This window comes from Pongo pygmaeus, chromosome 3, assembly GCF_028885625.2.
Source record: "Pongo pygmaeus isolate AG05252 chromosome 3, NHGRI_mPonPyg2-v2.0_pri, whole genome shotgun sequence".
NCBI lineage: Eukaryota > Metazoa > Chordata > Mammalia > Primates > Hominidae > Pongo > Pongo pygmaeus.
In genome coordinates, this window is record NC_072376.2 from 41,684,832 (window position 1) to 42,261,547 (window position 576,716).

The following is a 576,716-nucleotide window of genomic DNA, read 5'->3' on the forward strand; positions in this document are numbered from 1 at the left end:
AGTTTAGTCTAAAGCTGCCTCCTTACATATTTTAAGTTAGGTCTAAAAGTTTCTCTGTACATTATGAACTGTAACAAGTGAAAGTGTAAACAGACCACAGCCTACACATGTGCCAATCACCCAAGTTTTGGCCAGTCAAATGTAGCTAACTGTTCGAACCTGTTCAAATAAGGCAAACACTGAGCTGTAACCAATCCAGCTGTTTCTGTTCCTCACTTCCGTTTTCTGTACATCACTTTCCTTTTTCTGTCCATAAATCTTCTTCCAACATGTGGCTGTGCTGGAGTCTCTGAGCCTAATTGTTCATTGCTCAATTAAACTCCTTTAAATTTAATTTGGCTGAAGTTTTTCTTTTATCAGGCAGAACACCAATCCTGGAACCTGTTAAATTATCCTAAATTTGGCCTAAGACCACCTCCCATACCTTGAGTATCACTAAGTAATAAACTGCAACCTAACTTAGTATGTAAACAAATGAAAATCCAATGAGGAGTATATTTTGTAGCAAATAGCTGGGTGTCCAGCTTCTGCCAATCACAGGCTGCCATCTGAAAGACCATGTCCAAATTAAGCAAATGCCAGGGTGTAACCAATCCAGCTCTTTGTGTACCTCACTTCCATTTTTCTGTCTATAAATAATCCCTGCAAAGTGCTCGCTTTGCAGAGGGGAGCTCTCCTAACCTCTTCTGCTTCTGAGGACTGCATGATTTGGGAATCCTTTGCTCAAATAAACTCTATTAAATCTAATTTGTTTAAAGTTTTTCTTTTAATAATCCTCTTCTCTTCTCTTCTTTTCTTCTCTTTTTTCTAGACAGTCTTGCTTTGTTGCCCAGGCTGGAGTGCAGTGGCGCTGGCATGCTCTGGCTCACTGCAACTGCAACCTCCACTTGCTGGGTTCAAGCGATTCTCGTGCCTCAGCCTCCTGAGTAGCTGGGATTACAGGCACGCACCACCAGGCCTGGCTAATTTTTGTGATTTTTAGTAGAGATGGGGGTTTCACCATGTTGGCCAGGCTGGTCTCGAACCCCTGACCTCAAGTGATCTGCCTGCCTCGGCCTCCCAAAGTGCTGGGATTAGAGGCATGAGCCACTGCACCCAGACATACAATCCACAGGTTTCTGTCTACATTAGCAGAACTTTGCACCAGTCTTCTGTCTTCATTAGCATGACTTTATTTTCCCAGAAGCTGCCTATTGAGGCGAATGGATTGATTGTTCATTACAGGAACTTGCAAAAGACTCTTCCAAACTCTTCAGTGGAAAGCATCAACAGACAATTTGTGCCCTAAATCTCTGAATCCTTTGCTTCCATATTCTTGCCTTGCTGTTTCCACTAATTCTGGACTGTTGTATTGTTACTGGGGGGGTCCCTGTTCTTAGAGCTCCCAAGATGGTGGCGGGCTGCTTCCAAGATGGTGGCGGGCTGCTTCCAAGATGGTGGCAAGCTTCTTGTTCTCTGACTGGGGGTTCTTGGCCTCACAGATTCCAATGAATGGAACCTTGGGTCATGCAATGAGTGTTATAGTTCTATTAGGAGCGGTGGGTCACGGAAGAGAACCATGGAACCCAGCTACCAGTGTTCAACTCGATTAGGACGAACCCTGGGCTCTTAGCCATGCAGGAACAATGGCGAGACTTTAGCTTGATTGGGAGCAGCAATGGGTGCCTCACTGGATCAGGAGCACAGTGGACAACCTGCCAGATCCGCAGGGGTGGAAGTCAGGGGTTGGTCTACGATGGCGGCAAACAGCAGTGGTGGACGGCGAGCAAAAGCTCAGCTCGAGCGGTAACAAACACGGACCAGAAGAGTGTGCAGTTGCAAGATTTAATAGAGTGAAAACAGAGCTCCCACAGAATGGGAGGGGACCCAAAGGGGGTTGCTGTTGCCAGCCCGAATGCCTGGGTTTATATCCCGATCATTGTCCCTCCCCACCGTGCTCTCAGGCGATAGATGGTTGGCTATTTCTTTACCTCTTGTTTTTGCCTAATTAGCATTTTAGTGAGCTCTCTTTACTACCTGATTGGTTGGGTGTGAGCTAGGTTGCAAGCCCCATGTTTAAAGGTGGATGTGGTCACCCTCCCAGCTAGGCTTAGGGATTCTTAGTTGGCCTAGGAAATCCAGCTAGTCCTGTCTCTCAGTCCCCCCTCTCAACAGGAAAACCCAAGTGCCGTTGGGGAGGTTAGCTGATGACCGCTCTTAACTGCTTCCTGCTGAATTGGGGCATAGTAGGGGTCATGCAGTTGAGATTTCCTCGGAAGGTGTGCCTTTGATGTCATCAACATTGGAGCATGGGCTAACAGGCCGGTCTAGGGGTCCGCGGTAGATCTTAGTCATGGACTGCATCTGGGGCTCCATATGAGGAACCATTTGTAGTTTTACAGCTTTGAGTCTGGAAGGGACAAACAACAGGAGGTTAAAGATACAGGGATTGAAATATATGGCTTGAAGTGCAGGGGATTATTTCTTTGGCACATTTCACAGGCCTTGACTCTCTGCTTGATAGTTTTGAAAAGGCCTGGTCCAGTAAATAATAAATTGGCCATCTGATGGGTGCTATCAATGCCTAAGTGAAAGTTTTGGTGAAGGGTTTTAAGTAATTTCCATTGGTTAGCTGCAGGCAAAAGTATTTTCCCTTCTTCGGTGGCTAGCCATCCTGAGGGGAGGAAACTATGTCCTCGTGAGGTCCCCCATTCTATTTCTTCTTCTGAGTACTGGGGCTTGGTTTCCCAGAGGGGATTACCCCATACTAGGGGTCCTTCTATAAGCATTTTTAATGGAGGGCCTGCCTTGTGGCTCTTTTGGCTTCAATATCCACTTGGTGGTTCCCTTCTATTTCCCTTTCCTTTCCTTTCTGATGACCCCAGCAGTGTAAGACTGCCACCTCTTTAGGTTTCTGTACAGCAAATAATAATCTCCTAATGGCTTCCTGATGTTTGATAGGTGTTCCCTCAGAAGTTAGGAATTTCCTTTCTCTCCATATTGGTGTGTGGGCGTGGAGGACTGGGTAAGCATACTTAGAGTCTGTATATGTATTTACCCTTTTTCCTCCTCTAATTTTAGTGCCCAAGTGAGGGCTATTAGTTCTGCCAGCTGAGCACTAGTTCCCGGAGTGAGGGGATTACTTTCAAATATTCCATAATCACTGACCACTGCATACCCCACCTTTCAAAGTCCTTTTTCTACAAAGGAGCTTCCATCAGTATGCAAGTTGAGGTCGGGATCAGTCAAGAGAACCTCTAGAAGGTCCCCTTGAGCAGCGTAGGTTTGAGCAATCACCTGTTGACAGTTATGTTCTATCTTTTCTTCATTGTCTGAAAGAAATGTGGCTGGGTTAAGAGTTGCACAAGTGCGCAGTCACAGCACTGGCCCTTCAAGTAATAGAGCCTCATATTTAAGTAAATGGTTGTCTGATAGCCACAAGTCTCCTTTAGTAGTGAGTATGCCATTTACATCATGAGATGTCCACGCGGTAAGATCTCTTCCCTGTATTATTTTAACTGCTTCAGATACTAAGACTGCTACTGCCACCACTACCTGTAAACAATGAGGTCAACCCTTTGCCACTACATTAATTTCCTTACTCAGGTATGCCACGGGTTGCAAGCTCATCCCTTGGACCTGTCTAAAGACTCCTAGAGCTATTCCTGTTTTTTCTGTGACATATAAGAAAAGTCTTGCCCCGTTGGCAAGCTTAACACTGGGGTTTGGGTTAGGGCCTCCTTTAGGGCCTGGAAAGCTGCTTCTGCTTCAGGTGTCCATCTTAATAAATGGGTATTGGCTTTCTGGGTTTCCTTAATTAGTGTATATAATGGCCTGGCTATTTCGCCATACCTGGGAATCCACATTTGGCAGAAGCCTGTTATGCCAAGAAACCCTCTTATTTGCTTTAGGGTTTTGGGATGAGGATAAGCCATTACAGGCTGGATATGTTCCTCACTGAGTGCCCTGGTGCCTTTGGATAATTTTAGCCCTAAGTATTTAACCTGCTGTGAGCAGAGCTGAGCCTTTGGTTTGGAAACCTTGTAGCCACAGGTGGCAAGAAAATTTAAGAGCACTTGGGTGGCTTGATGGCACAAGTTTTCTGAATGGGCGGCTAAAAATAAATCATCCATGTACTGGAGGACAAGAGTGTCCATGTATGAGAACTGGCTCGGCTAATGCTTGGCCAAATAGATGGGGTCTATCCCTGAACCCTTGGGGTAAAACAGTCCAGATGAGTTGAGACATTGGGTTCAAAGGATCTCCAAAGGCAAACAAGAATTGAGAGTCAGGATGTACAGGGATGCAGAAAAAGCCATCCTTAAGGTCCAGGACTGTAAACAACTCTGCTTCCTCTGGTATTTGGGAAAGCAGAGTATAAGGGTTAGGTGCAGCTGGGTATAGAGGAAAAACAGCCTTGCTGATAATCCTGAGATCTTGCACTAACCTCCACTGTCTGCTGGGTTTCTGTACTCCTAAAATTGGAGTACTGCAGGGGCTATTGCATGGTTTTACTAGGCCTTGCGCTTTTAGGTCCTTAACAATCTTTTGGAGTCCTTGTTGGGCCTTGGGTCTAAGGGGGTACTTCCTTTGATAGGGAAAGGAGGCGTAATCCTTTAGTTTAACTTGAACAGAGCGGGCATTCTTTTTTCATCTGTATTGTCCTTCTGTTGCCCAGACTTCAGGATTAATTCCTTCTTCAAGCAGGGGACAACAAACAGGTGTTCCTTCTCCTATGTTCAGGTGTATAATGGCCCCTACTTTTGCTAGAATGTCTTTCCCTAACGAAGGAGTGGGGCTTTCAGGCATAATTAGAAAAGCATGTGAAAAGAGTAGAGTTGCCCAGTCACAACTTAGTGGCTGGGAGAAGTATCTAGTGACTGGCTGTCCTAGGACCGCTTGGATAGTGACAGATCTGGAGGACAGTTGTCTGGGACAGGAGAGTAAGACTGAGAAGTCCATGCCAGTTGGACACTAACCTCCTGACCCTCAATGGTCAAGCATACCCGGGGCTCTGTGAGGGTGATGGCATGGGCTGGCGCTTGCCCTGGGCACCCTCAGTCCTGAGGCTGGATCATCTGGTTAGTGGCTTCTGACTCAGAGGAACTTCATCCCCTGGGGCAGTAGGCCTTCCAGTGATTCCCTTGACATAAGGAGCATGGATGAGGGGGAGGCTTATTTCTATTTGGACAATCTTTTATAAATTGTCCTTGTAGACCACACTGGAAACAAGTCTTATTAGGCATTTGATTTGCCCAGCTTTTCCCTTTTCCAGAGTGTCCAAAGTCTGCTTGCCTGAGGGCCATGACTAAAGTGGTGGCCTTTTATTTAAATCTCGTTTGTCCATTCCACCTGCTCCTCCTGATCTCTATTATAAAAAACTGAGGTTGCCAAGTTCAATAGAGTTTCTAAGTTTTGCTCCCGGCCTAAGGCAGACTTTTGAAGTTTTTTTCTAATGTCTGCAGCTGACCGAGTGATAAACTTATCCTTTAAGATTAGTTGGCCTTCAATAGAGTCAGGTGACAGAGAGGTATGCTTTCTCAATGCCTCCCTTAGTCTCTCCAGAAAGGCAGTAGGATTTTCTTCCTTTCCCTGTGTTATAGTGGACATCACTGAATAATTCATAGGCTTCTTCCTAGTTTTCCTTAGTCCTTCTAGCATGCAAGTTAGTAAATGTCTGCAGCACCAATCTCCATGTTCTGATTCTGTGTCCCAGTGAGGGTCTACACTGGGAACTGCCTGCTGGCCTGTGGGGAATTGTTCTCTTTCCTTTGTTGTCATCATATCATTGACCTGACTGAGATACCAGAGATCACCAGACTCTCGGGCTGCAGTTATGGTGGCACTTCTCTCATTTGGGATTAGTGTCTGATCTAGCAGTAACAGTATATCTCTCCATGTTAGATCAAAGGATTGTCCCAACCCTTGTAAAACATCAATATAGCCATCAGGGTTATCTGATAATTTACCTAGGTTTGCTTCAAGTCTGACAGGGAAAAAAGGTACGTACACTCTGGGCCGAATTCTCCAGAATACATCTTACAGGTGTTTTTGCCTTGGGGGGAATGTTTCCTATCTGAAAAAAAAAAAACATATGGATGCCAGCACCCCTAGTCATTTTCCGATGAACATTAGTCTTAGAGTGTCCTCCATGGTCCTAATGCTTATTCCTTTCCAGGGTGCATAACCACCCATGGACTTCTGCTTATCAGATTAGTTACACTAACTGATGTAGCAGTCCTGCACCCCTTTTCCTGCCTTTCTTGATCACTAAGAAAGGGGTCCGGGCTGCTGGATTCTAGTGGTCCTTTACCAGTGTGCCTAACATTGCCTTTGCACTCAGAGGTGAGTTCCTTTCCAGGGTGGGTAACCACTCGTGGAACTCTGCTTATCGGATTACTTATGCTTTCTGATGTAGCAGTCCTGTACCTGTTTTCCCACCTTTCTTGACCACAAAGAAAGGGGTCCAGGCTCCTGGATTCTAGTGGTCATTTACCAGCATGCCCAACATTGCCTTTGTGCTCAGAGGTGAGTTCTAGACCTGGGCTGGGTTCCTGAATGTTTCATAACAACCCAGCTGCCCCATCAAGATGCATTCCCATAAACAGCAGTTCTTATGCAAATTCGTGTCAGAGATGGTGTACGTAACATTTTGAGTCAGGATTGAGATACAATCTTTTTGATTCTGTAAGTACTTTAAGGCTTGGCTGAGTGCAAACAGCTCACACATTTGAGCAGACCAATTATTAGGCAATTTTTCCAACTCTGCTTCCACAAGAGTCTCCCTATCAATTACTGAATACCCATTGTGGTTTTTTTCCCCTCAATCACCCGGGAGGAACCATCTATCATCCTGTCCTAAAGGGAGTTCCTGCTGGGTGTGGTCGGACCTTTGTATGGTAATGAAGATTTAAATCCCATTAGGAAACCTGCTGGGTTAAGGGGATTTTCAGTGGTTAATGTTAAATCACCTTTTTCTAACAGAATAACCCCTTACTTTAAGATTTTTGAGTTACTAAGCTACCTTCTTGCTTTTTTGACTTAGAATAATTCTGAACTGGTGAGGTGTGCTCACAATGAGATTTCTTCTAAAAGTTACTTTTCTATTTTCTTCTGTTAGCAAAGCAGTTGCTGCTACAGATTGAATGCATTTGGGCCATCCATGGGTTCCTGGGTTAAGGATTTTTGATAGCAAGGCTATGGGTTGTCAGTGGTCTCAGTGTTTTCAGGCTACACCCTTGTTTACACTGAAAACAAGGTAGTATTGGAGTGTTATAGGGTCACGGAGAAGACCTTCAATGATCAATTATAGGTTTTAAATTTACCCTGGCTTTTAAAGGAATGGGGCACACTGTTTTTTTCTTTACCACTTCTATCTTTCTCTTTCTTTCTCTCTTTGACTCCCTCTTTGTCTCTCTCTCTCTCCTCTGCCTCTCTCTCTCTTTCTGTCTCTTTTCTCCTAGCCCTTTACAAACTTGGGGCCCTGGCAAGGGTGGTGGGGAATGGGTCCCAAATAACTGTCCATGTCGAGAGCTGTATGCCTAAATTGGGAGAGACACCAGGGAGAAGACTCTCTGGGTTCATAGCCTAGGGGCCTAAGGACACAGCACAGAGCTTCCTTAGATCCCTCTGGAGATACAACTTGCTAGAGGAAATGAAAGTCTGAACCATTAGTATCTAGGAGGCAGGGATCAGAAGAAGTAGATTTAGAGGTAAGGAGAATTTAGGGGCTACACTTTCAAGAAAGTCATGGTTGGGACCCAGGAGGTACGGGTTAGAAGGAAAGGTAGAGGCGCACGCATGGGCGACTGTTGAGTACAGACTTCTGGCTGCACCATGATCTCACCTATCTAATGCCAGGAGTTCGGGATGACAGCTTTCTGCCTCTAGTTGGCCCTCGGCTTCCCCAGGAAAATTGAAAGTGGAAGCTGGTTCCAGGCAGACCAACGCTCCCAACCCAGAAGGGTTGGGGGTTGTTAGAAAGCCCTTTCCCAGACAGCCTCACACCTGAGTCTTAAGTCCGGCAGCCACGCTAATCATTTTTAACCGGCCGACTGGTGCCCGGTATTTTCCTCCAATTCTAAGGAAGCTTAGGACAGAATAGCAAGTGAAAGTGGTCCAATATTACTCACTGCTTTGGAGGTCCCTTCATGGTCACCAAAATGTTACTGGGCGGTCCTTGTTCTTAGAGCTCCCAAAATGGTGGTGGGCTACTTCCAAGATGGTGGCAAGCTTCTTGTTCTCTGACCAGGGGTTCTTGGCCTCACAGATTCCAAGGAATGGAACATTGGGCCATGCGGTGAGTATTATAGCTCTTTTAGAAGCTGTGGGTCATGGAAGAGAACTGTGGAACCCAGCAACTAGTGTTCAGCTCAATTAGGATGAACCTGGGCACTTAGTCATTGCAGGAACAATGGCAAGCCTTTAGCCTGATTGGGAGCATCAATGGGTGCCTGGCTGGATCAGGAGTGCAGCAGACACCCTGCCAGATCCACAGGGGTGGGAGTCAGTGAGGGGTCTGCGATGGCAGCAAACAGCATTGGTGGACAGCGAGCAAAAGCTCAGCTTGAGCCATAACAAACACGGACCAGAAGAGTGTGCAGTTGCAAGATTTAATAGAGTGAAAACAGAGCTCCCATACAATGCGAGGAGACCCAAAGGGAGTTGCCATTGCCGGCTCGAATTCCTGGGTTTATATCCCAATCATTGTCCCTCCCCGTGTGCTGTCAGGCAATAGATAATTGGCTATTTCTTTACCTCCTGTTTTTGCCTAATTAGCATTTTAGTGAGCTCTCTTTACTACCTGATTGGTCGGGTGTGGGCTAAGTTGCAAGCCCGTGTTTAAAGGTGGATGCAGTCACCTTCCCAGCTAGGGTTAGGGATTCTTAGTTGGCCTAGGAAATCTAGCTAGTTCTGTCTCTCAGTATCATAATACTTACCCAAATTTTTACCTATGTTACCCACCTTGGAGATACTGCTAAACCTTTGCAAGGTGGCATTCTCCCTTAGCATAAATTCAGCTTTGTCTAACAGGTTGTGTTAGTGATGTTGGGGAGCTGGCTTCTGACATGCTCTGTAGTCAGGAGAGCTGGGTGCTTCTGTCAGAGGCGTTTGAACCAGAGCAACATCATCCTGAATAGGAGCTGGGTAAAATGGGGCTGAGACCTACTGGGCTGCATTATCAGATGTTTAAGGCATTCTAAGTGACAGGATGAGATAGGGGTCGGCACAAGATATGGGTCATAAAGACCTTGCTGTTAAAACAGGTTGCAGTAAAGAAGCTGGCCAAATCCCACCAAAATTAAGGTGGCCACAAGAGTGACCTCCGGTTGTCCTTACTGCTACACTCCCACCAGCACCACAATTTATAAATGCCATGGCAACGTCAGGAAGTTACTCTATATGGTCTAAAAAGGGGAGACATAAATAATCCACCCCTTATTTAGCATATCATCAAGAAATAACCATAAAAATGGGCAACCAGTAGCCCTCAGGGCTGCTCTATGAGTAACCATTCTTTTATTCCTTTACTTTCCTAATAAACTTGCTTTCACTTTACTCTATGGACTCACTCTGAATTCTTTCTGGCATGAGATCCAAGAACCCTCTCTTTGGAGTCTGGATCTGGACCCCTTTCCTGTAACACTTCCTCCTTAAGAAAGTATGATGAACTTTATTGAACTTCTGGAGAGCAGTTTGCCTGGATTTGGGTGTTTGAATTCTGAATTCAAACTTTACTCACCCACTCACCTGGCCCACGTCTTTTTCCAGTGTTTCAGTCAGGGATCATTAAGAAGGGTCATGGGTTCATCTAACTAGCTTTATTGAAAGTGTGAAAGGGAATCTCTTGAAAACTAAAGTCAGTCAAGAAGTACATTCAGGCCTCAAGGAACCCGGAAAGTTACTAAACAGCTATTCAGACCATGTCTTGCTCCCTAAGACCATGTGGCCTTTGGGCTTTGCTTTTCTTTATACATCTGTTCTACTCTTCCTCCACTTTGTTTTGGTTCCAGGGTAGCTGCTCATAGCTTTATCTTGCCATGATGCTGACTTTGGTCCTCACTCTACTCGACATTGTGGGACCAGTATCTACCAATAGCTGGCTCTAATCTCCACATCTTTGGATCATACTCATGAGAACCCCTGATTAATCACTGACCAACCAGTAGTGGAGGCTGGAGTCCAGGCTGGCTGGAGAGGGATTTGTTTCGATCCTATCTGCACAGGGGTTTGGGTCACCTGAAGTTTCCCCCTCCCAGCAAGGGCTCTAGGAGAGAGCAGACTGTGAAGGTTTTATGGTTTGGACAGTCAAATTTGCTGATGTAACAGAGATTCTACTTGTTGAAATGTATGAATGTCCTTGAATAGGGCCTTCTCATATTCAGCCAGAAGCATCTTAGAAGGATTCCAAAAAGAAAGAATCAATCTTCAGCGTTGACTTTAAAACAGGTTTTTGAATTCCATAATGAAACAATAGTCTTGAAATCCAGGCTTTGTGAAGAGAAAATAAGGATTTATAAATTACAAAAGCCTCTTTTACATATCAAGAGCAGAAGGGGAATGCATTTGAATTGGTGATCTGAACAGAGTGTTTTATGAGAAACCAAAGATAGAGACTCAGGGTATGCAGTAAGAAAAGTCCCTTCCAGCCTGGTGGGGGCAGGGGACAGGCAAGGAATATGAGAAAAGTGAGAGAACTAGAAAAGCTACAGATTCCATGGGAAGGAATCTGCGCTCCCCAGGGGAGCAGAAGATGAGCAAGGGGTGGTGAATAAAGTACAGATGGGTGTGTGGCATCCTACTGTGGCAGGGCTTAGCTCTTTTTTCTGAGGGATAACTTGGGAAATTGTCAGCCCCTTAAGAGTAGCCCTGCATCTAGCCTGGAGCTGGAACTTCATGGAGCGCTCAAGGGGTAATTTGAAAATGTCTAAGTGAGGTACTTAGGTGATGGGCCTGAGAAACCAGGGAATGTGTGCAGGGTATCCATAAGTTCTTAGATGCTGGGGTACAGGGATGAAGAAGAGTGTGGGGTCAGAATGGGTCTGCAGCAGTTGGGGCCACACCATACTCAAGATAACCAGGTGGGACCAGATATACCTCAGTGAGGATCCACGCAGGACCTGCAGGGACAGGAGTAGACCAGCCACATGACATCAGGGACCTGCAGAGACCATGGCCATTATGAAGATATATGAGCTTTTCCCTTGTACCCAAAGGGGACCTTTTGGAGAAGAGAAATAGCCCTGGGAAGGAATTTGATAGTTGAACCAAGTGAACTTTTTTTTTTTGAGACAAAGTTTGGCTCTTGTTGTCCAGGCTGGAGTGCAATGGCACGATCTCAGCTCACTGCAACCTCCACCTCCCAGGTTCAAGCAATTCTCCTGCCTCAGCTTCCCAAGTAGCTGGGATTACAGGTGCCTGCCACCAAGCCCAGCTAATTTTTTGTATTTTTAGTATAGACGGAGTTTTACTATGTTGGCCAGGCTGGTCTCGAACTCCTGACCTCAGGCAATCCACCCGCCTCGGCCTCCCAAAGTGTTGGGATTACAGGCATGAGCCACTGCACCCAGCCTGAACCAAGTGAACATTTACTCAGAGGAGACTGAGTCAGACCTAAAGGGTCTGTTTTAAATTAGAAGAAATTGAATTATCTTTAGTTTTCAAGTTTAAGTTTCTTTTCCACCGTCAACAGGAATGGGACTTAAGAATGTGATGTGAACAGTTAGGGTGACAAAATACCCTTCCCCTTTTTTTGCACATCTGAACCATTGTGTTCACTGTGCTTTTATCAGAGTGTTGGGTCTACTAAGCCCACACCCTTCCACCCATCATTTAAAAATATATGCCTGGGTGGGGTGGCTCACGCCTGTAATCCCAGCACTTTGGGAGGCCGAGGCGGGCAGATCACGAGGTAAGGAGATCAAGACCATCCTGGCTAACACAATGAAGCCCCGTCTCTACTAAAAATACAAAAAATTAGCCGGGAGTGGTGACGGGCGCCTGTAGTCCCGGCTACTTGGGAGGCTGAGGCAGGAGAATGGCATGAACCTGGGGTGCAGAGCTTGCAGTGAGCCGAGATCGCACCACTGCACTCCAGCCTGGGCGACAAGGCGAGACTCCTTCTAAAAAAAAAAAAATATATATATATATATATAAAATATATACATATGTATATGCACACATATACATATGTATATACAAAATGAGGTAGGCAAGGAGTGTATTCTTTAACTTACTTGTTCAATCAGTATTTGTTGAACAAGTACTATTAAGTGGGCTCTAGTGGTATAGTGTGGAACAAGACAGGCATGATCTCTTCCCTAAGCAGTGGTTAGTCTTTGGGATAAGGGAGGCAGGTCATGTTTCTGTCCAGATGAAGATTTGTCATTGTTCATTGCACTCTGTGGCCACTTCGAGGTATTTTCTGCCCACATCATATAAGAAGTTAGTACAATTTGTGTATTGGGCAATGTGGTTAGGTGCTGAGTTAAAATTCATTCCAGTTTGAATTCATTCTCTTTCTGCAAAGTTTCCCAGTGCCTACGGCTTTCTGAACCATTTCAACATATATTCACTAATTGATCATCATTTGTCTAGCAAATGTTTATTCTGCACCAGTTTATAGATCCTCTATTAGTTGCCAAAGATTCTGAGACAGATAGATGAAGACCTTTCAATCTGCTGACTGTTTACTGATGGAATATGAATAAATCAATAAACATGAGGAGGGAATGAAGCTAACTCTGCCTGAGTTTGTGTAGACAAGGCAGGTCTGCCAGTTATGTTGCACAGGGTGTGCACTGCACACGGTGCCAGGCTAGAAGGGCAGAAACCTAGCTCATGGGCCCTGGCATAGGGCTGCATACATCCAGGGGAAACATCGCATTTCTGTTTACACAAGGTGCCATTTGCTCACCAGGCACTGAGGCTCTCCATCCATTGGACTAGCCAGAGGAAACAACCTTTCCTCTTTTGCAAAAGAGTGCTGTGAAATCTGACAAGCAGTCATAAGAGAAAATGGGATGGTTGAACTGCATTTAAAAGAAATTGGCCAAAAGGACCAGGCATGGTGGCTCATGCCTGTAATCCTAGCACTTTGTGGGGCCGAGGTGGAAGGATTGATTGAGCCCAGGAATTAGAGACCAACCTGGGCAACACAGTGAGAACTTGTCTCTCCAAAAAAATTTAAAAATTAGCCAGACATGGTGGTGCATGCCTGTAGTCCCAGCTACTCGAGTGGCTGAGACAGGAGGATTGCTTGAGCCCGGGAGGTCAACACTCCAGTGAGCTAAGATCATGCCACTGCACTCCAGCCTGGGTGACAGAGACCCTGTCTCAAAAAAAAAAAAAAAAAAAAAAAAAGAAATTGGCTAGGCTGGACATGGTGGCTCACATCTGTAATCCCAGCATGTTGGGAGGCCAAGGCAGGTGGATCACCTGAGGTCGGGAGTTCAAGACCAGCCTGACCAACATGGAGAAACCCTGTCTCTACTAAAAATACAAAAATTAGCCAGGCGTGGTGGTGCATGCCTGTAATCCCAGCTACTTGTGAGACTGAGGCAGGAGAATCACTTGAACCCAGGAGGTGGAGGTTGCAGTGAGCCAAGATTGCACCATTGCACTCCAGCCTGGGCAACAAGAGCAAAACTCCATTTCAAAAAAAAAAAAAATAAATTGGCCATAAGGGCTGGGTGCAGTGGCTCATTCCTGTAATCCCAACACTTTGGGATGCCAAGGTGGGAGGATCTCTTGAGGGCAGGAGTTTGAGGTCAGCCTGGGCAACATCATTAGACCCCATCTCTACTAAAATAATAATAATAATAATAATAATAGTAAAGAAATTGACCAAAAAAGACAGAGGTGTTGGAGAGTTTTCTAGGTAAAAGGAGGAATGCGAGTGGATGTACTGCAGAGGGAGAAGACGGTGAATTTGGAGAAGAATAAGCAGTTTGAAAAAGAGACTGTCCAGGAACATGCTGGGAGATTAGCCCACAAGGATGGTCAGAAGCCAATCATGAAGGGGCAGAAATGCTGAGAAACTGGCCATTTGTCCTGTAGCTTTGGGGAGCCTTTGGAGATTTAAATGTAACCTCTAAATCAATACATTTAGCATGGATTCATTCTTCCTGGCCTGCAGCCCTTCTCTCCCCCACTGGCATCTCTATTTTTCTGACCTCTCATTTTCTTTCCTGCCTTGGCCACATGCTTTGGGATTTAACTATAGTCTGCCTTTTCACCATGTATCCATCTGCTGTGAAATCTTCCTCTCCCTTTGTCTCTTACCAGATGTAAAGCTCTGTGACCGCAAAGATTGTGCCTTGTACTCCTAAAAAATATCTCACTGGGCAACAATTCTAAAGTGTGGCATATGCACCATCTGTGATAAGTGAGGTGATTTTAAGTAGCACACAACAAATATTTTTCTTTTTATATATTCATAGTATTACATGTTTTATAAATATATTTATTTTAATGTGTAATAAGAAAAAAATACAAGTTAACCAAATCTGTGATTTTACTCATGTGTTTATTTAGGATGAACTTATTTTATTTTATTTTTAGATGGATACTTGCTGTGTTGCCCAGGCTGGAGTACAGTGGTGCGATCTTGGCTCACTGCAACCTCCGCCTCCCAGGTTCAAGTGATCCTCTCACCTCAGCCTCCTGAGTAGCTCAGATTACAGGTGCATGCCACCATGCTTGGCTGATTTTTGTGTTTTTAGTAAAGACGAGGTTTTATCATGTTGGCTAGGTTGGTCTCGAACTCCTGAGCTCAAGTGATCCACCTGCCTTGGCCTCCCAAAGTTCTAGGATCACAGGCGTGAGCCACTGCACCCAGCCAGGATGAAGCTTAAACAGGGTTTAAGTTAAAGAATTAGTTGACTTAGAGAAAAGAATACTGGTGGCCCACAGAATAGAAAAAATTGCATAGTAAGTATGCAAATGACTAAAATTTGAGATCTTGCATAGGCTTAACAAGTAACAGTTGGGAAATTGACTTGATTTTAATTAGTTTATTTTACATATTCAGGATGTTTTGCCTAAAAGGCAATAGTATAAATCTTGGAAGGAAGCAAGAAGGAATTAAGGGATAAAAGAAAGGAGAGAGAGAAAGAAAAGGGTTGGGAGGGAACAAGTGCCAGTCTTGGGCCTTACAGTCTGAGGTTTCCATGCTGCTGGATTGGGATATGAGATGAGCTCATAGTTCTGTGTTTCAAGACTCTGAGCCCATCACAAGGGGATCATCAGGTGTCCAGGAAGAGGTTGGAGTTCCATATCCTCACAGATGAGAAGATTACCTACCTGGGTAGGAGGCAAAATTGTATCATTGTCTGGTTGTCTTCCCAGAGTCTAGCTTTGCTTTGATATCTTTTTGTCTTCAATGCTTGCTGGGAAGAAAAAACTTTTCCTCTCCTATACTGTTGCAATTCTGGTCACCAAAATGTATGTGCTTTCCCTCCACACCATGCAATTCTTCACTTTGTGGAAGACACTGACTGAATTGTCATACAATGTAACTCAATTTGATGCTATTGGCTGGGCATGGTGGCTCATGTCCATAATCCCAGCACTTCGGGAGGCTGAGGTGGGAGAATTGCTTAAACCCAGGAGTTCAAGACCAGCCTGGGCAACACAGCAAGATCCTGTTTCTACAAAATTTTTTTAAAAAATTAGCTGGGTGTGATGATGTGCACCTGTGGTCCCAGCTACTTGGGAGGCTAAGGTGGCAGAATCACTTGAACCTGGGGACTTGAGGCTGCAGTGAGCTATGATGGTGCCAGTGCACTCCAGCCTGGGTGACAGAGCTGGTGACAGAGCAAGACCCTGGCTCAAAAAAAAAAAAAAAAAAAAGGAACCAGGAGAAAGGATGCTATCCACCTGGAAATAGTGTCAGATCCCTCAGGTTAGGGGCTCAGTCCCACAAGACTGCCCTCACTTCAGACACAAGTCCAAGTTGTTACCTGTGCTTCTTTCTTTCCTTCCTTCCTTCCTTCCCTCCCTCCCTTCCTCTCCTCCCTCCCTCTTTCTTTTCTTTTCTTTTCTTTCTTTCTTTTTTTCTTTCTTTCTTTCTTTTTTTTCTTTCTTTCTTTCTCCTTCCTTCCTTCCCTCCCTCCCTCTCTTCCTTCCTTCTTTCCTTCCTCTCTCTCTCTCTCTCTCTCTCTTTCTTTTTTGAGACAGAGTCTCACTCTGTTGCCCAGGCTGGAGTGCAATGGCACAATCTCGGCTCACTGTAACCTCCACTGTCCTGGTTCAAGCAGTTCTCCTTCCTCAGCCTCCCGAGTAGCTGGGATTACAGGCACATGCCACCACGCCAGGCTAATTTTTGTATTTTTAGTAGAGACAAGGTTTCACCATATTGGCCAGGCTGGTCTCTTGGCCAGGCTGGTCTCAAACTCCTGACCTCGTGAATCACCCGCCTGGGCCTCCCAAAGTGCTGGGATTACAGGGGTGAGCCACCGTGCCTGGCCTGTTACCTGTGTTTCTCACATACTTGCTATAAATCAGGGATCCCCATGACCCCCTCCTAAGGTTTAATCATTTGCTACCACTGCTCACAGAACTAAGGAAAGTGATTGACTTAGTGTTACCCATTTATTATAAAAGGACATGTAGGGGAGTTTTAAATTTTCCTCTATTCTCTGAAGGTTTGATAAGTTGAATCTATGAAAATCAACTGACAATAGACAAATGAACAGGAGAAAAGGCACGCACATTTATAACGTGCATATGCATGGGAGAATCTCAAAGTATGAGATTCAAAAAAGGGCGATACTTGAAGCTTAAATAGCAGTTTGAACTACAGAAAGAAATCGAAGCTTGGAGGTTCCTGGAGGGTGGTGGTGAAAAACTATCGGACGGTGAGGGGAGAGACTGCATTGTGAATAAAGATTGTCTCATTGTGCAGATAAAATCTCTCAGGTAGCTGCCCTCAGAAGAACAGGTGAAAAGTCTATCCAGGTGTGGTGTCCTGGGAGTTGAGTCCTCTAGTCTCCTGCTGTGTGAATTAATCTTCTCTGGTTAATGTAGATATCAGGGAGGAGGTGCACGGCAACCACATTCATTCCGAAGGAACTTCCCTTAGTCAGAGATGGAAAATTGCAGAGAAAACACCTCCCTGTGCTTCAAGAGGGCCTCGGGAGGGAAGGAGGGGTGAGAGGCAGGGGATCAGGAGGTCAGAGAGATTCTCCTGTAGTTCAAAGGACTCAGCATGCCAAAACACCATACTTTGGGGCATTGTTTTGTGAGCCCCAACAGATACATCTCAGGACCAGCCAGATGGAAGAGACGAATGGGACAAGTTATAGGGATAGGGGCACAGCTCTCCCATGCCTTCTCTGGATGCACCACCCTCCACCACCTCCACATGTTCAGCAACCTGTAAACTCTCAGAATCCTGTCCTTTTGGGTTTTTATAGAGGCTTCATCACTTAGACATGATTGGTTAAATCACTGGCCATTGGTGATCATCTTAACCTTTAGCTACTCTCTCCTCCTCTGAGGTCTGGGGATGGGGTTGAAAGTTCCAGCCCTCTAATCACATGATCGATTCCCATCCAACCAGCCCCCATCTCGAAGGAATCCAGGAGCTCCCAGCCATCAGTCCTCTCCTTAGCACACAAATAAACCCTTATTTTTTCCCAGATTCCAAGGGTTTTAGGAGCTGTGTGCCAGGAAAGAGAGAAAGACCAATATATATATATTTCTTATTATATCACAACATCACAGTGTCTCTTATTATCCCCTGCCCCACAGCACCCGCCCACCCTGACACACACACACACACACACACATCCTTCTCAAGGTCATGATCATTCAGGGAGCAAAAGCACCGAGACGAGAGGTTTAACCCCAACTGAAACCAGAACATGTTTGCTTCAATGGGTTTCCTCTGGAAAAAGTTCATATTTTAAAGTTTTGAATGTCTGTTTACCCAATTAAACACTTGGTCTTTGGTTAAAGGAATTTTAGGTAATAGTTCCGAGGTGGGAGAGGTTTGGGAGTTTTGGGAGAAGCAGGACTTAACCTTTGGCTTTGACGTCGTAGTCAGTATAGGATGACCTGAAGGATAAACACGCTTTCGAAGGTCTAGGATGTCTGACGATGATGTCACCCCAGCCTTTTGATTCTCTCCCTTGGTCCCATGTCCACAAATACAAAGGGTCCTAGGCCCATTTTCACATGACCTCTTGGGTCAGTCAGATCACACAGGGGACACCTGGCACTCTCAGAGGGTCTAATGGAAAAGGGTTTAGTGACAAGGTTATTTACTGAGAGGAGTGGGGGTATGAAGCTCTCCAGGTTTAGCCACAGTGGGGCTACTGCTTCCCCAGGCCTGATGAAGCTGGGCTGGGGGATGATGTTACAGAATTGGGAAGGCAGGAGCTGTGGTCATATTAGAATGAGCCACTGCCAAGATGTGGCCAGGTGGGGAGAAAACAGAGGGCTTAGCACTCCAATGTCTTTTTCTTCCTGTCCTTTGATTTCCCACTGGTGCCACCCAGTGGTCAAATAAAAATGGAAGTCAAAGATCAAGCAGGCTGGGTAATGCAATCAACAGAGAAGGGGAGAGAAAGAGAAGGGTGGGGAATTGACCTGACAGGTGAAGAGAATAACTGGCTGTCCACTCTCCCCACATCCAGTTCCTGCAGACCCCCAGCCCCATCCCTTGCTTGAAATTCATGACGCTCGCAGAAAGTCAGATTTGCAGGATATTAAAAAAGAAAGATAGAAAATAAAAGACACTTTTATACTTCATGCTCTGTAGATTTTAGTGACATTTTTGCACCTTTGTTTATCTCAAAACAACTTTGTGAAATACATATTATGGAACTAAGTAGGTAAGTGTGTCTTGCTCAAATCACAATGAATGGAATCAGGACTTGACTTGACCCTCATGTCTCTAAGCTTTTCTCTTTCTTTTAGACCAATGTCTTTCACTGGTCTCAAAGCCTTGGTGAGCCTTGAACCAATTCCGTGGATTATGACCCGCATTTGGAAAATAATGAAATAGAATTGAAGGGAACAGATTGGATGTCACAGTGTATTACCCATAATACAGGTTAATATTCTTTCTTGAGACTTTAACACATATAAATGTGTGTATGTGCTTTTGCGTATTAGGCTGTGATGTACTATATCACAACTATACACATAAAAAACCCAACAGGTATTTCTTCCTAAGGTTTCTGTTAAAGAAAGTCCAGGCCAGGCAGAGTGGCTCATGCCTGTAATCCCAGCATTTTGGGAGGCCGAGGCGGATGGATCTATTGATGTCAGGAGTTCAAGACCAGCCTGGATAACATGGCAAAACCCCATCTCTACTAAAAATACAAAAAAATTAGCCGGGCATGGTGGCGGGTACCTGTAATCCCAGCTACTCAGGAGGCTGAGGCAGGAGAATCGCTTGAACCCGGGAGGCGGAGATTGCAGTGAGCCAAGATTGCGCCACTGCACTACAGCCTGGGTGACAAGTGCAGATTGAGACTCCAACTCCAAAAAAAAAAAAACAAAACAAAAACAAAAAAAAGAAGTCTGAAAGCATTTTGTTAGACCATCTTCTCTTTTCACTCTGTTTATTCTTTCATTCATTTGTTCATTCATTCTCATTTACTGAACATCTTTTATGTGCCAGATCCTGAACTCAAACATCGCCAGATTTTGAATTCCGTATCATCATCTCACGCATTTGTTCAGTGCAAATTCTTTCTCCATTCTCCTTATACATCCTGCTTCACCACTTTCACTTTCCTAAACAATCCATGTCTTCTTTCATCTTGGGGACCTTTGCAAAACTCCACCTATCCTTTTCCCCTCTCTCTGTGAATTAATTCCTAGTCATCCTTCAGCTATAGAATCCTGCTTCTATGCTCAAAATCTGGCTTTGGTTCTTGAGGCAATTTTTAAATAAGGCTGCAAGTTATTTGACACTCACTCCAAAGAGGTAGAAACTATGTCACATCTCCTTAACGTGTACTCATGACTGCTTCAACCAATAAAGTATGGTGGAAGTGAAATGGTGTGACTTCCAAAGCCAGGTCATCAAAGGTCATGCAGCTTCCACCTTATTTGCTGGAACACTCACTTTTGGAGCCCTGAGCTGCTATGTAAGAAATCCAAATACTCAAGGCCACCATGGTAGAGAGGCCATATGTAGGTGTTCTAGGGGACAATTCCAATTAGATCCAGCACTCCAGCCATCCCTGCCATGGAGCAAAACATGTAACTGGGTTATCTTGTACTCTGCAGACCAGCCCACCCACAAAATGGATGACACTGAGTGACCCCCATTGATGCCATGGTTAACACAAAAATCACCCAGTTGAACCCTGCCTGAATTTGTGACCCACAACATTTATGAGATATAGTAAAATTGTTATTGCTTTAAGTCACTATGTTTTGGGATGGTATTTTGTGCAGCAATAGATAACTGCAACAAGTCTCTCTCTATGTGCTTCTATAGCATTCTGTTTTGTGAAGTTTATTGCATTGTAGCTTAACTTTCTAAGATCTACTTGTCTGCGTTTCCTAACAGAATATATGAAGACTGAAATGATATTTTGCTGCCACTTGTATTTCTAATACCTAGCATCAGTTCCACACAAAATATGGACTTAATAATTATTTTTTAAAATTTGGGTTCAATTTTTTTAAATTTTGGGAACAGAGCTTCTTTACAGGTAAGGTGTTCGTATGTTTGTGTCTGCCTGGACCGACTGATCTGATGTAATTATTAATAGAGTCCTCTTTCAGTTTCAAAATGTAAAGGATAAATGATATGAGCACTCTAATTAGAGGGGTCCTCGTGGGACCAGGGAAGGATTCTGAGTGATGCCCATCAGATTCATTAGAGTTTGGATTTGGCTCCGGTTGGATAAGAATGTTGAATTTTTAGATGAGCAATTTTAAAGAGTGACTGTTATTACCCCTGTCACCATTATATTTTGATTATATGCTCTATAATTAGATGTTGAAAATGCGAATGCATATTAATATTTGATTGATTTGATTACCCATCATAATTATACTTTGATCACTTTTGATAAATATATTGATTCATTTTTTATTTACTTCACAGTATTCTTTGTATAACTGCTTTGATAATATCTGATTACATCTTAATATTTGATTGCTTTGAGTAGCTCTTGTTTTAACCATTGGGAAGTTGGATCATATTAGTTATGATGAACCTGACTAGTGGTTATGAGGGTAGATTTTACAGTAAAACATACCTGGGTTTGATGTTCCCCATTACTTATACTGTGTGACATTGTGTAGGACACTTAACCTCTCTGGCCTTTAGTTTCCCCATCTCTAAAATGGACATAATAAAAGTTACTCATGAGGGTGCCTGGTGGATTAAATAAGATAATCATGTATTAGTAGGGTATTCTGGCTGGTCCCTAACTGACATTCTAGATAATTCTCATGTGTAGATGGATGATATTCGCTACTCCACCCAAATATCTACTTGCATGAACTGATACACATTAAGGCTTTTTGTTGATGTTGTTCCAGGAGGGGGCTCAGGGAGAAGGGAGAAGTCATTCTGGGTAGGGTGCTGATGAGGGAGAGAGGAAGAGAAGAGGAAAGAAGGAGAGGCCATGTCATGGGCTCCATTCTGCCATTCAGGCCACAAGGTCCAGGTGTTCAGAGTACAAGAGGGCCTGGCCAAAGGGGCAAGTGGGCTGACATCTGGCCACAGGGTTGCATTTGCTTGGGTGGTATGAGTATCTTTTCTAATTCACACCAAGGAGCCATGAGAGCCGCTCAGAGGTGTCACACGAAAGAAGGACTCAGTTAAGATTCAGTAGAAATGAAAGAGAAGAGAGAGACTGAGCGCAAACCCTGAAGTTCCTATGTGTGTGGAGGGTTCTGTGAGACTCTAGGTACCAGAACAGCAGTTGAGGCCCAGGAGGGCCTCTTTTCCCCTAGTGCTGCAGTTTGTGCCCTGGATCCCACAGTGCTCTGTGGGAGATGGCTGTGCCTGGCGATCAGCCTCCTCATGGGATTTGGGGACATTAGTGTGCGTGTGTGTGTGTGCACGCGCACATGCTGAGAGGAGAGGAACATGGATGGTATGTGGGTGGCGGTGACCCTTAATTATTGTAATAGCTAGAAATTATAGAGCATTTAGCTCCAGGTACTTTGCCAAACACTTTATACACATTATCATTTTTAATGGTCACAACAACCCTGTGACAATAACCACTAGTACTTTTATTATCCCCATTGTACAGATGGGAAATAGAGGCAAAGAGAAATTAAGGAACTTCTCCCAATGTTACAGAGAGTAGAGCTGGGATTTGAATCCAGACGGTCAGATGCCAGAGTCGCTACTTTTAGCCACGATGCCATATTTCCTCCTCATCAGGGAAACTGGAACTGTTCCTGACATGGGTGAGCCCCCTACTCCTATCCCTGGGGTCACTGGGAGTGGGGAGGAGCTCAACTGCTGCATAAGCCCATGATCCTCAACTCACTGAAATCTGTGTTAATGGGATCCATCACTTCCTTCAGCCTAGGGACACTGTGTTTTGGATATAAAGCACACTTGCCCAGGACCTGGCTCTGGCTTAGGACTCAGTAGAGAATTTCTATATTTAGTGTTCTGGATGACTGGCTTAGTAGTTCCTTTCTTGAGTCATGGTTTTACAGATGAGAACACAGAGAACCTCTTAGCCAAGTCAGTGCTCACTTTGACCTTCTGTTGAGCCTGTCCTTGTCTCTGACCCAAACTGAAGTCCACAGTGCAATGGGATGACCTGCCTTCTCTCCAGCTGGGGGGAGACTCAGGTGTGGGTAATGGTCCCCTGGCACTGGGCCACTGGAGAAGGAAGGCTATTAGCTGCCCATCTGCCGGCTGCTGTCGCTGGCTGCCGTCCAAATGACCCACAAGCCCTGGGAACGTTCAATGACCAGACACAGCCATGTGCTCCTGGAACACCAGAGCGACCGCCCCATACTGAAAGGACACCTTTCCAGAATCCCATAGGAGTCCCCACACATTAGCAAGCCTCTTCTCTTAATCCTTCCTTCCTTTGCAGAAAACTGATGTACCTACATCTCATCCCTGAAACTGTGAGATGTTATCTTTTTCTTTTCCATCCTTTTATAACTTTTGAGTATAGTACAGTAATATTTTTAATATATTAGAGATTTCCAAAATTGAGATGTTACTTTTTTCCCATATTTTTATATATATATATATATATATATATATATATATATTTATATAAAGTTACTTTTTTTGGTCATGCATGGATTTAAAAAAAATCCTTCGAGGAAATAAAGTAAAATGCTAACAGGTCTGCGGGTGATGTGATTATGGGTTAATTTAATTTTCTTCTCTATACTTCGCAGTAAGAATGTTCTGTTTTTTATGATATGAAAGGAAGTGGATCTTGTTTGTTTGGGTTTGTTTTTAGATTAGTTGCCTCTTTCAATATTTTTATTCTATCTAGTGCAAACTATAGTGCAACTTTATTTCAAGTAGGCATGGTATCTTTTTTTTACTCCATTTTGCTCCCTAAAATTTATCTAGGATGGATCTGTTCTGCTAAGGAGGAAGTGGACTAGAAACCAAAAGTACAGACTCAGGCAACTTCTCATACAGATGGAAAGAGCTTTGAATCAAGAGTCAAAAGGGTGAGTCCTCCTTCTGGCTCCACCAAACATTGAGCACCTTGGTCTTTTTTTTTTTTTTTTGAGACAGAGTCACACTCTGTCATCCAGGCTGGAGTTCAGTGGCACAATCTCGGCTCACTGCAACCTCTGCCTCCTGGGTTCAAGCGTTTCTCCCGCCTCAGCCTCCCAAGTAGCTGGGATTGCAGGCGCGTGCCACCACGTCTGGCTAATTCTTGTATTTTTAGTAGAGATGGGGTTTCGCCATGTTGGCCAAGCTGATCTCAAACTCCTGACCTCAAGCGATCCACCCACTTCGGCCTCCCAAAGTGCTGGGATTACAAGTGTGAGCTACCGCGCCTGGCAATCTTTTCATTGGTAAAGCCACTTAGACTCCATGGCCTCTGCCATCTCTTCCAGGCCTGAACTTCAGTGAATCTTTGCTGTCTTGTGGAAATCAGTTGGAAAATAGGGCAACAATTAGCCTACAGCTGACTTTGTTAGAATATAACGATTTAAATACTTGAAGATCCTGGTAGTTCAAATTAAGTATGAGAATGGCTCTTCTGGTGCTGAGCAAAGGAAGAAAACTCAAGTAGTAGCAATCTGGCAGGGTTTTCCTGGAACTGTACTTGACGTGTTTTTTTTTTTTTTGAGATGGGGTCTCACCCTGCCACCCAGGCTGGAGTGCAGTGGCACAATCATAGCTCACTGCAGCCTTGACATCCTGGGCTCAGATTTCTCTCTCCTCTTTTTATGTACACATATATGTATGTATGTATGTACACATACTTACATATATTTATATATGTAAATTTTTCTGAACTATTTGGGAGTAAGTTGCATACATCCAAAGCTGTTTCCCTGGCATTCAGTGCAGTACAGTCCTGGCCTGGATGTCCCTCAAGCCTGGTGCCACATCTTCCCTCCCATCACTCCCACTGCCACCAGCACACCCTCAGACTCAGACCTAGCGTTTTTCCTCTCATCAGAAAGCCCTCCCTCTACCCACCCAGACCAGAACTCCACTGTACGTGCCCCTCCTTAGGTGTTAAAAAGAAGAGTATTTAATTTGATTGGCTCACTTGGGAGAAGAGGCCAGCTCCCAAGTAGAGTGCAGTGGTGCAATCATAGCTCACTGCAGCCTCAAACTCCCACTTCAGCCTCTCAAGTAGTTGGCACTACAGGCATGCACCACCACACCTGGCTAATTTTTTTGTAGTTTTTGTAGAGACCTGTTTTCTTCATGTTGCCCAGGCTGGTCTTGAACTCCTGGACTCAAGCGATCTGTCTGCCTTTGTCTCCCAAAGTGCTGGGATTACACAGGTGAGCCACCATGCCTGGCCTACTTGTTTTTTTTTTTTTGAGTTGGAGTCTTACTCTCGCCCAGGCTGGAGTGCGGTGGCACAATCTTGGTTCACTGCAACCTCCGTTTGCTGGGTTCAAGTGATTCTCATGCCTCAGCCTCCTGAGTTGCTGGGATTACAGGTTGCTTGGCTAATTTTCATAGTTTTAGTGGAGATGGGGTTTCACCACGTTGACCAGGCTGGTCTCTAACTCCTGACCTCAAGCAATCTGCTTGCCTTCCCTCGGCCTCCCAAAGTTCTGGGATTACAGGCATGAGCCACCGTGCCCAGTCTAATTGGCATATTTTTAAGGTACAGAAGAACCCACATGGGATAGGAAGGAAAGAAGATGATCTAGTGTCTACGGGCAAAGGTATGGATTTGGAAACAAGCCCATCCCATGTGGACAATGGATGGGACACAAAAATTCAAAAACATGAAGAGGAAGCCAGAAACGTCTCCCAGCTGGGGAGAGTATAAAGCGCCGTGTGCCTCTTTTCCCATTCATGGGGCTGTGTGGTAGCAACCCAACAGCAGCCTCCATGTATTCTGTGACAGTTAACTCATCAATTTTGTTTTCCTTTGGTTTAACTGTAAGTTCAAAGTAAATATTGATATTTTTTAAGATATAAAAGCAGTCACTCATCACAATGCATTTCAACAAAACCAAACAGTTTGGTGACCAAGACTCACAGAGATTTCTCCTAATTGGATAAAAAGATGAGGCCTGTGCTTTTTCATTTGCTTGATTAATTACTGCTCTGAAACCCTTGAAAACAGACATGGTCCGTAAGTGGTATCTGTTGCTTAATCGAGGACAGATGTTTTTGAAAACCTATTAAATAGGCCTAGAGAGTTATTGACTCTGAAGTGAATCATTGAACTGTATGTTTTTTACAAGTAACATGCCAGCAAAAAACGATTTTTGCTAATATTCAAGTTAGAGTCACCATAATTGTTGTTTGTCCTAAACCTACCAGCATCTAGAAGCAGCTCCAAGATTATGGTAGTAAATGGCATCACCATCGATCCAGGGGACTAGGCTGAAAATCCAATAATCACTCACAACTTCTTCCTGCCTGTACTTCTCTCCCTTATCCCTGCTCTGTCCAAGCTCCGTTGTCATTCTCAAGTTCATTGCCTAAGAGCAGTATCTCTCCAGGTGTCTCCTGTGTCTGTTCCTACCACCGCTTATGTTAAAACAACTGTGATATGGCTTTGGTGACTGGAGGAACACCAGGGTCCTTAGTCTCATGCCGATTTAGACAAAACAACACGGACACATATAGAGTGGTTTTAAGGAGCGGAGAGTGTAATAGGTAAGAAAGAAGGAAGAAGCTCCCCCATACAGAGACTGGAAGGGGGATCCAAGCCAAGAGAGGAAACCTCATGTGCTGCAGAAAAGTGGCTGCTTATATGAGTAGGCTGGAGGAGATGGTGTCTGACTTGTATAGGGCTGGGGGATTGGTTTGACCAGGCATGTCATTCACGTAGCCTATGGAAAAACCGGTCCTGCCACCCTAGCCTTTTAATATGCAAATGAAGGGCGCCAGGATGTTCTACACACGTGGGGATATGTCAGGGTGGCCATGTTGCCAGGCACATGTGGGGGCAAGGGCAAGAGGACAAGGGTGGGAATCACCATGTTTGGGTGGACCCAGTTTCTAATGGCCTGCATTTGCATATCAAAGCTTGCCAGCCCGGCTCTAAGAGCTGGGGCTTTCCTGCTAGACAAGAAACATTTCTGGAGCTGCTTTAAAAGAAACAAAAACTTCCCAAGGACCCCTTTTCCTCTCTATCTGCCTAAAATAATTTCTTAATAACTCCTATAACAACCGTATCTATTAGGCTTGGTAGAAAACTACATGCACCCCAGATGGGTGAAGTGAAGAGACTTATTTAATGAGGAGACTATTTGAGAAGCGTAGCCGAGGTGAATGGAAAAGCAAGGAGCAGTGGGGTACCTGGGTGACAAGAAGAGTGATGCCCTTACTACTCCTAGGGCTGGGGCAGTGGGAGGATACTGTATTCCCAAGACCCAGTGAGAGCCAATGGAAGAGGCTATGGGCTGTGACCACCCAGTGGTTGCCGTGGTCAAAGAGAGCATGTGGAAGAGGCTGTGGCCTGTGTAGCACCGAAGTTGGTGTGAAGGGATAAAAACACCAACCCTTCCTCCTCCTGTCTTCTAGTCTTGTCGGTACCTCCTACTGGCCAAACCCAACTGACACCAAAGGGCAAGGGAGCCCAGGAGATGCAGTCCTCAGGCTCCTCCCTCCTGCACTAAGCACCAAATGCTGGTGAGGGCGTGGAGCAATAGGATCTCTCATTCGTTGCTGGTGGGAATGCGAAAGGTAAAGCACTTTGGAAGACAGACTGTTTCTCACAAAGCTAAACTTGATCTTATCATACATTCCAGCAATCATACTCCTTGATATTTCTCCAATGGGTTGAAAACTTACATCCACACAAAAATCCTCACAGGAATGTTTCTAGCAGTTTTATCCATAATTGCTCAAACTTGATCACAACAGTTTCTCTGCACAGAGTAGGGCAGAGACAGCAGAGTGGGTCTGGAGGCTCAAATGAAGAATAACTAGCACAGCAATCACCCCCCTGCACTTGAACTATTGCAGTAGCCTCTTAAAGGCTTCCCTGCCTCCAGGCTTGTTTTCTCTCCTAAAGATTCTACAAAATGTGACAAGAGTGCTCTCTCTAAAGCAAAAATCTCCAGGTCACTCCCTTCTTACAACCCTTGAGTGACTTCCCATTGCTCCCAGGATAAAATTAGTACTCCCCAACATGGTGTCCAATGTCCTGTGAGCCGCATCTCTATCCACCCCGCAATTCCTTTGCACTCCATGCAATGCTGGGAACATGAACCTCTCTCTCATTACTCACCTTAGCCCCTGCTTAGCCACGCCCTCTGCCTGCAATTTTTTTTTATTCCATTGTGCCTTGCTCTCCATGCCTTTTCCCCAGCTGGCTAAATTCTGCTCCCCCATCTTTTGTTTTGTTTGGTTTTTATTTTAAGACTGCATAGGTTTCTTCCGTTTTTTTTTTTAGTTTTTGAATAGACTTTATTTTTTCTAGCAACTTTAGGTTTATAGAAAAATCAAGCAGGAAGTATAGAGTTCTTATATACTTCCTTTATACCCCCTCCACAGTTGCACTTGTTATTAACATCTTATATTAATGTGGTGGTACTGTAGCAGGACGAGCTGCAGACAAAACTCCTCAGACACCGAGTTAAAGAAGGAAGGGGTTTATTCGGCCGGGGGCATTGGCAAGACTCCTGTGTCAAGAGCCGAGCTCACCAAGAGAGCAATTCCTGTCCCTTTTAAGGGCTCATAACTCTAAGGGGGTGCGTGTGAGAGGGTCGTGATCAATTGAGCAAGCAGGGGGTATGTGACTGGGGGCTGCATGCACCGGCAATTAGATTGGAACAAAACCAGGATAGGGATTTTCACAGTGCTTTTCTATACAATGTCTGTAACCTATAGATAACATAACCGATTAGGTCAGGGGTCAATCTTTAACTACCAGGCCCAGAGTGTGGTGCCAGGCTGTCTGCTTGTGGATTTCACTTCTGCCCTTTAGTTTTTACTTTTTCTTTCTTTGCAGGCAGAAATTGGGCATAAGACAATATGAGGGGTGGTCTCCTCCCTTAGTACCTTTGTTACTATTGATGAATCAATATACGTTCGTATTAACCAAAGTCCATAGTTTACATTAGGGCTCACCCTTTATGTTGTATAGTTCTGTGGTTTTAACAAATGCATAATGTCAAGTATCCACCATTACAGCATCTTAAAGAATAGCTTCACTGCCCTAAAAATCCCGTGTGTTTAACGTGTTTCTCTATCCCTCCCTCCCCTTAAACCTGTGGCAACCACTGATTTTTTTTTAACTGTCTTCATAGTTTTGCCTTTTCCAGAGTGTCATATAGTTGCAGTCATACAGTATGTGTCTTTTTTCAGACTGGCTTCTTTCTTTTAGTAATATGCATGCATATCTTTCCATGGCTTGGAAACTCTTTTTTTATTGCCAATAATATTCCATGGTATGGATGCACTTCAGTTTGTTTATCCATTCTCCTATTGAAGGACATCTTGGTTGCTTCCAAGTTTGAGCAATTATGGATACAGCTGCAATAAACATTCGTGTGAGGGTTTTTTGGGGGATTGTTAAGTTTTCAACCCATTTGGAGAAATACTAAGGAGTATGATTGCTAGAATGTATGGTAAGACCATGTTCAGCTTTGTAAGAAATTGTCTGACTTCCAAAGTGCTGTACCATTTTGCATTCCCACCAGCAATATGTGAGAGATCCCGTAGCTCCATATCCTCACCAGCAATTGGTGCTGTGTCTTGGATTTTGGCTATTCTAATGGGTGTTGTTAGATATGAGTTCTAAATTTCTCTTCAAAGAATCGATATGTCAGTATGTTCAATTCTTTTCCTTCTACTTTTAACTTCCTTGTAAAGCAACCTTTTTCGATTACCTGCTCCACCCTGACTCATTCCGATTATCCTGACTCATTCAGATTGCCTATTCCACACTGACTCATTCAGATTACCTACTCCACCCTCACTCATTCCGATTACCTGCTCCATCTTCACTCATCCCGATTACCTGCTCATTTTACACCCTGACTCATTCTGATTTCCTGCTCTGCCATAACCATTTTTCCCGACAAAACACTCACCCCGTCACGCTCTTTAAATTAGCCAATCAGAATTAGTTTAGCCTGTGCGGTCTAACCCTAGCCAATAGGGAATGACACAGCAGCAGGGGCCATGTGAGTCAGGGATAAGAACCCCTTCCCCTCCTTGTCCAAGTGTGGGCTCACCACTGCTCCATCTATAAGGGAGCACCATTCTATAGAAGTACATTGCCTTGCTGAGAACGAAAAAGAAAATTTTATACTTGAGTGCTATTTCTTTTGTGGCACCAAAACTTTATTTATAACAATTTGAGGGCTTGCTAGGGATTACATTCCCCTTCGGGGGCGGTCTCTGGTTCTCTCTAGTGAGGCGGTGCGCCCCGCCCCCTTGTGGTGGTCTCAGGGGTGAGAACTCAGGACCCATGCAGTACAAGGAATAACCCAAGCTCTCAGCAACGTGGAAAGAAACTTGCCAGCAACCTAGCTTAAAGGATCCTCACATACTACCACAGCAACTCTGCACAGACCAAGGAAGGAGAAGCCATGGGAGCCGGTAAAGTACTTCCTTGGTGGTCAAATTCTGGAGGGCTAAATGTATGCATGTGTGAAAGATCACAAACAACCCTACTTGCAGTGTTGTTTGTGTGGATGGCGACAAGTCCTGCTGCTGGACGGAGTGAGTGGGTCCTCTCTGCGGTTCCATAGCTACCTCATATGGCTTAGGGCAGATCCTGCCATTGGATTTATACTGGCATGCCAACACTAAGAGGGGCCTAATTCTCCCTTGGGGGAGCAGCCAGAGAGGACAACACCAGTAGGAAATGTACAAGGGACCTTCAGAGGGGGAAAGGGAGGAAATAGGTCAACCTTCCAGAGCAGCAAGGCAAGTCACCCCTTGGTTTTGTGTCCGGAATTGGTGGGTTCTTGGTCTCACTGACTTCAAGAATGAAGCCATGGACCCTCGCAGTGAGTGTTACAGTTCTTAAAGATGGTGTGTCTGGAGTTGTTCGGTCCTCCTGTCCGGAGTTGTTCATTCCTCCTGGTGGGTTCATGGTCTTGCTGGCTTCAGGAGTGAAGCTGCAGACCTTCACAGTGAGTATTACAGCTCTTAAAGGCAGTGCAGACCCAAAGAGTGAGTAGCAGCAAGATTTATTGTGAAGAGCGAAAGAACAAAGCTTCCACAGCATGGAAGGGGACCCGAGTGGGTTGACACTGCTGGCTCAGGTGGGAATAACCCTTATCTGGCCCCACCCACATCCTGCTGATTGGTCCATTTTACTGAGAGCTGATTGGTCCGTTTTATGGAGAGCTGATTGATCTGTTTTGACAGTGCCGATTGGTGCATTTACAAACTTTTAGCTAACACAGAGTGCTGATTGGTGCATTTACAAACCTTTAGCTAGACACAGAGTGCTGATTGGTGCATTTACAATCCTTTAGCTAGACACAAAAGCTCTCCAAGTCCCCACCAGATTAGCTAGACACAGAGCGCTGATTGGTGAGGCTACAAACCTTTAGCTAGACAGAGTGCTGATTGTTGCATTTACAATCCTTTAGCTAGATGGAAAAGTTCTCCAAGTCCCCACCTGACCCAGAAGTCCAGCTGGCTTCACCTCTCAATGGCACTCGCCAGGGGACTTTGCGGCACCTAGCCCAGGCACTCCGGCAGCCCAGAGGGAGCTCATCCCCAGATCAAGCCCAGCAGGCGCCCACCAGCTGCATGGAGTGTGGGGCCCACTTAGCCCGTGCCCACCTGGAACCTGCACCAGCCTACGAGAGCAGTGCGCAGCCCCAGCTCCAGGCGTCTCTCCCTCTACACCTCCCTGTGAGCAGAGGGAGCGGACTCCGGCCTCAGCCAGCCCCAGAGAGGGGCCCCCACAGCGCAGCGGCAGGCTGAAGGGCTCCTGGAGCATGGCCAGAGCAGACAACGAGGCCTAGGAGGCGCTGAGAGCGAGCGAGGGCTACTAGCACATTGTCACCTCTCAGTTTGAGAGATTGAGCCTTCCGAGGCAGGCAAGGCGAGCCATCCCTGGTTTGAGGGGTTGAGCCTTCCACAAATTTCAGGGGGTTGAACCTCACAGAAACCTCTGGTAGTAAGAAAAATATTCAGAATTCCCTTTCCTTTCTTCTTGGGGGAAGACAGAGTAGCTCCACTTCCACCGGTCCCTCCCCTAGGGAAAGGGGAAAGAGAGGGGAGAACAACAGCATAAGCAGCTGGCAGAGGCAGCAAAAGACCAGCAAAGAGGAAAGAGAAACTGAGAGAGGAAGTTAGAGAGAAAGAGAGAGAAAGAGACAGAGTCAAAGAGAGAGAGAAAGAGAGAGGCAGAGAGAGAAATAAAGAGACAAAGAGGAAGTCAAAGAGAAAGAGAAAGACAGAGACAGAGAGAGTCAAAGAGAGAGATAGAGAGAGAGAAGTAGTAAAGAGAAAAGAGTGTATCATATTCCTTTAAAAGCCGGGGTAAATTTAAAACCATAATTAATAATTGAAGGTCTTTTCCGTGACCTTATAACACTCCAAAACCACCTTGTTGTCAGTGTAAACAAGGGTGTAGCCCAAAAGCACTGAGGCCACTGACAATCTGTAGCCTTCCAAATCAAAAATCCTTAACCCGGTAAACCCATGGATGGCCCAAATGCATTCAGTCTGTAGCAGAAACTGCTTTGCTAACAGAAGAAAGTAGAACAATAACTTTTAGAGGAACCCTCATTGTGAGCACACCTCCTCAGGTCAGAACTATTCTAAGTCAAAAAAAACAAAAAAAAAGCAAAAAGGTAGCTTCCTGACTCAAGAACCTTAAAGTATGAGGCTATTCTGTTAGAAAAAGATGATTTAACATTAACCACTGAAAATTCCCTTAACCCATCAGGTTTCCTAAATCTTAATCTAAATCAGGATCTAAATCTTAATTACCATACAAAAGTCTGATCAGACCTAGGAGGAACTCCCTTCAGGACAGGACAATAGATAGTTCCTCTTGGGTGATTGAGGGAAAAAAGACACAATGGGTATTCAGAAAGTGATAAGGAAACTCTTGTAGAAGCAGAGTTAGGAAAATTGCCTAATAATTGGTCTGCTCAAATGCGAGAGCTGTTTGCACTCAGCCAAGCCTTAAAGTACTTACAGAATCAGGAAGGAGCCATCTATCTATACAAATTCTAAGTAAATATGGATTGAACAAGGTCTTATTAATAGCAAAGAATAATTGAAATCCCAAACTTACAAGGTTTTCAACAAAAGTAAATTTTGCTGAAAGTTAACAGTGTAACATGTATTATCCTAACTTCTAATCTTGTGGCCTTAGACAGTCTACTCCACAGACGTGAAGGAAGTTCACTTTGGAAAAGAGTGGTTATCATCTTTGAGAAAAAAAAAAGGCCGGTGGGGGTTGGAAAAGAGTGGTTATCATCTTTGAGAAAAAAAAAGGCTGGCGGGGGTTGAGGGGTGGAGAATTTATGTAAAAAGGAATGTTACATGGTAAATTCTTGTCCTAAAATAAATTAACTGTTTGTTTAAAGAAAGGGATGTTTGCAATAAATCAGAAAGTTGAGACATGTTGAAGAAGTGTCTGTGAAAGTCATGAGAAAAAAATATGTTATAAAAGGGAATTTATGCAAGAAATGTTTTATAATGTAAAAGTAATTAGGTCTCCTGAATGTAAAACTATTGAAGAAACAGTTCATGTGCAAGGTGTGTAAGGAAAGTAAAATATACCTTTGGTAAAAGGGTTATAAGGAGGCATAAGAATGTGGATTTTTACCTACATTAAAAGGTTAAAAAATATTTTGTTTTAAAGGTTTAAGCAAGTTTTGAAACATTAATTGTAAAGGAAATTCTGTGTGTAAACATATTGGCTAAAGTTAAAGGGGTATCAGCCAGTTTTTCTGTGCATTGGACATTAAAATAAAAGCACAACAGGTTTTCCTCTAACCCGCTCTTTAACAAAAATTATAAAAGGTTAAAAAGAGTCTATAAAAATCTTACCTTATGGTCAGACATTAAAAATTGGATAAATATGTCTACAAGGTTTTATTAAAATTAAGTTATTAATAACACTCTAATATAAAGGTGAAATTTAGCTTATCTGATATAAAATCATACAGGACGCATTGTCAAATATAAAATGGTGTTTGGCTTTCTTTGGTCTAAAAACTAGTAAAAATAGGTGCTAAAGGAAATTTCTCAGTAAGAAGGCACCAAGGACTATAAAGTCCTCTGCTGATGTCCCCACATTTAAAACAAAAGATCAGTTTCTTAGAAATTATATAGCTTGTTTATCTTCCACTTTCCTTTCCCTCAAAACTAAAAGTCTTTTAGCACAGGTACCACCCCTAGAACTTCTGGTAAACCAGCACCAGCCTGAGGATCACGTTATCATCAAAGGGTGGAAAGAAGGAAAACTTGAGCCAGCCTGAGAAGGACTCTACCTTGTGCTGCTAACCACTGAGACTGCTGTTCGTACAGCGGAAAGGGGATGGACTCATCACACCTGAGTCAAGAAAGTGCAGTCCCCTCCAGAGACATGGGCCATAGTGCCAGGGAAAAGCCTACCAAACTAAAGCTAAGAAAAATTTAACTCTCATCTATTCTATTACTCCTTCTTCTTCCCTCACTCTATTGCTGACCATCTAACTATTAACATAACCAAGTCAATTTCACCTCAAACTATTGCATTTGATGCTTGCCTTGTTATACCCTGTGGGGGCTTGCCAAGTCAAAGACAGCTCTCTACTTCAGAAAAGTACCTTAGTCTCTCTTGACTCTCCTCAGACTGGGCATTAGTGAATTGGGACCATTTAATCTGGGGAGATTTTGATAAAGACCCCAGTGTCAACCAGGGGTCTTCCCCCCTGATGTAGAGCTTTTGTGCTGTAGTTGGTCCAGTGTTCTGTGGACCACTAAAGAGCAAGGATGGACTGCCCCAACCGATTTTTGTGATTTCCTAAAACCATACATTCATTTTACTAGAGGGACTGCCCCCACCACTGCCACCCCTCTGCCAACTGTCAGCTAAACCAGTGCAATCCTATACAGGTTATTATCTCAAGCCCTCAAAGTTCTTCCTCTTTTCTAAGCCAGTTCCCTTCTTTAAGCCGGTTTTATGGTATGGGGGCTGAGGTTTCAGGGACAGACCCTATTGGATTCTTTGAAATGCATTTCTTTGATCCCCTGACACCTGCACCTTCCTCTAAGCCTTCTTCCAAAACCTCTCACAATGAAACAATTGCTCCTCCTCCATCTAATGACAAGACCAAAATAGCTATTGTAGAAGTTAAAGACTTAAAACAAACTTTGGCAATTAAGACAGGATACCAAGATGCAAATGCGTGGTTGGAATGGATCAAATATTCCACCCACAGGTTAAAAGCAATTGTTATGCTTGTGTGCACGGCAGGCCAGAGGCCCAGATTGACCCCTTTCCACTAGGGTGGTCCTCCAGTAGACCGGGCGTAGGCTGCATGGTAGCTCTTTTCCAGGATTCTACAGCCTGGAGTAACAAGTTGTGCCATGCTCTCTCTGCTATATCCTGAAGTCCGGCACCCTGCGGGTCAGCCCCTGCGGGCCATCCAGCTTCCATCTCCCAACACTAAGTTCACTTTGTGTCTCCCACAACAGGGAGAAAACTTAGCGTTCCTTGGAGACCTGAAGGGATGCAGTGAGCTTAAGAATTTTCAACAGCTTATCAATCAGTCAGCCCTTGTTCATCCCTGAGTTGATGTGTGGTGGTATTGTGGTGGACCTTTACTGGACACTCTGGTGAATAACTGGAGTGGCACTTGTGCTTTAGTCCAATTGGCTATCCCTTTCACCCTGGCATTTCATCAACCAGAGGAAGGAAAAATAAGACACCGTAAAGCGAAAGAAGCCCCTCATGGGTCTTTCGACTCTCACATCTATTTAAATGCAATTGGAATCCCAAGGGGAATACCAGATCAATTTAAAGCCCGAAATCAAATAGCTGCAGGATTTGAGTCAATATTTTGGTGGGTGACAATTAATAAAAATGTATATCGGATAAACTACATCTACTACAACAACAGCGATTTTTTAACTATGCTAGAGATGCTGTTAAAGAATAGCTGAGCAATTAGGGGCTACTAGCCAGACGGCTTGGGAAAATAGGATAGCCTTAGACATGATATTAGCAGAAAGAGGAGGAGTTTGCATCATGATTAAAACTCAACATTGTACCTTCATCCCAAACAACACTGCCCCTGATGGAAGTATAACAAAGGCATTGCAAGGTCTGACTGCTCTGTCCAATGAGTTAACCAACAACTCAGGGGAAAATGACCCCTTTACAGGATGGCTAGAAAAGTGGTTTGGTAGATGGAAAAGAATAATAGCCTCAATTCTTACTTCCCTCTCAGCCATAATGGGTGTACTTATTCTTGTCAGGTGCTGTGTCATACCATGCATCCGTCGGTTGGTGCAGAGGCTCATAAAAACGGCACTTACTAAAACCTCCCTTAACTATCCTCCACCTTATCCAGAGAAGCTTCTTCTTTTGGAAAATCAAGCAGAACAACTAAGCCAAGACATGTTAAAGAAGTTTGAAGAGAAAGCACTATAAGGAAATGCAAGAAGATAAATTGTTAGGTATGAGTTCTAAGTTTCTCTTCAAAGAAATTTGTCAGTATGTTCAATTCTTTGTCTTCTACTTTTAAACTTAACTTCCTCGTAAAGCAACCTTTTTTGATTACCTACTCCACCCTGACTCATTCCGATTACCTGCTCATTCTCCACCCTGACTCATTCCAATTTCCTGCTCTGCCATAACCAGTTTTCCTGCCAAACCACTCACCCCATCACTCTCTTTAAATTAGACAATTGGAATTAGTTTGCCTGTGCGGTCTAACCCTAGCCAATAGGGGAATGACACAGCAGCAGGGGCCACGTGCGTCAGGGATAAGAAATCCTTCCCCTCCCTTGTCCAAGTGTGTGCTCACCATTGCTCTATCTGAAAGGGCGCACCCTTCTGTAGAAGTACCTTGCCTTGCTGAGAATTAAAAAGAAAATTTTATATTTGAGTGCTATTTCTTTTTTTTTCTTTTCTTTTTTCTTTCTTTTTTTTTTTTTTGAGACGGAATCTCACTCTGTTGCCCAGGCTGGAGTGCAGTGGCACGATCTCGGCTCACTGCAAGCTCTGCCTCCCAGGTTCACACCATTCTCCTGCCTCAGCTTCCCGAGTAGCTGGGACTACAGGTGCCCGCTACCATGCCCGGCTAATTTTTTTAGTAGAGATGGGGTTTCACCTTGTTAGCCAGGATGATCTTGATCTCCTGACCTCATGATCTGCCTGCCTCGGCCTCCCAAAGTGCTGGGATTACAGGCATGAGCCACTGCGCGGGGTCTTTGAGTGCTATTTCTAATGCAGCACTGAAACTTTATTTATAACAGTGTGCAGTGGTGTCTCCTTGTTGTTTTAATTTTTCAGTTCCCTAATGACATATGCCATTGAACATCTTTTCATTTGCATAGGCGCCACTTCTGCTCCAGTTTTAATGGCTTAGTTGATGCTTTCTGCAGTAAAGCTCTCTCCCCCATTGTGTCAGATAGCCTTTGCTGTGTAATAGATGACTTCAAAACTTGGTAGCTGAAAAGAGCAGTCACATATCTGTGGGTCATGTGGAGTTCAGCTGATTAGGCAGGGTTGCGCTGGTTGGCCCAGCTTTGGGCTTGTGGGTTTCCTGGGTCTGCTGGGTCTGCTAGGTGGCTCTGTTCCATAGGCCTCCAACCTTCTTTAAGCATATCTGCCATCATATGTTCTCATGACAAAGGCAGAGGCACAACAGGGTGAGTGGAAACATGACATTTCTTAAAGTCTGGACCCACTGAGACATACCTGCAATTAGTTACAGCAAGTCACAGGGCCAACTCCAAATTCAAGGGGCAGTATGAGGCCATAGCAAGGATGTGGATGCATGATGGGGATGAGAGAAGAATTAAGACCAACAAGTCAAGCCAACACAGTGCACCACTTTGATCATAATTTTCCCCCAACAGGCAAATATCCTTACCCCCATCCCAGGGTCCCAAAGGGCCTGATTGGATCTGCAGGATGTCATGGAGACCTGTAGACTAAAATGGCAAGTCGTTTGCACCTTAAATACCCAACACTCAGAGGCAGAACAGGAAGGAAATAACCAAAATAAAAACTTCCATCTCAAATTTTCCTATTTCTTCTCACATGCCACTGGTCACAGCAAGTCACATGGCCAAACCCAAAGCCAAGGGATACTCATGATGAGGCCATGACACAGTAGGGATACAGAATTGGGGACAATACTTTATCCCAGTATAAATAGAAATGGAAGGATTGTTGTTCTTCCATTTATATCATCTGCCTTCACCACCACTTCTGAAAGGGGCTTTAGAAAAATGCCCTTTTTTTCATCTGAGAAAGTTTCTCAGAATGCTTTCAGCCTGGAGAAAGCTGGGGGCTCAGAGGTCTTTTTACATTTCAAAGAGCCACAGTCCTTTACACTCAAGGCCAGAAGTATTTTTGTCAATAATACTTTCGAAAAAACTTTCTGAGTTTTACAAATTAAAAACAAGGAATTTGAAAAGTGGCAAGAAAACACATTTTTTTTTGTTGCCCTAGAAAGGTGAGATAAAGGAACAAATTTTTCCTAATGACTATCTAAAAAAACAATTTTGAAGATGTGGTCAAAAAGATTGAATAGGAATGTATCCCATACATATTTCCTTATAGATAGTTTTATGGGTAAGTAATTCAAGATTTGGACCAAAATATATATAAACTAATGTATAACAAACATTAGCTTGGTAGTAGTGTATTGAAATTGATATTTTAATTTCCCCAAATCTTCATGAGGATGGCAGATTAAACAGGGTGTTTTTCAGTGAAAATATAATTTGTATATTTAGTGGTTAATGCATAACTTTTGAGAAAGTCTTTTTCAAAGACTTGTACATTGAGAAAGTGAATGATTATGATGTCTGAGTTCAACCTTTATGCAAGTGTGATAGTTTCTAATTGTTTGTGTTTTAAAAAATTGTAATAGGATTTATTTGAGTTTTAAATTGATGGAACTTATAAATTAAAGATGATAAATGCTTATTCTGTGATTTTAGCATTTTCCTAAGAAGAGGTTCAAAGAACTGAGTAATGTAGACGAAACCAAATTCCTTCCATTTTCATTTACTTACATATAAGGACACAATTTCTCAGCACAAACAAGAAAACAGGAGGAATAAAATTTGGGGAAAATCCTTTACGAGTTTTTTTGTCTTTATTTTATTTTAAGTTCTGGGGTACATGTGCAGGATGTGCAGATTTGTTACATAGGTAAACGTGAGCCACAGTCACCTAAGTATTAAGCCAGGTAGGCATTAGCTATTTTTCCTGATGCCATCATGAATTTTTAACATATTTTATTCTAGTCCACCCATGTGTCAAAATTCATTTGGGATATACCTCTCTGTCTGTCTGTCACTCCATAGTTGCTATTAATTGGGGTATAACACGTTGTTGTGGGACTATGCCTTTAAGTTTTCTAGGTACTTGGTTGCATAGCTGGAAGGCTTTCCTAGACCAGAGCTACTCAAAGACGTAACATCAGCATCACCTGGGAGCCAGTTCAAAGTACAAGCTCTTGGGCCTTTTCCTGTAACTGTGGAATCTGAATCTCTGGAGGTGGTCCTCGGGTATCTGTGTTAACAAGCCTCTGGATGATTCTGAAGCATGCAAAAGTTTGAGAAATGACTGGGTACTATCTTATTTCTCCTGGAGTCTGGTCTTTAACCTGGGGACTTGGCTTAACTGGCAGTGCCCTGGCTTGGTTTTTCCAAGCTGTATCTTAATGGCCACACCTTGACTTGATCTTTGTCTCCGGGCTGTATTTTATTTGGGAGTGTTCTATTGGCTGGAAGGGCTGGGGATAAAAAACAGTTCTATTTTCCAACCCAGCTAGTTTGGACTCTCTATATTCCCTCTAAATTCTGCTTGCAAGCTAACCAGTTCTTTTCTAAGCTATACTATATCATATGTGATGAAGTCTTCCAATTGCAACCTTCTGCCTGGCAATCTTCTTGCCCAAGTTCATAGGTTCATTAGGCACATTTTCTATCTTTCAGGTTAGCTCGGGTGACAGTTTTACCAGATATTTTGTCACTACATAACATAGGTCACAATTTTCCAGCCTCCTATAACAGTTTCCTTTCTTCAGCCTCTATCTGCCTCCTAGGCCCAAAACCAATACCACATATTTTAGGATTTTGCTGTAGTACCAATTTCTGTAAATGTTTGATATTGCTGAATAACAAACCACTCCAAAACTTGTGGCTTAAAACAATAATTACTTATGACTGCTCACAGGTGCATGGGTTGACTGGGGTTCTGCTGAAAGGCTGGGTGGCTCTGCACCAGGACATGGTGGCTGCGGTGCCACTGCAGGCCTATGGATTCACTCGGGTGGCTCCAATCCTTAGAGCAGTGGGCAAGCCAGGGCATGTTCTCGTTGCCATGGTAAAGGTGCAAGAAGACAAGTGGAAATAGGTGATGCTTCTGAAGTCCTAGGCTCAGAACTGGCCTCCTCTCGCTTCTGCCCACGTGTCACTGGCCATAGCAAGTCACATAATCAAGCCCAAAGCCATGATGAAGCCATGACAAAGGTATAAATGCAGGCAAGGGTAAAGAATTAGGAACAATACTTTAATCTGGAATCCTCCCCAATATAAAAATAGAATCTCTTCTACATGTTATCATACATTTTTAAATGTATACTCCCAGAACATTTCTGTCATTGTCTCAGAAAAGCAGACAATTGTGCCTCCAGAACCTAGATGGTGCCTGATGTACAGTAGATACTCAATAAATACCTGCTGAACAAGTGACTGACTGCATAAGTGAATGAATGCATTCCTGATGGATAGTTTGCCAAGTTAGATCTGTAGAGACCAAGAATTAAGGGATGATTTGGCTGACAAAAACAAGAAATGGGGAAAGGATTCCCTATTTAATAAATGGTGCTGGGAAAACTGGCTGGCCATATGTAGAAAGCTGAAACTGGATCCCTTCCTTACACCTTACACAAAAATTAATTCACGGTGGATTAAAGACTTAAATGTTAGACATAAAACCATAAAAACCCTAGAAGAAAACCTAGGCAATACCATTCAGGACATAGGCATGGGCAAGGACTTCATGATTAAACACCAAAAGCAATAGCAACAAAAGCCAAAATTGACAAACGGGATCTAATTAAACTAAAGAGCTTCTGCACGGCAAAAGAAACTACCATCAGAGTGAACAGGCAACCTACAGAATGGGAGAAAATTTTTGCCATCTATCCATCTGACAAAGGGCTAATATCCAGAATCTATAAAGAACTTAAACAAATTTACAAGAAAAAAACAACCCCATCAAAAAGTGGGCAAAGGATATGAACAGACACTTCTCAAAAGAAGACATTTATGCAGCCAACAGACACATGAAAAAATGCTCATCATTACTGGTCATTAGAGAAATGCAAATCAAAACCACAATGAGATACCATCTCACACCAGTTAGAATGGCGATCATTAAAAAGTCAGGAAACAACCGGTGCTGGAGAGGATGTGGAGAAATAGGAACACTTTTACACTGTTGGTGGGACTGTAAACTAGTTCAACCATTGTGGAAGACAGTGTGGCGATTCCTCAAGGATCTAGAACTAGAAATACCATTTGGCCCAGCCATCCCATTACTGGGTATATACCCATAGGATTATAAATCATGCTACTCTAAAGACACATGCACACTTATGTTTATTGTGGCACTATTCACAATAGCAAAAACTTGGAACCAACCCAAATGTCCAACAATGATAGACTGGATTAAGAAAATGTGGCACATATACACCATGGAATACTATGCAACCATAAAAAAGGATGAGCTCATGTCCCTTTGCAGGGACATGGATGAAGCTGGAAACCATCATTCTGAGCAAACTATCAAAAGGACAGAAAACCAAACACTGCATGTTCTCACTCATAGGTGAGAATTGAACAGTGAGAACACTTGGACGCAGGCGGGGAACATCACACACAGGGGCCTGTCGTGGGCTGGGGGGCAGGGGGAGGGATAGCATTAGGAGAAATACCTAATGTAAATGACGAGTTAATGGGTGCAGCAAACCAACATGGCACATGTATACCTATGTAACAAACCTGCACGTTGTGCACATGTACCCTAGAACTTAAAGTATAATAAAAAAAAAATAAGTTAAAGCAATAAACAGTATTCAAGTATACTAAAAAAAAAGAAAAAGGAATGGTTTGGAATCTTGTCTGGACATTTAATTCAAACCTTCAAGCTTTTCATCAGTATGTCTTCTTAGGAAAATAAAAGCTTACCTTTGTGTTTGGACTTCATAGGAGCAAAGCAATGCTTAGCATTTGGAAGACACCATAAACTAAAAAAGAGTAATAAAGGAAAAAAAAAAAGGAACCAAAGGGAAATTGCTGAGAAGGAAGAGCTGATGAAATACCTATGGGGGTTTTCATGCTACTTTATTTTTCTCAAACTCTTTCTTTGAAGGGATGAGTGAGGGAGTTCTAAGTGGCTGTCCCATGGGTGCCCAGCCCACCACTGCATGTGTTTTGTAATCAGAGCCAAGAATCAAGTGGAGAGAAAGTAGCACTGTAGTAAAACCTCCCTGCGCAATCTTGTTGGCAGGCTGTGTGACAACCTCAGTGAAGTGCATGGGACGGTCTGATGTTGGCTGACCTTGTTCACACCTTTCTTCTGTCTGTGCTCATGGTCTGGCTGTTGCTGCACATGACAATGGCAATATTTCTCCCCTTCACAACTCGCTTCTCTGCTCTACTTTTCCAGAATTTTATTTTTACAAATATGTTGCAGTGCTTGGGGCTAAAAGGAGAGAGAAATACAAGAAAAGGAGGAGGGAGGGAGGAAGGGAGGGAGGGAGGGAAGGAAGGAAGGAAGGAAAGTTAGGACAAAGAAATGAAGGAAGGATAAAGGAAGGACAAAGCAAGGAGGAAAAATGAAGGAAGGAAGGAAAGTTAGGACAAAGAAATGAAGGAAGGATAAAGGAAGGACAAAGCAAGGAGGAAAAATGAAGGAAGGAAGGAAAGTTAGGACAAAGAAATGAAGGAAGGATAAAGGAAGGACAAAGCAAGGAGGAAAAATGAAGGAAGGAAGGAAAGAAGGAAAGAAGGACGAAGGAAGAATGGAAGCAAGGATGAAGGAAGGAATGTTGAAGGAAAGAAGGAAGGGAGGAAGGAATAAGGAAGGAAGGATGAAGGAAGGAAGGACAGAAGGAAGGGAGGAAGGAAGGGAGGAAGGACAGAAGGAAGGAAGGACAAATGAAGGAAGGAAGGTTGAAGGAAAGAAGGAAAGGAGGAAGGAAAAAGGAAGGAAGGAGGAACAAGGGAAGGAAGGAAGGACAAACAAGGGAAGGAAGGAAGGATGGAAGGACCAAGGAAGGAAGGAGGGATGGAAGGAAGGATGAAGGAAGGAAGAAAGGGAAAGGGAAAGAAAGGGAAAGAAAGGAAAGAAGAAAGAAAGAAAAAGAGAGAGAGAGAAAGAAAGAAAGAAAGAAAGAAGAAAGAGCCTGGAGAAGGGCTCTGGGAGACCTCGGCATAATGGGATTAGTAACTTGCCCTGTTTTTTCTTCTGTGCATAGGCTGCTCAGAGGTCACACACAAATCTGGGGCCTGGTGCAGTGCCTCATGCCTGTAATCCCAGCACTTTGGGAGGCCGAGGCAGGTGGATCACCTGAAGTCAGGAGTTCGAGACCAGCCTGGCCAACATGGTGCTCCGTCTCTACTAAAAACACAAAAATCAGCCGGGTGTGGTGGCGTGCACCTGTAATCCCAGCTACTTGGGAGAGTGAGACAGGAGAATCACTTGAACCTGGGAGGCGGAGATTGCAGTGAGCCGAGATCATGCCACTGCACTCCAGCCTGGGTGACAGAATGAGACTCCATCTCAAAAAATAAATAAATAAATAAATAAATAAATAAATGAAAACAAATCTGGGGCCATGCCTGAGAAGATTCAGTCTGGGCACCAGTCTGGGCTGGTGTCAAATTCATCTTAAAACAAGTCTTTTCCTCAAGCCCTATGCCTATTCTCAAGAATGGCTGGCTCCCTTTTCCCGCCTGGGTTTCAGTGCTGTTGGAACCAGCTCAGGACCCACAGACTCTAAACTCCACAGCAGAGCAGTTTTTGAGCCTGGTGAGGTGGGAGGGTAATGAGAAGTTGTTAATTTCCCTGCAAGTGTGGAAATGCTCATCGGAGGACTCCTCCTGCCTGGGATAAGGCCTGTCAGCAGGACAGCAAGCAGATGCGTGGAGGAGGAGACGGGCTTCGGTGAAAGGCCATGCCCGCAGACTTCCCAGAGGCCCTTACAGATCATGGCTCTCAGGCAGCCTAGGGAACCTCAGGCTCAAAGGCTATCAGGGTTTCAGTCTCCTCAGTTTTCCCTTGAAATAGGATGGCCATTGTGGGGCTTAGAATCAGGGGATGTTTGGAATGAAACCACCTCTTAGAACACACCACCAGGGCTGAGATGTGTGTCAACTGCTGGGCCCATAGAAAAGGTAGGCTTCGCCTGGGCTGCATTTCAGGAGGCCTGAGAACCTCCAGATACAGCCTCTGCCTCAGCGAGTGCCAAGTTCTAGATTAAGTTTCTGCCTTTTGGGACTGTAGGACTGAAGAGAGTTCTTGACCACAGATTGAAACACTCAGAGAGTAAAAAATATCCACACTGCCAGAGCAGCTTGTTGCCAGCTTTATGCAATTTTATTTAACCAACCAGCACTAGCTATGAGACAGACCCTTTTCTAAGTGTTTTATACATTTTAACTCCTATTGTATCAACCTCCTGTGCTATCTATCCCATTGTATAGATAAGGAAGCTGAGGCACATAGAGGTTGAGTAACTTGGCCCAGGTAATGCAGCCTGGAAGAGGTGTTACCAGGCAATCTAGTGTTCTAATCTTGTTCTAAGTCTGTTCTAATCATCACACTCTGCTGTCCCTCCATGTTTACCACCGGATAGAATATGGAGTGAAGACATAGAAAGTCCAACAGAAGTCCTTCTGTGGCTCTGGCTTTCAGAGCTGCAACTTTTGGTGTCATCTGACAGATGCACAGAGCATTACAAAAGCAGCCACAGCTTGAGCACTGAAGGCTTGCTTTTTGGAGGCTCAGCACACTCTAAGTCCTCCTGCTGAGTAAAAGGGTGCCAGGCACAGTCTAATTTGGTCACACTTTGGGGGAGCAAATACCTAAGCACTTTGGAGCTGGTGGATTTATCTGCAGGGATTGCAGGGATGCCTGGTGTGGGGATTTGCACAAACCCAAAACACGAACTCCCAGATGGCAAATACATGCTTAATGCTCATTAAAGAGATGGGCTGCTTGAAGGAATTCCTCAATTTCTTGCAAAAGGCAACTCATATGATGGAAAAAACACAAGTTTTGGAGTCAGAGACTCAGCTGTGTGACCTGAGTAAGTCATTTATCTCTCCAAGCCTGGTTTCCTTGTCTGCAGAATGGAGTGGATAATACCTTCTCATAGGGTGTTTATTTTTTATTTTTTTATTGAGACGGAGTTTAGTTTTGCTCTTGTTGCCAAGACTGGAGTGCAATGGTGTGATCTCAGCTCACTGCAACCTCTGCCTCCTGGGTTCAAGCGATTCTCCTGCCTCAGCCTCCTGAGTAGCTGGGATTACAGGCAGCCACCACCACGCCCAGTTAATTTTTTGTATTTTTGGTAGAGATTGGGTTTCACCATGCTGGCCAGGCTCTTCTTGAACTCTTGACCTCAGGTGATCCACCCGCCTCGGCCTCCCAAAGTGCTGGAATTACAGGCATTGAGCCACCATGCCCAGCCCTCATAGGGTGTTTATAGAGGCTGAACGAGATAATATACAGCTCATCCGGATGGGTCAAACCATTGACTAAGAGAAGGGACATTCCCAGAGGATGCACCATATGGAGGTTGGGAATCAGGAGGTGTACTCTGGGATGGGCACATTCCCTTGAGAGCTGAAGATGAGCTCCTTGGCTGGGTGGTGCAGCTGAAAGTTCAGGGACTTAGGAGTCAGTCAGCTCTGGGTTCAATTCTTACCTCTATCACTTACGGGTGACCTTGGAGAATCACCTAAGTTTTCTCAATTCAGCTTTTTCACTAATAAAATTGGAATTTTGACACACGTTTCTTAGGACTGTCAACATTTGATGAGCTAATGAATGTAGAGGGTGTTAAAATAAAGCTAGCTTTCTCTAACCTTATAGGCTATAGCTTTATGCGTCAGCTAGCAGTCATGATTTTCATCTCCCAAGGTTTGCAACAGATAAACATCTATCCCAGTGTTCACTGGACCCTTTATTGCTATTAGTTTTAGCTATAAACCTTGTTAAATCACGTATAGTTACAGAATGAGGGAAGGGAATGACAGTGACTGGACCCCACTGGAGAATCACTCTAGTAGCCAAACAGTGGGGGAGCTTTTCCAGTTTCCCCTTTGTTAAAGTCATTCCTACATATTGACATGTACTTAACCTTTGTAATGTGACTTGGCAATGCTAGGTTTTGAGGAGGACAGAGTTTTCTTCCAGGAAAGTCTCTCTTCCCTTCTCTCCCATCTTTCTCTCTGTAAAATTACTTCTTGACAACACCCACCAGTTTTGACTCAATGGTGGGCCACTTTTATTCAAAGAATACAAGGATCTCTAGTGGGTCCCTGAATGAGTTTTAAATGGGGTGTATGACACCCCTGAAATGGTGTTACATTTCCTCAGTTAGGGGGTCCACACGGTCACAAGGCTCCACGACCCTCCCTCCCCCACAAAGGTTAAGAAACATTGTTCTGAGAGAAGATGGATGCAGAAATGCTACTCCATTTGGGACCTAAGCACAATTTATTTCAGCAAAAGGATGGGAGGCAGATTTCCTTGGAACTTTTCCCACTTTCCCTAACACAGAAGTTGTAGCAGTAAAAAAGATGTAAATCTTTTGTGCAGTTTCTTTCCCTAAGTATTTATCTTTGCTCTCTGGGGAGGAAGTCCTGTGTCTTTAGCCCCTCTGTGTCAGCAAACCCCCAATTCTGGACCTGTCCACAGAGCAGGTAAACTTGCCTTTTCTAGAAGACCTTTGTCCTTGAAACCCTTAACTTGTTGGTGGATGTTGTCATTAAAAGTCTGCAGCTGAGCAGAAGCCCTCCTGGACTCTGAGTTATGGAGTCTCCAAGCCTCTGTGAGCTAGTGACTGGTTAGGTGGTGCTGGGTGACCCCAAGAACTTCCCTTACTACTGCAAACAGCCTTGCCCAACATGCACGAGCACCAGATGTCAGAAACCTAGTTGTGCCATTTCATTTCTTCTTATTTAGTTTCTAGAGGGTCCTAATTTGTGGCTTTTAAAGTAATTTGTCCCAAAACAAGCACCGTAGACTGATCGACTCTCTTGGGTATTTGTTTCCCATAAATCCAGCTCTCCTTAGATGAGCTTCAACTTGGATTGGAAAGAGAATTTGTTTAGTTATGCTGGGCTGTAGGCACTAAATTGGGCCGTATTGTCACTTCTCTTTGGTAATATAAACAAGCCCACAGACTGCTCACTCTCGTCAGTGACTGTAATCGGTCAAGTCTGCTTGCTGTGCTATAATTCAGAAGGAAAAAGTCCGATAACTTAGTCTGAGCTTCACCTTTCATGAGCCATCAGTTCATACATCACCCATGACATAAAAAGGGCCTCATTCCCACAGAGTTAGCCCCAGAAGGTTTTTCCCGGTGTTAAGTTCTTAAAAATAGCATCTGTGCTTAGGACATTATTCTCCAAAATTTTACACAAGTGCCAATGATTCTACTAAATCAGCCTTGCGGGATAATTCCTCAGGGTTCCTTCTGTTTATTTAGGCCAGAGTGAATATTCAAGAACGTAATATTTTGCAGGTCAATCTTTTATTGCTCAATCCAACCTACAGTATGCACCACACCTTGAACACCAGTCAACAGGGCTCTGAGGATAAAGGTTCACCTGCTTGTCATTTAGAACATTAATCATTTGACACATATTATATTGGGCATCTACTCTTTGCCAGGCACAGTATCAGAATGGGGGCTAACACACAGAAGACGATGGGCAAGGCTCTTGGTCTTCTGAAGCTTCTATTTGTATGAAGAAGATGGACCAAACATATAAAATAGTAATGGATAGATAGTAGAACTATGAAGGAAATAGCTAAGATGGTGTAATAAAGATTAATGAAGATGAGGATGGTCAGTGAATGGGTCTCTACAAAAAAAAAAAAAAAAAAAAAAAAAAAAATTCAGCTGAACCTGTAGAATAAGTAGCCAGAGGGGTCAGAGGGGAGAAGTGATCAAGGCAAAGGACCCTTCCTTAGTCTTAGTATTGCTGGGCAATTGCTCAGAGTTTTTTTTTTATCCACTGGAATGTTAGAAACCTGAACTTTTGGCCCAGCACGGTGGCTCACACCTGTAATCCCAACACTTTGGGAGGCTGAGGTGGGTGGGTCACTTGAGGCCAGGAGTTCCAGACCAGCCTGGCCAATATGGCGAGACCCCATCTCTACTAAAAATACAAAAATTAGCCAGGCATGCTGGTGCACGCCTGTAGTCCCAGCCTGTTGGGAGGCTGAGGCATGAGAAATCGCTTGAACCCAAGAGGCAGAGATTGCAGCGAGCTGAGATCGCACCACTGCACTCCAGCCTGGGCAACAGAGTGATACTGTCTAAAAAATAACCCCAAAACCTGAACTTTTGTCTCTTAAAATATTGCATGAGACTAGCTAGTTGTGATGTTTTGAGAGTTGAAGCATTAACTTGAATAATTGAGTGGCTTTATTTCAGAAGAACCCTCCCCCCGTAGACCCCCTGTGGGAACCTGGGGGGGTGTTCTGCCCATGGGAAGAGTGAGCCCAGATCACCCCCTGCCTGCTTCATTACAACCCTGGGAGAACACCAAGAACTCACTTTGTTGATGCACAGTCTCCCAATGGAAAAATTACTTCCTGCTTGTAAATAAGTCACCAGGGGGAGTTGGTTTTCCTTCCAGAGGTCAGGCGTGCTATTGAGTGCTGTGATTCCCAACTTGGGAGAACTGGGACACCCTCATGTCATTTGTTAGATTTCTTGATGACCTCATCCTCCAAAAGTGCTATGAGACATATGTGCTTGTTTTAAACATTTAACTGTTCATAAAATTCATTTTACTTTGAGGAGTTTTGAAAAATTGATGAAACCCCAGGTGTTGGAAACCCATTGTTAGGCATTAAATAATACGTCAGTTCATTCAGGATCCTAATAGCCAGAAAGAAAAACTAGTTTCTTAAGATGTTGCTGTTGTTCAGAAAGGGAGGCAAGCTAATGATCTGAAACAAGAAAACCTCTGAAAAAGACAAGGTGAGGCTGGCATTTGGATATCTGCTTGGGTAAAATGGTGGATGATTTATTTGCCTTACTTTTGAGAAGGATGGTTCCTGAGTTTATCACCACTACCCTGGAGCATTCTCAGAGCTGCTGCCCTCTGAGACAGCAGGGGCTATGCTGGAGCCCCCATTTCTCCTTCCATGGACCTAGAGATGCTGAGATGTTCTCTCCCTCCCCTTCCTGAAGCCTGTCCCGACATTTCACTGGGAGATGCTCAGTGAAAATTTTCACTTATGTTTCGTGTTGAATTGTGTCCCCTCAAAAGATATTGAAATGCTAACTCCCAGTAACGGTGAATGTGAACTTATTTGAAAACAGAGTTTTTGCAGATGATCAAGTCAAGGTGAGGCCATTAGGTTGGGTCCTAATCCAACATGATGTATTTCTTACAAAAGTGGAAAATGTGGTCAGAGAGACAGACAGGTACAGAGGGAGGATGAGGTGAAGATGCAGTGAGAACGCCATCTACAAGCCAAGGAATTCTATCATAAGCTAGGAGAATGACAGGGCACAGATTCTCCTTCACTGCCCTCAGAAGGAACCAACAGTGTTAATACCTTGACATCAGACTTCCAGCCTCCAGAACTGTGAGATGATGAACTCCTGTTGTTTAAGCCACCCAGTACTTTGTTATGGCAGCATCAGGAAACCAATACACTCAGCATGCATTTTCTCAACAAATAGGAGGTGAACACATACTTGGGACGAGACACTACTTCTTAGGCCTTTCTTTTTTTTTTAATTTTTATTTTTAATTTTATTTTTTACTTTTTAGGGCCTTTCTTTATCTTAGGGCCTAGATCTCAAAAGTGTTTGTCATTACTATCACCACAGTCACTATTATGATTTATTTTCTGCCAACCTCTGTATTAATAGCATTACTTTCATTATTTCATGTATTTCTTAAAAGGTAGCCAACTGTATACTCATTTTATAGGAGAGAGTACATTGGGATCACCCATCTGATTAATGATGAGGCTTGAGTTTTAACTATGCTGGGGGGCTCAGGATCCTGGCTTAGGGGCTTGTGAAGGACTGGTATATTAGTCAGGGTTCTCTAGAGAGACAGGACTAATAGGATAGATGTATATAGGAAAGGGAGTTTATTAAGGAGTATTGACTCACATGATCACAAGGTAAAGTCCCACAATTGGTCATCTGGAAGCTGAGGAGCAAGGAAGCCAGTCAGAGTCCCAAAACCTCAAAAGTAGGGAAGCCAGCAGTGCAGCCTTCAGTCTGTGGCCAAAGGCCCAAGAGCACCTGCCAACCACTGTTGTAGGTCCAATAGTCCAAAAGCTGAAGAACCTGGAGTCTGATGTTCAAGGACAGGAAGCATCCAGCATGGGAGAAAGATGAAGGCCAGAAGACTTCGCCAGTCTAGTCCTTCCACGTTCCTCTGCCTGCTTTTATTCTAGCCATGCTGGCAGCTGATTAGATGATGCCTACCCAGATCAAGGATGGGTCTTCCTCTCCCAGTCCGCTGACTCAAATGTTAACCTCCTTTGACAACACCCTCACAGACACACCCAGGAACAATACTTTGCATCCTTCAATCCAATCAAGTTGACACTCAATATTAACCATCACAACTGGGAATTGTAAGTCATACTAAAGTATAGCTTCTTATGGGTAAAGGAGTTGTAGAGGGTTGGTCTAGGAATCTATCTACCAATAATGAGACCACGTGTTTAGGAAAATGTGCTCTGAGTTTCACATAACTGACTTGCTAATGAATCTTTGAGACATATTCATTAGTTAGTTGGTTATATTTATGGGTTGCCTGTGGCATTAAGTTGAAATGTTATGTTACTTATAACCATGGTTCAGAATTTTTAAAAAATGTGCAGAGTTGTGCCATATTTTCTTTGTTAAATAATATTAGAAGATTTAAAATGCATCTTTTCTCCCAGCTGGATGAAGGGAGGTATTAATGGGGCTATTTGATTACAGATTAGTAGGATGGAAATGAAATTGAGGGGAAATCAGTAAATCAGAATGAGAGATTTATGTTTTAGTAAAGTCACAAACTTTTACAAATTAAAAATAGGGATGATGAGAGAAACAATTCCCCAGAAATCAAATAACCACACTTTTTGGATTGATGAAGATGGCCCTCCCTACTCCCTTTTTCCTCCATAAACGTTTTATTCAGGATAAGGAGTATAATCATGGTAAGTGAATGTACAAAATAAGTTTTTTTCTTTTGTAAAAAAAGCTTTTCAAATCTTATACCTAGAATTACTTGAGAAAATGATAATTATAAATTTGGCACTGATTCATTATGAAAGTTACTTACTAGATAATCAAAAGAGTGATTTTCTACTTTCCTGGTCAACACATTTTCTGAGACACTCTATTAATCAGATCTCAATTGGATGCAAATATCAGAATCTTAAATTAAACAGCTTAAAAAGGGGGAGGGATTTTAAAAGTCACCTAATTGCAAAGTCTAGTGTGATCTCTATTAGTCAATAAAGATGAATGTATGAACCTAGAACAAAACCAGTCTCACCTGTTGATGTTAAAAATGTGGTGTGGGCCGAGTGCAGCAGTTCACATCTGTAATTCCAGCACTTCGGCAAGCCCAGGCAGGAGGATCACTTGAACCCAAGAATTCGAGACCAGCCTGGGCAACATGGTGAGACCATGTTTCTACAAACAATTTTAAAAATCAGTCTGGTGTGATGGTGCATACCTCTAGTCCCAGCTACTCAGGAGGCTTAGGTGGATGATGGCTTAATCCCGGGAGATTGAGGCTGTAGTGAGCCATGATCGTGCCACTGCATTCCAGCCTGGGTATAAATCTAAACTTCGGCCAGGCGCAGTGGCTCATGCCTGTAATCCCAGCATTTTGGGAGGCCAAGGCGGGCAGATGGCCTGAGGCCAGGAGTTCGAGACCAGCTGGGCCAACACAGTGAAACCCTGTCTCTACCAAAAATACAAAAATTAGCTGGGCGTGGTGGCGGACACCTGTAGTCCCAGCTACTCTGGAGGCTGAGGCAGGAGAATCGCTTGAACCTGGGAGGCGGAGGTTGCAGTGAGCTGAGATCATGCCACTGCACTCCAGCCTGGGCAACAGAGCCAGACTCCATCTCAAAAAAATAATACAATAGAATAGAATAGAAAGAATAGAATAGAATAGAATAGAATAGAATAGAATAGAATAGAATAGAATAGTCTAAACTTCATAGTTCCCCATATGTTGTCCTTAGATTGTAAGAGTTTGAAAGCACCCAATGTCGGTGAATGAATGACAGCTCAAAGACATAGATTGTCGATTTTGTGTCATTTTTACATTACCATAAACATGTTGGTTGCCTTTGAGTGTCTGGAGAGGCATTTTAAAATTGGAAAACTTTTAAATTTGCTCATAAAGGTTATTTTATCCTGAACTCCTAAGAAGAATAGGAAATGGATACAAAGTTAACTGAAGAATTCTAGCACTTCCAAATAAAATATCCATGATGTCCCCAGATAGTACTTGACCCTCATCATGTGCCTGAAAATGGCCAGCTTTGATGGGATTACATTTGAATTACATAATTCTTTGAAGGCATTTTACTGACATGTTGAACTCTTGTGGGCAAGAGAAGGCCTCTTCTCTCTAGCTTCCTCCTAGGCTGATGAATGTCCCATTAAGGTGGTATGAGTTTTACATTTATGTCCCCACATGCTGGAATGAGGCCTAACTTCCATGCTGTAGATTAAGATGGGGAGGTGTGAGTTAATAGGTAGATATTGTTGTTTGATGGGGGAAAAATTCCTTTCTCGAGTAAAGATATTTTTCTTTTTTTAGAATCATGGAATTTGAAACAACCAAATTCTAAAGACTCCATTTTGCACACATTTTGCTGAGGACAGATAAAACCCTTACGAGTTAATGAGAGACAGTGGGTGACAGGTGACGTGGAAAGAGCATGAGAATGGGAGCCAGGTGCTACAACAGTCTGGGTTCTGATTCCCAGTGGCAATCAGAGGAAAGCTGCCTGGGTCCCAAAGTGCTAACCCCCCACTCAATAATCACATGCCCACAGTCAATTACACCAGAGGAAATGCCCACTCCTGATGGCTGTGTTGGGTTTTGGGGTCAGCTTATTCAGAGACTTCTGATTCCTCAGATTTTGGTGGGGACTCTGACATTCGGGTGGAAGCTTTCTGAGCAGAAACCACATAGCGGCTTCCAATAAGCTGGTTTCAATTAGCAGTGAGACTAGTCCCTTGTTTTGTTGTTTCCTGATAATGAGAACAGGGACTTGGGGTCTAAATTCCTTTTCTCCCAGGAAGTTCAACCATTTTAGGAAATCTGTACAGGCACATGCCTATATGTTAATAAAAAAGTGCTGCCTATCTTCACTCACCATTCAGCATCCAAGTCCCTGGTGAACATGGTCAAGTTGTGAGAGATAACTTCCAAATCCACCACTGGGGCCACCATTGGTGCCAAGTGTAGGAAAAATGCACTGTTACATTTGAAATTCCTAGCAGACTCTTCCAGGAGAAGCAGCACATTTCACTGCAACGTGGCTACTCAGATCTTCTCATCTAGCTGTCTACCTGCACACAATGGCTTGTGTAGAGCTTACAGCATCTTATAGAGTCAACAATGACTGTAACACTGTAAAAGCCCAAGCTGGATTGACAGGAAAAAAAGCACTGTCTTCAACAGGACACAGGGAATATGATCACTCAGAGATAAGCCCACAATGTGAGGCATATGCAAAGACCAAGAATGTAATTGTTCATTGAACAGATTACACAACATCTCCCTTATTTCTTTACTCCAGACCACTGAGTAAGATGGTGAGCAGCTTTGTTGTACCTTCTACTTGTTGTTGCTGTGATTCTTTTTTTAAAATTCTAGTTCCATGATCCTATTACATTTCTAAAAGGTGCTCAGGAAACAAAGTACCAGGGTGACAGGAGAATAGAGTTGAAGTCACGTTTACTGACGGAAACCAGGAGTTTGAGCACTGCGAGTTATTAGCTGTGTGACTTTGAGCCAGTCATTTAATCATCCCTGCAAACCAGAGGTGATGGTGTTAAACAACCCAAGTGGTTGTTGTGGTTAAATGAGATTATGTATGAGGAAGTGCTTGTAAAATGGAAAGCACTGAACAAATACTACTTGAGATTACTGGTCAACTTGCAATGGAAACTGATTCTGTGTCCTTAAATCCCTTTGGCTTCCCTGGTCTCTCCTATGGGATCACTAACTTCTAGTAGCCACAGCAAGGTGTGACCAAGCATAGAAATAATCTCATCATCACCTACCATAGAAACAGTGGGAGAGCACGCAGGCACTCAAGGACACACTCGTAGTAACATTTCTGGGCTTCACATCAAGTTGAAAATGCATGTCAAAAGGCCTGTGCTTGACCAAACTGTTTTTTCTCACTCTTCCCAGTACCTAAAAAGGATCATATAGTCCTAATTAGGCCTAGAGAGGCCCACAAAAGAAAGTTGTTTCCAAGAGCTGTGGATTTATGGACTGAAAACTGTAGGCTACTGTGTATTTTAATATATTCAGAGAGACAATTAAGATAACTTTAGTTATGGTTTTGGAAAACAGTCTGGGCAGCCTTCAACTGAACATATAGGCCCTCTCTGTCAAAAACCAAACTGAAATGACATTTTTGGAATCAACTCACTCTGTTAAAAGCAACCAACCATCTGAAAACACTCAATGAATTGGAATAAAGTTGTACAAAGTTTTGTGGTCCTCAGGAGAGGAACAAAAGTTTGGAAGAAAACTTAGCTGCCAAATTGCAGAAACAGATAACTCGCAAGGAAGGGAGTTCAAGGGCCTACACGTGTGAAAAAGATATTCGGCTTCGCTGAACAAAGAAATGTCAGCGAAAACAACAACAAAACGCCATTGACGGGGATAAAAGTAAATTCCAACACTCAGTGTCAGCTAGGTTCTGTAAAAATGGGCACTCTTCTACCCGTCGGTGGGAATGTAAATTGGTATAATCTTTTTGGATAGTGACTTTGGCCAGATCTAAAGTAAAACTTTAACTTTGTAACTCTGCTTCTAGAAATTTGTTCTAAGAAATTCATCATAGATTCTAAAAGTCATGAGTGAATGAAGATGTTCATTGCAATCTTATTTATCATAAGGAAGATGGGAAAAACCTAAATGTTCAATAATAGGGGAATAATTAAATAACTTGGGATATAGTTATTTATACGTAACATGTTATACAGTGTTTACATTTTATTATTTTGAACTGTATTTAATAACATGGAGAATCTTGTTCTATAATGTTAGTTTTAATAAAGGAAGATGCAAAACTGCACACAGTGTGGAAAGCCTACCTAGGAAATCTACATATAGAAAGAGTGAAGAGAATACAACATTAAAGATTGTTACTACTGTGTGGTAAGAATATTCACTGCTTCTATTTTGTTTATATATTTTTGTGTTTTCCATATAACAGAAATTACATATAATTAACATGTACACATTATTTCAACAATTAATAAAAAAGTAATTTTATTTATTTATTTATTTATTTATTTATTTATTTAGAGATAGGGTCTTTCTCTGTTGTCCAGGCTGGAGTGCAGTGGCGTGATCATAGCTCATTGCAGCCTTGAACTCCTGGGCTCAAGTGATCCTCCTGCCTCAGGAGCTTGGATTACAGGCACGTGTCACCATGCACTGCTAATTTTTATTTTGTAGAGATGGGGTCTTGCTATGTTGTCGAGGATGGTCTCAAACCCCTGGCCTCAAGTGATCCTCCCACCTGCACCTCTAAACGTGCTGGAATTACATGCCTGAGCCACTGCACCCAGCCTAATAAAAATATAATTTTAAAAAGAGTAAATATTTGGTGTTCTCAAGAACACTTTCAACTGAGCTAACTTTGAATGCAAATGGAGCCCCTACCTGCCCAGCAAGGAGGGAGAGGTCATTCTGACCTCTGCTCCTTTCTCCAGGAGAAATTCCAGCTGGAGCAGGAAAGGCATCATCAAAGTGAACACACGGGACTTTTAGTTCTGTCAACCATCAAAATCCTCTTGAATATGCACAACAAGAATTTAAAAGGAAGAGGGTGGGAAAAAAAATCCCCTTCCAATATTTCTGTTCTTTTTCAAGCTTTTTTCACTCCCTGTTAGTTTAAATTCTGTTAAGTTTTATCTTTACCTTCTGTCCAATTGATAATCTGAAAATGAAGATAAAGAGGGTGAGACATTCACAATTTTCCCAAGAAAGTGAATTAAAATGGCCTGGGGAAGGCATGACTAAAATCTCTGTTTATTTAGGTTTGAGATGAAGCTGTGTAGTTCTAGAGTTTAGGTGGACCTCTGTGAGTCTAGTTGTTTCTAGCTTTAGCTGATAAAAAAAAAAAGAGCTTTCTCTTTTCGACTAAATAGCAAATGACTCAAACCTTGTCCAGTACATCTAAAAGACAGGATAGAATTCACAACACAGAATCAAGAAGAAAATAGCTGGCTGACATCGGTGCTGGATGTTTTCTGCTTGTCTCTCCAGATACACTTTACATCTCTCACTCTGCCCTCTGTCCAAGAAGACTGGCCATTCTGAACCTCATCTAGGCCTCCGCCTCTGAATTCCAGTTCGGTTTGGCCAGTGGGAGGCATGGGCAGGAGAAGCGGAAGGAACTTGAAGTATTATTCCCCTGGCTCACTACATGCTGGGCTGGGGCTTGTCAGCGGCTTTATCCTGTAGGCAGCCTCTTCCTACAGCTGCAATTCTCTCTGGGCTCCAGCGACTGGCTCCTGGCCCTTCCCTTAGCGCTTAGCAGCAGCTTCTGGGTGGTGCTGGCCCCTGGGTGCTTTACCATCCCTTGTTGATTTCCGTTAAACCTCACCAAACCTTTGTAAATTGTCCTTTTCTCAAACTCTCTTTAATTTCTCCTTTTGAATTTGCCATCTCTTTCCTGCCAGGACCCTGAGCTTTAAAATCCTTATGGCACAGTTCAGCTTCATCCTGTGTCATGTCTACCTATGAGAATATCCTGATGGCACATTTGACAGAGCTCATGTTTCATAATCATTATGGTGAGTAGAAAGTTTGCAAGCATTTCATAGTGCGACAGTGGTCAGCTTTAGAACCCCATGGTCTACAATAGTGGATCTTAGCAACTGAGTTTTACAAAACACCAGTGTGCCGAAACAGAGGTAAGCTAGAGTGAGTTTTCATTCGTAATAATGAAAAAATGTTTTTTATTAAAAACAAAACTAACAAGAGTAGATGTGCTGTTTTTATAATTATGCCATTCTTACAGACATTCCAGTGTGCTTTCTTGAGATAGAGGTAAAGGAGATAGGGCGGTCCAGCAAATGCACCACAATTTGCCCACAATCTGCATGAATCCATATACCAGTCCATAGAAGTGACCCTGGGAGCATGTACCACATGTGCTATCACTCATCTATATGTAGTGGTAGAAAAAGGCTGGAGAGCTATTGTTGGATCACATAACAATCCATTAAGGGAATGCTCTTGACTTGGTAGCTCTACTGTTGGTCATCGAAATTTTCTCATCAGTCTGTGTAGTAATAAAATTGCTAATATTTCACCAATAAGTGCCTTAGCTGAATCATCTTATTTTAATCCTTAAAACAATTCCCATTGTACTACTTAAGAGTTCATTGGCTGGGCACTGTGGCTCACGCCTGTAATCCCAGCACTTTGGGAGGCTGAGGCGGGCAGATCATGAGATCAGGAGATCAAGACCATCCTGGCTAACATGGTGAAACCCCGTTTTTACTAAAAACACAAAAAATTAGCCGGGCATGGTGGCGGGTGCCTGTAATCCCAGCTACTCGGGAGGCTGAGGCAGGAGAATCGCTTGAACCCAGGAGGCGGAGGTTGCAGTGAGCTGAGATCGCGCCATTGCACTCCAGCCTGGGTGACAGAGCGAGACTCCATCTCAAAAAAAAAAAAAAAAGAAAGAAAGAAAGAAAAAAAAGAGTTTATTAATAGGCTGAAAGGGAGGTAGTGTATGGAGGACATTCCATACTTTCACAAGGGAGCTCTAGCTAGGGTATCTTGGGATAAATGTGAGCCGGCTAATATATATATCACTGCTTCCCGCTGAGCCTATGACTAATAGATCTCAAACAATGAATAGAAAAAAAAGTTCAAATCTCTTCCTCCGGTCAATTTAACTCAATTAAATTGCTAGATCTTGAGAGTGCTGAGATGAATGAAACATAGTTCTGCCCTCCAGGAATCTGAAGCGTAGTTGGTAGACAGAGATATAAACAATTAATGATGGAACAGTAATAAAATATGATTAAAATGATAATAGAAACATGTTTAAAATTTAGTAGGAAAACAGATGAGAGAGCGATTACTTCTTTAAGAGGTAGAGGGCTCTCATGAAAAATTATGTACTGAAGGTGACGGTTAAGCTTGACCTTGAGGGGTGTTTAGAAGTTCAACAGTGAAAGCGGTGGAGAAAGAGGTATTATAGGAAAGGACCCAGTAGGGGTCTTTCTTCTCATTCCTGCCAAAGGCTTAAAGTCTCCAGTTGCTATTCAGCATTGCATTTCCCATGACCTGACTAGATTTCTCACTCGTTCCTCTTTGGGTCTGAGGGATTAAAGTACTATTGGAAGAGAGGCATTGGGAAAGGAGAGCTGGCTGGTTTTCGGTAAAATCCAACCAGTGGTCTTGGTCTCAGCAGGACCATGTACCAACCACCTGAGAAAACTAGCTAAATACCCCTGAGTCTGAAATCAGACAGAAATGTACAATTGGAGATGTGGATCCCGCCGTGGATCCCGTTCATGGGGCCTGCCTCTAACTTGGCTTCACAGATAGCCTTGGAGACAACTATCTGTCAGAGATTCTTGTGGCCACATGGAGTTTGGATTACGAAAGTATTAGGAAAATATTAGGAAAGGAGAATTTATAATAGAGATTAATCAACTCAATACTATTACTCATAAGTATACTGCATTATATCAGACCAAGAAGAGGAAAGAAGATTTGGAAGATTGTCCAAGATGTCATAATGATTGATAGAGTTTACTTGACTGAGAAAAGCGGACTTTAAAATATGTGAGTCTTACAACTTCTTATCTTTGCCCCCAGACATATGCAAATTTTTTTCTTGCTAAGATCCAAAGACCTTATTCGCCACTGTCTTATGTCATCTGTCTTAAACCCTGGACTTAATATTGTCTCTTGTTCTTCTAAAGTGGTCAGTATAGATACCCTCAAAGCCTGACAAAGAGACTAGTGGACTGGGCAAAAGGAAACCAAAATGAAGGTGGAAAAGAATATGTTACTCTTTAAATAGGACCAGAAATCAAGTGCCAAGATCAGCTTGGCTTCAAAAAGTAATAGGATGCAGCAACAAAAAAGACGCAATACTTAAGAGTAAAATTAACAATAAATATGTACGTTTTATATAGGGAAAAAAACAAACTTTAAAACACTCTGAAAGACACAAAAATAGACTTGAACATATGGAAAGATATTCAGGAACATATCCCTGTTCTTGATAGAATGACTTAGTATCATAAATATCATAAAGATATCAGTTCTTCCCAAGTTAATGTGATCCCAGCAAAAATACAAATAAGCCTTTTTCTGGAGCCAGAGAAGCTGATATTAAAGTTCATACAGCAAAACAAAACAAAATCTAAAAAGCATGCAAGAATATTTGGGGAAACACAGGGGGAAAAAAGAGCTACCTAACATCTATTATAATGTACTATATAAAACTTCTGTAATTCAAGGTGTCATTCTGGCACATGCATACACATTCAGACCAACAAAATAGAACAGAAAGCCCAGGAATAGACCCACATATGTGTGGAAATTTAGTACATGACAAAGGTGGTATCTACAATCACTGAGGCAAAAATTGACTTTTAAATAAATGGTGTGGGGACCACTAGACAACCTTATACAAGAATAAACTCCACATGGATCCAAAATGAAACCTGGCCAGGTGCGATGGCTCACGCCTGTAATCCCAGCACTTTGGGAGGCCAAGGAGGGACGACTGCTTCAGCTCAGAAGTTTAAGACCAGCCTGGGCAACATAGGGAGACCTCGTCTCTATTTAAAAAAAAAGAAAAACAAAATTAGCCAGGCGCGATGCACGCTTGTAGACCCAGCTACTCGGGAGGCTGAGGTGGGAGAATTGCTTGAGCCTGGGAGATCACGGCTGCAACGAGCATGCCACTGCACTCCAGCCTGAGCCACAGAGCAAGACCCTGTCTCAAAGAAGAAGAAGAGGAAGAAGAAGAAAATAATGAAATCCACTAGTGTTAGGAGAAAATATGGGTGACTTTATAGCAGAGATGTGGAGAGATGCTATCTAAATACAACTCAAAATCCAGATGCAACAAAAGACTGATCATTTGAACCACCTAATAAAAGTAAGACATATTTGCATAGGAAATTAAAAAAAAAATGGCAGTCATAAGATAACTGACAATTGCGAAAAAACATTTGTAACATATATCACACAGGGCCAATACTCTTAAAATATAAAAAGTAGCAGGATGTGGGAGGTGAGAATGCTTCTCTAGTTTCTTCTTAGTTTATCATTTCAGTCTTCACTTCTGGGCTTTCTGTAAGGGCCATTGTAATTAGCTTGCTGTTGCGTTGGTCTGATTGAACATTTCATGGCCACTTTGTTGTTATTTTTTGCTAACTTGTACTTTTACTCCTGGGGACCTGCTTGATTTATAAGTGTTTTCCCAGTTCACATTTTGCACTGGACTCTGCACCTGGTGTTTTCCCTGGGCGGGCAGCAATGACTGGTTTGCCGGGCTCTCATTTCGCTGAGGGTTTCCAGTGAGACCTGCGCCTGTGTGGGCGGCAGGGGGTTCAGAGAAGGAGGCTGGGTGGAAGGGATCCTTTAGCAGAGATTAATACACTCCAAAATACACTTAGTTTACAGTCATGGGGATTTCCAGGTGTTACTAGACACAGAGAGTTCTTTATGGTATCCCAACAGGGATGGATAAGTTTTCAAAGGTTGGGGGGGGGGGCGGGTAAGATAAACAAGTTTTAGGTCATAGATATCTAAACCGGATCCTCATTTTCATCTTTGTTACTTGAGGAATCATAGTTGAATGCACAGAGACTTAATTTAATTGTCTTCAAATTCATTAAAGTGTCATGGATGGGCAACAGGAAGATAATGATATTCTGGAATAAGGGAATGTTCTGGAAAATTAAGGGAATGGTGCCCAGACTGCTTTCCACCCCTCACCCCCAATACCCTCCATGTTACGGGGGGGGGGGGCAGCTTTAACCAGAGGTTCACACTCACATCAGGATAGAAGAATGCATTTCCTGGAAGTGCATTCTCGTAGAACTTTGGTCTGAGTTCTGAGCTGGATTGACTCACAATTAACCGGTAATTACTACTACAACAGCACTTTGCATCAGTAGATAACTTTGTTTTTGAAAGCATTTCCACATTACTTTTCTCATTTGATCTTCACAAGGCCCTGTGACACAGGCAGGGGAAGATATGTCTGCCCATTTTACAGATGAGGTAACGGGGGCTGACAGAGGTTAAGAGAGGTGGAGAGACAGACCAACGGAGGACTCTAGACTAGAAACCAGGGGACTTGGGATAGATTCCATCTGGCCATTCACCAGATGTCTTGAGCACATCTTGAGCAAGACAGTTACATAAAGCTTTCTGAGCCTCCACCTCAGCTTCAGTTAAATGAGAGATTTGCACAAGAGGGTGGGTGCTTGAGGACCCTCCCAGTGTTACTGTTACAAGATTTTACCACTTACCTGACTTCACCAGGAATTAGTCAGTGGATGGGAAACAGAATACAAGACCCCTGAGTCACAAAATCCTTCCCCGTCCTCTGCCCCACACGGTGCAGAACCAAAGGCTCACTTGGGATGGCGGGGAGTGTAGACTTTTTCCTTCAGCAGGCTGCAGATGGAAGGAATGAGCTTTCCTGTCTGATTGCAGGAAATTTCTGAAGTTCATTTTATTTTCTTATAATTTTCAATTCCTCCTATGTATTTTTTCATTAACGTTTTCCAGCTTTATTGAAGTGTAATTTACATATCATAAAATTCACCCATAGTAATCACGTAAATTAACGCTTTCAGTAAATGTATAGAGTTGTGCAGTCATCATCACTATCTAGGTTTAGAGCATTTTCTTCACCCCAAAAAGTTCCTTTGTATCCATTTACATTAGTCTCCATCCCCTTCTCCAGCCCCAGGCAACCACTAAGCTGCTTTCTGTCTCTATAAATTTGCCTTTTTGGGGCCTTTCATATAAATGGAGTCATAGAGTATGTAGTCCTTTCCATCTGGCTTTTAAACCTAGCATTCCAAGTGATGGCAGCGGCAGCCGTCTGGAGCGGCCACTGTGAAGACGCTGGCAGCAGCAGGGGAGGCACGGCCAAGGCTGTAACTTCATGGAGTTGGCAGGAGCCGGGAACAGGCGGGAGCCCTGCCCGGTTCGGAGCTGGCGTGGCGCGAGCCCCGCCCGCCTGGGTGCAGCCTCCCCCACAGGCTCGGAAATGCCTGCTTCTGCTGCCTGGCCTCTATCTGTTCTTAGCGCCCGCTCCGATTTCGGAGAAAAGTTGAGGCCGAGTCCGCGTGCTGTGGTAACCTGGCCAGGTATGCGTGCGCTCGTCGTGGGGCTGACACGCCAGCCCTTTGCCACCTCGGCCCCTTCCTGACTTTGAGCACCATCACAGAAGCGAGGCCAAGGGAGGGCCTGCCGGCTCCTCAGCTGTAGCAGCTTGGGTCCCATGATGGCAGCAGGAGGCAGACAGGCTTCTGGGCAGAAAGGGGCAGGTCCCGGCGAAGCCCCACCTTCAACTCAGGTACGGCCTGAAGCATGCGGGCCAGGCTCTCATTTCTGGGTGGAATCTGAGGCCCAGATTAAGAATTTATGGTGCTTTTTCCAGGCCCACCCATGGCTGCCCATGGACCAATCAGCACACACTTCCTCCCTTCTGAATCCTATAGAAACCCCCAGACACAGCCACACTCACAGAGGCTTCAGGACTACCAGCTGTGGGAAGGAGCTACCCAATTCAGTTCTCCTCAACTCTTTGGGACGACCTGCCTGTGGATAGGAGCCCCCCCACTCTGGGTCTCCTGTCCACTGAGAACTGAACACTCCTCAGGACCACTTGCCTGCGGAAAGATGCTACCCACTCTGGGTCTCCTGAGAGCTGTTCTGTGGCTCAATGAAGCTCCTTCAGCTTGCTTGCCTCCAGTTTTCCATGTACCTTATTCTTCGTGGAGGAAGGAGAAGAACTCAGGATCTGCCGACTGGCGGGACTGAAAGAGCTGTAACACAAACAGGGCTGAAACACGCTCCCCCACTTGCCATGTTGTGGGCTACAAGCAGGAGGGAAGAGCTGTGGCCTTTTGGGGACCCAGACCTAGAGGCTCCCTGAACCATGACTGTGACACCTTCTTTGGGGCTCTGGTTTTTGGTGTTTCCAAACTTCCAGGCGCCACTGCATTCCCCTCGTCCAGACATGGGTGCCCACAGTGGAAGCCACTTGTGGTGCATCAGATCCAGTTGCAGGCTTGCACGAAGCTGGCGCCCGTGCCGTCACCTGGAGCTGCACGCCCCACTACAGCAGCCGGAGTGCCTGGCTACCTGCAGTGGCCAGACCCTGTGCTTGCTCCTTCACGCACCCTTCACCACTCTGGGCCTGGCTGCCCCTTGGCAGGCGTGGGATCTGGGTTGGTAGCGCTAGCCAAGTACAGCCCGCCAGGCCTGGTGGGCAGAATGAGCCCAGCAGGCCGGAGCAAAACGCAGGCAAAAGCACCACTGGCCATAGAGGTTTCTGGCTGGAAAAGCAACACCCGAAGAATCCTGTGACACACAGACTTACTTCCTTTTTATGGCCCAACAATATTCTACTGTATGGATATACCACGTTTCAGTTATTTGCATATCAGCTGATAAATAGTTCAACTGATTCCACATTTTAGATATGAGTAATGCTGCTATAAACATTTGTGTACACGTGTCTGCGTAGACATATATATATTTTTTCATTTCTCCTGGGTAAATTCCTAAGAGTGGAAATGCAGATTGTTTTTTTAAGGTCTTGTGCAGTGTTTGAATCTCCACCTTTAACTTTTATACTTGAATAAAAGTTCCATAGAAAAATGTGTGGGACAAGAAAATATGTAATTTGCTTGTATTATACCTGATGGCTTTTTTTTTTTTTTTTTCTGAGATGGAGTTTCACTCTTGTTGCCCAGGCTGCTGGAATGCAATGGTGCGATCTGGGCTCACTGCAACCTCCACCTCTCGGGTTCAAATGATTCTCCTGCCTCAGCCTCCTGAGTAGCTGGGATTACAGGCGCGTGCCACCATGCCCAGCTAATTTTTGTATTTTTAGTAGAGACGGGATTTTGCCATGTTGACCAGGCTGGTCTTGAACTCCTGACCTCAGGTGATCCGCCCACCTCGGCCTCCCAAAGTGCTGGGATTACAGGCATGAGCCACCGCGCCTGGCCACCTGGTGGCTTTTATAAAAGTGTTATCTGTCTTAAAGTAAGACTATGCAGTTTATAATCATATAAATAAGGATCTGTTATGAACTAAATTGTGCCCCCCCCAAAAAATTCATATGTTGAAGTTCTACTTAATATCTCAAAATGTGACAGATTCATAGGTTGAAGCCCTAACCCCTAATACCTCAAGGATGTGACTGTATTTGGAGACTGGGCTTTTAAAATGGCCTTTAACGAGGTGATTAAGGTTAAATGAGGTCATACGGGTGGAGCTTTAATTCAGTATGACTGATGTCCTCATAAGAAGAGCAGGATACACCCAGGATGTGTGTGCAGACGAAAGGCCGTGTGAGGACACTGAGGACATCTGGAAGCCAAGGACAGAGGCCTCGGGAGAAGCCAGCACCGCTGGTATCTCGATCTTAGCCCCAGAAGGGTGAGGAAATAAGTTTCTGCTATTTAAGCCAACTACTCTGTGGTATTTTGTTATGGCAGCTCTAGCAAACTAATAGGTGTTCCTATATTTTAAGAAAGCTGCCTTTAAGTGCCATTGGCAGGGTGTTTCCATCACTCTAATCCCCTTCACATGTCGTATTCTCCATTGAGACCAAACACTCTGCTGTCTTCGGTGAATCTTTCACAGCCTCCCTTTATTCTGTCTCTTCCACGTGGGTGGCCTTCTCCCTGCATTACCCTGGTTCATGGTCACATCTGCAGTTATTCCGCACAGTGGCCAAAAGCCACATCCTCTGTGAGTACTGCCTCCTACTGGAAGCGAGTCTCTTCGGAACCTCCACGCTTTCTTCTCTGCATTTCTATGGCAGGAGCTCCCTCTACCCTGTGTGTCCGCTATCGGGTACATCTTATCCTTATGCTGGACTAAGAATCCTTGTGGACAGGAAAAATGGTGTTTGTATTTATTATCCTCCTAACCTAACCTCTGGCGCAATGCGTGACACAAAGTAAGAACTGTTTCAATTAATTAAAAATGAAAACTGGCCGGGTGCGGTGGCTCACACCTGTAATCCCAGCACTTTGGGAGGCCGAGGCAGGCGGATCACGAGGTCAGGAGATCGAGACCATCCTGGCTAACACAATGAAACCCTGTCTCTATTAAAAATACAAAAAAATTAGCTGGGCGTGGTAGCGTGCACCTGTAGTCCCAGCTACTTGGGAGCCTGAGGCAGGAGAATGGCGTGAACCCAGGAGGCGGAGCTTGCAGTGAGCTGAGATCACGCCACTGCACTCCAGCCTGGGTGACAGGCACTCCAGCCTGGGTGACAGAGCGAGACTCTGTCTCAAAAAAACAAAAAAGAAAAAAGAAATGAAAACTCAAGCTACCAAGGTACTTAGAAGTTTCAGAGCTTTATGAAGACATAAAATGCTAAAAGTGAAGTAATAGTAGAAAAGGAATGCCTACCAACGTGGGAGTAGACCGGGTGCAGTGGTTCACACCTGTCATCCCAGCACTTTGGGAGGCCAAGGTGAGTGACTCGCTTGAGCCCAGGAGTTCGCAACCAGCCTGGGCAACATGGTGAAATCCCTTCTCTACCAGAAAAAAAAAAAAAAAAAAAAAAAAAAAAAAAATCCAAAAATTAGCTGGGTGTGGTGGCAAGCACCTATAGTCCCAGTTACTCAGGAGACTGAGGTGGGAGGATCATTTGAACCCGGGAGGTCAAGGTTGCTGTTAGCCAAGATTGTGCCACCGCATTCCAGCCTGGGCAACAGAGTAAGACCCTGTCTCAAAAAAAAAATGTGGGAATAACAGAATACATACATTGGAAAGTCACTGCTAGTGACCATCAGCCAAGCCACTTCTCCACTCAAAACCTCAGCTTCCTTGTCCTCAAGTGCGAGAGTTGACCTAGCAGAGGATGTTCTATGGCTAACATGATATGTTTCTATAGATTATGATGAGTTCTGCAGGATTCCTGTTTTTGAAGTGCCTTTTTGAAGGGTGGAAGAAGTTCAAGGTCTGAATTGTTTTATAAGTCAATTAAATGAAGCTTAAAATGAATGTTGAGGCCAGGCACAGTGGTTCATGCTTATAATCCCAGCACTTTGGGAGGCCAAGGCGGGAGGGTAGCTTGAAGTCAGGAGTTCAAGACCAGTTTGGGCAACATAGCAAGATTGCATCTCTAATAAATTTATTATTATTATTATTATTTTGAGATGGAGTTTCTCTCTTGTTGCCCAGGCTGGAGTGCAATGGCACGATCTTGGCTCACCACAACCTCCGCCTCCTGGGTTCAAGCGATTCTCCTACCTCAGCCTCCCGAGTAGCTGGGATTACAGGCATGCGCTACCATGCCAGGCTAATTTTTTGTATTTTTAGTAGAGATGGGGTTTCTCCATGTTGGTCAGGCTGGTCTCGAACTCCCCACCTCAGGTGATCCACCCGCCTCGGCCTCCCAAAGTGCTGGGATTACAGGCATGAGCCACTGCGCCCAGCCTAAAAATGTTTTAAATGAACAAATAAAATGAATTTTGAGTTTCTGTTTTCCCAGTAAAGCTTCTCTACTTCTCCAACTATATATACTTTAGAAGTGCTAGTCCATGCTTTCTGGGGGCCCAAACCTTAAAGAAGGAAAGATGGCACAGGAACTCATGTTCCTCCTCCTTTTGACAATGAACAATTTTGAAGAAATGTGCGCATGCGTGCACGCGTGCGTACACACACACACACTCTCACACACAACCAGATTGAAACTGTAGAGCATCATTTTCAAATCAAACTCCACCAGAAGAATGCTTTGTGTGGGAATTACACTATAAAATAAAACACAAAAATTCCCCAAATGACAAGAAAAAAAGAGCTTGTGTGGTAAACAACCCCAGAAGGGGCAAGTACTTCTGTGTAAGTGGCCTCTGACTTTCCTGGCCCAAGTTTTCACTTCTCCTTTGGGTTTCTTTAAGTTTTTCTTTCACTCTCCGTACCACACTCAGTCTCCAAGGATTTGTAGATTTTTATTTCTTTAGGCTGAGGCACAGACAAAAATTCTTTTCTTTTCCTCCCTTTGCTCAGCAAATTTCTGAAAAACAAAAAAACGGAGAGAGCAAGGGAGAAATGGAGGATGGGGAGTGAGTACCACCTGGCTGAACTGTCAGCATATAGGCCTCTTTTTCCCAGGCTATTCAATCCCAACCCCAGGCTGGCTGGAACTGCTGGCCAGCCCATAGACCCTGGTCCTCTCCCTCCTCCCGTCTTCAAGCTGGTCTATAACATTGTCTTCCTGCTTAAGGCTTAGTCCACCCAATTATCCTGCACCACCAATGGCAGAGGAAGGCCAGTTATGTGGTCTTCAGGAAGTCCCCTAATCCTCTGGGATCTGCTACTGGGCTGGCTTTTAGCTTCTAGTGGTAGCTCGTTTCATTCACTTGAGCATCAGTAATGAACACTGCTAAAGCCCAACTCTGTTCGGTTTATTTCTCAACTTTCTGATTTCATGATTTCCAGCCATGATAGTTATGACAAAACTTGATTTCCTCTCTCCCTTACCCTGCTTTTCTTTGTCTATATATATTTGACGGGAAGGGTCTCTTTGGTGGAATAAAAAGTCTGGAGATTTGTTAGTAAAATAATACACTGAAGTTAAAATAAGTATATGGTCAACATTAGCAGGGGGAAAAAAAGCTTTTCAGGCTGGGCACGGAGGCTCACGCCTGTAATCCCAGCACTTTGGGAGCCTGTGGTGGGCAGATCACTTGAAGCCAAGAGTTCAAGACCAGCCTGGCCAACATGGTGAAACCCCGTCCCTACTGAAAATACAAAAATTAGCTGGGCACGGTGGTGCATGCCTGTAATCCTAGATACTTGGGAGGCTGAGGTGGGAGGATCCCTTGAACCTGGGAGGCCGAGGTTGAAGTGAGCTAAGATTGTGCCACTGTACACGGTGTTGTGCCTGAGCAACAGAGTGAGACTCTGCCTTAAACAACAGCAACAACACAACAACAACAAACAAACAAAAAAAGTTTTTCTGAAGGAAATACTAGTGGATCTCCAAATTCTGGACACATGGTCCCCCTTCTAGCAGCTTCGGCATCACCTGGAGGCTCGCTAGACATACAAATTCTCAGGATCCTCCCCAGACCTACTCGGTCAGAAACTCTAGGGACACAGCAGTCTGTACAGTTGTCCCCCTTTTAGCCAAGGTTTTGCTTTCTGTGGTTTTAGTTACCCATGCTCAACCACAGTCTGAAAACATTAAATGAAAAATTCCAGACATAAACAATTCATAAGTTTTAAATTGTGTGCCATTGTGAATATTGTTATAATTGCTCTATTTTATTACTTATTTTTGTTCATCTCTTATTGTGCCTAATTTATAAACTAAACTTTACCATAAGTATGTAGGTCTAGGATAAAACATAGAAAACAGAATATATATCGTTCAGTACTATCTGTGGTTTTAGGCATCCATTGGGGGTCTTGGAATGGATGTCCTGTGAATAAGGGGGGACTACCATATCTTTTTTTTATTTATTTATTTTTTTTCTTTTATTATTATTATTATTATTATACTTTAGGTTTTATGGTACATGTGCGCAATGTGCAGGTAAGTTACATATGTATACATGTGCCATGCTGGTGCGCTGCACCCACCAACTCGTCATCTAGCATTAGGTATATCTCCCATTGCTATCCCTCCCCCCTCCCCCCACCCCACAACAGTCCCCGAAGTGTGATGTTCCCCTTCCTGTGTCCATGTGTTCTCATTGTTCAATTCCCACCTATGAGTGAGAATATGCGGTGTTTGGTTTTTTGTTCTTGCAATAGTTTACTGAGAATGATGATTTCCAATTTCATCCATGTCCCTACAAAGGACATGAACTCATCATTTTTTATGGCTGCATAGTATTCCATGGTGTATATGTGCCACATTTTCTTAATCTAGTCTATCATTGTTGGACATTTGGGTTGGTTCCAAGTCTTTGCTATTGTGAATAATGCGGCAATAAACATACGTGTGCATGTGTCTTTATAGCAGCATGATTTATAGTCCTTTGGGTATATACCCAGTAATGGGATGGCTGGATCGAATGGAATTTATAGTTCTAGATCCCTGAGGAATCGCCACACTGACTTCCACAAGGGTTGAACTAGTTTACAGTCCCACCAACAGTGTAAAAGTGTTCCTATTTCTCCACATCCTCTCCAGCACCTGTTGTTTCCTGACTTTTTAATGATTGCCATTCTAACTGGTGTGAGATGGTATCTCATTGTGGTTTTGATTTGCATTTCTCTGATGGCCAGTGATGGTGAGCATTTTTTCATGTGTCTTTTGGCTGCATAAATGTCTTCTTTTGAGAAGTGTCTGTTCATGTCCTTCGCCCACTTTTTGATGGGGTTGTTTGTTTTTTTCTTGTAAATTTGTTGGAGTTCATTGTAGATTCTGGATATTAGCCCTTTGTCAGATGAGTAGGTTGCGAAAATTTTCTCCCATTTTGTAGGTTGCCTGTTCACTCTGAGGGTAGTTTCTTTTGCTGTGCAGAAGCTCTTGAGTTTAATTAGATCCCATTTGTCAATTTTGGCTTTTGTTGCCATTGCTTTTGGTGTTTTAGACATGAAGTCCTTGCCCATGCCTATGTCCTGAATGGTAATGCCTAGGTTTTCTTCTAGGGTTTTTATGGTTTTAGGTCTAACATTTAAGTCTTTAATCCATCTTGAATTGATTTTTGTATAAGGTGTAAGGAAGGGATCCAGTTTCAGCTTTCTACATATGGCTAGCCAGTTTTCCCAGCACCATTTATTAAATAGGGAATCCTTTCCCCATTTCTTGTTTTTGTCAGGTTTGTCAAAGATCAGATACTTGTAGATATGTGGCATTATTTCTGACGGCTCTGTTCTGTTCCATTGATCTATATCTCTGTTTTGGTACCAGTACCATGCTGTTTTGGTTACTGTAGCCTTGTAGTATAGTTTGAAGTCAGGTAGTGTGATGCCTCCACCTTTGTTCTTTTGGCTTAGGATTGACTTGGCGATGCGGGCTCTTTTTTGGTTCCATATGAACTTTAAAGTAGTTTTTTCCAATTCTGTGAAGAAAGTCATTGGTAGCTTGATGGGGATGGCATTGAATCTGTAAATTACCTTGGGAAGGATGGCCATTTTCATGATATTGATTCTTCCTACCCATGAGCATGGAATGTTCTTCCATTTGTTTGTATCCTCTTTTATTTCCTTGAGCAGTGGTTTGTAGTTCTCCTTGAAGAGGTCTTTCACATCCCTTGTAAGTTAGATTCCTAGGTATTTTATTCTCTTTGAAGCAATTGTGAATGGGAGTTCACTCATGATTTGGCTCTCTGTTTGTCTGTTATTGATGTATAAGAATGCTTGTGATTTTTGCACATTGATTTTGTATCCTGAGACTTTGCTGAAGTTGCTTATCAGCTTAAGGAGATTTTGGGCTGAGACAATGGGGTTTTCTAAATATACTATCATGTCATCTGCAAACAGGGACAATTTGACTTCCTCTTTTCCTAATTGAATACCCTTGATTTCCTTCTCCTGCCTAATTGCCCTGGCCAGAACTTCCAACACTATGTTGAATAGAAGTGGTGAGAGAGGGCATCCCTGTCTTGTGCCAGTTTTCAAAGGGAATGCTTCCAGTTTTTGCCCATTCAGTATGATATTGGCTGTGGGTTTGTCATAAATAGCTCTTATTATTTTGAGATACGTCCCATCAATTCCTAATTTATTGAGAGTTTTTAGCATGAAGGGTTGTTGAATTTTGTCAAAGGCCTTTTCTGCATCTATTGAGATAATCATGTGGTTTTTGTCTTTGGTTCTGTTTATATGCTGGATTACATTTATTGATTTGCGTATATTGAACCAGCCTTGCATCCCAGGGATGAAGCCCACTTGATCATGGTGGATAAGCTTTTTGATGTGCTGCTGGATTTGGTTTGCCAGTAGTTTATTGAGGATTTTTGCATCAATGTTCATCAAGGATATTGGTCTAAAATTCTCTTTTTTGGTTGTATCTCTGCCCAGCTTTGGTATCAGGATGATGCTGGCCTCATAAAATGAGTTAGGGAGGATTCCCTCTTTTTCTATTGATTGGAATAGTTTCAGAAGAAATGGTACCAGTTCCTCCTTGTACCTCTGGTAGAATTCGGCTGTGAACCCATCTGGTCCTGGACTTTTTTTGGTTGGTAAGCTATTGATTATTGCCACAATTTCAGCTCCTGTTATTGGTCTATTCAGAGATTCAACTTCTTCCTGGTTTAGTCTTGGGAGGGTGTATGTGTTCAGGAATTTATCCATTTCTTCTAGATTTTCTAGTTTATTTGCATAGAGGTGTTTGTAATATTCTCTGATGGTAGTTTGTATTTCTGTGGGATCGGTGGTGATATCCCCTTTATCATTTTTTATTGCATCTGTTTGATTCTTCTCTCTTTTTTTCTTTATTAATCTTGCTAGCGGTCTATCAATTTTGTTGATCCTTTCAAAAAACCAGCTCCTGGATTCATTTATTTTTTGAAGGGTTTTTTGTGTCTCTATTTCCTTCAGTTCTGCTCTGATTTTAGTTATTTCTTGCCTTCTGCTAGCTTTTGAATGTGTTTGCTCTTGCTTTTCTAGTTCTTTTAATTGTGATGTTAGGGTGTCAATTTTGGATCTTTCCTGCTTTCTCTTGTGGGCATTTAGTGCTATAAATTTCCCTCTACACACTGAATGCATCCCAGAGATTCTGGTATGTTGTGTCTTGGTTCTCGCTGGTTTCAAAGAACATCTTTATTTCTGCCTTCATTTCATTATGTACCCAGTAGTCATTCAGGAGCAGGTTGTTCAGTTTCCACGTAGTTGAGCGGTTTTGAGTGAGATTCTTAATCCTGAGTTCTAGCTTGATTGCACTGTGATCTGAGAGACAGTTTGTTACCATTTCTGTTCTTTTACATTTATTGAGGAGAGCTTTACTTCCAAGTATATGGTCAATTTTGGAATAGGTGTGGTGTGGTGCTGAAAAAAATGTATATTCTGTTGATTTGGGGTGGGGGGTTCTGTAGATGTCTATTAGGTCCACTTGGTGCAGAGCTGAGTTCAATTCCTGGGTATCCTTGTTGACTTTCTGTCTCGTTGATCTGTCTAATGTTGACAGTGGGGTGTTAAAGTCTCCCATTATTAATGTGTTGGAGTCTAAGTCTCTTTGTAGGTCACTCAGGACTTGCTTTATGAATCTGGGTGCTCCTGTATTGGGTGCATATATATTTAGGATAGTTAGCTCTTCTTGTTGAATTAATCCCTTTACCATTATGTAATGGCCTTCTTTGTCTCTTTTGATCTTTGTTGGTTTAAAGTCTGTTTTATCAGAGACTAGGATTGCAACCCCTGCCTTTTTTTGTTTTCCATTTGCTTGGTAGATCTTCCTCCATCCTTTTATTTTGAGCCTATGTGTGTCTCTGCACGTGAGATGGGTTTCCTGAATACAGCACACTGATGGGTCTTGAGTCTTTATCCAATTTGCCAGTCTGTGTCTTTTAATTGGAGCATTTAGTCCATTTACATTTAAAGTTAATATTGTTATGTGTGAATTTGATCCTGTCATTATGATGTTAGCTGGATAATTTGCTCGTTAGTTGATGCAGTCTCTTCCTAGTCTTGATGGTCTTTACAATTCGGTATGATTTTGCAGTGGCTGGTACCGGTTGTGCCTTTCCATGTTTAGCGCTTCCTTCAGGAGCTCTTTTAGGGCAGGCCTGGTGGTGACAAAATCTCTCAGCATTTGCTTGTCTGTAAAGTATTTTATTTCTCCTTCACTTATGAAGCTTAGTTTGGCAGGATATGAAATTCTGGGTTGAAAATTCTTTTCTTTAAGAATGTTGAATATTGGCCCCCACTCTCTTCTGGCTTGTAGGGTTTCTGCCGAGAGATCCGCTGTTAGTCTGATGGGCTTCCCTTTGATGGTAACCCGACCTTTCTCTCTGGCTGCCCTTAACATTTTTTCCTTCATTTCAACTTTGGTGAATCTGACAATTATGTGTCTTGGAGTTGCTCTTCTCGAGGAGTATCTTTGTGGCGTTCTCTGTATTTCCTGAATCTGAATGTTGGCCTGCCTTGCTAGATTGGGGAAGTTCTCCTGGATAATATCCTGCAGAGTGTTTTCCAACTTGTTTCCATTCTCCCCGTCACTTTCAGGTACACCAATCAGACGTAGATTTGGTCTTTTCACATAGTCCCACATTTCTTGGAGGCTTTGCTCGTTTCTTTTTATTCTTTTTTCTCTAAACTTCCCTTCTCGCTTCATTTCATTCATTTCATCTTCCAGGGCTGATACCCTTTCTTCCATTTGATCGCATCGGCTCCTGAGGCTTCTGCATTCTTCACGTAGTTCTTGAGCCTTGGTTTTCAGCTCCATCAGCTCCTTTAAGCACTTCTCTGTATTGGTTATTCTAGTTATACATTCTTCTAAATTTTTTTCAAAGTTTTCAGCTTCTTTGCCTTTGGTTTGAATATCCTCCCGTAGCTCAGAGTAATTTGATCGTCTGAAGCCTTCTTCTCTCAGCTCGTCAAAGTCATTCTCCGTCCAGCTTTGTTCCGTTGCTGGTGACGAACTGCGTTCCTTTGGAGGAGGAGAGGTACTCTGCTTTTTAGAGTTTCCAGTTTTTCTGCTCTGTTTTTTCCCCATCTTTGTGGTTTTATCTACTTTTGGTCTTTGATGATGGTGATGTACAGATGGGTTTTTGGTGTGGATGACCTTTTTGTTAGTTTTCCTTCTAACAGACAGAACCCTCAGCTGCAGGTCTGTTGGAGTACCTGGCCGGCCGTGTGAGGTGTCAGTCTGCCCCTGCTGTGGGGTGCCTCCCAGTTAGGCTGCTCGGGGGTCAGGGGTCAGGGACCCACTTGAGGAGGCAGTCAGCCCGTTCTCAGATCTCCAGCTGCGTGCTGGGAGAACCACTGCTCTCCTCACAGCTGTCAGACAGGGACATTTAAGTCTGCAGAGGTTACTGCTGTCTTTTTGTTTGTCTGTGCCCTGCCCCCAGAGGTGGAGCCTACAGAGGCAGGCAGGCCTCCTTGAGCTGTGGTGGGCTCCACCCAGTTCAAGCTTCCAGGCTGCTTTGTTTACCTAAGCGAGCCTGGGCAATGGCGGGCGCCCCTCCCCCAGCCTCGCTGCCGACTTGCTGTTTGATCTCAGACTGCTGTGCTAGCGATCAGCGAGACTCCATGGGCGTAGGACCCTCTGAGCCAGGTGCGGGCTATACTCTCCTGGGGCACCGTTTCCTAAGCCCGTCGGAAAAGCACAGTATTCGGGTGGGAGTAGCCCGATTTTCCAGGTGCCGTCTGTCACCCCTGGAAGGGGAACTCCCTGACCCCTTGCACTTCCCGAGTGAGGCAATGCCTCACCCCTGCTTCGGCTGGCGCACGGTGCGCTCACCCACTGACCTGCGCCCACTGTCTGGCACTCCCTAGTGAGATGAACATGGTACCTCAGATGGAAATGCAGAAATCACCCGTCTTCTGCGTCGCTCGCGCTGGGAGCTGTAGACGGGAGCTGTTCCTATTCGGCCATCTTGGCTCCTCCCTACCATATCTTAATAAGGCCACCAGAAGATTCTGACACATGCAACAAGCCTCTGGGTTACACAACGTCAATTTTCCTCTTATTTTCATGGTAATAGAACACTGGGCAGCAATGTGCTCAGCTAAAATAAAATATTTCTTATCATCCTTGCAGATAGAATTGGCCAGTGAGTGTAAGCAAAAATCAGGGGGTGAGGTTTCTGGGAAATCTAAGCGAAGGGGGCTGGCTTCATGTTCGTCACACCCTTGTTGCCTTTGCCTGCTTCCTGTACTTCCTGCTTGGAACTGGAGGTCCAGCAGCCATCTTGGATCACAAGGTCTAAGGCTGAAGGTGAGAGAGCAGAGAGATTGAAGGAGCCTCGGCCCCTAGTAATGTGGTGCTGCCCCATCAGCCTGGCACCTCCTTCCTCCAGTTTCTTTAGAAGAGAAATAAATGTCTCTCTTTAAGCCACTGTGGGGCTTTATGTTATATGCAGTTGAACCCAATTCTAACACATCTTATAAATACAATACTCTGAAAAAAACTTAAGCTATAAAAGCCTATTCTAGCAACATATGGTAAAGATGGGGTATCACTCTCCAGATTGAGGCATAAACCCAGGAGGAAAGGCTAGGGGAACAACAGATGGAAAGATCAGTGGGGAGATCTCTTGTGAGACCAGAGACACAGGGTCATTCTCAGATATCCATCCAAGATGAACTCTTTATGGGCTAACTCCATAAAGAAAACACGGAGTACTTCTCACCATCCTCTGGACTTTGTGTATATCAGCTAATAATAAGAATTTGTTTCTAGTAATGGAGCATACTTACAAATACAACTAAGGGGCCAAGTATTTTTATAATATCTGTATTTTCTTATGCATATACTCCTATGCCAGCGATTGTGATAGAGAAATAAAGATGAATGTTTTAAAGTGGCTACCTTTCAGAAACTCAAGATTTAAAAAAATAGCTGAAAGAGAAGACTTTGAATGCTCACAGCACAAAGACGTGATAAATGTTTGCAGTGATGGTATGCCAATTACCCTGGTGTGATCATTACACATTGTATCTATGTATTAAATATCACTGTACCCCACAAATATGTAAAATTATTACATACCAATTAAAATAGTAACAAAAATTACAAATGCTCAATAAGGGGAAAACCATTGTCTTTTGCAGCTGTTCAGAGACTTGGCCTCAAGAATATTTAACATTAATTTTTTTCTTTTTTATTCTAGGCTAAAGGCAGTGCCCCATCTTGCTAAGATTGGCATGATGCCTCCAGGGTTTCCTGTGCATGGGTTATGGATCATTTATTTTTTGTTTAACCAAAGTGGTTTGCGTTGAGCTATCTATATTAGACACCTGATTCAATTTGAGTAAATTCCTTTCACTAAAAAAAGATCCAGGCATTGTTTCACTCTGTCCTATATTTTCCTTGGGGTGACTTCTTCTGGATCTGACTTTAGAAACAGTCCTCTCTAGAACTCTTGATGAGTAGAGTTTGGAATCAAAGCAGGGAAGAGTTACTCAGAGCAGCTTCGTGGACTGGGTCATTCTGGAGAGGATAGTCCATTCATTCATTCATACATTCACTCACTAAATGGATGTTTATTAAGTACCTATCATGCACCAGGTATTATCCCTGGAGCTACGGTTTCTACTGGTAAGGCCTGGTCCCTACCCACTTCGCTCACAATCAGAGTGGAAGACAGACCAGAAGAAAAACCAAAGGCAAACAGAAAGGGAAATCAAGACCCAGAAAGTAAAGGAGACAATTACACATTGTGACGTGAGCCGTGAAGGAAACAAACAGGATACTGACAGAGAAAAACCAGGGTGGTGGGTATGGACCTTCCTTAGAAAGCCTCTAAGAGGAGGCAAAATTTGAGCTGAAGCTTAAAGGTTAAGAAGGAGGCAGCCAGGCTGAGAGCCAGCAGTGAGGTGTCCTGGTAGAAAGAACAGGGTGCTCAGAGGCTGGGAAAGGGTTGCAAGTTTCAGGAAGGGAAGGAAAGACAGTGTGAGGGACAATGGGGAGAAGGTGATGGGGCAGCATCTGAGGGTTAAGGACTGGGCCGTCTCAGGGCAGAGGGGCTGCTGTGCAAGCCGTTAAATTGCCTGAGGATCTAGAGTTGGAATAGCTTCTCTTTCTCTAGCTCCCTGTACTTCTTCCTTTGAGTCTTGTTTTAGATACACTTATTATAAGTCACTGAAAGATCTTCAAGTGCACACATGGGGAGACAAAGGATGAAAAAGAAAATTAGAGATGAGGAGAGAAGGCGGACAAGAATAATTGGAAGCAGAGGGGCATATGGCTTCTTTGTCTTAGAGAAATCACAAGCACAGCCCTTTGAAGGTAGACACAGAGTTATAAATCTTATTTTATTATTTTACTTTCTTAAAGCTCAATTTGTAAAGTAAGCAATTAAAATGTTCAAATTAAAAAGCCAAAGTAAATCACAATTATGAGTCAGCTCTTAATCTACTTAGATTTCTTTTCCTCTCTCAAAATGAAGACTTACATTTCATGTCAACTTCCACTAAAATTCCGGCAATGAAATTGTTTTCCATGGAATGAAGGCAGGGAGGGGTCTTGTCACATAATGTCCCCTCAGCCAGAGTCCTGAAAAGATCATGTATGGAACAGTCCAATTGTTCATATTGGCATACATTTATACAAGAGTTTTCAAATTAATTATAAGAGTAGGAGACAAAAAAAATCAAGAAAAGGGCATCTCCTTACTCTGGCCAGGACAAGATGTCAATCTTGTGATTCATCCAATCTGTAAACAAACAGCACAAGTCCTCATTAGAGGTTTTAATGGGGTGAGTTCTGATTTCAAGGGGCAGACGAGAGATTCAGGTAGAAGATGATTTTACCAATGGTCCAGGAGGAAAGGGGAGCAGGGTTTCTTTCAGTTACTCACCAATCAGATGCATGTATAAGAGGAAAGTTATAAGCTGTAATCTCCACCGTGGTTGCTGACATTAGATGGCTAGGCTCAGGAAGGAGCTGTGTGACTGTCTTTATATGTTTTTTTCAACAGCAACAAGCTGGATTTGAGCTGGCCATTACAGTCCAGTCACCTAAAGATCCCTGTGACTTAATTTCCAAATGCCCTTTTAATCAAGCCAAACTCTCAAATGCTGCAAATTTAGACTGTATTGTCTTCCTCTCTACTGTTCTAATTACACTGTTTTAATTAGATTTCTCCGATCTTATAGCCTGTAGCCTGGGACTCAGATTTAATTTGATTTATTAAAATAATGTGATGTTGGAGGAAATTCTTAGCTGTTTCATGAGGTTTGTTTGTCTGTAGATGGTTCACTCTGAAGTCTGCACAGCAGAGTATGTTTCCTTTCATTCTTTCCTCATAAGCATAGGTTATGTATCTCCCTGCCCCAGCTTCATCAGGGAAACCTGAATGGAAGCCAGTGTGAGAAGACTGGGGAGGAGGGTTGAAGGAGGAAAATAGAAAAAGCCAGGGATGGAGGAGGAGAGCCAAAAGACCTAAGGGACTATGGAGGGAGAAGGCGAGTGAAGGAAACCAGAAGGACAAGGATAAAAACAAAGAAATGAGTCAAGACCTCTTCCATCATCTTCTGAATTTTGTGTTCAGGCATCTCATAGGAAGATTCTGTCTGCTAATGGACTATATCTTCCCTTTCCAGCCTTACAGCCATTAGGGTGACATCGGGTCAAATGCCAGCCCCTGGAGCCAGGAGGCTGGGGTCTATTGTCAAGCCTCTTGATTGCTTTCCTGTGCATGTGGCCTTTTCTTCTCTTTCATTTGGCTCTTGGAGCTTAGCAGCACCAGTGGGAGAAAATTGCACTCTTCCAATATCCATCTTGTAATTCCAGGGAGGCATTTTGACTGACCTTCCTTGGGTAACCCAGAAACAATAGTTCCCAAAGCCACTGAACAGTGAGGACAATGGCATAATTAGTGTGGGAGGTCGTGGAGAATAAAGTGGGTTGAGTAGGGAAGTCCCAGAGAACGGAGGCTGAGGAGGGTCAGCTGCCAGTGGGAGGCAGCAGGTAGCCATGGTAAGTTCTAAGCAGAAGAAGTAATGATAAAATGATGCTTGGGAAGTTAATTTTGGCAGAAGTATGCAGGTTTTATTAGAGGAAGAAATAATTGGATGTCCACATGCAAAAAAAAAAGAACCTTGGCTCATATGTCTCACTTCATACAAAAATTAACTCAAAATGGATCATAGACCTGAAGGTAAAACTTAAAACTATACAACTTCTAGGAAAAACAAATAAGAACAAGACTTTGTGGCCTTATGTTATACAAATTGTTTCTTAGCTATGACACCAAAAATAAGATCCATAAAAGAAAAAAATTGATACATTGGACTTTGTCAAAGTAAAACATTTCTGCTCCACAGAAGACACTAAAAGAATGTAAAGAAAAGCCACAGGCTTTGAGAAAGTATTCGCAAACACATACCTGGCAAAAGATTTGTATCTATCACATGTACAAATTTCTCAAAACTCTATAATAAAGAGACAAGCAACTGAATTTAAAAAATAAGTAAAAGACTGGACAGACACTTCCCCAAAGGAGACACACATGGATAGTAAATATGCATCTACGAAAAGACACCATTTTTACTCACTAGAGTTATGTAAATTAAAACCAAATTGAGGCTGGCCACGGTGGCTCATACCTGTAATTCCAGCACTTTGGGAGGCCAAGGTGGGCAAATCACCAGAGCCCAGGAGTTGGAGACCAGTCAGGGCAACATACGGAAACTGATGTTTTATATTTTTTCTACAAAAAATACAAAAATTAGCCAGGCATGATGGCACACTCCTATAGTTCCAGCTACTAGGGAGGCTTAGATGGGAGGATCGCTTGAGCCTGGGAGTTTGAGGCTGCAATGAGCTGTGAGCATGCTACTGCACTCCAGCCTAGGAGACAGAGCAAGACTCTGTCTCAAAAAACAAAACAAAACAAAACATTAAAACCAAAGTGAGATACTACTACATATCTATTAGAATGGGAAGGCAGGCAGGCAAGAAGACAGAAAGAAGAAAGAGAGACAGAGAGAAAGGAAGGAAGGAAGGAAGGAAAAGAAAAGAAAGAAAGAAAAAGAAAGAAAGGAAAAAAGAAAGAGAGAAAGAAAGGAGAGAGAGGGAGGGAGAGGAGACGAGGAGGAAGGGAGGCGGGCAGGGAAGGAAAGGGAAGGGGAGGGAGGGGAGGAGAAGGGAGGGGAGGGGAAGGAGAGGAGAAAGGAAGAAAGGAAAGAAGAAAGGAAGGAAGGGAAAGAAGAAAGAAATGAAAGAAAGAGAGGGAGGGGGAAAGAAAGAGAGAGAGGAAGGAAAGAAGGAAGGAAGGACTGACTGCTGGTGAAGATACCTTTGTGGTGGGAATGTACACCACAAACATACCACAAAATGGTACAGTCATTTTGGAGAACAGTTGGCAGTTTCTGTTTTAGAAGGAGAGAGATGTGGCAGGGCACAGTGGCTCATGCCTATAATCTCAGCACTTTGGGAGGCTGAAGCAGGCAGACCACCTGAGGTCAGGAGTTCAAGACCAGCCTGACAAACATGGTGAAATCCTGTCTCTACTAAAAATACCAAAAGTTAGCCGGGCGTGGTGGCACATGCCTGTAATCCTAGCTATTCGGGAGGCTGAGGCAGGAGAATCACTTGAACCTGGGAGGCGGAGGTTGTGCTGAGCCGAGATCACACCATTGCACTCCAGCCTGGGCAACAAAAGTGAAACCCTATGTCAAAAAGAAAAAAAGAAAGAAAAAGAAAAAAAGGAGAGAGATGTGGTGAGGCATTAGGCCCCGTTGTACAACTGCAGGAATAATAGATGGCTAAGGAAGTGATAAATATAGAAGACACACAGATGCAAGAACTGACAGGACTTATTGGCTGGTTAGTTGCTATTGATGATGAAAGAAAGAAATATGGGTTAGATTAAATGATTGATTGTTCACCAAATATGCACTCTTTTCCTTCTTTTTCACTTCATGGGGGTAAAGGGGCAAAGTACCATTGATCCTGGGCTTGACCTTGTAACTGGCTCTAAAAAGGAGGCTTTGAAAACAATGCCAAATGTCTACCCACATTTCTGAAGCTTCCACCCTCTGCCATGAGAACAGCCTGTTCCCAGTAGCCGTATTCCTTCACCCTGGGTCCAAGAATGAAGATCTAAGTTGAAGACCCAAACTCAACATGAAGCCCAGCCTAGTCTACCCCATTCCAGATGAGCCCAGCTGAGCTGCAACTCATTGACAGACCCGTAAATATGAAATCAATGCTTGTTGTAAGCTGCTGAAATTTGGAGATGTTCATTAGAAAGGTTATTACAGAAGAAATCTAACTAATACACAAAGATTGAGATGAAACATTACAACTTGGATGACTGGGAGAACTAAGGACTAATTAGAAAGAGGGAAAAAGTTGGAAAAGAGAGGAACAGAGCAACTTTGGGGGACAAAGAAGTGCAGCATGTTTTTGTTCTGCTTTGTTTGCTTTGCTTTACAAATAATTTGATAGAATTCTTAAGTTCTACTGAGCTTTCAGCTCTTTGAGAGAAATGGTATATTTTGATCATCACTTCAGGGCTGAGCATAGTACCTGGCACCTCATAGACATGCAATAAATATTTGCAAAATAAGTGGATAAGAGAAATATGAGATGATAACAGGGTATTCAGGAGGAAATTCTCTAAACAAAAATGTGAATCAGAACTCAGGTGGGAGAACAGAACTTAGAGATAATGGAACCAATCAGTATAGAGGTGATGGGTAAACCTGTAGGAGGCCATGCATTCTGGAGGGAAAAGTGTAGGGACAGAGGAATAAAAGGCTAAGACAGGCCTTTGGGGTGGCCTAGGACTAGAGGATGGGAGAATGAAGAGGGGATCTGTGGAGGAGACAGAAAAAGAATGATTGAAGAGGGAGGAGGAGAGCTAGGACCTTATAGGATCATGGAAGCTAAGGGAGGAAAGGGCTTCCAGAAGGGGTGAAGGATCAATAGTATCAATTGCAGTAGAGAGGTGAAAAAAAATGAGTTAGAGGAAAACACCTAGAATTTCTCCCAAAAGGAAGTCATTGGTGAACTTAGAGAGAGATGCTTTCTTCCATGTGTGAAATATCTATTAACATCTAACAAAAAATATATACAGATATTTGAATCAGGATACAGAAATCAATCAATGTAAAGGAAGGTGACGGCAGATTGAAGGCATCAGACACAACTGAGAGCAAACTTTGGCTTTTAGTGTCATTGTCAAGAAAATGTCCTATGGAACTGGATGGGCAAAAATCATTTAGAAACAGAAAAAAATTGATACTGTCACTTCACTGTAATGCTCTGCATTGTTTCTTCTCTCATTCTTTTCTCTGTGGTAGCAAATAAAAGAGATGCAGAGAATTCTAGCAGAGAAAACATATATTTCCTTCTAAGTGAAGTATTTGGAAAGCCGAGGCCATCTAGACTAGGTTAGCAGTGCCTTAATTTATAACAGCAGCAGCCTCATAAATAATAGCTGGATATCAAGAAGAACCTCTGACATGAACTAGAACTTAGATAACAAGCTGATAGTACAGAAATAAAACTTGTTAGTAAAAGTGAACTTGGGGTTCCATTTTAAAACCGGGATTATTTACTTGGCCAAATGAGGTAATTAACCAAAGAATGATTAAGGAGTAAGGGATTAATTTATTTGATAGTAAGAAGACAAGGTTCACTGAGCTTAGTGATAGATGTTAAAGAAGCGATAAGAACGCCCTGTGTTTGCAAGCAAACCGAAACCAAACTGTCTCAGTGAGCTGCTAACTTCAGATACACAAGCAGAAGACTCTGAGAAAGGACTTCGCTGAAACAACAGTGAGAAATTCTATAGCATAAGAAATACTGCAGGGAGAAAGAGAGTTAGAAATAGTGATAGTTTAAAGTTCAATTAAAATGAAATTATTAGTAACTTAATGGTAATAGGGAAGGAAACAAAACAGTAACTCCTTAAAAAGGATTGACCAAAATATCCCAGAAGAGCAATATAAAATGCCCATTTGTTTTTGGTTTCTTATCATTATAAATGATGGACTATCAAAGCAACAGCAAACCCATTAATCAAGACTGTAAACAATTAAAATCTTTTTCCAGATCCGGGAAAGCATCAGAATTATCAAGACAGTGCCAAAAAAAGGAACATAAATTTCAGCCAGCCCTTTGGATCTGGGAAGTGTTTAGGCTACCCAGCCAAAAAGTCAGAGAGCAAACAGTCTAAACTAAGCTGATAACAACTGATCATTAATTAGAACTGAAGCCAACTATCTCAGTTTAGAGAAATATCTTGGCTACTCTGCTAAGAGCCAGAAAGCCAAAGGTCCAAGTTGGGTTCATTATCATTAATCATAGCCAAAGCCACTGCCCAAAAAAGCCCCTATTAGTGAAGGGGCGCCTTTGAGAAGAAGCAGCCCCAAGAGAAGCTGGCAGGGATGCTCCTGGGGAAAGTGAAGAGAAGATGAGGGCCCTGCCCACTGTGTTTGGAGGCCTGAACTCAAGGCTCAAGTCCCTGGAATTAATCACATAGAACAAATTCTAGCATTAGAGGACAAACTGATCATCTGATAACTTGCTTTTACTGCAAAGACTTTTTCAAAAATGAGATTTTGGTCTTGGAATCCCATTGAAGTAGGAGGAAGAAGGTACAGTACAGGTAAAGCGAGGCAGCAATAATGGAGATGATTTGGGTAAAAGGTGTTCAAAAGGAAATTAAATGCTGATAGCACCAAAAGTCAGTCACCAAATGGAAATAGGAAAAATGACAGTGAGTGAACATGGGAAGTGACGACATAGGGATAGTTTTGAGGGGATTTAAGAATTGGATGCCATTTACAAATTCATGCATACCCATATTTAAATGCATGTCCACATCCATAACAAAACTCTTTTTCTGTGTAATTGGAGAAAGCACTAAGTGCCTTTTCATGCCTGTATCTATTTTCCTTATAATAATACTGTATTTCATGGGTTCTAGGCTGCACACTATTTTCACATTTTAGTATCTGAAGTCAGAATGTACCTTAAAATCAATAGTTTGTTATAGTATAACTGGGGTGTTTTTATTATTGATACCTAAAACAGTGATGCTTCTTACCATTGTTGCCATTTAGATGTGATGTAGTTCACAAATATTTCTCACTTATTCAGTAGTTATGCTGTGTTTCACTGGGTGGTCAGTCTGCGCTGTAACAGAGAAAATGGGTGTGGCCAAGGTCGAAAGGCAGATCAGTACCAACCAGGGAAGAGACCAGTGCATGATTCAGGTTGCTGAGAACTGACAACATGCAAACCAGGCTCAATTAGTATAGCATTTACTTACAGCAAGAGGAAAGAGGCTGTGCACAAGATCCAGCCCCTTGCAATGCTTTGGTCCCCCGTGGCTAGCAGATATGTTCTGCAGCCAACTTCAACTTCATGCTGCAGTAGAAGGACCGAAACCCTTGTCCCCAGTGGTTTGAAATACAGAAAGCTGGGTGCATGCCGGAGGGCCACTGAAGCATGCATAGCTAAGCAGTTCCAGGAGAGGTTTGCATGTGTCGAACGCAGCAGGAACCGGGACACACTGGCTGTGCTCTGAGCTCTTTGCATGTAATGCTATTTGTGCACTTGCCAGCACATCCTGTATTGAGTACAAGATTCTTCTTGGAAACAGAGGGGAGGCGCCCAGCTGCTCTTGGACCCTTCCCTCACACTATACACATATTTTGTGCTAACTCTTCATTAAAGCCTTATAACAACACAGGGAAAGTTTGGCTCTATAGTAGTTTTCTCCATTTCATAAATGAGGAAACTGAGGTTTCAACATGGTAAATAACCTGCCCAAGGTCACGCTGCTAATAAGCGAGACGGCCGGGTCCTGAATGCAGGTCCATACAGCTTCAGAGCTTGTGCATTTAACCAGGATGCTTACACTACCCTGCCTCTTCCAAGAAGATGGTCTTCGGAGAAGAAAGAGTATTGATAATTTACTCGGACAGGGTAGGTGTAGAGGAGGTGGAAGAGAATGGAGAAAATTCTTTTTAAGTAAGAGGAATACTCCAGGTAAGCAGCCTCTCACCCTTGTGGTTTGATGCCATCTATAATTGAAGGTGTTCATTCCAGGAAGATGGCTTTGTGAATGGTGAGACTGGTGTCTCCAAGCCTGCTCATTCTATATCCTTGCATACAGGACTCAGAAACCTGAATGAGTAAGATATTTAGTCCCTGGGATTCAGATAGTGTGCAAGAAACCTGTACCACTTCACGACTGCTGAAGGATGCACGTTGTATTCCTGGAAGAGTTGATTAAACTTCTCAGTGTCTTAATCATTTAAAGAAGGAATCACACAAATACTATACTCAAACCTGAACTCTGGACTCTGTACATATGCATGTGGAGTATGTGTGTGTGTGTGTGTGCACGCGTGCGTGTGTTTGTGTATGTGGAGTATGTGTGTATATGTGGAATATGTGTGTATGTGGCATGTGTGTATGTGGTGTGTGTGTTCAGAGATACATACCATTTTAAAAGCTGTAAAACATAATTACTTGGGTAAGCTTTGAACATGTGTGATATTTCACAAATACCACTCTGATAGATCTAGGGCATGTTTACATATTTTTAAGCACACTAGGATAATTTCCATTCAAAAACGTGTATTTTATCCCCAAATGCTATGTAAATGGTAATTTTGAATGCATAAGTACATTTTTGGTTAAAGAGAACATCATCATCACTTAATATATTACTGGAGATATACACAGATGTTGTTTATGCTTATGATTTATGTAAATTGCCCTTCAGTGGGGAAGAAATGTATACATGAGATTTAAACTTGTTATTTCTTATATATTTAGTGTATGTAGTTTGTTTATATTTCACAGAAAGCAAATACAGAAAAGCAATAGAAATCAGCATATTGTACCAAGCTTTCTGACAATTTTGAATTAAATGCCCCAAATTTGTTAACTTTCAGAAATGCCGAAAAATTAAAAGAGACAATTTAAGAAGGGTGTATTTTCCCTTCTTAAATTTTCCGTGTACACTAGTTTCAGTAGTAAACTCATCTTTTTTGTGTTCCCTGAGGGCACAGTCATTCGCAGCATCCTTCCTTTGCTCATGCTGACTCTTCAGACCCCATGCCCATCTCAGAATGTGCTTCATGGGGCCTTGTTCAATCCTACTTCTATTAGTATCCTGTGGCTGCTGTAACAAGTTACTACAAACCCGGTGGCTTAAAACAACAAAAATGTATTCTCTCACAGTTCTGGAGGCCAGAAATCTGAAATCCTTTTCACTGGGCTGAATCAAGAGGTCAGAAGGGCTGTGTTCTCTCTGGAGGCTTAGTGGAGAATCTGTTCCTTTGCTTTTTCCAACTGCTGGTGGCTGTCAGCCATCCTTGGCTTGTGGCTGCACCACTCCAATCTCTGCCTCCATGGTCACCTTGCCTCCTCCTCTTGTCTGTATCATCTATCTCTCCCTGTTTCTTACAGGACAGTTGTGATTAGAATTAGGGCCCATCCAGATAATCCAGGATAATCTCTCCATGTTAGGATCCTTGCCATGGACTGAATGTTTGTGTCTCCCCCAAATTCATATGTTGAAACCCAATCCCCAGTGTAATGGTATTTGGAGGTGGGGCCTTTGGGAATAATTAGGGTTAGATGACGTCATGAAGATGGGTGCCTCATGATGGGATTAGTGCTCTTATAAAAAGGGAAAGAGATGGGAGATCTCTCTCCACCACCTGAGGATAAATCAAGAAGGCAGCCATCTGCAAACCAGGAAGAGGGCCCTTACCAGACACCAATTCTACTAGCACCTTGATCTTGGACCTCCCACCCCTAAACCTGTGAGAAATAGATGTTTGTTGTTTAAGCCACCCAGTTTATGGTATTTTGTTACAGCAGCCCAAACTGAGTAACACAATCCTTGATCTTATCTGCAAAGGCCTTTTTCCTTTATAAGGTAAAGGGTAAAGGTTATAGGAATTAAGACCTGATGTCTTTGGGTGGCCATTTTTCAGCCTACTATACTACCATTCTCCTAACCCACCTCAAGTCTCAGCTTTTCCATGAAGTAGGAAAATGGAGACAGTCCTGAACTAGGAATCAGAGAGCTAGACTCCAGTTTTGACTTAGAACTAACTTGCTTTTTTACCCTGGGCTGTCACTTCTTTGGACCTCAGTTTCCTTGATGTAAAACAGGTGAGTCAGATGCAACTTTGTCAATAAGGCTGCCAGAACAGTTTGGGTGGGAAAATTCTTTGCTCTGAAGGACTTCAATATCATTAGCATATCTGGCCCTAAATGCCTGGTCAAGATGACAACCCTCACCCACATTTCACAGACAGGGCGACTGAAATAGAATATGTCTCAGATGCCTTTAAAAAAGAATGCTATATTTATGAATAAGAGTGTCCCCAATTTAGAAGTAATGCATGTCATGCCAGTTAAATAAATATTGAAAAACAGTTTTAAGTACCAACAAGAAAGAAAAACACCCAAGATAATTGCTGCCAGCATTTTGATATTATCCCTCCAGTCTCTCTCTCTTTCTTTCTTTCTCTTTCTTCCTTCCTTCCTCTCTTTCTTTCTCCTTCCTTCCTTCTTTCCTCTCTTTTCTTTCTTTTTCTTTCTTTCTTTCTTTCTTTTTCTTCCTTCCTTCCTTCCTCTTTCTTTCTTTTTCTTTCTCCTTCCTTCCTCTCTTTCTTTCTCTCTTTCTCTTTCTTTCTTTCTCTTTTTTTCCTTCCTTCCTTCCTTTTTCTTTCTCTTTCCCTCCCTCCATCCCTCTCTCTCTCTTTCTTTCTTTCTTCTTTTTCCCCTTCCTTCCTTCTTCCCTCCCCTCCCCTCCACTTCCTCTTCTCCCCTCCCTCTCCTCTTCTCCTTTCTTTCTTTTTTTTTTTTTTTTTTGAGACAGGATCTCGCTCTGTCACCCAGGCTAGAGTGCAATGGCAGGATCTTGGCTCACTACAGCTTTGAGTTTCCAGACTCAAGCAATCTGCTTGCCTTGGCCTCCCAAGTGGCTGGGACTAAAGGTGTGCACCACCACGGCCAGCTAATTTTGTATTTTTTGTAGAGACGGGGTTTCGCCATGTTGCTCAGCCTGGTCTCGAACTTCTGGGTTCAAGCAATCCACCCACCTTGGCCTCCCAAAGTGCTGGGATTACAGGCGTGAGCCACTGTGCCTGGCCTTTCATGCATCTCTATACATTTTAAAATTCAAATTGGATCTCACCATACATTCTGTTTCATCATTTCCTTGTTATTCTAAATAATACACTATTAATATTCCTTCACATTATGAAATATTCTTCTATGAGTTGATTTTTAAATGAAATTTAGTATTTCACATGGGTCACTGATAAAAACACTGTGAGTCACACCACTCTGACCCCTGAAAATACAGTGTATCTTTTTCATCTCCTGGTTTTGGCACCAAAATTTTGGCACAATATTATATTATGCTTTTATTCTTCTTATTATTATCATTCTTTTTGAGACAGGCTGGAGTGCAGTGGTGCAATCTTAGTTCACTGTAACCTCCACCTCCCGGGTTCAAATGATTCTCACTCCTCAGCCTCCCAAGTAGCTGGGATTACAGGTGCACACCACCACGCCTGGCTAATTTTTTTTGTATTTTTAGTAGAGACGGAGTTTCACCATGTTGGCCGGGCTGGTCTTGAACTCCTGACCACAGGTGATCCACCTGCCTCAGCCTCCCCAAGTGCTGGGATTACAGGCATGAGACACTGTGCCTGGCCTTATTTCCTTTTTTAAAATAAATGTGTAAGATTGTAAAATCATTGAGAGTAGGTGCTGGAAAAAATAATAACTTGAATAAAAATTAAATGTTGGAAGCTGATGAAAGTTATCTTTCTTTTAATTAAAGTTTTTAAATTAAAATTTTAAATCAACACATAAGTGTACATATTTATGTGGTACACAGTGATTATGTGATACATATAAGGTATAGTGATCAGATGAAAGTTATCTTTAAACACTTCCTATCTAAATGGATGCCCTTCCCCATCCTGTTCTCTGCTAAAAGTGAAGATATTAACCATAATGTAGGCAACACTGATGTAGCATTTTAATGTGCCATGAAAGCGTTTGACATACATTAATTCATTTAATCCTCACAGAAAGCATATTAGGTAGGTACTCTTAGAATGAAACTGAGGCACAGAGAGACCAAGTAACTTGCCCAAGTCCACACAGCTAATAAGTGGCAAAGCTGGGATTTCAGTTAGGGTAGCATCACTCCTGAAGTCTGTATTCTTAGCCCTTCTACCATGTTGACTCTTTTTTTTTTTTTTTTGAGATGGAGTCTCACTCTGTCACCCAGGCTGGAGTACAGTGGTGCGATCTCAGCTCACTGCAACCTCCGCCTCCTGGGTTCAAGCGATTCTTCTGTCTCAGCCTCCCAAGTAGCTGGGACTACAGGCAAGTGCCACCATACCTGGCTAATTTTTTTCATTTTTTTTAGTAGAGACATGGTTTACCATGTTAGCCAGTTGGTCTCGATCTCCCGACCTTGTGATCTGCCTGCCTCGGCCTCCCAAAGTCATGTTGACTCTTAAAAGGCCAAAAAGGAGAGGTGGGTATGGTGGTAGTGGGAGTCTCCATTTCTGAGGGGTCTAGGAGTGGGGTCAACCTGTGTTGCATGGGTGACGGGTAATCATTTGGTTCCCCTTCCAAGGAAAGCACCTACTCTTTAGGTGCTTCTCCTGTATTGATTTAGCTGTGTTAGATGAGATCAGCAAGAATGTCCTGTTATTTCTACTCTAGAGCACTGTCTGTTTCTGAGGGAAGAGGATACATTACATATTGCTAGTTAGATCTGAAGTCCTGTTTGCAGACCTGAGTTATTTAGCACCTGATTTCTGACTTTTCTTTGCTGATATGTCAGCACCCTTTAAAGATTGGCACCCCAGGCATTGTGTAGCTGCCTGGCACTTTGTCTAGCTCTGACTAGAAGCTGGAGGCAGGGGGTGTCCCTTGGCTGCCTCTGGCATCTAGGGGAAGGAATGGGCGTTCCTGCTTCCCTTTCTCATCAGCTGTTAACTGATATGAAGAGTGACATTCTCCAAACCAGAGGAATGATCAGACCAAGTGTTATTTAAATGCTGACAAAATGATTCAAAATACTCATTAAAAAATGTTATTCATGTCATTATTATATATATTATTTAAATATCATTCATGAATAATTATTTGTTCAATAATTACTTAGAGAGTCCATATGCCAGGCATGGTTCTGTGTGCTGGAGACACCACATTTTGTAAACAGATGAACTAAAGAAACTTGCCAAGTTCTGTCCTCATGGAGTTTACTTCCTGAAGGGGAATCCAGACAAAATCAAACATACATAGGCTAAACTCTCAGGCAGTGATCGCTGCTAGGAAGAAAAAGTAGCGGCAAGAGGACTGAGTGGATTGGGGTGGGGACAGAAGAGGGAAGCTTTGGGGATAGTGAGAGCTTGGTGTCATCAAGAAAGACAGTGCGGGCCAGGTGTGGTGGCTCATGCCTGTAATTCCAACACTTTGGGAGGCCGAGGCGGGAGGATCACGAGGTCAAGAGATAGAGACCATCCTGGCCAACATGGTGAAACCACATCTCTACTAAAAATAGAAAAATTAGCTGGGCATTGTGGCGTGTGCCTGTAGTCCCAGTTACTCGGGGGGCTGAGGCAGGAGAATCGCTTGAACCCAGGAGGCGGAGGTTGCAGTGAGCCAAGATCATGCCACTGCACTCCAGCCTGAGACAGAGCGAGACTCCGTCTCAAAAAAAAAAAAAAAAAAAGAAAAAAGAAAAAGAAAGCCAGTGCAACTAATAAGGAACAGGTAAGGTGTAGAGTGATCAGAGGTGATGATGCTGGACACGAGACAGGGGCCAGGTCACGTGGGGCCTGAATGTGTTATTCAAGGCAGGACAGGAAGACAGTGATGGATTTTTTTTTTTTCCTTGAGAAGAGGGTGAGGAGTCTTGGAGGATCGTCGGGGGTGCGAGATGTCTCGTTATGTTGCCCAGCTGGTCTCTAACTCCTAGGCTGAAGCGATCCTCCCACCTCAGCCTCCCGAGTAACTGGGATTACAGGCGTAAGCCACTGCACTGGGCTCTCAGTGACAAGGATTTTGAATCAGGAAGAGATACATTCTTGAATTTTCATTGTCAACACCCATTATGGAGCCATGTGGAAGACAGACCCTAGGACAGGAGCAAGACAGGCTGGGAGGCTGGTTAGGAGCTGCAGCAGAAAGATGATGGGGGCTTGACCAGGTGGCAATGTAAGGGGTGAAAAATGGTCAGATTTCGAATGTAATTTTGAAAGTGGAGTTGATGGATTGGTTGTGGGGTGGGAGAGAAAGAAAGCAAAGAAGACTTCTGCTTTTTCCCCTTCATGAGTAGGCACAGGAGGCAGTAAAATGCCAAAACAAAATATTAAATTTGCCTTATTAGATATCTAAGTAAGATGTCTCATTGAATAAATGAGTCAGGGTAGAGCTCCATGCTGAAAGTCTAATTGGGGTTTACCAGCATATATATGTTATTTAAATCCATGGAAATAAACAGTCATTTGGAGCTGCGCTGTCCAACACAGTAGCTACCAGTAGCTACATTTCCTACGAAAATGTACCATCTGAATTGAGATGTACTGTAAATGTAAAATATATCCTGGCTTACAAAGACTTGGCATAAAAAATGTAAAATATCAGCCGGGCACGGTGACTCACACCTGTAATCCCAGCACTTTGGGAGGCCAAGGCGGGTGGATCACTAGGTCAGGAGTTCGAGACCAGCCTGGTCAACATGGTGACCCCCGTCTCTAAATATACAAAAAATTAGCCAGGCGTGGTGGCATTCACCTGTAATCCTAGCTACTTGGGAGGCTGAGGCAGGAGAATTGCTTGAACCCTGGAGGCAGAGGTTACAGTGAGCCGAGATCGTGGCACTGCACTCCAGCCTGGGTGACAGGGCAAGACTCTGTCTCAAAAAACAAACACAGTAAAATATCTCATTAATAGTTTTTAATGTTGATTAACATGTTGAAAAGGTAGTACTTTTGATAACCTTGGTTAATAAATATATTATTAAAATTAGGCCAGACGCGATGGCTCACGCCTATAATCCCAGCACTTTGGGAGGCCAAGTTGAGTGGATCACTTGAGTTCAGGAGTTTGAAACCAGCCTGGGCAACATGGCAAAACCTTGTCTCTACAGAAAACACAAAAATTACCTGTGCGTGGTGGCACATGCCTGTAGTCCCAGCTACTAGGGAAGCTGAGGCAGGAGGATTGCTTGAGCCTGGGAAGCAGGGGTTGCAGTCAGTCAAGATCATGCTGAGAGGTGACAACGTGCTAACAGCCCTGGCTCGCTCTCGGTGCTTCCTCAGCCTTGGCTCTGCTCTGGCCGTGCTCGAGGAGTCCTTCAGCCCGCCGCTGAAGGGCTGGCCTAGGCCAGAGCCGGCTCCCTCTGCTCACGGGGAGGTATGGAGGGAGAGGTGCCGGTGGGAGCTGGGGATGCACGGGACACTCGCGGCCTGCCCGGTTCCGGGTGGGCCCGGGATTGGTGGGCCCCGCAGTCGGCCCAGCTGGCCGGGGCCTACTGGGCTTGATCAGGGTACCAGCTCTCTCTGGGCTGCTGGAGTGCCCGGGGTTAGGTGCCGCAAAGTCCCGGTTGCGAGTGCCACTGAGAGGTGAAGCTGGCTGGGCTTCTAGGATGGGTGGGCACTTGAACTTTTCTGTCTAGTTAAAGGTTTGTAAATGCACCAATCAGCAGTCTATGTCTAGCTAATCTGGTAGGGACTTGGAGAACTTTCCTGTCTAGCTAAAGGATTGTAAAGGCACCAATCAGCACTCTGTCAAAATGGACCAATTAGCTCTCTGTAAAATGGACCAATCAGTAGGATGTGGGTGGGGCCAGACAAGGGAATAAAAGCAGGCCACCTCAGCCAGCAGCGGCAACCTGCTTGGGTCCCCTTCCACAGCGTGGAAGCTTTGTTCTTTCGCTCTTTGCACTAAATCTTGCTGTTGCTCACTTTTTGAGTCTGCGCCACCGTTATGAGCTGTAACACTCACTGCGAAAGTCTGCAGCTTCACTCCTGAGGCCAGCAAGACCACGAACCTACTGGAAGGACCAAACAACTCCAGATGTGCCGTCTTTAAGAGCTATAACACTCACTGTGAAGGTCCGCGGCTTCATTCTTGAAGTCAGTGAGACCAAGAACCCACCAATTCCGGACACAATGCCATTGCACTCCAGCCTGAGTGATGGGAGTAAAACCTTATCTCACATAATAACAATAAATTAATTAAATTAATCTCACTTTTAAAAAAAATGTCGTTAGTAGAAAGCTAAAAATTCCATATGTGGCTCACGTTACATTTCTACTGGATAGCGCTTAGCTTTAAACAAAGAGTGAGTATAGTAAAAAAAGAAACTTTTGAGGATTCAACCGATGGGGCATTCCATGATGTAGCACTTGTGAAGAGAGGGACCTTGGTGTAAAAAGGACTGAAAAGGAAGCAGCCTCAGAGGGAAAACACCCAGGAGGATGTTGTGTTCTGGAAACCAAGTGAAAAAAGAGGGAGCCAGCATTTCAGAGGCTGCTGTGAGGTGATGTGCAATGTGGACTGGAAACTGACCGTTGGATTTAGCAATGTGGAAGTTGTTGGTGTCCTTGTTGGTTTCAGTGCGTATGCATGTGGCAGGGCGGGGTGGGAATAGGAATGGCATGAAAAACTCATCAGAGTTGACTAAAAAGGGAATTTAGGTAGGGATTAGAGCATCAGTTATAGAAATTTGGCCCTCCAGAGGAGCAGAATAATGGAGGTGCCAAGGAATAAGGGTTCAAGGGAAATATTGTTTGGTTAAGGGAAATATATATTTTAAAGTAGCTACTTTTTATTCTCTATTAAGATTTTGACCTAAGTAAATCATGTGGCAAATATCTATTAGCTCACAGGCATCTTCTAATTTTATTTTATCAGAAATAAGAAATGCTAAGAATTTTAAAGGAGTACCCGTATTTGTGAACAAAGTGGTCTAGGATTCCAAAAATCTGTTTTTAGGGTTGCTAACATTACTACCACAATGGATTGTACACAGTTCCCTAAAACATAGAATTGTGACATTATCTGTGTTGCAGGGCAAGTGTGTGAAATTCCTGAACTTTGGAATAGAACATAAATGCTAGACTTCTTGTATTACATTTTGATTAATTGTCGTATCTTATTAATCTTAACAGTACTTAGTGTAGCTCATGGCACATAAAAAATGCTTAATATGATTGAATGAATGAAGATAATCTCAGCGTCTGAAATACCGAAGAGCCTAGCAGTACCCAAGAATTTACCAACAGATGGCACCATGCTGTTTCCCATAAGAGCTTTTATAGAAACAAAGTTAATATGACATTCAATTCCAATTTCAAGTGCTGGTTAGGGGTGGAAATGGAATCCTCAAGAATATATTTTACGACTTTAAATTTTATAGCTGAATTATTAAAGCATGTTCATATTTTTTTCTCTTATAAATAGCTAAATTATCTAAGTTAGGCCCTTTCCTTAGGTCAGAGCTTGAAAAGAAAGTGAGATTGATTTGTAGATCGGACAAAGAAAGTACCCACAGGTTATTATTATTAAAATATTTGTGAATACTAAGAAGTCGAGTTGCACAATCCATTCTCCCTGAGAGATTAAAATCCTTCAATGACAGTAAAAACAAGGATGTTTTGCATACATCGGCTCCCGGGCATGATGTTTTAGAGAGCAAATGTTGCATTTTGCAGTTCCAGTGTAGACTGGAGGTGACAAGGACCAACCTAAACATTCAGTGTGCTAGACAAACCAATATGGTCTTCACATACCATGTGTAAAATATTCCCTGGAGGGCCACATGTAAACAGAGCTCCCACTGTGACCCTCATTACCTTTTCTGTAGAAGTAATTATGACTTTCATAATTTTCTATGCCCATTATTTAACCTGCAGGTCTGAGAAGTGGATGGATGTGTTTTAGGACAACAGTGTGGTGAAAAGGCCACAGCTTGGCAGCTCTTGTAGCATGGAGAGTCACACACAGGACAGACAGGGCAACAGCCGTGGCACGAGCAACCTTACAGTATTAATCATCTACTTAACCGTTTGAGAAGAGTGCCTGCTGCCACTTTATCTATCTATTATCTATCTATCTATCTATCTCTCTCTCTATCTTTTTTTTGTTTTTCAAGATGGAGTCTTACTCTATTGCCCAGTCTGGAGTGCAATGGCACGATCTCAGCTCACTGCAACTTCCACCTGTCGGGTTCAAGCAATTCTCCTGCCTCAGCCTCCTGAGTAGCTGGGACTACCGGCACGTGCCACCATGCCTGGCTAATTTTTTGTATTTTTAGTAGAGACGGGGTTTCACTGTGTTAGCCAGGATGGTCTCGATCTCCTGACCTCATGATCCGTCCACCTCGGCCTCCCAAAGTGCTGGGATTACAGGCGTGAGCCACCGCGCCTGGCCCTACCTATGTTATCTGTGTACCTATGTATCTATGTATCTATCTATCTAATCTATCTAGTCTCATCATGAAGTCTCTATCTCAGATGTAGATACAACCCACAGATAAATGCAACTGGCCAAAGCTAAGAAAGTAGGTGCTTTTGAATTGGCTGGGCCCTGCCACAATGGAGCAAGACAGGAGATACCCAGAGTTCCTGGTCCCTCCTTGGTCTCTTTTCCTTTGTGAGCCTGGTGACTGAGGTTTCAGGAAGACTCAAGCAGGGCTAGTTTGGCACCCCCTGGAGGGTTAGTAAGGTCTACTTAGGTACTGGTATTGTGTCCAGAATTGGTTCCTTCTGGTGAGTTCTTAGTCTCGCTGACTTCAAGAATGAAGCTGCAGACCCTCACGATGGGTGTTACTGTTCTTAAAGATGGTGTGTCAGGAGTTTGTTCCTTCAGATGTGTCCGGAGTTTCTTCCTTCCAGTGGGTTCGTAGTCTCGCTGACTTCATGAATGAAGCCGCAGACCTTCGCAGTGTGTTACAGCTCTTAAAGATGATGTGTCTGGGCTGAGCACGGTGGCTCATGCCTGTAATCCCAGCACTTTGGGAGGCCAAGGCGGGCTGATCAAGAGGTCAGAAGATTGAGACCATCCTGGCTAACGCAGTGAAACCCTGTCTCTACTAAAAATACAAAAAATTAGCTGGGTGTTGTGGCGGGCACCTGTAGTCCCAGCTACTCAGGAGGCTGAGGCAGGAGAATGGCGTGAACCTGGGAGGCGGAGCTTGCAGTGAGCAGAGATTACACCACTGCATCCAGCCTGGGCAACAGAGCGAGACTCCGTCTCAAAAAAAAAAAAAAAAAAAAAAGATGGTGTTTCTGGAGTTTGTTCCTTCAGATGTTCAGATGTGTCTGGAGTTTCTTCCTTCCAGTGGGTTTGTGGTCTTGCTGACTTCAGGAATGACAGCCCCTCACAGTGAGTGTTACAACTCATAAAGATAGTGTGGACCCAAAGAGTGAGCAGCAGCAAGATTTATTGTGAAGAGCAAAAGAACAAACCTTCCACAGCGTGGAAGCAACCCAAGTGGGTCACTGGCTGCTGGCTGGGGTGGCCAGCCTTTATTCCCTTATCTGGCCCCATCCACGTCCTGCTGATTGGTCCATTTTACAGAGTGCTGATTGGTCCATTTTTACAGAGTGCTGATTGGTGAATTTACAAATCTTTAGCTAGACACAGAGCCCTGATTGGTGTGTTTACAATCCTTTAGCTAGACAGAAAAGTTCTCCAAGTCCCCACCTGACCCAGAAGCCCAGCTGGCTTCACCTCTCAGTATGTCTGATATAGCACATACCTTGCCAGTAGGGTTATCAGTGAATTTCTTGAGACTAACACCACTCTGAACTTTCAAATGTATGCCCATAAATGACTAAACGTTTAAATGGTGCCTTAGATATTCTCTCCATGTTCTCTTCTACCTGAGTACACTCCTCAATTGCCTTTGTGGGCTTTTCCCATCTTTCTTTTATTGGGGGCCCACCCCAGGGATTGGTCACCAGTCTACTCTAATTCACTCATTGACTAAGTTACTATGAAGATTCTAGACTTCTTTCCTGAGCTACCGCCTCCTCCCTCTGGCACCTGAACCTCTCTTCCTAAATGTTCCGTTAGTATTTCAAATGCAGTATATGTGAGGGGAAAACACCTCATCATTCACTTCCCACATCTACTGCTTTTTTGAATTGACCTTTCTTGTGTACGCACTATATTTGAAAGGTTTCCAGTATCATATTTGTACTTTAAAAAAGACCATAACTTAGGTAAGTTAAGATGCATAATTATAAAACAGATACTCATGAAGACTTCCCTCAACTTTGGAATGAACACATTAACCAATATGATTGCATCTGTGTAGAGCTTCACTCCCTCAACCTTTTGACTCCTTCTCATAGCATATGAGTTTCCTATTGCCTCTGTAACAAATTCCCACAAATTTAATGGCTTAAAACTGCAGAAATTTATTATCTTGCAGTACTGGAGAGCAGAGGTATAAAGTGGGTCAGCAGGGCTGCATTCCTTCTGGGGGCTCTGGAGTTTATATGTGGGGGAGAAGCCATTTCCTTGCCTTTTCTAGCTTTCCAGGCTGAAGCATTCCTTGGCTCATTGCCCCTTCCACCATCTTCAAAGCCAGCATCACATCTTCAAATTGCTCTTTCTATATTTCTGACCTTTGCTTCTGAAACAAGCCCAATTTTCCCATAGAACTGATGTTTATGGTTTCTTTTGAATAAACATAGAAATTGACCCTCCCAGTCTTAAAACTTGCAAAAGTTACATTTTTCTCACCTGAGTTGCTTTCTCAGGAAACCAAGCATCAGGCCTCCCAGATAATATCAGGGAGCTGAAATTGACCAAATCACTGCATCTGGACAATGAAACGCCAGACCCCCCACCTGTGATGGTTGCCTGACCAACCACCTGCTGCCTGTTGACAACTTCTTCCTTACCTCTCCCTAATTCCTGTTTTCCCACACATGCTTACATTTCTTCCCTGCTATATAAACCCCTAATTTTAGTCAGTCAGGGAGATAGATTTCAGGCTCTCATTTCCCATCTCCTTGGGATAGATTTGGATTTGGACCTATCAGGAGATGGATTTCACACTGATCTCCCATCTCCTTGGCTGCAGCACCCAATTAAAACCTTTTTCCCTGGCAATATTCATTGTCTCAGTGATTGGCTTTTTGTGTGGTGAGCAGCAGGACCTAGACAGAACCCCCGGCATTTCAGTAACACTTGCATGACCATCTATCCTCTCTGACTGACCATCCTGCCTCCCTTTTAGATTACAATGGGTTCACCCATGTAATCCAGGATAATCCTCCCATCTCAAGATCCTTAACTTAATCACACCTGCAACGTCCGTTTGCCATGTAAGGTAACATAGTCACAAGTTCTGGGGATTTGGACATGGACATCTTTGGAGAGTCATTATTCTCTTACTACACATAGTAATTACCACTATCCTGAATTGTGTTACAATTTCTTTGTTTAAGATCGCATCGCCAAATAGGGATGTATCTTAACATTTTATTATTACATTTTCTTTGTTTTAGAACTTCATAAAAATCATAAAATATAATATGTAATCTTCTATTTGCTTACTTAATATTATTACTCTAAGATTCACTCACATTACGTGTAGTTCATGTATTTGTATTACTGTTTAAAACATGCTGTTAATGTACCTAAAATTATTCACCCATTCTGTAGTTGATATAACTAGTACGCTACGAATATTCTTGTCTCCTGGAGAAGGAATGTGCATGGGTTTCTCTAGAGTTTATATCTAGGAGTGGAATTTCTGGGTTATAAGTTATACTAAAGGATAAAATAGTGGCAAATTACTTTTTCAGTTATTTGACACTCCCAACACGGTACTATAAATGTTACAGTTTTTCCATATCTTTGCCAACAAGCAATAGAGTAAGTCATTACTATATAGTAAGTTGTTTCATTTTTAAAATTTGAACGTTTCTATTACTTATGGGAGGAAGTATCTTTTCATATGTTTTCAGCCAATTGTGATTCCTCTTTGGATAAGTGCTTATTCATGTAGTTTGCCTATTTTCCCCCTCTTAGGCCTTCTTTATATATTTATTAGATAAATCCTTCATTGGTTAGTTGTATTATGAATAAACAGCCAGACTGTGGCTTGTCTTTTTTAAAATTTTTTTTATAGTGTCTGAAATAACACAAAGAATCAGATTGTCAAATCAGACTCACACAAGTCAGAGTCTTACCCAGTATTAAGCTTTACTAATACAGGATACAGGTAATTTTGAGATGAAGCAAGGGAGGTCTAGAACCATCAGCGTCACTCTTCAGATCCTTAACTGCCCCACCGGATGCACTCTGTGCCCATAATTAATATATGAGGTCTCTAAGCAATGTGTGAGATTCACTTCTCTCATATAGAAGAAGGCTATTTGGAAAATAAAATGTACCCAATGATGCACCACAAATCTATAAATCTCAAATTTTGTTTACCATGATTAGTTCTAGATAGCCAGATACATCCTGCTAAAAGCACCCCATAGATAAGGAGCATTCTATTCACAAATTCCATTCGTTTGCCAAGATGTCTGTCAGTTGCATGTTTACAAGAGTAGGCCATCTTTCCTGGTCCCTGCTCCCCATTCCCCAGCTGGAGATAATGGATTGCAGCCCTGCTGCTTAACCCTTTATTTCCCAATGTCTTTGATTAATATGTGTGATGTAAGGGAAGAATCCAATGTGTTTTTTTCTCTACTTGTAACCAGTTGTCTCAGTAACATTCGTGGAATTCTATGAAATCTTTTTTTTTGAGACTGTAATCTATATGATACCCAATATTTGAAATAGACAACATTTGGGGACTTGCTTTATGAATTAGTATGTGGTCAAGATTTGAAATATTTCATTTGTGTTGGAGAAGATTGTGTATTCTTTCTAAAAGTTATTATTAATCTACTTTTTAATTGACAAATACAAATTGTATATATTTATGGTATACAATGTATTTTGAGATATGTAGACATTGTAGAATGGCTAATCAAGCTAATTTACATATGCATTACCTCACATACCTTTTTTTGCGGTGAAAATACTTAAAATCTATTTTCTTAGCAATTTGCACATGTACAATACATTGTTATTAACTATAGTCACCGTGTTGTACAATAGGTATCTTGAAGACTGTACTCTTTAACTGTTAGAGGCAGGGTTCTATAACTGTCTAATAAATCCAGCTGATCAATCTCGCATTTTTCAAATTTTTACTTCACAAATCTTCACGAAGATTTATTGTGTTCTTAACTTATGAATAATTGAGATAGATGCGTTGAAATATCTCAGTATGTTTGCTATTTCGCAATATTTCTCTGTGATTCTATTGATTTTTCTCTCTATATGTGAAGGTTTCATTATTGAGTGCATACAAGTTTAAAATTATTCTTTATCTTGGGTGAATTTCTTATAATGTAGTGATCCTTTCAATCCTGAATAATGCCTTTTGTCTCTGAATTTATTTTTCTGCTATCAATATAACTATATCAGCTTATCAGCTTTTTAAAATTAACATTTGTCTCACCTTTTTTTTTCCTTTTGCGTTCAATATTTAGCCCTTGTGTTTTAAGTGTGTCTCTTATAAAGGAACCTATATATATTTTTTTTCTGTTTTTCTTCTGGTCAGAAAATCTTCGGTTTGTTTAATCAATTTACATTTATTGTGATTACTGACATATATATGCAGTGGTGTGATCTTAGCTAACTGCAACCTCCACCTTCAGGGATCAACTGATTCTCTCACCTCAGCCTCCCAGAGTAGCTGGGACCACAGGTGCGTGACATCATGCCTGGCTAATTTTTATATTTTTTTGTAGAGATGGGGTTTTGCCATGTTGCCAAGGCTGGTCTTGAACTCCTGGCCTTGAGCAATCTGCCTGCCTCAGCCTCCCCAAAATGCTGGGATTACAGGCCTGAGCCACTGTGCCTGGCCTTGAACTTGTTTCTATCATTATTTTTTCTGCTTTTCTTTTAAAAATTGATTGAATTTTGTTTTATTACAGTTTTCTATTTCATTTCTTCCCCACCTACTGGATTGAAAGTATAGACACAATTTCTATTTTTTAGATAGTGTATTTGAAATATTATTACTCATATTTAACAAGCATGAATAAGTAGTGGCAAAGTTCATGTCTTAGCCCATCTCCTGAACAATAAGATTAATTTAGGACATTTTGATTTCAATCACCCAATTTTCTTTTTCTTAGGATGTCTTGATTCTTCCTTATTCTTGAAGTATAGTTTTGCTGGCTATATAACTTTAGATTGACAGTCATTTTCTCTAGACATCTTTGAGATTTTACTTTGCTGTCTTTTGGCTTCTATTATAGCTGTTGAGAAGTTGGCTGTAAGTCTAATTGTCCTTTCTTTATAGGTTATCTGTTTTTTCTCTCTGCTTGCCTTTAAGCCCTCTTCTTCTTTTGTATTCTGAAGCACCATTAATATATGTGTCAGTATTGATTTTTTTTTTTTTTTTTTTGAGATGGAGTCTCGCTCTGTTACCCAGGCTGGAGTGCAGTGGAATGATCTTGGCTCACCACAACCTCTGCTTCCCGAGTTCAAGCGATTCTCCTGCCTCAGCCTCCCAGGTAGCTTGGATTACAGGCGCCCGCCACCACGCGCAAGCTAATTTTTGTATTTTTAGTAGAGACGGGGTTTCACCATGTTGGTCAGGCTGGTTTTGAACTCCTGACCTGAAGTGATCCACCTGCCTTGGCCTCCCAAAGTGCTGGGATTACAGGCGTGAGCCACCGTGCATGGCTGATTTTTGTTTATTTATTTTGCTTAGCACGTGTTTTAGTTTTTTGTACGTGTGAACTTATATCTTCTATTATCTTTCTGGAAAATTCTCACCCTTTATATCTTTAAATATTGCCTCTCTTATTATTTCTAGTTTTTCTTTCTGGAACTCAAAATAGGTATATGTAACATCTCTCATTCTATCTTTAATGTATCTTAAACTTTTGTTCATATTATCATCTCTTTATCTCTCTGTACTGTATTCTAAAAAATGTCTTAAAATCCATCTTCCTGGCCAGGCACAGTGGCTCACATCTGTAATCTTAGCACTTTGGTAGGCTGAAGTGGGCAGATGGCTTGAGCCCAGCAGTTTGAGACCAGCCTGGGCAACATGGTGAAACCCCTTCTGTACAAAAAACACAAAAATTAGTCAGGTGTGGTGGTGCATGCTTGTAGTCCCAGCTACCCGGGAGGCTGAGGAGGGAGGATCACTTGAGCCCAGTAGGTTGAGGCTGCAATGAGCTCATGATCACACGACTGCACTCCAGTCTAGGCTACAGAGCGAGATTATCTCAAAAAAAGAAAAATCCATGTTCCAGTTTATTATTTTCTCTTCACCTGTGTCTACTCTACTATTGAATACATGTATTATGTTTTATATTTTGACAATTGTAATTTCCACTTTAAAAAAGTTATTTGGTTATTTAATTTCACTTAATAATTTTAATACACTTTCTCTTCATGCATGCTCTTTTTTTTTTTTTCTTTGAGATGCAGTTTCACTCTAGTTGCCTAGTCTGGAGTGCAATGGTGCAATCTTGGCTCACCGCAACCTCTGCCTCCTGGATTCAAGCGATTCTCGTGCCTCAGCCTCCCTAGTAGCTGGGATTACAGGCACCTGCCACCATGCCTGGCTAATTTTGTATTTTTAGTAGAGACGGGGTTTCTCAATGTTGGTCAGACTGGTCTAGAACCCCTAACCTTAGGTGATCTGCCCATCTCAGCCTCCCAAAGTGCTGGAATTACAGGCGTGAGCCACCGCGCCTGGCCACGTGCTCATTTTTTTATTCCGTCTTTCTTTTTTTTTAAGCTATTATACACAATGTTTTAATACCACCCTGTATCAGATAATTCCAACTTCTGAAGTCTTCGGGATTTTAAATCTATATTTTACATGTCTGCTGTCTCTCATTTATGGCATTTCCCCCGCAATGTGTTTGTTTATCTTTGATTGTGAGTTCTTATTTGTTTGAAGACATTATTTCTGAGAAGACAGGGCATTTGCTTCTTCTAGTTACTAGGGCATCTGAATTCCCTGTGACGAATTCGCATCCTTCCAGTTTCCCTGGACTGTTGTGAGAGTTTCACGTTCAGCTCCAACACCCGGCAGCTAGCCCAAGGCTTGAATTCACCAAGACAGTACATCAGGGTGAAGTTTGCATGTGGTTATTGCCAAAGTTTTCTTTTCTTGCTTTTGAGAATAGTCCTTCATCCTGAGATCCCAGTAATGCATGAAGCATTTTGTTTTCATGACTGATCTACTTGTTTGTAGTGGAGGACCTTGCAGAGTATTCGACACACTATATAGGACATGGACTTGCATTTCCTTTTTCAGGAAATGCCACTCAATCTGGATGTTAGTCTAGAAATACTTGCAAACATATCTACCTTAGCTTTTCCAGGTCTGGCCTAAGCAATTTCTCATGGATCACTCAGAATCTTCCACCTAGACTCTGATTTTCTGACTCTATGCCTTCTAATGTACCCTCTACAATGTCACTAGACTTAGGGACTAGACTAACCTTTTAAAAAATATAAACCTCATCATGCCATTTCCCTGATAAATATCATTCCATGGCTTCCCGTCACATTCTAAATAAAGATAAAATTTCTTAGCATGGTCCCCAGGTCATCATCTCTCTCTAGCCTCCCATTAAAACTGGCCCAATTGTCCCATAGAACTGATTTCAATCATCCAGTAGAACTGATGTTTATGGTTTCTTTCAATAAACATAGAAATTAACTCACACAGTATTAAAACCTAAGAAACTTACATTTGCTTTATCTGAATTCCCTTCTCAGGAAACCAATCGTCAGATCTCCCAGATCATATCAAGCAACTGAAACTCACCAGATCACTGCATCTGGACAACGAGATGCCAGACCCCTCACCCTTCATGATTGCCTATCCGACCGCCTGCTTCTTGTTGACCAACTCATCTTCCTTACTCCTCCCTAATTCCTGTTTTCCCACACATGGTTACATTTCTTCCCTGCTATATAAACTCCTGAATTTAGTTGGTGAAAGAGATGGATTTGAGACTGATCTCCCATCTCCTCAGCTGTAGCACCCAATTAAAGCCTTCTTCCCTGGCAATACTCATTGTCTCAGGGATTGGCTTTGTGTGGCAAGCGACAGGACCTAGACCGAAACCCTGCCATTTTGGTAACATCATGTGTCTCATACACCCCTTGACCCAGCATTACCAACCTTGTAGCCTTTCCAGAATGGTCTCTGCCCTCTTCCAGGGCAAAATGACTTCTCATTAGCTGTAAGTTATCAGATCCCTTTGTTTAAAAGTCTGTTTATTCTTCCTCCTAAGTAATGACTCTGCTTTGAAGACCAATTATTTTTCAACTCACAACATTTGTGAAAGCTGAATATTACACAAGTGGGAATGAAAGAAGAAATCCCCAAAGCCAATTTTAATATACTTTATAACCAATTTATTACTGAAAAAAATTCTAATTGTGGGAAGAACTATCCAAGGATGAAAGCTTAATTAAACTGTGATCCTGGAAGCCTGAGCTTTTTAATTAAAAAAATGAAACTGTAGAATAACACTCTCTCCAACACTCACACATTTTAGACTGTCAGCCAGGTTAAGGTGTGTGTAATGTTCAGTGTGAAGGGGCTGTTTGAGATGCGTAATTCTTTTGCTTACTGCAAATCTGTCAAGTAAGTTAAAAACTGTAGGCTCCTGGGCTCCCCAAAGTAGAAGGTAATCAATATATTAAATCTAAAACTTAGTTAGATTTAATAAGAATGTTTGGTCAATTGAGTAAGAACAAAAAAGATTATTTTTTGAGAAAAATCTATCAACTTGAATTTTTGTATCACATAAGTAAAACAATCGATTGATTAGATATTTCCCATTGTTCTCATTGTGCAGCAGTCTCAGAGTGAATAGACAACTCAGGCGATGGATTTGGACTCTGGAGTCATGAGAACAAGAGCACAGAATCAGTAGATTTGGCTTTATGACCTTGGGCTAGTTACTTATATTCTAAGTCTTCTCGTAGAGTCGATGGTGACAATTAAACAAGTTAACACATAGCAAATACCTACCATAGTATCTAACACAAAGTAGGAACTTAAAAATGATTTAGAAGACTGGCGGAGTGGCTCGCACCTGTAATCCCAGCACTTTGGGAGGCTGAGGAGGGGGGATCACTTGAAGTCTGGAGTTCAAGACCAGCCTAGCCAAATGGTGAAACCTCCTCTCTATTAAAAAAAAAATTAACTGGATGAGGTGGCAGGCGCCTGTAACTCCAGCTACTCAGGAGGCTGAGGCAGGATAATCACTTGAACCCAGGAGGCAGAGGTTGCAGCAAGCAGAGATTGTGCCACTGCACTCCAGCCTGGGCAACAGAGGGAGACTCTGTCTCAAATAATTAAAAAAACCAAAAAAGACTTAGAAAACTTCCACACCAAAGAGTGTAATACAAAATTAACTGCCATTTTGTGACCTCTATTTGGAGGGAAATAATTTTTTTTAAAAACCGTAGAAACAACTCGGCTGGATGCAAATTTAAAAAGCAATCACGAGGTTATCGTTAATGAATAAAAACACCAGTGTTCACTAATTATCACCATTTTATATGAAGTTCTTCTAAAAAGAGTGTTTCTTGTATGAATAAGTTATTTTTATTTCTTATAATGAAACCTCTGAGGTCTAGCCATACCATCAAAATGTTAAAATATTTTCATTCAGTTAAATTATGTAATGTGAAAATGAATGATGGCCAGGAGACTGATGGCCAGTGTAATTCTGGTGAGAAATTATGTTGCACACATTGGTTTATTTAGTTAGAATTTTCTTTGGGTAATAAAATTAATGTTATATAAAAATTAGTTGTATCTAACCTCATGTAGACTGCCATAAATGACTCTTGGAAGTTCAACATCCTGAGCAACTGTGACAAATCCCACGGAAGGCAATTTTACAGTAAACCAGGGCTACCCAAGACCTGGTGAGAATGAGTTGTTGTGGATGACTGAAGGCTCCAGATAGCTGATATAAAATAGCAAAACAATGAATACTTTATTTGGATTGGAATATTTTCTAACTGTATCATACATTTCTTTCTTTTCTTTTTTGAGATGGAGTCTCACCCTGTCACCTGGCTGGAGTGCAATGGCACGATCTCAGCTCACTGCAACCTCTGCCTCCCAGGTTCAAGCGATCCTCCTGCCTCAGCCTCCTGAGTAGCTGGGATTACAGGCACGCACCACCACACCCAGCTAATTTTTTGTATCTTTAGTAGAGACAGGGGTTTCACCATATTGGCCAGGCTGGTCTCGAACTCCTGATCTTCTGATCTGCCTGCCTTGGTCTCCCAAAGTGCTGGGATTACAGGCGTGAGCCACTGCGCCCAGCCTATTTTCTTTTCCCTCCCTCCTTTTTTCTTTTCTCTTCTTTCTTCTTTCTTTTTTCTTTCTTTCTTCCTTCCTTCCTTCCTTCTTTCCTTTCTTTCTTTCTTTCTTTCTTTCCTTCCTTCTTTCTTTCTTTCTTTCTCCTCTATCTCTCTTTCTTTCTTTCTTCCCCCCCCCCCTTTCTTTCTTTTTCTTTCTCTTTTTGAGACAGGGTCTTGCCCAGCCTCTTTTCTTTTCTCCCCTTCCTTCCCTTCCTTCCTTCCTTCCTTCCTTCCTTCCTTCCTTCCTTCCTTCCTTCCTTCCTTCCCTCCCTCCCTCCCTCCCTCCCTCCCTCCCTCCCTCCCTCCCTCTCTCTCTCTTTCTTTTTTTCTTTCTTTTTCTTTTATGAGACAGGGTCTTGCTCTATCACCTAGGCTGGAGGACAGTGACAGAATCATAGCTCACTGCAGCTTCAACCTCCTGGGCTCAAGGGATCCTTACTCCCTCAGCCTCCCAAGTAGCTGGGACTACAGGCACACACCACCACACTCAGCTGATTTTTTAAATTTTTATTTTTTATGTTTATTTTTGTAGAGACAGGGTCTTACTATATTGCCTAGGCTGGTCTTGAACTCCTGGGCTCAAGCAATCCTCCTGCCTCAGCCTCCCAAAGTGCTGGGATTACAGGCATAAGCCACTACACCCAACCTATTTTTTTTTAATTATTAGGCAGATCATATATGGATTATAATGCAAGTTTTTCTGGATGACTCATGATGTATCCTTTTTTGGCCTGGATGCTAAGGAATCAGACCTTGATCTTGGTATTTGAATTATTCCCTCCATGTCACTCTGGGTTCACTTTTCTTCTTATGGATTTGCCAAAAGCACAAGACATTAATTCCATTGACTTGTCACAGGGTGTTGTTTTGGCAGCAATACTACCCAGGTCCACAAAGATGGTGGCTAGAGCAGGTCCATCACACACCAACTTCTCCTCTTGCCATTTATCCAGAGTCTGTAATCTGGTCTCTGTGTTCATACAGTGTTCAACCAGAAAAAGAACTCAGGGGTCTGGGGAGGGGGCATAAAGAACCATGGTCCTTGTCTTCACCAATTTCTTCTGGTCAGTTGAATGTATTTTGCAAATCTGGAAGGATCTCACTCAAAATGCCCAGGTCAGATATTCATTGTTTATCTTAGATGTATGATGCCATTTCTCCTCTAAGTGCTAGCAAGCTGGGTGTGGCGGCGGAGTCAGTATGTTAGAACTGGCCTTGGTTGCTGCCATTGCTACATTAACTTGCATCATAAATGAGTAAGAAGGACAGATAAATGAAAATACCTAAACTTTTAAAAGGGATCTAGGACATGAGTTTGAAAACTGTGGCTTCTGGGCCAAATCCAGCCTGCTACCTGTTTCACATTGCCCACAAGTTATGAATGATTTTTACATTTTTAAATGGTTGAAAAAAACTTCACATAAGAATAATGTTTTGTGGCCGGGCGCGGTGGCTCATGCCTATAATCCCAGCACTTTGGCAGGCTGAGGCGAGTGGATCACTTGAGGTCAGGAGTTCGAGACCAGCCTGGCCAACATGGTGAAACTCTGCATCTACTAAAAATACAAAAAATCAGCTGGGCATGGTGGCGAGCGCCTGTAGTCCCAGCTACTTGGGAGGCTGAGGCAGGATAGTTGTTTGAGCCCGGGAGGCAGAGGTTGCAGTGAGCTGAGCTTGCGCCACTGCACTCTAGCCTGGGTGACAAAGTGAGACTCTGTCTAAAAAAAAAAAAAAAAAAAAAAAAAATTTGTGATAAGTGAAAATTACATGAAATTCAAGTTTCGGTATCCATAAATAAAGTTTTATTGGAACACAGCCATGTCCATTCACTTATGTATCCTCCATGGCTGCTTTCATACCATAACCTCAGAGTTGAGTGATTGTGACAGAGACCATATGGCTGGCAAGGCCTAAAATATTTACTCTTTGGCTTTTTACAGAAAGTTTGCTGACTACTGGTCTAGAAGAATAAATTTTCTTTGTTTTCTGCTTAGAAATTCCTTTTTTGGACTGAGAAGTAGGGCTATTTCCATGCTTATACAGGCTTATCCACTCTTATAAATAATGGTGAACAACTGTCTTCACATCTCATGGTTGAAATACCAAGTATATTTGTGCATGTGTGTGTTTATGTACACAGGCACTAAGTATTTACAATACCTAAGTGTATTTCAATCTGACCATCACATGTGATGATAATTATTAACATAAATTATTCTTGTGAAAGGATAATGTTTATTAAATTAAGTCAAAAATTTTAACAATACAATTTTCATAACCTTCCCCCTATTCAATCAAGGGCATCCACTTGCCTCCAGATGTTTAGAATTTGTTAAAACAGGAAAGAGGAAGAAAAGGTCAATGCTCACGTTTTGGCTACCAATTTGGAATTTCTTTTGTAAGTTCATAGGGAGACAATGGTCTTGAGACTGTTGAACATTTTCTCAATTCCTTAAGCTCTCCTTTATGTATTAAGAGCTATGCCTGTGTGACTTTGGTTTATTAAAAGTGATAGGTAGCATGCCTGTAATCCCAGCACTTTGGGAGGTTGAGGTGGGCAGATCACTTGAGGTCAGGAGTTTGAGACCAGCTTGGCCAACATGGTGAAAACCTGTCTCTACTAAAAATACAAAATTAGCCAGGTGTGGTGGCATGCATCTGTAGTCCCAGCTACTCAGGAGACTGAGGCAGAAGAATCACTTGAACCAGGGAAGCAGAGGTTGCAGTGAGCTGAGATCGTGCCACTGCACTCCAGCCTGAGCTACGGAGACTCCATGTCCAAAAAAAAAGTCATAAGAACTCAGTAAATGATGTCAGGGAAGTTCCTGATCCATGGGAAGAAAAGGGAAAGCCTGTCCCTGTTGGCCCCAGTGGAGTGTGTGGTAAAAGAAGGGGTACAAAGTTAAGAAGCAATTGGTGAGACAAGTGTATTCTGGTTACTTCTTTCCAAGTCCATGTGAGACGGGAGGGTAGCAGAAACTTCATGGTAAGGTCAAAAGCAGAGTGGGGTTTGCCTCTTTCTCTATTTCGGCTCTTGGGGGAGTCAGCCATGATGTGTGGCCCTGCTTGCTGCCAAGTGAGGAAACCAGTTAAAATGTCAGTGAGAGGTGGCCAAGCAGATAAAGAGATTCAACTAGCACTTTGGAACCTGTCTAGGTTTGTGTGGATTGTGGAGGGATTTGAAGGGTTCCTCAAGCTGTATGGGGAAGCATGGAAGATAGCTGATGTGCCGGCTGGTGGCTTTGCCATGGTGTATTAGTACATTTTCATGCTGCTGATAAAGACATGCCTGAGAATGGGAAGAAAAATAGGTTTATTGGACTCACAGTTCCACATGGCTGGGGAGGCTCACAATCATGGCAGAAGGTGAAAGGCATGCCTCACTTGGCAGCAGACAAGAGAAAAGAGCTTGTGCAGGGAAATCCCCTTTATAAAACCATCAGATCTTGCAAGACTTATTCACTATCACGAGAATGACCCACCCCCGTGATTCAATTACCTCCCATAGGGTCCCTCCTACAACACGTGCGAATTGTGGGAGTTACAATTCAAGATGAGATTTGGGTGGGGACACAGCCAAACCATATCACATGGTGCGGGTGATTTACCCTGTGGTCAATGACCAGGGGTCAACTGCTCATTACAAGCTAGACACGGGTGCAGGGAGGATAGCAATATCCACAGCACCCGTGAAAGCCAGAGTGGGGCAGGCTGGGAAGGGAGGGTCATGGGCCCTTTCCAAGCCTAGAAATAAACCAAGTGTTTGCCAGCCACAGACTTCTTCAGTGGACTCCTCCCAGAAACCGGGTCAGACTAGCGCCCCTGCAGAGGCAACAGTGAGATCCGGAGAACAGCGATGGCAGTCAGACTCTCTTGCCCTCCCAGGGCGAGGTAAACTACTTCTGTCCCCTACCCCTTACACTCAGGGGTGAAGACCAGGGTGCAAAACAGCCCTCATAAAGAGATGAGTCTCAAACTAACTGAATAAATAATCCAGAGAAGCTCTCTTAAAGTAGAAGAGTCTGATACACTTTTTTTTTTTTTTTTTTTTTTGAGACAGAGTCTCGCTCTACCGCCAGGCTGGACTGCAGTGGCGCGATCTCGGCTCATTGTAACCTCCACCTCACGAGTTAAAGCGATTCTCCTGCCTCAGTCTCCTGAGTAGCTGGGACTACAGGCATGCGCCACCTCCCCCAGCTGATTTTTGTATTTTTAGTAGAGACAGGTTATGTTGGCCAGGATGGTCTCAATCTCTTGACCTTGTGATCCACCCGCCTCAGCCTCCCAAAGTGTTGGGATTACAGGCATGAGCCACTGCGCCCAGCCTGATACACTTTTAATTAACCACTTTAATTCCAAGCATGCGTCCCAACCATCTCTCGTATACTCTAATGCCTAGCAAGAAGGAACAAAATATCAGTAGTAGAAAAAAAATTTTTTTAAAGAACCTATGAATAGTAATATGCTAAATTTTTGACGCTTCTACTCTATTCAAATTTGTCATGCAGTTTTGTTCGAAGCAGTGACTTTCGAATGTTTTGATCATGTCTCTCAGTAAAAAACATATTTTATATCACTACCAACAACATATGTTCATACACATAAAACATCATGAAATCAAATCTACCTTTAATTTGTTGTGTGATGTACTCTCTATTTTCTAGTCTTCTCTAGGTTTGAAAAAATGCCATTTTTGTTCCATTAAATTGATTTCATGACCCATCTGATATGTTGTGGCCTACAGCCTGAAACACACTGCCCCAAAGGCCTAATGAGGTGGATGGAACATCTCATTATACATGATACAGTTCCGGATGCTGTGCTTTCACATCCTTCTGTTTTCATAGCTTCACTGTCCCAACAACTACAGGCAGCAGCCATTTATTAAAGCGCTCTCCATAATATTTATCATAGCAGTCAAGATGCCTTGAGTTATATGTGATCAAAACCCAATCCCAGGCAAGTCGCAGTGGCTCACACCTGTAATTCCAGCACTTTGTGAAGCCAAGGTGGGAGCATCGCTTGAGCTCAGGAGTTTGAGAGCAGCCTGGGCAACATAGCGAGATCCTGTCTCCACAAAAACATTTAAAAATTAGCTAGGTGTGGTGGCATGTGCCTGTGATTTCAACTACTTCGGAGGCTGAGATGGGAGGATCACTTGAGCCTGGGAGGTAGAAGCTGCAGTGAGCTATGATCGCAACATTGCACTCTAGCTTGGGTGACCCTGTCTCAACAAACAAATAAACAAACAAACAAGCAAAAAAAGAGCCCCTCAAACTCCAATCCAGACTGAATTAAGCTGAAAGTCAGTGTATTGTCTTATGTCATAGGAATGAGCAGCACAGTGTTACCTGCAAGTGCAACTGGGTCCAACATTTTAGGTCTCTCTCTTTTGCTTGTCTTGCCTCTGAGTTGGTCTTATTCTCACTTAGGCCTAGTCTACAAGGCAGGGAGCATGTCTTTGACTCCCCCAAGCACACGGTTCATAATGCAGAAGGAGAAGCCCCACCCAACCCCACTGTCCACATAACACATCTTGTGGACAGATGGGCCCAGAGAGATAAGGAATTCTGATCGCTTCAGCAAGATCTCAGGCCCAACCCTTGGCCAGGAGTGAAGCACTGATTGACAGTCCCTCTAAGCCAACACAGAATGGGAGAAAGTCAGGTACTCTTATTAGAATAAGGGAGAGGAATTCTGCTCAGACCAGGAGAAAAATCAAGCAAGATAGATTAGAAAGATAGGTCCTGTATGGCAGATGCAAATCATTCTCATATCAATAAAGTAACCTAAATTTAGAACCGGAGAGTAGGTCAGGCACAGTGGCTCACACCTGTAATCTCAGCACTTTGGAAGGCCAAGGCAGGTAGATTATTTGAGCTCGGGAGTTTGAGACCAGTCTGGGAAATGTGGTAAAACCCTGTTGCCACCAAAAATGCAAAAAATTAGCTGGGCGGGCTTGGTGTTGCGTGCCTGTAGTGCCAGCTACTTGGTAGGCTTAAGCGGGAGGATTGCTTGAGCCCGGGAGGTAGAGGTTGCAATGAGCCAAGATGGCACCACTGCACTCCAGCCTGGGTGATGGAGTGAGACCCTTTTTAGGACGAGGGGAGGGGTGTAGCATATACACTAAAGAGTTACTGAATCTTGGCTAGGTGCAGTGGCTCACGCCTGTAATCCCAGCACTTTGGGAGGCTAAGGCAGGTGGATCACCTGAGGTCAGGAGTTCGAGACCAGCCTGACCAACATGGAGAAACCCTATCTCTACTAAAAATACAAAAATTAGCCAGGCATGGTGGTGCATGCCTGTAATCCCAGCTACTCGGGAGGCTGAGGCAGGAGAATCGCTGGAACCCGGGAGGCGGAGGTTGCAGTGAGCTGAGATTGTGCCATGGCACTCCAGCCTGGGTGACAGAGCAAAGCTCTGTCTCAAAAAAAAAAAAAAAAGAAGAGTGACTGAATGTCAGTCTTTGACAGGCTTAACTGGAATAACATTGCAGACAGCTACAACTTTGGTTGCTACTTCAGTTCCAATTCAAGTAGAGAAACCAAGAAAGATGCTAAGAACAAGTTTTCTTTTTGTCTTTGATGACAAAAAGTACATTAAAGAAGTACAAAATGAGGCTGATTACAGAATGAGTGGTTGAACAAAATCAGAAGGTGGAAATATGAAGCAGAAAGAATCCTCAAAGTACAATTCTGATGATAGGATGAAGGGCATGCCAGGTGTTAAGCATTTTGAATCGTCATTTATGAAGACAGCACTACTGACCCATTTGCTGTGGGAGGGTATCACGTTGACTTCACTTGCCGCACTGCATAATCTGATTGTATCTATTACATCCAACTTTTCTGGCTGATGTCCTTGAATAACTCACAGCAGGTGTTTGCAAGCCAGGGTCAAGTGTGTATTCTGTACTCCTGATACAGAGGAAACGTCGTTGACCCACAGGAACGGAAATCAAGACCTTTGCCTTACTGGCCCTTTAAGTTACCAACAGAGCTAACCAAACCCAGACTACCTGAGAAGGAGAAAAATTAAAATAAAAGATACCTTTGGCAAGCAATTACGTAACAGCTTTCAAAAAAGAACGCTGCAAAAATGTAAATCATTTCCACATGATTTACAAACTTTAAAGGTGACTTAAAAATTCTCAAAACATTCTGTTATGGCTGGTAAAGGTGAAAAGGGAAGTAAGAAGACAGAAACAAGACAAGAGCCCTCTGTGTTTTCTTTCTCCTCCATAAAATATTTCCCCCACCAAAAGCACACATGGCCGCTGAGCAGCAACTTACCATTTTTCCAGGGTCAGTTCACTTTTCGTGCTGCTCTAAACCCTGCTGAAAGCCAGCTCCTCGGGGAGCCCCAGGAATGGGGGCTGGCCTCTCTTCAGTCTGCAAGCACTCAGAAGGAAATGCCCCTTGCTGAGAAAGGGGTGGTGTTAGGGGAGAATCCATCTACTGTCAAGGAAATTTCAATTAAATGTGGATGCCAATTAATTTAATTTATATTTCTGCATGAAAAATGTCATTCTATTATACATGCACTGGAAGGATGCCAGGAGCCCATGTTAATAAATTACATCTCTACCGACATAATATGGAATCACAGACTAATCAGATACTTATTAAATGCCCACCTGTGCTTGGGGCTACACCTTGTAGAAATCCAGCTGAAATAAGGTCTGTCCAGTAAGGCCTGTCCTTACACTGTGATCATCTGACACCCACTCTTATCCTCCTCTTCTCCTAGCTTTGGGCATATCTCAGGAGAACAACTGTAAAAATGCGTAATCAACATTCAATTGCCAGTCGTTATGAATGGGCATATTTAATGAATAAGGGAATGAATGAAGGGGAACTGTAAATAATCTATTCAAATTAATCAGGGAACAGGTCTACTCTGGTTAGCAGGAAACTTGCCATGATTATTTGATTACGGATTCAAATCAGCTGGTGGTGGGTAATAATAATACCTACCGCTTATGAAGTGCCAACCCTGTGCCACACTTCATGTTTTATTTTGCATCCTTGCTACATGTTTTATTTTGAATCCTTACAATAATCTTTCAAGGTAAGGATTACTCCCTCCCACACCCCTCATTTTAGAGACACAAAAGCTGAAGTGCAGTACCCAGAAATGACCTTGCTCAAGGTCACGTGGTTAGTACGAGGCACACTCTCCTGTCCTGGCCGATTTTCTTTGCATCATACCTCTGTTCTCTAGGACAAGTGTCACTACTCTCTCCATGGGGGATGGGCTGGTGACTGCCTTATTCTGGCAGTGCTGACACACTGGACAGTTCTTCATACACTACAGTTATGATTAAATCACCAGGAGATGACTCTGTAATACCCCCTGCCTGGGAATTCATCCTGCTCTTCTCTGCTGAAGTTCTGTATAGTCGTGAAACGGATGTCACTCAGTTGCAACAAGTTCTCGAGTAGCCACTCATTGTTTTAGCCAGTTATTTATTCAGCATTCACTAAGCACCCACTATGTGCTAGGTCCTAGGATCCAATAAAGTAAAAGGAGGTCAGACTAATGGGGAAGACAGATGCCCTAACACAAAATTGTAATGTGTGTGGTTTAATACTATGGAATTGCTAACGTTCCTTTTGTTGTTTATTCAATCAATCCCTTATACCCTGTTTGAACACCTACAGAGTCTCTATGACATACTGGACAACAGGCCCGTTCTCACATTTTCAAGCCAGGGCAGGAAAAGTCATGAAAGCCACCAGCCTGAGTCTGTTCCTCTGACTTCCTCTTTCTTCCCATACCTGACTTCATCTTGCACTGCAAGGGGCCTCCCCTATATGTGTCTGGGCATCCCAGCCTACGTGTACAAATTTTGAAACACCTCCCACTAGAACCTCTTAAAATCAGGAAGAGGCTTCTGTGTAGCCTAGAAGCAACTGTTGGCCTCTTTGAGTAGGGAGTGCTGGGATCCAGGACCCAGAGAGTGGTACAAAAAGGGAGGGAATGGGCTTTGGGTGGGCACTGCCCTCTGGCTCTATTCATTCTTTCCCCTGTGGCTGCAGACAGGGTAAAGGAAGGCCAAAGGGCCTCAGAGTATGGTCCTCAATGCAGCCACTTGGCATCACCTGGAAACTCATTAGAAATGCAGAATCACAGGCTCCACTGCAGACTTTGTGAGAGTCAGGTCTGCTTTTTTTTTTTTTTTTTTTTTTTTTTTTTTGAGATGGACTCTTGCTCTGTCACCCAGGCTGGAGTGCAGTGGCATGATCTTGGCTCACTGCAACCTCTGCCTCCCGGGTTCAAGCAATTCTCCTTTTTCAGCCTCCTGAGTAGCTGGGGTTACAGGTGCACGCCACCATGCCTGGTCAATTTTTGTATTTTTAGTAGAGACGAGGTTTCACCATGTTGGCCAGGCTGGTCTCAAACTCTTGACCTCAGGTGATCCGCCCGCTTCGGCCTCCCAAAGTGCTGGGATTACAGACGTGAGCCACTGTGCCCGCCCAGATCTGCATTTTACCAAGATTCCCAGGTATTTCATGGCCTTTTGAGAAACACTGCTGTAAGGGCCCTAGCTTAATCCCGTCTTTTGGTAAATGAAGAGACTGAGGCTGCCTGAAACACAGGGCAGGAAGAGGGGCCTGGCCTAGGGCTGGGTTGCCCAGGTCTGAGAGTGTCCTTCTAGGCACCTTGCTATTCTCTAGGGTAAACATGTGCCACAGCAAATTTCAGAGAAAACATCTTTCGAGTAACTCAGATTGAGAGGGGCCTGGAGTAAGAGATTTACAACAAGCGATCCAAGGAAGAGAATTCCATGAAGCCATGGGCAAGGTAATTAAAGGAAAATTAAATTAAAATTTTTTTTCTGAATTAAAGGAAAGTGATAACAAGTCACTGCACAAGCAAACTTGAGGGAGGGTTGAGGAACTCTTGTTTTTCATTTTGTTTCTGAGGCCAATGCAAATGAGCTGGAGTAGAATTTTCCATAGTCCAGTGAATTGCCCTTTTTTGTTTTTGTTTTTGTTTTCTGCATTCCTTTAGCCTTCCTCCTTTTTCCTCAGTATATATCAGTTTCCAAACCTTTCTGATCCATGCGGCCTTTCACTCCCCTGCTTTTGGTTTTCTCAAATCATTCACTCAGCTCCAAAGAATATAAAAAAGATAAGTCAACAGAACAATTTTTTTCTTTTTTATTTTTTTTGAGACAGGGCCTCACTGTTGACCCAAGCTGGAGCGCAGTGGCGCCACCGCTGCACACTGCAGCTTTCACCTCTTGGGTTCAAGTGATCCTCCCACCTCAGCTGCCCGAGTAGCTGGGCCTACAGACATGTGCCGCCATGCCCAGCTAATTATATTTTTATTAGTAGAGATAGGGTCTCACCATGTTGCCCAGGCTGGTCTTGAACTCCTGAGCTCAAGGGATCCTCCCTCCTTGCCCTCCCAAAGTGCTGGGATTATAGGCATGAGTCACCATGTCTGGCCAGAACAAAGTTTAAAAATATGGTCAGCAAATATGTCCTAAGAATATTAAATGCATCGGCCGGGCGCAGTGGCTCACGCCTGTAATCCCAGCACTTTGGGAGGCCGAGACGGGCAGATCACCTGAGGTCAGGAGTTCGAGACCAGCCTGGCCAACATGGTGAAACCCTGTCTCTACTAAAAATACAAAAATTAGCCGGGCATGGTGGTGGGCGCCTGTAGTCCCAGTTACTTGGGAGGCTGAGGCAGGAGAATTGCTTGAACCCGGGAAGTGGGGGTTGCAGTGAGCCGAGATCATGCCATTGCACTCCAGCCTGGGCAACAGAGTAAGACTCCGTCTCCAAAAAAAAAAAAAAAAAAAAGAAAGAAACAAAGAAAAAAAGAGAGTTGCATTTCGTTATGAGTTCCCTTCAGCCAGCTACAGTTATCAACATGTTGCCAGTTGTGTTTCAGTTCCGCCTAGCCCATCTTCTCATCTCTATTGCTCATCTATCTTTTCTTTTTCCTCCTACCCTCCCTCTTTTCTTTCCCTTTCTTTCTCCCTTTCTCTCCTCTCTTTCTTTCTTGCTGGTGTTTATTAAAGCATATTCCAGACATCATGTCATTTAACTCACTTCCTACAGAGTTTCCTTGAGGCAGGGCCATAAGAGAATGTATGTAGGCTGGGGAAATGATCTCTTATGATTATGTTCTTGACCAAAATATGGAATTTGTGTTACTGAGATAAGAAACAACAAAGAATTTCCAAAACCTCTTCATAATACCCCAGATATTGTGGACTTTATTTTCTATCTCTATGTCTTCCCCCTAGAGTCTTTCAGGGGTGTCTATGAGAACTTTTTCATCTTCCTTTACTATTAAACTAGTAACAGAATAACAGAAACTTTGGATGTTTATACATCTAAAAAGCAGTGAATATTCTCTTTCTGTTGGTGAAAAGGATTCTCAGGGCATCAGTTTTGAAGTTAAAATTTGACAATGGAAAGTTTGCAGAGATCTTCTATGACAAGAAAACCAACATATCACTGCCTCCCCCCAGCCCCTCGCCCAGGCAAATCCTGAAGCTGATTGTTGTAATGGTTTTAAAGGCGCTTAGGATGAGAACCTAGATCTGAAGCATGGTGCACAGTTGTTTACTGTCCACACAAGTCAGATCTATGAAGGATCAAGTAATTTGGAGGTTTGGTTACATTCCATTAGTAAATATCATCCAACTAAATTTGGGTAAAATGCCCTCTAAATAAGTCAAGTAGACAGGAGCTTTGAATGAGGGAATTAATTATAGTTGGTGTCTCAAGGAAAAAGAATCCCACTGTAGCATGGAGAATGTAATTAATGGGAGTTAAGTGCCAACAAATCACTCCTTAAAATATTAATGCTATCAAAGAACAGCTGGATAATGAGAGAAACTTGACCCTTGGGGGACCAGCAAAGGTTGCTGCAGCAGCAGCAGAACTTTATGCAGTTATGACGTAATGAAATTCCTCTAAATTTTAACAAAAACTAATATTAAAAGGTGTGGTTCTGGGAAAGTTATTAGCAGTAAACATGTCCTAATTTTTATCATCTGATTATAATCATTATGTCTCATTTTTGCTGTGTTTCTAAGTGACATTTTCCCGTAATTGCTCAGGATATATATACAATTGAAACAACACTCCTAAAAAACAACTAGAGTTAAAAAAAAGAGAAAGTCTGGCAAGAACTTTTTTTTGTAAATAAAAAACCCAGTATCTAAGAAATTTCTGCAAAACAATTTCCCATATGCTTAAACTATTTAACTAAAAAACTGTTTCATTGTTTGTTATGGAAAGCTCCAACTTAATTTGTTTTTACTTAATAGCTTCGTATTGTCCTAAGAAATATGTAAGTCTAAGAGAGCAATAAAGTTAAATATTTACACAGTCCCACTTAACGTGTGAAATGTTGGACACGTATTTTCAGCAGCCATATAACTAAATGCTAATCCCAATACCTAAAATTAGAAATCAGAAGTAATTATTTAATTGGAGTATACTTTAACTTAGATCAAAAAAAAAAAAAAAAGAAATCGTTTTAATAGGAGATTTTTAAAAAAGTTTCTCCGGAATCGACTCGGTTCATCAGGAAGCTGCGAGCGTGATAAATGCGTTTGACCGCGCACCTTGTGTCGCTGGAGCTGAGAACACTTTGTTCCTTTTGTTTCACTCAACTTGCCGACATCTAACTCAGGGACACGGGTATGCAGCGTGTTTGACAAATAAGCCGAGATACACCGAACATATTCACACATACCAATAGACGATGATTGGAAGTTCAGGATGTAGTCAAAATAAATGCTTGCGTTTGGCCCAGGTTTCACATAACACCAGTTTCATAAGGCACTTAGGCCGCTAACGGAGCAGTGCCCCTGAAAATAGCCCACAGGGGACACATCATTTAAATAAATGTGTTTCTTTCCCTGAACAGAAGTTCAGTTCTGCTCAATTATCATTAATTTTGCTCCTTTATTTCCTTTGCGGGCGTGAACGGAGAAGTCGTGCTCTTTGAGGTTTTGCGAGATGGCCTTGGCTGGCAGAGGTGACAGGCAATCCTTCACCCGGCGGAAAAAGCGCGAGTGTGTGTGTGTGCTTGTGAAAATGTGCCGTTCCTCCCAGAAAAAGTGGAAACGTAGGTGGAAAGCTCAGCACATGTTGGCGACACCTAAAAACCATGTTCTCGGTCCTGAACCTTCAGAAGCGGTATCCCAGGAACGAGTCTGAGTCTGTGCAACGGGGCACAGATGATTCGACAAACTTCAATGACTGCACCACATTCGTGCATTATATCCATTGAAAAGTAAATCCAGCGTCTCCACTCGCGCGCCCACGTGCGTGGACAAACGCGGGAATTCGGCAGCCCTCAACGTCACTCTGCAGAGATTTCCGGGCTGCGAGAGACTTGGGGTGTGCGGCGGGGGAGGGGAGGGTCTGATATCCTCAGGTTGAGAGTCAAGTCCTGGGGGAGCGGCATGGGCGGGGGTGGCCGGGGAGAGGCGGAGGATGCAGCGCGAACCAGAAAGCGCAGAGGACCCTCGGCTCGCGCCGCACCCGCTGTGATTAGCTCCAGCGGCGCGACCCGGGAGGGCGGACTCTTTCTTAACTCTCATTGTCTCCTCCTCCCTCTTCCTTTTTAACGGACGCCTTGCGGGCAGAGCTGTCAGCAACCCCGCGGCCGTTTGTACTTGGCTGCGGCGGAGCTGACTCCGGCTCCTGTGACAGATAGGGGCGGGGGCTGAGCGGCCGCCTGTCCGGGGTACTCGCACGTGGGGAACAAATTCTTTTCTTCCGGCTCCTCTCGGGACCCGGCGATCGCCACAGGTTGGGACTCTGTGCGGCGCTGGAGTTGGCGGCCCCGGGCGCGATGGCTCCCTTGAGGAGTGGGGAGGGAGGTGGCCGGGGGGTTGGCGCGCCCCTCGCGCGGGGAGCGCTATGAGCCGGGCGAAGGGCGGCAGCGACAGCCCCAGCAACTGCCTCTGCCGGCGCCTCCCGCGGGCCTTCGCCAACTCGCCCCGCGCACCATGCTGACTCCCGGCCTGCGGAACTCGTAGTGCAGCCCCTGTCGCCTCCCCGGCCCCTGCTATCCCACGCAGGACTGGCTTCGGCCGCCAGGGCCAGCCGCTTGCGACGTGTCCCTGGGGAGGCGGAATCGCTGTGCGCCCTAAGCCCGGGCTCAGCCCTTCGCTTTCCAGCTGCGTCCTGCTCCCCGGCCGCCCAGGGAGCCCAGTGGCGATGAGGGCACTGCTGGCGCTTTGCCTTCTCCTTGGCTGGCTGCGCTGGGGCCCGGCGGGCGCCCAGCAGTCCGGAGAGTACTGCCACGGCTGGGTGGACGTACAGGGCAACTATCACGAGGGCTTCCAGTGCCCAGAGGACTTCGACACGCTGGACGCTACCATCTGCTGCGGCTCCTGCGCGCTCCGCTACTGTTGCGCCGCGGCCGACGCCAGGCTGGAGCAGGGCGGCTGCACCAACGACCGCGGCGAACTGGAGCACCCAGGCATCACCGCGCGTAAGTGCGGGGCCCTCGGGGACATATCCCCGGCCCACCTAACGGCGGCGGCTGTATGTGTGCGCGGGAGGATGCACAGACCCAGGAAGGTCTGTGCGCCAAGGGGACGCGGCTGGGTGGGGGGAATCAAGGGATGAGTGGGTGGTCGCGTTTCAGATCATGGTCCTCTATTCATTTGCAGTCCCGCTTCCCGCCACTTGCGGTCTCTGCAGGTCAGCCCAAGGGAAAGTTTGCCAGGGACATTGAGGAGCGCGGGGCTTGTGCCTGGTGGCCCGGGGGAAGACAGCTGGAGCTCCCGGGAGAAGGGTCGTGCGGGTAAAGCCAGGGTAGACTTGGGTTTTGGTGGAGGGGCCGAGGGTGTCCCATTGCGCGCCGTTGTCACTTCGGGAGCTTCGGGAAGTGCCGAATGCAGGGAATCGCGACTCTTGTCGCGCGCTCATTTGCAGCCCTTCAGGGCTAAGAAAACCCAGTCACTTTTTTTTGTCGTATGATAGCGTTTCTAAGCCACGGCCCCGTTCTGCAGACTTCCTTTCAATTCTCTGCATCGAATTACCCTCTCCGGCCCACCCCCTATTGTCACGCCTTTCAGAAATGCCCAGGTCTTCGAGGCGGAGATTTAGAAACAAGGGTCGAAGGGGCTTCCCCGCCCCCTATTCTCACGTCGGAAAACACGGGTCAAATTTCCGCTCACTTCACAGCGGAATAAATCACGACCCCAGCAGAGAAAATTTACACCTTGAAAAAAAGTTTTCCACCTGAATCGGAACATCAGGGAAACGCTTTAGAGCTTGAGGCGAGGGTTTTATGGCCTGGGAAACCGGAGAAGCGGGCGGAGCTGAGAGCCGGTGACACCCCAGGACTCCAGAGAGCCAAGGTCTGGAGCCGGCAAGAGAAGGTCGCCGAGAAAGGGAGGAGAGGCTGGAGAGATCATTAAGGGTTCCCCAACGACCCCTCCCTGCAAACTGATAACCCAGAGGACAGGGGAGTCTGCCCTCCATTAGTGCTTCACTAGAGGGTGAATGTTGGGGGTCAACATTTCCAATCTAGAGGGTTGGGGAAGTAGTTTCTGGAGAAAAGATGCTCAACTGAAAGTAGGGAAATCTAGGCCATCCGGGCTTGTTAGAAAAATACAGACTCTTCCCCACAGCTTCACTTGCTCACCCTGGGGACCCAGCTGCCCTCTGGGAGTAAGTGCAATTGCCCAGTCTGCAGCAGGGGCTCCCTCTGCGCTCCCTACTCGGCTCGGATGCCAGAGGACAGCAGAAGGGAGAGGCAGTCTTCATACTCACTGAGTCTGGGATCAGGCAAACCCTGATGGACCTTGGCTCTGTCACTTGCCGGCGGTGTAACTTGGGCAAGTTACTTAACTGCTCTGGATACCTCTTCTCAGTTCTAAAGTGGGCATATTGCTCTCAAAGGAGTTAAATTGTTGGTGACGTGAGAGTGTATGAATGCTGGAGTGCAGGGCTCAGTAAATGGTAGTTACTTACCTTTGCCTTGCCTTACACACTGGTGCTAGTAAACAGGGGAGAATGGGAGGGACACAGAAGAGCTTATGCCTAGTAGCCCACAAATAATTGATAGTTACCTGTTCCGCACTGGCTCTCTCTGTGGGAATGCACAAACTTCTCTGATGTATTTCCACATCTGGAAAATGGAGCTTATCATGTCCATGTCACAGGGTCTCCACGAGACTTTAATCAGATAATGAATAAGAAAGAGCCAGGCACACAGTAGGGACTTAGTCAATGCAGGTTTTCTTTCTTCTACCTGTAAGCTGGAGGCTGTGTCCTAGCACGGCTCTATCCGGGGAGAGACCGGGATAATTGCCCACGGGGATGCCTCTGGGCTTGGAAATTTTATGTCTGCCTTGTAGAGAGAGAAGCAAATTGGAGTTTGCTCTGTTTGAGGGATGCTTTTATAGAAAGTCTGGGCCGTGGACACCAAGAATTGCCTGGTGATCTTTCTAAAGTTCAGTCTGACTTCCCAGACTTGAATGGGAATTGAGAGGCACGGCAGCTGGAGCGGGTATTCCAAATCTTTCCTGGAAAGAAGCAGCCAGAGCTGGCAATTTGTGGTGTATGGTAGGAGACACAGTAGATTGGGGCCCTCTGTGAATTTCTTTATACTGTTCTTTCTGGAGTCTCATAAAATCCTGGGTCTGTGTGTGGAGGGGAATCTCATTTAATAGGCCTGGCTCTCTTTGCTTAGACTGGAGATTCTTGAATGGGAGATGGATTGCCAGCCTAAGAGAGGGGACAAATCTCTTACTGCTCCCCGTGATCAAACTACTAAAACCTGCATTTAAACCTAGAATTATTTTAAACCCTAAAACTCACCCTTTCCCTCCAGTGCCTGAACAGGAGAACAGATTCCTTTTTTTTTTTTCTGACTTCCAGATGTGCAATATGATGGTTAATTGCTAACAGAGGCTACGGTATCCGTTTGCTTCCTCCCTGCTAGGAGTAGCGAGAATATTCCATCATCACGGTTTGCATTGCATTTTGGAGGTTACCATTAACAAGCTCTGAAAAACTGAGCTGACAACAGTGATAGTAACTGAGTCTCCCACCTCTCTCAACCCTCAGCTGCCCAAGCAGAGTTCAGAATCTGGGAGATCCTCATCTGAGCATCTGTTTGTGTCTGTTTTTGCCTTTTAGAGCCTGTCTACGTCCCCTTTCTCATCGTCGGCTCCATCTTCATTGCGTTCATCATCCTGGGCTCTGTAGTGGCTATTTATTGTTGCACCTGTTTGAGACCCAAGGAGCCCTCGCAGCAGCCAATCCGCTTCTCACTCCGCAGCTATCAGACAGAGACCCTGCCCATGATCCTGACCTCCACCAGCCCCAGGGCACCCTCCCGGCACTCCAGCACAGCCACGAGCTCCAGCTCCACAGGCGGCTCCATCCGCAGGTTCTCCTTTGCCAGGGCTGAGCCTGGCTGCCTGGTGCCCTCACCGCCCCCGCCATACACCACGAGCCACTCAATCCACCTGGCTCAGCCATCTGGTTTCCTGGTGTCACCCCAGTATTTCGCTTACCCCCTCCAGCAGGAGCCCCCGCTGGCTGGGAAGAGCTGTCCAGACTTCAGTTCCAGTTGACACGCCCAGGCCATGAATCCACAACTCACTCAGATGGCAGACAGGTGGAGCCCTGCTGCCATTGCCACATGCAATTCTGAGAAAATTTCCCTTGTAACTGATTAGTGTCATGGAGGAGCATGCTAGGAAAACACAGCACCTTCTGATTTGAAAGTTCCTGGCTCCAATCACAGAAAGGCTAAACCAGAGAACTGTTTTCTGGTTTTGCAAACATGTGATCATTACATTTCAATTTATGCTACTTTTATTCAAAATATGCAGCAGTTTGACTTTAAGGTTGCAAACTGGCTGAAAATGTTTTACTGGACATTCAGCTATATTGCTTAGAAAAGGGCTACATGTTTCTTTTTCATATAAGTTGTTCATTGAGTTATGATAGAAATATATTCATAAATAAGCAAAGAAAAATACCTAATTGTAATTATCAAAGGTTCACTTAAAAAATTAACTATTAGGTAAACTTAAGGGGGCAGTGAACAATCTATTTATGATTTCGGGATTAACCTAACCATGAATAATATTAGCATAATGAGAACATTTACTTTTTAAATAAATAACTAAATTTTGTTTACAATATGAGTTTTTCCAGAATACAAGGTTTCAATAATCACATGAGGAATTTGAAGTTTTAAATATATACTCAGACATTCATTGTAACACAGTCTATGTAAAATCATTTCCCCCACTCACTGGAGGGAGTATTTATTACAGACTTTTTGTTCAGCAACGTTTAGTGTTTCAGTGAAAGTTGGACAGTTGGGGCTTAAAACATTTATTTGTAAAATGAACTATGTACAAATGTAAATATTTGTAATTTAATGTATTTACCACATTGACTGTACTAATTATTTAGTAGTCATACTGTAATTTTTATGTTAATAATAACTGTGGAGTTCAAAGTCTAGCTATTGGTATAATCATCTAATATTATATATATCTCCAGTGCCACTGAATTTTATGTCTGATGACTATATATTTGGGCATATATCTTGTTGGATTAGAATAAATAAAATACTTTATGTTTTCATGAACTCTATTGAAATTTTAAAGTGATTCATTTTTATCTCTTTAGCGATGTTTTTGCTATTCAATAAAAGGAAATGTCTTTAACACATACTTCATATTTGAAAATTAAAAAACATTCCATATCAGGGCTCGTGAAAGCAGCAAAGGAAGTGAATTTTTATGGAGGTCTCAGTCTACAGCCCTCCGATGTGTTTGGCCTGTAGAGAATTCATCATTGGGACTTTTCTTATAAGAATCTGGATTTCTGGCTTCTTGTGACATAGAGGATGTGGCACCAGGGGTCCTGCACTGCCTTGGGGTCAGGTCAGTCCTCTTCAGACAGGACACCTGCCATTTGCCAGCCTCCTACCTGGTCTCCCCACCTGGCCCATCTATTTTTGCTATGCTACCTACCTGGCCCCTGCAGGTGTGGTTTGAAAGCCCAGATTTATAGGAATTCATACTATCATATGTCACTCTCAGTTTTCAAACACAACTAGTTATAGGCAGAATTCTGTCCTAAGAGAGTTGTTTGGCCTTGTCTCTTCGTTTTCTAGTTAAGGAAACAAGTTCAAAGACATTAGGCCTCTCCTCAGTCTAAAGGCAGAGGGGCTCTGACTTCTAGTCTCCTGCTTTATCTAAAAGCGGCCTGACTCCCAGGTATCCCAAATTGTTCAAAATAATTAAGGAAAGAAACAGCTGCATGTAAAAGGATGAACATTTATACACATGCTCTTGGGTGCACTCCTATACCTTAGACTAGTTTTATTTATGTTTGTGGTATATTGGTCCTTTTAATGGTTTTAAGGTTACCTTATTAAAGCTCTTATTATGAGCCAAGCATTAAGTATTAGTATGTATTAACTTATTTTATGCTCTAAACAACCCCAACAGAAAAGTATTACAATTCCTATTTTAAAGATTTGAAAGCTGAGGCACAAAGGAATGAAGCAACTTGCCCAAGGTCCTGCAGCTAGTCTGTACTGGAGTTGATATGCATAAACAAACATCTGAACAGCAGCGGAAGACCTGCTTTGAGATTTTGATGGTTCTGTGCACAAAATTCATCGGAGATTTTAAGAGCATAAGCCTAAGGTTCAAAGGCAGTGATTCTCAGCCCTGTTGGACCCCAAAATGAGCTCTCCTTAGAACAAATATTTTGTGACATCCCTTTATCAGTCCTAAAATGAAATTTATAGATAACTCACTACACACATAATTTTTAAAAAGCAATACAATGCCCCAATGGTAAATAGAAAGAAGAAAGAAAGGGAAGTAACTTATTTCTAAATGTAAAGGTTTGGGCAGACTTAAAAAAGACAGATGCTAACCCCTTATTCAAAATCACCATGATGTGACAGCTTCAAATCCAGACGGATGCAGTTGGTAATTCTGGCAACTCAAATAAACACAATCTCACTGATGTCGTTAATGTGATTTCTCCCAGCAAAGCTTGATCATCCTTTGATTTGCACAGTGGCTGTATATCTGAAGAATTCAGTGTATACTAGGACAGTGCAACAAATATGGTAAAATGGGATTACGTTGTTTTTTCACCAGTAGTAATGGTGGACATTCCAAAGTCATGCCAACGGACATCAAATCTTTGTTGTGCGGGCTGCTTCCATGCATTGTAGGATCTTGGTTACAACTGAGTCCCCCTCAGTGAATGCCAGTAGCACATCCACCTCCGCTCCAACACTCTAATGCCAAAGATTCCCCCATGCAATTCCACCACATCCCCTAGAGGGTGGAACTGTCCCCACTGAATACCATCTAGTTGCCAGATTTCTCTAGTAGCTGTACTTTTATTTGTCATCCCTTTGGAGAACAGTTTATGTCCATTAGACAAGTTAATGCTAAGGAATTCATAGAGAGTTCACATCTGCAAATTTCCCTTCCTGAGGAGGATGCCCCAGTCAATTTAACTGGCCATAAATTGTTTAAAATTAGAGAGATGTTGTGTACCTCATTGCAATATGGCATTCAGTGATACTAGATCAAATCATATCACCAAGTAATTAGTGATATGCAGTACATGCCTTTGACCTTCTCTCTGGAAGCTATGTAGCTGATATTATTATTCACAATTTTAGGTAAAAAGCCTATCCTGTGGCAGATTTCTAGATATTGTCCCATTCAACAATTCTTTGCTGAACACCACTTATGGGTCAGGTGCTGAGTGAGATGAATAAAAGATGATTAAAATGCACTTCCAACTCAAGGAGCCACTATCTACTATAGGCTCCAGCATCATGACAAAGACAAATACTTGTGATAAAATGTTATAGATGCTTTATAAAAGAAGCATGTTATCTTTTTCTGCTCTTTGTGGTAACTGCAATTACAGGGGAGAGCAGGATACCCTGGCAGCACTTACAAAGGACACTGTTCATCCTGGAGGTGTTGACATTGGACCCGAGCCTTGAAAGACACGTAGAACTTGAAGACAGGGCAGAGAAAGAGAAGGGGGCTGGAAATAAGGGAAAAAATATATCAGGCAGAGTAAAGAATTCATAGAGAGGCACAGAAGCACCCACCCATGAGCCTGAAAGAACAAGGAACATTTAAGAACCCAGAAGAAGGCCGGGCACTGTGGCTCATGCCTGTAATCCCTGCACTTTGGGAGGCAGAGGTGGGTGGATCATGAGGTGGGTGGATCACGAGGTCAGGAGACCGAGACCATCCTGGCCAACATGGTGAAACCTCGTCTCTACTAAAATACAAAAAATTAGCCGGGCGTGGTGGGTGCGCCTGTAGTCCCAGCTACTCCGGAGGCTGAGGCAGGAGAATGGCATGAACCCAGGAGGCAGAGCTTGCAGTGAGCTGAGATTGCACCACTGCACTCCAGCCTGGGTGACAGAGCGAGACTCTGTCTCAAAAACAAAAACAAAAACAAACAAACAAAGAATCCAGAAGAAGAGTAAGGCTGGAGAGAGAAGCAGGGGCAGATTAAAGATATTGAACACCATGGTATTTGAATAGATGTCAAATGCAAGAGGGAGTCTGGAAGGATTTTACAGGGGAGGGGATGGGATCATATCTCCATTTTAGAAAGATTAGGCTGCAAAGGTCAAATAAAATCTTTTGGAATTTCCAAGGAACTGCTCATCACAATCTGCTAAACCACCAAAATACAGGGGAAACCTGTCTGCTTTTGTTACTTTCAGAAAGAATTTGAATCCAACATCCTCATGCCACGATTATTGTGAAAAATAGAAGTTCTGCATTTTGAAAGGTCGTTATGCCAATAATGGATAACATTTATTAAGCACCATGTGTGTCCCAAGTGCTTTATGAATTGTATCACTGAATCTTCACAACCCTGAAGAAGGGACTATCATCATGCTTATCCTGCAGATGAAGAAATCAAGGCGAGAAGGTTAAACACTGTGCCCAAGGACGGATAATACCATAGGGGACAGATTTGAACCCAGGTGGTCTACTTTGAAATTCTACATTCTGTGTGACATTAGGCCTAGGAGGTCTAATTTTGTGAGGAAAACAAAAATATCCAATGTACTTTTCAGAAAATCTATTGGGGAAAAAGTGATCAATTGCATCATATTATACATATCCTATTGATATCAGGGGATTGTAAGTCAAGGAGAGCTTATGCTGCATTATGAGAATGTGGAATAAAATGAAGCATGAATAAAAACACTAGATGATAAACATTTCTCCCTTTACACGTGAGAAATGGGATTCCAGAGGGTGATTGAGCATGGATTTTGAAGCTGTAATGCTTGGGTTAGTTTTTCTGGCTCTGTCACTTAAAAGTGGAGTGACTTTGGGCCACTTAAATTCACTGTCTCAGTTTTCTCATTTGTAAAATAGAGACATTAGCACTACCTTTTTGCTTATGGTTGCCTTGAGAAGTAAGAAGTTACAGACACTGTCTCAGGTCACTTGCATTCTAATGGGCAGAAAGCTGTGTAGTAAGGATAAATAACAGAAAGCAGATGAAATACCTTAGAATAAAAATGAAAGGCTAAGTACTGCGGGAGGGCAGATATCACTGTTGATTAGGGGTAGGGAACAGAGAAAATGGTCCTACAGTTTGATCGAGTAAGTCCTTGATAACCCATGGGCCCCTTTGGTACTTGGCCAACTTCCTGCTCGTCTGGAGTAGGGCATCCTCTCATCCTGTTGGGTACTCATGGTCTGTACATTTCTTTCATCATCTGCTTTAGAGAGCACATTCGTAGCCTGGTGTGGTGGCAGGCGCCTGTAATCCCAGCTACTTGGGAGGCTGAGGCAGGGGAATCGCTTGAACCTGGGAAGCGGAGGTTGCAGTGAACTGAGATCGCGCCATTGCACATTGCCTGTGTGTCACAGTGAGACTCCGTCTCAGAAACAAAAAAATAACTGTTCCTTGGAGACAAATTTATTTTAAAATAAATGTGCTTTTCTAACCAAAAAAAAAAAAAAAACAAAAAAAACGCACATTTGACATAGTAAATTTGCTTTAAAATGCTTATGTTCCAAAGTGAACAGATTGTACACTTGTCCAAATGGATAATTCCTTATTTTCCCCACCTGTTTTTTGTTATTATTAGCTACTTCTCATGGTGAAGAATTTACCAGGTTGACTTGAATCCATAGGAAATTTTCTAAAATGAGATAATCAAAAAACTTCCTGAAAGTAGATACAGTCACAACCAGGAATTTGACAAATTTCACTGGGTTGGGATCATTTTACCTTTGCATAATCTAAAACATTTATTTAGTATATGTTCAGGAAAACTAATAATTTACAGGCATGTTAAACTATTAAGGGAACAAACTGTTAACATATTTTTATATGTACATGGCTATTTTAAAATTGCAATTAAACAGTAGTTAATGAAATTATTCTGACAAGAAATCCTTATTTAAATTGCTAGTTTCATGACTTGAAAGTAATAAAAACTGAATGGCAAGAGGTATTTCATATTTTCCAACAAATTTTATTAGCCTATTCATGAAATTATCCAGGTTAGGAAGACCTTTCTTCATTAAAGTGAGGTAGCTCTGTGTTACTGAAATGAAAACTTTAGGTTAGAGACGCCCTATGCATACAAAAACAAAATTTAAATGGAGATGACATATTGAATTTATGGAAATGTATTTCCAGTTTGCTTTTTGCTTATGGTAGTATTAGAAGGCATCTTAAAATATAGGTCAGTGGAAGCACGTGCTTATTTTAAGGAGAATGGAGTTGAATGTGAAAATTATTTGATAGAATTCAGAGGTAACATATCCATGAACTGTTTTGTTGTGGTTTTGCATGGAGGTCCCCACCCAATTGTCATCCCTGGGAAGACTGTGGGAGAGGACATGGGGCTCCAAGCAGCTAAGCACGCATGGCCTCAGTCTAATAAAATCAGATGCCCCTCAAATTGCCTCTCCAGCGCCTCTTTGAGAACTAATCCTATTCTAGTAATTTACCTAATTGTATCTTCAGTTGTTTCTCTTTTACCAGAGGATACTTATTTTTGCTGAAGTGATTGTTCTCATTTCTGATGCTGTCTATACTTTTGTCTCATGTGCTCAATTTTATTATTTTCTGGTTACTGCCTTCAAATGTTATTGGCTAAACTTGAGCACTTTCTCATGAACTTAAAACAGTTTAGTTGGTTTAGAAAACAAATTCATCCAACATAAAAGGTTGAAACCATGAATTAGCTGTTTACTTGCAAGCTGATTTAAATATGCAACAGGGCAATCCTGGGAGGCTTTTCGTACTGAAGTGACAAAATACAGGAATTTTATTAAAAATTCTGCTAATTATAAAAACTACCCATCTTACCAAACTAGAGTTAATACACTCCATTTCATGTTTGATTTAGCTGGATTAAAATGAAGGGATATTTTATAAATCACTGGGATACACCTTCTCAGACTAGTTACTGCTGGATTTGAAGGTTTTAGAAAGCAATATAATTTCTAGAACTAGCAATCAAAACTTCAACAATTTTAAGTAATGGTAAAGTTTATTTCATTTTTAATAACAATTAGAGGACAAAATGTTTAAAATTTGCAGTTTAAAACATGCACATTCACAAAAGGCCAATGACACATAACACTGCATAGAAATAATATTACTCAATTTTAATAACTATAAAACACAGTGCATCAAACATCAACATAAACAAACCTGAGAAAACTACTATAACCACAGATTCAATACTCTCCACTCATGCAGCTTCACAATTTCTACAGCAGTTTCAGCAGGAATGGTTTTTCAGGGAGCTGAAAATACTACTTTATCTTTAACACAAAACTGCAGTTTTCTGTAGTAGCTGCCTTCCAAGGCTGCCCTGTTTTTTTTAACCTAATAAACTTGAAAATGTAAAAAATGATGATTAAAGTAGTTAAACAACAGATAGTATTTACTGCATTTATGGCTTCCATTTAGAACCATGAAACATAAAAATATTATTTTTAACTATTCTGCTCACATCTTTGCAAGAACAGATTTACCTGTGGAAAGTCGCTGTTAATTCAAAGTAAGCAAATACGAAATCTAGTTTTCCTACTTAAGGGAGATTTATTTGCTGAGAAGTTTTGGGAGCTTTATTAAGAAAAGTTCTTAGAGGCAAGCGAAACAAAAGATTAAATTAAATTTGTTCAAATTTCTTTGTAAAATCATCTACTTATTAAAAAAGTTGTGCAGAGGACCAATTAATTTGTCTACTGAATATTAAATTCCAGGTAGGCCATGATAGAACTTTACAAGGCAGAAATAAACATCAAGATTTACAGCAATAGCCATGCATTGGCCTGGATCACTTTAAATATGAATTCATGCAAACCATAAACCTATCAGAAACACAGCTGTTCTCATACAGAAAGTAAATCAAGACGAAATATGGAAAACATTTATTTCCTTTCCTTCAAAATTTAACTTACATTCCACTTTAATAGCTGTTGAAGGTTAATTAAAATGCAGCAAAGTATAACTACGTTACACAAGTGACTTCAGTTATTTTAATGTGAGAAAAATCAGACTATGGTATCTTACGAATCATTATAGAAATGTTCATCATTGAAAAGCATTTATTAGGCACTGAATTGCATGGTGTTACCTTAAGTCATTTACAAAAAGAATTCCTGGTCCATGTGACGTGAATGGGCTGGGCATTTTCTCCATAAATTTTGTAGATGACTATTTATAAGATTATACACTTAATAGGTTTTAAAACCAGGAACTATCAAAGGGCAACTGCACAAAAATAAACACGATTATTTAGCTTTGTAATAATTATGACATTGTCATAATTTTAAAACTATGAATAATACAATCTATTACTTTCTGACTAGCATTCATTTCCTGAAAAAACATTTTAAATGACAAGTTGTAAGTGTTGTACAGTGCACGCAATGCAAAACAAATTATCATGTGACTTTCACATTGGATATTTAGAATGCTGAACGGCAAAATTATAGTATAAAATTTAATGATCAGAATGCTGATTGATTTCCATAATTCATTTCCCCTCTGGAAATTAAAGAGGAATCACTGATTCCATTTAATGACCATACAATTCATATAAATGGCTAACATTATTTAGCAGAATACACATTCACCTGACTTGATTAGAAAAAGTTTCCCATTAACTTAGCAACACTGCTGAAGCAGTCTCACATTAGAGCACAGAGTGGAGGTGGGAGGACGGGAAGTACATATATCATTTAAAATTTACAACGTTCCTGAGAAACACTGTTTTCCTGCTAATAATTTCTACAATATAACATCTTTCTGGGTGTGAGACACCAATATATTTTTATATGTATATATAAAACATTTAGAAAGTCCATGCTCAATACCACAGAGTACTATTCAACATTAAAGAAGCAACTTCCAGCTTTTCAATGCTAAATGAATGAGGATTTTCTATTATAAGTCGTATTTTCTGAATTGTAAACATTGTAAAGCAACTGTGTTAGCATTTGCCAGAGTCCCTATAAGGAACTTTTTAATTGAAGAGTACGTACCCTTTATTTCAAAAAAACACATGTTAAAAGTCACTTTGACTGTTTATTTCAATCCTGGTAAAACCATGTGACTTTTTTCCAGTTAAGGAAGGTTTAAAAAATCAGACTATTTTCTCTAATTTAACACTGTAAAGTCACTGCAATTGCAATGTTATATTTTAAGTTTCACCAAGAAGGTCATTCCCTGTCCCTCAAACTCCAAGTCTCACCTAGGAAGCAAAGAGACTGACAATGTCAATAATTCAAAAAGAGGACAATGGGACTAAGAGGCTCAAATTAGTCACATTTCAGATCATGTTACACATTATCAACAGTAAGTATTCTTCTCATGTTTAAGAGCTCCACAGAAATAATCCATGTTTCAAGATTAAAATAAAACTTACATTTTTAAGTCAGAAAATCCAGTTCTATTATATCCATAATGTTTTTATATTAAAATTCTGCAGAAGGGTGCCACTGATGAAGTGAGGGCAAACAGAAGCAGCTCTTCTCTATTAACAGAGTTAAACACTATAAAGTGGTTCTCTGGAGGGGTGCATTTCACTCTTGCTTTCTTATTTTTTGTGGTTTGACCTCAGCTATCACCACTGGGAAGCCCAGGAAAAGCTGCTCTGAATATTCATTCATTGGACAGGTAAAGACTGGGACTTCAGAATTTTGAAGAGGATCTTAGACTCTTATACCTGTGGTCTTGCTAGATGTGTTGATTCATGACTCTTTTAATCTGTATCCCGAACAGGAAGGGCTTGGGAAGTAAAGTATGTAAACGTGTGTTCCCTTAAGGTTGGAATTATGTATATGTGTTATAACCTCTTATTTGTAGAAAATGGAGAGGCATACTGGTAACTAAGGAGCTACAAATACAGACAAGGAAATGACATATATCCTAATTTTAAATCTAGATTGAGAAAAAGGGTGAAAAGAATGTGAAAATATTAAACTCAAGAAGCGATCTGAAAAAAAATCACCTCCTCTCAATTGTAGTTGACTTTTTTTAAAAGAGAAAGTTCTACCTATTTTGCTGGTAAGTCCATGTAAAGGCAAGCAGGCTTTTGAGTAAAAGGCAAATAGTTTGCTTCAATCTCTGAAGTGTATCTGAAAACTAATTCCTTTTTTTCAAATGAAAGTATTATTTAAAAAATAGTGTAGAAAACTGGTTGTGGTTTTTAAACAGCCCCTTCATTTACTGTTGGTAGCAAAATAGCCATTTTCAGATGTCTTGTAAATGCTGAAAATAATTGAATTGAACATACATTTTAAAACATACTAACAAAAGCTACTCATGATGAACGTGTCCTTTGACTGTAAAGTTACGGGCTTGAGTAAAATCCGCATTTCTTAAATGGGGAAAATGTACTACTTATTTGTCCCAATAAGCAGCATGTGATGAATTTTGGGAACTATTTGATGAGTGAACTGTGAAATAATTTTCAGTCTTCAGTATAGGGGGCAGTCACCATAACACCGGGTGTGCTACACAAGACAGCAGGCATCTCTAGTGGGAACTGGAACACAGGACAAAAGCCCATGCATTTATCTGACATATTATTCCAAATATTGCAACAGAAGCTTTGGAAGTCCCACGTAAATATGTAGCATATGTTTCTTAAGAGGAAAAACTTTAAGACAAAATGACATCACTCAATCTATTGCATTAGCCAGATTTTTAGAAAAATCTAAATGATGATGAAACTTCATCAGAAATACCTGAAACATACATACAGTTTGAAAAATCAGTGTCATAACAACAGAGTCACATTAACACGTGTGTCCTCTAACAAATAAACACGACAAACAACAAAGAAGCATTTGTAAGGCCAAAGGTGCAACATCACCGATTTTAGTAGCAAATGCCTTGAAATATTCATTTTTGTAAATCACTCTTACATTTGAAAAGTCAGGCATGCAGATCTTACAGCAGAACTGGAAGTAAACTTTCTCTTACATTTCTGGGCACATGACTACTGAACTAGAAAAACACTTACTGAACCTCTTTGGCAAACATTTATCAAGACAATTTTTGACACAATGCTTGTTAATGCCTTGTTTAGAAATTTTGCTCAGGAAGGTGAGTCAGTTCCTGAAGAATGCTGGTTTGTTTCAGCATAATCCTGAAATCTAAGTCTGGATATCAAGAGTCCCTTTAACTAAATAACATTTAGAGTTTTTTAATGGTTGGTTACCTTGTGGTACAGCCAATAAATTGACAGTCAGTTACAGCCCCAGAGTAATGGCATAAGAATACTGACTTATTCTCCGTTTAAGAAAGCACTCTGGCAAGATACCAGGTCATTTTCAATTTCCGTTTACAAAGACTTAGCAAATACCTTTAAAAAATCCAAAAGAGATGGTGTTACAGTACAGTTGCACAGTGCTTATGTCTATAATATACATGAATCTGAATGTCCATCAGCGAGATGAGCTCAGATCCACCTTTCCTCTCCATGGACCAGACTGGAATTGGTTAGCAGACTGCGGTGACAACCTGGTAGCTCTCCTTAGAGAGGTAACAGAGCCTGCCTTTCAGGCTCTCCCCATCACCATTCATCGGGCCTCTGTTTCGTGGTATCATATGCTCTTATCACTTCAGACTGTGAAACGATTCCATTTTCATCTTGAGAGAACGCATACCCATCTGTAGGTTAATGATAAAACAGAAATTCTTACAAAGGCACTGGAAACCACTGTTATTCTGACTTTTGGGTATTCATTTTCTAGCTTGGGGAACAAATGCAGCCTTCCCACATTCAAAAGCATGGAGACACTGATTTTTAATGCCTAGAAAAGATACAGACTTAACTTCAAAATAAAGAGTGGGATGATCATAGGTTGCCAGTTTAGATTCTAGGAATTCTTCTCCCTAGAAGACTGAGTAGGCACCCTCAATTCCCCTAAATCCTCTGTCCCATAAGTCAACTCCAACTCTTCTAATTTTTGCTTCCCCAATTCTGGAGGGGGTGAGGGAGTTGAGTCAAGTGGGCTCACATATTTCCACATAGGTCAGGTGGATGAGAGGAAAGGAAAAGTGATATGTAGGTGACGTGGTGAATAATGTAATTGATTCAACCATCCCACCATGTACAGTCCCCTTGGTATCTGTGGGAATGGCTTCAAGGACCCCCTTAAATATCAAAATCCACGGATGCTTAAATCCTTTATATAAAGTGGCACAGTATTTGCATATAACCTACACACATCCTCTCGTAGACTTAAAATCATTTCTAGATTACTTATAATACCTAATACAATGCCCCCACATCAGTTCATTCTAGTGGATTCAATGTAGTATTTCATCCATGGCAAGTTCAAGTTTTGCTTTTAGGAACTTTGAGAATTTTTTTTCCCCCTTGAATATACTTGACTCACAGCAGGTTGAATCCACAGATGTGGTTGAATCCACAGATAGAAAGGGCCAATTGTACATCAAAACATCACCTTGTACTCCATAAATATAGAAAATTATTGTTTGTCAATTTAAAAAGGCGAGGAGGAGGAGATAAACACAAATAGCTGCTAATGGTGGCAAGTGGTCTCCTTCCTTCAGAGGACATTCCCCTTGGCTCTAGCATCACAAATAAACTCACTCATGCCCCAACAAGGCATGGGCATAAGGAATGACCCCCAAGGGGATCACATCTTTAGAAAAGGCCTCTTGAAGTATAAAGAGCAAAAGCATTAGACATGAGTATATGTAAGTAAAAATAAATTATATGTGGAAACAACATGAAACAAAAGATATATTACTCGCACAAATACATTTACTACAGGGCTTTACATTTTACATTCTTTTTTAGATCTTGAAATGTTAAGAGGGCACAATATCTAATAATGTCTTACACAACTCTAAATATTCATAAATATTTCTGAAGGGGAAAATGTATGCTTCCTTGTGTTGTATGAAAGCTGAAAGGCTCTTGCAAAGTTATTCAAGTAGAAAAGATAACAAGACGGGGCAGCTTTTAAGAATTAAGATTTACTGGCTTTAAAGAAAAAGATTTGAGGAAGCAAGGAATGTAGAAATACTGTTTTTCTTTAAGTGAAACAGCAAGATTTTAAAATTAACTATCTCTTCTGTTAAAAGTGAAAAATGGTTCTGACCAATGGATTTTCTGTTATTTACAGGTTGCAAATATGCAAAACTTGTTTTAGACATTAGTTTTAAATAAATATCCCTAAAGTCAGGATATTGTATAAATGCTATGATACAGCAATGGCAGAGAATTTATTTAAAAATAAGAAACTCAAAAACTCACGGAGCAGGTTTTGTTGCAAGGATTCAGAGCGGTACAAGTTCACGTGGTTCTTCTTAAAGACGTTCTTGAGCAGTTGCGCCCTCTCGGTCAGGCTGCAGAGCAGGTGCAAACGTGTGAAATGAATTATCAACTCGGCAGAGACCCCAGTGTGCCCACAGGACCACCAAAGAGAGTTAGACTTAAACAAAAGATTGCTTGAGAAATCCGCAGCCTAGTGATTCTTTTTACACATTTTCTCAGATAGCAAATGAGATTTCAAGTATTTAGACAGACTTTTGAGGACATTTTCTCCCTAAGGAGTTTTGTCCCCAATAATCCTTCTCCCAGTAAAAAGTAAGATCTCCTCACCACCCCCCACTCAGTTATATTTAAGTCAAATGGCAACACAGAGCCAGTATAACCCAATTTAAATAAAAAAATACAAAACATCAGTAGTGTTATTCACTTTTAAAAACTTACTACATATATTCTAAGCATGGCAATTTTTAGAATAAAAAAATTACTACTTTTTTCATATTTGGCACGTTTTGGTGCAAAATATTTTTTAGTTAAAAATATTAAAGTAAATATTAACTAACATTACACAAAGAAGACATTTCATAGACTTTTTAACTAGAAAAAATTCACTACCACTAATATGGTATGACATGTGTTCCTTAATTTTAAAATAAACTGTTTTCAGAAAAAATAATTATGATAGGTGAAATAACAAGGAAAGTATTTTTCAATGAGTGTTTAGAATAGTTGTCTCCTCAGATACAAATCCAGATAATTATGTAACTTCTAAAAGCATGTTGTAAAAAATAAGGCATCTTCTCCCCCAACTTCACATAAAACAGTGTCTCACACAGTAGAAACTCAAATATTTGTTGAATATATGAAGTTGAGTAATAATTCTGAAATGTACTTATAGACATCATCCATCTTCCAAATCATGCCATTTCTTCATTGTTTGATTTATAAAATTTTGTTTTGATATTAAAGAACATAATAGGCATGAGAAACAAATAAGTAATCCATATGTGTTGCAGCAAATGTTTATGCAATTTTAATAACTGGAACTGATTCAGCTGAAAAATTTCCATCTTGTGTTTTTCCCACTATAAAAGCTTTAGTTAAATTGCTGTGTTATGTTAGTTCTGTATTTTGCCAATTTTTCTAAGACCCTGAAATGAAACAATATCATATACAAAAAAAGGATCCTCTGCAAAATGAACTCATTGTGTAAATGAATTATGCAAACATTTAGGCAAAAACCGAAGAAAAAATATTTAGAAATGTTAACATTTGTAGTAATCTTCCACATATATATTTTAAAGTCTAGGGAGGTTAACTGGTATTATTAGACATATTTTATTGTCATTGGAAATTAGCTACATGAAGGCAAGAAACCTAATTAATCTAAAACTCCAGCAGTTCTGCAAATAGTTGTAAAACTTGTTTCTGTCAGTGAAATAAACAGATATGAGAAATGAGAAAGGGCCATTTTTACAGAGTTGCTTTCTTACTCTACTTTTTAAATGATCTAGCATTACAGACCCATGGACCCTGAGGGACACTAAAATATGTAACTGCTTTGAGGAAGTCGCAGCTTTAGCAGCAGGTGGTCTGATTTCCTTAGCAGAGCCTTGTGGATGGGGTGCTGGAAAGTCTTTGGTGTTTCAAACTGAAATGACTACGGGAGACTAGAGGATGGCAATGTATCATTATGCAGCATCTTCTTCCCAAAAGACATTTTCCAGGTTTCAGGCTGGCCTTCCTAAATGCATAATACTTTAATATTACAATATTAAAGTGGTAAGAAGGCAGACATGAGAATTTAGTCTTTCATATTACAGCAACTGAAATACATAAGGTAACAGAATTCCCTTTTGTACGGTTCATATGGAGGCTCTCACTTAGCTCTTCTTTTATATCAAGTTAACATATAGCATTAAAACAAAGCAGTAAGAAAGTCTCTTTCTTAAGAAAGAAGCACATTACTCAGGAAAGATCATGGCCTCTGGAGTAGGGCTTTGGTTCAATTTTGCGTCGGCTGCTTATTAGCTGGGTCACCACAGGCAAGCCTTTCTCCGTCATCTCCTATATAACAGGAGGGCAGTACTTAACTCTCAGGCAGACTGTGAGGATGCAGGGAGCTGTCAGCACAATGACTGACACTTAGGAAGCACTCAACAAATGCTGGGCCCTCCCACCTTTACCCCCAAGATCCTGAGAATTTATTATAAAAAATCAACTAGAACAGAGATCATCACCAAACAAAAGGTACTTTGTAAGGAGTATTTTTGATGCCTTGGTTTCTGGTCAACATAAGCGCAAGGTGAGATGTGTGTTGCCGCACATGGGTTTTAGTTTATAATGTTCTCATTCTACCTCTTTACTAAGAAAATGACTAGATTTTTGTTGTTTTGTTTTTCCTTAGCTATTTTGAACTTCTTGCTTTAGTCCTGTAGAGCAGAGTCCCTCCTTCAGAATATAAATGCCATTCACAGGAGGCTGCTAAATAAATAAGTGATGATGAGTTGTATTTCTCTAGTCTTATCTTACACCTTTGGGGAACTACTCATTTCAACATTTATGCAATTCTGGGCCATCAATGTTTATAGGTACTGATACTACTATTAAGGCACATTATAAAATATATTTATGCTAACACTAATAGATATATTAAAAGTTCAGTTTTAGTGGAACAGCTTAACAGTGTGAAAAGACAAAAAAAAAAAAAACACTAAAGATACCTTCTCACTAAAACCACATTTTATTCACAACTCTTGACTAGCAGTTTTACGCAGTCTCGTATAGTCTTTCATTTACATACCAAGCTGTGTAAATTTTGAGTTTGTTTAATGCAATCACACAACTACTACTAAATATTGTTACCTTATTTCCAAACCCACTAAAATGTTGCAATTTAAACATTTGGTGGAGGTGAATATAAAGATAACATGTTTAAAATAATATTTCAAATACTAAAAAAATGTCAGTGTTGGTAAAAACCAATTCACGGTTCTGGAATGTGTTGGAACGTGTTGTCTTAAGGAATTTTCAGTGGGAAACTTGAAGAGGAATATATTGGGTTGGTAAGCTATTTAGGTTGACTCATTAAAATAAATCTCCAAAAAGTAAATAACTATCCATTCATGGAATGTTTAATGTATAGCACGCGATAGCTGTCCTACACTAGGGTAGCTGTGGTGGCGGGGAAACAAACAATGAATATAACAGGCCTAATCTCTGCCCTGGAGCTGAAAACATTTCAGCGTTCTGTCACTTTTCTTTCTGAATGTTGGACAGAACCATTACCACAGTGATGAGAGAAGGCTGAAGGAAACATTTGACAGATCCCTGTGTCCTCAATCCCCACCAAAGTATTTAAGTCATACTGATATGAAATCGAGTGTGAACACTGAGAAATAAAATTTCCTTTCTACTGGTTCTGGAGCAATGTTAAAACTGCTTTTCATTAAGATGAACAATACATCAGAAAGGTTAGAGAGAGCACTGTCACCATCTACACCACTGAGTTCTCTGACACCTCATATTCCCTACTCTCCCTGCATGCAAAAGCTGTAAACAATGGCCAAACGGTAGTGCCAGGCAAATCAGTGAGGACTGACCTGAAGATCCTAGGCTAAAATTCTATTTAATAATGGCCAATGATGACATGCTGGCTAATGTCTACAGTGAGAAATATAAAAGAATTATGAGTCTCATTATTCTATATGCCTGTCTATGAAATGCATTGCTTCACACATACTCCAATGATATCCAAAAATAATTGTCCTGCCTCCAATGAGCCCACAGTGTCCATAATTTCTTACTGTAAACTTTTGGATAAGGTTTAAATGTTCAGGACTAAGATTTGGGTTATTTTATTTTTTTTTAAAGTACAATTTCCATTTTATTTTTCTCCAGTGGACAGTTTTTTTTCGGTTCTTAAGAACTCAGCTCCTTACATGAACTTTGGTAGAGGTCATGAGGCAGCAAGGTTTGGGTTATTTTAAACCTTCAGGAGTAAGGTTTAGGTTATTCTCTCACCATTGTAGACTTGCATTTATTTCTACCATAACCCATGGCTCAAAAGCATGGGTATTTAGAACATACTTAGATTGATTAAACATATTTTTCCCCTAAAATGTAATAAAATGAATCTAATTTGCAGGGTAATATGGTAGGTGGCATACTATTTCTACTAAAAATGGCTGTTTTAACCAAGATGGGTTTTTTTGAAAATGAACAAAGATGAGAAATTATTGTAAATATTAATCTTCCTTAAGTGCTTACAATTTGTTTTTCTGACATTTGCATTTTATACACAACTTGAGTTTAATAGTCATACTTACTGAAGATTAAAAAAATTGGGGATGATCAACTCACAAGATCTTCTTAAGAACTGCATCATTGTATGACAAAAAAGTAAATGATGGTTGCTTTGGATATTACCTAGTTTGGGAAGTACAAATTATACAATTCTATGTTTTTATGAATCAGATTTCTGTTTCACAGCCCACAGGTCAACCGTCAATTCAACAATCCTTTCTCCTACTCAGCAATCCTTTCGCCCACTCTTTCTTTCATCCATTCTTTAGTTTATTCTCTTAACTATTCCGTTCATCCACTCAACAAGTATTTATTGAGTGCTACTAAGTTCCTAGTGCTGTACCAGGTGTTGGGTTGCAGCTATGACTAAGACATGGGCCTCTCTAGAAGCTCAATCTAGTAGGCGGAAAATAAAAACATACATAGAGTAAACTAATACTTTATAATGCAATGCGATCAGTGTACCAATAGAAGTTTATACAGAGTATAAACAGAGTATAAAAGTACAGAGACAGTAGCCTAGGAATTATATATTGTGTATGTAAACAGCTGAAAAAATTGAATCTACATTGGGTTTGGAAAGCTGGGAATTGGAGTGCCTAGTCTGTAAGAAGGGTACTGGCTCCCAAACAGGGGAACAGCAAATGCAAAAACTGGAAGATATAAAATAACATGGTGTTTTGGAACCAAAGAAAGTCTGGTATCATTAGAATTCACAAGAATCACAATTTCTTCCCTTTTGATAATGTAGATATAAAATTTGCTAACTTTTGGCTGGGTGCAGTGGCCCACGCCTGTAATCCCAGCACTTTGGGAGGCTGAGGCGAGTGGATCACGAGGTCAGGAGTTCGAGACCAGTCTGGCCAACATAGTGAAACCCCATCTCTACTAAAAATACAAAAAATTAGCCGGGTGTGATGGTGTGTGCCTGTAATCCCAGCTACTAGGGAGGCTGAGGCAGGAGAATGGTGTGAATCCGGGAGGCAGAGGTTGCAGTGAGCCGCGATTGTGCCATTGCACTCCAGCCCGGGTGACAGTGCAAGACTCCGTATCAAAAAAAAAAAAAAAAAAAAAAAAAAAAAAATTGCTAACTTTTTTTGAAATCTGAAATCAATCTCATTCTCCAAGATTCCTAAAATAATCCAGGGGGTAAAATCAATCCAACAGTTCTTTAACCTTAGAGTGCCATTACTTTAAGCATGAAGATGTTTCCATCCAGTTGCTATTTTTCTCCTTTCACAGATCTTTCCCTTGCCTCCCTCCTCCGGGCACCTGCCATCAAGCAGGAAGCCACTATGGTTATACTGACCTTTAACCTGATCACCAGTGGGCGGCAATGGCAACATGGAATACATGCTGGTCCAGGGTTTTTTGTCTGGTATTCAGCTGATAGCTAACACATTCCTGAGTTCTTAGGAAAAGCTAAATAGCTATTTTAGGCAAATGAGCGAGGCAGCAGCAGGGAATTTATCTGATGCATTTCCTATGGAGAAGTTGGTGGTCATTTATGCTGGAATTCACTTCTTTCCTTTTTGGGCTCTCTGGCTTATTTTATTTAACGGAAGGAGCTACATATATTACAGACTCACTGAATGTTTAGGACCTGGGGGTCATTACATTGGCCTGATTTATGAATTGAAGTCATTGGTAGACAACAAAAAGACAAACTAAGTATCATGTGGAAGGGCTTAATGTGATTTTATTAACACACTTACAAATCTGGAAATTTACTACTAAGGATAGTTAACAGTATTAACAGTGGCCTTTCCCTAATAATTACGAATACATTGTTTTATTCACAATTTCATGAGCTAGAACTCTTTTTTTTTTTTTTTTTTTTTTGAGACAGAGTCTCGCTCTGTCACCCAGGCTGGAGTGCAGTGGTGCGATCTCGGCTCACTGCAAGCTCTGTCTCCAGGATTCACGCCATTCTCCTGCCTCAGCCTCCCAAGTAGCTGGGACTACAGGTGCCCGCCACCACTCCTGGCTAATTTTTTGTATTGTTAGTAGAGACGGGGTTTCACTGTTTTAGCCAGGATGGTCTCGATCTCCTGACCTCGTGGATCCACCCGCCTCAGCCTCCCAAAGTGCTGGGATTACAGGTGTGAGCCACCATGCCTGGCCAGAACTCTTACTGTATTCTTTTTATTGCTAGAGAAAGAGAACTGACATAATTAATTTACTAGCTGAATTTACTGAAAAACTGCAGGTACTTTCCTATGAGGAATCCTGTGATGCAAATTTTTAGACGAAGAAAAAGGTGGAGGGAGGAGGACACAACCCTGAAAGTAGGTATTATCATTCCCATCCTGCACACTGGGATGCTGAGTCAGAGATTAAGTACTTTGTCAAGTTAGTAGTGGGCTGTTTTTTGCAGCTCTATTACATTTTTGAACAAATAGCAAAAGGAGGCAGAATTGTGAATGGTTCAGAGCAGGAGCTCTGGGATCAGCTGGCATGGACTCCAGGCCCAGATCTGTCACTAATAACTTTGGGAACTTCACCTCTCGAAGCCCCAGTTTCCTCATCTGGAAAAAAATGGAGATGATGGATCTGTATAGGGTTGTTACTGGGATTCAGTGAGATAGTACATGTAAAATGCAAGGGAAGCACCTGGCACGAAGTGAGCGCTCAACAAAGGTCAGGCTGTTATTTTCAAAAAAGTGGCGCACACTGGTGTGTGATGTGTTCCTTCAGCATAATGAGAGCAAGAGAGCTGGAAGCCAAGGTCTCACTGAGTTCTGACACCTACTCCATTGTGTCAAAATGAATAACAGTGAATCATGATTAAGGTGACATATATTAGGGTAAAATATTTCCCATAGTTTAGCCAAAACTTCAGCTTACTTTAGTATGATAAAAATGAAGAAAAAAATAAATTCCTGTTACTATCTTAATAATTGTCTTTTATGATAGACTGCAACTAATTATAATTTCTTTCTTACGATGCTTTGTGAATTTAGTGGATTTGATTAGCTTTCTAACTTTCCTTTTTTTTTTTGGAGGAGGTGGTGGTAAGGAAGAGAACTTGGGATAGGTAGTTCACTTCATATATGATACATATCTAGGTCAGTTCCTAATAACTACTGAACCACAAATGCAATTATACAAGGTAATTTGCCTTATATCAAACTGTGATTTTGATTACATACTATTTTTTTTGAGATGGAGTCTTGCTCTGTTGCCCAGGCTGGAGTGCAGTGGCTTGATCTTGGCTCACTACAACCTCTGCCTCCCGGGTTCAAGCTATTCTCTTGCCTCAGCCTCCTGAGTAGCTGGGATTACAAGCGCCCGTCACCATGCCTGGCTAGTTTTTGTATGCTTAGTAGAGACAGAATTTCACAATGTTGGTCAGGCTGGTCTCGAACTCCTGACCTTGTGATCTGCCTGCCTCAGCCTCCTAAAGTGCTGGGATTACAAGTGTGAGCCATCACACCTGGCCGATTACATACTATTTTATTATGGATACTATTTCAAGCTAAAAGTCTTTTCCTTCCCTTGCAGTTTAATAATACAATAATGTTTGTAACTGCCATTTATTTAATGCTCATTAAAGACTTTGCACTATGCTAAGTTCTTTATAATACTTTATTCAACTCTTACAACTAACCATGAGGTAGGTATTATTGCCCCCATTTTATTAATGAGGAAATTGAGGCTCAGTAGGATTAGGCAACGTAGCCAAGGGCACACAGTTTAGAAAGCGACAGATTTAAATCCACATGTCTCTGACTCCCAAACCTGTCAATGACACTGCCAGCTTGATGTTGAGAAATACAAGTCTTATCACTTATTTCCAACCACTAGTACAAGATAAATTTAAAGTTCATTTGGAAAAGAATATATTCACTGTGTATTTTACCTTTTTCCAAGTACAACTGCTCCTGGGTCTTGAGATTTTGCCTCCAGCTCCTGAACTTCATCAACTAATGTTTTAAAAGCAGTCCTCTTGATACTGCAAAAAGAAAAAAAAAAGGGATTTGCATGGAAATACTCCTGTGAAGACTTTACAAAACTAGATGTCTGGCTTATTATCACGCTGTTGATAAAGTACAACAGTAACAAGAGTACAAGCAGTTTTTCAACAGAATCTTAAAAATTACCGTAATTTTGAGAATATAGAAATTATAGTTTTAAAATAAATGATGGTTTAGGTTTACAATATTGAAACTCCCATAGTTATTTAAATAAATATCATGTAATTAAATTAAATGCTATCTTTTTTGTGGGAAGAGATAAGATTTTAAAATTTATAACCCTTGAAAAAAATTAGTAAGGTTTTCTTTTCTTTCATTTTACATTTTATATATGTTTGGAATCAGGCAAGCAAAACATTTCTTTTTATAATAAATGTTTTTGGAAATAGTACAATTTTTCTTTTACTTTTATATGAGTTTTGGGGCTGTTTCTAAAAAACATACTCCCCGATGTAATTTTCTCCAGTGCCATTTACTTTTCTCTGTTAGCTGAAACTACCTGCTTTACTACTCATTTCGTCTTTTAAACTAGTTTTCTAGTTCCTGAATCACCCCTTCCTTATTTAAAATTAAGTAATATTACCAGTTCCTATCCTGCAAGCTCTACATGCTTGAGTTGATGTTACGAAGAGAGAAATCTGAGGATGAATATGCATCTGTATTTCTCCGTATATAACTGAGTATATACTTACACCTTGTACACCACATCAAGGAGCAGAGATGCCACAGGGATGAATAACAAGCCCATCCAAAAGACTCCAGAACTGAACAACATGGCTGCCTGTGTAAATCGTCAGAAAACACATTACTTTAAAACCAAAAAATACATGATTCATGTTTAGTTTTTATGTATTTTTAAGTAAAAAAATTTTAAGAATATCATTCTGTAAGAGAGTATACAACTCTGAATTCAAACTTACGAAATTAACTTAGAATATCAAAATAAATCTTTGAGCAAATTTAAAATATACTCTGGATTAAATTCTCTTATAATAATATATGGTGTAAAATAAATCATAATTAGAAACTAAATTTACTATTTCTGGCAAATGAAAATTACTTTTGTAAAATTATAGGATATTAAAAATTATCCAGATAAATCATGACTACTGTATAATCAAATTAAGATACCTACAGAAACAACAATTTGATTATTTTTGGCTAACATTAGGTAGTAATAATCTTAATTTTTGTTCAATGATTTTATATAACTGGTATTGGTGCATACCTGTTATTGCTAAAGTCAAACCAAATATCTTATATGTAAAAGCCAAATAAAAGTGTATTAAAAATAACTTTAATAATTTCTTTGTAATAAATACCAAATTGCTGCATTAGAGCCTTTTGGGTTGCAAAAAAAAATGATTCTGTAATTTAAAAAGTAATAAATTCTATTATTTATTTGCAATTATAATAAAAAATATCTTTGTAATATAATTAGATTACACAGAACTTAAAAGGAATAGTATTATACAATAAAAGCAAAAGAAATATTTTGGTTTCACTTCTTTTAATCTTTTTATCAAGAGGAAATTTTCAGTACCTATTTAAATCCATATATGTATTGTTCTGATTCCATTAAAAAGCAGCCAACTAACACATGCACATTTAGATTCTACTAAAAATCATGCAAAATTAAAAAGAATCAGGTATGGTTCAGGAATTAAAAATAACCTAGAGTTTAATTATTCTAGGCAATTTCAAAACTACACATAAATAGTCCTAATCAATCAGTCCTTATGAAACATAAAGATTTCTAATTTTAAATTATATTTCAGGTTACTTATTCATTTGGACTCTCGATTAAGGACTAGGAACTGCTGTTTAAATTTTTTCTGCATTGACATGAGCTTATCGATACAGACCGCAGGTTCAGGGACGCTAAGATTTTTCGCTATGTAGAAGTGAATAGCTCTGAATACTTTTAAAATAAAAACATGCTATTACAAAAAAATTCCAGAAAATAACTTTTGCCACATGGGTTCAATGAAAAGCACCAATATTCGAGACACCAACAAGATGAAAAATATTCACATAAAAGTCACTTTATTTAATAAGCAAAACATGATCTTTGTCATGTTTGCTGACATCCTCAATGGTGAAAACCAACAATAACTGTGTAATAGGAAATGTCTATCAAGTCAGTAGATTTTCTTTAGATTGAAAGAAGCTTTCCAGTAAGGTAACAACTGTAAAAAACCAATTTCTTTCTCCTTCTGGGGGGAAAGGTAAGGTAAGAATTCCAAGGCATGTAACTGAAAACACCACATTTACTTGGCTTAATTTTAATATATTTTAATTTGGTGGGGGGGGGGGGCAAGAGAAGGAGGATTTATTCTTGCCTTTGCCACCTTGTATTAAATGTCCACCGATGGAAAAGGCAAAAGTGGTGGAGATTCAAGGCTGCTAATTCTGACCATTGTGATGCTAACGATGAATGGAGGAGTGACTGGCGCCCCACCATTCAGTCTACCAGCCTTTGGCATTACAAATGAACAACATGAATTGAGGGGAAAAAAGTTTTTCTGCGTCATATCTGAAAGCCTGTCAGTTTTTTTTTTCTTTTGCAGAGTTAATCCAAACCTAAAAGATTTAAAGCCGACATTCGCATTAAAGACAGAGAGTCTCTTTGTATTTTTTGGATGAAGAGGGGGGGAAAAATAAAATCCCACAGAGGTATTTCCTTCCTTTCTGTATAAGAAAGCTCCCCCTCACTCTGAAGAAACCAGTTTTGTCTCTAACTTTTCACATTTCCCCACTCACAAGCAGGTCAGCTGGGAAAAGGCGAAGGGATCCTGAGACAATGGTGGATTGCTCCGAACAGGAGCAGCCTGTTTGGGGCCGAGCTCCGGTTCCCTCCGAGAGCGGTTTGTAAATTTCTCCTAAAGTGGGAGACTGGTGCACCAGGCCAAGTGGCCCCCACTGCCCCTTCTCAAGGCACTGTGAAACCAAATGGAATTTGCCACGAAAGTGGCTCCCAGGGGCCTTGAGAAGGGATCAGCTGAGGAAGCTGCAAAGCTGGTAACAGGAGGGCACAGGCTGTGTGTGGGGAACAAGCAACTGCTTGTCTCTGCAGAGTGATGCCGGCTCAAAATCGAACCACTGGGGCTTCAAAAATAAACCAACGCTGCCTGAAAACGCAACTTGCAGAAGAGGAATTGTTCTGAAATTTCTATGTGAACTTTCAGGGAACAAACGTTTGAGAAAATATGAGTTTATGTGCATTTGGCCAAGTCAAGGGGCATGACCGATAAGAGGGGTTTACCTTCTGACCCACAACGGCATGATCTGTTAGCACCTATGTTCCCACACCAGACCGAAATCCTTCTTCACCTTCAATGTGCCCAAGTTCAGTCTCATAGGAGAGAGAATTCAAGTGTGCCACCTGCCTACAAACTAACGGCATGGTTCCTCAGTCTACCTGTATGTGTTTACACTATTCATATCAGAATGGCATGCTGTGACTCTTACTCATGGAAATGTATAGACACCTAAAACAGAAGGCCCTTTGCAGAACTCTAAGACTGTCTCCATGGACCCCAGTTGGAGCAGGTCTGGTGACAGGCCTGGAAGTGGTCCTGGCACAGCCCTTCCCAGCTAATCAGACACTCGAGAAGAAACTTCTCAGTCTCAGTTTCCTCAGCTGTACAGTGGATTGTAGGAATTAAACTCAATAATGTTTGTACAGTGGCTGCATAACATTGATTATTAACAAACTTTCTTCATTTCAATTGTCAAATTTCTTTAAATGCTCTAGTCTCTTGTTCTTTCTAGTGATCTGTCCCATGAGCTTCACGGAAGAAAATTTTTATGACAATATCAAATTAACTGTAAATCAATTTATAAATTTTATGATTTTCATCTCAATAATATCACAACATACGCTTGTCTTATCTGCTCTTTTTAAAATGCAATGATGAAACATAGACCAAAGTAAGAGATCCCTAATAAAGTGCCATTCATCTCAATTTGCCAATTTAGGAAATGGAGAAAAATAATTTTGTCATAGAAATTATTGACTACATCGGCATAATATATTAATTTTGGAAGCGAAAATTATTTGGAAAATAGTGCTTCAAAACAGTTTTTTGGAGGGGAGTGCAGTAAGAGAAATGAATAACTTCCAGAGTAGTTGCGTTAACGTTGGAAACAACAACAAAAAACCAAGAAGTGATTATTTATTAAGTGTCTGGACAAAGCTTTATATAAAAGGCTTTCAAAGCTTAAAAACAGTGAAAAAAAAAAACTATGAAAGGATGCTTTAAAGAACTGATTTACGAAAACGTAGAACTTCCACATGCTCAAAGAAACATAACTAAAAAAGTAAACAATAAAAAACTGGGAGAATGACTACTACAAATACATGAAATTGTGGGTTAATATCTGATCAGAAAAATAGCCCATTTATCATCATAAGAATAGCTGCAATCTCAAGAGATAGGCAAGAGACCTGGAAAGGTATTCATAAAAGCAGCAGCAAGTAATCAATAACATGGAAAAGTGTTAAGCCACTCTGCAGTCCTAGAGAAACACTGACAAATTAGATCAGATTTTAAAAATTCACCATCAGTTTGGTGGAGTGAGAGGTGTATGGTGGAATAGATATTTGTAGCAATTTATATTCCCACCAGCAATGAACTAGCCTTTGGAAAAGGTATTTGGCAATGTGCACCAACACCACAAACATTTATTCCTTTTAATTCGATAATTCAATTTCTGAACTATGTGTTAAAATGAAGTCCAGCTTTTGCTTATCAGTATCTCATGAAACTGTCCTGTGGTTGCTAGCCCTGAAAGCATCCCCTGAAAAGGGCCCATTGCCAGAGATTTAGTAAAGGTGAAAAGAAACCACAGCAGCATCCTCTTGGAGAGTCACAGTGCAGAGCAGCATAAGGCTTCAAGAAGTCAGAGTAAAGCACCCTACTTAAGTTTTTTAAACCCAGGTTTCCTAAAGGTATTGATTGATTATGGAACACTTTCCCCTACATCCTTCTTACAAACATCCCACACAACTAATTTTGGGGAATGCAAATATTCGTTGTGGGTTGTTATAAATAACAAAATACTAGTTAAAGCTAACAGGACACTGTGTGGCTCATTAGGCAAATGTGCATCCCTCAGTCAGAATGTTATCCAAGGTGTGAAGATGCTGTTCACAGACTGTAATTATCAGAAGACTGATAGTTTAGAAGAGTCCTGGAGGGAAAGGTAAACTACCCTGGTATTCTCCCAGGAGCCTTCTGTTAGCATACAAACACCCTCCCTGGAAGGGTTTGCAGTTTGTATCATCATTCATATGGAAATCAGCCACTAATCACCTGTGGCTTAGATTTCTCACCTGAACTTGAAGCACAGGCTAGACTATTGAGCTCCTAACTTGTGGGTCGCACAGGCACCTCAAACCTCACACATCCCACACTGAACACACACTGTCTTCCCTCCAAAGGCTGCTCTTCCTTGGTACAAGCTATTCAGGGAATGGTGTCATCCCTGGATGCCCAAGACAGAAACCTGGGCCCTATTCCTGAATTGGCTTTTTACCCTATGTCCAATATTTCACCGGGTTCTGTTGTGCTTTAGCATCTTCAGATTCATCCATCTCTGGCCAACTTTGCTTATCCCAGTCCAAAAAATTTGCCTGTCCTCCTAGCTGTACTGACTTCAGAAATACTCTGCTTCTAGCTGTTCACACTGCAGCCAGATATTTCCAAAAGGCAAATTCGATGTTAGTAGTTCCTGGATTAAACCCTTTCCGTGGCTTCAGAATGTCCTCAGAATAGAATACAAAATCTTTAATACAATTTCAAGACCTTTCCTATCTGACTTCTGATTGCTTTCCCAATATCATCTCTCAAGCCAGGCCTATCTCTTGCTACACATAACATATTTCGGTTCCTGGAAAGCGCCTGTGCTCACTCTTGTCCTCAGGCCTTTGCACCTGTGATGCCTACTCGTCCTTCAATTTTCCTTTCTTAGACTCAGTTAGAGGACACTACTTGGGCTTCCATTATGTAGGCACCTATCACCCATTTTCTAGTTGCTCATTCATCTTCTTGTTAGACTGTACACTCTCTTAATTCTCATGATCCAAGTGCTTAACCACCAAGCAGATGTTCAATAAATAATTGCTGGATAAATGTTTCTCACAACCTAGTGTTGTAGAAACTATGAAAAACAGAGCCTGGGGACCCTGTTCTTGAGATGTGGTGGTTATGGTTTGCTTGGTTTTCTTGTGCTCTGACATGGAGTTATTCTAGGGGGAGTTAATGCCAGATAATTACATATTTTGGGGAGAGAAGTTGATTCAGCTCCATGACTATCCTTTTCCAATGCAGGCTGCCTTTTCTGTTAAAGGTTGACGAGTGTGCATTAAAAGCTAAATATGTTAAACTATCCCCACTTCCCAGTCTGAATCATCAGATGTATTTCAATGAATCCAAGAAAGGTATGATACCTGGAAATAAAAGTGTTTTTTTTTTTTTTTTTGTGGTTGTGGGGAGGTGAGGAAGAGCTGTAGAATAGGCAGGAAGAGAAGGAAGTACCAGCATTAACAAAGATTTTAATTAACTACACAGTATGAACACTTTGCTAAGTTAAAGAAAAAGAAGCAGAATATAAAATCCCAGTCTTCCTCCTCTAGGCAAATACAAACTTTATCCTTCTGGCTGTTCTGGCCAAAATACTCAAGTCATCTTTGTTTCCCCCTCTTTGAAACTGCGCATTCAATTTACTGGCAAATCTTATCGGCTTGACTTAAAAAAATCCATACACCAATGTTCATAGCAGTACTGTTCACTATAGCCAAAGGGTGCAAACAACATCAACAGATGAGTGGACAAGGAAAATGTGGCATATCCATACAATGGAATATTATTCAGCTTTCAAAGACATGAAATTCTCGCCCACATTACAACATGGATGAACCCTGAATACATTTTGCCAAATAAAATAAACCAGACATAAAAGGACAAATGTGTGATTCTACTTAGATGCAGTGCCTGGAATAGTCAAATTCAGAAACAGCAAGCCCAGTGGTGACTGCTAGGGGTTAGGGCAGAAGGAGAATGGGGATTGTTTAACAAGTATGAGGTTTCAGTAGGGAAAGATGAAAAAGTTCTAGAGATGGACAGTGGTGATGGTTGCACAATAATGTGAATACGCTTAATGCCATTGAATTTACACTTAAAATGATATTATGTATATTCTACCATAACAAAAACATTTAAATGAAAACAAAAAATTCTTAGAGCAAATCCTCTCCCCACCCCAAATCCAGAATCTACCCACTTCACGCCCTTCCATGCTTGCCTAGGCCCACATCATCTTCTGTCTGGAGTGCTACAACAGCCTACTAGGGGTCCCCTGGCCTCCTCCCTGTTCCCTGTACGTACTATTCTCAACAGAGCTCCCAGAGCAGTCCTTCTAGAAGTCAGATCGTGACTCCTTGGCTCAACCCTCCAGAGACTTGGAGAAAAATCAAGAGTCTTTACAATTGTCTCATGGCCCTGGGTGTTCTGCCCCAGCCCTGTCTCCGAAGGCCAGCTCGCTAGTGCCTTTTTTTTTTCCCTCCAACTTTTAAGTTTAGGAGTACATGTGCAGGTTTGTTACACAGGTAAACTTGTGTCATGGGGGTTTGACGTGCAGATTATTTCCTCACCCAGGTATCGAGCTTAGTTATTTTCCCTGATCCTCTCTCTTCTCCCACCCTCCACCCTCCGGTGGGCCCCAGTGTGTGTTGCTCCCCTCTATGTTTCCATGTGTTGTCATCATTTAGCTCCCGCTTATAAGTGAGAACATGTGGTATTTAGTTTTCTATTCCTGCATTAGTTTGTTAGGAATAATAGTGCTTTTACTAGTCACCCCCTCCCTCATTCAGCTTCCACCACCTTGCAGTCTTCAGGCTCTCAGCATTTGTCTATTTCCATCTGGAATTTTCTTCCAGATAGCCACAGGTCCTGGTCACAACACTTCAGGTACAGTGAGGCCTTGTGTGACCACCCCATTGAAAACAGCACTCCACCCCGCCCCATCCTCTCCCCTGCACTCAAGTCCTACAGAGCATTGAACACAGTCCAGCCTGCTGTATAATAGACTTATGTTTGTATGTTTTTCTTCTCTAGATTATAACCTCCCAAAGGCAGAGATTTTCTTTCAGGTTGTATTCCCAGAAACTAGAATAGCACTTTGACATATATTTGTTGAAATATATTATTGATTTAATGACTAAGTTACTAAGTTATTGAAAAATTTTTATTATAAAATTGAGGAAAAAACTTTAATTTTCACTGATATGAGAAGCACTTAAAATAGTATAATAATGCCTCTATCTTCAGTCAGCCTCTAATCTCTTTCTCTGCATTTATAATTATTTTCCTAGACTAGATTACAATCAAGAGGAGAAGGTGTATTTTTTTTGTTCCCCCAAATGGCTCACAAATTGGGAAGAACTGATAATTTAATGATCCTTCTATTCAGAGAATGGTATGTTTATTTATTCAACTTTCAAAATATTTCTCTCATTTTTGTCAAATTTTCTAGTTTTTCTCCTACTAACCATTCACATAACTGGCTAACGTTTCTTCTTGTTGCTGTGAATGGAACCTTTCATTTTTCTTTATGTAAAAAGGCTATTTTATCTTTAAAGATTTAGTTAGGCCTTTTCCAAGGGAGCTAACAAGTTAGAGACAACTCCAAAAGTGGCAAATCCATTATGTATTTCTTAGGATTTTGTCAAATCCAAGAAGTCAATGGTTCTTTCTGGCTCTGACCCCTCTGAAACATCCTGGTAGTATAACTCTTCAGAGATGATTTGTACCATGATCCCCCGAAACATATACACCTCTCACATTTCTCTTTTTAAAACCTATCTGCCATGGTCTGAGGTCATTTAATTTCTCTTGTCTCCTCCTAGGTCTCAGTTAGCCCTTTTGGTCTTCTCAGGAAGCATCTTTTTCGTGAAATCATCATCAATAAAAATCTTCAATGCTTAGCTTCAAGTTTGCAGGTATTGTTTCTTTTCATACAAGTTTCCTTGATCTTTCCAACCACATTGTGGCTCTTTCCTCCTTGCTATACCGCAATGCCTTGTCTATGCTCTATTAGCGAGGTGTCTCTTCGGAGAAGGTGCATTCTGTGTTGCTGTATTCCCATTTCAGTCTCATCTCACCCAATCTCAGTTACCCATAATAGGCTCTTTTCTCCTCCAGTTCCTTTTCTCAGTCACCCAATCTCAGTGGACTGGAAGATCTTATTCATGGAACCTGAGACTCCAGGGTTACTCTAGAGTACCCCGAAAACTGGAGAAATCCACAACTTTAACGTCTATATTTTTATGGCAAAGATACTCTAGAGTATCTTGAAAGCTAAAATCCACAATATTAATATCTATATTTTTATGGCAAGGTAGAAATGTATCAGTAGAATGCTAGAGTCCTCTCTGCTGGCAATGCTACCACTGATGTATGGGAACTTCACATCAACTCATCAAAATCAACTCTGCTTTCAGACACTGAAAAGTGTCATTAGAATTTGAACTTGCAAACACTTCTGAAAGTGTCTTTGTGTTCCAGGCTGGTGAAATACCATGGCGGGACACTGCAGAGGTCATAAGGTTGTTGGACTCTTTCTCAGAGGCCCGAGTCTTCCAGTCTGAATTCATTATGGTAGTTGGGCATGGGGTTGAACTGGGTGGTACGCAGGCATCCCTGGATCAGCAGTAAGTGGTGAATTTGCCACCTTGTACTTTAACCAGAGACAAATTCTAAGTTCATATGAACCTTGGCATGAAGAGAAGTCCCACTGAATCCTTCAGTAGCTGCACATCTTGGGTAGTCTGGCTCAACACTTCCCTCTGAGAAAGCCTAAAGACAAAGGAATGCAAATGCCAAATTCTCTGTTCTGGGCCTTATCATTAAGAACTAACTTTACTGTCTTTCATTTTAGCTGAAAAAAATTCTTGCAAATTTCAATTATATGATATATATATTCATGTCAAAATATAATTATCTTCATGACTTCCTAGTTTATCAATAGCATTTATCACTTCCTCTGACTCAAATCTTTATTCTATGGCTTCTGGTGTACTCTGGAATACTGTATATTCTGTAATGAAAAGCTGTCTGCCATGACTTACAGTAATGATGTTAATAACATTCAGGTAACTTTTTGTGACCTGGTCTTTACTCAACTTTCTGGTTCTAGCTCCAACCATTTTCTGCTTTGGTAACACCAAACTTGCTCCTTGCTTGGGCTATTCTCTACCTGGAAAACTCTTTTCACACCCACCTTCCTGGACAGCTTGGGGAACAGTAGTACCAAGACACTTTTCCAAACAACAGCTTGGGGGTCCAGCGCTCTCTTCTCTGTTAGTCCCTGTGCATTGTGAGCATAACAGCTAGCTTCTTACATCCTAACTGTCTGTGGGACTACTCCATGACAAACTAGCTCCTCAGAATGGACTCTTTTTGAAACTTCTGATCCACTGAACCCGTTATAGGCCCTGACACATAGGCACTCCATAAATCTCAGTTTAATTGAACTGAATTGGGCTCTTACATGGGATGATTACTTTCTCCATGAAACTAGACAGGGCAGAACACCCAGAAAAAAACTAAAGAGAGTGTTTCAGATAAACCCCAATATGTTTACAATTAATTCTCAGCAGCTTTTGATTACTCAGAGACAAAGAAAACTCTTGGCTTGGGTTATCCCAAACAAACAAACAAACACAAATCTTAGAAAATATGCAAATTAGATACCAGCTCACAGCATTTATGTGCTTCTTTCCCTTGGACATTTCTCTGGGGTGACGAGGAGCTGAAAAAGGGGTTATCATCTTGTGGGGCTAAGAACCAATACCCAATCTAGCCATATGATACAAGAAAGAAACTTTGCATCTCTGTTCTCTGGCAAGAGAGTAATAAAAAAAACCGATTAAAAAAGATGTTTAGAGGGAAAGGAGGAAGAGCTAGTTGGGACATGGATAAATTAGAAGTTAATTTTTACAAAAAAATTTTTGACTATATATCAATGCATACTGAGAACTAAACATGCAAAAGAAAATAGTCTTTCTAAAAAGGCATCAAGAGCACTAGAAAATGTGCAGTTCTGAAACTATTTTCTAGGAATATAGTTCCCAGAATAGTGACGATAATTAAAAACATAATTCGTTTTATTTTAATCTTCATTATTGTCCTATTTAAAAACTTAAAAGACACAGAAAAATGAGGACAGTATTAGTAAAAAAATTTTTTTTCATTAGGAGAAACAAAATTTTAAAATGCTGTGATGTTATTAAGTAAGTTGTATGAGACAGGGTATGACATCTCAGTGTTCAATATATTTACTTGTTACACCATTCTTACAGATTTTTATAATTTTGTGGTTCTGCATTTTAGCTTTTTAAAAAAATCTTTAAAAAGCCATCTCATAAAGCATCAGTTGTTCGATTACAAGTCAGTCTGTAAAACACAATAACCTGCATTTCAAGACTGTAGAAAACGATTTTTAAAAACCTCAAAACTTCAAAAAGCACTTAGCTAAAGAAAAACAGCTGTTATATGGCTTACATAGAAAAACTGACTTCCATGGCTGAGACTTTTAGTTGCCCTTTAATTTATCCAATCTATCTCCTTTCTCTATCTTCTTTAGATGCAATCACTTTGGTCCTTGGCTGGACACCTCTTCCTCCAACTCAAAGGCTACATCCTTCTGGCTCTCTTGTTGCAGCTACTTTGGCTATATGATTAGCTTTTGGTCAATGAGATCTAAGTAGAAATGTATTGGTAATGTCTGAGAAGGAGCCTCAAATAGAAATGGTTACTCCTTCTTCCCTCTCTTGCTAGCTGGAAGGTTGGTAAAATGGCTAGAGTTCAGGCAGCCATTCTAGACTGAGGAAGTACACTAAGGTTGGCAGTACAGTAAATTAAAGGCAACCTAGTCTCTGACGATTGTGCAGATTCCATACCAGTCCTGGACTGCCTGTCTCCCAATTGACTTCTATTACATGGAAGATAAATAGGTTTTTATCTTGTTTAATCCAGTTACTTTTTTAAACGCTGAAAAATATGCCATAAAGTAACTTGCTTTGGATGATGCACGCTAGGGAGCTTAAGTGATAACTTTGAACAAAGCAGCTTAACACCAGTCATTGACAATCCCTTTACCTTACCATATGATGGAATGCAAGAATTATGTCCAGTTGGCCAGGTGCGGTGGCTCATGCCTATAATCCCAACACTTTGGGAGGCCAAGGTGGGTGGATCACCTGAGGTCAGGAGTTTGAGACCAGCCTGGCCAACACGGCAAAAACCCATCTCTACTAAAAATACAAAAATTGGCTGGGCGTGGTGGCAGGCACCTGTAATCCCAGCTACTCAGGAGGCTGAGGCAGGAGAATAGCTTGAACCCAGGAAGTGGAGGTTGCAGTGAGCTGAGATCACGCCATTGTACTCCAGCCTGAGGGACAAGAGCGAGACTTCATCTCAAAAAAAAAAAAAAAAAAAAAAAAAGAACTATCTCCAGTTATGAGCTTTATTGAAACAGCACAACAACTTTCATACTTTCTTTCATGAGTATTTCTGGCCTGTCATTCAAACAAAAGCTGTGGTGGTTCCCAAACTAGAATGCTGGGCCTGGAGGGCAGAGAGGCAGTCTGCCCTCTGCCCACCTCACTGACCCCATCTCATAGTGCTCTCTCCAGCTCTCTCTGCTGCAGTCACGGGCCTTGTCTTTGGATGGAAAATCCCGTTGCTGCCTTGGAGAATGGGCACCTGCTATTCCTTGAGCGTGAAATGCTCTTCTTCATATGACAGGTATTCCTGAATCATGTGAGTTTCAGCTTAACTGTCCCAACTTCAGAAAGACCTTCCTGGAACACCTATTATAATCCTGTCCCCTATCATATCTGTTCTGTGTTCCTCCCATCACTTATCACTTTGTCAAATTATCTTTACTTATTCTTCATTTAGTCATTTGTTAACTGGTTTAGTACCTGTTTCTCCTTCCCATTCCCTGGCCCCCTCAATTAGGCAATGGGGATCCTGCCCAATTAACCTGGTATTGAGGAACAGTGCCTGGCACCAATTAAGTCCTCAACACATATTTATGGAGCGAATGAATGTGACAATGAACTGACTCTAGGGCTGCATAGTTAAAGCTGTGCCATACCAGGAGCAGGCTTCGTTCAGCTTTCATACGTTGCTCATCACTGTAGCATACGGGTACACCACGGCCTCTCTCTCACTTATGACATCAAGGCCCCACCATTAAACAAAGGGATCCTTAAGGACAAGGCCAATTCCATTCATCCTTGCATTCTCCAGTGCCTAACACAGGTCCTGGCACACATTAGACGCTCAATCTACACTTGCTGTATATTGCAGGCAAAGGTGCTGTGATTACAAAACACAATGCCAGTTCTCGTAACGGCTCTAAGGTGAGCTCTCACTGTAAAGTGTATGCAGATGTTCAGATGTCCTGATTCATGATTACGTTTGTCATACCCATGTCTCCCTTTTCCTCTCAGCATTTCCATATATACTTCTCTTTACAAAATGGGCTTGGAAGTGGCTCTTGGCCAGCTGCCTTTAGAACAGTGAAGGTCTGCCTGTCTCATTTACTGTTGGGGGCATGAGGACTGTGACCAATGGCAGGTTTTACTGGATGGACTCACAGTCATTGGCTCATTAAAGAACATCTGACAGAATTTTGCATAGTTGTTCCCTCCAGACTACTTGGCTAAACACAGTAATCTCGGATGAAACTCCATCATATCATAACACTGTCCCACCTCATCAACAAGGGGTTGGTCTTAAGACCAATAAATTACCACATGCTACGGAGGTAATTAAAAGCTGATAGATGAATAAAGACTATTTTAACCAGGAAATTCTTCATATGAAAAGTAATTTATTATGTTGGATAAAATAGGCAACAGCACAATTTAGGAAAATCATATCACTAATGTAGTTTATTAATACCTTTCCTACAGGGGTGACACCAAAGGGTTCAACAAAGATTTTTATTGTTTTTCAGAAAGCCTTTACAAACCTCAATCAAGAGATCTGAAATTCTGTAAAACACATGCTCGTTCCTTAACTTCAATTTCCTTCAGTAGTTTTATAGATCCCTTAGGCCAGGGAGAGCAGAAACAGATGGTGCTCGGGAGGACTTTACAGTGCCTGTCTGCAATGCCACAATAAATTTAAAAGTTTTGCTGATACTAAGCTTCTGTTATTAATCCTGATATGAAATGATCCCTGCTGTAGCTTGTTTTTTATTTTTTAATCTGGTTTATTAATCATTGGCTAAACTATTTTCTCCTAGAAATTCAAAAAATACCCAGTAACATCATTTAGACCAGTCGGAAAAGCAGGCCAACATATGTTTATATAACATAGCACTTTTCCCCAGGGCCTACCTTGCCCCATAAATTGTTGTACTGGTGTGAAAAAATACAAGTCAGGTCTGAAAAAAAGTTCTCCTCTTAAATCACAACCATATTTGTGAGAGGAGAGGAAGACAGCGACTTATTTAAAGTCACAGCCAAGTTTGTCACACTAGTTTCTTTTTCTTTTCCTAAACGATTTCTTATTGTTGCATTTTCTAATTGTCTACCTTACCCCCACTGCCCCAACCCCCGATATCGTAATTTCTTTTGAACAGTTAAATATTTCAATAATTTATGGTTGTAGGACACTTGTTAATCATTATCATTTGAATCATTATCATGGGTAGAGCTGTAGAATTACTGTAGTGGAAACAAAGTGCAAAACTATAGGAAGGAATGTTTTCCAAATGAGAACACCCTGCCCACCAACTGAGAACAACCAACTCTTGGCTGGGTCTACAGTAACCGAAGTCTGCACTAAACTCTGAGATATTTGAGGAATAGCTTTCTGGTCACTTCAGGCATGCAGAATGAGCGGAAGCAAAAGGGGAAAAGCTATTTGATGCTCTGAAAAGAACTTCTGGGCAGAGACAAAGGCAGCTAAGGACAGCTGAAGACGGAAATATTATATGCACATGACGACTGGTCAGTTCATCAACCAGATGGCACTAAGTACTTCGATGGGTGGCACTGATGCTAGAAGGGCATTAAATTAAAGTTGATAAGTCTGGGAGAAAAGCTACAGGGAAGGGGAAAGAAAAGATGAGAGAAGAAATGGAAAAGGAACAGACAGGAGTGTGCACGGTGCATCAGGGGACAGAATCAGTCTGGGTTCACACTGTAGTTCAGACATTCTGGAGCGTTTGACCTTCAGAAAGTGTGTCTTCACTTTGTGTCTGTGAAATGTCTAAAAGGATTTACCTCACAGTGTGGCTGTGAACATTAAATGAGTGACCACATGAAAAGTGCCTCTAACAGTGACTGGCCCTTCATCAGTGGGGCCCTATTATAGCTGAGTGGCAACCATTCATTTTCTGATGATGTAGGATGACTGGATTTTCTATTTAATAGTTTTTAAAATTTTTTTTTAACAAAATGGGTATTATTTATGCTAATATTGCTGTTAAGAAGAGGCAAGAGGCTAGGATATGAAGTGAGATGGAATTTCTCTAAATAGGGTTGAGGGAGTCAGGTGGGTGTTGAGAAGGGGGAATTATAACTCTGGGCACTTTTTTAAAGAGACGGGAGCACTTTCATATCTGGCAAGCTTATAGAAATTGTTCAGGGCCCTGGGAAAAGTGGGGAAATGGCAGATGGATTGAATGCAAGGAGGATGGCTACAAGATAAAAAGAGTTATCACCTGAGAGTAAGGAACAGCAATGGGCCCCGAAAAGAAGGTACTGAATTCCTCAAGATGCTAGCATAAACCAATGGGATTGAAAAGAATGACCTGGGTTAAATTCTCTGGGTCACTGGCTATTTCTTTGCTTACTACACAGATTTGGAACATGAGTTTAGCGAAAACAAGGAGTATCTGGCATTAAACATAGCGCCTGGAGAACTTAGTAGGTACACAATAAATGTTGGTTCCCTTCCCTCCCCAACTTAGGGAGCAAGGATTTTCTTTCAACATGTTGAGAGAAATGGCTCTGTCTTTGCTGCAAAGATGACCCAAGAATGTAAGTTGGAAATGACTATAAAGTCCTGATTTATGTGTGAATCTGCATGAAGCTGAATATAGAAGCATGAGACCTGTACTTGTAAGTTGCTGAATTTGTATAATTTGCACCCCGAGATCCTGTTAACTAGAGCAAAATATCTGTGCCCTTTTAAGACAGTTATCTGAAGTGGACGCAGTAAAGAGAGGCATACAAGAGAATCTCTCAGGAATTGGAAGACAAGCTCAGAGGCATAGAATGTAGTGCTGCTTAATTATCACAGTGGCTGGGAGCTCATCTGCCTGGCCTGGGAAGCATTAGTTAAATGAGACCAGCATCCTGTTCTGCTGCTGAAAATCTTCATGTGTTAGAAACCACAAGATGTTGGAAAGATGTACTTATGTGAGCTGAAAGCTGCTTCTCTATAACCTCTATTTCACTGTTTCTCATTTGTTTGTCTAAAACACGGAAGCAAGCAAAAAATGTTATTTGCCAATCACTTAACACTCCTTTATGGGGCACTAGGGGCCCCACACCATTAGGTCTGAGTGAATGAGGAAAGAAATGAAGACACAGTCGTCGCTCGAGAAGGAGTTTAAGCATTCTGAAACAGTTACTGTGGCACCAATGTGGAAGAAGGACTGAGGAAGAACAAGACCGCTGCAATGTCTATAGAGAGGAAAAGGCAGAGAGAAGAAACATGGAGGAGGTAGTGCTGCCAGGAAAACAATACAGAGATGTCCTTTCCTTTACAAATCCCTGAAATACCTGCGAAGACTGAGGGTCCCTTCAGACTTCTAATTTGCAGATCAAATACCACACATTCCTCTTAGCAACTATTATCAGAGAAGGAGCACAGGGCAACGTTTAAGGTAGCAGACCTGGGGATCAGACATAGAGGTTGAAACCTTATCTCTGCCACTGTGAGTCAGATAGTGATGTCAGATAAGGTTCCTAACTTCTCTGTGCCTCAATTTCCACATCTGTAAAGTGGTGATTATGGCAACCCATTTGGTGTGAGGAACATGTGAGTTACCGACAAGCACTCTCTCCTGATGTTCATGGCAAACACAAAGGAGTCTGCCCTGACTTCTCCTCTGTCTCCTCACATCCAACCTGTCCATCAATCCTATTGGCTCTCCCCTCAAACTGTATTCAGAATCCAACCACTTCTTACCACTGCTGCCCTCCTGGTCCCACACACCATGACCTCTCACCTGCTTTATTGGAATAGCCTCCTAAGCGGCTTGCAATACAACAGTCAGAGTCCTACTGCGAAAATATAAATCAGGTCATGACACTTCCCTCTCAAGCTCCTCCAGTTTTTTTTTTTTTAATTTGACCATGAGTAAATGCCACAAGGCTCTATGGGAAACACAACTGAAAATATGGCTCTTGGTTCCCCTTGCCTGCTGTACTTTTCTCTAGGCACTTAAATATGTCCATATTTCATTACTCATTGTATTTACGGTCTGCCTCCTTGCACTAGAAAAGTGAGCTATGGGAGGGCACGGGTTTCTGTCTGTTTCATTCAGGACTGAATCCATAGTGCCTAGAATAGCGTCAGACACACAGAAGAATCTCAATAGCTGTTGGATTGATTGATTGAAAAAAAAAAATATATATATAGTCCTTACAGAACTACCCGGGATAAAGTAAGCGTTCAATATTCATGAGGTATTATTGGTGTTATTCTTCCCAGATCTTGGTTGCCATTTTATAGAGCTCCTCTATTCAGTCAATGCCCCTTTAGAACCACACAGTATCCCACTCTCCAAAATACCTCCTGAACCAGCACAGAGCAGAACAGGGCTGCTATTCTCTGTCTGCTCCACCTCTACAAGGTACCATCCTGGAGACCCTTATTAAGCTTTTGGGCAACCAAAACACACTTACGTACATAATTAGTTAATTATTTAGTGTGGAAGGAATTGCTGCCAAATCAACACAGGAAAGGACTGGGATCCTGGGGATATGGTCTTTGGATTAGATACTTACGACCCTGTTAGTGGTGGTGACAGAAATTACCTACACCCGGCATCAGGAATCCTGCAGAACAGCCTCAAGTTCTGGGGGCTGCTCTGGGCCGTGTTTCATTACGTGGATATCATAAAACATGTCAAGGCAGCAGATGCTAACATTTAACTTATGCTGGCATTACTTACAATATATTACTATATGCAATAGATAATATATGTAATGTACAATATATTACAATAATATATTGCTATGAAAGTTAACAGTTGAGTAAGCTTTAAGACAGTTAGCCAATTATGTATATACCTACAGATATAAATATTGGCATATACATGAATCTTTCACATTTACATATGTATGTATATATATATGCATGTATTTGGCTATATTCTTAAGAATTTTAAGATTAGAAAAACATAGACCTAAGAGTAGTCACTTCTTCTTGAAATTAACTGAGTTGTAATGTAACATAACTAGTGACTCTATATCTATAATAAAAATGTTAGAAATTGAATACAGCTACAACATTTTTTGGGACTTATTAGCCTAATGCCCAAGAAACAGTAAATGGAGAGATTTACCTTGGAGAATCTGAGTGGCATTCTCACTATATCCTTATATTGACATTATTGTGAGGCTCATTTACACACACACCCACATCCCACCACACCCACATCCATACCCACACCAAAATGCTTTGGGAGCACTAAAATGCTACATAAATTTAAAGTATTCTTCTTTTGTTTGAATAAAGAAAACAGACATTTTGGACATGCTAGTCAAGCCTACCCTACAACTGAATTAATCCATTTTCATATTTTCAGTGGAGCACCAGCTATTTAAACACTATATTCAGAGTAGCAGTAGTAATAAAACAACAAGAAAAGAACCTCTGTTAACACTTCCCACTGTATATGAAGTGAACAGAAATGTGATGGAGTACTGACATTCATTTCACTTTGAATTAAACACAGCATCACCATGAGTCTCAAGAGACGATATTAAGTTTTGTGTTTGGGTAATACTGAGAATTCTACAGGCAAGGGTAGAATTATATTTGGTTGGCAAAAAGCCAGTCAAACTTCACACTTGTCCTAGAAGTAGGTGGTCAAAACCTCAGTTCTTGTCATCAAACCTATCGGCCATACTTGCTTAAACCATCTGGGTCTCAAATCTTTTGTGTTATTCATTTTGAAAATAAAATAAACATTAAGAAATGAGATAAAGGAAGGCAAAGACTTATGTCTAATGAAAAAGATATCAAGTTAAAATCGACCTAAGGGAAAAGCAGGTTCAATGAGACAGAGTACATCAAATAAAAACAAAGAATAGAATTAAATTTTCCAAATGTCATCATCAGATACACACACACGCACATACTTTTTTTTCCTTCGGTTGTATTCCTTTATTTCAGGAAAAGGACTCAGAAACCAAGGTAAAGAGGAGACCCGCTCACAGCGTTCTCCCTGTTCTGCTTAGAATACATGCTGTAAAATTTCTAGTTTTCACAATATATGTTTCAAAAGAAGCCTTCACTTTTTGTAGAAGGAAGTATATACTCCTTGATATGTCTGGTTTTGCTGTAATAGTATATAATGCCTCTCTCTAATAAATTTAACCACAAAATTTTAAAAATGTGTCTGTATTCTGCTAATTTATAAAAAGCAGGATGCTGTCAGATAAAATTTCATGAAAATGATCTATAAACCAGACTGTCAAAAGTGAAAGGTACTCAGGCAGTACTTAGGGGCAACAAATACATGAAAACCACTGGAAAGGGTTCCCGTGACTGCGGTAAAACAATGTACTGTCACGGAGCTCACATTACCTTGATTTGCAAGTTACTGTGAGGTCACAGGAAATCCCAAAATGTTTTCCACATTTTCTTTTATACATTTTATGTCAAATTTCCTGCAATTGAAATCATAAACCCTCCTACTGCTGGAATCTCTTCAGAAGGAAAGGAGATCTTTTGACACTCCCCCATGAACACCTAATAACTCAATTCCTACCCGTGTAACAAGAAACTGAAAGACAGAATTGAAAATGGACTATGATAAGGCTGAAATGTCAGATGCCCTAATTCTTTCAAAATGAAAACCAAACTGATGTCATTAGGACAACTCAAAAAGTGCATTTAATCTAGTGACAGCAGATTTTTCTCTAGAATAAGAGATAACAGAAGAAATGATAGACTGTCCCAAGACAGAAACTCACCATTTCCCCAAATCTTTAATCAAAATGTATTTGTGGCTTTATGGTGTAATTTTAAAATGGCATCTTCTATATGGATATTCTTAATGAGATTCAAGCTCCCGACAAGCATATTTTATTGTCCTGGCTATGTTTATGAAAGGATAAGTCAGATTTAAGTAAAATGTTCAAGTTTAAAATATTCTCTCAAGATTAATCACTCAAAACTGTGGAATTTAAAAACAGCTTTTAAATGGTCAAATACTATTTTAATATAAATCAACAAGATGGAAAATTATGCTAAATGATTAAGGTTCGCTAAAAAATACCAGTTTTTAAGGTTTTGTTGGATCGTCAGTTATTAGCGCACATTACCTCTCCTGACATATCAGGGGCCATTGGAATGGCAGGCCACAGAGATGAGTAGATTCCAAAAAACACCACCCAGAGTGCGATGCTCCCCCATATCGCTATGTGGCTGAACTGTAGAGCAAGGAAATCTGAGTCAAAAAAGTTTTATGTAGACCGAGTACACAAATACTAATGAAACTCTCTCAAACTGCCTTATTAACTTTTTATTATATCCATAAAAATATTATCTATAGGAGTTTCTACCTAATTGCGTGTGTTTTTTAATTGGATCTTTAAGTGCTAATCTCTTCTACAACAGTTGCAATGTTTGTGGTACTGGAATTTAGAACTGTTCCTCCTCTAGCTTTTTTGGTAGTTTTTTCCTCTTACGCTTACCTTTTTTATCCCTGAACATTTGGAAGCCTGCCTTACTCTTGGTCTGCATGCTCTCACCGAAATATGTCAGACCCTTGTGAGAATATTATATGTATGCAGATGGCTGTTAAATCCAAATGCCTTGTGGCAATCTTTCCCAGGGACATGAAACTTTAATTTTTGTTTCCGGGGTCTCTACTGGACGGGGGTACACCGCAAAACTAACGTATCTAAAATGGAACAAGACTGGGTATTTATCAATGTCTGAGGACAAATCTTTAATATTTTCAGTCTTCAGAATCACTTTCCTATGGGTTTGCTGCAGAACACCAGTCCAGCGACACCTCTAAGAAAAGACTTGTAATCCATAAGTTTAAAGTCTCACCACTTCCTGGGATACTCATAATATATGACAATACTTTAAAGGCTCTGAGAAGTCTTGTGGTAATGCACTTGTTTGTTTAACTCAGTATTTCCCAACTAAAACCTCCAATTCTCCTTCCCCTACCCCTGACACCCCACAATTGAAAACCTGTGGACTAGGACATATCAACCTGGGATATATCAAGTTAGAGCGAAGACCACCACCAAGACTGGAGATAACGCACAAGTAAACGTGACATTTCTTGGTTGTGGTGAGATATTTTCTTACCCATGTCCAATATGATGTCTCCAATCCAGCTTTCAAACACACAGTTATCACCACAAACTAAAACAGAAGGGGAAAATGTTATTGTATCTCATAAACATGAAAGTTCATCAAATGACTGAAAGATTTATAAAGAACAGATATCTCTGAATGTAAATATGGGACCAGGAGACTGCTGCTTGCTTGTAAGTCCAACCAGCAAAGAGACAGGTGAATTAGCTGGGCAGCCGACAGGACTGTGATAGGTCAGAGGTGCCCAGGGCAGCACTGCACTTCCGGCTTCCTTGCCTCTCCCTCGCCTGCACATCCTGACCCTCCATCCACGAGCTCTTCTATATGTGTTTTCTGCTTTTTGTACAATTCATGAACAGCAATAGCACATGCCTGAGTTAATTTGAGTTTTCAAGCTTACTTTACCTTTATTTTAAATCTCCTTTCATATTTAAAGTCCAACTTTCTGAATTTTAAAGACAAATTTTAATGAATAAAATAACCAGACATTTAGAAATCTAAATGCTTACTCTGGAACTTTACTTAAAACCTTGCTGAGTAGGATATGAGACATTTCTCCATGATATATGCACCCATCGCTAGTCATTCTGAAAAAGGAAACTGGGGTTGGATTAATTGCTCTGTGTTTTCCACAGTATAACATAATTATGAAGTGTACTTGCCGCGAAGTCAGACTATCTGTGCCCAAGACGTTATCACTTAGCTATTGTGGTTAATGAACAAAGCAAGTTACTTCACCTCTTTGTGTCTCAACTCCTATACTTGTAAACTGGGACTGATAAAGCTTACCAATCTTACAGAGATTTTTTTTTTTCTTTTTTTGAAAGTAAAACTCTAAAATACTCAGAACAGTGATTAACATGGAATATTATTTATTTATAATAATACAGTCTTAAATATTGTTAGTTGTCAAGGAACCCTAGGCACCTTTGATAGTTGTGGTGATGGAAGTGATGTTTGCTAGCACTTGATCAATAAATGCTTGAAGTGCCCAGTTCTACTTTAAGGCACATTAAGGGTTTGCACACAGCATGTGATAAGACACTTCCCAGTGGGGTTGTAAAGTCAGGTTACAGTAAGAACAGTTGAGCTTTCTCAGCAGGATAGCTAATGGCAATTTAGGTTATTTGTTAAAATAAAACTTACTAAATGCAAAAATTAATTTATGTGATCCAAACATTCTAAAAGAAGAGATATAGGCCAGGTGTGGTGGCTCATGCCTGTAATCCCAGCACTCTGGGAAGCTGAGGTGGGTGGATCACCTGAGGTCAGGAGTTTGAGACCAGCCTGGCCAACATGGTGAAACCTCGTCTCTACTAAAAATACAAAAATCAGCTGGGCGTGATGGCATGCGCCTGTAATTCCAGCTACTCAGGAGGCTGAGGCAGGAGAATCATGTGAACCCGGGAGGCAGAGGCTGCAGTGAGCCAAGGTCATGCCATTGCACTCTAGCCTCAGCGACAAGAGTGAAACGCCCTCTCAAAAAAAAAAAAAAAAAAAAAGAGAGAGAAGAGATATAGTTTGAAATAAATTAAAGAAAAATACTCTCCTGAGACCTGGATACTGTAAAGTGTTCCCAGGAGACATCCATGACATACACTCTGATTTATTTCTACCCACTGCTCTGCTTTCGCATTCATGTCGTATGAGAAGGAGTCATCAGCCCCTGCAAACATACTTTTGCTTGTCTTTTACTACTTTGGTGGGTTGATGCCAAGAGAAAGGAGACCCCCCAGATTTGTCAAAACCTCAATCCTTCTGCTACTTAATGGTACTGATTTCCTATCATTCAGTTATTTTATTTCATTATTTGATAAAAATGAAATAAGACCCCGTTATAAGCCCTGGGTCTTATTTAATTTTTAAAGGGAACTGTAAACAACCCTTAAATCCAGAAGCACTCATATCACATTTAAATTTAAAAATAAAATGAGGACAGATGAAAGGTTTTGATTTTATACGCAAACGAGACCAACATCCCTCACTCACAGTGTACACAAAGTTTCCCAGTAGCAGATAATCCGAGGTTTTCCCATTTCCAAATGCAGTACCTGTACGAAAAGGAGAGGCCTGTTAGAAAGGAAAATGAGATTCTTTCAGAATCTTTTCAAAGATATTCAGAAAGTTTGAACGAAGGAAGGGAAATCAAGGGATACACAATGGAGCCAGAAATGAGATTAAAAAAAAAACAAAAAACCCAAACACTGTTGAGTGCTAACAAAGCTGCTGTAAAGATAGGCCACAAAAGCCAACATTGAAGAAGGAAATCTGACTTGTTAACGAATTTTCAGAGTCCACAAGATTAAAAAAAAAAAATTCAACAAATTGTTCAAACAAAGCAGGAAAGGGCATTCTGGATTGTAATAAAGAACTCTGTTAACAATATGGATGAGAGTCATAGGGAATCTTCTCGCTATCTCTCAATAAAGTTGTTGGCATTGGGCCAAAAGGGATTCATAAAAGTAACTCACAGAGGGCCAAAGAACACCAGTGTGGTTTCAGGCATGTGGCTCTTTGAAGGTCTGGCTGAGTATAGGGGCATATTTTAAAGTATTTTGTTATTCTAGCAATGACTAACAAACGTGGCTTTATTTCTATTTATTTATTTTTTTTAGACGGTCTTACTTTGTCTTCCAGGTTGGAGTGCAGTCGGGCGTGATCTCGGCTCACTGCAACCTGCGCTCCCGGGTTCTAGTAATTATCTTGCCTCAGCCTCTGGAGTAGCTGGGATTATAGGTGTGCGCCCCCATGCCCAGCTAATTTTGTTATTTTTAGTAGAGACGGGGTTTCACCATGTTGGCCAGGCTGGTCTCGAACTCCTGGCCTCAAGTGATCTGCTGGCTTTGGCCTCCCAAATTGCTGGGATTACAAGAGTGAGCCACTGCACCTGGCCGCCTTCAAATGTGGCTTTAGATGAAGGAAGTGGTAGCTGATGCACAAAAATTTCTAGTACTGATAAAATCAAGTGAAAATAAGAAAGAGCTGAATAATTAAATTATTGATACCATTGAAAAATTAGAAATCCACGGTATATATAATACAATGATGCATGCACATATTCAACGTTTATTCAGAGTCAAATATGTAAGGGCAAACTATATTAGAATAAAGTATGGGATGAAACACAGAGAGTGGTACTGGTGAGCTTTGGAGATAATGAAGTTTAGTTCTATTACTATTAACAGTTGTGTCATTTTGGGTTATTTATAATCAATCCCTATGGAACTCTGTTTAGCTAAAAGGAGTGAAGCTATTTAACCTGAGGGGGTTTTGAAGTGACAATGAAGTTCTGTACGTAAAGCACCAAGCAGTATCAGGGCAAGGCATGTTCAGCATTTGAATAATTTGGGTAAATCACTCATTCTCATACTTCCTGGTCTATGGATCCCTTTACACTAAAAAATTATTGAGGGTCTCAAAAAGTTTTTATGTGGTTTATGTCTATCAATATTTACCAAATTAGAAATTAAAACAGAAAATATAAAATTATGTATTGATTATCATAAATATAAAACCTAACACATGGTAATATAAATGACAGGTTTTCTGAAAAGTACTTTCCAAAGCAAACAAAAAAATAAGTGAGAAAATTGGTATTGTTTGGGTTTTCACAATCTCTTATTTCTGGCTTAATAGAAAGCAGCTGGATTCTCATGTTTTGATTGAAATATAAAAGGGAAATCCAGCTGCACAGTGATATGGAGTTGTAAAGAAGAAGAGTATTTTAATAATATTTTCTAATAACTGTGGATAGTCTTTGATACTACATCAAAACTCAACAAGTAGCCTCCCTCCCTCCCTCTCTTTTTTGTTTTTTGAGACGGAGTCTTGCTCTGTTGTCCAAGCTGGAGTGCAGTGATGTGACCTCAGCTCACTGCAACCTCCACCTCCTGGGTTCAAGCAATTCTCCTGCTTCAGCCTCCTGAGTAGTTGGGGTTACAGGTGCATGTCACCATGCCCAGCTAATTTTTGTATTGTTAGTAGAGACGGGGTTTCACCATGTTGGCCAGGCTGGTCTCGAACTCCTGACCTCAAGTGGTCCACCCACCTTGGGCTCCCAAAGTGCTGGGATTACAGGCGCGAGCTACTAAGCCTGGCCAACAAGTAGTTTCTCAAAGTGGTAGAGGTTTGTTGCCAGTGTGGAATCTGAAACTATATCAATGAACTTTCTGTACTTTATTGCATTAAAATCCATCAGTCTACTTTGTACTTTGCTTTTTTTTTTTTGAGATGGAGTTTTGCTCTGTCGCCCAGGCTGGAGTGCAGTGGCATGATCTTGGCTCACTGCAACCTCCACCTCCTAGGTTCAAGCGATTTTCCTGCCTCAGCCTCCTGAGTAGCTGGGACCACAGGCATGCGCCACCACACTTGGCTAATTTTTGTATTCTTAGTAGAGACGGAGTTTTGCCATGTTGGCCAGGCTGGTCTTGAACTCCTGACCTCATGTGATCCACCTGCATTGGGCTCCCAAAGTGTTGGGATTACAGGCGTGAGCCACCATGCCCAGCCTACCTTGCACTTTGAATGGATATTTTACCCATGCATGATTCTGCAGCCTCTGATTCAATCCAGAAGGCACCATTCCTTGAGACAATCACTGCACTTTGGTATGCAGAACTGCTTTACATGTATGTTAATACTTCCCATTTTCTCAAATACAGAATATTATTAAGATGGTTCAAGTTTTAATAAAAGCATTAGTTTTATGGTGTCTTCATGCGCATTCTTAAATGAAACCTAGTGCATGACGGTGAATAATATAATGACTACTAGCACAGTGGTACCACTGTTTGTGGATGACAAAAAGGTCTTGGGTATTCCCAGGGTCTATAGACTACTCTTTCAGAACTGCTGAGGCAAAGGAATAAATGAATATGTAGCTATATATTACATAGCATGTGTAAAGTTCTTCAGTATCTCCATCCTTTCAGAAACCAAAAAACAAAAGAACCCTCCCCCCTAAAACATTCCTTATTTAAAAATGAGAACAAGGTGAAACAACAACTACAAATCCCTCAACATCAAAACCCATAAAGTAGTTTATGCTAAACGTCAATTCACCCCTTAAAAAAAGAAAGCAAGTATTCCCTAGTCTTGGCTAGTTTTGGTCTCTATAAGCAGCACTCTCGTGAACTGCCTTGACTGAAGCTGGATAGCTGCGTGGCTTTCCAGAGAAATGGAATGATGGATCTAGGAACTGCTTCTCTGGAAGATGAAGTCACTTGGGAATTCCTTTCAAACCCTGTCATTGCTAAGGTGTTTTGGATGCTATCTGGTTTAAGTGACTTTTGATATTCAATTCCTTTTTTTCTAATTTAGAAGGTTGAAATAGCAGTTTAGTAGATGGGCATGCCTTATCTTTCAAACCTATACTGATTTTGCATTTTGAAAATAAATTTTACTTGGAGAGCTTGTCTGAGGTCAGGGTATCTTGAATTGTACCCTGGACCTCCATATGCTGTTGCTCCAAAAAGTGGAAACAATCTAAAGGTCCATCAACTGATGAATAGATTAAAAAATATCATATATCGTGGAATATTATTCAGCCATAAAAAGGAAGTATTGATTCCAGTTGCAACATGGATGAACCATGGTCACATAATGATTCCATTTATATAAAATGTCTAGAATAGGTAAATCCATAGAGACAAAAAAAATGTAAGTAGTTGCCAGGGTCTGGTAGGGAAGGTGCGGAGAAACAGGGAGTGATTGCCAACGGTTATGGGGCTTCTCTATTGAATGATATGAATGTCTGGCATTAGATAGTGGTGACATCTGCATAATTCTGTGAATATACTAAAAAACCACTGAATTGTACACTTCAAAAGAGTTAACTTTTACAGTATGTGAATTATATGTCAAAGCCAAACAAACAAGCAAGCAAACTAACTCACTGTAATTCTCCTGGCCTCCTGGGTCAATATTCTACACTTTAATTAAATATGCTTACCATGCTCATTCCATGGCCTAGACATTGAGAAGTATTTACTGTTGTAAATTACAAAATTAAAAAAGGAGACGAAAATCTTAGCTAGAATATGAAACCACTGCCTTCTTTGTAGTACTCATCTTGCTTATGCCACATGCTCTTGGTAATTCATTCACAATTTGCTGAGGGCCTACTACAAGCTACGCACTGTTCTAAGCACTGTGAATACAACGAAACTAATTACCTGCCCATCTGAAGCTTCAATTCTAAAAGAGGAGAAAGATCATACAAAAGAAACAAACATATCAAAACTTGATTGACAAGTACCATGAAGACATACAGGCTGACAAGGGAATACAGCCTAGGAGCAGTGGGGGCAGGTGGTGGTTGCTCTTTTGGACAGGATGATCTGGGAAGGCTTCTTGAGCACAGACCTGAGGCATGCAGGGGAGAGAGCCAATTAGAATATCTGTGAAGAAAGGGGAACAATTTGGAGGTGGAGGATTTTGTTCTAAGTGTGCTAAATCTTTATGGATTTCTGAGGAGGGAGGCACCTGGTCTGATTCATGTTTTGCAGGGATCACTCTGGCTACCTATGGAGAAGAGATCATCAGTGGGCAGCAGCAGGCAGCACTCTCTTCTGTTGGCAACCATTAACTGACAGACAGTAGGTATGGCCTGTACTTATAAAGGACTGACAACTGCTTGGGTGTACTATGTGTTGTGTTTTTGATTACCGTAGTATTGAAGCAGGCACGCTGAATGGTTGGTGTCTTCCCCAGGATCTCAAGGCAAAGTTGGCTCCAAGACAGAGCAGCATGAGCTTAAGAATCACAGGGATCTCTTTTCTAAAGTAGCTATTTAATCACTTTTATGTGTGTAGGAAATGCACCATGATCCTCTCTCCCCAAACTGAGAGAATAAAATCACTCCCCTCAAAATGAGCAGAGTAAAAGCTAACACTCCAAGATGAACATAAAAACATATTAAAAACCTCATCCAAAACATTGACTCAAGTATACTTGAAAATACCAGCATGTCTGATTAGATTCAGTATAAAGGGCTTGATACAAGCCTCATAGGTATAATAAATAGGCTACATAAAATATTAGCACTTATTGTCCTCAAACTATACATCAACAGAGGGGAAAAAAAAGCCCTAAAATTTAACTCTCTGCAAGTTTGGAAAACATGAGAAGTAAAGAAGAAAGGCTTTGCATATATTAAATCACTTTGCTCCCAAAGGAATAATAAAAATCTTCAAAGTGTGTCCAATTTTTGGATGCATGCATTTTAGGTTAAGAGAAATATCATACAATGAAACTGCTATACTTTTTAACATACATTGACAATGAGTTATTTTTCTAAAAAAGTAAAAAGTCATCTCTTTGCATTCATATCCCTTCTACTTACCATACTGAAGGGCTTTTAGTGGAAACCAAAACAGAATAACTGAGTGGAAGAGGCCATTTAAACAATGAACCCAGAAAACCTGAGGGAAAACAAAAATCCATGAGAACCATTTGCGATAAACTAGCTCCGTGAACTCTGACCTTTCTTTTTATCTATGAGCTAGATTCACAAAATGTGTTTCTGTCGGGCCACCACTGTGAATTAATAGAACTGACAGACACTTTCTGCCTCTTAGACTTTCATGGGTCATTTATTTATTTTTATGTTTCTCAAAATGTTTTTTCAGCTTCACTTGAATTTTTTTTCTGCTTCTCAAAAACTAAATTGAAATTTCTGCCTGAAAAAGAAAATAAAATTTAAAATAAAAAAATGCAGATTCTGAAATTCCTTAAGTGGGACTATTTTCATAATTCCAGAAGAATAGACTTTTAAAAGATTATAATTTGGGGAAATCTCTTTCTTTTCCCCACATATAACTGTAAACTTTCCAATGCTAAAGATGTAATGCTTTCTCTTACCAAGAGATATAAAGATACTCTATACTATTCTCTGCAGGGTATCAAGATATATACTTGTTATAGCCAGTATAACATTTAAATTATATAATCATACAAATAAAGCACTGTGACTATGACTTTACTAAAGGCTTTCACAATTTAACACTGTTAATACCAAGTTTTGTATAATTATAACATCATATAATAGTTACTACTTTTTATATCTATTGTATTTTAAGAACAAGAGAGCAAGCGTCACTGGTACTTTCTTTGTAACATGGATGTGAAAGATTAAGTTATAGAAAAACTGTTCAGAATTCTTATGGCCCCTCTAACAGTTGTAGTTTTGTCATTTAAAAGTGCTTCTTGCAAACAAAACTTATGCTAAATAAAATTGGCATGTATGAATAGTTTTAAGCTGTTCAAACAACAGAAATTAAGTTGCCTGCCTCCCAAAATTTTCCACTGTGAGCTCAATCTCTTTTGTTAGTTCTCCCAGCCACACTGGATTGTATGATCCAATTTACGCTCCAATACATTACACATTTGAACTTGTGTTACTCATTAACCTTTGTCTCTTCTCCTCACTGTGTCATTACCACAAGTTTTTATTTGACAGAAAGCACAGGTGGGTGCAAGAAAAATTAGTTCTACTTTTCCATTTTCCTGACTGATACTTATTGTCACATGCTAATCCTTTAACCCCTGTCACGACCTCAGAACCTCCGACCCTTTTTACCATAACAAATGTAAGCATCATCATTCAGGGCAACAATGCTCCCGCACTTGGAACCCCCAGCAATCGCTGTGTATACAACTATGCATTTTGTAGCCATTTGTCCCTGAATTTTCAAACACTTATATGAGATTGAATCAAATACTTTTCACTGAAATCACCAGAGAAATCCATAAACCTTGTAAAACAGGGTTGGCAATTCCTGTATATAAACTATAAACACTCAAATGGGTATAGAAATTGTAGAACCCATTTGGGTTGATCTGATGACTTGTCTGAACTCCTGGGCTCTAAAGATAATGAAAAGACTTTTTTCAACAATAAAAGATACAAGGAATGATGCCCCACATTACAACAATATACTACCCGCTATACCCTTTTCCTGGCCACAAAAATGTGTACAAGTTGCCATGTACAGAAGAATGTGCCTTTGCAGGAATGATTTTGGGTAATTCTGTGAGGATCAATTTATGTTTTTAAGAATGGCACGGCCAAATTTGTGGTTGGAGGCTCAATTCAGAGACAGTACCATGGAGCCCACACTATGGTAGATGAGGCCTGTGGCTGAGGTTGGTTGGTGAGGATTATTGTTAGTATACCAACCAGTAGGCCTGCAACTTCCCCAGCTCTCAGATCACTTTTTCAGGGGAACCAGAGGCCATAGTCTGATTGTGGCGTGCCATCATTTGCGAATGCTCACCATAGGTAATGAAAAACATTACAGCAATGTGATGAAATTTAATACAAACTGGGCATCACAAATAAATTTAAAAATCCAAAAGTAAAACATTTAAAAATGAAAGCAGAGATAACTTTATATTATTAATAGTATAGTTTTAAGAGAGTCCACTAAAAATACTTTTCAGAACCAATGGCATAAGTTAAAGAATCCTTCAGTCTGTCTGTCCTAAGCTAACCAAATTCATTTATTTAAAACAGTGCCACCAAGTTGTATGCATGTGTACAGCTGGATACATAGGTACGCTGTGTTCATGAAGATCTCGTCTCAGAAGAAGAATAACGTCTTGCCCATAAACCTAGCACTATCATTTATGCTGTGAGGTTAGAGGCACCAAAACACCTATTTCACTTTATTCTCTTGGCATATGGAAAATGCCATAAACCCCAAACTCAACCAAGCAACAAAAAACCTTCTCTGCCTGTATCAGAACCTTAAGAAATATGACTTGCCATAGTCGGTACCCTGGAGTTGTCTCAGGCTAGTGTATCCTTGGCCTTTGAAAACCACATACCCCATGTAATGAGGGCAGTAAAAACAGACCCACCAAACATGTCCCAGCCAGGGCACCATGTCCTACCTTGGTGTTGAAGTCCAGGGCATTCTGAGATGTTTTGTATAATTCAGGGTACTTCAACATGTTCTCTTTTCTGCATGATCTCTCAAATATTCCGAGAGTTAAAGGAGGCATTGCTGTAAACATCTAAAGCGCACAAACTGGTCATTATGTCAAGCAGCCAAATGCAGGGTGAACCTTTATCTCCAAGTATCCAATAAAACAGGAATTATCAAATGTCCTAAACTTACCACGTTATAAAGACCTATACACCATCTTTCAAAGAGGATCTGTCCAGAAAAGCCATTAACAAAGGCAAACCAGATCTAGGAAAAAAACCCAAAACCCCCAAAGTTAGAATACAAAAACATAAATGCATTGCTTAGAATCTGTTGTATACTCACCTGCTGCATAATAGCAGCATTAACGTATTATACACATGACTCTTTTGAAAATGACATTTCTTTGGTTTACTTTCTGATTGAAAGATGCTTTCATAGGGTATTTGTTATTTATGTCAGAATTGGTCCTGCTTGCTGAATCAAAAAAGAAATATATGAACAGGCAATCACGATTTAAAAATGAGAAACAATCTTGTTTTTCTTAACGGTACTTTCAGAGAATATATTTATATGCCATTAAATTTTTACAGCTTCAATTCCCTTTTAAAATATCAGGATTGTAGTTATTTAAAGACTGTTTTTTAAAATTATAAAAGTAACACTTATTTAGGAAATAGTTTCCTACAATAATACAATCACTGGTTGTATAGTTCATTCACTGGTTGTATAGTTCATTCAAATTCACAAATTTACCTTACTGGAAACCTGCATATAGGGAGGGTCATACTCTGCTCCTCCCCCTTAATATTATGTAATATGCATTTTCTTAAGTTGTCACATATCCTTTAAAATGATGTTAATGGATGTATAGCCTCTACAATGTGGATGTAACTATTTTGGACATTTAGCTGGCTTCCAGTTGTTTGCTATTATAAATAACTCTAAACTGAAACCATACATCTCTCTTTTTTCCTTAGGGTGAATTCTTAAGGTGGAATAGGTCAAAGTACACGAGTTTTCTTAATAGTTCTTGATAACCACTGCCATCGGAATCTTAAATTTGAGTTAATATATTAAAATATTTTGACTTAAATTTTATTCATTGATAAAATCCTATCTTGACTAGAGCATAATGTTCTTACATATTTTACAATTCTCTTTAAAACAGAAATCTTAACTTTGGAAACAAAATTAAGGGACAATATGGACAAATTTTTCTCCAGCATGTTTAAAACATAAGAAAAATTAAAATGACTATTAGTAAACAATAGTACCTACGTTATTGTTTTTATAAAGCAGATCTGAAGTATTAAAAATCAAATGGATCTGGGAGAGTACAAAGGCTGGCCCAGCAATGAGATTACATAAGCACAAATACAAAAACAAAACCTAACAACAACGACAATGACAAAACTGTTAGAGGATAGCCATCTTGACATGTGGCTCAACTGAGTTTTTGAATCAGAGTTGCAGGAAATTTGCTACACTTCACGTTTCATTTAACCTCATTATGGAAGCATGAATTGCTACAAATTCACCATTTATCAATATGTACCCAGGCTGGCCTCCCTATGAACAGGTTCTGTACCCACACTGATCTTCCTTTTTATAGTGGAAAGGAATGATTGAGCATGTATAAAAACTAATGTCTGCTTTATGAGATGGAAAAGAAAACAAAGTAGTAATAGCACATTAAAAATAAGTCCAAATTGTGTTAGAGCTGTAACACATATTAACCACAACAATAACAAAAGCAGAGAAATCAGAGTCAAATCTGAAATTCTTACTTGCTTTGCTACACGTATTTATGGAAAATTTTTGATAATTTGCCCTAAACAAACAGCCAGATCATTGATGCATGCAAACTTTAAAAGAACTGAGCATCTTCACATGAAGTGAAGTTTATTCTTTCCTGGTGAGTATACACAAATTGACAAAACAGACATTAATGCTCTCTATTGTGTTTTCACATTTGGCCCGAGATGTGGATTATGTAAATACATATTTGGGATACTCAGAGTGATGGGGCTATTTTCCATGAAGGCAACTGTGATCTCTTGTAGTAATTCATTCCAAAAAGCTCTTTCAGATTTCTTAAGGTATGATAGAAATACAAGGAATTTCAAAATAAAACTTTCAATTATGACCTCTCTAATCTATGAAGACACAGTCTAACCTTTATTGGTCTGAAGAAAGCCGAAGCGCTCTGCATACCAAATTCGTCTAACGGACAAGAGTTGGCTCAAAGGTTGTAGTTCTAAATGCATTTGGAATCATCAATACCGTACAATGAGGAGTTTATGTTAGTAAGTTTATATGTGGGCAAACATTAGTAAATATGAATGGTCCCCTAGCTTCTGTGTACCTAATATTTGGTGCTGATTCAAAGGCTACTACGGAGCTTGAAATTTAAGATCCTCCCTCAAATCAATATTTACAGAAAGTTTCAAATTTGAAATAATTTGCAAGTAAACTAACATGTTTGTTTCCAAAGTGTATTTTAAAATGCATGAACTGCTTTATACTTTATGGCAATTTTTAAGTGGAAAAGTATCAACACATTTTTATCATTTTATTTTTCCTACTGAAAGGTAGGTGAACATGTTTTTAGAAAATGTATTTCCTGGATTTTTAAGGGTTAACATTTTAATTTATTTTTAAAGAAGAAGAAATGACTAGGTAAGAACAGAAACTTTCAATAGAGTACCTTACATTTTCACACTAATATTTTAATTAAAGGAGAGAAGGTCTTTAACAGTGAAGTAGTCTACCAGCAGGCTGATTTCAAGTTAGGCTGAGATTGTAGTTAATATTAGGAACATATCCCATGCAAAATAAAACACCTAAATTATCCTAAACACATAAAAGTACCTCCTCTGATTCAACCAGAGCCACGGATTCAGAAAGAAAACGCCAGTCCCTCTGGGGAGGTGTCCAGGTTATTTAAATTCACAGAGAATTCAACTCCCAGCACCACTTGCTGGGACAGTATCACCTTATTGACTTTTATCAAAGCTTCTGGAAATTAGAAACACAACTTGGTTTTGAGATCTTCCCAGAAAACTTGGATGTGACCAATCGTTTGAAAGGAAAGGTCTTATTTTATGAGGAAGGAGTCAGACATATCAGAGAAATAAAAAAATCTCTCTTTAAAAAGAGCCAATAATTTAAATGAACACCTAGAGCTGCTCCTGGGCAGCTCCTGTAAGAAAGAGCTTTATACCACCATCTTCCAAATCTGTATTCTTCTGGCTGTAATTTACAGCAATGGAATATCTAGATAGTGACTTTCCTAAGCAATATAGCAACGAGAAAGGCAGTGTTTGTAGTTTTAAATCTATAAAACGCATAGTGTTCAAGACTATTCCTTTATTAGCAAAGAAATTTCAGACCTGCTTCTCCTGGCATTATTTTCTAAATTCCACCTCCCAGTAGAGGCGTGGCAGCTAAAGCTTCACATTCATTTTCCTGATGGAGCATTTCTGCATATTAAACAGCAGCTTACAAATAGTCAATGAGTCCTCTGCTCCCACGCCTGATCAGCACAAAAAACTCAAAGGAGAGATTTGAGACTGGCAGTTGTCCTCACTAGAGACATTCAATGATGTGTTTTCTGTCTATTCATTCACAGTATTGACATGAGCCATTAACATCTGCAGAACTTGTTTTAGCTGGCAAAAGTTGGGTATCTGGGAATTGATTTAAAAGGTCATTTCCAAGACAGTTGAATCATATTCAAAATACATTTCCACAAACTGTTGAGAAAAATAAAAATGAGATTTCCAGTAAAGCTTAGAACTCACTTCCTTTTCAATGTGTAAAGAATTTGATCAGTGTCAAATATCTCATGAAGAGGTTTTAAAATCAAAGGCAAGTGAAGTTTAGGGTTAATCAACCACAAATCACGTACTTCTGGGTTTGAAACAGGGCATAAAGATTGTTTTGAGTTTAATGTTTTTATTTTCTCATTAGTACGTAAATTTTGTCTACTTCATTGTTAATTTAGATTTAAAAAGCGACAAGTTGAGCATTCTTATTGTATAAAATTAACTTTTTATAAGCAGATTTATTGCTGGCAGTGGCTTTAAATTCCTGGTATCTTGATAAATCTATGTAAATAAACTGTATAAATTGATATTTGTTTGACTGTCAGTGTTCTGGAATGAGAAGAACATATAAATAGAAAAGCTAGATATATAGAAGGGATTGAGAATAGAAAAATAATTACTTTAGAAAAGAACTACACATTTATATTAACAACAAAGAATTTTTTTTGAATCTCATAAACTATTTTAGAAGTGCATTTTGCTTCAAAACACAGACTATTCCAGACCAAATCTAGCAGTAATGAACGAGTAAGTTCATTTAAGTATCTTGTTTATATTTCCACATATTAGGTTTTTTTAAAATTTTTATTTATTTATTTATTTTTTTGAGACAGAGTCTCGCTCTGTCACCCAGGCTGGAGTGCAGTGGCGCGTGGTCTCTGCTCACTGCAAGCTCCACCTCCTGGGTTCATGCCATTCTCCTGCCTCAGCCTCCTAAGTAGCTGGGACTACAGGCGCCTGCCACCACGCCTGGCTAATTTTTTGTATTTTTAGTAGAGACCGTGTTAGCCAGGATGGTCTCAATCTCCTGAACTTGTGATCCACCCGCCTTGGCCTCCCAAAGTGCTAGGATTACAGGCGTGAGCCACTGTGCCTGGCCCGTATTAGGTTATTTTAACTACTAGGTTGTAACCTTTTTAGTGACCATTACACAAAACTGCCTGTACACTTCAAAACTAAGTTTCAATTTTACTAGCCTGACTCATAATAAGAACTATGCTCAGTCAACATTTAACAAGGAGATAAGCATTCTGACAGAGGCACAAAGAACAGATGAAGCAAATATACACCAGGCCCCAACGAAAGTGTCAACATACTGACTTTGTTTATACTGTTACTTCTCAGAGTAAAGGATAGAATATGATTTCCATACAGCAAATGGATGGATCTTTTTTTTGAGATGGGAGCCTTGCTCTGTTGCCCAGGCTGCAGTGCAGTGGCGCGGTCTTGGCTCACTGCAACCTCTGCCTCCCTGGTTCAAATGAGTCTCCTGTCTCAGCCTCCTGAGTAGCTGGGATTACAGGCAACTGCCACCACGCCTGGCTAATTTTTTGTATTTTTAGTAGGGATGGGGTTTCACCACGTTGGCCAGGCTGGTCTTGAACTCCTGACCTTGTGATCTGCCCGCCTCGGCCTCCAAAGTGCTGGGATTACAGGCATGAGCCAACACACCCAGCCTGGCTATATCTTTTTTGACAGACGTGTAGAAACACTCAACAGATTAAACGGTAAAGTGGCAGGAACAAACATCTATCTAAAGGGAACCCTCAGCAGATTTATGAGGGCATGGTGGGTCCTTGACAGGAGTGGGAGAAAGAGGTTTTCTTAACAATGGGAAGGCCATTGTCATGATCTGCAGAGCTCCAACAGGAACATGAAACTGATAACACCTAGAATTATTACAAATATAGCTTCTGACAATAAGAAGGCCACTTTTTAAAAAAAGGCAAATAACATATTTATCATGCCTTGATTAACCATTCAGTTCACTTATTTATCTACCATTGCTGTGCTGCCCAGCATGGTAGAGACTGGCCACACGTGCTCTTGAACACTTACATGTGATTAGTCCAAATTGAGATGTGGTATAAATGTAAAATATACTCCAGATTTTGAAAACTTAGGATGAAGGATGTAAAATGTCTCATTAATAATTTTTTACAGTGATTACAGGTGACAATGATAATCTTTTGAATACATTGAGCTAGATAAAATATACTGAGATCAATTTTTTTTTTTTTTCGCTTTTTGCTAATGTGGCTTGCATTGTACTTCTGTTGGCAAGTGATATGGTTTGGCTGTGTCCCCAGCCAAATCTCATCTTGAATTCCCATGTGTTGTGGGAGGGACTGGTGGGAGGTAATTGAATCATGGGGGCAAGTCTTTCCAATGCTGTTCCTGTGATAGTGAATAAGTCTCAAGAGATCTGATGGTTTTGAAAAGGGGAGTTCCCCTGCACAAGTTCTCTTGCTTTGCCTGCTGCCACCCATGTAAGACGTGACTTGCTCCTCCTTGCCTTCCGTCATGATTGTGAGGCATCCCCAGCCATGTGGAACTGTAAGTCCATTAAACCTCTTTCTTTTGTAAATTGCCCAGTCTTGGGTATGTCTTCATCAGCAACGTGAGAACAGACTAATACAATAAACTGGTACCAGTAGAGTGGGGTGCTGCTGAAAAGATACCCAAAAACATGGAGGTGACTTTGGAACTGGGTAACAGGCAGAGGTTGGAACAGTTTGGAGAGCTCATAAAAAGACAAGAAAATGTGCGAAAGTTTGGAACTCCCTAGAGACTTGTTGAATGGCTTTGACCAAAATGCTGATAATGCTATGGACAATAAAATCCAGGCTGAGGTGGTTTCAGATGGAGATGAAGAACTTGTTGGGAACTGGAGCAAAGGTGACTCTTGGTATGTTTTAGCAAAGAGACTGGCAGCATTTTGCCCCTTCCCTACAGATCTGTGGAACTTTGAACTTGAGAGAGATGATTTAGAGTATCTGGTGGAAGAAGTTTCTAAGCAGCAAAGCATTCAAGAGGTGACTTGGGTGCTGTTAAAGGCATTCAGTTTTGTAAGGGAAGCAGAGCATAAAAGTTCAAAAAATTTGCAGCTTGACAATGCAATAGAAAAGAAAAATCTCATTTTCTGAGGAGAAATGGAAGACGGCTGCAGAAATTCGCGTAAGTAATGAGGAGCCAAATGTTAATCCTCAAGACAATGGGGAAAATGTCTCCAGGGCATGTCAGAGTTTTCATGGCAGCCCCTTCCATCACAGGCCCAGAAGCCTAGGAGGAAAAAGTGGCTTTCTGGTACTCGTGCTGTGTGCAGCCAAGAGACTTGGTGCTCTGCATCCCAGTCGCTCCAGACGTGGCTGAAAGGGGCCAATGTAGAGCTCCGGCAGTGGCTTCACAGGGTGCAAGCCCCAAGCCTTGGCAGCTTCCATGTGGTGTTGAGCCTGAGAGTGCACAAAAGTCAAGAACTGGGGTTTGGGAACCTCTGCCTAGATTTCTGAAGATGTATGGAAATGCCTGGATGCCCAGGCATAAGTTGCTGCAGGGGCAGGGCTCTCATGGAGAACCACTGTTAGGGCAGTGGAGAAGGAAAATGTGGGGTCAGAGCCCCCACACAGAGTTCCCACTGGGGCACTGCCTAGTGGAGCTGTGAGAAGAGGGCCACTGTCCTCCAGACCTCAGAATGGCAGATCCACTGACTGCATCGTGCACCTGACACCGGCCTGTGAAGGCAGCTGGGAGGGAGGCTGTATCCTGTAAAGCCACGGGGCGGAGCGGCCCAAGACCGTGGGACCCCACCTCTTGCATGCCTGACCTGGATGTGAGACATGGAGTCAAAGGAGATCATTTTGGAGCTTTAAGGTTTTACTGCCCTGCTGGATTTTGGACTTGCCTGGGGCCTGTGGCCCCTTTATTTTGGCCAATTTCTCTCACTTGGAGTGGCTGTATTTACCCATTGCCTGTACATCCATTGTATCTAGGAAGTAACTAACTTGCTTTTGATTTTACAGGCTCATAGGCGGAAGGGACTTGCCTTGTCTCGGATGAGACTTTGGACTGTGGACTTCTGAACTAATGCTGAAATGAGTTAAGACTTTAGGGTATTGTTGGGAAGGAATGGTTTGGAAATGTGAAGACATGAGATTTGGGAGGGGCTGGGGTGGAATGATATGGTTTGGCTCAAATCTCATCTTGAATTCCCATGTGTTGTGGGAGGCACCCAGTGGGAGGTAATTGAATCATGGGGGCAAGTCTTTCCTGTGATGTTCTCGTGATAGTGAATAACCATCTTGAGATCTGGTGGTTTTATAAAGAGGAGTTCCCCTGCACAAGCTCTCTTTGCCCACTGCCATCCATGTAAGATGCGACTTGCTCCTCCTTGCCTTCCTCCATGATTGTGAGGCCTCCCCAGCCACATGGAACTGTAAGTCCATTAAACCTCCTCCTTTTGTAAATTGCCCAGTCTTGGGTATGTATTTATCCGCAGTGTGAGAACAGAGTAATACAGCAAGCTCCTGGAGGACAGGAACCATGCTTGATTTACTTTGTAGTTGTTGGACTAAGCTTGGTGCCTGGGCTCAGCAGGTGCTACAAAATTGTTCACAGAACAAAATGCATCCTTTTAAAAGTGGTATTCCTGACTCAGGTTTTCATTTTTAAAATGATGTTATGTTTGACACATAAAATGGATTATAGAAATCCCTTGCTATCCAGACACAGAAACTAAATATTCTGATAATTTTTAGACAAATTTTTCATCATCTGAACTCTTGCTACTCACCAAACACGGAAACAAAAACAGATCTGGATAGGGAGGGATCCTTGTATGTAACAAAGATCTAAGTTTTGAAACATAATAGGAACAAGACAACAATACTAGCAAAGCTACCTGCATATTCTTCCTGATTGCACTTCTGTCTCCTCCCAGAATTAGAAGTGCTAGCTTCAGTTGATGTTTCTCATTCCCTCACCTTTTTTAAAAAATAGGTTTTCTACATGTGTATTATCCCTCCATGGTGTATTGCTTTCTTTTGTATGTTTTTGAGCTTTATTAAAAATGCAGTCAAGTTTATAGGCTTTTATACATTAGTAATAATGTATTTTTTAAATTAAATACATTATTATCTCATTAGCAACTCTAATTCAACACTACTTATCAAAGCAACATAACATTTTTGGCTAGAATTTAAACATAATTCTCCATGGCTGACAAGCTTTTTTTTTTTTTTTTTTTGAGGTGGAGTCTCACTCTGTTGCCTAGGCTGGAGGACAGTGGCACAATCTCAGCTCACCACAACCTCCGCCTCCTGGGTTCAAGTGATTCTCCTGCCTTAGCCTCCTAGTAGCTGGAATTACAGGTGCCTGCTACCATGCCTGGCTAATTTTTGTATTTTTAGTAGAGACGAGGTTTCACCATGTTGGCTAGGCCAGTCTCGAACTCCCGACCTCAAGTGATCCGCCTATCTCGGCCTCCCAGAGTGCTGGGATTACAGGCCACCTTTTTGTTTTAATAAATTTACAATTTATAAAAAGTTGGCAAATAAAATATTAATTAAAACCATGAGAAAACGTCCTCATAAAGAAAATTTCTTTAAATACGTATGCAAATGACAAGGATTTAAAATTTAACCTGCTATTACCTCAATAATATAGAGCACTATATTCTTGTAGAAGCAGTATAAGATGCACTTGGAGACTCTGTTATAGTTCCAGGCACCATGAATCATCAGTAAATTCTTCAAATACTTGAACTAAAATGAGAGTGGGAAAAAATTAGTATTTTCCTTTTCGAAGCATCAGTTGACTGAGAGGAATGATGTGTTTTGCAGAAATGACGCTTTACCTGAGCTATAGAGTAGTCAGAGGAATTAGCAGCCTGCAGGCCTTCATTGCCACTGATACCAACACCAACGTGCGCTGTCTGTATCATGCTGACATCATTTGCTCCATCACCGATTGCAAGCGTTACGACTTTGACTTGTTTCTTAACCATCTCAACAACTTCAGATTTTTGAAGAGGAGAAACCCTGAAATTGAAACACATTATCAATTACTGTTTTCTGAAAAAAGGAATTTTGAAATGCCATTGTGTTGACGGATAAAAGATGCAAAAGACCTAAATGAACAGTTCTCTGAAGAAAACTTACGATAAAGTTTTAGGTTTGCAATTGTTTACTCATCTGTTAACCTGGTTACTGTATTAAGGAAAATTAAAATAAATAAAAACAAGCCTCAGAGGCAAACCCCTAGGTGACAGCTAGAAGAGAGAATGCTTTGTTAAACATTAGCCTGCCAGAATGCCTTTACTTCCTAACAAACATCAGAATTTCTAATTCTTCACTTACAAATTAAAAACAATGTCATAATGCTGCCAAACACTAACTAAATCCTACATAGTAGCTGGAAAGTAAAAGTTTTGAGCTTCTGCAATCTGATCTTAGATAATGTACTATACACTTAAAACTCTACTTAAATTAATTCTCAGACACCATGGTAAATGCCAAGTATCTGATTATAGTTCATGGGCTTCATTTTCTTCCAAAGCCACTAAGGGTCAAGTAAAAATCAAGCAACCTCTTAAACAAATGTGGACCAGGAACAGAAAACATCAGTATCTCTATTAAAATCATATTTGGTATTAGATTTGGAGTTACTTTTCACAGACTTTCTAAAGCCATTTAAGAAATAAACACTAGGACAGGCCGGGCACGGTGGCTCATGCCTGTAATCCCAGCACTTTGGGAGGCCAAGGCAGGTGGATCACAAGGTCAGGAGATCGAGACCACCCTGGCTAATATGGTGAAACCCCGTCTCTACTAAAAATACAAAAAATTAGCCGGGCGTGGTGGCGGGCACCTGTAGTCCCAGCTACTTGGGAAGCTGAGGCAGGAGAATGGTGTGAACCCGGGAGGCGGAGCTTGCAGTGAGCCGAGATCGTGCCACTGCACTCCAGCCTGGGCGACAGAGCAAGACTCCGTCTCAAAAAAAAAAAAGAAATAAACACTAGGAGAAGGACAGAAGGGTTCAAAGACAGAATGCATAATACACTGTCTATACTGTATTGGAAACTATAGAGAAAGACAGGAAAACTACACAATAAATTGGTCTAACAGTTAAGCTAATAATTAGATAGTAAGAAACAACTAATGTACACAATGTTCATACAAGAAAAACATCTCAGAGCTAAATTATCAAGGTTATGTGGCATAGATGTCTAATAATAAAGATCTGCTAAAACATCTGAAAAATCTTTTAGTATTCTATTTAAAAATGAAGATCATTACTTTGAGAGAATCAATACATCTTTGTCCATTTTCCTGATCATTCCATAGGAAAAATTTTTAGTGGTAGATACTCTGCACAAATATGTGCCTTCAGGAGGCCCCACTGCCCTTATGAACTGCTTCAGCCAGAGCAGCTCTGGTTTTTATTTCAAGTCTGAGAATCATTGCATTAGACTGTGAGTTGCTTGTAGTCAATTGGTCTCCTCTTCTTTGTATTTTTAGTGCCTGATCCAAAATAGATACTCAATAAATGGTTGCTATATGAAAAAACTATTTTTAATTTTTTCTTTGGATTTCCTTTTACAGTCTGGCAATAGTACAAAATGACACAACTGTGAACTCAGCATGGAAATGAATGCCTATTGAGCCATTAGCAGGCTATTTCACTGTTAGCTTAATTTTTCTTCAAAGCAATTTTCATTTCATTTTCACATTTTATTTAATTTTTCTTACCAGGCTAATATAAACTGGTAAGTCCACTGGCTCTAGGCCAATGTTTAAACATGGACTACAGTTGACATTTAGTAAATGTCAAAAAGGAATGCTCACCAATAAATGATCTAGAATGGGAAATGGGCATGAATCGAGAGACGTATTTGAAAGTTTTATCAAATTCTCTTTAATAGTCTAACAGTATGAATACATTATGAAGTCACACCAAGGGTTCAATGGAACTAGGAAACATATAGTTCCTAGTGGAACTATATGGAAAAACATATACTTTTTCCATAAACTAAACCTGTAATAAAGGAGAAATCTCTGCAAGGTGAGCTGATATTAGTGATTTTTAAAAAGCATCAGAAAAGAGTTGGACTAAATTTAGTTTTCTTCATGGTGATCACAACCAACCACTGCTTTCTCTGCTTGATACTGTAATTTTGAACACCCAAATTAAAACTGGCTGAGGATTTTCATTCAATTCCGTATGGTTAAATCAGGTGTTAAAAACAAAGAGGATTGCCCTTAGCAACAATGACCATTTAAGAAAAAAGAAAATGATATAGTGAGAGACATTTCAAAAGTACACTGCAGCTGCTACTAGCCAGAGCATCTGCTTCCATTACCGAGCTTTTTAAAAGTGGATGACTGGCTGGGCGTAGAGGCTCACGCCTGTAATCCCAGCACTTTGGGAGGCTGAGGTGGGCGGATCACAAGGTCAGGAGATCGAGACCAGCCTGGGCAACATGGTAAAATCCAATCTCAAATAAAAATACAAAAAATTAGCTGGGCATAGGGGCGCGCGCCTGTAGTCCTAGCTACTTGGGAGGCTGAGTCAGGAGAATTGCTTGAACCTGGGAGGCGGAGGTTGCAGTGAGCTGAGATGGTGCCACTGCACTCCAGCCTGGGTGACAGAGTGGCACTCCATCTTGAAAAAAAAAAAGGGGATGACCCTCTTGGAATAAAATTGAAGACATAATGGATTTCCCTGACCATTAGTGATGTCAAGCATTTTTTCATATGTTTGTTGGCCATCTATATACCTTGAGAATTGTTTATTCATGTCCTTAGCCCATTTTTTGATGGGATTATTTTTTCTCTTGCTAATTTGTTTGAGTTCCTTGTAGACTCCGGATATTTGTTCTTTGTTGGATATACAGATTGTGAAGATTTTCTTCCACTCTGTGGGTTGTCTGTTTACTCTGCTGACTGATCCTTTTGCTGTGCAGAAGCTCTTTAGAAATGCAAATCAAAACCACAATGCAATACCCCCTACTCCTGCAAGAATGGCCATTATAAAAAAATCAAAAAAGAATAGATGTTGGTGTGGATGCGGCGATCAGGGAACACTTCTACACTGCTGGTGGGAATGTAAACTAGTACAACCACTATGGAAAACAGTGTGGAGATTCCTTAAAGAACTAAAAGTAGAACTACCATTTGATCCAGCAATCCCACTATGGGGTATCTACCCAGAGGAAAATAAGTCATTATACAAAAAAGCTACTGGGACATACATGTTTATAGCAGCACAATTTGCAATTGCAAAAATATGGGACCAGCCCAAATGCTCATCAATCAACAAGTGGATACAGAAACTGTGGTATGTGTGTATATATATGTATATATATGTATGTGTATATATTTTATATATATATATATTTTATATATACACACATACACACACACACACATATAGGAATGAGATTGAATACTACTCAGCCATAAAAGGAATGAATGAATGGCATTCACAGCAACCTGGATGGAATTGAAGACTATTATTGTAAGTGAAATAACTCAGGAATGGACAAACATTGTATGTTCTTACTCAAATGTGGGAGTTAAGCTGTGAGGATGAAAAGGCCTAAGAATGATACAATGGACTTTGGGGACTTAGGGGAAAGGGTGGGAGGGGGACTACAAATTGGGTATGGTGTATACTGCTCGGGTGATGGGTACACAAAATCTCACAAATCACCATTGAAGAACTCATTTATGTAACCAAATACTACCTGTTCCCCCAAAACCTATGGAAATAAAAAATTAAAACAAAAGACATAATGGAAGCCTTCTTTTCTGATGAATCTGAAATATCAGTTGGTTGCTAAACAAAGATGTCAGATTTAAGTGGAGATTCATAAAAAATAAAATATACATTCTTAAAATATTTAACTCAAAATATAAATGTACAAATTGTGATGCAGGGCAAAGAACCTTACTTTGCATAGGGGTCTGATGTTTGAAACTCTGCATGTTTGTGTAGCAGAAATCTCACTCAGGCATAGTCAATGGTTTGCCTCACTAAAATGGAGACCAGAATGTACCGATTCCTTTTACCCCAGTTTATAGTTAGTTTACGCCAAAATTCGACAGCAATATTTTTTAGCAACTCAAAAAATCTTTCTAGAGCATTATACCTGGATTTACCAGCAATAATTTTTACTTAGTTATTTGAATGAGTTATGAGATATTTAATTAAATGATTATTTCAAGAAGTACAACAGGAAAAAATGTACTAGGGAAACAAGCCCCACTTACAAAGCACCAACTCAATTCATGGAAGCCGAAGAGCATGTACACACCCAAGAGCCTCTGGGTGTGAGCACAGTGTGCTGTGAGTACCTGGCAGAAGGCTGTAGGGAAGGAATGTGGCTGAAAGGGATTCAGGTTTGTCAAGCTGAAGTCAGTAAAAAAGATCCACTATTTTTATAGCATCCATTTAAAAAATGGTTCCTTGCTACAAGGGGGTTACAATATAGCAAAACAAAATTATGAGACATTAAAAATGAATGTAGCATAAAGCTTTCTGATATGATTGCCCCTCTTTGATAATTTCAGAAATCAACATGGGCTTTAAGAGGCCTCCCTTGATAAGTTAGAATTTGACTTGGCCTTGGAAAGGAGAGGAGAATTCACTTCAGGTAACAGAAATAGCACATAATAAATTTTAACTTCACACTCAAAATTCTCCAGAATATATTATTTTCTACTGCTGTGTCTCCACCTCTTAAAAGATTACTCTACTCAGAGTTTATTTACTTTCTTGATGTAGGTACACTTGCTTCTAGATTCATACAATTTTGATATGAGTCTAGAACTACCTTACCACACAACAACTTAATTCTTCCTATGTCTATCAAAAAAATCACATATCCATGGCTGAGAATATCTAAAACCTAAACAAATGCCAATAGTGACTCAACGTATAATTCTGAAACATCATAAAGGCACTGTTTTCTTCCCTGATATTGTTTTATTTTAACCATTTGTGGGTCTACATCCAGGATTTAAATTATTCACAGTTCTCTTCTGTTCCACCATTGCTTTTTCTTCTTTGGTAGAAGAGACTCCATGGAAAAGGACTACGTATCCAATGTGTATTGTAAACGTCCCTTTCTCTTCCCTGTGGCTCCACAAACAGAGGGTGGTCCTTTCTGATACAACCTAGACGTGCACTGAGTGCAATATGCTTTTCAGATATTATTTTGGCTGTAGTTTCTGCACATGTTATTCATTATTTTTCTTATTTGCTATGCAGTAACTCTCACTGCCCTGTGAACATTAGATCAGAGCACTGGAAATGTTTACCATTTAAGCTAAGAAATATATAGGTGGTCCATCTTACATGAAGCTTGTTTTGCACTCTTTTAATGGGATTAGCTAAATGAATCACCTTTCTAAATGAAATATGAAGATTATATGTACATATATAATAGATGTATAATAAAGGATAATTTAAGGAATTTTTTATAGGTAGCCAAAAGGAATACAATAATTTATCCACTGGATTGTGTTTTGGGATTAATAACCTAAAAAATTCTTACATATACACAAAATTATACTGATAATATAATATGATCTCAAAGACTTATACTGGAAACTTAAAAAAATTACTATAAAGTTGCCTTTAGAAGGTAAATCTAGAAAACTTTTCAGGAAGAATATGAAGGAATGTAGTATTTTCTAGTTCTCCTGAAGTGTTTTATATAGTGACCAAGCCCAGTATTTACTAAATTTCTTTAATTTCCTCAAACTTTAAATTTGAGGTCTGTTCCAGGTGCCTGTTTAGAGGTCAGAATCATTAGTGAGGGGATCTGCTGTGCTTTTCTTTGCAACAAGCTTCCTAAGATTTCTCCTGTGAATATCAGTGTATTTCCAACTGACTCATATTTTGTTGACTATTTACAGAAATTACAAAAGGAGAGAAAAATGTAAACTAGAAGATCTTACTTGAATCCTTCTGAACTAAAATTTGGCAGGTTCATTTGTAAAATTTTACATTGAGAAAAAATTAAGATACAGCAAAAAAAAAAAAAAAAAACCTGATGTACAAAAACTACAAAATATTGTTAACTCCTCTAGAAGCTCATCATCAACTTGTTACTGGAATGAAAACAGCAGCTTACATAGCAAGTCTTAAAAATGATACTTAGCAATATGGTACATAATGAAACATTCAACCACTTCTAGGTAAGAAACTGCGCTATTCAAATGACTGATGAGTGAGAGCTCTCCTAGCCTCCAAAACCAACGTCTGTTGATATATTATGCAGTCATAGGCATTCAGGAGACCTTACAATATAGGCACTGAGTCTACAGAAATAAAATACAGATAGCCTTTCCATAGGACAAAAAAGGAAAGCAAATTTAAAAAAGATTTCCTTTCTGCAATGCATTTTATATATAAAACTTCTCTTTTGTAGAATTTATGTGGTTATAGGTAAACGTACTGCCTTCTGCTTCAATGATTCAGATAAGTAGTTTAAATAGGGACCGTTTCTATTGATGGTGTGTATTTGATTATGCATGTATGTGCACGTGTGCACTAATTAGCAAATAGACCTATGAAAGGCACTAAAAAGAGAACTCCGCCTAGTATAGATATTTATTATGGTGTTCACACCAGAAAGCTTAGTTTATCTACAATATTGTTATTCATTTTCTCTTTAGAAAATATCACCTAGTTATGTTGAACCTAGCACTGTACTCAGCACAAGGCAGATTTAAAACTGGTAGCAAGCTCTTCCTAAGCTGGTGCTTAGCAAGGAGAAGGCCATGTTCAGTTCAAGCACCAAGACTGTGAAGCCCAACAGCGAGACGCCAAATGAGTTAGAGTCCGGCATCTTCCAGGCTCTTCTGGAGCTGGAGATAAACTCAGACCTCAAGGCTCAGCTTAGGAAGCTGAGTATTACAGCAGCCAAAGAGCCTAAGTTGGTGGTGGCCAGAAAGCTATCATAATCTTTGTTCCTGTTCCTCAACTGAAATCTTTCCAGAAAATCCAACTCTGGCTAGTACGTGAATTGGAGAAAAAGTTCAGTGGGAAGCATGCTGTCTTTATTGCTCAGAGAGAATTCTGCCTAAGCCAGCTTGAAAAAGCCATACAAAAAATAAGCAAAAACATCCCAGGAGCTGTATATGACACAATTCTTGAGGACTTGATCTTCCCAAGTGAAATTGTGGGCAAGAGAATCTGTGTGACACTGGGTGACAGCCGGCTCATAAAGGTTCATTTGGACAAAGCATAGGAGAACAACATGGAACGCAAGGCTGAAACTTTTTCTGGTGTCTATAAGAAGCTCACAGGCGAGGATGTTAATTTTGAATTCCCAGAGTTTCAATTGTAAACAAAAATGGCTAGTATATTCACAGTTAAAAAAAAAAAAAAGGTGGTGGAACCAAATAAATTGAAATGTTAAAAGAAAGAGAAATTTGGCCAGGAGCAGTGGCTCACGCCTGTAATCCCAGCACTTTGGGAAGCTGAGGTGGGCGGATCACAAGGTCAGGAGTTCAAGACCAGTCTGGCCAACATACCTGTCTCTACTAAAAATACAAAAAAAAATTAGCTGAGTGTGGTGATGTGCGCCTATAATCCCAGCTACTCGGGAGGCTAAGCCAGGAGAATCGCGTGAACCTGGGAGATGGAGGTTGCAGTGAGCCAAGATCGCGCCATCGCACTCCAGCTCAGGTGACAGTGCGAGACTCTGTCTCAAAAAAAAAAAAAAAAAAAAAAAAAGAAAGAAAAGAAAGAGAAGTAACATCGCCATTCTCATTCATTTTTGACTATTCACTGTTAAGAAGCAAAATCTGTTTAATAAGGTTTGTACCTAGAGTATAAAGGTAACTATGTAAAGGACATTGGATTCTCCAGGCTTTCTTCCATGTGTAGGGAAGACACGTAAAAAAATTATTAGGTAGAGAAGGAAACATTTACCTCTTCATGGAAAAGTGGGTATATTCAGAATGAATTAGGGCCAGCTGACAGCATGCCTCTGTATGTCACAATAACAAACTTGTAATGTCGCAGCTAGCTCTAAGCAACAGGAGATGTTAAAAGTTTTTGATACAAAAAAGAGCATGGTTGAGGCAGTTCCTAAAAACATTAATATGGATTGCCCAAAGTATGTTTCATATATATCTGAATAGGATCTAGGAAAACGACAAGAAAATGAAAATAAAAACACAGAGGGCTCCAAATAAAAGTGGTTTCAAAAATGACTCTGAGGTTTCAAATTTGGGTGACTGGGAGAATGAGGGTCTAAACATAAATAGAAAAGGCAAGAAGAATATTGACAGTGGAAAAGTATCAGGGAAGTTCTAGACACTCAGAAGTTCAGATAGTAGTGGGATACCCTAGTGGACTCATTTAAGCATGCTGACTGAAAAGTTGAAACTGGACTTGGAAAAGAGTGCGGAGTTGGGAATGTGCTTTCAGGTGTCATTCATTCAAGTATTTACTCAAGTATTTAGTGATCCTTCAGTATGTGATTAAATCTCTGTGGAAGAACATAAATAGAAGAAAGTAGATCTCAGGACCTTTCTTCTGCCCCTAAGAGTTATTAATTTAAGGACTTTTATTGAGCTACTGTCCTGGGAGTTAAATATTGACAGCCTATATAATAGTAGTCCCTCTCTGTACACCTGCTCTGAAGAGATAGAAATTTTTCCTGCATGGAACAAGGCCATGCCACCTCTCTGTTTAGGGAGGCTTGCCAATGGGACTGGTGTGCTCTCAACTGGGAAGCACTTCTATTCAAGAAGGCCTAGAGTGCTTCCCCTTTCAGCTCCACCCTGTTGTGACCTTGCTTTCAGAGTGGCCTCCATTCTCTTCCCATTCCCAGTATCTGACTGGAGCTCACATGCCCTGTGATCTCTTTTCCTATGACTCTGGGGAGGTAAGGAAGGGACAAAGCTTTTTTTTTATTTAATTAAATTGATAAATTAATTTTTTGAGATGAGGTCTTGCTCTGTCGCCCAGGCTAGAATGCTGTAGTACAATCTTGGCTCACTGTAGCCTCAACCTCTTGGGCTCAAGTGACCCTCCTCCCTCAGCCTCCTGAGTAGCTCGGTCTAAAAATGTACACCACTATGCCTGGCTAATTTTTGTATTTTTTTTTTTGTGGAGATGGAGTCTCACTATGTTGCCTAGGCTGGTCTTGAACTCCTGGCCTCAAGCAATCCTTCCATCTCAGCCTCCCAAAGTGCTAGGATTACAGGTGTGAGCCATCATGCACAGCCCAGAGCTTGTTTAGGTTGGAAGAAAATCAGCTTGCTCTTCTCTGCCTCATGACGTTCCTATGCTGTGTGGGTAAGTTTCTCCAAGGAACCTTCTCTCACCTTAAAAATACCTAGTGGAAGATGGAACAATTGGTAGCACAGACTATTGACAGAAACTAAAATACAACTCTGAAGATGTCAGGAGTTAAAAAAGGAGGCCAGTAAATTTTAGGGTCATAATTATCAACTAAAAATCCAAGAGAAACCTTTGGGGCGATAGGAAGTGTTGAATACTTGGGAGAAGCTGAGCGGCATGGAGGAAAAGAGTGGTATGTGAGGGATAATGGAAGAACACACGGATGGGCAAGCTTTCTGGCTGCATTGTTCCCTGCCCATGGCACCGTTTGAGCTGACCAGCATGAGTGGGGTGAGACTGGGCTGGATGGAGCCTCTCTCATTGCAACTGTAGAGTTTGGCTTAGGTTTGGAGCTTATGAAATCAAACCCAAAATAACATGCTTAAAAAACAAAACACTCCAATTCCAGGAGTACATCCTCAGTGCCCTAAAGCTAAAACTGCAGAAAGAATTCCTACGCATGCCTTGGAACAGGAAAGCCAGATCTTTCTGGTCAACCTGAAGGCACAGAGCCAGGCAGGGAGAGGTGCCAATAACATGGCTGTGCTGACAGACCCCCGAATGCCACCTCACACAGGGAATTCCATCAGAGTGCGGCTGCCTCTAACAAGGGGAGAGCTCAGGTAAAGGCACTAGGGAGAAATAGGGATTTAATAAACTGAGATTGGGACCTGCCTCCAAATTTACCTAATTAGGACCTAGCTTTTGCTGTTCCTCCAAAAGGACATTAATGCCTGTTACAAACAATAGGGAAAAGGGTCCCTCACAGAATAGAGTATAGAAGTTTCAAACCAGCAGAGGAAAATCTGATCTAGAGAGTGAAAGTTAGGGGGAGAAAAAAAAAAAAGAAACAAAATCATAATAGATGGAAACCAAAATAAATGGGAAAAAATGAGGTCCAATATAGCAACAGTTATAATAACAGTTAATATAATGTTTATTTGCACCTAATGCATTGAATTCTCAGAACAACCCCATAAGTTATTATTGTCACCATTTTACAAATGAGGAATCCCAGGCACAAACAATATTTATTAAGGTTTAAGGTAAAATGGCAAGTGGTGAAGCTAGGATTCAATCCCAAGCAGTGTGGATTCAGACACAGCATTCTTTTATTTTTTGGAACAAGGTCTCACTCTGTAGCCAGGCTGGACTGCAGTGGTGCCAACATGGCTCATTGTAGCCTTGGCCTCCTGGGATCAAGTGATCCTCCTGTCTCAGGACCATAGGTGTATGCCACCACACCTGGCTACTTTTTAATTTTTTTGGAGACTCAAGGTCTTACTTTGTTGCTCAGGCTGGACAGACACAGCATTGTTAACCACTATATTATACAGAAGGATTGAACATATGGATTTGGAGAAAAAAAGCAAAAGACAAGACACATAATGAAACAAAGGAAAGCTAGGTTAGCAAATTAAATATCAGACAAAAAAAAAAAAAAAATTCAGGACACAGAAAAGGCCATAACAGTCAGAGAGGAATCTTTATATATGACAGTATATAATATATACTGTCAGGTGAAATACATATTTCACCTGAAATATTCAATTAGGCTATATAAGAGAAAATTAGATATCATTTATAAGAGCAACAAACATTTTAATAATAGGTGCCATGTATTAGCTCATTTATTCTTCATAACTCTATGAGAAGAACAATTTCTATCTCTATTTTAAAGATTAAAAAACCAGGGCCGGGCGGGGTGGCTCATGCCTGTAATCCCAGTGCTTTGGGAGGCCGAGGTGGGTGGATCACCTGAGGTCAGGAGTTTGAGACCAGCCTGGCCAACCTGGTAAAATACATGTCTCTACTGAAAATACGAAAGTTAGCTGGGTGTGGTGGTGGGCACCTGTAATCCCAGCTACTCGGGAGGATGAGGCAGGAGAATCACTTGAACCCGGGAGGCAGAGGTTGCAGTGAGCTGAGATCGCACCATTGCACTCCAGCCTGGGCGACAGACTCCATCTCAAAAAAAAGATTAACATACTAAAACCAGAGAAGTAATCTGTTGTTTGGCTACTAAGAGGTAGAGTCCAGGCTCTGGAAAGTCTGGCCTCAGTTCCTGAGCACTACAGCACAGGGCATACTAGCAGAGGGAAAAAGAGTGGATTGTTTAGTAAATGCTATTGAAAGAATTTGCTCATGATGCACAAATGAATAACAAAGGATCCCCCCTCCTTCCTAGCATATACAAAAATAAACTCCATATGTGTAAAAGACCTACATGAAAAAACTAAAGCTGTAAAGTTAACAGAAGAGGTGGGGTGCAGTGGGTCATGCCCGTAATCCCAGCACTTTGGGAGGCTGAGGCTGAGGCAGGTGGATCTCTTGAGGTCAGGAGTTTGAGACCAGCCTGGCCAATATGGTGAAACCCCGTCTCTACTAAAAATACAAAAATTAGCCATGTGTGGTGGTGGATGCCTGTAATCCCAGCTACTCGGGAGGCTGAGGCAGAAGAATTGCTTGAACCTGGGAGGCAGAGGTTGCAGTCAGCTGAGATCACGCCATCGCACTCCAGCCTGGGCCACAGAGTGAGATTAAAAAAAAAAAAATGTTAACAGAAGAAAATGCAGGAGTGGGAAGTCCTTTATATCCAAAAAGTGCAAATCATAAAAGGAAAAAATAAGTGGAGTTTGACTATGTCAAAGCCAATGATTTCTGTTTAAGGAAGGGTATCACAGGCAAAATTAAGAAGGGAGCCAGCCTAGAAGACACTTGCTACATCAATAATCAACAACAACAAAAAATCAATGTCCAGAATACACAAAGAGTTATCATATACAAGCAGGAAAAAAGAGAAGAAACCCAACAGAAATTTCAGTATCCCTTTCCCCTCTTCAACGTACTACTTTTCCTCATAGCAATATTACCACTAATTTTACATATGTCTGTTTGATATATATCAATTATTACCATTCACACATACACACACACACACACACACAGCAATTATTGTCTTTTGAATATTTGTGTGTATATTTACTGATGTCATTGAACAACAGCTATGACGTGAAGGCTGGGATTATTTTTTTCCCATTGTTCACCGCTCTATTTCTAGTACTTATTAAGGTTACTGGCACACAGGGAGCACTCAAAAAACACTTGCTGAATGAATAAGTGAATGAATAAATTTCAAAAGCAGAAATTGAGAAAGGTAAATACTCCTGTGAGATGCTCAACGTCTCTAGTAATCAGAGAAATTAAAATAAAAAAAACAAGGTGTCATTTCACAACCATCAAATTGGCCAAGTTATAAATTCAGTAATACTATGTATTGTTATTAAGGTAGGGAAACAGCAACTCTATTCCATGGATCTGGGATGGCACACTAGTAGATTTGGAACAATGTGGCAATTCTGATGGGAAAGAATTATACATATACCCCACAGACAAGCAATCCCATACCCAGCCCCCTCTCTTTCTCTCTCCCCCCATATAAGAGTTTTCTCATAGAAAAACTCTTGCCTGGGGGCATACAGAGGATATACATTGCAGTACTTTTCATGGTAGCAAAGATTTGGAGGAAACCTCTGAGGTATCCCTAAGAGAAGAGATAAATGAAATGATGTATATGCATTAGTGTAATAACAAGCAGTGATAAGAATAAACAAACTTGGCTAGGCGCAGTGGCTCACACCTGTAATCACTGCACTTTGGGAGGTCTAGGTGGGAGGATTACTTGAGCCCAGGAGTTTGAGACCAGCCTGGGCAACAAAGGCAGACCTTGTCTCTTTAAAAAAAAAAAAAAAAAAGTTTAAAAATTAGCTGGGAGTAATGGCGCAGGCCTGTTATCCCAGCTACTCAGGAGGCTGATGTGAGAGGACAGCTTGAGCCTTGGAGGTCGAAGCTGCAGTGAGCTAAGATCAGGCTGTACTCCAGCCTGGACAACAGAGCAAGACTCTACCTTCTCAAAAACAAAAACAAATACAAACAAAAAATAAATTTGTTCTACATATAGTGACATGGATATGTCTCAAAAACATGTAGAAAAATAAAGGTAAAAAATTTTTTGGGCGGGCGGCTCATGCCTGTAATCCCAGCCCTTTGGGAGGCTGAGGCAGGTAGATCCCTTGAGCTCAGGAGTTTGAGACCAGCCTGGGCAACATGATAAAACCCCATATCTACTGAAAATACAAAAACTTAGCTGGGTGTGGGTGGCATGCATCTGTGGTCCCAGCTACTTGGGAGGCTGAGGTAGGAGGATCACTTGAGTCTGGGGCTGGGGGGTGGCGTGGGTAGAGGCTGCAGTGAGCCAAGATTGCACCACTGCAGTCCAGCCTGGGTGACGGAGACTCCATCTCAAAAAAATTATTTACTGGAGTGTCATTATAAACACAAAGCTTTTCTTCAATTCAATACACATATAATAGATATTTTTCACAGAATCACATATATACAACTAAAGTACAGCAAATGGATGGGAACATATGAAACACTTGAGAATATTTTTTCTAAGGTGAAGTAAATAGAATGGGACTGGGGATAACGGGAATACACACACACAAAAAAAACACATAAAAATCAAAGAGCAACTTGCTTTAGTTCAAGCCTCTAGGGAGATGGCTAGCTTGCAAATCTTCCTCATTCTTTTGCTAGCATGTCCTCTAGCACCTTGCTGGGGCTTCTCCTAGAACAGAGGGAAGGCACTGCAGTGACAGAGCAGGGTCAGATATTTATGGCCCTGGGTTCTTCCTTTCTGTCTTGCTGCTACGTGTAAATATGTATTGACACCTCATTGTAAAACAAATTCATGTCCTTATTTTTAGGGATTTTCTTGGTTCCAATGGCACGGATAAGTTTAATGGAGCCACCAGATTGTGCAGCTGGCACCATAAAAAGAATGTCCATTTTTTTCAAGGAATTGTGGAGAAAGGGACACCTGCCAGTGAGGAGAGATGAGGAAATGTTTCAATTTTTAAGAAAAGAAAGGAACAGTCTAGAAATTACTCTCCTTGCAGAGACTAGGAGGGCTTAGCATGAATTCCATCAGTATTGCAGGAAAGTTCTGTTTTAACTACCTCCTTCCATGTTCACTCATGAGCTACAGACACTTTATTACGGCCCCAGGGCTAAATTTAAGCAGCAGCGGTTTTTGTACTTATAGTCTTATTGGAACACGGCCACACCCATTCATTCACATATCATCTAGAGCTGCTTTCATGCTGCAACTGCAGAGTTGAGTAGCTGTAAGAGAAAGCTGTATGGCCTGCAAAGCCTACAGATACTTACTATCTGTCCCTGTACAGAAAATATATGCCCCACCTTGCTCAAAACACCAAGTCCTTCTTTAACTTGTCCTACGTCAAAATGGCTCAGATTGGTTTACTGAAAAGGAAGTAATCACTGCAAACCATCATGGGTTCAGGGAGAACCAGTTACACAAAGCTAACTCTGCTTCCCTTTCCCACACAATGAGGTCAGTAGGCTGACAGGTCAGAGAAATGCCATAGGTTCCACACATCATGTCCTTAGCAAATGAGAACTGTCAGAGAACCGTAAGCAATCTATTAGACAGATTTGTATTTGACTGAAGAATAGAGGAGAGTGCTGATGTACTGATGACGGATTTTGTAAAGCTTTGGGGAGGCCTTCAGTAGAAAGCTACAGAGCACTGCATTTAAAATTTGCAGAACAGAAAAGAGTCATCAAGAATTTGGATGTGGTTGTGGAAGGTATATATGTTTATTCAAAGTTAGTATGAAACAAAACAGAAAAATAGTAAAATGAATAAGAGGGATGGTGATGGAAATCAAGGTAGCAGTTATCTTTGGGAGGCTCCTCAACTAAAGGGAGCATGAGGGGCTTCTTAGGGGCTGGTCCTGCTTAGGTGCTTGTCACAGGAGTGTGTGCACTTTGCGAAAATCTCAAGCAGGTACATTTACACTTTATGTACTTTCCATTACATGTTACCTATCTCATTAGAATTATGTAATCTGCAGTTCTGCTTGTGTGTGTGTGTGTGTACTGGTGATGGCGGCAATGGTGATGGTGGTTTACCTAAAAGGAGTCACACCTAAAACTGTAAAATGTTGAATTACAGTAGGCTTCTGTAGCATTTAGATTTCTTATATATTTTTAGACATTTTATTGTCAAATATAGACTTCCCTGGTGGTGGTCATCATAATTGGCCAAAAGGCTGTAATATAGCTATTGCAGTTCCTTTAACACTACTCAGTCAAGGTGGAATAGCAAAGGAGATGGACAGGGCTGAGCAGATGATTATTATGTTAAAGCAAACTATTGGCATTTTATGAAGTTATGAAGTGTATTCAGTGTGTCCTCTCTTAGCTGTACACGTATGAAAGAAATATTCTCTCAACATTTCCAACATTTCTTCATATTTTCTTGGAAGCAAATATAGGGTTGACATTCATTAACAGTTTGTAAGTCTTTTCAAAGCCAAACATCTGCTTGGCATCCAATGGTGTTCACAAATTTTTTTCTTTAAAGGAATGTCTGTTGAGCATTTATTAGCTTCATTTGTGCTTTATGACTACTTTTTAAGTAGAACACATATTTAGAGAAATTCTTAAAGCTAAAGACAATCTCTAAAGATTTAAGAAGTAGATGTGCCTTTATTTAGTGCACTCATGCTATGACCGCAAATATTCAGTGTCCCTTTAGACTTCTTGCAGGATCCCTTGATAGGAGTAAGGTGAAAGGTTTTGCCTGGAATGCCACTCCCAAATGACAACACTCACTGAAGTCAAGTGTTTTTTTATACATTATGAGGAAAATGGCCTAAAAGGGGGTTAAACTTTGATTAGAGATGTTGCAAGTAGGAAAAAATGCTTACTTCAATTTAACTTTTGCTTTTCAGAAGACATGAGTACATAAATTATGTAGAAGAACGATGATTACTAGACAGTCTAAAAGCTAGAGGCTCTAAGCCAATTTTCAACCAACTGTCACAGAACATAAGTTTCCAAATATGTTTAAACTAAACTGACAACTACAGAAAAATGTAAAATTCTTTGAAAGGCTGGGTTATGTGAACTGATGAGGACCTCAGAAACCACATGCTATTTAACACACAGTAATACTTCACTGCAACATTCCCACTCTCTTCTGGAGGGAATATTAAAAGAGGTAGAACAGATGCTTCCCCAAATTAAGCTGATCCCAGCAGTAGAAAGACTATTCCCAGCAGAGTGGTCAACAGAAGGAAGGTTCATCCAAAACCTAAAAGGGCTATGAGAGGTCCTCTGGCCCAGCAGCTTTCCAACCAGGACAAGATAACCCAGGAAGGGGGCATGTGTGTATCTCTCACCCTACTATGACGAAGCCGGTCGACTTTTATTTGCTTTCTATATCTGTGTTCCCTGGAAGATAGGAATCACTGATATTCCAATCTCTTCATTTTATAGGTCACAAAACCAAGGCCAGAGAGATTCCATCAGATATCCAAATGGCCAAATCAGTAGAGCTAGAACAAGCATTCTGTGAATGTCTAGATAAAATGCTTTTATACCAATTATACAGACTGTAAGACCAGAGGGCATAAAGCACTGGTCCCTGAGACTAGGAATTACTTATTTAGTACAGTTACTCCCTGGGATAGTGCTTGATTTCAGTTGTATCCATAAATCTCCACGAGTCTTAGAACAAGCTTTTTTCCCTACATCTATTTCTCCAAGGAGTTTCAGTGAGTCTGTAAAATCCCTGAAGGGCTTCATGGAATTTTACATGTTTGTGTGCATGTGTACTTCTTCTGGAGGGAATGGTCTATAACTTTCATTTATTCTCCAAAAGTATCCATGATCACACCAAATCATGAGAATCAGTGGACTTCAGTGAGGGAGTAGAGGGGAAGAAGAACCACAAGGAGCAGTTTATAACTGGGAAAATGAATCAGAAACTATCTATAAATTAGACGTGTTCAGGTTATGCAGGTAGATACTCACAATGTTAAAAACAAAAGCTGCACAGTATCTATGAAAGAACAGTAGTTGGCCAGGAGCGGTGGCTCATGTCTGTAATCTCAGCACTTTGGGAGGCCGAGTGTGTGGACTGACTGAACTCCGGAGTTTGAGATCAACCTGGGCAACATGGCAAAAGCCTGGCTCTACTAAAAATACAAAAAATTAGCTGGGCATGGTGGCACACGCCTGTAATCCTAGCTACTCGGGAGGCTGAGGCATGAGAATCGCTTGAACCTAAGAGGTGGGGGTTGCAGTGAGCTGAGATCGCGCCACTGCACTCTCCACCCTGGGTGACAGAAACAAAAACAAAAAACAAAAAACAAAACAAAAAAACAAAAAAAACAAAAAAAAACAAAAAAACAAAAAAAAAAAAGAAAAGAAAATACAGTGCTGTGAGACTGATAAGAACAGATTTCATTCTACTTCTTGGGTTTTATATACTTAAGAAAAATATTTGAGGCACAACATTCAACCTATACTTTGGAAACCAAAAGCACCAGGACTCCAGAGCCCTGAATAAATTTGGGGTGGGGGGATTAGTTCCGTCTCTGAAAATTTCCTTCAAAAAACAGTGGTAAGAGAGAGACATAATGTCTGCTGCCTGGGAACAACTGTTTCTTTCAATTCAGCTGAAGACTCTGGAGGGACAACACTCATCTTTATAACTGTGTCAATGAGGCAAACACTAAAAACTGCCTCATTCTGCCCTGTATGCTGATAGTATCCGGGAAGAAAGTGGCTGATGCAATCCTGATGATGGAACTAATATGGAGACTCATTATCTGTTATAGGAAGGCTTTCCCCTCTACTTCCACTCCACCTAGGGCTAAAGAGAAGACTGCAGAGGAAGATCAGATTCTGAATTATCTGCATGTGTGTGGAATGACAAGCAGTAGATTGGAAAATAGTTTAAATTTGAGAGAAAAGCCCATAAAGCCAGTATGAACATAAACGAATTTGGGAAACAGTACCGAACTGTATTTTGAAATAATAATCAGTATTTATCTGGAGTGTCTATCTTCTAATGGAGTAAAATAGAGATTTCCTGAGGCCGGGAGATTGTAATCATCTGAGAAATGAGGAGTGACACTTGGGTTTAATTGGAAAGAATGATACACAGAATGGTCCACCTATTCCTATCCAGGGATAGAAGCATTATCATGGAAATTATACTTTGAGGTCAGTAAGCAAAATGACAAGAAGATGGTCTGTGCCAATTGTTTAAATGCCAAGAGGCACCAGGCCAAGAAGGTGCACAGACATAAATCCGGCAGTGGCACTGATGTAATTATGGGCTTAGACCAATTCTCAAACATGCTGGAAGCTGAACCACAGTCCTTATGGAAAAAGAGAGAGTATGAAGGTAATTAGAAGAAAAAAGCTGAGGAAAGATATGTGACTTAAGAAAAAAAAAAAAAACCTTAAAACTAGAAATAAAACTCAGTGTCTGCGTAGGGACCTCATGGTCTTGAAACATGCATAAAACAGAACCGAGGGAGGAAGGGGCCACACACATCTTTATAAGCTCGGTTTCAGAGCTGAGCCGCACGTGCATGGCAGGGTGTGATTCCCTCCCAGGGACCTGGTGCCTGGAGAAGCCCAGAGGTCCATGTGACTTGTGAGCATCCAGAACAAGGATTTCGGGAGGGAATTTCACAAGCACAGAACATATTTTTTCTCCCTTGACTCTGCTTTCTAGTTTTTCTCTCCCTCTGCTATTGTTTAATTTTGTGGTTCGACTTTTTGAAGAACGGTGGGAGGTACTGTGTTAAGCAATGCTTTAAGAATGAGGCTCAGCTGCAATTACTGCAATATGAAAATTGGCCTCCCACATCTTTCAAACCAAACTGTGATTTGACTTAGAAAGATACATGAAGGACAGCAGGTATCAAGTGTTACTCATCTTTTATGTGTCGCACTGTGCCCAGCACACAGAAAGTAGGCACATAACAGATGACTCTAGGGAACTGGCCATTTTATCTAAATACTTCTGTATTCTGTTTCATGTTGTTTCCAACTAGGAGCCAGCAATCATAACACTTGTGCTTTTGAGCAATCTTTTGTTTATCCTTATGATCCCATTAGTGAAAGTGATTAAGTGACCAAATCTGGCACATTATTCTGATGAAAAGTGTCAAAGTTGAACATTAGTCACACTTAGTCAAGATATTTGCAAGGAATCCAGCAAAATCACTATAAAAGTAAATTTTAAAAAGCATGAGAATACCAAAGTAAAAATGAGTCAAAATAATTTCCAGTCTCTTTATGATTAAGCAAAGAGCCTGATGACTAATATTAAACATCTGTACAATATATTGTCCAAGAACGTTATAGTAATATTATTTGTTAATACATACCACAGAAAAGAAAAAGAAATTATATGACTAAAATGATTAGACTCCTGGGAAAGATAAGCAACTCTTAATTCTCTGAATATGGTATAATTTTATAGGCTAAAATGATGCTTATAAAAGATATTGAGAATAGTTTAAATTATATTTCAGAAAGTATGTCTCAACTGAAACTTAGGAAATGTCTACAAGGTATAGCTTATAATTCATAAATAATACCATATACAAAATATTTAAGTGAATAAACCCAGACCAAAAAGGTATATATAAAAAGCATAACTTTATTAGTAAATGTCTTTTTAAAGAAAACGATAAAAGCACATAGAATAGTTTTAAAGATAATACCAAAAGCACAGATTCTGAGAAATCTTTCAGATCTCTGCTAACATTTTATGTCCCAGGAAAAGAAGGCAATTTGAGAAATTGCTACCCAGGATCTAAACTGATCAACTCCTAAGATTCAATAGTGAATGACAAAGGGGAAATCCTTAGTTTTCATGGTGATCAGAAAAGAGGAGACTGGGCTATTCATCATATTCATGAACCTACTTTAGGTCTTAGGAAGACAGAGTTTAAACAATTTATACGTAAATATGGGGAAGATTCCTTGACAAGAAACTCAGGAAGGACTGGAGCTATGTCGTTTACAAAAATGCATTTCTATGAATTAGGCCTTGATAACTCAAAAGAGATTTTAATTTAGGATATAGGCAATTTTATAAATTAGAGGGCAAAGGAATGTATAGTCAATAAATACCTCTCAGAAAAATGCCCAGCTATTTGGAAAATGATTCAGTTTGCATCTTTCATCATGCTATTCCCCCAAAATAAGTCTTAGCAGCTGGATCAAAGATTTAAATATAGAAAACAGGACCTTTAAAGAAAGGCCCTAGGTGGAAATGCAGGTAGATAATACATTTTAAACAAAGATAATGGCAAGAAACCTGTCGATTCAAATGAGGAACAATACTTGTTAATGATTGTTAGGACTCACTTTTTAAAACTAACAAATTCCATCCCAGTTTGTGAACCTCAAGTCTTGAGTGAACACATTAGTAAGTAACCTAACTTTTGTAAACTCTGGATTACTTTCATTGACGTTTATAAATCAAGAACTTATATCAAGTCATTCTTTACTAAAATCTGACAATGATAAGGAGAACTTACCGACAGCAAATGACAGCTTTGCATGACAAAGCTAAGTCCAGGAAATACTGTCGTACTCCAAAGGTTAAGGCATATTTGAGGGTTTTCCCATCAATTATAAGAGCAAAATCATTCTCTTTCCGGAGAGCATCACCAAGGGTAGTACAGTGACGACTGAGAGTTTCCCTTGTTCCCTGGAATATTAAACAAGCAAAAATGCCATCAACATTTACTCCCATTTGTTCTACTACGATGCCTTAAGGATATTTGGCAACTACATTTAGTTATTTTTAGTGCTTTTTATGTTTCAAATTGCTTTCACATACTTTCAGTCATTTGATTCTTACTAGCCCCTCAGGAGCCCGGACAATTGTTATCAAAAAAGTTAGTTACTTCGTTGAAGTCACACATCTGTTCCTAGCAGGGTTGGGACTAGACTATAAGTCACCTGTTTCTCAGGTGATTCTGTAGTCTTTGCTCATTATTCTAACCATCATTGTTTGAAATGCTTGTTCCCTGGTGCCGTAAAGAAATAGCACTTGAACATAAATTTAATGTATTTAGTAAGGCCATTTTTACTTTTTGCAGAAAGGGTACACTCGCCAGCAGTTTTGCCACGAGAGTACACTGAACAAAAGAGACAGGGTCATTTATAACCTGACGTGTTCACCCTACTGCTGTGTCCGGTCTCCATTGGCTGGAATGGGACCTCACATTCTGTATTTGTCCCGACTGGCTAGCAACTTAGAACCTTCTAAAAGAGGCAAAGGTAAAAGAGAACAAAGGAAGGAGGAAGTAACGTGGAATGCTGAGAAAGGTAAAAACACTTTTAAATAAGGAAGAGGAACAGGCTATGACCTAATCTTGCTTGGACCAGTATAAGCATGTTGGGGCAAATATTTAGGCTAAATTGTGGGAGCTAGGAACATAAAGTACGTTGATTTCTTTATTATGGCTAGCACAGGTCTTTGAATAAATTTTGCTTTTAAGAGAAATTACTATTTATTCCTAATTAGATGGGGAGGAAAGTCTTTGAAGAGGAACCTCTACTTTACTTTTTACGTGACCATGCAATCACAATACTGCAAACGTATTTTCAGCAAATTATTTTGTTAAAAATTGTGTTAATTTATGAGCTAGTCAAAGTTGCTACTCCATGAATAAAGGGAAGAAGTTGGGGGAATATATGCATCACGTAAATATGTTTTGGTCAACAGACTGAATATCCCATGGTGGGCCCATAAGATGGTGAGACCATATTTTTACTCTGCCTTTTCTGTGTTTAGATATACAAATACCACTGTGTTACAACTGCCTACAGTATTCAGTACAGTAACAGGCTATATGGGCTTGTAGCCTAGGAGCAATAGGCTATCTTGTATAGCCTGAGTCTGGAATAGGCTATGCCATCTAGGTTTGTGCAAGTACCCTCTATGATGTTCACACAATGACAAAATTGCCTAATGTCATGTTTCTCAGAATGTATCATTTCATTAAGCAAACTGTAATTTAAATAATTTACAGGCATTCTTTCAAAAATCCTCAATGCTATTGAATTTAACTCCTAGTAACTAAGAGGAGGAAATGCACAATCTGTAAACTCTTGCCACTTTTATGAACTGGCTTTTGTAATTTTAATCATGATTTTATGATGTTGTATTTAGTTGGGGATGGTGACCTGTGACTTGGTAATCTTGATGGATCAAATAAAAGAACACCTTCTATCAGTGAAGAGTTCACTTTCAGGGACAATAAAAGCCTTTAGTGTCAAGACAGCTTTGTTCACCTCAGCTATTTGTCTCCCTTTGTCAAGAACTGCTTTCCCAGCTCTTCAAAGGGATAAAGTTTCAATATATTTAGTTTTTCTCCCCACATCCTATAGATTCTTCCTATAACCTAATGGAGCCAATTTCCTATTTCACAAGAGCCCTACCATGGTGAAGAAACACAACACTGGCCTGGCACAAGGAAATATAATGAGTAATTCCCCTCCTATCAGATTTCTGTTCTGAGTGCTAAGCCTACAGTTATTTATAAAATAAATACAAATATACATATTTATATAAAATATACCTACAATAAAAATACAGTACACTTATATAACAATTTTTATTATGTTCATGGGATTTACAATTATTGTTCCAATTTAAGCATGTCGTTTTATATATATATGGTCATTTTATAGTTATTTCAGAGAAGCAAAGGCATAGGTAATTAAAATTTTATGTTGGGGATTTTTGAAGGTGTTTTTACATTTGTATGCAAATGTGGTTCCCACTATGTTCTGGAATATCAGAATCCTTTTACCAAAATAATAGAACCAAGTTGTACTATAAAGAAAGACTGCCCAACTTTCCTAATGCTGAAGCTTCACTTAACAGTTGCCCTGTTCCCCATTACACACAGTGACACAAAGGACCACCATATAGCAGCATTCTTTGCAAAATTTTCTGTTCACACTTTACATCAGGGGCGGGGGGAGAGTAGCTGTTTTAATTTACAAGCCTCACCCTCCTGTTTCCTGCTGGAAATTTTTGGCCCAAGAGGACTTAAAGAAGTGAAAAATGTTGGTAATAATTCCACAAGCAAAATTTACTAATGACAATCTATAATAGATATCCCCTGGATTATCTTAACAGCAAATTCATATAGATTAAATGAACAAATAAGTCAATGAACTGATAAAAAATATTTAGCACATACTACACACTAAGCACAGTTCTGAGATGCAACATAGAGATGCAACATTTAAGTTAACACTTGCTACCACCCTGAGCAGGAGGCACTACTATTATCTCCAGTCTGCAGATGAGAGTGTTTCAGTTCCTTGCTTAAAAATATGTGGCTATTAAGTAGTGACATCAAAGTGAGAATTAAATTTCTGCGGTAGCCTGTCTTTTTCTATGCAATCCAGCAAAAAAACAACAAACCAAACTTCAGACAGTACCAGGCGCAGCAAGTTAGAAATGGAATGCCCACACCAGTCCCTCTGTTGCTTCCCTTGAGCCCTCATCATCTGTCTCTCATCTTGTCTTTCCCGCCAACAGAGACGTCTCTTTATAAAACAAATTTAAAACACAAATCTTGTCTCTTCTTGCTTTAAAAATTTTCTAGGGCTTTCTACAGCTGACACACAATAAAGTCCAAACTCCTTAACATGGCATGTAAGGCTTCCTACATTCTGAGCCTAACTTTCCTTCCCAGTGCCCTTCACAATCTTGGTTCCTTTGGTTTCCCTCTTCCTGGAACGTCCTCCTCTCCAGAGGATCATCTGCTGCCTTCAAAAACCAAGCTTACCCTGTAAGCCCTCCCAGGTTCAGTCCACGCTACCAAGGGTAACTCATTCTACTGCAGCAAAACCCTGAGTTTCTTGACAGGAAAGACCGCGTTAAACCTGTTTCCCAGCAACAAAGGCAGTGTCTGCAATTACAGATGCTCAGGAAATACATATTTGTTGAATGAGAGCATTGATAAATTCTGATTTCATCCCGTTGGCAATGCTCCATTTCCCCCTTTATTATCACTTCTGATTAGAGAAAGAGAGAGAGTGAGAGAGAGACACACACAGAGAGAGGTCTTCTCTTTGCTCCCTAATTTTCTAGGGAACAAATAATCCAGTACTTTAACAGACTTTCAAAGGCATTGCTCACTAAAATACCTCTGTATTTTCTTTTAAGCTATTGCCCAAGTGATTTCTGAGCTGAAAACCTGAAATGAAACCTGAGACGGACCTCAGGAGGACTTCGAATTTCTTGAAAGCTCAGCTGCAAAATAAGACTGAAAGTCAAGTAAACCCCAGACCTGTGAAATGCCCTCATGAACCAACATAGGGTATGCAGTCCCACCCATGGTCCCCACTCTCCCTCCTTTCTAAGGCATTCTCTAACACCTTAAAATTTATTGAAAATTCTTTAAATTCGTGACATCAGTACCCCTAGGTTTTGTTGGTGACTATCACAGATCTCCGGCAAATCAGAAGGTGTCAAGAGATGTGATAGAAATAACATTTCAGAAGGTGAGTCAAAAACTTCTCACAGTGAATTCATTCGTCAGCCCACCTAGGGTGCAAGGTAACAACAACAAAAAAGCTGCAAACATTTTCTCATTTTAGTTTATAGTTTTCTTCTGTAAGCTCTGTTGTTAGCTGTGTGCTGCCAGTTACAAGTTATATTTTATCCTTATTTACTGCTGGGAGTATTTTCAAATTCTTTTATTTATGAAACTTTATTGCTTCTCCCCTAAGTCCAGGAGCCATACTTTATGGCTGCATTGCATTGAAGCTTATCTCCTGTAGCTAAGGATAAATTTATTACTATATTAGCTGTTGTTTTGTTTTTTGGCTACTGAAGGGGGAAATTTTTAAATATTGAAACTTAGTGACTTGTAAAAGTGAAAATACAGCAATGAGAAGCTAAATCAGAAAAAGGATCAAAGACCACAGGCTCAATGAAATAAAAGATCTCTATTTCCTTGTTCTGCATATTTTCACTTGTGGGCTGAAAGTCCAGGAGCATCAGAGACATTGCAAGGCAAAGGCAGTTTGGGGAGATGGACAGGTAAGAGAAAAGGCTGGGGTTCAAACAGTCAGGCAAGGGAGGGAGCCACAGTGGAAAGTGAGATTCTCGTGCCTCTTCCCTGACCTGCAGCCTGTGTGGTCATTCTGGACAACCATTCTGCTCTGCTCTTCCCATACCCACAGCACCACACAGACAGAGCCCAGTGCTCACTGGAAGCCCTTAGCCTGAACCTCCTACCATGCTTTCTTGCCTTGCAAATTCACCATTTAGGCCACACCCAACACAACCTCTGGGTTCTGTCTCGTTAACACAGAAAGGAAAAAGCCACCTCACTGCGAGGGCAGGATCTACTCCAGCTCCCTCTTCTTATGTGGCTGCTCATCACTGCTGGTCTAGTCTTTTATCCATGCCTAGTGGATTCCATGTTTCCCAGAGGCTACTCCAGACCTTTGCTTCTCTCCTCAAGAGTCCAAATTTGGCCCCTGTCACTTCGGCAAACATTGGCCTGTTTTACTGAGAACATTTATACATTTATAGCAGAAAGAATTGCCTCAACTTTCCTTCCTTAACCTCAAAACTTCCCTTTACCTAATCCCCTCTAGTTCCTGAGCTGGGGTAACACCTGCCTTCTCACCTTTGTTTCTTTCACTTCTCTTTGCATCTTCATTCTCCCCATTGGCACTATTTCCTTTTTCTTTAAGCCTACCTAAAAGGTCACAATTTTCTTATTCTAAAAATAATGAACAAATAAACCAAGACACATTCCCTTGACCCTACTTTCCCTGAGTCCTCCAGGTGACATCAATACCTCTATCTTTTGGATCCCTGAAATACTTCATTTACAGTATACTTATACAAGGTAGCATGATGTCGAGTAGCTTATCTATTTATATGTCTATATTCCCTTTGGAACAGAGGTCTTTGATGAAAAGGTAATAACAGAATAACCAAATTATTAATGATTGGAGAATATCTTATAGGAAGTTAAAGTGGTTTTCTTGTGTGACCATTTTAAGGATTGTTGTCTGCTGCCTGTAAAAGTCCTGTATACTCTTAAATACTCTGATTTAGAATAAACAAAATGCTAATGTGCTTATCTCATAGAGAAAATGAAAAAGAGGTAGTTATGATCTAGCATCTGCTTTGGCCTCAAATATCTTAAATTGTCTAGTGAATGTAATACAATGTATATATTTAGATCAGCTACTTAGTCATCAACCTTGGTTGTAAAACAGTGGGCCAAGGAGAAATAATATTTATTTGGTTTATAAGAAACATGCTTGAGAAATAAAAATAAAGAAACATGCTTGGCAGATAATGAGGCCAAGTAGAATTCCTCACTTTGAATCATTAAGATATAACCTGCCCAAACAGGTAATATGTTCATATAATAAACGCTAATAAAATAATGTAACAGCAATCTTTGAGAAATCAGAGACTAGCAGCTTTATGGCAATCTTTTTCATTAATATTGAGGAAACCCTTGATAAAAACCCTTGATTAAAAAACAGGCCTATATCATAAATGTGCAGCCATAAAAAAGTGAGATGTGAGGGTGCCCTAGACAATGAAATCTGACACAGTTTCATAGTGAAATAAATTAAAAGCCCTGATTTGTTTGGAAAATATCATAGCATGCAAGTTGTCGTTTTCATTTTGGCAAAACTCTGCTTGGAACAAGCTAACGAACCCACAGGCCAGATGTGCAAAGAACATGTGAGGCCACCCAAGGACTGTGTTTTTGATGGCCCCTAAAGTAATGCTGCAGAAAGCACCTGCATAAAAATGGTCCTTTTCAGCTTTCTAGCCGAGGTTTACAGGAAAGACAGTATTACTTAGGAACAAATCCAAGGAACACCCTAGTAGAGAATGTGGAAACATCCCTAAGGAAAGGAAAAGCAAAGCCTCCAGAATTTGACTCGATGACCAGTTAGCCAGGGGTTCACACAGCAGAGACGAGGTGAAGATTATGGGTAAATAGTCCGACATGAAGCAGCTAATGGTAGTGGCTTCCAGATCTTGCTCTGAGGCTGCAATTACTTATTTGTGGCTTCAGTAAATAACATGTGCTCTCTCATATATGTCCCAGAAGGTGTCTGTCAGCAAGGCTAACCCCAAACAAAAAAGTAAAAGGAAAAAGCCTGTCTATACTTATTTAAAGTATACTTTGGCATTTAGGTCCAAACACAAACAAGTATCCAGCATCTATACTTATTCTTAGGAATCTGTTAAATGTGTGCAGGTCAAATGATAAACTTATGTTACAAGGAGGATTCTATTCCCAGAAAGGAACAAAAAAAATCAAAATTCTGCATTATACTTTGAGTTTCAGATACATCATTTAATAATGTGTTTCTATTATGGAATGAGGGTCTATATCCCACCAAAATTCATACGTTGAAATCCTAACTCCTGTTTTGATGGCATTAAGAGGTAAGGTCTTTGGAAGTGATTAGGTCACGAGGGTGGAGTCCTCATGAATGGGATTAGGGTCCTTAAAGCATTTCTGGAGAGCTCCCTTCTTCTTCCATCATGCACAAACACAAGAAGACACTGTCTATGAACCAGGAAGAAGGCTCTCAAGAGACACCAAATCTGCTGCCACCTTGATCTTGAATTCCTTGGTCTCCAGAAATGTGGGAAACATACTTGGTGTTTAAGCCCCACAGTCTATGGTACTTTTGTTAGCCTGAATGAACTAAGATAATTTTGTTATTCTTGGATTTGTTATTTTTCTTTTTTTTTAATTAATTTATTATTATTATACTTTAGGTTTTAGGGTACATGTGCGCAATGTGCAGGTTAGTTACATATGTATACATGTGCCATGCTGGTGCGCTGCACCCACTAACTCGTCATCTAGCATTAGGTATATCTCCCAATGCTATCCCTCCCCCCTCCCCCCACCCCACAACAGTCCCCAGAGTGTGATGTTCCCCTTCCTGTGTCCATGTGTTCTCATTGTTCAATTCCCACCTATGAGTGAGAATATGCGGTGTTTGGTTTTTTGTTCTTGCGATAGTTTACTGAGAATGATGATTTCCAATTTCATCCATGTCCCTACAAAGGACATGAACTCATCATTTTTTATGGCTGCATAGTATTCCATGGTGTATATATGTGCCACATTTTCTTAATCCAGTCTATCACTGTTGGACATTTGGGTTGGTTCCAAGTCTTTGCTATTGTGAATAATGCCGCAATAAACATATGTGTGCATGTGTCTTTATAGCAGCATGATTTATAGTCCTTTGGGTATATACCCAGTAATGGGATGGCTGGGTCAAATGGCATTTCTAGTTCTAGATCCCTGAGGAATCGCCACACTGACTTCCACAAGGGTTGAACTAGTTTACAGTCCCACCAACAGTGTAAAAGTGTTCCTATTTCTCCACATCCTCTCCAGCACCTGTTGTTTCCTGACTTTTTAATGATTGCCATTCTAACTGGTGTGAGATGGTGTCTCATTGTGGTTTTGATTTGCATTTCTCTGATGGCCAGTGATGGTGAGCATTTTTTCATGTGCTTTTTGGCTGCATAAATGTCTTCTTTTGAGAAGTGTCTGTTCATGTCCTTCGCCCACTTTTTGATGGGGTTGTTTGTTTTTTCTTGTAAATTTGTTGGAGTTCATTGTAGATTCTGGATATTAGCCCTTTGTCAGATGAGTAGGTTGCGAAAATTTTCTCCCATTTTGTAGGTTGCCTGTTCACTCTGATGGTAGTTTCTTTTGCTGTGCAGAAGCTCTTGAGTCTAATTAGATCCCATTTGTCAATTTTGGCTTTTGTTGCCATTGCTTTTGGTGTTTTAGACATGAAGTCCTTGCCCATGCCTATGTCCTGAATGGTAATGCCTAGGTTTTCTTCTAGGGTTTTTATGGTTTTAGGTCTAACGTTTAAGTTTTTAATCCATCTTGAATTGATTTTTGTATAAAGTGTAAGGAAGGGATCCAGTTTCAGCTTTCTACATATGGCTAGCCAGTTTTCCCAGCACCATTTATTAAATAGGGAATCCTTTCCCCATTGCTTGTTTTTCTCAGGTTTGTCAAAGATCAGATAGTTGTAGATATGTGGCATTATTTCTGAGGGCTCTGTTCTGTTCCATTGATCTATATCTCTGTTTTGGTACCAGTACCATGCTGTTTTGGTTACTGTAGCCTTATAGTATAGTTTGAAGTCAGGTAGTGTGACGCTTCCAGCTTTGTTCTTTTGGCTTAGGATTGACTTGGCAATGTGGGCTCTTTTTTGGTTCCATATGAACTTTAAAGTAGTTTTTTCCAATTCTGTGAGGAAAGTCATTGGTAGCTTGATGAGGATGGCATTGAATCTGTAAATTACCTTGGGCAGTATGGCCATTTTCACGATATTGATTCTTCCTACCCATGAGCATGGAATGTTCTTCCATTTGTTTGTATCCTCCTTTTATTTCCTTGAGCAGTGGTTTGTAGTTGTCCTTGAAGAGGTCCTTCACATCCCTTGTAAGTTGGATTCCTAAGTATTTTATTCTCTTTGAAGCAATTGTGAATGGGAGTTCACTCATGATTTGGCTCTCTGTCTGTTGGTGTATAAGAATGCTTGTGATTTTTGTACATTGATTTTGTATCCTGAGACTTTGCTGAAGTTGCTTATCAGCTTAAGGAGATTTTGGGCTGAGACAATTGGGTTTTCTAGACATACAACCATGTCGTCTGCAAACAGGGACAATTTGACTGCCTCTTTTCCTAATTGAATACCCTTGATTTCCTTCTCCTGTCTAATTGCCCTGGCCAGAACTTCCAACACTATGTTGAATAGGAGTGGTGAGAGGGCATCCCTGTCTTGTGCCAGTTTTCAAAGGGAATGCTTCCAGTTTTTGCCCATTCAGTATGATATTGGCTATGGGTTTGTCATAGATAGCTCTTATTATTTTGAGATACGTCCCATCAATACCTAATTTATTGAGAGTTTTTAGCATGAAGGGTTGTTGAATTTTGTCAAAGGCCTTTTCTGCATCTATTGAGATAATCATGTGGTTTTTGTCTTTGGTTCTGCTTATATGCTGGATTACATTTATTGATTTGCATATATTGAACCAGCCTTGCATCCCAGGGATGAAGCCCACTTGATCATGGTGGATAAACTTTTTGATGTGCTGCTGGATTCGGTTTGCCAATATTTTATTGAGAATTTTTGCATCAATGTTCATCAAGGATATTGGTCTAAAAATCTCTTTTTCAGTTGTGTCTCTGCCCAGCTTTGGTATCAGGATGATGCTGGCCTCATAAAATGAGTTAGGGAGGATTCCCTCTTTTTCTATTGATTGGAATAGTTTCAGAAGGAATGGTACCAGTTCCTCCTTGTACCTCTGGTAGAATTCGGCTGTGAATCCATCTGGTCCTGGACTCTTTTTGGTTGGTAAGCTATTGATCATTGCCACAATTTCAGCTCCTGTTATTGGTCTATTCAGAGATTCAACTTCTTCCTGGTTTCGTCTTGGGAGAGTGTATGTGTCGAGGAATTTATCCATTTCTTCTAGATTTTCTAGTTTATTTGCGTAGAGGTGTTTGTAGTATTCTCTGATGGTAGTTTGTATTTCTGTGGGATCGGTGGTGATATCCCCTTTATCATTTTTTATTGCATCTATTTGATTCTTCTTTTTTTCTTTATTAATCTTGCTAGCGGTCTATCAATTTTGTTGATCCTTTCAAAAAACCAACTCCTGGATTCATTAATTTTTTGAAGGGTTTTTTGTGTCTCTATTTCCTTCACTTCTGCTCTGATTTTAGTTATTTCTTGCCTTCTGCTAGCTTTTGAATGTGTTTGCTCTTGCTTTTCTAGTTCTTTTAATTGTGATGTTAGGGTGTCAATTTGGGATATTTCCTGCTTTCTCTTGTGGGCATTTAGTGGTATAAATTTCCCTCTACACACTGCTTTGAATGCATCCCAGAGATTCTGGTATGTTGTGTCTTGGTTCTCGTTGGTTTCAAAGAACATCTTTATTTCTGCCTTCATTTCGTTATGTACCCAGTAGTCATTCAGGAGCAGGTTGTTCAGTTTCCATGCAGTTGAGTGGTTTTGAGTGAGATTCTTAATCCTGAGTTCTAGCTTGATTGCTAGATCTGAGAGATCGTTTGTTAAAATTTCTGTTCTTTTACATTTACTGAGGAGAGCTTTACTTCCAAGTATGTGGTCAATTTTGGAATAGGTGTGGTGTGGTGCTGAAAAAAATGTATATTCTGTTGATTTGGGGTGCAGAGTTCTGTAGATGTCTATTAGGTCTGCTTGGTGCAGAGCTGAGTTCAATTCCTGGGTATCCTTGTTGACTTTCTGTCTCGTTGATCTGTCTAATGTTGACAGTGGGGTGTTAAAGTCTCCCATTATTAATGTGTGGGAGTCTAAGTCTCTTTGTAGGTCACTCAGGACTTGCTTTATGAATCTGGGTGCTCCTGTATTGGGTGCATATATATTTAGGATAGTTAGCTCTTCTTGTTGAATTGATCCCTTTACCATTATGTAATGGCCTTCTTTGTCTCTTTTGATCTTTGTTGGTTAAAGTCTGTTTTATCAGAGACTAGGATTGCAACCCCTGCCTTTTTTTGTTTTCCATTTGCTTGGTAGATCTTCCTCCATCCTTTTATTTTGAGCCTATGTGTGTATCTGCACGTGAGATGGGTTTCCTGAATACAGCACACTGATGGGTCTTGACTCTTTATCCAATTTGCCAGTCTGTGTCTTTTAATTGGAGCATTTAGTCCATTTACATTTAAAGTTAATATTGTTATGTGTGAATTTGATCCTGTCATTATGATGTTAGCTGGTTATTTTGCTCCTTAGTTGATGCAGTTTCTTCCTAGTCTCGATGGTCTTTACATTTTGGCATGATTTTGCAGCGGCTGGTACCGGTTGTGCCTTTCCATGTTTAGCGCTTCCTTCAGGAGCTCTTTTAGGGCAGGGCTGGTGGTGACAAAATCTCTCAGCATTTGCTTGTCTGTAAAGTATTTTATTTCTCCTTCACTTATGAAGCTTAGTTTGGCTGGATATGAAATTCTGGGTTGAAAATTCTTTAAGAATGTTGAATATTGGCCCCCACTCTCTTCTGGCTTGTAGAGTTTCTGCTGAGAGATCCGCTGTTAGTCTGATGGGCCTCCCTTTGAGGGTAACCTGACCTTTCTCTCTGGCTGCCCTTAACATTTTTTCCTTCATTTCAACTTTGGTGAATCTGACAATTACATGTCTTGGAGTTGCTCTTCTCGAGGAGTATCTTTGTGGTGTTCTCTGTATTTCCTGAATCTGAATGTTGGCCTGCCTTGCTAGATTGGGGAAGTTCTCCTGGATAATATCCTGCAGAGTGTTTTCCAAATTGGTTCCATTCTCCCCGTCACTTTCAGGTACACCAATCAGTCGTAGATTTGGTCTTTTCACACAGTCCCATATTTCTTGGAGGCTTTGCTCGTTTCTTTTTATTCTTTTTTCTCTAAACTTCCCTTCTCGCTTCATTTCATTCATTTCATCTTCCATCAGTGATACCCTTTCTTCCATTTGATCGCATCGGCTCCTGAGGCTTCTGCATTCTTCACGTAGTTCTCGAGCCTTGGCTTTCAGCTCCATCAGCTCCTTTAAGCACTTCTCTGTATTGGTTATTCTAGTTATACATTCGTCTAAATTTTTTTCAAAGTTTTCAACTTCTTTGCCTTTGGTTTGAATATCCTCCCGTAGCTCGGAGTAATTTGATCGTCTGAAGCCTTCTTCTCTCAGCTAGTCAAAGTGATTCTCCATCCAGCTTTGTTCCGTTGCTGGTGAGGAACTGCATTCCTTTGGAGGAGGACAGGCGCTCTGCTTTTTAGAGTTTCCAGTTTTTCTGCTCTGTTTTTTCCCCATCTTTGTGGTTTTATCTACTTTTGGTCTTTGATGATGGTGTGGATGTCCTTTCTGTTTGTTAGTTTTCCTTCTAACAGACAGGACCCTCAGCTGCAGGTCTGTTGGAGTACCCGGCCGTGTGAGGTGTCAGTCTGTCCCTGCTGGGGGGTGCCTCCCAGTTAGGCTGCTTGGGGGTCAGGGGTCAGGGACCCACTTGAGGAGGCAGTCTGCCCGTTCTCAGATCTCCAGCTGTGTGCTGGGAGAACCACTGCTCTCTTCAAAGCTGTCAGACAGGGACATTTAAGTCTGCAGAGGTTACTGCTGTCTTTTTGTTTGTCTGTGCCCTGCCCCCAGAGGTGGAGCCTACAGAGGCAGGCAGGCCTCCTTGAGCTGTGGCGGGCTCCACCCAGTTCGAGCTTCCCAGCTGCTTTGTTTACCTAAGCAAGCCTGGGCAATGGCGGGCGCCCCTCCCCCAGCCTCGCTGCCGACTTGCTGTTTGATCTCAGACTGCTGTGCTAGCAATCAGCGAGATTCCGTGGGCGTAGGACCCTCTGAGCCAGGTGCGGGATATAATCTCCTGGTGCGCTGTTTTTTAAGCCCATTGGAAAAGCGCAGTATTCGGATGGGAGTGACCCGATTTTCCAGGTGCCGTCTGTCACCCCTTTCTTTGACTAGGAAAGGGAACTCCCTGACCCCTTGTGCTTCCCGAGTGAGGCAATGCCTCGCCCTTCTTCGGCTCGCGCACGGTGCGCGCACCCACCGACCTGCACCCACTGTCTGGCACTCCCTAGTGAGATGAACCCGGTACCTCAGATGGAAATGCAGAAATCGCCCGTCTTTTGCGTCGCTCACGCTGGGAGCTGTAGAGCGGAGCTGCTTCTATTCGGCCATCTTGGCTCCTCCCTCCAGATTTGTTATTTTTCTTCATGAGTTCACCACCAGTAAAGCAAATGAGTATATGATCGGAACTAACAACAAATCACTTTTGGATGATATACAACTTTCACCTTTGTCAGAATGAACATAAGTTCAGGAAGCCTGTGCTTCCCTCTACAGTATCAGCAACACAAGTTTCTGTTTTCACTTCCCTTCCTTAGAAAGTAAAAAATGCAACAGAATGTTATTAAAACACCTTCAGAAATCTTGCTGAACAAAGATGGTGACTCTACTGAAACGAGGTAACTGGAGGCAGAGCCACTGTGACACAACTCTTCATAGCTGGTCAGCAGACACACACAAATTACCAGAGTGTAGAGAAAGCAGTGGTCTGCCTGTATCATACAAACGTGCAGTCATAAAAAAGTGAGATGTGAGAAAGTCCAGGCTGGCCCGTGAGGGTGCATACAATGGTTCTGGACACTGATAACATTTGAAAATAAAATGATGTCACACTGTAAAGAACTAAGTTCCACAGGTCGAAACATACCCTATGGCTCAGAACTCCAGGTTTTCGTCAACTTCAGGTGGATGTACAGTATGGTAAAGATAAGCTAATCAAACATTTTTCACCTTCTTGGAAAAGGGAAAATTAAATGTTATTTTGAAAAAAATTCCCTAATGAATGATAAAAGTTAAACAAGAAATAAGAAATAGTTTCAACCACTTACTTAAGACAGCAAGAACTCCAAAACCCTTTTGGATTCTGGGCAGCTATGTGAGCTTAGAGTCCTAGAAAGGATTATATCACACATATCAAAAAGTATTATGGGTAAATTCATTTCATGGCCTATCATAAACTCTTCGCCAGAGGTATGTATGTATTTCAATGTACCGCCTCATAATTTAATGTAATTTTTTTGGTTTGACTGACTCTAGAAGGCCAACTGTGTGGTATTGGAAAGGTTTCCTCCGAATCCTTGCTCTGTCATGTACTGGCTGTCTTTCCTCAGGCAGGTGACTTAACTTCTCTGAATCACATTTTTCTCATTCATAAGACTGGGTTACTATCTATTTTATAGAGTGATTGTAGTGATAAGATGTGCTAACTCCTTTATTTGTGAATAAAGTGCCCTGTCCAGTGCCTGGCATGAAGTGACATCCAGGAAAGGCTAGTTCTGCCCTTCCTCTGTTATCAGGCCTAACAAAGGTACTAACATGAAATGCGCCAGGCCAGGTGGCTCCCACCTGTAATCCCAATACTTTGGGAGGCCAAGGAGGGCAGATCCCTTGAGGTCAGGAGTTTGAGACCAGCCTGGCCAACATGGTGAAACCCCTTCTCTACTAAAACAAAAAAATTAGCCGGGTGTGGTGGCACATGTCTGTAATCCCAGCTACTCAGGAGGCTGAGGCAGGAGAATTTCTTGAACCCAGGAGGCAGAGGTTGCAGTGAGCTGAGATCGCGCCACAAAAAAAAAAAAAAAATGGTCAGGCTTGGTATCTCATGTCTGTAATCCCAGCACTTTGGGAGGCCGAGGCGGGTGGATCACCTGAGGTCAGGAGTTCAACACCAGCCTGGCCAACATGGTGAAACTCTGTCTGTACTAAAAATACAAAAATTAACCGGGTATGACATGACAGGTGCCTGTAATCCCAGCTACTTGGGAGGCTAAGGCATGAGAATCGCTTGAACCTGGGAGGTGAAGGTTGCAGTGAGCCGAGATCACGCCACTGCACTCCAGCCTGGGCGACAGAGTGAGACTCCATCTCATGTTACTGGGATAATTTTAAGTTTTCTTATGAAATCTCCCAATGGCAATTTTATTTCAATTTACCTTTTGAATGCCAACATTCAATACTATCAGCTACTTCTGGAAACCTGTCTTCTCAATCTAGGAAAGATGGCATTATCTAGTCTCATGTGACATATAGCTCTTGGTACATGGTAGGCGGACAAATATTTATATAACTAACCACTGATTTTATCTCTTAATTTCTGTCTCCAACCTGATAGAATTCTTAACTGAAAATAACTGGAAAGTTATAAACTGATGCGGCATTTCTCTTTTATTATCTGTATAGTTCTGCGTAGGTGACCACATCAATGTATGTATTTGGTTTAAAATAATTAATTATAAAGACGACACCCAGGGTTTGTTTTGCTGACATGTTCTTCAGACACAACACCATTGAGTTCATTCTTAGGTTTTGTTTTTAAAGCAGAGAAATAAATGTTTACTGGGAGTAAGAAACAAAAACACCACCAGCACCTTACTTTAGTTTGCTAAGGCTCTACCTTTTAAAATCTACTATAAATTAATTTAAAATGTCAAATAAGAGGATATATATAAGAATCTTAAACTAACACATATTTTATTAGCTGTTTTGGTGGTTTGTGGCTCCACCTCATCATCATTTAAGACATGAGGTATTTACAAATTTATGGTCAAATAATGTTTCATTCTGTCTCTACTCTTACACTCTCCAAATGTTCACACTTTAAAATTATGAATTAACGGAACATTCTAGGAACATTCTTAATAATACATTATGACCATATCAAGTATAGACAATGTTAGCACGTTCTTAAAGAGTGAGTTATGGTTCCCATAATAACACATGGATAAACCATTGGGTATTACTTGCTTTTCTACAATGTGTTATTGATTCAGTGGAACACTGGGCACTCCATATACTCCTACGCAACACATATATCAATACTCCTCCAGCTACTGCAGGCGGTAGTAAAAGAATGTATGCCTGAGAGTAGGGAGAAACTACATTTATGTACAACTGGCCCATTTAGTATTCATCCCAGTCAGGATCACTAGCTCTCTTTGACGTGGTTCCCCTGCAACCCCCGACACATTATAAAATTAAAATTTATTTTAAAAAATTGTATTTATTAGTTTTTTTGATGTAGTTTTTGATCAAAAAGCTTTGGTGTTTCCAAACTCCTAACCTGTACTAGAACATAATGTTGAAAAACATATGTGTATAGAATCAAACCAATATAAAGTAATTTTTCCAAAACGGGTAAGGCAGACAGAAGGTGAAGTCATTAAAAACACATGGTCAAAGAGGTCCTCCAAACAGCTTAGTGGAAGGCGGCCAAATGAACGCATTTAATCAATATATACTGCTAAAGATAATGGGGAGAGGAAAAGAGAAAAAAATTCCATGCTATGCTGATACACAAATATAGGTTTCCCAGGACGGGGGTAGATATGGAATACTGTAATTGAGGAAGTGGTCCAATCTCCCAGAAGGGTCATGCCATCTGAAAAAGGTCAAGGGTCACAAAGTGGAGGCAGGTACGAAGAGGAAGTTGTAGTGCCGGGTAAATTGCTCTTGGCCCCTCAACAGAGGTTTGAGATTTGGGATTATGATAGGTTCCATCAGGCAAATAACTGCTTGTGAGGCATCTAGTCTCACTTAGGGTACAATGCAGAGAGAGGCAGCAAAGTGCTGAATCTGTGTCCAGTCTGTGTTTCAGCACGGGGGTGGGGACATGTAGCAAAGACAGACAAATCCAGGGAAAGGAAGGAAGAGTGGGATAAAGGATATAATTACATAATTTAAAGAGTTTTCTGGATAAAGGCTTTTACCAAAGCCCCCATGGTAATTATTTTAAACCACCAGTGAAAGCCTCCTAAACACTTATTTTGACTTTGGTATTAAATATTCTCCAGTGGCAGCAGTGAATGCAGAAGGAAGCATGCTGGGAGGAACTGGGTAGGCAGACATCCAGTCTCTCTCACTGCCTTCAATTCAGCCAGCAAGAGGCTGCTCAGAATATACAACCGGCTTTCTCAAAATAAGCAAATTACAAATCAACAGTTCGGAGAAGGTAACAACTAGGGCCTGTGAGAAATTGTTACCCAGAACCACAGAGAAAGCTAATGTTGGGCCCATTTTCTAAATAATTTAAATTAATTAATGTAAGAAAATAGAAGAATCATGATCTGCCATATTTTCTCAGTGCAAATCTCAAAGGCACACAATTTCCATTATTTTATATATATATACACACATATATATACCCACACACATATATATATGCACATATATACACGTACACATATATGCACATATACCCACCCCCACACACATATATATACATACATGTATATACACACACACATAGTCAATAACGTTTCATGTACAGTTGTATTAGCAAAATTAAATATGAGGTCTTTTCAGAATTCCATAATCACAAGATTTGGGCATTGGCATATTCCAGAAGAGCCTCCCTCTTTCAGGGGTTCTGTGGTCCTGGTGGTGAGTGGTAAAGGAGGTGGGAAAATGGGAAAGGGGGATAAGTGTTGGATGGAGAATGAAAATGAAACAAGTTAATAAGTTTGAGAGATAGCTGCTGGAATATTTCTTTCTGCAAATGAGTCACTGCTGCCACTGGAGAAGGTATGGTTATTTAAAACCAAAATCAAACAAAAAACAGTTTGGGACTTCAAGCAATCAAAGTTCACATTTAAGATTCTAGCACTCGCTAGCCATGGGAACTCAAAGTCTCTATCTGGAACTGAGACAAACACCACCAGCCCTAAAGGAGCACAGATTGCGTATGCAGATACACCAGGCATACTGGCACATAGTAGGTTTCCTAAAAACTGTCATTTTATGGGTATGCTGACTCATCAGAAGGTATTAGTGGCAGAGATGCAAAGAGGGCACAAGGCATGGCATGTGCCCCTCAGAAATGTCAACAAACTTGTGGGGGAGAATGGCAAGGGGGCAGACTAGTTAGAAAGCATTTATCTGTAATTCTAGGTCTCAGGGAGCTCTTGGAAGAGTTCAGACATTTAGCCAAAAATGAAGCAAAGAATATTCAGGGTTGAGGGGAGGAAGAACTTCTCAAAACAGACACAGTATAAATTTGTGAACAACCTCACTTAAGGTTCTCAGCACAAGCCAGCCTCGCTGAATTTTGTTTTAAAAAAAAGGACACATTTAATTCTATGAGCCCAAACAATGGGTTTGATGGAACTTTTTCAACCACATACTTTGGCTTGCAGCAGACACTGTCTTAAATCCAGGAAAAGGAGAACAGATTATTTGTTTATATGTTATTTTCATTTTTTGGTAATGTTTACACTTTTTACTAACCCATTTATTTCAAATGTAACAAAGTTGGCTTTCTTTACTGAGAGCTACTTGGAGTAAGCAGTGTGCCAGACAATATTTGAACAATCTTTCTGCATTAGGACATCATAAAAAAGTATCTTTGCTTCTGATAAGGATACATTAACACCTTCAAAGTTAAACTTTGATCTTAAAATTTTAAGCCAAAAAGCTGAAACAGCTTTGCTAATGGTAAAAGAAAATTCACAGTACTGAAGCACCAATGCTGGCAGTGGAGGAAAACTCAGTGTGGTTTAAAACTTGCCTAAACTATTTTCAAAGCAATACAAAATATATTGTATGAGACTCATGGGACATATCAAAACAAAACCTGAAGTAGCCCAAATTCTCTTTTTTCCCTTCTTTTCTGGAGTTGAGTCAATAACTTGCTTATTCTGGATTTCTTTCAGAAGCCATTCAACAGTGGCCCATTCCCAAAACAGTGAGGTCTGTCTACATAATACATGTAAGTTGAGCTTAAAAGGGTACAGATGACAACTTCAGCCTTTATGTCCTGAATGTCCTATAAGTTATAGTCAAAACTTACATGGTGTTAGAATGTCAAATTCAGCTAGAAAAAAATTAGCAATTCCATGAAGGGTTTTCTTTTACCACGGTGTTGAAAAATATATATTCTAATGCTTGTTAACTTAATATCCAATGTGGCTAACAATTCATTTTCTGTAAAATACATAAGTGAAGTGAAACACTGGTATCCATAATCAAACCTACAGCTGGTTTGGGGTCATATTCTCAAATTAAGTAGAGAACTTTAAGTAATTTAAGAGCAAAATGGCTGTTCAAAGTCATCTGTTACAACAGCTAGCAGTGAAGAACTCTCCTCTAGAAATAATAATACTAAAAAAAAAATGATGGGGATGTCCAGCATTGTTTCTAAGTACTTAATAGGTATTGTTGTATTTAATCCTCACAACCCCACCCCTAAATGAGATGGACATTTTCATTCCTCTTGTTTTACAAATGTAATAGATGAAGGCTAGAAAAGCCTATTTGCTTCCCGCACTCTGGAATCAAATTCCTTACATATATCCCCCAGTGCTGCCGAGCTACCTGTGCTTGGTCCAGTTATCCTTTCTAGATTCTTTATCTGTAAAATGGGCATACTAGTATCTGCTTATAACATATAAATTAATAGTTTCAGGTATAAATGTGATTGTCAGGTATAAATGTGATAAAGTCCTCAATCCAGTACCTGGTACAAAATACACAGAAAGCTGCATTTTCCTGCAGGATCCAAACACTACTTCCCATACATTAGGTGGTGGCTCCTGATCAGGCTGAAGGTGAACATCAACAACAGCAGAGACACTCTAGAAAAACTGCCAGGACGATCAGAAGGAGAAGTGGCAGGGCTTCTCAGGAGTTAAGCTTGGGAACACTGACTGCAACCTTTTGAGGGTAGGAAATTTATGTCTCCAAACATCATGCCTGTTGATTTAATAAATGTATAGTGTATATTTTCCCTTTCTACCCCTTTTTTGTTTTCTAGGAAAGCCTGGCAGTACAGAAAGGAGGATGAAAAATAGAAAAAATGGATTTGAGATGTAGCTCTACCTCTGGGGACAGATCCCACAACTCCTCATATAAAAGAGATGCCAGAAGGAGGAGAGATCGAGGTTAAGGGTATATTATGAGAAACTCAAGACAGTCAATTTTGACACCTCTAAAAAATCTGTTTAAGTCACACAGTTAATGGCTTAAAAAATGATGGCCCCTCCCACCCACTCTGGATTTAGATGAAATTGTGGTGAAATCCTGAGCTATCTCAATGAAACATGTCTTCAAAATTTTTCTCCCATAAGAGGAAACTTAGACCAAACCTATACAAAAATATAATATGTTAGATTGCCTGAAAGTATTTCGAGATCTGGAGTTGATGTGCCATGGAGGATATAAATAATATCGCATAAACCCAATCCTTCCAGAACTGTTTCAGTGCATTTTGAAAGAGTTTAATTAGAAATTGGGAGCCAAAGATGGGCCACAGTATGAGATTCTCTAGTACTTAGCTCACATTCTAGATGTTTCCAGATTTAACAGACAGACTTTAAAAAATTACCTTACAGCAAACTAAAAGATATAAAAGAGATGCAAAAGTATCACTAGGTATAAGGGTTTATCATTAATTAGAAGTTTGTGGGACATTTCCTGGGCATTGCTGTGGAGTTAGAGAAGTAAAATATTCTCCTTTCAAATCAGTATTTTGAAATTTCTGCCTTTGCAGATGCTTAAAGAAATGTCTTGGCTGGGTGCAGTGGCTCACGCCTGTAATCCCAACACTTTGGGAGGCCGAGGTGGGTGGATCAGTTGAGGTCAGGAGTTCAAGACCAGCCTGGCCAACATGGTGAAACCCCATCTCTACTAAAAATACAAAAATTAGCCGGGTGTGGTGGTGAATGCCTGTGATCTCAGCTACTCAGGAGGCTGGGTCAGGAGAATCGTTTGAACCCACAAGGCAGAGGTTGCGGTGAGCCGAGATCGTGCCACTGCACTCCAGCCTGGGTGACAGAGCGAGACTCGGTCTCAAAAACAAAACAAAACAAAACAAAAACAGAAATCTCATATTGAGAACACAATCAGAACTCCTAGTAAAGTAGTTCACAGTAGTACTATAGAAAGTTATTCAAATTAAAAAAAATTATTTATTACAAATACCTAATAGGTTTTGATCAACTTTAGATGATTCTTAATTACATTTATCCATGAAATTTTTTTCTAAAAAGAAAAAAAAATCAAGCTTTCTGCCCAATTCTTTTGCTGATCCTGGCAATTTTACAAGAGCCTGGTGGGTAACTGGGTGAGAACACCTGGCTTTGCTCTTGGACAACATTCTAGCCGGGGCTGCTGCTCTTGCTATGAAAGGAGTCAAGAATGATCCAAGGCAGAAAGACCTGTCAGGTTTCCCTATCAGGTCTGTAGAGCGAGACTTCCATTATGATTGTATTTTCGACTGTAGTTTGGTCTTATGTATTTATTTAAATGTTTTTATTAAAAATGCTGAAGAGCTATTTTTTTTTAAGAAGGATACTTATACTGAAACTCAAAAAGAAAAAATTAGAAAGCCCAGTGGAATTTCTTTGGTGGTGATCTAGATTATGGAAGACAAAGATTTCCATTATCATGGTCACTAGGAGAAAGGGTTTTCTGTCTGAAATTTTAAGAGCTTCAAATATGATACATTATAAAAGTCCAACACAAGAAAAAGACATTCAGCTTTTGGATTTTATCAGCTTTAGGAACAATATTTTAGTAGAAAATCTGAACAGAAAAATGCTCAATATGTATCACTTATGTGAAAGAGAACCTACAGTTGTAACTTGCCACCTTAGGGAAAAAAGTAAAAGATGAGGAAATAGTATTTTTTAATAACAAAAATGATCACTATGCAAAACAACTTACAAGCTATTGAAGTAATATCCTTTCTACAAAATTTTATAACATCTCACTTTTTACATGTGCCATGTACTGTGCTAACTATGCTAATCCTATGCCAAAGGTTACATTCTCTTTACTTTGTAGGCAGCAGAACTGACTCAGAGAAGCTGATTTTAATTTGCTGACGGTCCCACAGTCAGATTGGGACAGAACTGTGCTCTTCACCCTGTGCTATTTCACAGAATAATTTGAGTGCACTCATTAAAATTGTCACTTGACAAAACACACATTCACGTTTCCTAAGACATTATATTCCTAAGTTCATTACTTAAATGCTAATTATTCTTTGTGCTGATAAAATAATTCTATTCATTACTGATCAGTACAATTTGAACACAGATTGGATGCGTTTCATTTCCATATCAACGAAAAAATAATGATTTACCTACAGGCACTCTAGCACATCTAATGATTTGCCTGAAATCTCAGCCATGGGTTTTATGACACAAGATCGGAAGGAGCTATGTGAAGTGATGTTTCCTTTCCTGCCGAGAAACAAATGAGTGCACCGCAGCAGGTCTGACCCTAAACAGTCAGATTTGTAAAGTCACCACTTAACTCCCTGGGAGAAAAGCCTTCCCCAGACAGCAGTGTTAGAATGCCTGGCAGTCTGGAGCTGGACAAATTAGTGTTAATCCATTCAGCCAGTGTTTGCCTGTGATCTTTAAACTGCTACTCGAACTGCTAAGGAGATTTTTAGCCACTTTACTTAAAAAATATCAGATATGCTCAAAAACAACCAAATTCAAAACTGATATACTTTTTTTTTTTTTTTAAAAGAAGCCCTTAATTAAAAATTACTCAGTGACTCACTTCTCAAATATTTACAGTGTACTTACTATGTGCTAGGCCATTTGCAAGGCACTGAAAAAGAATAAGCCAGAAAAGACATACATAGTTCCTGCTTTCACTGAAATTTAGTATTCAACTTGAGACTCCTATCAATGTTTGCTCTGGTAGAAACAGGTAGTCCTTTGAAGGACAGGTAAACCTTTGAAGTGTTTATTAATTTTGAGTTACCATCTTAGAAACCTCAAAATGAAAATAAATGCCAGTGTCTTAACGATACACTGGTACAACACAATGAATATTTTTGGTATTTCACTTCTCTTTCTTGAGATTACTATTCTCTGCTTGATACTGAAAACACTTAAAGAACATGCTTATCCAGGAACTGGAGAAAGATGATGGCAAGAATAAGACAAAAGAAGCAAGGCTACCATATGCTACGGAAGGTAAATGCCCAAAGCCAGACAGAAAGGATACCAGATCAAATGACGCGTGGCTTGCCCTGCTTTTGCTTCCGCATCACAGGTCCTGTCTCTGATTTCCTTCAGGTATTAAGAAAAACTGTGCACCACCTGTAACCCATGTTACTGACAAAGGCATCAACACCATCCCTTCCGCAGTCATTGCTCCACCATCCCTTCCATGCATGTGGCCTCTCAGCTTCATCAACATCCCTAATTACCAAGGTTTTCTCTGTTCTTTGCGTCATAATGACCATTTTAAGATGTATAATCACCTCTACTGCTCTGTCTTCCACCTAAAATAACAAATAGTCTCCTTTACTTTAAAATATTAACAGGTCACTTGACCTACATATTATTTTGCTAACTATTTTACACTGTATTCCTAACAAATCTTTCCTCATTTCCCAAATAAAACATCAAGTGATCACAGCCATGAAAAAAGACATCCTAGGAATTTACATTTCATTCCAGAAGTTAGGACATTAAAGAAAGTCTGTCCTACTAGGAATGGTTGTTTTGTGTTGTTCAATAGCTTTCACATTTTTTTAAAAGAGGTAAAATATATATTAATACTGGAAGTTAAAGCAGATATAAAATGTTTAACACACAGAATACTTGGATATGAGCAAGTTGCAGTCACTCAGCAACCTCTTGACATAATGCTTTTGTAAAACTTTTCTGTCTCACAATATTACGCAAATCATTTTGCAATTTCTTTTAGCTGTCACAGATGTAAAGCTTGAATCAATTTACATCAATGTGACTCAAAACAGAGTACATTATGTTAAAACAGAACAACAGTGATAAGGTACCTTTGAACCTCAGGAAGATAAAATATTTCCATTGCTATCTGAATATAAAATACTATAGCATGAATACATTATTAAAGGAGTTTTAAAAATACATAATTTTACTTACATCAAGAGAGCCTTCATTTATAACAATCATTCCCATGTTCTTCTTCAACAGTTTGCAGGAGTGTCCTGTATCCAAACATAGAATATATTAAAATTAATTTATCCAGAGAATATGTAAAGATGTTAAAACAATGATATGTACTATGAAAATATCTAAAGATGATTTTATAATGACTGAGGGCAACCAGTTGTTTTCCAGGTTTGTAGGAAGTTAAACATGAAATGCTCTTGCTTGCCATAGGAGGGATATGCAACAAGTACATCTGGCCTGTGAAGGCTACAAAGACATCTGGAAAAAGATGGTAGTAAGGATTCTCGATGTCCTGAAGCTGACAAATGGATTTGTAATACCCTTCATGATGACCAACATGAAGAGCAAAAGACAGGCCAACGATTGTTTCTAGAAAATAGAATAACAGAACCCTTCTCTAGACACCTAGGGAAGGTGCAGGTGGCTGTCTCTTGGATCCGCTGATCCCATCACCATCTCCCTTCCTGGGAGAATCAGTACATCCTCTACCTTCCTACCCTGTCTTGCTTTGCTGCACTTACTGCAGGGCAAAAATCCTTCCTTTGTTAAATCCAACTTGGCCTACTCTGTACCTGTTTGCTACAGCCGACTGTGTCTAAAGAAGAGGCAACTCTGCTGATGTCACATTTTAAAAATACCATCCTATTTAAAATAGTTCCATCTATGTGAGTACATTGCCTTTGTGATCTCATTCTATCTCATGATTTCATGTATCATCTAAATGTTGACCATTCTGAAACTCCTATGTTCAACTCAGCCCTCCTTCCTGAACTCCAGACTCTCATATTCAAGTACTTACTTAACCGCAGACACTTACGTAGGAAGTAGGCATTTCCATCATCTCAAAGTCAGTCTACTCAAAAACCAGGCTCCTGACCACACTCCCTCAGCCCCCATCAAGAAAACCTACTTTCCCTTCAGTTTTCATCATTTGGGTTAATGGTAATTCCATCCTTCAGATGCTAAGGCCAAAAACCTCAAAGTTACCTGATCTATTTCTTTCTTTCATACTCTACATCTATCAATCTTGTTGTCTCTACCTTTAAAACACATCAAGAACTCAACCACTTCTTACCATTAAAACACATCAAGAACCCGACCACTTCTTACCATTAAAACACATCAAGAACCCAACCACTTCTTGCCCTTTCCCTTGTTACCACCTTGGTCCAAGTCTCCATCATATTTCCCCTGGATTAATGCAATAGCCTATTCACTGGTCTCCCTGATTCTACACTTGCTTCCCTCTGAGTCCATTTTCAGCCTAGCAGCCAGAGTGGCTGTTTTTACAGGAAAGTCAGAGCATGTCTTTCCTCTGCTGAGAACTATCAAGTGATGTTCCCGTTTACTTGCAGTAAATGCAGAGTCCTGACAGTGGCCTGGGAGGCCCTGTCCACCCTGGACACTGCTATGCTGAAGATCTCTTCTGCTACTATTCTTTCTTTTACTTTTGTGCTGTTTCTCTCTGTAACAGAAGACAGCTTTTCTCTAATCATCATGCGACAAGCTCCCTCTCCTCTTTTAGGTTGTTCCTCAGATGTCACCTTCTCAATAAGTTCTTCCTGACTGCGCTATTAAAAACCGAATCCCTCTGTGCAATGCCCTGTGTTTCCCTCCCAGTTTAGTTTTCTTTATAGCAATCATTGATAGCTATTATACTATGCTTTTCTAGTTTACTTTATTGTGCGTTTCTCTGACTAGTATCTGAGCTCCACAAGGGCAGAGATTTTGGGTTCTTTTGTTCCCTGCTCTGTTCCTTGCACTTAACAAGTACCTGGCACTGTACATACCACAATTATACTGAATGGGTGAATCTTCCCTTTTTCTAGGAATCAATCATGGCTCAAGATTCTAAATGTTAAATGTTACCAGAAACCACTACTATACTCTTTTTTCATAGGAACATTCATAATAGTGAACATATCCTGAACTTGACTGCCTATTTTCCACACTTACTGCCCTTTATTGCCATATATTTTCTATTTGTAGTCTGTTTTATCATATTTGTGTTTTTAGGTCTCCCAATTTCAATACATTCTGCATTTCACCATTATTTTCCTTCTCATATATATTCTTTCCATTTTCTCTTTAATAACAGCGATAATTTTTACAATCAAAATTAACAACTTGTGTGGTTTGTAAAGTTCTACTAGTTTTTAAAAAATAAACTGAATTTTCTATTAATAACACCAATTTGCTATAAATTTGAAGTAGAGTTTTATATTTACAGGATACGTTAGGCTGACCGCTAATACGTCTAAAATAAATATTAGCTAAATTTTAAAAAATACACAATATTTTAAAATGGCTTTCTAAAAAATGTGGTTTCATGCTGTGAACTCCCCTAAAATACTTCCTTCAACTTGGGTGGAGTTTTGTATGTAATACACATGATTACTATTAAGAGGATAAATCCATGCCAGGGTTTATAGTGCTCAAGCTACCTACTTTTACTAAATTTGGTGAAAACACTTTTTTTTTTTTTTTGGCATATTGCTGGTACTACAGGCTTCCAATGCCAAACAACTTTCCCTGTGTAAGATCTCTGTTAGGGATTCAATTGATCTCCCCACCACCACTCATCCCAATTCCTATGCTGAACTCCTAACCGCCAGTGACACTACATTTGGACATAGTCTTTAAGGAGGTAATTAGGTTTCAATGAGACCATAAGGGTGAGGTCTGCTATGGTCTGAATGTTTGTGTTCCCCCCAAATTCATATGCTAAAACCCAGTCACTAGTATGGTGACAGTAGGAGGTGGGGTCTTCAGGAGATGATTAGGTCATGAGAGCAGACAGCTCATGAATAGGACTATTGCCCTTATAAAAGAGGCCTCAGAGGGCTGCCTTGCCCCTTCTACCATGTGAGAACACAGTTAAGAAGGTGCTCTCTATGAACCAGAAGGCCAGCGGTCATCAGACACCAAATCTGCTGGTGCCTTAACCTTGGGCTTCTCAGCCTTCAGAACAATGAGATATAAATTTGTTGTTTATAAGCCACCCAGCTCGTGGTACTTTGTTATGGTAGCCAGAATGGACTAAGACAGCGCTCTAATGCAATAGGACTGGTGTTTTAGGAGGAAGAGACATAAGGAGTAGTATACAGAAGAGGAGCCACGTGAGGACAGCCGATCTTGAACTTCCAGCTTCTAGAACTGTGTAAAAATAAATTTCTGTTGCCTAAGCCACCCAGTGTGTGGTATGCTCTTATGGAAGCCTGAGCTATTATAAACTCTTTCCAAAAAATGGGGATTAACATAGTATGAATGCAAATTGGCAACCTTCTTTCCTATTATCTTAAAATAACCTTTGGTCACATAATCAAGTGTCAATACATAAGTCTTCCATAAGCCCAATCTCCAGACAACTGCAGAAATGTTACCCACATGTGCCACTTATGGACGGGAGGCAGAGATGCAAAGGTGAAAAAAGATTGGAATATTCCAATCTTGACATATCAAATCTTTTGGATCTTGAAATGTCTCAAGTCCATCTTCTGAACTACATCAACTTATTAAAAAGCACCAACATGTAAAACGTGAACTAGGTGAATTACCGATGTTAATGGCAGTTTCTTGCTTGTCCCCTGTAAGGATCCAGATTTTGATGTCTGCTTTCATTAGTGTTTCTATGGTTTCAGGCACTTGATCTTGTAATTTATCCTCAATGGCTGTTGCTCCAAGTAGCTGAAGATTCTGAAAAAAATTTAGTGGTAGAAATTTTTTAAAAATCCGTTCATATTCTTTAAAAACAAAAAATTGAAGTGTGCATATGTTTTAAAATCAGAGACTAAATGATAATTCATGGACTTTGGTGTAAATTCCAACTATCCCATTGAGTTTTCTGAAATATCCTTGACTTTCATGCAGTCTTTAGGCATTACACTGAGGCTCCCTGAAGCTGTCTAACCTAACCCCTCAGGTAAGGAACAGATTCTAAAATAAACTTGCATAGAAGGGGAGTAAAATCCAAAGTCAGTTAAAAACAGCCTGGGCACAGTGGCTCACGCCTGTAATCCCAGCACTTTGGGAGGCCAAGGTGGGCGGATCACTTGAGGTCAGGAGCTAGAGACCAGCCCGGCCAACATGGTGAAACCACGTCTCTACGAAAAATACAAGAAAGCAGCTGGGCATGGTGGTGTGTGCCTGTAATTCTAGCTACTTGGGAGGCTGAGGCAGGAGAACCTCTTGAACTGGGGAGGCAGGGGTTGCAGGTGAGCTGAGATCATGCCACTGCACTCCAGCCTGGGCAAGAGAGAGAGACTCCATCTCAAAAAAAAAAAAAAAGTCAGTTAAAAAGGACAGGCATTATAAAAAAAAAAACAAAAAAAAACAAAAAAACCCACACAAACAGCTATGGGAGACTACCATAGTGAAGATGCAATCTTGTTGACCTGTTTGAAAAAGAGTGAGGTTACATGTTAATACTATTAAATTATAATTTGAAGAAGTGTCAGGAAATGTATACACAACAATTAGAAACCATGAGGAAAAGAACAACAAAGTGATAGTATTAGTCTCTGCAAGGAAGAACAAGTTGAATGTTTTTCACACAGTTCCACATTTGTGTAGGGAAGATCAGACTCAAAGATCTCTTGCTCATTAGATATTGTCTTTACCATAAGACCAAACACAACCAATGGGCTCCGGGGAAAGCTGTTATTATTTTTATTATTTTTTATTTTGAGATGGAGTCTTGCTGTGTTGCTCAGGCTAAAGTACAGTGGTGCCATCTTGGCTCACCATAACCTCCGCCTCCCGGGTTCAAGTGATTCTCCTGCCTCAGCTTCCAGAGTAGCTTGGATTATAAGTGCGTGCCACCACACTGGGCTAATTTTCGTATAAGACAGGGTTTCACCACGTTAGCCAGGCTGGTCTCGAACTGCTGGCCTCAAGTGATCTGCCCACCTTGACCTCCCAAGGTATTGGGATTAAAGGCATGAGCCACCACACCCAGCCAAAAGCTGTTTTAATGTCTCATGAGAAAGAATGATTTCTACTCTCATCTTCCTAAACGGAGATGGTAAGCAGGAGAGAACAATCTCTTGGCTGTTACGGAAATCTGGTTTGCCAAATGGACACAGGTAATGTTGTTCTTGGTCCTAAATACGTAAGAATGTAGTGATGGATTAAGATATAAAATTTTATTTCCATCACATGACTAGGCACTGTTGCTAGCTGGGTACCCTTCTTAACAGTGCTCTGCAGGCCACAACCAACTGATTCTCAGTCTTGCCCTGTTTCAACCTCCAGCATGATCCTTGTCAGCATTTATCTTTCTTCTCAATCATTTTCTCCTCTCTTGCCTTCATTTTTTTTCCATTTAAAATATAGATGAGGGCAGAATGAATGCAAGGGAAAGTAAGCCAGAACTGGTGATAACAAAGAAAGCCATTTTCTACTTTTCCTTATTGTTCACCAAAATTGAAGTCTAAATTAGTCTCAAGCTTTGCTTAGGCATGAACAATAAAGTTAATTATATATACAAACATGCAAGTGAGAGAGAAAGTGTGTGTATATGCATGCATGTAATTTATACCTGCATTAGTCTGGAACGCTTTTGGCTGCAAGTAATAGAAAAATCTAACAATGGCTTAAATAAATTAATTTTCCTCACTTAAGTAGTACTGAAGTGTGCAGTTGTGGACATTAAATTTGTAGCTTGACCATACCTCAACTCATTCTCCTGACCTCTCCCAATGTCCCAAGGTATAATTATAAAGGCCATATAGAAGACAAAAATACCAACTGTATCTATCTCTTACATGAAAAGCAAAGTGTTTTGAAAAGCCCTCAGCACATTTCCAAATATTCGTTGGCCAGATAGTTTTACATGGCTAACCCTAATTATTTGTATTTAGCTTTTCCAGACTCCATAGTAGAGCTGTTGAGAAAGAAGGGGGATGGGAATAAGTGCTAAATTGGCCAGGCAATAGTCCCCGCTATAGTGGCCATATAGGACGGGCATGCACATGCATAGTGTTTGTCTGTGTATACATAAGCACGTATGTCTAAGTAGATACACATACATGTCCCCCACTGCCTTGCCTAGTGAAACTTGGTTCATCCTCTAAAAGCAAACTCAAAAGTTATTATTTCTTGGCCGGGCGCGGTGGCTCACGCCTGTAATCCCAGCACTTTGGGAGGCCTAGGTGGGTGGATCACGAGATCGAGACCATCCTGGCTAACATGGTGAAATCTTGTCTCTACTAAAAATACAAAAAATTAGCCGGGCGTGGTGGCGGGCGCCTGTAGTCCCAGCTACTTGGGAGGCTGAGGCAGGAGAATGGCGTGAACCCAGGAAGCAGAGCTTGTGGTGAGCAGAGATCAAGCCACTGCACTCCAGCCTGGGTGACAGAGCGAGACTGTCTCAAAAAAAAAAAAAAAAAAAGTTATTGTTTCTTTTAAGCTTTCCTTTATTTCTTAAAATAAAATTTCCCCTCTGCTGTTCTCCTACAGAACTTTGCTCATCTTCATATACATTAAGAGAAGTGTAAATGCATGAGTATGGTAGGTTTGCTCAAAATTAGGGACCACGTCTTGCTCATCTTAATGACTCCACAGCATTGAATGTCAGCATTTAGTATGTTTGCTAAGTAAGCTAATGACAAGACCAAAATCCAGAAATTATAAAAATACTGCTGCAATCTAGACCATTTTCTTTTCAATATATTCCAAATAATATGGATAGTTATTAGACACACTTGATGCATGACTTCTTAGTATATAATATATAATACAGGAAGGTAAATTTCTTTCAAGAAGATAGCATTATCTTATTTCCTTTGATGGGAAGCAGATTTGAAATCTACCATAACCTGATGAATAATTATCATCAAGAAGTTCAAGAAAGGAAAGGAAGAACAATTCAGCATCAATGATGCCAGCATCACAACTGTTGAATTTAAATGTTCACACAATGATTCTTCCAAATCTTCAGCTACTTTTAGGGCATTTGCAGTTAAATCATTCTGGCTCACATCCCAGTGAAGACCAGGATATAGCTGTGTTCAAATTTTAAGTATTTTACCCAAGGCATAAAGTTTTTTTTTTACGTGATCATGGGGACAGTTTATTAATACAAGCCCTCAAAATTTCCTGCAAAAATACTTTTTTGCAATATGTTTCCCAAAACACTGGGGTAACTAGATAATGTGGGAGCCAAGATATGAACACATTCATTAGAAACATATAAACAAATATTTTGTATATTTTCTGTCTCTAAGGGGAAAAATGAGCTCAGAAAGTCCACCAATATAATATACATCACCACTCACATACCTATAAAAATAAAATGACTTCACTGTAGAGATCACATTGAAATCGTATTTGAAAGAAGGAAAGCATCTAGTTTTGCACAGGTAAAAGAGAAACATTTTCAAAGCAGGCACAAATAACATAAAGGATCAAAGATGTAGGGCCAGCAAGGTATGCTGAGAAAAGTCACACAAGTAGGTTAACATGGAGTGTTGTGGTGGCTTTAACACAAATCCTTAAGAAGAATAATAAAACATTTCTGAATATTCAGCAAAATTGTAATGGGTCTACTTTGATGCCTATGAAGGAAACACTGTACTCCAAAAGCGTGTTAATTTTCCCTTTATCCTAAGAGCTCCTTGAGAACAGCACTGGTTAATTTCAGCAGAAGGCTCTGCAGACTCCTTTCCTTTTGCCCTGGTATCATTTATGGTGAGATTAGAATCTTGAGTGATGAGCTGTTCTGCTTTTGGAAATTAATATTGTTAGCTATATAATGATCACTAGAAAAAAAGATTTGAACTTTGCGTGCTTTTCCTGATCATAACACAAGAGTGTTTAGGCCATAATCAATTTAATCCCAAATATGTATTACCTTACACAGATGGCCACTAATGGGCACTAGGGGAATTACATATTCAGCAAGTGTTGAAATGTGATAAAATTCCCATGGCATTTATGGAATTAAAAAAAACTCCAAACTCTAATTTTACTTTCTAAATGTCACCATGCTAAATGTTACAAAGGCTCGAGATTGATGACTCTTTGACATAATATAGATTTAGTTATCACTGAAAAAATCATAAAATAATGTTTATTCACCTAGTAAAGCCTCCAGTAATCTTTTCTCTTTCAGATTTTCCTAATGTATGCAGAATTTTTAAAAAGGCACATAAATGTAACATTTCTACTGTAAGTGAGGACAGAAAGCTTCATGTAGTCTGGTAAAATGTATTATGACAGCTTTAGAAATTATGATTTTTCCCCAATACATGTATATTTTGCTAAATAATGGAACCTCAAAGTGACCTATTTCCATATTAGCAAACATTATGTCAGTGCTTAGATGATGTCATTTTTTTTTTAAAGTTTGTGATATGCTCCTAAATGAGAAAGGTATAATAATCAAACTCGTATCAACCTAGGCTTCAGATCACAACATGGGCTATTTGGCAGAAATTTCCTTAAAGACAAAGTAATATTATTAAACAAAATTGTACCATTGGAGTAAATGTGGATAAATACTAGTAGGATTTATTTCCATATGAAATAACATTATGACTAGGAAGATGTTGAAGAGGAAACCAGCATTTCACGAATAGAAAAATTGTACCAGGCACTACTAAGTGCTTTACATTTAGTAATTCAGTTAATAGCTTTGGGGAGGTTGAGTAAATTGTCTAAGGTCAACTAGAGGTGCAGCTGAGCTATGACCGTAAGGACAAAACACCAAGAACTAATACATACCCAAGGAAGCAAATGGGATGTAAAACTGAGATTAGATGAAAATTTGAATTTTGTCCAAATCATCAGGTTTTTAAATTTTGTGTCTGTTCTCGGTCTTCAATAATACTTCATATCTATGAGTGGGTTTCAGCCTCAGTCCTGAGTCACCCCTGTCAGGTGTACCTATTTCCCTATTCCTACCTGCAGGCCTCAGGGTCGCATTTCAGGATTAGCTCCTTTACAAGCACACATGCATGCCTGCATTCATTCACAAATATACTCTAAGCAGGTACTTCTGGGCAGGTACTTGTGCCGGGGATACAACAGTGAGTTCCTTCCTGCATGAAATTTATATTTCAGAAAGCTTCATTAGAAACTCTCCTTGGATTCCTGGCTGCCTCATTTTCTAACTGTACCTCCTTGCCTTACTAAGCAATGTTTCTCCTAAACCCTGACTGCCTGGTTGTCATCAAGTCCCAAGTAATTAGCCACCGGGCCAGAAATCTAGATGGTGCTTTTCAAACTTTAATTTTCAGAATCACCCGAGGAGCTTATTAACACAGATTGCTGGGCCCTACACCCAGAATTCCTCATTGAATAGGTTTATGGTGAAGCCTGGAAATGTGCAGTGGTTGCAAAGCTGATGGTCTGAGAACCTAACTATGAGAACTGCTGATCTAGAGCAGGGCTGACTAGCTTTCTCCGTAAAAGGACAGAAGGTGAATATTGTAGAGTTTCGGGGCCATATATTCTCTGTTGCAACGACTTAATTATGCTGTGGTAGCATGAAAACAGTTAAAGACAACATGTAAACAAATGGATGTAGCTGTGTTCCAATAAAGCTTTATTTACAAATAGGCAGTAGGTGGATTTAGCCCTTGAGCTGGAGTTTGCAACTCCTGATGTAGAATGCTTGTGAGCATCCCATCTTTGCACCTGGCTCCATCTTGTCTGATCACCATAAACATCCCCATGTCCAACTCCTACCATCCTCCCTTAGCCTGGCCTTAGACCCTCAGGTACCAATTCTCTTTCTTTTCCTTGCAGTTTCAAACTACAAAGCCTTTAAACTATAATACAGGATTATCATTATTAGAGAAACAGTGCTCCCCTGGAAGAATCACGTTATATGTTATACCCTATCTTAAAAAAATGTTATACACATTGTATGTTATATGCTATACATGTACTCTTATGTGAGTACAAAGGATAAACACAGGAGTGAGGTATCATCTTAGTCTGGATGGCTCAAAGAAAATCTATCTAACATGAGTTGACACTTGACTTTAAATCCTAAACAATGAATTAAGGTTTAGCCAAGAAATGGGGAGAGGTGGGGAAGGATAAGGGAGGTAATTCCAAATGAGAAGAAATCACATGTACAAAGACAGACGTATGAAAAGACATACAATGTTTGAGAAGTTGCCATTTAGTCAGTATGGAAATGATAGATGAAGTGAGGTGTGGCAGTGAGGAAGATGAGGCTGGAAAAGCCAGCAGGGAATGGAAATGGAAAGGTCTGTGTGTTATGCTGACAATCCCAAAGGCAAGGGACACCTGGCGAATTTTAGAAGAGGAGAGACAGGAACAGATTTACATTTCAGAAAGGTCACTAGTAGCTGTCTGGGGCTGGATTAGGACAAAAGAAGCCTGCATGACAAATCAAGAGGCCACTGCAGTCACCATTCTCTTGAGGTTTAAAATACGTTAACTCTGGAATTGGGATGTGCTGTGGGATTCTCAGAGCCATTCCACAACACTGGTTCTCAGAGGCTGCTGGGCTCCTCTGTGTTCTGCATTCCACTGGGTATCATCCTTGTTTTAAAGAGACCTAACGCCTTCTCTCCTTTCCCTTTATTCTGGCCTACAGTACTAAGACTAAGAGCATTAAGTCCTTAAACCATTGGAATGGCTCATTTGCCTGCTTCTAGAGAAATCATTCAACTGGTTAATTTTTCTAAGGCCAAGAAATAGATTTTAACTTGGTGCTTTTCAAACCATAGAAATCACATTTGAACTCACAAAGCCAAGGGCTTAGTTATAAGCCAGAATTCACAAACCCAGCTGAAAGGAATCAGGATGTGAGAGGTGATTGGGTGTAGCTTGCAAAAACAACACATCCATCTTATCTGAGTGAGAAGACAGCAATACCCAGGGTGGAAAATCTACCACGAAGCATTCATAAGAAGGAACCTATCATACCAGAAAGGAGGAGCATGTGACTAGAGATCTAAGGAAATCTTAAGTACTTTAAATAAGAAGATTCTAATGGCCAGTTGAGGGAAAATCATGAAAAACATATTTCCATCTTATTTTCAAGGAAAATGGAATACAGTATATAGAGTACATAGAGGCTGCCTCACTAAGTAGTTGAGTCCCAAACAGGCTGATGACTCCCACTTCTCATCCTGAGTGATCTAGTTATTATGCAACTGCACAATTGATTTCATTTTTCAAGTCTCCAATATTTTATACACATTCTTGCTTTCTTCAAAAGCAAGTTGGCAACATAACTTACAGATTATTAGCATGGGATCTGGAATTAAGACAGAACTGGGATTTGCATCCCTGCTCTGCCAACCACTGGATATGGGTCCCTGAGCAAGTAACTTACCTAAGAATCAACTTTCACAACAGCAAGATAAGCCTAATAATGCAGATTTAATAAGGATGCTGTGCAGATGAAATTACATCAGTTATCACAAACATTTTTGAGTATATTAGGAAAAAATGTTGAATACGTACTTAGGACAGTTATATTTTTGTAAAACACTGTTAAAATTAATAAATTATTCACATTATAAAATGCAAAAACTAAAAAAGATGAGATAAAACAAATAGAAGTTCTAACATTTTCTTGCTTACCCCAATGGATCATGTTGTGTCTCACTTTAGAGGCCCTCCAACTAAATAATCAGGGTAAAGAGTGGAAGATGCAGAGCTTAGTAAATGCTCAGAAAGTGGCAGGTCTAATTAAATGAGCTAACTACAAATGTTCTTAAGCAAATAGAACAGGAAACTACTGGAATTTTAAACCACGAAATCACCCATACATCATGTAAATTTTCATTTCGTTTTTAGCACAAATGAAAGTGATATGTGCAGCTACTAAGAATAGATGTGGTAGTTTTATCTGAAAAAGCATTCCATTCTAATACAGAAGTTACTGTGAACCTGGCAGTCATGAATACTCAAGAAAAGTCCTGTTTTCCATTAAGTTTTATATTTCTCTAGGAATCCTCTAAACCATTTGTTGCCATATGTTGCAAAGGGCACTAAATTGTTGTTTAGTCACACTGAGTGTAATGGTTGATCTATATTACACCACATCAAGGGACTCTTTAACCATCCCCCAAATGCCAACCACGTTTTTGGGAGGGGTAAAGGAAATAATGTGAAAAAGGATCACTACCTCACTGTCCTATCTTAGTGCCTTATCTCAGTGCCCAGGGCACTAAAGACTCTCTGGAATGACATTGTTTTAGTTTACAAGTTCACCACTTATCTCCCACCACTGAAACATAAGGCAGAAATTCTTCTATCCTCTCCCTGCTGAGCCCCAGAGCCTAGAACAGAACCTGCCACGCAGCGGTGCTCAGATATTTGTTGCTGAATCTTTCCAACCCATGATTTTCTCACATTTATATATTAAGTAACTTTGAAGACAGGTTTTATAAATGAACGAGTCTAAACTTCTAAAGAATGCCTTCTGTAAAATTATTGGCTTCTTTTCTAACATACCCCTAAATTAATCCTTAGTGATAGCACATTTGATACCAGTGCCTTCAATGCGTGGAAAGCACGAACTAGATTTGTTAATGGGGGCAGGCTTTCATTAAGCAAGTACTTATTAAGCTCCAACTTCTGAATTAATTATTTAAATGAATAATTCATTTATTCATCAAATATTTATTGAGTGGTTAACATAGGCTAGTCAGTCAAGCGCTGGAGACACAGTGATAAATATGATAAACACAGTCCCTGCTTTCGTGAAACTTCAATCTAGTGGATGACATACATCAATCACAAACTACAAAATGCATATAAAACACAACATTGCTATCTGATCAAAAAAGGCCTGACAGCAGAATTACAGTGTTCTGAGTTTACTCTTAAGCTCAGAAATGATCCTCTAACCCATAACCTATTTTAGAAAAACTTGAACAGATAAAAGCATTGGATAAGTTTCCATTAAAAAAAAAGTTTCCCAATCCACGAATCATAATAAGAGAAAAATAAAAATCTTATCACCAGGGAAATACTGCTTTAATCAGTGATGAATCTAGGCAGGTATTATAGCTTACGCTGTTTTCTGTAATTCTCAAGATAAATGATTTGCTTTCAGAAACAAAGAAATTATTAGTAGGTAATCTATGCAGTACTAAAGACATAACTGCATTTTTCTATTGAAGCAAATAAATATTAAACATTTTCAAAAAATTATGTATTCCACGAAGGCACGCCTTCATATTTCAAACAATGGTTTAATTATAAAATAAGGAAGAAAGACCAGAGACTTCTACACTATTAATTTTCAAAGGAATCTAGTAGCATAGTATGAATATGAGACAAAACATAATTTACGTGTCTTAGAAATAAGTTAGAATAAAAGTAAACAAATTTTAACAAAGAATAGAAGCTCAGGCCAAAAAGAAGTGATATCACCCTGGCTCCTGATATATTAAAGTGACAGATCAAAGGTGAGAAATTTCAGAGAAACCCCTGCCAGTGAAACACAGAACTTCATAATTATTCTGTTATTTACAATTCTTCTTGAGAAAATACAAAATTTTAATTTAAAAAACCTGATTTAGGCAAAGCACGGTGGCTCAGGCCTGTAATCCCAGCAGTTTGGGAGGCCGAGGGGGGTGGGTCACGAGGTCAGAAGATCGAGACCATCCTGGCCAACATGGTGAAACCCCGTCTTTACTAAAAATACAAAAATTTGGCTGGGTGTGGTGGCATGCGCCTGTAGTCCCAGCTATTCAGGAGGCTGAGGGAGGAGAATCGCTTGAACCCAGGAGGCGGAGGTTGCACTGAGGCGACACTGCACTCTAGTCTGGCAACAGAGCGAGACTCCGTCTCAAAAAAAAAAAAAAAAAAAAAAAAATTCTGATTTAAAAAATATAGGCTGACACTGTAAGTGGTTTCCCAATCTAAAATTATGAGTCCTAATATGTTGACTACCTTTCAAAAGAACAAGGGTGAGATAAAACAGGTCAAGTTTGCTGTCTGAAAGAATGAGACCACGGTAAATTCTCTCAAGTGGTGACGAAGAGATTAAGAGGTGTTACTGTCCACAATGCCCAACGTGAACCTGCAATTCTCCTTCGCAAAGTGGGTCAAGACAACTGAAATATCCAATATGATAATCCCATCTGCATTTTAACCATGTGAGCTTTCTTATTCCTGAACAAGTTAGGCCTTCCTAGTAATCAATGTCACCTCTTGATTTATTAACAGCAAAAGAAAAAATAAACAAAAAAGATGTGTCGGCAACTGATTCGTGAAACGACTCTCAGCGTTAAAATTTTTAGAAATATCCTGAAAAGCTTACCATATGAATGCAAGTATTGGAGCTCAAACAGTACAGTTTTGGAACCGAGCTGATAATTATATTTTATAGATAGATTTAAAAGTCCCAAATCCTCTCATCTCGCGATGACTGTCAATAGGGATAACAATAGCTAGTGGACTTTTTCACTTTCCATATCCTCCTTCCCGTAGTGTGCCCCAAGAGTGAAGGCAGCGCATTCTAGCACTCAGTGTGCTGGGTAGTAACATACCTGAGTAACTAAGCATCACAAAGGACAAATGCCTTCTTGTATATTTTTGGTCTATTTGGATTTTTTTTTCAGCTTATGCTAGGAGTTACACTACCCAAAGGAATGAGGATTCAACTTAATTTTAAAAACTGAATTACCAGTTTGAACAAACATTGGAGGAACGAGAGGGAGAGAGCAGCATTTAAAAGTACAACCTTAATCCTATTGTAACATTTCCTCTTATTTTGTACTAAAATATTATTTTAGGAAAAACTTTACAAATCTTTTACATTTTGAATGTTGTGAATGTAATACCACCATTAATGCGGCAATGACATATCAATTCAAATATGTTCAGAAACATCTTGCATACGGGCACAATGATGTTCTGATCTTTTGAGGAATTCGTTTTCTAAAAAGTCCACATACAAATGTAATATATGGTTTTCAAACTGTGCTTAGTGGATCCTCAGAGTCACAACAAGCCCTGCCTGGAGCACCCACGAGGGCAAGGTGGAGGCTGAGGGGAAAGCCAGTTTGGATCTCCTCTCTACTCTTTCACTCCAGCCAAAGCAGCCCTGCTTTCGTCAATTATATATATTATGATTAAGGTAATGTTTGTTTGGAAAATTCTGTTCTTAAAAAAAAAAAGATGTGAAAATAACCCTCACAGTTTAAAAATTCACTGTCTGACATGCTAAGTCCAATAATGACATGCTAAGTCCAATATTATGGTCTATGTAAAAATGGATTCCAATCACATAAAAAATAGATTACATAAACGGCATGTCTCAGTTAAAGTAGGTAAGGAAGAAGACAATGGATGAACCCTAGGACTGTATTTGCTCAATTTAAAGCCAGGGTAACATACTGGAAGAATCTGTGGTCTGACATGCTGAAACTTGCCTCACTAGAGTGGTTTTAATGGCAGTAAATCACAACTTCTCAACCCTCATCCCAGCTGATTTTAACAAAGAATAGAATCTGAGACCAAGAAAGAAGTGATATAACCCTGGCTCTCTATATTAAAAATCCTACAGTTCTCCTATGATCACAGTTAATAGAAACACTTCCGAAAAACAGCTTGGTCACAAAGATCCCTGTGTTGTTTATTTATTTATTTATTTATTTATTTATTTATTTTTACCTTGAGACAGGGTCTTACTCTGTCACCCAGGCTGGAGTGCAGTGGTACTTTCACAGCTCACAGCAGCCTCAGCCTCCTGGGCTCAGTCAATTCTCCCTGCCTTAGCCTCCTGAGTAGCTGGGACCACAGGTGCATGCTACCACATCCAGCTAATTTTTAAAAATTATTTATAGAGACAGAGTCACCCCCTATGTTTGCCCAGGCTGGTCTCAAACTCCTGGGCTCAATGATCCTCCCACCTTGGTCTCCCAAAATACTGGAATTACAGGTGTGAGCCATCACATCTGGTCTATTTTGTCTGTTCTTTTTCCCTAAAATGATGTCTGCTCTCCTCTAACTGGTAAAATAATCCTTGGAGGCCCAATTCAAAAATTACCACCTCTCCAAAAGCTTCCTTCAGATCAAATTTGTGGGTGACCTTTTTGGGTTCCTCAAGATTTCTTCATTTAGGGAATTTGCTCAGACCGTGGTACCCAGGGCCACAGTCTCATCTGCTTGTGCATGAGCATGTAAACATGAACTGCTTGATGAAAGTTATTTAAATGGATCACCAAATGAAGCTCCAGTTTCAGGAGTAGAGATGGACACAGAATCAGTCTTCATTTGGAGTAGCCTGGCTGAATAAATGACCCAATCTCTTAATCTTTCTGGATCTTAGATTTTCAACAACAGAGAGCATGGCTTACTATGAAGTAAAGACAAATTAGTTATAAATTTATAACTAATTTGTCTTTACTTCATAGTAAGCTATGCTGTAACATAAACATTTTATAACATAAAATTAGTTTATAGACTATTTTAGTTCATAAACTAATTTTATAACGAATTGCTTATAAATTCATTTATTTTAGGTGAAAAGCAGTCATAAGGGAGGTTTCTGTCATCTGTAAACTATACGTAGTTTACATAGATGCATACAGACACATATAGATGTATGCGTATATGTGTATACGCACACCCCCCCGACTTTTAATGGATTGCCTCAGTCAACTTAAATTTTAATGTAGCTCATGATTGCCATCTGCTGGGAAAACACTGAACATCTAGTTCAGTTAAAAGCTGGAGGTTGCAAGGCTTTTAATCAGTTCTTAAAAGAACAAGAAACAAAACTGTTAAACCTAGAAAATCTAATCTATAAAAAACTCTAGGGCATCCAGAGAGTAAGGATATTAGGTACATTAAATATTCAACTCTAGAACTGAAGTTGTGCTTCAAGTGGAAACAATTTAATATGTTTAGAATCCATTTTCAATTTTTTTTATATTCTGACATTACATATTAATTCTGTCTCATGAGAATGGGCAGCAAGGCTGCCTTATATTCAGAGACACGAAAAAAAATCATTTCCAAACTGGCTTTTTTTTTTAATTCTTAAAAGAGTAAGAGAAGCAAAGATTAAAAATCAGTAGCACTAATGCTTTCAGATATGTGACTTTAGTTGGGCAGATTAAAAGAGATTATGATTATGGCCTCAGTATTTTATTTCACTACATAAATACCCCAAAGACATAATCATATATAAATATGTTAGGAAATGGAGAGAGAGAAGGTGGAGGGAGAGAGAGAAGGTGGAGGGAGGGAGTGCGGAGGGAAGGAGTGGGGAAGATAGGCAAGAGACATTGAAATAAGTCAATTGATAACAAGCCCCCTGGTGTGTGTATACCTATAAAATTTAGGGTGGGAGTATCATGCTGGAAGATACCATACATGCTATCGCATGTCTTTTTATAAATTAGCAGAATAAAAAGTTAAGTTCAAATATAAGGAGGAGATATCTAGATATATCTACATATCTATCTATATATATACAGGTATGATATATGTGAGCTTATATTTATATTTAGGTATCTTCCCCTTACAAAATATAAAGGCTATATGAGAAACAATCACCTTCCATAGAAAGTGATAATCTGTTGAGGAGACAGGAGACCAATATCTCAAGTTGCATATGGCAACCTTGTGCAATAAAGAAAACCATCTGCAGCTAGAACATGGCATCCCCACATTACATAAAGGGAGGGGACATGAGGAGCAGAGGGGGGAAATAGTCCAGGGAGGTACTGGTGGCACCAGTCACCTTTCAAGACAGAGGCACAAGGAAGCACACAGTTTGACAGAGAGGAAAGAAGAACAAAATATCAGCCTTTATCAAGTAAACCCCAGCAGACAGGCTACTTTGATTCTATGCAATACAAACATGAGTGCTATTGAAGAGTTATCTAATGGCAAGCTAGAGGTTAGAATGAAGTCGCTTGAGTGATTTAGAGCATGAATACTGGAGGAAGAGTGAGGATTCTGGCTCTCCCTATTAGGAGCTGTGTACTCTCAGCCAAATTACTTCCCCTCTCTGTTGCCTTGGATTCTTCATCTATAAGATAGGAATAATTAGCACCTCAAAGGGATGTTGTGAGGACTAGATTAATAGATGAAAGTGCTATGAACAGCACCTGGCACACAGCAAGTGCTACACAAAAATGTTTTCTTAATTAAGGAAGCAAGATTCTTGCTATTTATGTAGCATCAATCATAATGTATCCATCACTTTCTGGCTTAATAGCCTTGGTTTCTTTATCTGTAAAATGAGGATATTTACAGCTGTGACAGAAATAATACAGGTATATGTTTGTCACAATGACTGGGCAAGTGTAAGCACTGGATAACTCTCTTATATATATTATCAGCTATGCAAGCTGTGTGATTACAGTACTATTTTATACTGCATTGCATATTATACTTATTATTAACTCAAAGTACACATCATGTATGTAAATGTGTGCGTGTGTGTAGGGGCATGTTCCATATCCCCAGAGATCCAGAAACTGAAATACGTTGGCAAGGAGATTGCTAGACTGGCCAAACTTTGATCCAAAATTGTGAAAAGAGTGAAGATCTATACAAAGTAATGTCTAACCCCAAAGGTTTCTCAGCAACATTTTAACGCATATTAATACTTGTTAATGCTTAGATGATGAGAGGGTATTCAACAGTGAATGGTATGTCAAGATATTTTGATTTTTATTCCATTGGTTCCTTGAATAAAGATCAAAACTCTCTGGAAACTAAACCCTCTGTATGATCAACAGAATCATCCACGTACCTTTTCAATCAACTCGTAACTCTCTTCGAGTTTGAGCAGCCTGTTCTGCACAGACGTAGATGCTCGCTGATAGACTGCTCTCCACTCCTGAAAGTCGCTCTCTGAAATCTCAGCCACAGCAAAACATAAAGTTCTTAACCCTGAAAAAGATAGCATAAATCACCCAACACACCAAAGAAGATTTTCTTCAGAAGTCTGAGGTTTCTGTTTTTATTTCACAAAGTCTCATTTTGAAAAAAGTGATTCCATACAAACAATATGCTGAAGTCCAATTAAATTATGACAAAAACTTTGTATAAAATGTAGATGAATGTTCCCCTGGTCTTTAAAATTGGTACCCTGCTTCTAATTCCCAACCCTTTTAATCCATCTTCCATGCATAGTGTGGCGTTTCTAAAATCCGAATCTTATCAAGCAATTCTTTTGCTTCGAATGTTCCAATTTTTCCCCAAGACAAAATTTAAGCCCCAAAGTACAGCTTATACAGGTTTCATCAGGTGCCTTCACTCTCATTCCCTGCCATTCACTTCCCACATACGGGGGTCTTTGCACATGCTGGTAACTTTTTCTCCATTCTGCTTTTCCCAACGACTGCCCACTGTCTGCCTTGCAAGTAGTTTAAGACTTAGCTCTGAAAATCAGCTCTCTGATGCATCCTACTCTCACCCAGATGCCAAAGGCGGTAACACTCCTATGGCGTGAGTGACAATGTTTTACAGTTTTTCTTGTGTGTCTCCTCTATTAAAGCACTTGGAAAGCAGGGACCCAGAGTTCTTCAGAGTAACTCAGTACAAAGCATAGTGGCTGACTTATTATAGCGGCCTCAGATGTTTACGAAGGAAGAGAGACCCTGGTGGGGTCTATTGGGAAAGCCACCTTCCTCTTACTAGGATATATGACTGCATTTATTACTATTCTTTGTCATCATAAATCTGTAGTTTAAAAGTCTAAGTATAGTTGAGGGATAGTGGCAAAAAAGAACTGCCAGCAGATACACCCCGGGAAAACAATCAAAGCTGATATGTAAAGTGACCCACCCTGTGTCTGGTGCCTGCCAATTTCGTAACTCACATCTCTCTCAGCCAGAAAAAAGTAGATGGACTGGAAGAAACGAGAGGCCAAAACACTTGTCAGCTACCCACGGAAGCAGTTATCCAGGTTCGCAAGAAGACAACGCCCTCACTTCAGGTCATTTAACTCTTAGAATGACTAGGACCAGACGCTAGGCTTAGTGATCTCAAGACAAAATGTGTTTAAGGGAACATGTCAGAAGTAAGAAGCAAGGAACATACAAAGTTCCCAGAGAACTCTACCTTCCAAGAAAGGGTGGTCTATTGCCAGATCACTGAGAGTGGAACTTAAATCTCTGGGGCCATCTTAGGACATGTTTTTCTCTCTTGGAAACTTGGCTGGAAAACTTACTGGAGGGTAGTCATGGGGAGAAGTGTCATCAGCCCAGGGCTAGAAAGAATAGGGTGGAGGTGGGGGCCAAACCATTAAAATCTAAGAGTTGAGTATCTTTAACACCACATCCAGAGAGGAGAAAGATGCCCTCAGTTCTCCTCCAAAACAAGAAAAACCTGTGTTGTATGCTGGGTAGGTTGCACCTGCCAAGGACTGAGGCTGGGCTTTAAAGAATCTGAATCCTATGAATATATATGTTTCCCTGCTTTTACATTTTGAAGAACTACACAGAGGTTTTTCAAAAGCCATCTTTTTTTTTTTTTTGGTTTGGCTTTTGTTTTTGCCTAGTGTTTTAAAAAACATTCCTATCTTTTCTCTGCCTGAATTAACAGGAAAAAGTATTTGATCAGGTCAGTTTGGTGCCACTGGCAACAGTTCCAGCTGAAACAGAAAGGAGTGAAAACTGAAACTGGAGATTTAGATTCAGCTATAACTACCATTGTCAAGTACGAGATAAGACTACAAATTCCTGTAGTAACTGACTCTCATGTTTAACAACCCTCGCTGCCTTTCATCTAACCTAGATCCTCTCTCTAGACTATGTACTGCTTTGCCTTGCACATAATATATTTCAGGAGGACAGAAAGACAGGGCAAAGCTTGTTTATCCTATTTTGGATTCTCAGGCCTCACACAGAGCCTGGCATGTGGTAGGGGCTCTGTAAAAAAAGTCTTGAGTTGCAATAAATTGAATAACAATTTTAATAGTTACATAAGTTTTTAATAGAAAGTCTTGAGTTGAAACTAAATTTAATAGTTATTTTAACAGTTTAGGTTTATTTCTTTCTTATTCAGATTAGAATATCTGTTTTTTTTTTTGAGTCTTGTTTCTTTTCCTAATGAATTGCTCGAGATACAAAGTGAAGTATCTAAATGGTAAATATGATCCACCCTAAAAGTAAAACATTTATAGGCCCTACCATCTAAAACGTGGGAACAAAGTTGCTCAAAATTTTAATAAATATAGTTTTAGGAAAGTAAAATAAAAATACAGGCTGGGAACAGCATATAGTAATATCTAAATTGCCAACAGCTGATATCTTACTTTAGGAATCTCTAAGTCTAATAATAATAAGGATCCTGCAAGGTATCAGAAGTATATGATTTCTTTTTAATCATGCTTTATTGCCGAATTACACTTACCTTCTGTAGCAAACTGCTCTAAATGTTTTAGGGTAATTTCTTTGTATTTTGATGTCTCCGCCAGTCGATCATAAATTACAGTATCCTGGAAAACAAACAGAGGGTAAAATGACTTAATTAAGCATTCTGAGTTTAATAAAGTTGATGTTGGTAACAATAGCAGTAAGAAATCAGGGTAACAAGCACCAATCTCTTTTAGCATTCGTTTTAAAGAACAAGATATTTTTGTCTAATAATACTATTTCGCTAGCGACATTAAGTAATAAGTCTCTAGTCTTGCATCTTCATCTTTCCTCTTTCTGAATAAAACTGTAGTTATTCCCATGTTCATATCTCATATTCTACCTCACTTACCTTCCACATGCTGCAAGATCTACCCCAACCCAGAAGGTTTTCCAGAACACCTTCATAGGTATTCATAGGTGCTGCAAGGAAGAACGGTCCAGAACTCAAGTAAGTTTGGGAAACGCTGGACTGAGCAAAGCAACAGAGCTTGTCTTGCTGCAATAATCCTCGGGGACTTTAAAATGCCAGTGTGCACAGTGGATCTCGAAGGGGCTACATGCTATGTGCCCCAAACTCGTTGAATCACAGAACTTTTTAGGGGTTAGAGCATGTTTATGGGACCAGTGCTCACAGAAGAACAAACTTTAAGAAATACAGGACTAAATCCACTGAGAGGGCCAGTGGGTAATGTGGGGAGAACCTTGGACAAATCTCGAAATGCCTTAAATAGCTGAATATTTCTGATTGTGTCACTTTAGCTTTAAGACTCAGTTTACATTAATCTGTAAAATTTTGTTACCAGATTACGTTTAAAGTCCTTTTCAGCTTTAACTTCATGCACCACTTATGCTTCTTTAGTTTTTGCTCTTTTATAAACTGCCTACTATTCCTTTAGTTATTACCCAGCTTTGGTTTAGTGCTTTAAGAATTTTAGTGTTCAACCTTCATGGTTTTATTAGACCAGGAAAAAATAAATCATTTATCTGCAATTACTTTCTCAGTGGTATTACCCATTTTGGGGTCTCCAGTCTCAGGGCTGATATTTGGAAGCAGACTAATGGAGTATGATTTAGAACCCTTGAGAGAAACACAACTTAGTGACCTCAGAACAGATGGAGTATTCCAAGCTGCAATTCTGAATTTCTTTTCATTTTTCAGTGATGGAATGGGAAGCGGGGCAAAGCAAAAGGAAATAAGTTTCCCCTCATGGCTCCTTCCTGAGAATGAGAAGAATCATTTGTAAATTCTTCTTTTAAGAAGAATTAAATTTGAAAATAATATTTTCAATGATATTAATACATTCCATTCTAAAACTAAGAAAATATTTGAAAACATTAAAATCATGAAAACAAAAGTGATAAGTAATATAGTTAAAAGGATTAAATTCTGTACTGTATCCAAACATTCTAGTGGAAGACACTGACGTTTAGAATGGGAAAAATTAATTTTCTACCTTCTTTATAGTGTTAAGAAAAAGCAGAAGAAAGATGTGGCCTTCTGCACTAAATGTATAGTATGTTTTTAAAATGAAAATCGCAATCGGCTGGCCATGCCTACACATGAAAAATGAATAAACATTGTGAAGGTTAACACTGAGTGTCAACTTGATTGGATTGAAGGATACAACGTATTGATCCTGGGTGTGTCTGTGAGGGTGTTACCAAAGGAGATTAACATTTGAGTCAGTGGGCTGGGGAAGGCAGACCCACCCTTAATCTGGGTGGGCACAATCTAGTCACCTGCCAGCAAATATAAAGCAGGCAGAAAAATGTGAAACGGCAAGACTGGCCTAGCCTCCCAGCCTACATCTCTCTCCTGTGCTGGATGCTTCCTGTCCTTGAACACCGGACTCCAGGTTCTTCAGTTTTGGAACTCAGACTGGCTTTCCTTGCTCCTCAGCCTGCAGGTCCCACGGCCTATTGTGGGACCTTGTGATTGTGTGAGTTAATGCTTAAGAAACTCCCCTTTATATATATATATTTATTCTATTAATTCTGTCCCTCTAGAGAACCCCGACTAATACAGATTTTGGTACCAAGAGTGGTTCTAGAGGAACAGAATATTAAGATAGAGTTCTTTCATTGGTTTTGGGGTTTCTGGAGGTGGCTGCTTAATATGATTAGACCCCAAAATGCTAAGGACTCTACTTCTAGTAGTATGGAGAACACTGATAGTCCTTGGCATAAACTGTTTGGAGAGTTATGTAAAATAAATGCATTTGACATTCCTGATTGTTCGCTCATGACAGACAATGAGTTTAGTGACTCTATACATAATACCTTTGGCCATATGTGGAGAACCAAGGAACATAATGAAGCTGGTTGGTTGCTCCTAAGTTCAGTGGACAAAGTAATGAAAGAAAATGATGAACTCAGGGATTCTATCTCCTGGCTTCAGAAGCAGATACTGAGTCTCAAATCTGCTAAGATTGCCCTGAGTGAGAGTCTTATCTCCTGCAGGGAAAGAGCTGAAATTGTGGAAAAACAGACACAAGCTGTTATCATGCAAATGGCTGACCTGCAAGGAAAGGTGCATGCACAGCCTCAACAGGTGTCTACTGTTAAAGGGAGGACACTGATTGGAAAAGAATGGGACCCTGCAACTTGGAATGGGGACGTGTGGGAGGACCCTGATGAAGCTGGGGACACTGAATTTGTAAACTCTGAGGAACCTTTTTTGCCAAAAGTAACAGCTTCCCCATCCCCAGTAGTGGCAACATTCCCTCTCTGAACCATGCTGCCATCAGCCTTTCCACCTTTGTCTGAGGAGCTAAACCTTGTGCTGCCTGAGGTAACAATGATGGCCTCCCCTGAGGCAGTTGCCAGGCAAGATGATGTTGATTCTCTTCAGGAGCCACCCCCAACACCCCTGTTTGCTTCTAGACCTATAACTAGACTAAAGTCCCAGCGGGCCCCTAGAGGTGAGGATGAGAGTGTGACTCATGAGGAGATGTGCTACACTCAAAATGAATTGCCTGAATTTTCAAATTTATATAAGCAGAAAACTGCTAGGTCGAATGGATAAAAGACTAATTTGAGGCTGGGTCCCCTAGAGGAAGGACCCCACTACGTAACCAACAATTTATGCTGTTAATCTTTCTCCCATCCTTCCCCAAAGAGACCTCTGGCCTTTCACCAGGGTAACTGTGCATTGGTGAAAGGGAAATGATCAGAAATTTTGGGGACTACTGGACACTGGCTCTGAGCTGATGATGATTCCAGGGGACCCAAAATGTCATTGTGGTCCTCCAGTTAAAATAGGGGCTTATGGAGGTCAGGTACTTAATGGAGTTTTAGCTCAGGTCTGACTTACAGTGGGTCCAGTGGGTCTCCAGGCTCATCCTGTGGTCATTTCCCTGGTGCCAGAATGCATAATTGGCATAGACATACTTAGCAGCTGGCAGAACCCCCACATTTGCTTCCTGACTGGTAGGGTGAGTGCTATTTTGGTGCGAAAGGCCAAATGGAAGCCATGAGAGCTGCCTCTCCCTAGAAAATGGGAGAGGCAACCTACAAAATGGGAGAAAATTTTCGCAACCTACTCATCTGACAAAGGGCTAATATCCAGAATCTACAATGAACTCCAACAAATTTACAAGAAAAAAACAAACCACCCCATCAAAAAGTGGGCGAAGGACATGAACAGACACTTCTCAAAAGAAGACATTTATGCAGCCAAAAAACACATGAAAAAATGCGCACCATCACTGGCCATCAGAGAAATGCAAATCAAAACCACAATGAGACACCATCTCACACCAGTTAGAATGGCAATCATTAAAAAGTCAGGAAACAACAGGTGCTGGAGAGGATGTGGAGAAATAGGAACACTTTTACACTGTTGGTGGGACTGTAAACTAGTTCAACCCTTGTGGAAGTCAGTGTGGCGATTCCTCAGGGATCTAGAACTAGAAATTCCATTTGACCCAGCCATCCCATTACTGGGTATATACCCAAAGGACTATAAATCATGCTGCTATAAAGACACATGCACACATATGTTTATTGCAGCATTATTCACAATAGCAAAGACTTGGAACCAACCCAAATGTCCAACAATGATAGACTGGATTAAGAAAATGTGGCACATATACACCATGGAATACTATGCAGCCATAAAAAATGATGAGTTCATGTCCTTTGTAGGGACATGGATGAAATTGGAAATCATCATTCTCAGTAAACTATCGCAAGAACAAAAAACCAAACACTGCATATTCTCACTCATAGGTGGGAATTGAACAATGAGAACACATGGACACAGGAAGGGGAACATCACACTTCGGGGACTGTTGTGGGGTGGGGGGAGGGGGGAGGGGGGAGGGATAGCATTGGGAGATATACCTAATGCTAGATGACGAGTTGGTGGGTGCAGCGCACCAGCATGGCACATGTATACATATGTAACTTACCTGCACCTTGCGCACATGTACCATAGAGCCTAAAGTATAATAATAATAATAATAATAATAATAATAATAAAAAGAAAAAGAAAAAAAAAAGTAACATGCTATAAAAAAAAAAAAGTAAATCAAAAACAATAAAAACAATATCACATCCCTGGAGGGATTGCAGAGATTAGTGCCACCATCGAGGACTTGAAAGATGCAGGGGTGGTGATTCCCACCACATCCCCATTCAACTCTCCCATTTGGCCTGTGTGGAAGACACATGGATCTTGGGGAATGACATTGGATTATCATAAGTTTAACCAAGTGGTGACTCCAATTGCAGATGCTGTACCAGATGTGGTTTCATTGCTTGAGCATATTAACACATCTCCTGGTACCTGGTATGCAGCCACTGACTTGGCAAATTCCTTTTTCTCCACTCCTGCCCATAAGGCCTACCAAGCAATTTGCCTTCAATATATCTTTACTGTCCTACCTCAGGGGTATATCAACTCTCATGCTTTGTGTCACGATCTTATTGAGACCTTGATTGCTTTTCACTTCCACAAGATATCACACTGGTCCATCACACTGATGACATTATGCTGATTGGCTCTAGTGAGCAAGAAGTAGCAAACACATTGGACTTATTGGTGAGACATTTGCGTGCTAGAGGATGGGAAATAAACCTGACTAAAATTAAGGGACCTTCTACTTCAGTAAAATTTCTAGGGGTCCAGTGGTGTGGGGGCTGTTGAGATATTCCTTCTAAGGTGAAGGATAAGTTGTTGCATTTGGCCCCTCCTACAATGAGAGGCACAATGCCTAATGGGCTTATTTGGATTTTGGAGGCATCACATTCCTTATTTGGGTGTGTTACTCTGGCCCATTTATCGAGTGACCCGAAAGGCTGTCAGTTTTGAGTGGGGTCCAGAACAGGAGACAGGTCCAGGCTGCTGTACAAGCTGCTCTGCCACTTGGGCCACATGAGCCAGCAGATCCAATGGTGTCTGAGGTGTCAATGGCAAATAGGGATGCTGTTTGGAGCTTCTGGCAGGCCTCCATAGGTGAATCACAGTGGAGGCATCTAGGATTTTGCAGCAAGGCCCTGCCATAATCTGCAGGTAGCTACTCTCCTTTTGAGAGACAGCTCTTGGCTTGTTACTGGGCTTTGGTGGAAATTGAACATTTGACCATGAGTCATCAAGTCACGGTGCGACCTGAACTACCTATCATGAACTGGTTGCTTTCTGACCCATCTAGCCATGAAGTGGGTCGTGCACAGCAGCACTGCATCATCAAATTGAAGTGGTATGTATGTGATCGGGCTTGAGCAGGTCCTGAAGGCACAAGTAAGTTACGTGAGGAAGTGGCTCAAATGCCCATGGTCTGCACTCCTACCACTCTGCTTTCTCTCCCCAGCCTGCACCAATGGCCTCACAGGGAGTTCCCTATGATCAGTTGACAGACGAAAAGACTAGGGCCTAGTTCACAAGACGGTTCTGCACCATATGCAGGCACTACCCGAAAGTGGACAGCTGCAGCACGACGGCCCCTTTCTAGGACATCCCTGAAGGACAGCAGTGAAGGGAAATCTTCCCAGTGGGCAGCACTTCAAGCAGTGCACCTGGTTGTGCACTTTGCATGGAAGGAGAAATGGCCAGATGTGTGATTATATACTGATTTATGGGCTGTAGCCAATGGTTTGGCTGGATGGTCAGAGACTTGGAAGAAGCATGACTGGAAAATTGGTGACAAATAAATCTGGGCAAGAAGTATGTGGATGGACCTCTCTAAGTGGTCAAAAACTGTGAAGATATTTGTATCTCATGTGAGTGCTCACTAACGGGTGATCTCAGCAGAGGAGGATTTTAATAATCAAGTGGATAGGATGAACTGTTCTGTGGACACCACTCAGCCTCTTTCCCCAGCCACCCCTGTCATCACCCAATGGGCCCATGAACAAAGTGGCCATGGTGGCAGGGATGGAGGTTACTCATGGGTTCAGCAACATGGACTTCTATTCACCAAGGCTGACCTGGCTACAGCCACTGCTGAGTGCCCAATTTGCCAGCCGCAGAGACCAACACTGAGCCCTTGATATGGCACAATTCCTCAGGGTAAACAGCCAGCCACCTGGTGGCAGATTTTTGCATCATGGAAAAGGCAGAGGTTTGTCCTCACTGGAATAGACATTTACTCTGAATATGGGTTTGCCTATCCTGCACACAGTGCTTCTGCCAAGACTACCATCTGTGGACTCACGGTCTTCCACACAGTATTGCCTCTGACCAAGGCACTCACTTTACAGCTAAAGAAGTGTGGCAGTGGGCTCATGCATCCACTGTCACAGTATTCCACACAGCACTGCCTCTGACCAAGGCACTCACTTTATGGCTAAAGACGTGTGGCAGTGGGCTCATGCTCATGGAACTCATTGGTCTTACCATGTTCCCATCATCCTGAAGCAGCTAGATGGATAGAATGGTGGAATGGCCTTTTGAGTCACAATTACAACGTCAACTAGGTGACAACACTTTGCAGGGCTAGAGCAAAGTTCTCCAGAAGGCCGTGTATGCTCTGAATCAGCATCCAATATATGGTATTGTTTCTCCCATAGCCAGGATTCAGGGGTCCAGGAATCAAGGGGTGGAAGTGGAAGTGGCACCACTCACCATCACCCCTAGTGATCCACTAACAACATTTTTGCTTCCTGTTCCTGCGACATTATGTTCTGCTGGCCTAGAGGTCTTAGTTCCAGAGGGAGGAACACTGTCATCAGGAGACACAACAATAATTCAATTAAACTGGAAGTTAAGATTGCCACCTGGACACTTTGGGCTCCTCCTACCTTTAAGTAAACAGGCTAAGAAGGGAGTTATAGTGTTGGCTGGGGTGACTGACCCAGACCACCAAGATGAAATCAGTCTACTGCTCCATAACAGAGGTAGGAAAGAGTATGTATGGAATACAGCAGATCCATTAGGGCATCTCTTAGAATTACCATGCCCTGTGATTAAGGTCAATGGGAAACTACAACAGCCCAATCCAGGCAGGACTACAAATGGTCCAGACCCTTCAGGAATGAAGGTTTGGGTCACTCCACCAGGAAAAAAACCACAACCTGCTGAGGTGCTTGCTGAAGGCAAAGGGAAAACAGAATGGGTAGCAGAAGAAGGCAGTCAACAACACCAGTTACAACTACATGACCAGCTGCAGAAACAAGGACTGTAACTGTCATGGGTATTTCCTCACCAATTCCCCAGCTAACATCATATTGAAAAGGGAAAGGCTGAAAGCTTTCCTCCAAGAACTGGAACAAGATAAGGAAGCCCTCTTTCTTCACAGCTATTCAAAATAGTACTGGAAGTCGAGGCCAGAGCAATCAAAAAGAGAAAGAAATAAAAGGAATACAAATTGGAAATGAGGAAGTCAAATTGTTCCTCTTTGCTGATGACATGATCTTAGATCTGCAAAAACCTGAAGACTGTACCAAAAAACTTAAATTTTGATAAATTAATTCAGTCAAGTTGCAGGATACAAAATCAATGTACAAAAATCAGTAGCACTTCTATATACCAATAATATCTAGATGAGAAAGAAAAAAGCCAATCCCATTTACAACAGTCATAAAAAACATAAAACACCAGGGCCAGGTGCGGTTGGCTCACGCCTGTAATCCTAGCACTTTGGGTGGCTGAGGTGGGCATTCAAGACCTGCCTGAGCAACAGGGTGAAACCCCACCTCTACAAAAAACACAAAAAAGTTAGCCAGGTGTGGTGGCGCATGCTTGTAGTCCCAGTTACTCGGGAGTATGAGGTGGGAGGATCATGTGAGCACAGGAAGTCAGGGCTGCAGTGAGCCATGATCATACCACTGCACTCCAGCCTGGGCAGCAGAGTGAGACCCTGCCTCAAAAAAATACACACACACACACACACACACACACACACACAGACACACAGACACACACACACAAAATACATAAGAATAAATTTAACCAAGGAGGTGAAAGATCTCTATAAGAAAAACAAAACGCCTGTAATCCCAGCACATTGGGAGCACATTGGGAGGCCGAGGTGGGCTGATCACCTGAGGTCAGGAGTTCAAGACCAGCCTGGCCACCATGGTGAGACCCTGTCTCTACATAAAATACAAAAAATTAGCTGGGCATGATGGCGGGTGACTGTAATCCCAGCTACTCAGGAGGCTGAGGCAGGAGAATCGCTTGAACCCAGAAGGTGGAGGTTGTCGTGAGCTGAGATCGTGCCACCATACTCCAGCCTGGGCGACAAACTCCATCTCAAAAAAAAAAAAAAAAAGTAAATAAATTGAAGGTGACACACAAAAAATGGAAAACATCCCATGCCCCACTGGATTGGAATAATATAACTAAAATGACCATATTGCCCAAAGCAATCTATAGATTCAATACAATCCCTATCAAAATGCCAATGCTGAAAATGGCAGATAGGAGGCAGGACTAACTTGCAGCTCCCACTCAGATGGATGGAGCAGCGTGGAGACTCATATTGTGAATTGTCAGGCCTCTGAGCCCAAGCTAAGCCATCATATCCCCTGTGACTTGCACGTATACATCCAGATGGCCTGAAGCAACTGAAGATGCACAAAAGTGAAAATAGCCTTAACGGATGACATTCCACCATTGTGATTTGTTCCTGCCCCACCCTAACTGATACGATATATTCTCCCCCACCCTTAAGAAGGTACTTTGTAATATTCTCCCCCGCCCTTAAGAATGTACTTTGTATGCCTATCCCAAACCTATAAGAACTAATGATAATCCCACCACCCTTTGCTGACTCCTTTTTTGGACTTAGCCCGCCTGCACCCAGGTGAAATAAACAGCCTTGTTGCTCACACAAAGCCTGTTTGGTGAACTCTCTTCACACAGACGTGCGTGACATGAACTTTTGCTCCAAGAACTACCACATGAACATACCAGGAAAGCCAAGAGAATCCATGCTTTTTGAAGGAGGAAGACTGCAGCTGCGGGCTCCATGGGACAGCTGAGGAACTGTGAGTCAGCTTGCTTTCTCAGCTGGGAAGCTTGTAGCTGGGGACAAGTTCTCAGCCCTGCTCACTGGCTGCTTGGAAATAAACTTGGTGCTGTTGGGGGTGCACAGTGGGAGTGAGACCAGCCTTTTGGGCTGCAGGCTACATGGGTGCTGGGTAAGTCCTGTGGCTGCCAGCTTTCCCCCACTTCCCTGGTGATGTGTGTGATGCAGCAGAGGCAGCCATAATCCCCCTGGGAACATAACTCCATTGGCCTGGGAACCGCACCCCCATCCCCCACAGCAGCCTCAGCAAGTCCCACCCAAGGAGAGTCTCAGCTCAGACATGCCTGACTCTGCCCCTAGCTGATAGTCTTTGTCTACCCGCCCTGGTAGCCCAAGACAAAAGATATCTCTTGGGAGCTCTATGGCTTCACACCTACTGCCTGACCCTAGGGCAAGCTTGCATCCTCCCTATATTATAGCAGCTGATGAGCTCTTGAAAGTGCCACCTCCTGGCTGGAGGCCAATCAAAACAAAACCAGCACACTTAACAAAAATACAACCAAGGACCCTCTCCAAGTCCACTTCACTACCCTGCTACCTCCACCAAAGCAGGTGCTGGTATCCACAGCTGAGAGACCTGAAGATGGATCATATCACAGGACTTTGTGCAGACACTCCCCAGGACTGGCCCAGAGCCTGGTATCTCTGTGGGGTGGCTAGATCAAGAAGAGAAATAACAATCACTGCAGTTTGGCTCTCAGTAAGCCCCATCCCTAGAGGAAGGGGGAGAACACCAAATCAAGGGAGTACCCCATGGGATGAAAGAATCTAAACAGTTGCCCTTGAGCCCCAGATCTTCCCTCTGACATAGTCTACCCAAATGAGAAGGAACCAGAAAAACAATTCCAGTAATATGACAAAACAAGGTTCTTTAATACCCCAAAAGATCATGCTAAGTCACCACAATGGATCCAATTCAAGAAGAAATCTCTGAATTGCCAGAAACAGAATTCAGAAGGTCAATTATTAAGCTAATCAATGAGACACCAGAGAAAGGTGAAGTCTAACTTAAATAAATCCAAAAAATGATGCAGGATATGACTGGAAAAATCTCCAGTGAAACAGATAGCACAAATAAAAAACAATCGCAGCTTCTGGAAATGAAGGCCACACTTAGAGAAATGGAAAGTCTCAACAACAGATTTGAACAAGTAGAAGAAAGAACTTCAGAGCTCAAAGACGAGGCTTTTAAATTACCCCAATCTGACGAAGATAAAGAAAAAAGAATTTAAAAAAAATGAACAAAGCCTCCAACAAGTTTGGGATTGTGTTAAACGACCAAACCTAAGAATAATTGGTGTTCCTAAGGAAGAGAAATCTAAAAGTTTGGAAAACATATTTGAAGGAATAATCGAGGAAAATTTCCCTGGCCTTGCTAGAGATCTAGACATCCAAATACAAGAAGCTCAAAGAACACCTGAGAAATACATCACAAAAAGATCATCACCTCAGCACACAGTCAGCAGGTTATCTAAAGTCAAGATGAAGAAAAAAATCTTAAGAGCTATGAGGCAAAAACATCAGGTAACCTATAAATGAAAACCTATCAGATTAACAGCAGATTTCTCAGCAGAAACCCTACAAGTTAGAAGGGATTGAGGATCTACCTTTAGCCTCAAATAAAACAATTATCAGCCAAGAATTTTGTATCCAGCGAAACTAAGCTTCATAAATGAAGGAAAGATACAGTCTTTTTCAGAAAAACAAATGCTCAGAGAATTTGCCACTACCAAGCCAGCACTACAGGAACTGCTAAAAGGAGTCTAAATCTGGGAACAAATCCTTGAAATACACCAAAATAGAACTTCCTTAAAGCATAAATCTCGCAGGACCTGTAAAATAATAACACAATGAAAAAAAGGTATTCAGGCAACAAATAATATGATGAATAGAATAGAACCTCACGTGTCAATACTAACATTGGATGTAAATGGCCTAAGTGCTCCACTTAAGAGGTACAGAATGTCAGAATGGATAAGAATTCACCAACCAAGTATCTGCTGTCTTCAAGAGACTTACCTGACACATTAGGGCTCATAAAACTTAAGGTAAAGGGGTGGAAAAAGATATTCTATGCAAATGGACACCAAAAGCAAGCAGGAGTAGCTATTCCTATACTAGACAAAACAAACATAAAGCAACAGCAGTAAAAGACAAAGAGGGATATTATATAATGACAAAAGGACTAATCCAACAGGAAATATCACAATCCTAAATATATATGCACTTAACACTGGAGCGCCCAAATTTATAAAACAATTAGTACTAGACTTATAAAGGGAGATAGCAGCACAATAATAGTGGGGGACTTCAAATACTCCAATGACAGCACTAGGCAGGTCACCAAGACAGAAAGTCAACAAACAATGGACGTAAATTATACTGTCGAACAAATGGACTTAACAGATATTTACAGAACACTGTACCCAACAAATGCTGAATATACATTCTATTCATCAGCACATGGAACATTCTCCAAGAGAGACCATATGATAGACCACAAAACAAGTCTCAACAAATTTAAGAAATTTGAAATTATAGCAAGTACTATCTTAGACCACAGTGGAATCAAATTGGAAATCAACTCCAAAAGGAAACCTCAAAACCATGCAAATACATGAAAATTAAATAACCTGCTCCTGAATGATCTTTGGGTCAACAATGAAATCAAGATGGAAATTAAAAAATTATTTGAACTGAATAATAGTGACACAAACTATCAAAACCTCTGGGACACAGCGCAAGGGGTGCTAAGGGGAAAGTTCATAGCACTAAATGTCTACATCAAAAAGTCTGAAAGAGCACAAATAGACAATCTAAGGTCACACCTCAAGGAACCAGGGGAACAAGAACAAACCAACCTCAAACCCAGCAGAATAAATTACCAAGATCAGAGCAGAACTAAATGAAATTGAAACAACAACTATAAAATATAAATTAAACAAAAAGCTGGTTCTTTGAAAAGATAAATAAAATTGATAGACCATTAGCGAGATTAACCAAGAAAATAAGAGAGAAGATCCAAATAAGCTCAGTTAGAAACAAAATAGGAGATACTATAATGTAACCAATAAGACCAAAGTACAAAAGATCATTAAAGGCTACTCTGAACACCTCTACGTGCATAAACTAGAAAACCCAGAGGAGATGGACAAATTCCTGGAAATATACAACCCTCCTAGATTAAACCAGGAAGATATAGAATCTCTGAACAGATCAGCAGCAAGACTGAAATGGTAATTAAAAAGTTACCAACAAAAAAGGTCCAGGACCAGACGAATTCACAGCTGAATTCTATCAGACATTCAAAGAAGAATTGGTACCAATCCTATTGACACTATTCCAAAAGACAGAGAAAGAGGGAATCCCTTCAAAATCATTCGATGAAGCCACTATCCCCCAATACCAAAACCAGGAAAGGATATAACAAAAAAAAATACAGACCGATATCCCTGATGAACATACATACAAAAATCCTCAACAAAACTCGCTAACTGAATCCAGCAGCATATCAAAAAGATAATCCACCAGGATCAAGTGGGTTTCATACCAGGGATGCAGGGATGGTTTAACATCTGCAACTCAATAAATGTGACACACCACATAAACAGAATTAAAAACAAAAACCAGGCCGGGTGTGGTGGCTCACGCCTGTAATCCCAGCACTTTGGGAGGCTAAGGCGGGCAGATGACCCGAGGTCTGGAGTTCGAGACCACCCTGGCCAACATGGAGAAACCCTGTCTCTACTAAAAAAATACAAAATTAGCCAGGCATGGTGGTGCACGCCTGTAATCCCAGCTACTTGGGAGGCTGAGGCAAAAGAATTGCTTGAACCCAGGAGGTGGAGGTTGCGGTGAGCCGAGATCATGCCATTGCACTCCAGCCTGGGCAAAAATAGTGAAACTCTGTCTCAAAAACAACAACAACAACAACAAAAAAACAAAAAAACCCCAAAAAAACCCCACATGATCATCTCAATAGATGCAGAAAACACATTTGACAAAACCCAGCATCGCTTTATAATTAAAACCCTCAGCAATATCGACATAGAAGAGGCATACCTTAAGGTAATAAAAGTCATCTATGACAAACCCATAGTCAACATTATACTGAATGGGAAAAAGTTGAAAGCATTCCCCCGAAAACTGGAACAAGACAAAGACGCCCACTTTCACCACTTTTATTCAGCGTAATACGGAAGTTCTAGCCAGAGCAATCAGATAAGAGAAAGAAATAAAGGGGATCCAAACTGGTAAACAGGAAGTCAAACTGTCACTGTTTGCTGATGACATGATCATATACCTAAAAACTCCTCCGAAAAGCTCCTAGAACTGGTAAATGAATTCAGCAAAGTTTCAGGATACAAAATTAATGCACACCAGTAGCTCTGCTATACACCAACAGTGACCAAGCTGAAAATCAAGAACTCAACCCCTTTTACAATAGCTGCAAAAAAATAAAAATACTTAGGAATATACCTGACCAAGGAGGTGAAAGACCTCTACAAGGAAAACTACAAAACACTGCTGAAAGAAATCACAGATGACACAAACAAATGGAAACACATCCCATGCTCATGGATGGGTACAATCAACGTTGTAAAAATGACATACTGCTAAAAGCAATCTACAAATTCAATGCAATTCCCATCAAAATACCACCACCATTCTTCACAATTAGAAAAAATAATCCTAATTCTGTATGGAACCACAGAAGAGTCTGCAAAGCCAAAGCAAGACTAAGCAAAAACAACAAATCTGGAGGCATCACATAACCTGACCTCAAACTATAATATTATATAAGGCCATAGTCACCAAAACAGCATGGTAGTGGTATAAAAATAGGCATATAGACCAATGGAAGAGAATGAAGAACCCAGTAATAAAGTCAAATACTTATGGCCAACTGATCTTCAGCAAAGCAAACAAAAACATAAAGTGGGGAAAGGACACCCTATTCAACAAATGGTGCTGGGATAGTTGGCAAGTCACATGTAGAAGAATAAAACTGGATCCTCACCTGTCATCTTAGACAAAAATCAACTCAAGATGGATCAAAGACTTAAATCTAAGACCTGAAACCATAAAAACTCTAGAAGATAATATCGGAAAAACCCTTCTGGACACTGGCTTAGGCAAAGACTTCATGACCAAGAACCCAAAAGCAAATGCAACAAAGACAAAGATAAATAGATGGGACTTAAACTAAAAAGCACAGCAAAAAATATAATCAGGACAGTAAACAGACAACCCACACAGAGTGGGAGAAAATCTTCACAAAGTATGCATCTGATGAGGGACTAATATCCAGAATCTACAACAAACTCAAATCAGCAAGAGGAAAATAAACAATCCCATCAAAAAGTGGGCTAAGGACATGAACAGACAATCCTCAAAAGAAGATATACAAATGGTGAACAAACACATGAAAAAATGCTCAACATCACTAATTACCAGGGAAATGCAAATCAAAACCACAATGTGATACCACCTTACTCCTGCAAGAACGGCCATAATCAAAAACTCAAAAAATAATAGATGTTGATAGGGATGTGGTGAAAAGAGAACACTTTTACACTGCTGGTGGGAACGTAAACTAGTACAACCACTATGGAAAACAGTGTGGAGATTCCTTAAAGAACTAAAAGTAGAACTACCATTTGATCCGGCAATCCTACTCCTGGGTATCTACCCAGAGGAAAATAAGTCATTATACAAAAAAGATACTTGCACACATGTTTATAGCAGCACAATTTGCAATAGCAAAAATATGGAGCCAGCCCAGACGCCCATAAATCAACAAGTAGATAAAGAAAATGTGGTATCTGTATATACCACGGAATACTACTCAGCCATAAAAAGAGTGAAATAATGGCACTCGCAACAACCTGGATGGAATTGGAGATGATTATTCTAAGTGAAGTAACTCAGAAATGGGAAACCAAACATCATATGTTCTCACTCATAAGTGACAGCTAAGCTATGAGGATGCAAAGACATGAGAATGATACAATGTACTTTGGGACCTGGGGGGAAAGGAAGTGTGGGATGGGAATGAGGGATAAAAGACTACATATTGGGTATCGTGTACACTGCTTGGATGATGGCTGCATGGAAATCTCTGAAATCACCACTGAAGAATTTATTCATGTACTAAAAAATAAAATAAAATATCCCCCCCCAAAACAAAATACCAATGCCATTCTTCACAGTTACAAAAATAATCCTAAAATTCATATGGAACCAAAACAGAGCCCAAATAGCTAAAATAATCCTGAGCAAAAAGGACAAAGCTGGGGGCATCACATTACCTACATTCAAAATTTATTACAAGGCTATAGTAACCAAAACAACATGGTATTGGTATAAAAATAGACACATAAACCTAGGGAACTCAGAAATAAAGTCACATATTTATAACCAACTGATCTTTGACAAAGCTGATAAGAACCTACACTGGAGAAAGGTCATGCTTCTTCTTCAATAAATGGTGCTGGGAAATCTAAAAACCCAACCTAAATAAGAATGAAACTGAACCCTTATCTCTTGCCATATACAAAGAAAACAAAAAATCAAAATTGATTAAAAACAAACATAAGACTCAAACTTATAAAAATACTAGAAGAAAACCTAGGGAACACTATCCTGGGCATTGGTTTAGGCAAAAAATTTATGACCAAGATCTTGAAAACACAGGCAACAAAAACAAAAATTCACAAATGGGATTATATTAAACTAAAAAGCACAGCAAAAGAAACAATCAACAGAGTGAAGAGAATCTGTTGAATAGAAGAAAGTATCTGCAAACTATTCACCCTAAAAAGGACTAATAGCCAGAATATACAAGAAACTGAAACAACAGGCAACAAATAATTCCCTTAAAAAGTGGGAAAAGGACATGAGTAAGCATTTCTCAAAAGAAGACATACAAATGGTCAACATCACTAGCAATCAGAGGCAAATCAAAACCACAATGAGATGTATCTTACCCCAGTCAGAATGGCTATTATCAAAAAGACAACAAATAACTGATGTAGGTGAGGATGTGGAGAGAAAGGACCTCTTACATACTGTTGGTGGGAATGTAAACTAGTACAGCCACTATGGAAAACAGTATAGAGAGTTCTCAAAGAAACTAGAATTACCATTCAATCCAGCAATCGCGCTACTGGGTATGTACCCAAAGGAAAAAAAAATCAATATATCAAAGGGATACCTGCATTCACATGTTTATTGCAGCACTATTCACAATAGCAAAGATATAGAATTAACTTAAGTGTCCATCAACAGACCAATAGATTAAAAAAAACAGGTGTATATACACACAATGGTATACTATTCAGCCATAAAGAATAATGACATCATGTCATTTGCAGCATCATAGATGAAACTGGAGGTCATTATCAAGTGAAATATGCCAGGCACAGAATGACAAACATTGCATATTCTCACTTATATGTGAGAGCTAAAAAAAATATGATCACATAGAGGTAGAAAGCACAAACACCAACAGGGAAAGGTGAGACAGAGGGGGGAGGAAGGAAGGAGGGAGGATAAAGAGGACTGGGTTAAAGAGTACAAACATACAGTATGATAGAAGGAATCAATTCAATGTTTGATAGCAGAGTAGGGTGACTATACTCCACAAAAAACGTATTGTACTAAGCTGATGGACACTCTTAAGTATCCTGACTTGATCATTCTGCATTATATACATGTAATAATTTCTCATATGCCCCATAAATGTGTACAAGTAATAAAAACAAGGCTGAGACAGGAGGATCACTTGAGCCCAGGAATCTGAGGTTATAGTGTGCTATGATCACATCACTGCCCTCCAGCCTGGGTGACAGAGTGAGACCCTGTCTCTAAAAATAAATAAATAAATGAATAAATAAAATTAAAAAAATAAAAAAACTAACTACAAGAAAATGAACAACCAATTTAACAATGGGCAAAAGATCTAAAGATACCTCATCACAGAAGACATACAGATGTTAAACAAGCATATGAAAAAATGTTCAACATCATATTTCAGGGAATTGGAAATTAAGCCAACAATAAAATACCAGTACACATCTATTAGAATAGCCCAAATCCAAAACACTGACAATGTCAAACGTGGGTGAAGATGTGGAGCAACAAATGCTCTCATTAACTGCTAATGAGTATGCAAAATGGTATAGCCACTTGGAAGACAGTTTGTCAGTTTCTTACAAAATGAAACATACTCTTACTGTAAGATCTTGCAATTATTCTCCCTGGTATTTACCCAAATGAGATGAAAAACCTATGTTTACACAAAAACATGCATATGCATGTTTACAGTAGCTTCATTCATATAATTGTCAAAATTGGAAACAGATCAGGATGTCCTTCAGCAGGTGAACGGATAAACTGTGGCACATCCAGACAATGGATTATTCAGTGCTAAAAAGAAACAAGCTCTCAAGCCATGAAAAGACATGGAGGAACCTTAAATGAATATTACTAAGTGAAAGAGGCCAGTCCAGAAAGGCTATATACCATATCATTCTGACTATATGACATTCTGGAAAAGGCAGTAAAAGGAACAGTGGGGACAGTAAAAGCAACAGTGGTTGCCAGGGCCTTGGGGGAAGAGATAAATGACTAGGCAGGGCACAGGGGATTCGTAGGACAATGAAAATACTGTATATGATACCATAATGGTAGATACATGTCACTACACATTTATCCAAACCTACAGAATTTACAATACCAAGAGTGAACCCTCATGTACAGTCTAGGGTTTGGGTGATAATGATGTGTCAGTGTAGATCATGGATTGTTACAAATGTACCACTCTGGTGGGGGATGTTGATAATGGGGAAGCTATGTGTGTGTGTGATGGCAGGGCGTATATGTGGACTCCATCTTCTGCTAGGGACTTAAAACTGCTCTAAAAATAAAGTCTATATAAAATACATTAAAAATTTTTTCAGAACAGCAAAAACATATGCAAGCTAATTCTATGATTATTAAAAATGGAAGTCCACCATTTTTTATTTCTTATTCAAAGCTTTAACACCTCAAACAAGTTTCTAGGCAGAAGACGATTCCAAACTATACAAGAAAGGATGTGATTTGGGTTTTGTAAACTGGACATTTATCAACCATTTAAAGTGGGAGGTCTTAAAGGCCTTTTTTAAAAAAATTATGTATTATTATACTTTAAGTTCTAGGGTATATGCGCACAATGTGCAGTTTTGTTACATAGGTATACATGTGCCATGTTGGTTTGCTGCTCCCATCAACTCGTCATTTACATTAGGTATTTCTCTTAATACTATTCCTCCCTCAGCCTCCCACCCGCCAACGGTGTGTAATGTTCCCTTTCCTGTGTCCATGTGTTCTCATTGTTCAACTCCTACTTATGAGTGAGAACATGCGATGTTTGGTTTTCTGATCTTGTGACAGTTGCTGAGAATGATGGTTTCCAGCTTCATGCATGTCCCTGCAAAGGACATGAACTCATGCTTTTTTATGGCTGCATAGTATTCCATGGTGTATATGTGTTAAAGGCTCTCTTTATTCCCTTATCACTGAATATTACTTTTGGGATGTGGAAGATCTTTCCAATACACTTTAAAATTGTATCCCAATCTTCTTTTTATTTAATATTTCTCTGACTAGTCTAAGTTCCTGACAAGTCTTAGGTCTTATCTTCCTATCTCCAAAATGCAGTTCAAACTGTGATGCTAGAATGCATACAATGAAAAAATGTTAGGTGTTTTAATCCATGAGAATACAAAATCAAAGGAATTCTAAAACTAAATTCATGAGACATCATGAAATAATTCTACCAAAATGCTTTAAAATCAAGGCATTCAAAAATTGCATTTCATTGTCTTTAAACCAAGGCATTTAACATTCTCAAAATGAATTTAAATAATAGGCTTGAGCTTCTTAAATTCAGTTTCCAAGTTTCTATGTGATAAAGCAAGGTTGTTGATTCTATTCAAAATAGGAATGTTCCAAGTTGGGAAGTTTATAAACTAGGTAAATGGAAAGAACAGTTCAGAAGGAAAATACTGACTCATCTCAATTAAAAATAAAGGGCCCTGGTCAGATTTCTCATTTTCCCATGAGTATAAATATATTTAACCGGAAAAATTCAGTTAGAATAACATATTACTATTTCTGTCAATATAAGCTGCCAATATACCAAAGCCAAGTCAGAAATTGTTATAATTAAAACAATGCAAGACAAACTAATCCCATGACATAATTATGGTAGTAACTGTGATCTAATTTTCCCCCATTTCTATGCTCTTTAAAAAATTAGATTCAAACTAGAGTGAATCACATTCTAATACAATTTTTAAATATTTTCTGTATTTAACTGTCTTCTAACATAGTTTATATAGTATAAACCTCAAATATTATGTGTCAAAAATTGAATTATAAAAATAACCTAGGCCAAACTTTTTCAAAGCACCAAATTTACCCAGAAGGAATTCCACATTTCACCAGAAGAGGCTGTACACTATTACTATAAAACACCAACAAAAGTGGATGTCAGCAACTTCATGTTAAACATCTGTGTTACATTTCATAGAATGCCTAACATATACATTATAAACCATCATAAATCAAAACTGTAAAAAATAAAAATAAACACTTACAGCTCCTTTGCAGTAGAGTCGTAACTTCCCAGATGGAGTGCGAACAATCACTGACATTCTTTTTCTAGCACTGAAAGAAAGAGGTTTTGCATAATGTGTCACCATACCGAGGATATACATCTATGTGTTTGTCATGCCTCACATATTTTAATATTCACAGTAAAAAAATAAATCTGACCAAATCATGAGCCCTAACCTTCCACATACACAAACTATCCCCTGGGTGTACAGTTGGGCACCTGTAAAAGTTACATTATGCTTTTAAGGCACCAGGGTACCATCTACTGTTCTACTGGAATAGTTGACAAAACAGTTCCTAAGAAACCTGCAAGAGCTCATACCCACCAGAGTCAAGTCCTAGTTCAATGTTTTCCGATTTGAAAAAATATTTAAGCTGGTTTCTTAAAGGATAAATTATGTTACAGTTTTTATTAAAAATAGAAATATCAATACAAATCAATTGTTATTAAAAATAGAAACGATAATCAGTGACACCCCATCACACATGAAGGCAAATACTAGTACTTTAAAAAACAACTTAAGTATTCACAACCATAGTTTCTCAATGATGACTAGCAAACCACTGGCATCATGCTAAAAACCTAATTTATTCAGCAAAATTAAGCTAATGAGCACAAACATTTTAATACTGTTGATGACATAGTTTAATAAGAACTGTCTGTCAAGTGTACATCTTTCAATGCATTAGTAAAAAGAGATAGCAAATAACACTGAATGGAAGAAACTGTGACAGCATTACAAAGGACAGGACTCATTTGGACCATGAGTGTATAAGCATCCTCCTCAGAACTGAGGGCAGAAGAGGACTACTCAAATGTCTGTATCTATTTGTTTTACCAGCTAAAAAACTGAGATGAGTTCAATATGCAGAAGCAGTCAGTTACGGTATCATAGTGTACAGTCAGGAGTTTCTTTCAGAGGTATTTAGAAATATTTCAGTTCCCGGCCTGGCACGGTGGCTCATGCCTGTAATTCCAGCACTTTGGGAGGCTGAGGCAGGCAGATCACAAGGTCAGGAGTTCGAGACCAGCCTGACCAACATGGTGAAACCCTGTCTCTACTAAAAATACAAAAATTAGCCAGGCATGGTATCACGTGCCTGTAATCCCAGCTACTCAGGAGGCTGAGGCAGAAGAATCGCTTGAACCTGGGAGGTGGAGGTTGCAGTGAACTGAGATTGCGTCACTGCACTCCAGCCTGGGTGACAGGGTGAGACTCTGTCTAAAAAAAAAAAAAAGGAATATTTAAGTTCCCTCTTTCTTTATCCATAATGCTCCTGGTATTACCACCCCAATCTCTATCCTTGTACATCAGGAATACATTTAATTGGGCCTCCTTTGTAACGACACCTATACCTTCTACATTAGCCCTTCCTGATTCATGCCTCTTTTACTCCAGCTTTGATAATGTGGTCCCAAACTCATCAATGTCCTTGTTCTTCTCTTTTCCTGGTGAAACCTCCAAATACTGGGTGAATGAGAGAACTCTCTTTTGTGTTACATCAAAGTAGGTAGATGTTGCTGAAGAAAAGTTACCCAGCCATAGAGATTAGCAAATACACGATATACAATACCAACTGGGTGCTCCTTACTGCCCAGTAACCCATCACGTTCCAACAAGCTTGCTCTCTTGCCCTGTGCAGGGCTACAGCACACCTTCTCCATTCTCCAAGTCTCCCACGCTCCTTCCTCACCCCAGAATCTTGACAAAAATTCACCTTGATAAAAACCTCAGATAAGAAATCCTTTTTTGCCTAGGTATGGTGGCTTACGCCTGTAATCCCAGCACTTTGCGAGGCTGAGGCAGGGGGATCATTTGAGGTCAGGAGTTCGAGACCAGCCTCGCCAACATGGTGAAACCCCATCTCTACTAAAAATTCAAAGATTAGCCAGGCATGGTGATGTGCACCTGCAATCCCAGCTACTTAGGAGGCTGAGGCATGAGAATAGCTTGAACCTGGGAGGTGGAGGTTGCAGTGAGCCGAGATCAAGCCACTGTACTCCAGCCTGGGTAACAGAGCGACACTCTGTCTCGGTTTGGGGGTGGGAAGAAATTCCTTTTCTTTCTGCCATTAAAACCTGCATATCTATGTGTGCACCATCCTTTCCATCTTTTTTCCTGATATGATGGAAGAAACATGTTCCTCCTATCAGAGGCCTTCCTTCCACATGCCTGTGAACCTCTCTCATCTCACTTTATCAGTAACCTCGGTCCAAAGGTTATGCTGTTCTCCCCAGAATCTGCCTCTTTCCTTCTGTAAGGATCCTGTTCATAAGCATTTAACACACTCTGTTCTAACCCCTACAAAACTCATCCGATGCAACCACTCCTCCATTAAACCACATCCTTTTTCAACTCTTTCACATTTCACCTTCTCTAAACCATCACTACATACAGTGTCTTCACTCATCTACCCCCTTCATTCCCAGTCTTTTCCTTTTTCTTTTCTCCTCACCATTACGATGAATAGCTACATTCAACAAATACTTCTCAAACTTCTTACCTAACCTTGCAGCAGTTTCTGACACAGATGACCACTCTCTCCTTGAACCCTCTTCTCCTGGCTCTGCGCTATGACCCTCTCTCTGTCCTCTACATCTTTAACAACAAGGTTGTCTCTTTTGCTGATTCCTCTTTTTCTAATCAACCCTTACCCTTACGGCTTAATCATCAGCCTTCCATTTCCCCCTCATTTTATATCTTCTCTTCAGGAGATCCCATTCAGTTTTATGACTTCAAATACCACTTACCAACCACTGACTGCCAAATTGCTATTTCAGCCATAGATTTCTCTTTTGTTTCAGGCCCTTGTATTCAACTGCTTACCTGATAGCTCTGTTTGTATGTCTCGCAGGCATCTAAAACCTAAGACTTCAAACATTTCAACCTCCACATCTATTCCTATTCCCACTTCTGCCATCTGTGTAAATGGTACCTCTATCTACCCAGTTGTTCATGCCAGAGACCCTCACCCCTTCCTCGTTTCGCCTTCTACCGCCAATCCCTAACAAAGTCTCTCAGATATTCCTCTACAAGGTACACGGATTCTATTAACTTCCTTTTATTTTCATTACCATCATCCTAGTCTAAACCACTAATGTCTTTCATAGGGACTATTTAACAGCATCATATTCACTTTTCTCATGTTCATTCTTAAACCCACCTTCATCATTGAATCCTGAAAGAACGGAAACTCCCAACCCTGCTTTATTTTTTTCCTCATGGCACTCATCACCTAGCACAGTGCTTTCTAAGTATGGTTTAAAAAACATATCTAAATGGCAATTAATGGACTACTTAATGACAGTCTACAGATATAATACAAATAAGCTTTGGAAAAGCAATCACTTTGACATGAAAAGAAAGAGACGAGTGGTGCACTTTGAAAATACTCCATTCTGTTTATTCAATGTATTCATCTTCTTTGGGCTTTTCAGAGTATCTAAGTTTAAAAAAAGCTTTAAATAATAAGTCAGACACACCGCATTATTTTTGTTATTAACCACTGGCATGTGGTCACTCCTAATCAAGACAGCAACCAAAGTTGGCACAGAAAGAGAAATGCCTTTCCTAAGCAATGTACAAGTTTGCCTCATGCAGAAGAAAGTTCAAGAAAAATGATGGACATTTATTTCCTTGAACAACAGCATTACTTCCTTATGGCCTTAATTCTGTGAAGTGTCCTGTGAACGGTCATGCAGTCTTTAAGACCCTGCAGCAAGGGCCTCTCTGCCTCAAGAATGCAGGTAAGCAGGTTACATCATCATGTGGGAGTAAAAGGCTGAAAACTCACAGACTTATCACTGATTATAACTGAAGGGATCTATTATTCGACCTTAAGAAATAAAATAAGTAGGACAATCACTTTGCTTTCTGTCCTTTTCTAATAGATGGTAACCGGTCTTATACTTAACAGAGACAAGAATACAGTTTTTCAAATCCTGAAGACAATTAGATATAATGAGCATACAATTAGAAAGCTGGCTTCCTGATCCTGACTCATCTCCACCCCACATAAATCTGATGCCTCCAAACATAATTGTGTTTCCAGATCACCAGCCGTAAGATGCCTGGCCATATACGCTGGGCTTGTGAATCAGGCAGCTATATTTCAAAAAGATTTTTCTAAATTTTAAAATCGATACATAGTATTTGTACATATTTATGGGGTATATGTGATATTTTGTTAGATGCACAGAATTTATAATGATCAAACTGGGGTGTTTGGGATATGCAAGATCTTGATTATTTATCACTTGTATGTCTGGGAACATTTTAAGTCCTCTCTTCTAGCTATTTTGAAATATACAACACATTGTTGTTAACTATAGTTACCCTACTTTATTATCAAATATCAGAATTTACTCCTTCAACATAACTGTATGTTCATACCCATTAACCAACCTCTCTTTATCCCTTCCCCTCCCACTCACACATCCTTCCCAGCCTCTGGTATCTATCATTCTACTCTCTACCTCCATGAGATCAACTTTCAAAAAGACTTTAAAACTGCTACCAGTAGTCATGCATTGCAATACTCTGAAGAAAGCGGTTTGTAATTTATCTACAGATAATGAGAATCAAAAATGTACTAAAGATTTTGATTTAATATTTTGTCTAAACAAATTTAGTTAAATAAAAACAAAACATACTTTCTAGTTATTCGAAAGGGAAAAAATAAAAATGGATATAAATTTATCTTATCCATACAAATCACTGAGCAGATGTTTTACCTGGTAAACTCCAAGACATTGAGCAATTCATATCTTTCTTCCTGCCCCAGCTAAGAAGAAAAGGAATATATAATTACATACAGTTAGAAAAGTCTTAAGCTTCTAGGAAATAAATCCTAGTCATAAAGTTTTACTGTAAAAAATGCCAACAGAAACAAATTTTTCCTACTGAAATATGGAAGGGAGCTTACTAACTTTTATGTAAATTGAGTTACAGGAAACAGAAAATCCAAAACGGGAGAAAACCAAAAGGAATTCAAAGTGTCACTGAAGAGTTCTTAGAATATAACCTGCCCAGACAAGAGAATGGAGGGCTTCAAAAGGGATGTCGTAAGGAAAGAACTGCCAATGAACAGATTATGTGGTGTGATTGCATTGAGAAAAGTATACTAGAAAGTATGGGAACAATTAATATAGATAATAGGGAAAAAAAAAAAGGGAAGCAATGGAACAAACAGGTAAGAGATTTATCTTTAGAAAATGATGGAAAAAGTGGCCAGGTCCAGTGGCCATGCTTGTAATCCCAGTGCTTTGGGAGGCTGAGGTGGGAGAATCAAAGTTGCTCAGGAGTTCAAGAACAGCCTTGGCAATATAGCAAGACCCCATCTCTATTAAAAAATAAATTTAAAAAAATATCAGGTGCAGTGGCACATGCCCATCTATAATCCCAGCTATTTTAGAGGCTGAGGCAGGAGGGTCACTTGAGCCCAGGGGTTCAAGGCTACAGTTAGCTATGACTGCACCACTGCACTCCAGCCTGGGTGACAGAGCAAGACCCCATCTCTAAAAAAAATAATTGGTGTTGGGAAACACAAAATTCAAAAAACAAAAGAATAATTACCAAATACAACAATGTTCAGCTATGAACAGGTAAAATAGAAGGCAATACTACACAGAAACTAAATAATAATTTTTAAATGAGACATAATTTATATATAATAAAATGCATAGACCTTTAACATAGAATCAAATGAAAATTGTATAGTTTGGCAATTAGCACCCCAATCAAGATATAAAATATTCCCACCACCCTATAAATTCCCTTGTGCCCTTTTTCAATCAATCTCTTCCCTGCCCTGAGGCAACCACTGTTCTGAATTCTATCACCATAAATCACTTTTTCCTGATCTTGAGCTGCATAAAAATGAAATTTAAAAGGATGCACTCCTTTGTGTCTGGCTTTTTTTGCTTGGCATAATGTTTTTGATTCATGTTTTGATTCATTTTTCATCCCTGCTGTTGATGAATCAATAACTCATTCTTTTTTATTGTTTAGATGTTCCACTGTGAGACTATATCACAATTTGTTTATCCATTCTTCTATTGATGAGCATTTGGTTTGGTTTCTGGTTTTTGGCTACTCTGAATAAAGCTGATAGGAGCATTTTGTTACAAGTCTTTTTAGAAACAGAAACTTCCATTTCTGCTGTATAACTATGAGCACAATTGCTGGCTCAGGTGTAAGTTTACCTCAATTAGACAACTCTGTAAGGTTTTCCAAAGGGACTGTACCACTTTACACATCTGCTAGCAGTGTATGAGTATTCCACTTGCTCTACATACTCATTAACATTTGGTGCTATCCATTTTAAAATTTTAGTCTTTAGAAAATAAAAGAAAAAGTGGCCAGGTGCAGTGGTTCATGCCTGTAATCCCAGTGCTTTGGGAGGCTGAGGTGGGAGAATCACTTGGGTAGGTATGTAGTGCTATCTCACTGTGGTCTTAATTGTATCTCCCCAATGACTAACAATGTTTTTTCACATGCTTATTGGTCATCCACATAGCTTCTCTTGTGAAATGTTGGCTCAAGTCTTTTGCCCACTTTAAACCTTGGGCCTGAGTATTTAACTAAAAATTGGAATAAAATCATAATAATTTTAGTGTATGAGGAAGGATAAACTAAAAGGATGGTGATTCAAGAGATACACCCTCATGTAACAGAATCAGAAGACATATTAAAATTGAAGAGTCAAAACATGTATTAATAGTCACCTTTTTTTTGAAAATATGAGATGTATAAATGCCTAAAGAAATAGCTAAAAGAACACCCAGTGGTTGCTTCTGGAGTGGGGAACCTCTATTTTATTATGAGCCTTTTGGTATTACTTTATCTTTGAAGCTATGCAAATGTATTACTTGGATTAAAAAGAACCTTAAAAACAACTAACTTACTGAATCTATAATCACCGAGTCGGGTGTTCTTCCAGTGAAAACAAAATTCAATTGCTTGGCTGCTCTGACCAATGCTCCCTCATCTGTTTTAGAAAAAGAGGTAAAAGCAAATATATGATTGAAAAAAAATATTCTCAGTACAAGAGAAGTACATTAAGGTAATATAATTTTCTGTTTAATTAAAGTTCTTTTTATTCTGGCTCCTGTTATTAATCCAATTATTTTAAAATTACATGACAATTCCAAGGAAATGAGGAGAATAATCTTAAGTGTTGGAGACACATATAGAACTCAGAGTTACATTTCCGAAATGTCAAGTCTAAATTCCTAAGAAGCTTAATTTAAATGTACCCCTTCATCCAGTGTATTTGCTAGAAAACTTTCTCAAAAGGAATCAGAGAAAATCGCCTTCTAAACTTTTATCCTTTTCCTCCTAAAATGTTGAGTCTAGAGAAACTAATATTGCTAATTGAGGATTCAGTTTAAACAAGCTTTAAATGAACTAATGATTTTAATGTCTACGAATTTCATCATGTTAAATAAAACCTTTTTATTGCTAGAGTAGGGTATGGCATAAGAAAACATCACATAGTTTCTACTCTAATGATATCAGACATAACAATTCCTATGCTTTTAAGGAATTTAGTATATCCTGTAAGTCACAGACGCTGTCTTAGAATGCAGTTTAAAACACTTCTAACAAAGTTCTCATCAAACTATCTGCCCAACTTTACACTGAAAATAGATCCAAAATTAAGCCTAAGTACTTAATATTGATAACTGTACTAATAATATTTTATGGAATCCCTTCAAATGCGTAAAACTTTCCTCACCCAAATAAATACACAAACTTCTTTATTATCATTAACAAACGAGGAAGGCAAAATTGGTGTTCTAAAGTTATATAAGCTTACTATACTCAGGCGAACACATCTTCCTTTTCCTATTTGTACCTGTGCAAAATCAGCTTGACTAAGAGTTCTTAGGTATTTATAAAGAAGCGAAAAATTATTACGTGTACGTAAAAAAGTACATTTTTCACTTATGAGAATTATGTTATTCAAATTTTCATGTAACTTATGTAATATACCTAAAATTACATATACAAAGTTATACATTTTAAAATATCACATATGTAGTTAACCTTGAAAGCCAAGGTTTTTCTAATTGGTAAATAAAAATTTTTATCTAAAAAACACTCAATTTGGCTATCTTTTTAAAATTAAATTGACTTTTACATTCAGAACAATTTTCCACAAAAAAATACTTTACAATTGCTTCATTTGTACCTGGAGACGCTGCTTGATAAATAATCTTATCACCCTCTCGCTCTGGCACTGCTGTGTGACAGACTGCCATCATTGTAAGAAATTCACATATTATAGGTGCAGTTGGCTGTGAAAAATAAACACATAATTTAAGCCCTTCTCATGTGAACATTTTGACACTGATAGTAATATTACTTCATGTCTATTAAGAACATAGCTGTTGGCCAGATGTGGTAGCTCACACCTGTAATCCCAGCACTTTGGGAGGCCGAGGCGGGTGGATCGTCTAAGGTCAGGAGTTTGAGACCAGCCTGGTGAAACCCCGTCTCTACCAAAAATACAAAAATTAGCCAGGCGTGGTGGCAGGCGCCTGTAATGCCAGCTATTCGGGAAGCTGAGTCAGGAGAATCGCTTGAACCCGGGAGGCAGGAGGCGGAGGTTGCAGTGAGCTGAGATTGCAACATTGTACTCTAGCCTGGACAATAGAGTAAGACTCCGTCTCAAAACAAAAACAAAACAAACCAAACAAGATAAACAAACAAAACCCCATAAAAACATAGCTGTTGTACATTGGGGGTGTGGGATTATAGCCAACTAAGAAGCCAACATCAATTATAAAGAAAATGTGTTTTTTAATTCAAATTATTTTTCTACTCTTTCATTCATTTTCTAAACATTTATACAAGACAACTTGGTGTTGTCAAACAGAAATAGTGTAGTGAGAAAGGCAGATGTAGCTGAATCTTGTCCTTGGAGGACAGGATAAAAATTCGAAGATGTTCATTTACCTAGTTGTAATTCCTGATCAGATTTAAATTTTAGGCATGCAATCTTACTGCATTGGGGTTATACTTTGCGTTGGGGTGATAATGATTGAGGATTTTTCTATAATGCTTTGTCTCTCCTCGCCCAAAATGGTAACTTTATTCATATTTTAATGAATAAAAAAATTACGAACAACTCCTATGTCCAGTGGACTCTTACAGCCTGAGCAGACGGAAGGGTGTACCCTTTCTGCACGGAGCTTAGGGTTTATAGGAGAGAAGCCAGATATTTTAAATTAAATATCTTCCTGTCTGGCTCTCAATAAAGAGAAATGTCATTCAATTTAATAAAGGAAAAACATTTCTCTATGCTCTTGGGCAAAAAAAAAATAATAATGTGAAGTGACTAAGAAGATATATCAGAACATTATTTGAAAAAACTGTGTTCAGGCTAGAACAGTGGACTAAACAGACATGGTCCCTGCCATGTGAAGCTTGGCGTTGTGGGGAAGACTGAACACAAATAAATGTACACGTATTGTTTACTTATAGCAAGACAAGCACTGTAAAGAAGGGAATATGCAAATATCATGTAATGTGAGTTGAGCGAGTCTGTGGTTATTCTCAAGATAATGTAATATTTGAGCTGATGAAGTTTTAGCCTCATGAAGAATTGAGCAAAGTGCTTTCCATCAAGCAGGAAAGGTCATAAAGAAGGAACAAATGATGTGTCTTAGAAAATAAAAGGCAGCCAGTGGGATGGGGAGAAAGAAAAGGAGCTCAAAGTGAGGGTGACAGCTTAGGCAGGGGCCAGATCATGTTACTTTAAGAGTGAAGAGAGAAGGCAGAGAATAGGCTTAAACAGGATAGTGAGGGGACTTGATTTCCATTTGCATTTTTCAGCTGTCATGGGCAACAATAACTGGAGAGAAGTAAAAATGCAACCCAGGAGACTGGCCAGGAGGCTACCACAGAAATCCACAGAGTGGGTGCTCGTGGTCTGGACTGGGGTGGTGAAAATGAGGATTAACTGCAGCCGACACCCAAGATAGATTCTAGCAATCAGAGCTGACAAGGGCTTGGTGACTCAGAGATCTGGACATGGAGAGAAAAGAAGGCATCAAAGACAACCCTCTAGGCTTGTCACAAGATAGGTGATGGTACAATTTACTGAAAGCTGAGAATCCAAGAGGGAAGAGGTGGTCTCGGTCTAGGCTTTGTAGATCCTGAAGTTAATATTTTGTTGAAGGCTCGTGTAGAAAAGAGAGATACAAAAATACCCATATCAACATACTGATAGGGCCCCACTCGGGCAAAAGTGACAAGTCAACCTGTGCTAGAGAAGATGCATGTTTTAGGGTAACAATCATGAGTTCAAGTTTTGATATACTGGGCTTGAAATGGTTATGAGAAAAAGTTCCGGGGTTTAACTCCAGAAGACTCTATAACTTGATCTTATGAAAACTGAGTAAGTGTCAGTGTGATGGTTAATACTGAGTGTCAGCTTGACTGAAGGATGCAAAATGTTGATCCTGGGGGTGTGTCTGTGAGGGTGTTGCCAAAGGAGATTACCATTTGAGTAAGTCAGCTGCCAGTGTGGCCAGAATATAAAGCAGGCAGAAAACTGTGAAAAGGCTAGACTGTCTTAGCCTCCCAGCCTACATCTCTCCCTTGCTGGATGCTTCCTGCCCTCAAACATTGAACTCCAAGTTTTTCAGCTTTGGGACGTGGACTGGCTTCCTTGCTCCTCAGTGTGCAGACGGCCTATTGTGGGATTGTGTGAGTTAATATGACTTAATAAACTCCCCTGTGTGTGTGTGTGTGTGTCTGTCTGTCTGTCTGTCTGTCTATCTATCCATCTGTCCTATTAGTTCTGCCCCCCAGAGAACCATAATACAGTCAGTAACTTCATAAGCAGGATTTTCACATTGGGTGGCAGAAGCTGCAGTTTCTATTGTACATTTAGCCTATGGTACTGAGCAGATAACTTATTTCTAAAAGTTATTTCTATAACTTATTTCTAAAATTGTTAATATTGAATTGTATCACAGAAGGTTCAATAATCATTTAAAATGAAACAATTTGAAAAGACAGAATATTGATGAATGATAATATTAAAATCAAATTAATAACAACCATGAATTAATGTTGGCCAAGTAAAAACGATTTGGCATAGATTTTGATAATTATTAAAAATGATCATAAGGCCAGGCACGGTGACTCATGCCTATAATCCCAGCACTTTGGGAGGCTGAGGGGGTGCATCACCTGAGGTCAGGAGTTTAAGACCAGCCTGACCAACACGGCGAAACCCTGTCTCTACTAAAATACAAAAATTAGCTGGGTGTGGTGGCGAGTGCCTGTAATCCCAGCTACTTGGGAGGCTGAGGCAGGAGAAATGGTTTGATTCTGGGAGGCAGAGGTTGCAGTGAGCCAAAATCACGCCATTGCATTCCAGCCCCGGCGACAGAGTGAGACTCTGTCTCAAATAAATAAATAAATAAATAAATAAATAAATAAATAAATAAATAGATAAAAGATCATGAAAGTAAAAAAAGAGAAATATATAAACATAGAAGATAGTTCAGAGAAACATTCATTAGTTTTTATTCACTAACAAAAAGATAATGGTTTTATGTAACTTACATGATTATTTTGGAGATTTTCCAGCAATGATGAATCACTAAATGTTTTTTCATCTCCAAACTGTGAGTTCTGCCTGAAGGGGGTAAAAAATAGAGTAAACCCAGTTCATTTATACCAGCCCACCGATCTATTTGTTAATGTACTTTATGAGTAAAGTGTTATGTCTCCAAACCCTTAATAAATTAAATGTAATTTGGCCTGCATTTCTAAATAAGACATCACAGATTTCATGATTGTATCATAAAATATATTCAAGCATTCTAAAATGTGAAAGATGTTTGCAGTGTAATGAATAATAGTATTTTACAGTTCATTTTTTCTAGAGTTAAATTATATTGCAGCCACATGAAATTTGTAAAAATATAAAACTGAAACTACTAAAACACCTGGAACTGAATTTCTTCCACTTCCATAATATTTTCAATTTTTAGGATTCTAAGAATTAATGAAAGCTATTATACAAAATATTCTTCTATTTGAGTCATGAGAAATCTTTATATGTAGTGATGAAAACCATATGAAATATAAGAACATGAATAAACCATTTACAGATTATATCAACATCATTAATATCTGAGCAAATATTTATAAACATATTACATTTGTTCTGTAAATATAAGAACAAATAATAAAAGTATGGAATTTTTGTGTTGTGGCTATCTTCAGATGAGCAAATGTATTATGTACTTCATACGATATAAATGGAGTCAATTATCTCTGCAAACTAGCTATCATTTATCTCATGGCCATACGATTTAATATAAAAATACTGAGATTCAAAGGAAAAACAAGGAACACAAGTGGGAATGTCAAAAGAAAAGGGTATAGTTTGCAAAATTTAGTGAAAATATATACATTTGAGCTTTAGCGCACAGAAGAAAATTTCAGATTTCACTGATGGAAAAAAATGTGTCCAATACTAAACAATTATAATCCAGCAAGCTTTTAATCACAACATTTATAGGTTACAAAGAGTATTATCAATGTCAACATGTCAGATATCAAGACTGCCATATTGTAAAGGCAGCAGCTTGACAGGATGGAAAACTCAATGAAGAAAACAGAATTTGAAAGAAGAGAACATACATAGTATCTTCAATGAAACACATTTCTCCAGTAAACTTAAGGAGGAAGTTAGAATGTTTATAATGGAACACATATTTACATGTAGTAATTTGCTCTATTAAGTCTCCAAATCTTAAGAAAATACATCTTTATTAGCAGGTAGTAGTTTAGAATGATCAAAATATCCTTGGGGGCCAAAGTGAACATGTCATCATCATCATCATTATTTCTCTAATTTTGAAGATGGAAGGAAAAAAATCTGAGAAAAAGATAGCATATATTTATCCTCCAAATATTACCATTTATTAAAAAGAGTTCATTACTTGGGGCTTTATGAAATTTTCCTATTAAAATATATTCATAAATGGTTTGTAGCTGTACTTTTCTACTTGTTAAACAAATGTCAAGGAATATTCACAGTAACATCTTGCAAGAAGTCTATTTTCTTTCCAAAGAATTCCAGACTAAAAGCCGTTTAAATCTGAAGATACGCCTTATTAATCTCACCAATAATTCTTTCATTTTATAAATCAGTTACTATAATTGACTTAATTTTCAAACATATTTATATTCGAGTAGCTCTGGATATGCAATTGAAATATTTACATGGACAAACCCCATTTTCCATTCAGTAATGAAGGTTCTGTCAGGGATAATGCTAAAAAAGAACTCTTCTTCTAGAAAGTGACTTCCTTCCCAAGATAATTAAAAAAACTCCAAAACAGGCTGGGCATGGTGGCTCATGTCTGTAATCCCAGAACTTTGGGAGGCTGAGGTGAACAGATTACCTGAGGTCAGGAGTTCGAGATCAGCCTGGCCAACATGATGAAACCCCATCTCCACTAAAAATATAAAAATTAGTCGGGTGTGGTCCCAGCTACTCGGGAGGCTGAGGCACGAGAATTGCTTGAACCTGGGAGGTGGAGGTTGTGGTGAGCCGAAACTGCACCACTGGACTCCGCTCCAGCCTGGGTAACAGAGCAAGACTACGTCTCAAAAACAAAAACAGAAACAAAAACAAAAAAACCAGAAACAAAAACCAGAAACAACTCATCCTCTAATCAGACAGCCTGGGTTGGATAACTCAGGCATGGAGCTTCCACCACTCCTCTCCAAAATTGTACAAAATATTTACTTTTAGTAAAAATAAACAGATAAAATTTGCAAGCTCATATCAGTTAAAAATAAGAACCATCACATTAAAAGTAAAAATAATAGGACTGTTAGTCAAACTTTCACAAATAAAAATGCAAGCCAACATCAACATTTGGTTACATCTTTGCCTAGCAATTTTTGAGTGTCACTTTGCTCCCAAGGAGACAATGACATTATGGTATTTTGCAAGAAGCAATAAGGCAGGGAGTATCACAGTTAAGGTAAGGAGAACAGAGCAGGGAACCCACAATGTCATAATTTGCAGCTTCTTTAGGCTGACTTAAAAGTTATGATACATTGTAACTACTCATTTTCTGATGATACAAAAATGAAGAATCTCTACAGCAATAAAAATTAAAACATTCAAAGAATATATGGCTTAATCAGTATAGTTGTCCTTGCATATGACAGTATGTACTAAGACTGTTTTTTAAATTCAAAATTCATGTCAATAGGAGAGCCACCAGAGAAAAGAAAAGAGCTGAATCCATACTTTTCACCTTGTCAATCAAAATAAACTCCAGATGGATCAATGATTTTATAAATGTACTAAAGATATGTGAAACTTTTTTTTTTTTAAAAACTTAGGAATGGAAAAAGCTTAGGTATCATATATAATTCAGAAAACATAATATATAAATCTGACTACATAAATCTAAATATTTCTGCATAGTAAAAACTATGGCAACAGGCCAGGTGCAGTAGTAGCTCACACCTGTAATCCCAGCACTTTCGGGAGGCTGAGGCAGGAAGACTGCTTGAGGCCAGAAGTTTGAAACCAGCCTGGGCAACACAGCAAGACCTGCCTCTGCAAAAAATTAAAAAAATAGCCACGTCTGGTGGTATGCACCAGCTGGTGGTGTGCAATCCCAGCTACTTGGGAGGCAGAAGTGGGAGGATCCCTTGAGCTCTGGAGTTTGAGGCTGCAGTGAGCTATGATGGTACCACCGCACTCCTGCCTGGGTGACAGAGGGAGATCATCTCTTAAAACAAAACACAACCAACTTCTGCAAGAAAAGTCAAAAGCTAAATGACAAACTGGGAAAAAAATATTTCCAACTTATAAAGGCTAATTTCCACGGAATAAAAAGAATTACCAGAAATCAATTTACAAAAAGATCAACAATGTAGTACAATAATGAGCAAAGGATATAAACACCCAATTCACAAGGAAGGAAATATAAATGGCTTTATATATACATTCAACTTTACCTCATATTGAGAGAGGTGAAATTTAAATGTATCATTGTGGCAAAAATAAAACTTGACAACTTTGTGCTGTTGTAATTGTAGGAAAATAGTAAAGCACATATCATTGGTGAGAACATAAACTGTACAAATTCTAAAAGAAAAGCAATTGGGCAAAATTTAAAATTTAAAATACTTTGATTCAGTAATTCCAGTTCTAGGAATTTATATTAATTGTTTAACTGGTATAAAATACTATACGTACAAATTTATACGTTGCAGTACTTGTCTTTTTGTTCTGATTTTTGAGACAGGGTCTCACTCTGTCACCCGGGCTGGAGTGCAATGGCACAATCTTGGCTAACTTGGAGTGCAGTGACACGATCTCAGCTCACTGCAACCTCCACCTCCTGGGTTCAAGCAATTCTCCTGCCTCAGCCTCCCAAGTAGCTGGTATTACAGGCATGTGTCATCACTCCTGGCTAATTTTTGTATTTTTAGTAGAGACAAGGTTTTGCCATGTTGGCCAGGCTGGTCTTGAACTCCTGACCTCAGGTGATTCACCCACCTTGGCCTCCCAAAGTGCTGGTATTACAGGCGTGAGCTACTGCACCCAACCCCTACAGTCCAGTTTTAATAGCAAAGACTTAGGAAACACAAAGGCCCGTCAGTAGTGCTGCTTAAAAGTATTGTGGTGCATTTACAAACAAAGGGAAGCTTTTTATGAATATGAAAAAATCTCAAAGATGCACTGTCAAATGAAAAGCTGGTGCAAAGCAGTGTACAGTATGCTTCACTTTCTGTAAAAATAAGAAAGAAAAAATAAATGTATGAATATTTATAGAAGAGATCGGTAAGGATACACTTGAAATTAGTCCCACAGGCTGTCTTTGGTAGGGGAAATGGAGGGCTCTAAGACAGGGAGGGGATCAAAACCTTTTCTTTTACACTCTTTGAACTTTTAATATGTTAATGCATTGTGAACTTAAAAAAATCAAATTTAAAACAAGTACAAAACCCATCAGTCATCTGAAATAAACACCCTATCTATACACTAAATGCACATTATACACATATACATATTACACTCATGCACACATGAAAAAGGCAGTATAACTTTAAAATAACACCATTTTGCTGTTTGGGTTTTTGTTTTGTTTTTACAAAATTCATCACTTTAATGAGTAAGGAACAGGGAGGGCAGCTCAGACATACCACTAGAATGGGAACTCATGGTTGTGTACACATTTGAACACTTAAGCAAGCAGAATGACAAACTACAAATTCTTTAACATTCCAAATGTCCTGAGTAGACAGAATTGTTTAACTACATAACATGCACATACAGGGAACTTCTTTATTTAGGAGCTGGTAGCCTGCACTTAGAGTTGCACAGAGAAAAGTCTATGATTTTCAACACAGATCTAAATATTAGATCGGTGCGAAAGTAATTTGAGATTTTTGCCACTAAAAAACTGCAAAACCACAATTACTTTTGCACCAACCTAATATTTTTCACATTTAACAAGTTTTAAGTGGAAAATTCAGGTTCTGAGTTTTCATATGTAGCTTTAACTTGTTTTAAACATGTTTATTTATAACATGGATAGATAATGGGGCTATTAAGATCATTTTCTCATATTGCAAGACACTGCAAAATATATATGTAAATTCAAGCTAATATAGCCATTATATTGGCCTAATGTAATTGAGTATTGGTTTGGGAGTGAAGAGACAGCTTGTTAGCACCAAGCCACACCAACGGGGACAAATGTACTTGCTTTTTATCCAGCGTGTGCAGGGCTGCTGCTCAGGTGGGCCCCGCACTGGGACAGGTGCACAGTGGGCCCCGGGCCGGCCTGAAGAACACTTACGGTCTCCTCAATTCCATTTCAAAGTTCATCACAAGGTCCAGGGTCAATAACCTTTTCCAGAAAGAGCTGTAATGTGGGGCCACTCACACTGAGGTGTACATGCCAATGGCTCAAAGGTAGGCAGCCCTCCAGACATCCCTCTGGGAAAAGGCCGAGGTCAGCTAGTGACTCTGGGACCCCTGGCTTACCCTCTGATGTCTGCTCTTCCCAAAGTAGTCCCACTCACAGTGATGGCCCACTCACAACCTCAACCACCCTGACACTGATCTCTGTAGTTACAACTTTTCTTATTGTATTTTCAGAATTATCTGCCCACTCCAATGAGTGGCTTCATGAATTGGATGAGGTCTGTCTCTAAGACTTGTGAGACTTTTGTGGGGGGCTTGTAGTCCTTGGACACAGGGAGCCTCTGTAGGGAGCATCACCAGCTCATCTCAACAGGAAGTCACTGGCTCTTTGACTTAGACCTGCAGGGAGCTGAGCTCTGTGGCTCTTCCTCCTCTTGGAAGGAGTGGATCTCAATAGGGACCTAAAAACTTCTCCTAGCTCCTGCTCTGCCTCCATCTCTCTCCCTGTTTGGTAACACATTCATGAGGCTTTCCTGTGCCCTCCTGTGCAATTCCATGAGGTATGGGCCAGGTGTTAGTTGCACTAACACTGTCACACCTGAAGGTATTATAATGATGATCTAATGGTGGGTATCGTGACAAAAGTCTGGCTCTCAGAGCCCTCATCTTTCTGCTTTTTATAATCTGGTTCTTTAAGTTAACATAATTTTGATCCAATAGTAGAAGCTCAGGTTTCTTCTTTCTCTCAGATGTCAGAGGTGATGAAACACGCTGATGATATCTCCTATTTGTCTTGGAGTCTCTTCTATTTTGGAGGCTGGGTGAACACATGCCATTGACACATGCTCTGTGGAATGCTTCACAAAGGACTTGGTATAAAGAACTGATGGAATACCACCTGTTCAATAGCCATGGCCATCAGTGGCAGGCAGAGATCCATGCTGGTGTCAAAGTTCCTTGCTGTGGCTGGTGTGAAGTGGAGGTGGTTGTCAGGGAGAAGGCACCATGCACTATAGCCTGTCTGCAGTGGGCACCCTGTGTGACCTTAGAGGTTCTCCTGGGGGACCCACTGCTGCTGCTGCTGCTGCTCCTGAGACCTCTGGCCTTAGGACCTGGCTAAGAAAGCATTGTTTTGGGGGAAAGTTCTGCACCTCCTGCTTTTCAATGGTACAACTGGCCGCAAAGTAAAGTCCAAAGTAGAGTAAAGTCCAAAAATATGAGCAAGTGATTGAATTCAATAATAATATTTTTGTTAGATACTGGTTTTTGACCAAAGTAATGAGGACTGGTTTTCTATGTGATATTGTTTGGCTGTGTTCTCACCCAAATCTCATCTTGAATTCCCACATGTTGTAGGAGGGACCTGATAGGAGGTAATTGAACCATGGGGGCAGGTCTTTCCTGTGCTGTTCTCGTGATAGTGAATACATTTCACAAGATCTGATGGTTATTACAAGGGGGAGTTTTCCTGCACAAGCTCTCTTTGCCTGCTGGCATCCATGTAAGACATGACTTGCTCCTTCTTGCTTTCTGCCATGATTGTGATGCTCACCCAGCCACGTGGAACTGTAAGTCCAATAAACCTCTTTCTTCTGTAAATTGCGCAGTCTCAGGTATGTCTTTATCAGCAGTGTGAAAACAGACTAATACATTAAATTGATACTAGTAGAGTGGGGGCACTGCTGAAAAGATACCCGAAAATGTGGAAGCAACTTTGGAATTGGGTAATAGGCAGAGGTTGAAACAGTTTGGAGGGCTCAGAAGAAGACAAGAAAATGTGGGAAAGTTTGGAATTTCCTAAAGACTTGAAGGACTTTGACTAAAGCCTGATAGTGATGTGGACAATAAGGTCCAGGCTTAGGTAGTCTCATATGCAGACGAGGAACTTGTTGGGAACTGGAGAAAAGGTGACTCTTGTTATGTTTAACAAAGAGACTGGCAGCATTTTGCCCCTGCCCTAGAGATTTGTGGAACTTTGAACTTGAGAGAGATGATTTAGGGTATCTGGTAGAAGAAATTTCTAAGCAGCAAAGCATTCAATAGGTGACTTGGGTGCTGTTAAAGGCATTTAGTTTTATAAGAGAAGCAGAGCATAAACGTTCAGAAAATTTGCAGCCTGACAATGTGATAGAAAAGAAAAACCTATTTTCTGAGGAGAATTTGAAGCTGCCTGCAGAAATTTGCATAAGTAAGGAGGAACTGAATATTAAGCCCCAAGATAATGGGAAAAATGTCTCCAGGGCATGTCAGAGGTCTTCACGGCAGCCCCTCCCATCACAGGTCCAGAGGCCTAGGAGAAAATGTTTTCATGGACCAGGGCCAGGGTCCCCATGCTGTGTGCAGTCTAGGACTTGGTGCCCTGTGTCACAGCCACTCCAGCCATAACTAAAAGGGGCCAAGGTACAGCTTGGGCTAGTGCTTCAGAGGGTGGAAGCCCCAAGTCTTGGCAGCTTTCATGCAGTGTTGAGCCTGTGGGTACACAGAAATCAAGAATTGAGGTTTGCATCAGGCGTGGTGGCTCATATCTGTAATCCTAGCACTTTGGGAAGCCATGGCAGGTGGATCACCTGAGGTCAGGAGTTCAAGACCAGCCCGGCCAACTGGGGAAACCCTGTCTCTACTAAAAATACTTAAAATTAGCTGGGCGTGGTGGCACATGCCTGTAATCTCAGCTACTCTGGAGGCTGAGGCAGGAGAATTACTTGAACCAAGGAAGAAAAGGTTGCAGTGAGCCAACATTGCACTACTGCACTCCAGCCTAGACAAGAGAGCAGAACTCTGTCGGGGGAGGGGGAGGAAGAATTGAGGTTTGGGAACCTCTGCCTAGACTTCAGAAGATGTATCAAAATGCCTGGATGCCCAGGCAAAAGTTTGCTATAGGGGTGGGGCCCTCATGGAGAACCTCTTGCTAGGGCAGTACAGAAGGAAAATTTGGGGTCAGAGCTCCCCCTCCGCCCAGAGTCCCTAGTGGAGCAGTGAGCAGAGGGCCACCATCCTCCAGACCCCAGAATGCTAGGTCCACTGACAGCTTGCACCATGCACCCGGAAAAGCCACAGACACTCAATGACAGCCTGTGAAAGCAGCTAGGAGGGAGGGTGTACCCTGCAGAGCTACAGGGGTGGAGCTGCCCAAGGCAATGGGAACCCACCTCTTACATCAGTGTGACCTGGATGTGAGACAAGGAGTCAAAGGAGATCATTTTGGACCCTTAAGATTTGACTGCCCTGCTGGATTTTGGACTTGCGTGGGGCATGTGGCCCCTTTGTTTTCGCCAATGTCTCTCATTTGGAATGGCTGTATTTATCCCATCCCTATACTCCCATTGTATCCAGGAAGTAAGTAACTTGCTTTTGATTTTACAGGCTCATAGGCAGAAGGGACTTGCCTTGTCTCGGATGAGACTTTGGACTGTGGACTTCTCAGTTAATGCTGAAATGAGTTAAGACTTTGGGGGATTGTTAGGAAGGCATGATTGGTTTTGAAATATGAGGACATAAGATTTGGGAGGGGCTGGGGTGGAATGATATGGTTTGGCTGTGTCCCCACCCAAATCTCATCTTGAATTCCCACGTGTTTATGGGTGGGACCTGGTGGGAGGTAATTGAATCATGGGACAGGTCTTTCCTGTGCTGTTCTCATGACAGTGAATTAAGTCTCACGAGATCTTATGGTTGTTATAAGGAGAAGTTTTCCTGCACAAGCTCTCTCTTTGCGTGCTGCCATCCACGTAAGACATGACTTACTCCTCCTTGCCTTCTGCCGTGATTGTGAGGCTTCCCCAGCCACATGGAACTGTAAGTTCAATTAAACCTCTTTCTTTTGTAAATTGTCCAGTCTTGGGTATGTCTTTATCAGTAGCTTGAAAACAGACTAATACACTATGTGACTCAACGTATTTCTAAAGGCAATTACAAAAGAGGAATTTCAAAAACATTCTGTGAAATGGCTGCCTTACTGGAACAAATAAACTACCTGCCAAGGTGACTGCTTTGAAGACTAACATTAATTTGGATGTGTTAGATCTCTTTGTTATGCAGTCATACCTGGAAGAATGTTTTAGTGAGCCTAGCTTTTGCAGCAGAATAAATGAATACCACTCACTTTATACATAATTATAGACCAGAATGAAATGAGAAAATAAATAAAGACCAGAGGATAGAAAATACAGTGTAGTACTCTCCACTGATACTGTGATAATACTAAAAACCCCAGTGAAATGACTAAGCACAGAACACTTTAAGGTGATCCTTCTGGGGAATCACCCTCACTAGCATTTACTTAAACAATTATTAACAAGAATAATGTGAAACTATATTAAACAGTTGAGAAAAAACAAATAATATGTTATTTTGGATTTACTTCAAAATGATAGTGGGGGAAAGGCATAAATGAACTGGTCTTAAGTGCATATTATTGAAGCAGGTGGATCAGTACATCTGTCTGCTTTTGTTCATGCTTAAAATTTTCCACAACAGAAGACAGAAAATGATAAAAAATAATTATAGAAATATATAGTTTTAGAAAATAAGCATATCTTAGGGCTACATTGATGTTAAGAATAAATAGATTCTCCCCTTCAATCCAAAGTATTGATACTATCAATCTAGAGAAGTAGATTTTTAATAAAAAGGAATTAATCTGTGAGGTTATATGCTAGCTGATGGTTCTTGGCAATGAGAAAACCAGGTTAATTTGCAGTAGGTAGCTACTGGTTGGGAAATAGTTTTATCTCTATAAACTATTTATATTAATATACCTAAGTGAGTAGAGCTATAACCATCATCTGATTATCTTTAATGTTAACAGAATATGTGGAAAGACTTAATACATTACAGGTTTGCCTTCAAACTCAACTCAATGTAAATATGTAATCTACATATATCTAAGAGGTAATTATGTTTTTTTAATTTGGCATTTCTGTGAATACTGGTTCAAGTAGGGCAGTAAAATACATATAAGCTCATGGGTTTTATACATGGAATTCAATGAACTTTACATGAAACTGAAGCTGCCGAACAGCCATATTGGAATGCCCTTTCAGATTTTGGATTTATAGAGTCATCTAGACTCTTTACTCCTGAAGATCAGCATGAAGATGCAGTCAGATGCCTGGAGCACAGGATTCAACTGGGATCACACTTTTGATCTTGGTTTCATTGGCAATGTGAAACCAAGTGGATGAGGTTGGGCAAATGTTCAAAGTTGTGCAAAGTTGTATGCCCTTATGCTAACTTTACACAAACTTGTTAAATTTTACCTGCTTAATCTGCTCTTGCCTAACACCACAAGAAATTTACTGAAATAAATTCTAGGCTGAAAAATATTAAATGAAAAAGAGAAATATCAAGGTAAAATGACTGAAATTTGAAGGATATCTTGTGATCTAAAAAGCAGATATTCTTTAAAGTTAGAGTCCATAGGATGTAATGTAACCAGTACTGTTTTATAACCAGGCTGATGTAGGTTTCAACTCTCACATCTACTTGTTTTTATAATTTGGGCAAACTACTTATTAGCTTCTTTGCCTGAATTTCACCAACTTTAAAATGGCCATGTCAAATATGTCATGAGGATTAAGTGAGAGCACCAGAACTAACACTCAGTGTGGGCTTACTATGTGCAGACACTATCCAAAGCACTACACAAACAGAGCTCATCTAACCTTCAAAACCTCCTGATGATGCAACTACTATTATTATCTACATTCTTCCAGACGAGGACATTCAGGCAAAGAGTTAAGTAACTTGTTCAACAGCACCAGCAGAATGAAAATCTGAACTTGGTTGCTTAGTATCCAAAGCCCACATCTTTGATCACTCCACATAACCTTGGACACAGTAGCAGCTCAGGAAACATTTGTTCTTTCATTTTTGCAGGCCTATAAGTAATTATTTATTTTATAGATGGAGAATCCAAGTATATATTTAAAATAAAGCTTGAGGCTGGGCATGGTGGCTGACACCTGTAATCCCAGCACTTTGGGAGGCTGAGGCGGGCGGATAACCTGAGGTCAGGAGTTTAAGACTAGCCTGGCCCACATAGTAAAACCCTGTCTCTGTTAAAAATACAAAAATTAGCCAGGTGTGGTGGTGCATGCCTGTAGTCCCAGCTACTCAGGAGGCTGAGGCAGGAGAATCACTTGAACTTGGGAGGTGGAGGTTGCAGTGAGCTGAGATTGTGCCACTGCACTCCAGCCTGGGTGACAGAGTGAGACTCCATCTTAACAAACAACTCACTTTACTGTAACGGTAGTGAAAGCCTTCCCTATTGTTATTTTTTAAAATCATTACTATCTAAGCTTATATGTAACTATAAGTGGAAATGTACAAGCAATTTATGACAAAGCTGACATTTCTTATTTGGAGTTACCTAGTTTAGAATATCAAGTTTTCCAAACGGGTGTTTTACAAAAAGAACTTACTAAACTAGATAAAATAACCTCCTCTCTTTCCAGCACCAATAAAAGTTATGAAACAACCTCTATTGAAAGTAGAATATTTTGAATGATGTGAGTAAACAAATATCAATTTTTAACATTTCCTTCCAACATTAAGAAAAATATGGAGAAGGCAATTTCTTGTTAGGAATAACTGAGTTATTTTAGAGGATATGTATATCACTTCTACACTAATGACAATATTTAAAATTAATAGAATTATGTTAATGTTATAGAAAAGCAGATATAGTCAAAATTTTAACTACTTCTCAAAGGATTAAATAAGAGGGAATATATACAATGTTAAACTTGAATTATCCACTAATAGTAAGATGCTTTGGTACATTTAAAAATATTAAAAATTACTTGTGTGTAGGTGTCAAAATGTACGACACTCCAAGCAATGGGCGTGTGGTGTCTCATCAGTTGTCACAAGAACCCAACAGCTGCCTGTCATTAACCCTAGGTGTTGTGAGATTTACTGAAAATTTTTACCAAATCTTCACTTCACTGAAATAAATTCTCTGTTGAAAAATATTTAAATGATGTTATTCGACTTCAAAGTATATTGAAAATGTGGCTTCGTCACCAAATACATGAGTAATATGGAAATAAAAATGTAACTACCTATAAATTCTCAATGTTTTCTAAAGTTACCAACATTAAAGGAACATATTTCCTGAAATTTCATTTGCCCACCAACTCATGATGAATTATAGAAATATCAAAATAAATCTGCACTATCCAAGAAGAAAATATAAATTCACAAAGGGGAGGAATTTTAAGGTAAAATCAACAAAAAACTCATAAAGTAGTGAAATTAAACCCATAAAATGCTGTCTTTAATGATGCCAAAATTAAATATACTAAAGTTAATTCTAGTGCTTGGTAGCATAGTTTTCTAACATTTGGTGCAGATTTTAAAAATGTTCACCACTCACACAGACTTACTAGAATAATCGTAAGAAACAGAAGGAAATTTCCACTGCTTGGGTATGTTTCAGTAGCCTCTTTTGGTAGCTCTGTAAAGTACATAAGTAGTGGCAGAAGGTGGCAGTACTGAGCTAGAAAAACCTCAGATGGCTTCAGGAGCTGTAGCTGAAACTTGAGGTAGTCCAAAGCCCACACTCTGGAATTGATCATTAGACTTTATTATAGATAAATAATGTAAAACTGGCAAACCTAACCTATAAACTACATGTTTCTCCATCAAAAATCAGGAATATTCAATAGATTTCAAGAAATATCTACTTTACAGCACTGTTACCCTAACTGCTCAGCAATATTTTATTTATATATACATATATTTATATAGAAGAGAGTGAAATGTGTCTTACAAAACAATAAAATGCAAACCTTTTACAGGGATCAATGAGGCGGAAAGTTCCATAGAGCTTACCATTCATCAGGAGAGCAGCCATAATCCTCAGGTTCAGGGACATGGCTTCAGAAAGCAAGAAGAGAGGCAGAAAGAGAGGAAAAATAATCACAGAAAGGCTGGAAACATAAAACCACGAAGAAGGGAAGTATAAAAAGATGGATCACTGAAAAGTTAACAAAATGAACTTTTAGTTGAATCTGAAAGAATGGCAGTTAGTACAGTAAATAGAATATAATGATTCATGGTAGCTAAGCAGGTTCACAAAGTTATCCTGTAACTGTATAGCCAATTTGCCTCTTCACCACAACATTTACTGATTTTATCCACAAAATTCATAATTCAGTAGGATTTCAACTTACTTAGCAGTTGAAATGCTAAAGCTAATGGAAAATTAATCATATGTGTTACATAATCAGAATAAAGTGTTTTAAGATAACAAACATGCTAATATCTTGAAACAAATTATCACACTAATAAAATTTGTCAAATACATTTTAGAAGTAACTTTGGCTACCGTGAGATGATGGTTACTTCAACAGGTACATTAAAGTAAAAGTTACCTGCATTTCTATAGTTAAATGGAACCTTAGTTTAAGAGTTTAAATGATATTCAAAAATTTTCACTTAAACTATAATTCACTCATTAAAACACTCTATCTCAAACAGAAAACATATTCATCAATATCTTCTTTAATTTCATCCATTCGCTCATCTGAACACTAGGAAAGTCTGATAGATGTATTTCATTTCAGCCAGTCATGTATTCAATTGGAAGGGGCCCATAATACATGACAGACCAGATTTTCTTATTTTCCATTTCTTTCATAATATAATCATTTGATACTTTTTCTGTAAATTTATTAGACATGGAGTTTTAAAATGCAGAGTTCAGTACAAATGAAAAGTCACTGTTATTTTTGACAAATATACAATAAACTTTGTTAAAAACTCATGGGATCCTTACACTCCCTAAAAGTTCAATCTTTCATCAACCCACCCGAGGCAGGGAATTCATCATTCCAAAGCACCTCTTCCACTACCAAAACATTAATTTGCTTCCAGCGCAGTATCCACTATATCACTCCAATCACAATGGAGGTGGTCCCTTTTAACTCACTATTCTCTCTCCTACCAAAGGGCTTTTGTGCCTGCTTAAGAAGGGCTAATCAAGCCCTTTGTGGGCTGGACTCCAAGAAAAGGAGTTGGCATGCTGCAAAGCTCTGTGGAAACTGGCTGCAACTCCATGTTTAAAGCAATCACTTCTGATCAACCTCAAGACTTGGACCCTAGCCCATGGACTGTGCCAGGAAAGGGCCTGGTACTACCCAAGCAACACTGTGCATGGTCCTGCCAAGCTGCACTAGCCCCGATCTCATACCAGGAGAGGGTATAAAGTTTCCCAAGTCATGCAGCTTAAAAGCTCCAGAGCTCAAGTGTCAGAGACCCTCTCCCCAACTCTGGTGCAGCCCTGGAAGAATGCTGAGCACTACCTAGAGCCCGATGAGCAGTAGGTGGCCTGCATACCTGCCACTGATCCTATATGCAAGTTTCCCTGTGATTGCTGCTCCAGAAGCTCTGGTGTCTACATGGTATCTGGCTTTTTGCCTTTGTATGTGCCAGTGCTATAGTATCTACCTGGTAAGTTCTTCACTTAATCAAATTCATTCTTAGATTTCAACTTCAGAATCACTTTCTTAGGGCGTATTTCCTTGCCTTCCCTGTTTAGATCAAACCACCCATCATAGCCTCACATAGACCTCTATACTGTGTTAGGACTTTATATTTGTCTGTACGATTACTTAATTAGCATCCACTAACCGCCAATTAGACTATACACTTTAGGCAGGAGGAAATCTTGTGAACTTTTGCCTTTTTTACCTCTATTATCTATCAAAGTGTCACATACATCAACACTTGAGATACGCAGATAAATAAATGAATGGGGCTGACAAGAATTTATCACAAGTCATGGTGAGCAGTAAGATAAACATGGTTGTAACAAGATTTTGGGGGATAGTATTATGATAATCGTGAAATTTCTCGTGGTGAATCTCTTCTTGGGGTTAAAGAAGTAGCCGATCCTTCCAGCAAATATATAGCTAAACCAAATATTGTCAAGTAAAGTTATTCACATAGTATATTCATATATAAAGATTGCTTTTAAAAACTTATTTTTCATTTAAAGGGAAAATGCAAATGATGTTTTTAATACGAATTAAATGCCTTGTCCACACAAAAAAGCGTTATTTAGTTTGCTTAACAGAATTTCTTTTTATAGACTGTATCTTGTTAAGCCTCATCCAACTTATTCTAAAAGGTCTAATTTTTTTTTTTTTTTTTTTTTTTTTTACAAAGATGGCACTTAAGACTGTATCCCAGAATCTTTACTCTACTGAGATTTGTAGCCACTGAACAGAGAAACTGCTTACCTATTCTGGGTATTCAAGTAACTATTATAAAACTGACTTATTCCCTACAGGAAGCAATTAGCTGAAATGATACTTTAATAACTAATGTTTACAGCAAAATGTCTGGCTTGTCATAAGTTAAATTTACAAATGATATCACAATTCACTTACATTTTACTGTAATTGTCCCATAAAAAGATTTAATGAAATAATCTAATAATTTTATGGTGCATTCCTAACTAAAAGTTGATTTCTACAAGATAATCATCATTGGCAACTATGCCAAATCTTTTTTATTTTATTGCCCATCATGAATCCAATTTGGGGCAAAGGTTCAGGTAAATGAAAGAAAATTTATTAAAATTAAATTCTGATGCACTAAGTGTTAACTATAATTTTCTTACAAACATATGGAATACACAGAACTACCTAAGAATTATACTAACAGGAAACCTCAAGCCTTATTCTGATAAGACACAACAGAACTCACTTGAACCTTATCTGGGGTGAAACTGAGCTGTACCTGATGTTTTGGCAACACTGAGGCAAAATCAGCTTTGCACTTGTAACCCCAAAGGCTTTTGTCAGGATATGAAATTTTGTGTTACTCTCTGGTTTTGCCACCTCCCTGGGGGGATAAACACCTTGCTTTCTTCCACTGTGGTTAGAAGTGCTCATACATAATAGTTCTCATATTAAGCAATTGTTAAATGCTGCTCTGGGGAAAATAGGATAGCAAAGCTAGGTCATTTCCCCCATCTAGATTACCATAATCCAAGAGTGCCCAGAGGAAATCTACACAGAAAAGTGCTCGACAGTAATTACTCTCTCTCACCCCTTCACATCTAACCATGGAGACTGGCTGTAATTAACAGTGTTATTTTCCCTTCTGTAAACATGTGGTCAAGTCAGAAGTCATGGTTTCTCCAAAACTTTCAGACATCAACAACTCTCTACGATGCTAACAATCCAATAAGCCACCAAGACGTGTTTGGGAGGGAACACTGATAAAAACTCAAGGTTAAGGATGCCTAAAAGCACATACACAAACATGATCACTGGAAGCAGTTTAACTAGCTTTACTCTACATGGCTTCTGGTATCCTTGAAAATATGATACCATAACTAAAAAGGAAACAGATTTTGGCTTATACAGTTAAAATTTGCAAACAAACTTCTGTTTATTTCTAAACATTATGTTAGATTTCATATCTGGAAAAGGACCTTAGAAATGGTTTGGTCTCACTATCCACATCTTAAAGAGTAGGGAATATCTGAAAATAGATTTTCTAGGATTACATGGTAAATTCTAGACAAAGCCAGAACTCATGGCTTTTGACTGTATCTCAGGATTAAGAAATATTATTTCCTCAAGAAGAAATTCACTTCACTGGCAATTTAATCTCAATGATGACAAAACTGAGCTCAGACCCACCCTATAACAGTTGTTAATGATGACACTGTCAACAGACACAGACGGGCACTGCTCTTTAGAACTACTGCCTAGGAGTGTTTAAGGACCTCTTCCAAGAATAAGAAAAAACCTGATAAAATGCAGAAGAAAACAGAGGCTAGATCCGATTTTAGCTTTCTGTTCTGATAATTTCACAATCAATAATTACTAATTTGATGAACCTGCTTATTGAATTATAAAATCACACAAAGTAAAAAACAATGCCAATTATTAAACAGGTCATTGTGGAAATACTAGTTATGAATGAATACAGAATTTGTGTAAAAAAAATCATCATAAATCTGACAACTCTAGAATTGCAATAGGCTTTCCTCTTCTCCTCTGGGATGATTGTGGGTAGAATATATAAGTACAAGATGTCAAAAAGTGTGGCTGCAACTCTCCTGCTCCAGTAGCAATTTGTTGGGAGGAGGGTGGAGAAGCCAGGTGAGCCTCTTTCATCTAAGGAAATTAGGACGTCTTCAGATAAAGAAGAAAGATGAAAAACAGCATCCAGCCCAGGAAACAGTAAGTATGCTTCTTAAATCAACAGCCTGTCTTTACAGTGTGAAAAAGCCACTCAACTGTCTTTTTAACCTCGTTTATACATATAGTTTAAAGTCATTTTTAGTCATGCTCTCGTAACGCAAAGAACAAGGATATCTAGGAATAACCATATACTTTTGGGATTTTTCATGAAATGTTTACTTATTTATAATTTTAACTAAGGCATTTTCAAAATGTAACACTCTTTGTCACTGGCTTACTGCTTAGAGTGAGTGGGGAAGAGTGGGTGCAAGCCAGAAAACCTAGAAGCAAGTGTCCATGCTTGTATGAGTAGGAGGTTGATATTTACTAGTCTCACTTCTAGGTAGATAAGGATAATTGGCAAGTTTGACAATAGGCCAGTGTCAACCAGCCAGGAGAGTGTTTAACCTTTTGATGTCTTTTTTAGGAAATGTAGAAATTAATTTTCTCACATTACTCTATAAAATATTTTAAAGAGAAGGCTATGGAACAGCTTGTAAGCATACCTGGAAGTAAGAAATAAATTAAATGGGTGCTCAACAAGCAATTCTAAAGAAATTAACAGCCTGATAAAAGTTTCTGATGATATTAATTATCCTCCAGATTCAAGAATTTCACATCTCTACCTCCTTTCCGTCATCAGAATTTTAGATTGCTCTATGACTGCAAAAAGGAGAGATGAAAGAAGAAAAAAAAAGTATCAAAAGGGATAACTGTCACTATTTTAACTTGAAAACTGCTCCAGGCCTGATTATCTGTCCTTACCAGATCCAAGCTATACTCTAGTTTATAGTAGTGTAAAACGAAATATATTTGTTCCTTATTACCAGGGCAAGAGAGAGACTTTCAGCAACACTAAACACTGAAAATACCATTGGGCAGAGCACCCACCTCATGTCATCCCAAATGAAAACAATGCCAAACTAGAAACGCGAAATATACATGTGTCCTAAAATTATAACAGCTGCTTTTTAGACTAAAAAAACCAAACAACCCCACATCCTCCCCTAATAAGACCTCCCAAATGTACCAAACTGTTAGCACTAATTAAACAGGTATTTCATATCCTAATTAAAGGAAAAAACTCACCCATAAGCAACTCCTGCTATGGTGCACTTCTTAAACTGCATTACATTGCATGTCAGAGTACCAGTTTTGTCAGAAAATATGTATTTAACCTAAAAAAGTTTAAAATTTCTCATTAATATTTCGAAAGTCTTTATGCCAGTCTTTTATAGAGAAACCCCTCATGCTTTTTATTAACATTGCAGGGGCACAATGAATATTACTAAGGGACTATTTTCTGCCCATTTATCAAGGAATATATTCAGCTTTTTAAAAAGTATTTTACAAATGAATCTTTTCACATATGAATATTAAATACTATCACCATACTAGAAAACTAAATTATATAGACATATGCCTTAGTATGGTCTGAATTTCCACTAGAAAGTGCCACTACCACTACTTAACATTTACAGAGCACTGAAACAGCTATCAGCATTTCTCAGTGCAACAAGCAATTGTAGAATTTGTAATAGCTTGCGCAATTAACTTCATGCAACATCTGAATTGGTAAGAAATAAGAATAATTCTGGACTAGATGCTATTTGTAAAGCATAAGTTGGAAAATGGCAACAATACAAAAAAGGAAAAACCTAGAATATGTCAATGGATTACAAATATATACATATGTGAATATAGTATGAATTATAAATCTAACATTCCTATTGACTAGACTCACCTAGCTTCGTTGGTGAACTCTTCCTCCCTTCCCGGTTGAAAGGTATGAACAATTCTAAAACTACGTTTATAACTTGAAAATAGCCAATATGTTGCATACTAGCTTGACTATATACCGAGGGACATCTCTAAGCTCTTGGAGTGCTTTACCTTGAGAGCAAAATCTCCTTGAGACAGTGTTTTTAAAAACTGACTTACTAAAAATGAGAATTGTTCATCATGCACTAACAAATATATTATTCAAATAGTGGAAAATTAAACGCTGTCCATTCATTTGCAGTTATCATATATGGCAGATACCATACCAAATCTAACTTTTTAATTCAACACATAATCAATAATAAATTGAGTTTACCTGGCCAAGTTCCTCATTCAGATTAGATGTTCGAGCCATAGCAGCAGTGTCTGTGGGTTCATAGTGCATGTCAAGATCCTTTAATAAAATTAAGTAAATCATTGAATACAACTGGTAATAAGGAATTGGGTGAAACTTTAAAAGAAAACAATTAGTATATTCATACTTCAATAAGTCACTGTTTGATGAACTATATGTAAGCACTAATTTCTTGTTATTCCTATACCATTTAATTCAATTTTTCTGAAAAGTATTCAATATAGACTATTATATTCCACAGTAAGGGCAGAACAGTATGGTAGTTAGAGCCTGTCTATGAATCATGCAATCTAGGTTTACTATCATTCCACTATTTTCTATATAAATGACCTATTATAAGGATTAAAAGATACCACACAAGTGCTTCCTACTGTGTCTGACACAAGGCAAGTATTTACTAATGTGAGCTAGAACTCAGCAACTAAACACTGCTCAAATAATTAGGTCTTCAACCCCTGGAAAAAGTACCCAAGAGATTCTATCTGGTTGTATTTTCTGGGCCAAGAAAGAAAAACAAAATCCACTTCTCAAAAGATAAAAATGTCATGCCTGTAATCCCAGCACTTTGGGAGGCTGAGCTGGGCAGATCACGAGGTCAGGAGATTGAGACCATCCTGGCTAACACGGTGAAACCCCGTCTCTACTAAAAAAAAATACAAAAAAATCAGCCGGGCATGGTGGCGGGCGCCTGTAGTCCCAGCTACTGAGGAGGCTGAGGCAGGAGAATGGCGTGAACCCGGGTGGCAGAGCTTGTGGTGAGCCTAGATTGCGCCACTGCACTCCAGCCCGGGCAACAGAGCGAGACTCCGTCTCAAAAAAAAAAGCATAGTTTTTGTACTTATGAGACTTGACTATATTATCCTACAAAATTAACATTTTCTATAGTAGACTATTTTATTAACAAATCAGGGTTGTAGTTCACAAATTTTCATGTCAAATGAAAAGGCCAAAATTCAAAGCCCATCTCTCCCATGTCTGTGTTCTGAACTGATCAACATCACTTCTGAAATAGGCTATTGAGTATTATGTGCCATGTTTTAAGAGAGATATTAACCAACTGGGCCTTTGTTCAGAAGAGAAAGTGATCAGAATAGCGATTAATCTGGAAATCACATGAACTGAAGGACAACAGAAAACGACGGGGAATGTTTAATTAGAAAGGAAAAGATAGGATAGAACTGGCATGATAGCTGAGTTCAGATATTTTGCAACACTATCATTCAGAAACAAGATTAAGCATTTTCATAATAGATCCATTGGGTTGGTTCCAAGTCTTTGCTATTGTGAATAGTGCCGCAATAAACATAGGTGTGCATGTGTCTTTATAGCAGCATGATTTATAGTCCTTTGGGAGATATACCTAATGCTAAATGACGAGTTAATGGGTGCAGCACACCAGCATGGCACATGTATACATATGTAACTAACCTGCACATTGTGCACATGCACCCTAAAACTTAAAGTGTAATAATAATAATAATAAACAAAAAAATAGATCCATTGGGAAGAACCAGAATCAAAGGAAGACAGTTATAATCTCATTTTCACATAAGAAAGTTGCTTTGTAAAAGAAGGCTGGAAAGTCAGTGTTCTATCTGTCAGATGTTATAAAATCTCTGTATATTAGAAAGGTGGTTGAAAGCACAAGCCTGCTGGGTTCATCCAATACTAAAATTATATAATTCTTTGAAAGATATTATTTTTGAAAATCAAAACAATAAAGTGATTATCTAGCTTACTTATGTGATCCTCACAATGAATTACCCTATTATTGCTCTAAGAAACTTCAATAAGTCTTACTGATATTTGTACATATCCTATTACATAATTTTTCAGCCATATATCTCCTGCATGAAGTAAGCTGCACCTGCAGCTCATTTTAGATTTCTAAATTACACTGATTTCTTACCAATGAATTAAGAGATTGACAGTTTAGGTAGATAATTCGCCACAAGAAGATAATGAACAGTTACAAAAGTATCAGTTATATTTTAAAAAATCCTAATATTGTTCATATTGAAAGACTTTACAATGATTGAAAAAGAAAGAAACATCAAAAATAACACAAAGTTTCTCAAAATAAAAGAAAAATTAAATTTTTTGGCAGATTAGGCCCACAGATTTAATTTATATAAATTCATTAATTTTAACTTTGATAAAAATAAAACTAAGACATTTAAAAACATTTAGAAAATAGATGTCCAACATTTTTCTAATATTTAACAATATTCCAGAGAAAAATTATGAAGAAAAATTCGAGTGAAGCTAAAATTGTTTACAGTGTAGAAAATAACATAACATGATAATCTGGTTGTTATCAGTAAGAATTATTTGTATAGTGCTTGATTATTTTCAAAGCTCTTTGCTATGTCAAGAGATTCCTTAGTCCATAAAACCACTTAAGATGTAGGTAAGGCATATTATCCCTATGATTGTGTTCAAGAAAATAAGTTTCAAAGTAAGTTGAGAAAGTTGAGACACCTAGTAATTTATAATACTAGAACCATAATTCAGATACTTAACTCCAAACTCATGGTTCTGCACCTCCCATGACCACCATAGGTTTCCTGAACTAGAGACCCATGTTCCCTACAATGTCTGGCCTGTAAACTTGTGTGATTCTGAGATGAGGAACTTTGCAACAAATTAGGTTCAAAAATTTGATACTGTGGTCAAGAAACGGTAGATATAATTAAAACCTTTTTTCTCCTGAGATATCAAAACATCCTAAGGACAAAATTATTTGGTAGGGTGATAACAATCATAATTCATATTTACCCAATTTATGAAGTATGCCTGGGTAAATTTGACAACTTCTAATGTAACCAACAAGCTGATAGGAATGAGATTGTTGAAAAGGATGATGAAGGTCAAGAAATTCAGTCCAAAATTACTAGCGCCACCATCTGTTGGGAGAGGCAGGAGGAATGTCATTTACAGTTTTATATCTTATTTGCATTGACCCCAAATTAGCATAATACAAGTTTTCCATATTACGTAGCTTATTTGATAATTTGGGAGGAACACTTTGCTGATAATCTATCCTAATTCTCAAGTACATCCTTCAAGACAGAATTGCATTATTTGTGCTCAATATGTTGTTAATCCAGATAAGAACTGTATAAAAGTACTAAGACAGTGAAACGACTGTCAAATATTGCAAATCCTCTTCCAAACACAAAGTTTAGAGACATCAGGGATAGCACTGAGGGTTTATAAATATAAAATCTCAATTGGGTAGAATCACTTTTATATAAATTCTTAAAAGTATTTCCAACTTAAAGCATACTTTAAAAGCAAACAAGACAGCAGCAGCAAAAACAATCCAAACTATATGAGTAATATTCAGTCCTAGGTAAATTATTCTCCTAGGTACTTTATACTCTTCTTCCTCAATAATGAAAATAAAACCGCAATACCAGATACAATTGTAAAGTATACAAAGAAACAGACTGATGGTAGTAACAGTTCTGATACTGAAATAATAAATCAGTAACTATAAAAACAACTAGGAATTGCTGCAAAGATAAATCAACATAATAAAAAAATTTTAAAAATACCGGCTTTTGCTATATGATTTTACTAGAATTTGCTTTCACACTTTTGGAAATTAAGTCTTTATTGGCTAAGTGCTCATGAAATGAAAATGTAAACTCATTTCACAGAAATATCCAGGGGTGGTACATTAATATCACAATAATAAAAGGATAAATGCTTTAAAGGGAAACTATTTACTAGCACTTTCTCTAAGATAACATTTAATATAGGACTTACCACATTACTGAGTTCAAATGAAAATACATTTGGTTTAAACATTTTTAAACCATATAAACCACTTTTTGGTGCTTTTATTTAAATAAAATATAAACAAAGCATATTTTATTTAAGATGAACAAAATATATTTAAATATTTATATTTATATTTAAATATATTTAAAATATTTTATATATTTATAAATATATACAATATATATTTAAATACATATGTTTTGTTATATCCACACATGGTCAATCTACTTTCTTTACCATATAGTTAACCACCTATGTTAAAAATATTTTTAAGGAATAGTTTTCACTGATGTATATAATAAATGACTATACTCAGTGAAAATTTTATACCACTATAGAGTGCTCATTATGCTTTTAAGGATTCTGAAATTTTAGGATTCCCAAATTTTACTTACACTTGCTAGAAATCTCATTGAAAAACAAAGATCAAATGTCCAGCTATCTTGGCAACAAGGTCTTTTTAGAAACAATAGGAAATTCAATAAAGTAAATCAAGATCAATTGTGAAATAAACACGTTTTAATCTAAAAAAGTGCAGTAAGCACTTTATTGCTTACAGTTTAGATTGAGATACCAGTCTTTTCCAGAATGCCTTCGATTCCAAATGGCTGAGCCCACAGAACAGACAAGAGACATGGCAATTAAGATACAAAATAAAATCAAAATTTGTACATTTGTAATCCGTTCCACATTTGAGAGCTTAAGTGGTGGACTTGTTGAATTCTGTAAAAAGAAACAAGATGAGTAATAAAAAATGTACACCAATGATTTAGCAATGTATACTTGGTATTCTGTTGAGGATGACAAAGTCACAACTCAGTATCTAGATGTGGGTGGATACTTGAAAATTATGCGAAACCCATGACAAATGTAATAAGGTGCCAATGGTTAACCACCTTTTTTTCAAGGCTACTACACCACCCAGGCCTTTTTCTAGGAAGTAAACTATAAGAAAGAAGACGAGAAGGAAATTGTATTCCTTTTGCAAAAATAGCTTTTGCATTGTGGCAGGTAAGATGAATAATGCATTACTTGGCTATGTAAGCAAACAGGGTAGTCTAGAAACATTTAGTTAGTGTTTCCGTTCAGGAAGACAGGCAGACAAGGCAGCCCATGCCCCTGCAAACAGGCACCTGGAAATCTGAACATAGGAAGGCAACATTTAAAGGATCTCTGGCTTTCAAATTTCTGGTGGCATTTAGCAATTGTTTTACTGAACACAGCAGCAATTTAAGTAGTCCTGGCTATAACAGAGGCAAGTTTCCTCGGTTGTATTTGATGATTCAAATGATTATGTAGACCTGTGCTAACCAAAAAATCCACAGGACAGAAAATTAAAAGTCATAATCAATATAAAATGAAGATTTATAGAATTTATAAAATGGCTAGGGGTGGAATCACTAACAGCAATCTTGCTTGCCTATTGATAATACCTTATGCCTGTACAAGGTAAAAAGGTATTAGCTCTGAGAGCAGATTTTCATTTAGTTTCTTAAAACTGTTTTCCACACCCATCTAACTATTGAATATTGATGGTATAACATAGGGACGGAGCAACTGTAGGCAGGTGTGACGATCAATGCAAGAATTAAAGCTGATGGCAAAAACAGCCTTACATATAAATGCTATGAAAAATGGTCATTTGATTCAAATTTCTAAAAAATTTTATCAAAAGATAGAAATTTTAAAATTTGACTATTGCATTAAAATTACAAGACAAATATTTTAATGCAGATCACTTATCATGACATAGACAACTTATGATAATCACTATAATAGTTAGTAAATGCTGCCATAGACCCATACACAAAATTCTTGAGAGTTCATGCATAATCCCTGGTAAACCTTCCAGTATTCCTGTATGCAGTGAGACATTCTTTTTTTTATTTTTTTTTTTGAGACGGAGCCTTGCTCTGTTGCCCAGGCTGGAGTGCAGTGGCATGATCTTGGCTCACTGCAAGCTCCGCCTCCTGGATTCATGCCATTCTCCTGCCTCAGCTTCCCGAGTAGCTGGGATTACAGGTGCCCACTACTACGCCCGGCTAATTTTTTGTATTTTTAGTAGAGACGGGGTTTCACCATGTTAGCCAGGATGGTCTCGGTCTCCTGACCTTGAGATCCACCCGCCTTGGCCTCCCAAAGTGCTGGGATGACAGACGTGAGCCACCGCGCCCAGCCCAAGCCATTCTTATAGGGAGGTAATTTCAAGGTCCAACTCACAGGAGTACCAGATTCTGAACATATAGGGTTGGATCAGGAATCTGTGACAGATGGTCTCCTATGTTTGGGACCACTGCACTCAGATCTGTAAATCATACACTCGCAAAAGCCTTAGGTCCAAAAGGTTTCATAGAGAAAAATTTCACCTGCATCAGCTTGGTGTCATGTCCAGTGTAGACAACTATTCCATGAACCCACTGTGTATTTCTCAATTGAGCTCCTCGAAGAAGAATCTGATCTGCTCCCAGTGGAACAGTGCTAGGACAGATTACATTGACATTAGAAACACTATTTTCTAAAATGCTCAAGAACTCTAGTTACCATACAGTTACAAAAGTTCCCATTATTAAAATAACCCTTCTCATATTTATTTTTGGAAAGTAATTTCCCTCCAATACAAATAATTTTCTTAAACAGCAACAACACAAGTATTTACGTTGCTTTTCCTTAACACAACCAGTCATTTTCTGTAACTTCACTATCTGGTATGGACTGCACTGTGTCCCTCCACTATTCACATGTCGAAGTTCTTACCCCCAGTGTAATGGCATTTGGAAATGACCCTTCGGGAGGTAATGTGATTTAGAAGAGGTCATGAGGGTTGAGTCCTCATGAAGGGATTAATGCCCTTATAAAAAGACACTCGAGGAGTTTGCTCTTGTCCTTGTGAGGACACAGCAAGAAGGGGCCTTTTGCCAGCCAGGAAGATGACCCTCACCAGAACCCAAACATGCAGGTACTCTGATCTCAGATGTTTAGCCTTTGGAAATGTGAGAAAAATAAATTTCCATCATTAAAGCCACCTAGTCTATGGTGTTTTGTTACGGCAGCCTGAGCAAGCTAATACATTAACCAAAATAATAGGTAATGTTTTGGAATTCAGAGGTTAATTTACACACCTATTTATAACTTTTCCTAAATAAGTCCATTTAGGTTTCTAAAAGTGTTAAGAAGTGATGGGGATAAGGAATCTGTCTGCCCACCTCAGCCTCACCACACACACACTCACACACACACACACACACACTCTCTCTCTCTCCCCCCGCCCCCACCCAAATTTAAAATAGCTTTGTGCATAATAAAGGTCCAAAAAAATTCCTAAGATAAATACACAGATCTCACCACTTATTTGCATTGCCAGCCCTGACCCCCTACAGACAAGTCCCCATACTTAAAACCTCTAGAATATTCATTTTTATAGTATTTGAAGATTGGTTTCCCAAGAATTGTGAATAAATTTCCAATGAATAGTGGATTTTGGAGCTGTTCATTCCTTATTATTTAAGCCACATTTTTCATGAATAAGGTCCAAGTTGGTATTTTTGTGGATTTTTCACAAGGCTACCCACTATGGTAGGTTACTGGGTGATACAACTCACACAGGGACATAAGAAGGAACAAAGCCACCACAGATATACTAGAGTTCTTGAGGAATATGTAATACATAAATTTGAATGGGTCATGGATTGCTATTACCAAGTCTTCATTTTAATAAGAGAAAAAAGGTCAAATATAAAGAAAAATATATTTAAAAATTCTGGAAAAAGAAGGCAACAATTCCACAAGAAAAGTCGACAGACAACACAGAACTTCTTTGTAAGTGGAGGCAAAGCGAGGCTGAGGTCTTCATTTCCGGTGAGCTGCTCTGGCCCAGTAGGCTTGAAGGCTAGTAGCAGCTTGGGCCTTGGACATTCAGGAACTACACAAATTCTACTGACACAGGTAAAATCAATCCAGATGGGTAGGTAACAACAGCACTTGAATGAATCCTTAGGAAATACTGTATTCCAATTTAGAGAAAGAACAAAGCAACTGCAACTCTCATTCTTTATGTACAATAGCATGCCTTTAGGACCTGTCTGGAAGGAAATCCTTCTGGTATATATCTCAAGATTAAGGGTGCATTTCAGAGTTGAAAGGGGCCTTGGGCCTAAAGTGGGTTTCCAATAACTTCTTGGGAAGCTGCACTATGCTCTGGGACACACATGTGACAACTGTTCCTTACCCAGCCAATGGGGTATAATATGGCAACTGTCACCTCAGCATTGGTGGTGTGGATTGACCGGAATTAGACACAAACTCTTCAAAAGCAAAACATACCACTTTTCAATTACAAGGACTCAAGAAGAATTAATTAGTTTTCATCACAGCTGGTGTTCCAAGGCTTCTGGCATTAGACTATGACCCTCATCCTTAAAGGCAACAAAGTATACTCATTCCAAAGGGTCTCCAAGAGCTTTGGGTAATCACTGTAAACCCCAAAAGTGCCACAGATACAAAGATCTTGAAAATCTGTTTCTACCTTTCATATTAAATACAGCATATTATACAAATTCTCTTTGTACCCTGAATCTTGGCACCATCATACAGAGTTTCTCCTTCACAGCATAGATTTGCTCAGTAACGATTTGACAGAAAACTGTTAAGACATGGAAGCTGGCCAGTTAGGAATGTCAGACTATAGAAACAATACTGGTATAAATGGCCAAATCTATCATTAGTCTTTAACCATATGTTCATGGAACGATCACTCTGTGCAAATTTTAGAACAACATATAATTACTTCAAGGATTACAGGAAAGCTTTTGGAGGATCTGAATGAGGATGACAGTTCAGGGTATACTTCAAATGTCCTTTAGAATTCAAACACTCTAATAATGCAATTACAAAATAATGAAAACACCAAAAACATTCTCTCAGGCTGGTGAGTTCAACTAGTATATTTAGCCAACATTCAGTTGGCCACTACAATGCGTGGGAGATAAGGTATACCATAAAGGAGGGGAAGCAGGGAAAGAAGGGAATGGAGGAGAAAAGAGGAGAGAAGGGAAGCAGGAAAGACTTAACCTTTTCTGCCAGTTTCTGCCTCATTTCTTTGCTCTCTTTGCAACAAAACTCATTGAAAAAGAAGTCTATACTTGCTATTTTCAACTCTTCTTCCATTTTCTCAAACTCACTATCATCAGGCACCTGTTCTAATCAATTTCAATGATCTCCACTTGCTAAACGTAAATATGTTAGTGGTCAGTCTCATTGTACTTGACCATCAGCATTGTCAGACTCAGTTTTAGTCCCCCTGCTTTGGTACAGTTTCTTCACTCGCTCTTGGTTACCATCCTATAAACTTGGTCTCCATCTCTTTCACTAGTGCCCTTGCTTTTCCCAACATAATGTTGGATGGTCTCAGGATAGCTCTTGGGTCTCTTCACTTTTCTGTCTATACCCTTTCATTCTCAGTGATTTCTTCCATCCTCATGGCTTTAAATATCTATGCCACCTACTTCCAAACATACCTCATGAACCCAGACTTCTGTCCCAAACTTTGGATATATATTCAACAGCCTCCTGGACATCTCTGTTTGGACCAAACTTATGAAGTCCAAAACTGAACTGCTGACCTTTCTTCCTCAAAATCCTCCAATGAATTCCCATTTCACTCAGAGTAACATCCTCACAATGGCCTACAAAGCCCATAGGACCTGGCCCTGTGTTTTCTCTAGGCCCTTCTTCTATTACTCTCTTCATTGATCGTAGCACTCCAACCACACTGCCCTAACATTCCACAATTATTCCAGGCACTTTTCCACTTGAAGATCATGTAATGATAGAACTAATAATTTACACTGACTACTCCTTCCATCTGGAATTATCTCCCTCCAGATATTCAAAAGGCAAACATCCTCACCTCCCACTCATCATTGCTCAAATGTTACCTTTTCAATGAGGCTAACTGTGACCACCCTAACAAAAAGTTGTTCCCTTCCAAAGACACCCAATCTTCCTTATTCTGTGCTATTTTTTTCCCAAAGCATTTATCACTTTCTAACATAGTACAAACTTTTCTTATTTATCATCTTATTGTTTGCATGTTTGCCATTACCTTACTGCAAGAAAGCAAGCTCACGAGGTGCTATGGTTTGAATGTTTGTGTCTCCCCAAAATTCACATGTTGAAACTGAATTCCCAAAGCGGTGGTATCAGAAGGTGGGGACTTTGGGAATGGAATTCATGCCCTTACAAAAGAGGTCTGAGAGCCTCCGCCAAGTGAAGACACATACCAGGTGACATCTATGAGAAACAGGCCCCAGCAGACAATGAATCTTCTAGTGCCTTGATTTTGGACTCCGCAGTTTCCAGAACTGTGAGTAATAAATTACTGTAATTCATAAATTACCCAGTCTAAGATATTTTGTTACAACAGCCTGAACAGACTAAGGCTTAAGGCCAGGAATATTTATCTGCTTTGTTCACTGTTGCCTCCTTAACACCTTAACTGGCTTGGCTTACTAGGTGCTTAATATGTACTGGTTGAATGAATGAGGGAAGGGGTAGAAGAGAAGAAACAAGAGAGGCAGGAAGCAGGTAATAAAAAGAGATGAGATGACTATAATTAATACCACAGGCTAGAAAGAACATTTGAAATTTCATGGAGGAGACAATAAATTATCCAGTACAATAGACCCCTTGAAGGTAGAGTCTGAACTCCTTGAAGCATCTCAAGATCACAGGAAAGGACCCAGGCCATGTAGATTGAATAGTTAAGCCTATAACATGAGTATTTTGGCCAAAGAATAAGCACAGGTAATTCTTACTCCCATTGTTTACCCATGAAACAATGTGCCAGAAGCTGGGAATATCTCTGAAAATATCCTCCTGCCAGATTGGCAGGAATGCTGGGAAGTCATCAGCTATACTACACGAATGGATAAGATTCAACATCTTCACAGAAGGACTCAGGGCAGAATAAAAATGCTTTAAAAAGGGTTTTGAGTACTCAAACTTAGCACACAAGAAAACAATATGTATCCAGACTTGGAAGACACAACAATACACTATGACACAGTGGATTCTGTGTTTTTATGAAGACAGATTTTACATACCCATGTCCATCAAGCCTTATGTTTCCAACAAAATCGTAGAGATGTCTGTTTGGACTTTCACACTCAATTTTGCCAGAAATCCTCATCAAACTTTCAATGTCTTTGATATCTGATGTTGCTGGTAAGCCCTGTTTGGAATTTTTAAATAAGCAAAAAGTATGTTAAATAAGTTGTATCTGGGCAAAGAGGAGGAATTTTGAATTCATCCAAGTCTTAAGATCTAAGGGAACCCATTATTTTTATAAGCAATTCTCCCCTACTCTGTCAAATCATAATTAAGAGATACCTTCCTCCCTGACTTGAGCACAGGTTTTTAGCACAAGAATAGGGCACCTTTATGAGAGTTCTTAAATATATTTAGGAGACTATAAGCTAGTCTACAAAGATAATTTGAAGTCAGTCCCCAAAGAACCATTTGCTTGTGAAAATAAAAGTAATATTTAGCACTATACAGTCTGAGTCTGTCTTCAGAATCTAAACAAGATGAAAAATAGATGGAATCTGTGTTCAAAGAACATAGCTTTGTTTCTCTTTTTTTACTCCAGAGAAGGGAAACTCCAAAACAGGTTTTCCCTCTGGCCAACCAGAAGCAGCTGTCACTGAGCAGGGCCCCTCACACAGTGGCAGTCTGGGTCCAGGCCCTCTGTGATGATCTAGTTCCAACACATCCCAACCCTCCCAAATGTCATTTTCATCATTCATCTAGAAACCAAAGGCATACATTTTTAAAGTCCCTCCTAAAACTTTAAAAACTTTACAGTTATTTTTGCTTGAGATGATATGAAAAGTAAATATAGAAATGTAAACTATTCCCCAAGATGACTGAGAGTTTTTGAACAGCAATAGAAAGTATGGCTTTTTAAAAAACTTTTATTTTAGGTTCAGGGGTGTACAATGGAGCTTATATAGTAAACTTGGGGGAGCTTGTTGTACAGCTTTTTTTCTTGTTTTGTTTTTTGAGACAGAGTCTTACTCTGTCACCCAGGCTGGAGTGCGGTGGCATGATCTCGGCTCACTATAACCTCCGCCTCTCGGGTTCAAGCAATTCTCCTGCCTCAGCCTCCTGAGCAGCTGGGATTACAGGCGCGTGCCACCCTGTCTGGCTACTTGATGTATTTTTAGTAGACACAGGGTTTCACCATGTTGGTCAGGCTGGTCTTGAACTCCTGACCTCATGATCTGCCTGCCTCGGTCTCCCAAAGTGTGATTACATGTGTGAGCCACTGTGCCCATCCTTGTACAGCTTTTTTTTTTTTTTTTGAGACGGAGTCTTGCTCTGTCACCCAGGCTGGAGTGCAGTGGCGCGACCTTGGCTCACTGCAAGCTCTGCCTCCCGGGTTCACGCCATTCTCCTGCCTCAGCCTCCTCAGTAGCTGGGACTACAGGCGCCTGCCACCACGCCTGCCTAATTTTTTGTATTTTTTTTAGTAGAGATGGGGTTTCAACGTGTTAGCCAGGATGGTCTCAATCTCCTGACCTTGTGATTCGCCCGCCTCAGCCTCCCAAAGTGCTGGGATTACAGGCGTGAGCCACCGCGCCCAGCCCTTGTACAGCTTTTTAACATGGCAAAGTCAAATTATAACTTGAACCAGGTGAACAGGAAAAAGTTAAAACATATCAAAGCACTTAGAACTACTATTATCTGAGTGTTAGCTATTATATAATTAAAAATATTACAAATAGTATCTATAAGATAGATCACATTTAACCAGACAAATACATCAGAATCTTCCATAATACTTAATAATACCAGTTTATAAAACCTCTTCGTTGTGGTTCCCTGGGAACATATTTGCAACAGGACAGATTACTTCAAGACAATAACACAAAGAAAGAAGTTCTTAATTCCATGTAATAAAATGGCAGTGATTATATATATACTTGTATCAGATCTTACCTGTCTAATTTTCAAGTTTGTTTCACCATCTAAGTTGGATGTTTCAATGTAGCACATGGCTTGGGGCTCACTGTAGTTTGGAGTTGAGAAGCACAAAGATTTAGTGGGGGAAGAAAAGCATAATAATAACTTATTTAAATGCTCAGACTCACTAAAGCCTTTCGTTCTAGACAAAGTAATAATTACTTAGCTTCTTGATGATTTCCATTCTAACAGCAAGATGCTGTGAGGCAGAACCCATGCACGACAACTCATGGATTAACTTTTCAGCCAGAAGGACCCAAAAGCAATTTCCTGACAACAATCAGTAATGGTCTTCAAGATAATGCAAATGAATAGATTTGCACATTATATTTAAATTGTTCATCCACGTAGACACAACACAGACTGTATCTGAAATGTAAAGCAGTTTTGTGTCCGGATTTATCTTTAGCTCAAAAATACCACATGAGATTTCATGCTCATGGCACACATGTAAATTGGTTAACAAAGTGGTTGATGAGAAAATTGCAGATTGCTAGTTCTACAAACCTGCATTTACTACCCTTTTAGCTATGATGAATAGGATGACATAAACCATAATATTTAAATTTTAAGGTTATTTAAAAAAAGTAATATGAACAAATTTTACAATGAAAGTGGATATATAGCTTTCTCCCTCTATGTTTTCCACAACTGCTCTCCTATTAAAGTTGCTTGAGAGATTCTCACAGCAGTAAAAACTAAAATTAAAATCAGTCAGCTAGGCCATATTGCTCCTTGACCTAGAAGATACACTTCATGGGTTCCCCACCAGTGTGTCTTAGTAAAATCTGGTGTGTGGCGGCTGGCATAAGGGGTCCATGTTCTCCAGTTTTATCACACCACCACAGCCCTGACTGTCTTATCTTTCCCTTTCACATGCTGATTTGACTTGCCCAGCAACTACAGACATGTGAGTTTGTAGCCCAACTGTATAATCTGATCCTCAATTCTAAAGAAAAGCATTCTAATCTCATTAATCCTTGGTTATATAATAGGCCTGATTTACTAATATCACATAAGTATTATAAATGTAATCTCTTATAAGCATGTGTACTCAAAGCTAGAAAGAAAAAAATTTACAAATTACAAACACCTGGAATTTTCTAATCAACCTCCAATTTGTGCATGTGCAAAACAGACTATTCCTAGTTTCAGAAATGGGCAGGTAGCTTAATTTTGTGGCCCAAAGATTTGTGAAAATTGCTTAAACACATAGACATTAATCAAAAATATTTTACTGATTCATTTTAAAGTAGCTCTGCAAGTTCTTCAATTTACTCTATGAGCTTTCTTTCGTAAAAGCTGCTACTTTTCCCCAAAATTAAGTCCTTCAATATTTATATTTTCACTCTATAACTTATTCAAAATTTTATTTTTAAAATCACTGTCACAATAGCAATTTGGCTCTGGAAATTGCTTGAAATTTGTAATTTACTTATATATACATTTGAAACATAGTTTATGAATTTATAAAACACATCTGATAATATAGAAGCACGATGACAAAGAAAATACTAAATGACAATGTTGAGTCCATATTCTGACAATTAGAATAATATTCTAATTCTACTTTTTTTTTTCATAAAGTAACTTATCTAGGTCTTTAAATGGCTAGGAAGTTAGGAAGTTCAAATGGCTAAGTTCTATTTGAAGTTGGGCTAAGAAAATAAGCATTGAAATTCAGAACATTCTCAACAATCACTTAGGACAGCAGTTACTGAAGCAATTTTTAATAGTGCTGTGAAGAGGCAGCAAGAAGTCTCAGATAAGGAATCATGCTAGATCATAAATATTTCAGCAAATTATGATGACATCTAAAACACAAACTAGTCAAGAGAGGCAAAGCAGGCTTTTTGATTAGTAAGTGAAAAATGAAACAAGATGCATATCACAGTACAGACACTAGTAGACAGCTGAAATTGATCACAGTAACGTGCACTTTGTCACTAGATACAAGTGGGATAAAAGTTGATCCCAAAGCATGCGGTACAAAATGTGCAACATCCAGCTTTGTGCAGGGGGTCCTCTATAAACCCTATGAGCCCAAATTATAGTCACAATCGCTGGAAGGATTTTACAGAACTTACAGAAAAATTTAAAATACAAGAATAAGACATGTTGATAATCTAATCAATTTTCAATGACTGTTTCATGAAAAGCTTAACATTATTCAAAATAATATCCTGGAGAGATAATAAATTAAGCCTTAGTACTTAGGCATGTTATTAAATATGAATATATATTAATGGTGCATAGGAAATTAAAATCTACCTTTATTGTCATGCCTCTTAGACTCCTATTGATAACAACAGGAGTTCAATTTGCCCAGCTGAAGGACAAGCATCAGTCAACATAGCATTCAAAAATCCCTTTAAAACATCTGTGAAATGTCCATCACCAAGCAGTATAAAAAGTTTGTGTTTTAAAGGAAGAGACACAGAACTCAACCACATTTGGGTGCAACTGTTCTCTGGTTTACGGTGAGGACCCACATACACGCATCCTATACGACTCAGTGGTTCTAACCTTGAGGACAGACTGATGAGATCTGCTGGGAGATGTTCCCCATTGGTCACTTTCACTATCTCCCCTACTGCCACCTACACGTCCCAGTATAAAATAATTAAAATGGCAAAAAAAAAAAAAAAATGAACAGAGGAAAAAAAAACAAATGGACAAAAGAGACAGAAAGTTTGAAATTATTATAGAAAATAATACATGTTAATAAAAACATCTAATGCCAATTTTTTTCAAAACTTATTTTGATCAGGTCTGAAGGCATAAGAAAACATTTAATATTTGAGGGTTATTTATTTGCTTTTAAGCCCAATTTAAAGTTTTAGTGTGAAAACTTAATTTTTAAAAGTTTACTTATAAGCTTATCAAATTAAAGCATACTTTATAGAGAACTACATTATATTCTAGATTTTTCTTTCTCAAATTTCTCAACCTCATGCCATCTACTGTATGTCTACTTGTACTAAAAAAGGAAGAAAATAATAATGAAAATTATTTTTTAGGGTTGTGATAGGGTTTTGAAAAAAAAAGTATACTAGTCCCTGCCCCACTTAAAAAAAAAAAAAACTATTAAAAATGTTCTGACTCCAAAATATTTTTAAAGTTAATTGAATAAATATCTTATTAACTTTAATGCAAAGCTGCAAAGACATAGGCCTTAGGAAGTCAGAAGGCATAACTGTAGCCTATTGAGTTACTTAGCAATTAATGAAGTCTAGATATTGCATTGTTTTGGAAGGGTAAGCCTTTGAATCCAGAGAAATTTTTTCAGAGAGGGTATGAAACAGACATGCTGAGAATATGGACTTGAATTAACAGCTTGAGTTATTTTACCCTACTTTATACTTTCTTCACACATAAATGTATTCATTATTTATCAAATGCTAAAATCTGTTTCATTTCAAAATGAAAGCCTATGAAACACAGTAACTTTCAACCATGTTCATGCTTTAATTTCAAACTACCTCAAGAAGATGTACTCTTAGTAATTAAAAATTTAAAAAATTGAAAATTAAAATGTTATAAACAGTTGTTTACTCTTACTGCTACGTGGTTGCTCACTGGCAGGTAAACATCAAAATGTACTTCTTGTGGTTGCTCACTGGCAGGTAAACATCAACATGTACTTCTTGTGGCTGCTCACTGGCAGGTAAACATCAACATGTACTTCTTGTGGCTGCTCACTGCCAGGTGAACATCAACATGTGCTTCTTTTGATAGCGGACAGTGTGAAGATAGTAAATTAGGAGTATTCTAACCCTGACTTAGTCATTATCTAAAGTCAAAATTTCTCTTTCAGTCAAATGATTAAACACTACTACCTATTTCATGAGGTTAATGTAGATTCAAAGGAGCTAAGTAATGCTAAAACCCTTTGAGGAAAAAAAATTCTGAAAGGTGGTATTCTGCTACTTGGATTGAAATGTCTAACAGCACAGCCTTTATTTTGAATTCTACTCAATAACAAAAAGCAATGAATCAGATAATCTTTTAAAAATATAATCTTGGAGGAAGTTAATCACTGTGGAGACCATATTAAGACACAGAAACTGTTTTGATAAATTGAAATTCATAGCCACCAGTAAGTGTTTCTAATGTTTATAAAACAAATTCTGTAAAAATGGTCTAAAGTTTAAGAAATACATGTAGCTTGCTGGGGAGTTTCTGAAGTTGGATAGAGTCAGACAGCAAAGATTTTGAAAATTTCCAACTTAAAATTAAATATAAATTCAGGGCAGTATAGTCGATTATCTTCACATTTTTGAGCACCAAAAATAAAAATTGTATTTAATGGTTCAGCCTATATGATTCATTCTATAATTATGTCTCTAAGAGTTTAATTGGGAAAACAATATTTTCCCAAATTGTTAGAAGGTGTTACTATCATTTTGAACTTTCTTATATACAGTCACGTGACAATGACAGGTGTAGCTTCTGAGGAATGCATTGTTAGGCATTTTTGTCACTGTGTGAGCATCATAGAGGGTACCTATATGAACCTAGATGGTATAGTCTATAGGCCATATGGTATAGCAGATTGCTCCTAGGCTACAAACCTGTACAGCATGTTACTATATGGAATAGTGTAAAGAAACAGTAACACAATAGTAAGTATTTGTGCAATAGGAATTTTTCTGCTCCATTATAATCTTATGGGACCACCGTTGTATATGTGTTTTGTAACTGACCAAAATGTTGTTATGCAGCACAAGACTGTCAAACATTCAGATGGCCAACTGTTCAATACGTTCATCACATTTTTACTTAGTAAAACTGAATGGACACCATCCTGTAAGGTACTCTTAAAGCTTATCAATTTAAACAAAAAGAATTGGGGAATATTAAAATTTGATCATTTAATCCATCTTAATATAAAAGATGTGAAATCAAGGCATGAGAGATTAAGCAGTTGGTTCAAAATCACCAACTCAGAATAAGAATCCTGGCTTTTCACTCCCTAAGGAGAGCTCTTTCTAGTGCCTGATACTACCTAGAACCTGAGACAATGACAATAAGCTCTCCCTCAAGCTAATTCTGAAGATGCCAAGAATGGACGGTTAGCTTCACTCAGTTTTAGAGATTTATCCCGATAAAGTTATAAGCAAAGGAAACTAAGAACAGAAGGGGTGATTTGAAAACATCTATATTATTTTTTCTGAAAACAAAAACCTATAGGTACATGGCACAAAATTATAGAAATATAAATACCTGCAGTTACTTTAATTGGTTGTAGACTTACTTCTATAAATATCTAGTATAAATACTTTTATTTATTCAGTTAAGTTTCACTAACTTGTCATGAATCGAATCACATTAAATGATGACCTGATTAAATAAATTTTGAAAAAAGGACACTGTCCATATTCATATGTGGATTTACAAATAAAACTGTCCAAGGAAATGATGATAAACAACCTCTAAAATATTAAAAACAATTTTTCTTAATTTAAAATAGGACTAGTTTATAGTTTTTAAACCTAAAACCATTTGAAAGTCACATTCTCTAAAGAGTAACAGTGCCATATGTTCTGAATACTAATTCATGAGTAAAATGAAAATTATTTAAATTAAGTAACTGAAAGAACTTAAAAGAAAGAGCAAAGTACTTTTCTGTTGGAAGAGTATGGCATTTCAACAGGCATAATGGCAAAAAGAATCATTCATCTATTTTTTATACCATTCCATCATAATAATCAACAAACTTTGTAGGGATTTATGATGAACAAGGACTGAAAGATAAAAAAAATCAATAGAACCCAATCCATGTATTATATAAAATAAATGACAGGAAATCTTAAAAGAGTTATGATCCCCACAAAAGGATCTGGATAGATCCAGAGGGAGAGTAGACTCTTAATTATATTTGAATGATAAAGTATAGTACCTATCACTTATTCTATATGGCAAACATGAAAGAGCCCTTTAAGTCCAATCAATTTTTTAAATGTTTAAATAAAAATTATTAGAGAGGTTTTAAATTCTTCGTTTATTCCTTATTTCCTTGGAGAAATCACAAGGTCAATGCAGGGTAGAGAAACCATCCTCTACACTGTTTGAGCATCAGTAGGCATCTCTACCTTGATGAGAGAAGTACAGTGTCAGCAGGTATATACTCTTTGCCTTTTATTATAACTATATCTCCAACATTTACCTGAAAGAAAACTGGGAATTGGTTAATTATCTGCATTGAAAGATAGTTACAAATATACAACCCATTGTAAAAAGCACAGAATACAGTAAAAATGGTTACTGGCAAAGAAGAACCACTTATCTTCACAAAATGGAAGAAAATTATCTAGGAGTGAGACCAGGGTTGGAGGAATCCTTTAAAAAAAAATGAACATTGTGTATTGGATATATAACTTATCTTGACAAAATCAATCTATTCTATCCACTTAATTGACATCTTAACTTCTCATATCCTCTCTGACATAAAAATATAAAGGAGGAATTTACCAATATAAATCTTTATCCTATTGAAGAAAATCTCAATGCAACTGGAGGCGCTATCATATATAATTGCTCCTCACAATAATGCTTGTGAAACAAGTATTGCTTATAACTCATCATTTGGAGAGAAAGAAAATGAGTCTGAGATTCTGAGATTTTTGCTCAAGATCATGGGGAGTTGAAGAGCTTAGACTCAAATCCACATTTGACTGTCTGCAAATCCTGATTTTGCATAATTTTGTGAAACTATCCATGTATTTTAAATTAAAAATTAATCTCTTCATTGTACTACCTCTTAGCATTTTTCTGAGCCCGGCATAAAGACAGAGACATACTATTTTCAAAAACTGATAGCAGTAATTTAAGTGACAGATGTGTCATATAGCTTTTGGCAAACAATACAATAACTAAGCAACAACTTGGCTTAACAGAGTTGACAAAGTTACACTGTTAGCCGCTCCCCTTACATCATGAAAGTTGACCTCTTAGTAGACAAATGAGACTAAACATGAATTTCAATACTTAATAGATGGAAAAAAGACTTTCTAAATTAAAGCCTGTTTGTTCTTCCCCCTCCCTACTTTTCCTTGAACTCTAAAATAACACTATGAGGGTAAGAACAGAATAGTGTCTTTTGTGGGAATCATAATAAGAAATTACTGCAGAGGCAGCCCACTGCGGTCTATTATTTACCAAAAGAAGAGGTTAGGAAAGGTTGGGGCAGGGGTATTGTCTTTTTATTTATGACATGTATGCTTAAGTTCTGGGTCCCTTGATTCAAAAAATAATTCAGCTGAAATCTGAAATTTGGACTAGCTGAAACTGGCAAATTACCAGGGATCTTGGAATCAAACACCCCCTACCTCAAAAAAGGGCAAACAGGAAAAATTAAAAACTGCAAGTATAAATGTAAACTGGTCCTTAAAATAGTGCTGTGATGGTGCTGTGATTACACTCACGGACAGAAAGATAATAAAATGTAAATTCTCGGAAATCATGGCACTTAGAATGCATCCAGGTTACCATTTAATTTTCTTTAATCAACTCCTGTGTGTTAATGTTTCCTCTTAAATTCAACTATGTGCTTCACAAAATCTGCATCACATCCTCTACACTATCATGTTAGAGTCTAACAGTCAGACTTAAACAAAGCCCTAATTGATTGTGCTGCTTTCCAACATCTTTACTCACTGTAAGACAAAAGAAGCGCTTGTGGTTCCTAAACTCAATAAAATAGTAACAATTTATATGGTACCCCAGTGGCCTGGGAAAACCAGGGGCTTACTAAATGCTGAAGTTCTTACTAAAGCATGCTAAATCAATGAATGCTAAAGTTCTTTACTGTAAGGAAAGTAGGGAAATTAACTCCTTAGAATGTCTATGTTTAAGATCAATTTATCAAAAGACATCCAAACACCTGTCTTTCCTTTTGGGTTCTGAGCTCCTAATACAGCATTCCCCTTCCAGCCTGTGTGTGCATAAGAGGAACCAAGAGAAGAAAAAGTCAAGATGACAAAAATGCTTTAATCATATATATTCTAATTGGAGGAATGTCATGATAAAGCAATTTTAGTCCCCAAAATGCCAAAGTTAAGGAAATGTTTAGGGCTTTCAGTCCACTACCTACAGCTTTCTGAAGTCACTCATATTAGCAACATCAAGGATTATGTAAAATAGTAAGATTATCAGGCTGCAATAGCCTGATTTAAAAATCCAACTATTAGCTGGGCATGGTGGCTCATACCTGTAATCCCAGTACTTTGGGAGACTGAGGCGGGTGGATCACCTGAGGTCAGGAGTTCAAGACCAGCCTGGCCAACATGGTGAAACCCCGTCTCTACCAAAAATACAAAAATTAGCTGGGTATGGTGGCGGGTGCCTGTAATCCCAGCTACTCAGGAGGCTGAGGCAGGAGAATCGTTTGAACCCAGGAGGCGGAGGTTGCAGTGAGCCGAGATTGCGCCACTGCATTCCAGCCTGGGCAACAGAGCAAGACTCCATCTCAAAAAAAAAAAAAAAAAGAAAGAAAAAAGAAATACATATTGTGGTGGAAGCTTCATGCATTAAAGTGGCTTTACAGAGTAACTTTTACACATGCATACAGCCCACCATGCCATGCTTCCTTAATAAGCCAGAAGAATATGTTGATTCCAAGATTCTTTGGCTAAATTCTCCACCTGCATACATCTCAAAAACCTGTGAACAGTGTTAGCTGCACCTCATTGTAAAGAAATAATCTGTGGCAAGAGCAATGAAGCCAGCAGCTTACTGTTCAGGAGTCACAATGTAGTTCCTTGTGTAGGGCTTTGTGATTACAATACTTTCTTTCAAAACTATGTATCTGCAAGTTAACCTTTTGCAACAGGGAAAAGGTTTCAGGGCAGTAACTGGAGAAATAAACCACTAATATCTGAGAGCTGAAGTCTGCCCAGCTGTGAATGATTAGATGTATGCTAGGCAAATTTGTAGGTCCTTTGAGGATCATTAAAGAGCAACCACAGTAGCCACACATTTAGAAAGGCAGAGAAAGAGTCCTGAAGTAAAGCCCATTTACACTAAGGTCTATCATATTACCTTGGCATGTAGATGACACTCTTGGTTTTGGTTTATTGATTTTATTTTTAATTGGACATAATATCATATAAGGCAAAGAAAAGACTTGCCTCAAAATCTTGTTATCCCAACAAGTAAGGCTGCTTTTGTGCCTGCTCACTTGTTCAATAAACGATTTACAAAGCCAGTATTTCAGTGTACATAGGACTATTTTTTTCACCTATGATTATATCTTATGATACAGGAACCTTATTTGTCTTGCTTGCTGCTTTAAGCTCACTGCTTGGCATACGCACTCAATAAATACTTGTCGAATGAATAGTATAATTTTTTCTGTGTTACTACACCATGTGACATTACAGATTTTACTTGTCACAAAATATATGAGTATAAAATGCCATAATTTACAAAACTGTCCCTATTGTTGCATTTCCATATGTTCTAGTTTTTTGCTATTATAAGTAAATAATGCTACAATAAACATTTTTATACATGTGGAGATATTCTCCAACTTTAAGATTCTTTTCTTGGGATAAATTTCCAGAATCCCGTTTTCACAGTTCTCAATATAAATAGCCAAACTGCTTGTTCACAATAGTATGTAAATAAAATATTTTATAAAAATAAATCTGAAATGTTTGTTTTTATTTATTGAATAGGTAGCAAATGAAACTTCAATATGGTTTAAATTTGCAAATTTTATTAGGTTGAATATTATACTAAGTCTGGTCGATTATCATATTTCTGGTTTACTGTCAAGTTTTCTTATTTATATAACAATGATCTTAATCATTTGTCCTATTTGGTGCAAATATTTCACATAGCCTGCCTACTTATTTGTGGCAGTTTTTGTTGTGTATTAGTTTTAAAATTTATATAATCTAATTCCATAGATTTTGAGATATTGCTCTTCTTCAAATATTTATTAAGGTCTTTATTCTATTTGTACGTTTTCTAAAAACAACGTTTTAACATTTAACTCTTTTAGTCAGTTGAAATTTATTTTAGTATAGGTTGTGACTTAGATATAAATATTCAAATACTATTTCTTAAAACTGCTAATCTGTGATAACAATTCTTTAAAAAATAATTTTTGCCTCCTTTTTCAAATATTAAACAGGCCTTATTTCATGGCACTATATTTTATTCTATACTACTTAAATCTGCTCCATGTTATTCTACTCATCAATGTCTATCTTTGCAAACAAACCACAGTATTTTAATAACTTTTGCTTTCCATTTCACCTGTAGTTAATCTTCGCACACTGTTCATTTTTCCAAAATATATTCTACTTTCTTAACTGTTTATTTTTGAAAATCAGATGAAAAATTTAGTCAATTCTTGAGGAAAATATAAGAATTTCCCTGGGATTATATTACTTCATAATTTGTAACAAGTGATATTTCACTTTTAATTTTTCTGGGAATATGACATACTTGTAAATTTGTATGAATCTTGAATATCAAAGTTTGGATGCTTTCTTTACAAAGGTCATACACATACGTTAAATTTACTTGTAGGCCTCCCATAGGCCACTGGGAATGAGACCTCTTCTTCACTTTATTTTCAAACTTGATACTGCCAACTTAAGAATGATGTTAATTTTTGAATATTTATCATGATTTCATCACTGAACCAACTTTTAGTGATTCTAATTACTTCTATAATTCTAATTATTAAATAACTTCAGCTCTTTTGGGTTGGATGACTTTTGGCAACACTTTAAATTCTGTCCTTCTCTATCTCAAAATGGGATCCCTAGGTTAGGTGTGCCATTGACCTGCGAGATGACTGAAAATGCTATTATTATGGGTAATCCTGGCTGGTGATTTGTCTGTCAAAAAAAGGAAAAGTAAGAATTACAATAATCCAGGTAGGTTAGCACGATCTTGAAATAATGATTGTTTATTAGGAAAATAAGACATTTTAAAGGTTTAGAGTGAAGTAGTACATTATTATCTCCTGACTTTCTGTTTATTTTCTGAGCAAGCAGCCTAGGTTATTTATTAGCATGCATATTTATGTTAACTACACTGACAACCCCAGGTAAAATAACATTTGTAATAAAATTCAATTTATCACACTTGATTATATCCTACCTGTCTTCTTTCTAAAATGTTTAATTCCATAGGTGCCAGAAAAGAATAGAAAAGAAACTTATTTTGAAATTGCTTTTAGCATTTTTATTTTGTTCTTCTGAAAAAGAGATTCCTATCACAGAAATAAATAAAACACAACCAAGGTATTTTCCCATTTGTTGCTCTCATGTCAAAAACCAAAGAAAAAATACGGGTAAATTTTCAACTATATGAAAGAGGAGATGTCAGTCTCTATTCTAGCCACTGATTGAAAATCAACAGAAATTTAATTAATTTTTAATTGGGGGGTACAAGATATCCCCTGCAGAAATACAAGATGACCATGACAAGGTAGAATCAAGGGCATGGACTTCAACCAGCTGGGAAGTATTGGAGTGCAAATAAATTGTTGGTTACACTTCGATTGTCCTAGCAAGATACTGTCCTGTGAGATACACCTCTAGTGTCCTGGCAATCCCAGGAAATAAAGTGCCCTAAGAAGGGCGGCTCAGCCTCCAAAAAGTCTTTTACCAAGTTACCAAAGCTATTCATTTGTGGATGACTAGATTTTAAACCTTCTTCCAGAACTAAGGGAGAACTAATAATAATTGCTTACCTTTTGAAAGTGAAGGCTGGAAAGAATAAACACCTGAATAACATTTGTTAAATTATGACTTAACCTACTAACTGCCATGTTAGAGGTCCTATAAACAAATTAACCTTTGATGTTAAAGAACTGATTTCATTAGAAGACAATGTTTAATTTGTAAGATTTTTGTTTTAAAGGAATTAGTGGTAAGTAAATGTAATTAGTCTCACTATATGAATTTGAAGTAAGATATGCAGAAGTAAAATATCAGAACTCAAATTCTTATTTTTACTTGGACAGTAGATGATTAAAGCAAAAAATTACAACACAAAACAGTTCATGGTTAAATAAAATCTGTGATAACAGTACTCAAAATATACTATGAAAAAAGTTCTAGAAATTTTTCAAAATAAGTCTTTCTATAATACAGCAGAAATATTAAAAGAATGTGACTGAAGACTCCACGCATGTTTACATTACTAAATAGCTTTTATATTAGTAAAATTCTTGATATTTACTTATATTATACAAAAAATTATATATACTAGAGTACACCGCTATGCACTTCTCCTGGAACAAAATAAAAATCAATGCATACCTTTTCCCAGTGGACAATTTCCCAAGCACCATTTCTTAAAACTGGAAAGAGAAAAGGTGACATTTTAAACAACATTTTTTACTATGAAAAGGCCATTTCTGATGAAATAATCATTTTAAACGAATAGCTTCAGTCAAAATAACTAGTAGCAATTTTTATAGGTTAAAAATCTAATTATGATAGCAAGAATATGTAAAATTACACAAAAATTAGAAACAATCAACGTATATTTTAGCTCCCACAATAACATCACTAACAGAGAGCAATCTCATTGGTGTTACCAAGGGCTTTCTTTAGCACATAGAGGAACTATGGGGCTCAGCTGGAGGAGAAAGCCACAAAAATGATGTGAAAAAGTGACAAGCTTAAAAACATTTCAGATGCTACAAGAGTAGCAATGTTTAAAAAGAAAAATCACAAGCACAGAATAATAGATTTCTAATAGTTTAGTAAAAATTTAACACATAAAGCCAACAGAGAAAGAATTTGTACCTTTAGGTTTATAGTAATGCAAAAAAACAAACAACAACAAAAAGTAAAAACAACCCAAATTTTCTTTTCTTTTTTTTTTTTGAGACGGAGTCTCACTCTGTCACCCAGGCTGGAGTGCAATGGCACAATCTTGGCTCACTGCAACCTCTGCCTCCCAGGTTCAAGCCATTCTCCTGCCTCAGCCTTCCAGGTAGCTGGGACTACAGGCATGCGCCACCATGTGTGGCTAATTTTTGTATTTTTAGTAGAGACAGCATTTCATCATGTTGGCCAGGCTGGTATCGAACTCCTGACCTCAAGTGATCTGCCCGCCTCGGCCTCCCAAAGTGCTTGGATTACAGGCGTGAGCCACCGCACCTGGCCCTAAAAATCCAAATTTTCTATATTTGGTTTTCTGAAAAGAAAAAAAAAAGGCAAAAGAAGAGGCTACTATTAAATAATGATGGGTAGGTATTTCTTAGGGTTTCGCTACTGCTTCACATCAGTAGGGTTATCCAGTATAATTTCTTTTTCCTGTGATGTTGTCTGTGCTATAACACTGCGTATGCTAATAAACACCAAAAAATAAAAATAAAAATAAAACAGGATAAGAGAGTACGTGAGGTAGCCGGCACAGCACTTATTACTTAGGGAGAGAAATATGTCAAGGCCCATCAACAAATTATCCAGATGCAAATTCCATGAGGGAAAAGCATTTAATATTTGTTTTAATATTATATTCCCTGGAAACAGCACAGTACCTGGCACACAGTAGCTACTCAGTAAGTATTTGCAAAATGCATAATTTATAGGTACAAAAAGAGATTCAGTTTCTTTTGATGTTGGGATAGATGAAGCCTGAACCCTCTAAAGCGATCACAATAATAATTCCCAAAATGTTAAATAGCAAATTTAATATTAATTAAAAACAAAAACGTTTTGAAATCAGTGTCACAATATAAATTATTTAAATTAAAATATTATCTTTTTCTGTTTCTAAATTCCCTGAACACATACATTATGTCTTAGCATTTTTTTTTTATTACTTGTACTTGCAGCACTTTTGGTATATAGGACATTCAGATGCTTATAAAACAAATTAATGAATACCTCACAGTGCATTTTGGTGAATCAACTTCATTAATTTAAAAAAATAATCATTCCAAGCTAGAGAGCTCAAATAAAGTATTTCCAGTACAATATCCTAACCGCAGAAGTTAAAGTACCAATTTTTACAGTACTTAAACAGGTATGGACCAAGGATCTAAAGCACAGGCACCTTACACTGATCACTGTATCCCGAAACACAAGACTCTAATGCTTGCAGAGCTCACCCAAACTGATCCCAGGAGTAAATCCCCTGCTCGATGTTGCTCATGGAGCAGTAGGGGTTTGGAGCTTCTGACTCGGAGTCAAAAAAGCCTCTGGTAGAAAAGCAAGAGGTGCTGTCTCTGCCAGAGTCCAACAGTATGTTCCTCAAAATAAGTTGTATCAAAGCATAAAGAACAAATGAGGGCCGGGAGCAGTAGCTCACGCCTGTAATCCCAGCACTTTGGGAGGCCGAGGTGAGTGGATCACCTGAGGTCAGGCGTTCGAGACTAGCCTGGCCAACATGGTGAAACCCTGTCTCTACTAAAAAAACACCGAAAAAATTAGCCAGGCATGGTGGCGCACACCTGTAGTCCCAGCTACTCAGGAGGCTGAGACAGGAGAATGGCTTGACCCTGCGAGGGGGAGGTTGCAGTGAGCCAAGATCACGCCACTGCACTCCAGCCTGGGTGACACAGCAAGACTCTGTCTCAAAAATAAAATAAAATAAAAATAAATACATAAATGAGAGCATACTCCCCGTTAATCATGTAACCCAGGGCTACAATATAATAAGAGAGATGGTAACAAAGAGAGATGGTAAAGTCCTGTTCAAATCCACTACACCCAAGATCAACTGACAGAGTGACTGGGCTATAAGTTTGCATTAATTTAGGAAAAACTGGTCAATAGTGCCTAGAGCTCTTTATTGCCACTTATTTCCTTCTGATCCTATCTCATATTAGTAATTATCCCAATGGTAATACTTAGTTTTTTAAAATTTTAATAGTAAAATTAAACTATAAGTGTCCAATATTTCTAAAATCAAGATATTTGACATGAAGATTAAGACTTCAGATTAGACAGGAGGAATAAGCTCCGGAGAACACGCTATCTTCCTGGAATTTGACTTGGGTCTCAAGTCTTCCAATTCATGGACAAGCTATCTTTATTTATTTACATCTTAATTTTTCTTGCATATGTTTTGTAGTTTTCTGTGAATGGGTCTTTCACTAGATTTAATTCTTGATATTTTATTTTTTTTCTTAATCTCATGAAGGCTATTTTTTATTCTATTTTCCAGTCATTGGCAGTATTTAGAAATGCATTAAATTTTTGTACAATGAATGACCTTGTCATCCTGTAATTTTGTTACATTCACTTATTAGTTTGGGTATAGTTTTTTTAACTTTTATTTTGTTGTTTCTGTAGCAATGCTTTTGAAGCAACTTAATTTTTCTTTGTGAACAATGCTGCATTATAATTTTTTGGCAGTTTTATCATGCTCATATGCCTCCCTACTTATCCCCTTTTAAAACTCTTACAGAAAAATGCCTTTGAAAATCTGGAATAATTTTTACTACTAAAAACTTCCTGTTGATTTTATGCCTTTAGCATCTCAAAATCTGCCAATATTTTAAAAATCTTCTCCACCATCACCAATATCAGCACCCCTAGTTCAAGGAACCACCCCCTCCCAACTGGATGTCTGTATTAGCCTCAGGCTAGTTTCCTGAATTCATTCTTAATCTCTTTCAAACTCAGTTTCTACAGTGTAGCTATAAGGATTATCTATGATGACTTTACATAAATGTTATAATTACATGTTATTATGTATCAGTCCATACACACAAACTTGGGTCACCCCTTGCTCAGAACTCTTCAATTGGCTTCCCTAGGCTCAAAAAATAAATCAAAACATCTACAAGGCCTTTTATGAAGCACTCTTGCTTCTTTCCCGTCATCACTTCTTGCCACTCCCAACACATCCTCCTTATGCCCTCTGTAGTGAGCGCACCGTGCTCTCTGCTGTCTCAAATCCTTTGCACATGTTTCCATGCCTAGAATTCTCTTTCCCTCCATCCTCACCTAGCTAACTTGTACACACACCTTGTAGATCTCAGCTTTAACAGCACTTTCTCAGGGGACACTGTGTTGACACCCAGTCCTTCCTTCTCACCCCGAAATCTAAATGAGCTCCGTGCACTTTTCCTTTAGAACACTTATCACAGCATCACAGTTTTACTGTATACTTAATTAAACAGGATTATTTAAGGCTGTCTCTTCCCCCAGATTATAAGATCCATGACAAGAGAAACCTTCTCTATTATACTCACTGTTACCGTTCCAGTGTTATCACACAGCACACACTGACATAAAGGTGCTCAGTAAGTACTAGCTGGGTGGAATGCTGGATCCACTAATATTCTTATCTGTCATAGGATCATATAAAACCATTTTAACAGTTATAGATTTACTAGAGACACAACTCCACTACCTAGTAGGGCTCATGTTAAAAATAACATAAACATGACATTTAATAAATAGTTATATAGGAAAATACTTTGGCAGTTCCTCAAAAAGTTAAGCACAGTTACCATAGACCCAGAAATTCTACTACTAGGTGTATACCCAAGTGAACGGAAAACATACGTTCACACAAAACTTGTATATGAATGTTCACTGAAACATTATTCATAATAGCCAAAGGGTAGAAACAACCCACATGTCTATCAACTGATGAATGGATAACAAAATGTGGTATAGCCATTAAATGGAATGTTATTCTGCCATAAAAAGAATTTAAGTGTGGATACAACGACATGAATGAATCTTGGAGATATGCTAAGTGAAAGAACCCAGACACAAAGGGCCATGTATTGTATGATCCCATGTACATAAGATGCCAAGAACAGACTAATCCATAGAGACAAAAGGTAGGTTAGTGATTGCAAGGGACTCAAGGAAGAAAGAATGACTTTACATGTATAGGGTTTCTTTTTGGATTGATGAAAATGTTCTAGAATTAAGGTTGTGGTGATCGATGCATAACCTTGCGAATGCACTAAACACCACTGAACTGTATCCTTCAACATGGTGAATTATACGGTATGTGAACTATAACTGAATTAAAAAATAGCTACAGAAAAAGATGCCAATGAACTATTTTAACATTTGCTTAAAATAGACATCTCAGTTTTGTAAGTGACTAAACCAATTTTCAGTGCAAGCAGTTAGAAATGGTTATGTAACCCTCAGAGGCACTAACACAAACTGTTCTCTGGTATCAGCTCAGGGCCACTCCTTCCAGCTCTGTAATTTAATCTAGCCCTCCTCAACATGCTGTGACTTTGCAGATGTTTGTTAGTTGACATGTAAAAATAGCCCTGATCCACTTTGTTGGGTTCCATTTAACACATGGGAAGTGTCACCACAGGCTTCTCAGATCCAACAGATTATGCCAGAGAGTCTTCACTCAATAACAGATAGTGGAAGCCAGTGGCACTTACGTGGAAAATCGCCTCCAAATCCGCTGCACTTCTGCCGTCCTCCTTCAAATCTGCTTGACGCCTCCATCTTCTGTACGTGCTCATTTTCCCTCAACCTTGCTCTGATCAATTTTCTCTCCACATTCAAACTTATTTACCTCCTTTCTCCAACTGACCTTTTGCGAATCTTTGTCTCCAGCCAAACAGTGCATTCTCCTCTCCACCCAAATGTTCCCTCTCAATTCATTACTGGAGAAATATTTAGAAAAATGTGGCATATCACCCAAACATACACATCTAAGAAACTTTTAAATACATATTCAACGTTTTCTACCAAATGACAAAATCAATACATGTTTCCAGCAAGACAGGTATGTATACAAGGTAAAAGCTGACATTCCTCTTCTCAAGGCCACTTTCTCACATTAAGGAGTACTAACTGATGAATCCTCGCACACCTTTCTCTAGACAAGCATGGACATTTTTGTTTTTTCTTTCCCTTTTAAAATTTCTCTGCCACTTGGTTTTCTACTCAACATGCCATAAATACTTTAATGAAAAGCAGAGATATTTAACTCATTTTTGGAAAATATTCCATGGCATAGATGTGTCGATTACAACGGGTCGGACAATTAGGCGGACACACAAGACTTCACAGGATGTATTCACAAAAGACTTTACTCAAGGCAAAGGATATGGTACAGCAGGAAAATGAAAGCCCAGAAAAGCATCAGAGGCCTGAGAAACTGACAGGCACGGCTCCCCAGGATCCCTTCTCTTTCACCCTCAACATGGGTTTTGAAGCTCCGTGGTATGTATGTGAAATCTGAATTTCAGGAAAGCCCAGGCAAAAGTTTCCAGTGGGGTCTTTTCTACCCTCTAGTTGACTAGCCAAGGCAAACTGTGTAGCCAATAAAACTAGTTAAGCCATCAATCTCTATATATGCTTAAACTGAGTAGAGAAACTAGTCTTGGGTGGCTACAAGGGAGTTTCAAACCTTAAACAGCACATTATAAATCACCAGCTAGTCCATCTCGTCCTTGTCTTAGGCAGTGTTCAGCATCACACTTCTAGGTGTCCTAGAGATAGGCACAAAGCTGTCCTCGCCCTGTGTGAGACAACTCAATTTTCCACAACAGCTGCATCATAAAGCATTCAACTATTCTCCCCCCCCGTGCAAATTCTGACTTCTATTTTTTTCTACTACCACAGCAATGAAATATATTTACATGATTATACCCTATAAGAGAGAATGCCCCAGAGAACATTGCTGACTCTGGGGCATTTGAGTTTGCAATTTTATCAGATACAACCAGACACCTAAGAATCTATAGCACTCCACACTTTTACCAGCAATGTATAAATTTCCACTGACTATAAACTGAGACAAGCACAAACTTATCAATTCCTTGAATTTTGTCAGTCTGATGAGTATTTGATATTTATTCTGAAGGCTGTAGTGGTCTGGATTAATGAAAGCATAAATTACCTTTACATCCCGACACTGAGTTGGAATCCTAACTAACTAGAGTAACACTTCCTTGAAAATATTACAGAACCTTGCTGTTCAACACTTGCTGCATGGGCCTGCTGCATCTGCAGTGCTGGTAGGCTCCTTAGAAATGAGGACGTACTTCTACCCCATCCCCCATTTATTGTGTTCTTGAAATACAAAACCAGAATACAGAAATGAAGAAAGGAAATACACAAACTTGAGGCTAGCGTCATCTTGGAATATAGATGAGTATACTCTGATAAAGTTAAAAATCAGCTCACAACATAAAAAAAAGTTTCCATACAAATCAAGACTTGAATGCTGGCCAAGGAAACAAGTCAATCCTATAATTCATTGTTATCTTTTAGAACTGGTTCTTAAACGCCCAGTCCTTAGAACAATGAAAATAAACACCACCACATGTATTATGCCGGTGACTGAATTAGCAATCTAGCTATTTTTAAATCACCAACCTCCTCTGACCCAGCACTAACCTAAGTTTAGAGAAAGCAAGAAACAATGCCCGGACTGTGATGAACATTTAGGGTTGTTGGGCCAAGAGTAACAGAGATGCTATTCTGACTCTACAGGTTTTTTTTTTTTTTTTTTTTAATGTATTCATTTCAGTAGATAATTAGGTAAACCTCACATTACACAGCCAAGGCCAATGTAATTTTGTACATTTAGAATGTGTTCAAGAAACCATTCACAATATAACCGGATTAGATTTCAACGAGGAGGTGACTGTGTTCCTTCCTACCTTCATTTAGGAAGATGACATTCCTCCAATATATGGAAAGCGCTAAGAGCCTAGCGGAGATGATTAAAGAAGCCTGGTGAAGGGGAGTAGGAATAAGTTACGACAGGATTGTCAGAATGGCTGGTGGTATGGTGCTTTGACGGCTCATTGTTTTAAATGCAAAACTCCTCCACCAGTTCCAACCAAACACACGTGCTATAGTTTTCTAACAGCCTAATTAGTCTGACACTCCAGCCATGGGAGAGCTCAGACTAAACAATTACCTCAAATGTAACTTGTTTTTATTTAGCAGGATACAAGGTAACAGCTTTGTTGTAATAGGTTTCTTTTTTGAAATGAAAACATTCTGTTAGAGAACATTCGGGATTCCTCAAAGGCCCTGGAGGAAGTGGCCAGTTTCTCAGGACCCAATCAAACAATGCACAGGTGCAGGTGCTAACTTACACTCTAACATCAGCTTCTCTGAGAGAAGCACGCCTCCCACCCACCACCCCAATCAGAATGGTCTACTACTGGGGCTACTGCCAAAAGTGTCACTGGGGTGCCCTCCCTGGGCAATAATATCATTTTTTTTGGGGGGGGACGGAGTCTCGCTTTGTCACCCAGGTTGGAGTGCAGTGGCACGATCTTGGCTCACTGTAACCTCCACCTCTCAGGTTCCAGCAATTCTCCTGCCTCAGCCTCCTGAGTAGCTGGGATTACAGGTGTGCACCACACCTGGCTAATTTTTGTATTTTTAGTAGAGATGGGGTTTCGCCATGTTGGTCAGGCTGGTCTTGCACTCCTGACCTTGTGATCTGCCTGCCTTGGCCTCCCAAAGTGCTGGGATTACAGGCGTCAGCCACCGCACCCAGCCTATCATTTTTTAAGTGGGTAACAAGAGGCAAGTCATCCAAAAAGACAATGACACTACTGTCGTCATAGAGTAATAGTAAAACCACAGAAAATGTAGTGTGCTCCAATTCCTCTGAGTCAGCATTTAAGAGGAATTTTAGGTCATCAAGGACTGTAGTATAGCTGAGACTATGGCTTTGACTGGGGCAAAGAAGGAAAGCCAATATGCCAACATTAAAACATTATTTTATTCACTATACAGACTCCTACTTTGAAAGACAACTTTAAGGCAAAAGCCTTAGTGTGGCACAAACTGACACGGCACAGGAAGAGTCTCTTGTATAAACTTGCCTATAAAGGTTACATTAAACTACCAGGTGCTTGGCTGAACCATTAGTGTCCACTGACACAAAAGACAAAGGAAACTTCCTGGATTCCTTATTCAACCATGTAATACATATATTGATGTCAAATTGGTTGATATTACCTCTATCAACTCATTTATACAACCTTTAAATGAGTTGTCCTAAAAGTATGACCCCCCTCACCAGCAGTGTCACTGAGAGTTTAAAAATGAAACTCTGGGGCCCCACTCCAGGCCTACAGAAACTCTAGGTGAGTCCTAGCAATCTGTGTTTTAACAAATGCTCCAGGGGATTCTGATGCCAAATTTGAGAACCAATGGCTTATTAAAAATCAATATAAGTGGCACGACGTGATTGGAGCACAAAGACCAGCAATACCCTATTCTCAAAATGCTTTCCCTTATTCCTGCCCACAGTCATGAGTCCCTCACTTTTTCCTCTGCTTAATTTAGAAATTCCTTGAAAGAAATCAACTCCCTCCACTGCCTCACCCATCAGTCATTCCACAACTCCTTGCGATCTGGCTTCGGTTTTCAGAGCTCCACAACTACTCTCTAGTTAAGAAAAATGAACAATGGCTACTTCTTTTAAATGCTGGATTTAGTGGGTGTCTCAGTCCTGGTCTTTTGATTTGGCAGCACTTGGTATTTGACTGGGTTTCTCTCCACTGCCAGGTCCAGTTGAATCTATCCACTGTGTGCTTTCCTTTGTCTTCTAACTGACACTGCCTGTCCCCCTCCTTAATAAGAAAATCAATCTCTCTGTGCCTCTCCCTGCCACCTCTCCATACAGCTGTCAAATTCTTTCAAAAGCACAAGTGGAAGCCTATCCATACTTTACAGAATTCCATCCAATTTCCTCACCCTGGTTTTCAGAAGACTCTGAAAAATGACCCTAACTTGCCTCCCTGTCCCTGTCCCTGCCCCTCATTGTTTCATGACATGGATTCTATGCCCTGGCCAAAACAGACTATTTGCTATTTCCAGAGTACATCTCATGTCTTCCCACTTCCACAGTAATGCTCATATTAGTCCTTTCACCCTGCATCACTCACAGCTACTATCCTGATATCTGCTTACCAAAGTTCCGCTCTTATTTCATGAACCCCTCAAATGGCATTTTGGAATCCCTACATCTCTCATTTGGCCCTTATTTTTTTTTTTTACCTTGAATTATATCAGTCTGCATCTTATCTTCCCTACAAGATTATAATTTCCTGTAGGACAAGTATGATTTCTCTTTGCATTTTCTACACAGGGTCCTACACAAGAAAGATGTTCAATAAAGACTTTCTGAAGTAAAATAACAAATGTTCTAACTTTGAATCACACCCATTTTTCCCAGAAAATATGTTAATATAACTTATTTGGGTTTGGCAAAAACAGGAGAGAGAAAAATTCCCATGAAAGCAGACTACCTGGTTTAAATTTAAAAATAAAAGACAATGTGAGTGGAGTATGCACATACACGAATAAAGCACAGAGCAAAGTCGTAAAGCCAACCATAAAATCAGTCCTCTCACGTTAACCATCTTCCCAAATTTCCTCAATGGGTTTTGCTCCTTTGTGTGCAAAAAAAAAAAAAAAAAAAAAAAAAATTGAAAGACAACCTGGAACTGTCTTTCACCACAAATATCTCCTTTCCATCCAGAGCTACTACTAAAGATCTAACCAGTTCAATGGTTAGATCTTAGCATTTGCATAATACTCAGATCTTTGTGATAATCTGAAAATATTAAAAATCTTACAGATGTCTGAAATTACTTAGGCCATAAATATGCTTAATTTTAAGTCCCTAAGATCATTGAAACACTACTTTCTAAAAACCATTTATAGGTAAGCCAACATACACGTGGCAGAGTATATGTTCAGGTCTATTGAACAGAGCAGATGTGGGGGTACCTCCAGAGACAAAAAGGGAGCAACACTCTCTTTTTCAGCAGGCAAGAAAGGTGTTGCTATTTTAAGTCCCTTAGCATAATACATCCCTTTGAACAGCACTGAAATGAATTGAATCAGATGAACTCCGCCTTGTTAGTAGGTCATTTCATGGGTAACAACCTGAAACACATTCAATCCACATCAACTCAACACCTTTTTCACAAAGGACTTTAAAGGTGAAATGGTTTCCAGTGGGAGATAAGCAACTATGTGCCCTGCAGGGAAGTAGTCTTGTTAGTGGCTATCAGCTGTCACTCACTCAACTCCATTCAGAAACGGCTGATTGATGTAGCTCTGGGGAAGGAAGATATAGGTGAATATGAGTCGATTTATTATTTTTAGCTATGTGTCTAGTTTAAAAGAATTTCATGTGACCTTTTCTAAATAATCAGAAAACTGCTTTATTACTTATTCTAATGCTTAGTATCATAATAAAATAAGGTACAATATTAAACAATTTAGCCTTCATTTAACTATAGCATCAAACCAGTTGATCAATGGGCTGCCAAGGATCGCAGCTCTATCTCCCACACATTCTCATATGCAGAATGTATACAGACCATCCTTCAGGGAATACACCTGGGGTTTTAAAAAGCAAATTTACTCATTAGGAAGCATTTACAAATTTTCCCAAATACGTTAGTTTGCACCTGAACTCCATCCTTTCCTAGGCCTCCATGTTGTGATTGTAGATGAAGTTGTCATTCCACTTGAAATATTGACTAGCCATCATGGCATTTCATAAAAAATGACAGCATATTTTTACCAGTTAAAATAAAAACTAGCTCAATCACCACAATAAATTCATATGGGGATTAGCTTCAATGTACATATATTAGAATAACAATTATAAATTTGTAATTTATAAATTTCTGCAGAGATATATTTGGCAGAACAACTCATCTCAGAGAAAACAATGAGAGATGGTCTCTTGTGTGTGTAGACACATGGAGGAGGCTGTACCAAAATCTGAGTTCAAATATCGAGGGAAGAGATCAGAGGAAATGAAAGTAAGGTTAGATACAAGGAAAATGAGGGCATTCTGAAGAGGGCAGTGCTTTGAGTAATGGAAGGGATCAGTAGACAAAGTATTGTGTTCACAGAAGGTGAAGCAAGGGTTAAATGATAATATAGTGACTTTGACAGAGAAGATAAAAAAGTGGCAAGAACTTCTGCCATATTTGGATTTTATCAGTGACTGTGAAAGTCTGGGACACAGTGTTATGAAAATACTGCTTTTCATCTTATTCACACTCCAGATAATGAATTTTCAGGAAGGCTTCTTTTCATTTCCAGTCTTTCTCCTTCCTTTATTATGTATACTCAAGTATTTATCCGGAGAGTGGTTCATTTACTCGTTCATTTAACATGCACATAGAGAGCACCTGCTAAGACAGGGCCCTGGTCTGGGAGCTACTGAGAACACAAAGCTGAGTAAGAGTTGGACCTTCCCTCTGCAGTGTTCCTATCTAGTATGCACAAACCATTACACAACAAAAATACTGGAGCAAAGAGAAGCAGCCACAATGCTCTGGGTGGGGTGAACCATAAAGCTCATCAAGACTCACTCACATCCCTGGACTTCTGAGCGTCAACCTACTCTGTCTTCCCTCTGCAGCTAGGTTCTTGGAAAACAATACACAATTTTATATTCATCAGGTCACTGAATCATCAACCAAACCAGCTTATATATCTCTGGGGCAAGCCTTGTTTCCAGAAGTGGTGTTGACAACTGTGAGGTTCTGAGTTAGGTCTCAGCTCCATAATTCGATCCCTGACTGAGTTAACTTATCAGTGAAAATAGGGCATCCAATAAGCATCAGTTTTCAGTTAAATGGTTGAAAATGTTGGAAATAAAAAGACAAGTTTATATTTCTGAACTTGCTAAGGAATGAGAGTGTTACCCTCTGATGCCTCACATAAGGAGAGAAAATATTCATTTCTCTGTGAATATAAAAGGGTTAACATTTGACTGAGAAAAAATGTCTCTTACACATTATGTGTACTTGATAAACATTGACAAAATGAAAATGAGTTGGATGCTTCAGATGTCCATCAAAAATTAATTACCTGTCAAAAATACTCCTCCCTCCCGACTCCTATACACCCACTTCTGCCTCAGTTCAGAAAAGCAAATTGAATTTCATCTGGTCTAATAACAGATGGCTTTCATGTTAAGCAATCTGAATTATCTGACAGCAAACCGTATCCTATTCGAACATTTTTGTTATCTCCTATCAACTGCCAAACCAAGAAGACCAATACTTAAAGGCAGCAAAGGGGAAAACAAAAATATACTATTCTCTTAGGAAACAAATTCAACTACCAACATAAAAGCCATAATTTCTTGGATATGGGACTTATAAGATCTGAAAGAAAGTACAGTCCCCCCTCAATATCCATGAGGGATTAGTTCCAGGACCTCCCATGGATACAAAAATCCATGGATGCTCAAGTCCCTTAAATAAACTGGTGCAGTATTTGCATATAACCTATGCATATCCTTTCACATACTTTAAATCATCTCTAGATTACTTATAAGACCTAATACAATGTAAATAGTAAATATGTAAATAGCTATGTAAATAGTTGTTATACTATATTTTTAAATTTGTATTTTTTTTATTGTTGCATTGTTTTTCTTTAAGATAGAGTTTCACTCTGTCACCCAGGCTGGAGTGCAGTGGCACGGTCTTGGCTCACTGCAACCTCCGCCTCCTGGGTTCAAGCTATTCTCCTACCTCAGCCTCCTGAATAGCTGGGATTACAGGCGCCTGCCACCACGCCCAACTAATTTTTGTATTTTTAGTAGAGATGGGGTTTTGCCATGTTGGCCAGGCTGGGCTCGAACTCCTGACCTCTGGCGATCCACCCGCCTCAGCCTCCCAAAGGGCTGGGATTACAGGCATGAACCGCCCCGCCTGGCCTCGTTTTTTTTTTGTTTTTTTTTTTTTCTATTTTTGATCTTCAATTGGTTGAATCTTAGGATGAGAAACCTACAGATACGGAGTGTATTCTGTTGACTGAAATGGTTTTTATAGCTAAGCCCTAATATTTCATTTTTGAATTGAGTTTTATATATATTTATTATAGAAGCTTTTCCTCTCACTTGCCTATTCTCATATTTAGCCATAGGGCCAATCCTGTTAATCTATGAAGGGGACTCATGAACCAAGATGGATAGTCAAGAAATAAAATTTTATCTGAATGGTAGACAAAGGAATTTTTTTTTGGAGGTAAGTACGTACCCAGAAGGGTGGAGCACCTGTATGGTAGCCCAAAATCATCATAGCTATGGTGACCACACCTCAACTGCACTATGTCAACTTCTTGAGCCAAGGCTTGAAAATCAATAACTGCCAGTCACTGAATATAGGAGCCCTCTGCTACAAGATACATTATGGATTGGAAAAGCATTTATGTACTTCTGTTTCAAAAGCTGTTACTGAATATTCTGAGCAATACGGCAACAAATGCAAAAACTGCATATTGCCAAAAATACCAGGCTTGAAACGTCTGGATTTTTTCCCTTTCAATTCCTGTGTTTGTCCCTTCACAACTAAACTCCTGGAGTAGCTCTGTCCCAGGCTTCTAACAGTCCCTTACTCCTGTTCATTCTGCCTTCCATCTTTAACCCACATGTTCGGCCTGTCTCGTTTTGGCTCATAAACCTTCAACAGCGACTCAATATCCACAAGAAATGTTGGAATCCCCTTGGCTTAGCCTTCAAGACCCTATACAATTCAACCTCAGCCTACCTTTTAAATCATGATTTTGTTTCCCTCTGATGTGAATCTCTTTTCTGCGCCTGGCAGTCTAATAATGGTTCAGCAAAGCAGTCCTACAGTCTTCTTAGTTTCCTGAAAAACCCCTCTTCCTCCTTTCCCACTCAACCCACACATAAAAATATCTTCTTCATTCCTTTCTGTTCATCCAATGTCCTCCTAAAATTCAAGGTCTAGCTCAAGATACACCACAATTTTCTCTCCTTACCAATTTTTATAGCACTTGACATAGAAACCATGATTTGCCACAAAAATCCGAAGATAATTGAGATTATGTAGTCCAAATCCTTCATCTTCCACACAGATCATCTCTTTGTACTTTTACATGTTTTTACATGTACCTATTTCAACAAATATGTTATAAGCTCTTCATAAGTTGTAAGTTGAAGTTCCCGTCTTATACTTTCTTATATGTTCCATAATAAAATCATCTCAGTAAATATTTTGCAAATTTATTAATTAGTAAATATATCATCCTTAAATGTATTAAAAATTGGCATATAATGCCTATTGTGGGAGGTGGTGAAAAAGAAGCAGAGAATTTTGACAGGACTCCATAGAAATATCAGCAGTATAAAAACAGTCTTCCTAAATACCAGATAATGTTGGCAGACATCACTGATCCTCACCACATCAGAGAACTTCAGAGATGAGATTCTCAGATGGGGCAAACTCATTCAGAGATAAGCTAAGATGTCTGTTTCTCACATTCCTGGGCATTTAAAAAAAAAAAAAAATCTTAGAGCATGATGGCCAATTTGCTTGTATTGAAGATCATTTTGCTTTTGGCTGTATCAAAATGAGCCCCATCCAAAAAGAGCTGTGCCAAAATTCCATGCACTGTACAGAAGCAGGCCTGGTTGTCTTTGTTTTATTTCTGGAGTGTCTGTCATCTGCATGTATAACTCAGAGTGTTTCCAAAATGCTTTTTACTCAAGTGACATCACATGTGATTATTTTCTACACATCTTTTCTAGAATAACATCTGTAGATTACAAGCAAAATAAATTTATAATATTTAACACTGTCAAAACAACTGCAGACTTTATGGACTGTATTTGAAAGACCATTGCTATGAAGCACTTAAATATATTTAAAATGTTGGCTTTCAAAAGTATTATCACTATAAATCACTTTAAAGTGAGTTTAAGTGTCATCCTAACAAATGCCACAAAGCAAAAATCAATCTACCCCGAAACAAAAACTTGAGATGCACACTATTTGCAATTGAATTATATTAATTGAAGTGTTTGTATATACTACAAGTAGGTTTGACAAATATGAGAAAAAAGCATGTAAAATTCCTACCTTGCGTTTGTTTCTTGTTCACTGCATTATCAGCTTTATGTCGTTTCTAAAGTTTAAAAGCAAAAAGAACAACTGTGAAAATGTGAATGAGATTACTAAAACAAGAGAGCACTCATACCAAAAAAGATTTAGCTTCTGTTTCTCAAGGTTTTTATCATTTCTCATTCATGTCAATGCTAAAGTATACATTGATGGGGGAGCGGTGATGGGAAGAATTAGAGTACACCTAGGAATTTTAAACCTGAAAGAACAATCCCCAGTATCTCCATAGAGTGCTCCTCTTCTGAGAGCATAAGTTTGTGGTCCTCACGAGGATCTTACCTCAGCACATAGGTAGGATTAAAATTTTAATGTACTAGAAAAGTATGAAAGGTTGATTTAGTATTTTGCTTTAATAACTCACTTTAAAAAGGAGATTGCCTGAGAGAATTATCTATAATAACTACCGTTTAGTAATAGTATTGAAATATTTTCAGTTTCTAATGAAATTCATTACCAAATTAAGCGGAGCACATCGTCTATAATTTAATGATATGCTGATGTCTGCCAATGACTTGAACCAACGACATCTACCACTGGCCTATGGTATAGTCTCTCCTGTTCAATGCTCCCCAGCATTCCCTCCTCCCACCACTTGCAACTGAAAGCTATTGAATTACATAATCTTATCATATCTTCCTTCCTCCCAAGAGCACCTACAAAATTACACAATAAGCAAGTGAGTTAGTCTAAGTCTAGGTAGATTTGAAGAGTTGCATAAGCCAAGGTTTTATAGCAGTGGGTAAGAAGAAGAAACAGAAGGTCAGAGAAAAGGTGAGAATCTGAGTGCCCAGGAAAGCTATTTTCTCTCTGGTTCACCTAGAGGTTTTCCATGGCTTCCATCTAAATTTACAGCATCAAGTGTAACTCATCAGACTCCGTTAACACTGCAGAAGAGCGGTGAGTGTAACTAACTCTGTTCGCTCAAAGATCCTATCATACAAAGCCTGAAATTGAATTTAGTTGTGCGTACCTGACTATAATATGGGTTGGAACAAATGTAAAACAAATGAGTTCCTAAGTTTTCCATTTGAGAAAAAATACAGTTTTCAGAATCACAGTGCGCATATGAAAACACTGCAAGAGAAAAATCTAGAAGTGTGGATTAGCACTCCAGGATATGGCAACACCCAAGAGGAATAGATAAGAGCTGACAGCATACACTCAGTTTGTGGAAACAATCAGCTACTGAACTGCACAAAATGCAAACAAAACATTCAAAATGCCTCTGTGAAAGAATTGTTGAGAATGATTCTTCCCACACAGACATGCAGGAACACAACTAGAACTCCTTTTCAGTATAAAATACTCACTAATAAAAGGGTATTAATGTAGACTTTCAATAGGCATATTATTGCTTCCAAAAGCAAGCACAGTTTGCCAAAAAAGATTCTTAAATGTTTAAAGTTCTGTTAAATTTGTAGCATCAGTAGAGATTTTGTAGTTATAGAACTTTGAAAATATTCTTTTTGCTTGTTAGTAGAGATTATAAGAAAATTAGAAAGTGATCCAAAATAAATTTTCATCAAAAATAACAGTCCAAGGTAAATTTAGATATTCAAAGGAGGCACAAATGTTTCCAAAATACGAGACAATGGTTAGATTTCCAACTAAAGGAGATAAATAAAAGCTAATTAATGAAACATTCCACTTCAAAGAGGAAATTTAATCTTAGTGAAACCCAAGGCGATCTTAAACATCACTTTCCATCTACAGCAAATTCTTGCACAAGAGGATCTCTTTCCTCTATCTTACCATCACAGAATTAGGTTACTTGTCATGAAACAAGTGTGTTGAATATACTAAGAATCTACCTCAATAGGCAGATTTTAATCCCATGCCTACAAAAAGAAAGCATCTAACTTTTGTGTCTTGATGAGATTATTCCTTCTAAAACTAATAGTTCATAAAAAATTAAGCTATTCTCTGAGTTCAAATACCTCAACTGTGTCATAATCCGAATTCATTTACTATCACTGAGGGCTAATGAATTATTTAATATCATCAGTATTAGATTGACAGCACACGAATAAACTGTATTGTATAAACAGTGTTATGAACTTCAGGATACATAGTATGCAATGCTAACCACTCCCTCCTTCTGGAAACTCTTCCCTCTCTGGGTATTTCTTATCACATCATTGCCAGGTTTGCCATCTGTACCTTGACCCTTGTCTCCTCTGCCTACTTGCTATTCAGCAATGGTATTGCTCAAGGCTTACTCCCTGGCCCTCCTGACTTCTAACTCCATATTCTCTTCTTACAACTCTTTCATACCTGCAGTTTCAATCATAACCAGTACATAAATATATATCTGTCAAAACTCTCATCTGAGCTCCACGATTATAACTGGTTGCCTCTTTAACATCTCTCTAGCAATCTCAAAGGCATCTCAAACTGTCCACGAGGCAACCAGTGACCTTAATCTCCAAGACCTGGTACTTGTCTCAGACATGGAAACACATGCCATCCATTTACCCAAACCAGGAAATTCATTCTTACACCTTTGTCTCCCTCTCATTCCTATCCAAGCCATTCTTTCACTCAATAAATATTTACTAAACACCGACTATGTGCCAGGCCCTGTTACTGCTGCCAAGACTACAGTAACAAGTGACAAAACCCCTTCCTTGCATGGAGCTTACATTCCAGTGGTTGTGGATAGAATAGGGTATGTAGCATGTTAGATAGTGGTAAGTCTTGTCAGTTTTACTCTTAAAAATGTACTAAATTCATTTTCTCACTTTTCACCATGTCTACCATACCTGCTGAGTCTAATACATCTTTTTTTTTATACACTAACCACTAGAATATTCTTGTCTGCACAAATGCTGTTTTCCTTGCAATCCATTTTCTACTGTTAAGCCAAAAGGATCTCCAGATGATAATACAGTTAACATTTATTCATCACTTACTATATACCAGGCACTATTCTAAGGACTTCATGTCAATCATTTAATTCTCATTAATAGCCTAGTGTGAATTTTTTTTTTTTTTTTTTTTTTTTTTTTTTTTTTTTTTTTTGAGATGGAGTCTCATTCTGTCACCCAGGCTGGAGTGCAGTGGTGGGATCTCGGCTCATTGCAACCTCCGCCTTCAGGGTTCAAGCCATTCTCACCAGTGTGATTACTTGATTAATGTCGATCTCTTCTATTGGATTTAAGCTCCATCACGGCTAGTTTTTACTCACTAACATAGTCTCAGTATTTGGTTCCTACACATTGTAGACTTTGAATAACTGTTTTATAATGAATGGAGTCTCCTAGTATTTAAATTAACAAGTTTATAGCAAAGAGGGAACATTTTTAGTGGTAAATATCAATTTAACAAATTTGATCTTTATCATAGGAACTAGCATTTAGCATAATACAGCTTTTTAGAAAAGAGTTCTCCATCAATTTTAGAGTATTTTCAAGTATGTGTGTTATTTGTTATTAACACATAAAAATAGAAAATCATATTATGTTATCTAAAGCACCAAGAGTTAAAATGCACTGGGGGTGGATAAGTCTTCAGTATCTTACCTGCAGGCAATTCTTACTATATTTTAATCTATCTATCTACACACACACATATATATATATTTTAAATTTTAAATCTATATATATAGAGAGAGAGATTTAAAAACATTATCTAATAGAATGTAGGAAAGTTTACTAGATTGTAATCTCTGCTTTATTCACTGATGTATTAGTGGCAGCCATGACCAGTCTTCACCAATATCCAGCTCTCCACTTCCATGGACCTTGAGATAACACCTTCTCTTTGCCATGCCACTAGTTCTAATATTGAGCTATAAAGAGATGCGTGCTCCATTTCTGGGCCAAAACATAGAAGAACTGAGATTCCATCCCCTCTCCCCACCCTTGCTACAATAACCACCAATATTCCACAAAGCAGAATCTTGATTCAGGCTGAATCCCTGATGCCCACCATCATGTGTCTTTGAGTAAGTGAAAAATAAACTTATATATTAAGCCACTGACATACGAGACTGACATACGAGACATGATTACCAGCACAGCAAAAGTTTAACACATCCTCATACATATCCTAATGAATGCCTGGCAGCTCAAGAGTTCTTCAAATGTTCTTGCTGAATGGATGAATGAAAAGATGTATTCATTATTCTCACTGATAAAGACAGCTCTTTGTACAACTATCTAAATTGTTATTTGATTTGTCCCCCATTTTAGACAATGGGGGACAGTTTGACATAAACTTCTAGCTAAACTACTCTTACAATTTCTAGTCAATTTCTTAACAGTGATTTCACTGGAAAACTACTTCATAGGATACTATTATCTCACAATACTATTATTACATTCTTCAGGACTGCATGATTAGCAGCTTTCTAATAGTACCTGATTATTATATTATGCCAAAAAGAGTTCTGTTAAAAAAGAAAACTTCTTGGAAACAATTTTAATTGCCATGTACTTTCAAAGATGGAGTACTAGAAACCATAGCTAGAGAGATTATAGCTTTGCCATGGAACAAAACAAAGCAAAACAAAACAGACAGGGAAGGCAGTTTTGAGTAGTGATTGTAAGGCAGGAGTCTGGAGCCAAAATGCCTTGTTTGAATTCTGACAGCCCCAGTTGTGACCTTGGACAAGTTACCATACCCCTCCTGCCTCCTCTTATTTGTAAAATAGGGATAAGATCAATAACATCTTCAAGGGTTGTTATAAGATCTAGTAAATGTAAAGGACATAGAGTAAGTACAACCTAGAAGCACAATAAATGTTGGCGACTCTTCACAATCATGCAGAGCCAAGAGCACTGGATAGGACGGAATTCTGATTCTATCACTTTCTTAGACAAGTTACATGACCTTTCTAAGCCTCAGCTTCCTTACCTTTAAAATTGGGTTAATATCCAACTTTCAATGTTACTGAAAAAATTAAATGAGAAAGAAACACTAGCATGATGCCTAGTAAATTAAAGGTACTCAATCATAATTAGGCTAAACAAAGAAAAGGGAAGTCCATAAGGCAAAGAAAGTGACAAAAGTGTAGTAAAGACCAATTCCTGTGGACTGCCAAGTCCTCCACAATTTAAAGGTTGGCAAGTCTGTGTGGAGCAATACAGGTAGGAGTCTCTTACGCTTCTCAGCTAGTGTCTCCATCAAGTATTTCATTTCCAGTCAAGAGGACTATGCTGTTTTACACACATGCACAACATCTGTTTCTACTCTTAAATACTTGGATGATTTTGAAACTGATGATCTAAATGTTCAATTGATCCATTCCTAATATGGCAGATGCCATCTTAATGAGATCCCAATTTGATCCTCTATAGAAAAAGTGTTAATGTTTGTGTAACTTTAAATTGGAGTGTTCTAAATTTCTCACCATTTCCTTGCTTTACCATCTTACTTTCCTAAGGCTTAACAGATTGTCCTCTCAGACTGGCAAACAACTATTTTAGAATAAAATACCTAGGAATACAGCTAACTAGGGAGGTGAAAGATCTCTATGAGGAAAACTACAAACCACTGCTCAATGAAATCAGAGATGACAAAACAAATGGAAAACATTCCATGCTCCTGGATAGAAGAATCAATATTGTAAAAATAGCCATACAGCTCAAAGCAATTTACAGATTCAATGCTATTCCCATTAAACTACAATTCTTTACAGAATGTCAATGAATAGTTTAAAATTTAACTATTTAAAAATTCATATGGAACCAAAAAGAGAGCCCAAATAGCCAAGGCAATTCTAAGCAAAAAGAACAAAGCTGGAGGTATCAATTATGCTACCCAACTTCAAACTATACTACAGGGCTACAGTAACCAAAACAGCATGGTACTAGTACAAGAACACACATAGACCAATGGAACAGAATAGAGAACCCAGAAATAAGACTTGCACACCTACAACTATCTGATCTTCGACAAAGCTGACAAAAACAAGCAATGGGGAAAGGAGTCCCTATTCGATAAATGATGCTGGAATAACTGGTTAGCCATATGTAGAAGACTGAAACTACATCATATACAAAACTCATCTCAAGATGGATTAAAGACTTAAATGAAGGCTGGGCATGGTGGCTCACGCCTGTAATCCCAGCATTTTGGGAGGCCAAGGTGGGTGGATCACCTGAGGTCAGAAGTTCAAGACCAGCCTGGCCAACATGGCAAAACCCTGCCTCTACTAAAAATACAAAAAAAAAAAAAAAAAAAAAAAAAAAATTAGCTGGGAATGGTGGTGGGAGCCTGTAATCCCAGCTACTTGGGAGGCTGAGGTGGGAGAATCACTTGAACCCAGGAGGCAGAGGTTGCAGTGAGCCGAGGTTGTGCCACTGCACTCCAGCCTGGGCAACAGAGTGATAACCCATCTCAAAAACAAAAAAACAAACACAAAAAAAGACTTAAATATAAAACCCCAAACTATAAAAACCCTGGAAGAAAACCTAGGCACTACTATTCAGGACATAGGCATGGGCAAAGATTTCATGACAAAGATGCCAGAAGCAATTGCAACAAAAGCAAAAACTGACAAATTGGATCTAATTAAAGAGCTTTCGTACAGCAAAAAAGAAAAAAAACAAACAACAGAGTAAACAGACAACTTACAGAATGGGGGAAAACACTTGCAAACTATGCATCTGACAAAGGTCTAATATCCAGCATCTACAAGGAACTTAAATTTACAAGAAGAAAACAACCCCACTAAAAAGTGGGAAAAGGGCCGGGTGCAGTGGCTCACGCCTGTAATCCCAGCACTTTGGGAGGACGTGGCAGATGGATTGCCTGAGGTCGGGAGTTCGAGACCAGCCTGACCAGCATGAAGAAACCCTGTCAGTACTAATAATACAAAATTAGCTGGGCATGGTGGCGCATGCCTGTAATCCCAGCTACTCAGGAGGCTGAGGCAGGAGAATTGCTTGAACCTGGGAGGCGGAGGTTGCAGTGAGCTGAGATCGTACCATTGCACTCCAGCCTAGGCGATAAGAGCGAAACTCTGTCTCAAAAAAAAAAAAGAAAAGAAAAGGTGGGCAAAGGACATGAACAGACACTTCTCAAAGGAAGACATACATACGGCCAGCAAACATTGAAAAAAAGCTCAACATCACCAATTATTAGAGGAATGCAAACCAAAACCACAATGAGATGCCATCTTATACCAGTCAGAATGGCATTTATTAAAAAGTCAAAAAATAACAGATGCTGGCAAGGTTGTAGAGAAAAAGGAACATTTATACACTGTTGGTGGAAGTGTAAATTAGTTTTGACCATTGTGGAAGACAGTGTGGTGATTTCTTAAAGACCTAAAGACAAATACCATTTGACCCAGCAATCCCATTACTGGGTATACACCCAAAGGAATATAAATCATTCTATTATAAAGACACTTGCATGTGTATGTTCATTTCAGCCCTATTCACAATAGCAAAGACATGAAATCAACCTAAATGCCCATCAATGATAGACTGGATAAAGAAAATGTGGTACATATACACCATGGAATACTATGCAGCCATAAAAAAGAACGAGATCATGTCCTTTGTAGGGACATGAATGGAGCTGGATGGAGGCCATTATCCTTAGCAAACTAACACAGGAACAGAAAACCAAATACCATGTGTTCTCACTTGTAAATGGGAGTAAATGATGAGAACACACGGACACAGAGGGGAACACCACACACCGAGGCCCATTGGAGGGTGGAGGGTGGAGGGTGGGAGGAGGGAGAGGATCAGGAAAAATAACTAAAAGTAACTAATAGATACTCGGTTTAATGCCTGGGTGATGAAATAATCTGTACAATAAAACCCCATGACACACGTTTACCTATGTAACAACCCTGCACATGTACCCCTGAACTTAAGTCTCTCTCTCTCTCTCTCTCTATATATATATATATATATATATATACGAAGTAGTTTAAAAGAATAGGAAAAAACCAAACCAAAACAAAACATTGGTTTCCTCAGGTAAGACTGTTAAAATAGATAAAACAGAAAAAAGGCCTGAATTTATTTGGTAGAGTTAGTTTTATAAAGGAGAAAGAGACTTTCCCTTTCTCTTATTACCACAGAATAAAAATAGCAAATTTGGTTACTATTACTTTCTTTTAAAAAAATGAGATAAAGGAAAAAGAAACTTAGAACTATTAAATAAGGTGAGAAGAAATCAAAGGCATTTAATAAAGTGAAATTTATTATAATTATTTAAATTAAAAAATAGAAAATACCAAAAAACATCACTTAGATAATTTGGAGGTTTTTTCATTTAATTGAAAATAATGTTCAAATGTACTTTTCTTCTCAAGCCAATTCTTACAGTAAATTAATTTCTTTTATTTGCTAAACTATAAATGCTAGAACACTGTAACAAACATTCAGCAATATTACAGAAAACAAAAATTAACTTCAGGGGTAGGAACATATTCTAGACATTTTGAAGTTGAATGGATATTTTAAACAGCCTATGCCAAGAATTAAATAATTTAAGAAAAAACTAATATTTAAAACATATATAAATAACAAAGTCACATACATTTATGAAAAAGTAGAATACTTACAATATCTTCTATTATCTCTTTGATAGCTGCCACAGCTAAAATAAATAAGAGAGGAACCAGTGTTGTATAACGACCTGTTGGTGACACATCAGGTATTTGCTATTTGGAAAAAAAAAAGTAAGAGAAATCCAATGAGAACTAGAAAATTTATAATAGATTCAAGAAAACAGTCTTAGTGCCTTCTAAAATATGCCTCACTGATTTTACTATCTTGGCCGACTAATGCTGAGTGAGGTAATGTGTTCGTATCTAATAAGTACTGGAAAAGCATGTTAATTAGTTTCACGGTAAGCAGTTGTATATAGGACTACAACCTCCATTGGAAGACTGGTTACATAAGTTACAGTATATCTATTCACTAAAATATAACTATTAAAATGATATTTTAGAAACACAATGAATAACTGGGAAAATATCCACACATTGTTATATGAATACAGCAGGTAACAAAACAATAGGTATTCTATGATCCCCTTTTTGTAAACTAAATCAATAAACGATGCTTAGGAGGAAAAAAAAAAAAAGACCAGAAGGATATATACCCACAATTTAAGAGTAGTTGTCTCTGATGGTAGAATAATGAGAGTTTTAAATTTTTTTCCTTGTGTTTTGTGGTATTTTAAATATTTTTTATTTTCAAGTTCAATGAAAATATTTTTTCAAATTTAAGCATATGTTCAATATGCTACTTTTTAATAAACTAAAACTTTTTCTGACTACAACTAATTTAAATACAAAGAGAAGCACAAGATTTAACTTCTTGCATTCTAAGGTTCAGAGTTGATACTTTTACTATGAAAATTGACATTTTAAGAAAACGTCCCATCCCCTTTACCACCCAAAATGAACAGTCCTTGCCACATCAAATTTATAGAACATCCAAAATAAGCTGATAAAAATGAATCAAAAGGCTGGAAAAGGTAGTGGATTTCAACACTGCTTGCAGCAGGAGCCAGAAATGTCCACCAAAACCAGCTTATCTCTCAGCATTTACATAAACTTCAGAGGATTGGTCACGGGCTTAACATTTATTAGTACCTGAACATTTGACAAGGTTTTATGACGTGACTTTACCTGAAGCAGTGCAATAAAGAGAAAAAATGAATTAGCAGCTCTTCTGAACTGAGAGTAAAGAAATCTTGGAAGGAATGTGATTATGTTGTATTTTGCAGTGCTAGAAAACAAAAATGAAAAGTAGCATAAAACTTCTCCATAATTAGCAACGATACTTACAAAGTTCTGTTACTACCTTATTAAAAGTTAGATAAGGAACATTTGCTGGCTGTTTCAAATTGGGAGAATATTGCAAAGGGTCATTAACCTAAATGAAAAAGAGTGAAAAGGTTAAATAAATAGTAAAGCATGAATACCACAGATTTTTTTTTTTTTTTGCATAATCTTTTGTCCTCTTTGGCCAATTATCCTGCTTAACATTACTAGAAGTAGCTTACAAAGAAGAGCAACTTTGGAGTTAAAGCGCTCCAGCCCTCCATAAGACAGAGTACAACGTATGACCAGAAAATAAAATCTTGCAAAAAACCCCCCAAAATCAGCAATTTGAGCAATTTGACCAGACACTGTAAACAGAGATGCCTTTCCTGCATAATTTCAGGGAGATTTCTGGGGTTCTGCTTGAATTTTCTTCACTGCCACTCCAGGAACGTGGCTAGAAATCCACACTAAACACACCAGATATGCCCACATCAGTAAGATATCACTACTTAGGTCTTAGAAACACCCAGATCTTCCTCTTGTGTATCAAACAGAAAGGAGATTAAAGCAGACACATGCCACATTACCCAAATTGGGAAATGTTCCTCTAGAATTTGAAGCTGTACATACTAAGTGGGCACTTCTCAAATCTAGTAACTCTGCCACTGGAGAAACACTTTGTTAGCATTGAAGGTGTTTATGTGGTCCCAGAAGCCGCATAAGTGGCCAGTGCTTACACAGATACCTTTTACATTATTGTTGGAATGAAAACACAACAGTGCAGTGAAGTAATTCGCACAGCCCTCCATTCCTCCACACCATACTAAACTTCACAACTATCAAAAACCAATACTTAAAGACTATATAACCGAAGGAATTCTTGGTGCAGAATTGCAAAGATCTCTTCTAAAATGTTAAAACTTGCTAACCAAAACCAGTAATGCATCACTCTATTAACAGGTTTAGGAAAGAGGCATTTACACATAAGCAGCTTCCATTATTCAATATCTGTGTAGAATTGGCAGAGGATGGGGGCTTATTCTTTCTGCTCCTCGCTGTTTCCAGATTCTTATGAATATTTCTCTATGGGATAGAAGATGGAGAAACAGCCTATTCACACTGCCAACAGGGAGCTGTCAAATATTAACTGACTGCACTGAAAGCTCTTTGCAAGCGTTTTCATTTTGACCTAACCAGCTCTGCTCTGCTGGCTGGTCTCATGGCATTCTTTGGTAGTTCTTACCTGACATGGTTATTGCAGAATTTTGTCAGCTGGGGCTGGTTGATGAAAATAGTCCTTACTTCCTCCTGGTCAGCCAGTGAGGTCTTCTCTGAAACATCATCTGTCTTCTCATAACCTTAAAAAGAGATCATCTTCTTATTGTACAAGAAATGTTTTATTGTCCAGACCAAAAACACATTTCATAACTAGTCTGGAATATGAAATCTGTTAAAAGCTACTTGCTTCCCCTTACTGTTGTTTTTTTTAATAATGAAAAGTAACATCCCCATATTTAACATCTCTACTAGATTTAAAGGGCAGCATTTAACAGTCATGTAAAAACTGAGCCATATCAAAAACAAGACATCAACTTTACATTTCCCCCATAAATGTTCAACTTCTTTCCTTCCACTATATAAAAAGATGCCCAGAAGTAAAAATTAATTTTAAACTGGTTTAAATTACAGTTTTAGGTAAAACTAACAAGGTAATTTAAAATATAGTCAAAAATTTAAGCATATGCATTTAATACTTTTCTGGTTTTTTTCCCAGATGAAGACAGAAGAAAAGATAAATAGTAAGGTTTAAATAGGGAATTGCAACAATGATCCAACTCACTATCATCACCTATTTTTTTGTCCAGTTAGAATTCATGTTCACAAATGAACTTTAAATTTCTCAAGAGCACTTCAAGTCATCTCATAATCATTGAAACAATAGGATACATTCAACTGGGTACTTTGTTGCCATGTTGACAAACACTTAAAAAAATACATACAAGTTCTAGAACAGAATATGAACAGACAGTATTTTAAACAGCTTTTTGTATCTTCTAGTGAAAAATCAAAGGGGTGACAACAGCACTGTATCTCCAAAACCCATTTTTATTCTCTTTTCTGCCTAGCCAATGCCAACTCCTCCCATAAGACCTGCTGACATGTGGTTTCTTCTGAAGTGTTCTATGATGTTCAAGTTAGGGAAACGTCTTTGGGTTTCCACAGCCCTCTGAACCTCCCCACTCTTCAGCAAAACACTTACCAGAAGGTTTTGTTGCTGCCTGAGTCAGGTTCCCCCTACCAGAATGGGAACTCCCTAGGGCCATAGAGGGTGTGTTATTCATCTTCCCAACACCAGTGCCAACAAACAGCAGGTACCCAATGTTTGCCGAATACATATACCCAATGAAAAATGAGTGGTTGACTGTTTTTTGAGGGCAAGAAAAGCTGCTCCACCCACTGATAAAAAAACAACTGTTGGCCAAGTGCTGGTAACAAACTACGTGAAAAGCTGGCCTGTGGGGTTTGTTATAGTGTAAAACCAGAAAATCATTGAGGTGTTCTACAAAGGTGAGAAGCATGAGCACAGGGAGTGGGGTGTGAGAAACGGTGTCATGTGTGCAGGGGAGAGCAAACAGGGCAGCGCTGCTGGAGCACAGACAGAAGGTGGACGAGAAACCACGCTGAGGAAGCACACAGGCCAGGTCCCAGAGGACCCTGCGCTCTGCCTGGCAGTCAGTCACTGAAAGCTTTCCAAGTAGGAGGGGAGCAGGGTGAGAGGCACATTGTATCCTTATCACCCTGGAGGTCACATGGCTCCGAGTAGGTTCTGTCACACCCATTTTACAGTTTCAGAACCAATCAGCAGCTTTGCTCGCAGTGTTTCCCTACACCATGTTCTAAACACATACTTTTCCCTCTAGTTTTGTATAATTGAAATTTCACACATGGGTTATCGAATAGAGGGAGATCAATCTTTAAAAAAAATTGAGTCCTTTATTAGGTCTTCCTTCATGGTAGCACTAAGACCAGAGTGTGCTGTTCCCCGCCTCTGGATTAGAGAGAGAGCCTCAAAGAAACCAGCTCTTCACTCCACTCTGAGCTGATGTTCTCAGGTTGTGTTATATTTACTTTATATAATGGACTTTTGAGTGTTGTATTTACTTTATGTAATGGGACTTTTGAGGGCCCGGCCCTTGGATGTCCTTAGCTGAGGAACTGGGTGTTACTCCCTCCAGACATACCTACTTACACTGAGGTCTCAAACGCTGCTGGGAGAGCACTGGATATTGCTATCCACTGAAAGCAATTGGATACTGCATCTCCTCCTCAGATATTAACTTGTATTCAAGAATTTCTGTGGGGCAAAGGATTTTCCTTGAACTAAAGGGATTGGAATTAACCCCATCCCTTATGTGGGAATCAGAATAATTAAAATAATCCTAATGGATTAGTAGGGGCCCAACCTAGGTCAGATAATAAGGGATCTTTAAAGAGAAAACTCACCAAAATGAGGGGGAAAATCTAAACTGTCAACTGTTGCCAGGGGTAGGACCATCGAAGAGACTGGATAGCTCTGAGCACAGGATTTCACAGATAACATAGGCTTTCTTTACCCAGGCATTACAGAAAAGCTTTGGCAAGATATTGTACATGAAGCTGAATGTACGCAGAACGCTTGGCTCTGTTGTGCCCTGGCCAGGTGTGATACTGAGGAAGGGAGATCTGCACTGAAAGCAGGGAGTGAGGCTCTCAGCCAGTGGAGCTGGTAGGCACCTCTCCCCTGTCTCCTCAGCAGTGACATGGAGAGCCATCAGGCACCTGAAGCCCACTCCCAGAATGTCTGAAAGCCAGAGACTGCAGGTATCACCTTCTGTTATGTGTCCGATTCTGTTTACTCCTAGCAGGTGACAGCAAGCTAGCAGTAAACAGGCATAGCAACCTCAGAGGTTCTCAGAAATATCTCAGTGAACATACTTGACCTCAGAGATCCTCAGGAATATTCTGATGAAGGTACCTGGGAAAAAGACTAGCATTTTTGCTAATTTGGAGGTGAGAGTTTGTAACCATTATAATTAAACTCTTCAATGAAATTATCTTACATTGCAGAAATGGGCAACTTAGGTCTGGACTTAATGTAAGTAACCTGTCAATCCAGACTCTCTCCATGTAAAGAGAAACAGACTCTTCTATTTGACTAATGAACCAACACTTTGAGGAAGGTAGTTAGCAATTTTGATCTCACAGTTCTGGGTTAAAGGTGAAAACACATTTGCTACATTCAAAATTGAAAGTTATTTGATATGCACCAGATAATTCTATTTTATGATTTCATTTTTTTTATTTCCTCTGCATATCACCACCTTCATCAGCTATAATAACCACATAAAGAGCTACATGTGCACACCTGGGCAATGCCTAAGCTGAGCTATTAGAGTGGTGACAAAGGCAATCAAAATAGGAGAATCCTTTACCACCCTGCCCCAAAGAGGGTCAAACTAAGATGGTGTTCCTTCCTATACATGGTTCTATTCCTCGTTCTAAGGAAGGAACCCATGTCCCTTGCTATTTGTTTAATAATTTAGAGGGCTCGTTCACATAAGTCATTAAAATTTACTAGTAGCTTTTAATCCACCTGTCTGAACTCTTAAGGACTACTGAAATCTCTGATGCTTTTATGTCATCCCCTCACAGAAAGCAAGGGGAAGGGGAGTGCCGTTCTTGATCTGGTAACAGTTTTCACTGAGTCTTCCTGGTAGGTCAGGCCTTCAGAAGCCTTCTTTGTCTGTAAGTCGTGCTAAAGGTGAACTTTACTGAGAGAAAGAAACGCATCTTAATCATGCTCTTTGGTCTCTCTCTCAGCTTTTCCCAGCACAATCTTGCGCAAAGAGGACATACAATACTCGCATATTTAATGGAAATGGACTTCAAGACATTCAACAGACTGCTTCTGAGATCCACTCAGTGACCCACCCATCTTCTCTGGGTTCAGACTGAACTCTGAAGCCCACCATGCAATGGGTTTGAACTTCATATTAAGTATAGTCGAATGAACAGTATTTGGTAAATGGCAAAGACAAGAATAAAACATGACCTTAGATAGTTACTTACTTTCAATAGGCTTCAGTTTCCTAAATCTGTCATAGAGAAGTATTATGTGTTCATGTCCTGGAATAGTTGGTAGTAAATGAAGGAATATGTATGCAATGTACTTAAAACACCTAATATTGCAATAGATTACAATACATGTAATTTATATTACAATAAATGTAATAGATATTGTAAATGTCTATTATACTTAAAGAGTTAACAGGGTGGATAATAATACAGTCATAGACTGAGCCTCATAAAAATGGGAGGCGGCTTCTGGGTTAGAGGTTGAAGAATGTTTTGGGGTGGTAATTCTCTACCTTGTGGTATAATTGACAATTCACCTGCTTCCCTTGTTACATGGTAAGTTACCTATTATACCTCTGGTTCATAGTAAGCCCTCAAAGCCTGATGAATTAACAAGTGAGCAAAACCAGATTAGTAATATACTAGAAACAGATCTCTTTCAAGTAGACATATGTTGCCCAAGCCTGTAGGACTGATGTCCAAACAACAATTAGTAAATTTATGATGAGAAGTAATTGCCATAGGAACTAGAGTAACTGAAGTTCCATAATCAATTCAACTCTCCCAGATTGGCCTATGTAGAAAGTTAAATGACCAAAGTAACCCACCCACCAGTGGTTAGATGAACTAAGACTCTCATAGCATTAGGGAAGTACAGCCTGATGCAACCAATCCTGCTACAGGGGTAGATGCATCTGTAGGACCAACCTCTTAAAAGTTTGTTGCAATATCTTGACAATGAGGCCATGAGACTTCAAGTCTGTTGGCTAATGCTTCTATTCCCTTCTGCAGAGCGGAGAAGAGTGCTGATAATGTTTAACCCCATGACTTACCCCTTCCTTGACCATCTCCATACCCATTTCCATCTTCGAATACAAATTGATATTTAATCTTCCAATGGGACTACCAAAACCTGCAGGCCTAGGAACCAATCTAGCCCCCTTGCAGGTGACTTTGCTCCTGTATATGTTAGTCTTAGAAAGAAATGAGAAGGTATACTCAATTCCCAAATTTCCAAGTTGTTGGAGACATCTCAAAATGGCCCACAAGTATAGATACACAAAGTAAATGATGACAGTAACACCAGATATATGATCCTTCCTCACATTTTCGATTCTCCGAGAGACTAACTCAGGTATTCACCCCAATGTCCTTGGTGCTCAGCCAGACACTTGACATCCATTAATTAGTTTTCTTAAATTAAGTTTCACAGAGCAAATTGGCAGGCAAATTCCTACACCTATCACTTTGAGGAATGGAACTGAGCAAGGATCCTTTTCTATGTATGAAAGCACATTTGTATAGCGGCTTCTGGGAAATCTTAGCTTCTTTCAACATTGTGTTCTCCAAGGTCCGTAACTTCTTAAAAACGGTCAGAATCAACCCAGTCCCCAGAAAAATGAATCTGGTCTAGCTTTTATTGAAATGAGCAAGGAAAAGACTTTTCCTTATTTATGCCAAATGTGGATTATGATTCAGTAATTCAGAATCCATTCAGAATCCCAGCTATATTGAAAATTCCACATATAATGTTTGTAATATTCTGCTTGATTCCTATTCCCCCTGCCAGCAGAAAAGCAATTTTGTTTTCTGAATTGTGGTTTATCTCAAGCAATAATAAAATTATCCAGTATTTGCTATGCATATTTTAAACCAGAGACTCTAAGAGGCCAAATTTTGCATTCTTGGTCGTAAAATGGCCAAATGCTATTTCTAAACTTCAGAAGGACCTAGAATTTCAGTATAGGGAACAGTCACATATAACTTTTAACTACTGAATATGCTAATAAGATTACTTTGTATTACCAAATAAAAATATACAAGCAACATCCTTCTGGTGACTATTTTAGCTTCCAGCAATAATTTTATTTGTCAAGAAAACAAAGGATGCTGGTGGGTCACTATCCTAATTATGACTCTGAAGTGAGCAAGTGCTCATCTTCCTCAAACAGTGTTTCATCACTTAACCCACTTAGGGGCTGTGAGGTGAGCTCAAGTTCTTCTACCAATTACCCACATGACCCTGCACAAACCACTTCATCCCTGGGGGTTATTCTCTTCCTTTGTAAAATGGGGAAGCCAGGCTAGGCTAATAATCTGACATTTACTCTCAGCTCTAAAATTCTGTGAAATTAATATCTGCTGAGCAGCAGGCAGAAAAAAAAATCAATAGTTTTGTTCAGAAGAGCAGGGAAATTCTGAAAAACAAAGTAAAAAAATTTCCCTTCTTGAGCCTTTATTAAGATGTTTCACAGCAACAGTTGCCTTCCTTAATCTGCAGCCAAAACTCAGTCACGAAGTGAAATGGTGCTTTGTGATGGTAACTCAACTTCCATATTTGAAAAGCTAAGCAGTGACTATAATCAGTTGCCAACAACTACCTGGCACCTACTGATCAGTGACTACTGGGTTGCTGAGTATGACAACAGTCTTCCTTTCTTCATCTGCCCAGATTCATCATCACATGCTTATATGCACACAGTACAATGTAACAGAGGAAAATGCTCAACAGTATAAGTGAAAGGCTTCTGACCTGCTCATATGAGAGAAGCATCATTTCTGAAATATTCCATTTTTCATCCGAAATATCATGATCTAATAAGACCTGTTGTTCATTCATTTGTTTCTTCATTCATTCAACATACTTAAGAATTTACTATGTTTTGGGCATTTTAAAAATGTTATAGAAACAGCAGGAAATAAGATAAGGTCCTCTTTCTCAGGGACTTATTTTCTAGAGAAGAAGAAGATAATTACAGATCATGGTAAGAATGAGGAAGAAAATAAACAACTGATTGTAGAACAATTGACAGAATTCTCTGTGCTTAAGTTTCATTATGCATATAGTAGAAATAATAACAGTATCTTACCTCAAAGGGTGGTTGTAAGGACCCAGCGAGTAAATACAGAGAACAATGCCTGGCACGTAGTAAGAGTTTAGTAATGAATGTGAGCTATTTTCATTGTTGTTGTTATCACTGCTAGTGATGCTACTATAGCTGCTGCTATTTTACACTGAGTGGTCAGAGAAGACGTCTCAAGGAGATGCTGAGTTGAGACCTTGATGACACATAAAGGAAGATAAGGGACAGTTGTCAACCCAAAAGGGGGAATAGCAGGAAAAGCCCTGGAGGGGAGAATGAGCTTGGCATTTCCAGGAACACGAGGGCCACTAATAGTAAACAGAGGATAAAACAAAAAGAAGCATGGCCAGATTGGGAGAAACAATAAATTTATTTATAAATATAATGAATTTATATTCTTTATGCAGTAGGAATTCACTGACAGGTTTAAGTAGAAAGACCATTTCGAGGACACTGTGATAATCCAGGTAAAAGATGATGAGTCCTGGGTTAGATTGGTGACAGAGATGAAAGGAAGTGGATGCATACATTATACTCTGGAGGCAGAGCTGGCATGAGCCATATAACCTCTTCATGATTGTATGATGCCCCATAGTACTACCACCTGATGCTACTCCACACAAATGCCCAAGACATGAAAGAAATGTAGGATTTTTAAAAATCTGACCCATAATGTTTTATTTTGATCACATGCTAAATTTACAATATTTTGGATGTGTTGGGTTACATACATTGTTCAAATTAATTTTGCCCATTACTTTTAATGTAGGATTGTAAATACAACAAATAATTAACCACTTAATGAACAGAATTCTCTTTACAGCCAAACAACCCTAATCCTTAGATACCATGCATCCTTTTTCTCATTATTACATGGTAATCAATAATGTTTAAAATACAGAATATAATCAAGGAGGGCATTAAAGAATCATGCCTAAGAATGAGAGAGACTGTTTAGGTCTACCAGTTATGAGCTCTGGTTACTTTAGACAAGATAATTAACCTTTAGCTACCTACCCTCTTACACGAGTTTGTGGGGATTACAGGAGATAATGCATGTGTAAAGTGCCTGGCTCCTCATGCATATGCAAAAATTCTAGCTATTATTTTTATTATGAAATCAGAAAGGCATACTATGGGAGAAAATAAATAGGCTATGTAGTCAGATGTATGTTGAAATTCAGATTATAACACTTCTACATGGGCAAATTATTTTATCATCTGAGTCTCAGCTTCTTCACCCATAAAATACGGTTAATGTGAGGATGACATTATGTTAGCAATGTAGCACAATACTTGTCATTCAAGCAGTTCCTGTCACCCTATCCTCCCCACAGATTAATCTTCCCTTCAAAATACTTGATACGGGAAAACCAAAAGTCTTAAAGACTGTAATGTAGGTATTAACATTTACTTATTTTGGATAATATTTATAGTTGTGACCAGTGTAAATCAATATAGACAGCAAAATAATAAATTTTGCCATACAATTTGGTAAATTAATATTGAGTACTTTTTTTTTTTAACAAAATTGTCATCTGTATGGGGTTATGCAACAGAAATGCAGGGGTGGTAGGTAGGAGGGAGACAAGAACAAGATGCAAAATCACTCTGTTGCCTGGTAATACGGTTATAGAACCATTAAGTTTTTTGCAGACTCAACTTTATTGCAATTATAAGTAAGGCTGTAATTGGAATCAGAATATCTATTATATTATTTCCTAAACATATTTAGGACAGTGCAATTATATAATCTTTCACTCAATGGTTTCCAACATTAGGCATTAAAGGGACCATATTAGCTGCTCAAGTTTCTTGACTTAGGTTGAGGTCATTAAATAAGCAGTCATGCTTGCAACAGTCAAAGAATCTAATAAAAGAATATTAACAGGGAAACTAGACAGAGACTTTACAGGCACAACTGCAGAACTTAGGTGTGATTAAAGTTAGGTACTACTAAGATGGAATTATGAGCATTAACCACTATCCTTTTCAAAGGCTTAATAATTGAAAGTCCTGAATATATATACACACACATATGTATTTGTATATATTGTTTTGATACAGAAGCTTAAGAATATATATATATACACATATATACATATATACACACACATATATACACACATATATACATACATATACACACATATATACATATATACACACACACACATATACATATATATACACACACACACACACATATATATGTAAGCTTCCTAAGCAGGTGGAGCAGCTCCTGGAAGCACATGAAAAGCTTACAGAAAGGTTGAGGAAATCTAAGGCAGCTTGACTAATGGACAATCTGTTCAAGATACCACAGATTCAGTCCTATCTGTGTTCAGCCTTTTCATCTCTCCAGATGGCAAATTGACTGTGATTGGCTTAGCATGGGCCATGTGCTGACTTTTAAGTCAAAGAGGAGCATGGAGCCTTGATGGAGCAGTCCCCTAAGACTATGGGGGAAGGGAGAGTTCTCCAAAGGAAAGCAATGGGCTTAATACACACACACGCGCGCGCGCACACACACACACACACACACACACACACACACACACACACACACGTAAGCTTCTTAAGCTGGATCAAAACAATTCTTGGCTGAATGATTTAGATGTTTGTATTTACTTTGTTTTTAGTGGTATCTTAGTACAGATAGTTCATTTAATTATAAATGCAGAAGCAATTACTGCAGTGACAAAGGAGGTTTGAAATCCCATGTTCTGCATTGCTAGAGCAGAACGGTCACTTCAAATGTTCGATTGTGAGCTTGACAGCAGCTGTTCAGAGATGGGTGGGGGGGGAGAGAGAGAGCTCATGAAAAGAAGGAACCATCACTCTGGAAACAATAAACTGGGTGCTTCAAAGGTAAAGACTTACAAACTACATTTTCAAATATGGCACTGAAGAAATCAAACACCCTTAAAAGCATGGAAATTAAAGTGGAAACTATTTAGCAATACTCTCAAATTTCTAGATCATGACCACAGTAGCCAGAGGAAAAATGAAATTTTCAGTTGCATTAATATACCATCCCTGTACCGAGTGTTAATGCAGGCTCTGTGCAGTGGACAATCTGCTCTTTCCGGCTCGGCGTCTGCTTCTCCTGGAAACAGCCCATTGCTTTCCTTTGGAGACGCCCTCCCCCAGGGTCTTAGGGGACTGCTCCATCAAGGCTCCATGCTCCTCATTGACTTAAAAGTCAGCACACAGCCCATGCTAAGCCAGTCAGTCAATTTGCCATCTGGAGAGATGAAAAGGCTGAACACAGACAGGAATGAATCTGTGGTATTAGTCAAGCTGCCTTAGATCCTCCTCGACCTTTCTCTAAGCTTTTCATGTGATTCCAGGAGCTACTCCACCGGCTTAAAGGATATGCTCAGCCTATATATTATGGAATCTTGGCAAAATCATTTCAGTCCTCTGCTGGAAGCCAAGTCCTGTCCCAACATCTATCTAATGTAGGTGGGCACTGATGCCCTACCCAGACTGGCTAGCCTTCTTCAAGAAGCTAAGCCCTGTCCCCTGTACCTCAACCACTAGCTGGCTTTTCTGATCGGCATGGAATGATGACCTGGAACCACAGTGCAATTTTCCTGCTTAAGAATAAGCAGGCTACCTGGATCCTTCCCCAACAGGCCCTACTTGCTGGATCAGATCTCTTCTGATGTTAACAGCTGCCCTAAACAAGCTCTGAGTCCAGCATGTTCTGGGACAACTGTGGATTGCAACTCTAAGCAACTTGCACAACAGCCAAACGGTTTTCCACATCCCTACCTTCCTCTCCATCACTCTCTTGTTCATGCAACTGTGATGCTAGCTCATTACCTCCAAGTCCATCTGAGTTATAACAAAACGTTACATACCCTTGATCACGTAAAACATGGTTATCTCCTTCAACAATTGATAGCTTTTCATTATACAAAAGGGTTCACTTTTTAAAAGAGTTCTAAAAATGAAGATTAGGAGACGTCACTTGTCATATGGAGACTTGCTCAAGGTTAGAGAGTCACTGAGCACCAAAGCCAAGACAACATTTGGAAATTGACAAAGTTCAACCCATATCTAAAGCTCTGACACTGATAGATAGATTCATGCATTCATTCAACAATTAAATTTGACCTCACCTCTCCCTTTAACTCTATCCTTTGCTGGTCTATTACACCTCAACAGTATTTCCAGTTCAGACCTTTCTCTACCCCTTCAGCCTTGTTGGATGCTACTTAAGTGTCAAAATACTCTCCTTGGCCATTCTTCTTTGAAGGGATACCTACAAAAGTTTTGAATATATTCTCTATGTAAAAGACCATCATACATCTGACACTAATCTTTTGAGCTATATGCTTAGTTCAATAATAATAAATGCTATAGATGCTTAGGTACAGAGGATGGGACAGGCACAAGGGTATGGGTAAGTATCTATTAAGTATGCTACTCTAATATGGGGAAGTAACATGAATGACCCTTCAGAGAAGTCCCTTCTGTGCACTAAATGTTTACTAAATTTTCTATGTCAATATAAGGCATCCAAAAATTCCCAGAAATTTATAGTCTTGTCTCTATCCTAATAACCACTAATATATTTTGTCATCAGGACCTGTCATTAGTAGACATGGTAAATGACATGTTTCTTTAAGTGCCTCTGAGGGAATTGATTTAAAAATAAACAAGTGTAAAACACACCACGGCAGTTATTATCTAAAAAAGGAAAAAAAGTAATGGCTTAACATTTCTTGAACTCATGCTAAATTGTGACAAGCCCCTGAAGTAGCACTACAAATTCTAAGTGGTGGATTCTAAAGAGTATTCCTGACATTCAGAAGAAAGGATATCCTTAAGCAGTATTACAAGGAAATCTATAGTATGCCTAGAGTTGGGCCTCACACATAGTAAGCAGTCAATCTTGTTGGCAGCCAGCCTTGGATTTTAACCTAAAATAATAGTCATCTTCGGCATGCTGAATTGCTTGGAAATAATAAAACATTTACTAATGCCATTTCATGCTTAACTGGAAAAGGAACCAGAACAATGAAAGACAGAAGGAATTTAATGACAACTCCTTGGGAATAACCCACAGGTAACTTTATTTGATAGAATAATTAAATAGTATATTTGCCAATATAGATGTTTAAAAATTGACACAGAAGCAGACTGCACCAGAAAGGAGGGGTTGCAACCACCAGACACCTACCAAGCATCTCCTAGAAGTCTCAATTAGCTTAAAGCACCACTGACTTGCAGTGGCATTAAGTTCATCTCTAAAAATGCACAGGAAACAAGGTGGACTAATACTACGGACTGGATTCTAATCCAAGCAAAAGTGGTAAAGTAGTAATGATACTCCTAAAAAAATAACTGTATCAAAGAGTTTTTGACTGTCAAAGAGAGGAATACCAGGCCATGTCAGATATGTATTCTGGATTTCAGGAGGGCACATTTCAATTTATTATCAAGACCCACAAAGTGCAGAAGCCCCAACAGCTGTCCAAAGCCACATGCTGAGTAATTGTGGCAGGCCCTGACAAGTGGGGGAGGTGGTCAGGGAGGGGTGAAGGAGTTGTATTTAGAGACCACTGCTGCTTCACAGGAAGTACTTGAACAAGCACAAGATTAAAAAAACATCACAGGAAAGGTTGAAAATAGATAGGTTCACATGTTCAACAGTGAATATTAACACATGCACAGATATCTGAGACTGGAGGAAAGGTGTTGTAAAAAACGTTAGAGACCACTCAATTTTTTTCCCCCTTTCATTTGGAACACAAAGAATTGATGAGATGAGCCTGCTGCCTAGAATAGATGATACAATGTTGTTAACAGATAATAAAAGGCAGAACTTCTCAGCTCCAACTTCTACTTTGCTTCAATTGTCTATCAAGGATAATCATCTTAAGACTGGAAAGGTTAGAATGAACATTAGTTCAAAGAACTAAACCAAAAGACAAGGTAGGGGATTATTTTAAGAGGAAAAAAAGAAAAATCAGCACCTAACTGCTCTAAATGAATTCCTAGCCTATAGCAAATACATATATGTATGTATAGGTATATATAATTATTTTCTAACCTACAGAACTGTGAGAACCTGCAAAATAGTTAAGTGAACTGTTACTAATCAGAGAAGAACTATGGTGAATGAGAGAGGAACTAAAAGATGAAGACAATTTAGTCATCGTTCAGTATGCATGGGGGATTAGTTCCAAGACCCCTTACAAAATTTGCAGATGTTCAATTACCTTATATAAAGTGATGTAGTATTTCAAATAACCTACACACATCCTCTTGTATATTTTAAATCATCTCTCAATTACTTATAATACCTAACACAATGCCTACACATCATTTGCATGGATTCAACATAGTACTTGGTGTGTGGCAAATTCAAGTTTTGCTTTTTGAAACTCAATGGAATTTTTTTTTCTGAATACTTTTGATCCATGATTGGCTGAATCCATGGATGTGAAACTCAGGGATAAGGAGGGCCACCTGCACTCTCCCAGTGTTCTAAAAAGAAGATGGATCATGAAGATCATAAACCACTGGTTTTTAAAATGGGAGTCTACAGATGTGCTTTCAAAGTTCACAGATTTACAAAATCGGATCCACTGCTTCTAAAGGATTTTTGGGAAAGATCTGAAAATTCAGAAGTTAAAAGAACATTTCTGAGAATTCAGTTAAACATGGAACTGAGCTTAATTATTTTGAAAGCAGTGTTTCTCATACAAAGCATATATTCTCAAAGACCAAAAAGAAATGTTTCTTCTAAAAAAGGTCCTTTACATTAGATAAGTCTGAATAATAATGCTATTGGCCAATGAGTTTGAGGCCAATGCTAGTCAAACATTAAGTGCGGTTGATTAACTGACTGCTTAAAAGGGAGGTGGTGACTGGTGGGGATCAGTAAGCCTCCACTGACCAAATCCCTTTTCTTTCTTTTCAAAAATAGAACCCTCAGCATCTGGATTTCAAGAAGGCTTTTGGGTAGGCCCTATTGTTATAAATGAAGACACATGATTCAATGATTATGAAACAATGTGGATTCACAACTATGTAGCTGACAAACATACATGGAGGGGTCTCACATACTAAAGCTATTCTTTGGCCATCCCTGCCTGTGAGCCCTTCTGAAAGAGCCTCCCCTGGGTCACCCTTGGACTCTATCTCTCTTTCCATTTCCTGGCCTGGCCTAGTGCCCGAGCCCTAGGTGTCAGGGTCAACATGGAGTACCTGACCAGCCAGGCCAGTCAGATCCCTTTCAGAGAATGTGGATTTGTGGTCAGTCAACTCAGCACCAAGCAAGGAACATCACGGACAGTTGGGCTGGAGGGAGCATCATGGCACTCTGAAGCCACATGCATGCCAAAGTTAGGAAGTGAAGGAGCAGACATACAGAGACTCCCCCCGCACAAGAAAATAAAAAAAAAAGAACAATGAACCTCTGCTGTGATACAAGAGGATCCCTTAGAGTAAATGCCTAACTTGGTAAGGGCTCTGGGTCCAGACTGCCTGGGTTCCAATGACAGGATAAGGACACATGACATGATTAATCAATGTACAGATGACATGAAAAAAATCAGAATTCTAGACGATTTTGAAAGGCTGAATAAGTTGAAGTTTCTATACTAAAGGCCTAAAGAAGCAACTGTGTAAATACAATATGGGAGACACTTGACCCAGCAAGGCGTGCAGAGCATAAATGTTTTTACTGCTTTTATTGCTTTCTTATCAAGAAAAACCTTGCTAAGAATTTGAGGTGTCTGAGAATGGAATGGGCTGTCTTAAAAGGGTGTGTGTGGGTGTGTTCCCTTCACTGTGAGGTATTCAAGCTGTATCAGTTACTGTGTTGCATTAAATGACTTCTAAGTTCCCTTCCAACTCTAGAATCCAAGGATTCTATCCTTTTAAATTTCTTTTTTTTTTTTTTAAGACAACTATAAGCTTATCGAGAGAACCACTGATACAGTGCAGGGTGCAAGTTTTCAGCATTTTGTACATGGAAAAGAGTATTATTAAATTAGTTACTATAAATGCTTGTAGGATAGTTAACCCCATTGACTTCAGTAGCAGTGTGTTCATAGGAAGATAGAACTGAATTACAGCTCTGAATGAGCTAGGCCTTAAAAAGTACTGGGGAAAAAAATGAATGAACAATGATGAAAGTTATCTGAATCATTACAACTTTAACTTTTAGAGCTATTTACGCATTTTATAACATACAAACAGGTAGATATATGATTCGTTCCAACAGACTAGTCCTTGTTTTATTATAAGAAGCAGAAACACCCAAATAACATCATTATGCTGCTACATTAATCTCAGAATGAGTCAGTGGAGTTTAACTGGCACCTGCTTCTTATCTCCATTGTGACTTTGCAAGAGAGGAAAAACAACTCACCTTTGTTTTTTTTTTTTAAACAAAGTCTCAATCATCAAAAACATCCAGTGAAGAAACTAAAGTCTTCCTGCCCATTACAACTTTGGTAGGGACATCAGTACAGCACACACAGCAACATACACTGTCCACAAACAAGACAAGGGTTTTATCCTACAGAACCAGACACTACCCAGGGTAAGGAAAGTGTGACACTCTCATCTGCCTGTTGATAACACAATGCCACAACCAGGTTTGCCAAATATCCAACAAATCCATTAAACAAAGCTAGAAAAACAGGAAACCCACAAAAGAGCATCCAAGAACTCCAGCACGCCCTAACAAGACTCTGAGAATGGGTGTGGCTCTGGGATGGCTCATCTACCACAAGCACTGTGGGCAGTACTGAAGAACCCACTAAGACCGGTCAGATGAGACTGGCTTAAAGAGCCAAGAGTCATTTTCACAAAACAAAGTAAGGAATGGTCGGCATCCTTCAGTTTGTCAGGATGTAGCTAAAGAAAACGACAGAAACCTCCACTAAACAGATTAAGATAGGATGTGTGAATGACAGCTGGTGGGCTGCAAAGACTTAAAAGACCCAGCACAGTGCTCAGTGACATTAAAGCAATGACACCTACACATGTGTGAGATTGCCGCACGCCCTACTCAATCCACAGGTAGAACAAAGACGATGCGAGGGTGGATGAAACAAATGCTTCAAGAACCTTCTAATGCCATAAATAAAAAATCACTCCATGCAGTAAGTACCTCCTAATGCAATATTTTACCTCAAGATGCTACTGCTACTAATTAGAATCATGAAATTAGCTCCCTAGACCTGCTGGTATACCGTGACCACTGCCATGCAAGGCGTGATGGGCATACAGATGAATATAAGAAAACTCCACAAGACTTCAAAATCACTCCAGCGTTTTTAAAAGTTCAGTTTCCAAAATCTGAACAGCCTGATCTTATCCCAGTCACTCACCAGACGCAGATTCAAGAAACATTTGCTTAGCACCTACTTTATAGTAAGTGCTTTCATTTAATATATCCACTCTGGAAAATGTCCCTGCAGTGTGGAGCACCTCAAGAGCCAAAAGAACACAGTGATGACATGAAAGACTGTTCTCATCAACTCTGACTGGGCAGCAAAAAGTCCTGGCAACGTAATTATCGATCCCAAACAGAATAAATCCATACAGTTCCCAGATACCTAAAATTCATAGCAGTGGGGAACATGCATTACACTAACAGGTGCATTTACTGAAATTCTAAAGAATATTCAGAGAAAAGATGATGAAGGAAACAGAAGATGGAAATTCTGAAATCCAGATTTTAGGAAGAATGCAATACTCTAAGAGAATAAAATAAATGTCTACAAACATATGTATTTTTGACACATGGGACTTTCTCACTCCTTTCTAAGATGCAAGCTGGTTTTCACTCCTTCATCCCAGTGTTTTCTATTTCAGTAAATGGCACCATTGTTTTGGGCTCAGGGCCCAAAACTTTAGTCATTTTTGACTCCTTTTTTTAAAATTCCATATCCTAGCCATCAACAAATCTGCTGGATCTATCTTCTAGCTATATTCTGAATCTTGACCACTCCCCATCATGTCCACTGATGCTTAGTAGTTGAAGCCACTATCATTTCTCCTTGTTTCAACCCTTACCCCCAAGATGAAATCAGAATCCCTGGGGGTGGGACCAGGGGTCAGCGTGTTGAAAACTCCTTGGGAGATTCCAGTGTGTAGCCAGATGTGGTGTCCTCACTATCCAACAGGCAGATGATTCGCTGGTAGGTATTACCACTTTATCAAAGAGAAACAGGAGTCTCACAGAGGTTAAGTGACATGCTCAAGGCCACACAGCTTTGAAGGGCCAGAACACATATATCACTCCAGGCCTACAGGAAGTCCCAGTGCCTCGTTTCACTTTCTTGCCAATTATTTATAGGGCATTAGCTTAGGATGTTAAAGATAGCTTCAAGCGTAGTTATGTCACAAAACAAATATGCCCTACTTTTAGGTGGCTACCATGTCAAGTCATCTGGTACTGAGCAGACCAAAAACACATGAAACAAACAGTAACAATGGTGATTTATTTGCTTCAACGAATTTTTATTTAAAAGGCCAATTTTAGCTGAACATATGGAAAAATGTCTGACCTATAAAGAAATCTACTAAGTTCAGATTGAAGGCCTTCGTATTAAGGCTTAGTGAAAATGAAAATATATAGGAGAGTGGTTCACCAACCACAGGGATAAATTCCACAGGGAAATTCACTTAATAAGTTCAAGGGGGATTCAATTTGGTACCTGGGGAAATTAAGAGGGTTTTTTCTTTTGCTAATTGTATTCACTTGGAAGTCAACAAAAGGCCAACTCATGTAATGATTCTCTTACTGAACTTTAAACAAAGAGACAGAAATCAGTCGCCATCTGGGGTTAAATTGAGCCAGCAATTCAGAACTTTCCCTACTCTACAAGATCAAATTCTGGCTTTTGAAAAGAATTTCCATCTGCAAAGTACAAATCACATTATCACCTAATAAAAGGAAAGTCTAAATGCAGAGACAAATAAGGATAGATGAGAACTATAAAATAAACAGCAATTACAAATACTGGACACAATGCACTTGATCTATAGTACTATGGTGTTTCTCTAATCCCCAGAGTGTCAAGTGATAATCTTCCCACCCGGCAGTGGCCACCAGCAGCATCCTAAAGCTAGAACCCAGCGCCCATCAGAGTGGCCACAGAGAAACACAATGGCCAAATAAAGAGTCTCAAATATTGGCCTCATCTCAGCAACTAGGGAAGGCAGGTAAATTGGGAGTTTTCACATTTTGTACGTTAACCTATAAAAGATTATCTCATGTCATAATGGGATAAATCAATAAATCTAGACTGATGAAAATATACTCCTTGAAAAAAAAAAAGTTGCCACAGAAATTTCAAAGACTATTACCAAGTCATTATGCTATTTTTTTTTCAGTTGCAAATGACTAAATATTTGGGCTACAAATATAGGCTGAATAAAGCAACTAATTACTACAACATACTAAAAGCAAGCAGGTTAGCAAAAAACTAGTAATGACACTGCAGAAAAGCTCATATTGAACAAGCTCCCAGAGTAGATATAACACCAGCTAAAAATAAACTAAATATGTTGTACTCTTCACTTAGTTGTACTGAATTGAATGTTCAATTCAGAATTTTAAAGAAAGTCTTCAAAACCTAATAAATAGTATTAATGTATGACCTTGATCATTTCTGAGGGGAAATTAAGAGGAGTATAATTAGTCCTATTAGCTAATTGGATGATACACAATTTACCAAAAATATTTATTTTTTTTGGTAAATATTTTGGGTAAATTGTTTGTCTATCACTTGGCTAGCTAATGCTCTTGGTTTCTTGGCTTGCAACCTATATAGTTGTATACAATTTATTCCCATCCTCTCTGCCAGCAAGTAAATTCAAGGTTCTACACCAGTGTTTTCAATACCACTGCACATTAGAATTACCTAGGAAATAAAATATTAATGCTTGGTCCCTATCCCTATAGACCAGACCAACTGATTCCATCGTTCTGGGATGGGTCTAGGAATCTGTATTGTTTAGAAGCTCCCTATCTAATTCACTATGAAGCCAGGGTTGAGCATCACACGATGTGGCTACAAAAACAATTCACATTTCACAAGCCTCCCACTGCCCTGTCCACATTGGACACACTTTTCATTAAAGATAGCAGAGGCATTCCTCCCCAAAGCATTTCTCTAACATTTACCCATGACAATGGAAATAAAGTTAGGAAAGTTGACTTAAGTCCACCTGAGAATATTTACCACAACCATTCTGGCATAGATGGTAGACTGAATCCAACTTAACATGTAGAGCAGCCACCAGGATTGGATAAAACTTAGACCCATTTCATTTCTTTGGTCAGAGATAGAACGTGGCCTAGGTTAGGAAAAAAAAAAAAAAGTAGAGTGAGACAGACTAGAAGGGAACTGGAAAGGGCCAACTAGTCGCAGCCACTGGGATGACAATACAGTGGTGGAGCAAGAGATCCAGGAGAAATGGCAATGGGCAACAACTACACTCAGAACCAAAGATCTCCTGCATGGGGCAACAATGTGGGTTCAGGTGAGCTGGCCGAAAGCAATTGTGGGTAAAGTGAAAGCAAATGATACTCAGAAACCTTGGCAGGCCTGGTGTGGCATCAAAATGGCTCACAAATGCCGAGCACTGGAGTCCAAGCTAGGGTTGGGAACCAGCATCTCCTCCTGCCAAGAGCAAGGCAGGGCCCCCATCCTGGAGCTCTGTAAGCTGCTGGGACAGGCACTCAGGGTCAGGGAAGTGGTGACAGGGTGTGCATGCCTCATCTTTAGAGTGCTAAGTCAGAGCTCTTCAAATGTCGACGTTAAAGATTTTTGGGACTAAAACTATGTGGGACTGAGGAAGGGACAGGGGAAAAAGATGGTCTGTAGAAGCTGGAAGATTTGTTTTATACAACGTTAGCTTTACTTCAGGACCAGAATTAACCACAGGGACCTAGGTCAATTACAGAAGCTGAACTGGTCTAGGCTGGCATCAGAACAAACCATCTCTTTGACTCACCCCTGCATACAATTGTTTGCTTGCTTCACTCACAAAGGCCAATCTTGTACTCTAAACAGGTCTGGCCCACTAAAGTGGTGTTCTGGTCCAGAACCCAGGCTGGCTTTGGCCTTCTTAGTGACATTCTGAGCTGTCACTCAACTAATCTGATATTATTAAGCACAGCCCTAGATGGCTGAAGATCAGTCATCTCCTTCAAAGATAGTTCACACAAAATAATGAACAGAGGCTCAATTTAAAACAGACACCTCTCTTTGCCAAGTCAATTAGAGGTCTAATTAATCTATGAAGCCAAGTTCTATATAGTTGTCCCTTTAGCACAAGTGATGGTGATATTGTACATAAAAGAATACTACTTAAGAGTTTTACCTACTTCACATCTCATGCTAACATTTAAATAAAAATGAATAGGAAGACATGGCAGGGTGTTTTATTTATCAAATACATTTTATAAGAGATTAAAAAAATGGAAACAAAACAGGCTACAAAAGATGCCACAACGTACTTACATAAAATCTCTAAATTGCCACAAGGGCCAAGTCAAAGGCAGTATTATCTAAGCACCAATATAATGTGTGAGGTTTTATACACACGTGACTGCCTTCTGTTGTTAGGAAGGGAGCTGAAGACTTAAACCTCAAGATCTACATATGTATTTCTAATAAGCTTACTTTGAGCTATGGGTTTCCATTACAAAATTTTATATTCTGAAAAATTCTAGTAAATTCTAAAAAGTAAGCAAATGCTAGAGGTATAATTTACAACTATGCTGTTCAATACAGTGGCCACTAGTCACATGTAGCTACTGAGCACATGAAATAGTCCAAATTGAGATGCACTATAAAATGCCCACCAGATTTAGAAAATGTAGCACAAAAAATGTAAACTATCACTCATACATTTTTATAACAAAATATTGAAATAATATTTTGGATATATTGGGCCAAAGAAAATTTATATTTATAATACATATTAGTATTTATATATTAAATACACTATTACTTGTATTATTTAATATTAAATATATAGTATTAAAATTCATTTAACATTTCTTTTTACATTTTAAATGTAGCTGCTTGATTGTGGCTCATGTTTTATTTCTTTTAGTGCTGATCTGAGATATAAATGCTGATTTGTAAGTAGATTCCATGGAACCATTAGCTAAATCTGGTTGGTCTAAATTTGACCTTATTCCTAGCAAAAAGGAGAAAAAAGAATAATATCTCAGCTATCATGTCAGGGCCACTACATGAAATAATAAAAGTGGTAAGTTGGAAGCAGAGCCCACAATACATCAGCAGATAGAAATGAACCATTCTTGCTCAAAAAGTAGTAAAACCAACATATACCTGGTCAAATCTTATTAATTTAAAACCTCATTTAAAAATACTTTGCTTTAAGACATACAATATAATTTTAAAACCTACAGAGACAAAAATTAACTGAAAAACTGAAATGAATTCAGACTGATACCAATATCAAAGTAGCAATAATTGAAGAGGGAAACTAAGCATACATGACTCAATATAAGAAAGATGCCAATTCTCTTAATATAAATTTATAAACAATGCAATTCCAATAAATATTCCAACATATTTTTTAACTTGATTCAATGATGTACTCACAAATTCTAGTAGAAAAATACACCTGTGGGGGAAAAGAAACCCAGAAAAACCTAGAGAAAAGAGCAAAGCAAATGGACAGCTAAGAGAATATTTTTTATTATGTTGCAATAAAGGAATTTGATACCAGGGGCTAAAAGGGACCAAAATAAAGAGAGGTGGCGGTGGGGGGCGGGGGGAGAAGGGAAAGAGAGACCGACTCCAGAAAAATACTCAAATATATACATAAGAAAGCACCTCAAATCAGTGTGGGAAGAAAGGATTATTAAATATATGGTTATTATGTCAGGTAAATAATTTGAGGAAAAACTTAGATCCAGGCCTCACATTTCACCACAAAGCAAATCACATAGGAATTACGAATATAACTGTTTAAAATGAAACCCAAAAGTACTAAAAGAAAAATATAATTGAAAAATTATCTTGAAATGAAAAATATGACATTAATGCAGAAATTTAAAAAAAAGAAAGATTATACTTCATGAAAATTAATTTACATACATGTTAAGGCACTACAAAGTTAAGATAAACTATGAATAAGGAAAAAAGGTATTATCTTTAACATATAAGTTCTTAAACTTCAATACAAAACTTTATAAACAATTCAGAAAAAAATAATCACTACATTTGCCAAAATACGTTAAACCTAATAAAGCAATGTAAACTTAAAGACTTACTTTTTACATTCTGTATCGATAAGGAGGAAGAAAAATGCTATACAGTGCTGCAAAAGGGATAAACAGGCACTCTCATTCACTTTCAGTGGGAGTATAAACCAGTATAATCTTTCTAGCAATTTTCAAATATGTATCAAAAGTCATAAAGATATATACTTCTGACCCAGAAATCCCATTTCTAGGAACTTTGAACAAAACCATCAGAAAGGTGTACAAAAAGATACAAAGATGCTTATTCAAGAGTTTAAAAAACTGAAATGACCTAAACGCCCACCCACAGGGTTCTTTAGTAAGTTACTCTGTACTAACATAAAAATGCTAAGCTGTCATAAAATTAATAAAATTGATCTGTTCATTCAACAAAGATTTACTGAGCTGCTACCAAGTGTCAAGCACTATTCCAGGCATTAAGGATATAACTAGCGACAGTAGACAAAATTCACACAAATCTATATTGGCACAGATATCCATAAAATTATTAAAAATAATGCAGATTACCTCATTCTTCCTAACAAATATATCTTTACTGGAAAATAGTTGGGAAGGACATATACTAAAATTCTGACATTGTAAATATATAAATTTACATGAAGTATGTAAAAGTTTATAATCACAATGTGATTATATTTGGATGGCATAGTTTGGGATGAATTTTACTCTCTCCTGCAAGACTTTCTAAAGCATGAGTTTTTCCCAGTGAGCAGGTAGTACTTCTATCAAGACTTACAGCTAAGCTCTTCCATTAAAAACAAAACTCAGAGTTATCCATTCATTCAACAAATATAGAGTGGTGGCTATGTGGCAGACAAAACTCTAGGTGTAGAGGGTACAACAGCGAACAAATCTCACAAAAACGCTTCTTTGGGGTGCTAAGGTTTCAGTAGGAGGGTAACCAAGTACATCTAGATTTAGCTCTGAGTATTTTACAAATTGGATTATAAGGCATTTTCATCTTTAGGACACAGATTCATTCATTTAACCAATGCCTGCGCTCCTACTATGTGCCAGGCAATGTCCTCATGGGGAGCAATATATCAGTGGACAAACCAGACAAAAACCCCTGCCCTTAGGGAGCTTACTACCTGGAGAATACAATCATTGGAAGGTTTGGGCTCCTTTCACTAAGAAGTAAAGAATGAAGGGGAAAGTGGTGGCCTTCATGTCATTGACATTCCAATGAAACCATGTGAATAGAGACCCACACAGCAAAGATTTCGTTAACTTCAAAAGCATCCTCTGACCTTTGCAAACATTCCCACAGCTGTAACATAGGTACATGCTTCAATTCTATTTTTGAAATGACAGAAAAAAAAACCATGAATTCTGCACTGAAGATAGGAAACCTAAAATAATCAGATCTAATACACGTATATCTCCAGAATTACACTAAGTAAAATGACACCTATTTTGAGATTTTCAAATATTGATGACACGCTTTATTGCTATACTCATACACACCTTCTCACACAGTGCCACTTCAGGTATAACTGAACTCATCTCCATGTTTCCTTTGGGACCTCCTTCATCCACCACATCCTTTTGTCCCACCACCCATTTAGCTGGCACACAGCTGGTGCATAACAAGTGGTTTTTAAAGGAACAAAAACCTTAGTCATCTTTTACCTGGAATAGCATCCTAAAATTTTTCCTTTAAGGGCAGCTTAAATTACTTTTTATTCCTTTTGTTACCTTTTATGTAAATAAAACATATTATTCTACATAGTTACAAACATTTTAGAGTTGCCATTTAGAAAAACAATTCCTAAAACAACTTCTGGACACATCGTTTAGCACATATTTTACATAATCAAATAAATGTCGTTATATTTTAGCATCATAGTAGTCAACAGAAGAAAACACAAACCACTGGATAGGTATGTGAAGTTTTTCTGTGTGTGCATTTCTTTAGTTTTGAACAATTTAATCCTTATTATATGTAAAGTATGAGCTCCAGAGCAGTTTCTATGTTATCCAAGCAAGAGCCTTTGGCAATCTGAGAATTTCACTGTGACTGATTCTGTTGTCTGCCTGATATAGTTTGGCTGCATCCCCACCCAAATCTCATCTTGAATTGTAAATCCCACAATTCTCACATGTCGTAGAGGAACCTAGTAGGAGGAAACTGAATCATGGGGACAGGTCTTTCCCATGCTGTTCTCATTGATAGTGAATAAGTCTCACAAGATCTGATAGTTTTATAAATGGAAGTTCCCCTGCACAAGCTCTCTCTGCCTGCTGCCATCCATTTAAGATCTGACTTGCTCCTCCTTGCCTTCCGCCATGATTGTTAGACCACCCCAGCCATGTAAGTTCATTAAACCTCTTTCTTTTGTAAATTTCCCAATCTCGGTACGTCTTTATCAGGAGCATGAAAACAGACTAATACAGTACATTGGTACCAGAAGAGTGGGGTGCTGCTGAAAAGATACTGAAAATGTGGAAACGGCTTTGGAACTTGGTAACAGGCAGAGGTTGAAAAAGTTTAGAGGGCTCAGAAGGCAGGAAAATGTGGGAAAGTGTGGAACTCCCTAGAGACTTGTTGAATGGCTTTGACCCAAAATGCTGATAATGATACAGACAATGAATTCTCAAGCTGAGGTAGTCAGTCTCAGATGGAGATGAGGAACTGGAGCAAAGGTGACTCTTGTTACGTTTTAGCAGAGACTGGCAGCATTTTTCCCCCACCCTAGAGATTTGTGGAACTTTGAACTTGAGAGAGATAATTTAGGGTGTCTGGTAGAAGAAATTTCTAAGCAGCAAAATATTCAAGAGGTGACTTAGGTGCTGTTAAAGGCATTCAGTTTTAAAAGGGAAACAGAGCATAAAATTTTGGAAAATTTGCAGCCTAACAATGCGATGTTAAAGAAAATTCCATTTTCTGAGGAGAAATTCAAGCCTGTTGTAGAAATGTGAATAAGTAACAAGGAGCTGAATGTCAATCACCAAGACAATGGAGAAAATGTCTCCAGGGCATATTGGAGACTTTGTGGCAGCCCCTTCCATCACAGGCCTAGAGGTTTAAGAGGAAAATATGGTTTCATGGGCTGGGCCCAGGTTCTCTCTGCTACGTGCAGTCTAGGGACTTGGTGCCTTGTCCCAGCCGCTCCAGCTGTGACTAAAAGGGGCCAAGGTACAGCTCGGGCTGTTGCTTCAAAGAGTGGGAGCCCCAAGCCTTGGCAACTTCCACGTGGTGTGGAGCCTGCAGGTGCGCAGAAGCCAAGAACTGAGGTTTGGGAACCTCTGCCTAGATTTCAGAAGATGTATGGAAACACCTGGATGCCCAGGCGTAAGTTTGCTGCAGGGGCAGGGCCCTCATGGAGAACCTCCGCTAAGGCAGTGTGGAAGGGAAATGTGGGGTCAGAGCCCCCCCCCCCCAGAGTCCCTACTGGGGCACTGCCTAGTGGAGCTGTGAGGAGAGGGCCACCGTCCTCCAGATCCCAGAACGGTAGATCCACCAACAACTTGCACCGTGCATCGGAAAAGCCACACTCAACGCCAGCCTGTGAAAGCAGCCGGGAGGGGGACTGTACCCTGCAAAGCCACAGGGGCAGAGCTGCCTGAGACATGGGAACCCACCTCTTAAGAGCATTGGCGTGACCTGGATATGAGACATGGAGTCAAAGGAGATCATTTTGGACCTTTAAGATTTGACTGCCCTGCTGGATTTTGGACTTGCATGGGTCCTGTAGCCCCTTCGTTTTGGCCAATTTCTTCCCTTTGGAATGGCTGTATTTACCCAATGCCTGTACCCTCATTGTATCTAGGAAGTAACTAACCTGATTTTGATTTTGCAGGCTCATAGGCAGAAGGGACTTGCCTTGTCTGAGATGAGATTTTGGACTGTGGACTTTTGAGTTAATTCTGAAATGAGTTAAGATTTCGGGGGACTGTTGGGAAGGCATGATTGGTCTTGAAATGTGAGGACATGAGGCTTGGCATGGGCCAGTGGTGGAATATGGTTTGGCTGTGTCCCCGCCCAATCTCATCTTGAATTGTAACTCCCACAATTCTCATATGTCATCGGAGGAACCTGGTGAGAGGTAACTGAATCACGGGGGCTAGTCTTTCCCATGCTGTTCTTGAGATAGTGAATAAGTCTCAAGAGATCTGATGGTTTTAAAAATGAGAGTTTCCCTACACAAGCTCTCTCTCTTTGCCTGCTGCCATCCATGTAAGATGTGACTTGCTCCTCCTTGCCTTCTGCCATGGTTGTGAGGCCTCCGAGACACGTGGAACTGTAAATCCATTAAACCTCTTTCTTTTGTAAATTGCCCAGTCTTGGGTATGTCTTTATCAGCAGTGTGAAAATGGACTAATGCACTGCTCAATAACCATACACCCTTTTCCGTTTGTAACACAACACTGGCTAATGTGTCCAGCTGGAAATTTTCATTTCCCAGCTTGCCCTGCAAGTGGAAACCAATGCAAAATAAGCATTAATTTTTGTGCAGTGCTTTCTGAAAAACCTGTTTGCCTTTCACCCTTCCATTTTCTCCTGGCTAAAACTATTGTACATGATGGCTGGCACCCCAGCAACCATGTTGTGACTTTATGGAAGTCAAACTCTCAGGACAGTGAAGCAGAAAGGCACAAGGAGCCAACATCCCTTATGACTTTGTGTAGCAGGCACAGCCAACCCTGACTGTCTACCTCCACACTAGTTTCACAGGAGTGAGAAAAACTATTTTGTGTAAGCTACCATTATTTCAGTCTGTTTCCAGATTACAAATGCTAAGTTCAAACACCCATTTGATTTATCTGGGGCAGCTAAATAAAGAGACCTAAAATTCTTAGTCTTCTGCTTTATCTACTCTTGCCTTCTGGCAAATTTTTCCACTATCAGGGTTTCAACTATTGTCTCTTAAGATTCCCATGTTTGAGGTTTCCCACATCTCACCTAAAAATTTCCAACTACCTTTAAAACATGTCCATTTGGATGTTCCAGTTACCTCAAAATTTGAATTAGTATCATCTCTTATTTTACTAGTCCTCCTTCCCAATTTCCTTATTGTTTAATAGATTTTCTCAACCAATCAAGTTCAAGACTGTAATGGAAACTTCCTCAAAATGTGTTTCACCAGCACCAGGGTATCTTGGGAGGCTCATTAAGAATGCGAATCCCCAAGCCCACCATAGATTTACTCAACTAAATCTTCACAAACCAGCCCAATAAGATTCCTGATAATTTATGAACCTACTACCAATATGTTATTACCAATAAAATATCAATATGCTATTACCAATAAGATCCATGGTAACTTATTAACATTAGAATTCTAAATTATTGCTTGAGAATTGCCTTTCTTAAAAAAGCCCTTCTCTCTCCTGCCCTATGTTTACTAAATATTCACTAAATAGTAAAGTCCTATAATATGATTGATATGATTTGGCTGTGTCCCCACCGAAATCTCATCTTAAATTGTTGCTCCCATAATCCCCAAGTGTTGTGGAAGAGACCTGGTGGGAGGTAATTGAATCATGGGGGCAGGTCTTTCCCATGCTGTTCTCATGATAGTGAATAAGTCTCACAAGATCTGATGGTTTTATAAAGGGCAGTTCCCCTGCACACGCTTTTGCCTTTGCTCCTCCTTCACTTTCCGCCATGATTGTGAGGCCTCCCCAGCCATGTGAAACTATGAGTCCATTAAACCTCTTTTTCTTTATAAATTACCCAGTCTTGGGTATGTTTTTATTAGCAGCCTAGGAGCGGACTAATAGAATGACCTTTGTGACCTCATTTCCTACTATTCTTCCTCTCACTGTTCCTAATTCCAGATTCTCTCCTGCTTAGGGCATTTGCTCTGGCTGGAACACCCTTCCCCCAGATCCCCACCAGGCCAACTCCCTTATCTCCTTCATGCCAACTTTTCTATGAGGGCTAGCCTAACTAACCTACTTAAAATTGCAATCCATCCACCCACATCAAACATTTTGCTTTCTCTTCATTTTCCCCATAGCATTTGCCACACAACAAATGCTATAATTAGCGTATTTTGTGTGTGTTTTGTTTGTCTCCTGCCTCACTAGAAAGTAAGCACCTCCAGGGCCACGCTTTTCCTCTTCTGTTAACTGATGTATCCCAAGTGCCTGTAACAGTAGTTGAAGTTCAGTAGCCATCTGCTGAATGAGTTAATGATTCAGTCAGAAATGATTCCTCCCTTCCTATTCTCACTGTTCCACTCTAATACTAATTCTGACTTTTGTCATTTCAAGACTGTTTTGCAAAAGAGTCTATCTACCATACCTTTTCCTCCAAACCAGCCAACACACTTCCAGACTTAACTAAGTTACTACTTTTAGGATGTCACTCCCTTATAATGATTTGGCCCCCAACTGGCCCTGTTAGATATTATATATTGGAGTTAGGCTTAAATAAGAAATTAGATTCAATGAACTCTAAGAACCTGTTCAAATATTTGGTCCTGTGTCCAAATGACTCACCTTGGCATTTAAAATGCTTTGTAATCTGGCAGTAGTCTACCTATCCAAACTTATAGCCTACTCCTTCCAAGTTTCCCTCTGCTCCTGGCCAATTTCCTTAAGAACTCTGAAATAAGCCATGTTCACTTTCCCCATTTGTTCATGTTATGACTGTCTTCAACACTCTCCTAACTATAGATGTCAGTATCCTTTAGGATCCTGCTGCTCAGACTGTGATCTGCAGGCCAGCATCCTTCAGCATTACATTCTTGTCAGAAATGTAGTAACTCTGGCCCCACTCCAGACCTCCTGAATCAGAGTCTGCATTTAACAAGATCCTCAGGTGATTCCTATGAACCTTTGAGTTTGAGAAGCACTGTGTGAGGGCTCATCTCAAATCACACCTCAATGAAATGTTCACTCGGCAGGCCTCATGTTCAGTAATAAGTATGTACTAAATTCCTAATCTTCCACAGGTCCTGCGTCCCCCCACAGCATGCACAATATTTAATTAATAACATCCCCTCTTAGACTATTTATTCCCTGTTTAAGTCCTTTCTCCCCAGTTTGGTTGTAAACAACTTACAGGCATGACAGGCATACATCTGGCCAATCTGGATGAAGGGAACAGAAACCCATTCAAGTCATTTCAAGGCAGGGGAAAAGAGCTTATTTTAATGCTACTTGGGAACTAGGGCTATAAAATTCGGGAGGGCAGGCTCCAAGGTCTCGCCACCCTCTGTCAGGATCTGTGTCTGCCCATCCATTCCATTTTCTTTGCTATCTCTCTACTCACTCATAGTTTCTGCTTTCTTCTATCAGCAGCATTCCCATGACCTACTACGGCCACCCATTCTCTCCCTTACCAGCCTATTCACCTCTGTTCCCTTCTGCTTTTACTCCAAAACTCTAACTTTAATATTTTCAAGAGAGATATGATTAACACAGAGACTCTTTTTGAGCCAAACCACAAGGTTACAAGTGTCTGAGTCACATAAGAATTGGTTGCCCCTGGGTCAGGAGCCAACCATAGTCCAATCAGCTGAGGCCAAAAAGGCTGCAGTTCAGAACAATGCCCTCTAGGCAGCAGGGCCGCACTCAAAGGAGAATATTCCTTAGGAAAGGTAGGACTATATTTCTTAGGAAAAAAAAAAGTGTGGGCAAAGCAGGCAATGAGCCACAACGATGCCAGCCCCACAGAATCATTATTTGTCTTCACCACGGTCCCAAGCACAATGCTGAAGCTATAATAAACTGGAATCAACCAATATCAGGGGAAAGGGTCATTCACCAAGCACCACTATGGCCCTGACACTGTGCTGGACGCACAGGGAATACAAAGATTAAACAAGCAGCAGTCCTTGTTTTCCAGAGCTCTTAATCCAAATGTGTCACTGAACTAGTTACTTGACCTTGGGCAAATTACCAAACCATAATGGGCCACAGTTTCCTCAACTATCAGATGGCACTCCACCTTCACCAACCTCCAGGAGTGTTGTAAGGTTCCATAAAGTAATCTTTGTGAAAGTACTTTGGAAAATACACAAGCCAATCAAGAACAATACTGCAGCCCTGTAATCCCCTCACATGCCACAGGTTTTGCAGTGCTCTCAGACTTTTTCTCTTCCCCCTATTTCCCACAATATAGGACCCATCAATTGCTATTACTTAAAAGAACACCACCAACAATTACCATTATATTTTCATTATCTCTATGACTAATTTCACTCAGAAGTGTAAAAAAAATGAATTTTTACAGTGTGCATTTTAAAAGTATAATGTATTCAACTGTGTACGTAAAACTATAATGCCCTATATAAGTATTTTTTGGTGTATTACAAATGACAGCATGTACCGAATTCCTATGTAGTACACAGGCCAGTTTTGAATCTTGCTTGGTCTTCTCCCCACAGCAGTTTCATTTAATATTTCCTAAATACTGCAATCAGAAAATTTCAGGGACCCTATTTTTACAGGGAGACCCTAAGGAGAAAAAATGGCCTGTTTCCATCCCTGAAATCCAATTCTCCTAACTTATATATTTTTCTAAAACCACTTTACCACCTGTCTTACATTAAAAGATGGAGGTGGGGAGGAAGAGTGGGAATCAGCAATGATGGCAAGATAGATTTCTGAAAAACATGTTATTCCACCCTCTGCAGGATTCAAGTACAGGTTTATGGGAGAGGACAAACAAACCTTGGGATATTTACGGTCTTGGCTTTGACGCGAGCAAAATCAAATAATATTTACAGAGTGTCTGCCACATGGCAGGCAGGATGTTGAGGGCTCCTCGGATACGATGAAGAGTCTGGGCCCTCGGAAAGCCTACCTGCTTCTACCCCGAAGCATCTGTTGCTCAGTGTTGACAACCGTGGCCATTCAAGAGCTGGCCCCAGGTGGAGCAAAGAAAACAGCTTCTATCTGGCTAAAAAGTCAGCTCAGCTGGCCGAAGTGAGGGTTTCGGGCAAAAGGGAAACACAAAAATGAAACCTCAGACGCGAGCCGGTGGGACTCCGCTGCAGGAGGCAGAATTGCAGAAGCTGTAATGCAGGGAACCCACTCGGCACCCGACCCCGATGAAGGCTCCCCGCGCTCCGAGAGGCAAGGGACTACGGATCAAAGGATCCTGCAGCCCGGGAAAAGCAAACTCGCTTCGCTGGGAGCTCAGATAGGGGGTTGCAAAACGGTGGGCGCTGGAGGCAGGGGCGGCGGGCTGGGGATCTGCTGAGTGGAAATCGAACTGGTAGGGAGGGAGGTGGGCAGGGCGAGTGCGCTCAGTGACTGGGACCTAATGGTCACACTGCGGTGCAAAGCACGCCTCGGGGCTCCCGCCGAGAACACCCATTCGAGGGTACTGGAGCCTGGAAAGGGTCTGCGAGTGCACTGGGGGCAGCTCGGGGGGAAGGGTCCCCTAGGGGCCAGGCGCGACAGTCGGACTGCCGCCGGGGAAGAGGCGGGATGCGGTCTCTTCCAGAATAAACACACACGCTCACACACACACTCGCCGCCCGACCCCGGGCTAGCCCCGAGCCTCGGCGGCCCCTCACCCTCGGCGCGGGAGCGGATCTCCGACACGGTCCTCCGCATGGTGGGCATCGCGGCGGCGGCTGCAGGTGGGTCCTCAGCCCGGACTCTGCACCTGTCACGGCGTGGTACACGCGGGAGACCCGGCTGTGCCGCGCAGAGCGCTCAGCTGCAGCCTGGGCCGCGCCGCCGCCCACCTAGGGCAGAGCCGCCGCCGGGCGCGGCCCCGCACGCCGACAGGAGGAAGAGAAAGGCAGCGGTGGCGGCGAAGGTGGCGGCGTCCTCAGAGCTGGGCGAGCTCTCGCTGCAGCCGCGGAGGGGCGGCTCGGCGAGGGGCGGAGCTCGGGCGCCGGCGCCGGGGGAGGGGCCTGCGGGGCGCGCGCTCCCCCTCCCGCGGCCGCTCTGCGAGGAAGATGGGTGAGGGGCGGGGAGAGCCATGGGGAGCCTCCTTCGCCCCGCCCCGCCCCGCTTCGGACCGTATCACGACTCAAAGGGGGGATCAACTCTTAGCCTCCTCAGTCCTCCAGCGTTTTCGCTCCGCCCCGCGGAGTTGGTTGACCCGGTTCCTCCTCCAGGCCACTCGGACTCTCTCACATCTTGCTCAGAAAGGAAAGAATGCTCTGGCTGCTGCATTCTCACGAATCCCCTTCCGCTACCCCTGGCTTTTGATCACAGTGGAGCCGCCCGTCGCCCGGAAAGAGCTGTTGGGTCTGAGCGGGCAGGCGAAGGCGAAAGGGTCTGGGACTACAAGGTTTAGCTCCCAGCCAGAGCAGGGGAAAGGAACGACTGTTTGCCATCTGGGTGTAATTCTAACCTCTCTGCACGCCCAGCCCGACTCGTGGCTTCAGCCGCACTTGTCCTCCTGCCTCGCCCACTAGCAACAGGCTGGCAGGTCGGGAGGCCCCTGGTGCCCATGGTGCTCTTGTCCGTGGGGCTTGGGTGCATCTGGGCCCCGCCTACAAGTGGGCCCGGTGCATCTCCCTAGTTCAGGCTCTGCAGCCTGACAAGGCACTGAAATAGCAATTAAGCCAACTAAGTATTGGCCCAGGTGGTTCACAGAAGACTTTTTTTTTTCTTTTAGTTAAATCTGCATAAAGTTGGATGCAGTCGTTTTATCGGCAAAGGGGAGAGGAGTCTTTGTATAAAATCCATAAATATGTTAAACTTTAATTTGCCCATGTCCTTCAGACTATCATAGCCTCATTACCTTTTATTTTGTATACCGAGATCTATGCTAACAAGTTGTCAAAACAAGTACTTCACCTTCAAGTTAAGATGTAAGGTTTTGTGCTGTTTCTGGCGAGCTGCTGAACTGGCAGGAAAGGAATAAACCAGAAACAATAAATTAGAAGAAATTTGCTTCTTCCCTCATTTCATGCTCTTTCTCCAGCGACCAGCGAAAGAGATCCTCACATAGAGGCCTTTTATTTGAGATCTTTTCACATCCTGAAGGGAGAGAGCTGGAGAGGTTTGACCTGAGAGAGAAGTCATTACTTCCAAGCCTCAGGAAAAACTGAAATAAAATCTTCTAATAGCGTCCTATCTCCATTTGTGGTATTTCTTCTGCTTCCTGCAGGTAGCACTTGCTAATCAGAGCCCTGCCCTACATTAATACTCAGGCAGTCAATGCATATTTATGAAGAGCCCACTGTAGTTGGCTCTGATTCAGAGGCTGGAATTAGAACAAAGAAAATGTATTCTCAGTGTTCATGGAACATCTCAGGGTAAAGCAGGACTCAAAAATAAATGAATGTATCTGTTTCAGTGATAGTCATGATTTAGAAGTATGGTCTTCTAAAAGTAAAAAATGAACACAGCTTTTTCTGGACTGTCATCACTGGCCATTTTTATTTCTTCCAAGGCCCAGGGTCTCCTTGTATAAAGCAGGCTTCCTCTGGCTTAATGAACATGAGTCTGAAACAAAATTAAGGGGCTAATATAACAAGGAAAATAGTAAAAATAATAATCAGCTTTAAAAGTTAGCGAACAGAAACTGGAGGAAATGCAGTGCTTTTCTGATTAACATTTTAGGTGTAATTCTATATGAAGCCATAACCAGTTCTTATTAAAAATCAGTGCACAGCAGCATAACGATGGTTGATTTATGAGCAATTAACTTTGTAATTCCTAATTAGTCCTCAGATGGGGTTGAGGTTCAATTCTGCTTATTTACAAGTAATAACTGAAGGAATTCCAGAAGTTACCCCTGTTTTGTATAGAGCAATCCATTTTTTACATGTGTGTCCCATTAACTCATCAGCAAAGTTGAAAACGTCATTCATACAGGAAACAAGTCACTTATACAGAGAAGAATATTGCATGATATAGTCTATAAATTACCGTGTGTCCTTTCCCAGATATTATCACTTTATCCATAATGGCAAGCATATCCCAACTACCTTATTTCTTAAAAACCACTCATTCCTGATTGCTAGAAATCACACATTTTTATTGGTTCAGAATTTGATTGAAGTTGAGGATTGCACTAATCTGCATCTGCTTGATTTTAAAGCTCTCAGACCTTCTCACCTTCTATTGTGTGAGAAGTGCAATGTGCCAGCCCCTGGCAGGGAACTCTGGTTCCAGCCACATGACTTTGTCACGGAATCAGTAGTAGAATTCAGATGTCAGCAAGATCATTTAAAAACTTTCAGGTCATATGACTATACTGCTGATAGACTTAGAAGGAAGAGGGTTATTTAAGGACAACTTCCCTAAGAACCAGGTTTTATCCTCCACAAAATATACATTGAATACATAATATGTGTGAGGTGCTGAGCCAGAGAACTAGGTTATAGAGACACTTAATGAAAGCTAAACAGCAGTAGCAACAAGATGGCTAATATGTCATGCCGAGTAGACAAGCAGCAACTATGGACTTTGAGAGAAAGCTAAGTTTCTAAGAGCTAGGGTGATCAACATTGTTGAGCTAGATCTTAAAGTAGGGGTTAATTCTAGAGAAATAAAAAGGAGACCTCTTTCTAGTGGGAATGCTTGGTAGTCATTGTTTAATGAATGTTTAAGGTCATTGGAGTGATAGAGGAGCATATATATTTGGCAGGAACAGAGAGACTGATTTGACTACAATAAAGGTTTTTCACTGGGAATCCATGTATGGCGACTAAAGGTGCCGGATTTGGGAGAGTCTGAAATGTCATCTTAGGATACTTTTGTTTCCTAATGAGCCTTCTAAATGAATGATGCCAGGAATCCCAGTATGCCCACTTTTAAGCGTTTTTTTTTTTTTTTGACATTTTTCCCTTGAATATTGCCACAAATTTTCCTCAACTTTACTAAGTAAATTATGTTCTAATATAATGAACATTGAGTGGCAGATGTTCATTACCTTCCCAATAACTGTGCCATGTAGGACTAAATGGGAAAACATGTCCTTAGCTTTCTCTTTGAATTAGGATGGCTGTTTTATTAAGTCATTAGAGAAAATAAAAGTATGCGTAAATACATCTACTCTGTTCTTTCTTCTGCTTCCTGCAGGTAGCACTTGCTAATCAGAGCCCTGCCCTACATTAATACTCAGGCAGTCATAGCAGGGTGTGGACATCAGTGGAACTTCATTGGCCTAAAGACTCAGGTTTAAACTTCATTCAAATCAGAGGTGACTGTCAGGTACCCAGAGTCAGGTAAATGATAGTTGAAATTACAAAGGAAAAAAATACAATAAAAGAACTAAGAGGATGTCGCTACTAGAACTAAACAGATTGGAAATCAAGTTTTCATGCCAAGAAAATTAAATAGGAGAAAGAATAGTCTTTTCAATAAAGGATGTTGGGACAACTGGATATCCACATGCCAAAGAAAAAAGTTGGACCCCTGCCTCGTATCATACACAAAAACTAACTCAAAATGGATCAAACACCCAAAAAGTAAAAGTTAAATTAACTATAAAACTCTTCGGAGAAAAATAGCAAATATTTATTAACTTAGATAATAGTTTCTTACGTATTGCATCAAAAGCACAAACAAGAAAAAATAGATAAATTGCACATCATCAAAATTAAAAACTTTTGGCTGGGCACAGTGGCTCATGCTTGTAATCCCAGCACTTTGGAGGCCCAGGTGGGCGGATCACTTGAGGTCAGGAGTTCGAGACAAGCCTGGCCAACATGGTGAGACCCCATCTCTACTAAAAACACAAAAATTAGCTGGGCGTGGTGGTGAGTGCTTGTAATCCCAGCTACCTGGGAGGCTGAGGCAGGAGAATCGCTTGAACCCAGGAAGCAGAGGTTGTAGTGAGCCGAAATTGTGCCACTGCACTCCAGTCTGGGTGACAGAGCGAGACTCTGTCTCAAAAAACAAAACAAAAAAAACCAAAATGAAACTTTTGTGCTTCCAAATACATCATTAAGAAATTGTAAAAGAACCCACAGAATGGGAGAAAACTTTTGTAAACCATATAGCTGATTAGCGACTTGTACCTAGATTATATAAAAAACGATTATGAGGCTGGGTGACATGGCTCTTGCCTGTAATCCCGGCAATTTGGGAGGCCAAGTAAGGAGGATCATTTAATCCCAAAATTTCTAAACCAGCCTGGGCAATGTTGAGACCTTGTCTCTACAAATAATTAAAACATTAGCCAGGTGTGATGGTGCACACCTATGGTCCCAGCTATTTGGAGGCTGAGGTGGGAGAATCACTTGGGCTGGGGTGGTTGAGGCTGCAGGGAGCCAAGCCATGATCACGCCACTGCACTCCAGCTTGGGAGACAAAGCAGGAACCCATCTCAATAAAGAAAAAAGAACTATTATGATTCACTAATAAAAAGACAACCCAATTTAAAAATGAGCAATGAGCAAAGGATCTGGATAGTTACTTCTCCAAAGCAGATATGCAAATGGCCTATAAACTCATAAAAAGATGCTGAATGTCATTAGCCATTAGGGAAGCGCAAATCAAAAACCTGAGATACCACTTCATACTCAGCAGAATGGCTGTGATCAAAAAGATAGATAATTTTGTGTTGGAGAGAGTGTAGAGCAATTGTAGCACTCATATACTGCTGGTGGAATGTAAATGGTGAAGCTGCTTTAGAAAATAGTCTGACAATTCATTAAATGTTAAACATGGAGTTACCATATGGTCTAGCAATTACATTTTTAGGTATACACCTAAGAGAAAAGTAGATGTCCACACAGAAATTTATACACAAATGTTACATTATTCATAATAGCCAAAAAGGGGATATAACGCAAATGTCCTTCAACTGATAAATAAAATGTGGTATATTCATACAATGGTATATTCTGCAATAAAAAGTAATAAAATAACACATGCTATAACATGGATGACTTTGAAAACATGCCAAGTGAAAGAACCAGTTACAAAGGCTCACATATTGTATGATTCCAATTATATGACATGTCCAGAATAGGCAAATCTACATAAACAAAAAGATTAATGGTTGCTGAGGGATGGTGGGTGGAATGGGAGCATTGGGAGATGACAGCTGATGCAGAGTTTCTTTTTAGGGTAATAAAAAAAATTGTGATGGATGCACAATTCTGTAAATATACTAAGGGATTATATTAAGGTGAATTGTATGTTATGTGAATTGTATCTTAATAAAGCTGTTAAAATTTTTAAAAAATTAAATCGCCAAAGGCATCAGCCACGAAATGACCAAGTCCAGAAAATCCAAAAGAGATATCAGATGATATTCCTATCTTGGGAGGAATTGCACTTATTAATTACTTGATATTACCTGAGTTTGTCGTTGTCTGGGACCCCCAAAATTATGAATTGGTCCCCTTTGGGAGAAACTTATAGTCAAGTAGGTGAGAGAAGCTTGCTCACTAATTTGTTAACTCACAATGCAGCCGGAAGTGCTTTGGAAACTCATGTCCTGGGGGTTGTTGGAGACATGGCTGAGAGCCCTGCTTGTGATTGAGATTGAGGCATGGAAAGTGGATTACCACACAACCATACAATACATACACTAAGCAGTGCTGGCCACTATACTTCCAATTCTTTTGCAGAAGCACTAAAGAAACGGGTAAATTAATCTGAAGTTTTACATAATTACATCTTTTAGTTTAAAATTTAGGTTGAGATGTAAAATTCTATCTAAGAGCAAAGCTACCTTGTTATTCCAAGTCAAGATTAGGCTTTGGTATCTATAATCATGGTTGTTATATATTAATTCAATGCATAGTGTATGGTTAAAGTATCATTATACTGTTAGACTTGTAAGGGACTTTCTTTGCCCCAGCCTTCTTCATTTTGATTGCTCTCTTTGTGTCACCATCCTTATATGCACAGCCCTCCAATACACAAGCGAGGTGTTTAGGCTCTGTTCCCAGAATGTATCTTCATTGTATGCACATGCTTTATCTCTGCCTCTACCACCCATGTACAAGTCACCATCATCGCTTGCCTGCCATAGCTTTCTAACTGGTCTCCCTGCTTCTGTGCCTGTCTTCCATTCGTCTCACAGGAGCCACCATTATTATTATTGCTTTAAAACACAAACTGGTTCATGTTATTTCTTAAGACTCTTTGGTAGCTTCCCATGGCACTTAGGAAGAAAACCAAATCTTTATGATCCTGCCCTTGCTTGTTTCTCAGACTCATCTTCTCTAGCCCCTCATTCGTTCATAGGGCTCAGATGATTCCAGCCTACTCCAGCTAATATTGCCCCACTGTCCCCAATGCTAGACACTGCCACGTTGCCTTATTCTATTTTTCTCATAGTACTTATCACTATGTGGAGTTTTCTTATTTGTTTGTTTACCTGTTTATGATAAATAGTTCTCGCAGTGTTTGTCTTGCTAATTGCAATTTGTTCAACCTTAACAACAGTGTCTATCATACAGTCCAGGATTCATACATAGTTGTTGAATGAATGAATGTAAATGAACTGGATCTCTCAGATTGGAAACTGGAAATGAGTAGAAGGATAGGTAGTGTTCCATCTGAAGAGATAATAAATTATGTCCTTCATAAGTATATTTATTGGGGTATATTACTTTTTGAGAATTATTTGCATGAAATAATTTAGAACATATTTGCTGTGGAGTATTTGATATCAGCAAAACCTTGTGCCACAAAAATTAATGTCAAAATTAAGTGATCAAAGTGCTGTCATTGAATAATTTAGTCACTTATTCTTACTCATAATGATAAAATCAATACTTTTCCCTCACAACTATGATTCGTTTCTCATACCTGTAGTACTACTGTCTTTTCAAACACCTTAGCAAGGTCTTAATACAAAGTTATAGTGTCTTTAATGTTATTATCTTCTGCATATACTGGGAATTTCCAACAAAAAAGAACAACAATGTTTTCTTCAATATAATTGAAAATATTCTGCTCCTGTTTAAATGAAAATAGAGTTTTAAAATGCAGTTTTGTATTATATGAAAGAACTCTGAAAGAAATTTTTAGAGAATGAGTATCTCCAGGATATTTAAAATCAGGTTCAATTCACACACAATCTTTTGGAAAAAACACTTATTGAGTATTTTATTCAAAAAGTAAATGCACATTCAAAGGGAAACAATCCACTGTATCATAATATCTAGTGTTGGATCTTACATTCAATGGCGTTATTTCAAATAGATGAAAAGAGATTAATTAAATGATTTTTTTTTACTTTAAAAGTTTCCTGCATATCAGAGCCATGTGAAAAATTAATACTTATTAGAAGTGCTGCTTCTTTTCCAAAGGTTACCAAACAGCATTTCAATAATGCTGGTTTCTATACAAAATATTATAAAATAGTCCCTGAACTTGTGTATAAGACAATCAACATACTATTGCCATACATTTAGACATTTTTAAAAGCAGCTTTATTGAGGTAGAATTGATATACAATAAACTTCATGTGTCTAACATGTAGAATTTAAGTTCTGATATATGTATATAACTGTGAAGCCATCACTACATCCAAGATAAGAAACATATCCATTCCTTCCAAAAGTTTCCTCTTGACCCATGGAATGGTTCTTATCTGTAACTAGATAAGCTTTTTCATCAGCATTCAGCACAATTTATTGAGTGCCCAGCATGTTTTAGATAATGAGCAGGATATTGGAAATTGAGTGGTCAGCTGAAACAGACAAGATCCAGACCGTTATAGAATGTATCAAATTATTATGTAAATAAATATAAAATTACCACTGTATATTGTTCTCTGGGCAAGCTAGACTATATCCGTGTATATTGATTGTGTCCCCAAATATTTCTGGGCCTCCACACCTGTATCAGAAACACTTTAATGTTGCTTATAGGGCTTTTGCAATGTATCTAAAAATTTACACTAAACATTTTGTTTCTACTGCATGTTATGTCTTTTATTTTGAAAACAGTATGGTATGATGTTTGATGTATGAAAAGGATAACCAGTGGAGAAAAATATTATTATATAATTTATTTTCTTGATGTTGACCAGAAAGTCAGTATTGAAAAAGAAAAAGGAAAGGAAAAAAACCTCCCAAGAAAATCTTGCTTTTTTTTTCTCACCATGTCACATTAGGTGTTATTTCAAGGAGACAAAGTCACAATAATGAGGTAAAAAATATTGAGGGGGGAAAGTCCAGAATTTTTATTAAAAATCAAGCATAGGCTGGGCGTGGTGGCTCATGCCTGTAATCCCAGCACTTTTGGAGGCCGAGGCAGGCAGATCACGAGGTCAGGAGATCGAGACCATCCTAGCCAACATGATGAAACTCCATCTCTACTAAAAATACAAAAATTAGCTGGGCGTGGTGGCATGCACCTACAGTCCCAACTACTTGGGAAGTTGAGGCAGGAGAATCGCTTGAACCCAGGAGGCAGAGGTTGCAGTGAGCCAAGATTGTGCCATTGCACTCCAGCCTGGCGACAGAGCGAGACTCCGTGTCAAAAAAAAAAAAAAAAAAAAAAAAAAGCATAGTAAATGAAATAAAGACGATTATCAAGTACAATTTTGTAATTCCATAATTCCATGACTTTTAGAAAGAATGCCAGGCTTAAGTAAGATCATTTTCTGATGAATTGAAATAAGCTATAGCTTTCAAATATAAAATATTTGCCAATTGTGTTTGCGCCTCTTAGATGATATAGCCCCTGTTCAGTGGCTCATAATTCACTTTAGTGTTTAGTAGATTTATTGGAAAATCACAGCTTTTTTTTCCTCTGACCCCAAAAATCTCAGAAACAACATCTGCTGTAAAGAGGGATCGTTTATCACTGTAGCTTCTTGCCAACTTTGAACTGTGAGGAAATCCACCAAATGGAGAAATACTTAATTCAGGATTACATTTAGGTATTTGTCCCAGAGAGCAGAAGCTGGGGTCAGGGACAGACACTTTAAGGAAAAGATATAAAGGAAGTAAATGGAGGTTTGTGTAAGCTGGAGACATTGAAGGTATGAGCACAGGTGAACTCGTGCCAAGTGTGGGAGCAGAGTCTACACCTCTTGTATAGATCTGCTTGTCTATGCCAGACTGCAAATGGCAGCTTTTTTCTCCCTGCCTGTATCCTCCTGTCTGTTTTACGTTTGGTCTGAACACCTGAACACTGACCTTAGCCTATTAAATTGGAACCTCTTCTGTCTTCTTCCTGAATCCATGGTATTCTGATTCCAATTTGCCTCCCCAGCTTCAGCAGCCATATATTCTCTAATTGAAGCAGCTGCAATCTGTTGCCTCGTGTAGCCACTCAGTTTCCCATGCCCACTGGTTTAATTCTGCACCTAGTCCTGGTCCCTTTTGGCTTCCTCTGGGTTGTTCTTGATCTAAAACTGACAGTGCAGAAGGCAAAAGGAGACCTGTAGGTTGGGAAATAGTATTAATAAAAAATTTGAATAGGTACATGGGAGCCAGGTTATGAAGAACCATGCAAACCAGCAAAGGTGATAGGAATAAATGCACAGAACAAAAGGTAGTCATTGTAGGGAGGCTCTGGGACACATGATAACCTTGTGCTTTGAAAAGGTTTTTATGGTGATAATAGAATATGAAGCATGGATTAGAGGTAGAGAAACCAGGCTGGAGATGATAAAGGTCTGTTCAATTAACAGAGGAAATGGTGATTTTAAAAAGTTAATTTTGAATATAATATGAGGCATTTATAGTAATACTTCTGGGACTATGGAGAATAAAGGACAATAGTCTATCTGCAGAAAAAACACATAATCTTCCCTCTCAAGTTACAGATATAAGTATAGATACAGATATACTTGAACTTTTTAGATGTTGGGTTAGTTTCCTACTGAGTCAGAAATTGTGACATTTGATGGGGGGAGAGTACCTGACTTAATGAAAAGAACTGAAGTCTGAAGATGTGGGTTTGGATCTCAGCTCTGGAACTTTTGAGTGGTTTAATCACGGGAATGTCATTTGAAGACCTTTCTGAACCTCAAATTAGCTCAGTGGGGTAACATGCGGCTCTGCAGTCAAACTGCTAGACTCTGATCCAGGTTATACCACTTACCAGATGCTTCATTTTGGAGAAGTTACCAACTTCTCTGTGCCTCAGATTCCTCATCTGTCAAATGGGGATAATTATAATGCCTATTTCATAGGATTATTATGAGAAGTACCTGAGATATTTTATTGCAGCATACAATACAAATTTTAGTTGCTTTTATTTATTTACTTAGAGTCTCATTCGGTTGTCCGGGCTGGAGTGCGGTGGTGTGAGCTCAGCTCACTGCAACCTCCAACTCCTTGGTTCAAGCGATTCTCGTGCCTCAGCCTCCTGAGTAGATGGGATTACAGGCGTCTGCCACCATACCTGGCTAATTTTTGCATTTTTAGTACGGACTGGGTTTCAACATTTGCCCAGACTTGTTCAAACTCCTGAGCTCAAGAGATTTGGCTTCCTCGGCCTTCCAAAGTGCTAGGATTTCAGGCCTGAGCCACCGTGCCCAACCTGCCTTTATTATTTTAATTTAGTACATCCAACATTTTTTCCTACTCTGTAAGTGACATAAAATTAGTGATTATAGTTACTAGAGGCATTTTCTTCCATCGTGCCTTTCTTGGTAAAGTCTGATAATGCAAGTTTATGTAATTTATCATTTGTATGACAAAAGGCATCAATGTTAGACATTTAATTGTGATGGAGGATTCTATTTACTGGTTTCAAGAAACTTGCTGTAAAAATGCTCATTAGTAATATTTAAAACAATGTGCCTCTTTGGGTCATTATGTAAATAAATAAATATAAAATCACCACTGTATATTGTACTCTGGGGAAGGTAGTCTACAACTGTATATATTGATTGTATCCCCAAGTATTCAACTGCACATAATGGAAAATCCCAAAGGTTCAATTGCACATAATGGAAAATCCCAAAGTAGCAGTAATTTAAACAAGGTAGAGGTTTATTTGTCTCTCATATGAAAAAAGTCTGAAGATATCTCTACACTGCCTTCAGAGATCAGGAGACTTCTATTCGTACTCTGCAATGCTAACACATAGCTTCAATCCTCAAGGTCACCTCATAGTCCTAGCACACTGAGTCAGATTCTTTCAGCATCTACTTCTGAAGTCTCAGATAAAAGTTATGTTCAGCTCTTATTGGCTCATCACCTGGCCACGTGTAGCAGATAGGGAGGATGGGAAATTAGTTATTTATTCAACCAGTAATATACCTAGATAAAAATTTGGGATTCTGATACTTAAGGGAAGGAGAGAATGGATTAGCAGGTAAGCAGCCAGCATTCTCTGCCAAACTTTTCAATAAATCTCAGAAATCTTTCTCAAGGTTGCATTATGAAAATTCTGGAGCTTTCCATGGACATAATAATACATTTTGTCCAAATTGTGTTTTTAAATGTAAGAAAAAATCAGAGTTTACATCAACCTAGAAACAGGTTACATGAAACAGGGTTTTAAACTGCTGACACTTAGCAAAGAACTTGTTAAATGTGAACCGAAGTAGTATTAAACTGAGTACAATAGAGAATAGAGGCTGAAATTAATTTTGTGAGGTAGTAACTTATTAAGGTGACTTTCTGGATAAAAATAAATGGAATCTTGGAGGTGAATAAGATACTAACAAAGCAATGGATGAAGTAAAAACAAAAAGATTTCTTTTAGTTTTTCATTTGTTTATACAAAAAAAGGGAAAAGTAAAAACATTATTGATTTTTGAAGAGACAAGTTCTATAACGGTATTTTGGGAACATCATCTCTTAGCTATGCTCAAACTACACCGTGAGGGAAAACACAGAAGGAGAGCCCGGTTAGGACGCGACTGTGGCCATCTTGTCAAGGGAAGTTTTCTGTACTTATGTGTACTTTTGGGGTCCCAAAAGGATTATCCAAAGCAAACTTCATTTAAAAAATTTAATATTCAATTTATTAAATTTGTATGTAACAAACATAGCTCTTAAAGCTTTGAAATTTAACTTAATTATTTTATTCTACTTAGACATCTAAGTAGATTTAACTTAATTACTTTATTCTACTTAGACATCTAGTAAAATAACTAGAATTATTTTATTCTACTTAGACATCTCGCAAATTTTGAAAATTACTTTTAAAGCGGTGTTTAATTAATGTTTGATTCCATTTATAAACTTAAACCCCCTTAAACATTTTAAACTATACTGACAAAGTTGATACATTTCCTTTTCATATTTAAATTCTTTAGTCATCTGAAAAAGCCTTCTCAGTACTTAAATAACTATCATAATAGGATAAATTTAAATTATAGAAGGTATGTCTTAGGCTTTTATAAAGTCTCTAATACTGATTAATTTTGACATAGAATCTTTGTCAATTAGTCTCATCACTTTAATTTGGAATTACACAGATGATTTTAGTAACAGGTCAAATTCTCCTAAATATAGTGACTATTTCTAAACCTTACTAAAAATATTAGCACTATCAGTTTGATTTACTTAATCCTATATATGTGTATGTAATTCTACAAGTTTACAGCTCTTGATTCTCTTGGAAACAATTATGCTATCCAAACAATTTCAGGGTTAGCATGCTAAGCACTTTCGGAGGTTATACTTTTAGCTGGCTGAGGGTGAATGTTAACCAGAGATGTCATCTGAGACATTTGAGCTCTAGCATTACAGATATCCTTGAAAATTTTTTGACATCTTTGGCTGTCAATGTGCCTGAGTCCTCCAGATTCAAGTCATCCATTACCTAATACTTTTCTCTACCACATTTGGTCCATTTGGTTGATTTCAGCTAGTCTATTACTGTGTCACTCCACTCTGAACTATTTTCATATTTTTTCTTATTAGGACTGGCAGGTATAGTTCTTTTAATGACATTGAGTTGGATTTTGTTTACCTCCCAGTGCTTCCTCTAACTGGTAACTTTTAGGTTAAGGGCTAAGCTTACAGCCTGAATGAGGGTGACAGCAACTGGGTGGAAACAAAGTGCAAAATGGAAAGGTGTTAGGAAGGGAGAATAGAGAGTAAACACTAAGGTTGCTGATGGATTCCAGGAAGAGGAGACCACATTGAACAAAGACCCAGAGGAAAGGTGGAGCTTGGCAGCTCCAAACCCTCACTTCATATCTGCCCACTCCCAACATCCCCAGCAGTTATTATGGATGGAGGATGATGTCCTCTCCTGCTGCATTCCTGTGGAAACACCCAACCTAAAATATTTGTCTAGACTAAGGTATAGAAAATCTGTAATTTCAGAGCTTCCCTGGGTCTTTTGGTGGCCAGAATTTGCTAAGCAAGGACAGACAGCTCTGTTTCCTGAAGAGATAGATTTGTCTTACCCACCAATGAGCCTCTCCCTGTGTTTGGAAACTAGAGGATGAATATGAGAGTAGTAGTTGGAATGAACATTCATAACAAAAAGTGCTGTCTCCTGGCTGGAAAAGGGAGTGTGTGAAGATCACTCAATTTGTACAGAACAATCTCCTCTTCAGTATGAACCTATTCGGTAGTTTCTGAAAAATCATTCCTTGTTCTTTTGCATGTGTGTGTCAAAAAAAGAGATATGCCAGATTGATACAGTAACTATTTTCTAACTGAGCAGGAAGGATAGGGAGGCATGTCACACCAATGGAAGGACCTCATCTCAGGCAGGTTCTTAACATGCCACCTTCATCCACTCTAGCCCCCTCCCTCTGTTTGTTTCATTCTAGTCAGAATTACCCAGTCTCTGGGCACTGGCTTATTGAGTTCAGTGTATTGCACAGGTCTCAAGATGGTAAGGGTTTTCTGGAGTGGGAAAGCGGTTGGCAGTGAGAAGCTGTGAGAACATTTGCGGGGAAAAGATGGTTGAACAGTAGGACAGGGAAGCAAGTCTAGAGACTGGCATGTGCCTTCAAGGAGACTCTCTATGAACAGAGTGAACTTTTTTTTCCCCTTTTTCCTTGAACTATGGTGACATCATATTTACCCTAAAGTTTTGCATTTCAATTTTAAAATTTTGACATAATTTCAGATTACAGAAAAGTTGCTAGGATCCAATAAAGAACATTTTTACTATACAGTATTTGCTTTATTCTTCTCTCTTTCTTTCTCTGTATTGTTTTTTAGGAACTGTTTGGGAGAAAGTTGCTGGCATGAATCCTGTTACTCCTAAATACTTCAAAGTGTGTTTTCCTAAGGCAAGCACATTCTCTTACATAACCACAACACACTGATTAAAATCAGGAATTTAATATTAAAACAATACCATTATCTCATTTACAGACCTTCTTCAGATTTTATCTTTTGTTCCAATAATGTTCTCTAGATCATGTGTTGCATTCAGTTGTCATGTCCTTTTAATCTCTTTCACTTGGAACAGTCTTCCTTTGAATTTCATGATATTGACTTTTTTGAATAGTACAGGCCATTTGTTTTGTAGACTACCCCTCAGTATGGGGTTGTCTGATGTCACCTCGTGGCTTTGGCAGGAAGTCATGTCGCGTTGCTGTCAGTGCATCCTACCAGGAGGCACAGGATGTGAATACCCCTTTCCTGTTGATGTTAACTTTGATCATTTGGGTTAAGATGGGACTGACAGGTTTGTCAACTGTAAGGTTACTATTTATCCTTTGGTAATTAGTGTTATCTGGTAGGGAGATTAGTTTTACATTGTTAATCAATCTCACATTGTAATTTCACTCTGTATATTTGGAATAAAAATTTTGTTGTTGTTTCTTTTACTTTTTAATTTTTCTTTCCCCTAAAGGTGTCTTACTTGTCTACTTGGTTATTCTCAGTGCTGCTGCAGGTACCTACCCTTACATCTTTGTTGGCCCAAGCCTGAAACCCTGTCCACACTGGCAACTGCCCATACTAGCAAAGTGTTGATGGCAGAGGGAGGAAGCCACAGCTCCCATTGCTCCCTCATCTCTTCAACCTAGAACACAACCATAAAAACTACATGAAATGTACTTCACTGAGAGTTTTGGGGGTTACCAAAAGAAATTCTATAAGATGGAAAATAAGAAGATATTCCCTTTAAATTCATGACACTTACAAAAAGTTTGTAAACTATACAAAGGCATAGTTTACCTCATACCTTTGTCACAAAAGACATTGAGGCAATTTGTTCTGTAGACCTTATATATACCTCTTCTGTTATGTGGGAAGCTTAGTTCCTGAATGAGATCAGCTAAATAACAAAACCAGTATTATCACACTTAAAAACTAATATTAGTTCTTTCATATTGTTACACATCCAGGAGAAGCTCAAGGTACTTTAACTTTTAGTGATTCTTTGCACACAAGTTGGATATCAAAGCTGCAGAAAATTTTCTCATTGAGAAAAACTCTTATGATTGGTGTAAATGTACAGCAATAGTGAAAGGAAACATTTTACTCTGACCTACAGGAAATCTTATTACTTCTAGTTTTTCTTTACAGAGTAGATAGTGGGAAAATTTATAGAGTAAAACATAGATATTTCCTTTTGAATGTCTTTTTCCAGACATATTAGCTAAGATGTTCAGGGAGCGTGTGTGAGAAATGAGATGGCATTTTCAGTAAGAGCTAACGAGAGGAGTAAGCACACATTGAAATTTCCATTCTGCCAAAAACCTGGTCCAATGAATATTTCATCTTAAATAATAAGAGGAAAAGCTAATCTCACATTCTCTCAATTTCATTTTAGATTGTTTTCTGGCATTGGGAAGTATAGAGAGAGTTTTCTTTTTCTTTTTTTCTTATCACAACACTGTATGTCTTAAAAATACTGGCAATTAAGAGTGTTGAAACAGTGAGTGAATTATTTGGATTGGTCACCTTGAAGAAGCTGAAAGAACTTGGCAGGCATTCAAAAACTGGAGATTGAATGAGTTAAGGGTAAAATTGATCTTTCTATCTAAAAAACTGCCTCCTTTTCTATCTAAAAAACTGCCTCCTTTTTTGCAGTCTTGGAGTCTAAACTCTCTTGCTTCAAACACTGAGAAGTTTTAAAAGCCCTGACAAATGCCAGTAAAATCTATCAAGCAAGGTCAAGGAAACTACTTCCTCTCATCCAGTCACAGGTATCCAGGCAGTTTGCTCAGGCACATAGAGTGCCACTCAAAGCAAGGCAGTCTGCCCTGCTTGAGCTCTGTTCTTATTTCCCCATAGTACATTCAACTGCCTGAGCATCTGACTCAGACATAGCAGAGATATTGCTGCTGCCAGAGGGTAATAGTTTGTTCTGCTATCCTGGAATGCCCTTGCACTGAGAAAATGAGAAACTGGGCAACTCAATGAATTCCCCATCCTGTAGATTTCTCACTGGCTCTCCCTGGCTCTATTTCTTCTTCCATTTTAGAGGGAATAGTCATCCTGCTTTTCAGGCTACCACCTTTTCTTTGGAATCAGTTGGATGCATTTAATGCATATGGAAGAGATGCTGAGAGGGCACGTAGTAGAAATAAGAATAAAATATTTCATTTTTTTCTGATTTCTTAGAGAATGAGATATTCCATGTAAGTGTATTTTTCTAGACAATTGAAATCTATGCCTTAAATGTCAAAACTTGTTTTTAACTTTGAGAAATGATGTAGCACAGTGGTTAAGCACACAGACTTTGAGGCAAATTGTCTGTATTTAATCACTGTCTACCTTTGTAACTTCAGGCACTTAGCCCTTTGTGCCTCAATTTCCTCATCTGTGAAGTGAAGATAATAATAGACCTTATAGGGTTATGGTGAGGATTAAATAGGATTAAATGAGTTAATATATGTAAACATTTAAAACAATGTCAAATATATAGTAAGCATATAGAAGTTATTATTATTATTAATTTATCCATTCATATACAAATCTTACCATGAAATGGTACCCATCTTCTTGTTATCTTTTATAGAATATATTGAACATTGACTACTCAGTGCCTTCGTACTCAGGGAAAGAATATAGTCATGCCTTCAGAGAGTCCTAAGATGATGCTGACGATGAAACAATAGCTAATATGGTTTCATGAATGTTCTTGGTTAATCCCTGCAAAAAATCTCTAGGATAGGCACACTAATAAATAGACTTAGAAGGTGTAACTACTTGCCTGAATTCACATAGCTAGAATCAGATGTGAGATACAAACTCAGGGCTGTCTTACTTCAACGCTGGTAGTCTTGGTCACCTTACCACACTGCCTTGTGGTCAGGACTCCTCATCCCCACAATGGTTCTCAAACTTGAGTATCCCACAGGATCACCAGGAGGGCTTGTTAGAACATAGATTTCTGGATTCCACCCCAGAGGCTCGGATTCAGTAATTTTGGGGTGGAGGCTGAGAATTTGCATTCTTAAGTTGCTAGGTGATGCTAACGCTGCTGGTCCACAGGAACCACACTTTGAGAACCAATATTTTCACTAAATGACTCCAGACAATATTTAATACCAATTATTTTTTATTTTCTCTTTACTATCAGTTGCCGCTTGAAGCTATCAATGTATTCTTTTGCTTTTAAACACTATTCTATGCACATCTAGCCATTTAAAAACTCTCTATAACCCACCTACTGTGGTATTTGTGGATTTTATGACAGCAGTTGCTGTCTAAGAGGCTGCTTTCAATCACTAATCAGTTCCCTGGTGCACTTGGCTAATGAACGCCACGAGGACTTTGACTTCTTTTCTTAAATATTGCTTCTTTTAATTTTAATGTAGAAAAGTATTGAGTGACTAAGATTCATGAATTTAAATATCTGTCATATGCCATTTTTTCCCCTTCCCAATGTTGAGGACTTTATGCCCATTGTTAAAATAAACTAAATATGGCCTGAGAAGGACTCTGTAATTCTATATTTGAATCCTTGTGAATGAACTGTAACCTAGCTTAATAGTCAGACAAAATTGAAACTCTAACTTAATAGTATGCACCTGTAACAATGGCTGAGTGTTGGCCAATCCCAGCGGCCATACTTCAACCACTCACAGAGGTTGAATGTTCAAACTGCGTCCAAATAAGGCAAACGTCAAGCTGTAACCAATCTCACTGTTTCTGTACCTCACTTCCTATTCCTGTAAGTCACTGTACCTTTTTTTGTTCATAAATTTGTTCCGACTATGAGGCACCCCTGGAATCTCTGTGAATCTGCTGTGATTCTGGGGGCTGCCCAATTCGCGAATCGTTTACTGCTCAATTCAACTCCTTTAAATTTAATTCAGCTGAAGTTTTTCTTTTATCAGATGGTGTCAGAAGTGGGATCTGAAGTGGAGTGCTTCTAGAAGAGCTGAATGAACACGCAAGGTACCTGCAGGACCCACTTGTGTCCATTGATCTCTCAGAGCCACTGGGTATCATGGGTGAGCTTGCTCTCAGATTTCAGGGCTCCACGGATTTGTGTTTTGAGCTCTCTGAGTTTCTTTGAGCAAATTTCTGATCCAAACTGGGTTTGGAGTTGTGACAGAAACTGGACTGGGTCTGGGAACAGATTTGATCCAGGAATTAACTGGCTTGGATCCAGTTAGTGGCCTCTTACATCTGACTGGGTCAGAAAGGAACTGGTAGTAAGCTGTAACATTGCAGAGGTTATAAACTTTGGCTTTTGAAAATTCACAGGGATTTTTGTGTTCCACCCCTTTGTTTAATTTTTCTTGTGTACTTAGGTAGGAAAAAAATCATTGGCTAAGTTAATCAAGAGAACCTGAGAGTAAAGCCAATATTGTAGGTAAAAATGGGATCCTTAATTTCTGGAAAACTGAGTTCCTCCTGGTTTATACTTTAGGCCTGGGAGGCAGCGAAGTCTTACAGAAACAGCAAAATCTTACTAAAGATAACTTACAGTGGAACGTTCTGAAGGAACAACAATGCACTGAAGTACATTTAAAAATGAAGGCTCTTGGTGAAGTCCCTTTTGGCTAAGAATGATTTTGGCACTACAGGAGGTCAACTGCTATTGTCTTTGGAATAATCTGCCTTGCACTCTTTGCTGATGGCTGTGGGTGACAGGATTAGGCATGTACAGGATCGTGGGACATGGGGAGCTTTTTCCCTCCTAAAAGGGGAAACTTGAGAGCTGATGAGACTGCTGGAAAAGATCCCCTTTCTACTGAGAAGCAGCCACCTGAACTTTTCCATGTGGCTGCAATGGGTGGGTCTTTCTCTGGCCTCCCTGATCATTTCACCTTCCCCACCCTGCCACAGGCAATGATTTTTTCTCTCTCCTTTTCCTTATCTTTTCTATTACTCAGGGCGACCATCTTGCCCAGAGACCACATGTTGAAAATCCTGGCCGGAGGTTGGATTAATGATGATGGGGCCCAAACAGAGACAAGTTGGAGGCTTGCCAATTTGATATTGGGTGCTAAGCAGAGTGGCTAATGTCTATGTTTTGTCATACGTATTTTACTCTGGCCAGAAAGAAAAAAAATAATTTTCCTTTATGATGTGGCTTGGCCCCCAACATGATGTTGCAGGAAGCTGAGTCACTAGGGCCACTCAGGGAAAGGGAACCCAGAAGCCTGGCATCCCGGCAGAAAGATAAGAATTTCTTACCGGTCAGATTTTGGGCTTCTCTCTCTCTGTTCAAATGGTTGAATGAACGGTAAAAATCACTGTTTATCTGCGTCTTCCTTTATGTCCTTGAGAGCTTAACCTTGTAACCACATGGCAGTACTTTCTCTCGGTCTCCATCTTCCAGGGAACAGGAATTTTAGGGTTTATGGCATAGTTATCTCTAAAAATTATCTTGAGTAGTTAAAAGCCTTTGCAAGCTCAAAATTAACTACTCTAGATTCCTTCTGGGGAAGGGAGTGGAGACTGCTCTGTGCTGTAGCTCAGTAGCTAAGGTTTTGCCCTTTCATAGTGGTGGTCCAGGTTTGTATTCCATGCTTACAAAGCAAGTTCTTTTTTGTTTAATATCTGCATGACCTTGTCGAGTCTCTTCTCCTTTATGTATTATCTTAAATTTTCCTTTCTCTGAGCACCTGGGAAGTTACCTTTGGTAATGTTCAAAAGCCAGAAATATCGGCCATTTGGCCTGACTAAAATCAGGTAATAAAAAATTTTTAAAGGACTTTATTAAAGAGTGCTATGGTTTACTGAGAATGATGATTTCCAGTTTCATCCATGTCCCCACAAAGGACATGAACTCATCATTTTTTATGGCTGCATAGTATTCCATGGTGTATATGTGCCACATTTGCTTAATCCAGTCTATCATTGTTGGACATTTGGGTTGGTTCCAAGTCTTTGCTATTGTGAATAGTGCCACAATAAACATACGTGTGCATGTGTCTTTATAGCAGCATGATTTATAGTCCTTTGGGTATATACCCAGTAATGGGATGGCTGGAGAAAATTTTCACAACCTACTCATCTGACAAAGGGCTAATATCCAGAATCTACAATGAACTCAAAGAAATTTACAAGAAAAAAACAAACAACCCCATCAAAAAGTGGGTGAAGGACACGAACAGACACTTCTCAAAAGAAGACATTTATGCAGCCAAAAAACACATGAAAAAATGCTCACCATCACTGGCCATCAGAGAAATGCAAATCAAAACCACAATGAGATACCATCTCACACCAGTTAGAATGGCAATCATTAAAAAGTCAGGAAACAACAGGTGCTGGAGAGGATGTGGAGAAATAGGAACACTTTCACACTGTTGGTGGGACTGTAAACTAGTTCAACCCTTGTGGAAGTCAGTGTGGTGATTCCTCAGCAAGAACAAAAAACCGAACACCACATATTCTAACTCATAGGTGGGAATTGAACAATGAGAACACATGGACACAGGAAGGGGAACATCACACTCTGGGGACTGTTGTGGGGTGGGGGGAGGGGAGAGAGATAGCTTTAAGAGATATACCTAATGCTAAATGATGAGTTAATGGGTGCAGCACACCAGCATGGCACATGTATACATATGTAATTAACCTGCACATTGTTCACGTGTACCCTAAAACAAAGTATAATAATAAAAAAATTATTAATAATATTTGTTATACTCTAATCACAAAATAACACATGCTTGTTATGGAAAATTTGGAAAATATGAGAAAATCTCAGCAAAATTATCTGTAAGTCCACCTTTCAGGTATAATTGTTGCTTTTTTAGTGTATGTCTTTGGACTTTTCTATGCATAAATTATGTGCTTAAACAAAATTGGACTAAAATTGTATATATTGTTTGCAATTTGTTTTTTCCCACTCAATATTATGCATGATCAGTTTTCCTTTATTCTACTACATCTAATCTCTTATGATTAATATATATAGATGCCAATGTTTTGTTATTATAAATAAAGTTGAAATTTAAAAAAAAGGAGTGCTGTGGTTAAAAGTCAGCTTAATTAAAAGTAGATATTCAAGCTTTAACAAACTGGATTCCTTGGGAAAAACAGGAGGCAACAGAAGCCCCTTTCCTGCCCCTGTTCTTCCAAGGGCTCCACCCTAAAGCCAATAACCGATGAAGAAACATAAAAACTGGCAAATGAAAAATCTTACAACTACTGTAGTAATCTCCTTCTGTCTGTCTAATTATATATGTGTTGTGTGTAATGTTTATGTAAAAGAGCTCTAATTAACTGGCTTAAACAGAAGTGCTCAAAATCAAATATTTTGAAATCAAAATAAAAACTATAATGCCTTTTAGTTCATGTAACTTTAGTAATTTTTGGGAAATAAAAAAAGCTTTTAAGATTTTTAATAAAATAAAGATATTTTGTCTAAATTATGCAGGTCAGATATTAGGTTTGCTAAATGCTTTAAGATCATAAACTGCTTTGACTTTTGAAAATTGTTCAATTTATTTTGGAGATATTAAATTCTAAATAAAGCCTGGGGATATGGAATTAGCCATGCCCCCTAGCTATGCAAAGAAAGTTATATAAAAAAGAGATTTTATATAAGAAAGGGTGTTGTATGGTAAATTCTTGTCCTAAAGTAAAATGATTGGTCTTTACAAAGAGGAATGTTTAGGGCAAGTCAGGAAGTCTAAACATGTCATATATGGCCTGCGTAAGTCGTGACAGAATTTATAAAAAGAGATTTATTCCAGAAATGTTGTACAATTTAAAGGTGATTAGGCCTTCTAAATTCTTCATAAAATGCCACTATGACTCTTAAATGTACAGCTTGTCTGCTTTACAGCTAGGTAGGGCCTGGAACACATGGAGTTAGATGCTGGAAAGAATCAGACCTTATCTGCATTTCTGTCTGGGTTTTAGGCTCCACACCTAGTACATAATTAAAATGCCTTACTTAACAAGGTTTTCACCAAAAGTTAAAGTCTCTAAGAGTTAACACTGTAATATGTAATTGACACTACTGAAAAAAATAAGTTTACATACAAGGTGTGTAAAGAGAATAAAATGTATTTTTGTAAGAGATTATAAGAAGGTATAGGAATGTAAATTTTTGCCTACATTAGCGGGTTAAAGGATTGTTTTAAATTAAATAAAGCTAAATATTTGAAAAAGTTGTGGAAGATTTATTAAAAAAATTGTAAAAGGTTCTATGCGTGAACATATTGGCTAAAGTAAAAATGGCATTATTCAGTTTTTTCTATGAATTGGACATTGGAATAAAAGCACAACAGAGTTTTCTTAGACCATTGTTCTGCTATGAGAAAAAAAATTGTAAAGGGTTATAAAAGGTTTATAAAAATCTTACCTTATGGTCAAACTAATTAAAACTGAATAGATTTGTAAAATGTTACTTAAAACTAGCTTTAACATTAAAAATATACTAATGGAAACATAAAATTTGTTTTTCTCTTTTAAAAAGGATTTTTGTGTAATATTAAAAGGTAATGAAAGGTTTTTGTTTACCTTTTAAGTAAACTACAAAAGAAAAAGAGAGGAAGGAAAGAAAGGAGACAGAGTCAGTTGGCTTCATGCTGTCTCCACTGAGTCTTATTTAGAAAGCTGAGTCTACTCTCTATCAGAATAATGTTTTTTCCTTTAAAAAATTTTTGAGTTATTATTTTGGCTAATGGATGACTTATGGTAACCTAAGGTTCTATTTTGTAATATCCAATGTTTTAAATCTTTAGTATTTAACAAACCATTCAAAATCAAGCTCTAGATTATCATGCTAAATCAGCCAATACTAAAATTGTTTAAACATACAGTTTGAATGAACTCCATGGTCTAAGTCAAATTACCTCTAATAATATGTAAGTTATCAGTGCTATGCACCTAAATTGGAGAAATAACTAGTATTCAAGAGGACATAAGTCCAATGTTAAGCATGGACTCATGAAGAACCAAGACAGCCATCTTGTCCTTCCTGAGTCCTTAAAGCTTTTGTTATTAAAGGTTCTGCATTCCATGACTCAGCATGGAAAATATAAAATAATCCAAATTGAATATATTGATGTGGTGACTCATAAATTTGGAACTAGTTTAAAACCAATGTTTGGTTCCATTTTCCTGGGAAGACAATCAAAGCTTCAGGTACGTTTGTCTACCTGATGGGCCATTTAAACATTTTTAAAGGTATTTCATTCAATTGTCATTTTCAATGCATGTTTTCTGGTAGCATAAAGCTTTCCCATGCAAGAGGGCTGATGTTATAACAGTAGATTATTATACTACAGTGTATTTTTACCAGGTAAAGAGAGCTTTTTACGTTTCACTGAGGACAATCCCTTCACAAGCTAGAGCCCTAAGATTGGATCTTCTGAGAACATTAGAGACAGATTGTCCTTCCCATCCACACTTCAGCAAAACTTTGGAGACTTGAGCTTTGGGTTCATAATCTCACAACTGAGAAGGGTCCCTCCACCCTCCTGGAACTGTACACCCATTGGAACCTTTAAGGTAAAACTAACCAGGAAAGTTTCTCCCCAGAAGAAGACGACATCCTTGATTCAAACAGCTTTTCCCAAGTTTACAGATCATGATTTCTGCTATCACAAGACTCTTTAAATATTTTTTCCTTGTTTATGCTTCTATGAACAATAGGAATGAAAAGGGGTCTATTGTGTGCACTTATAGGGTATAGTTTTATTTGTGAAAGATTTTTGCAGTCAGCCTTATACATGAATAAACTTACACTTTAATAGATAAAAGATGAAGGTGAAATGTAGGTGAGAAACTTTGGTGGTACATATGTTGCCTCATAATCACTCAAAACTCCTCTTTGTGGATTAAAGAGACCATTGCCAGGAGGCCTTCACTATTCTAGCAGGACATCATTTTTTGGATCCTTTTTCCATGGTTTAGAATAAAAGGCAATAATTAGAATTGTCACCCTCATAATCGGCTCTACAGCAAATTCTACTTTAAAAGCTATCGTTACACACAGACTTTACAGTCTCTTGTGGAAGTTATGCTAAGTTAATAGAACTGGCTAAACAGAAAAGTACCTGTGCAGCTGCTGACACTTGTGGCCTATGGAGAAATACATCAAATGTAGATTATTAAAATTCAATTGTAGGGTATTAATGAAAAGACCACTTAGTCAAGCGAGTAGACTCTTCATCCAGCTCATTATTAAATGTATTTAATTTTACATGGTTTGGTTTATGGAGACCTTGGGTAAGGACCATACTCCAAACTCTTGGTATTATCCTCCCAATAGTCATAATAATATTCTCCCTGGTGCACTGTATTATCTCAAAGGTTTTAAATGTTTGCATGCAGCCATCTCTAGAACATCAAATGATTCTCTCTTCAACTGGAATGACAAAAGCTGAAAGAAATGTGCAACCATGAGGACACTATAACCTATGAATGACATGCTGAGATCAAAAACCCAAAATGGTGGTAACCGAGAGTGGCGCTAAGGCCCTAAGTATTGGTTACACTCTCACTAAAGTGAAACCTGGCCAAAAACTGGAATTTTTTTTAAACAAAATTATGGGAGGCCATTATTTTGGACTGAGCTCGTGCACTAGGCCCCAACAAACCGAACCAAACTAAAATGGAGTCACTCATGCTAAATGTGACATAATCAAACTAAGGCTTTAAGAAAACACAGATCCTAGAACAGATCAGGTTTTGTTTTTCTCCTGCAAACAGGATGTTCCAGCATAAGGAAGTACCCTCTATTCAGTCTTTAGTGCCTCCTTGCAAAACCCACTGTTCTACTGTTTTTCAGTGGGTTTCAAAATCATATAAGTACATTTACAAAAGAGATAGTAACATCAATGACTAAGGTTTTGGCCGATCTCTCAAAATTGAGAAAATGACTAAAGGGGGGAATTGTTAAAGCCAACTAAATATGGCCTGAGTAGGACTCCATACTTCTATATTTGAATCCTTGTGGATGAACTGTAACCTAACTTAACAGTGAGACAAAATTGAAAATCTAACTTAATAGTATGCACCTGTAACAATGGCCGAGTGTTGGCCAATCCCAGCGGCCATACTTCAACCACTCATAGAGGCTGAATGTTCAAACTACGTTCAAAAAAGGCAAAAGTCGAGCTGTAACCAATCTCACTGTTTCTGTACCTCACTTCTGATTCCTGTATGTCACTTTACCTTTTTTGTCCATAAGTTTATTCTGATCATGAGGTACCCCTGGAGTCTTTGGGAATCTGCTGTGGTTCTGGCGGCTGCCCGATTCACAAATCATTCATTGCTCAATTAAACTCTTATAAATTTAATTCAGCTGAAGTTTTTCTTTTATCACCATCAAAGATTATTCTACAATAGATCATAGGAAAATCTAGCAGACAACTCTGACTTGGCTTTTTAGTCTCCTCAACTCAGGAATACAGTTCCAAGGACCTGGCGTTGTATATCTGCTTTCTTGTTTTCTATCTGTTTGTTCAAATCTAGTCTTGTCTTTTGTCAATATAGTTCTAAAACCCTGTATAAGCCATGAAGTGGTCACAGAATTAGGTCTAGAAAGATTTTGAGGAGAGGTAGGACTTTTTTCTCTTCTGGTAACAGAGTAGATCCTTGATTCCTGAGCTGCTGCTGCTTAGATTAACAGTATATGAGTCAGGAAGCTCATGATTCTGGCCTCTTCTGATGTGATCAATTCCCCACTCTATTAAATTACAGATAACTTTGAGTACACTTCTGTGAGAAACTGGACTGTCATGGAGAGCTATATTGACTCACTTGTTTCTTTGATCTCAGGTTGATCTTTTACATTGCTTTCTTGGCTGTTCAGTAGTAAATGGAAATAAACATAACCTTAAATATAGCCCAAGTCATCACTGTAGACCAAACTTTAGGGTCAATTCTAATTCCCTCACATTTAGTTTCCTATTCTAAACTTATATTTTCTTTCAATATTGCTGCATAGTTTTACATAGGCACCTTCTACCTTATCCAATGGCAGTCATCTTCCAAGCCCACTCTGTACCTGTCTTTGGGCTTTGTGTTGCAAGAGAAATATAAAAAATTCTTTGTTTAAACTTCTGCAAGTTGGATTTTCTATTACTTCTAACAGAATACATTGCTTAGTTGATTCACTCATGCAATCAGAATCCTGGAAGATAGGACTATTCCAGAAGTAGTTAATTCAGTGGTTCAACAAAATCATCAGAAATTGAGGGTCTTGCCATTTTTCTACTTCATAGTTGCTTGATGCTTGTAGCAGCTTCAGACATCATATACTTTCATACTAATGTCAAGAGAGAGGGAAAATAAAGAAATGTTTCCATCCTGGTCTTTTTTAAGAGAAGAAAAATGTTTTTGAAGTTCCTCAGCCTACTTCTTATGTCTCATCAGACAGAATTTGGTCAGTGCCCACACCAAACTAAATGTTTGCCAAGGGGCATAAATAACGATGGCTGGCTCTGGCCAATCAGGAGTCACTGCTGGGGATGGAGATGGGTCCTGTCTTCCCAGAAGGAAATATTAGGTTGGTGCAAAAGTAATTGTGGTTTTGTAACTGCCCAGTGGGATCACCTTGACTGCTGCCTAGACAGAGCCGGTTTATCAAGACAAGGAATTGCAATGGTGAAATAATAATTCACGCAAAGCCAGCTGTGTGGGAGACTGGAGTTTTATTATTACTCAATTCAGTCTATCCGAGCATTCAGACATTAGAGTTTTTAGGGATAATTTGGTGGGTATGGGCTCCAAAAGTGGGGAGTGCTGATTGGTCAGGTTGAAGATAAAATCATAGGGGATCGAAGTAAGTTCTTCTTGCTGACTTTGAGATGGGATCATAGAACTGGTTGAGCCAGATTAACAGTCTGAGTGGTGTCATCTGCTGCAGGGTCTGCAAAAATATTTCAAGCACTGATCTTAGGTTTTACAACAGCAATTTTAGTCCCAGGAGCAACTTGGGGAGGTTCAGACTCTTTCAGTCAGAGGCTGCATGGCCCCTAAACCATGATACCTAATCTTGTAGCTGATTTGTTAGTCCTACAAAGGCAGACTGGTCCCCAGGTGAGAAGCGGTTTTTCAGGAACTGGCTATTATCCATTTTGTTTCAGAGTTTAAACTATAAGCTAAATTCCTTCCCATGGCCAGTTCAGCCTACACCCAGGAATGAACAAAGATGGTTTAGAGGTTCGAAAGAAGATGGGGTCGGTTAGGTCTGATCTCTCTCACTGGCATAATTTCCTTAGTTATGATTTTTTTCAAAAGTGGTTTGTTTTTGCCTTCTTTTTAATTGCAAAGACCTCAATTACTTTTGCACCAATGTAATAGCTACTTGGAAGGCAATTAATAAAATCAAGCTTCTATTAGAAGGAAGAGGTGGGGAAATGGATAATGGCTGTTGGCATAGCAACGGACAGTGTCTAGCAGTGAAATACCACTGGCTTCTTTGACCTGAGTCACTTTCATGGGTTCTTACACCACTTAGGAGAGAAAGTTCCTCAGTGATATATTGGATATTCTGGTAATTTGACATATGGGAACCTAAGCTAATTTTTATTTGGGCAAGTTAATTAAATTGGTAAATGAATGTTATGTAACTTTATAGAATGGTACAGGATGATGAACCCCAGCCTAACAGAAATAAAGCTAGAGTTAGAAAAGGCATTTTATTTTTAAAAATAATCATTAAAGATATGTCACAAAACAGTCCTTGCAGAAGACTTACTTTCACTTTACCTTTTGAATAACCTTACCTTTTTGGAGAATAATTGCATTCTAGGGCAGATACCTTAATACAAATATCTGAAAAATGAGAGGCCACCTAGAAATAAGAAGAAAGTTGAATGATGTGACATCATAGCCATTGTTTGTTTTTAAGGTAAAGATGTGAAGTGGCTCTTAATTAAATTTTGCAGAGTTTTGCTGAGAAATTTTATCTCTGCCCTCAGATTTATTCTCAGCTTCAGTGGTTTGTAAGGATAACTGAAGAGCCTGGTCACCTCAGAGCTGTGAGGGCTGGGCTCAGAAGAACACAAAGAAGGACCTCGGTGTTTTATGATTAGAAGAGTATTTTTTTAATATTTACAAATGAATAGAACTAGGTAACTATAACATGAATAAATAAGGTAGGTCTAGCTGAGCAAAATTATGAGACAGACTGTAATAAACAATGTGTGTTTATTTTGGAAAAATCAACTTGAAAAGGTGGGCATGTTGAGTCTAGCTATCACTCAAGGTAGAATTAACAGTAGTCACTTTTTGCTTTATAAAGATATTAAATTGTCCAATTCTTAGTGGTTCCTGGTAGCAGTTTATATAAATTCCTTAAAGATCTGCATTGGCATATTTATTATAGGAGATGCCCTTTCCCACTAGAATGTACCTATGGGATTTAGGGATGTTTTATCCATTTCAAAAATCATTTTCTTATCCTTCAGTTCTTATCCCTTAGATATAGAATCATGTCCTCTGCAAACAGGGACAGTTTGACTTCTGCTCTTCCTATTTGGATGACCTTTATTTCTTTCTTTTGGCTTATTGCTCTGGCCAGGACTTCCAATTACTCTGTTGAATAGGAGTGGTGAGAGAGGGCATACTTGTCTTGTGTCAGTTTTCAAGGGCAATGCTACCAGCTTTTTCTCATTTAGTATGTTGTTGCCTGTGGGTTTGTCATATATGGCTCTTATTATTTTGAGGTATGTTCCTTCAATATCTAGTTTATTGAGGGGGTTGAACATGAGGAGATGTTGAATATTATTGAAAGCCTTTCTGCATCTATTGAGATGATCATGTCATTTTTCTTTAGTTCTATTTATATGATGAATCACATTTATTGATTTGCATATTTTGAACCAACCTTGTCCTCCAGGGATAAAGCCTATTCAATCATGGTGGGTTAGCTTTTTGATGTGCTGCTGGATTCAGTTTGCAAGTATTCTGTTGAGGATTTTTGCATCAATGTTCATCAAGGATATTGGCCTGAAGTCTTTTTTTCTTTTGTCTCTGCCAAGTTTTAGTATCAGGATGATGCTGAGCTCATAGAATGAGTTAGGAAGGAATGCCTCCATCTCAATTTTTTGGAATAGTTTCAGTAGAAATGGTACCAACTCTTTTTTGTACATCTGGTATAACTCAGCTGTAAATTCATCTGGTCCTGGACATTTTTTGGTTGGTAGACTATTTATTACTAATTCAACTTCCAGAGATGGTTACTGGTCTGTTCAGGGAATCAATTTCCTCCTGGTTCAGTCTTGGGAGGGTGTCTGTGTCCAGCAATTTATCCATCTCTTCTAGGTTTTCTAGTTTGTGCTCATAGAGGTTTTTGTAGTAGCATCTGATAGTTATTTTTATTTCTGTGGTCTCAGTGGTAACATCCCCTTTGTTGTTTCTGATTGTGTTTATTTGTATCTTCTCTCCTTTCTTCTATTAATCTAGCTAGCAGCCTATCTTATTAAAAAACCAACTCATGGATTCATTGATCTTTTGAATTTTTTATTTGTGTGTGTGTCCTGATATCCTTCAGTTTATCTCTGATTTTGATTATTTCTTGTCTTCCACTATATCTTGTTTAATTCTTATGTGAGCTGCATGCACCTAGGAATATAATCTGTGGTGTTGGTTCTATTTTCCTTTACTAGTTATACAATTTCACTTTAGACAAACTTATAACCATTTTGTCTGTGAATTTTTTTGTTAGAAGACATGTAATTGCAATATTGTTTTCAAAATGAATAACTAATATCATTGCATTGCTTTATTAATGCTATGCACAGTTTGGCTTTAAAAAATCATTTCTTCATATATTATTGCACTTACAAATATAGCTTTAGTTGAATCATTGACTATTAAACACCAAGTGATCAAGTGTTGTCAGTTAAAAAGGCCCTTAAATCAAAGCAGCCTTTCCTCTATCTTCCCTTTGAAACAAGCTATGAAAATTAAAAGACATGCAATGTACTTCTATCCAATATGAAAGTAATAGATCTCTGGAAAATTATTTTAATAGTCTATAGAGAGAGTCTTATTAAGATCAAGATCAAAGCAGCTTCATGGCTGCCTTAGAATATGTATCAGTACACTTTGCTGCTGAGTGAAAAAAGTGAGTCATAACAACAGCATGTAGAGGCAACACCGTTTTGTTTTTAAAAATGCATCCACATATGTGAAAATTATGCATAGAAAGACCATTATGAAATACATTAAAATGAACCTTTTTAAAGTGGAAAAAAAGAGATATATGTCAGTAACAAGCATCAGTTTTATTTTTCTTTGTGTCCGTATAGACATAAATTCTAGAAGTTTCCATGTATTTTGTTGTAAGATTACCTAGAATACACATCAATGATTAGACCAAACAAAGACACAGTTTACACAACTGAATATTGTCAATTTTCAGTGGTAGAAAGTATAACCAAGAATAGAATAGCAAAAATGACAGAAGAACAAAAACATAAATTTTAAATCTTAAAAGTTATGTTTAACAGAGTTATACTATTCCTTATTATTATATCTGAAGATGAGTACAATATTGGTAGGTAAGAATGTGAAATAGCTTATTATTGTGTTTAATATTCCCTCGTGTGAAATAATATTGGCATTTACATTCATAGGAGCACTGTAGTTTTTATTTTTGTTAAAACTCAGTAACAAGCACATTTGTAATATGAAAGACTTGGGTTCATTTTGCTTTACATAAAAGCAACTTCATACTCAGAGCTCATTAATTTATTCTCAAACCATGTATAAATTATTGAACCAGTCTTGTTTTGCTAGGTAAGTGGAATATGAAAATGAGATCTCAACAGGCAATATTTATTAATTTCTATGAAGTCTTTATACATTTCTCTTCTACCTCTTAAAGATACAGAGGGAATTCCAGCATTTCTGATTTATTAAGGAATGAGTACAATCCAGTTAACCAAAAACTTTAGAGCAGGAGTTGAATTTTAAGATTTCTTTAATTTGGTTTGCCTTGGATTATCTCATAAGAACATGATTTTTAATTCATTTATATGCTTTCACATGTGGATTCATCCCCTTTGTTCTTTGATTTTGTCTTTTTATTTAAGAAAACAACCTGGTGGGGCACGGTGGCTCACACCTGTAATCCCAGCACTTTGGGAGGCAAGGCAGGCAGATCACGAGGTCAGGAGATGGAGACCATCCTGGCCAACATGGTGAAACCCCATCTGTACTAAAATACAAAAAAAAAAAAAAAGAAAAAGAAAAAAATTAGCTGGGCCTGGTGGCATGCACCTGTAGTTCCAGCTACTCAGGAGGCTGAGGCAGGAGAATCGCTTGAACTCGGGAGCAAAGTTTGCAGTGAGCCGAGATCACACCACTGTACTCCAGCCTGGTGACAGAGTGAAACTCTGTCTCAAATTAAAAAAAAAAAAAAAAAAAAGGAAAAAAAGAAGACATCCTTCATGAATTACTGATTTCTTAGATTATGTGTTTGTTTGCTCTTTCTCCTGATATTTACAAAGAGGTTTTTCCAGAAAATGATATTATGAGATTCCTAGAAATAATTGAATTGGCAGATAATTCGGGAAGATGTGAAAAATATATATTAATAACAAGTTGGAAAAATTCAATGTATATAATCACACCAGGCATTAGTGAGGATGTGGGAGAAGATGAAACCATATACATGTTCATTGGAGTGTGAATTGGTTTCACCATTTTGGAGAGCAATTTGGGAGTATCTTGCATATTAAAAGATGTACACACCTTACCATCTCACTCTTGGATTTCTCTACCCTAGAAAAACCAAGGTACTTTTGCAGAGAGAAATTATTTGAGCAAGTTTGTAACAAGGGAAACAATCCACTTAATAATGAATAAATATATAAATCATGGTTTATTCAGACAATTACAATGCAAATTTTATAATGAATGATCCAGAGCTACATGAATAAATGTGATTAAAAAATGCAATGCTGAGTTTTTAAAAGAGTTGAAAGGAATCTTAAAGTATAATACATTCATTTAAATGTTAAACATAGTTTTATTTATGGATGCTGTGTACATAATAAATGTACAAAACTGTCCATGAAAATAATGCACACCAGCTTTAGAATAGTGGTTACCTCTGAGAAGGACGATGGTAGGTTGAGGATATGATGTACCTGTGACATTTCATTTTTAAGAAGACAAAGTGAGTGAATTAAAGCAAAGAAAGCCAAATATTAACATGGGTTTAATCTTAGCATTTTAACAATGTTATACCTACAGTTGTCTTTCACATTATCTTCTGTACTCTTTTATATGTTTAAATGGTTTCATCATGAAAAAGAAAAAAATTCCTTTAACACTGCTGTATCTGCAGTAATAAAAATAATGATAATATTATATAAGAACATTATATTCAGGTTGTACTCAATGATTTATATATTTTCTCATCTAATTCTCACAATGTCTCTATGAAGTAGCTGTTATTATAAACCACATTAAAAGATGGGCTAAAGTGCTTTTCCCATTCACATAGCAGAGTTAGTATATTACTGACAAGATTAACCATGAGAATCATTTACTCTGAGAACAAAAAATTAATAAGTAAATAAACAAAATATTAGGGAAAATGGGGATGATCCTGTCAACATTCCTTCACTCTCATTTAATAGTGAACTCCCCATTTAGTTGCCATCAGTATAGTTTCAAAATTAAGGAAGATTATGCTTATACACTAACAGAACCTGTATCGTTCCTTTTCAATATTAGATAGAATAATATTTCTTTTTGTTTTAGTGTTAGTAACTTCAAAAATGGTTTTCTTGAATATGAAAACATGGATTTTTATTAATAATCAGCTATTTTAATAGAAAAGTCATGGCTCCTTCTTTTTTTATTCTTTGAGACAGAGTTTTCTTCTGTCATCCGGCTGGAGTGCAGTGGCGTAATTTCAGTTCACTGGAATCTCCACCTCTTGGTTCAAGCAATTCTCATGCCTCAGCCTCCCAAGAAACTGGGATTACAGGTGTGCACCACCATGTCTTGTTAATATGGCTACTTCTTAATTTCCTTCCAGCTCATAAAATTTCTGTGTTCATATAGTTAGATTGATTAGATACTAATTCTACCTTTGAAAAATAATAATCATTTTATAAAGAAATAGAAATTTACTCATTTGAGCATTTAAAGGAGTTTCAAATTGAGAAATCGTGTAGGTAGAGTTTTGATATAATAAAGTCAAAGCAGAAAGATTTCCTAAAATATTCTTCAAGTGTATTTATTTTTCTTGGAAATAAGAAAATCTAACGAGGAAGAGATGAGATTTTGTGGTAAGTTGACTAGTTTTCTGAAGTTATTTGAGAATAGATTTAATTTTTTTTAAAGAATTAATTGTAGCTAAATTTATCAAGCCATCAAATGTTCCAATAAGCAATGATTAATTTCCAGGCATTGAGCTCTGCCTCTTTACAAAAAAGGTCTCATTTAGTCCTGACAACATTTTTTTTTTCTGTTATTATTATTATTATTATTATTATTATTATTATACTTTAGGTTTTATGGTACATGTGCGCAATGTGCAGGTAAGTTACATATGTATACATGTGCCATGCTGGTGCGCTGCACCCACCAACTCGTCATCTAGCATTAGGTATATCTCCCAATGCTATCCCTCCCCCCTCCCCCCACCCCACAACAGTCCCCAGAGTGTGATGTTCCCCTTCCTGTGTCCATGTGTTCTCATTGTTCAATTCCCACATGAGTGAGAATATGCGGTGTTTGGTTTTTTGTTCTTGCGATAGTTTACTGAGAATGATGATTTCCAATTTCATCCATGTCCCTACAAAGGACGTGAACTCATCATTTTTTATGGCTGCATAGTATTCCATGGTGTATATGTGCCACATTTTCTTAATCCAGTCTATCATTGTTGGACATTTGGGTTGGTTCCAAGTCTTTGCTATTGTGAATAATGCGGCAATAAACATACATGTGCATGTGTCTTTATAGCAGCATGATTTATAGTCCTTTGGGTATATACCCAGTAATGGGATGGCTGGGTCGAATGGAATTTCTAGTTCTAGATCCCTGAGGAATCGCCACACTGACTTCCACAAGGGTTGAACTAGTTTACAGTCCCACCAACAGTGTAAAAGTGTTCCTATTTCTCCACATCCTCTCCAGCACCTGTTGTTTCCTGACTTTTTAATGATTGCCATTCTAACTGGTGTGAGATGGTATCTCATTGTAGTTTTGATTTGCATTTCTCTGATGGCCAGTGATGGTGAGCATTTTTTCATGTGTTTTTTGGCTGCATAAATGTCTTCTTTTGAGAAGTGTCTGTTCATGTCCTTCGCCCACTTTTTGATGGGGTTGTTTGTTTTTTTCTTGTAAATTTGTTGGAGTTCATTGTAGATTCTGGATATTAGCCCTTTGTCAGATGAGTAGGTTGCGAAAATTTTCTCCCATTTTGTAGGTTGCCTGTTCACTCTGATGGTAGTTTCTTTTGCTGTGCAGAAGCTCTTGAGTTTAATTAGATCCCATTTGTCAATTTTGGCTTTTGTTGCCATTGCTTTTGGTGTTTTAGACATGAAGTCCTTGCCCATGCCTATGTCCTGAATGGTAATGCCTAGGTTTTCTTCTAGGGTTTTTATGGTTTTAGGTCTAACATTTAAGTCTTTAATCCATCTTGAATTGATTTTTGTATAAGGTGTAAGGAAGGGATCCAGTTTCAGCTTTCTACATATGGCTAGCCAGTTTTCCCAGCACCATTTATTAAATAGGGAATCCTTTCCCCATTTCTTGTTTCTGTCAGGTTTGTCAAAGATCAGATACTTGTAGATATGTGGCATTATTTCTGAGGGCTCTGTTCTGTTCCATTGATCTATATCTCTGTTTTGGTACCAGTACCATGCTGTTTTGGTTACTGTAGCCTTGTAATATAGTTTGAAGTCAGGTAGTGTGATGCCTCCAGCTTTGTTCTTTTGGCTTAGGATTGACTTGGCGATGCGGGCTCTTTTTTGGTTCCATATGAACTTTAAAGTAGTTTTTTCCAATTCTGTGAAGAAAGTCATTGGTAGCTTGATGGGGATGGCATTGAATCTGTAAATTACCTTGGGAAGGATGGCCATTTTCATGATATTGATTCTTCCTACCCATGAGCATGGAATGTTCTTCCATTTGTTTGTATCCTCTTTTATTTCCTTGAGCAGTGGTTTGTAGTTCTCCTTGAAGAGGTCTTTCACATCCCTTGTAAGTTGGATTCCTAGGTATTTGATTCTCTTTGAAGCAATTGTGAATGGGAGTTCACTCATGATTTGGCTCTCTGTTTGTCTGTTATTGATGTATAAGAATGCTTGTGATTTTTGCACATTGATTTTGTATCCTGAGACTTTGCTGAAGTTGCTTATCAGCTTAAGGAGATTTTGGGCTGAGACGATGGGGTTTTCTAAATATACTATCATGTCATCTGCAAACAGGGACAATTTGACTTCCTCTTTTCCTAATTGAATACCCTTGATTTCCTTCTCCTGCCTAATTGCCCTGGCCAGAACTTCCAACACTATGTTGAATAGAAGTGGTGAGAGAGGGCATCCCTGTCTTGTGCCAGTTTTCAAAGGGAATGCTTCCAGTTTTTGCCCATTCAGTATGATATTGGCTGTGGGTTTGTCATAAATAGCTCTTATTATTTTGAGATATGTCCCATCAATTCCTAATTTATTGAGAGTTTTCAGCATGAAGGGTTGTTGAATTTTGTCAAAGGCCTTTTCTGCATCTATTGAGATAATCATGTGGTTTTTGTCTTTGGTTCTGTTTATATGCTGGATTACATTTATTGATTTGCGTATATTGAACCAGCCTTGCATCCCAGGGATGAAGCCCACTTGATCATGGTGGATAAGCTTTTTGATGTGCTGCTGGATTCTGTTTGCCAGTATTTTATTGAGGATTTTTGCATCAATGTTCATCAAGGATATTGGTCTAAAATTCTGTTTTTTTGTTGTGTCTCTGCCAGGCTTTGGTATCAGGATGATGCTGGCCTCATCAAATGAGTTAGGGAGGATTCCCTCTTTTTCTATTGATTGGAATAGTTTCAGAAGGAATGGTACCAGCTCCTCCTTGTACATCTGGTAGAATTCGGCTGTGAATCCATCTGGACCTGGACTTTTTTTGGTTGGTAAGCTATTGATTATTGCCACAATTTCAGCTCCTGTTATTGGTCTATTCAGAGATTCAACTTCTTCCTGGTTTAGTCTTGGGAGGGTGTATGTGTTGAGGAATTTATCCATTTCTTCTAGATTTTCTAGTTTATTTGCATAGAGGTGTTTGTAATATTCTCTGATGGTAGTTTGTATTTCTGTGGGATCGGTGGTGATATCCCCTTTATCATTTTTTATTGCATCTATTTGATTCTTCTCTCTTTTTTTCTTTATTAATCTTGCTAGCGGTCTATCAATTTTGTTGATCCTTTCAAAAAACCAGCTCCTGGATTCATTGATTTTTTGAAGGGTTTTTTGTGTCTCTATTTCCTTCAGTTCTGCTCTGATTTTAGTTATTTCTTGCCTTCTGCTAGCTTTCGAATGTGTTTGCTCTTGCTTTTCTAGTTCTTTTAATTGTGATGTTAGGGTGTCAATTTTGGATCTTTCCTGCTTTTCTTGTGGGCATTTAGTGCTATAAATTTCCCTCTACACACTGCTTTGAATGCATCCCAGAGATTCTGGTATGTTGTGTCTTGGTTCTCGTTGGTTTCAAAGAACATCTTTATTTCTGCCTTCATTTCGTTATGTACCCAGTAGTCATTCAGGAGCAGGTTGTTCAGTTTCCACGTAGTTGAGCGGTTTTGAGTGAGATTCTTAATCCTGAGTTCTAGCTTGATTGCACTGTTATCTGAGAGACAGTTTGTTACAATTTCTGTTCTTTTACATTTATTGAGGAGAGCTTTACTTCCAAGTATATGGTCAATTTTGGAATAGGTGTGGTGTGGTGCTGAAAAAAATGTATATTCTGTTGATTTGGGGTGGAGAGTTCTGTAGATGTCTATTAGGTCTGCTTGGTGCAGAGCTGAGTTCAATTCCTGGGTATCCTTGTTGACTTTCTGTCTCGTTGATCTGTCTAATGTTGATAGTGAGGTGTTAAAGTCTCCCATTATTAATGTGTGGGAGTCTAAGTCTCTTTGTAGGTCACTCAGGACTTGCTTTATGAATCTGGGTGCTCCTGTATTGGGTGCATATATATTTAGGATAGTTAGCTCTTCTTGTTGAATTAATCCCTTTACCATTATGTAATGGCCTTCTTTGTCTCTTTTGATCTTTGTTGGTTTAAAGTCTGTTTTATCAGAGACTATGATTGCAACCCCTGCCTTTTTTTGTTTTCCATTTGCTTGGTAGATCTTCCTCCATCCTTTTATTTTGAGCCTATGTGTGTCTCTGCACGTGAGATGGGTTTCCTGAATACAGCACACTGATGGGTCTTGAGTCTTTATCCAGTTTGCCAGTCTGTGTCTTTTAATTGGAGCATTTAGTCCATTTACATTTAAAGTTAATATTGTTATGTGTGAATTTGATCCTGTCATTGTGATGTTAGCTGGATATTTTGCTCGTTAGTTGATGCAGTCTCTTCCTAGTCTCGATGTTCTTTACATTTCGGTATGATTTTGCAGTGGCTGGTACCGGTTGTGCCTTTCCATGTTTAGCGCTTCCTTCAGGAGCTCTTTTAGGGCAGGCCTGGTGGTGACAAAATCTCTCAGCATTTGCTTGTCTGTAAAGGATTTTATTTCTCCTTCACTTATGAAGCTTAGTTTGGCAGGATATGAAATTCTGGGTTGAAAATTCTTTTCTTTAAGAATGTTGAATGTTGGCCCCCACTCTCTTCTGGCTTGTAGGGTTTCTGCTGAGAGATCCGCTGTTAGTCTGATGGGCTTCCCTTTGATGGTAACCCGACCTTTCTCTCTGGCTGCCCTTAACATTTTTTCCTTCATTTCAACTTTGGTGAATCTGACAATTATGTGTCTTGGAGTTGCTCTTCTTGAGGAGTATCTTCGTGGCATTCTCTGTATTTCCTGAATCTGAATGTTGGCCTGCCTTGCTAGATTGGGGAAGTTCTCCTGGATAATATCCTGCAGAGTGTTTTCCAACTTGTTTCCATTCTCCCCGTCACTTTCAGGTACACCAATCAGACGTAGATTTGGTCTTTTCACATAGTCCCACATTTTTGGAGGCTTTGCTCGTTTCTTTTTATTCTTTTTTCTCTAAACTTCCCTTCTCGCTTCATTTCATTCATTTCATCTTCCAGGGCTGATACCCTTTCTTCCATTTGATCGCATCGGCTCCTGAGGCTTCTGCATTCTTCACGTAGTTCTCGAGCCTTGGTTTTCAGCTCCATCAGCTCCTTTAAGCACTTCTCTGTATTGGTTATTCTAGTTATACATTCTTCTAAATTTTTTTCAAAGTTTTCAACTTCTTTGCCTTTGGTTTGAATATCCTCCTGTAGCTCGGAGTAATTTGATCGTCTGAAGCCTTCTTCTCTCAGCTCGTCAAAGTCATTCTCCATCCAGCTTTGTTCCGTTGCTGGTGAGGAACTGCGTTCCTTTGGAGGAGGAGAGGTACTCTGGTTTTTAGAGTTTCCAGTTTTTCTGCTCTGTTTTTTCCCCATCTTTGTGGTTTTATCTACTTTTGGTCTTTGATGATGGTGATGTACAGATGGGTTTTTGGTGTGGATGTCCTTTCTGTTAGTTTTCCTTCTAACAGACAGAACCCTCAGCTGCAGGTCTGTTGGAGTACCTGGCTGGCCTTGTGAGGTGTCAGTCTGCCCCTGCTGGGGGGTGCCTCCCAGTTAGGCTGCTCAGGGGTCAGGGGTCAGGGACCCACTTGAGGAGGCAGTCAGCCTGTTCTCAGATCTCCAGCTGCGTGCTGGGAGAACCACTGCTCTCCTCACAGCTGTCAGACAGGGACATTTAAGTCTGCAGAGGTTACTGCTGTCTTTTTGTTTGTCTGTGTCCTGCCCCCAGAGGTGGAGCCTACAGAGGCAGGCAGGCCTCCTTGAGCTGTGGTGGGCTCCACCCAGTTCAAGCTTCCCGGCTGCTTTGTTTACCTAAGCGAGCCTGGGCAATGGCGGGCGCCCCTCCCCCAGCCTCGCTGCCGACTTGCTGTTTGATCTCAGACTGCTGTGCTAGCAATCAGCGAGACTCCGTGGGCGTAGGACCCTCTGAGCCAGGTGCGGGCTATACTCTCCTGGGGCACCGTTTCCTAAGCCCGTTGGAAAAGCACAGTATTCGGGTGGGAGTGGCCCGATTTTCCAGGTGCCGTCTGTCACCCCTAGAAGGGGAACTCCCTGACCCCTTGCACTTCCCGAGTGAGGCAATGCCTCGCCCCTGCTTCGGCTGGCGCACGGTGCGCTCACCCACTGACCTGCGCCCACTGTCTGGCACTCCCTAGTGAGATGAACACGGTACCTCAGATGGAAATGCAGAAATCACCCGTCTTCTGCGTCACTCGCGCTGGGAGCTGTAGACCGGAGCTGTTCCTATTCGGCCATCTTGGCTCCTCCCCCGACAACATTTTAAGGTGGGTATTTTTACACTCACTTTACAGATGGGGAAACTGAGGATATGAGAGGTCACATAAAGGGTTCAAGGTTGTACAGCTTGCAAATAGCAGAGTCATGATTCAATCTAGAATAGGGTTTGAATCTATGCTCTCAACTCTGCTCTACTATCTCCCTCAGGCTGTTAAGAAGAACTCTGTGTAAAACCTTCGTAACTGATTTCAGGAAAAGCAGGCGAATCTGAGCTCTGAAACCTGCCACCCTGTTTTATGGCGGGTTGAGCACTTGCTGCTTCTTGATGAGAAACAGTCACAAATAGGAATAGTAACTTCAGAGCAAATCAATAAGGGAGTTAGAAAGATGGAGACAGAGTTTAATGGAAAAATGTCTTTGGCTTGGAAGACATGCTAGGGAACTATAATTTGTTTTTCTTCTTTTTTATCCATAAAAATATTTGAGGAGTAGTATTCCGAATTATTTTCCAAACAGAGAAACTGTAAAAGACTGCCAGAGAGTGAGTGAAGTTGGGTTCAGAATAAAGTGTTTTATTATTACAAAGGCAATATGTGCACATGTTAGAAAGCTAGAAAATATTGACAATCAAAGAAAATAAAAGAAACTTAGAAATTTATAACCCTCATTGAGTGGTAAACACCGTCATTACCTTGGTGTTCACAACTCTACATACATTCTTTAAGAATCAAATCATGCCATGCAAAAGCTACTTGATTGTAGCTTTTTTAAAGTTTAAAAGCATATATTTTTATTCTTTAAGGCATAAATGGAGCTACAGAAATGTCAATACAATATATGTATATCCTTGATATTTTTGACATTTCCATAAAACTCACTCACCTCAATACAGCATTATTTTCTTCTGTTCTCTATTTAAGATAGTTCATCATAATGATGACCTGACACTTGATGCCAGCTTCTTGGTGCATGTCAGGACTTTCATGAATTGAACTGTAAACATGACAAATCAGTATCAATCATGATTCCTCTTCCAAGTTGGAAGGCTAAGCCAGGGCCCAAGTTAAAACAGAGTCAACCATAATTTCTGAAAGATAAAAGAGAGCCTACTGCATGTATATTTTACACATGAGGAAAGTGAAGAACCCCCCAAATAATGTCCAAGGCCACACAACTATTACTAGTTATTGCTGAGAGAGCATGGTGAAATCCACCTGGCCTAACATCTAACCCACTGCTCTTTCATCTGCTGCATACTATCTCCCACTAAGGATCCCATTTCATGAGATTGGAAGATAGAGTACAGTGTGATCTAGCCTTATTAGAGGCAATGTTTCCAACCTCCAGACTCATGGCCCTGCAGAAATTGGGAACATATCTACAATTATAAAACCCCATAAGGCATAGTAATTGTCCCCATTACACTTTAATAAAAGTCTTTTCTAACATGGGAAGAATGGAATGCTCATTAGTAGATCTTAGGATTTAGGACAGCCATTGAAGGGGGTTTTTATTTCCTTTGTAAAGTCTGACTGGGCTATGAGGCATGGTGAGTTTGAGGTAGAGGAATGAAAGCAGACCAGAAGCTGGCCAGAAAATAGCTAAAGATTTAACTTCACCAATAGGCATGTTTTCTTTTCCTCATCCTCTCTCTGTCAGTTGTCATTATTATCTTTGCCCATTACTAAGAATTTTACAAAATATAACATATATCATGCCTATTATAGACATTGAGCTCAGTGCTTTCATATGCATTATGTTATTTAATGTTATGAATCAAATTATGTTATTCACACTGTACAGATTAGCAAACTGAGGCTCGATCTCAGTAATGTTAATACTAACCTTACATAATTTGGTCAAGGACCTCCAATCCTAGCTGATAATTAATCTAGGATTCTAACTTGTCTTTGGGTGTCCAGAGCCCATGCTGTTTACAATCTGGTACGCTATTCTTCTGATAAACATCCAGGAAGGGTTGAGGTCCCAAAATCCAAGTCAGATTACAGAGCAAGATTGAAAGTGCTCTGTATGGTGGCATGAGAAGAGGGGTACAAGCTGGGGCACATGGGGTTTAAGGTAAAGAGCTTTCTTCTGGTTCACATCATCCAGGACTAAGGAATTTGATTTCTCTGACCATCCCTGAGGCCGAGCCCTGGGAGTAGGGTTAGAAGGGTCCCCCAGGCTGAGGGTCAGGGCTGTACTTTTTGTCCAGCCGCAAACATAGATGAAAATTAGGAATCAGAGAAGAAACCTCTAGGATTAATGCTAGATACTCATGGAGGTACCACAAAGCATAATTCACTCTGAACCTCCTACACACAGTCATTGATGTAACAGACTGATCACAGAGCTCATTCACTTCCAAATACACTGCTAGGTGCTCTCATGGGATTGGAACCTAGAGAGGGTTGAAACTGCTGATGGAAATTCATCAGCCTGGGCTGTTGGATGAGTTGTAAGACATAGACTTCACTTACCCACTGGAGTAGTATTTATATGCACTATTAACAGGGATTTTACTTTCTGTGGAATTGCTTCTCTTTCTCAGTCTAAGTTTACTTTACATATATTTTAGAAATATTTGACAACTACTCCAAAAAAGAGACAGTGGTGGATCTAAGTCAACGAAGCTTCCATGTTGTATTCAGTTTCTGGCTAATGAGAGATTTATGTGTGTTCGGTCTCAGGGCAGAGATAAGAATGATGAGGATCTTCCAGCTAAAGAAAACATGTTCAAGTGACAATATAATGGTGAAAGAGTATACTCAATCTAATAAATGTCACTCGGAAAAGTAGTGAGACAGCTTTATCTCTGTATTGCCACTGTCAGAGTGTGCACATTCTTGATCTGAATATTTATAGCAATAATTTAAAAAGTGTGATCCCTAGACCAACAGCATGAGAATCAACTGGTAACTTGAAAATGCATTCTCAGGCCCCACACCAAACCTACTGAATTAGAAACTCTGGAGGTGGGGACGAATCTTCCAGGAGACTGTGATGCAACAAGTTTGAGAAGCACTGATCTGCAGCATTACACCATTTAATTGTCAGAGCAGCTATATGAGTTTATGATCATCTTTGTTTTACAGAAGAGAAATCCAAGAAATGTCAAATTAATGAAAAGTGTCATGTCCAAGATCACACAGCTAGTAACTGGCAAAATTGAGATTAAAATTCATTATAAGGCTCCAGAATCTATATACCATGCTACTTCCAGATGATTTTAACTATCAACTGCATTTAATTATTTAATCCGTTTGAACATTTTCTCTAGAGATAATTATATCATATCATATATTTGATAATATATGTTTATTTTGCTTTTCATGTAGCACTGAAATGATATAATATGCACATGGGGGAGGCAATAACTCCACTTCCATCCTCTTAGGGTCCCAGTTGGGCTGGAAGATTAAGTTGACACAAGACAGATTAACAGGAAAAAAGCATAAAAATTTATTTAATTACAAGTTTTAGGTGGTACAGGAGCTCTCATAAAGAAGTGAAGACTCAGAGAAGCAGTTAGAGTCTATCACTTACATACTGAATTGGACAAAGGATAGCAAATTGTGAGATGTGGTATGGCAGAGGGGCTTGGGCTAGGGTAGTTAACTGGGTAAGAAGTGACTAGGAAGGTAAGGGTTAATTTAACCAAGTTTGTTTGTAAAGATTTCCCTCGGCCTCAACTTCCCATCCTTGATAAGAATGATGCTTTCCTTCCGGTATAGGGAGAACATTTTTCACATGGGAATTTTATTTCCTGCTTTTAAAAAGTAGAATGAAGGTCAGAGTGATCTTCTTGCATCTGGTGTTTTTTTTTTTTCCTTAAGTATCTTTAGTTGAAAATAGTCAATATGCCGGAGCAGCATATCTTGGGGTGGCATGTTCATAACTCCTTCAGGAGCCATCTTCTGCATGGAATGATCTGGAAAATCTTTCAGATCAACCATTTCCCTTCTATTTCCCTTCAGTTCTTTTTCTTCCATAATTTATTTTGAAAAAATTTCAAAGCTACAAAACTTGAAAGAATAGTCTAATAAACACCATTAAATTTTTTACCCAGTTTCCAGATACCATTTTGTCACTTTTGCTTTATTTCTTTCTATGTATATATGTAGGTGTATGTTTGTGTATTCCCCACACACATTTTCCTGAACTATTTGAAAGTAAGCTGCAGATATTATAACAGTTCATTTGTAAGTAACTCAGCATGTGTCTCTAAGAACAAGAGCTTTCACTTACATCATCACGATATTAGTATGCCCAACAAGTTTAACATTGATTCAACAATATAATCAAATATACAGTGCATATTCAAGTTTCCCCTATTATTATTGAGACAGAATCTTGCTCTGTCACCTGCGCTGGACTGCAATGGTGCAATCTCTGCTCCCTGCAACCTCTGTCTCCCAGGCTCAAGCAATTCTCTTGCTTCAGCCTCCTGAGTAGCTGGGATTATAGGTGGCTACCACCACACTTGGCTCATTTTTGTATTTTTAGTAGAGGCAGGGTTTCACCATGTTGGCCAGGCTGGTTTAGAACCCCTGACCTCAAAGGATCCGCTCGCCTCAGCCTCCCAAAGTGCTGGGATTACAGGTGTGAGTCACTGCACCCGGCCAAGTTTCCCCAATTACTAAAGAGTAAGTCCCAAATATACATATATATTTTTAAATTCAAGATCTAATGAAAGTCATGCAACATGTTTTCCTGTTGAGGAGTTTTAATCACCTCTGTTTGTTTGTTCACTTTCATGCCATTGACATTTTTTGGAGTGTGGACTTGTCGTCTCATAGAATGTCCCACTTCCCATTTGTGCACTCCTGTTGCATCTCATTAGGAGGCACATGATATCTGGACCATTACTTATGATAAACAGTTGGTCATTTAGTTATGTGATGTACAATAGACCTTTGCAATAAAAGTACCCATTGCCCTTGTAAATAAAAAGTAGTCTGTGAGATGATGCCTTGAGATCATAGGACTATATTGTTCTTCAAAAACTTCACTCAATGGTGATTTTTCTAAATCTATTACTTCTACATTTATTATCTGGTATTTTTCTGTAAAGAAGACCCCTCATTGTGTTTTCCTTTTCCCCCTCCCTCCTTTATTTTTTGTATGTATGTATGTACATATGTGTTTTCACCATTTACTTTGATTATTCTTAACATTAACTTTTTATTTAATGTATCAGTTTAAGAAATCTATTACTGTTTTTGGAAGCAGAGATACATCACACATTTTGATGAATAATGTTCACTCTATGGCCACTGGGGTTAATACCTAGATAGAAAAAATAGAGAAGATTAGATCATTTATATGTCCAATGGATGGTTCAGCCCTTCATTGTTCCAGTCTCTATCCTTTCTTACAACTTATTTGGGGTTTTTTTTCTTGCACTGTCTCCCAGGCTGGAGTGCAGTGACGTGACCTCAGCTCACTGCAACCTCTGCCTCCCAGGTTCAAGCGATTCCCCTGCCTCAGCCTCCCAAGTAGCTGGGATTACAGGCACCCACCATCATTCCCAGCTAATTTTTGTATTTTTAGTAAAGATGGGGTTTCAACATGTTGGCCAGGCTGGTCTCGAACTCCTCACCTCAGGTGATCCACTTTCCTTGGCCTCTCAAAGTGCTGGGATTACATGTGTGAGCCATCATGCCCAGCTTCGTTGAGGTATTTTTGGGTGGCATATAGGAAGCAACAGCCAGAGACAATCTTTTACGTTTGAATTTTTTCAAATTCTTGTAATAGTAGCCTGCTTTTAAAAGATCTGCTTAGAATTTGGGTCACAGACTTGATGTCTGGTGGATTTCTACAACTCTGTAAGTTTAGTCATCTTTCAGAAGTATTATATATATACACGTGAGTATGGCATATATTATATCAATATGCTTTATATATATATACATACATTTAACTTTTATGAGAAAAAACCTTTATACAGTCATGTGTCACTTAATGATGGGGGTACATCCTGAGAAATGCATCAGTAGGCCATTTCATCATTGTGCCAACATCAGAGAATGTACTTCCACAAACCTAGATGGTATCTTGTATTCTGCAGGTAGGTTATATTGATAGCATAGCCTATTGCTCCTAGGCTACAAACCTGCACAGCATTTTACTGTACTGAATATTGTGGACAACTGTCACACAATTCTAAGTATTTGTGTATCTAAACACATCTAACATAGAAAAGATACGGTAAAATATTACAGTATAAAAATAAAAAATGGTATGCCTGTATAGGGCACTCACCATGAATGGAGCTTGCAAGACTGGAAGCTGCTTTGGGTAAGTCAGAGAGTGAGTGGTGAGTAAATGTGAAGGCCTATGACATCACTGCACACTGCTGTAGACTTTATAAACACTGTATGCTTAGACTACACTTAATTTGTTAAAAATATTTTTCTTTCTTCAGTAATAAATTAGCCTTGGCTTACTGTAAACTTTTTCTATATCAACTTTTTAACTTTTTTATTATTATTATATTTTAAGTTTTAGGGTACGTGTGCACAAGGTGCAGGTTTGTTACATATGTATACATGTGCCATGTTGGTGTGCTGCACCCATTAACTTGTCATTTAGCATTAGGTATATCTCCTAATGCTATCCCTCCCCCCTCCCCCCACCCCACAACAGTCCCCAGTGTGTGATGTTTCCCTTCCTGTGTCCATATGTTCTCACTGTTCAGTTCCCACCTATGAGTGAGAATATGTGGTGTTTGGTTCTTTGTCTTTGCCATAGTTTGCTGAGAATGATAGTTTCCACCTTCATCCATGTCCCTACAAAGGACACGAACTCATCATTTTTTTATGGCTGCATAGTATTCCATGGTGTATATGTGCCACATTTTCTTAATCTAGTCTATCATTGTGGGCCATTTGGGTTGATTCCAAGTCTTTGCTATTGTGAATAGTGCCACAATAAACATACGTGTGCATGTGTCTTTATAGCAGCATGATTTATAATCCTTTGGGTATATACCCAATAATGGGATGGCTGGGTCAAATGGTATTTCTAGTTCTAGATCCCTGAGGAATCACCACACCAACTTCCACAATGGTTGAACCAGTTTACAGTCCCACCAACAGTGTAATGTTGGTATCTCATTGTCTAATGTTGACAGTGGGGTGTTAAAGCCTCCCATTATTATTGTGTGGGAGTCTAAGTCTCTTTGTAGGTCACTCAGGACTTGCTTTATGAATCTGGGTGCTCTTGTATTGGGTGCATGTATATTTAGGATAGTTAGCTCTTCTTGTTGAATTGATCCCTTTACCATTATGTAATGGCCTTCTTTGTCTCTTTTGATCTTTGTTGGTTTAAAGTTTGTTTTATCAGAGACTAGGATTGCAATGCCTGCCTTTTTTTGTTTTCCATTTGCTTGGTAGATCTTCCTCCATCCTTTTATTTTGAGCCTATGTGTGTCCCTGCACGTGAGATGGGTTTCCTGAAAACAGCACACTGATGGGTCTTGAGTCTTTATCCAATTTGCCAGTCTGTGTCTTTTAATTGGAGCATTTAGTCCATTTACATTTAAAGTTAATATTGTTATGTGTGAATTTGATCCTGTCCTTATGATGTTAGCTGGTTATTTTGCTCGTTAGTTGATGCAGTTTCTTCCTAGTCTCGATGGTCTTTACATTTTGGCATGATTTTGCAGCAGCTGGTACCGGTTGTTCCTTTCCGTGTTTAGTGCTTCCTTCAGGAGCTCTTTTAGGGCAGGCCTGGTGGTGACAAAATCTCTCGTCATGTGCTTGTCTGTAAAGGATTTTATTTCTCCTTCACTTATGAAACTTAGTTTGGCTGGATATGAAATTCTGGGTTGAAAATTCTTTTCTTTAAGAATGTTGAATATTGGCCCCCACTCTCTTCTGGCTTGTAGAGTTTCTGCTGAGAGATCTGCTGTTAGTCTGATGGGTTTCCCTTTGTGGGTAACCCGACCTTTCTCTCTGGCTGCCCTTAACATTTTTTCCTTCATTTCAACTTTGGTGAATCTGACAATTATGTGTCTTGGAGTTGCTCTTCTCGAGGAGTATCTTTGTGGTGTTCTCTGTATTTCCTGAATCTGAACATTGGCCTGCCTTGCTAGATTGGGGAAGTTCTCCTGGATAATATCCTGCAGAATGTTTTCCAACTTGGTTCCATTCTCCCTGTCACTTTCAGGTACACCAATCAGACGTAGATTTGGTCTTTTCACATAGTCCCATATTTCTTGGAGGCTTTGTTCGTTTCTTTTTATTCTCTTTTCTCTAAACTTTCCTTCTTGCTTCATTTCATTCATTTCATCTTCCATCACACATACCCTTTCTTCGAGTTGATTGCATCAGCTCCTGAGGCTTCTGCATTCTTCACGTAGTTCTCGAGCCTTGGCTTTCAGCTCCATCAGGTCCTTTAAGCACTTCTCTGTATTGGTTATTCTCGTTACACATTCGTCTAAATTTTTTTCAAAGTTTTCAACTTCTTTGCCTTTGGTTTGAATTTCCTCCTGTAGCTCAGAGTAGTTTGATCATCTGAAGCCTTCTTCTCTCAACTTGTCAAAGTCCTTCTCTGTCCAGCTTTGTTCCGTTGCCAGTGAGGAACTGCATTCCTTTGGAGGAGGAGAGGTCCTCTGCTTTTTAGAGTTTCCAGTTTTTCTGCTCTGTTTTTTCCCCATCTTTGTGGTTTTATCTACCTTTGGTCTTTGATGATGGTGATGTACAGATGGGTTTTTGGTGTGGATGTCCTTTCTGTTTGTTAGTTTTCCTTCTAACAGACAGGACCCTCAGCTGCAGGTCTGTTGGAGTTTGCTAGAGGTCCACTGCAGACTCTGTTTGCCTGGGTATCAGCAGCGGTGTCTGCAGAACAGTGGATTTTCATGAACCGCAAATGCTGCTGTCTGATCATTCCTCTGGAAGTTTTGTCTCAGAGGAGTACCCGGCCGTGTGAGGTATCAGTCTGCCCCTACTGGGGGGTGCCTCCCAGTTAGGCTGCTCAGGGGTCGGGGTCAGGGACCCGCTTGAGGAGGCAGTCTGCCTGTTCTCAGATCTCCAGCTGCGTGCTGGGAGAACCACTGCTCTCTTCAAAGCTGTCAGACAGGGACATTTAAGTCTGCAGAGGTTACTGCTGTCTTTTTGTGTGTCTGTGCCCTGCCCCCAGAGGTGGAGCCTACAGGGGCAGGCAGGCCTCCTTGAGCTGTGGTGGGCTCCACCCAGTTCGAGCTTCCCAGCTGCTTTGTTTACCTAAGCAAGCCTGGGCAATGGCGGGCGCCCCTCCCCCAGCCTCGCTGCTGCCTTGCAGTTTGATCTCAGCCTGCTGTGCTAGCAATCAGCGAGACTCCGTGGGCGTAGGACCCTCCGAGCCAGGTGCGGAATATAATCTCCTGGTGCGCCATTTCCTAAACCCGTTGGAAAAGCACAGTATTCGGGTGGGAGTGACCCAATTTTCCAGGTGCCGTCTGTCACCCCTTTCCTTGACCAGGAAAGGGAACTCCCTGACCCCTTGCGCTTCCTGAGTGAGGCAATGCCTCGCCCTGCTTCAGCTTGCACATGGTGCGCTGCACCCCCTGTCCTGCACCCACTGTCTGGCACTCCCTAGTGAGATGAACCTGGTACCTCAGATGGAAATGCAGAAATCACCCATCTTCTGCGTGGCTCACGCTGGGAGCTGTAGACCAGAGCTCATTGCTTTCCTACAGAGTCAGCAGAGAGGCTACAACTGAGGAGCTTTCATAAATCATAAATCACAGGATTTACAATTTGGGGAACTATGAGAGGAGATAAACAACAAACTGAGGTTTTTGAGATATTGGGAATGTTGCTGACCTGTAATATTGATTCCCATTGTGAATTTCTTTTATTATGTACTTGTTTTTTCATAGTAGTAGATATTATATTGCCTATATTCCTTTCTGATAATTTTGGGAACATAGAACAGTAAGATTTTGATATTTGTAACATTTAGCACCTGAGTGCAAGTGACAACCCCAAAGCAAGAGTGGCTTAGAGAAGGCAGACATTTATTTCTCTGTCAATTAACAGGAGGCAGAAGCAGGCAGTTTAATAAAGACACCACAATCAGGAGGGACTAAGGTTTGTTCTACCAGGTCTTTTTGTCACCCTAACATGGCTTCCAACTCAAACTCCAAGATAGCTGCTCCAGATGGACACCTCACATCTGCACTCCCTGCAGGAAGGAGGAAGGGTCTGACCTTTCCTTTAAGGGGGAACACTTCCTGTAGCTGGTACACAACACTTCTACTTAGATCTGACTGGCCAGAATTTAGTCATATGGCCATGTGTCTCTATAAGGAAGACTAAAATGTAAATTTTATTTTGGACAACCATATGCCCAGCTAAAAATTAGTGGTTCCATTACCAAAGAAGTAGGAGAGGATGAATATTGGGAAACAATTAGCCGTCTCTGCAATAATCTTTTAATAGTTTGCTCTAGATGCTATAGAGGCTAGATTTTTCCATTTTGTTTTGTTTCTTACTGATTTTCTTAAAGAATAATAGTAGATATTTATATATAAACAATACTTTTTTTCTGTCATATTTGCGACTAATAAATTTCAATGCTACTTTTTAAAGTCTTTTAAATTCAGTTACTGTTTATTAAAGGAGAGATATAAAATGCTTATATTGTCAAATTTACTAATTATAAACGTTGGGATTTTTTTCCCATTGCTTTTAAGAGTGTAAAATGTTTTCTATCCTGAGAGCCAGAGACTGGGATCAATAACCACCTTCATTTTCTTCTACTTTATTTTTTGTTTGACTTAATTAGGTATGTGGTGTGAGGAAAGTCTCTAAATCCATAATTATTTTCTAAATAGCCACTGTAGATCTTTATTATTTATTAATCTTTTTCTTTTGCATTGATTTGTAGTGTCTTATTCATTATATAATTACACAAACAAAAATAATACATGTATTTTTAACTTACCCTGTTTCACTGGTGCCAGAAATGTTTTTGTAGCAGAATATTTGCTTGTGATGAGGAATTTTGTTGAAAAGTATTTGGATGTCCTTCTGGCACAGTTATTACCGTTTATTACCTAGAGATAAAAGCATTTCTCTCTTTTTTAAAAAGTGAATTTAGAAAATGCTTCTCCAGATGAATGTCCTGTAAGCACTTCAAACTCAGCATGTCCAAAAGAAACCCATTATTTTGTAGCCTCATTACAACTCTCCTCCTGTAATGTTTCCCAGGATGATTAATGGTGTAGCTTTTATCCAATCTCCCTAGCTACAAACCTCAGCATCACTTTCCTTCTGCATTTCTTCTGCTATTCCCCAGTGTTTGCTAATCTGTTCTGCAATGTTACCAGAATCAGTTTTTTTTAAAATTTTTAATTTTATTTTATTTTTGGAAGACGGAGTTTCGCTGTTGTCACCCAGGCTGGAGTGCAGTGGCACAATCTCAGCTCACTGCAACCTCTGCTTCCCGGGTTCGAGTGATTCTCTTGCCTCAGTCTCCCGAGTAGCTAGGGTTACATACGGCTGCCACCATGCCCGGGTATTTTTTGTATTTTTAGTAGAGATGGGGTTTCACCATGTTGGCCAGGCTGGCGTCAAACTCCTGACCTCATGTGATCTGCCCACCTCCGCCTCTCAAAGTGCTGGGATTACAAGTGCGAGCCACTGCGCCCGGCCCAGAATCAGTTTTCTCCATTTGTTGCCACTGCCTCTACTCTCAGGGTTGCACCTTCTCTACCCTGGATGCTGAGAACAGCTCCAGGCTCTCACCTGTCCATCCTCTGCATAGGTATCAGTTATCTCCCTAAATTACAGATTCAAATACATTACTTCTTCTGCACTTAATCCTTGAGTGGCTTCCCATCATCTTTGGAATAGAGTTCAAACTCATTAACATGATATTCAAAGCTGAACACAAGGTAGGTCTACAGCAAACTTTCTTTTCCTCACTCTTCATTCCTGGCTGCTCATGAAACCTGTGTTCTGTCAGCCAGGTAAATGGCTCACCTTTACTTTTGAATATTTACGCATCCTTTTCCCTTGAGCTGTTTTGCGCATAAACACCTTTCCCTCTCTGTTTGCATAACCCACACTTTAAGTCCCAGATCAAATATCTTTGGCGCTTGAAAGCTCTCCTTATCCATTCAGTCAAACTTAATTGCTGGGTGCTCTATGCTCCTATTGAATTTGTGCACACATTTATCATAGCCCAGATTACCTTCTAAATTATTTAAGTTGGAGTGTATCTGGTGAGACAGTACTTTTTAAGAGGACTAAAGTGGCCATCTGTCTTTGTAGAAACAGAATATTACCTTTTTTGCAGGTATTTTTTTTTGCTCTGGGGGATAACCTAAATATTTTCTCTTAGTTGTAAAACTGCAAGGTGAAGTTGCACCTGCAGTGTAAAGTATATGTAACCCCTGTCCCTCTAGTACCCCTCAGTATTCGGAACTAATCCCTGGTGAAGAGGTAGCTATGTTTGTAGAGAGGCCAAGGAATATCCTGAGAAGACACAGGGAGATGCCATCTCTTTCAGAGGTTTAATGGTAGAATTTTTCTGATAGGTTGAGAAGGTCCTGCTGTGGTTCCCAGTCACAAAAGCTATGAAGGACTGAAGGGGAGCTCGCTATGAAAAGGGAAGACCTGACTAATGACCCAGACTCATTATCACTGTCTCTATTTGTGGAGGTCAATTGTTTGTGATAGCGCTTGAGTGTGGGCTAGAAACTTCTCTGATCTGACATCTTGTCATGGTGGGTTTGTGAGTGCAAACTAAAGGAGATGAAACTTTGGGAGACCAAGCACGAATTATCACCGCAGCCTCTTCAAGAACCTGACTCAGCAAGGATGACTTAGCAACCAAAAGCAAGGATGCATTTTCAATAGTGACACACCAGGTGGTAGCAACAAAAGTAATGAAAATCATAAACCAAGGTTCACAGTGCCCTGATCAAACTCTCTAATTTTGTCTTGTGAACTACAAATGGTCCTCCTTGAACTGAATAAATGCCGCTCTTCCCAAGACTCCTGTTGCAGAAAGAGCTTAGATAACTCAGAAATGGGGCAATTCAATTGTTAAAAGTGTGACCATATTTGTACTCCAAGCTGGTTAAGCAGGTTTTCCAGGTTACACTTAGTTGTGTCTCCCCAGTGACCCTGTGAATGTTGGCAATGTGGGGAATAATCTTTATATCTCTCTGGTGATGAGAACAGTGATTTGAACATTATAAATACTTGAATTGAATTGTTTCTAGCCCATGTTTATTTTAATGTTTATAACTACCATCATAAAACAAGTAACATTTAAACGTTTTGTATAAAACCATACTTTCCATTTGCAAACATGCCTGTAGCAGGTATGAGCCATTTGAAATTCAACATGAAGCAGGGCTGCCTCTGCTCTTTGGGTCCCAAGCTGCAGTTACTACTATATGTTATCATTAGCAATATAATAAACCTCTTAGATATACAGTGTCATTACATTTTTGAAAAAGGTATTTTTGCCTACTTTGGTTGGAACTGGAGAAAATTTCCTCACAAAGTCAGCCCCCACTTCTCTAGTTGTAAGTTTTTCAAATTTGCTTGGTCTTGCTCTCTTGTGTGGAAATTGATTACCATTCCCTGCAACTTAAAATATCATTTTTCTTGTTTAGAGAGGAGGTTTCTAAGTGTGCCCTACTATTGGAGAATGTTTATGCTGACCACCTATAATTTAGAATACATAAATCTGCTCCGGGGAACTTGTGCTGGCTCAGCATTTTCCTCCTAGTTCGTCAAAGAGCCTTTTGTGCCAGCTCTACATGGTCTGTATTGTTAGTTTCTTTTCTCTATTGTTGGCTGTTTACATGAAATGAGATTCAGTGGATTGTTTGAGTTTGACTTTTCATACCCTCTGTGAAACCACGTGCTCTATATTCCAGTGGTAAATATAATATCCAGTGGTTTTACTGAAATTTGCAAGAATTTTTATTAAAGGACATACAGAGGTATTTCTGTAGGAAGCCAGCGCTGATCTAGCTACAATTCTATGTATGTACATTTTTATATGTATGTATGAGTATATGAATGTATGTATCCATCTCTATCAAACCAAATATCTCATGGCTAGTAAATGTTTAACCATAGGACCTCCAGGCACAAAAAAGCTCTAGTTATAAACTTTGTCAATTTCTGTAGCATAGCTTCTTCCACTGTGGCTCATTTCAAGCTACCAGTATGTCAGCATTGAACCCAGAGTTTGGAAGTGATGCACTGGAGAACACTTTATATGGTATTTTCACCATATAGACACAAAAGACTTAAGTCCCAGAGCACAGATAAAAGTACATAGTAAAATAACTAGAAAGCAATCAGTTTTGAGTATTTATAATCTTTGTTTCAGTGTAATTTATTTAATCATAAGCTTATGTAATTCAGTTTTTTTTTTTTTTTTAAAGATGTAGTCTCTCTCTGTCACCCTGGCACCATCTTGGTTCACTGTAACCTCTGCCTCCCGGGTTCAAGTGATTCTTCTGTCTCAGCCTCCCATGTAGCTGGGATTATAGTTGCACACCACCAGGCCTGGCTAATTTTTGTATTTTCAGTAGAGACAGGGTTTCACCATGTTGGCCAGGCTGGTCTCGAACTCCTGACCTCGGGTGATCTGCCTGCCTCCGCCTCCCGAAGTGCTGGGATTACAGGCATGACCCACCGCTCCAAGGCCGTAATTCAGTTTTTAATAATGGTCATGTTTAAGAACCACTTGTAAAATTCCTGAAAATTTAGCAGTTGGCTTCTTCAAGTTGGGATAAACTGGCTCCCATACAACACTGTATTAATCTATATACTTCTACCCACTCCTTCCCTTTTCTAAGAAGAGTGGGCTCCTGTGGATGGGGAGATTTGTTTAACCTCATGTGTAGATAAGCTGGTATGGGGGACGAAGTAGGACTAAATTGCTGAGTGAGATAAAGGATGAAACTTTTGTGTGGGGGCAGTTGAGCACTAAGATTTTAGGAAGCTGGAGGCAAGAGTTAGCTTGCTCTATGATAGAAGGATGGAAAAGAACATTCCTTTCTTCCTCATTATGAAAACCACGGGGAAGACTTACATACATTATTTATTTCATGCAAAGTTGAACTATTCAAATTTGGAATAGTATGATATAAAAATATAACTAGCCTCTTTTGTAATAGAAAGTTTAGAATATTATAATATACCATTACATTTATTTCTATGGGATAATGATCTTTCCAGTTTCCTGAGTAGAATGACTGGTGTTTTCAGAAATGCATCAATCACATAAAACACTGTAGTTTGCCATCAGGTACTTGATACAAATTCCTTTTTTCATTTCTTATATGAAATCTTTGGTAAAATCTACATTGCTTAGTAATGTCTGTAGTGGGAATGGATTCTGTTTGAGAGGAAAATAATGTAGAGTTCTAAATCGTGGTTGAAGTGACTGAGACTATACGCTGGATTATAACAGGTATTTGAAAACAATGTTATCTAAGACTGGAAATTAAATTACATTAGATGAAGTACAGAATCATCTGTTAAAAACCTAAATTTAGGCAACATAGCATGGTGCTTCAGAGTACAGATCCTATAGCCCAACTATTGGAGTTCAATTACAGATTCTATCACTTACTATCTGTGTGACTTCAGGAAAATTATATAACATCTTCAGTTTTATTGGCTATAAAACAGGAATTTTAATAATACATATTGCATTGTTTTGAAGATTAAATGAGTTATATATAAGGCACTTAGAATAATTCCTGGCACATTGTAAACTCTTAATAATACATATTGCATTGTTTTGAAGATTAAATGAGTTATATATAAGGCACTTAGAATAATTCCTGGCACATTGTAAACTCTAAGGTTAGCTATTATTTCTAATTGATCCAATAATTTAGGAATAGGATTAATTAGAATATAATGTATATATAAATATTACATATGTTGGGCTTCTGAGTAGTTCTAATGAAGAGCTTTTTCCTTGTTTGAATTCTGAACGAATTAAGATATAAGAAACAAGAGTGATGCAGATGGGGGAATAAAAATATTTCCTTTATTACTGACAATGCCGATAAAGCACAACATGCTTGCGTCTGTATACAAGTAGGCTTCTTAATCCAGAAGCTTAAAATTAGGCAGACATACTGACCTTGGAAACCTACAAGCATCCTCTGGAGGGCCAGACTCTTTCCATACGGCCGAGAGCAAAGCACAACACACATTGACTGAAGGTGGACTGACTTTCAAAAGAAAGGGAAAGGAGGAGGTTGGGCTCTGCATGCCTGGCTGCTCCTCCATACTTAACAACCAAATTAACTTACTGACCTGTAAGTGAGTAAGTGGGAACAGGACAGGGAAGAGCCAGGATTATTTCATAATGGAGCTCCTTCCACAAGGTAAGGAATAGAAGGAAAAGAAAAGCCTTCCCCTCTGTACCAGTTTTTAGCCATTAACACAGAAACTAATTTTAGAGTTTTTAACAGAGGGCATTTTATTTGGCTACTCAGGTCGTGAAGGACCTAAGAAATTCAACTGTGGATACCCTCCTGAAACAAAGAAGTTCCATTGGGGATAACCTCCTTAAACAAAGGGAGAAGATGGTACTACTAGAGTCCAAGGGCTGGAGTCACCCAGCAGGAGCTAGAACCATGGTGGGTCTGTGCAGCAGAAGCTCCAGCCACTTAAACACTGCCTGAGGCAGGAGAAATACCCTGGCTTCTCCTTCCTCTAGCTCTCCAATCTCTGTCCAGTGCCTCCCACTGGCTGACTTTAGATGACAGCTAACTAATAGGAAAGCCTGGAAAATAGCCTGCAGGGCCAGCACCGCTGCTTTACAAGGTAGAGAGGGAGAGGGTGAGTGATAGATCTCTAGGCAAACAGGGCCAGGACATGTGGACGTGTGGGTGCATGCACACGTGTGTGTATATGTGTGTACATACACACATCTATTTCACACTACTCTGCTTTTGAACACTTTGTACTGTGTAGATCAAAATATCTTTTCAGATAGTATGATTTTAGTATTGCTTAGAGACATTGGTTTATGGAAGTAAATTAAAGAAATTTGAAAATCAATATACAATTTGGTCCATTCTAAAAATGCTGGCCAACATACTCTGCAATAGTTCTAAGATTATGGGTTTCCAGACTGTTTCCTGATAGTATCCGATTATTGCCTAAATTTTCTATTTTTTGTTGTTCTTTTAAAGATAGACTCAAGTAAAATTCTATACTTGGAATTCAACTTGATACAAGTCAAACAATGTAGACACTCTACCTATTCAACTCCTATACATCAGATAATGGGCACCTTCTAGTCTTGGTTCCTACATGAAGTCTTCCCAGAGCACTGTAGCCCTCAGGGAGGTCTTTGTCATTAAATTTAATGCACTTAATTCTGTGATATTGGTTTGTAGAGTTACTTGTTTTATTTGTCAAATCCTGTGCCTCATTCTTCTTAAGAATTGGCACTGTGTCTTAAACTGTCACAAACTCTCCAAGAAGTTAGTTGGTTAAAGCCAAATTGTACGGTTCTAGTTTAAAAGTCCACTATTATACCATTGTTTAATAAAGTTTTCTTAAAAGCATTTTATTTTTAGGCTTATTTAGTGTTCATAGGTCATTTTTCCATGTTGTGAACCAAAACAATTAAAGAAATGGAAACGTTGGATTGGATTTGTTCTCCAGAGAATTATGAACCACTGGGCCACAGCTGCTTGCTGTCAAGGTCTGGCATGAGAATGAGTCTCTAGTAGAGAGGTAAAGAGTCAGATGGCGTGAAATTGTTACCGGTAGAAGGTGTCCAGGTCCTTGGCATCTTGAACAAAGAATTGGACAAAACGCACAAACAAAGCATGAAGAGCCAAAGCAGGGATTTATTGAGAATGAAAGTACACTCCACAGTGTGGGAGTGGGCCCAACACAGGGGCTCAAGAGCCCCATTACAGAATTTTTGGGAGTTTAAATACCCTCTAGAGGATTCCATTGGTTGCTTGGGGTATGCCCTATGTAAATGAGGAGGATGAAGTAAAGTGACAACATCATTTACTATGGTGAGGATATTTCTTGTCATAGCTGAAGTGTGAATGGGCCTCATATTACCTGCCTCCAGACCCTGTTTTCCTGCCTCAAAATGAGATCCTGGTCTAAAATAAGATGAGCTACTTATGTAACCTCTTACACAGAAGGTTGAGATAATAATAGTACCTTCCTCATTTAGTGTGAAATAACCTGTGCTTTTTGCTTAGAATAATGCCTAGCCCTTGGGATTAGCTGTTATGATTCATTATGCCTGTTGTTTTTATTTGCTTATTTATTTATTTATTTATTTATTTTCTCGAGACATGGTCTATGCTGTGTTGCCCAGGCTGGAGTGCAGTGGTGTGATTACAGCTTACTGTAACCTCGAAGTCCTGGGTTTGAGTGTCAAAGGCATCCTAACCAGAGTGATTCCATCTTGAATAAAGGCTGGATGAAGCCAAACCTGCTGGGTTACATTCCTAGGGTATTGAACACTCTTGGTCACAAGATGTTTATAGTTGAGGGAACAAGTTAATGATGTTAACTAACTAAATAAAGACCCATAACTTATAGAAATGTCCCAGTACTTTAAGAACAAGAAGGATTCTTAGTTTAAGGATAGTAACATAGAAAAGCATAAATACTGATAGCCTGTTACAAGCTCATCACAAGCTTTTGTAATAAAGTATACTATCCTTAATAATCTGTGTAAACAAACATCATATTTGAAATGGGTGTTTTCCCCCTCTTGCTTTCTGAGGACGCCCAAGTCTGTAATTGAGCAGTCTGTAAAAGACTATCTTAAATTTTCTCAAATCTGCAATTTGCCCTGATTTCTTTCTCATGTGAGATCCAAGAACTCGCTCTTGGGGTCTGGGACAAAGCCCTTTTTCTAGTGATACAAGCAATCCTCCTGTGTTAGCCTCTCAAGTAGCTAGGATTACAGGCTCATGCCATCACACTCAGCTAGTGCCTATTGTTTTTAGAAGTTTATTTTCAGATAACAATCTCAGAAATATAAAACACTGAGTTCCTACTTAATGCAGAACAATATCTCATGTGCTTATCTGCAGAGCTGCATCAAGGGAACAGAGAAGCCAAAAAGCTGCCCAAGGTGCCAAGCTCTGAGGGATGGTGAAACAACATTGGAACTGTAGCAAGAGAGAGATGTGATTACTGGAATTCCTTGTGGGAGTATTGTATTTTAATGAAAGGGGTGCCTTAATGAAGCACCTAGGTTGGGAAAGGTGCTCAAGTAATAATAGATGATTGTGAAATCACCTTCTCAGGAAAGAGCCCTGTAACTGTAAGGATTCTGCTTTGTGAATGCAAATTTGGGCCAATTTATGGTAATGGTGAAAAGGTGGAGAGCTCCTATCAGTGGTCTTTCTCCATTCCTTCCCCAAGCACCACTAAGCTCCAAAGCTCACTGAACTATACTATCAAACAGTATTTGCCTAGCATGCTGCACCAATTCATTAGGTCATCTGGTGTATATGAATCATGCCATGGATTAGTAAATTGAGGGAACTTGTAATTTGTATCAGTCAGGGACCAAGTGATTTGAACAGAGAGAATTTAATATAAAAAGTTAACTAAGTATAAAGTTATTAACTAAATAACTGAAAAGGTCAAAAGACAATTCTAAGGTATCCTTGAGGCAGCAATTGTTAAGAAGAAGTTAGGGCTGAGGGAAGATAGGGAAGAGGCTGGAATTACTAAAATAATTTAGAGTTCTAGAAGACACACCTTGAGGAGCTGAAACTCAGACCTCTGAGGAGGGGTCTTACTCAGCTGGTTCTGATGTCTTTGAGCTCAGAGGAGTGGCCTTGTTATACACTGAATATTTGTGTCCTCCCCAAATTCATATGCTGAAAACAAATCCCCAGTGTAAAGGTTTTCGGAGGTGGGGGCTTTGGGAAGCGATTAGGTCGTGAGAGTAAAGCCCCCATGAATGGGATTGGTGCCCTTATAAAAAAGAGCCCAGAGAGTTTTCTTTGTGCTTTCTGCCACCGTGGAAGTTACAGTGAGAAGATGGCTCTCTATGAGCCAGGAAGTGGGCCCTCACTAGACATTGAATCTGCCAGTTCCTTGACCTTGGACTTCCTAGCCCCTAGAACTGAGAAATAGATTTCTGTTGTTTAGGAGCCACTCAGTCTATGATGATTTGTTATAGTAGCCAGAATGGACTGACAGACCTGTGGAGCGGGTGCTGGCCCAGCTGGTGCTGGGGTCCCTAGGGATGGGTGGGACTTGATGAGGCTGGTTCTTCAAGTGTTAAAAAACTGCCAACTGGATTCAGTTGCTACTACAGGAAAAAACCATTGCCCGTGGGATGAAGAAAAATTGCTGGGGTGATGCTTACCAAACAGGAAGCAGACGGCAAAGGGCAAGTCTCTCTTTCCTCCTCCAGCCTTGTAGCCTGTCCCTATTGGCAACAGCAACCCGCTGAGTCCCAACCCCTGCATGGCAAAGCAGGGTATACAGAAGGGTGGGCTTAGAGCGGCAAGGTAGTTATTTAATACCTGGGACACATGTATTGTGCATCATAACAGGGTATGTAGTGAGTATTGGTGGCTGCATCTTGAGCAAATACTTTACAGAGCTTCTACTGAGTGCTGCTGGAAATACAGAGCTGAATATGATCTGGGTGTCCGCTTAAGTAGGAGACAGGGAGTCCAATTTATAGAACAAATAATGTGATGAAGGAACAACATAATTATGACCGTAGTACTCTAGGAGCATAGAGAGGGGAACCTATAGGTAGTGAATCTAATATTCTTTACTTCGTGAATTAAGTGCTATCTATGTAGCTTAATTATATTAAAATAAAATAGAAAACAGCATCAATGTTGATGTCAGTTTAAAAGTGATCAGTAAAGGTAGTGTGGCGCAATTCTTAATATCTCCCTTATGTTTCACCAAACTTAATCTCCCCAAATCTGTCAAACAAGTACCATCTATTTTTGTTTACTGATTTTTTTTTAATTTCAAAGAATTCTGATGCTGTCAAATTCAGGATATTTCTTTGTTCATGGAAATAATTATACATTTATTTTATTGAACTTTACCTTTTAGTATTCTACAAAATGGAATAATATTTCACAGTTCTTGAGTAATGTTGGTAAAAGTAATGCACCAGTGATATTTTATAAAGCTATTCCAAACATTTATTTTCATGTATTAACTTAGCTTACAAATATTTGCTTTGTGCATACTATGTAAAGTGTACTTCTCTAGGTTCTGGAGGAATATAAATAGAAAAGACACAATGTGGTAGACACAATTGGGTGCTAACATGCCAGCTATTTCTCTGCTTTTATCTTACTATCACTAATTAGATTTTGTCTAGATATTGAAGAGCAACAAGTCCCAGTACAGGGACAAGTCTTGATTGGTCTAAGATAATTAGAGTAATCCTGGTCTCTTTTGCTTTGGTTTAGAGTGGAGTTTGTAACCAGTGTTTACCCATTCATTGTGAAGTGAATTATCTTGTAGGCTTCTGGGAAATATTTTTTGCCTTAGTAAAATATATTAGTGGATAAAATGTCTTAGTGGACGTTGTTGTTTGAGGATATGATATTTGGAGTTATGGAGGCTATCTGAAAATCCTAAGATGACAGCTTCAAAAATCACAGAGATGTCAGCTGGCATCCAGTCATGTAGGCCCACTGAACTGGTCACCTAAACAGTAAGACTATTTTAGGAAAGCGCTGACAGGTGACTTACTGTGGAAGGGTAGCCAGTTAGACTCTTCTGGGTGACCAGAATGGACTCTTCCAGAGTGGCCAGTTCAGTGGGCCAATACAACTGGAAGAGTCTAACTTGCTACCCTTATTGCCATTTTTAGTTTGGTTCTGTGTTAGTTGAAATCAAAGTAATTCTAAATGATATACATGGTCTCTGTCTTGCAGTCTTCTAAAGATTAATACATAACTTTTTACTTTTTAAAACAGGGTTCTAAAAAAGGAGTAGTATTTTGCTGCATTACATGATTTTAACTGGGAAAACAGATGTTTCAGGGAGTAGATATCATATAGGTATATAGTATGTAGATATAAAGTATCTTGCCAAATAAGTTATATTAGTCCATTTTCACACTGCTATAAAGATACTACCTGAGACAAGGTAATTTATAAACAAAAGAGGTTTAATTGACTCACAGTTCCACATGGGTGAAGAGGCCTCAGGAAACTTACAATCATGGCAGAAGGTGAAGGGGAAGCAAGGCATGTCTTACATGGCTACGAGAGAGAGAGCACAGAGCAAATTGCTACTTATAACACCATCAGATCTCGTGAGAACTCACTCACTATCATGAGAACAGCAAGGAGTAAACTGCCCCCATGATCCAATCACCTCCCACCAGGTCCCTCCCTTGACACGGGGGGATAACAATTTGAGATGAGATTTGGGTGGGGACACAGAGCCAAACTATATCATAAGGGATGCTTTCTCTTTTAAAGAGAAGTATCTCCATGAACATCTAATAGACTGGGAACTTTCTTGTTCCTACGTTCTTGGCTCTGCTCTTCCTATCTTAATTTCCTTCTATTAGAGATTTCCTAGGGAAGGTATGTCTGGACTTCCTCTGAACTTGCTCCTGAATGTCAGACTATTTTAGAAAAGTGCTGACAAGTGACTTATTTCTTGCCATTCACTAGACATTTTTAAAATAGATGCAAACATTGAGTTTTGGGGTGATGTTTGGAAGGGCCACACCTTGCTTGTCAGGGAAGATGTTTCCTGGATGTGCCTGATTTCAAACTAACCCCACATAATAAACTATTGCTCTTCTCATGCTTTCAGTATCTCCCTGCCTCCCTTTATAAACTCTAATAAATTAACCCTAAGAAACAAATTGACAAAGAATGTGACCAGAAAATTTACAAAAGAAGACCTGTACATAGAAAGTGAACCAAGTGTTCAGCCTAATTAAAAAATAATAAATATAAAGAAATATTATTTTCTGTTTATCAAATTTACAAAGATTTAAAAGTAATAATACCCCATGCTTGAGAGATTTGGGGATATAGACAGTCTCAAGTATTGCTTGAAGATAAATATATACCCTGTTATGAAGAATTATGGCAATATGTATTAAGTTCTTGAAAATATTTATAAATTTCAGCTAGGCTAGTCCACTTCTGAGCATTGATCCCAAAGAAATAATTATTTTATTATTTATTTATTTATTTTTATTTTGACAGATTCAGGGTGTACAAGTGCAGATTTGTTGAATGGATACATTGCATAGCAGTGAAGCCTGAGCTTCAAGAGATAATTCTGAATGTAGAGAAATCTTTATATACTCGCAGCATTATTTATACATAATGAACAGTTTGAAGCAATCCTATTATTCAATACTAAGAAAAGTGTGGATATATTTTAGTACACCCTCATAATGGATGCAAATATGAAAATAATGCAACATAAAAATTATGGCTATATAATTTTATACCTCAAATGAAAGGCTATTGTTTTAATACTAACAGAAAGTATCAAAATAAAATATTATATATGCTGTATAACTTTACTATGAAAAAATATAAAATGGGAAAATATAACAGATTTTAGCAATATTTTTCTCTGAATATGAAAAATATTTTTTCTATATACTTTTCTGTATTTTAAAAATTTCCTGAAATGAGCATGTGTTATCTTAATAATCAGGAAGGGAACAATTTGAGAAAAAGTTTAATAATTTTCTTATAAGGACTACTTAGCTTCTATTTTTAAAAGAAGATCTTCCAACTGCTATTATTTTTCATTTATAAAAAATGAAGCTACTAAAATATGAAGCTTCCTTAGGTCTCTAGGTTTCAAAGGTATAATGAAATACAAAGGAATCTGGTGCAATTTTTGTTCTTTTTTTCCATTGTCATCATGACAATGCATTTATAACAGGCAATTTTCTGTTCTCTGAAAAACAAGATACATCACATTAGAAACAGATTTCTGTCTGGTGTCTCAGAACATTTCCTGCTCTTCAACGATGTTGTGTTTTTCCTTTTTACAGTTTTATTTTCCTTTTTCTTGAAAAGTCGGCAGTTTTGCAGAAGGCTAGGTATATACAGGCCTAGGCCTACATTCAGGCTGAAGGCTGGGATGCTTGCTACCTGTGGGGCAGTTGCTGAAAAACTAGGGAACGAGTAGAATGAAAAAAAATCAACACCAGGAGTTTGGGAACCCATACTTATCCTCTTTTTGCCTTTTGAAGATTGCCTGGATGCCCTGGGGTTAAGTCTCTGAATAATTACAAGCTAATGCTGAATATATATCATCTCATATACATATGTATTTCTTCAAGTAAACGTAATGTATTCCCGTGGTCACACTTCAAGTTTGTATGTATATATAAGATTTTAAAAATCTTATTTTTTTCCAATTGTTAATATATGCTGATTACTTAATATGTGCATGTGGGTGGGCAGTAGTTTGTATTAGTTTTCTATTACTGCTATGGCAAATTACCTTAAACTTCGTGTCTTAAAGCAACACTAATTTATGATCTCACAATTCTGGAGATAAGAGGTCCAAAATGAGTCTCTCTGGACTGAAATCTAGGAGTCTGCGGAGCTATGTTCCCTCCTGGAGGCTCTAGGGGAGAATCTGTCTCTTGCCTTTTCCAGCCTCTGGAGGCTGCCTGCATTCCTTGGCTTGTGTCTTTCCATCTTCCCCAACCAGCTGAGTCTTCACCCCATGGCATCACTCTGACACCGATTCCTCTGCCTCCCTCTTACACATCTTAGAACTGTTGTGATTATATTGGATCCTCTCAATAATCTAGGATAATCTCCCTATTTTAAGGGCAACTACTGGCAACCTTTATTCTGTCCATGACCTGAATTCCCTTTGCCATGTAACCTAACATATTAACAGATTCCAAAGATTAGGACACAGGCATCTTCCGGGCCCATTGTGTTGCCTGCTGCAGGAGAGTTTCAGAAAAGTAAAAAGATGTAAATAAACAATCTGAATTCAATCACTCAAAGATAACTACTGTTAACATTTTGGCAAATATTTCTGCTTAAATTTTGTAAAATCTTGAACCAAGTTGACTTAGATATAGAACAGAAACTTTAAATGTTTTCTGACCCATTTGTATATATACTGATATAATTCATATATGAGAAAGTCTGTCCTCCCCACCATAGTTTCTTACGTGTTCTTCCAGGTTTCTTTATGTAAATACATATACAATAACATCTCTGTTCCTTTCTTTATCTTGTAGTGGGAGTGGGCACAGGAACAATAATAATAAATAATATTTATTTAATATTTATCATGCACCAGACATTATGATAAGTTCTATGAATTTAATCTTCACAACACTTTGAGTGGGTACTATTATTATCTTTACTTTTAAGATGCAGAATCTGAGACACAGAGAAGTGAAGTAATTTGCTCACAGTTACTTATCTGGTAAATTATAAACTGAGATTTGAACCCAGACAGTCCAATTTCAGAGCCCACATGCTTATTTACTATAATGAGCACATTACTTGCTAATTTAAAGAGTTGGTTAAAATTTCTGTCATCTCTAAAAATTCCTTACATAGAAGGGTTTTTGCCTCAAAATGTCATGTGTTTCTGGAAAGGTGTACCTGACACTCTTGGTTGGTGGCCCAGGAGCTATACCCAATAGCCATTCCAAAACATTTTCTGCCTTGCTGGTACCCACAATACAGCTGAAAAAGCAGAAACTTGCTTTTAAAGCCTCTATTGAACTCAGTTCTGGCCAAAGAAACTGTAAGACATTTTCTGAGAGACCTCTGGGGAAGCTATTGCGTTTGTTGTGTCATCAGGAAGGAAAGTTATGAAACTTTTCTTTCACTCCTCTGTCCAGCCCTTTGCCCCCATTTGGACATGGCCACATGAAGATACAATATTCAGAGGTAAGGCAGACCTCTTGCAAACATACTAAAGGAATTTCAGAAATTTCAACACAACTTCTGACATTGTGGGGTTGCCAAACCTGGAGCTGGTTATCTCCAGACTTCTTGTGAAGCACAGCAATAAATAGTCTTACACTTTAAGCCCCTGTTAGATTTCTTTACTTGCAGCCAATCACAGCGTAATTAATACAGAGCTCAATAGTACTGCTAAAGAGAAAACAAGAGAAAACATCTGTAGTGTGTGGTAAAATCATGGGCCTACCTTTTAAGAGAGATGTAGGTATTTGCAATACCATGACAGCAGCCTCTCTCTATGCAAGGGGTTTTGAAACCTTGTTACGGGAACTGGGAGGAGTTTTCCTGGAAAGGATGATCAAGAAAAAATATTATAATATGTAATATACTTGAAGGGCTCTCTGATAGGTTGAAAGCATCCACAAATTCTTGCTATCCCTGTGTGCATGTTACTTTGCAATGTGACATTTCAGTTGTTCTGATCCATCCATTGAATTTCCATTTGGCCATGTATGTTAGTTTCCTAGGGCTGCCATAACAAACTACCACACACTGGGAAGCTTAAAACAACAGAAATTTATTTACTCATGGTTTTTGAAACGAGAAGTCTGAAATCAAGATATTGGCAAGCTCAGGCTTTCTTTGAAGTCTCTAGGGGAAAATCCGTTCCATGCCCTTCTCTTAGCTTCTGGTGTGACCTGTAGTCCTTGGGGTTCCTTGGCTTATAGACATCTCTCTTCACTCTCTGCCCCACTAATCACATGGCATTCCCCCTGTGTGTTTCTGTATTTATTCTCTTCTCATAAGGACACCCAGTCATACTGGATTAAAGAACCACCTTACTCCAGAATGGCTTCACTTCAACTTAACTAATTATATCTGTACCAATCAATTTCCAAATAAGGTAGCATTCTGAGGTTCTAGGAAGGATATGAATTGGGAGTTGGGGGACTGGGGTAGGAGACACTATCTGACCCAGTACATCATGTGATTTGCTTTGGCAAAAAGAATATTAGCAAATAGTGCATCAGAGACTTGTAAAGTGTTATTTTTGCAACCTTGGGACCACTGTAAGCAGAAGTCCAGTCTGACTTACTGGAGGATGAGAGACCATATGGAGCAAAGCCAAGCCAAACTGTCCCAGCTGAGGGCACCCCTAGAAACACCAGCCTGACAATTGCCAGACGTGAATTAGCCATTCTAAACCATCCAGTCATAGTCAAGCTGGCCAGACTGGAGGAATCACCTGGCTGACCCACGGAATCATGAAAAATAATAAATGTTTGTTGTTTGGGGATGATTTATTATGCAGCAAAAGTGAACTAATATGGGCTCTGAAATGGAAAGGAGGGTTGATTTGTTTGAGGGTGTTCCAGAGAGCAGAATGATTTCGAGATTCTTGCTAACTTTGACAGGCTGTGGTTTTAGGATTGACTTTCTCACTAGTACCTAAAAGTTACAGAAATAAATATTTCAGTTGAATGCAACAGAGAACTTTCTAATAACTGGATTTGTCAGACAATGTACTTGACTGTCCCCCAAGGGGAGTGTTGTAAAGGAAGATATTATTTGGGAGACTTAATTAGAACCTCTGATAGTCATTTCAAATCTAAGACTTTATGGAAAAAGTGTTTGGATGTTAGAGATTTAGAAATGGGAAAAATTATTGATGATTTAATATCCTTTTAATGCATTGCTCATGCCAAAAATTGCAGAAAGGCCAAAAATTCCTCAGCGTACTCTCTAGAATTCACAATGTCGACTGGCATTATTGCACATATTCTTCATAAATTGAGCCTTGGACCACGAGTTGGAAGTGAGCCTTTGACTTTGGGCTTCTTCATTGCCTTCTCTATTTAATTTTACCTCCTCTTGTTCCCAGGGTTAGAAACATGCTGGTTTCTTGCCAACTGGTTAATCAGTATGGAACTAAACCTGGGATTGGGCCAGGCCTGAAAGCAGTAGACTAAACTAGAGATAGGGTCATCAGGCAGCCCTCTGGAATAATGTCATTTACCACCTTAAGGAAGAAGGATAGTGAAATGAGCCTGGGAGAACTGAACAACCTGACATAATAGGAGACTTCAGATGGCTGCTAAGGAACACAGATATCTGGGGTGGAACATTCTTGGGATGAGTACGTTAAGTATAGTTATGCTAACTCTACCATGAAAATAATGTAATTAAGTATGCTAGTTCTGATTTTTTGGCCAATATTATACTCTTGTCAGGGTTTAGCTGTAATAAGATCTTCTATGCTATGTCTGGCAAGTCAAAAACTTCTTTAAACTTCAGTTTCTTAGAGTAATTGGTCTTAGATTATCTCCAAACTTTTACCTAATAGTAAAATTCTATTACTGCCTAGAGACAGTAATATCAGATATTAATTGAGGCTTAAAATGTCTTTAATTCATTAATATTTCATATGGTATGTTATAACTAGAATTGATTGAATACATTATAAATGCCTGGCACTGGGAAAAGAACTTTACATCCATTATCATATGTATTTATTATAGTAACTATATTATTCAGATGAAAAATCTGAGGCTTAGAAAGGTTAAACGACTTTCCCAAGGTTACCAAACTATTAGTAGATTTCTAAATAGTACATCAGTTCTCTCTTCTTTAAGATAGATATTTAATTATCCTAGTAATAGCTAAGCAATTTTGTACAGGTGAACAATTATTGGTAAAGAATACACAGAAAATAGCACCCTAATATTTTGTTGTCTTAATTTATTTACAATTACCTCAGTGTAAATACTGTTATCTGTGTGCATGTACAAATAAACTCTGATCTATACCTTAGGAATGATTATATTACATCTGAAATACCCTAAGAAGAATCAACAACGATCTGAGGTAGAGTTACTTAGCATTTTAAGTATCATTATCAAAATTTATACTGGATAATTTGTCAATTAACATAAGGATGATAGAAATAATTTTATCTCGATGAATGTGATGCTCAACATACATGGCAGGTTATACGTTTGCATGGGCCCTGTCACTCTTGCACTAATTCTATGATGTAACACCTCAATAGTGGGGGTCTAGATTCTGGCCCCTTGCCTACCCTGAATCCCTCTGATTCATGGAAATTCAATTGCCTCACTCCATTTCAAGGCTGGCTGGTTCTGCTTTCAGAATATTATCATATTTGGATAAGAATGAAGCTTTCATGCAAGGCTTGAATCAATCTACCTGGGAGCAGACGGTGGCACTTTCCTTGGTGTTACACAAACAGGTGTATGACTGTTTTTGTGCCTGTTTGATAATAACTATTTAAACATTTGGGGTATTTAGGTTACGTCTTGCTTTCATAGTCAAAGCCACTCAGTGACAAAGTTGAAGTAATTAGGTATCTCTCACCCACCACTGACCACAAAAATCTTCTTATACTAAAAAACCTGACAATTCCTGCATGGTAAAATTGACTTGAGGCAATCAAACAAGGAACAAACCACAAAGATATACAGGATGACCTAAGGGAAAGAAATTTGGAGATTCACATAAATCTCATTCATGCCGCTTTCCCTCCATGGAATTGATCATTGCTTCTAATATATCTTTCAGCGTAGAATGTGTGCTCAGTTGCCTCATTTTTCACCCCAGCCAACTAAGAAATACTTGTTTAATGTTGAAATCAACACTTAACATCATAAAACATAGTTCAGTTATACATTTTTAATAATAGGAGATATTCATGCTTTGTATGTACCAGACATTAGTCTAAATATTGAACAGGTATGAACATTTAATTTGCACAAAATTTAATGAAGTCAGTATTATTGTTATTACCATATTGCAAGAGAGGCAAGTGAGACACAGAAAAGTCAAATGATTTGCTCAAAGTCACATAGTTAATAAGGGCCAGAAGTGGGACACAGACCCAGGTACCTATTCCAGAGTCTGTGCACCACAATTTTTTTTAATTTTGTTTACTTATTTTTTTTTGAGACAGTCTTGCTCTGTTGCCTAGTCTGGAGTGCAGTGGCACGATCTTCGCTCCCTGAAACCTCTGCCTTCAGGGTTCAAGTGATTCTCATGCCTCAGTCTCTGGAGTAGCTGTGAATACAGGCACGTGCCACCATGCCAGGCTATTTTTTGTATTTTTAATGGAGACGGGGGTGGAGATGGAGTTTTGCTATGTTGGCCTGGCTGGTCTCCAACTCCCGATCTCAGGTGATCTGCCTGCCTAAGCCTCCCAAAGTGCTGGTATTACAGGGCTGAGCCACCTCGCCCAGCCTATATGCACCACAATTTTATACAGTTCATTTTCCTGGTGTATAAAGCTGGGAAAAGACAAACAATAATGGCATTCTGGTATTTCCTCCAACTACAAGGTAGTTTCCAACTTTGAGATTCCCTGATTTATCTGGCCATTTCCTCTACTAATTTGCAAAATGGATTAAGGGTCAGATCAAAGACCTTCCTGGGGCTCCAATTCTTAAGCGGCTACTGAAGTCTCACTGGAATGAATGGGAAATACGGTGTTCATTAACTCACAGTTCCATGAATAATCCCTTATACAACCAGAAAAATGCATATTGTTTCTGCTTTCTATCTCTGACCATACAGGGCCAACAAACAGACATTTTAACAGGTTCCTCTGAGATATCCCTTTATCTGCATGTAATATGTTTAGGATACATGTGTACATTGGACTGGGCTGCCTGCTCTGAAACCAGCCAGCAATGGTTCCCTGAAGTCATCAGTCACAGCTGAGTTTCTGTAATGATGCAGTTGTATTTAATGAGAATGAGCAATTTATTTTATTATGTAAATTTTGAACTTTAAGTATACCTCCTCAGACTTTTAGTTTGAAAATTGCCAAAGAAAACTTAGGAAATATTAAGAACTATGGAAAAAGTTGGAACTATTTCGCCAACATCACGGCCAAAAGAAAAAGGACTTTCACATATATGTTGGACAATTATCTATTACTATAGTCTTAAAACCAACTTGGTTCTTAATGAGTATTAATTATTAGCATAATTCAATCACAAATGACAAAAAACATGTGAACAGAAATTTTCCAAATAAAAGCAAATGTTATTTTAGATTTAATGTGTGATTTTGAAATGAAGAAAGTATATAATTTTATTAATGGAACACCAGTTACTTTCTTTTAAAAAAATTGTATTTTATTTTTAATTGACAGATAATAATGGTATATATTTATGGGATAATGTGATGTTTTGATACATGAATACATTGTGGAATGACAAAATCAGGTTAATTAATATCTTTATCACCTCACATACTTATTTTTTGTGGTGAGAACTTTTAAAATCCACTTTTTTAAAACCAATTTTGAAATATAAAACATATTACTATTAACAATAGTCACCATGCTATGCAGTAGATAACCAGAACTTATTCCTCCTAACTGAAACTTTGTACACTTTCAGGGGAGATTGTAAACATCTCCCCTTTTCCTGTCCACCTTTCACCATTCTACTATCTACTTCTATGAATTTGATGTTTCTAGATTCCACATATAAATGAAATCATGTGGTATTTGTATTTCAGGTGCTTAGCTTATTTTACTTAGTGAAATGTCCTGTAGATTCAACCATATTGTTGCAAATGACAGAATTTCCTTCTTTTTAAAAAAGACTAAATAGTATTCCATTGTATATATATACTACATAGTTTTAATCCATTCATCCATTGATGGACATCAGTTAATCTCTACCATGCTAAATAAATGTTGAACAAACATTTATCCCCCATTGTGCCTTTACATTGTTGATAGTATTCAATAGGTTTTCTGGAATGCATGTATGAATAAATTATTGAGATGTAATAAATCTATACAACTTTGATATGTAGAGTTCCTTCCTCTAATTTGATTTTTTTTTGTACTACGTATGTTGTGGATGATTGATTTTGTGTACCACATGAACAAATTATCTTAATTCCTGTTATGCATTATGTTGTTTACTCTCCAAATTCATATATTCATGTCCTTATCTACCATACCACAGTGTGTGAACTTATTTGAAAATAGAGCTACTGCAGATGTAATTACTTAAGATGACATTATACTGAAGTAGGATGGGCCCTACTCCAATATTACTGGTGTCCTTATAACAAGGAAAATTTGAACATAGACATGAACAGAGGGAGAAGGCCATGTAAAGATAGAGGCAGAGACCAGGTTGATGCTTCTCCAAGCCGAGGAATGTCATATACTTCTAGAAAACTACCAGAAGCCAAGAGAGAAGCACAGAACAGATTCTTCCTCATAGCCTATAGGAGGAACCAACCCTGCTGACACCTTGGTCTCTGGCTTCTGGCCTCCAGATCTGGGAGACAACACATTTCTGTTGTTCAAACCTCTGAGTTTGTGGTAATCTGTTATAGTGGCCCTCACAAACTGTATTAGTCCATTTTCACACTACTATAAAGAAATATCTGAAACTAGGTAATTTATAAATAAAGGAGGTTTAATTGGCTCACAGTTCTGCATGGCTAGGGAGGCCTCAGGAAACTTGCAATCATGGCAGAAGAGGAAGCAAACATGTCCTTCCTTACAAGGCAGCAGGAGAGACAATTGCGTGAAAAGGGGGAAGAGCTCCTTATAAAACCATCAGATCTTGTGAGAACTCACTCACTATCACGAGAACAGCATAGGGGAAACTGCCCCCATAATTCAATTACTTCCCTCTGTCAACATGTGAGGATTACAGGTCCCTCCCTTGACATGTGGAGATTATAATTCAAGATTAGATTTGGTTGGGGACACACAGCCAAATCATATCACAAACTAATCCATTTCCTATCATGTAATGAAGACAGGATAGATTCATCTGGTGTGGTGGAATGACTGAGATTTTTATCTTTATTTTGCCTGGGACATTATCTGATTATACAACCACTTTCAAACTGCTGTGGGTTTTAAGAGATTGAAGCCAAATGTGATGTATATGCCTAGGAGGCCTGGGTGCTATTAAAAACTCTTGAGGTTGAGTGTTTAAAGAGACATTGTTTTCTTCTATGTACAACTTGTTCCAAAATGTTCTTGTATTTTCATTTTTTAGGATGTGTTTATGAAGCCTAGATGCTTTGAAGTCCCTGGTAAGTAAATCTATATTATTTAATTTTCTAAATTTAGAAATGTTGGCCAGTAATTTACCTTCATCTTTCTTCCTGGAAATCTGACATGTAATTTTTTTTTCATCAGCCTGGATGTTTTCATGAACTCTAAAGTTTAACAGTGCAAATAATTTGTACCTGAAGTGTATTTGTGGCATGCATGGTCAAGGGTCCAGGGAGCTTGAAGAACAAATAGTATGACACAAACCGGTTTTCAAAAGTAGCCTGAGAACACTTCGTTTTTTTAAGGGTTATGGTTAGTGAGCACGGATCTCATCAGAGTTCCTAAGATCTTACTAACTATTTAAAAGATGAAGTCCACTCTTCCAATTATACTTTGAAACAAAATAGAAAGATGTACAAAGTAAAAGACTTTTGGTACCCCTGAAAATGTTCTGTCTGCAATGGAAATCAACAGATATTTCTCTCACTGATGCATGTTTTTTTTGGAGATGGAGTCTTGCTCTGTTGCCCAGGCTGGAGTGCAGTGGTGCAATTCTCCTGCCTCAATATTAAAAAATGATAAATTTCCATGCTTTGTCATTTTTGACTCCTGAGCTCTTGTTAGAACTTGTGATAGTGTTAATTATGCTTGTGGTAGTTGACTATCAACTCACTCCACAGGGAGCATGAAATGCTCAAGATTTTATAAATAATATCCATTTACTGTATACTTTATGTACTGTGCTTATAATTTTCTTATTTTAGTTCACTGAGCATGTTTACTAGGAGAGAACATCTATGCTATACATAAAATATTCTATAACATTTTAAAAATCAGGGATATTTATGTATATTTAAATCAAGGATTGAAAGAATATTCCTTTTTTGTGTTCCTACTATTTCTTAGAGCATCATATACTAATTAAATACTTGTTGTATATTTTCTGCTAAGTTCAACCTATTGTGTAAGATGCTTGGAGAAGGAGCAGGGCATAATAAAAGACACAACAGGTTTCTGTCCTCGGGGGTTTTATCTGCGGCCTTAAAAGGAAACCTATGGAAAGATAAACATATGGTAGGGAGCCATGTTTTAACTTACTGTTACGTAAAAACTGTGGAAGTAGATCTCAGAAAAGGGAGTTGTCATTAATCAGGGTGGTCAGAAAAGTGGAGAAGCGGGGATTGGGCTACAAGAAGGTAAAGAAGAGGAAGAGAATGGGCACAAAGAAAAAGCAGATTTTGAAAATCCTTATACGCTTGGTGATAATGAAAATGAGTAGGTTGAATTGGTTGAGAGAGCCAGATTTTTTTGTGGAAAGCTCTCCATAATAGGAGAAGGCCAATTCTGTAATCATCAGGACAGAAAGAGATAGCTTGAAAGATCGCCACGGAATAGACTGGAAGAGGAAATATCTGGACAGTAAGACACAAAAGAGGCTGTAGGACAGTTCAGGCTTGCGGCTATGAAGACTTGTCCTGTAGTGGTCAGGGTGTATTTGAATGATATTAGAAATAAAAACCCACAAAACAATGTAAAAATATCTTAAACAATTAAATGTAGAACTAGGCAGGAGCCAAAGGAGGATGATTATATAACAACTGCAGTACAGAGTGCATGATACCCCTTTATTTAACTAACGAAACAACCTTCAAATAATTCCTTGTCTCATCATGTTCATAGTTCTTGATGATTGACATCTGCTTTACAAGAAAATAAGTTGTTACCAAAAGTTATTAAAGAAAATATACACCCTAAAAGTTCCGAAGATGTCTGTTTTATTCCCCACATTCAGTATTGCTATTCTAAATCTCTTCTTATCCCAAGTATTGTACAATAACTGATATTCCATATAATTCTAGAAACTGATAAGATTTAATTCAATAGGAACTATATTGTGGGCCAGGCGCAGTGGCTCACATCTGCAATCCCAACACTCTGGGAGGCTGAGGCGGGTGGATCACGAGGTGAGGAGATCGAGACCATCCCGGCTAACAGGGTGAAAACCCGTCTCTCCTAAAAATACAAAAAAAATTGCCGGGCGTGGTGGCAGGCGCCTGTAGTCCCATCTACTCGGGAGGCTGAGGCAGGAGAATGGCTTGAACCCGGGAGGCGGAGCTTGCAGTGAGCCGAGATCGCACCACTGCACTCCAGCCTGGAGCCTGGGAAACAGAGCGAGCCTCCGTCTCAAAGAAAAAAAAAAAAAAAAGAACTATATTGTGGCTTCAGATATAAGAAGGAGAAAGATTTATTCAAGAAATCAGTCTTATATCTTGCTGTCTATTTAAAATTCTGGAAGCACAGATAAGATAATTTACTTGCTTGAACATATTTTGTGATCCCTTATTGTCCCTAAAATGAGGTTCAAAATCCTTAGGCAATATAGGGCAGAGGGGAAAATGCTGAACTCTGGAGACTAGAGTTTCAAATTTCTAGTTTGAAATTTTGATTTTCAAATTTTGATTTTCTTACTTATCAGTAGTATAAGTTTGGGAAGGTTATTTAATCTTTCAGAGCCTCAGTTTTCAATAGCAACAAAAATGATAATAGCCACTCATAGAATTATTATGAATATAGGAAGAGATGAGTCATATAATTAGCATATTACATAGTAAATGCTCAATGGGTCTATTATTTTAAGCAGATTTGTGTTAGTTTAAACTACCATGAACTGTCTCCATCATACTTTTCCTATAGTAGTTTCCTCTGCTGATCTTCATTCTGCTTATCGTGTATGGTCAAGCTGAATTCTTTTTAGATCCATGGTCTGTAATTTCGGCCTCTCTGCTTTTATTTATACGGTATCCCCTGCAAGGTACACTCTCCATTTCTCACTTCTCATCCAGATTTTTTTTAGGATTCTATGCATCCTTTCAAAGATCCGTGGAAAGGTCATTTTCTAAGAAATAATTTTTCTGATACTACCAGCTCTTCCGATCTCTCACAACAGTTGTGTCTCTTGAGGGCACTACGTAAATCATACTTCTCGGTTGCAAATAATAGAATTCACACTGAATAATTTAATAAGTTTATTAAAAGATATTAAACAAGTATAGAAAATCTCTGGGGGGCTCAGAGAGCCAGACTTGAAGCTATGCAGCCAGGAAAAATGCCCACCTGTATTGAAAGACTGGTTTAATGAGATCACTATTACCATCTCCTCTCTGGACTATGCTCTGTCAACCATATAGCCTGGTACTCCTTGCATTAATCAGATCTAGACCACATATGAGAAACATAGATGCAAGGGTGTGTGAGAAGGCACCACATACACACACTTTTTTTTTTTTTTTTTTTTTTTTTGAGACAGTCTAACTCTGTCGCCAGGCTGTAGTACAGTGGCGTGATATCGGCTCACTGCAACCTCCGACTCCCTGGTTCAAGCAATTCTCCTGCCTCAGCCTCCTGAGTAGCTGGGATTACAGGCATGTGCCACCACGCCCAGCTAATTTTTGTATTTTTAGTAGAGACGGGGTTTCACCATGTTGGTCAGGCTGGCCTCAATCTCCTGATCTCGTGATCCGCCCGCCTCGGCCTCCCAAAGTGCTGGGATTATACGTGTGATCCACTGCGTCCGCCCCACACCCACTTGTTTTTTGTTTCCTGCTTTGGATGGAAGAACTTTGCAGTTTGAGAAATTACCAAAATGAAAGATATTTAAAGCTGTTGTGTGGTTACAAATGAAAAATGTTTAAACAGACCATTACCGCTTAATAAATACCTTTTTAATATAGTAATTTTCAAATACATAGGAAAGTAGAGAATAGTAGTGCCATCAACCTCCCTCCTCTCTCCCCATTGACCCCTTACCTGTCTATAACAATCATCAAGTCATAGCTACTCTTGTTTTGTTTCATGACTGTTCCTGCCCACTTCTTTCTGCATGCAACTCCTCCCACCCACACCTTCTAGTAATTTTGAGGAGAATCCGTGCATAACATCATTGCATTCATTACTAATTCAATTTGTATCTCTAAAAGATAATGAAGTGCTTAACATAACCACAATTCCATTATCACAGCTACAAAGTTAAGGATAATTCTATAATGTGAACAAATGTCCTCAGGCAGTGTTTGAGGTGCCCTGATTATCTTCAAAATGATTTTTTTTTTCTTTTGAGACAGAGTCTTGCTTAGTTGCCCAGGCTGGAGTGCAGTGGCCCAATCTCGGTTCATGCAACCTCCGCCTTCCAGGCTCAAGCCATTCTCCTGCCTCAGCCTCCCCAGTAGCTGGGATTACAGGCGTCTGCCACCACACCTGGCAAATTTTTGTATTTTTAGTAGAGATGGGGTTTCGCCATGTTGGCCAGGCTAGTCTTGAACTCCTGACCTCAGGTGATCGGCACACTTCAGCCTCCCAAAGTGTTGGGATTATGGGCGTGAGCCATCACACCCAGCCTCAAAATGATTTTTAAATTTTGATTCCTTTGAATCAATTTCCAAGCAAGTTTCTCACATACATTTGCTTCTCGTATGTCTGTTAAGTCTCTCTTAATCAGTAGATTCTCTTTATCTTTTTTTTTCTCTTTACAATTTATTTGGTGAAGAAGCCAACCCATTCATCTTGTAGAGTTTTCTGAATTCGAGATTTTTCTAAGTGCTTTCTGTGGCATCATTTAACATGTACCTGTCTTCCTCCCTCCCTCTGAAAACTGGTAATTAGATCTAGAGCCTTGGCATGATAGCTTGATCACAGAAAAGCTGGAATTTTTAGAACCAGTTTTCCTGACTCCTAGTCTATGCTGTTTCTAAGCTGCCTCTTTAATGAGGCACAGAGTACATGGCCTTTTATATGGAAAGAAGGAACAGTTCCATGCTTATAAAATGCTCAGAGTATGCTCAGTATTGCTCACCATTCAACACATAGAGAAGACAATATGTATCTTGAGAAAGCCTAAAGAAAATAGGGAAGCTGACCCCAGAGTCCTTGGCCACTTTCTTTCTATGGACTTTCCATTGAAGAATGATATGCTTTGCTTTTGTATAATTGGCATTTCTGGGATCTGGTTATTATACGCAGAGGTTAAAAAAAACCCTATATCCCTGCCATAAAATGCATCAGTAAGAATACTGAGCCAGCATGGATACAGCAAATACATATAGCATGAGTTATGTTTGGTGGTGAGAGAAGGGAGGACATGAAGGAAATCTTAGATGATTTATATATATATGTATTTTCTCCCTTATCTCTTTGAGGATTTTTGCTTCTTTTAAATTCGACCCATTTATTCCAATAGTTCTAGTTCATGTGTATCTATTGTTTGGCTCGTTGTCTTTCTATTATTAACTCTTGGGAGTCTAATTATTTTGACTTAAGAATAAGGGTGTTTATAATTATGTTTGTTAACCTCATAGGGACATAGCAATACTTTATCAAATTATAAATCATTCATTTAAAGCAAAGCAAAGTGATTCCTAACAATTCCCTTTTAATTATAGAGGAGTTACTGACTATACAAGGTTAAATTGTATGAAGAAAAGCTTGATAGACATCAATTCATATTGTTTTTCCTCTCAGAACTCTTCTTTTATGAAGAACTTTTTATTTTTACTGCTTCATATGGGTAGGTTGACACTCTAAAAGTGGTTTAGATATAACATTATTCAAAGCATATAAACAAAAGAGTTGTATGGAAAAGGCATTTTCAAATAACATGCACGAGTGTAGGAGATGAGTGGGCTGGGCTCTGGTTTTGCACATTGGGAAGAAATTTGTTAACAAAATGTCTCATCATAAAGACATCAAGTAAGACAACCAATAGCATGAGTCCAGTGACAAACTGAAGATCATTAGCTTCATAAAAACCAAATTCTTTATCATAAAGAAAACTTATTTCAAATGAAACTGGTTATAAAATCAGGGCATCTAGCCATTTGGGTATATTTAAATTACATGAGCCATGTTTATTCTGGAGTGAGGTACTTTGCACACCCACACAAAATCCTGTTTCTTTTTTCCAATGTTGTTTTATACACTCACTTTAACCACCACCCTATATTTACAGAGAGATGACCAGAATTATTTGTCAGACATAGTTTAGAAAAGAAAGCTGACAAAATAAAAAACTCACAGGGATTATTGATTCCTTCCTTCAGTGTCCATAAAGAATCTATAGAAAAAAGAAAAGAAATATAGTTTACATATGCAAACTGAAATGCCAGGCTTTATGTTAATAATTAATCCTTGGGTTAAAGAGACCATAAAAAGAATTATGAAATTTGAGGATTGAAACAACAGTAAAGACTCACATGCCACCACTTGAAAGACATGGCTGAAATAGTCCTTTGGTGGACATATAAAATAAAATTACCAGGACACAGAGAGTTTGAAAATGAATAAGCTAAACATTCAATCCAAAAAGTTCAAAATGCAACAGAGAAAATCCAAAGAAACCAATTGAAAGAAACAAGAAAGGAGGAATTAATAACAATAAGAAGTTAATAAAATAAAGAACAAAAAAACATAAAAACATCAACAAAACTAAAAATCTCTAGTTTTTTTTTCCGCCAAGATGATGGATTAGAAGCATTTAGCATGCCTCAGCCACTTGGAAATAGCAAGATAGTACATAAAAGATCAACTCTGTGAGCTTTCATTTAATAGGGAAAATGGAAGTCCCTTGGAATCATGAAGGACACTCCAGATTCCAAGGAGAACATGGGCAAACAGGCCCTGTGACAACGTCTGGCTGACAAAAGTGAATGAAGCTCCAGTACATGAGAGAGGCACAGAGACTCCCTCTGTGACTCATCTTTCCACTGGGGATCCAATTAACCCAGGCCAGAGGACAGCACTGTTTCTCCCAAGCTCTGGAGCTAACTTGGCGAGAGGCTGGAAGACACTGGTAAAAGGTGCAGAGATGTTCCCAGACATGGAGTAAGGCAGGACACCATTTTTATTCAGGGCACATACAGAGTGAGTCATTGTTTGGTGACCCGGCAGTGTGACCATGCAGGCATTTTAGTCTCAGGCCAGAGATTGGAGCACTTGCTCTGAAGTAGGGTAGGGGCTTCCACAGCCAGAACTGTGCAAAGTACCTCAGCAGTAGGTGCTGAATTTGTTGTTCTCCCTGTCTCAGGTGTGGGTCAGGAGGACAGCTGCTATAGCTATGGTTTCTCTTGGGTGATGACACTTGTAGCTAAGGTCAGCTTAGCAACCTGGAACAGGGCAACATGTGTCATTATTGCATGCCCCAGCCTGCTCCTCTGAGCTCACTGTGCAGCAGGGCCCCCTCTACTTCACCCCCAAGCAGAACTCCAGACAGAGCACTCACTTGCCTGGGCCAGCAGCCTGAGCAACCCCACCCTTCCTGTGTAGAGATCCCAGTGCACTGGATTTTCCTTTGGCACTGGTGTTTATGCCTACCATCAGGGGACCTGTAGGTAGGCCTGACTGATCTATTCCTGACCGTGTTGCTCCCCACCCTCATGGGGCTGAGCAGGGAATTCAGGCCACTGTGCATGCCACAGATCACACTATTGCCTGAGGCAACAGAGAGTTTCTCCAAATAAACAAGAATCAAGTATATACCCAGCATTGGCTGCAGCTGGCTTTTACCCATAAGTGCCATCTATCTATTGGATTGCAGGTCAAACTACTTAGCTCAATATAAAACCTACTGACAGAATTGCACGGGGCTATAGAAGCAAAGCCCAAAAACCCTACCCAGCCTTCTCTAAAGTCACACCTCCTAGGGAGTGGGGGAAAGAAAAGAAAAAAACCTGCAATAATATTATAGGAGAAAAAGGAAAAAAAATCCTACCTGCATAAAAATAATTACAAAATCAGAAGTACCAGTGTCTTTGGAAGAGAAGGAACCAGCACAAGAATTTGGGGACTATGAAAAATCTGAATGTAGTGACACTACCAAAGGATTACATTAGTCTCTAGAAATAGTTCCTAACAAAAATGGAAACTCAGAAATGACATAGAAAGAGTTTAAAGCATAGATGGCAAGGAAACTCAATAAGATCTAAGACAGGGTTGAAAGTTAACACAAAGAAGCTTCTAAAGAAATCCAGGAAATGAAGGAATAGATAAACATCTTAAAAAGAAATCAATTAGAGCTTATGGAATTGAAAACCTCACTTAAGGAATTTCAAAATACAATGGAAAGCTTTATCATAGACTAAATTGAGCAGAAGAAAGAATTTTGGAGCTTGAAAACTTGTCTTTCAAACTAACACAGTCGGACAAAAATAAAGAAAAAAGAATTTAAGAAATAAGGCCTTTGAGAAATATGGGATTATGTAAAATGACCAAACTATGAATTATTTGGATTCCAAAGAGAGAAGGAATGGAAAACTTTTAAGGGAATAATTCAAATCAATTTCCCTAATATTTTTAGGGAGGTAGTCATCCAGATACAAGAAATCCAGAAAATACTTGTGAGATACCATGCAAAATTAACGTCACCAAAGCATACTGTCACTAGATTGTCTAAAGTCAACGCTTAAAAAAAATCAGGAGAGATTGGGGGCCTATTTTCTGCATTCTTAAAGAAAAGAAATTCCAATCAAGAATTTCATATCCTGCCACACTAAGCTTCGTAAGTAAAGGATAAATAAAATATTTTCCAGATGAGCAGCACTAAGATAATTTGTTACCACTAGACTAGCCTTATAAGAGATTCTTAAGGGTGTTCTAAATATGGAATCAAAAGAACAATACCTGCTACCATAAAAATGGTTTAAGTACATAGCACACAGTAGACTCTATAAAGCAACCACACATTAGAAACTACAAAGCAACAAGCTAACAACTTCACAAAAGGATGAAAACCTTACATATTAATACTAACTTTGAATGTAAACAGTCTAATTGCCTCATTTAAAAGACACAGAGTGGCAAGTTGGATAAATACACAGGACCCATCTGTCTGCTGTCTTCAAGAGACTTATCTCGCACGTAATGACACCCAAAGGCCCAAAGTAAAGGGTTGGAGAAATATCTATCATAGAAACGGAAAACAAAATAGAGTAGAGGTCACTATTCTTATGTAAGATAAAACAGACATTAAATCAACAACAGTAAAAAAGGACAAAGAGAAGCATTACGTAATAACTAAGGGTTCAGTTCAACCAAAAGACTTAACTATCCTAAATATATACCCACCCAAAGTTGGAGTATGCAGATTCATGAAACAAGTACTTTTAGACCTTCAAAAAGACTTAGCCACTCAATGGTATTGGGGGACTTCAACACCCCACTGATGGCATTAGATAGATCACTGAGGTAGAAAACTAACAAAGGAATTCTAGACTTAAATTCAAGCCTTGACCAATTGGACCTAATAGACAGCCACAGGATACTCCACCCATCAACCACAGAATATACCTTCTTCTCATCTATACACAGAACATACTCCAACATTGACCACATGCTTGGCCATAAAGCAAGTTTCAATAAATTCAAAAAAATCAATATCTTACCAACCATACTCTCAGACTACAGTGGAGTAAAGACAGATATCAATACCAAGAAGATCTCTTAAAACCATACAGAATAATAAAAAAAAATGAAAATGAGAAAAAACAAAACAAAACAAAACACAGTTACATGGAAATTACCAGCTTGCTCCTGAATGACTTTTGGGTAAACAATAAAATTAAGGGAGAATCAAAAAATTCCTTGAAATAAATGAAAACAGAGACACAACGTACCAAAATCTCTGGGATGCAGCAAAAGCAGTGTTAAGAGTAAGTTTATGGCACTGAACACCTACCTAAAAAAGTTAGAAAGATCTCAAATTAATGATCTGACATCACACGTAGAGGAATAAAAGAAAAAAAAAACAAGAACAATGTAACCTAAAGCTAGCAGAAAAAAGGAATAACTAAAATCAGAACAGAACTGGACAAAATTGAGACCTGAAAATTTATACCAGAAATCAACAAAACCAAAGGATTGATAAGATCAATAGACTGCTAGCTAGATTAACAAAGAAAGAGGATCCAAATAAGCCCAATTAGAAATGCGAAGGTGATACTGCAACCAATTCCACAGAAATACAAAAATTCTAAGAGTCTCTTATGAACACTTCTATGCACATAAACTAGAAAGTATAGAAGACATGGATAAATTCCCAGAAACACACAATGTCCCAAGATTGAATCAGGAAGAAATTGAAGGACTGAACAGATCAACACTGAGTTCTGAAATTGAATCAGTAATAGAAAACCTACCAATCATAAAAAGCTCCAGACCAGATGGATTTACAGCCAAATTCTACCAACATATAAAGAAGAGCTAGTACCAATTCTTCTGAAATTTTACCAAAAATTGAGAAGGGACATCTCCCTCATTTACTGTACAAAGCCAGCATCACCCTGATACAAAATCTGTCAAATATACAATGAAAAAAGGAAAATAAAGGCTAATATCCCTGATGAATATTGATGCAAAAATCCTCAACAAAATATGAGCAAATTGAATCTAGAAGCATATCAAAAAGTTAATTCACCATGAACGAGTAGGCTTCATTCCTGGAATGCAAGCTTGGTTCAACATGTGCAAATCAATAAGATTGTTTTGCCACCTAAACACAATTAAAGATAAAAATCACATGATTATCTCAGTAGACAAGACAAAACTTTGGATAAAATCCAATATCCCTTTATGATAAAACCCTCAGCAAACTAGGCATTGAAGGAACATACCTCAAAATAATGAGTCGTCTATGACAAACCCACAGCCAATATTGTACTGAACAGGCAAAAACTGGAAGCATTCCCCTTGAGAATTGGAACAAGGGTGCCCACTTTTACTCAATGTCATACTAGAAGTCCTAGCCATAGCAATTAGGCAAGAGAAAGAAATAAAATGCATCTAAATAGAAAAAGAAGAAGTCAAACTACCTCTCTTCACAGACAATATGATTCTACATCTAGAAAACCCTAAAGACTCCACCAGGAGGCTCCTGGAATTGATAAATGATTTCAATCTGGGATACAAAATCAATGTCCAAAAATCAGTAGCATTGCCATGCACAAATAACATTCAAGCTGAGAGCCAAATAAGGAATGCAATACCATTTATAATAGACACACACGCACACACCACACAATACCTAGTAATATATCTAATTAAGGAGGTGAAAGTTCTCTACAAGGATAACTATAAAACACTGCTGAAAGAAATAATAGGTGACACAAACAAATGGAAAAATGTTCCAATATCATGGATTGGGGGAATAAATAACAGTAAAATGGCCATACCACCGAAGCAATTTACAGATTCAGTATGGTTCCCGTCAAACTACTAACATAATATTTTACAAAATTAGAAAAAAAACTATTCTAAAATTAATATGAAACCCAAAAAACAAAAACAGCCCAAAGAACCAAAGCAATCCTAAGCAAAAAGAACAAAGCTGGAGACATCACACCCTCTGACTTCAAACTATACTCTAAGGCTACAGTAATGAAAACAGCTGATACTGCTACAAAATCAGACACATAGACCAATGGAACATATTGGCAAACCCAGAAATCAACCCACCTACAGCCATCTGATCTTTGACAAAGTTGACAAAAATAAGCAGTGGTGAAAGAACTCCCTATTTAATAAATAGTGCTGGAATAACTGTCTTGCCATATGCAGAAGAATGAAACTGGACTCCTACATTTTACTATATAAATAAAAAATTCACTTGAAATGGATTAAAGATTCAAATGCAAGATCTCAAACTATAAGAATCCTAGAGGAGAACCTAGGAAACACCATTCTGGACATCAGCTTTGGGAAAGAATTTATGATTAAGTCCTCAAAAGCAATTGGAGCAAAACAAAAAATTGACAAGTGACCTAATTAGACTAAATAGCTTCTGCAAAGCAAAATAAAGTATCAACAGAATAAATAGATAATCTACAGAATGAGAGAAAATATTTGCAAACTATGTATACAACAAAGGTCTAATATCCAGAATCTATAAGAAACTTAAACAAATCAACAAGAAAAAACAACCCTATTAAAGGTGGGCAAAGGACATGAACAGACACTTCTCAAAGAAGATAACATGTGTGCAACAAGCATGAAAAAATGCTCAACCTCATTAATCATCAGATAAATGCAAATCAAAACCACAATGAGTTATCATAATTACCAGTCAGAGTGGCCATTATTAAAAAGTCAAAAAACGACAGATGCTGGGAAGATTGCAGAGAAAGGGGAGAACTTATACACTGCTGGTGGAAATGTAAATTAATTCAGCCATTGTGAAAAGCAGTTTGGTGATTTCTTGGAGAACTTAAATCTGAATTACCATTCAACTCAGCAATTCCATTATTGGGTATACACCCAAAGGAATATAAATCATTCTATGATAAAAACATGCATACATATGTTCATTGCAGCACTATTCACAATAACAAAGACATAAAATCAACCTAGATGTCCATCAATGGTGGATGGGATAAACAAAATGTGGTACATATGTACTGTGGAATACTACACAGCCATAAAAAAGAATAAAATCATGTTCTTTGCAGCAACACGGATGGAGCTGGAGGCCATTATTCTAAGTGAATTAATGCAGGAACAGAAAACCAAATACCACATGTTCTCACTTGTAAGTGAGAGCCAAACATTGAGTACTCATGGACGTAAAGATGAGAATGATAGACACTAGGAACTACTAGTGGGGGAGGGAGGAAGGTGCAAGGGTTGCAAAATTAACTATTGGGTACTCTGCTCGCTACCTGGATGATGTGATCAATTAAACCCCAAAGCTTAGCATCCCACAATATGCCCATGTGACAAACCTGTGCTTTTACCCTATTAATTTTAAATACAAGTTAAAATTGTTTTAAAAAAGTCTGCAGCAAGCCTGAGCAAGAAAAAAGAAAAATAATAGAAAAATAAACACATAATGTAAAAGAAAAATAACTACAGATATAACATATTTTAAATAAAAACATTATTATGGGCAACTATATAAGAATATAGTTGATAACACATAAGAAGACATAACATATTTGGAAAAATATAACCTGCTCAAAGTAGAAAATTTGAACAGGCCAATAAACAGTAGTGCTGACAAAATGATTGCAAAAGACCTGCCACCAAAACTTTAAAACCCTTAGTCTGTTTCACAGAAAAGTTTTGGAGAAAAATTAATCTTACAATTTTTTTTTAGAAAAGTAGAGGAGCTACTGGCTTATTTAATGAGATTAGTGCAATCTTGATTCTAATATCAGATAAAGGCAATAAAATAAAATTATAAGCCAATTTCACCAGTGAATGTACATTTCAATATTCTAAATAAAATATTAGCTAATCAAAAATTTGGTTATTAAATAATAATTCATTGTTCAAATCAAGTTTATCCCAGGAAGGATTAAAGTTTCAACACAGAGAAAATATAGCAACAGCATTCACTATATTAATAGGAAAAAAATATGATTATTTCAATTGATGCAGCAAAAGCATTTGATAAATTTAAACATTTAGTTGTTAAATGAATTAAATAATATACATGGAAATATGTTAAAATCTTGAGAGGCCATGCTAATATCATATGTTCTAAGAATCTAGAACAAGTTTAGAATTTATTAATGGCTTAGTTCCTTAATTTAATTTACTATAATTTTATTGAAGTTGATCTTCCATCCCCAGAAGTCCAGTATGAAAAGCAGCATTTTTAAATATAAAATGACTGGGCAGAAAATGGTCACAGGCGAGGATGGGTTTTAGCTGCAGTCCTGCAAACAGCCTGCAGTAGAACCAGGGAAATCAATACAAAGATGACTTTAAGCCAAGGTACAGACCTTTAGTTGCCTGGACAAATTTACTCTTTCATTTCCTAAACAATAAATCCCTATAACTTCTAATGTTTGCTTTAAAAAAATAGTAAAAGTTTTGGAAGCAGATCCTGCTATTTTAGTAGGAAAAAGATCCTACTTCCCAGACACACATTAACACTTTGGTATACACCTTGGCCTATAGCCCAAATTACACCCTCCAGCATTTAAACAGTTTTCAAATTAGTCAGACAGGTATGAGGAGACAGGTGAATTAATAAGGAGTGGTTTGATTCTGTGATCTGGAGAGAGAGCAATGGTTAGGGATATTAAAGACAAAGCACATCTGTGGTCCACCAGTCTGTAATCCCCAATTAGACTACACCTCTTATCATCATAACATTTACTGTATGACTTGAAAAACAGAAAAGATATTTTACATAGGAGACAGAGGAATATCTGACAAGAAACACTCTCATGGTAAACTATATGGGACAATTTACATGGCCCATAAGTATACAGAGAAAGATATATCTTTTGTTATTGTAGGGTATTATATAATCATTACCATGATCCTCTTTCTCATATTTATCTTGCTTTTAGTTTACAAAAGGTTGTTAGAATCTTCACTCCATCGTTTATCACAGAAACCTCAGATAAAAATAGAAACAAGGTTGCATATATTTTGCCTACCTAGAAGTTCAGTATCAGAGTGTGTGAATTATTTCTCCTTAGTCTCATAGGTATTAAGTGGCAGAACTGGTACTCACAGTGCTTGTGCTGGGATACTGCGGTAGGCATCTATGGAATTAGTTGTGTCTTCTAATTAGTTGTGTCTGTCACAGTGTCCCTCTCCTCATTTCACAGGATGATCTGAACTCTGAAGGTGCCGTGCTACAAGCTAATGGGTTCCATCCCTGGAACTTTTGGGCTTGGGACAAAGAGAGAGATGACACACTCTCTCCAGAGGGGTGAAGCTGTGATGGGTAAACTTTTATAACTCCTGGCATCTAAAATCAAGCAATCAATGGATTGAAGAAGTAAAGAAGCAATCCCAAGAGAAATGGCTGCGAATGAAACATTTAACAGTAAGCAGAGGCAAGGAATAGAGTAAGCAATTCTATGGCATTTCAGCTTGTGCTTCCTATCACATCTAATGTTTGGCTGCATTTTTGTTATTCCTACAGGTTAATTGCCCAATTCTTTCTTTGATTATACTTAACTTAAATTCTTCCAATAAACTCCCTTTGTGTTTAAGCATTAGATGGAGAAAGTTTTTAAAATGACTTAATATGGCTTTGCATTTTCTGGTTCCAGTAGCTGTTTAAAGATGAAATGTTCTCTAATGAGGTATTCAGACACCACCTCCTATATTTAGAAACTTCTCAACTGTAGTTTTCTTGATGTAAATTATATATTCTCCCCTAGTTCTTTACTTACTCCCTCCTTAGTTACTGGTGTGTGAAACTTATATGGGTCCCCTATGGGTCTTCTATGTAAGTCCCATTGCCTATCCAATGGGTTCTGTTGGATAGAACATAATATGAACCATCCTAGTCTCTCTGTTTCATGCATGACCCATATCTGATTCACTGGAATCCTTCACATACCCTTTGACCTAATAACCTTTGCGATGGAGGCAGACCTCACAATCCTTGGGCTCATTCATCAACATCTAACCATCCTGCCTGTAGCTCATTGTATTTGTCAGGTAGGAGTCATATTCCAGTCCATTGTGTTTTTTTATATTGTGTGTTCACATATTAAGTTCACCAAGTAGTCTCACCGAGGCTCCTCTAACTAGTTTTCAGGTAAGAATGGACACAGCATATCTCCCCATTAGTGGCAACACATTAGCAGAGCTCTTTCCTGAGGAATCATCTTTAAAACTTCCCTTCCTATTGAAAGAATCAAGCATTTTGCTTATTTTTCCTATATAAACTATCCCTCAGGGAAGCCAAATAGTTAAGGAGGGTAAGTTTTACTCCATAAGAGTATTACAGATAATGAATAAAGAAGAAATAGGACACAATGTCAATTTTGAGTCCTTAATGATATAGTTGATCTAGGAAATGATCATTCATAGTTGTTACCACCATAAAAAGAGAAACCATTAGATATTATATATTTCCTGGTAGAAATATATACCACCACCCTCTGAAGTGTTCTTGCCAAAATTTTATTTTGAATTAGATCAAGCTTCTAGATTTAACTACTGGGTTACAGGAAATACAGGGGATGGAAGAACATGTTAAAAGACACTATGAGGAAGTAGTTATTAAAGTTTAGAGTGTGGGAAACCTTCCAGGACAAATGATCTGATTTTTTAAAAAACCAAAAAATTGCAAAGGGAGAAAAGCAAGCATGAAAAAATCTTGAGAGACTTAGGAAACATAATCAAATGTAATATGTGATTCTTGTCTGGTTTCTGATTCAAATTAAATACTTTAAATAAAATGTGTAAGATGAGAACATTGAAACACTGACTTCTAATTTGAGAATTATTTTTAATATTTACATGTGCTAATAAATGAAATCATGGCTATGTTTGAAAAATGACCTTTATATTTAAAGGTATATAATGACATATTTATGGACAAATTGATACTGATATTTGGGCTGTGTTTCATAATGATGCTGAGGAACTTGAATCCAAGCAGTTTCCTTCAGAGCCTAATGATGAAATTATTCTGTTGCAGTAAAGAAGGAAATGTATAGAAATAAGGGATTTGTCAGAAAAGAGTGTACTGAGCAGTTTTATTGATTTGTGAGGGCCATGTAGGTGGGTAGTCAGTGATAAGTTAGAAAGTAGGTTAGAGCCAAACCTTGGAGGGCCTTAAAAAATAGGGTGGCTAATATGAACAAAATCATTATTTCAGTATGTAGGGCACTATAATTTTCTGTACCAAAACTTTGTGATATAATTCAATGATAATTTAAGTGCTGATCACCATGGTTTGTCAAAATAATAGAAGCTTCCTTTGATGGAAGATGAATTTTGAAAACGATTAGACCTATGGAAAATGAATAATGAATTTTAATAACAGTTTCTTAATAGTGACAGGGATGCTTTTTCGTAATTTTATTTTGGTCACCTGGATTATACACTTTCAGTGTTAAAGCCCTGGAGAACCACAGTTAAAAGATAATGCATTTGTTCTGTATCCTATGTAGAGAAGAGCCCATGTTTTTCCTAGTGTTAGAGCTACTTGGCCTGCAACATAGATGTTATTGTATAAATTGGAATAGGATTTGATTTGATCCTGAAAGATTTATTTTAATATCAAGATCAAGAGTCAAATGTTATTTTACCCAGCTTCTCAGGTGAGCCATGTTTAAGCCTCTTACAATTCGTGCATAACTGAAAGGAGATGCAAATTTGTTCTAGACTTGAAAAAGAAGTTAGAAACGTGGGTTCTAGAGCAAGCTCATGAGCCTAGTAACTGAGTGACTGCTGGACATGTGAAAGAGTCAGCAGGACTGCTGGGTACTATTACTGGACTTTATTCGGAAGTAGATGCAGTTTATAAATTTTTCGGCCTAGATTTGTATACATATCCACATCTTCTCTGTGACATTTTGAATTTTTGACGATATATTTCTTTTAGAAATTCTCCTCTCCTTTGCCTACATGGCACAGTTCATTTTCATCTTCTGGCCTGTCAGGAACATCTTCTTAAGTGTCAGTATTTCAAAGAGCTCCATCTTTGATTCTCTTTCTCATGGGATGTATTCTTTCTAGGGTGGCCATGTAATGTCACAATTAAAAGTATAGAATTTCAAGTTAGATAAACCTCGAATATTATCTCTGTCACTTTCTGCTTTGTAGTCGTGGAAAAGTTAGTATCTCCAGTGGTCTTGGAAAATTTAATATTTCTAGTCTCATTTTCTTGTCTGTAAAAATAAGCCACCTTCTTTCACCTCCCAGAATTGCTGGGATGTTGAAATGAGATATTATATAAAGCCCTTATTATAGTGCTTGGCACATAAAAGATGCTGAATAAACAGTACTAAAGATTATTCATTTTTTTCAACTTCAAACTATGTGCTTATGACTCTATATCTTTAGCTAAATCTTTTCAATTGGGCTCCAAATCTCAATATGCAATAGTCTATTTTAGTGGTTGCCAAATGCCAATTTGTGGCTTGCTGTAAGTCAGTGATTGGTATTATACTGGTACAAGAGGAATTGAAAAAAATAAGGACACTTGGTTGATTTTTAAAATAAAGGCAAGTTTATTTAATTTAATAAATTGCTTTTTATATTAAAACTCTCTTTAATTTTTCATATTGAAATATCCTTTTATAAAAATGAAATGTTGTTATTAGTGGATGACAGGGTTTTGTTTTGTTTTTATGTATCTTGACTTAGCAAAATAAAAGTTGGCAGTCTTTAATTGATTTCTTAAATTTATATGAATTATGCTGGTATGTGAATCCTGAAAGCTTAGGAACCTCTCATCCATTGGACAACTTTACTTGACTAAACCATGAGCACCTCAAATTCAACACTGTAAAAAGTGTATTTCTTATTTCCTCCTCCCCCTACACATAAAACCCAACTTCCTTTTTATTCCCTATCCTAAAGGATGTCATAGTCATTCATTCCAGTCAGTTGTCGGAAAATCTGAGTCATCCTCAAAACCCTCTTTGATGGTGGTACCCTTATATTCAATTGATTGCTAAATCCTTCAGTTCTATCTCTTGATATTTCTTGGTTCATGCCCATTGCCACTGTCATAATTTTTTTTGGTTGGGATTGTTTTCTTTCTATCTCCAGACTCCTGCCATTCCAATTTGTCTTACCCTAAGCTGCCAGAAACATCTTTTACTTTCCTGCCCGAAATCGTTCAGGGTTCCCCATCACCTTTGGGGCTAAACATTTTAGTGCAGCCCAAATGTCCCTCCCTTCCCATCTACTGCTTCTCCTTCACATGGATCCCTCATGTCTGCTGTAATTAACTACTTGCATCTATATTGCCTTGGGATCTTTACACATTCGGTTCCACCTGCTGGTAAATATCCTTCTCTCCTCATTTAGAAAATTCCAATTAGTTATTCAAGATTCAGTTCACATATTCTTCCATCCCAAGCCTTCCCATACACCCCAATCTGAGTCTTGCATCTCTCTTCTCTGTCCCGAACCTCTGTCGTAGTAACCAAACAAAAGGTGATGCAATTTTTTAGGTATATAACTAGGTTTCCTTCTCATCTGTGGAAACTGCTGTTGGGAATCACACCTTGCACCTCTGTGTTTCAGTGCTTAATACAATCCTTGATACACTTAGGTGTCCAATAACTTTCAGCTGCATAAATGACTATAAACCTTATATTACAGAGTTAGACTACATTTATGCTCCCAAGAGCCCTGCAGACCAAAATATTGACCAAAATGTTAACTAAAAATGGTAGAAACCCATAGTCATTGTATTTATTTTATGGCCTCCCTGTTAGGTAGTTGAAGCATATAAAACAGTATTGGTATATTGGCACATCTTTATATTATTTAATTTCATTATTGAATAAAAGTGTTTGGCTGAGGGTATGAATAGGGGTTGAGCAGAGGGAATAGGATGCCTACTATTTACCATGGCTACACAACCCTAGACCAGGATTTGTTCGTGAATATGCCCCTTTTCTTTTAGGTGCTAAACCATGTCTCCTATGCTATGTGCAGAAATAACCCCCCGCCAACCCACACACACACTTATTTAAAAAGATTATCAAGTGAGAGCAGTTGATCCAATAGCCTCTCTTCTTTTTTTCTTTTTTTTTTATTATACTTTAAGTTTTAGGGTACATGTGCACAACGTGCAGGTTAGATACATATGTATACATGTGCCATGTTGGTGTGCTGAACCCAGTAACTCATCATTTAACATTAGGTATATCTCCAAATGCTATCCCTCCCCCCTTCCCCCACCCCACAACAGTCCCCTTCCGGTGTGATGTTCTCCTTCCTGTGTCCATGTGTTCTCATTGTTCAATTTCCACTTATGAGTGAGAACATGCGGTGTTTGGTTTTTTGTCCTTGCGATAGTTTGCTGAGAATGATGATTTCCAGCTTCATCCATGTCCCCACAAAGGACATGAACTCATCCTTTTTTATGGCTGCATAGTATTCTGTGGTGTATATGTGCCACATTTTCTTAATCCAGTCTATCATTGTTGGACATTTGGGTTGGTACCAAGTCTTTGTCCAATAGCCTCTCTTCTTGAGTAAGAGTCCTAAAATCTTTTTATAATAATCCAGTATTTTCCTAAAGGATGGTCCTTGCTGTGAATTGTACCTCAAGATTCAGAGGGGACCCAAAGCAATATCTTCTGCTTATCCACAACTGTGCGTTTCACACTCCATCATGCTGTCCTGTCCAAATGGTGTTTAAGAGAAAGAAACTCCCTTACCCCCTCATAGAGGATAGTTAAATTTATTAAAAGGCTTTTACTATCTAAGCCTGATCAAAGGCTTATATTTTCTTATATGTAATTGGTGACATCATATATGTTCTTGATGGCATGAAAATACTTTGGCACTATATTAGTGAGAATGTGCAGATCTGCAGTTAATAAACACCCAACTAAGCTTTTGACGTTACAAAGAGTCTGGAGGAAGCAGTAAGTCTAGTTCATCAGCTTAGTAATGTCATCAAGGACCCTATTTCTTTGCGCTTTCCCGTGCCTCAGTATATTTAATTTTTGTCCTCCTTTATTGCATCATGGGGGCAAGATGGTTGTTGATGTTCTAAGCATCACTATGACTCAACATCATCCCAAATAGAAGGGAAGCAAAAGGGAACATTAAATCCTGATTGATAAGACTTATCATAATTCAGTCCTTGGGATTGGGCATATTATCAACCCAAACATAATTGAACTTCTGTTAGTCAGAAAGAAGGGAGAGAATAGCTGTTATATTCGTCAGAAAGAAGGGAGAGAATAGCTTTCTGTTAGCCAGAAAGAAGGGAGTGAATAGCTGTTATGTAGGCAATTAAGATTGTCTACTACATATAATTCTTCTCTTTTAACTATGTGAAATATAACAGTTACATAAAGGCTCCACCTTGAAGTTTACTTCTGCTATACCTGTACCCAGGCAACCTCACTTCTCCCTTTTCCCCCTTGACTCTCCATAATGTAACCTTTCCTTCTCATGACAACTCTCCGTCCCCACCCAGTGGATCTGAGCAAGTCCTACTATATATTTATTACTACATATTAGGTTGAATGACATGAATTTACCAATGTTAACATATTCTTCTCACAAAAATTTCATAATATACCCAAATAGTGTGGGATTAATAGAAAATGAATAACCATGGATAGCAAGTGAATAAAATCTGCTTAAAACTCCAGAGAATGTCTTCAACAATGGAAAAAATCTATCCAATTTACAAATTGAACAAGTGGAAGACGTGACATCTTCATTTGGAAAAAGGAAAAAGTCATCTGCTAATAACATTTAATCATATTCTTAGAGAGTGTCAATAGTGGGCAAGGAGATATCCATTTTTATTTCCATAATTTGAGTAGGTTTATTCGGTCCTGTCCCACAGAGAGAGAAAATATATTGCCTTATGACTTTTTTTTAATAGCGTGAACTGCTGTTTACCTTATGATTTCTATCTCTCCCGGCTGGGAATACCACAATGGATAAATATTTTTTAAAAAAACATGAAGCTCAATGGAGAATAATTAATTTTTCTACAGCAGAACACTTAAAAAAAGATGACTGGAAAAATCCAGTGTGGTGGTGAAAGATAAGTGTCTGAAACACCAAAATATGGAGAAGATCCAGCACTTTGCAGAGAGCTATAGCCAGACTTTGTAACAGGAGAGGAAGTCATCTGGAAAATGGCATTTCTCACACACTGGCTGTAAGTCAATCTCCTGGGTAGGAGTATCAGGTTAAACAACCCTTGCCGGTCTCTTATTTCTATGAATGTAATAAGACTCTGGCAATAGAATCATTCTTTTGTTCAGTGGTTTCCCACCTGCTGCTTACAAACTGCTAAAGTCATCCTCTTCCTCAATGTCTTTCCCACCAAGTTGCACGTACTTAGTCTGATATGTCCCTTGGGTGGACAAAATAGATCAATAGTATCAGAAGTCAGCCTGTGATTCAGCCAAATAAAAAATAAAGCAGTGTGGAAATTATTAAAATGGAGGCCATTTAATAGCTGGACAAAGAGAGCATGAACGCTGTTAAGGAGGTTAACAAGTGGGAGGAAAGAAAGAAGACTGGAAATAAATGCACAAATGACAAAACAGAAGTGAAGATTTTCAGAAAATGAAGGCTTAAAAAGCCATCTTTGTTACACACAAAACAATAGCAAAGTAAGATAAAAGCATTATGATAGTTGGGAAAATATAGATTCCAGTTCTGGCTTCACCAACTATTGATGGAATTTTGAACAAGCCACTTAATCTTTACTTTTTAAAACAGCTTTATTGAAATATAACTCACATTCTATAACATTCACCAGCTTAAAGTGTACAATTCAATGCTTTCTGTTATGTTCACAGAATTGAACAAAAATTAACACAATCTAATTTAGTGTGTTTCATCACCCTGAAAGGAAACCGCATACCCATTAGCAGTCATTCATTCCCTAATTCTTTACTCCTCCAACCCCTGGCAGCCACTAAGCTACTTTCTGTTTCTAAAGATTTGTCCATTCTGAATATTTTATGTAAATGGAGCCATGTATTATGTGGACTTTTATGGCTGCTGCTTTCACTTAATATAATTTTTTAAGGTTCATCCATGTTGTAGCATGTATTAGTACTTTATTCCTTTTTATTGCCAAATACTATTTCATTATATTGGTATATGATATTTTATGTACCCATTTATCAAGCAGTAGGTATCTGGGTTTTTCCCTCTTTTTAGATATTGTGGATAATGCTGCTGTGAGAATTCATGTAAAGGCTTTTTTAAGCCAATTGAATCTTGCTAACTTCATTTGTAAAACAAAACTAGAGTTTATGCTCTATGTTTGTATGTTTGAAGAAATCATTTCAGATGTCTTATTGATTTATGACATAGGTATAGAAGGAGACAGTATAGATATGTTTTCAGCTGATATTTCTAATAACACTATTAGCAATAGCATATTTTAATTCTAGCTTTCAGTTGGTAAATAGATAAGAGAGCTCTTTAAATATTGGCTGATTAATAGACCCTTTGATTTTCTTTTGTATTTATTTATCCATACATTCATCCAATAGTTACCAAATACTTATGAGTACCAATTCTGTGCTTTTCCCACAAGACACACAATGGTATATAAGAAAGAACTTACACATAAGGAATTCATATTCTGGTAGAGGAGAAAGGACATGTGTACAAATCAGTGAAATACATGGTAGAAAGTGAGAATGACCTTTAATGAGACTCAGATACAGCCTTCAGTGAGTTCAGAGATTCTTTGCTCACAACAATATTTCAACAAATTATTTTCCTAGTTTATCTCAACAAATTCTTGTTGGTATTTCAATAAGAATTTGTTGAGATGAATTAAGAAAAGAGAGATTTATTTAGGTATGGAAAATTTAAAGGATCCAAGTAGGAAGTAATTGCTGTTTAACTATGCTGTTGTTAAAGATCCTACAGTGGTGCATAATAATTGCCAAAGAGATCTGAAAGTAGTGGTAGCAGCTAGTTACAGAAGCTCAAATCCTGTGCCTTACGGAGCTATATGATTATACTTTGATACACACAAAAAAATCACCCTACATTGCTGTCCAGTTTATTTGAATGTACTTTGCACATTGTATTAGGGTTCTCTAGAGAGACAGAACTAAGGGAATATATAAAGGGGAATTTATTAATATTAAGTCAAATGATCACAAGGTCCCACAACAGGCCATCTGCAGGCTGAGGAGAAGGGAAAACCAGTCTGAGTTACAAAACTGAAGAACGTGGAGTCCAATGTTCAAGGGCAGGAAGCATCCAGCACGGGAGAGCGATGTAGGCTGGGAGGCTAGGCCAGTCTTTCTTTTTACATTTTTCTGCCTGCTTATATTGTAGCCTCTTTGGCAGCTGATTAGATTGTGCCCACCCAGCTTAAGGGTGGGTCTGCCTTTCTCAGCCCACTGACTCAAATGTTAATCTCCATTGGTAATACCCTCACAGATACACCCGGGATCAATAATTTGCCTCCTTCAATCCAATCAAGTTGACACTCAGTATTAATCATCACACACACCAACATCTCCTTGGAAATAATTGTCACCTTTCCTTTGCCATCATTCTACCAAATATTCTGGAGGTCAACTAAAAATCCTTATAAGGAAGTAACATCTGAAATTATAAAGCAATAACAGAAACGAATTTTGTTAACTCATGTATCATAATCCAGTTGCTGTTTTACAAATACTCCCAAGAACTTACTGTCAGGGAATACTGCTGTATATCATATTTCCTTTTCTCAGAACTAATGACAACATTTGATACACTGAGAAGTTTTGCTGATTTGGTTAATTTATTAAAAATAATACAAATACATATACCAAAGATGCAATGTATTGTTTGCACATTGACTTGAAATAGCTTGATCATGATATCCTGCAAAACTGATTGATTCCAATCATAACTATTATCTGTTTCTTTTCCTGAGAAACAATATTAAAATGCATTCATTTGTAATCAGAATGCTCTGAGATACCATATCTGTGAATATTGGAATTTATCAAGAGTATCCTTTCAGTATAGTAGCAATCAATCAGTCGTGGATCCTTTCTACTTTTAGTAGAAAGATTAGAGATGATGTCATGAAGGAATGGAGACTAGCTGAATCAGGAGGGAGACAGCTTAGCTAAGAGGAAGTTAGAGAGCACTCCCTGTAGAGAAATGACATGAGCAAATGAGCAAATGGCGTGAGGAAGCCTTATTTGAATTATGCGATGCTCCTTATTGTAGGAAACATTGCACGTTTCTGTTTTATAAGTAAATGGAAGCATAATTAGGAAATCAGATGTCAATTTTTAAAAAATTTAATTTAATTTTAAGTTCCAGGATACATGTGCAGAACATGCAGGTTTGTTACACAGGTAAATGTGTGCCATGGTGATTTGCTGCACCTATCAACTCATCACCTGGGTATTGATCCCCATATGCGTTATCTATTTATCCTGATGCTCTTCCTTCTCCCACCCTCCCAACAGCCCTCGTGTGTGTTGTTCCTGTCCCTGTGTCCATGTGTTCTCATTGTTCAGCTTCCACTTACGAGTGAGAACATGTGGTATTTGGTTGTCTGTTCCTGCGTTAGTTTCCTGAGGATGATGGCTTCCAGCTTCATCCACATCCTTGCAAAGGACAAGATTTCATTCCTTTTTAGGGCTGCATAGTATTCCATGGTGTATATGTACCACATTTTCTTTATCCAATATATCACTGATGGGCATATGGGTTGATTCCATATGTTTACTGTTGTGAATAGTGCTACAATAAACATGTGTATGCATGTATCTTTATAATACAATGATTTATATTCCTTTGGGTGTATACCCAGTAATAGGATTGCTGGGTCAAATGGTACTTGTAGTTCTAGATCCTTGAGGAATTGCTACACTGTCTTTCACAATGGTTGAACTAATTTACATTCCCACCAACAGTGTAAAACTGTTCCTATTTCTCCACAGCCTCGCCAGCATCTGTTGTTTCTTGACCTCTTAGCAATCACCATTCTGACTGGCAAAAGATGGTATCTCATTGTGGCTTTGATTTGCGTTTCTCTAATGATCAGTGATGTTGAGCTTTTTTTCATAAGTTTGTTGGCTGCATAAATTTCTTTTGAGAAGTGTCTGTTCATGTCCTTTGCCCACTTTTTGATGGGTTTTTTTTTCTTGTAAATTTGTTTAAGTTTCTTGTAAATTCTGGATATTAGAGCTTTGTCAGAAGGGTAGATTGCAAAAATTTTCTCCCATTCTGTAGGCTGCCTGTTCATTCTTATAATAGTTTCTTTGTTGTGCAGAAGCTCTTTAGTGTAATTAGATTGCATTCGTCAATTTTTGCTTTTGTTTTAATTGCTTTTGGTGATGTCATCATAATATCTCTGCCCATGCCTATGTCCTGAATGGTATTGCCTAGATTTTCTTCTAGGATTTTTATGGTTTTGGGTTTTGCATTTAAGTCTTTCATCCATCTTGAGTTAATTTTTGTATAAGGTTTATAGAAGGTGTCCAGTTTCAGTTTTCTTCATATGGCTAGCCAGTTTTCCCAGCACCATTTATTAAATAGGGAATGCTTTCCTTATTGCTTGTTTTTGCCAGGTTTGTTGAAGATCAGATGATTGTAGACGTGTGATCTCACTTCTGAGATCTCTATTCTGTTCCATTGGTCTACGTGTCTGTTTTGGTACCAGCTGCATGCTGCTTTGGTTACTGTAGCCTTGTAGTATAGTTTGAAGCCAGGTAGCATGATGCCTCCAGCTTTGTTATTTTTGCTTAGGATTGTCTTGGCTATATGGGCTCTTTTTTTTTTGTTTCATACGAATTTTAAAGTAGGTTTTTCTAATTCTGTGAAGAATGTCAATGGTAATTTTATGCGAATAGCATTGAATCTATAAATTACTTTGGACAATGTGGCCATTTTCACGATATTGATTCTTCCTATCCACAAGGATGAAATGTTTTTCCATTTGTTTATGTCCTCTCTTACTTCCTTGAACTGTGGTTTGTAGTTCTCCTTGAAGAGGTCCTTCACATCCCTTGTTAGGTGTATTCCTAGGTATTTTATTCTCTTTGTAGCAATAGTAAATGGAAGTTCATTCATGATTTGGCTCTGTGCTTGTCTATTGTTGGTGTATAGGAATGCTTGTGATTTTTGCACATTGACTTTGTATCCTGAGACTTTGCATCCTGAGACTTTGCTGAAGTTGCTTATTAGCTTAAGGAGCTTTTGGGAGAGGTCAATTTTTATGAAGTGACTTCCTAAATAGATAGGTTTTGTTAAGTATACAGCCACTCTCATTGGGAAGAAACATGGATAAGTTGGGAAAAGAATACCCATTTTACTGAATAATTCTGGAGAAAAATGAAATGACCTTGAAAATGGGTTCTGCCATAAATTTGTTGAGAATAAGTGTAACTATCTCCACACCTCTGCCAAGAAATCTTACTCTGATTTATCTGGTCAGTTCCTTCTAACATTTTCTACAGTAACCATTCCAAACTTCTTTTTTTCTCCAAACTCCAACCTGACTAAACTCATGTTGGCCAACTATATACTCATTCTCATAGAATAACTTTAATGATAATAAAGAAAATGTAATTCATTAACTAGAAAGCCCCTTAATTTCTTCCGACACACAAATGTTCCTTTCTGTTCAATGGAACAGAATAGAGATCTCAGAAGTAAGACCACATATCTACAATCATCTGATCTTCAACAAACCCGGCAAAAACAATGAATGGGGTATAACTACACCCATTCACCCTTCTCTCTTCCTGTGATAATTGAAAATCATCTCTCCTCTCTAAAGCTTATCTTAGTACATATCCTGTAAGTCTCTTTTTGGGATGGATATTCTCTATCTGACCCTTGGTGTCCACTTTCCACCATTTTCTCCTGCTCTTGTCCCAGGAGACTGATCTAAATGACCTGTATAAATGCTCCCTTGCCTCTGGCATTTGGTTGGATATGGCCAATGGAAGTCACCAGCATTTGATCAGAAAATAGGAGAATGGTGAGGCCGGGATATTTATTCCTCTTTTCCAGGCTGCAGGGTTGGCATGGCTGTGTTCCTGTATCAAAGGCCACAGCACTTACACTGGGAAGTTGGCTCCTACAGCTACATACATTACATACATGTCTCAAAGGCTTTGGTGACCATTTCCTTCTTTTTTTTTTTTTTTTTGACAGAGCCTTGCTCTGTTGCCCAGGCTGGAGTGCAGTGGCCCATGATCTTGGCTCACTGCAACCTCCACCTCCTGGGTTCAAGTGATTCTCCTGCCTCAGTCCCCCAAGTAGCTGGGATTACAGGCGCGTGCCATCATGCCCAGCCAAGTTTTGTATTTTTAGTAGAGATGGGGTTTCACCATATTGGTCAGGCTGGTCTTGAACTTCTGACCTCAAGCAGTCCACCTGTTTTGGCCTCCCAAAGTGCTAGAATTACAGGCATGAGCCACCGTGCCTGGCCACGATCCTTTCTTATCAGGCATAGCTGAGGAACCTATTGCTGATACCAGGAGTGCATCACCATCTTCGGTTTCTTTTCCTTATTTTATCCATAATTTTGTCAATGGATCATTCATTAACTCACTTTATTTCCCTGCCTTTTTTTTTTTTTTGAGTTGCTGCTGCTTGACAAGACCCTGACTGATACACTTCCCTCCTACTTCCTTAACAACTATTCTCTGTCAAAAAAATTATTACAAACTTGGAAATAAGGATAAAAGGTGAACAGCATGTTCTTTCATTGTCTTGTAGGGAGATTGCTTTATTGGTCTACCCAAGGATTATCCAAGGGGATGCACTTTGTTCACCTCACGCTTTATTATGGATTAGACAAGCTTAGTGAAGTTACATGCTAATTTATGTATTTTTGCTCTATAATGTTACAAATAATTTCTGTCCAAGTTTTCTTTTTCATAAAAAGATAACTCCAAAGCTTCCAGTTTTTCCAGGATATTAATAAATTTCATAATGTAGCAATCTTATCCTCACATTCCTTTATTAAATTTCTTATAATAAATCAGCTACTCAGGAGGCTGAGGCAGGAGAATTGCTTGAACCTGGGAGGCGAAGGTTGTGGTGAGCTGAGATCGCTCTACTGCACGCCAGCATGCCAGCCAGGGTGACAGAGCGGGACTCCGTCTCAAAAACAAAACAAAACAAAACAAAAGGTTATGCCTCAAGATTTTTGCCTGAGCCTTCTTTTCTTTCTTTTGTTTTTTTCCAGTTTAATCTTTTATTTTCTCCTGCTTGGAGTAAAGTGAGAAAGAGAGGAGGAAATATAGCCCAGGGATTTTATTAGTTAGGATTCCACAATTTCTTTTAACTTTATATTTTGATATAACTTAGACTTTATGTAAAAGTTGCAGAAATAGAGTTCTTGTGTACCCCTTACCCAGTCTCTCCTAATATTAACATCTTCCGTCACCATAGCACAATACTTGCCACCAAGAAGTTGGCATTGATACAATACTATTAACTACAGACCTTAATCAGGTTCGCTAGTTTTCTCACTAATGTGTCCTCTTCATCTAGAATCTAATCCAGGATTCCACACTGAATTAATTGTCATAAATTCTTAGTCTCCTCCAGTCAGTGATGGTTCCTCAGTCCTTCCTTGTCTTTCAAGATCTTGACACTTTGAAGAGCACTGATCAGTCATTTTGTAGAATGTCCCATAATCTGCACTCATCTGAAGTTTTCTAGGATTAGATTGAAGTATGCCTTTTTGGAAAAAACACCAAAGAAGTAGTGTATCACATCAGAATTTATATAAAATCCATAGATTTTCTAACTAGTGATGTTAGCTTTGCTCATTTGGTTAACATGATGTCTACCAGAATTCTTCATGGAAAAACAACAACATCACTAATCATTAGAGAAATGCAAATCAAAACCACAATGAGATACTGTCTCACACTAGTCAGAATGGCTATTACTAAAATGTCAAAAACAACAGTTCCTGGAGAGGCTGTGGAGAAAAGGACATGCTTATATACTGTTGGTGGGAATGTAAATTAAGTCAGCCACTGTGGAAAGCAGTTTGGAGATTTCTCAAAGAACTTAAATCGGAACTACCATTTGACCTAGCAATGGTAATAGTTACTGAGTATATATCCAAAAGAAAACAAATCATTCTACCAAAAGATACATGCACTTACATGTTCATTGCAGCACTATTCACAATAGCAAAGACATGGAACCAATCTATGTGCCCATCAACGGTGGACTGGATAAAGAAAATGTGGTTCATATACATCATAGAATACTACGCAACCATCAAAAAGAATGAGATCATGTATTTTGCAGCCACATGGATTAAGCTGGAGGCCATTATCCTAAGTGAACTAACATAGGAACAGAAAACCAAATACTGCATGTTCTCACTTATAAGTGGGACCTAAACATTGGGTACTCATGGACAAAAAGTTTGCAACAATAGAAACTACAGATTACTAGAGGGGAGAGGGAGAGAAGGGGCAAGGGTTGAAAAACTAACTATTGGGCACTATACTCAGTACCTGGGTGATGAGATCATCTGTACCCCAAACCTCAGCATCACGCAATAAATGCTGAGACAGGTTCTTGCTATGCTGCCTAGAGTAGTCTCAAACTCCTGGTTTCAAATGATTATATGACCTCAGTCTCCAGAGTAGCTAGGACTACAGATGTGCAACACCATGCCCAGCTTCATCAGATACTTTTAATAACAAAGGATCAAGTAGTAGCGTTTTTTCCTTCTTACTCTCCATATATTTCACACATGATTCTGTTCTTTTCCACAACTTCTATTACCATTTAGCTCTGTGGTACAGGCCTAGCTTTATCTACCAAGCACCAGATCTGAACATCCAACTGCTATTGGACATCCAAGATGTCCCAACATATCTCAGACTCCAAATAGCTACAAAAGAACTAAACATTCTTACATTTGCTGCCTCTTCTGTGCTTCCTAAATTATTGAATAGTGCCATCAGCACTAGGTTACTTAAGCCAGAAACCTGGACACTTTTCTTGGATTCTTCTACCTTACCTTATATATTCAGTTAGACTCTAATTGGGACAATACTACCTTTTAATTGTTTCTCAAGTCTATTCTCGTCTGCACCCTAACTCCTACCTTTTGGGTTAGGCTGCAAACATTCAACTGGCCCCTAGTTAACCTCCCTGCTTCTATTTTGCCTGTTCCACACCATTTATCTAAAGTGCAGTTTTAATCATCTCACTCACTTTTAACCCTTAAATACCTCATCTTTCCTTTGGATAAGTTCAAAGTCCATATCATGCTCCTTCATCGTCCAACCCTGCCTTTTGCTACTGTCATATTTCTTGCTATTTAATTCACCAACTCTTTGTTCCAGCCATAGAAGGGGGTATAAAGGCCCAGTGAGACCCAAATACTGAGCTCCACTGAAATAGGCTTGCACTATGTTCTCTACAGAATACAAGATTATCATCCAAAGGGGAAGCACAGGTAACAAAAATAATAAAAATATATTTGCAAATTGTGGTTGATAAACTGAGTTTACATAACAGTAGTTTTTAACTGGAAGAAATAAAAGCTATCACTTGCAGGCCACTTGCTGCCCTGTACCTCTTTCTGGCTATACCAAGATTGTAAAAACTGACTGCTCTTTACTGGGGCCATTTTCAGGGTTGTTTATGCAGCTGGTAATCTTGAAAGATGAGGTAACATCTCTTAACTCCAGGCAGAGAACAAGTCTGCTTCCTCCTTTCTGTAAAAGTGCTGGATTCTCCAGCCTCAGTGTTCCTCAGCAGGGGTGCAGATACTCTGCTTGTGTAATATTCATCTGAGCTCCTCAGTGTCTCCCCCATGGGATTTGGGGCAAGAGGAATCACTGCAAATCTGCGGATGCTCCTGCTGCTGGCTGCACTATGCAAAATAAAATCCTTTGTTTTTTACTCAGCAGTTTTATCTCTTTGGCTAACATTCAGGAAAGAACAAAAGGCTAATTTGTTAGCTTGTAAATAAAATCCAACTTGAACATTTTATATTTTTAAAGTAAGTAGTTCTTTTGCTTTCACATCATTGTAAGAAATGTTGGTCAAATTCCACTTTTCTCCTGAAAAGGAAATTAAAATAACTGATGATGATTGCAGTTAACAATGGCATCTGACACCCCCACTTTGAAGCACTCCTTAGTAGTGATAGGTCAGCATTCCATATCCACTTTTTCTAATTCACAATCATGAGACTTAAGGCTGTGTTGGGAATATGAAGTCATGTTATTCTCAGATTCTCCAGGGCGTCTGAAGTTTAAGAGATTTATTATTTTATTGGTTCAAAAATAAATCAGCACCTCTAACGTATCGATACAATCACAAGAATATGGATCATCAAATCCTGGCTAGAGTATCTGAAAGAATGAATGTACAGTGAGCTGAATGAGGAAGTCCAAAATCGAACCCAGTTTTTCATTAATTCATTCTGTAGACAATAAGCCCCTACTGATTTCCAGGCACCACTCTAGAAAGTAAGAATATGGAAATACAAGACAAGATCCTTGAAGTCTTGTAAAGCTTACAGCTGAAGGAAGAGACTGACATGCAAACATTTCTAATATGATGTAATAAGAATTTGATAAAACTCAGTATACAACTATATTAAAGCGCCCAGTGCACATGAATGCCCCCCATGTTCACACATAAAATACTTTTAACTCCATTATCCAGAAAACACTACTGTTCATAGTTTGGTAGATTTGCTAGATATCCTTTTAGACTAATGTTTTTTATCCTGGGAATACATAATACAACATATATATGTATATATATACACACATATATGTATATATGTATATATACATATATATGTATATACTTAATATATACTTATGAAAGTATAATTATATATACTTAATTTAATATACAATCATATAATATGTAATATATACTTGTATAATATGTACTCATAAATATATATACTTATGTAATATGTACATATAATTTCATATATGTAATTAAGAAAACACAATAAGTGCTATTAAAATACATGCTGTGCTATAAGTTTATGAATACTTTATCCAGAAACCCTTTTCTATGACAGCTTATATATATATATATATTATTCATTAAGAATCCCAAATGTGAACTATACTTCATTGTCCAAAGAATTTAAAAAGATAATACATAATTTGTCTAACAAACTTTCTGTATTTTCCCAAGCCTTCATAAAAGAAAGTGATAGTATTCATGTTCAGTTGTATTCACTGAATATACATAAGGAAAATACTTCTATTTCATTACTGTTCTGATACTGAAATGACAAATTAAATTCATGAGGAATCAAATTCACTTGGAACAAACAGCTCAGTATTTTACATTCTAAACTGGTAAGAACTGCCAGGGTTTGAAAAAGTTTCATGTATTGTATTTGCATTTTGGAATTTCAAAAGCCTGCTGTTGATTTGGTTACCATAGACTTCAAATGAATGAGTATAATAGCAAGACTACTACCTGTATTTGCCAGCACCCCAGTAAAATTTTACATGGAGGGAAATCTTTCTTCTGTCTGCCACAAGATCACTGAAACATGGTACCCAAGGGAAAAATGGCTGTTGTCCTCTTCCTTAACGGGTGACTGCAGGTGAGGCTGTGACTTGAAAAATGTGAGTGTGGCAAATATAGCAGTTTGCCCACTCAATGCCCATATATGGAGCTTTCTCCTTACATAACGTGGTACCATCCACTGAGATGTAAGCACGAGGCAGCTGAGTGAGGCTTCCCAGAAAGCCATGGCTTTCTTGATGAGGAAGGACAAGCACAGCCGCGCTGCCCCTTCTGCCTCGTTCTTCACTTTGCTCCATCCAGTCTCATTCTTCTTTCCTTGCATTGCGGAATCATGAGGTGATGATGAGGAAAAGAAGGTCTACGTGGCAAAGGCACAGGGGTAAGAAGACAAAAGTTCCTGAATTTCCAGTGACATCAGTGAGTAACTGAATGCCAGTTACCACCTTCCCTTGAGCTTCTTCTTCTGTGAAGAAGAAACTTTATTTAAGCTACTGATAATAATATTTTTTTACTTGCAGCTAAACTTATTTATAACTGATATAATAGGAAATACAGATTTGCCTCTACTCTCCCCTTTACACAGTCTCCAAATTCAGCACTTGTAAAACAGTATGAAAGAAAGACAACATATTAGGTGTTTGGGTTCGTAAGTTCGTTCCTTCATCTCACACACCATTGGTCAGGTAGTTCTAGAGCTTAATATTAAGCTCTGGGTTTCAAAATTTAAAAGATATTTAGATGCCCCAGAAAGAGTTCAAAGGAACCTTCAAAAAGAAATATATGGCTTGTGAATAAAGATTTAAGAAGAAATACTTTAAAAATCAGCCACTGTAGTATTTTTGGCCATGAGAAAGAGGTGAAAATTTATTATTAGCAAACCAAATCTTACAATGTATTAAAAATACATCATGGACAAAATGAATATTTCCCAGGAATTTTAGGAAGCCTTAACATTAAAAAGTACAAGGCATGACACAACTGTTCATTTAGATTATCATTACCAAAATTATTACCTTCCTGCTAATTTAGAACTCTATGAGGGCAAGATTGTATCTATTTTGTTTTTGTTTTTGAGATGGAGTTTCACTCTTGTTGCCCAGGCTGGAGTGCGATGGCGCAATCTTGGCTCACTGCAACCTCTGCCTCCCAGGTTCAAATGATTCTCATGCTTCAGCCTCCCGAGTAGCTGGGATTACAGGCACCCATCACCACACCTGGCTAATTTTTGTATTTTTAGTAGAGACAAGGTTTCACCACATTGGCCAGGCTGGTCTTGAACTCCTGACCTGACATGATCCACCTGCCTTGGCCTCCCGAAGTGCTGGGCTTACAGGCATGAGCCACCACACCCGGCCGATTGTGTCTGTTTTATTCACTGTTTTACTTCCAGTTCCAAGTATCTGTGCTCATAGTAGGCATCAATAACATATTTTTCCAATAAAATTAAATTGCATGTGATTAGATATTATAGAAATTTAGTTTTAAAGGTATTTATAGAAACCAAAATGTTTCACATATTTCAAGTCATTTCAAAAGCAGAAGATAAAATTATTTCACTTTTTTAAAGGTAGAAGTAATGTCCTAAGGAATCCTTTTCAATGCTTTGGAGTCAGGTTGGCCAAAAATATTTATTCAGTCCTCCACTATTGGCTAATATTGGGCTGCAGTCCTTATAGCTGAACAACAGACTCTTCCTTGGAATACTCTTCAACACAGTCTTAGAGTTACCCATTACCAGACAATCAGAATTAGCACATGCAACACAACCAGATTTCTATTTCTACATTGTTGTAGGAAAAAAAAATCACAAAAGTGACTCTAACAGAATATCTAATTATACATTGAATGATAATACTAGTATAGAAACAGCTTCAGGAAAGCCTACCATTTAATGTATGTTCAATTTCCCCACTTTGCTTTCCCATGATCATGAACGCGGGCCCTAATGGCACTATTTGGGACAAATTATTTATTATTTCAGATTTAGACAAAGTCACTTTTGGTCTTTAAACTTTAAGTAATTTAATGGTTTGGTGAATAATTTGGATTCCAAATTTAGCTCGGTTTTGGCAAAGCCAAACATAGATTATAATTATTGCATGTGTCTCAAGTTATTGTCCTCAAACCTCTTAAATAGGTTCCATCCAGGAAAAGAAACACATTTCTCAATTACTTTTGAAAAGTCATGTGTTAAAAATGACCAAGGGGTTCAAGATAGTTGCAATACATTACTTAATTTAGGCAGTAATACTTAATTTTACTTAATTTTAATTTACTTAATTTTAATTTACTTAATTTATTTACTTAAATTTTATTTACTTAATTTTAATTTACTTAATTTTAATTAATTAATACTTAAATTTATTAAGTATTAAATTACTTAATAAAGGCAGTCTTAAATTGCAGAGAATTACCTCGCATAATTAATTTGAGATTCAGCAGCATGATAATCAGTATCATTTTCTGTAAAAATCAGGAAACTTTAATTGAATATTTCTATTTTATCCTCAGGGGGGCTTTCTCCAATTTGATCAGTCACAAAGTTCAGAGTCTCAGTTTTAATTAGTTTTGTGCCAGAGGGCACCATTTGCCCTTATAAATATCATCAAAGGGCCCTAAAGATGCTTTTTCTTTTTCTTTTTTGAGACTGTGTCTTGCTCTATCACCCAGGCTGGAGTGCAGTGGCATGATCTTGGCTCACTGCAACCTCTGCCTCCTTGGTTCAACCAATTCTCCTGCCTCAGCCTCCAGAGTAGCTGGGATTACAGGCGCCTGCCACCATGCCTAGCTATTTTTTTTTTGTGTGTGTACTTTTAATAGAGACAAGGTTTCACCATGTTGGCCAGGCTGGTCTCAAACTTCTGACCTCAGGTGACCCACCTGCCTCAGCCTCCCAAAGTGCTGGGATTACAGGTGTGAGCCACCATGCCCAGCCTAAAGATGCTTTTTCTGTGAGGGTTTAGATACTGAACTTCCATGATGAATTATCCATACACTGGAGTCTTGGTTTCTTCACAATCAAAAACTGAAAAGTGTTTTCCAGTTTACTTTGTCTTATTATATATAGATATGACTCTTATCTGAATTAGAAAAATGAACTATCAAAGATTTACATTTTTGTCTCTGTGTATAGAGGGATACAGCATATTTCTTAGAATTTGCCAATTGGCTTTAAAGTTTTAATCTCATGGTTGAATTAAAAGTAATTATAAAACTTACTAAAGACAATAGCAACTCTTAGAAATATAGGCCTAGAGGGTGGGCACGGTGGCTCACACCTGTAATCCCAGCACTTTGGGAGGCCGAGGCGGGCGGATCACGAGGTCAGGTGATCGAGACCATCTGGCTAACACGGTGAAACCCTGTCTCTACTAAAAATGCAAAAAAAAAAATTAGTCGGGCGAGGTGGCGGGTGCCTGTGGTCACAGCTACTGGGGAGGCTGAGGCAGGAGAATGGCGTGAACCCGGGAGGCAGAGCTTGCAGTGAGCCGAGAAGGCGCCACTGCACTCCAGCCTGGGTGACAGAGAGAGACTCCATCACAGAAAAAAAAAAAAAAAAAAAAAAAAAGAGAAATATAGGCCTAGGACACCGGCAGAGAAAAAATGGAGGATAGGAGGCAGGACTAACTTGCTGCTCCCACCCGGATGGACAGAGCAGCGTGTGGAGACTCACATCATGAACTTTTGCTCCAAGAACTACCACAGGTACATACCAGGAAAGCCAAAAGAATCTACAGACCCTTTAAAGGAATTGACTTGCCGCCACAGGCTCTGTGAGACAGCCGAAAAATTGTGAGTGCCCTAAGTGTGTAAGGGGGAACATCTCTCCCGGAAAACACATCCTCAACAGGGAACCCGAAGGTCCAAATCACAGGAGAAGGATTTAACCTTACCTGGATTTGAGACAAATTTAGAGAGCCAGGCTAAATATAAGGGTTGAGGAAGCAGTGGGAAGACCCCCGTGGGCACTTTTGGTCCCCACGGAAGCCATTTATGACTTTGTCTTGCAGACACCCTTGGGGAGGGCTGCCAGGAGAATTGGGGAAAGATCACAGGGAGAAGGAAACTTCCAGCTTAACTTTTTAACAATTTCCACCAAACGAGCAAAATTTCCTGTACAGAATCCTGGGGAAGGGCGAACAGGGATTGCAGAAACTAGGAAGCCTGAAGCCTGAAAGCTCTACTTGCTTTCTCAGCGGTGGAGGCTGGTAGCCTGGGGCAAGTTCTCAGGCCTGCTGGTTGGCTGCCTAGAAATAAACTGGGTGCTATTGGTGGGGAGTGAGACTGGCCTTTTCGCTGCGTGGAAGCTGAGTAAGGCCTGTCACTGCGAGCTTTCCCCCACTTCCTTGGCCACCTGTACTACACAGCAGAGGCAGCCATAATCCCCTTGAGAACATAACTCAATTGGATGGACAACAGCATCCCCAACCCCCACAATGTCTGCAGCAAGCCCTGCCCAAGGAGAGTCTGAGCTCAGGCACATCTAACCCTGTCCCCATCTAATGGGCATTCTCTACCTGCCCTGGTAGCTGAAGACAAAGGACATAATCTCTGGGAGCTCCATGACCCCATCCACCACATGAGAAACACAAATATTTATCCAGGTGAACCTAGGGCAAGCTTGTATCCTCCCTAAACTACCCCAGCTGATGCTCTTTTGAAAGCGCCACCTCCTGGCTGCAGGCCAGCCAACACAAAACTAGCACACTAAACAAAACTACAACCGAGGACCCTCACAGAGTCCACTTCACTCCCCTGCTACCTCCACCGGAGCAGGTGCTCCATGGTGGAGAGACCTGAAGATGGATCAAATCACAGGACTCTTTGCAGACACTCCCCAGCACCAGCCTGGAGCCTGGTAGCTCCCCAGAAGAGAAATAATAATCACTGCACTTTGGCTCTCAGGCAGCCCCTAGGGGAGGGGGGAGAGCATCACATCAAGGGAGCACCCTGTGGAACAAAAGAATCTGAACAGCAGCCCTTGAGCCCCAGATCTTCCCTCTGACATAGTCTATTCAAATGAGAAGGAAATAGAAAAACAATTCTGGTAATATGACAAAACAAGGTTCTTTATTACCCCCAAAAGATCATACTAGCTCACTAGCAATGGATCCAAACCAAGACAGGATCTCTGAATTGCCAGAAAAAGAATTCGGAAGGTCGATTATGAAGCTACTCAAGGAGGCACGAGAGAAAAGTGAAGTCCCACTTAAAGAAAAAAAAAAAAGATACAGGATATGAATGGAAAAATCTCCAGATAAATAGATGGCATAAATAAAAAACAATCACAACTTTTGGAAATGAAGGGCACACGTAGAGAAATAGAAAGTCTCAACAACAAAATCGAGCAAGTAGAAGAAAAAGCCTCAGAGCTCAAAGACAAGGCTTTTAAATTAACCCAATCTGACAAAGACAGAGAAAAAAGAATTAAAGAAATAAACAAAGCCTCCAAGAAGTTTGGGATTATGTTAAATGACCAAACCTAAGAATAATTGGTGTTCCTAAGGAAGAAGAGAAATCTAAAAGTTTGGAAAACATATTTGAAGGAATAATTGAGAAAAACTTCCCTGGCTTTGCTAGAGACCTAGACATCCAAACATGAGAAGCTCAAAGAACACTTGGGAAATTCATTGCAAAATGATCATCACCTAGGCACATAGTCATCATGTTATTAAAGCCAAGATGAAGGAAAAAATCTTAAGGGCTGTGAGGCAAAAGCATCAGGTAACCTCTAAAGGAAAACCTATCAGATTAACAGCAGATTTGTCAGCAGTAGCCCTATATTCTAGAAGAGATTGGGGTCCTATATTTAGCCTCCTTAAACAAGACAATTATCAGCGAAGAATTTTGTTTCCAGTGAAACTAAGGTTCATAAATGAAGGAAAGCTATGGTCTTTCAAAGACAAACAAATGCTGAGAGAATTTGCCATTACCAAGCCAGCACTACAAGAACTGGTAAAAGGAGCTCTAAATCTTGAAACAAATCCTCAAAATACACCAAAATGGAACCCCCTTAAGTCATAAATATCACAGGACCTATAAAACATAACACAATGAAAGAAAAAGCAAGGTATTCAGGCAACAACTAGCAAAATGAATAGAACGGTACTTCACATCTCAATACTAACATTAAATGTAAATGGCCCAAATGCTCCTTAAGAGAAACAGAATGGTAGAATGTATAAGAATTCACCAACCGGGAGGAGCCAAGATGGCCGAATAGGAACAGCTCCGGTCTACAGCTCCCAGCGAGAGCGACGCAGAAGACGGGTGATTTCTGCATTTCCATCTGAGGTACCGTGTTCATCTCACTAGGGAGTGCCAGACAGTGGGCGCAGGTCAGTGGGTGAGCGCACCGTGCGCCAGCCGAAGCAGGGGCGAGGCATTGCCTCACTCGGGAAGCGCAAGGGGTCAGGGAGTTCCCCTTCCAGTGGTGACAGACGGCACCTGGAAAATCGGGCCACTCCCACCCGAATACTGTGCTTTTCCGAAGGGCTTAGGAAACGGTGCCCCAGGAGAGTATAGCCCGCACCTGGCTCAGAGGGTCCTACGCCCACGGAGTCTCGCTGATTGCTAGCACAGCAGTCTGAGATCAAACAGCAAGTCGGCAGCGAGGCTGGGGGAGGGGCGCCCGCCATTGCCCAGGCTCGCTTAGGTAAACAAAGCAGCCTGGAAGCTTGAACTGGGTGGAGCCCACCACAGCTCAAGGAGGCCTGCCTGCCTCTGTAGGCTCCACCTCTGGGGGCAGGGCACAGACAAACAAAAAGACAGCAGTAACCTCTGCAGACTTAAATGTCCCTGTCTGACAGCTGTGAGGAGAGCAGTGGTTCTCCCAGCACGCAGCTGGAGACCTGAGAACGGGCTGACTGCCTCCTCAAGTGGGTCCCTGACCCCTGAGCCCCGAGCAGCCTAACTGGGAGGCACCCCCCAGCAGGGGCAGACTGACACCTCACACAGCCGGCCAGGTACTCCAACAGACCTGCAGCTGAGGGTTCTGTCTGTTAGAAGGAAAACTAACAGAAAGGACATCCACACCAAAAACCCATCTGTACATCACCATCATCAAAGACCAAAAGTAGATAAAACCACAAAGATGGGGAAAAAACAGAGCAGAAAAACTGGAAACTCTAAAAAGCAGAGTACCTCTCCTCCTCCAAAGGAATGCGGTTCCTCACCAGCAACGGAACAAAGCTGGACGGAGAATGACTTTGACGAGCTGAGAGAAGAAGGCTTCAGACGATCAAATTACTCTGAGCTATGGGAGGATATTCAAACCAAAGGCAAAGAAGTTGAAAACTTTGAAAAAAATTTAGAAGAATGTATAACTAGAATAACCAATACATAGAAGTGCTTAAAGGAGCTGATGGAGCTGAAAACCAAGGCTCGAGAACTACGTGAAGAATGCAGAAGCCTCAGGAGCCGATGCGATCAAATGGAAGAAAGGGTATCAGCCCTGGAAGATGAAATGAATGAAATGAAGTGAGAAGGGAAGTTTAGAGAAAAAAGAATAAAAAGAAACGAGCAAAGCCTCCAAGAAATGTGGGACTATGTGAAAAGACCAAATCTACATCTGATTGGTGTACCTGAAAGTGACGGGGAGAATGGAAACAAGTTGGAAAACACTCTGCAGGATATTATCCAGGAGAACTTCCCCAATCTAGCAAGGCAGGCCAACATTCAGATTCAGGAAATACAGAGAATGCCACAAAGATACTCCTCGAGAAGAGCAACTCCAAGACACATAATTGACAGATTCACCAAAGTTGAAATGAAGGAAAAAATGTTAAGGGCAGCCAGAGAGAAAGGTCGGGTTACCATCAAAGGGAAGCCCATCAGACTAACAGCGGATCTCTCGGCAGAAACCCTACAAGCCAGAAGAGAGTGGGGGCCAATATTCAACATTCTTAAAGAAAAGAATTTTCAACCCAGAATTTCATATCCTGCCAAACTAAGCTTCATAAGTGAAGGAGAAATAAAATCCTTTACAGACAAGCAAATGCTGAGAGATTTTGTCACCACCAGGCCTGCCCTAAAAGAGCTCCTGAAGGAAGCGCTAAACATGGAAAGGTACAACCAGTACCAGCCACTGCAAAATCATACCGAAATGTAAAGACCATTGAGACTAGGAAGAGACTGCATCAACTAACGAGCAAAATATCCAGCTAACATCATAATGACAGGATCAGATGCACACATAACAATATTAACTTTAAATGTAAATGGACTAAATGCTCCAATTAAAAGACACAGACTGGCAAATTGGATAAAGACTCAAGACCCATCAGTGTGCTGTATTCAGGAAACCCATCTCACATGCAGAGACACACATAGGCTCAAAATAAAAGGATGGAGGAAGATCTACCAAGCAAATGGAAAACAAAAAAAGGCAGGGGTTGCAATCCTAGTCTCTGATAAAACAGACTTTAAACCAACAAAGATCAAAAGAGACAAAGAAGGCCATTACATAATGGTAAAGGGATTAATTCAACAAGAAGAGCTAATTATCCTAAATATATATGCACCCAATACAGGAGCACCCAGATTCATAAAGCAAGTCCTGAATGACCTACAAAGAGACTTAGACTCCCACACATTAATAATGGGAGACTTTAACACCCCACTGTCAACATTAGACAGATCAACGAGACAGAAAGTCAACAAGGATACCCAGGAATTGAACTCAGCTCTGCACCAAGTGGACCTAATCGACATCTACAGAACTCTCCACCCCAAATCAACAGAATATACATTTTTTTCAGCACCACACCACACCTATTCCAAAATTGACCATATACTTGGAAGTAAAGCTCTCCTCAATAAATGTAAAAGAACAGAAATTGTAACAAACTGTCTCTCAGATCACAGTGCAATCAAGCTAGAACTCAGGATTAAGAATCTCACTCAAAACTGCTCAACTACGTGGAAACTGAACAACCTGCTCCTGAATGACTACTGGGTACATAACAAAATGAAGGCAGAAATAAAGATGTTCTTTGAAACCAACGAGAACCAAGACACAACATACCAGAATCTCTGGGATGCATTCAAAGCAGTGTGTAGAGGGAAATTTATAGCACTAAATGCCCACAAGAGAAAGCAGGAAAGATCCAAAATTGACACCCTAACATCACAATTAAAAGAACTAGAAAAGCAAGAGCAAACACATTCGAAAGCTAGCAGAAGGCAAGAAATAACTAAAATCAGAGCAGAACTGAAGGAAATAGAGACACAAAAAACCCTTCAAAAAATCAATGAATCCAGGAGCTGGTTTTTTGAAAGGATCAACAAAATTGATAGACCGCTAGCAAGATTATTAAAGAAAAAAAGAGAGAAGAATCAAATAGATGCAATAAAAAATGATAAAGGGGATATCACCACCGATCCCACAGAAATACAAACTACCATCAGAGAATATTACAAACACCTCTATGCAAATAAACTAGAAAGTCTAGAAGAAATGGATAAATTCCTCAACACATATACCCTCCCAAGACTAAACCAGGAAGAAGTTGAATCTCTGAATAGACCAATAACAGGAGCTGAAATTGTGGCAATAATCAATAGCTTACCAACCAAAAAAAGTCCAGGACCAGATGGGTTCACAGCCGAATTCTACCAGAGGTACAAGGAGGAGCTGGTACCATTCCTTCTGAAATTATTCCAATCAATAGAAAAAGAGGGAATCCTCCCTAACTCATTTGATGAGGCCAGCATCATCCTGATACCAAAGCCTGGCAGAGACACAACAAAAAAAGAGAATTTTAGACCAATATCCTTGATGAACATTGATGCAAAAATCCTCAATAAAATACTGGCAAACAGAATCCAGCAGCACATCAAAAAGCTTATCCACCACGATCAAGTGGACTTCATCCCTGGGATGCAAGCCTGGTTCAATATACGCAAATCAATAAATGTAATCCAGCATATAAACAGAACCAAAGACAAAAACCACATGATTATCTCAATAGATGCAGAAAAGGCCTTTGACAAAATTCAACAACCCTTCATGCTAAAAACTCTCAATAAATTAGGAATTGATGGGACGTATCTCAAAATAATAAGAGCTATTTATGACAAACCCACAGCCAATATCATACTGAATGGGCAAAAACTGGAAGCATTCCCTTTGAAAACTGGCACAAGACAGGGATGCCCTCTCTCACCACTTCTATTCAACATAGTGTTAGAAGTTCTGGCCAGGGCAATTAGGCAGGAGAAGGAAATCAAGGGTATTCAATTAGGAAAAGAGGAAGTCAAATTGTCCCTGTTTGCAGATGACATGATTGTATCTCTAGAAAACCCCATCGTCTCAGCCCAAAATCTCCTTAAGCTGATAAGCAACTTCAGCAAAGTCTCAGGATACAAAATCAATGTGCAAAAATCACAAGCATTCTTATACATCAATAACAGACAGACAGAGAGCCAAATCATGAGTGAACTCCCATTCACAATTGCTTCAAAGAGAATAAAATACCTAGGAATCCAACTTACAAGGGATGTGAAAGACCTCTTCAAGGAGAACTACAAACCACTGCTCAAGGAAATAAAAGAGGATACAAACAAATGGAAGAACATTCCATGCTCATGGGTAGGAAGAATCAATATCATGAAAATGGCCATCCTTCCCAAGGTAATTTACAGATTCAATGCCATCCCCATCAAGCTACCGATGACTTTCTTCACAGAATTGGAAAAAACTACTTTAAAGTTCATATGGAACCAAAAAAGAGCCTGCATCGCCAAGTCAATCCTAAGCCAAAAGAACAAAGCTGGAGGCATCACGCTACCTGACTTCAAACTATACTACAAGGCTACAGTAACCAAAACAGCATGGTACTGGTACCAAAACAGAGATATAGATCAATGGAACAGAACAGAGCTGTCAGAAATAATGCCACATATCTACATGTATCTGATCTTTGACAAACCTGACAGAAACAAGAAATGGGGAAAGGATTCCCTATTTAATAAATGGTGCTGGGAAAACTGGCTAGCCATATGTAGAAAGCTGAAACTGGATCCCTTCCTTGCACCTTATACAAAAATCAATTCAAGATGGATTAAAGACTTAAGTGTTAGACCTAAAACCATAAAAACTCTAGAAGAAAACCTAGGCATTACCATTCAGGACATAGGCATGGGCAAGGACTTCATGTCTAAAACACCAAAAGCAATGGCAACAAAAGCCAAAATTGACAAATGGGATCTAATTAAACTAAAGAGCTTCTGCACAGCAAAAGAAACTACCATCAGAGTGAACAGGCAACCTACAAAATGGGAGAAAATTTTCGCAACCTACTCATCTGACAAAGGGCTAATATCCAGAATCTACAATGAACTCCAACAAATTTACAAGAAAAAAACAAACAACCCCATCAAAAAGTGGGCAAAGGACATGAACAGACACTTCTCAAAAGAAGACATTTATGCAGCCAAAAAACACATGAAAAAATGCTCACCATCACTGGCCATCAGAGAAATGCAAATCAAAACCACAATGAGATACCATCTCACACCAGTTAGAATGGCAATCATTAAAAAGTCAGGAAACAACAGGTGCTGGAGAGGATGTGGAGAAATAGGAACACTTTTACACTGTTGGTGGGACTGTAAACTAGTTCAACCCTTGTGGAAGTCAGTGTGGCGATTCCTCAGGGATCTAGAACTAGAAATTCCATTTGACCCAGCCATCCCATTACTGGGTATATACCCAAAGGACTATAAATCATGCTGCTATAAAGACACATGCACACGTATGTTTATTGTGGCATTATTCACAATAGCAAAGACTTGGAACCAACCCAAATGTCCAACAATGATAGACTGGATTAAGAAAATGTGGCACATATACACCATGGAATACTATGCAGCCATAAAAAATGATGAGTTCATGTCCTTTGTAGGGACATGGATGAAATTGGAAATCATCATTCTCAGTAAACTATCGCAAGAACAAAAAACCAAACACCGCATATTCTCACTCATAGGTGGGAATTGAACAATGAGAACACATGGACACAGGAAGGGGAACATCACACTTCAGGGACTGTTGTGGGGTGGGGGGAGGGGGGAGGGTTAGCATTGGGAGATATACCTAATGCTAGATGACGAGTTGGTGGGTGCAGCGCACCAGCATGGCACATGTATACATATGTAACTTACCTGCACATTGCGCACATGTACCATAAAACCTAAAGTATAATAATAATAATAATAATAATAAAAGAAAAAAAAGAAAAGAAAATCCAATGAGAAAGTGAATATTAAAGCGCTTTAGAGGTTAAAAAAAAAAAAAAAAAAAAAGAATTCACCAACCAAGTATCTGCTGTCTTCAAGAGACTCACAGAATAACTCACATAAACTTAAGGCAAAGGAATGGAAAAAGATATTCCATGCAAATGGACACCAATGGTGAGGAGGAGTAGCTATTCTTATATCAGATAAAACAGAATTTAAAGAAACAACAGTTAAAAAACTGACAAAGAGGGGCATTATATAATGATAAAAGGACTAGTCTAACAGGAAAATGTCACAATCCTAAATATATATGCACCTAACACTGGAGCTCCTAAATTTATAACAGAATTACTAGTAGACTTAAGACATTAGATAGACAGCAACACAATAATAGTGGGGAGTTTCAATACTCCACTGACAGCACTGGATGTGTCATGAAGACAGAAAGTCAACAAAAAAAAATGAACTTAAATTATACCCTAGAGCAAATAGACTTAACAGTTATTTACAGAACATTCTACCCAGCATCTGCAGAATATAACATTCTATTCATCAGCACGTGGAACATTCTCCAAGATAGACCATATGGTAGGCCACAAAACCAGTCTTAATAAATTTAAGAAAATAAAATTATACCGAATACTCTTTCAGACCACAGTGGAATAAAATTAGAAATCAACTCTAAAAGGGACCCTCAAAACCATGCAAATACATGGAAATTAAATAACCTGCTCCTGAATGATCACTGAGTCAACAATGAAATCAAGATGGAAATTAAAAATTCTTTGAACTGAATGGTAATAGTGACACAACCTATCGAAACGTATGTGATACAGCAAAGGCAGTGCTAAAAGGAAAATTCATAGCATTAAATGCCTATGTCAAAAGGTGTGAAAAAGCACAAATAGACAATCTAAGGTCACACCTCAAGGAACTAGAGAAGCAAAAACAAACCAAACCCAAACCCAGCAGAAGGAAAGAAATAACCAAGATCAGAGCATAACTGCATGTAACTGAAACAAACAAACAAACAAAAAATATAAAAGATAAATGAAAAAAACTGGTTATTTGAAAAGATGAACAAAATGGATGGACCATTAATGAGATTAACCAAGTAAATAAGAGAGAAGATACAAATAAGCTCAATTAGAAATGAAATGAGACATATTACAACTGATACCACAGAAATACAAAAGATTACTCAAGGCTACCATAGATACCCATATATGCACAACTAGAAAACCTAGAAGAGATGGATAAATTCCTGGAAATATACAATCCACCTAGATTAAACCAGGAAGAAACAGAAACTTTGAACAAATCCATAACAAGCAGTGAGATTGAAATTGTCATAAAAAGACTTCCAACAAAAAGAAGTCCCAGACCAGACTGATTCACAGCTGAATTCTGAGACATTCAAAGAATAATTGATACCAATCCTATTGACACTATTCCAGAAGATAAAGAAAGAGGGAAACCTCCCTAAGTCAGTCTAAAGTCAGCATTACCCTAATATCCCAAACAGGAAAGGACATAACAAAAAAAGAAAACTACAGACCAATAAACCTGATGAACTTAGATGCAAAAATCTTCAACAAAACACTAGATAACCGAATTTAACAGCATTTCAAAAAGATAATCCATTATGATCAAGTAGGTTTCATACCAGAGATGCAGGGATGGTTTAACCTATGCAAGTCAATAAATGTGATACACCACATAAACAGAATTAAAAACAAAAATCACATGATCATCTCAACAGACACAGAAAAAGCATTTGACAAAACCCAGCATCCCTTTATGATTAAATCCTCAGCAAAATCGGCATAGAAGGGGCATTTCTTAGGGTACTAAAAGCCATCTATGACAAACTTACAGCCAACATTATACTGAACAGGGAAAAGTTGAAAGTATTCTCCATGAGAACTGGAGCAAGGCAAGGAGGCCCACTCTCACAACTTCTATTCAATATAGTACTGGAAGTCCTAGCCAGAGCAATCAGAAAAGAGAAAGAAATAAAGGGCATCCACATTAGTAAAGAGGAAGTCTAGCTGTTGCTGTTTGCTGATGATATGATCGTACAGTTAGAAAACCCTAAAAGTCATCCCCAAATCTCCTATAACTGATAAATGAATTCAGTAAAGTTTCAGGATACAAAATCAATGTACATAAATCAGTAGCACTGCTCTAAGCCAACAGTGACCAAGCTGAGAATCAAATCAAGAACTCAACCCCATTTACAATAGCTGCAACAAACCAAAAAACAAACAAAAAATGTAGGAATTACCTAATCAAGGAGGTGAAAGACCTCTACAAGGAAAACTACAAAACACCACTGAAAGAAATAATGATGACAGAAACAAATGGAAACACATCCTATGATCATGGATGGGTGGAATCAATATTGTGAAAATGACCATACCACCAAAAGCAATCTACACATTCAATGCAATTCCCATCAAAATACCAGCCTCATTCTTCACAGAACTAGCAAAAACATTCCTAAAATTCATATGGAACCAAAAAAGAGCCCACATAGCCAAAGCAAAGCTAAGCTAAAAGAACAAGTCTGGAGACGTCACACCATTTGACTTCAAACTATACCTTAATGCCATAATCACCAAAATAGGATGGTGTTGATATAAAAATAGGCATATAGAGGCTGGGCATTGTGGCTCATGTCTGTAATCCCAGCACTTTGGGAGGCCAAGGTGGGCAGATCATGAGGTCAGGAGATCGAGACCATCCTGGCTAACACGGTGAAACCCCGTCGCTACTAAAAAGACAAAAAAAATTAGTCGGCCGTGGTGGCAGGTGCCTGTAGTCCCAGCTACTTGGGAGGCTGAGGCAGGAGAATGGCGTGAACCCGGCAGGTGGAGCTTGCAGTGAGCCGAGATTGCACCACTGCACTCCAGTCTGGGCCACAGAGTGAGACTCTGTCTCAAATAAATAAATAAATAAATAAATATAAATAAATAAAAATTGGCATATAGACAAATAGAACAAAGAACCCAGAAATAATGCCAAATACTTATAGTCAACTGAACTTTGACAAAGCAAACAAAAACATAAAGTGGGGAAAGGACACCCTGTTCAACAAATGGTGCTGGGATAATTGGCAAGTCACATGTCAAAGAATGAAACTGGATCCTCATCTCTCACCTTATACAAAAATCAACTCAAGATGGATCAAAGACTTAAATCTAAGACCTGAAACCATAAAAATTCTAGAAGATAACATTGGAAACTTCTAGACATTGGCTTAGGCAAAGACTTCTTGACAAAGAACCCAAAAGCAAAAACAAAAACAAAGATAAATAGATTGGACTTAATTAAACTAAAAAGCTCTGCACAGCAAAAGAAATAATCAGCAGAGTAAAGAGATAACCCACAGAGTGGGAGAAAAATCTTCACAAAGTGTGCATCTGACAAAGGACTAATATGCAGAATCTACAAGGAACTCGAACAAATCAGCAATGAGAAAATAAAAAATCACATCAAAATGTGGGCTAAGGACATGAATAGATAATTCTTAAAAGAAGATATACAGATGACCAATAAACATGAAAAGATTCTCAACATCACTAATTATCAGGGAAATGCAAATCAAAAATCACAATGTGATACCACCTGCAAGAATTGTCATAATCAAAAAATCAAAAAATAATAGATGTTGGTGTGGATATGGTGAAAAGGGAACACTTTTACCCTACTGGTGGAAATGTTAACTAGCACAACAACTATAGAGAACAGTGTGGAGATTTCTTAAATAACTAAAAGTAGATCTCCCATTTTATCCAGCAATTTCACTACTGGGTATTTACCCAGAGGAAAACAAGTCATTATACGAAAAATATACTTGCACACACATGTTTATAAAAGCACAATTTGCAACTGCAAAAACATGGAACCAGCCCAAATGCCCATCAATCAATGAATGGGTAAAGAAAATGTGATATACATACACACACACACACACACATCCATATATATACATATATATACACACATATGATGTGTGTATATATACGTATACATACACACATCATATATGTGTATATATACATATATACACATTATATATGTGTGTGTATATACTTATACATGTATACACATTATATATGTGTGTGTATATACTTATACATGTATACACATTATATATGTGTGTGTATATACTTATACATACACACACGTGTGTGTATTTATGTATATATGTACATATATACCATTTCATTCCTTTTTACAGCTGAGTAGTATTCCATGGTGTGTGTGTGTGTGTGTATATATACACACATATATACACATATGTACCGTATATATGTGTGTGTATATATGTGTGTGTGTATATATATGGTATATATGTATACATATGTGTGTGTATATATATGTATACACACACACACACCATGGAATACTATGATATAGTAGTCCATATATACATATATACATATATACATATATACATATATACATATATATGGTATATATGTATACATATATTCCATGTATGCATGCATTCCATGGTGTGTGTATATAGATGTATACATATATACCATATATATGTATGTGTGTGTGTGTGTGTATACATACATACACCATGGAATACTACTCAGTCATAAAAAGGAGTGAAATAATGTCATTCATAGCAACCTGGATGGAATTGGAGGCGAGTATTCTAAGTGAAGTAACTCAGGAATGGAAAACCAAACATTGTATATTCTCACTTATAAGTGGGAGCTAAGCTATGAGGATGCAAAGGCATAAGAATAATAAAATGCACTTTGGGAACTCAGGGTGGGGAAAGTGTAGGAGGTGGGTGAGAGATAAAAGACTACACTTTGGGTAGAGTTTACACTGTTCAGATGACACGTGCACCAAAATCTCAGAAATCATCACTAAAGAACTTATCCATGTACCCGAACACTACCTATTTCCCCAAAACCTATTGAAATTTTAAAAAAAGTCTATAAAAATCAGAATAATTATAAAACTTTCTGAAAATTTAGAAATATTTGACTGAAATGGGACTTGAGTGATGGAGATAAATGGGCATGAAATCATGGCAGAATAAAAATATTACAATTCCCAAATATTAGTGCTATTTTTATACATAATTTTTTATGAGCAGATTTTAAAAATCTAGTGGTTATATCAATTTAATAAAAATAGTAAAAAATTATTTGGTTTGTCGAATTGTAAAACTGGTTCAATTAGAGTTTTTTGAGGAATTAAAATTTCAAGTATAGGTAGATTATAGGGGAATTATAAAACTCAAATAAAAATATTAATGCTTTTAGGAAGAGTCTATTCTATGCCTTGGGAGGAAATTGAAGATTATACTAGAAACTTTTGTTGCCAAAAAACAAGTATGCTTTGAAATGCTGTGATGTGGTGTTGACAGAATTCAATAGCCAACTTAAAAAGAGATACCACTGGTCAAAACGTGACTGTTTGAGCATCAAAAATAAAATTAAAATTGCAAACGATTAAAACAGCAGAGGACAAAAGAAGCCATAATTTATAATGATGCTGTATTAGTCCATGTTTACACTGCTTTAAAGATACTACCTGAGATTCAGTAATTTATAAACAAAAGAGGTTTAATTGACTCACAGTTCCACATGGTTGGAGAGGCCTCAGGAAACTTACAGTCATGGTCAAAGGTGAAAGGGAAGCAAGGCACAGTCTTACATGGCAGTAGCAGAAAGAGGTGGGAGTGGAAGGGCTAGACACTTATCAAACAACCAGATCTCATGAGAGCTTACTCACTATCATGAGAACAGCAAGGGGGAAATCTGCCCCCATGATCAAATTATCGCCCACCAGGTACCTCCCTTGACATGTGAGGATTACAATTTGAGATGAGATTTGGGTGGGGACACAGAACCAAACCATATCAGATGTTAAAAAGAAAATGGAACTTTATTTTCTTGTAATATAAACGATACTGTATTCAAGTTAATTTCTTTGGAGAAAAATAACATTTTATCGAATTTCATTTTATACACATACACACACACTCACACATGTATAATAGAAGCATCCTATCTGTAGAAGGATCCTATCCCATGTATACTCAGACTTCTAAACTTCTCTCTGAATATGTTCAAGGAACTGAATAAAAATTTATCTAATAATGTTCCATATCCATCAACTAATTGCATCTGAGATTACTGAGGAGATTCTATGCCAAGATTTTTATTCTTCCGATTTTTTTATCATGTATTTATTCAAAACTTCTGTTTGGATGGAATTCATTGTATTAGACCAAGAAATTTATAATACTTTATGATTCCAAATGGTCAAAATTTAATAAAAATAGACATAAAATTATTTGACCAAATTTTTTTTTTACTTTGCTAGAACTTAAATTTATAAAGCCTACCTTCTTCGAGCATCTTATATGTGATGAAATTCAGTGTTCTATGGTTTTCACTTGAGCATATTTAACAGGATTGGGTTACCAGCATTACTAAAAGGACCCTAAAATATTTTATAAAATGGTCCTTCATCTTGGAACTTCAGAAAGAGTTATTGATTTTAGCACATTGCTCGTCATATGCTTACCATAGTCTCTCAAAGTCCTAAAAAAAAAACCTGTGGAATGAAGGAATCTTTTAGTGCTGAAGTGGAGAGAATGCTCTTTTACAATTGTGAGTGCTTTTTTGCATATAGCAGGGTATTTTGAAAACATCATTTACTGTCACATATACATTCCAATGTGATGCATTTATATTCCATTTTGTCTGTTTCATGAAAAACTGTCCATAGCTTGAGGTGAAAGGTAATTGCTGCAAACAAATGCATCAGCCCATGCTACGGCTTCCCTCCATTTCTCCCATGTAAAAAGTGCTCATTTTTGCAATCTCTTCTTCAGAAAGCTGTGAATCTAAGTACCCAGAACAGTTTGTTCCTTCTCTTTTTCATCTAGAACAAACAAAGAAGTGTCAAGGGGATGGAAGAAAGTCCTTCCCCAAGCATCTCAGTGAATATACGTTCCTTTTAAACTGTTGAACCTTTTTTGTTTTAGAAAACTTCTCATTGTTTGATGTCCATGATGATCACTTAGACTAATTCGCGAACCACTGGACTAAGCAGAGCATGGATATTTCTTAAATTTGAAACAGACAAAGCTCAGAAAGACAAATTTTGTCTCTGTAGCCTTTGTTTACAATTTGTATTGGGTGGGACTTATTTACAGTGCATTGCATCTAGGCAGTGTTGCTGTTGCTTCTTATGCCAAATGAAAGAGGAATGTTAAAGTCTGCAAGATGATATTCCCATTAAATTATTATGATGTTTTTATTTATACAAAGTTAGGTAAAGATGACCTCATAGGTTTCTATCAGCTCTGTAATTCAATATCCCAAATGAGTCAATTATTTCATCTTAAATCCATGACGCTTACAAGAATTTCTAAATTATTGCCTGAGAGATAATTTTCACATTTATTTTTAGAAGGCAGAAGATCACGGATTAATATAACTGTAGGTTAGAGAAGAGAAGCACTGTATATTTTAATACTTGAAATGTATGATCTCTTAATGAATGGTGTAATTTATGGGCCAATGCATGGGCTTTGGATTTTGGGCTGCCCTGTGTTGAGATCCTGGCTTCGTATATCAGTTAGCTTTCTTTGATTGCAGAGAAACAAATATTGCCTAACTTAAGCAAAAAGGAAACTTATTGGCAAAATTTTAAGATATAACAAACTTGAAGATTGGAGAACCGCCTCTTGAAATTGGCAGAAACCAATAGTTTTGGATGAGTCAAGAAAATAAGAAGTAAAGAAAATTTCTCAAGATAGGAAAAGTCAGATGGGGGTACTGCTTCTGAAGGAATGGAATATCACCATTTTTTTTTTAAAAGCCTTGTACCATTTCCTCAAGGGTTAAAGTCCCAGAAAAGAATATTTGACTAAATATTGTTCCCCAACTAGTACAAGTCTAGTGGAAAGAAGGATCCTCTCCTTCAATTCCTGTAATGAAAGTTATCAATTTTCCACCTATTAAAATAGTCTAAATGAGTAAGATATGATTCCCCAAGAGGAAACTGGAGTGCTGCAAGAAAGGGATAATGGATGCTGGGGGCCAAAGAGCAATAAATATGCATTATGCATGGCTACTTACTAGTAGCATGATGATTGGCAAGTTACGTAACATTTCTAAGTCTCACTCTTCTCTATAAAATGGCAACAATAACAATTTCTTCTTTCTTGGATTATTGTATTAAATGAAATGATATATGGACAATCTGAGGCTCATAATACTCATACCATACATATAAGCTATCATTATTATTATTTTTTAGTTCCTACAGTCCTTTTGCAGACATTTGTTTATTAATTTCTCACAATATCCTGTTAGATAACTATAACAGATTATTATCCTTGTTTTATGGATGAGAAACATGGACTTAGAAGGAGTTGACCAAAACCTAAAGCCTGGTGTTCTCTGAAATCCCATGTACTTTCTTCTGTGGAGTGCAGCATGTCACTGAAATATCATCACTTTGCAGAAAAAACAAAAAGCAATGCTGTGACATAGCATTGAGCAATAGTCAGAACTAAATAACATTCAGATAGAGCTCTTATAGCAATCAGATCATTTGCTCACTGCTTTGCTGAAGGTTAATCCAGCTGTTTTGGATATAGACTGGAAGTGGATGTCCTGAAGAACACTCACAGGGTGGTGTCAATGTTGCAGTGCAATTCTGTGACCTTGAGGTTTTAGTGCAAAGAAATCCAAGCTGATAAAACTGTGCTTTAAAAGTATAGTTTTGATACTGTTCACCTATTAACAAAATGTGAGAGTACAGAAAAGCAGTCTGTCATATACCACAGAATTTTTTAAAGCAATCCACTGCTCTGTGTGGGCAGGTCTGGATTCCTTTTTAGTTTCACACCTGGACATCCATGCATAAGGGTGGGACATACTGTTTAATAACAAGTATGTTTTTCTGTCCTGAGTTTTACTATCTTGCAACATTGCATCTGTCTTGGTGAATATTTACCCAGTCTAGGAGGCTGTTTTCAGGACCCAAAAGACAGCATTCTCCAGTGAGCATTCTCCAGCTTCCCACCTCTGGGGTCCATCTTCCTTTATTGATCTCTCTGGAACAAGAAAGCAGAATTGTTCTTGTAGTAAACAAAGTCAGCAATATCCAACTGTGCTTTTAGCAAGAAAGGGACCAAAAAGTTGGGAGAATTTACTGATTTCTTGTTGATCCTCCTGATTTTCTATGTTTTTTCCTTAAAGAATCTGAAGTGAGATTTTGAAAACTGTCCAAGTTACTAATTTTCTTTTAAGACCTCCAGGCTGCCTGGTTCTTTTGTATTCTCCTCTGTACTCACTTTTTGCTGCCTTATGTGTAAATTCTTAACATTGAAGGCGGTGCCTCCTGTGAGACTGTAGACTCCATGAGAGTTAGAGATAATATCTCGTCCACTTTTTGCATCCTTTAAGTGCACTTCAAAGTGCAATCTGTGGACCAACAGCAGAGACATCACCACGGAGATGTCAGAAATGTAGAATGTCAGACCCTGCTCCAGACTTAGTATAACAGTATATGCATTTTAATAAGCTCTCTAGGTGCTTTGTGTGCACACTTAAAATTGAGCAACATTGCTCTTCAGCACTTTTGACACAATGCATGTTAAATAGTAATGAAGATAATAAAGTATGTGAGCTAAATAATTATTATTTATGAAATCCTCTTCACTGCCATTTCTTTACCTCTTCAACATTCTCTAGTAACATCCCAATCCTAGAAGCAATGGAAACTTTTGAAGACATATGAAGTTGGCAATTTCAGAATCCACTTGCACAACTCAAAAAAAGGAAAGCAAAAAGAAAATAGGAATAAGTGATCATCTAGTGAGGAATGCTGGAGGAAAACAGTCATTGTTTGTTAAGTTCATGTTATGAGCTTCAAAGAGCAATAGGCTTCTAAGCCACAGCTGAATTTCCCTCATTGCCCCATCTCAATCTCAACCCATTCATTCACTTTTATATGTTTCATCTACCACATTTTCTGTGCATGCTTTATTTACACAAAATAATCACATTATAAAATATGTACATGTCTTAGTTCATTTGTACTGCTACCACAAAATACAAAATACCTGAGACTGGGTAATTTATAAAGAACAGAAATTTATTTTTCACAGTTCTGGAGGTGGAGAAGTTCAAGATCAAAGTGCCAGCAGGTTGGGATGTCTGCATCTTCCAAGAGAAAGGAACACTGGGTCCTCATGTGGCAGAGAACAGAAGGGCAAGAGAAATGGATGCAGCATGAGGCCTCTTTTGTGAGGGCCTTAATATCATTCACGAAGGGAAGAGCCCTTATCAACTAATCACCTCTTAACGACCCCAGTTCTTAAATCTATCACATTGACCGTTAAGTTTCAACCCCTGAAATCTGGAGGGGACACATTCAAACCATGGCAGCACACAAAAAATAACACAGAATAACCCCCACCCCAAGCCCCCAAAGCCAAATTTAAAAGCCACTTTGCTAGGCCATGCATTATAATATCACAAAAATAGGTCAATAAATGTGTTTCAGTTGGTATATGGTATATGAATTGGCATTTTAAAATTTTAATTAAAGGATGATAAAAAGTGACTTTAACAATAGAAGTTTGTCAGTGATTCTTTCTCTGTTTCTTGAATTTCTTGTGTAGGATGCTGGCTATTTTGTTTACCCACAGGGTTCATTCTGGTGGTGATTATGATTATGTAAACTCAAACTTCTGTTCCAAGGAGTTATTTTAGTTGACTTGAGTTCTGTTCAATATTTATTGATTGCATGCTTTGTGTCAAGCACTGTGGTAGGAGCAGGGCATACAAAAATGAATATGACACAGTCTGTGTCTTCCAGGAACTTGTGGGCTGCTGGGCTAGAAAGTCACTAAACAGAGCATGTCAAGAAAATAATTTAAGTGTTTTGATAGAGGGATACTCAGAGTTATGTGGGTCTTAGGAGATGGGCATTGTATGATTGGATGGGAGTAAAGAAAGCCTCACTTGGGAGGTGAAACTTAGATTTTGTTTTGAATGAGCAGTGGGAGTTAAGTAAATAAATGAATGCTGCAAACACATTCTAAGTAGAAGTTATATTGAGAATATAAATGCTGATGGTGTGAAACAGCATGGTCTGTTCTGGAAACTTTGCCAAGGTGCAAATTATAATGTAAGAGAGGCATATCATGAGGCCGAAGAGAAAAGCTAGAGCACCAGTGTGAAAGCCTCTGGAAAATATTTACCAAACTCACCATATTTAAATTATTTATTTAATTATGGTATATGACACCATAAATTCTATGTTAGAAAAAAAATTCATTGGCTCAAAAGAAAATTGCATGAATGTTTCAACCTTATTGTAAAAGTATTTTCTCTTTTTCATTAGGATGTGTTTGTGTTCCTCAATAGGGAGATGGCTTATGAAGTTATGCCACTTTACAGCATATTGAGGGAGTCATAAATGCACTCGGAAAAAACCTGTTATTCAATAAGATAGTATCTACATCAACACTGCATTTTTTGGTAGGCATTAGAAGTAGCACTTAACAGCTTGCATGAATCATTTTGACTTAGATGTACATGACTGTAATGTTGTAGAGTGGTGAGCTGACCTATGGAAAAGGAATAAACATTAAGCTTTGCTTTTGCAGAAACCACAGCTGATGCATAGCAATGTCTAGAAAAATTACAGCACAGATATCAAAGAGAGGTATATTATTATTAATTATTTTACATAAGTGGAAGAAATAAAATACTTGTGTATCCCCCGTATATCCTCTACTTTCTTTTTGGCAAAGGAAATTATTTACACTAAAAATCAAACTCCATGAAGGTAATATATAGTGTTTTTCCTTCTGTTGAATTCAAAACACTTAAATACATAGTGAGCACTCAAGAATTATATACTAAACAAATAATGCATGAGCTGAGTTTTTCTTTGCAATGTCTTATTTGGTAGATTCTACCATTCATAAAAATATTAAAAACTATAGAGAACAATGCCCTTGGGAGCATAGAGATAAATAGCATCTTGTAGAGTTGGCCCCCTGTTGTTCAGATAACTCAATCTCTGTTGAGCAAAGCCAAGGGGGTGGTGTTTAAAATTTGAACTGGAGGTATAACATGTTATTGAAGATTCTAAAATTCTTGGTGATGTTTTGAAAATTTTAAAATAGATTAATACATGCTTTTTGATAAATTCCAAGCAACTACAAAGACATGGTAACAATCCTGTGTGGCACTAGTGTGCTACAAAAACAGACTAGTAGGTCAGTGAAATCAAATGGCAAACTCAGGTTAGAACTATGTATACCTGCTACCAGAGATGAATTAACAGTGGAGGTAACAAAACTTAGCCTTCATTATTTACTTTCTCTGGGTGGGAACTCTCCTAAGATATTCACATTGTTATATGTTTTTGTGAAATTTTCAAGAGTAAGATAATTTTGCTTCATTAAGTTAAGACACTGGCTCTTGCCACTCTGACTTCTCCTTCATTGCACTTCCCTTTTGTCTCACAGTATTAGAGTGGGCATGGACAGTTTTGGAATCCAGCTAAGAGAAAGTTTGAGTTGGGAGTGCCATTTTAACTGAAATTTGGAAAATGTACCAAGGATATGAAAACATATGTTAGAGAAGAAAAATTGAAAAAGGTAACAATCATGTGTCACAGTATCTACTCAAAATAATTGGTAATCAGAAGATCTAAAATAGATCAGACGTCTCTCCTATAATTGTTACCTCCAGCCAGTTGGATAATGGCAGCATTGACAGGAATGTGGGGGTTTAGAGATCCTCATGCCCTGGTGTGAGTGTAGCCTGAGTGTATTCATTTTGGAGATGGTGATTTCAAGAACATATTCATTTCTATGTTTTCTAGTTTATATGCATGGAGGTATTCATACTAGTCTCTGATGGTTTTTTACATTTCTGTGGGGTTGGTGTTAATGTGCCCTTTGTCATTTCTGATTGTGTTTATTGTATCTTCTCTCTTTTTTTCTTGGTTAGTCTAGCTTGCAGTCTATCTTATTTATTTCAAAAAACTAACTCCTGGTTTTGTTGATCTTTTGTATAGTTTTTCAGATCTCAATTTTCTTCAGTTCACCTCTGATTTTGTTTATTTCTTGTCTTCTGCTAGCTTTAAGGTTGGTTTGCTCTTGTTTCTCTAGTTCCGTTAGATGTGATGTTAGGTTGTCCATTTTAGACATTTCTGATTTTTTGATATGGGTATTTAGTGCTATAAACTTCCCTCTTAACCCTACTTTAGCTGTGTCCCAGAGATTCTGGCATGTCGCATCTTTGTTCTCATTAGTTTCAAAGAATTTCTTGATTTCTGCCTTAATTTCATTGTTTACCCAGAACTCATCAGGAGCAGGTTAATTTTCATGTAGTTGTATGCTTTTGAGCAATTTTCCAGTATTTATTTCTATTTTTATTGTCCTGTGGTCCGAGAGTATGGTTGGTATGATTTCAGTTTTCTTTGATTTTGCTGAGGGTTATGTTTTATGTCTGATGTGTGGTCACTTTTTGAGTATGTGCCACGTGCAGATGAGAAGGATGTATATTCTGTTGTTTTGGGGTGGAGTTCAGTAGATGTCTATTAGTTTCATTTGGTCAAATGTTGAGTTCATGTCCTGGATATCTTTGTTAGCTTTCTGACTCAATGATCTGTCTATTACTGTCAGTGGAGTTTTGAAATCTCCCAGTATTATTGTGTAGAAATCTAAGTTTCTTTATAGGTCTCAACGAACTTGCTTTATAAATTTGGGTGCTCCTGTGTTGAGTGCATACACACACACACACACACACACACACACACACACACACACACACACACATAAATATGATAGCTAGGTCTTCTTTTTAAGTTGAACCCTTTACCATTATGTAACGCCCATCTTTGTCTTTTTAAATCTTTGCTGGTTTAAAGACTGTTTTGTCTGAAATTAGGATTGCAACTCTTGTTTTTGTTTCCTGTTTTCCATTTGCTTGGTAGGTTTTTCTCCATCTCTTTATTTTGAGTCTTTGGATGTGTCTGCATGTCAGATGGGTCTCCAGAAGACAGCATACCACTCTTCTTTATCCAGCTTGCCACTTTGTGATTTTTAATTTGGAGATTTAGCCCACTTACATTCAAGGTTAATATTAATATGTGTGGATTTAATTCTGTCATTGTTTTGTTAGCTGGTTATTATGCAGACTTGTTTGAGTGGTTGCTTTATAATGTCAATGGTCTATTTACTTAAGTGTGGTTTTGTAGTGGCTGGTAGTGGTCTTTGCTTTCCATAGGTAGCACTCCTTTCAGGACCTCTTTTAAGGCATGTCTGGTGGTAACAAGCTCTCTTAGCATTTGCTTGTCTGAAAATAATCTTATTTCTCCTTTGCTTATGAGGCTTAGTTTGGCTGGAGATGAAATTCTTGGTTGGAAATTCTTTCCTTTAAGAATGCTGAATATAGGCCCCCAATCTCTTCTGGCTTGTAAGATTTCTGCTTAAAGGTCTGCTGTTAGCCTGATGGGGTCCCCATGGTAGGCGACCTGCCCCTTTTCTCTAGCTGCCTTTAATATTATTTTCTTTCATTTCTACCTTGGAGAATCTGATGAGTATATGTCTTGGGGATGGTCTTCTTGTGTAGTATCTCACAGAGCTTCTCAGCATTTTCTGCATTTGAATGTTGGCCTCTGTAGTGAGGTTGGGGAAATTTTCATGGATAATATCCTGATATAAACATGTTTTCCAAGTTACTTGCTTCCTCCTCCTTCGATATAGTTTGGATATTTGCTCCTGCCCAAATCTCATGTTGAATTGTAATAACCACTACTGGAGATGGGGCCTGGTGGGAGGTGTTTGGATCATGGGAGTGTATCCCTTATGGCTTGTTCCTGTCTTCATGATAGTGAGTTCTTGTGAGATCTGGTCATTTAAAAGTGTGTGGACCTCCTCTGTCCCCACTCTTTCTCTTGTTCCTGCTTTTGCTATGTGAAGCTTCCACTTTTTCCATGTAAAGCTCCCAGTTTGCCTTCCCACGTGAGTAAAAGCTCCCTGAGGCCTCCCCAGAAGTCAAGCGATGTTAACACTATGCTTCCTGTACAGCCTGCAGAACCACGAGCCAATTTAAACCTCTTTTCTTTATAAATTATCTGGTCTCTATTATTTCCTTGTAGCAATGCAAGAATGGCCTAATACACTCAGGGATGCCAGTGAATCATAGATTTGGTCTCTTTATGTAATCCTCGATGTCTTGGAGGTTTTGTTCATTCTTTTTCATTCCTTTTTCCTGATTTTTTCTGACCTAGTTCAGAGAACCAGTCTTTGAGCTTTGAGATTCTTTCCTCAGCTTTGTCTATTCTGCTGTTAATACTTGTGATTGCATTATGAAATTCTTGTAGTGTGTGTTTGAGCTTTTTCATATCAGTTGGTTCTTCCTTATAATGGTCGTTTGGACTATAAGGTCCTGCATCACCTTATTGTAATCCTTAGATTCCTTGGATTCAATTTCGACTTTCTCCTGAATCTCAAAAATCTTCATTCCTATCCATATTCTGAATTCTGTTTCTGTCATTTCAGCCTGGTTAAGAATGCTTGCTAGGGAACTAGTGTAGTTATTTGGAGGTAAGAAGACACTCCGGCCTTTTGAGTTGCCAGAGTTCTTGCACTGATTCTTTCTCATCTGTGTGGGCTTATGTTCCTTTAACTGTGGCAAATTTGAGTACAGTCAGCTGACTTCTTTTCTGGATGTTTTCAGAGGGCTGAGGCTTTGTCCAGGGTCTTCATTTGTAACTGAGTACTTGTCCTTGGTTTCACAGAGGGGTATATTAGCAAAGTATTTTTGGTGCTGAAGTTTGGGCTTTGATCCAGTTGATGGCACTTAAGCGTAATGGCATGTAGGTAGGCTCTTGCTCAGCCATAACTCCTCTGTGTTTCCTCACAATTGCAGCTACTCTGTCACTCAGTACCCTGAAAGTGTGGGCTCCTTTTCCACTTGAGTGCTGGCTGGAGATCTCAGTTTGGCACTCCTCGGCTGCTGCATACTGCAGTCCTGGGGTGAGCTAAGGCTTTATGTTCCTTCCCTAGCTTGGAGGCAGCAACAGAAGGGACCTTGGCAGTGGCTATGGCAGAAGACCTTTCACTTGTCTCTTGGGGCTCCACCCCAGAGAAATGCAGAGCCTCTATTGATCTGTGCAATTGGCCTGGGATGGAATGGCTACTTTGTTGACCTCTGGACAGGGGTTTTGTCGGGGCGACAGACTGGCCTCTTTCCTCAGGGCAACTGCAGCTTGCTGGAGGTGTGATTAAAGCACTCAGGAGAACAGAGAAGAGCGAAACAGGACAAATGCCCATCTAGGAGTGGTACCTTTGCTCCTTTCCTGCTCCTGGTCCGACAGCAGTGAGGGCAGAACTACTGCAGTAGCAGTGGCAGAGGGCTTTCAGTTTCCCCTGTGAGCTTCACCTCAGCGAATCGCAGAGCCACAGCTACTGGGAATGTTCAGCCAGGAGGTGGGGCAGATGTGCTGCTGGCTGAGGCTGGAGGCTCCACTTAATGAACAGTGGGGAGTTGAGGGCTTTCAGGGAGAAGAAACTGGGCTCCTTTCCATATGGTGACTGTGGCAGGCTGGAAACATGTGTACAGCCTTCAGGCTCTTTGTTTCTTCAGTCTGAGGACACCAGGGGCAGAACTGCTGCCATGGCAGTGGCAGAGGGGCTATCAGTTGCCTCTGGGAGCCCCTCCTCAGCAAACACAGAGCCACTAGCAGTAGGAATGCTCAGCTGGGGGTACAGCAGCTGTTCTGTGGTCCAGAGCTTGGGACCCTGCCTGGTGAAGAGTTGGGGGTGGGTCTGACAGGGAAGAGAGACAGAGCTCTTCTCTGTACGGTGGCTGAAGCATGCTGGAGGCACCAGCATAGCAACCAGGCCCTTTGTCCCTTCCCCAGCCTGAGGGAAGTAAGAGTGGTACCACTGCAGCAGCAATGGCAGAGGGGCTGTGGTTTGTCTCTGGGATTTCTTCCTCAGAGAAATGACTGAAGTGTTCACGTGGGGGCAGTGTGGCTATTCTGGGGGCTAGTTTGAGAGGTATTGGCCAGTGATGAGTAGCAGAGGTTGGGACCCATGTGGAAAACAGTGTGGCTGCTTTTCCATATGGCTGTTGCTCTGTGCCAGGGGTCTGCGCCAGTCCCCAACCACCTCACTCCCTCTAGAGCCTGAGGGCAAGAGGAGTGAGGGCTTTGGAGCAGCAGAAATGGTGGTGTGCCTCTCCCTCTGGGAGCTCCATCCCAGGGAAGTGCCGAGCTGCTCCCGGTGGAGAACTTAATGGGGTTGGAGTGGCCTGTGTCCCAGGCCAGAGGGCCTTGTCCTGCAAGGTGCAGTGGATGCAAGGCCTGCAACACATCCCTGCTCAGCTCCTTTGAATTTGACCCCTTTCCTGAGGGGCGTGCAAGAGAGCCTGGCCTCCCCTATTGCTGGAGCTGCAGCTGCTGGTGCTGGGGTGCCCAGGCATCCAAGGCTTCTAAGATTCTGCATGTGCCTGAGTGGCAGCCCTGCCCAGATTCCGCATAGCTCCTTGTGTCATTCTGAAGGCCCCAGTTAAGGGATTCATGGGGGATCTCCTGAGCCCAGGGATGCAAAGGTCTGTGGCAGAAGTGTGGGTCCCCAGGTACTCTCACTCACTCACCATTTCCCCATGGTAGAGGGCCTCCTTTGGCTCCATGCCACTCCTGGGTGGGCAGTTGTCCTCTTTTGTTCTTCTCTGTTCTCCGTGGGTCTCCTTGTTTCACTGATGAATCTTAATGTGTCCACCTGGATGTTCCAGTTGAAGAGCTAGTTTTTACTCACCACTCTTTTCTTCTCTCCATGAGAGCAGCTGACTCTAGCTGCTTCTAGTCAGCCAATTTGGCCCCCCTATATAATTTGTACTTGCCAATTATACCTTAAAGCTGGGGCAAAAGAAAACAAACAAATAAATATAATGGTAAATAAAAATTTCTGAAAGGAAAAAAAAGATATATAGGCAGCCAAAAAAGTTATTGCTTAACATGTAATCAAAGAGATCCAGCTTGGAGAGGCAGAATACTCTGGTAGCAAGTCATAATCCCTTCCCTAAATCCCAGACCTGAATCTTTTTCAGATCTGGAACTCATCAATGGATGGAGAGGCTGATTTCCCTCTATGAAGAGATTTTCAACACCATGGCAGGTATGTCTAGTAGTGATTCTCCCACTCCTTTCTCAAAGGATTTTATCATCATTTACTTGGGGGAAATGTGCACTGGGAAAAGGGGAACACCCAGATCTTTTAAGGACCGCATTTGGAGTTACACACAAGAACAACTGAATATAGGGTGATATGGTTTGGATGCTCATTGCCTCCAAATCTCGTGTTGAATTGTGATTCCCAGTGTCAGAGATGGGGCCTGGTGGGAGGTGATTGCATCATGGGGGCAGATCCCTCATGAATGTCTTAGTACCATCCCCTTAGTGATTAGTGAGTTCTTGCTGTGAGTTCATGTGAGATATAGTTATTTAAAGATGTGTGGTACCTCCCCGCTTTCTTGCTCCTGCTCCCGCCATGTGATACACTGGGTCCTCTTTGCCTCCCACCGTGATTGTAAGCTTCCTGAGGCCTCACCAGGAGCTGACCAAATGTTGGTGCCATGCCTGTACAGCCCATAGAACTGTGAACCAAATTAAACCTCTTTTCTTTATAAATTATCCAACCCCAGGTATTTCTTTATAGCAATGCAAAAATGGCCTAACACATAGGGTATGAGTTGATGCCAAAACCTAGAAACCTAAGGTACCATTATGGCCTCCTTTGGAATAGAAATGACTAGGAGCGTGGGGAGTGTCAGCAAATAGCTTAGCAAGTAGCTTAGTTTTTTGCTTAGAGAGATTAAAGGAGGAAGATTAGAAGGTCAGGGATGAAGAAGTATGGGGAAGAGGCATATGGATGGTCCTATGTGAGTGAGTACAAAGAGTGAGGGTTTTTGTGTTGCATGTTAATACTCACCAGAGGACAGTGACTGTAGAAGAGCTTCCCCACCAAATGAGCAGAAGAGCTTGGTGAGTAGATTGTAGCTAGCCTATGATCTTAACTATTCCAGTGCTTGCTTAATGGGTTCATGAAAGGAGTAGCATGGTGACAGAGATAGAGCCTATGCCTGGGCCCAGCTGCATAGACTCCCTCTCCCTAAGGCTGATACACAAATTCTGTTGCTGAATATTCAAACTATCAGTAACAGAAACCAATGCCAATCCTCTAGTATGATATCATCCCTCTAGGTGACCAACCAACCATGTGGTGACAAGTTGTTTACATCACACCCATTCCACCTTAGAAAACCGTGGCATGTATTCTGGGTACATTTTTGCATTACCTTCCCACAGTGCCTCAGCCAGTACTAATATTGAAACAGTTGTTGTTTTAAGCCCCTAGTTTTGGAATGAGCTGTTATGAATCAGTAGATAACATAAGCATGTTATTGGGAACATGGTATTTGGAAATAGGATGCAGCCATTAAAGGAACCCAAAAACATATGGACTCGATAGTGGGTAGAGCTGATGAGACTGTTAATAAAATCTTAAACACCATGAGAAGCATGTTGATAGATGCTAAAAGGGCCCCAAGTAGGCTGTTGGGGAAGGATTAAAAGCAGGTAATGAAAATAGTATCAGAGGTTGGAAGAAAAGTAACTCTTGTTATATAATAGAAGAAAGTTTAGCAGCACTGTTTCCTGCAGTGATAGAAAATGTATCTAATTGTATTAGTTTGTTCTCACCCTGCTATAAAGAACGGCCTGAGCCTGGGTAATTTATAAATAAAAGAGGCTTAATTGGCTTATGGTTCTTCAGGCTGTACAGGAAGCATGGCTGGGGATGCCTCAGGAAACTTACAATCATGGTAGTAGGAGAAGCAGGCACATCTTATGTGGCTGGAGTAGGAGGATGAGAGAGAAGGGGGAGGTGCTACACACTTTTAAACAACCAAATCTTGTGAGAACTCACTCATTATCATGAGAATAGCAAGCAGGAAATTCACCCCCATGATCCAACCACCTCCCACCAGGCCCCTCCTCCAACACTGTGGATTACAATTTGACATGAGATTGGGTGGGGACACAAATCCAAACCATATCGCTAATGAATCCAATGATCTAGCTAAGGAGATTTCCAGGAAGAATATTACAAATGTCACCTTGCTTCATAGGAATAGATTAAAAAAAAACAGTTCCCTTATTAAGCATAATGTAGAGAAAATATAAAGAATTAAGGACTTGCTGGTTTTGAAGTAAAACTTTTTCATTCCTAGCTTCCTCACATGGCAGAAAGAAAGTAGTTTCTTGTTTCCGAAGCAGGAAAAGTTATCAGGACAGATATCAAATTCAGAGAACTGACAAAAAATCGTAGTCTACAGATAAAATCAAGTGTCAGTCCTTTCTTAAATAAATAAGACATATTTTCTACTTCAAAAACCTTGGATTCTATTGTAGATTCTAGTGGAGGAGACAGACAAGTAAGCAAATATATACAATTTAGTGTGATAAAGGCCCTAGTGAAAATAAGCACAAGTTGTTATGTTAGAGAGGTTCCATGAAAGGACATATATGTAATGCTAGCCCCCAATGCGGACAGAGCTAAGAAACCAAAGAAGGAGGCAGACAAATCCAGTTTGTTGGTAAAGGGTGGCTTATTGGGGAACTTACAGATTGAAGCATGGCCTTGAGTGTTTTTATGACAGAATTAAAAAATATATTCACGATATTGATGATTCTTCCTATCCGTGAGCATGGAATGTTCTTCCATTGGTTTGTGTCCTCTTTTATTTCATTGAGGAGTGGTTTGTAGTTCTCCTTGAAGAGGTCCTTCACATCCCTTGTAAGTTGGATTCCTAGGTATTTTATTCTCTTTGAAGCAATTGTGAATGGGAGTTCACTCATGATTTGGCTCTCTGTTTGTCTGTTATTTGTGTATAAGAATGCTTGTGATTTTTGCACATTGATTTTGTATCCTGAGACTTTGCTGAAGTTGGTTATCAGCTTAAGGAGATTTTGGGCTGAGACAATGGGGTTTTCTAGATATACAATCATGTCATCTGCAAACAGGGACAATTTGACTTCCTCTTTTCCTAATTGAATGCCCTTTATTTCCTTCTCCTGCCTGATTGCCCCGGCCAGAACTTCCAACACTATGTTGAATAGGAGTGGTGAGAGAGGGCATCCCTCTCTTGTGCCAGTTTTCAAAGGGAATGCTTCCAGTTTTTGCCCATTCAGTATGATATTGGCTGTGGGTTTGTTATAAATAGCTCTTATTATTTTGAGATACGTCCCATCGATACCTAATTTATTGAGAGTTTTTAGCATGAAGGGCTGTTTAATTTTGTCAAAGGTCTTTTCTGCATCTATTGAGATATCATATGGCTTTTGTCTTTGGTTCTGTTTATATGCTGGATTACATTTATTGATTTGCATATGTTGAACCAGCCTTGCATCCCAGGGATGAAGCCCACTTGATCATGGTGGATAAGCTTTTTGATGTGCTGCTGGATTCGGTTTGCCAGTATTTTATTGAGGACTTTTGCATCGATATTCATCAGGGATATTGGTCTAAAATTCTCTTTTTTGGTTGTGTCTCTGCCAGGCTTTGGTATCAGGATGATGCTGGCCTCATAAAATGAGTTAGAGAGGATTCCCTATTTTTCTATTGATTGGAATAGTTTCAGAAGGAATGGTACCAGCTCTTCCTTGTACCTCTGGTAGAATTCAGCTGTGAATCCATCTGGTCCTGAACTTTCCTTGGTTGGTAGGCTATTAATTATTGCCTCAATTTCAGAGCCTGTTATTGGTCTATTTAGAGATTCAACTTCTTCCTGGTTTAGTCTTGGGAGGGTGTATGCATCCAGGAATTTATCCATTTCTTCTAGATTTTTCTAGTTTATTTACATAGAGATATTTATAGTATTCTCTGATGATAGTTTGTATTTCTGTGGTATCGGTGGTGATATCCCCTTTATCATTTTTTATTGAGTCTATTTGATTCTTCTCTCTTTTTTCTTTATTAATCTTGTAATTTATAGATTCAATGCCATCCCCATCAAGCTACCAATGACTTTCTTCACAGAATTGGAAAAAACTACTTTAAAGTTCATATGGAACCAAAAAAGAGCCCACATTGCCAAGTCAATCCTAAGCCAAAAGAACAAAGCTGGAGACATCACACTACCTGACTTCAAACTATACTACAAGGCTACAGTAACCAAAACAGCATGGTACTGGTACCAAAACAGAGATATAGACCAACAGAACAGAACAGAGGCCTCAGAAATAATACCACACATCTACAACCATCTGATCTTTGACAAACCTGACAAAAACAAGGAATGGGGAAAGGATTCCCTATTTAATACATGATGCTGGGAAAACTGGCTAGCCATATGTAGAAAGCTGAAACTGGATCCCTTCCTTACACTTTATACAAAAATTAATTCAAGATGGATTAAAGACTTAAATATTAGACCTAAAACCATGAAAACCCTAGAAGAAAACCTAGGCAATACCATTCAGGACATAGGCATGGGCAAGGACTTCATGTCTAAAACACCAAAAGCAATGGCAACAAAAGCCAAAATTGACAAATGGGATCTAATTAAACTCAAGAGCTTCTGCACAGCAAAAGAAACTACCATCAGAGTGAACAGGTAACCTACAGAATGGGAGAAAGTTTTTGCAATCTACTCATCTGACAAAGGGCTAATATCCGGAATCTACAATGAACTCAAACAAATTTACAAGAAAAAAATAAACAACCCCATCAAAAAGTGGGTGAAGGATATGAATGGACACTTCTCAAAAGAAGACATTTATGCAGCCAAAAAACACATGAAAAAATGCTCACCATCACTGGCCATCAGAGAAATGCAAATCAAAACCACAATGAGATACCATATCACACCAGTTAGAATGGCAATCATTAAAAAGTCAGGAAACAACAGGTGCTGGAGAGGATGTGGAGAAATAGGAACACTTTTACACTGTTGGTGGGACTGTAAACTAGTTCAACCCTTGTGGAAGTCAGTGTGGTGATTCCTCAGGGATCTAGAACTAGAAATACCATTTGACCCAGCCATCCTATTACTGGGTATATACCCAAAGGATTATAAATGATGCTGCTATAAGGACACATGCACACGTATGTTTATTGTGGCACTATTCACAACAGCAAAGACTTGGAACCAAACTAAATGTCCATCAATGATAGACTAGATTAAGAAAATGTGGCACATATACACCATGGAATACTATGCAGCCATAAAAAATGATGAGTTCATGTCCTTTGTGGGGACATGGATGAAGCTGGAAACCATCATTCTCAGCAAACTATTGCAAGGCCAAAAAACCAAACACCACATGTTCTCACTTATAGGTGGGAATTGAACGAGAACACTCGGATACAGGAAGGGCAACATCACATACCGGGGCCTGTTGTGAGGTTGGGGGAGTGGGGAGGGACAGCATTAGGAGATATACCTAATGTAAATGACAAGTTAATGAGTGCAGCACACCAACATGGCAGATGTATACATATGTAAGAAACCTGCACATTGTGCGTATGTACCCTAGAACTTAAAGTATTATTAAAAAAAAGAATTCAAAAATATATACAAGGGAAGAGAGAAATTTATAATGAACCCTCATGTACTACCACTTATCTTAAAAGTAATCATACTATGGCCAATCTTGTTTTACTTATGATTACCCCTCCCCCAGTACATTATTTTAAAGCAAAGCCCAGACATATGTAATATTATCTATAAATGCTTTAGTCATCTCTAATTGACAGACTCTTTTTGATTAATAATCACAATACCTTTATCACAGACGCACACACACACTAATGCTAAGTCCTTAATACTGATGCCTCCTTTTGAGCAAGCTAGGTCAATGTTGCTGAGTACTTGCTGGGAAGTAGACAGGTTCTAGATTACTTCAGACTGTTAATGCAGAAAGAGAATAATTCGGTCTCCAAAGTTCTTGGTTGAAATTCCTTTTTTTCTTGAAAAATTATGCTAGCTTCCTTTTTATGGGTATTTATTAATAGAGTGGAAAAAAATTGTCCTTAATGCCCCAAGAAGGTACAAAAATGTAAGAAATGGAATTCACTATGGGCTTTTGATTTTGTTTCTGAGTAAAGTAATAAAAAGTACTGGGAGTATTGGGGGAGTTTCTCCATTTCCTTCATTTGTCTAGTTATGTCTAGAGGGGCCTAGCTACTGATTTCTGGCCATCCCTCTATACTCTGTCCTTAGTGTTAAATGTTCTCATCCAACACTATCTTGCAGTTCTGGGCTGATGTGGGTAGATGAAGCTCTCCTATCTTTAGGGAGAGGGAAAAAAATTCAGTGCTGTTAATAGCTAGCATTGTAAATAACCGGAAATGAAGAGAAAAGCTAAACAGAACCATACTTGGTGTCGTAGTGTTGGGACTTCTATTTAAGTATTAATTTATAATCAAATTGCCATCTGGCCTTGAAGTAGTAGCTACAGGGCTTAATGCTTCAATTTGGTAAAACCCAGAATACATGGGCAAACACTTGGAGACTTGAGCTTGTCATGTTTTGAGATCTGCAAGGGTTGGTGAGGCAGGTGCTGGGGAAGTTAGTAGTTAGTAGGCACCAAATTGTAAGCAAAGAAATTAGACATTATTGAAGTATTTTTAGTAATAGATTGTTGTGATCAGATTTATGTTTATGTGGGCTGTGTAGGAGGGCATAAAGGCCAATAGGAGAGTGTGATATCAATACAAGGTAGAAATAATTAGTGCATGAACTAAATTAGTGTTGATGAGGACCATGGCTGTGGCCAACATGAGACAGTATTTGCAGATCAAATCCATAGCACTGGGAACCTGTACGATGGGGAGCTGAGAAGAAGGAGTTAGAGATTGCTCTCATGTTTGTGACTTGGCTGTATTGGAGAATGGTGGTGTGGAAATTTCCAACTGCAGTGTTTCTTGGCTGTTGTGAATACTGGATTACTAGTCAGAGACCGCTGCTACTCTGAACCCCATCTAGTATTACAATAGCAGCATCTTTGAGGCTAGGGTTTTAGCCACAGAATTAACTGGGGGATGGATCAGGCAGTCTGTATCGGAGCAAAATGCTTATCTATTCAATGTGTCCTTCCCTCCCCAAGAAAATAATCCCCATGTTCTCATGTTCAATTTTAATTCTTTGTATTCCCTAATGCTTTATTTTTAGTTATTCTTACATTGAAACAAGACTATTTGGTCTTCCCAAATTCTGGAGTCGACTTGACCATCTATAATCTTATAGACTGTAATTTAACAAATGAAAACACATTTTGATTTGAAGGCTATTGCAACTTGACACTAATACTTTTCTAACTTAGGTAGGGCTTTGCTTACTAGGCTTCCCCTATATCCTGATATTCATCATTTATTAAAATCTTTAAAATGCTCTTTATCTCTCTCCTGGAAGATAAATATAGGTCTTGAGCTGTTTTCCTTCTGGCGAAACCAGAAACAACAGCAGAATATTTAATAATAGATTGCTCTGAGAGCCAGGATCTCAACAGGCTTTGTAAGTGGGCTCTTTGCTTTCCCTGGGAGGATTGGCATCCATTTTACATAGTGGCAAACAGATGTGGGAACAGGATCTTTTGTTCTTTTCAGAATCATTTACACTAGCTTTAATTGACTGGAGGATTTGTTTTTTTTCTGTGAGTGATTTCTTCCCTATTTAATACATATTCATTTGTCTAATTGCAAAAGTTAGTCACCTGGCATAGCCAGAAGCGAAGTAATACAATGACTACAGTTATTGTCTAAAAAAGAGACACATTTTCTTCTCATATCTTCAACATCTAATCTTTTTTTTCTGTTCTTCAAGTAATGCAGCAACGTGAGTCATATACCTGGGGCAAATCGACTGAATGTAAAAAATGCAAAATCCAAAATATAATTGTTGGTGATTTTTCTTGCATTGGGACAAATATTTAATAACATTTTAATTTACTATGTTGTACTCAGAAGTTAGTTTTATGTAATTTACTGTAATACATAACTTACTCGGCTCTGGCACTGATGGTTGATTTACTTTTCTATCAGTTACTTAATTAGAATGCATTATTCATAGTTTTTCTGATGAGTGACCTAATTATTATGCTAATTATAATAATCTAAGTCTTCAATGTTTTCTAAAGCATCTTGCCTGATGGGGTTATTAAATACATGTATAATTATGGTTTTATAAAAATTCAGAAACCTGATTTGATAGACATTTTTATTTATACTTAGACTTTCAAGACCATCAAATATATCTTTTGCGTTGAATTCAATTAATTTATTAAATATTATTTTCCTTTCCTAATATAAAGCTGTGAACCAGTGTAATAGATAAAATGGCAACCAACTTCATCAGTAGTACTAAGAAGTGGAATAGAATTTTATACCCACTCTTGCTTTTGAGAACTTTGACTTCAACAAGAAAAATTTCCTTCATGATGTGAGAATTCTCTTAAGGTCAAAAGGAGTGAACTGACGTGATATTTATTGTTATATTGACAAATTTTAATTATTCGTGGGAGAAGCAACTGTGCTGGTGGTTATTATTAACTATTCATACCTGGGGCATGTTTTCGGTACTTTTCTACTTACTTCATTTAAGGCATCTGGCCAAAATTATTACATTTGTATGTGTCTAATTTCACAGCAAACTTAGTATTTGAAAATATTGGGATAGTGCATTGATTCCAGTAATAATAATTACATTTTAGCTAGCTCTCAAGGGCATCTAAAGCTTGAACATCAGACACACAATCAAGGTAATAGAAAGTGATACTTTGATGTCTGGTCTTAGACAAAGCAATTTGATAGCTCATGGCTGGGTCTATATAACCAAGAACAAGTTAGGGTTAAAATACACATTGTGCTCAATGTTTTTGCAGCCTAGTTGTTCAAAGGATTTTTTTGAGAGCTGAACACAGTAACTCATGGCTTTTGTAAAAAGGCAATTCTGAACAAATAGGACTAGCCCCTTTTTTGGTCACATCTCATTTTTGAGCACATAAGTATAGATGATGAAAATGAACATTGTTTAATTATTTAAATGCTTGTACTCTGTAATGTTTTCTCTTATTATTTAGCTCCCATTTTTTTCTGTATAATTTTTAAACCATTGACTTCTATTTCAAACTCTGGAAGCCAAAAATTGTGTCCTCCAAAACTTAGCAAGTGGAAGACATTTGAGGACTTTATAGTCTTACTTGTTACTCTTCTCTTCTTCCTAGTCCTTTTTGAAATCCTTGGCCCATTTATGATAGGGAAACTTGTGTGCTGTGATCTGATAAAAATATCTTGATCTCTATTTTTATGGAGCTGCTGTAATTTGACACATATTGAACAGGCTACCTCCCCAAACCCCATGAAAGAAGCCGGTAGCTTCTACACGGAGATATTGATTTTCAGGTTGCAGGGTCAGGGTGTCATTTGAAATATTGGTTAGAAGAAAAACCACCATTAGTAGTTTGTGTTTTGCTTGTTTTAAATAATTTTTGAAATTATGTGGGATAAAAATAAAGAAAAATTAGATTTTTCCTATCTCCAGCATCTAGTGAGCCACCTTTATGTTTCCATTGCAGTTCATAGAGAAAAAACACTGCCAAGCTAAAAAGCACTATAAGGACTCCCTCTTCAACTTTTTCTGTCACCGTAGCACAGACATAACCTTGGGGTTTGATTGCTTGAAGGGTGGTAGATGAGGTGTATCTCTGAGATACCTCCTTCTGCAAACTCTTTAAAGTTTGTTCCCCTACTTTTTTGGGGTAGAAGGAAGGAGTGGGAAAGAGATAATTATTACTTTCTTTAATTGGTTGGTAGTGACGCCCTTATTTTGCTGTTTTTTTGACTAATGGTAACGTATAATCAATGCCCTCTCTATGGTTGGTGACCAAATACTGACTCCTCTTGGGACACATGTATGAGTTTCTGGGAGGATTTTGTGGGATGACATCACTGCTGTGTGAGGTGCAAGCTCTGGCCCTTCTCCTTCCACTCTCAGCAATAGTCAAAACAAGCCATCTCTCTCAGCTTCTTATGGGTGGCATTCTGTCATGGGTGAACTGAACCTTTGGGTCAGGTCTTATCAAGATGGCTCAAGCATAGGTGCCTTCTCTGGTGGCCACATGACCTACAGGAAACTCTTGCATCATTGCTGGGGGTTTGATGAAGAACTCTGTACATGTCGTAATGGATCTTGTGAGAACTTCTTTTGGAAGAACTTCTTCCAAAATACCAAAAAAGAAGGTTCTTTTGTTACCTATTTGTTTTGACTTCTCATTTGTTTGTTATTCTTCTATACATTGGATATTCATATTTTTTTAAATTTTAGCTGTTGTCTTTCATTATAGATTTGTAAAAGTTTTTGTGTATTCTAAACATTAATTCTTTGTTGGTTTTGTACTTTGCAAATCTCTGCTTCCTTCTGTCAGCTATGTAGTAACTTTATCCATTGTATTTTTCATTGACCAGAAATCTTCATTTTGATGGAAGCCATTTGCTTTTTTCCTTGTTTGTGCTTTTAAAGTTTTGTTTAAACAACCTTTCTCTCACTAAGGTCTGTAACTATCTCGCATTTTATTTTACCAACATTCTAGTTTTATTCTTTATCTTCAGGCATGTATTCTTTCAATAGTCTACTTTGGTTGGTAGGTTAAGTAAGGATTTGCTTTTTTCCCAAAATTTTACTAACCCATTCACTATTTCTTAATGAATTTGTGGTGATACTTTTGTAGATGGTTTGTCCCTGAGCTCTTTACCATGTTTCATTGGTCAATATGATTGTTTCTATAAGAATACCTTAATTTTATTATTATTATGCTTTTAAAATATGTATTAATATTGCCCTTCCTTATTCATCTTTTTTAAGATTGGTTTTCTTCTATTAAATAATTGAGTAAATGTACTTAATTCTTTAACAAATCCAACTGGAAATGTTATTGGTATTACATTGAATTTATAGAATAATTAGGAAAAATAAATATCTTTGTAATGTCATCTTATCTAAGAAAATGGGAATGTCTGTTTAGTTTTGTAAATCCTCTACCGTATCTTTATTAGAGTTTTAATGTTTTCTCTATAAAGTTATTGTGTGTTCTTGGTTGAGATAATTTCTAGATTTCTTTTTTTCTCTTTTTTTGCTATTATATTTTCTAGTTACTGATGGGGTAAATTTGTGCTTTAGCCAACTAAATTTCTAAACTTTCTTATTCCTAATTGCTTTATTAGGTGGATATTATATGGTTTTATTAGGAGATCATTATTTGCATGTAATGATCATTTTTCTTTTCCTTTTTTTTTTTTTAATTTGAGACAGAGTCTAGCTCATCGCCCAGGCTGGAGTGCAGTGGCATGATCTCGGCTCACTGCAAGCTCCACCTCCCGGGTTCATGCCATTCTCCTGCCTCAGCCTCCCGAGTACCTGGGAATACTGGCGCCAGCCACTATGCCCGACTAATTTTTTGTATTTTTAGTAGAGACGGGGTTTCACCTTGTTAGCCAGGATGGTTTCAATCTCCTGACCTCGTGATCTGCCTGCCTCGGCCTCCCAAAGTGCTGGGATTACAGGTGTGAGCCACCGTGCCTGGCCTTTTCTTTTCCTCTTAATTTTTTCTTCCTTTTAGAATTGTTGAGACTTCTAGTACTATATTAATCAGTTACGGTGATACTGGATATGTTTAATATTTTAAAGGGTATGCCATCTATGTTTCTGCACTAAATGTAGTGTTTGCTGAAAGGTTTTGATATATGATGTTTACTGATGCAAGAAATTTCACTTCTAATCTCAGTTTGCTAAGATTTTTGAACTTAAAAAAAGGTCCTGAACTTTTTTTTTTTGCATCATTTAAATAATAACATGATCTTTTCCCCTTTACTAATGAGAAAAATGGCATTCATGGATTTCATGATGTATAACAATTTTTGCATTTCTAGTATTAACCTCATGTGAGCATGAAGCAATTTTTAAAAAATGAATTGTTAGGTTCAGTTAGCTATCTTTACGACCTTGAGTAAGTCATATAACTCTTCTATGCCTGAATTTCTTATCAGTTAAATGGAGATAATAGTCAAGGAGTTGTTTTTGAATTATATATGGTCAGAGCATAGATGAGTGCTTGATGCATAATAAAAACTATCTTTTATTCATACAAGATTTTTTTTTTGCAATTAGCTAAATAGTCTGCTATTTCTTTTACTTGTGTGTTATCTGTTTTTTCTAGCCTTCAAAGTGAGCTGGGCACTTTTGGACTTTTTCCAAGCAAACGCTTTTAAACAAACTGAGCGCTTACCAGTTTGGTCCTAGACTTTGATTTTTTCCTCTTTTAAGGACAACAGTAAATGTTACTGTACTAGTTTCTCAGGGCTACTATGACAAATTACCACAATCTGAGTGGGATAAAAAACAGATATTTATTCTCTCATAGGTTTAGGGGCTAGAAGCCTGAAATCAAGGTGTCAACAGAGCCATCTTCCTTCTAGAGGCAAGTGAAAGCTTCTTACTTGCCTCTCTCGTAGCTTTTGGTGGTTCTTTGGGTTTCAGATGCATCACTCCAATTTCTGCCTCTAGACAGGGCCACTGTTACTGTGTGCCTGTGTCTTTATGTATCCTCTCATCTCTTGCAGGGAAAATAGTCATATTAAATTAGGGGCCCACTGTAGTTCAGTATGGTTTCATTTTAACTTAAGTAATTACATCTACAAAGACTCTATAGTGTTTCCAAATAAGGTCACATTCTGAGGTCCTGAGTGGACAAGAATTTTTGAGGATACTCTTCAACTTAGTAAAAGTACCAGAAGATATCAACCCCTTTTTTGTATTTCCTGAAGCAGTTTATCCTGAGACAATGTTCTTGATCTTAGCTATTCCTTTTTTTCTTTTTAAAAATTTTAAAAAATTTATATTTTTTAATAGATCCAGGGTCTTGCTATGTTGCCCAGGCTGGTCTAGAACTCCTGGGCTCAAGCAATCCTCCCTGCACCCAGCCTCCCAAAGTGCTGAGATTACAGACATGAACCACCACACTTGGCCAATCTTAGCCATTCTAATAGACATACAGTGATACCTTGTTTTGTTTGCATTTCTCTGGTAATGCATGATTTGGGGAATCTTTCCATATGCTTATTTGACATTGTCATCAGTATATCTTGTTTGGTGAGTCTGTTAAGGTTTTTGCCCATTTTAAAATTCAGGTTGTTTTCTTTCTTATTGTTGAGTTTCAAAAATTCTTTGTATATTTTGTAGTCCTTTATCATATATGTCTTTTGCAAATATTTCCTCACACTCTTTGGCTTGTCATTTTATTCTCTTGATGGAGTCTTTTGCAGAGCAGAAAATGTCAATTTATATGAGGTTCAGCTTATCAATTCTTTTTTTCATGACTCATGCCTTTGGTATCATATATAAAAAGTCATCACCAAACTCTAAGTCATCTAGATTTTCTCCTGTCTTATCTTTTAGGAGTCATATAGTGTATTAGTGTGTTCTTGCACTGTTAGAAAAATACCTGGGACTGGGTAATTTAATAAGAAAAGAGGTTTAATTGGCTGATAGTTCTGCAGGCTGTACAGGAAGCATGGCAGCATCAGCTTCCTGGGAGGCCTTGGGAAACTTACAATATTGGCAGAAGAAGAAGGGGAAGCAGGCACATCTTACATGGCTGGAGCAGGAGAAAGAGCGAGAGGGGGGAGGTGCTACACAATTTTAAACAACCAGATCTTGTGAGAACTCACTATCATGAGAGCAGCACCAACAGGATGGTCCCGTTCATGAAGGACCACTCTCATGATCCACTTACCGCCCACCAGGCCCCACCTTCAGCACTGAGAATTACATTTCAATATGAGATTTCAGCGGGGACACACATCCCAACCATATCATTCTACCCCTGGCTCCTCCCAGATCTCATGTCCTTCTTATACTGCAAAATCCAATTATGCCTTCCCAACAGTCCCACAAAGTCTTAACTCATTCCAGTGTTAACTCAAAAGTCTGAAGTCCAAAGTCTCATCTGAGATGAGGCAGTCACTTCTGCCTACAAGGCTGTAAAATCAAAAATAAGTTAGTTACCCTCAAGATTCAATGGGGGTACAGGCATTGGGTAAATACTCCTATTTCAAAAGGAAAAAAATTGGCCAAAAGAAAGGGGCTCCATGCCCCATATAAGTCTGAAACCCAGCAGGGAAGCCATTAAATCTTAAAGTTCCAAAATCTCTTTTGACTCCATGTCGCCCACCCAAAGTACTCCCAATGCCTTGGGGAGCCCTGCCTCTGTGGCTTTGCAGGGTTCAGCACCTGTGGCTGCTCTCAAGGGCTGACATTGAGTGCCTGTGGCTTTTCCAGGTGTAGGGTGCAATCTGTTGGTGGATCTACTATTCTGGGGTCTGGAGGATGGTGGCCCTATTCTCAAAGCTCCACTAAGCAGTGCCCCAGTGGGGACTCTGTGTGGGGGCTCCAACTGCACATCTCCCCTTTGCACTGCACTAGTAGAGGTTTTCATGAGTACTTCACCCCTGCAGCAGGCTTCTGTTTGGACATCCAGGCTTTTCCATACATCCACTGAAATCTAGGTGGAGTCTCCCAACCCTCAATTCTTGCATTCTGCACACCTGCAAGCTTAACACACTATATGGAAGCTGCCAAGGCTTATGGCTTACACCCTCTGAAGCAGCAGCCCAAGTTGTACCTGGGCCCCTCTGAGCCATGGCTGGAGATGAAGTGGCTGGGATGCAGGGAGCAGTGTCCTGAGGCTGCACAGGGCATTAGGGCCCTGGCCCTGGCCCATGAAACCATTCTTCCCTCCTAGGCCTCTGGGCCTGTGATGGGAGGGGCTGCCACAAAGGTCTCTGAAATGTCTTGGAGGCCTTTCCCCCATTGTCTTGGCTATCAGCATTTGCCTTTCTTTTAGCTGAGAGCCCACACTTCACATGGCCAGGCTGCAAAATTTCCAAACTTTTATGCTCTATTTCCCTTTTAAATATAAATTCTAGTTTCAAGTCATTTCGGTGCTCATGCTTATGAGCATAGGTTGTTAGAAGCAGCCAGGCCACATTTTGAATACTTTGCTGCATAGAAATGTATTCCACCTGATACCCTAAATCATCATTCTCAAGTTCAAAGTTCCACAGCTCTTTAGGGCAGGGGCACAATGCAGTCAACTTCTTTGTTATACATAACAAAAGCGACATTTGCTCCAGTTCCCAATAAGTTCCTTATCTCCATCTGAGACCCCCTCAGCCTCAACTTCACTGTCCATATCACTATCAGCATTTTGGTCATAACCATTCAACAATTCACTAGGAAGTTCCAAACTTCCCCTCATTTTCCTGTCTTCTTTTGAGCCCTCCAAACTGTTCCAATGTATGCTCATTACTCAGTTCCAAAGTGCTTCCACATTTCCTATACATTTTATAGCAGTACCCCACTCCTGGTGCCAATCTTATATATTAGTCTGTTCTCACACTGCTATAAAGAAATATCTGAGACTGGGTAATTTAATAATAAAAGAGGTTTAATTGGCTTACGGTTCTGCAGGCTGTACAGGAAGCATGGAGGCATCAGATTCTAGGGAGGCTTCAGGAATCTTGCAATCATGGTGGAAGGCGAAGGGAAGGCAGGAACATCTTACATGGCTGGAGCAGGAGAAAGCGGGGGGAAGTGCTACATGCTTTTAAACAACCAGATATTATGCACACTCACTCACTATTACAAAAGCAGCACTGAGAGGATGGTGCTAAAGCATTCATGAGGGACCACACCCAAGATCCAGTCACCTCCCACCAGGGCCCACCTCCAGCACTGGAGATTAAGTTTCCACATAAGATTTGGGTGGGGACACAGATCCAAACCATACATGTAGTTTAGCATTTTACATTTAAGTCTCAGCTATTTTGAGTTAATTTTTGTGAAGGGCATAAAATCTGTGTCTAGATAAATTTTTTTGCGTGTGGATGTCCAGTTGTTACAGCACTAGTTGTTCCAGCATCATATCTTTTTTCCATTGTATATTTTCTCCATCATATTTTTTATCCAACTGATTGTAGACAGATAAGCAAAACAATGTTTCTTCAAATGTTTAAACAAATGTCAGTGTAGTCAGTTGACTATACTGATGTGGGTCTATTTCTGGGCTTGCTATTCTGTTCCATTGATTTACTTGTCTCTTCTTTTGCTGATACCACACTGTTTTGATTAGTATAGCTTAATAGTAAGCCTTGAAGTCTCGTATAGTGTCTGTTCTCCAAATTTGTTCTTCAAGATTGTGTAGGCTATTCTGGGTCTGTGACCTCTCCATATAGACCTTAGAATCAGCTTGTCAATATCCAAAAAATAACTTGCTAGTATTTTTTAATCAAGATTGCATTGAATCTACAGATCAAATTGGGAATAACTGGTATCTTGACAATATTGGGTCTTCCTATTCATGAAAATGCAATGTCTGAATTTATTTAGGTCTTTGATTTCTTTTATCAGAGTTTTTGGTATGCTGATTTTTTGCTTTCAGTACTGAGGTTGAGAAGTCAGATGCCAGTCTGAATCTTTTCTTTTGTAGGAGATCCACTTTTTCTTTTGTAAATTTCATTATTGTATCATAATATGTCTTAGATATTCTTCATTTTAATTATAATGTACTTAGGTGGGATTTTTTTCTTATCTCTCCTGTTTGGTAATTGTCTTTGCCCATTCAGGGTGCTATAACAAAGATATCACCACCTCCTAATGCCATTGCATTGGGAATTAGATTTCAACATGAGATTTTCTTTTTTTGATGGGGGGAACAAATATTCACTCCATAACAGTAATTTATCAGCTTATGAAAATTTTCAATCTGAGATCTTTTCTTTCTTTAATTCTGGCAAATGTATTCTTTTATTTCTTCAAATATTTATAATTATGTGTTTTTTCTCTACTTCTAGAAACTCTATTATCTACATGTTACCATCATAAATATACATACAAACACATATAATACACACAGAAATAAGCATACACACATATGCATAATCTTTTATCCTTTTTTGCTGCCTTATGAGAGAGTTCATACATTATTCTTCGTAGCTCACTATTTCATTCTTCAACTTATTTATCCTGGTAATCAACTTACTTACTATGCTATTTATTTTAGCTATTATATTTTAAAGTCCATTATTTCTACTTGGTTCTTCATTATAGTTTCTACTTACTGTTGTATGTTACTGATATCTTCCCTATCTTCTTTGGCTTATTTTGAATTCTTGGCCAATTTTTTCAGCATTTCTGCTTCAGAGAAAGAATTTATGTGGTTCAGCTTGTTGTTTTTCATTAGCAATGGTAAGTTCTCAGGTATCTTTTTTTCCTTGCCTGTTTGTTTTTGTTTATTGACTCATGGACTCATATTTCCTTTGGTCTAGTAATGCGTATGAGGAAGGGACAAAGCCCAGAACCTAATCCATGCTCATCTTAGCAAGTTTAAGGAAAGGCGAAGATATGATCTCCGGATACCAACAAACTACTGCTGATATCACTCCCATTTGCTATCATTCCACCAAGCAACTCAGAGTTTACCTTTAAATTAATAAAGAGAAGCAGCTTTGCAATAAAGCAGTATCTTTAGATTGTAAACTACCAGTTTAAAGTCTTAAGGGAAAAGAGGTTGGAGAAGTCAGTTTCCTGGTTTGGCTAGGTATCTCACACATTTTCTTTCTTTTCTTTTCTTTTTTTTTTTTTGAGATGGTGTCTCGCTCTGTCGCCCGGGCTGGGGTGCAGTGGCGCTATCTTGGCTCACTGCAAGCTCCGCCTCCCGGGTTCACATCATTCTCCTGCCTCAGCCTCCCAAGTAGCTGGGATTACAGGCGCCCGCCATGAAGCCCAGCTAATTTTTTGTATTTTTAGTAGAGATGGGGCTTCACTGTGTTAGCCAGGATGGTCTCGATCTCCTGACCTTGTGATCCGCCCACCTTGGCCTCCCAAAGTGCCGGGATTACAGGCGTGAGCCATGGCTCCCGGCCACACATTTTCATTACTGTTCACCTTAGCAGGGTGATTTAAACTGACATTGCCAATTTTGATAGTGAAAAGGCAGGATATGATTATCTTAGGCTAATATGGGAGAGAGACAAGAGTCAATCTAGACGATTTTCATATCCTCCTACTGTTAGTTTTGGCTTTTGTTGATCCCAGGCTGCAATCAGTTATCTACTTCTTATACCTACTCCAGTTAAAGAAAGCTTTTTGTCCCTCAGGGTTTTCATGAGTCTATGTGTTTTGTGTGTGTGCCAGTTCCTGTAATCCATACTCCCCTCTTGCTTCTGCACTCCTCTAGGGCTGGGTCAAGCAACCCCATAGCGCATACTATTTTGCCATCTGTCCTGGAGCTAGGAAACCATGGTGTGCTTTCTACTTGGTACTGTGTGGATTTGGCTTAGTAATGATGACATACTCTGGGAGCATTTATACTCAGAGAGAAACTTTCCATATTTGGCATATTCCCAATGCTGTGACAAAGGACACAGTCACAGCCGATTACTCTGCTAGACTTTGACTGAGGGTTTTGTTATTAACTGGCTTCAGATGAAATTTTAAAAGAAAAGGATATTTTTTACATTGGCATTTGAGAAATTGTGCTACAGAAGCAGTATATACTTGTTCTTTCACTTGACAGAGAACACAAAGTACTTTGAATTGTTCATGGCTCCCTCAACATATTTCGGCAAAAAAGCTGATGTTTTAAATTTATTGACAATCTTAGGAGGAAAACTTAGTAAATTCTTCAACTCAACTCAAATGTATCCAAATGTAGCCTACCATTAATTATAATACTAGCTATATAACTAGGCTGTAAAGTAATCTGTCATTGAAGTAAATTAAAACATTCTTCTGAAGTTCTTTCCTTCTGTTATACTTAATTTAGACCTGATGGGCATGTATAAAATATTGGTTGTCTGGCCACTAGCAGTTACCAGATGAAACCAATACATTATGTCACAGAGGGTGCTAGACCTTTAGTTGGGATGTGTATGAAAGTGTAAAGCAAGATGTGTAATGCATTTGCATTTCACCTTGGCTTAAATCCCTCTGAAGTACAAATATCAGGGTTTTTCCTTTCATATCATCAACGTTCCTTTGGGTGTCAGGGAGTCCCTTTCTTATTTTGAGGGCTTTATGACTTTCCTGGATCATTGCAAAAAGGAATGTGTCCACCCAACACAGTTCAGATTAGGTCGAGCAAAATCTTAGTTACAGATGAACATTACATGGGTAACATGGATACCATGGTTAAGTGACTGTTTAATCAGTGAACACCCTCAACAGATGACAACAAGAACAGCTTTACATGGCTTTTTTAACAAAAGTGACATGAAGATATTCTCTTAAATGTAGTGGTTTAATAGCTCCACAAATGTTTATTGAACATCTGCCACATGCTAGTGATTTTTCTAGACTTAAGGGACCACAGTGGACAAGATAAAATTCTGTCATTGTTTACAAGGAGACAAAAAGTGAGCGAAGTATGAAGTAGTAAGTTCTAAAACATAGTAAAATTGGGTGAGGTGATGGAGAGTGACTGGGAAGGTACTTTATCTTGGGTGGTTAAAGATGCCTTGTTGTGAGGATGATTTCTAAGCTGATACCAGAATAATACACTAGGATTGGAGACACAGTATGCCAGGTGGAGGGAAGAGAAAGTCCAAAGTGCCAGAGTCATGTATTTTCAAGAAGTGAAATAAGTATGGACTAAACAAAGTGATTGAAGGGGAGAATAGTATGAAATAAGATTGAAGAATAGGTAGAAGCCAATTCATTCAGGGCTTGTGGACCCAGACAAGGAACTTGAATATTATTTTAAGGGTAATGGGAAGCACATCCAATTGATTTGCAGTCCTGCCATCTATCCCTTTAAAATATTCATGAAATGTGACTATTTCTCACCATCAAACCAATACTTTCCTTTCTCAAACCCTGCTCCTGTAATTATTACTCTTTCTGCTGGATAATTTTTAGCATTCTGTTTTTTAACTTTTATTTTAAGTTCAGGGGTACATGTGCCAGTTTGTTACATAGGGAAACTTGTGTTACAGAGGTTTGTTGTAAAGATTGTTTCATCACCCAGGTCTTAAGTCTAGTACCCATTAGTTATTTTTCCTGATAATCTCTCTTCTCCCAGCTTCTACCCTCCCAATAGGCCCCACTGTGTGTTGCCCCCCTCTATGTGTCCATGTGTTCTCATCATTTAATTCTCACTTATAAGTGAGAACATGCCATAGTTGGTTTTCTGTTCCTGTGTTAATTTGCTAAGGATAATGGCCTCTAGCTCCATCCATATCCCTGGAAAGGACATAATCTCTTTCTTTTTTATGACTGCATAGTATTCCATTGTGTATGTACCACATTTTCTTTTTCCAGACTATCACTGATGGGCATTTAGGTTGATTCCATGTCTTTGCTATTGTGGACAGTGTTACCATGAACATATGTGCGCATGTTTTTATAAATGAATGATTTATGTTCTTTTGGGTATATACCCATTAATGAGATTGCTGGATTGAATGGTATTTTTGTCTTTAAAACTTTGAGGAATCACCACATTGTCTTCCACAATGATTGAACTAATTTACACTCCCACCAACTGTGTATAAGCATTCCTTTTTTCTCTGCAACCTGGCCAGCATCTGTTATTTTTTGACTTTTTGATAATAGCCATTTTGATTGGTGTGAGATGGTATTTCATTGTGGTTTTGATTTGCATTTCTCTAATGATCAGTGATGCTGAGCTTTTTTTCTTTTCGTATGATTGTTAACTGTATGTATGTCTTCTTTGAAAAGCATCTGCTCATGTCCTTTGCCCACTTATTATTGGGGTTGTTTGTTCTTTTCTTCTTGTGGATTTGCTTAATTCCTTATAGATGCTGGTTATTAGATCTTTGTTGGATGGATAGTTTGCAAAAATTTTTTCCCATTCTGTAGGTTGCCTGTTCACTCTGATGATAGTTTCTTTTGCTGTGCAGAAGCTCTTTAGTTTAATTCGATTTCATTTGTCAATTTTGCTTTTGTTGCAATTGCTTTTAATGTCTTTGTCACGAAATCTTTGCCTGTGCCTGTGTCCTAAATGGTATTGCCTAGGCTGTCTTCCAGGGTTTTTTTTTTTTTTTTTAATAGTTTTCGGTTTTACATTTTAGTCTTTAATCCATTGTGAGTTAATTTTTGTATATGGTGTAAGGAAGGGGCCCAGGTTCAATCTTCTGCATATGGCTAGCCAGTTATCCCATTTATTGAATAGGGAATCCTATTTTTGGTTGGAAGGCTATTTATTTGGTGGTGGCTTGGGGTGGGGTGCTGGGCAGGTTTGAGTGCTTTCTATGTGCCCTGCAAGCAGTTGTGACCACTCAGGGTGTGGGAGGATCCCCTGTTCTCTGTGCAGTGTTAATGCAAGGGCAGGTCACTGGTGGGGCGGGGCTTGCTGGCTCTCTGCTTACCTAGACTGTCTGCAATGGCGGTCGGCGGGGGATCTGAGGGCATACTGCACTCCGTGTGCTGGGGGTCAAGTAAAGCAAAACCCATCTGTAAAGACAATGACCAGCAAAGTGATTTGGGAGTTGCTTTGGGGTTGGGGGAAGCTCCAGTATGGGGAAGGAACATGTGAGCTTGTGCATGGCCATAAGGGCTGCCTTGCTGGAGTTCTTCACTGGTCAGGCATGGTCAGCTGGCACAGAAGCTATGGTGTGGGCTCCCCAGGGCACCCGAGACTGCCCTGTAAGCAGGCGTGGCCAGGCTGGGGCCCCAGGAGAGGCCAGCAGACCAAGGAGTGCTCAGGTCTGACCAGCCCTGTCTGATGGGCAACATCTCCCTGCAGATACCAGGTCTGACCGTTCTTCTAGGGCTAAAGTCTCTTATGGGAAGAAGTCAAGCCTAGGGGCATTGGTTGTCCCTGGCGGTGTTCCACTAAAAGATGTTCCAGCATCAAACCCTCCCTCTGGGCTCCACATCAGCTGGTGTGCTGCCCCACCACTTCTCTAAGAGGCTCTCGCAGCCACCTCAAGTATCTGTGGTGGTCGAGGGCTCCCCTCCTGCTGGGGTTCCAGAGGGCCATGGTGAGAGCAGGTTACTCCTTGCTGGTTCAACTCGCCTGTTCTCCTAGAGCTGTTGTGGTTCCAAAATGAGTCCTGGTGGGTAGTAGCCTGTGCGGGGTTCCTAGCTTTCAGCCTATCTTCTGTGTCTTCCCTCCATCCACTTTTGGTGCCTTTCCTCTAAAGATCTGCAGAGTCCAGGGCCCTAGTATTCTTTTAATAAGAGTAATGATAGGATTAAACTGAATTTTTAAAAAAGAACTCTGACCACTGTGTGCAGAATAGATTGCAGAGAGGCAAGTGTAGAAGTGGAAAAATCAGATTGAAAGTTATTTCATGGTCCAGGTGAAAGATAGGGTGGACTAGGGTGGAAGTACTGGAGATGGTGAAAAGTGGACCATTTGGAGTATGTTTTGGAGGACTAGTTGACAAGAATGCTGTTAAATTGCATATGGGAAATGAGTAAAAAAATAAATAAAAATGGTTTATCAGTTTTGGAATGAGCAGATAGGTGAATGGTGGCACCATTTATTGAGGTGAGAAAGACTGGAGTAAGAATAGATTTGAGAAGAAAGCAAAGTTTTGTTCTGAGACGCATACTCAACATTCAGGTGGTGTCAAGTAAGCAGTTGACTACATAAATCTGGTGGGCTCCGTTGAGTTGACTATATATATATTTAATATATATTTAAATTATATACATATAATTTAAATCCTTTTGAATGCATTATATAACATTTATAAGGAAAAGCTGTAGATAAGTTAGAGAAGATGGCCTGGGACCCAACACCTAGAGATTGAGCAGAGGAGGTGAATCTTACAGACAAAACTGAGAAGGTGAGGTAAGAGAATACCCAAAGAGTGTTATGATCCAGATCCTAAGAGAGGGAAGAGATACTCCTGTGTATTCCCATAAATGAAAACCCAGAAGTAACCATTTCACTTGGCAAGGTGGAGGATATTGTTGACCTTGATGAAAGTTAGTGGAGGACAGGATGAAAAGTCAAAAAGGGGTGTTGGCAACTATAGAGAAATCTAGGGAGGGATTTGCTATAAAGAGAACATAAGTTTAGACGAGAGATTTTTTCATTGTTTGTTTTGCTTTTAATTTTTTTTTCTACTTTTAAAGGAAGGGGATACAAAGTGCATGGTTGGGAATAACCCAGCAGAAAAAATAGTAATTATAAGAACAGGGTCTTTGAGGAAAAAGGAATGAGGGATGGGATTTAGTAGAGGTGACCTTGGCTTTGGTGGGAAGAGGCTGTTCACTGTAACAAAAGAGGGTAGTGTGGGTGCAGATGCAGGTAGCAGTCAGATTTGTTGGAAAATTAATGAAAATTTCCTCCAGTGGTCTCTACATTTTCAGTAAAATATGAAGCAAGCTGAGAATGAGGAAAGGGAAAATATGCTGGAGGTTGGAAAAGAGGAGAGGCATAGAATAACCATTTTAGAAAGTGAAAGAGTAAATATACTAGAAGAATATCATAGGATTATCAGGCAGTATTGAGTATCCATTTGAAATCTGTAGTAGTAGCCTCATCCAATATGGCAAGCATCACCATTAGACCCAGAGAAGAGCAGTAGCTTGAGCCTAGTCCTTTAGAGAACACTGTTCTGGCCCTTTCTGATATGACCCCTAATGAGGCAAAGAATCTACGAGCTTGAGGGGACATGGCCACCAGGAGCTCTTATCCTCTCCTCCTCTATCTAGATTATGTTCTGTGTACTTGGGATCCTGGGGTCCAAATGACCCTGATCCTATTTCTAGGGTCCATGTTGGATACTTTTCCGAGTCTTTCCTCCTTTGGGTGGGCTGCCCTGCAGGTGTCTGCACTTTGAGGTCATTGCTTGCAGGGATGTGATAGAACTTGCACATATAGGCTTGGCTGTCCATGTATGTGTGGAAGGCCCCTCACAGTGTCATGTGCAAGTAAGATGGGAAAGGTCTGGGCTGTGATTTGAGGGCTGGGGACTTGTTTTCTGGATACCATCACATTTTAGTCAGCGTGAAACTCAAAGAAGTCTGAGAATTCTATTTGTTCTTGGACTTCCAGGTAATTAAGAACATATTTGTCAACATAGGCAGATAAAACATGACTATATTTAACAGTTTATTAGCTTGACACATACATTTTCAATATTTAGACATGTGGTATGTACCTCCTTTTGCCCCAGGCTCCAGAATGTTTGGGGTGCACCTGAGCATGACCAGAGATACATAGCAGTTCTTTTTTTTTTTTTATTTTTTTATTTTTTTTTATTTTTTTTTCTTTTATTATTATTATTATTATTATTATTATTATACTTTAGGTTTTATGGTACATGTGCGCAATGTGCAGGTAAGTTACATATGTATACATGTGCCATGCTGGTGCGCTGCACCCACCAACTCGTCATCTAGCATTAGGTATATCTCCCAATGCTATCCCTCCCCCCTCCCCCCACCCCACAACAGTCCCCAGAGTGTGATGTTCCCCTTCCTGTGTCCATGTGTTCTCATTGCTCAATTCCCACCTATGAGTGAGAATATGCGGTGTTTGGTTTTTTGTTCTTGCGATAGTTTACTGAGAATGATGATTTCCAATTTCATCCATGTCCCTACAAAGGACGTGAACTCATCATTTTTTATGGCTGCATAGTATTCCATGGTGTATATGTGCCACATTTTCTTAATCCAGTCTATCATTGTTGGACATTTGGGTTGGTTCCAAGTCTTTGCTATTGTGAATAATGCCGCAATAAACATACGTGTGCATGTGTCTTTATAGCAGCATGATTTATAGTCCTTTGGGTATATACCCAGTAATGGGATGGCTGGGTCGAATGGAATTTCTAGTTCTAGATCCCTGAGGAATCGCCACACTGACTTCCACAAGGGTTGAACTAGTTTACAGTCCCACCAACAGTGTAAAAGTGTTCCTATTTCTCCACATCCTCTCCAGCACCTGTTGTTTCCTGACTTTTTAATGATTGCCATTCTAACTGGTGTGAGATGGTATCTCATTGTGGTTTTGATTTGCATTTCTCTGATGGCCAGTGATGGTGAGCATTTTTTCATGTGTTTTTTGGATACATAGCAGTTCTGTCCAACAGGACTTTGTGCAATCATGGAAGTGTTTCTATATAGTACAATACAGTAACCTCTAGCCACGTGTGGCTATTGAGGCTTTGAAATGTAGTTAGTGAGACTGAGGAAGTGAACTCTTAATTTCATTTAATTTTAATTAAATTTAAATAGCTACATGTGCTTAGTAGCCACCATTTTGGACATGCAGATCTATGAACTTGTCTCTTTTTCCAAGCAGCTTTCTAGTGCTAGAGGCCAATTGGGTTCAGTTCTATCACAATAATGACTCTGTTCCCCTCTGCATGGTCTCACCAGAGCTTGTCAGGTCTCAGAACCCACTGGCCTCTACCAGGCTCACACCCTGTACTATTCCACCTTGCTGTCCTCTCTCAGTCTGGAAGAACACTTTCAGTCTCCCCAGGGCTTGGATAATTTGAATTCTTGTTCTATCCCATGCTTTGTTATGGCATAAACTATCCACTAGTTACTACTTCCACTAGAATCTTCCCTTTTACAGCTCAAGATATGTATTTTTTTGTTCTCAACAAAATAATACTCTGCAAATCAATGACTTTGACTTTCAAAGTGATTGCTTCTGATGAGGACTTCGAGAGTTTATTCTGTGAACTTGAAAAGAATACCCTGAAAATTGATTGTTCTCTTTTTGATTTTCTGTTATAAAAATTCTAACTCCTCAAGGTCGTAAGAATTCTTCTTCACTATCTCCACAAAGGTTCACATACAACGTGCTTTCTGAAAAGTATAAAATCTAATATTTCGTGACAAATTATTTCAAATAGAAAGTGATAAAAGTTTTTGTGTGCTTGTACCAGCGATAATACTCTAAAGATATCCATCACTGTAGTAGGAGAGTGAAGCAGAGGTGATTTAGAATAGAGATGGGAAATGTGGATGACCCTGGGTACACCCCTTGTGAACCTCCACTTTCAGTGGGCACAGGAGTGTGTGCTCCTCTCCCATGCTGGAGTGGAGGGAAGCCAGTGAACTCACAATAATATGAGATAGACAAAGCTATGAAGGAAATAAGTGAAGATTGCTTTAATCCCTCCATTCTTTTTTGAATTGCTCAGATCACATGTGCCACATTTCCAGAACTGCTAGAGTTCCTCTCATTTCCCTGCTCCTTGACCTCAAAGCACTTATAGTATATTTGGGGAGACAGGTACTAAACAATGGATATTCATACAAAAATATAATTAGAAATTGCCCAAGAGCCGTAAATTGAAAGAAAAGAATGCCACTGGGGAGAATCATGGAGCTGTAGAGGAGAGGCTGAATGTGAAGTGATGTTTCTATAGTGTATGAAAGTTGAGCAGGGATCAGACAGAGTGGGAGGAAGAGAATTCTAGGGCAAGATCCTGAGGAAGCAAAGGGGCTGGTGTGTTGAGGAAGAGAAAAAAGGACAGTTTGCTTCAGGAAGACCGAGTGGTGACAGAGTGATGTGAGAGGCAAGGTTCGAGAGGAGGACAAGGGCTTAGGAATGATTAGAAGCTGGGCTATTATTCTAGGTGCAGTAGAGAAACCACCAAAGGGTGTCATGCTGGCGGCAGGGTTCCAACGGGATCAAATTGACACTTTACAACGATTACTCCAGCTGTTGTGCAGAGAAGAGGATGAGAGGATCGGAGGCAAGAGTGAAGGAGGGGAGAGCCCACTTAGGACACCACTGACAGAATAAAGCCAGAGAGGGTCATGTGTTAAACCAGAGTACTGACAATGGAGACTGAGAAAACTTGACAAATTCACAATATATGTTAGGGCAGAGTCTTTCAACTTTGGCCCTTGAGTTAGTTCGTTTTCATGTTGCTAATAAAGACATATTCCACTAGACATATTCCATAGTCCATCACAGAGACTGGGTAATTTACAAAGAAAAAGAGGTTTAATGGACTCAGTTCCACATGGCTAGGGAGGCCTCACAATCACGGCAGAAGGCAAAAGACACATCTTACAATGCAGCAGGCAAAAGACAGAATGAGAACCAAGTGAAAGGAGTTTCCCCTTATAAAACTATCAGATGACATGAGACACTACCATGGGAACAGTATGGGGGAAACCACCCCCATGATTTAATTATCTTTCACCGGGTGCCTCCCACAACACACGGAAATTATGGGAGCTGCAATTCAAGATAAGATTTGTGTGGGGACACAGCCAAACCGTATCAGCCCTCTTGAAATTTTGGACCAGATAATTATTTGTTGTGGGGTTTGTTCTGTTCATTGTAGAATGTGCAACAACATCCCTGACCCCTTCTTCTGCCAGTAGCATTCCCCAGCCCAACCCCCAATGCCCTCCATCAATTTGTGAAAACTTGGAATGTCTCTAGACATTGCCAAATATCTCTTGCATAGTAAAATTGCCCTCAATTGAGAGCCACTATATTAAGGGGACAATTCACAGATACAAACAGCAGATTAGATGTGGAAAATAAGGAAATGGAAGGTGTCATGAATGACATTCATTTGATCAAGGAAGTAGATGGATATGTGATTATGGAAATGCAATGTCTTGAGGAGAATATTTGGGGCATGTGTAGAAATATTAAGAGTTTGTTTTAAACACAGTTAATCTAGATGCCTCGAAGACTTCAAGGAGAGATATCAAGGAGATGGTTGCTTATTGTACTAAGAGATCTTGGCTGGAAATATGAAGAGCCATGGGGTTTGAATGTGATCACTGATTGAGAGAATGTAAATGAGAACAGAAGAGCTTTGGGGAGAGAACATAGAAAAAAACTATTATTTCTCAAATGAGCAGAAAATGTCATGAAAAGGGAAAAACACCTCAGCATGCTTTTCAAGAAGAGGGTAGTAAACTAAATTGAATATGACTCAAAGTTCTAGTTATATGAGGATTGAAAAGTGTCCATTGGAATTAGCAAAAAGGGAGGTAACTGTAAAACTTAGCTGGTGGGTAGAGATTTTTAATGGAATAGAAGGGGCTGAAATCTTAATGGGGTGGGCTGGAATGAGAATGAAAGTTGGAAAACCACGTGTGTAGGCTATTATTTTGAGAGTTTTTTCCAACCAAGTGAGAAGGAAGGAAGCAATTAAGTAAAAGGAGAGGTGGCATTGGCAGGGGGTTTGGGGGGGTGCTTTGTAAAAACATGATAGTAAAAAACATGATTAAATTTTGCTAGAAAATGATCCAGTAAGTAATAAGAGAAGTTCAAAATAGGGGAAAGAGAATAACAGATTCACCAAAGTTCTCTGGTAGGTATGACACTTTTGGCTAGTAATTTGCTAGGGGAAATATACTTTCTTTATTATAACAGAGAAAATGATAATATTGATCATGATAGCTAACATTTATTGAGGGTTTATGATATGTCAGGCTTCTTACATGGTTTATCTTATTTAATCTTCTCCCCCAAAACTTATGAAATAAATCCTGTTAGTATACTGTACATACTGGAGAAATGAGAAAACAGGGTTAGAGTAACTTGTTTAAGTGTCAGAGCTTAGACTGTAATGGAACTCATTCCTGAATCCAGGTTAAGCCAACTTATTCCAGAGCCTAAGCTCTTAAAAGAAGCAGAGAAAAGGAATCCTGTCAATTAACCTATCAAAGAATTATTAAAACCCATTAACTCTTGCCTATTACCTTAAAGTTTGAAGACCAGCTTAACTTGAATGAAGGTTACCTCTCACAATGAAATACTCCATGTGTCCCTATACTTGACCCTGTCCTAAAGTGATGACTGGTTTTCTCTCATCTTTTATTTTTTACTCGATTTGTTTGTTTGTTCATTTACATTTTTCTAAGGAAATCCCCTACACTAACAGGGAGCAAGTCTGGGCTCAGAAAAGATAGCCTGACCTTTGAGTGGAAAGAATTACTCAGGGTGCTTACTTTTTGAGCTGGATTAGACACTGAGCAAATGTGTTTCCTGTTCTGGGCTCTAGGCCCTGCTTGCCAGAGCAGCTATGAATACTTATTACAGCCTTCCAGAGGCTGTTCGCAGAGTCTCCGAGATTGGTTAGTAATTGGCATAGAAGAAAATGCCATTGGCTTACCTTACTCTGTGCTTTTTGTTTATAATGCTAGCCTTATTCTCAAATCCTGGCAATGATTCTTTTCTAATAAGCAAGCATTCTCTGATATTTGATACAGTATCAAGCAGTACTTGTCCTATCTTGACCTTAATTTTCTTTTTAATCATTAGTTGAAGGACCTCGTGTGTGTGTGTGCAGGTGTGTATGCCCGTGTGTGCGTGTGTACCCACACGTGTGTGCAAGTAAATGCATAAGGTTGTGTTTGTGGCTTAAGGGTGCTTTTCTGAGATACAAAGCCTGTTATGATAAGATATACTCTTTGGCCATCTTCTGAAGAGAAGCCAAAAAAAAAAAGCAGTTCAGAGTTTTATCTGGGCAGGTAAAGTCATAGTATTGACTTTTTATCTTACAGTGTTTCTTAGATAATTTGGTTCCTTTTTTTAGTTTTCAGGGTGATGACACACAAACAAATGATCATTTTCACCTCAACTGGCTCTCTTTTACAAGAACAAGGGTTGTCATGTCAAAGTGAATAAAGAGGGAGGCAGGGACCCGAGAGAGAGTGGAGAAATGGGAGCTCGCTCTACCGTACAGTTTATCTAGATGTGCTTGACACTTCCTTTTTAATGTTTACCAAAAAAACAAAAAAACAAAAAAATAAAAAAGAAGAGGAAGAAGAAAAGAAAGAATAAGAGAGAAAAAAAAGAATGTGATTCAAAGTGAATGTGAACAAACGATCGCGTGGCTTGAATGCTTTAGCACAGAAGTACTTGGGTCACCACTATCTTTTGAAACTCGATCTTCTGACTTTCGAGTATCTCTGACTCCATTCATGTATAAAAGGTAGCCACGGTCTTCCAGAGGTGAGGCCGTCCTTTTGTTTTGAGTTCTCTGGAAGCAACTCCAGTTTCTAGATCAGAAGAAAAAATAGGCAAAATGAGAGTATTTGAAGCCTATGGAGTAGATGCACTTGTGGAGTTTATTAAGTCTTAGCTGAAAGGCTTCTGCATGCAAATATACATTAATATGTGTATACATACATAGCTCTTGGACTTTGCAGTTACATTTCTAGTTTTTTTTTTTTTTTTTTTTTTAAATACTGAGGGAAATGATCTGATCAGAGTGCTTTGCTCTCAGAAACAGTCACAGGGCCCAAGTAACCGGGCAGGCTTGTCTCCCTCCTGTGGCAGTTTATTAGTACTGCAGCAACAACTCTGCAAACCAGCATACCAGCAATTAAAGGTGTGACAACTTCATGTCCCAGAAGAAAGCATTTTCATGTGGGAGTTAAAACCTGATGACATGTGAAAGGAGATGAAGGATGTGTATAAAAATGGATATTTAAAAAATTCAGCTCTGCCACATCAAATGTTTGGAGGTATCCGGGGACAGTGAGTGAAGCATTGCAGCAAATGACATGCTGGCTTTCTTTTCATTTTGAACCGGAACTTCACATTATTGAAACACACATTTTGTTTATCCATGAAACCCATGTTTGAATCAATAGCTGCAAGCAGAGCCAGTTCCGTCATGTGGCTCTCCAAGGCTGGCTGAGTGACTGATAGTGACATATTTTGAATGATTTAAGAGAAACCAGAGGACTGTTGACCAGCAGTACATCCCAACATTATTAGCTTCCTTCTGATATGTCAGGGCTACTGATGAATTTTAGTTTTCTCAGAGGTTTCTGATCTTGGAGGCAGCACTGGATGAGCTGTTAACAAGCTTCCAGAATGTCAGATTTGCACTGGATTTAACTGACATTTCCTTTTAAGACTTTAAAGGATCATAAATTACAATAGGCTTTTTGGTCCCTGGGCAGTCACAGCCCTCAGCTGAGGAGAATGTGCTCAGTAAGTGTGTATTGTGATGGACTAGACTTTTGTAACTAGCCACTCAGATTTTGAAAAAATAAAAGGAAGCCTTATAGATATTAGGTAATAAAGAATATGCTTTATAAAATCAAAATATGATTTATGAAAAAAAGAACATTCCTATAATTTGGGTTCAAGCTGAGACTTCTGGTTAAAAGTGTCTTAAATTTCATAGTGGTTTTACAGTGTTTTTGTAAATTTTCACATATCTCCTGTGATCCCTAACATGCTATTCCATTTAATCTCTATTTACTTAGTGATAACATTTGATTGAAGTCACAAGTCCCGGGATCCTTGTCTCAGCAGGTTGATTAACGTCAGTGTTCCAGGTGCTAACCCTTATTTGCTTGTATAATTAACTGTTGCTACCAATTTAACAATATTTAAACTTTGATCACATTAGAAAATATAGTGTAGTTAGAAAATAATGTTGGTTCTAAACAAGTTATTTAAATTTTCAGGGGTATAGTGGAATAAACACTGGCTTTAGAGTTTGCCATCCACAGTGTCGAAATGTAGATTTGCCTGCAACAAGCTGAGTGACCTTGGAGAAAAAATGATTTTAACATCTCGATTCTCAATTTCAATGTCTGTACTTTGGGGATAAAGATAGTTATCTTCTAGATTATCAGTTATTTATTCCAGAAATGTTTATTGAGTAGCTAACTACTCTGTGCTAGGCACTATTTTAATGTTGAAATGCAATTATTGAGTGAGATAGAAAAAAATCCCTACCCTCCAGGGCTTGTCTTCTAGTTGGGGAAGACAGACAATAAATAATTGAATAAACCAGTTCTGAAAGTTTCAAGTATTATACAGGATATGCAATGGGATAATGTAGCAAGAATGCCTTGGCTGAAAAGGGCAGCGTTCCAGGAGACAGGGTGATTAGGGAAGGCTCCCCTGAGGATGTGACATTGAGGGTGACCTGAATGATAAAATGACACTAGCCTTGTGAGGGATCAGAGCAAAAGCATTGTAAGCAGAGGGAGTAGCAAATACAAAGACTCTGGTATAGGAAGGAGTTTAGAGTGTTTTAAGAACAGAAAGAAACCTGGCCCTAGAGGAAGGCAGGGGGCTAGACCATTACATGCATTTTAGCCATAGTAAGGATTCAGATGTTCTTTAAGTGCAATGGAAATCATTGGAGATTTTAAGGAAGTGTAAGGACACGGTTTGATTTGTATTTTAAAATGCTAACTTTGCTGTGTAGAAAATGGGCTGTGGATAAATATTAAACATGGTAATACGAAGAACAGCTAAGAGGCTATTGCTGTATCCTAGATAAGAGATGATGGTGGTTGGAACTAGTGAAATAATCATGGAGATGAAGGTAAATAGTTGAATTTGGGGCATATTTTGGAGGTAGAAAGGACAAGACTTGCTGATCCAGTGAATGTGAGGGATTTAGGAATGAGAGAAATCTGGGACAGACTATGGGTTTTGGTTTGATAAGACAAATAAATCAAATGGGGGAAGACTTGGGAAGAAAACAGTTGGTGCAAAGAAACCAAGAGTTTCATTTTAGACCTGTTAAGTTTAAGTTGGATTTTGGATCTAAGTAGAGCTATCATATGGGTGCCTATGAATGAGATGTCAAGTAGAATATGCAAGCTGGAGCTCATTGCAGGCCTCTAGGCTGGAGATAGAAATTAAGGAATCATTAGCTTTGCTGATGTTTAAAGCCAGGGGAGTGGAAGAGATGACTCAGGGAGAAAGCATGAGTAGAGAACAGGAGAGGGTACAGGATAATCCCTGAAGCACTCCAAAATTTAGATGGCATATTGAAAGAAAGAGTCAGCTGAAGAGTTGGAAAGGAGGTAACTAGCAAATGGAAAAACACACAAAAATGTTGATATGTCTAAGGAGGAGTTAATTGTATTTATTGCTGCTGAGAGGTAAATATGAGGTTAGAGAAGTGGACTTCAGATTTGTACAGTGACTCAAAATAAGAGCACTTCCATTGAAGTGATGGGGACAAAAGTCAGGCTGGAGTGGATTGTTAAGAGAATTACAGTCCACATAAAACAAGCCCCAGGTTTTATATGTAAATCATTCTGAGACAGTATATGCTTAAGATATGGTAGCTATTACTGAGAAATAATAATTTGGTGGCAGATTTTGTGGCTTGACAATAGCAGCCATTCTCCTGGCCTCCTTCCCCCATCCCTTGCTTCATTTTCTTGACAAACTTTTCTCCTTCTTTACATTTGTCTGAGTTTTCCACCCTTCCATATGCTGAGGGATGAGTCTAGGTCACCTTGGCGGTCTTATTCATTTTGCCAGTGATTAGTTTAGGCATTGTTATGTGACCCAATCCTGGCCTGTATTACTGAGGGTTCTCTTAGAGGAACAGAACTAATAGGAGAGATAGACATATAGAAAGAGGAGTTTATTAAGCATTTGATCACAAGTTCCCCACGATAGGCTATCTGCAAGCTGAGGAGCAAGGAGAACCAGCCTGAGTCCCAAAACTGAAGAGCTCGGAGTCCGATGTTTGAGGGCAGGAAGCATCTAGCACGGGAGAAAGATGTAGGCTGGGAGGCTAGGCTTGTCTCTCTTTTTCACATTTTTCTGCCTGCTTTATATTTGCTGGAGGCTGATTAGAATGTGCCCACCAGATTAAGGGTGGATCTGCCTTCCACAGCCCACTGACTCAAATGTTAATCCCTTTTGGCGACACCCACGAAGACACACCCAGGATTAAGATTTTGTATCCCTCAATCCTATCAAGTTGACAGCATTAACCATCACATGGCCAATGGGATCTGATGGACAATCTGCTGACAGATTCTGGAAAACGTTTCTTTGTTAATAAAAATATATTCCTGGAAATAAACTCTGCTGTCCTTCACCAAATATTAATACTCCTGTGATGTCTGAAATTGCTGCAGCCATTTGTATGTGACCAAGAGAGACCCTATCATGGGCAGGCTGTATATGGTCCAGTGGAAATATGGAGAGCTATATTTTCAGACCTAGATCTCAGTCTAATGGGGACATTAAGACATACTCTTTAAACCAATGTGTCTCTGGGTATGAATCCTCCAGAGCTCTGTATAATACTGATGTTACAAATTACATAGTGTCAGGCATTGTTTTAAGCTTGACTTACTATTTTACAGATGAGTAAACTGAGACCAAATGAACCTAAGTGCTTCTCCTAGGGACCTATAACTAGTAGTGGGAGTTCAAACCCAGGTACTCTAGCTACCAGGTTAACACTACATTTTGTAGGTCGTATTAAAGAGGGCATCTGCAAATAAACACGTGTTTATTTGATATCAATATTTAAAACAATGCACTGGTTTTACATTAATTCCCAATAGTGGCTGCAGATTTGGGGCCGAATTTCTTTTGTCAACTGCTTGTCCTGGAAATGCTTGTGAAGTGTGTTTCAGTAAACCTTGGTCAGAGTGTATGTTAAGTGACAGTGTTCTTGCTTGGATGTACTGGAATCCAGGCTCACAGACTAACTTGGCACAAGTAATATTCAAGTTGTATACATTGCTAATGTTAAAACACATATGAGATAAAGATAATAACTACTATTAATTTAGTGTTTAATATATAATTTATCTTGTATGCAGTGTTTTAACTACATTGTTTCACCAAATCTTCAGAATCTTGAACCCTAAAAAGATACTATTTTCTGAATGTTACCATTGAGAAAAGTAAACTATCAAGAGTTTAAGTATTTTGGCCCAAACTACTAAGTCTGTCTTATTCCAAAGGCCCTGCCCCTAACTATTAAATGAATGCATTAAATTTTAACTAAATTGCGGCATAAGCCTGGAAGCTACCTAGCACATTCGGATAGCATATTGTCTATGGGTTTGTGCATAGGAAAAACCCTGGAAATATAAGATGAACAATAGTTTTTTCTCTGTGTTGGGAATTACAGTAAATTTTTATTTTCTTTATTATCCGGCCATCATGAAAAGAAAAAAACTTTTTTAGTAATAGTAAGAAATAAAAGAAAGTCTGATTTTTAAAAATATGTTTTCTAAAAATTCAGGTTTCTTATGGCTGCATAGTATTTCATGGTGTATATGTGCCACATTTGCTTTATCCAGTCTATCATTGATGGGCATTTGGGTTGGTTCCAAGTCTTTGCTGTTGTGAATAGTGCTGCAATAAACATATGTGTGCATGTGTCTTTATAGCAGAATGATTTATAATCCTTTGGGTATATACCCAGTGATGGGATTGCTGGGTCAAATGGTATTTCTGGTTCTAGATCCTTGAGGAATCACCACACTGTCTTCCACAATGGTAGAACTAATTTACACTCCCACAAACAGTGTAAAAGTGTTCCTATTTCTCCACATCCTCTCCAGCATCTGTTGTTTCCTGACTTTTTAATGATCTCCATTCTAACTGGCATGAGATGGTATCTCATTGTGGTTTTGATTTGCATTTCTCTAATGACCAGTGATGATGAGCTTTTCTTCATATGTTGGCCACATACATGTCTTGTTTTGAAAAGTGTCTGTTCACATCCTTCACCCACTTTTTGATGGGGTTGTTTGTTTTTTTCTTGTAAATTTGTTTAAGTTCCTTGTAGATTCTGGATATTAGCCCTTTGTCAGATGGATAGATTGCAAACATTTTCTCTCGTTCTGTAGGTTGCCTATTCACTCTGATGATAGTTTCTTTTGCTGTGCAGAAGCTTTTTAGTTTAACTAGATCCCATTTGTCAATTTTGGCTTTCGTTGCAATTGCTTTTGGTGTTTTAGTCAAGAAATCTTTGCCCATCCCTATATCCTGAATGGTATTGTCTAGGTTTTCTTCTAGGGTTTTTATGGTTTTAGGTCTTATGTTTAAGTCTTTAATCCATCTTGAGTTAATTTTTGTATAAGATGTAAGGAAGGGGTCCAGTTTCAGTTTTCTGATATGGCTAGCCAGTTTTCCCAACACCATTTGTTAAATAGAGAATCATTTCCTCATTGCTTGTTTTTGTCAGGTTTGTCAAACATTGGATGGTTGTAGATGTGTGGTGTTATTTCTGAGGATTCTGTTCTGTTCCATTGGTCTATACATCTGTTTTGGTACCAGTAACATGCTGTTTTGGTTACTGTAGCTTTGTAGTATACTTTGAAGTCAGGTAGCGTAATGCCTCCGGCTTTGTTCTTTTTGCTTAAGATTGTCTTCGCTACACGGGCTCCTTTTTGGTTCCATATGAAATTTAAAGTAGTTTTTTCTAATTCTGGGAAGAAAGTCAATGATAGCTTGATGGGAATAGCATTAAATCCCCATATGCTATCTGAATGTGCTAGGTAGCTTCCAGGCTTACACCACAATTTAGTTAAAATTTAATGCATTCATTTAATAGTTAGGAGCAGGGTCTTTGGAATAAGACAGACCTAGTAGTTTGGGCCAAATACTTAAACTCTCCATAGTTTACTTTTCTCAATGGTAATGTGCAGAAAATAGTATCTTCTAAGGGTTCAAGATTCAGTGAAGATTTGGTGAAACAATGTAGTGAAAGCACTGCATACAAGATAAATTATATATTAAACACAAAATTAATAGTAGTTATTATCTTTATTTCATATGTGTTTTAACATTAGCAATGTATACATCTTGAATATTATTTGTGCCAAGTTAGTCTGTGAGCCTGGATTCCAGTACATCCAAGCAAGAACACTGTCACTTAACATACACTCTGACCAAGGATTATTAAAACACACTTCACAAACATTTCCAGCAGGAACAATGAACAATGGGAACACATGGACACAGGGAGGGTAACATCACACACTGGGGCCTGTTGGGGGTTGGGGGGCTGGGGGAGGGATAGCATTAGGAGAAATACTTAACGTAGATGATGGGTTGATGGGTGTAGCAAACCACCACGGCACATGTATCCCTATGTAACAAACCTGCATGTTCTGGACAGGTATCCCAGAACTTAAAGTATTAAAAAAATCAGGTTTCTTTTAGTCCACAGATCTGGTGACCAAGTGCTAGATGAATTTATCAAGGAAATGTAGGACCACTTTGCCACCAACCACTTGGACAACTGGCCAATTGTCCTTTCTTTTTTGTCTTCCATTATAGCTTCCCTTGTAGCTCTAGGTGTTTAGGTGAGGAGACATTCACTTCCACTCTGTCAGCTCACTAAACCCTTGCAAGTCTGCTTTCTGTGAATCTCGAGTGTCATCTCGTCATCTCTATGGGCAAGTCTGAATAAATAGATTTTTCATGCCTTTGCATCTTGGCTCTTAAAAAAGTTCTAAAGACAAACAGAATCCAGTTGCTCAACTATTTATTTTGTGTTGGATTGATTGGTACATTAAATAAGTGAAAGTAGTATTTTCCTTTTTCATCATCTGTAGATAAAACAGGGATGTGTGTTGGGTTGTTGAGTTCCTTTTCTGTTGACTCTACCTAATTCCACAGATTCAACCACAGAACATTGGATGATTACTTAGTAAATAACCTCAATCCCTTCTTAGATTTCTACTTCATCAATGTTTGTATAGCAAACAGAACCTTGATAAGACCCAGGTTGATTGCAAAATGGATTTTCTGTGTATGTTGCCAGTGTTTTTTTCCCTGACAGCCTAGCTATATTTTGCAGATTTATATGCCTTCCACAATTTGCATTCTCTCCCTTCATATAAATTTTTAAAAGATATTTACAGAATGCTGTAGTAATATTTTGACAACACAGGTGGCTGGATTGAAATTAATATACCTCTGCAAAAGATTGTAGAGAAAAACGTGTAACTTAATAAGTATTTCAGCCAGAAAAAGACAACCCTTCCTGTGATTAAGCATTGAAATACTGTCAAATTCAAGTGATTAATTATATTATGGGAAGGCGTTAAAATTTTATGATGTGTCCTGAAATCCGAATTATAAAGTGAATATTCAATGAATGACACTGCCCTTTGCTGCCATCTGTACTTCAGAGTTTCTCCATTTTATTATATCTATAAGCACATACATTTAAAAAAAAGTTAACTTGAAGATCCACTAACACATTTCCTACTTTTCCTTATTACTGCATTGTCAATTTTGATCACAATACAGCTTTTTTCTTCCTGCCTTAGGCTATGTACTATTCCATTGTATAGCATATAACATTAAAAAATGAGCCAATGTATTTAAATATTAATACATTTTAGGCATTTAGGTTTTCACATTTTTTCCTGTTATAAGTAATACCGTGTAATATTTGATTCATAATAGCTAGCATTTATAGAGCACTGACTGTGTGCCAGGCACATTTGTAACCACTTTACATTTATGAATCATATGAATCCTTCCAGCAGGCCTTCAAGATAGCTACTATTATAAGGTTTATTTTATAGTTGTGGAAACTGAGGCACAGAGAAACTAGCTACTTTGCCCAAGACCACACACTTGGCAATTGGTAGAGCTTGGATCCAACCCGAAGCAGTCTGACTCCAAGGTCTTCAGAGCCATCACAGAATTTTTATCTCCTCTTCTAAAATTTTCTTGAGGATAGATTTCTTTATTTTTTATTATTTTTTATTATTTTTATTTTATTTTATTATTATTATACTTTAAGTTTTAGGGTACATGTGCACAATGTGCAGGTTAGTTACATATGTATACAGGTGCCATGCTGGTGTGCTGCACCCATTAACTTGTCATTTAGCATTAGGTATATCTCCTAAATCTATCCCTCCCCACTCCCCCCACCCCACAACAGTCCCCAGAGTGTGATGTTCCCCTTCCTGTGTCCATGTGTTCTCATTGTTCAATTCCCACCTATGAGTGAGAATATGCAGTGTTTTGTTTTTTGTTCTTGCAATAGTTTACTGAGAATGATGATTTCCAATTTCATCCATGTCCCTACAAAGGACATGAACTCATCATTTTTTATGGCTGCATAGTATTCCATGGTGTATATGTGCCACATTTTCTTAATCCAGTCTATCATTGTTGGACATTTGGGTTGGTTCCAAGTCTTTGCTATTGTGAATAGTGCCGCAATAAACATACGTGTGCATGTGTCTTTATAGCAGCATGATTTATAGTCCTTTGGGTATATACCCAGTAATGGGATGGCTGGGTCAAATGGCATTTCTAGTTCTAGATCCCTGAGGAATCGCCACACTGACTTCCACAAGGGTTGAACTAGTTTACAGTCCCACCAACAGTGTAAAAGTGTTCCTATTTCTCCACATCCTCTCCAGCACCTGTTGTTTCCTGACTTTTTAATGATTGCCATTCTCACTGATGTAAGATGGTATCTCATTGTGGTTTTGATTTGCATTTCTCTGATGGCCAGTGATGGTGAGCATTTTTTCATGTGTCTTTTGGCTGCATAAATGTCTTCTTTTGAGAAGTGTGTGTTCATGTCCTTCGCCCACTTTTTGATGGGGTTGTTTGTTTTTTCTTGTAAATTTGTTTGAGTTCATTGTAGATTCTGGATATTAGCCCTTTGTCAGATGAGTAGGTTGTGAAAATTTTCTCCCATTCTGTAGGTTGCCTGTTCACTCTGATGGTAGTTTCTTTTGCTGTGCAGAAGCTCTTTAGTTTAATTAGATCCCATTTGCCAATTTTGGCTTTTGTTGCCATTGCTTTTGGTGTTTTAGACATGAAGTCCTTGCCCATGCCTATGTCCTGAATGGTAATGCCTAGGTTTTCTTCTAGGGTTTTTATGGTTTTAGGTCTAACGTTTAAGTCTTTAATCCATCTTGAATTAATTTTTGTATAAGGTGCAAGGAAGGGATCCAGTTTCAGCTTTCTACATATGGCTAGCCAGTTTCCCAGCACCATTTATTAAATGGGGAATCCTTTCCCCATTGCTTGTTTTTCTCAGGTTTGTCAAAGATCAAATAGTTGTAGATATGCGGTGTTATTTCTGAGGGCTGTGTTCTGTTCCATTGGTCTATATCTCTGTTTTGGTACCAGTACCATGTTGTTTTGGTTACTGTAGCCTTGTAGTATAGTTTGAAGTCAGGTAGCATGATGCCTCCAGCTTTGTTCTTTTGGCTTAGGATTGACTTGGTGATGCAGGCTCTTTTTTGGTTCCATATGAACTTTAAAGTAGTTTTTTCCAATTCTGTGAAGAAAGTCATTGGTAGCTTGATGGGGATGGCATTGAATCTATAAATTACCTTGGGCAGTATGGCCATTTTCACGATATTGATTCTTCCTACCCATGAGCATGGAATGTTCTTCCATTTGTTTGTATCCTTTTTTATTTCATTGAGCAGTGGTTTGTAGTTCTCCTTGAAGAGGTCCTTCACATCCCTTGTAAGTTGGATTCCTAGGTATTTTATTCTCTTTGAAGCAATTGTGAATGGGAGTTCACTCATGATTTGGCTCTCTGTTTGTCTGTTATTGGTGTATAAGAATGCTTGTGATTTTTGCACATTGATTTTGTATCCTGAGACTTTGCTGAAGTTGCTTATCAGCTTAAGGAGATTTTGGGCTGAGACGATGGGGTTTTCCAGATATACAATCATGTTGTCTGCAAACAGGGACAATTTGACTGCCTCTTTTCCTAATTGAATGCCCTTTATTTCCTTCTCCTGCCTAATTTCCCTGGCCAGAACTTCCAACACTATGTTGAATAGAAGTGGCGAGAGAGGGCATCCCTGTCTTGTGCCAGTTTTCAAAGGGAATGCTTCCAGTTTTTGCCCATTCAGTTTGATATTGGCTGTGGGTTTGTCATAGATAGCTCTTATTATTTTGAGATACGTCCCATCAATACCTAATTTATTGAGAGTTTTTAGCATGAAGGGTTGTTGAATTTTGTCAAAGGCCTTTTCTGCATCTATTGAGATAATCATGTGGTTTTTGTCTTTGGTTCTGTTTATATGCTGGATTACATTTATTGATTTGCGTATATTGAACCAGCCTTGCATCCCAGGGATGAAGCCCACTTGATCATGGTGGATAAGCTTTTTGATGTGCTGCTGGATTCGGTTTGCCAGTATTTTATTGAGGATTTTTGCATCAATGTTCATCAAGGATATTGATCTAAAATTCTCTTTTTTGGTTGTGTCTCTGCCCGGCTTTTGTATCAGGATGATGCTGGCCTCATCAAATGAGTTAGGGAGGATTCCCTCTTTTTCTATTGATTGGAATAGTTTCAGAAGGAATGGTACCAGCTCCTCCTTTTACCTCTGGTAGAATTCTGCTGTGAATCCATCTGGTCCTGGACTTTTTTTGGTTGGTAAGCTATTGATTATTGCCACAATTTCAGATCCTGTTATTGGCCTATTAAGAGATTCAACTTCTTCCTGGTTTAGTCCTGGGAGGGTGTATGTGTCGAGGAATTTATCCATTTCTTCTAGATTTTCTAGTTTATTTGCATAGAGGTGTTTGTAGTATTCTCTGATGGTAGTTTGTATTTCTGTGGGATTGGTGGTGGTATCCCCTTTATCATTTTTTATTGCATCTATTTGATTCTTCTCTCTTCTTTATTAGTCTTGCTAGCGGTCTATCAGTTTTGTTGATCTTTCAAAAAACCAGCTCCTGGATTCATTAATGTTTTGAAGGGTTTTTTGTGTCTCTATTTCCTTCAGTTCTGCTCTGATTTTAGTTATTTCTTGCCTTCTGCTAGCTTTTGAATGTGTTTGCTCTTGCTTTTCTAGTTCTTTTAATTGTGATGTTAGGGTGTCGATTTGGGATCTTTCCTGCTTTCTCTCATGGGCATTTAGTGCTATAAATTTTCCTCTACACACTGCTTTGAATGTGTCCCAGAGATTCTGGTATGTTGTGTCTTTGTTCTCATTGGTTTCAAAGAACGTCTTTATTTCTGCCTTCATTTCGTTATGTACCCAGTAGTCATTCAGGAGCAGGTTGTTCAGTTTCCATGTAGTTGAGCAGTTTTGAGTGAGTTTCTTAATCCTGAGTTCTAGTTTGATTGCACTGTGGTCTGAGAGACAGTTTGTTATAATGTCTGATCTTTTATATTTGCTAAGGAGAGCTTTACTTCCAAGTATGTGGTCAATTTTGGAATAGGTGTGGTGTGGTGCTGAAAAAAATGTATATTCTGTTGATTTGGGGTGGAGAGTTCTGTAGATGTCTATTAGGTCCGCTTGGTGCAGAGCTGAGTTCAATTCCTGGGTATCCTTGTTGACTTTCTGTCTCATTGATCTGTCTAATGTTGACAGTGGGGTGTTAAATGCTCCCATTATTATTGTGTGGGAGTCTAAGTCTCTTTGTAGGTCAGTCAGGACTTGCTTTATGAATCTGGGTGCTCCTGTATTGGGTGCGTATATATTTAGGATAGTTAGTTCTTCTTGTTGAATTTGATCCCTTTACCATTATGTAATGGCCTTCTTTGTCTCTTTTGATTTTTGTTGGTTTAAAGTCTGTTTTATCGGAGACTAGGATTGCAACCCCTGCCTTTTTTTGTTTTCCATTTGCTTGGTAGATCTTCCTCCATCCTTTTATTTTGAGCCTATGTGTGTCTCTGCACGTGAGATGGGTTTCCTGAATACAGCACCGTGATGGGTCTTGACTCTGTATCCAATTTGCCAGTCTGTGTCTTTTAATTGGAGCATTTAGTCCATTTATATTTAAAGTTAATATTATTATGTGTGAATGTGATCCTGTCATTATGATGTTAGCTGGTTATTTTGCTCCTTAGTTGATGCAGTTTCTTCCTAGCCTTGATGGTCTTTACAATTTGGCATGATTTTGCTGTGCCTGGTACCGGTTGTTCCTTTCCATGTTAAGTGCTTCCTTCAGGAGCTCTTTTAGGGCAGGCCTGGTGGTGACAAAATCTCTCAGCATTTGCTTGTCTGTAAAGTATTTTATTTCTCCTTCACTTATGAAGCTTAGTTTGACTGGATATGAAATTCTGGGTTGAAAATTCTTTTCTTTAAGAATGTTGAATATTGGCCCCCACTCTCTTCTGGCTTGTAGAGTTTCTGCCGAGAGATCCACTGTTAGTCTGATGGGCTTCCCTTTGTGGGTAACCCGACCTTTCTCTCTGGCTGCCCTTAACATTTTTTTCTTCATTTCAACGTTGGTGAATCTGACAATTACGTGTCTTGGAGTTGCTCTTCTCGAGGAGTATCTTTGTGGTGTTCTCTGTATTTCCTGAATCTGAATGTTGGCCTGCCTTGCTAGATTGGGGAAGTTCTCGTGAATAGTATCCTGCAGAGTGTTTTCCAGCTTGGTTCCATTCTCCCCATCACTTTCAGGTACACCAATCAGACGTAGATTTGGTCTTTTCACATAGTCCCATATTTCTTGGAGGCTTTGTTCATTTCTTTTTATTTTTTCTCTAAACTTCCCTTCTCTCTTCATTTCATTCATTTCATCTTTCATCACTGATACTCTTTCTTCAAGTTGATCGCATCGGCTCCTGAGGCTTCTGCATTCTTCACGTAGTTCTCGAGCCTTGGCTTTCAGCTCCATCAGCTCCTTTAAGCACTTCTCTGTATTGGTTATTCTAGTTATACATTCGTCTAAATTTTTTTCAAAGTTTTCAACTTCTTTGCCTTTGGTTTGAATTTCCTCCTGTAGCTCGGAGTAATTTGATCATCTGAAGCCTTCTTCTCTCAACTCATCAAAGTCATTCTCCGTCCAGCTTTGTTCCATTGCTGGTGAGGAGCTGCGTTCTTTTGGAGGAGGAGAGGTGCTCTGCTTTTTAGAGTTTCCAGTTTTTCTGCTCTGTTTTTCCCCATCTTTGTGGTTTTATCTACTTTTGGTCTTTGATGATGGTGATGTACAGATGGGTTTTTGGTGTGGATGTCCTTTCTGTTTGTTAGTTTGCCTTCTAACAGACGGACCCTTAGCTGCAGGTCTGCTGGAGTTTGCTAGACGTCCACTCCAGACCCTGTTTGCCTGGTTACCAGCAGTGGTGGCTGCAGAACAGTGGGTTTTCGTGAACCGCGAATGCTGTTGTCTGATTGTTCCTCTGGGAGTTTTGTCTCAGAGGAGTACCTGGCCGTGTGAGGTGTCAGTCTTCCCCTACTGGGGGATGCCTCCCAGTTAGGCTGCTCGGGGGTCAGGGGTCAGGGACCCACTTGAGGAGGCAGTCTGACCATTCTCAGATCTCCAGCTGCGTGCTGGGAGAACCACTGCTCTCTTCAAAGCTGTCAGACAGGGACATTTAAGTCTGCAGAGGTTACTGCTGTCTTTTTGTGTGTCTGTGCCCTGCCCCCAGAGGTGGAGCCTACAGGGGCAGGCAGGCCTCCTTGAGCTGTGGTGGGCTCCACCCAGTTCGAGCTTCCCAGCTGCTTTGTTTACCTAAGCAAGCCTGGGCAATGGCGGGCGCCCCTCCCCCAGCCTCGCTGCCACCTTGCAGTTTGATCTCAGACTGCTGTGCTAGCAATCAGCGAGACTCCATGGGTGTAGGACTCTCCAAGCCAGGTGCGGGATATAACCTGCTGGTGCGCCATTTTTTAAGCCCATTGGAAAAGCGCAGTATTAGGGTGGGAGTGACCCGATTTTCCAGGTGCCATCTATCACCCCTTTCTTTGACTAGGAAAGGGAACTCTCTGATCCCTTGTGCTTCCTGAGTGAGGCAATGCCTTGCCCTGCTTTGGCTCACGCAGGGTGCGCTGCAATCACTGTCCTGCGCCCACTGTCTGGCACTCCCTAGTGAGATGAAGCAGGTACCTCAGATGGAAATGCAGAAATCACCCATCTTCTGCATCGCTCATGCTGGGAGCTGTAGACCAGAGCTGTTCCTATTCGGCCATCTTGGCTCCGCCATTAAGGATAGATTTCTAGAAGCATAATGAATGGATTACAGGAATTAAGTTATTGACCATCTTAGTTTATAGAAAAAAAGTGCCAATGTATATTCTCACATCACTTTATGGGGATATTTAGATTACTGCATTTTAATCAACATCAAGTTATAAGCAAAAATCTCTGGTTAATCTGATAGGTTACTTTTAGCATTTTACGTTGCTTTATTTGCATTTCTTCTGAGCCATAGTGTTTTAGACTGTTTTAGCATGGTCTCTAGTTTACCTCTATTTGAGTCCCAGAGGTATCTAATTATAAGATGATTGTGGAAATTAAATGAATCCACATATGAAAGTCACCAAAACAGGCCTTGTATGTAGTGCTAAAAGACGAACCAAGGCACATTACAATATTAAAGACAGTGATTCATAAATCGAGCAGCTCCAAACCAGAAGTAGATTGGGACTCTGCCAATGGGAACAAAGGGAACAGTTTATAGAGTGAATGGGAAGCAAGGCAGAGAAAGTATTTGATGGGTTTAAGTGGAGCTGTAGCCTTATTAGGATTATTTCAGTAGAAAATCCCTAGTTAGAGGTTAGTTGGCAGTTTCTGACTGGTTAAGATCATTTATGCTGAGTTGAATTTTGTGTGTTTGACTGATGGTTGGCAGCCCCTAGGTAGCTTCAAGGTAGGGGCTGGCCGACTGAAACACCAAAGTGGGATTAGAGGGTTGGGACTTCCAGTCGTACACCCTAACCTCCAGGGACAGAAGAGGGGCTAATGGCAGTCACCAATGGCCAATGATTTAATCAATCATGCCTCCATAATGAAACTTCTATAAAAACATTTTTAAAAAATGTGTTCTTAGAGCTTCTGGATAGCTGAATACATGGGGGGTCCTGGAGGGTGGTGTGCCCAGGGAGCGCATGGGAGCTCTGTGCCCCTTTCCCTTCTGTTGTGCTACGTATCTCTTCATTTGTATCATTAGCGATTTCCTTTATAGTAAACTGGCAAATGTTTCCTGAGTTCTGTGAGATGCTCTAGCAAACCTAAGGAGGAGGTCGTGGCAACTCCAATTTGTAGCCGGTAGCACAGGTAAAACAACCTGGGACTTGCAATTAGCATTGGAAGAGATGGGTTGGGGGCATTCTTGTGGGACTGAGCCCTCTACCTGTAGGATCTGACACTATCTTCAGTTAAATTGTGTCAAAATTGAATTGGAGGACACCCAGCTGGTGTCTGCTGCAGACAGCTTGCTTAATTGGTGTGTATTGAATCCCCCTCCCCCCGCCACATGTTTGGTCACAGAAATCCTGTGTTGATTGTTGTTTGTTAGGTGAGAGAATACAAAAACATGGTTTGAGTGTGTTTTTCCTCAGTTTGCTTACATAGGAACCCAGGGTACTGGAGTCGCCTCAGTCTAAATGGCCTCCCAATTAATTATGTTAACAATTGTAAGTACTTGATAAATGCTGGTTATGTTATTATTTATTTGTTAGTAAGGATAAGCATTGTTTTCTGTGTTTTTTGACCACTTGTATTCTTTTGTAACTACAGTTGACCCTCCTTATTTGTGGGTTTTGCATCCTCTGATTCAGCCAACTGGATCAAAAATATTTTTAAAAACCCAATTAAAATAACAATATACCAATAAAATAATACAAATAAAAATATAATAAAACAATTATTTACATATCATTTACATTGTACAGGTTGAATATCCCTTATCTTTAATGCTTGGGACCAGAAATATTTCAAATTTCAGATTTCGGAATATTTATGTATGCACAGAGATATCCTGGGGATGAGGCCCATGTCCAAACACAAAATTTATGTTTTATATGTTTATGTTTTATATACAATAATTTAAATAACTTTGTGCATGAAATAGTTTGTATACATTGAACAATCAGAAAACAAAGATATCACTATCTCAGCCACCCATGTGGAAAAATCTGTGGTCTTGTGGCGTTATCATCATTCCTGACTCTGAATTTATATACTATCAATATGCAACAATTTTCTTACACTTATTCATGCATAAGTACTTAACAGTAAAAAAAAAATAGCATACCATTAATACAATGAAAAAATAATGTGTTCAGGGTAACTCAGCAACAAGGTGGCATCATGGAATTACCTACATTACCTATATCGGTTGTTAAACAACAGAAACAACAAACAGGGCAGGCTTTCAGTTTCCACCTACAAGGCTGTGTTTTGGTTAAAAGGTTACTAGCTGCTGTATTTTATTTTATTTCAGGTGGGAAGAAACATCAGAAGCAGTTGAGGGATCAAGAAGTGGGTCCTCCAGAGATGAGGAGGCATTCTGCTTCATGGCTTTTTAAAATCTTTCCTCCTGAGTCATCTTCCCATTAATGACTTTTTCTTTGGTTTGTTTATTTTAGAAGTCTCTCTTTGATTTTATAAACTGAAGATTTCTTGTTCTGTAATAAACACACACTTTTCTAGTCCTTCAATACCATTTCACACATTTTTATCATGTTGTCTATAGGCACTTTTTCTGCAGTTTTAACGTCATCTTCATGATCACTGTAATCATGATCACCTTAATTCGGAACCATTTGGGCTCTTTGACCATTGGTCAATGAATTAACTGGAGCCTCATTATTGATGTTAAAAATGTCTCCAATATCTACTGCTTCGAACTTACTGGTAAACTCTGAAGTTCCATATTTTTGCATATGTAAGAATATCCAACATCATTTTATTTCTCACTTGACACATGGAATCCTTCAAACTCACCGCCTTGTTCATCACATCATTGAACATAATCCCAGGGCAGAGGTTGTACCAGGCATATACCCAACTGTCTTTAGCCACTGTGATCCTAGCATTGGCAACAGCATGTATGGCATCTTTCATGCTAAATTCTTGAAAATCTGACACATCCGTGCCTCCGTTTGCTGCTGCTAGCATGCTGTTAAAGAAAGTGTTTTAATATTTATACTTCCTTTATACTCTATTCACATGGCTGAACCGACAAAGTCGGATTTGGGAGAAAGCACATGAAGTACACGTGTAAACATTATTTTTGATGAGAATTTCAGCTGGGGGATGACCAGAATAGTTGTCAAGGAATAACAATATTTTGCAGTCTAGCTTCCCTGCAGTGAGCAGGAGCTGCTGTTACAAAAATATTTGTGAAACCAATCGGAAAAGATGTCCCTGATTTTCCATGCCTTTTTGTTAGCAGAACAGTGAAATGGTAAGAAATTCACTCCTTAAAAATGGTGAGAACACAAGCTTTTGCCTATCACAGCAAGTTTACACTTATGTATGTCTGTTGCATTAGCACATCCCAGCAGTTAGTCTATCCTTGCTATTCTTAAATCCTGTAGGAGCTGCCGCAATAATGCCAAAATGGTGATGTTTCATCAGCATTATAGACTTGTTCTGACATCAGATTTTCATCACTGATGACCTTGGCAAACTCATTAATGAATTTCTCCACTGCTTCATAATCAGTAAAGTTTTATCACCACAAAATTGTTAAAAAAATTAATGCCATGTCTTTTCTTAAATTTCTGCAACCAGCCTGTCGAATATTCACAGTTCCCTTCAAGTTTCAGTTGATTGTAATAGATGTTTGTTTGTTTCATGATTAGTATACCATTAATTGGCATGTGTTCACTGATGCTCATGGATCTACTCTTTCAATACATGATTGGAATCATTATTTTTCAGCTGTATGCAGTGTTTTCTATGTTTTCATTAACTTATGTCCATCACTTTTAGCATAGAACTTCAACAGTTTCTCCTTCTGCTTCTTCAGGTCAAACATGGTGATCATTCCAACAACATATTCTTCTGTGGGATGTTTCACACTTACACTGCTGTTCAGCTTCTCCAACAACTTGACTTTCTGTGCTACAGCTAAACATAAATACTTCCTATTTCTCTAATCACTGTTACCCATAGGGGTATCTGCAGGCCTTTTTGACATTTTCAACAATATCTTTACACCACAGAGCAGATAAGCAAAAACTGTCGTGAGTAATTCACATAGGTCTTGGCCTTATGTGGGCCATCGTGGGGAACATGCTGTTAGTGTGTCAGGTACACGTGTCATTTTATTACCTTTTGTAGGTGTGCTTGCATTGGGCAATCTGGGCTTGCATAGAAAAGATATATCACAGTTGAAAGAGGCAGAGTCTTTTTTCCCTTGAGGATGCTGAATAAACTGTGTGTTGTGTGCCTATGTTTTGACTGAAACCTGTCACATGAGATTAGGCACAGAATTTTCCACTTGTGGTGTCACCAGTGCTAAAAAAATGAATTTTGGAGCATTTTAGATTTAATATTTTGGGATTAGAGTTGCTCAACCTACATTAGGAATGATAAGTAATCTAAGTGTAATATAAAGTATATAGGATGCATATTCATGCATAGATTATATGTAAATACTATGCCATTTTATATAAGAGAATTGAGCACCCATGGATTTTGGCATTCAAGAGGGGGGTCCTGGAAGAAATCACCTGCCAATACTGAGGGATGACTGTATTCATTTATGATCTTATTTTCAGAAATTTATTGACAAATAATTTCCTACACTATTCCTTTAATGTAGCATTGCATTATTTTCTATTTATTAAGGAAGAAAGAGAGAGACTGGTGTTGATTTAATCAAACCTAACATTTGATTGAAGCTCTTAAAAACTAAAGTACATTTAAGAAACATAATACTATGAAATAATGCCTCCCCTTGCTTCACCAATCAACATATACACAAAAGCCTGTACTGCTTTTAGTAATTTAAAAAGAAAGATAATGGAAAAATCAAGTTTGGGGTAGTAGAAATAGAAGAAACACATTTCATTACAGAGCTCAGAGGATTGTGCATCTATTTCTTTGTATTACAGAATCAATTGTGAATTTGACATTTTATGATAAAAACCCTGAAACAAGGCAACTGGTGACTAGTTTGAAGGGGAAATGTGCTTAGTGTATAATTAATAGAGGCAAGCCATTATAGAGAATGAAAAATAAAATTAAATAAGCATACATGTCGACTACTGGGGGGGAGGGGAGGTAGAATAAAGTGTGAATCATTTTATTTTGGATTAAATAACATGTTTTGATAATTGTATTGTGAAGCTTTATACCCAGTCTACTGTGGCACTAAGCATCTTTACTAAGTTGAAGAACAATTAGCTGTGACTTTAAAACAATAGGTAGAATTAGCATTAAAAGAGTGTATTAGTCCATTTTCACACTACCATAAAGACATACCCTAGACTGGGTAATTTATAAAGAAAAGAGGTTTAATTGACTCACAGTTCCTCATGGCTGGCCTCAGGAAACTTTCAATCATGGCAGAAGGTGAGAGAGAAGCAAAGACATGTCTCACAGGGTGGCAGACAAGAGAGAGTGAAGGAGCAAAGAGGGAAGGGCCACTTATAAAACCATCAGATCTTGTGAGAACTCACTCACTATCATGAGAACAGCATGGGGGAAACTGCCCCATGATCCAATCACCTGCCACTAGGTCCTGCCTTCTACATGTGGGGATGATGGGGATTACAATTAGAGATGAGATTTGGGTGGGGACACAGAGCCAAACCATATCACCTAAAGCCAAAACATTTAAAGTGAGAAAAAAGGCAGAGATCTGTGGATCTGCAGAATGCACATAAGAGTTAACAAGTTCATCAAATTCTTGTTCTAGTTGTGTATGCATGAATACACTAAACTCACAGTTAGTGAAGAAGAAACCCAAAGAATAGAAAGAGTTTGCTAACCTAGATTATTAACAGGACTGATAACAGCAATAGTCAAAGCTGGAGTGTGCACCCTGGCTATGCACTGTGCAGAGCACTTTACAGGCCTTATGTTAGGATTTGGCTGTGTCCCCACCCAAATCTCATCTCTAACTGTAGCCTCCATAATTCCCATGTGTCATGGGAGGAACCCAGTGGGAGGTAATTGAATCATGGGGGTGAGTCTTTCCCATGCTGATCTCCCAATAGTTGATAAGTCTTATGAGATCTAAGGGTTTTATAAATGGGAGTTCCCCAGCACAAATTCTCTGGCCTGCTGGCATGTAAGACATAACTTTGCTCCTCATTTGCTTTCCACCATGATTGTGAGGCCTCCCTAGCCATGTGGAACTGTGAGTCAATTAAAACTCTTTCCTTATAAATTACCCAGTCTCAGGTATGTCTTTATTACCACTGTGAGAACAGACTAATACAGTAAATTGGTACAGGTAGAGTGGGCTGCTGTTGTAAAGATACCTAAAAATATGGGAGTGACTTTGGAACTGGGTAACAGGAAGAGGTTGGAACAGTTTGGAGGGATCAGAAGAAGACAGGAATATGTAGGAAAGTTTGGAACTCCCTAGAGACTTGTTGAATGGCTTTGACAAAAATGCTGATAGTGATATAAAGTACAGGCTGAGGTGGTCTCAGATGGAGATGAGGAACTTTTTGGGAACTGGAGAAAAGGTGACTCGTTATGTTTTAGCAAAGAGACTGGTGGCATTTTGCCCCTGCCCTAAAGATTTGTGGAACTTTGAACTTGAGAGAGATGATTTCTGGCATCTGATGTAAGAAATTTCAAAGCAGCAAAGCATTCAAGATGTGACTTGGGTGCTGTTAAAAGCATTCAGTTTTATTCACAAAGATACGGGTTGGAATTGGAACTTATGTTTAAAAGGGAAGCAGATCATAAAAGTTCAAAAAATTTGCTTACTGAAGATGTGATAGAAAAGAAAAACCAATTTTCTGAGGAGAAATTCAAGCCAGCTGCAGAAATTTGCATAAGTAATGAGGAGCTAAATGCTAATCACCAACATAATAAGGAAAATGTCACCAGGGTACGTCAGAGACCTTTCTGGCAGCCCCTCCCATCACAGGGCCAGAGGCCTAGGAGGGAGAAATGGTTTCATGGGCCAGGCCCAGGGCCTCCCTGCTCTGTGCAGCCTAGGGACTTGGTGTCCTGCTTCTCAGCCACTTCAGCTGTGGCTAAAAGGGGCCAAAGTACAGCTTGGACCATGGCTTTAGAGGGAGCAGGCACCAAGCCTTGGCAGTTTCCATGTGATATTGAGCCTGTGGGGGCACAGAAGTCAAGAATTGGGGTTTGAGAAACTCTGCCTAAATTGCAGAGAATGTATGGAAATGCCTGGATGTCCAGGAAGAAGTTTTCTGCAGGGGTAGAGCCCTCATGGAGAACCTCTAGTAGGATGGTGCAGAAGGGTAATGTGGAACTGGAGCTCTCACACAGAGTGCCCAGTGGGGCATTGCCTAGTGGAGCTGTGAGAAGAAGGCCACTGTCTTCCAGACCCCAGAATAGAGATGTGCCGACAACTTGCACCATGCATCTGGAAAAGCCACAAACAGAACACCAGCCTGTGAAAGCAGCCAGGTGAGAGGCTGTACCCTGCAAAGTCACAGGGGTGGAGCTGCTCAAGACCATGGAAACCCACCTCTTGTATCAGTGCTACCTGGATGTGAGACATGGAGTCATAGGAGATCATTTCAGAGATTTAAGATTTGACTTCCCCACTGGATTTTGGACTTGCATGGGGCCTGTAACCCCTTCATTTTGTCCAATTTATCCCATTTGGAATGGATATATTTATCCACTGCCTATAACCCCATTGTATCTAGGAAGTAACTAACTTGCTTTTGATTTTACAGGCTGATAGGCAGAGGGACTTGCCTTGTCTAGGATGAGACTTTAGACTGTGGACTTTTGAGTTAAGACTCTAAGGGACTGTTGGGACTCTAAGGGACTGTTGGGAAGGCATGCTTGATTTTGAAATGTGAGGACATGAGATTTGGAAGAGGCTAGGGGCAGAATGATGTGGTTTAACTGTGTCCCCACCCAAATCTCATTTTGAATAGTAGCTCCCATAATTCCCACATATCATGGGAGGGACCCAATGAGAGGTAATTGAACATGTGGGTGGATCTTTCCTATGCTGTTCTCATGATAGTGAATAAATATCACAAAATCTGATGTTTTTATAAAGAAGAGTTCCCCTGCACAAGCTCTCTTGCCTGCTGCCATGTAAAATGTGACTTTGCTCCTCACTTGCCTTCTGCCATGATTGTGAGGCCTCCCTAGCCGTGTGAAACTGTGAGTCAGTTAAACCTCTTTTCTTTATAAATTACCCAGTCTTGGGTATGTCTTTATTATCATCATGAGAACAGACTAATACACCTTACTTCATTCACCATAACCCATTAGGGAGCTATTGTCATCCTCACAGCAGCTCAAAGCTATTGAGAGGCACTGCTGATA

At 39.3% G+C, this 576,716-nt stretch overlaps 2 protein-coding genes, 1 long non-coding RNA gene and 1 pseudogene across 11 annotated transcripts; 2 read left to right on the forward strand and 2 right to left on the reverse strand.

Moving 5' to 3' along the window:
* Window positions 1-14,978: 14,978 nt before the first annotated feature.
* LOC129035435 (uncharacterized) lies at window positions 14,979-113,940 on the reverse strand. Its single transcript, XR_008502189.1, has 2 exons — window positions 113,847-113,940; window positions 14,979-15,278 (listed from the first exon to the last, which is right to left on the reverse strand). It is a non-coding gene; the product is annotated as an uncharacterized LOC129035435 (long non-coding RNA).
* Window positions 113,941-120,147: 6,207 nt separating this feature from the next.
* Window positions 120,148-125,242, forward strand: SHISA3 (shisa family member 3). Its single transcript, XM_054485263.2, has 2 exons — window positions 120,148-121,035; window positions 123,696-125,242. The coding sequence occupies exons 1-2, from the start codon at window positions 120,759-120,761 to the stop codon at window positions 124,133-124,135; spliced, it is 717 nt and encodes a 238-aa protein (XP_054341238.1). The 5' UTR covers window positions 120,148-120,758; the 3' UTR covers window positions 124,136-125,242.
* Window positions 125,243-131,096: 5,854 nt separating this feature from the next.
* ATP8A1 (ATPase phospholipid transporting 8A1) lies at window positions 131,097-387,843 on the reverse strand. 9 transcript variants are annotated; one of them, XM_063663611.1, is made up of 38 exons: window positions 387,523-387,843; window positions 356,019-356,133; window positions 354,638-354,737; window positions 353,564-353,662; window positions 344,992-345,037; window positions 329,456-329,496; window positions 323,264-323,337; window positions 317,145-317,214; window positions 315,248-315,375; window positions 310,514-310,625; window positions 308,705-308,870; window positions 307,137-307,264; window positions 304,320-304,397; window positions 303,311-303,399; window positions 297,852-297,896; window positions 284,666-284,738; window positions 281,277-281,382; window positions 279,988-280,070; window positions 277,816-277,865; window positions 273,062-273,131; window positions 252,938-253,022; window positions 250,332-250,471; window positions 235,177-235,315; window positions 231,590-231,654; window positions 230,944-230,964; window positions 207,620-207,792; window positions 186,667-186,850; window positions 186,464-186,574; window positions 177,397-177,471; window positions 177,170-177,292; window positions 174,618-174,696; window positions 169,265-169,326; window positions 167,267-167,323; window positions 166,264-166,371; window positions 146,363-146,451; window positions 145,556-145,648; window positions 137,374-137,465; window positions 131,097-135,755 (listed from the first exon to the last, which is right to left on the reverse strand). In XM_063663611.1, the coding sequence occupies exons 1-38, from the start codon at window positions 387,569-387,571 to the stop codon at window positions 135,658-135,660; spliced, it is 3,516 nt and encodes a 1,171-aa protein (XP_063519681.1). In that variant the 5' UTR covers window positions 387,572-387,843; the 3' UTR covers window positions 131,097-135,657. The 9 variants fall into 9 exon arrangements, with proteins under 9 accessions (XP_063519681.1, XP_063519683.1, XP_054340558.1 ...); XM_063663613.1 differs by lacking the exon at window positions 323,264-323,337 and adding an exon at window positions 319,695-319,768 and having other exon boundaries at window positions 387,523-387,792; XM_054484583.1 differs by lacking the exons at window positions 230,944-230,964; window positions 323,264-323,337 and adding an exon at window positions 319,695-319,768 and having other exon boundaries at window positions 387,523-387,836.
* LOC129034857 (small ribosomal subunit protein eS7-like) lies at window positions 193,601-194,223 on the forward strand (annotated as a pseudogene).
* Window positions 387,844-576,716: the final 188,873 nt, after the last annotated feature.

Excerpts from the sequence above, each read along its gene's own strand:
- SHISA3 (XM_054485263.2), top strand. The coding sequence starts at position 120,759 with ATGAGGGCACTGCTGGCGCTTTGCCTTCTCCTTGGCTGGCTGCGCTGG. Across the intron at positions 121,036-123,695 it reads GCACCCAGGCATCACCGCGC|AGCCTGTCTACGTCCCCTTT; the intron begins GTAAGTGCGGGG and ends TTTGCCTTTTAG.
- ATP8A1 (XM_063663611.1), bottom strand. The coding sequence starts at position 387,571 with ATGCCCACCATGCGGAGGACCGTGTCGGAGATCCGCTCCCGCGCCGAG. Across the intron at positions 323,338-329,455 it reads AAATTGTCCACTGGGAAAAG|GTAAATGTTGGAGATATAGT; the intron begins GTATGCATTGAT and ends GTTTTCTTTCAG. Across the intron at positions 231,655-235,176 it reads AGAAACTGCCATTAACATCG|GACACTCCTGCAAACTGTTG; the intron begins GTAATTCACCTA and ends GTTTGGATACAG.